Source organism: Monodelphis domestica, chromosome 1, assembly GCF_027887165.1.
Source record: "Monodelphis domestica isolate mMonDom1 chromosome 1, mMonDom1.pri, whole genome shotgun sequence".
Classification (NCBI taxonomy): Eukaryota; Metazoa; Chordata; class Mammalia; order Didelphimorphia; family Didelphidae; genus Monodelphis; species Monodelphis domestica.
Genome location: NC_077227.1, coordinates 228,995,596 through 229,532,079, shown reverse-complemented (window position 1 = coordinate 229,532,079; position 536,484 = coordinate 228,995,596). Strand labels below are relative to the sequence as shown.

At 38.3% G+C, this 536,484-nt stretch overlaps 1 protein-coding gene and 1 pseudogene across 9 annotated transcripts; one reads left to right on the top strand and one right to left on the bottom strand.

The window, feature by feature from the left end:
- Positions 1 to 149,863: 149,863 nt before the first annotated feature.
- Positions 149,864 to 503,368, bottom strand: TTC7B (tetratricopeptide repeat domain 7B). Of its 9 annotated transcripts, none has more exons than XM_056810528.1 (24): positions 503,090 to 503,368; positions 477,652 to 477,806; positions 468,977 to 469,145; positions 439,080 to 439,210; positions 422,310 to 422,431; positions 421,393 to 421,416; positions 391,589 to 391,667; positions 382,165 to 382,337; positions 375,851 to 375,914; positions 368,938 to 369,075; positions 331,045 to 331,128; positions 330,161 to 330,265; positions 328,354 to 328,471; positions 326,369 to 326,426; positions 319,226 to 319,298; positions 312,136 to 312,296; positions 272,453 to 272,569; positions 264,754 to 264,851; positions 259,590 to 259,757; positions 256,889 to 256,939; positions 244,384 to 244,524; positions 227,161 to 227,363; positions 170,782 to 170,846; positions 150,840 to 150,978 (listed from the first exon to the last, which is right to left on the bottom strand). In XM_056810528.1, exons 1-23 carry the CDS (start codon positions 503,208 to 503,210, stop codon positions 170,814 to 170,816), a joined length of 2,586 nt encoding a protein of 861 aa, XP_056666506.1. In that variant the 5' UTR covers positions 503,211 to 503,368; the 3' UTR covers positions 150,840 to 150,978; positions 170,782 to 170,813. The 9 variants fall into 9 exon arrangements, with proteins under 9 accessions (XP_056666503.1, XP_056666505.1, XP_007472659.2 ...); XM_056810526.1 differs by lacking the exon at positions 170,782 to 170,846 and adding an exon at positions 197,910 to 198,032 and having other exon boundaries at positions 150,841 to 150,978; XM_056810525.1 differs by lacking the exon at positions 170,782 to 170,846 and having other exon boundaries at positions 149,864 to 150,978; positions 503,090 to 503,367.
- LOC130456296 (tumor necrosis factor alpha-induced protein 8-like) lies at positions 274,988 to 275,548 on the top strand (annotated as a pseudogene).
- Positions 503,369 to 536,484: the final 33,116 nt, after the last annotated feature.

Genomic DNA, 536,484 nt, shown 5'->3' with positions numbered 1-536,484 from the left:
CCTCCCTTTCTCTCTCCCTCCCTCCCTCTCTCTCTCTCCCTCCCTCCCCCCCTCTCCCTCCTCTCTCTCTCTCTCTGTCTCTCCCTCTGCCTCTCTCTCTGTCTGTCTCTGTCTGTCTGTCTGTCTGTCTCTCTCTCTGCCTGTCTCTGTCTCTCTCTGTCTCTGTCTCTCTCTCGCTCTCTCTCCCTCTCTCTCTCTCTCTCTCGTCTCTCTCTCTCTCTCTCTCTCTCTCCCTCCCTCCCTTTCTCTCTCCCTCCCTCCCTCTCTCTCTCTCTCCCTCCCTCCCCCCCTCTCCCTCCTCTCTCTCTCTCTCTCTGTCTCTCCCTCTGCCTCTCTCTCTGTCTGTCTCTGTCTGTCTGTCTGTCTGTCTCTCTCTCTCTCTCCTGTCTCTGTCTCTCTCTCTCATAAAAACCCAGACCCAGAAAATCACAAAGGTCATCTGTTAAAGACCTAAGAACCACTAGATCGTTTGTCTTTCTGGGGCTGATCCCTTAGGCCTGCAGGGCCTTTCCCTTGAGACAGGGACCATCTCTTTTTTCTATTTGCACCTTCAGCATTTATAGTGCTTGGCACCTAATGAACACTTTAAGTTAGTACTTAATAAAGGATTTTTCATGCATTTATGCAAAAGGGGGAGAAAGAACAGATGCAATAGTAGAGGAGAAGAAGTAAATAAAATCACAGAGTCTGGGAAATTTTAAGCTGCAGAGATTGGTTGGTCAAATAAGTATTTGTCAAATGTACCAGGCACTATGCTAAACCCAGGGACACAAAGAAAGACAAAAGCATGCCTGCCCTTGAGGACCTTACATCTTTTTTTTTCAAACTCTTACCTCTGTCTTAGAATCAACACCAAATATCTATTAATAAATTAATATGGGGGCAGCTGGGTAGCTCAGTGGATTGAGAGTCAGGCCTAGAGACAGGAGGTCCTAGGTTCAAATCTGACCTCAGTCACTTTCCAGCTGTGTGACCCTGGGCAAGTCACTTAACCCCCATTGCCTAGCCCTTACTGCTCTTCTGCCTTAGAACCAATACACAGTATTGATTCCAAGATGGAAGGTAAGGATTGAAAAAAAAAACACACACTAATACAAAGCCTAGGCAATTGAGATTAAGTGACTTGTCTAGAGTCATAACAGCTAAGAAGTGTCTAAGGCTAGATTTGAATTCAGGATTTCTAACAGTAAATTCTATTCTCCACACCATTTAGCTGCCCCTGACTGGGTCTATAGTTGTGATATAAATATATATATAATATATATTATAATAATAAAATTAATATATTATATATTATATAATTATATAATATAAAAAATAAAAAATAAAATTATAATAATAAAAAATATACATAATATATAATGAAGAGCTGAAGATGAAATATTCCATTGCATCCTTAAAAAACAAAAACAAAAATCCTCTCACTTGACCCCACCATCCATCCTGTTAGCTGTCATCACAGAGGGCTCATTCTCTGTGGCTAAATTCTTTTAGAAAGCTCTGTGTACTAAGTATCTCTGTAATCTGGCTTTCTATTTCATACATAATTCACAGAAAATCACTGCTTTCACAATGACCATTGATCTCTTCTGCACCCCATCGAATGGCCTTTTCTCACTTCTCCTCCTTCATGACCTCCTTGCAGCGTGTGGCCTCCTCTCCTGGACACTCCTCTCCCTGAGTTTCCATGATGACGCCCTCTCTTGTTCTCTTCCTCTCTGTCCCGAAGCCTTTTCTCAGTGCTGGGTTTCCTCCCCAGAGAAGGAGGACAAAGGAGAGCCTGGGTGGACGTGGATGGAAGGAGGGCGGCCAATCACCTGAAAGGGAGGCTGAAGGAAGTCTGGGTGGAAGCGCTTAGAGAGAGGGAATATGAGGAGGAAAGAATGTCACAGGGACGAGGGGTTCAACCACATGGATTCGGTCTGGCTGGAGATCTTGATGGGGATAATAATGGGATTAGGTACAATAAGGCTTATTGAGAGATGAAATGTTAAAAGCTTAGGACCAGATAAAGGAATCTTGGTGTTTGGATGGATGGAAGTTGTGGGTGATGGCAAGAGCAAGTTTACGGTTCTCTGTAATGGAGTGAAATGGAGCAGGAGGTCATAGGTCACTGAGGAGATGGAGGAACTGAGAAATTTGGGTGTTTTAGGGAGGATCATTATGTAGGTTCAAGTCTCCTAGAAGGAGGGCTGGATGTGGGGAGGAGTGAAAGATTGTGAGCCCAGCATCGAACAAGAATATCTTGGGATGATTAGATAATAGCCACCAGGTTCTGGATTGGATGAGAAACCCAAGATCTTGATCAGGCACAAGGGTAGCATAGATTTGCTGACTATAAAGAAAAAAAAAAGAAAATGATGTGTTTTTATTTAAAAAAAAGAAAAGTGAGAAAGGAGAAAGAGGCAGACGGAAGGAAGGAAAAGGAAAAATGAAAGAGAGAATAGTTTTGTATTCACATCCTAACATTTTAGCACTGAGGTATATGAGGAAGCTATGTGGTGCGGTGGATAGATCTGAATTCAAATCCAGCCTGGGACATTTACTGGGACATGTGTGTTCCTGGGCAAATCTCTTCTCCTCTATTTGCCTCAGTTCAACATCTATGAAATGGCAATGCGCAGGAGAGGGAAAGGGCAAGCCACTCCAGTATCTTTGCCAAGAAAATCCCAATGGACAAAAGTCCGCGGGGTCACAAAGAGTCAGACCTGACTGAACAACAATAAATATATGTGTGTGTGTGTGTGTGTGTGTGTGTGTGTGTATCAACATTCCTCCATTTAAGTCCTATTCTGATGCCTCCTTGTGTTTCTTCTGGTTATTATGGAAGCAGAGTATAAGCTTTGGCAAGTCCTCCCAAGTTAGAAAGTCTTCATTCATAGGCTAGATGGATATTTATTGTTAGATAATAGTCTGGTTAAGTTCAGAGAGTTTCCTCATCAGGTTGACTACTGGAGATCGATTTTGTCAACCACAACGGTTCTCTCCGACCATCCACTAAGTTTTAGGGCTCTTCGCAGACATAAAGCCCCTTGTAGAAGAGCTGCAAATCGGTGTCAGCAGAAGCAGCGTGACAAAACTAGCGAACCTCAAGTAAGGGCAGCATTAAAAGTAAGCATCCGTGCTGCCAGATTGTTCTCCAAAAAGATTTTTTATCATTTTGCTATTCCACCCACAGTGAATGAGTATCTACACCACCTTATCCCTCCAGCAGTGAATTTTATTGTTTTAAACTGTTTTTACCAATTTGATGAGTTTGAGGTATAGTGCTACCTCCATGCTATTTTAATTGGCAACTCCTTGGTTATTAGTGAGGTTGAGTATCGTTGCAATCTGTCAGTAAGGAAGTAAATCATAAAAAAAGAATTATACTCTTTGACCAAAGAACTCCATTGTATAGAATATAAAATGAAAGTGTGATTTTTTTTAAAGGAGCTATCTGCTTGGAGATTTTCATAGTGAGTTTATATGTAGTTGCATAAAACTGTAAATAATCTAAATACCCAACATCAGAAGGATGGTTGAATAATTTGTTTATATTAATGTAATTGAATACTATAATACAATTGATTGACAAGTATAATAATTTTTTTTATTATTATAAACTTGGCAAGCATGAACATTTTCTTACAAAGAACAAGGGAAAAAGAGATTGTATATGGCACCACAAATCTCTTTTAAGCAGACCTAGATTTTTAAAATACAAAACATATTAAATTTAGGGGCAGCTAAGTGACACAGTGGATAGAGTTTCAGGCCTGCAGTCAAAAAGTCCCAAGTTCAAATCCAATTTTAGACCCTTACTAGCTGTGTGACCCTGGGTAAGTCATTTAACTCTGTCTACTTCAGTTTCCTCATCTGTAAAATGAGCTGGAGAAGAAAATGGCAAACCACTCTAGTATCTTTGCCAAGAAAACTCCAAATGAAGAAACAAAGAATTGAATATAACCAAAATGAGTGAACATATGAAACTTAACTTGGTAGTTCAAAAAATTCCCTGCTTCTCTTTGTCCCCTTCTGCACTTTCTTCATTCTCTTCTATGCATTTTAAACTATTTCATTTCTTCTCCTTCTCCTCCTCCTTCCTCCTTTCCTCCTCCTCCTCCTCCTCCTCCTCCTCCTCCTCCTCTTCTTCTTCTTCTTCTTCTTCTTCTTCTTCTTCTTCTTCTTCTTCTTCTTCTTCTTCTTCTTCTTCTTCTTCTTCTTCTTCTTCTACTTCTTCTTCTTCTTCTTCTTCTTCTAATTCTTCTTCTTCTTCTTCTTCTAATTCTTCTTCTTCTTCTTCTTCTTCTTCTTCTAATTCTTCTTCTTCCTTCTCCTCCTCCTTCCTTTCTTTTTCTTCTTTCTCTTCCTTCTCTTTCTCCTCTTCCTCCTCCTACTTCTCCTTTTCCTATCATTACCACTGTCCTTTTAATTCTTTCCTATAATTCTCTTCTTCTCCCCTCCTCTGAAAAAAGAAAAAAGTCCTCCCTTTTAACAAACAAATAGTCAACCAAAACAAACCCACACATTGTCCCTCTGAAAATGTATGCCTTATTTTGTACTTCTTGGACATCAATTTCTCCACTAAGCGATGAGAAGCATTAGGCTTCTAGAGTTATGTTCACAATTCTTATATTCTTCATAGATATTTTCTTTTACAATGTTGTAGTATTGGACAAAGTTTTCTACTGATTCTGCTAACTTCATTCTGCATCAGTTTATACAAGTCCTACCAGTTTTCTCTTAATCCATCCCTCTTGTAATTTCTTACACACAATTATACTCCATTATTATAAACCATAAATTTTTCAGCTATTCCCAAATTGAGGAACACTCACACTGTTTTAAATTTTTGCAACAGAAAAAGTGCTGCTATCAAGGTTGTTTGCACATCGAGTCATCTCTCTTTCTTTGATATCTGATCTTTGAGCATAGTAGAGGTATTCCTGGATTAGAGGGTATATACAGCTTCATAATGATTTCAGGGATATAACTCCAAATTATTTTCCAGAATAGTTAGATCAATTCACAGCTCTACCAACAGTACATTCATGCAACTGTGCTTCTATAGCCTTTTCCAACAATTGCCATTAATCATTTATGTCATCTTTACCAATGTGGATGTAAAGTGGTACCTCAAATTAAAATTTAAAAAAATTGTTTGGTCAAGAAATCTCCCTCAATCCATAGTTATGAAAGGCATTTCTTTTCCTTTCCTCTAATATATTTATAATATGTCTGTTTATATCTAGGCCATGTAACTGTTGGAAGCTTATTGTTATATATAGTACTGTAAAAATGGAGATTTGAACCCCAGACTTCAATCCCCAGAAATCCTTGGCACTTCCTAGAATTCCCTATAATCTCACCTGAGTCCTCACCTGAGTGCCAGATCAGCATTTGTATTTAAACTGACTATACCACCTATTTGGTCTCTCTTCTTCCGCTTCTAAGCACACACAGGCAAGATGTAAGTGGCTGTGAATGGGCTATGTGCCCTAGGCATGTGCTTTCTTATTTTGTATTTTCTTTATCCTTGATTTCTAATAATATTTAATATACCTCTAAAACCTCTACTTTTAGTAGAGAAACTAATTTAACTGTTACAGTACATGGTATAAGCTGCTGATCTATACCTAATTTCTGCCAGATTTCTTTCTAATTTTCCTGGTAGTTGTTGTCAGATAGTAAGTTCTTGGCCCAATTGTTGGAGTTCTTGAATTTATTCTATGCTTGTTTTCTTCTTACATTAGTATCTTAGCTATCTAATCTGTACTAATGATAACCTTAATTTTTTTATTTTTTTATCAATAATATATAATTTTGAAGGTTACTACCTTGTGGTAAAGTTCGATATCTGATATTGCTAGGCTCCCTTCCTTCCACTCTATTTTTCTTGAGATTCTAAAGTCAATAAAGACTTTATGTAGATGAATATGGTTATTATTTGCTCAAATTCTATATAACTCTTTGTAGTTTAATTGATATGCATTCTCCCTGGGATTATCATGTATATATGTGTATGTGTGTATGTATTTTCTTTTCTTGTTTTTTCTCTCTACTCTCTTAGAATGTGAACTCCTGAGGAAGGGGTTGTATTTTTGCCTCTCTTTATTCTGATCATCTTGTATTTGGCACATAAGAAGTTCTTATTGATTGATGATTTTTACTGTATTGACAAAACCCAACAACAGGCAATTAATATATTTTTGATTATTCAAGTCAGTTTTTATTTTCATAAAGGGGATTTTTCAGTTGAATTCATTTAATTCTTGCGTCTTACTAGGCTTTCAACATCATGTAGTTATTTTGAAAGGAATTTCTTTTTCTTTCTCTTCCTGTGATTTTTTTTCATAAAATGCAGAAACATTGATGGTTTTTGTGAGTTTAATTTATATCTTGCTACTTTTCCAAAGTTACTAATTACATCAATTAATTTTTATTTGACTCTTAAGGGTTCTCTAAATAAACCATCATGTCATCTGCAAAAAGTGATAATTGTATTTCCTCCTTGCTTATGCATATTCTTTCAATATTTTTTCTAGACTTATTACCATAGCTATCATTTCTAGAACTACACAATAATAATAGTGGTGACTTTATTGCTAATCTTACCACATAGTCTTCTAGAGTTTCTCCATTATAGATAATGCTAGCTCTTGTCTTTAGAAAGCTTTTCTTTACCCTATTCAGAAATGACTTGCTTCTTTCCATGTTTTTAATGTTTTAAACCTAAAGGGATATTGCATTTTTTCAAAAGTCTTTTCTTTATCTGTTGATATGATCATGCGATCTTTATTGTTTTTGTTATCAACATGGTCTATTAAGTTTTGTCATTGGCAAGGAAATAAATAGCAATTAAAATAGTATGAGAAGAGTTACTGATTAGAAGAATAAAAAACCAGAAGAGTGATCTATGGGCTCATACAGGTCTTAGTGGAGCAGGATTGATTTTTTCAGAGACTCGGGGAAGGGGCTGGCGCACTCAGTGAAGGTTTCTTGTGATGCAAGTGCTTGGATAAAGGTCAAGGTTCCCAATTCCAGGATATTGTTCTTTCTCCAGTCTCTCTTCCATTTCTAATATTCTATCTCTTCCAGCTTTGAAATTCTGATTTAGGCTCTCATTCAGGTTTTAGAATGCAATGTTTTAAGAATAAGATCATAGATTTAGAAATAGAAACCACTGAATTCAATCCTCCACATTTTGCATGTGAAGAAAATGAGGCATGTAAAGACTAAGTGATTTACCCACGGTATAACATGGGATATCTAGGGTAGAACTTGAACTTAGGTTTTCCTGACTCCAAGTCCAGTGCCCCATCTACTTCTAAACCTTGTGTCCTGGAGCCCTCACTTATGCCCTGTTTCTCCCATTAACCCATCCAGTTTTTGGAATTTCTAGGGGAAAGATCTATTTGAAGAAAGGGGTCCTTTCATTAAAGGATTACTAGCACAGAGACTTGACCTCACCTTTCATATCTGCTCAATGTCCCCAAGCTTCAGGAGTGAAGAGAAGCCTGGTGACATAGGGAAAAAGGAAAAAAAAAAATTTGCTCCCTATATCCCTGTAATGTCACCCACAGGGATCTGAAAAGCTGTAAATCTTTGATTTAATTATGGGGTTCTTTAGTTACCAATGAGTGATTTTGCCCATCCCAGATCCAGAATTTAGGGAAGAGAAATAGGGAGAGAAAAAGGAGAGAAGGGAGCTGAGAAATTTTGAGGGAATTCAATCATATGCCTAGAATATACTTTTCTCCCTTTCATCTCATAGATCCTTTTCCCTAAAGATAACACACTCAAGCACCATGTTCTGCATAAACCTTTTTCTGATCTCTCAGCTGTTAGTACCCTCCTTCCAAGCAACCTCATATTTCTCTCTCTCTGTCTCTGTCTCTCTCTGTCTCTTTCTCTCTGTCTCTGTCTCTGTCTCTCTGTCTCTGTCTGTCTCTGTCTCTGTCTCTCTCTGTCTCTGTCTCTCTCTGTTTCTCTCTCTCTCTCCCACCACCATATCTATATAGTCATATATGTATACTATATATTTTGCATATGTATGTTTTGTCTCCCTGGTCGGATGTAAGTTCCTTGTGGGTAGAAATTGTTTCATTCTTTGTATTTGTATCCCCAGTGCCTGGTACAGTTCCTGGCATATAGTGGGTACTTAATAAAGGCTTGTTGGCTGAGTTTTAAGGAATTTTACAGACCACTTAATCCAATGCCCCATTTTATAGAGGAGAAAACTGAGCTTTGGGCAGGTGAAAGGATCTGTCCCTTATCCAGTTAGCAGAAGAAGTAGCATCAGCATCAACTTCCATCTTCCCTCATTTCAGGGTCCTTTCCATTAGAGCTGAAAACAAAAATGGAAAAATCAAGCTAAGAGGACAATCCATGAGCATAATCCATGTAATACTGAGGTCAAGGAAGAGCCATGACCACTGTACTTTCTGCATGAGATGCAATAACTACTTTCCCTTTGGATAAGGCTTCTGGCTTGGCCCTCACCTAGACCCAAAATTCTGGGTTAAAAATGCCCTCGAACCCACAGCTAAGCCGCCTCTATGCAATAAACCCTTTCCCACAGGGACTGAGGATAAAAAGACTAGTTGTGGTTTCTCTCCCCAAGGTTTGGAGGGGGAGTAGAGGTCAGCAGCAATAAAATTCAGGGCTGGAAAGACAAAAGCATGCGTCTGAAGCCCATTCTAGTTTACAAAGCAATTTCCTCACATCAGTTACATGAGAAGCAGTGCACATGTTATTATACCTATTTTACAGGGAAATAAACTGAGGTAGGAGGCACTCACAGCTCCTAAGGGGTGAAGGAGAAGTTTGAACATAGCCCTCCCATGTTCTTTCCTTCCCATCATTGTGTGCCCTTTTATAAAAAGAGAATAACGGAATAAGATAATGAGCAATTTTGATGTTTGGACATATTGAAGGAGCAAAAGAAAATTCTTCCCTCAGGGAATCAGAGAATTTTAGAACTAGAAGGAGCCTTAGGGAAATCATATAATTATAGCTCATATTTAGGCAGTGTTATACTCACAACAGCCTGGTGAGAAAGATAGAACTGGTACTCTCAGCTCCATTTTGTTGAGCCAGACTTTTTATTTCATTGATGGAGGGAACTCCCAGTGAGGAAATTTCCTCTACCAACTGCTCTGACATTTATAGTGACCTCATGCATGGAGGCAGCTAGGTAGCTCAGTAGAAAGAGCATTGGCCTTGGAAGTGGGAAAATATGTTTAAATCCAGTTTCAGATACTTTTTAGATGTGTGATACTGGACAAGTCACAACCTCTATTTGCCTCAGTTCCTCATCTGCAAAATGGGGACACACTGGAGAAGGAAATGGCAAGCCACTCCAGGATCTTTGCCTAGAAAACCCTGCAGGACATAAGGTCCATGGGATCAGAGAGAGATGCACAGGACGGAGCAACAGCAAGGAGCTGTGAGAAGAGTAAACGAATAGCCTCTTCACACTAAAGGATGTGCCAGAGGTGATTTTGACTTGACTTGAACCCACCTCCCTAAATTCTTGGGCTGCTTTATCTCCATTTTTACACAGGAGAACACTGAGGCTCAGAAAGGGAAATGAATTTGTCCAGTATCACCCCAGCACAAAAACTAGATTCTAGACAAAGCAAAATATATATATTCTAGATTTTTCCAGTGCTTTCTTCTTCAATGCGATTTCCTCTCTTCCATAAGCCTCTGCTCCAGCTGGATTCTTTGTCTGTCTAGGTCTCAGTTTCTCTCTTTCCCCCTCCCCTATTCCCTGTCTCTTTAGAGGAGGAGCCATTAAAAAAAGCAGAAAGGGACCCTCCCAGGCTCACCTGGCTGCTGTGCCAGCCAGCAGGTGAAAGGTGGGGCAGAGCGAGGAGGATTCCTGGCCCCTGGCCTCAGGGCAGCCACCCAGACCGCACCTTAGTGGCAGGAAGCTGGGTCCTGAAATGACTTGTTTTCACACCAACGTAATCTCCATAGTCTAAGGAGTTTTGCCTTTCACTAGCAGCGGTTGCTATGGCAATGGTTGAAATGGACTCTGTGGAAAGTTATCTACTTAGCAACAACGGATGGCAGTTCACATGTGTGGGTGGGGAAATCAAATTCATGTTCAGTCTCCAAAGTATAAACCCATCTTTTGGTTCATTAGGAGGCTCCTTGCTCCCCGCCCCAGCCCTGCAGAGAGATGGGAATCATGGGAACTCGGGGACCTCACTGAGGTCATTTAGTCCAGTCCATGGGCTGGCAGAGAGGAGGCTCCATGGGAAGCCAGGAAACCTGGCTTACAACATGGATTTTTGAGGACATTAAAGACAACCTGGGAACGGGATATCAGGACTGGAAGAGATATCTGGTCCGACCCATACCAGAACAAAAATTCCCCATAGTGGTCATCCTAGCTTCCCTTGATGAGTCCAAGTGAGGAGTATTCCCAGGCAATCCATTCTACTTTTGTTGGTCATTTTGAGGCATGCCTGACTCTTGGTGACCCCATTTGGGGTTTTCGTGGCTAAGATACTGGATGGGAAACTGAGGCAAACAGGGTTTAGTGACTTGTGTAGGGTCATCCAGCTACTAGGTGTCTGAGGCCAAATTTGAACTCATGAAGTCTTCCTGACTCCAGAGCACTTTATCTACTGTGCCACTTAGCTGCAACTATTATTCTACTTTAGGATAACTCGAATAAATCAACAAGCATTTATCAAGTGCCTGCTATGTGCCAGTCACTGTACTAAGCCCTGCAGTTAGGAATTTTTTCTCTATATTGAGTCTATTTTTTTTAATTTGGAAAATTTTATTTAATTAATTAATTTAGAATATTTTTCCATGGTTACAAGATTCATGTTCTTTCCCTCCTCTCCCCCCACACCCCTCCCATAGCTGAGGTGCAATTCCACTGGGTCTACATTGAGTCTACATTTTTCTCTCTCCAATTTATACTTCTTGTGCTACTGGTTCTGCCCCTGGGCTCCAAACAGAATAAATTGAATCTACTCCATATAATAGCCCTTTAGACACTTGAAGGTGCCTATGAAGTTGTTCACCTCCTTCCCCTATCTTTTTTTCCAGGCTAAACATCCCCAGTTCCTTCACCTGTTCTATATAGAGGAAGAATGAGAAACAACGGAGTCTAGCGAAAAGGAATTTGGTATTGGAATCAAGATGGCGCTGATGTAAGCCTCCCTTCGCTCATGTTAGCTCTTGTGGCCCTGTTCCAATCACTTGAACTCTCAATACTCTTAGCAACTAAGACTAAATTCTAAAGAAGAGGCTGGCCTACATTGGTAGAGGAGTTTCCTCATCTGGGAAGTTTCCTACATCCTTGAAATCATGGATCCAGACTTTATCTCTAACAATAGTACCCATTTCCTCACCATTGTTGCTTCTCTCCTCTTTCCATCCTCTACATCTATGAAAGTTTTTTTGTAAAATGAGACCAAAGGCCTCCCCTCTCCACAAACAATTGACCCAGCTATGATGTGACCTGAGCACAGTTCAAGGGGACTATCCCAACCTCATTCTAGTCATTGTCTCTTTAAATGTAGCCTAAGATCCATTAGTTTGAGGGGCTGCCATTTTGTACTATTGACTCATGTTGAGCTGGCTATTTATTAAATTCCCAGAGGCTTGTCAGACAGAATGTTATATAGCTATGACTCCTCTGTATTTTATTTGTGAAGCAGATTTCTTTAACCCAAATGGAGGCTTTTCTATTTATCCCTACGCGATTTTATTGTTCTTGTCTTTTTGAGATCTTTTCAGATGGCTCTCTGCTACCATGAGAATATCCTGTCTGATTTTCTCTCTATTGGCCTTCACCCAAATACTCTTCTGACTTCTGGATTTCCTCCTATAGTCATATCTTCTCAATATACATTGCCACTCTGTACCCGATGGAGTCTCTCCTTTTCCTTTTAGTTAAGAGTATCTTTCCATAACCATATTCTAGTCTCTTGTTCTATTCTGTCAGTGGTGCCAATGACACGGATCTCGTTCCAAGCAATGAATTGCTTTCTTGTGTTAGGATGCCTGCTTCACCTTATTTGTAATTCATGCTTTGAATAGAATTTATAGACATTGAATGGCTTGGGTTTTATTGGCTTCCTTCTAGAATTTTGTTTTCTGTGAATGACTGGCCCTCTCTCCTGCTAATTTTCATTCTCTTTTGCCTGTTCCTCATTATAGTGTCTGGCTTGAAAGAGACATATATGCAGCAGCTGGGTGGTTTAGTGAAGACAGAGCCAGACCTGGAGAAGGGAGGACCTGGGTTCAAATCTGGCCTTAGACACTTCCTAGCTACGTGACCTTGGGCAAGTCACTTAACCTTAATTGTGCTAGCTCTTGTTACTCTTCTGTTAGGAAGGAAGGAAGGAAGAAAGATAAGATAATTGTCTTCCCTTTTTTAGTTCCAAGTCTGTGTAAGACTCCCGGAGAAAATTATTTATTTGTTTTAAATAGTCCTTGTTACTTGCATTCCATCCCTGGCCAGGAGCTTATTATTCCTAGATTTAACTGCATGGTGCCTGAGTTCAAATCTTATTCTCAGCCTCCATCTTCGCATCTAGTGATTCACTCAGCAAATCTCCAGAAATCATTGTAATCCATAAAAATATGAATAATTGAAAAAGTGATTCCAAATGGGCTCATACATGGGCTTCCCAAATGGGGCACTGTCTTTATGGTCCAAAGCCTGAATATAATTGGAGAGGCAGTGTGGGATACTGGGTAGAATGCTGGCCTTAGAGCCTAAGATCCTCGATTTAGAGCTATAAGAAACCCAAAGAGGCCATCTGTTCCAACTTCTTCATTTTGTAGATGAGATAACTGAGGCACAGAGAAGTTAAGGGACTAGCCTGGGTCACACAGCTAGGAATAATCTTTGGGTGGGATTTTCTGACTCAATTCAGAGAATCAGTGGACCAAACTGTGCCCCTGCCCACTGGAAAGACTTTTATGAACTCATGCAGAATAAAGTGAATAGGACAAGAACAATTTATGTAGTAACATTAAAAAAAAAATCTTGAAAAATTGAGAAGTCTGATCAAAGCAACAGTTAACCATGATTCCAGAGGAGTGATGATGCTACATGTCACCCACCTTACCATTCTAGGGTATACCTGAGAAGATTTGACATTCTTCTATCACTCCCATTTTGACGTCTTCTTTTGTCGTTCAGTTGATTCAGTCACGTCCAGCTCTGGGTGACCCTATTTGGGATTTTCTTGGCAGGGAGACTGGAGTAGTTTGCCATTTCCTTCTCCAGCTCATTTTACAGAGGAGGAAACTGAAGCAAACAGGGATTTGCTATATAGTAAGACCCCAAAGACCTTAAATGACTTGCCCAGGGTCACAAAGCTGGAAAGTGTCAGAGGCTGGATCTGAACTCAGGAAAATGAGTTTTCACTCTACCCTCTGGGCCACCTAGCTATTCTTTGGTGTGTTCTCTCCAATATCAAATCACCAATGACAGTTAACAGTGTGCCAATTTTATTCAATCAATTGTTGTCTCCTCAATGTCATGAATTAGCAATTAACAATAATATCTTTGGGGACAGCTGGGTAGCTCAGTGGATTGAGAGCCAGGCTTAGAGATGGGAGGTCTTGGTTCAAATCTGGCCTCAGACACTTCCCAGCTGTGTGACCCTGGATAAGTCACTTAACTCCCATTGCCTAACCCTTACCACTCTTCTGCCTTAGGACCAATACATAGTTTGATTCTAAGACAGAAGGTAGGGGTTAAAAAAATGCAAAAAAAAACCCCCAAATAATTATCTTTTACAAAGGGATATTGGCTAAAAAGATATAGTTAAGACCCCAAGTACAAAATACCACTCCTCCCAAACTGGGAGCACATTCTTCCCTCAACCACCCAAGACCTTGGGGAGACTGAACTCCAGATGTGACATAGTCACTATGTGAGCCACTCTCTCATTGTAGGACAGAACTCAGCTACTGAGTTGGCCCATTGTTCCACTGGATCCCACAGGTAGCTCCTCAAGACTGGTTCCTTCCCAGGCTTGACCACTGGACCTCTGGTGGCTCTTCGAACCTCTTGAGATCTCTCAGGGACCAAGACCAAGCCAACGAAGACGCAAACCCAAGGCAGAGACTTCTCTATCCCTTACTTTCCAGATGAGAAAACGGAGCCCCAACCAGCTCTCTAGAAAGCTACAAACTCAGGAACTGTCCCAGGGGTGGAAGGAAGGGCTGCTTCCCTCACCAGGGCTCTGGAGTTCAGAGAATTGTTCCTCCACTTCATGACCAACAGGTAGGAAAGAGAGCCATTTGGTTGGTTGTCACCTTTGTCACTTGTTGGTATCACGTGTGTAGGCACATTCAATTCCAACTTGGCAGTCAAAAGATTTTTCTCCACTGGGAAAATATATAAGAAATATTCAGAGAATACCTGCACATCTTCTTAAATGAATCCCACAACATAATGCACTATTGGAAGCAGGCTTGCTAAAACTTTACAAAGGTCCCATGTCCACTCTCTGAAAGCTGGACCCTCATTAGTCTGACCTTTGTTTATGTTAAAGAAGAGGGGCAGCTGGGTGGCTCAGTGGATAGGGAGTCAAGCCTGGAGATGGGAGGTTCTGGGTTCAAATCCGAACTCAGACACTTCCTAGCAATGTGGTCCTGGGAAAGTCACATAATCCCCATTGCCCAGCTCTTACCACTCTTCTGCCTTGGAACTATTGCTTAATATCAATTCTGTAAAAAAAAAATTTATTTAGGTATTTTTCCATGATTACACGATTCATGTTCTTTCCCTCCTCTTTTCCCCTCCCCACTCCCAGAGCCAACAAGCAATTCCACTGGGTTCTACGTGCATTTAATATTGCTTCTAAGACAAATGGCAAAGGTTAAAAATATATATGAAACAGGAGTCAGATGCTGATGTTCCTGGGGAAAATGTTGGGTGTGAACAAAATGAACCAAATTCTGATCTTCCCAAGGGAAATTCCAGGTGAAGGCGCGATCCAAAAGAGAGATTTTATCAGCAGTCACTAAGATTAGAGTTTAGAGCTTGTGCTCTGGGCCAGAGGGTAAATATATATCATTTTTCACCTTTCAGAGACGTGTCCTCTAGAGATAGTTTTCCATCTTTCAGAGGCACGTCCCAGAGAGGTAAAATCACGTCTCCAAGTTCACGAAGGTATTTAATGTCCAAGCCAGGAACAGGAGCCAGAAACAGGAGCCCTATGGCCCACCACTACTACTGCCCTCCAGCCCCTGGGATCGTAGGCTAGAGACTGGGGAGAGCCCTCATTTTCCAGATGAGGGAACTGAGGCCCAGGTGCTGTTATGAAACATCCCTGACCTACAGACCTACTTCTGCTAGAATTCTGCCTTGTAATATCCCTATTTTCGTTCAGCACATAGCATGGGCACCACCTCTGCCTGACAGCCTTTGCTGATTCTCCCCCAGTTAAAATTTCCTCATCCCCCAAATTACTTTGTATTTACCCTGTCTATAGGTGTTTTATATATACTTATCTTTGTGGTTTCCCCTAAATGGAATGTAATCTCCTGGAGGGTTGAGACCTTTTTTTTACATGGTATCCCCAGAGCCTGGCGCATTATGAGTCCCCACTCATTTATCTGAGTGGAATTCATGACTTCTGAGTCCTAGCCTAGGATTTTCCCTGCACCAGGCTGACATGTCCAGTTTAGAACATGCTCCCTCTCTTTCTCTTCCACATTTACTCAAAGCCCCCTCTTACACTTGAATAGCTGCTCTTCCCTTCCTCCCCAGCTATGGTTTCTCCCTACATTGGACTGTCCCCTCTGGTCTATCTTTCCTGAGGGAGCCCCTTTGATTTAGATCTTCTCATCTTTTTTCCCCCCCAAGTCAATCTCTCCAGACTATTTATCACTTCCCTTCTTTCTCTTGTCTTTGATCTATGAAAGTCTGAAAAATTTCCAGGCTGGTAGTGAGGCAACTGTGACGTCTGGCTCTGGGGAAAAATTGAATCCCCAGTCATCATGCATCTCCCAATTCACAGGCCCTCGAGGCTGGGCGAGCCTCAGACTTTGAAGCCCTTGGAAGGCATTTGATTTGAGTGAAATTGCCAAGAGGGAGGCAAAGAGGGAAAGAAAAATTGGAGATTCCTCTGTCAAATGGCCAAACCACAGCAGGGAAAGAGTAACCTATGACTGACCCTGCAGGCCCCTGAGCAAACCATTAATTCCTTGGCTAATGTGAATTTTTCTTTCAAGAACACGTTTTCTCTGTAGATGTTAGCCTGGATGCTGCCTCCCTCCAGCCTCATCAAGCAAGGCAGCCAGCTGGCCAAAGCAGGTCCCATCTCTCCCTCCTAGGCCTCAGATATTTGGATGCTCCTGGGTCCTGTAAGGGAGGGAAGGTTCTGATCAATTCGTTCATGAGGAGACTTTGGGCACGTGATTCCAGCTCTAAAACAGGAAGGAACTTTAGAGGACGTCTAGTTCAATCCCCCACTTTGCAAAGAGAAAAACTAAGGCCGGTGCAGGTCAACCCACAATTGAAGAGGCGGGATGTGAAATCAGATCCTTTGACTTCAAGTTCAGAATCTTTTCTACTAGTTCACGTTGCCACATCTCCCTGGACTCAGTTTCCTTCTCTGTTCAATGGGTAGGGGTCAATGAAACTATCATAAGATGTTTTAGGTGACAAGACAGATTGTCTACCCTTCCTAATAAACTTTATAAAATATATATCTCTGGGTAGTAGAAATATTATTTTTTAATTATTACAAGGTGAAGAGAGAGATCTACTTAAAAATGTAGACTTCCCTATGATCCAGGAATCATGCCTTTCCTACACCCCTAAGAGATTTTAGCGGTACAAGCAATATTCCTTTGATGGTTAAGTCCATCCTGATGGTCTGATCCCAAAGCTCTTTGGATCATTAGGCCTCCACCTGGATTTCTCAGAGAAAACCTCAAAAATAAAGCTTGGGTAGGGTTCGAGTCTACTGACTCACCAACTTTGTGTAACAAGGTCCCATCTCCCAAAGGATCTGGAGAGAGAGTGTGGGGAGCAGGTCTGGGCCAGCTTTTTTATTTTCCTCACCATAGAAACCATATAAGATTCACAGGACTCACGGGCTTGAAAGAACTAATGGAGGAAACCCAAGCCACTCTCCAGTAGCCCACTGGAATGCCTTCTGAGGGCTTCATGTTCACTGGACTCCCCTGGAAGGAAGGCTGCTAGAAGGATATTTCTGGCAGAGTTAAGATGGTAGAGAAGCAAAATGGCGCAATGAGCTCCACCCCACCTTAACCTATTCACAAACATACACACACACAGATACAACTCCAAACAAATATAAAAGATGCACCAGATGGGGCAGCTGGGTGGATCAGAGGCTTGAGAGCCAGGCCTGGAGATGGGAGGTCCTGGGTTCAAATCTGACTCAGACATTTCCCAGCTGTGAGATCCTGAGCAAGTCACTTAAACTTGATTGCCTAGCCCTTACTACCCTTCTGCCTTGGAACTAATACTTAGTATTGATTCTAAGATGGAAGGTAAAGGTTTTAGAAAATGCACTCGACTAAATCTTGATCAGGTATCTAAGAAAAAATGAGAGTGAATCATTCGTTCAGTCCAGATCAGTATAAGGAGATAGAGAGAAAGAGGGGAGGAGGGGAGGAGAGAGACAGACAGACAGACAGACAGACAGAGACAGAGAGAGAGAGAGAGAGACAGAGAGACAGAGACAGAGACAGAGAGAGGGAGACAGAGAGAGACAGAGACAGAGACAGAGAGAGGGAGACAGAGAGAGACAGAGACAGAGACAGAGAGAGACAGAGACAGAGACAGAGAGACAGACAGATAGTGGGGTGGGGAGAGAGACAGAGGCAGAGACAGAGACAGAGAGAGAGGTTTGCAGAGGCTGAGGATGGGTCTATCCAGTAGCACATGGAGCATCATAGCACTGAAGAACCAAGAGATAACCAAAGCTTTGTGAGAACAGGTTGCAGACCCATCTATACGGAGTACCAAGACTTCATGAAGGCTACAGGAAAAGATGCCAATTTCCATCTTTGTTGTCAACTAGCCAGTTTTAGGTCACAGCTCCGAGGTGGACCGAGGAAGGGACCTGTGCCTAAGGAATGGGTTCTGATGTGAGGACTGCTTTCAGGCTCTAGACCATACATTGCAAGAGAAGCAAATTTAGAAGCAAACACTAACTATGTAATTCAGACTCCAGGAAAAAAGCAGAGTCTCAGTTCCAACTTCTACAGTCTGAAACCTACAGTGGAATAACCAGGGCACGTATCCTAGAGCAAAGAGAAACCTACAGTTCTGACGCTGAACCAGCAAAGCATCTATGTCTACGAGGGGCTGAGTTCAATAGCAATCCATTGTTGCTCAGATCCAAACTCAGGTCAGGAATTTGCAGAACTCAGACCAGGGGGCCAGAATTCAGACTCTGCCCTGAATAAGAGCACTTTGTAAAGATATTTATCTAATTACATATAATAATAATTTTCCACATGTTTTCTTTTTTTATAAAGATATTTTATTTTATCAATTACATGTAATATCAATTTCCTATGTTTCCTGAAGTTATATGATCCAAATTGTTTCCCTTTCTTCCTTCACTTCTGCTACCCAGAGCTGTAAGTTATTTGAGCTAGATTATACATGTATTATCATGGAAAACATATTTCCATATTGTTCATTTTTGTAAGAGAATACCCATATAAAATTAAAACCCCAAAATAAAACCCAAATAAACTAAGGTTTTAATGCTTTGATCTGCACTCCAACTCCAACAGTTCTTTCTCTGGAGGTAGAAAAGCATTCTTTTTCCTAAGTCCTTTAGAATTGTCTCAGATCATTTTATTGCTGATAGTAACTAAATTTATCACAGTTGATCATTCCACAACATTGTAGTTATTGTGTACAATGTTCTTCTGGTTCTCCCTATTTTACTCTGCATCAGTTCATGTGGGTCTTTCGAGCTCTTCTGAAATCATCCTGCTTCTCATTTCTTAGAGCACAATAGTATTCTATCACCATCATATACCACAATTTTTTTAGCCATTTCCCAGTTGATGGACATCCCCTCAATTTTTAATTCTTTGCCAGCACAAAAAGAGCTGCTATAAACATTTTTGGACAAGTAGGTCCTTTCCCCTTTATTTTTATCTCTTTGGGCTACAGACCTAATAGTGGCATTATAGGATCAAGGAGTATGAATTATTTTATAAACCTTTGGCATAGTTCCAAATTGTCCTCAAGAATGGTTGAATCAGTTCACAACTCCACCCATAATGCACTAGTGTCCCAATTTTGCTACATTCCTATCAATATTCATAATTTTCCTTTACTGTCATATTGGCCAATCTGATAGTGTGAGGCAGTACTTCACAGTTGTTTTAATTTGTATTTCTCTAATCAAAAGTGATTGAGAACATTTTTATATGATTATTGATAGTTTTGATTTCTTCATCTGAAAACTCCTTGTTCGTATTCTTTGACCATTTGTCAATGGAGGAATGGTAATAAGAGCATGTTGAAATCTCGCTAAATAGCTGAAGATGGGATCTGTCCAGTAGCTCTTAGAGCATCATAGCACCCAGCCTTAATTGTCTGGTATAAATAGAAGCCAATGATCCCATGAGACAAGAAATATTCAAAGTCAAAAGACTAAAAAAAAAAAGGAAGACAATGTAAAGTATCTCATAACAAAAACAACTGACAGATTTGACAACTGACAGAAAACAGATTTGAGCAGAAATAATTTAAGAATCATTGAACTCCCTAAAAGCCATGACCAACTAAACCAAGCAAAACATGACATTTCAAGAAATCTTAAAAGAAAATTGCCTAGATCTCTTAGAACTAGAGGGAAAAGTAGAAATAGAAAGAATTCACCAATTAAACCTTGAAAGAAACCCCAAAGTGAAAACTTCCAGGAACACAAGGGCCAAAATCAAGAGCTTCCAAGTCAAATGAAAAAAGTACTGCAAAAAACTGGGGCATTAACACACTGCTGGTGGAGTTGTGAATTGATCCAACCATTCTGGAAGGCAATTTGGAACTATGCCCAAAGGGCACTAAAAGACTGTCTACCCTTTGATCCAGCCATAGCACTGCTGGGTTTGTACCCCAAAGAGATAATAAGGAAAAAGATTTGTACAAAAATATTCATAGCTGGGCTCTTTGTGGTGACAAAAAATTGGAAAATGGGGGGATGCCCTTCAATTGGGGAATGGCTGAACAAATTGTGGTATATGTTGGTGATGGAATACTATTGTGCTAAAAGGAATAATAAAGTGGAGGAATTCCATGGAGACTGGAACAACCTACAGGAAGTGATGCAGAGTGAGAGGAGCAGAATCAGGAGAACATTGTACACAGTGACTGATACACTGTGGTACAATCAAATGTAATGGGCTTCTCTACTAGCAGCAATGCAATGACCCAAGCCAATCAAGAGGGAATTTGGAGAAAGAATGCTATCCACATCCAGAGAAAGAACTGTGGGAATAGAAACACAGAAGAAAAACTACTGTTTGATCACAAGGTTCGATATGATTGGGGTTTTGATGTTAAAGGATCACTCTACTACAAATATGAGTAACATGGAAATAGGTTTTGAACAATGATACATGTATAACCCAGTGGAACTGCTTGTCAGCTCTGGAAGGGGGGAGGAAAAAGGTATGTGTGGGATCATGAATTTTATAACCATGGAAAAATATTCTAAACATTAATTTTTAAAAAAAGAATGTATACCTTTTGATCTAGCAATATCACTACTAGGTTTGTACCCCAAAGAGATAATGATGAAAAATGTTTGTACAAAAATATTCATCACCACACTCTCTGTGGTAGCAAAAAAATGGAAAATGAAGGGGGGTCCCTTGATTGGGGAATGGCTCAATAAATTGTGATATATGTTGGTGATGGAATACTATTGTACCCTAAGTAACAATAAACTGCTTGATTTCCATATGAGCTGGAAATCTATGAACTGATGGTGAGTGAAATGAACAGAACTAGGAGAACATTATACACAGAGACTGAAACACTGTGGGACAATCATATGTAATCAACTTTGCTATTGATAGTAATGCAATGATCCAGGACAATCCTGAGGGACTTATGAGGATTACTATCCACATCAAGAAAAAGAACTGTGGGAATAGAAATGCAGAAGGAAAACATTTGATTCACTTGCTTATATGGGTATTGGATGTGGGCTTTTGGTTTTTAAAAGATTATTACAAAAATGATTAATATGGAAATAAGTATTGAGTGATAATACATGTATAAACCAGTGGAATTGCTTGTCAACTCTGGGATGGGGGCAGAAAAAAGCGGGGAGGGAAGGAACATGGATCATATAACCATGGAAAAATACTTAAATTAAAAGACAAAGAAAAAAAGAAAGAAAAATACTACAAGCATCCAAAAAGAACTAATTCAGTTATAAATGAGTCACAGTCAGGATCACACATGATTTAACAGTTACCATCATAAAGTATTGGAGAACTTGAACTTGATATTCTAGAAAGTAAAGTTTTTTGGGTTTACAGATAAGAATAAATTGTCTAAGAGGGAAAGTGAGGTGGTTCAGTGGATTAAGAATCAGGTCCTTAGAGACAAGAGATCACATCTGGCTTCAGTCAATTTCTAGCTGTGTGACCCTGGGCAAGTCACCTAACCCCCATTGCCTAGCCCTTACCACTCTTCTGCCTTGAGACCAATCCACGGTATTGATTCTAAGATGGAAGGCAAGGGTTTAAAAAATAAATAAAAATTTATCCACAAAATTAAATACAATTGTTGTGGGGGATAAATCTTTAATGAAATAGAGGACATCTAAGCATTCCCAATGAAAAGGAAAAAAACTGTGTAGAAACTCTGAAGTTCAAATATAAGAGTTAAGAGAAATGGAAAAGGTAAGCATGAATGAATGATCATAAGGGACTAAACAAGGACAAACTTCTTACACTCTAATATGGGGAGATCACTCCCATGTCTGCCTCTGAAGCCTATTATCATTAGGGATCATAGAAAAAGTCTAATTAATTATAGAGGGAGTCTAATGAGTGGACTTGGGAGTGCTCATGCCATGTCTTAATAAACCTAAAAGAAGAATAAAAAGTGAGGGAAGAAGAAGAAGGAGGAGGAGGAGAAGGAAGAGGAGTAAAGGAGGAGGAGGAGGAGGAGGAGGAGGAGGAGAAGAGAAGGAAGAAGAAAAAGGAGGAGGAGGAGGAAAAGGAGGAGGAGGAGATACTAGTCTGGGAAAGGAAGGGAATGTTAGGGAGAATGATCTCATATAATCTGGGAGAAGTCTATACAAGCAAGGATGAAGGGATGGGACAAGTGGCTGATATTTGAAGAATACTGTTGTTTGCAGTATTTTTGAAGGGGACTAATGACATCATGGGGTCATGCTTTGACTTGCACGTGAATCGGATTGAAGTGAGGCAGAGTTGCACAAAGTCCTTAGCCTCACTCACTCTTCCAGAGTCATTGAAATCCAGTGGTGAGATTAAAGTAAAGATGACTGGCGCTGGCCTAGGATGCATTTTGATGTCTGATCAAGCTCTAAGTGGTCCAAAGCACCCACTACCACCTTCTTGATCATTGGAACAAATTGTTCTCACTTGCCCATTCTACTGGAGGGAAGCCTTCACATGCTTAGGGTAGGCATCCCCCTAAGTCACTGACACTCACATACAAACATACAGTTGGGTACAGAAAGACATTTCACTCAAATGAGTTCTAGGAGGGAAAGAAAAGAGAGAAAGGGGGAATTAGAAGGAGAGCAGAGGACTAGAGGGATTAGTTCTAAGCAAAACAAACCCTAAAGCTATATACAAATATTTTTTGCACTTTTTGAGGCAGCAAAAACTGGAAATCTGAGGGAGAGCTCTAATCAATTGGGGACTGGTTGAGAAAGTTAAGATATATGAATGTGATGGCATACTATTGTACCAAATAGAAATTTCCTTTATAATCCTAAGTAATTTTTTTTCTGTTTCATTTTTTCATTTTATTTTTTTGGTTACAATACTCACTTTATTTCCCTCCCTCCCTTCCACCCACTCTTCTGCAGTCAATGCACAGTTTTATTAGGTATTACTTGTGTCCTTGAGCAGAACCTATTTCCATGTTGTTGTTTACACTAGAATGATCATTTAGAGTCTACTTCCCCAACCATATCCCCTCGACCCATGTATTCAAGCAGTTGTTTTTCTTCTGTGTTTCTACTCCCACAGTGTTTCCTCTGAATGTGGATAGTGTTCTTTCTCATAGATCCCTCTGGGTTGTTCAGGATCACTGTATTGCCACTAATGGAGAAGTTCATTACATTTGATTGTACCACAGTGTATCAGTCTCTGTGTACAATGTTTTCCTGGTTCTGCTCCTTTCGCTCTGCATCACTTCCTGGAGGTTGTTCCCCATGGAATTCCTCCACTTTATTATTCCTTTTAGCACAATAGTATTCCATCACCAACATATCCCAACATATACCACAAATTGTTCAGTCATTCCCCAATTGAAAGGCAGCCTCTCATTTTCCAACTTTTTGCCACAACAAAGAGCGCAGCTATGAATATTTTTGTACAAGTCTTTTTCCTTATTATCTCTTTGGGGTACAAACCCAGCAGTACTATGGCTGGATCAAAGGTCAGACAGTCTTTTATCACCCTTTGGGTAATGCTAAGTAATTTTGCTTCATATTTTAATACATTATTCTGGGAAGGGGGGTTCATAGGTTTCATCAGACTGCCAATAGACTCAGGTCTTCCTATGACACAAAAAAGGTAAAAATAAACCCTGATCTATAGGCTGATTTGGTTCTTTCCCTTTCTAGAACTTAGTTCTGACTTTTAAGTCTGTCTTAGTTTCCTTCTCTGTCAAATGGGGATTCTAAGCCATCTCTGAACTACTTAAAAGAATTGTTAGAGAAAAAACCCACTCTTTTCCCCATATAGATATGCAAATTCAATTTAATTCATCAAACACTTATATAAGTACCCACAAAGGGCAAGGAACTGTAGATATAATAGGAGAAATACACCCAAAAATCTAACAATCTCTGTCTTTAAGAAGTTTATTCTATTATTTTTCTATGCTGTTATATATAATAATATTATTATTCTACTATGAAGTATCATATATACACAGGTATTGCTGATTTCCAGAAGAAATCCTGGTGGCTCAATGGACCATTAACCAGACAATACTTTCCATTAGGGTTTTTGCTGAGTCATTTAGAAATAATATGAAATTACTATATATACACCATTTCTTTTCTTTCTCATGTTGTTATTATTCAGTTGTGTCTACTTTTTCATGACTGTGGACCATACTGTCCATGGGGTTTTCTTGGCAAGGGTACTGGACTGGTTTGGCATTTCCTCCTCCAGTGGGGTAAGGCAAACAGAGGCTAAGTGATGTGTTCAGGGTCATGTAGCTAGTAAGTGTCTGAAGCCAGATTTGAACTCAGGTCTTCCTAATGCCAGGCCCATTGCTCTATCTACAGAGCCTCCAAGCTACCTCCTTTTCCATTCTGTGCCACACCATATACTATAGCAGCAGTTCTCAACCTGTGGGTCGTGACCCCAGTGGGGGTCAAACGACCAAAACACAGGGGTCACCTAAAGCCATCAGAAAATACATATTTCCGATGGCTTTAGCTGCTGAGAAATCGCGCTACTTTATAGCAAAATCTTGGAAAGAATGGGGACCCTGCTGCCCACACATTGTACTAATATTAGTTACTTCTCAGCAGCCCTCCCCCTATGAGGGGCGATGGATTTACCCTGTTGCCTGGAGACTGGACTCAAACAGAGAGTCAGAGAGAGCACCCAGGCGCTGGCTCCGGAGGGGTTAAGAACGAGTCCTGGAGCAGATAACAGAGCGGAGTAAGCCCAGCAAAGTGAAGCCTCAGCTCGAGCTGGAGGGAGATGACAGGAAGAAGAAGGCAGCGTTTGTGGACCCCCTCCCCAGGCAGGATTTACCTCCCGCCCCAGCGCTCAGGCTGCCTCCTGCTGGATTAATATTTCTCAACATATAATTAAATATTGTTTTTGTGATTAATCACTATGTTTAAATTATGTTTGATTTGTAGCAATGAGAATATATAATGCATATCAGGTAGTTACATTCCAAATCATAACTGTAGCAAAATTACAGTTTTGAAGTAGCCACCAAAATAATTTTTTGGTTTGGGGTCACCACAACATGAGGAACCGTATTGTGGGGTCACGGCATTAGAAAGGTTGAGAACCTCTGTACTATAGAATATATACTACTGTACTGCACTGTCTCATCAGTTGTCCTGACTTTTGACTTGCCACTAGACCTCCATGACTCTGAAAGGGAGAGTGAGCGAGGCTGACGACTGTGCAACTCTGCCCTGCTGAAATCCAATTCAGTCATAAATCAAGATATCATTTCATGATGTCTTTGGTCCTCTTCCAAAACAAAAGACAAACGATATCATACAGTGCTAAATGCTAGATATTATATTCTAGAAATTATATGATTATAAAAATTATATAATATACTATAGCATATACTTTTATATTATACTATAATACTATAGGCTAAACATTATATAGTATACTCTTATGTTGTTATAATAAATTATTAATAATCTACTGCATGGCATATAATAGACATATAAAATAATATGATATATTACATAATATAATTATAGTGTGTATAATAATATATGACACAATAAATGATTAATGCATTGTATGTCATATATTACACATATTATAAAACAATATAGCACTATGTATAATGCTATATTGTTTTACAGTATGTATAATTTATAATGCTATATTATTTTATAGTATTATAATATGACACATACATGATTAATGCATTGCATGTCACATTATACACACTATAAAGCAATATAGCATTATATATTAATATAGTATGTATATAGTATATATTAATATAGTATGTATTAAACAATATAGCAATATCATGCTATATTATTTTATATTATGTATAATATATGACACATAATAAATGATTAATGCATTGCATGACATATATACTATAAAACAATATAGCATTATATATTAATATAGTATGTATAAAACTATAGCAATATATAATGCTATATTGTTTTATAGTATGTATAATTTATAATGCTATATTATTTTATAGTATATATAATAATATGACACACAATAAATATTGCATGTCATTATTATACACACTATAAAACAATATAACATTATTTATAATATAATTCTATATTATTTTATAATATGTATAATATATGACATACAATTGCATGTCATGTATTATACATATTATAAAACAAGATAACATAAGAACATTTTAATATTCTATCACATAGTCTTTGGCCTCTAAGGTAACCTAGAATGTAGACCGGTTCATACCCTTCCCAAACCCTGTGAAAGGTAATATCATCCTGTCTTCTAACCCCAAACACCCACATCTCACCAACCATTCCCCTCCCTTCAAGAATATAAAGCTAAGGTAAGAAATAATATCCTGGTTGGAACTGCTCTGCCTCAAGGCCAGAGATCAAGCAACAACAAAATAGTGGAAACAACAGATTAGTATCGGACAGAATAAAAGCAGGAAGCAGGTGAGACAAGGCAGGGAGGACAGGATGACAAATAAGAGGAAGCGAATCAGACTTAGACAAGAGAGACACAAATGGCTGAGGGGATGCGGGGTGAGTCCTTCCCTCCCTCCTTCCCTTCGGGTCCCAGAAGATGACAACCCATACATGGTAAAAGACAGAAGCATTTTGGTATACATTGGTCTGCACCTGTACAGGGGAACTCTCAGGGTGACAAAGTCCTTCAGTGGTACAGAACAGAAATTTAACTGTAGCCTGGGATGCTGAGAGATGAAGCGACTTGCCCATAATCTCCCAGCTATCTCCCAGTGAGAGAGAGGGCTTGAACCCAGGATTCCTGACTCAAAGTTTATTTTATATAGGGTAAGAGCATCTAGGTGGCACAGTAGATAGAGCTCTAGTATATATACTTAGATATAATATATAGTTTGTATATACAACTGTACATTACATAATTTATATTTATATTAAGTTTAGATTACTAAAATCTAGAGTTGGAAGAAATATCAAAAGTCATTTAGTCCAACTCCCTCATTTTATAGACAAGGAAACAGGGAAGCAGAGAGCATAAGGAACTTGTTCAGACACATTAGAAGGCCTTGAGATGGGAGACACTGGATTTAAATTGGGCCTCAGACACTTCCTAGCTATATGATCCAGGGCAAATCACTTAACTTCTCTTACCTAGCCTTTACCACTCTTCTGCCTTAGAACCAAATCTTAGTATTAATTCTAAGTTGGAAGGTGAGGGTTTAAACACACACTCATACAACATATACTCACACATACATACACACACATACACACACATAGTAGGTAGAACGAGTCAGATTGAGAAGTCAAATCTTATGACTTCAAATTTAGTGAACTGCCTTCCATATTGCCTCCCATATTGATTCCCAAAATGACAAGTCATTGGGTCTGGGTGGAATTTGCTAGTCAAGGATAATTTAATATGTGCCAAAGAAGTATTTTGTTTAGTGAGCAACCACAGCCATATTGTAGACAAGAAATGTACACAAATATCCATATATTTGCCCATCCACCCATCCATCCATCCATCCATCTACCTACCCATCCATCCATCCATCCCTCCATCCATCCATTCATCCATCCATCCATCCATCCATCCATCCATCCATCCATCTACCTACCCATCCATCCATCCATCCATCTATCCATCCATACATCCATACATCCATACATCCATACATCCATGCATTCATCCACAATAAATTTGCTGAGCACTGATTACATGCCCAGTCATGAACTGGGCATTGTAGTATAGTGGAAAGATGATGCCTTGGCATCAGGAGACTTGGAATCAAATCTCACCTTGGACTCTCACTGGCTATGTGACTAGGAACAACTCTCTGAGTCTCAGTTTCCTCTTTTGTACAATACTTTTTTTTTTGTACAATACTTTTTCTACTTAAATCATCATGTTTTGGGGTGGGGGTAGGATGCTTTTTTAAGCTTAGATTGTTGTAGAAATGTGAGTCATTGACATCATCATCAAATGTTAAATCTAAGAGCCTGTCAGGATAATGAATTCCAGATGAAGATGCCCATCAGGTGGTAGGAAATGAGAGTACCACAAGATGCTCTGTTTGGTTTCAACTCTGAGAAGATTATGCCTCAAAGATCCTGGAGTAGTTTGACATTTCCTTCTCCAGCTCATTTTACAGATGATGAAACTGAGGCAAACAGGGTTAAGTGACTTTCCAAGGGTCACATAACTAATCAGTATCTGAGGTCAGATTTCAGTTCAGAAAGATGTCTTCCTGACTCCCAGCCTGGCACTATCTACTGTGCCAACTAGCTGGTCTTACCCTCCATTGTCTTTTGCCTATGATTAGAGGGTTGAAGAATGAAGCAAAAAAAAAAAAACTCCCCAAACCTCCCTTTATAGAAAGCTCAGGAATTCCAGCCTTCTCTTCATTTCCCATCAGTTGCTCTGCTTGGATTCTTCTTCATGAGTATTGCACCTTCCATGCAGGGTACCCTTTGGTGTTCTGCCTCCTTTTTGACTTTCTTTTGAGTATTGTCTTCCTCTGTTGGAATGGAAGTTCTGTGAGGGCAAGGACTATCTTTCTAGAAGGACTTGTATCCCCAGCTCTTGGCCCAGTGCCTGGAGCATTTTTGTTGTTGTTGTCCATTCATTTCAGTCATGAACAACTCTTCATGACCCTACTTGAGGTTTTCTTGGCAAAAAGTACTGGAGTGGTTTGCCATGTTCTTCTTTGGCTTATTTAACAGATAAGGAAACCGAGGCAAACAGGGTTAAATGACTTGCCTAGGGTCACACAGTTAGAGAGTATCTGAAGCCGGATTTGAACTCATGAAAAGGAGTCTTCCTGTCTCCAGAGCACTGTGCCACCAGCTGCCTGGAATGTAGCAGGCCCATAATAAATGTTTATTAACTTTTTTTAGAGTCCTGAAAAGAGTCGGAATTGAAGAAAACACTTTAGGAGACAGCTGCAAAGAGACAATGCTTGAGGTCATGATAGACTTGGGTGCAGTTGCCAAGGGAGACCTTCCAACTCTTTCGTCAAGCATTGTGGTAGAATGTGCTGGACCAGGGCCAGGAAGACTTGGATTCAAATTCCATTTTTGACCTTTGCTCTGTAATCCTGAACAGGACCCTTCGCTTCTCCGAGACCAAGTTTCCTGATCTCTAAATGAGGAGATTGGACTCCACACTCTCTAAGATCCTTCTGAATGCTAAGTCCATAATCCGATGACCTACATGGCTCGAAGTGAATGAAGAAGGGAGGCGGCTATTTAGAAAATTCAGCCGATTCCCCCTCTCCGCTCCTCTCCCTACCCCCAAACCAGGATGGAGAAGCAAAGCATCTTTGTGTCTGCTAGGCCTCTGCCTCATTTTATTAGATCTGCTGCCTCATTTCTTCTTGGCTTACCTTTATTTATTTATTTTTTCCCCCTTGGCTCTGGGCACGTGGGCCTTGTGCACATTTTGTGATTAGGCAAGTGGCTTTGCTCCATCCGCCAGCCCTGCAAAACAATTCAAGGCTTTGTTTTCTTTCTGATCACAGTGACTAAAAAAAAGAGAGAGAGAGAGAGAGAGAGAGAGAGAGACTGTGTTTTTTGAAAGTGGAAAAATAAAATTCCTAATGTTCCAAAGTAAACTGTGCTGGGTACATGGGAAACGGATCAAATAAATCCAGCCAAGCTGGAAATGCTAAGATTTTACTTGTAGCGGGCACAGAGTATAACTTCTGAGACACCTGGTGACCTGCGAGCAGGCCGATGGGGCTTTACAAACACTGCGGCCTCCGTGTCTCAAGGAGAGGCAAACGGGGGTCTTCAGTCCTTTTTTTCCCTTGAGAGTTAAGGCTTCAGCACATGGCAACCCCTCCAGAGGAGCAATTTGGAGCAAGTTTTGCATAATATTTTTTAAACTCTTACTTTCCATTATTAAGTGTTCATTCCAAGGCAATTGGGCTTAAGTGACTTGTCCAGGGTCACACAGCTAGGAAGGATTTAAGTTCAGATTTAAACTTGGGATCTCCTATCTCCAGACCTGGCTCTCTGTCCACTGAGCCATGGAGGTGTCCCAGTTTCGCATAATTTTTATTATTTACTATAAAAAAATCACCTAAACTCACTTATTTAAAAGGGGGATGGGTAGAGGACCCAAGAAATCTTTACAGAGACATGTGAGATGAAGTTTGTTCCTAAGTGTGTGTGTGTATAAGAGATAGAAAGGGGAAGAGAAGGAAAAAGAGAGTGTGTTAGAGACAGAAAGACAGGTAGAGAGACAGAGAGAGACAGAAAGAGAGAGAAGGAGAGAGACAGAGAGAGGGAGAGACAGAGAGAGAGAGGAAGAGGGAGAGAGGGAGAGAGAAGAAGAGGGAGATAGAGAGGGAGAGGGAGAGAGGGAGAAAGAGAGAGGGGGGAGGGAGAGAGAAGAAGAAGAGGGAGACAGAGATGAAGAGGGAGAGAGAGAAGAATAGGGAGAGGGAGAGAGAGGAAGAGACAGAGACAGAAAGAGAGAGAAAGAGAAGGGGAGAGAGAGGAAGAGACAGAGACAGAGAGAGGAAGAGGGAGAGAGGGAGAGAGAGACAGAGACAGAGATACAAAGAAAGAGGAGAGAAAGAGAGAGAGAGGAAGAGGGAGAGGGAGAGAGGGAGAGAGAAGAATAGGGAGAGGAAGAGAGAGAGGAAGAGACAGAAAGAAAGAAGAGAGAGAGAGAGAAAGAGAAGGAGAGAGAGGAAGAGAGAGAGAGGAAGAGGGAGAGAGGGAGAGAGAGATAGAGACAGAGAGAGAAACAAAGAAAGAGGAGGGGAGGAAGAGAGAGAGAGAGGTAGAGGGAGAGAGATCTTGGAATTAAAGAGTAGCAACTCTACTAGATAGGTGGGGCAGTGGTTAGAGTCAGGAAGACTCATCTTCCTGAATTCAAATTTGGTCTCAGACAGTTCCTAGCTGTGTGACTGTTGGCAAGTCACCTAATCCTGTTTCCCTCAGTTTCCTCATATGTAAAATGAGTCTGGAGAAGGAAATGGCAAATCACTCTAGCACCTTTGCCAAGAAAAAACCAAATGAGGCCGTGAAGAGTGGGGCATGACTGAAAAGGCTCCACATTAAAACCCCTACCAGGGGTAGGATCATCAGGGACCTCAGAACACAGAATGTTGGTACATGATCAGTTAGAATGGGAAGAGATTTTAAAATAGAAAATGTTAGATGGGAATTTTGAATGTTAGAACTGGAGACCTTGGAATACGTCTTCAGGATATCAGAAACGGAAGGGATTTTTAAAGGTTGCTAAGTCAGGAAATTCAGGCCTAGAGAGATCCAGTGACTTGTTCAGAATTTCTCGGTTAAAAGGCGACAGTGCAGGGTTAGAACTCCTCCTAAATGACACTGCAGCTGCCTCTGAAGGAGTTAGTGCAGGTGGCCTGCTTTTCCCAGCATCCTCAGTCGACACAATGAAGAAGATTCTCTTCCGTTTTCACTCTCTCTATGAGATCATGGAAGCATAGACAGATTAGAGTAATTTGCCCAAGGTCATACGGTAAAGTGATCAATGGTAGAATCCAGATTTCCTGGATGTTAATCGCTCTCTCCCAACCCATCCCCACTAGATGAACACAAATCCAAATTTCAAGTGAGCTCTCTTCAAATATTGTTCTCCAATTACCTTCCACGGTACAAATACCCACTTTGGTGTTCTCCTAAAACATGGTGGGGCTGCCCAGGGAACTCAAAAATGAATTTCCTTATATAGGGTATCCCTGAAAGTTTGGGGGTATCTTTCTCTAATGCCATCTGCCTAAGCCCCCATTCTGGGGGGCCTCTTAAGCCTCCAGGGTTAGGGTCTCTGTTCCACTTAACCAAGTAACATCATTTAACTTTTACAAAAGGATTTTTCACTCTAAATATATAGCAAGAATAGAAGTAAAAGCCCTATTCTATTGCCCCCCCCCCAAAAAACACCCAGGGGTATCTATATACTTCCCCTAAACTGTCTCAGACCCTGAATAAAGTAGACTGAGTCTTAAAGCAGTTTCTACCTAGTATTCCCATAACCAAATTGCTATCTGCAGAATCATGAAAATTCCTCCACTCCCATCCCCACCTCCAGCCCCAGCTGCCTTTAATTCGTGCTGGGTCAGGCCTTTACTCCTCGCCATCCTGGCTGGACATAAAGTGTGGCATTCCCCCCTCTGCCCCCCTCCCCCATCTCCTGGGCTTCACTAATGTGACTTTTCAAAGATCACAAAATCAGAGATGCCCTCAGTACTCTTTCAGCTAAAAGAAAGAATGGAGCCAACAGACAGAGGCAACAGCGAAGCCATATGCAGGAATCTTGTTCTGGGTGAGAGAGACAGAGACAGAGAGAGAGAAAGGGAGAAAGGAAGAGAGAAAAAGAGAGAGGGAGAGAGACAGAGACAGAGACAGAGAGAGAAACAGACAGAGAGAGAGAAAGGGAGAAAGGGAGAGAGAAAAAGAGAGAGAGGGAGAGAGACAGAGACAGAGACAGAGAGAGAAACAGAGACAGAGACAGAGAAAGGGAGAAAGGGAGAGAGAAAGAGAGAGAGAGGGAGAGAGACAGAGACAGAGACAGAGAGAGACAGAGACAGAGAGACAGAGACAGAGAGAAAAACAGACAAAGAGAAAGGAAGAGAGAGAGACAGAGAAAGAAACAGAGATAGAGAGAAAGGGAGAAAGGAAGAGAAAGAGAGAGGGGGAGAGAGAGACAGAGACAAAGAGAGAAACAGAGACAGAGAGAGAGAAAGGGAGAAAGAAAGAGAGAGAGAGACAGAGAAAGGGAGAAAGGAAGAGAGAGAAAGAGAGGGAGAGGGAGAGAGAGACAGAGACAGAGAGAGAAAGGGAGAAAGGGAGACACAGAGAGAGAGAGACAGACAGACAGACAGAGACAGAGAGAGAGAGAGCCTGAGGCCCTTCCCTTATCCAGAGGACAACATGTTTCTGTGGGCCTCCTTTTCCAGTGCCAGCCAGGCAGGATGAAAATAAAAGCCAGACCAAGCAGCTCCCTGTAGCTTGTTGTTTAGTCATATTCCATTCTTCATAGCCCCATTTGGGGGTTTCTTAGCAAAGATATTAAAGTGGTTTTGCCATTTCCTTTTTTGGCTCATTTTATAGATGAGGAAACTGAGGCAAAGTGGGTTAAATGACTTGTCTAGGGTCACACAACTATTAAGTGTCTGAAGCTGATTTGAACTCAGATCTTCCTGACTCTAGGCATGGCATTCTATACACTCCACAATCTAGAGGCCTTGTGGCTATTTAGGGCTTTCTGAAGGCAAACCGGTTCTGTCTCCACAGCTAATCAAAAAGGTTTTTCTTCACTGTTTGGTTTAGCAAACCAGAACCAGTTATAGAATGTTTACACATACTCCAAACTCCTCATAGGGATGGTATCTATTGAGCATACTACAGATATTCCTTGGCCCCCTATTACAATCAGTCAGTCAACAAATGTTTATTAAGTGCCTACCAGGTATCAGGAACTGTACTAAGCTCTGGGGATGCAAAAAGAAGCACAAGACACACATAGATCCACCCACTTTCCAGTTGGATCCATGATCTTACTGAGGTGGACACTCATGATGTAGTAGTCCTGGACTGGGAGTCACAGAGCCTGAGACCGAATACTGATCTGCCACTTACTAGCTAGGTGACCTTGGGCAAGTCACTTTACCTCAGTTTCCTCTTTTGCAAATTGAGACTTTTGCAAATTGAAACTCTAAGGTCCCTTTCGATTCTTACTCTATGATTCTAGATTCTCCAGGGAATGGAGCTCTTAATGTACATGAAAAATAGGTGCAGAAGAAGATGGGGAATGATTATGGTTATGGTCAGATAATGGATTTTGAGTTTCTAATTAGGAAAGTAGAATCCTTCAGAGTAGTGGCAGAATCACATGTGTGACTCCTCTCTCTGATCTCTCCTTATCAGCTGGTTCCTTCCCAATGCCTCAACTATGCAGAAGATTCTTTTTTTTCCTTAAAAAAATCTTCATTAAACACCATCATCTTCTCAAGATAGTACCCTGCGTGTCTCCTCCCTTTCTCAGCCAAACTCCTTGGAAAAAGTTGTTCACACTCACTGACTCACTCTGCTTTCTCTCTTCTCACTCCTAAATTCTTCGCAATTTGGCTTCTGTGACCTCATTACCAACTGAAATTGCTCTCTCCAAAGTCATTGGGGATCATTTAATTGTCCAAACTAATGATCTTTTCTCAGTTTTATTCCTTCTTGACCTCTAAGCTGATGCATTTGACACTATTGACCATCCTTCCCTCTCCTCCCTTCTTCTCCTCACTTCTCTCCCCTCTACTCCCACTTCTCTCCTCTCCCCTCCCCTCCCCTCCTCTTCCCCTTTCTTTCCCCTCTTCTCCCCCTTTCTTCCCTCTCTCCTCTTCCTCCTCCCTCCTTCCCTCCCTTCTTCTCTCCCTCCCCTCCCCTCCTCTTCTCCTTTCTTTTCCCTCTTCTCCCCCTTCCTCTCTCCCTCCCCTTCTCTTCCCTCCTCTTCCCCCTTCTTTCCTCTCTTTCCTTCTCTCCCTTCCACTCAACACTTCTTTCTTCTCCTCTCCTCCTTTCTTCTCTCTTCTTCCCTTTCTTTCCTCCCTCCTCTTCCTCCTCCCTCCTTCCATCCCCTCCTCTCCCCTCCCCATCTCCCTTCTCTTCTTCCCTTCCTCTCCTCTCTACCTTGTATTTAACTATTTTGTATGTATGTATGCAGAGCAGCCAGATGGTCAGTGAACTTGGAGTCAGGAAGACTCATCTTCATGAGTTCAAATCTGGTCTCAGCTACTTACAAGCTGCATGACCCTAGGCAAGTCATGTTACCCTGCTTGTCTCAGTTTCCTCATCTGTAAAATGAACTGGAGAAGGAAATGGCAAACCACTCCTGTATCTCTGCCAAGAAAATCCCAAAGTGGGATTGTAGAGTTAGACATGACTAAACATACATATTAATTTTATATTTATGCCAAATATATTTTCATGTGAACTTGTCTCTCCCATTAGAATATAAGCTACCTTGAAGAAAGGATTATTTTATTCTTTGTGCCTGTACTCTGAACACCTAGCACAGAGCCTGGCATATGGTAGGCGCTTCATAATCTGGTGCTCTCTCCTGATATTTCTCCTACTAGTCTAACCAGTCTTTCTCCATCCCTTTTGCTGTCTCATTATCCTCATCACAGTGTTTGACACATAGTAGGTGCTTAATAAATGTTTATTTGTCAGTGAGTAACTGGGTACTCTCTCCTGGTTTTCCTCCTGACTGATCTAAATGGTCCTCAGTTTCTTTTGCTGTCTCCTCATCTGCATTACACCCCCTAATTATGGGGGGCTTCCAGAGGTTCGGTTCTGAGCCCTCTTGTGGATTGACTGATTGCTCTTTGAAAATATTCTGGAGACACCTAGGCGGCTCAGTGGATAGAGAGGCCATGCCTGGAAACAAGATTTGGCCTCAGATACTTTCTAGCTGAGTGACCTGGGCAAGTCACTTAACCCCTATTGCCTAGCCCTTATGACTCTTCTGCTTTAGAACCAATACTGTGTATTGGTTCTAAGACAGAAGGTAAGGGTTTAAAAATATTATTATTATTTTAAATTAAAATTAAAATTGAATTTTAAAATTTAAAATATTAAATAACAATTTAAATTGTTTTATATGTAGTTGGGGGAAATAAACTGTGGTTTTATTTGAAAGAAAAAAGAGAGAAAGAGAGAGAGAGAGAGAGAGACAGACAGAAAGAGAGAGAGAGGAAGGGAGAGAGAGAGAGAGAGAGAGAGAGAGAGAGAGAGAGAGAGAGAGAGAGAGAGAGCTTGAGAGGAAGAAAGGGAGAAAGAAAAAGAAAAATTCCTAGTAGCAGAGGGACCCTCTGTCTCTATCGAATTAAAGAAGGGGACCATATGAACATGGGCTGCATGAACAACCAGGGAAACAAGTTTGAGAATGAAAGAATAATGAAAAATCTTCACACAGCATCCCAGGGGTTGAGCAACTAGTTTAAATGGGCTTTTTCCCAACAGGTGTGTAACATCCAGGGTAGGGGAATTTTTGGGGAGGTGGCTGCTAGATACCAATCTGCCCAACTGGGAACCTCTGTATGTCCTCGAAATGGGGAAGTTGGTGGGAAGAAAAAAGGTTCAGACTCCGGAGATCAGGAAAAGGTTGCAGAGGCTTTTCCTGGGCAAGAGTCCAGGAGACTTCCTCAGAGGCTTAGTTTCTCAATAAGAAACCCCTCCTCCCAGGTCATGAGTCACTCTGGGATTTTAGAATGCTTTTCTCACTGGAGGTAGAGTTTCACATAGGCCAGATGCCTCACACCCAAACCTGGGCGTACCCAAGAAAGGCTATTTGCCTCAGTTTCCTCATCTGAAAAATGAGCTGGAGAAGGAAATGGAATGGCAAACTACTCCAGTATCTTGGCCAAGAGAACCCTAAATGGGGTCACAAAGAGTTGGACATGTCTGAAACAACTGAACGACAAATTATATATGCTTAAAAAGAAAAGCAAACTGTACATAACAGAAACTTGAAATTCTTGTATAATCTTCTTTTTCTGTTCTCCTATCTATAGGAAAATACTCATTTTATTCGGTGATTGTTAAATCCTGGATAAGGGGAAGCTAGGTGGTACAGTAGACAGAGCTTGGCCTGGAGTCAGGAAGACCTGAGTTCAAATCCAGTCTCACAGGTACTTACCAATTACGTGACCCTGGGCAAGTCATTTAACCCTATTTGCCTTAGTTTCCTCCTCTGTCAGATGAGCTGGAGAAGGAAATGTATCCTGTATCCTTGCCAAAATATTTCCAAATGGGGTCACAGAGAGTCAGACACTACTGAAACAACTGAACAACACACAGAAGATATAAAGGGGATAATTGGATGATTTAGACATAAAGGGTGACATCATAAGTACATTAGGGTAACAGAAAATAGTATACCTGTCAGATCTATGGAGAAGGGAAGAATTAAAGGCCAAACAAGAGATAGAGAACATTACAAGATATAAAATGAATAACTAGTTATATTAAATTAAAAAGGTTTTATACAAACAAAAGCAATATAACCAAGATTAGATGGGAAATGACAAATTGTGAAAATATTTTATAGCAAATATCTCTGAGAAGGGTCTAATTGCTCAAATATAAGGAAAATTAAGTCAAATTTATATGACTTTATACCATTCCCCAGTTGACAAATGGTCAAAGGATATAAATGAGCAGTTTTCAGATGAAGAAATCAAAGCTATCAGTAATCATTTGAAAAAATGTTCTAAGTCTTTATTAGATAAAAACAAATTAAAACAACTCTGAAGTACCTCTTCACACCTAGCAGATCGGCCAATATGACACTAAAGGAAAGTGGTAAATGTTGGAGGGGATATGGCAAAATTGAGACACTGATGCATTGTTGGTGGAGTTGTGAACTGATACAACCATTCTGGAGGACAATTTGGGACTATGCTCAAAAGGCTATAAAAACTGCATACAAACCCTTTGATCTTGTAATACCATTACTAGTTTTGTATCCCAAAGAAATTATTAAAAAAGGGAAAGGATCAACTTGAAGAAATATATTTATAGTGGTTCTTTTTGTAGTGGCAAAGAATTGGAAACTAGAGATGCTCTTCAACTGGGAAATGACTGAATAAATTGTGGTATATGATGGTGATGGAATGCCTTTGTGTTGAAAGACATGATGAACAGAATGACTTCAGAAAGAGCTGGAAAGACCTTTGTGAACCGATGCGGAGTGAAATAAGCAGCATCAGGAGAACATTATACATAGTAACTGTAATATTGTGGAATGTATCAATTGTAAAAGATTTAGCTAATCTTAGCAACACAGTGATCCATGACAATTTTAAGGGAGTTTTGACAAAGAATGCTATGCATCTCAAAAGAAAGAACTGTTAGAATCAGAATGTAGATCAAAGCATCCAATTTTTCAGTTTACTTTATCAAGGTTTTGGTTTTATATGGATATTCTCTTATAAAAATGGACAATATAGAAATATATTTTATATGATAATATATGTATAACCTAGATCAAATTGCTTACCATCTCTGGAAGGGGGAGGAAAGGGAGAAAGAGGGAAATTTTGTGTCTTATAACTTTAGAAAACTTATGTGGAAAATTGTTATTAAATATAATTGGTAAAATAATTTTTAAAAGAAAAGGATATATTGGAGGTAAACCACAGAAGTAGTTATGAAAAAGGAGAAAGCCACTACTTTCTGCTTAGGTCATGGCTAATAAATAATAATAAAGATTATGAGAAGAAAGTGCTAATTTGATTACATCAAATTAAAAAAAAATTGTACAAACAAAACCGATGTAACCAAAATGAGATGGGAAGCAACAAATTGGGAAACAATTTTCATAAGAAAAACCTCTGACAAAGGTCTAATTACTCAAATTTATAAAGAGCTAAATCAATTATACAAAAAAATCAAGCCATTCTCCAATTGATAAATGGGCAAGGGACATGAATAGGCAGTTCTCAGATAAAGAAATCAAAACTATTAATAAGCACATGAAAAAGTGTTCCAAATCTCTTATAATCAGAGAGATGCAAATCAAAGCAACTCTGAGGTATCACCTCACACCTAGCAGAGTGGTTAACATGATAGCAAAGGAAAGCAATGAATGCTGGAGGGGATGTGGCAAAGTCGGGACATTAATTCATTGCTGGTGGAGTTGTGAATCGATCCAACCATTCTGGAGGGCAATTTGGAACTATGCCCAAAGAGCAATAAAAGACTGTCTGCCCTTTGATCCAGCCATAGCACTGCTGGGTCTGTACCCCAAAGAGATAATGGACAAAAAGACTTGTACAAGAATATTCATAGCGGCACTCTTTGTGGTGGCCAAAAATTGGAAAATGAGGGAAAATGCCCTTCAATTGGGGAATGGCTGAACAAACTGTGGTATATGTTGGTGATGGAATACTATTGTGCCCAAAGGAATAATGAACTGGAGGAATTCCATGGAGACTGGAACAACCTCCAGGAAGTGATGCAGAGTGAGAGGAACAGAATCAGGAGAACATTGTACACAGAGACTGATACACTGTGGTACAATCCAACGAAACATTAGTCTCAATTCAATGTCCCTAAACAATCTGCAGGGATCTAGGAGAAAAAACACTATCCACAAGCAGAGGACAAATTGTGGGAGTAGAAACACCGAGGAAAGGCAACTGCCTGACTACAGGGGTGGAGGGGATATGACTGAGGAGAGACTCTAAATGAACACTCTAATGCAAATACCAACAACATGGAAATGGGTTCGAATTAAGAACACATGTGATACCCCGCGGAATCAGGCATCTGCTAGGGGAGGGGTGGCAGGAGGGGGGGAGGAAAAGAAAATGATCTTTCTTTCCAAGAAAATGTTTGAAAATGAACAAATAAAATAATGTTTAAAAGTTTTTTAAAAAGTGCTAGTCTCCCCATTTTACACATGAGGAAACTGAGGGGAGGAGAAGTTAGGTGATTTGACCAGGGTCACACAGCTAATTAAGCATCTTTAGTAGGATTTGAACCTGCCAAATCCAACACAACCCGATGTAGCTGCCTACCCCGGTTTGAGTTGAAAAACCCCGAATACAAATCCTGCCTCAGACAATGACTAGCGACGTGGCTCTGGGCAAGCCAATTAGCCAATCTCTGCTTCAATTTCTTTGTCCTTTAAAATGAAGTTAAGTGGGATGCAGTTGCTTCTGAGGTCCCGTCAGCTCTAAATCTCTGGTCCTATGTTGAAACCAAAGGCTGGATAGTGATTGCTATCATTAATGCCAGCAGACCATTCTCTGGGGCTCTCTTAAAGCGGATGCTTAGAGGCAGAGCTGGCCGCAATGACGGCGACTTTCTAGTCCTCCTGATCCCTCTGTCATAAGCCTCGCCTGATTTCTCTGCTACAGACCGGGATACTGTGCTGGTAGCATCTAGCCAGACACTGTGCCAGGGACTCCTCTCAGCCTCGTTTTGACCATCTGGCAGGATCTGCACCCACATCTCCCTAACACATAAATTACCCTCTCTCTGTCTCTGTCTCTCTGTCTGTCTGTCTCTGGGTTTTCTCTGTCTCTGTTTTCTCTGTATCTCTCTGTCTCTGTCTCTTTCAGTCTCTATCTCTCTCTCTTTCCCTGTCTCTGTGTCTCTCTATGTCTCTGTCTCTCAGTGTGTATCTCTCTCTCTATATATAATATATAGTATAGTCTAGTATAATTAATAATATTTAGCTTTTAATAGTTATAATTAATCTTGGGCTATCTAACTGTATGTTGTTTGTCCTTTTTTGAAAAGGATCAGTGGCACAGGGTGATGTCTTGACTTGTGCATGAATTAGATTTAATAATATTCATTATTATATAACACATTATAACAATATATTATTAAAATAATATAAATTATTTTATTATTTTTACTTTATTTTTTATTTTTATAGTTATTAATTTACTCTGCTATAATAGAATAAATATTATCAATATATTTAATATTAATATTATAGAATTATTATATTATAGAATTATAGAATAGACTATTATTATGCATTATCGTATAGTATGTTATATATGATCATATAGGATATAATTTGCATACTCTATATAATTACATATAATATACATTATATACTATATATAATTACATATTATATAATGTGCTATATTTTATATAATTATGTTATAATTTATATACCACATGCAATTATATATGGCATATTGTTATAATTTATATCATATAATTTATATATTACATGTAACTATATCTTGTATAATATATTCAATTTTATGTTATATATAATCATATGCTTATACAGATATACATTTTATATGTATCCTAAATTTAACTTATCTACATATGCCAACAATAAAATATAATATCATTTCCTTAAGGTTGGAAATTGCTTCATTTTGTCTTTGTAGCCCCAGTACCTAACGCAATGCGTGGCCCAGAGTGAGCCCTTAAATGCTTGTTAAATTGCATTTCCTTAGATGACCATGGAGGTCTTTTCCAGCCATCAGATTCCTGATGCTATAGGTCTGGAAATCTCATTAATAGAACGCTTGCCTTACAAAGGATTATCCTTACCACAGTTCTCTGAGTGCAAGGTTCTTATTCCTAGTTTACAGATGAGGGAACTGAGGCTGAGAGAGACAGGATGTTATTTGCCCATCCTCACAGCTAATCATTGTCGGGGCAGCATCTAGGTTTCTCCTAACTCTGAATCTAAGCACGCTCTCCGCTAGGTAAAAAGAGAGTAATCAATCTTCAAGCAATTCTCAAAAGCCTACTGTGTGTGAGATACTATGTGCTGGGGTGCTGGGGATACAAAACCAAAAAAGAAACAGATTCTGCCCTCAAAAAGGTTACATTCTATCTGGCGAGAGACCGTAAGAGATAAGAAGGAGATTAACCCTATTCCCCACCTCCCCCCAAATCTGAGTCTGATTCTTTTTTTTTTAACCTCTACCTTCTATCTTGGGATCTAAGTATGGTTCTAAGGCAGAATGGTAAGGGCCGGGCAATGGGGCTAAGTGACTTGTCCAGTCACACAGCTGGGAAGTATCTAAGGGCAAATTTGAACTCAGGTCTTCCTGCGTCTTAGATACTTGGTGTTCTATCCACTGAGCCACCTAGCTGCCCCTTCCTCATTCTTTATCCCTTCAAAGTCAATTTTCCGGCTAATGATTGAGATGGATCGGATGGCAATAAATATTGTGATGCTCTTCTGCACTCAATGAAACCATAACAACGCACTCCCTTCACGTTACCCACCGACATCAAAACTAGTCTGGCTCCCTAATCCTCCTACCCGGTTCTGTTAGCATTTTTTAAGTTGAATTTCAAGAGGAAAAGGCCTTGTAACCTGCCTGGATCTATAAATGTTAATAGAGGCGGCAGGGGCTCTGGGAAGGGGCATCGATTATCCCTCTTCTCCTCCAGGGATGGCCCTGGGTTCAGGGATTTGGATGGTAGCCCAAGAACCACTCTTGTTCCGAGGAGCCTTGCGGCTGTATGTGTTTGGAGAATTCAATTCAATCTAGAGAATAAATTATTAACAATCAGCAGTCAGACCTATGCATCAGGCCTTGGAGGTAGGGAGCTGGCCGTTATTGGAGGTGTCTAAATAGTGACTGGATGATCATTTCTCAAAGACACTCTAGAGCAGGGTCCACTAAAGCAAATAGAAAGATCCCTACAGGCTGCATATGGACTGAGTTTCAAAATGTAATATCATCCCTTACGTGTCGGCTATGGGGGGTGGGGGGGAGGAAAAGAAAATGATCTATGTCTTTAACGAATAATGCTTGGAAATGATCAAATAAAATATATTTAAAAATGTAATATCATCCATGTTTTATTATATTTTTATTTATTTTGTAAAATATTTCCCAATTATATTTTCATCTGGTTTGGATAACACTGGGAGTGTAATGGGCCCCGCTGTGCCCCAGGGATATAGGGAGTCGGAGCGTGTTCACCCGTTAGCCATAGAGGAGATCTGTGCTTAAATTTCCCCCTCCTCCAAATCGTCCTACATCTACTCCTGTATTATTAGTCCAATCCCATGCAATAAGGATTGATTATTAATGTGGAAATAGCTATCAAACGATAACATATAGCCCTGTGGAATTGTTTGTTGGCTCTGGAAGGGAGGAGGGAAGAGGGGAGGGAAAGACAAGGAATCATGGAAACATGGAAAAATATTTTTGAAACTAAAATAAAAATAATAATTTTTTTAAAAGCATTGGTTACTGTTGTTGATGTCCGGTTGTTTCCATTGTTTCCAAGTCTCTGTGACCCCATTTGGAGTTTTCTTGTCAAAGACAGTGGAGTGGTTTGCCATTTCCTTCTTCAGCTCATTTTACAGATGAGTAAACTGAGGCAAACAGGGTTAAATGATTTGTCCAGGGCCACACAGCTAGTAAGGGTCTGAGGTCAAATTTGAACTCAGGTCTTCCTGAGTCCAGGCTGAGCCAGGCTGTTGCCTCCTAAACATTTGTTAAGGATGTACTATTTGCAAGGCACCTTGCTGGGTACCAAAGTTACAAAGACTAAATGAAAGACAGTTCTTTTCCAAATCATAACTGATACCATTCTACAGCTTAAAAATATTACTGGCTCTCCAATGACTACCAAAAAAAAAATCTAAATTCTTTCAGCACAGAAGACCCTCCACAATCTAATACCACCTTGCCTTTCTACCCTTAGCTCCATCAAATTCCTATCCAGGGGATTCTTACCTTTTTGTTATATAGATTCTCTTTGGCAGGATGGGGCAGCTAGCTGGTAGAGTGGTTAGAGTACTGTGTCATCTTCCTGAATTCAAAGCTGCCCTTAAACACTTTCTAACTGTGTGACCCTGGGTAAGTCACTTTACCCAGTTTGCCTCAGTTTCCTCATCTGTAAGATAAGCCAAAAAAGGAAATGACAAACTCTTCCAGTATTGCTTCCAAGACAACCCCAGTGGGGTCATGAAGAGTCAGACACAACTCAAACAACTCAACAACAACAATTTGGCTGTAGAGTGAAACCTATGGACCTCTTTTCAGTATTATGTTTTTAAATGCATGTGAGAAAATATCGAGAATTACAAAAGAAACCAATTATATTGAAAAATTGTTACCAAAAACAGTTCTTAAAGAACATTTGCTCTATTGGAGATTTTGAGCCTTTGGACTTCATCCCCCAGAAGTCCCTGAGTATTTCCCAAAAGTCCCTTTTCCTGTGTCCCTGCATTTTGAATGATTGTATTTAAGTGGCTGTAATTCCTCCTTCTTCCTCTTTTTGGACCTGCAACCAAGCTGAATTCAGGCATTCTTTTGCCCTAGTTATTATTAATAAAACTTTTAAAATATAATACCCACACTATACTCCAGCTAAATAAGACTTTCCGTTTCCCTCATACACATCTCATTTTTTCCCCTAGTGGAGCTTTTGCTCACACAAGCCTGGAAAACTGTATTCCTTCATGTCTACCTGTTGAAATCCTGTCCATTATTCAAAGCTCAGCTCATATGCCACTTCCTTCACGAGATTTCCTTCTGCCTCCCATCTATAAAAGATTTGTGCCGCAGATTCAATATTACCCTGGTGAATCCGAAAAAATCTGAGTTCAAATTTTGCCTCAGGCCCTCACTGTATGACCATGGGCAAGTCATTTAACTTCTATTTTCCTTGAGTTTCCTCATCTGTAAAATAAGGATATTATTAGCACCTACATCCCAAGGGCTATGTAGGGGATTGAATTACACATTTAAAGTGCTATGAAATTGCTAGTTATTATTGTTATCATCATCATTATTATTATTATATAAAAGAGACAAGATTCAAATCCCAGATTCTCTGACTATTTCCATTATACATTGTCCTGCTCTAAAATGCCTGTCAACTCCGAGAGTTTTTGATTCTGTTATATGTTGCTCAGTTGTTTTTCAGTTGTGTCTGACTCTTCATGAGGGGTCGGCTAGGTGGCTCAGTGGATTGAGAGTCAGGTGTAAAGATTGGAGGTCCTGGGTTCAAATTTTGCCTCAGGTACTTCCTAGCTGTGTGACCCTTGGCAAGTCACCTAACCTCCATTGCCTAGCCTTTTTTGCTCTTCTGCCTTGGAACTGTGAAGACAGGATTTAGCTATCTCTTGACTGTAACAATGAAGGTACTTAGCTCTTCCTTTATTGTGAAGATGAAATTGTAATCCCCAGTCTATTTTTAGCTTTTAATCCCCAAAGTGTTAACTCAGTATTTAAAGATCTACCCATTTTAACTACAAAAAGGTGTTAATGAACTACAAAAGATGTGAACACCCATTTCATACATTGAGTAGGCAGTCCTGGAGAGGAGTGTCTGCTGTGATTGGTAGATGTAAAATTTAGGGGAGGTGACACAAGAGAAAAAGGTCTTTAAATAGAGGAAACAGGCACACAAGGATCAATCGAGATCAGTCATTCAGATGGATTCAGTCACCCGGAGTTGGACTGGAATCAAGATCAGTCACTTGGTCTTGGAGTGAAGAAGAGTCACTCGGAGGGTAGCCTGGAAGACAGACACTTGAGGAGAAACTGGAAGACATACACTCAGACTTGGAGTGAAGACACTTGGCTGTGGAACTGGACCCCTGGAGGAGCTCCTGGAGGAGACCTCAGACTGCTTTCCTTTTAGAAGGTCACTGTGGTGAGTGTAAAGGCTGACTTAGTTTCCTTGCCCTTTCTGGAGGTGTGAACCTCTGAGAAAGACCCATCGTCTTAAGACTCCTTTCCCCTGGCTAGGGCTTAGAATTTCTAACTGGCTCTGAAGAAACCAAAGCTCTCTCTCTCTCTGTCCCCTTTTCTCTCTTCCTTAATATCTAACCTCTATTGAAAAATAGACTACCTTAAATTTCATTTTACTTTAGTAATTCATTTTGGAATTTAGAAATTAAATCCCTGGTGACCACCGGTTTAAAAATATTCAGTCCAATAATAAAAATTTAACAGAACCAATACACAGAATTGATTCTAAGACAGATGGCAATGGTTTAAAAAAAAAAAAGCCCTTCATGACCTAGCCCCTTCCTAGTTTTCTAAACTTCCCAGACCTCAAACTGCAAGCCATTCTCTTTGGCACTGGCTTCCTGGCTGTTCCACCACCAAGATGCTCCATCTCTTGGCTCTAGGCATTTTCTCAGGCTGTCACCACTGCCTGGAACATTCCCTTTTGCTTTGACTCAACCTTCCTCTCTTCCTTTAAGTCTCAGCTAAAATCCTACCTTCCCTGGGAAGCTTTCCGTCACCCCTCTTAATTCTGGTGCCTTCCTTCTGTCAAATATCCTATTTATCTTGTCTGGAGCCTATAGCATATATATATTTGTTGGCATGTCATCTCCCCTATTAGACTGTGAACTCTTTGAGGGCAGGGGCTGTCTTTTGTCTTTTTTTGTGTCTATATCCTCAGCTTAGCACCTTGCTCAGCACATAGTAGACACTTAATGAATGCTGATGGAACTGAATTGATGGTCCTCACATCAGCCCTGGGAGGAAGATGCTATTATGAAACCCCACTTTATAAATAGGGAAACTGAGGCAAGAAAAGGCTAAGCAACTGGTTCTGGCTTGATTTGAACATGGGTCTTTCTGACTCCAGACCCACCAGTTTATCTCCTGTACAGCCTAGCTGCTGGTAGTTAGGCAGTATAGGTAATTTTTTTTTAAAATTCATGTAGTAACCATAGCCAATGCTTCCACCACAGAACATTTAACTAAACAAATACATTTAAAAAATGATGTGCAATGGGGGGGGGGGGGCAGCTGGGTAGTTCAGTGGATTGAGAGCCAAGACTAGAGATGGGAGGTCCTACCTTGGAACCAATAATTAGTATCAATTCTAAGACTGAACGTAAGGGTTTAAGAGGGGAAAAAAAGAATGAGTAGACATGGAGCAGAACTAGGTGGCTGAGTGATCTGGCCTCAGACACTGCCTAGCTGGGTAAGCCTGGGCAAGTCACTTTACCCCCATTGCCTAGCCCTTAACAATTCCACTGCCTTAGAACCCAATACATAGTATTGATTTTAAGGTGGAAAGTGAGGGTTTTAAAAAAAAATGTTGTACAAAACCACAAACTCCACATTGTTTACAATTTGTTTAAATGCTGTAAATTATATATGTGCACTAATGTAAACATCCTCTGCTCTTGAATTCCCTTTGGATTTATTTCAATTGGATACTTTTTTCTCTTGATTTTGAGGTGTTATTTTTTAATGTAATAGTAGTCTATATTATTCTTATTCTCTTTTCTTCTTTTCACTTATTTCCCTTATTTTCTTCATATTTTCAATATCTGTCATTTCTAGTAACAGAATACAATCCATTACATTCAAATATCACAATCTATTCAGTCTACAAGTATTATTCTTTATAGATGAGCAAATTGAAACGTGGAGGGGTTAAGCACGAGTCACTGGCAAAGCCAGGATGCCAACTGGAGTCTTCTGGCTCCTGATTCACTGCTATTTCCACTGTCTTTTTCACATGTTGCCTATTTGTCCAGCCTGGATGAGGGACAACAGTCCTTTCCTGAGGTCGGGAAAACGCAAATAAGATCTAGTGAACTGAATGCTCACTGACTATATGACTCTGGGCAAGTCTCTGTGACTGTTTCTTCTTCTGTGAAATGGGTATAACCATCCACTGTTCCAGGATTTTTGTGGGGATGGTCTCATAAGTCTTTTTTTCCTTTCTAAACCCTTACCTTCCATCTTGGAATCAATACTGTGCATTGGTTCCAAGGCAGAAGAGTGGTAAGGGCTAGGCAATGGGGGTTAAGTGACTTGCCCAGGCCAAATTTGAACCCAGGACCTCCCATCTCTAGGCCTGGATCTCAATCCACTGAGCTACCCAGCTGCCCCCTAGTATTATAAGTCTTAAAGAGCTAGAAGAAATAATAACTCACATTTATACAGCACTTACTATGTGCCAGTCACTGTGCTAAACACTTTTCAATTATTATCTCATTTGATCCTCACAATAACCCTGGGAGGTAGGCGCTATTATTAACCTGCTCCTTTTTACTGATGAGGAAACTGAGGCAAAGATTAAGTGACTTGCCTAGTCTTACAAGGCTAGTAAAAGTCTGAGACCAAATATCAGTTCTGTTCTTCCAGACTTCATGCCTGGTTCTCTTTATTATTCATAATTAAATGATTTTAATTAATTGGTGACACTAAATTATTTTATTATCAATTAATTATTGATTAATATTAATGATAAATAAACTTTGTCATTAATTAATATTTATTGTTTTAATTATGTTGTTTAATTAATGATGTTAATGATATATTAATGATTAATGATGTTACAATTATGTTAACCAAAAGCCTTGATTTAATAATAAACATTGTGACGCAATAAACATAGGAGTAAGTTTCAGACCAGAATGACCTTTGGCTCATTTCCCTTGACCCACCCCAGTGATGTGACCTAAGTGAGCTAGTCGCTTTACCTCTAGGTATTCCAAAGCTAGGTGGCACAGTGGACGGAGTGCCAAGCCAGGAGTCAGGAAGTCTTGGGTTCAACTATGGTCTTAGATGTTGTGGGGGGCTTGAGGTGAACCTCTGGGGCTCCAGAAGGGTACCCTTTGCAAGAAAGCAAGACTCGGAAACTTAGCTTAAAAATGAAAAGAGAAATGTATGAATTTAGAAGGTAATGTTGAATCCTGGAGGACATCAAGTCTGGGGTCTTTATGCTCTTTTCAACAGTGAAGACATGACTCTGGAGTGGTATGCACTGAGGCACAGGGCCTGAAGACATAGGGGTGGCCCTCATAGTTTAGGGGACAGATGGATGTCTTAGAGACAATCCGATGGCCCCAAGGCATCTCCTGAAGGCATCTCAAATCTAAAGGACAACCCAAGGAGAAGATTCCTCTCAGGGTCTTATCAAGAGTCACAAGGATGTGAGGGAGAAATGAATTTTCCTGCCCAAAGTTTAACCTGAATACTTTTATAATTTGGGGGTACAGTGGCCCATGCCATTAGAGACTTGCTAACTCTGTGACCCTGGGCAAGTCATGGAACCCTGCTGGTCTCAGTTTCCTCAGCTGTAAAATAAAGCCAGAAAAGGGAATGGCCCACCACTCTAGTGTCCTTGCCAAGATAACCCAATGGGGGTCACGAAAAATCAGACAGGACCAAAATGGCTGCCCAACAAGAACCCTAAAGCAATGCTCTGAGCGTGCAATGGGGGGAATTTCAGCCCTAGAGAGTTTACAATTGTCTAGATGAAACCCCACATCCAGGATGGGCTCTACCACCAGCAGTACCAAAAAATAAGAAAAGGAATAATGATGGCGTTAGAGTGATATTGATCTTGGTTTAATGCAGAGAACAACAAAAACCAGGCGGGGAGAGTTCCGGGACCTTCTGGGCTCGCTCTCGGTGGCATGGCCCATTAAGCAAGGACACCATGGAGAGGAGGGCCCAGGAAGGAAAGAATGTGCTCTTTAAGTTGCCATAACAGAGCTGGTCGCTCCAGGCACCTCCTGTTGACTAAGGCTGAGTAAATACATCAGCACACATAGCAACTTCGAGACAAAGAAGAGGTTTGTTGTGGATTCCTGCCCCAGAATGCCGTTCACAATACCAACCAGGAGGGAGCTGGAAACCCAGAGACCAGAGGCTTTGGAAGATGGGGCCCACGGCCGCCCATGTCCTGAGACAGCCTAATGGGGAGAAGGTGCTGGGGGCCCCCGTTGGGTGATCCCAATGGCTGCAAGATTCCACTGGGGGGGGGGGGGGGACCAAGAAAGAGAGAAACAAGGAAGGCTGACTCCGGGGGAATAAAAGGCGATACTGTCCCTGGTGTGCTGGGTACAGAAATGTGAGCCTCCAGTTCTAAATCCTTGTGAGTCTGGGATTCTCCCATGAGATTCTTGGGTAGGATTAGAATCCATCCACCAAAATGGCTGGCATTAAGTTATTATTTTTAATTAAATATTATTAAATTGAAATATTGATATTTGAATGGATATAAACTCAAAAGTCTACTGGGAGAATACATGGTGGTCATAGATAAACAAATATAATATTTTAATATAAATATTAAATAAATATAAGATATAAAATAAATACAAAATACTTGGGGAGGGGGTGTTACCAGTGATGGGGAGAATCAGGGAAGATCTTTTTAAAGGGTTGGCCCTTCAGCTAGACAAGAAGAAGAAGAAGAAGAAAGAAGAAGAAGAAGAAGAAGAAGAAGAAGAAGAAGAAGAAGAAGAAGAAGAAGAAGAAGAAGAAGAAGAAGAAGAAGAAGAAGAAGAAGAGGAAGAGGAAGAGGAAGAGGAAGAGGAAGAGGAAGAGGAAGAGGAAGAAAAGGAAGAGGAGGAGGTGAGGCAGGAAGGCACCTCAGACAAAGGGAATGTTCTCTATAAAACGAGATGGAATGTCTTATTGGGGAATAGCAAATAGGATGGGGTTCTGGGAAAGAGGTCAGAGTCCTAAGGAGGAGAAAAAGGCATGTATTTGTCATGTAGGAAGTTTCATAGTAAGATGCAATAGGCAGAAAAGGAGGGATGCAAATATTGGTGCACCAGGAAAATTTAATGAGGGAGATTCCTTCCTTTTTAGGGAGAGGGAATGGGTCAAAGAAGGGAGGAGGTGCCACTTGAGAAAGAGACTCATTGATTGTTGTTTAGTTGTTTTTCAGACATGTCCATCCCTTCCTGACCCCATTTGAGGTTTTCTTGGCAAAGATATTGGGGTGGTTTGCCATTTCTTTCTCTAGTTCATTTTATAGAAAAGGAAAAGGAGGCAAAAAGTTGGGTTGTAAGGGTTAAGTGACTTACCCAGGGTCACTCAGCTTGTAAGATTTGAACTTGGGTTTTACTGCCTCCAGGCCTGCCACTCTATCTGCTGCCCCATACTGATTTTGGATGTAGAAATGGACAAGGCAAGGCTGAGGAATAGCCAATAGTCCAGCTGGATTAAAATTAGGGTGACCAAGGAGAAAGAATAAAAGGTCAGCTAAGAAATATAGTTTGGCATTAGATTGTGGAGGGCCTTGAATGCCAGACCAAATAGTTTTTCTTTTTCTACAAGGAATGGAAAGTCTACAAAGGATTTTATTCACTTAAAAAGTTGGTTTTTTGTGCTTTTTTTTTTTGAAGCTGAGGACTTTGAATGCCAGACCAAATAATTTGCATTTTATTTTAATTTTTTCAATAGACAATGAAGGATCCCTAAAGGTTTTTTAAATATTTAGGATTCTTTTGTCCCTAGATGGTGGAAGAGGGCCCCAAGATGACCCTCTGCACTTTTTCCTCCTACCCCTCAGGGACCAGGCGTGATAAAGGGAAATTACACTGATTCTGAGATAAGAGGACTTGGGTTTGAATCCTATCTCTGACATTTTGTTGTGACCTTGGGCAAGTCACTTTATCTCAATGTGCCTCAGTTTCCTTATCTATAAAATTAGATCATTGAATTAGATGACTTTTGGTAGCTCTCTGGAACTACAATCTTGTTGTTGAGTCATGTCCTTGTCAGTCATGAGTCAATTGTGTCTGACTCTTCTAGCCCCCATTTGGAACTTAAAAAAAAAAATCTTTCTTTTATTTTAATAACATATTTTTTTTTCTGGGAAAATTTCTGAAGTTACATGATCCATGTTATCCCCTTCTTGTCTTCCCTCTCCCCTCCTGGAGCTGGCAGGCAATTCAATCTCAGTTATACATGTATTATCACACAAAACATATTTCCATATTATTTTTATAAGTGAATAATTTTTGTAATAATACAAAATTTTGTAATAATAATTAAGTGAATAATCTTATAAAACCAAAGCCCCACATCATATGCTCAAATAAGCAAGTGATTAATTATACATTTTCATCTGCATTTTATACTCTTTAGTACTTTCTTGGCAGAAATACTGGAGTGGTTTGCCATTTCCCTTTCCAGCTCATTTTACTGATGAGGAAACTGAGGCAAACAGGGTTAAGTGATTTGTCCAGGGTCACACAGCTAGTTAGTGTCTGAGGCCAGATGTGAATTCGGGTTTTCCTGACTCCTACTCCAGCCCTGAACCATCTCTGCCCCATAATAGCATGCTCCATCTCTATAGCATGCTAAAGTTTGCAAAGAGCTTTAATGTTATCTCATCAATCTCCACAAACCTTTTGAATGAAGTAGGTATTCTTAACCTCATTTTACAGATGAGGAAACTGAGGCAAATAGGGTTAAGTGACTTGTCCAGGGTCACACAGCTAGTTGGTGTTTGAGGCCAGATTTAATTCAGAAAGATGGGTCTTCCTGACTCCAGGCCTGGCACTCTATTTGATGGGCCACCTTGCTGTCCTACAATCTTCTGATCCTTTAAATTCCAGGTGAGACCCAGGAAGGAGCAAATAGAAGGGAAAGCATTTGCTTTGATTTTCTTTCTTTCTCTTTCTCTTTCTCTCTCTCTCTCTCTCTCTCTCTCTCTCTCTCTCTCTCTCTCTCTCTCTCTCTCTCTCTCTCTCTCTCTTCCTTCCTTCCTTCCTTCCTTCCTTCCTTCCTTCCTTCCTTCCTTCCTTCCTTCCTCTCTCTTTCTTTCTTCCTCTCTCTCTCTCTTTCTTCTTTTCTCTCTCTCTCTCTCTCTCTCTCTCTCTTTCTTTCTTTCTTTCTTTCTTTCTTTCTTTCTTTCTTTCTTTCTTTCTTTCTTTCTTTCTTTCTTGTCTTAGTAACAAATCTAAGATAGAAAGGCAAGGGGTAGGCAAACAGGGTTAGGTGACTTGCCTGGGGCTTGCAATTTGAACCCAGGTCCTCCCTCTCTATCCCCTGTGCCAGCTAGCTGCCCCCTCCCCTTTTGTCTTCTGCAGAAAGCAGACAATATGGGGGGCAGCCAGGAGCACTCAAAGACAGGATTGGGAAACAAACACCTTTCTTGTCATCCAGGAAACCATCATGTTCTAAAGCTTACAGGGGCTCCTGCTCTCCTTGGGACCCCTTCCTGAAAAGCCAGGACCAGACCTCAGCATCCTCATCATCCCCAGCATCTTCAGAATCCTCCACATCCTTCCCAAGGGCAAGGTAACCACATCTGACTTCTTCAAGGTACCTTTAAGATGATCTCAGGGCTTTGAGGATCTGGAGATTGCATGGAAAGCCCTCGGAAAGGACTCTAGTCCTTTAATGATCACCATGCCCTTGCCACTTGTAGAGGAATAAACATGGAGCAAGGTTCTGCAGTGTCTTCATTTCCCCTGGTTATTAGTGAGCATGGGGGAATTCACCAGGTAGTGTCATGTAATTACACACTTAATCCTTGGGTGCTGGACTCATTTCCTGTCACTCCAGTGAAAGAGAAATGAGGTGTTTATTGGGCTGTGGCATTTGCAGGGTAATTTGATTACCACGGAATAGTTCCCACCCAGCACCTTGGTTGCTATATGGGAGGCTCAGTATGTGGCAAAGGATGAAGTAAACCTTAATGAAGTCAGTTTTAAGATTTTTTTTAATGTCCTCAGACCCAGAGACAGCCATTATCAACATTATTAGTATTTTTTTTGGAGTAGAGCTGTGATTTTTTTTTGGGAGATGGCTCTCCTGGAAGGAGGAAATTCTCTACCAAAGCAGATGGAGAACTGTTGTGCAATTTATAGTGTTAGGGATTTGGAGCTGTGAGGTGACTCAGTGAATAGAGAACCAGGCGAAGGAGGGCTTGGGTTCAAATTTGACCTTAGACAATTTCTAGCTATGTGACCTTGCACAAGTCACTTAACCTCAACTGCCTAGCCTTTTCTGCTCTTCTGGCTTGGAAATGATACCTAGTATTGATTTTAAAACAGAAGGTGAAGAGTTTTTGTTTGTTTTGTTTTTTTTTAAATAAAAATCATGCTAGGGAATTGCTTGGGGGCACTGAGAGATTTAATGATCACATTTTGGCCAGGTTCATAGAGTCAACAAATCAGAGAGAGAACTTTAAGACAGACTATTCAAAGCCTGGTTGTCTTTTGAGAGACTGTAGTTGGAGATTTGTTTGCAGAATCCAGGAAACCTGGTTTCAAGTCGTGAGCTTGGCCAAGGAAGACCACATTCCTGGCCCCTGAGAGGTAGGAGAAAGAAGGAAGCAGAAGGCAGTGATGAAGCCCTCTTCCATCATCCAGGAGCAAAGGCTTACTCATTCTTCACACAACTGCCAAAATAACCTTTGAATGCATGAAAACTTTTAGCAACTCTCCATTGCCTATGGAAACAAAAATAAAACACAAACTATTTGGTTTCCCATTCAAAGCTCTCCACACAGCTGCCAGAATAGCCACTTGGAACGCCGAAAAACCTTTAGGGACTCTTTCAATTTATCTTTCTTGGCTATCCCCCTCCTCCTAGGGCATTCTGAATTCTAGCTAGGCTGGACTACAGTACATGTCTAGAATTCTCTCCCTCCTCATTTCTGCTTTCTGGCTTCCCTGGGACTTAAAAGTCTCAGCTTTCTGAAAATGGCCCCACTCAGATTCTTCCTTCTGTAGGAAGCCATTCCCAATCTCTCTTCTTTCTAATGCCTTTCCTCTGTTGCTTATTTCCTATTTATCCCCTACATTATTTGTTTTTTGTACATTTCTATTTGTCCATTACCTCCCTGATTAGATTGTGAGCTCCCTGAGGTCAGGGACTGTCTTTTTCCTTTCTCTATAACCCCAGACTTTAGTATGGTGTCTGGCACAGAGAAAGCACTTTAATAGATACCCAGTGATTGACCTCTCAATAAGTCTCTAAAACAATAACTTGTAGAATAGTGGCTCATCTGCGTTAGTAGAAGGAGTATGCCAGTGAAATCACAGGTCCAGTCACTAATTTTTATCTTATTTCTACAAATAATTACTATTACTAATGGTCTGTTATCTCATCAACACTTGGATAAGCCTTTTATAGTTTACACAGTGCTTTTACTCCTAGTATCATTTTTTATCCTTACCATAACCCTGATAGATAGGTAGGTAAAGTGTGACACTTTACAGTTTATATTGTTGTTGTTCAGTTATATCCAATTCTTTATGACCCCATTTGGGGTTCTCCTGGCAAAGATACTGGAGTTGTTTCCTATTTCCTTCTCTAACTCATTTTATAGATGAGAAAATTGAGGCAAACAGGGTAAAATGACTTATCCAGGGTCACACAGCTAATATGTGTCTGAGGCCAGATTTAAACTCTGAACGCTCTATATCAACTATATACACCTAGAAGCAATTTGAAGGGATCAGAGATTTCTGAAGTGTAAATGCTCACACTGAAAAATTTTAAATCAGCTCTTAGGGGCCAGTTCAAGCTGGCTCCAGCACACTACTCTAAGATAAAAATAAATGGGAAAGTTAGTGACTAATAGAATTACTTCCAGTTCAGAAATGAATAAAAGAAAAGCCTCCCAGAATGAACCTGCTTCCATCACTAACTCTCAGTTAATTCTATAAATTAATAAAGTCCTAAAAAGTTTCCTAGGGCACTTGGAAATTTCTTTTGTATTCTCAATTTTATTAGCCTATAACCCTGATCATTCTTTTTGTTTCTTCTGGATTTGTTGTGAGTTCACCCTGTTCATTTGCTCTTTCTTTAATTTGACTTTTTCCTTCTTTTAACTAAGATGATGAGACTTAATCAATTTTGTTAGCCTCTTCAAAGACTCTTCAAAGCCTCTTCTTTCATCTGTGTTTGTTGTTTCTAATTTATCCATTTCACCTCCAATTTTTGAGATTTCCTCTTTTGTAATTATTTTTACTTGTTGAAATGATTAAATCTGTTGCTTGTGTGTTAAATTGATGTTTACTTGTTAAAATAACTTGAGTATCTAATATTTTATGTCATTTCATCATTTTCATTGTCTTTTCCCTAAATATTGGTTCCACAATTAGTTCTTTGATCTATACGTTATTTAAGATTTCATTATTTAGTTTCCATTTAGGTCTGCATCTTTTGTTTGTGTTCCCTGAACTTCACTTAGAGGTTAAACGACTTGTTCAGGATCAAAGCTAGTAAATGTCAAGATAGTAAATCTGGTGAAACGTGTCTATTCTTTGTCTGGCAGACTTTTCTATCCTTTGCTTCCTCTTGCAACATCCAACTCATCTACTTTGTGTCTCTTGAGCGTGGGTGGCCCTCTAGCAATCTGATTTGGAGGTAACTTCCTGAATTTGACTTTAGAAGTCATCTAACTAATCCTCTCCTGTGTCAGATATGAGGGCGTGGAATGTCCCGCCTAGTAAAATGGCAGAGCCACTTTGGAACCCAGCTCTTCTGATTCCAAATCGGATGCTTTATGAATCCGTCTGATCATAATCATCCTACACGGGGTCATCGCAGAGGTCTAGTGGGTAGTAAAGAGTGTGCTGGGCTTAGAACCTTGAGATTAAATCATTAGTTAGTGGTAGAAACAAGGCTCAAACCCCACTCCCTGCCCCTTTAACTCCTTCCAGAGGGGAAGACTAAAGAGGAAGAAGAGAAGAAATTCAAGGCTTCATTATGTCTTGAATGCTTCCTTGAGGCTCTTGGCTGTTTCCTGTCCTAATCTGTTTTTGTTGTTTTATAGAAGAGGAAACTGAGGCAAACAGGGTTAAGTGACTTTCCCATGGTCATGAAGCATCTGAGGCCAGATTTGAACTTGGGAAATGAGTCTTTCTGACTCTAGATACTCCCATCCACTGCACCACCCAGCAGTCCTGGATGTCTCTAGCTAAAACTATTTAAGGTATCTGTGAGTCACTGGAAATGTAGAGAGTGCTTTCATAAACTGAGAGACCTTATTAGAAAGCCTTTCTCAATCTGCTTCCCTTTATTGATTATTTCCTATTTATTCTACACTTGACTTTTTTGTGTGTATTTGTTTACATTCTATTTCTTCCATTAGATTGTAAACTCTTTGAAGATGGGAGAACTGTCTTATGCCTTTTTATGCATCCTCAGTGCTTGGCGCATGGTAGGTGCTTAATAAATTCTTATTGACTGACTGACTGGTTCAGCCCTTTCATTGTACAGATAAGGATTCTGAGGACCAGAGAAGGCAAGAGATTTGCTCAAAATCACACAGATAATTAGTGAGAGAACTGGGGGATAACATGGACTCTCTGCTTCCTGATCTAGTTTGCTTTCCACTATGCAGAGCTGCCTCTGGTGGATTTTTAGTTGGAAGAGTCCCTAGAGAGCCTCCAGGCCAGGTTTTCTGACTAAGAAGTTGAATCAAGAAGCCTATGTACCCTTTGAAAGAGAGAAAGAGAGAGAGATAGAGAGACAGAGAGAGAGACAGAGAGACACAGAGAGACAGAGAGACAGAGAGAGCAGCGGGGGGTGGGTGGGTTCAGTGATTAGAGTGCTAGACCTGGAATCAGGAGGATTTGGGTTCAAGAGAAAGAAAGAGAGCATCCAGGCCAGGTTTTAAAACTATGGGTGCCACAATCCCTTATTTAACATCTCCAGTCTGTTTGAACAATTCCGTTTTTTTTTTTAAACCTTGTTGTCCATCTTAGAACAGATAATAAGTATAGTGTATATGTAGCAGTGAGGGTTAGGCAATGGGGGTTAAGTGACTTGCCCAAGGTCAGGCAGCTAGGAAGTGTCTGAGGCCACACTTGAACCTGGGACCTCCCATCTCTAGTCCTGGCTCCATATCCACTGGGCCACCTAGCCACCCCTTGAATATTTCCCCTTTGACAAAGTGGTGTCAAATTTCTGACCCATGGCCCATTGAATTTCCAGTTTGTCAAAGGCTCTCCTCACAATTTGTTGTTGTTCAATCATTTTAGTCATGTCTGACTTTGTGATCCCATTTGGGGATTTCTTGGCAAAGATAACTGGAGTGGTTTGCCATTTCCTTATCTTACCCCAGTGAATTAGTGCAAGTGTTATCCTCATTGTACAAATGCTGAAATGGTTTCTAAGTGATAGATGAAGCAATTTGCTCAAGGTTATGGACCTACTAAGTCTCTGACACCACTTGTGTGATCTTGGCCAAGTCCCTTAACTATTCCATTTATGTTTGTCTAGAGTAGTGTGCTGGGGTCCGCTTGAACTGGCTCCTAAGAGCTGATTTTAAATTTTTCATTGTGAGCATCTTTACCCCAGAAGTCCCTGAGCTTTCTAAATCAGGACTTGATTTACTATTAAGCTGGACTTAAGACAGTGATGGAGAAATTAATTAATAGTGCAGATTAAACTTTTTTCTCTAAGAGCTAGTTGTCAAATACCAGCACAAACCCAGAATAAAGCTCTATATATGCACCAAGGTGGTGCATTTCATTTTTGGAGAGCTCTAATTCCTAGGAAGCTGTTCCTTAGGATGAAATGAAATCCAGAAGGTCATAGTTCCACTAGTGTATTCAGATTACTCCTGAAGTATTTGACATCCATTGTTGTTTCTAATCCTTGGACCTGTCTTCTCTAATCTAGCAGAATGAGTCCATTTCTTCTTTCTTTTTATTTATTTATTTATTTTTAAATTTAAGACCCTTATCACCTTCCATCTTGGAATCAATACTATATTTTGGTTCCAAGGCAGAAGAGCAGTAAGGGCTAGGCAATGGGGGTCAAGTGACTTGCCCAGGTTCACACAGCTGGGAAGTGTCTGAGGCCATATTTGAACCCAGGACTTCCCACCTGGCTCTCAATCCACTGAGCTACCCAGTTGCCCCCTATTTCTTCTTTCTAATCATCATCTTTCAGTTCTTTGAAGATGGCTGTCATGCTCTCCACCCCAAGTCGCCGTTGAATAGCCACTTAATGGATTAGAGGCTTTTTTGGTCCTTTGATATTTTATTAAGACTAGTATAAGGGCAAGTAGGGGGCTCAGTAGACAGAGCATCAGCCCTGGAGTGTCAGGAAGATGAGTCTTCCTGAGTTCAAATCTGGTTTCGGATACTTCCTAACTGTGTGACCCTGAGCAAGTCTCTTAACCCTGTTTACCTGAGCTGGAGAAGGAAGTAGCAAACCAGTCCAGTATCTTTGCCAAGAAAACCCCACGTGGCATCATGAAGAGTCAGACACTCAACACCACCAAAGTCTAGTAGTATTGGCAGGCTGTCCGCTGGGAGGTCCCTTCCTCTTGCTGTACTACACAATACGTGTCCCTCGTGGTAGTTTTGACATTTTACTTCCACACCGAAACAAGTTAAAGCTGTTAATATGCAACAACCCATCCCACATCTCTCAGGTGATCCCTGGGTCATCAGAAACTGTGAGGCTGCTGAGATTGTGGTGGTTAATGCGGCTGCAGATCCCATTGCCTTGGTAAGCAGCTCAAGAGGGTGGCATTAATGGTGGGATTTCAAGCATCAGTAGAGTCTTTCTGGAGCCCTTCAAAGGCTATTGTCTATTGCCTCTGCTTCCTCCCTGTTCCCGTCCATCCTCCACACAGTTGTCCAAGTGGTTTTCCTAAAGCATCATCATTACCTTACTTAATAGACTCTAGGCGTTCCCAATTAACCATTGGCTCCAATACTCTTTGTTTAGTATTTAAAGCTCTTTACCTTTTTACAGCCTGTTTCATGACTCTTCACCCTCTGTGGTTCAGCCAAATGGACTTTTTTATTGTTCTTCATACATACAGCACCTCATTTCCTATTATTTAGTCTTTGCATTGATTGACCATTATCATAATGGCCAATATTACTTCCTAGCTGGGTGACCTTGGGAAAGTCACTTAAAGCCCTTACCTCTCTTCTGCCTTGTAACCAATATGAAATATTGATTCTAAGATGGAAGGTAAGGGTTTAAAAAAGCATTGCTGACGTTTGTATAGCACTTCCTCTGTGCTAAGTGCTTTACAAATATTATCTCATTTGATCATTACAACAACCATGGGAGTAGATGCTATTCTTAAGCCCATTTTATAGAGGAGGAAACTGAGGTTAAGGAACTTGTCCAGGGCTATACTGTGTCTGAGGCGGGATTTGAACTTGGGTCTTCCTAAGTCCAGACCCAGGACTCCATTCATTGACACATCTTTCTTCTGAACTATACTTTCTTTGAATACTTTCAGACTTTCTTCAAGATCCAGTTCATGCACCACCTTCTTCATGAAGCCTTCCCTGAATCCCCAGCGTCTATACTGCCTCCCTGCCCCCCCCCCCAATCGCCTTGCACCTATGTGCACCTTATTGTTGGCTCTCTGATATAATGTAAGCTTACAGATGGCAAAAATTGGCCCTCTTTGGTCCTTATGTTACCAAAGCCTGGTGCATCATAGACTCTTTTGTTGTTGTTGTTTGTTGTTCAGTTTTGTCCAATTCTTCATGGCCCCATTTGGATTTCCTTGGCAAAGTGCAACAGTTTGTCATTTCCTTCTGCAGTTTATTTTACAGATGAGAAAACTGAGGCAAACAGGGTTAAGTGACTTGTCCAGGATCACACAACTAGCATCTGGGGACAGATTTGAACTCAGGAAGATGAGTGCCAAGTGAGGCATCGTCTCTACTACGCCACCAAAGGCCTTCAATGGTTCCTTTAAATACTAAATGATTCACTGATCTACGTGACAACCTGTACTGCTTACCCACCATGCCAACAACATTAATAGTAGAATTTAAAAATTAATATGTAATAAATAAGAGAACAATAAATTATAAGCATTTATAAAGTTTAATTCCTTTGCATACATCTTCCTTTGGACTTTACAACGACTTTCAACTCTGAGAATCCATTATTTTTATTTATTTATTTGTCACACAAGACATACTTGCATATTGGCCATTGTTGTAAGAGCAAAGTCATGTATAGCCAAAATCCCAAAACAAAACCGTAAACACACTTATGTGAAAGACGACTCCAACGGTTCTTTCTCTGGGGGTGGGTAGCATTCCCCATCAGAAGTCTTTTAGGATTGTCCCAGACCACACATTGCTGAGAGCAACCACATTTTCATAGATGATCATATGATTATTTTTTTCCACCCTGATCTTCTGTCTTGGAATAAATACTATGTATTTGTTCCAAGGCAGAAGATCGGTAAGGGCTAGGCAATGGGGAAAGTATCTGAGGTCAAATTTGAACCCAGGACCTCCTTTCTCTAGGCGTGGCTCCCAATGCACTGAGCCACCCAGCTGCCCCCACACCCTGTAGGATTTTTCAAAGTCAGGAGACCCTTGTTCTAATCTCAGCTTGAGTGCACCACATAGGGCTCTACACAGAGAAGACATTGAATAGATGGTTGAATACTGAATTTTACCTGGCGACTCAAACTTGGACAAGCTGCATACCTTCCTTTGGCTCTGGTTTCCTCACCTACAAAATGGGCTCTTGACCTCTCTACCTCATGTTGTGCTGCTGCTCTGAGGAACAAATGAAAAAAAGGGTGTACAAGTCCTTTGGAAACTATAAAAGGCTGTGCAAATGCAAGCCTTTTATTCTAAGTTTCCAACGTGTTCTCATTTATTCCTGCCACCCGGAGTCTTGTCACAGAGGTAGGATTTGGGTCAATGAAAGCCTTTCTCTCCTCAGTTGAAGTGGCTCCAAGGCTCTCCCTTTATCTGCTGACCAGGGTAACTCCCTCTCCCTTTCTCTGACCAGTAGGGATTTGCTGTGCCTAAGGATCAGCCTCTGCTTTGGGCCCCATGGATGCTGAGAACTGCCTAGATGCTAGAGGACTCAGGACAATTGGGCTGTTGTTCAGTCATTTTAGCCATGTCTAACTCTTTGCAATCCTATTTGGGGATTTTTAGATACTGAAGTGATTTGCCATTTCCTTCTCCGGCTCATTTTACAGATGAAAAATACTGTGGTAAACAGGGTTCAAATGACTTGCTCAGGGTCACACAGCTAGGAAGTATCTGAGGTCAGATTTGAACTCAGAAAGATGAATCTTCATTACTGTAGGCCCAGCACACTATCCATTCTGCCACCTAGCTGTCCCACTGAGGACAATGTTATCTTTCTCCTCAGAATGTTCCAAACAGGTTTCTTTCTTTCTTTCTTTCTTTCTTTCTTTCTTTCTTTCTTTCTTTCTTTCTTTCTTTCTTTCTTTCTTTCTTTCTTTCTTTCTTTCTTTCTTTCTTTCTTTCTTTCTTTCTTTCTTTCTTTCTTTCTTTCTTTCTTTCTTTCTTTCTTTCTTTCCTTTCTTCCCTTTCTTCCCTTTCTTCCCTTTTCCTAACCTTCTATCTTAGTATCAATTCTAAGACAGAAAAGCAGCAAAGGTTAGGCATTCAAAGTTAAGTGGCTTGCCCAATGTCACACAGCTAAGAAGTATCTAAGGTCAGATTTGAACCCAGATCTTCCTAACTCCAGATCTAGCACTCTGAGCCCCCCAGTTGCTCTCTCTCTCTTTCTGTTTCAAAGGGCACATAGGCTTTATGACTCAGCTTCTTAGTTTGTAAAATGGGGATCATAGTAGCCCCTACCTAACCAGGTAGTCATCAGGATCAAATGAGAAAATATAGGGTTGTTATTATATTTTTAAAGTAAAAAACTTAAATATAAATAATATCAATGCTAGCTACTAATAATATTAATATTTCTGTGACATTGGGCAATCCATTTAACTTCATATGTAAAATGGAGACTTAATTTGTACAGTGCTAATCTTACAGGATTGTTGTTTGGAACAAAGATAATTGGAGAATGATGGAGTAGCATCTTAGGTAGAGTGTAGGTTCTAGCTGGCACATTAGGATGAAAACTGCACAGTCAAAATTGCCCTCTTTCTTCATTGAGTCTCCAACATGAACAAGTCTCTGGCATGTTGAGAAAATGTAGGTAAGTGAATTTGGCAAGCTCTACCTGTAATTTCAGGATAACAATTTGCTCTAAGGACTTGGCTGGGGTGATGCCGTTGCCTCTTTCCCAAGCTCCCCTGGTGTAGCTGTTATTATTCTGCTTTTTCCTCCCTTTGCCCCAGACAGGTAGGAGGGACCCCAATTTTAGTGGCAGACTCATATCTCCCATCTTACGTTTCTTTTGGGTCCTGTAGTCATTGGGACAATGGCTGGTAGAAATGCCAATATGTACTACTTAAATTCTCACCAAACCAATATAATTGAACTTGCCTATGTTAAATATACAAATGCATCAATTTTTGGGGGTGAAGGCAATCATCTCATAGGATTATTGAATCACAGATTTAGATTTAGAAGAGACCTTAGAATCTATCTAATCCAATTTGCTCATTTTACGCATGAAGAAGGTATAGAGAGTCCTCTCAATGTGTAAATATTCTCCTTTTCTATAACTTGGAATCATAGATTTAAAGTTACAAGGGACCTGAGAGGCCTTCTAATCCAATTCTCTCATTTTACAGATTAGGAACCTGAGAGCCATACAGATTTAGTGACGTGACTAGGGTCACACAACTAGTATATGTCAGAACTGGGACTTAAGCCATGGTCTCCCAGAATCCAAGGTTGGCTCTCCATTAGTTATGCCATTCTGATTTTCTTACAGTCTTTAGTCATATATATTGCCAACTGGTATTATTATTATAGTTGGAACTTATCATGAAAGAAGAAGCCTTAATTCAGAAGGAATGAGAGAACAGGGATGTGGCAAATTAGGGAGTTAGGGGGTAGGAGGAATGGAGCAAAGTATAGAGTAATCTTGCCAACAACATTTCTTGATAAATGACAAGGGTAAGGTGTGGTGGTGGCACCACCACAGTGGAATAACATGGAGGTAAAAGTCATTGGAGGACATCATCAGCTTGAATGTATCTGTGCAACAAAACAGACAACCTTGGATAATAAGTAATTAACACTGTACAATGGTTACTGGCTATAAATAGGCATTCATGTTTTAATTTTCTTCACTTTGAATAATCCAGATCAATCAGTGGGACATTGTTCTAAAGCTCCTATGAGGGAACAATGCCTTCCATTTAATAAGCTCTCCATGTTACAGTGAGAAACCTATAACTGAGTAAACCATAACTATGTACCCAGTTCAGGTTACCTGCAATGTAACCAAGACACGACTCTATAACAGGGTTCAACTGTCCCAATGGTCTTAGAAGATTGAAATGGTACTTCCCCTCCAAGCCCCACCCAGTCATGAAGGCTCAGATTCAATGCTAATAGTGCAGCCACTCTGGCCTCTCTGCTCAGTCCCATGAATTCAGTCATCTTTCTATTACCAATCATGGCATAGATCTAATTCTACCTTCTGCCTAACTGGGTAACCATAGCAAGTGGTTTAACCCCTGTGAGAAAACAGCTTATCTATCTATTATGGAGGGAAGATGATTGATATGCTTTCTTTCTGCCCTGCAGGATTGTCGTGAGCTTCAAACATCTATGTGTGGTATAGTAGATAGACTACTGGTCCTCAGGTTAGAAGATTTGGGTTCATATCGTGACTCTGACATAAGTGTGTCAATCCTGGACAAGTTAGTTCAGATGAAGTAGTGAAGAAAGTGACCTTTGAAGGAAAATAGGGATATATATATATAATTCCACCTTCTATCTCTATGTCTTTGTAAGGGGCTATCCCCCTACAGACAAGAGATCCTGGGTTCAAATTTGGATTCAGACACTTCCTAGCTATGTGACCCTGTCACTTAACCCCATTGTCTAGTCCTTACTGCTCTTTTGCCTTGGAACCAATACACTAAGACAAAAGGTAAGAGTTCAAAAAAAAGATGCTATCTACTTTGTCTGGGGTGGCTCAGGGTGTCTGAAGTTGGAATTGAACTCATGTCTTACTGATTCCAGACCCTATGCTCTATCCACTGTGTCACCTAACTGCCTCTGGTGACATTCTGGTCATGCTCTTCTCTGATGACAATCAGAGCTTCTTTTCCACTTTCTGCTTTGTAGTTCCTTATTTATTTTGTGTAGCAGCCTGATTACATTAATTATTTGCCTCTTCGTTGCCTTCTAAATAATTAATATTCATTTTTAATTCTCCAGAGACTGTGATTTCCCATAGAATAACACCAGTAGAATACTATTAAAAGTTGATGGTTTTTTTTCATAAAGAACTCTGAGGTCATTAAAAGACTTGTGTTATTTTTTATAGACAATGTCATGCTTTTTTCCCTTCTGTTTAATTCTGGGTGCAACTTATTCATTTGCCATGTGTCAGTATATATTGATAGACAAGTTCTATAGATTTTCCATCTAACTTCATACCATAATTTGGACATTAGGCATTATTTATCCACTAGATTTTTCCCAGGTGGACTATTAGAAAAGGATGGAGAAGAAATGCTTATACTCTTTTGAGTTATTATGGATCCTGTCCAGGAGGCACTCCAACTCTGGGACCTGACTGTCCTTTTATTACCAGGCCATCTTCTTACCGACCATTCTGATGCTATAGTCTCAGAATAGAGATCACACCTTGGGAGACATAACTCTTTCAGCTCCAACTCCTCCCCGAGGGTGCCCACTGTCCTGATAGCTGAGTGTTCTACCTGTCCTATCACCTCTAGGCAGACCCATTCATACTTCACTTTATACCTTCGCCATCTTCTTGTCTACAGTCCCACCATTAGGTACATACTCTGTCCCTTTCCATTTATGGAACCATGTATTAGTTGGGCCTTTATTACTGGAAAAGATGTGTCTGTTATTCCTCTGAGGTTCCATCTCTTCAATTTTCCCTAGTCAAGAGCCAATAGTGTATATATGTGCTTTGCTACTTGTTAGAACATAAGTTCTTTGAGAAAAGAAACTGTCACTGCTTTTGTATTCATATCCTTGACACTTAGCATAGTGCTTGGCACATGGTAAACACTTAATAAGTGGTAATTTATTTATTCATTCATTCTGCAACCAACACAGACTCTTCTGAAAACAAAACAGTGTGGTGGACTTACACCTTCTCTAGAAAATCTCTCCTCACTTTGAATTATCATGGAATCTTCTCTGACAGGAACAAAACACCTTTTTCATCCTGTTTTATGCTGCACTTGATATTAATGACCAAAGAGTCACTGAATAGGATGATCTTATTTCATCTTTCAAGGAATCTTTTCTAATTTTGATGTATGTATGGGATTCAGCTTATTGGAACAAAGCCTTTATTTACATCATTATTTTGATCTATGATATTGAATTTTTTCAATACTCACAAATAAGCACAGTCATATCTTCTAAATTCTGTATCTTTCTATAGTGATAGTTAATGTGTTGCTTACTGTGAAATAGCACACTAGAGAAACCTTCTTGTTTTCTACTAAAGGCCTCAATGAATAGGTAGATTATTTTGGTTAAAAAAAACCATATTCATGAGAAAGTGACAAATAATTATTGGTTACCTTGTCTTGGTATTAATAAGGTCCAAGGTTTTTTACATATATTTAACATCCTCCTACTCAGATACTTTGTGAATCTGTCCTTCAATGACCTCAAAGTTGTGTTACCACAAGAAAAAATATCCTATACCTACCCTTGGCCTAATCCAACTTCTATTCCCATCTTTGCTTTCTTTAATGCTATTTCTGTCTCCTTTATAAAAGTATATTCTGTACTGTGATGTTTAAGTGTAGTATAGTGTTAAGCATAGTGTGGTTTTTAGTAGGGTGGCACCACATTCCTTGATGATGAAAGAATTTGTTATATAAATCTTTACAGATCTTTTCTATCTTTTTTTCTGTTTATTGTTCTTGTGGTTTTATCTTTAAAAGTTCTGGAGATGACTCTATTTAGTCAGGTCTCTAGCCAAGCTCTCCCACCCCCATTCTTTATTTGTTTAAATTTTTTTTTATAAATTTGAGTTCCAAATTCACTCCTCCTTCCCTTCCCATTCCTACCCGCTGAGAAGGCAAGCAACATGATATCAATTATATATGTGAGATCATGCAAAACATATATATATATATTCATATATATTTATATTAGCATATTGATTATGATGACAATGATCAAACAATAAACATAAAGAAAGAGGGAAAAGTATTCTTCAATCTGCAATCAGACTTCATCAAATCTCTCTCTGGAGGCTGATAGCATTGTTTTTATTACGAGTCTTTTGGAGTTCTTTTGGGTCAGAGTGAAGTCTTTCACAGTTCATCAAAATTAGGATATTGCCTTTACTGGGTACAGTGTGTTCGTGATTCCTCTTACTTCACTTTGTATCAGTTCAGATAAGTCTTTTCAGATTTTTCTGAAACCATTCCATTCATCATTAGCTAAAACAATTTCCATCATAATCACATTTCACAACTTAATAGGAGGATGAATAATAGGAATAAGTCTTATGTTCTGTCAAAACCTTTTTCTGCATCTATTGAGATAATCATGATTTTATTGGGTTTTTTTATTGATATCATCAATTATGCTGATAGTTTTTCTAATACTTAGTCAGTCCTGAATTCCTAGTCACAGTATATGACCTTTAGTCTCTTTGCTAATATTTTATTTAAAAATTTACAGTAGTATTCACTAGAGATATTAGCCTATAGCTTTCTTTCTCTCTTTTTTTCCTCTCCCTTGTTTAGATATCAAAACCATATTTGTATCAGACAAAGAATTTTTAGGACTTCTTTTTCACCTACTTCCCCCAAATAATCCATTTAGTATTAGGATTAATTGTTCCTTAAAGGTTAGTAGAATTTATAAAATTCACTTATAAATTTATCTGGTTCTGGAGAATCTTTCTAAGGAGGTCATTTATGGCTTGTTCAATTTCTTTTCCTAAGAGTTATTTAATTATTTGATTTCCTCTTTTGTTAATCTGAGCAATTTATATTTTTGTAATATTCATCCATTTCACTTAGGTTGTCAGTTTTACTGGCATGTAATTGAACAAAGTAACTCCTATAGTTGCTTTGATATTTTTCTTCATTGATGGTATATTCCCCTATTTTTATCTTTGACTTGTAATTTGGCTTTCTTCTTTCCTAATCAAATTAATAAATGGTACATCTACTTTATTAGGCTGGCTCTTGGTTTTATTTTTTAGTTCAATGGAGTTTTAAAAAAATGTTCAGTTTAATTTCTCCTTTGATTTTCAGGAGCTTAATTGGGGTCTTTTAATTTGTTCTCTTTCTTTCTTTCTTTCTTTCTTTCTTTCTTTCTTTCTTTCTTTCTTTCTTTCTTTCTTTCTTTCTTTCTTTCTTTCTTTCTTTCTTTCTTTCTTTCTTTCTTTCTTTCTTTCTTTCTTTCTTTCTTTCTTTCTTTCTTTCTGTTGCATGCTCAATTCATTGCTCTTTCTCTCTTTTATTGAGTATGCATTTAGAGATATAAATTTTCCCCAAAGTACTTCTTTGACTACATCCCACACATTTTGGTATGTTGTCTCATTGTAGTAATTCTCTTTGATGAAATTATTGATTGTTTGGATTACTTTTTTCTTTAATCCACTCATTCTTTAGTTTAGATTTTTTCTTTTCCAATTAACTTTTAATCTATGCTTCCATGGCCCTTTATTAAATGTACTTTTTATTGTATAATGATATAGAAGAGGTACATTTAGTATTTTTACTTATATGAGTTTGTTTGTGATGTTTTTATGCCCTAATAATCAATTTTTATGAAGGTGCCATGTACAGATGAGGAAAATGTATGTTCCTTTCTATTCTCATTCAATTTTTTCCAGAGGACTATAGTTTCTAATTTTTCTAAAATTCCATTCAACTCATTCTTTAACTTCTTTCTTAAGTATTTTATGTTTATATTTATGTTTCTCTGAGAGAGAAAAGTTGTGGTCCTCCACTAATATAGTTTTACCATCTTTTTCCTCCTATAATTCATTTGAATTATATAATATACATATATTATATATATATGGACTCAGTTAAATATAGATCTTTATCTTACCCAACACGGAAGTAGGAGGGGAAAGAAGTTTTAAAAGGAAGGGGGTGATAAAAGGGAGAGCAAATTAAGGGAGGCAGCGTTCAGAAGTAAAAAAGACTTTTGAGGAGGGAATGAGGTAAAAAGAGAGAGGATAAAACAGAAGAAAATAGGATGGAGGGAAATACTAAATTAGTTATCAAAACTGTGAATGTAAATGGTATTAATTCACCTATAAAACAGAAGCTCAAGCATTACTTGCCCCCTCCATTTTCCCCTCCACTATAAAATCTCTTTCTTATATACATCTTTTATGTGAGAAAATTTTCAACATTCTTCCTCTCCCTGCCTCCTTCTCCCAGTTCCTTCCTCTTTTGTTCCTATGCATTTCTTTTTAGATTATCCCAACATAATCATTCCTGTGCTATCTATGTAGAGTCCTTCTGCCCTAGTAATAATTAAGTTATTAGGAATTACATGTATCATCTTTCCATGTAGGAATGTAAATGGTTTAACCTTACTGAGTCCCTTATGCTTTCTTTCATGTTTACCTTTTTATGATTCTCTTGAGTCTTATCTTTGAATGTCAAGATTTCTATTCATCACTGATTTTTATCAGGAATGCTTGTAAGTTCTCTATTTCATAAAATATCCATTTTTCCCCTGAAGGATTAAATTTTTTTTAATGTTCAGTTTTCTTGAGAAAAGTAGTCTTAGATTTAATCCTAGCTCTTTTGCCTTATAGAATATCATATCTAAACCCTCTTCTTTAATATGATACCTGCTAAATCTTGCATGATTCTGACTGTGGCTTAATGGTATTTGAATGATATCTTCTTGGTTACTTGAATTTTCTCCTTGACCTGGAAGCTCTGGAATTTGGCTCCAATATTCCTAAGAGTTTCCATTTTAGGATCTTTTTCAGGAACTGATCAGTGGATTATTTCATTTTGTATTTTACCTTCTGGTTCTATGATATTGGGGAAATTTTCCTTTGTAGGATCTTGAAATATGACGTCTAGGCCCTTTCTTTGGTAATAGCTTTCAGTCATTCCAATAATTCCTAAACTCTCCCCAGTATATTTTCCAGATCAGTTTTTTTTTCCTTAATGAGAGAGCTGACTTTTTCTTCATTTTCCCCCATTCTTCTTATTTTGTTTTGTAGTTTTTTCGATGTCTCATGGAGTCATTAGCTTCTAATTTCCTAATTTTAAATTTTTAGTGATTGTTTTCGTTAGTGAGCTTTTGTACTCCTTTTCCTAATTAGCCAATTCAGTTTTTTATGAGGTTATTTTCATCAGCAAAGTTTTGCCCCTCTTTTTTCATTTAGTCAATTTTGCTTTTAAAGGTGTTACTTTCTTCAGTATTCGTTTTGTCTATTTTACCAAGCTGTTAAATGTCTTTTCATAATTTTCTTATATTTCTCTAATTTCTTTTCCTAGTTTTTACTCTACCATTCTTATGTTATATCAAAAATCATTTTTAGCTCATCTAGGCATTGTTTTTGTGCTCATGTCCAATTCTTATTTTTCTCTGAGGGTTTGCTTAAAGCTGTTTTGAGTTCATTGTCTCCTAAGTTTGTTTTAAACTTTTTTTTTGTCACCATGTAGCTTTTTATGGGCAGGTTTTTTTTACTTTTTTGCTTTCCCATCACCCTCACAAACTTATTTTAAAATTGAATTTATGTTAATGTTGGGCTCTGTTCATAGAGTCAGGGCAGGAGGAACATTGTCCCAGTCTTCAGACTTGTTCCCATTGCTGTTTTCAGGGCTAGTTCCGGGTAGGTATTTGGAAGTTTTTGGTGTTTCCAAGAAAATATGATCTGAGGAGAAGTGTGGTCACTGCTCCCTTGTCATCAGATGCAATACTGTAACTGTAAAAATTCCTCAAGACTTCCTCTCTGACCACTGGAAGCGATACTGCTCCACAGGGCTCCTGTTCCCTTTTGACAGCAAGCACTCCTCTTTGTTATAGAACCTTGACCCAGAGTTATATATTGACAATGTAATTACCAAGCATCATCCTGTCCTGCATCCAGGGCTAGCACAGAGATCTCCTATCTCATTTTGACCTGCTTCCAGATTTTCTTACTATCTCTTACTTCATAGTTTTCAAAATTGTTGTTGGATCTTTCATCACCTCCAAGACTCACCATTGGTATTGCTACCACGTGAGCTGTGGACCAGCCCCCACTCCAATGTTATAGATCTCTCTTTCTGATCTCCTAAATTGTCTTGGAATAGAAAAATGTCTCACTCAGACCTTTGGTTGACTCTGCTACTCCAGAATTTCATTCGGGATTTCATTTTAAAGTTATCTAGAGGGGAATGTTGGAAGAATTAGGCTGCTTCCTCTATTCTGCCATATTTACTTCCCCACAACCAGAAGTCCCCTAACCAAATTCTCTTTAAACTGAGTTTGCCTTCCATTCTTTCTCTTGGTTTTAAAAGACAACATAGCTCAGAATCTTTCATTTTTCTTCTCTGCAAAATATTTAAAATATGTTTATATTCTTATCTAGTGATGCCTTGGCTTCCATATTTCTCTGTTAGGTGAGTAAGTATATTTGTGATCTCTATCCCTGGAGAAAGCTCCCAAATCTGTGAGATCTCAAGTCCATTCTAAGAAAATAAAAAGTGCTGGGAGTACTCAGGCAATTAAATTACCTTTCTTGTGGTAATAATCACATCCATTGTGGTGGAATAAAGAAACCAAGTAGTTACATTCAGACAATTGTTGCAAAAATAAATTGGGTTCCAGACTCTCATTAGTACAAGGACCCAGAACTTTACAGTTCTTTCTGCAGTTTTTATATAATTGAAGGGAGCAGAAAAGCAGAATTATAAGGATTGAGACTCCTGGTTTCTTATTGGTAGAGGAGATCGGGAGACCCTGAGGAAGAGGAGGGAATTCTCTTGTGACTTTCCTGTGATCAGATGACATGGAACTTAACTCCACGAAATGATAGATAAAGACAAAATGGAGTTATTCATGTTATTTTTAATGTAACATTTCCATTCATTTAGCATTTACTGCATGCCTACTATATTTTAGGGAATATCATAAGCCCTGGGGAGACAAATATAGAATGAAACAATCCCTACTTGCAAGAACCTTCTACCTTTTTTTTTTACCTTCTGTCTTAAAATCAATACCAAGTACTGGTTCCAAAGCACGAGTAGTAAGGACTAGGCAATTGAAGGTAAGTGATTTGCCCAAGGTCATACAGCTCTTGCCTGGCTCTCAATCCACTGAGCCACCTAGCTGCCCTACCTTCTAGCTATTTTTATTCTTCTCAAATCTCTCCCCCTATTAGAGTAGATCCTCCTGGAAAGCAAGGTTATGCTTTGACAATTTTTTTCCATTTGAATAAGTTTATTTAGTCAATTTAGAACATTATTCCTTGGTTACAATAATCACATTATTTCCCTCCCTCCCCTCCTCCCACTATTCCTGCAGCCAACAGGCACTTTCATTGCGTATTACTTGTGTCCTTGATCAGAACCTATTTCCATGTTGTTGTTTACACTAGGATGTTTTGACAATTTTTATATGCATTGTAGCTCCTGTCCCAGCACCTTACCCATAGTGCATGCTCAATAAATAAATATTTATTGAATGGATGAATGAATGAATGAATGAATGAATGAATGAATGAGGTTGCATTATATAGTTGGGGGGGAAGTGCTGGATTTGGGATTAGAAGACTTAGATTCAAGTTAAAATTCCACTCTCTACTATCTGTGCAACCTAAGGAAAACAACTTAATCTCTCTGACCTCAGTTTCCCAACCTGTAATATGAACGATTTGGATTAGATGACCTCTAAGGTGATTTCTCACATTAAATCTATGACATGATGTATCCATGAAACAAACAAACACATAAATGAATGAACCACTATCGAATCTTGCTCCTTTACGTCACTAGTTGAAACTTCTATGGATTTTGATATTCTGATTCCCTCTATCACACTCCATTCTCTCTCTCTACCTTTACAGAAACCATTAGTTCTCCCATACAGATGGAAGAGTCTTATACTCTGAACTGCCCTAAGCTACAAATGTTTCTGTTTATGGGGGTCTTTTGAAAAAAATGCTCCCTGGGGCAGCAAGGTAATACAGTGAATAGAGTCAGGCCTGGAGTCAGGAGGGCCTGGGCTCAAATCTGGCCTTGGATACTTCCTAGCTATGGGACCTTGGACAAGTCAATTCACTCCAATTTCTTAGTCCTCGACATTTCTGTCTTAGAACTGATACTAAGACAGAAGATAGGGAGGTTTTTTTTTAAACATTATTTTATTTGGTCATTTTCAAACGTTATTCATTAGAAACAAAGATCACCTTTTTTTTCTCCCCCTCCCCCTCCCCCTCCCATTGCCGATATGTGATTCTTCTGGGTGTCACATGCATCCTCAACCCAAGCCCATTTACATGCTATTATTTTCTGTAGTACGGTGTTCATTCAGAGTCTCTCCTCGATCATATCCCCTCCACCCCTGTAGTCAAGCTGTTGTCCTTCCTCAGTGTTTTTACTCCCACTGTTTGTCCTCTGTTTGTGGGTAGTGTTTTTTCTCCTAGAACCCTGCAGGTTGTTCAGGGACATTGCATTGAGACTAATGGAGAAGTCCATTACATTAGATTGTACCACAGTCTCAGTGTACAATGCTCCTTTCGCTCTCCATCACTTCCTGGTGGTTGTTCCAGTCTCCATGGAATTCCTCCACTTCGTTATTCCCTTAAGCACAATAGTATTCCATCACCAACATATACCACAATTTGTTCAGCCATTCTCCAACTGAAGGGCATCCCCTCATTTTCCAATTTTTGGCCACCACAAAGAGGGCTGCTATGAATATTCTTGTACAAGTCTTTTTCCTTATTATCTCTCTGGGGTACAAACCCAGCAGGGCTATTGCTGGATCAAAGGGCAGACAGTCTTTTATCACCCTTTGGGCATAGTTCCAAATTGCCTTCCAGAATCAATTCACAACTCCACCAGCAATGCATTAATGTCCCTACTTTGCCACACCCCCTCCAGCATTCATTACTTTCCTTTGCTGTCATGTTAGCCAATCTGCTAGGTGTGAGGTGATACCTCAGAGTTGTTTTGATTTGCATTTCTCTGATTATAAGAGATTTAGAACACTTTTTCATGTGCTTATTAATAGTTTTGATTTCTTTATCTGAAAACTGCCTATTCATGTCCCTTGCCCATTTTTCAATTGGAGAATGGATTAATTTTTTGTACAACTGGTTTAGCTCTTCATAAATTTGAGTAATTAGAACTTTGTCAGAGGTTTTTGTTATGAAGATTATTTCCCAATTTGTTGCTTCCCTTCTCATTTTAGTTGCATTGGTTTTGTTTGTACAAAAACTTTTTCATTTGATGTAATCAAAATTATTGATTTTACATTTTGTGACTCTTTCTATGTCTTGCTTGGTTTTAAAGTCTTTCCCTTCCCAAAGGTCTGACATGTATACTATTCTGTGTTCACCTAATTTACTTATAGTTTCCTTCTTTATATTCAAGCCATTAACCCATTCTGAGATTCTGAGTTTATCTTGGTGCAGAGTGTGAGGTATTGATCCAGACCTAATCTTTCCCACACTGTCTTCCAGTTTTCCCAGCAATTTTTGTCAAATAGTGGATTTTTGTCCCAAAAGCTGGGTCTTTGGGTTTGGCAGAGACTGTCTTGCTGAGGACACTTACCCCAAGTCTATTCCACTGATCCTCCTTTCTGTCTCTTAGCCAGAACCAAATTGTTTTGATGACCACTGCTTTATAGTGTAGTTTGAGATCTGGGACTGCTAGGCTACCATCCTTTGTATTTTTTTTTTCATTATTTCCCTGGATAACCTTGATCCTTTGTTCTTCCAAATGAACTTTGTTATGGTTTTTTCTAAATGAGTAAAAAAATTTTTTGGAAGCTCAATGGGTATGGCACTAAATAGATAGATAAGTTTGGGTAGGATGGTCATTTTTACTATATTGGCTCGTCCTACCCATGAGCAGTTAATGTTTTTCCAATTGCTCAAGTCTAGTTTTAGTTGGGTGGAGAGTGTTTTGTAGTTGTGTTCATACAGTTCCTGTGTTTGTCTCGGGAAATAGATTCCTAAGTATTTTATTTTGTCTAAGGTGATTTTGAATGGGATTTCTCTTTCTAGTTCTTGTTGCTGAGCTGTGTTGGAGATATATAGAAATGCTGATGACTTATGTGGGTTTATTTTGTATACTGCAAGTTTGCTAAAGTTGTTGATTATTTCGATTAGCTTTTTTGTTGATTCTCTAGGATTCTCCAAGTAGACCAAGGGAGGGGTTTTTTAAAGAAAAGAATGCTGCCATTTTTGTTTTTTTAATCTAAGAGAGTGTCTTGCTGGGACTTGCTTGGGAATTTCATATTGGGAGGGCACACCTATTCAAGACAGGTTGTTGGAACATATATTTGGAGCCTTTCAAGGTCTTATAATTCCTCTCACATCAGTCTTTGTAGAGTGCCTCTTACTATGTTTTCTGCAAGGGAACTACATGGACTTGCTTTGAAATGTTGAAATGAGTCAGGCACAGAGACAGTTGTAGTTCCCTTAAGACCTGGGGTAATAAATCCTCACAGTGAACTAAATGCCATCCTAATAATCTAAGCAAGTTATCTTTCACTCCATCTTTATCTATTTTCTTTCATAACAACAACAGTAGAAACAATTATAATATTAAGTGCCACATAACACTGCAAGATGCAGAAACTGAGCCAGTACCAAATCCTTCTATGTCATCAGATAGCTAGAATTAGATGCCAGAAGATCTCCATCCTTTATAAACTAACAGATAATAACTCACTGTGCCATAAAAACCTCCCAAAGTCAATAAATAAGATATACAAGAACCCAGAGAGAGCATCATGACAGAAAGAACTGCTGCCAATTTACCCAGACATATTGATCTGACCTCTGAGGTTGCTAAGTGGCCCAGTGGCTAGAGTACTGGACCTGGAATCAAGAAGACCTAAGCTCAGACAGTAGCTCTGTGACCCTGGGCAAGTCATTTTAACACTCAGTTTCCTCATCTATAAGATGGAGGTCCTCATAGTGGTTGTTGATTCCCCCATAACCTTTCCAAGGTTGTGAGAAGGATAAAATGAGATACCATTTGTTAAAGTGCTTTACAAACCTTAAAGAGTTCCATAAATGGTAGCTATCACTATTATCATTACAAATTTTAGAACTATCTTTTCAAAAGACATCGCCATGCCAAATTATCTCACTCCAAGTTTCATGGGAAAAAAGCTTTCAAAATGCAGGGACCTAGAAGAAGATGTTTCCATTTTAGTGCTTTTATTAAACCAAGCAAAAAAAGCAGTTATTTCAATCCACCTGTGTACTAGTCTATAGGACACTGAAGATAGAAAGAGTATAACAGCAAGATAGCTTCTTCCCCCAGGATTGTTTCTTTCTCGATTATATCATGGGGGGGAGGGTAATGGGGAAGAGAGAAGGAAAAGGAGAAGGAGAAGGGGAGAGGGGAAAAAGAAGAGGAATAGAGGGAAAAGGAGAGAGGGAGACAGAGACAGAGATAACTGCGATGATAGATATGTGAAACCCTGAAGAGGCATTGAGCATTGGAATGAGACCACTGAGTCTTGAGTTCTAGTTATGGCTCACTCATAATGTGACCTTAGACCAGTCACTTCCCCTCTGTGTATTCTCTTATAAAAAATGAAAGAATTAGACCAGATAATCTAGGAAGTCTCTTGTAGCCCTAAAATTCCACGAATCCATCTTCTTGTAAGACACTCTCATATAGATTCTCATTTCCTTGTGAGGAAATGAGGAAAAGAAGGTAGACATTATTTTCCCCATTTCATAATGAGGAAGCTTAGGCTTAGAAAGATGAGGTGACTCATCTAAATTCACAAGGCCATCTAGTGACCAAGTCAGAAGTAGAATCCAGGTCCAGGACACATTCAGCCCAATTCTCCATGATGATTGTGGAAGCTTTCTCTTCCACCGCTGCCGCATGGACTATGTCCCAGGCCTCCAGTGTGTCTTTGAGACTGGCCTCCTCAAGAATGGCAGATGGTGCTGTGCCATTGATTTTCCAGTTTTTCCCTTTCTTTTTTCCCTTGAAGAATACAAAGCTATTGAATGTGACTTGGGGAATGCTGAAGAGTGTCTTAGTGAGTCACCACTGTGAATTGTGTGGTTCACTGGGGCTTCCTTGGGCTATTGTGTGTTTCTCTGTCTCTGTCTCTCTTTCTCCATCCTCAGAAATAACTATCATTCCCCAAACTGACAAACAGAGGCCTGGTCTGACTGGGATCTAGTAACACAGAACTTGAAAGGCTTCTGAGGAAGTATAGCTCAGAAAGCCAATTTCAGATTTCTAACACTTTTTGGACTTTTTCCCAGCTTCAATGGATTGTAGCATAAACGAAGAAGAATACCCAAACTCAATGGCACTTAGGGGGCCCTTTCAAGTGTCTGAAGGGCTGTCATGTGGAAGAACGATTGGTCCCAATGGGCGGACCTAGGAAGCAATGGGTGATAATTGCAAAGAGGCAAATTAAAGCTTCGCATTAGGAAAAAAAATTCCAAACAATTAGAGGTGTCTAACTGAAATGGTCTGCCTGGAGATGATGGGTTTCCTCTTATTGGAAATCCTTAAGCAGAGACTAGCTGGCCACCCACAGGATGTGTTGCAATGGGAATTCCTCTCAAGTTTGGACTCTACTAGGTTACACTATTCAGATTAGGGCACGTAAGAGGTGCAGTGGATAGAGTGCTGGGCCTGGAGTCAGAAAGACTCATCTTCTGGGTTCAAATCTGGCTTCAGACACCTACTTAAGCTGTGTGACCTGGGCAAATCGTTTAACTTTGTTGAGCACAATTCAACATTAAATAAAGTAGTTGGAGAAGGAAATGGCAAATCAGTCTGGTATCTTTGCCAAGAAATAGGGCCATGAAAAGTTGGGCATGACGGAAAAACATCCGAGTAGGCTCTACCAGTTGATTACTGATACCTCTTCCCACTAATTCTATGGATTTTTGCTATCTTTTGCCATGCTGTACTGGGCTCAGAACTTGGCCCTTCTCAACTCCTTTTCTCAACTTTGTTCATTGGTGAACCAAGACCCAAATTAATGATAATTTAGTCAACATGTAAAAGGAAGGTCCAAAGAGAGAAAAGCACTGACCATTTGAAACAACTCCTTTGTTCATTAGCTTATTAGGCAAAACCCTGGAAAGCAGAAAGACAGAAGCTGGGAAAATTCAGCAGATGCTGTTACTCTTCTGCACTAAAGACTTCACTAACTCCTCATTGTCTATCAAATAAAATTCAAATTCTTTCCCTTGGCATTTAAGGCCCTCATCTACCAATTTACTTTTCTAATCTCCTCCATATATAATCAGTTTTGCTAAATGCAATATATTTTTGTTGTTCAGTCATTTTCAGTTATGTCCAACTCTTCATTGAGGTTTTTTTGGCAAAGATACTGGAGTGGTTGGCCATTTCTTCTTCAGCTCATTTTGTAGATGAGAAAACTGAGGCAAAAAGGGTTAAGTGACTTGGTCAAGGTCACATAGCTAGTAAGCAGTCCATCTAGATTTGAGTAATAAAAGCTACAGGCCTTATGGGGGAAATAGTGTTGGAAGTACAAAGCCCCAAAACTTACAAGACAGAAATAGGTGGGTGGGGGATGTGGAGAGACAGAGAGAGGCAGAGAAAGAGAGAGAGACAGACAGAGAGAGGCAGAGGGAGAAAGGAGAGACAGAGATAGAAAGAGACAGAGAGAAAGACAGAGAGAGAGAGAGAAAAGAGAGAGACAGACAGAGAGATAGAGAGAGACAGACAGAGAGAGAGGCAGAGGGAGAGAGGAAAGAGAGAGAGACAGAGAGAGACAGAGAGACAGAGACAGAGAGAGAGAGAGAGAGAGAGAGAGAGAGAGAGACAGAGACAGAGACAGAGACAGAGACAGAGACAGAGACAGAGACAGTCTGTACTCTGGTTTCTACAGACCCAACTAGAAAAGTCTCCTACAAGTAGGCCATTATTTATCTCCCTTTTTTTCTGGTTCTGCTTATTTTCACTTTGAATCAGTCCACTTAAGTATTCTTATGCTTCTCTACATTCTACAAATTCATAATTTCTCTCCCTCTTCCAGATGGTCAAATCTATGAGAGGACCAGACTGAGTTTTCCCTATACTTTGTCCCTCTCTCATTACTTACCAGGGTGTTCTGAACACAGCAAGTACTTAGTAAATGTTTTCTGAATTTAATTTTTATTACTGACCCAAGGGGATCCTCTTAATTGAAAAGAAAACCACAAAGTTTTCTCCCAAACCCTGAAATTCAATCTCAGCCAAGCTGTGAAATTTCTGTTATTTTCTGTGGCTTCTGAAACCAGAAATTTCCTGACAGGATGCTTCCTGATAGTATTTTTATACTTCCTGTGCAATTTTAGTGGGAAACAGGAATGTAGGAGGGCAGAGAAAAAAAATTTTAAAAGGCAGGGGTGTGGTTGTCTCTCTTGCCTTGGAAAGGTAACTGTCCCAAGTTATAACTCAGGAAAATCCTAAGCCTAAGCATTTCTCCTCCTCTCCCTTCCTTGTTGGTCATGGGATCATTGATTTAGAACTGAATGGACATGAGAAACCATGTAGTACAAACCATTCATTTTACAATGAAAGAAAATGAGGCCTAGAGGTTATGTGACTTGCCCAAGGTCACACAGCTAGTAAGTGGGAAAGCCAAGATTCAAACTCTCTTGGGATTTCAGGTTCAGAACACCTCATTCAGCATCCTGTACCATGCTGCCTCTTGATGTGGGTACCCCTGAATCTCTGGTGCACCCCCAAGAAATTATAACTATGCCATCTAGCCTCAATCCTGTTCCAGGTTTCATAGGATACAGAGTTGGAAAGAACCTCAGAGATTATCTAATCCAAGTTCCTTCATTTCACAAAGGGGAAATGGCTTGCCCAGGATCTCAAGATAGAAAGAATGAGCCAGGAGTTAAATCCAGTTCTGTTTCCAAATTTTTTTTACTTTTCCACAGGTATATCTCTTTTCTTTTTTTTTCCCTTTCTCTTATATTTTTACCCTTCTCTCCTTAGATGCAGAAATGGAAGAAGCATTTATTTTCCACATATTAAAAGTGGGGAAACTGAGGCATAGAATGGGGACTCAGCTGACCCAGAGTCACTAGTCAACCCAAACTAGAGTCCTTTGGTTCCCTGATCAGTGCCTTTTCCACATGGCTATGCCATGAGCACATACCATCTCTTCCCATTAAAATCCAACATCTCCTTCAAACACAAAGTGGATGCTACCTCTTCTATGAAGCTTTATCAAATTCCCCATGACCAATATTTTCTCCTTATTCGGTGCTCCAACAGGACCACAGTCCTCATGCCTCTCATGTTCCCTTCTGCTTTGGGGTGTTTGTGTCCATACCCTTCCTCCCCAGTAGACTGACCTACAGTCATCTTTCCATCCTCTCAGGGGCCTTAGAACAGTGCCTTGCACTCGGGCATCCAATAAGTGTTTGCACAATTTAATTACTTGGGTACTTTAGGTGCATTGTGTATGTATGTTCACAAGTGTGATTGTGCAATTATATTGATTTTTTATCTCTAACTGAGTACGTGGGCACATGAATATGTTTCTTGGGACATGGCTTTGTATATGATGTATGCCTGTTTGGTGAATGTGCATACATGCGACTGTAGTAGGAAAAATGAAGCTTCCTGGGAAAATCTGTGCTGAATATGTTTTGGAAAAAGTGTCCCTCTTGTCAAAGCCCACCATTTCAGCTCTAAGTATTCTGCTGGTGATGTTAGATGATCTCAGAAGAATCAAAAGTATAAGTAGTTTAAAGGAAAAGATGTGTGATGGGTGTGAGTACAACATAGTCTGATAACAATCAATCAACATGCATTTATTAAGCACCTGTTGTGTGCCAGGCACTGTGGTCTATAGTGGGTAAAATAAGCAAGGAAAATTAAAAGGAGAGTTGTGTTGGAACCAGTTTGAACTGACTCTTGAGAGTTGTTAAATAATATATATATATATGTATATAAAATCTGTATTTTTATATGTGTTGTGTACATGTGCATGTGCATTCCTTCCTTCCTTTCTTTCTTTAAATATTTCCTACTTGCATGTAAAAAATTTAATTTAATATTTATATTCTTTATTATTATATAATATTATATAATAATAAATTAATAAAATGTAATTAAGACTAAAAAAATTTAAAAATCCAAATTCTATCTTTTCCTTCACTTCCCTGAGAAGACAAGCATTTTGCTATCAATTATACATGTGAATTCATGACATTTCCATATTAGTTGTGTTGCAAAAAGAAAACAGACAAAAAAAACAAGAAAAATAAAGTAAGTAAGAAAGTATGCTTTAATCTACATTCAGAATTCTTCAGATCTCTCCCTGGAGGTGGATAGCATTTTTCAACATGGGTCCTTTGGAATCATGTTGCATCATTGCCTTGAACAGAACAGCTAAGTCATTCATAGTTGATCATCTCCTCAATAGTGCTGTTACCGAGTACAACGATATCCGGGTTCTGCTCACTTCACTTTGCATCAATTCATGTAGGTCTTCCTAGGTTTTTCTAAAACCATCCTGTTTGTCACTTTTTATAGGACAATAGTATTCCATCACAACCATGTACCACAATGTGTTCAACCATTCCCCAATTGATGGACACCCCCTCAATTTCTTTGCCACCACCAAAAGGACTTCTGTACAAATAGGTCCCTTTCCCTTTTCTTGGATCTCTTTAGGAATTAGACCTTGTAATGGTATTGTTTGGTCAAAGGGTACGCGCAGTTTAATAGGCTTTTGGCTATAGTTTCAAATAACTGAAGGGAGTATAAAATACTTGAGAGTCCAGCTGACAAGACAAATCCAGGGCCTCTCTGACAATTACAGAACACTTTTCAAAAACAATTTCAACAATTAGAGAAATATTCATTGTTCATAATTAGGCCAGACCAATATGATAAAAATGACAATTCCACCTAAATTAATTTACTTACTCAGTGGAATACTCAATCAAAATGTTAAATTTTCAGTGTGAGGATTTGCCCCTCTGAAATGAGCAAATGATACAATTCAAGGCTTATTTATTGTTTTATTAATTGTCTAGGCTTAAAATGATAGAAAGAATGCTAATAATGCAGATTAAACTTAAAAATATGTCACAGACAGGGCAGCTCAGTGGCTCAGTGGATTGAGAGTCAGGCCTAGAGACGGGAGGTCCTAGGTTCAAATGTGGCCTCAGATACTTCCTAGCTGTGTGACCCTGGGCAAGTCATTTAACACCCATTGCCTAGTCCTTAACCCTCTTTTGCCTTGGAATCAATAAATAGTATTGATTCAAATACAGAAGGTAAGGGTTTTTTAATATATATTTAATATTAATTTAATATTATTATATGTCATTATTAATTTCCTGTTATATTAATATTGGATATATTAATTTAAATTATTATATTAAATGCATTATAATATAAATATTAATGTTAAATATCTATATCATAGATATACTTTCCCCACGAACAGAGAGCTAGTTGTTAAATATTTGCCAGCATACCAGCACTGAATAAAATATCTCCTCAAAGTGGTGCATCCCTAGAACCAAAAGTGGTGTGGCCATGTCTTAGAGGTGAGGGATAGCAGGTAGACCACTTGGATCTCAAAAAAATAAGCTAGTATTTCAAAAAACATAAAAACAACCAGAGGAAGGCCTCGAAGGCAAGGGGCACCTCCTGTGTAGAGAACATAAATATAGATGGACAAGAACCAGAGGCCCAGAAGGTGAGGGGGATTGAGTTTAGCACCAGTGGCAGGGAGTGGGGCTGCAATGGAACAAGCCCTGGTTCTGGACTCAGTGGATCCAAGCTCAAATCCCACCTCTGCCTTTGACTTCCTTTGTGACCTTGGGTAAGTCATTTAACTTTCCCCGGCCTCAGTTTCTTCCGTAAAATGAGGAAACTGGACTCAACCATCTCTCCTATCTTTGAGTCCGCGAGCTTGTGATGCCCAGAATAACCACACCAATGAGGAACGAAGTCTCTTCTCAGCCCTTGGGGACGCTGAGCCATGAGCCTAGGCCTCCCTGGGGTAGGTGATGGGCTGCCCCAAACCTGCCTAGACTCACTGGCTCCAACAGGACCAGGACTGGTTCCAGCAGCAAACATCAGGCTCTATCTCCCCCGGGCTCTCTGAGCCTCCAGAGCAGCTGCCTCCTGGTTCCCTTCTCAGAAGCAACATCAACAGCTTCAGTGGCAACGGGCTCTCAGGAGGGATTTATCTCCCACCTGTTTACCACCAGTTCTGCCATCATCCTGCCAATGTCATTGCCATTGCTGCCACCTAGCAGATATTTGTTTCTGCACTGAGTAAATAACCCGGGCTTGCATTTCTGAGGTGCTTTAGGATTTGAAAAGTGACTTTCTTACCACACCTGGGCCAATATCATCACCCTCATTTTACAGATGAGAAACTGAGGTTCAGAGATGGGATGTTTTTTGCCATGTTGGATCAACTAAAAAGCAGAAGGAAAAATATTATAAATTAATTAATTAAATAAGAATTTCCAGATTAAAAAATAAGTAACTAAAAAATAAGAATGAATAAAAAAATAAGAAGCCAAAGAGCTAGGATTCTGAAGTAAAATTTATTGATACGTTCAGAGCAACATTTTGGGGTTCAGTTGTTTCAGCCACATGTAACTCTTCACAATTCCAGTTGGGGTTTTCTTGGCAAAGACACAGCTATGGTCTGCCAGTTCCTTCTCTAGCTCATTTTACAGATGAGGAAACTGAGGCAAACAGCATTAAATGATTCTCTCAGGGTCACACAGCTAGTAAGTGCCATACTGACTGGGGAGTCCCACCTCCGTTGCTTACTCCTTGTGTTACTTTGAGGAAGTCATTTAACCTCCCTTGGCCTCAGTTTCTTCATGTGTAAAATGAGGGTGTTGGACTAGATGGACTCTTGGCTACTTTCCAGTTCCAGTTTGACGACTCTGTGACCAGCTCTTTCCATTACGTTATACTGGCTCTCCTGCCTTTTTAGAGCCCTCCAGCCCTCTTTCCCTGTCACATGCCAGGCTGGAGAAGACAAAGTTTTCACTATGAACCAGACTTTGTTAGACAGGAGGTTTCCTTTGGTTTGGAGCCAAGTCCCATGAAGGCAAAGGAATTCAATCCATCAGGAGTCCACAGTTGGGACTGACCCAATCAGGGAATGTGTACATAGGAGAGGGAGAGGGAGGGAGAGAGAGAGAGGGAGAAGGAGGAAGAGAGAGAGAGGGAGAAGGAGGAAGAGAGAGAGAGTGCGTAAGAGGAAGTGGAGAGAGAGAGAGAGAGAGAGAGAGAGAGAGAGAGAGAGAAGAAGGGAGGGAGGGAGAGGGAGGGAAAGAGAGAGAGGGAGAGGGTGAGAGAGAGCGTAAGAGGAAGTGGGAGAGTGAAGAGAGAGAGAGAGAGAGAGAGAGAGAGAGAGAGAGAGAGAGAGAGAGAGAGTAGGAGAGAGAGAGAGAGAGAGAGAGAGAGAGAGAGGGAGAGGGAGAGAGAGAGCGTAAGAGGAAGTGGGAGAGTGAAGAGAGAGAGAGAGAGAGAGAGAGAGAGAGAGAGAGAGAGAGAGAGAGAGAGAGAGAGAGAGAGGGCGCAGGGGGAGCTGGATGATGAGTAAGTAAAATCCTTAGGAGAGTTCCCCAAGGACAAGAGGTTCGCCCTCATGCCCACATTCGTGCTTCAGACCTTGGTCTCCCCAGGGGCTCTCTCCCTCACCCTAGGAGGACCCTTGGGCCAGAGCACCATCCTTGACATTCCAACAGCTCCTCATTGAGCCAAACAAAAGGCCCCCATCGGACATCATTTAGAAATCCTTCTCTTCTCATTTCTCAAGTGATGACTTGATCTGCTAGAGAGAAAGATGCCTTTGTGTGGGAGTCTGGAGCCTGACCCTCGCTGGCCACCAGTGTTCTTCTTTTGGGAGGATTCAGAGCTGGGAGAAACATTAGAGATCGTCTAGCCCGACCCCATCACCTCACTCCAAAACATACTTTACGTATGAGGAAATTGAGCTCCAAATGGATAACCTTCTACCCTCTGCATGTATTTTACATAAGAGGAAACTGAGGCCAAGCGGAATTGGCTCCCTCCTCTGTTCTACTTTACATATAAGGAAAGTGAAGTCTAAGAAGCCTCAGTTCTGACCCTCTACACTTTAAAGATGAGGGGCCTGACTTGCCCAAGGTCACTGGGTATAAAAGTAGTCCACGGCAGAGCCAGCTTTTGAAACCATTTCTTCGGATGGTCAGTAGATTGCTCTTTCTGTGCCCCAGAAACAGCTCTGCTTTCCTCATGTCCCTGTTCTGGCAGCAGAGCCTCCTTCCTTGGCCACTCCCCAGCCTTCAGGTGGCACCAGTCTCTGATTCGGGGTCTTGATGGACGAGGGCTCACCTCTCAGATTTTTCTCCCAGCAAGCATACTGTCCTCTTGTCCTCCCCACCCCCTTCCCCTGTGGAGGCTTTGATCAGACGTGGGCTCCCAGCCAAAAACTCATTAAAAAGAAAGTACAGCCAAAAAAGGACTTTAAAGGAGAAGCGAAAAAGTGTTCCTCTTGTCAGGAGAAAGGCAAACAATGTCACACGCTGATTGCTAAGGTGCCCTCTCCTGGGGATTGGAGGGTCGCTGCTTTTTAAGGAGGAGAGAGAAGCGCCATATTCCAACCACACCCCAACATGCTAGCTAGAGTTATGGGAAGATCCTTGTGAGCGAGCGGATAGTGGGTTTATAAGAAGTCTTTTTTTCAACTCTTCATCTTTCCAGGATTCTAGGTACTAGATTAAAGTTTTTACAGTGAGTTATCGTGATAACTCTAAGCTACTTCATTCATTTATCCAAATATTTTAGCTGCCTACCATAATAAAAATAATAACTTACATTTATAGCCTTTCTGGTGGAACTGTAACCAGGGTAGAGCAACCAGTGCTTCTCCCCAGGAGACTGTCTTTATAGGGTGCCACGGCTCTCTTCTAGCTGTTTAGCAGCTAAAAACAACAGAGCTTAGCTTAGCACTTGATTAACAACAATTGATTTTAAAGGAAGTTTCCTATAGCACCTGGAGATGATTTCCTCCCTCACCCAACTATGTTTCTTCCCATCCTCTGTCCTGGTTCTCAGCTTTGCCCTACTGGCCTCGGGGCACCATCTCCCCTGCCTGAAGGAACTTTGCTCCAGCACAAAAATTCTAGTTTTATCTTTCCTGTCTAAGGCTATTAACAGCTCATATTTATAGAACCCGTTATCTAATCCTATAAGGGTTTACTGTCTAGTCAGATTGAGGGAAGGTAGGACTTTATATGTATGGAACATAAATATATATAAACACATACACCTACATAAATAAAATATATACATATATATAAAATAAACATATACATATATGTATGTATTTTAAACCCTTCTTACCTTTTGTCTTAAGATCAATACTGAGTATCAGTTCCAAGACAGAAGAGTGGTAAAGGCTAGACAACTGGGGTTAAGTGACTTTCCCAGAGTCACACAGCTAAGGACATGTCTGAAACCAGATTTGAACCCAAGACTTCCCACCTCAAGGCCTGGCCCTCTAGCCACTGAACCACCTAGTTGCCAAATATATATTCGATTTTAAGAAGATTCATGCATTTCTTTGGTGGCATCCTTTCTATTTCTCCTCCTATGAAACCCCTCCATGTACTCTCCATTTTGTACTTTTTTGGGCAACTTTTAATTCCTTTTCTTCAAAAACTATGGTGTTCCCTGACTTTGAACCATATGCTATCCCTAGAAGAATATCAATAATAAAAGTCGAGTCATTCTTGTCCATTCCTACCTTCACACTAAAGCTAATGAATCTCTAATCCTTTATTGATTGAATTTAGAAACTCTTGTCAAATTTCTTCATATAATTTTTCTACCTTATTCTGTTCTCCAATAGATATTGGCCCATGAACTGAAGTTATTTTCAAGGTGGTCTTTTTGCTAATACTTGTGATTTGCTAATACTTGTTTCCTAGAGAGGTGTGAGTTCATTAAAAGAACTTTGTAATTTCCCAAAGGCAATTCAGCCTGATTTCCTCCTCGTTTTCCATTTGGGGCCTAGTTGGCCTACACAGTGTCAATTAGTCAATCAGTGGAGCCAGAATTCAAGCTCAGGTCACTAAGTTTCCTAACTAGTGCTCTGTCCACATAGCTGTGCCATGAGTGTGCGCCATTTCAATTGTGCCCAAGGACTGGCTCTATGGGCTGTCCATTCAAGTACCTATGAAACCTGTAAGCATTTTTTTTCTACTTAGTTTTTCCTATGTGGATATTTAGGCAAGTTCCTTTTCATGAATAAGGATCTCATTAAGGAATCTCTATAGCTCAATGATGGAGAAAATACTTTTGTTTAAAAACATTTTTTACACACTTTTCCAACTTTTGTTTGTTTCTACACCCCAGATACATCTCTGCTTTTATCTGAGCCAAACCCCTAACCTCCTGTTCTAGAGACAGAGACTAGCTCCCTTTTCCACTACCCCCATGCTTCAGGTTCATTGACCCAAGATCAGACCTTTTCCAACCTTTCTTTGTTGTTCTCCTTCTAGTTAATTTTTAGAGTGGTAAGAAGTCAGCACAACAGCATCCACAAATGAGAGTATCTGGAGATCCCCACCATCTAAAGGGAACATCTTTGTCTTGAACTCTGTCCTAAATTTCTGCTGTGAGAGTGGAAAACATATTTGGTGAGCACGTGTCCCTATTTTATGCCCTCCTTGATAATAATAATCAGAGGGTCATCAAACAAAATAATGTGTTATATTTTTCAAGGAATCTTGTATGATTTTGACATATGTATGGGAGACACTTGGTTAGCGTTATGATTAAAATTCTCTAGAGACTATATATTAATTTATAATTATTTATTAGATAGTAAAAGTTTAGAGTTAGAGAGATATAGTCACAAAATCACCTGGCTGAACCTAACTAATGTGAGCTTGCTGCCCTCATCCCTGTAATCTAGCTAAAAGTCCCTGTGCCAGGAAAAGTCTCCAGACCAAGAGTGAATTCTCCTTCCTCCAACCCCTCTCTTAAAACCTCCATGATGTCAGTCCTTCTGGGTCTCTCTAGTTGGACAGACCCAACTTCGGTCCGAGTCAGAGGCCAGACCTCCAGAAACATGGGTAGATACTTCTCACAATTTTTTTAATAGATGAGAAAGTAGGCATACAACTTGGTAGTTATTGCTGGTTGGGGGGAAGGGGAGGTTTGCTTTTTTTTTTTGTAATAATAAGATATTTTCACCCTTGTGATATTTTAAGTTTCTTCACCTTGAGAACCAATATCTCCAATGCCCTGAAAACTATGTTGCTTCCAGCATAGATATCCTTCATATACACTTGGTCTAATAAAGATGCTTTTTTCCTGTCTTTGTTCTCATCAATATTGTTTCTATCCAGGGCAGTGATGTTAGAGTCTATATGGGATGACTCCACTGATGGCAAAAAGAGTTTTTTCCTTAAACACACACACACACACACACACACACACACACACACACACACACACAACAGTATTAGAGATTTTTTTTTCCAATTTTTGTAAATTTGTCATCCTCCTTCCAGTTTAACACTTAAATGCCTATAATATAGCTTAATTTAGTTAAGTACTTTGGTGATCTTTATTTTTTTTTCTTTTTCAGAGTTTCTTGGTCTTTTATAAGATGGTACTTAGAATTTTCAACATTCTTTTCATACTATTTTAAAATAATTTTTAAATCTTAAGTCAGTGCTATACTTGTCTGCCATCTCTTCTGGAATGTAGATAAAATGTTGACTAACTAAAGCAATTTTTAGACTCTTTTGGTCTCCTTGTTATGGCAACTGATTTACATTACTTAGACTTCTCTGTGAAATTGTTGTCATCATTATCAGTATCCTTTCCTCCATCAGCTTCCCATTTTCAGTCATTAATTTGCTTAAATAGGTCAGGCTATACTTACATTAACTTCCCACTTTTTATTTTTCTCACTTTTATTCTTTAGTTTAATTTATGCTAATAATGATCTTTGCTTTCATAAGATTGCACACAGACAGCCAACTACCATATCAATAATGAGTCTTTCCTGACTTAAAATCAATGTCACTTTTTGTGATGTTACCTAATGCTACTGTGTCCCATGCTTTTGAGCATTTTTCTGAGGAAAGTCTTCATGTTATATATAATCTACAAGCTGTGGCAACCCCCATTCCTCATTCTTGAACATATTTTCATTGGGGGGTGGGGCATTCCTATCTATTCCTACTTTTATAATATAGCTACTGAATATCTAATCCTATGTTTCCTGAGATTTTGTCAGTTTCTTCATTTCACTTTTCTACCTTATTCTCTCCAACAGATACTGGTCCATGAACTTCAGTTATTTTCATGGTGGTCTCTTTTCTAGTATTGATGAACCCTTCAACATGAGATAAATGTTCCACAAAATGATGTTTTTCAATGCCTTTGGACAGGCACATACACATCCTTTCTTTGGCTCTTCAAAGAAAACCTAGGAGCCATTCTTCATTTTACCTTCCATTTTTTTCTTTTTCCCCCTGGTCTTGTTCAGAATGGAAAAGTTGAAGTTAATTTCCTCTAGCAATACATATATTTGTTGTTCATTAGACATGCATCTCACATTAAGAGTGCCGACCATCAGGACTGGAATGCTATTGCACCATAAGAAATGAAAAACAGGATCAGTTCAGAAAAACAGAAAGAATTAACTGATGCAAAGTGAAGTGAGCAGAACCAGAAGAACAATGTATACAGTCAAAGAAATATTATGTGATGATCAACTGTGAATGACTAAACCATTATCAGCAAAGCAAGTTTCCAAGATCACTACAAGAGACTCATGATGAAAAATGCTATCCATAGCCAAAGAAGAAATTGTGGGAGTCAGAGTCAGATCAAAGCATGCCATCTTCTGCTTCATTTCCTTCATGAGATTTTTATTGTATATGTGATATGCATCTTCTACTATGACATGAGCAATATGGAACTATGCTTGAAAGACTTGGTAGAACCTTTATCAGACTATTTACAGCCTTGAGGAAATAGAGGGGAGAAGAGAGAATGGGAGAAAAATCTGAATCTTAAAATATCAGAAAATAATTGTCAAAAATTGTATCTATATGCAACTGAAATAAAGAAACAAAAGAGTACCAACCACCAAGTTAAAGTATGTGAATGATCTAAAGACTGTGCTCTTAGCAGCCTCTGCCCCCTTTTCTGGTACTTTGTCATGACTACTATAGGAAAAGAAGTGGGTTGCACAGAGGAAGAGTTTGCTGTGCAGCTTAAATGGGTTCATAAGAGTCATTGTTCAGTTTTTAGTGTGAGCATTTATAATCCAGAAATTGGCAATCACTACAAATTAGGGCTTGATTTATTGTTGAATTTTTTATGGTCTAAAATAAATAAAACGCTAATAATGCAGAATAAACTTAAATGTGTCTCCCTCCCTCCCTCAAGCTGGTTGTTATATGTTTACACCCCTGTATTACTCAGTTGAACTCAACAGGAGCTCATGCAATGGGAGCTCAAGAAATGGAGACCTGGCTGCTGTCGAATAATAAGAATAAGAATAGCAATGGGCAGTTATAGAGTGCTGTAAGGTTTGCAAAGCATATTATATTCATTATCTCATTTGAACCTCAAGACCGTCCTGGTTGCATTGGGACATTCTGAGTAGCCTGAATGGGGTGGGAGGTAGGGAAACACAACCATGGATGAGAAAATGTACAAGGAACAGTCAGGGAAGGAGGTTCTTAGGGTTCTTAAGGGAGGGAAAGGTTGAGATCAGGTTTGTAGAGAGCCCCGAGAACTTCTGTGGATGGGCCGTGCCCTTGGACACTGATCTCTGCACTAGCCTTGAGTTGTTGGCTCAGATCAATGCTAGGCTCGAAGGTAAAAAGGGAGAGAGAGGACAACAGTAATAGTGAGAGCAGATCATTGCCAGGGATCATACCTTAATGGGATTTGAGTGTGCCTAGGTTCTATGCAAATGGCTCCAACCCCCACCATGTGCTCTTCCTAAGTGAGTGAAGGGGAGAACCTCACTTCCATTTGACCAATGATAGTCACATTAGCTTTTACATAGAAATATTTCCTCGAAAAAGTATAATTCCACTACAAGGGCACCTCCAAAGAGATCATAAAAAAGGGGACAAAATATTTTGCACAAAAATATTTATAGCAGCTCTTTTTTTTGTGGTGGCAAAGAAATGGAAATTAGGGGATGTCCATCCATTGGGGAATGGCCAAACAAGTTGTGGTACATGTTGGTGATGGAATGCTATTGTGCTGTAAGAAATGATCAACTTGATGATTTCGGAAAGAGCAGGGAAAACCCACCTGAACTGATGCAGTGAAATAAGCAGAACCAGGAGAACATTATATACACTAACAGCAATATTGTATGATGATCAACTGTGAAAGACTTTGACATTCTCAGCAAAACAATGATCCAGGACAATTCTGAAGGATTTATGACAAAGAACACTATCTATCTCCAGAGAAAGAACTGTTGGAGTCAGAATGCAGATGAAAGCATATGATTTTTCCCATTCATTTATTTATGGTTTTATTGTGGGGTTTTGGTTTTACATGAATTTACAGAATTTACAGAATACATGAGTATTCTCTTACAACAATGAAAAATATGGAAATATGTTTTGCATAATAATACATGTATAATACAGATCAAATCGCTTGCCATCTCTCCAAGAAAGGGGAGGGAAGAGAAGGAGGGAGACAATTCAGATCTTATAATTTTGGAAAATATCATGTTGAAAATTTTATTACACATAATTGGGAAAATAAAATATCTTTGAATTAAAAAAAAAGAAAAAATACAATCACAAACATGCCAACTTAGTCCCCGGACACTCAAGAGACTAAATTAGCAAGATTAACTAATCTCCCTCCCCTCCTTACACCACCTCAGTCTCTGGGGAAAGGAAGAGGATTAAATTCATAATTTAGCTCATTTCGTACAGACCAAAGTCCCAGTATCAAGTCCAAAATTCCTCCGAGACTTGGGTCCCAGGCATCCTGGTTTCTTAGGGCTCCCATACTGGACTGACTGGCTGTATTATCCCACCTGATTTATCAGTTTTCCACAGGTATTTTCATCGCTAGAGCAATATTTATGGATATCTTTAAGTCAAGGCAACCCCCATGATCCTTTGGCCACTTGCAAGGGTATATTAGAACCAGCTTGAACTGTCAAAAAAAGTGAATTGTTAAATTTTCATTGTGAGTACTTATACCTCAGAAATTGGGAATCAGTGTTTGGTTTAATTGTTTTATCAATTATCTAGATATAAAAAAGGGATTGAAAAATATCACTAACTAAACAAAATGTATTGTGAGTACTTCCCACTCTCACCCTCACCTAGAGATGGAGTTGTTAAATGTTGAGCAGCAGCTCAGTCTGGCCATGTCTGCTTCTTTCAGGAGTATCACTCCTCTTTATGTCAGTCTTGGTAAGCGGATGGCAATTTCCCTTTGAATACTATCACCAAACCCAGTGAATACTATTTGGAGCAGTAGGCCAGGGCCACAGACTCAACTGAAAGCTTTTGAAAGCATCCACGATAAAGACAATTTCTTTCTTTAGAACTTGCTCGGATTCAAACATGGAACCTCTCCTACTTTCCATCAAGCAATTCATAGATAACTTCCCTGCCAGCCCTTTAGCCATTTTGGTGCATCTTCATGCCAGACCTCTCGTGACTCTTCCCCATGAGGGAAAAGGGCCCTCCTGAAGAAATTTCCCATCTTGGGTCTCTTCTTGCTGTCTTCAGTGAGATCTCTAGTCTGGGGTCTGCCCAGAGCTGAAGTTTCTTTGCTTAGCCCAGGAGATCTAGCACTCCCCTGAGTATAGGTAATAAGTGTTCCCCTACATGCCTCAGGGGAAGAAGTCCATCCAAGTCATGCCTTGGGGTGTGACCTCTTTCTGTTATAGAAGACTTATTCAAGGCCCTTCTCACAGATGAGTCATCCCTTTCAGATGTAGGAGACCTTGCTTTGCTCCTGGTTTGTCTCTCTCTCTATCTCTCTGTCTCTGTCTCTGTATCTCTCTGTCTCTGTCTCTCTCTGTCTCTCTCTCCCTCTCCTTCTCTCCATCTCCCTCTCTGCCTCTGTCTCTCCCTCTCTGTCTCTCTTTCTCTGTCTCTGTCTCTCTCTCTCCCCTTCTCTCCATCTCCCTCTCTGCCTCTGTCTCTCTCTCTCTGTCTCTGTCTCTCTCTCTGTCTCTGTCTCTCTCTGTCTCTCTTTCTCCCCCCATCTCTCTCCCTCTTTGTCTCTCTCTGTCTCTTCCTCTCTCTCTCCCTCTCCTTCTCCTTGCAATAAAGGATTATTATTTCAAGACAGAAATAGAGAGGGAAATGTAGATAATATTATATAATGAAATGTAGGTACTATTAACAAAAATATCAACATTTATTTAAAGAAATTTTAAGGACAAAAAAAGAAGTTGATTCTCCCCTATCTATAATATATCTTTTTAAAAAAATTTGTTTGTTACATTAAAATACCCAGATAACTATCTCCTTCCATTAGAGAAGGCATCATTTGACCAAATGTATATATATATGTATAAAGTTATGTATTGCTTATTTTTATTTATCAGTTTTGTCTCTGGAGATGGACACACACAAGTCATTCTTCAAACAATATTTCTGCTGTTGTATGAAATGTTCTCTTGGTTCTACTCATTTCACTCTTCATAACTTCATGCAGGTCTTTCCATTTTTAAAATTATCCTGCTCATCATTTCTTATAGCATAATAGTATCCCACCACAATCATATGCCACAACTCATTTAGTCATTCCCCAATTGACAAACATTTCTTTGATTTCCAGTTCTTTGCCACCACAAAGAGAACTGTTATTAATCCTTTTGAATATATAGGCTCTTTTCCTTTTTCCCTGATCACCTTAGAAAACAAACCTAATAGTGATATCGTTGGGTCAAAATGTACACACAATTTTATAATTCTTTGGGCAAAATTCCAGATTGTTCTCCAAAATGGTTGGATCAGTTCACATTTCCATCAACAGTGTGTTAGTGCCCCATTTTCCCACATCCCCTCCAAAATTTGTCGTTTTGCCTCTTATCATTTTAGCCAATGTGATAGGTGTGAGATCAGATCTCAGAATTGTTTTGCTTTGCATTTCTCTGATCAATAATAACTTTGAGCATTTTTTCATAGGGTTCTATAGCTTTGATTTCTTTATCCAAAAATTGTCTCTTCATATATATATATATATATATATCTTGAATATTTATCATTTTGGGAATGTCTCATATTTGTATAAATTTGACAAGATCATCTATATATTTAAATGTGAGACCTCTATCTGAAAAAGTCTATAAATTTTTTTCTGATTTAATTGCTTTCCATATATTCTTTAAATTAATGTTCTGTAGCTTCCTTCTTTCCTGGAATTTAGAAAATGGGCTAATTAATATTACTTTGAGAATTACTCTTCAGGACTGGGCCCTTCCCCCAGAATTAGATCTCATCTTCCAAGATGGTTCTCTTTCTAACTATTCTAGCACTTGAGCCAATCAGAAATGAGCTGTAAGATCTTTGCTGAGGTGTCAGAGTCACCCTCCAGCCAATGAGTCTCCGACTTGTTGTTCTCAGATCCAGCCATGCCTTTCATAGGATGTTAAGCTTGAGAGTGACTAGTTGTAGGACCACAGATCTGGAGGTGGAAGGTTGGCAGGCAACAAGCATTTATTGAGCTCCTATTATTTACCTGGCACTGGACTGAGCTATAGGAAATACAAATACTAGCAAAAAGAAGACTACCTGTCCTCAAGAAGCTAACATTCTAATGGGAAAAATAATACATAAAGGGGAGGAGAAGAGGGTACTCTTGAGGGACTATTGATGAACATGTTGATGAAATTTGGAGAGTCAAAACAATAGCCAACAGGGAAATGAAATTGTGGCCACCTCAAATGGAGTTCCTTCCCCCCAAGAAACTCACCAGTGGAAGATGGGGTTTGGCAAGATGGAGGGATGTTCCAGGGTGAAAAGACCCCAAGCTCTGAGGGAAATTTCAACATAAAAAGGCAACTGAAATATGGAGATGAAGTCCAGAAAGTCTCAGAAGCACAGATTGGAGGGGAGGGTATTCTAAAGGTCATTTACTGCCTTATCTTATATTGTATAAACTGAGGCTCAGTGAGGCTAAGCCAATGATTCAGGACCGTGGTAGAACCAGATTTGCATCCCATTTGGAACCTGACTTTAGATCAAGCTGGGTCCAAATTTTACTTTCAGAGTCTTTTGTATCACACTTCACACCTCTGTGGATACACCTATTAGAGGAGAAAGTATGTGTATATGTGTACAACCACACCCATATATATATATATATATATATAGAGAGAGAGAGAGAGAGAGAGAGAGAGAGGGGGGGGGGGGAGGGAGAGAGACAAACAGACACACAGAGACAGAGAGACAGAGACAGAGAGAGAGAGAGAGAGAGAGAGAGAGAGAGAGAGAGAGAGAGAGAGAGAGAGAGAGAGAGAGAACATGGTACAATGGAAAACTGTGTCATATCTTTGGGGTGTAAATCTCCTGACCCTCTCAGAATAGAACTGCTGGCCTGGGGCTTGGTGATCTTTGAATTTCTCCTAAGTATTTCCCATCTACAAGATAGCATAAGCTAGAGATGCTGTGTCAAAGCTCGCCTCCCCAGGGAGAGAAAGGAAGAAATCTGAGGTCTAAGGCAAACAGCAGAGGTGAGGGAATGGAGTAAAGACCGGAAGCCCAACAGGGAGATTCAGAGGGAAAGGAGACCTTCAGAGAAAAGCCATAGGGACAGTATCTGTCCTCAGCATTAGGGTTCAAGAGTGACACACCCCAGGAAACTGCTCTCTGCCCTGAGAAGTTAGCTGAGGGAATCCTCTTCCTTCCTTTCTTGGCCCCAAGATAACAGCAAGCAAGGTTGGAGCACAATAATGAAGGAACAAGGAATAAGAGGAGAGAGGGAAGGTTGGCAGGGCAGGAATTCTGGAATAGAAGCAGCATCCTCCTTCAGGAAGCAATTTTAATAGTCAATGAATAAATTCATGCTCAGCTGGTAGCTTCCTTTGAGCTTTGAGAAGAAAGCTTCTCCAACTCCCTGCCTTGGTATTCCCAGAGGCTCCTGGGGAAGACTGGCAGAGTCTCTTAGTGCCTTCATTCATTCATAAACTGTTAGAGATGGAAGGAACTTGAGAGACCGTCTCATCTAGCTTTCCCATTTTACAGATGAGAAAACTAGGGTTTACACAAAGAAACTCACTCATCCAGGGTCACACAAGTAGCAAGAAAATAAAGCAGAAAAAGCATTGGCTCTGGAATCATAGGACATCCGCTCAAATCCCATCTCTCTTACTGTGTGGCGTTGAGCAACTTTCATCATCTGTAAAATGAGATGTGATGGCCTAGATGGCCTTTAAGTTTCCTTCAAGCTTTAAACTTGATCCTAAGTGGTAGTCAGGACTAGAACTTGGGTCTCCTCCCTTTAGGCCCACAACATTTTCCATTATACTATGGTTTATTTATTTTGTATGTGTCTATTGATGCTCATGTTTTTTTTTTTTTCATTTTGACATCTTTAAAAATAAAAACAACCTCTTACCTTCTGTCTTAGAATCAATACCGTGTATTGGTTCCAAGGCAGAAGAATGGTAAGGGCTAGGCAATGGGGGTTAAGTGACTTTCCCAGGGTCACACAGCTAGGATGTGTCTAAGGCCAAATTTGAACCCAGGACCTCCCATCTCTGAGTCTGGTACTCAACCTACAGAGTCACAAAGCTCCCCCTGTGTCTTTTGTTTTTACATTGGACTCACTCACCAATCATACCCTTCCACCATCTTTGAACCTTCTTGTACCCTTCCCAAACACACACACACACACACACACACACACACACAGAGCTGAATAAAACAAAGTGACAGAGAGTGTTAGGCAGTATATGTTACATTTTGTACTCATGATCCTCAGTCCCTTTGCCAAGAAGAGGAGATATCTTTGACCTCTCTAAGGTTTAAAATGGTCATCGAGAGTCATCAGTACGATGTGCTTTAGTGAACATTAAATGGGCAGAGCTCTGGGTTTGGGACTGTATTTTCTTTCAAAGAGAGGAGGAGGACGAAAAAGGAGCTGCCCATCTTTCTTGGTTCACTCCAACAGAGGATGCCTAGGCTTGGCAGTAATCTGACCATCAAAGAAGCCTTTTTTTTCTTCTTTAAAAATTTTTTTATTTTCTTTATTTCTGGGTTATATATATCATCACACAAAACATATTGTCATATTATTCATTTTTAAGTGAATAATCTTAGAAAACAAAAACCCCAAATCATATACCCAAAGAAACAAATGATAAATGTTTTCATCTGCATTTCTACACCAACAGTTGTTTTTTTAGAGGTGGATAGCACAAAGAAACCACTTTTATTTATTTTATTAATTGATTTAGAATAGTTTTCCCTGGTTACATGATTCATGTTCTTTTCCACCCCTCTTCCCACCCCCCCCATGAGTTGATGAGCCATTGCACTGGGTTATATGTGTATCCTTGTTGTTCAAAATCCATTTCCATGTTATTAATATTTGCAATAGAGTGATCCTTTAAAGTCAAAATCCCTAAAACCACATAATCGATCATATGTTTTTCTTCTGTGTTTCTACTCCCACAGTTCTTTCTCTGGATGTGGGTAGCATTCTTAAAGAAACCACTTTTAAAAGAAGAGGATACTAGGGGCAGGGAGGTGGCTCTATGAATTGAGAGCCTGGTCTAGAGATGGGAGGTCTTGGGTTCAAATGTGGCCTCAGATACTACTTAGCTGTGTGACTCTGGGCAAGTCACTTAGCCCCCGCTTGCCCAGTCCTTAATGCTTTTTCTGCCTTGGAACCAATATCCAGTATTGATTTTAAGCTGGATGGTATGGGGAAGAAAGGAAAAGAAAAAGGAGCACCTTACAAAAGAGCCCTGATCCATAATCAATTAATTTGCTCATCCATCCAATCGATTAATTTGTTCATCCATCCATCCATATGATATTTATGAAGCACCTGTTGTAGGTTCAACACTGTGCTAGAGGCCATAAACTGTCTACTGGGGAGATGAAGCACAATATCGCGCGATCTATGCATTAGCATTGGATACACACACCAGTGAAGGCACCGAGAAGCCTTCCTTTATGCCAGGACCACTCCCAAGAAAAGACCAAGGTGAGGGAGCCACTCCCTGAACATCGCTCACAGCCCAGGGCTCTCTTCTTTCCCCGCCTGGGCTTCCTCTGAGATGTTCCCTCGTGCCTCATTCTAGGGCTGGTGGTGATGGGAAATGGGAAGGGTGGAGAAGGGGAAGCTGGGGGGGGTTGGAGATCCAGAGGGGAGCCCAGGGGTGAGCAGTCGCTGCCGTCAGCCGGACCGCCTGTGACCTCCATCCACTTCCTGAGAATGACGACAGACTTGGTGGCCGCTGAAACCCTTCCTAAAAAGGAATAGCCAATAAGTTAAGGCTATTTTTAGACAATTGTGCTGCAAAACCCCGAAGTCACAGTAGCATCATCTGTTTTTCTTAAGGGGGAGAAAGACAAGAAGACCGAGTGGAGCAATAGCCCAAGTGTTGGACACCAGTGGCTTCCTCCCTCACCTTCCCTACATACCCACCTGCAGCTCCAATTGAAATCAGGCTGGGTGCACCCCCTTCCTCCCCCTCTACTCCACTGGAGCCCCCAGAATCCCTGCAACTGCTTACCTTCTATTCTCCCCAAAACTACAAGCCCATCAGAGATACTGATGGATGAAGAGAGGAATGGAGGGAATCAGTCTGGGTATGACTGGGAAATAACTCTTATCAATCTAGAAGTAATGGGGACACATTGGAATGAGGTCATTTATTCTCAGATAGAAGGGAAAGTAGCCGCCTGCTTAGAGCTGTCCTGATAGCAGAAAGCGCTGCTTTGGAAAGTTGGTTGTTCTCATGTTCCCAAGTTCAAATCTGGTCTCAGACACTTGCATTGGACAAGTCACTTAACCCCGTTTAATTCAGTTTCCTCACCTATCAGATGAGCCGGAGAAGGAAATGGCAAGCCACTGCAATATCTTTGACAAGAAAGCCCCCAAAAGGGTCGCAAAGAGACTGATATGACTGAACATCAGCACAGGTTGGGGAGCTTTCACATTGCCTCCTTAGTTTGCCTTTTGTTCTGGCTCATATTCATTTGTGTTCTAAGCTAAAGAGGATCTTGGTTATTTTAACCCCAAGTCAGATGGTTATTTATAACACAGGGCCAGAGATCTTTATCCAGACCTAGAGACAGAAAAAGAGTTTATCTTATCCTGGGGGCACTCTGCCTGGCTTTTTGTTAGCTGGCTATGGTCATTCTTACCAAAGAGGGAGATTTGAGCGCCGGTGGACTGGAGCTCAGATGGACAGGGCCTGAAGAGATGAAGAGCAATGCCTCAAAGAGACTAGACATCCAGCAGCCAACAACTACCATGATTCCAACTGGCCACAGAGCCCAGTGTACCACTATAGTTTGTCCTGCATTTTGAAGAAGACCTCTGATATCTTGATATCTTGACTTGGGTGGGAATTGGATTTAAGTGAGGCAGAGTGGCACAAAGTCATCAGCTTCACTCTCTCTTCCAGAGTCATCTAAGTCCAGTGGTGAGACAGAAGTCAGAACAACCAGTGGTGGCCCAGGATGCAATGGATGACGTTGGCATCTTTGATGACTGACCAAGCTCTAAGCGCTCCATTGTGCCTGCTTCAGTTTCCCTTATGGCCATTGGAATGCCTTGTTCAGATCTCCCCATTCTGTCAAGAAAGTCTTCATATGCTTAGGGTAGACAACTTCTAACCCACTGATGGGTTTGAGGTCTGCTGGTTACCCTCAACTTGGTTTAGCCCATCCACTAAGAGGGTTTGGTGCACATGCTACAGGTTCTTGGAACCACAGGTAAGAGTTGGGTGAAAGATGGACACCAAAGGTGGATGAATAGCCCTGAAATCTTCCCACCGGAGGTGCTGGTCCTCCCTGCACACCCCATACACCCAGCATACCAATGACTACTGTAAAATTAAAATTAATATACGATAATTTCAAATATTATATTTTACAAGATTTATTAATAATCACTAGAAGTAACAAACTAAAACCATGTGCCCATGGCTACTCTACCTGCTCAAACAACCCGCTCCACCAAGTTCCTGACCCAGGAAGGAAAGAGAGCTAGCCATGGAAGCCCACCCAATTTATCTCCTGTATATGTCAGCACACAAAGACAGGAAGTTAGTGGGCTCCTGGGAAATGTAGTTCAAAGGCACAAGATTTCCAATTACACACTACCATAATTCCAATAGAGAATAGTGGGGCAATGGTACCAAGGAGAGCAAGGAGCAGGTCAAATGGGAACAAAATGATACAACCGTCAGAAGACATTGATGGATCTGAAGCCTTGCCATGTTTGGCTTCCATTTCTGACTTCCAAGCTAGTCACCGCTGTGACTAAATGCTAGGGAGGAGAAGGATTCAAAGCTAAATCTAGCCATTGTTCTTGACCTCAAGGAGATGGCCATCCTGTGCAGGGGTTCAGAAGCTCTCAGAACTGGCTATCCCTCCCCAGCAGGTCTAGGTAGCCTCTGGGAAGATAAGCCCAAAAGAAACATAATGGCTACCCTCAAGGAATTCACATTCGAATGGGAGAAGAAAAACTCCCAAAAAGGAGGAGGCAAGGCTGCTGAGCAAGAAGTGGAAAAATCCAGAAGGTCAGCGGTGGCGCCTGGAGAGAAGGAAGTTGGGAAGGCCCCGGCACTTCATGAAATGACCCTCTCGGGAAGGAACTACCAAATGGAGAGGCGTATGTTGGAGAAAAAAAAGTCAGAGGCGGTCTAGTGAGATGGTGGAAAAGTTGAGTCAGGAGTAGAGTCTGGAGAATTGAATTATGGGTAAGAAATTATTTTATCGGAATTAATCTGTTATTCCTACTGCGCATATCACTTATTTCCTTCCATATTTATTGGTGGGGAGGGGTCATCACTTATTTCCTTCTATATTTATTTGTGGGGAGAGGTCATATTTATTTCCTTCCATATTTATTGGTGGGGAGGGTCATCACTTATTTCCTTCCATATTTATTGGTGGGGAGGGGTCATATTTATTTCCTTCCATATTTATTGGTGGGGAGGGGTCATATTTATTTCCTTCCATATTTATTGGTGGGGAGGGGTCATAATTTATTTCTTCCATATTTGTGGGGAAGGGTCATCATTTATTTCCTTCCATATTTATTGGTGGGGAGGGGTCATCACTTATTTCCTTCCATATTTATTGGTGGGGAGGGTCATCACTTATTTCCTTCCATATTTATTGGTGGGGAGGGGTCATCACTTATTTCCTTCCATATTTATTGGTGGGGAGGGGTCATCACTTATTTCCTTCCATATTTGTTGGTGGGGAGGGTCATCACTTATTTCCTTCCATATTTATTGGTGGGGAGGGGTCATATTTATTTCCTTCCATATTTATTGGTGGGGAGGGGCCATATTTATTTCCTTCCATATTTGTTGGTGGGGAGGGTCATCACTTATTTCCTTCCATATTTATTGGTGGGGAGGGTCATCACTTATTTCCTTCCATATTTATTGGTGGGGAGGGTCATCACTTATTTCCTTCCATATTTATTGGTGGGGAGGGGTCATCACTTATTTCCTTCCATATTTATTGGTGGGGAGGGGTCATCACTTATTTCCTTCCATATTTGTTGGTGGGGAGGGTCATCACTTATTTCCTTCCATATTTATTGGTGGGGAGGGGTCATCATTTATTTTCTTCCATATTTGTGGGGAGGGGTCATCACTTATTTCTTTCCATATTTATTTGTGAGGAGGGGTCAGAGTAGATACAAGAAGTTTTAGTGAAAAGCAAGGAGCACGAGGCCTAACAAAGACAGGAGGTCTTTCCTCAGCTTAGTTGGAGACTCTGTGAAGGGAAAAAAATGATCACCTCCTGGTCAGCCTCCCAGTGAGGATCGTCATTTACTTGGTAACTCTAAAAACAACAGGTAAATACAGGTTCTCGTTGTTGCTCTCATCTCCTTCTCCTCATCTCCACACTGAACTTCACACAGAGATGGCCCTGGGAGAAGTCACTCCTCAATCATTCTCTTCCATTGAAGGTTCTTTGAATTATTGTGCAGATTTATAAAATATCTGCTTTTTTAGGGTTAAACAAAAGTATTCGGCTGTGTGAAGATAATCTTGATCCAGTCACTCAATTCAATCAGTATTTAGTCAGATCACTATGATTTTTTAAAAAACCTTTATCTGCCATCTTAGAATCAAAACTGAGTTATCGGGTCCAAGGCAGAAGAGTGATTAGGGTCCAGGCTAATGGGGTTCAGTGGCTTGTCCAGGGGGTGTAATTAGGTGGCTCAATGGATCAAGAGCCAAGCCTAGAGATGGGAGGTCAGCTGTGTGACCCTGGTCAAGTCACTGTAAAAAAAATTTAAAAATAACCCTTTTTTTCCCAGATTTGAAATCTGAATTTAATGCAGTATTGACCAATATGTTCTATAGTCAGGTGGCAATAACATAACTTATAACTGGCATTAACAAAATTTATAGCACTTTCATTTACAGAAAACACAGGAAAGTAAGGCAGAAAAGAGTTAGGCAATAGGGATTCAGTGACTTGCCCAGGGTCACACAGTTAGGGTATCAAAGACTAGATTTGAACCCAGGACCTCCTACATCTGGTCCTGGCTCTCAATCCCTTCCACTACCTAGATACCCCCAGATTATTGTGATTTAATGAGTATTCGTGATTGTAATGGTGATATGAGAAAAAGAGAATTAATTTTGGATTGGTTATGTGGGTTAATGCTGTAAGGAGGAGGGTTATCATTCATGAACCCAGCATATATTGATGATTACATTATTTGTGATTGATTCACAAGATCTTTGTTATATTAGTTAGACCTGTTATAAGAGCCAATATTGGGGGGGGCAGTTGGGTGGCTCAGGAGATAGAGAGCCAGAAGATCCTGGGTTCAAATTTGGCCCCCAGATACTTCCCAGCTGTGTGACCCTGGGCAAGTCATTTAATCCCAATTGCCTAGCCCTTATCAGTCTTTTGCCTTGGAACCCATACACAGTATTGATTCTAAGACAGAAGGTAAGGGTTAACAAAAAAAAAAGAAAGAACCCCCATTAACTTTCAATAGGAATTTGGTGTTACCCCCTTCCCACTCATAAATGGCCTTTGCTCAAAAGCCACAACTTCCTAAAGGCCTCTCCGTCCCGTGTTCTTGAATCTCGGAATGTTGCTGACCAAACCCCTGCTGAGATGGCCAGATGGCCTGCGGAAGGCTGGAGACCTTGCTGACCGGGCCTGGTGACCTTGGGAAAACCCCTGCTGACAGAGTAGAGCAGGGGGAGAGCCCCAAAATACTGCTGACAAAGCCCTGGTGATGTCCGACGTGGCCTTTAGCCAATTCTAAGATTCCTTTGCTTCTGAAGATTAGCCAATCTTGGGGGTTCCCCACTTCTGAATGGACACCCTCAAAGGCTAGGGACTTCCCAAGATCTGGAAAACCTTTCAGGCTATGGACAGAACGACTCCTTGAGCAGGAGGAAAGCCTTGGATCCCATTGCTCAGGGACCACCAGGATTCTTAATGGATTGATTGGCCAAGCTCAGAGCACTGCCTCGGTGGCATTCTTGCACGTTGGGCTTTTGGAGGTCCTCCACTGGAAGCTCACATCTGTGGGCTAACAAAGCATTCCCAATGCAACTCCAGTGGCAGATCCGACAACAAGGATGCCGTGTACTTTCTCCTGTTTCCATTTGGTTTTGTTCTCCTCTCCAAGGTCTCTCTAGCCTTAAAAGTTGTTTTTTTTTCCACGTAGCTTGGAGATCGTGAGTATTTGTGATTGTCATATCTATTAAAAACACTGTTCTTAGCTTTTTTAGGGGGGGATCCTTATTACCTCTGAACAATTTTGGGCAACAAGTCAATCTGTGATAATGGTCTGAAGCCACACAACGTATTGGTTGAGCTTTCTAGGCTATTTCAAGTATTAGGAATTGGTTAAATGTCAATTCTTGAAGAATAGTGAGGTGTTTGGTTTTTTTTTTAAGCCCTAACCTTACCTCTTAGGATCATTATTGTATATGTCTATAAGAGTTAAATTTAGGAGACTGGTCCTTAGGATTATTATAAGGGCTAGGTAATGGAGGTTCAGAGACTTGCCCAGGGTCACTCAGCTAGGAATGTTCTGAGACCAGATTTGAACCCAGGACTCCTGTCTCTAGACCTGGTTCTCAATCTGTTGCCCCATAGATGTCCCTGAGGTGGTGAATTTTTGATGTCATTCTAGATATCAGGTTATGTCTTCTGAGATATTCAAGAGATGAAGAGAGATTCAAGAGATTTTTCAATTCAAGAGATTTCTAGCCTTAAAGGATATGTCGAGCAGGTTCTACCATCCCTTTGATTGCTCCTCTAGGATTCTTCAGGATAACCTTCTCTCACTTAAGAGGTCCATGTCCCAGTCCTGAGTTGCCATCATCAACCCTCTTCATTTACACAAAGTCTTACTGAAGGTCGAGATAGATGAATGAATGATAGACTAATTTGGCAGTGTTTGCAGGAATCTTATCACGAATCTATTAAATCTATTAATTAAGTCTAGTAATCCCAAGGGGGATTGTGAAGATGGGATTAACTCTTCCTTGCCCATTTTTAGTTTTGATCATCAAAAGTGTATACACCCCGCTTATCCTTAAGTGGGGGAAGTCTGTGACCCATATGTGTGAAAGTGGGTGATGAATTAGAACCCCCTGACTTCCCCCTGGGCAAAACTATAGCTATAATTGGTCCATGCAAAAGTGGAAGGAAGGCACAGGAAGTGACAAAAGGAATGGTCTTTAAAAATGCCAAGAACTTCCTGTGAGAGGGCTTTTCTCCTTTAACTTGACCCTAGAGGATCTCCAGCTGAGGACGTTGGACTGTTTCCCTATTTTCCCTTAGAAAAAAAGACTGACTCCTTTCCCTGGCTTGTCTGGAAGTACTAGCCTCCAGAGAGGCCCCTCATCTAGGAGGAGGCCTCTTGACTGAAACCCTTCTTTGATTTACTTCTGGGTCCCCTTTGCTGAGGCCTCTTAATCCCTGCCTGGTTTGGACCAGGTGGGAGTAAATATCTACCTTCTCTGATTTTCTTAATTTCATTCTTTCTTTTTTTGTAAATAAATTACCATAAAAAATCATTTGGAATTGAGTAATAATTCCTGGTGACCACTCTCTTATAAATTTAGTCTAACCCTTTAATTTTAACCCCTTATATTCTAGCCCTTACAGGACTGGAATGTTGGAAGGTGTATTGGAAGCTGTTACTAGGGTATTTAAGGTAAAGAGAAAATCTGGAACAATGACCCTAAGAAATAAGGTCAAGGAGAGACTGAATTCTCAATTCTCCTCCTCCCACCCACTTCCTGCTTTCTTCTGTTCATCCTAAGGGCTACTCAGAGATGGTAAGTTATAGCAGCTTTCAAAAGACTAATTTCACTTCAAAATACTGGAAAAGGATTTATTTTAAAGGAAAAAAGAGTAGGAAGTGGGGAATAAGGGTAGAAAGAATTTGGGTTTCCCGAATCTATTATAAATTCAATATCAGAAAGTAGAGTTGAATTGTCTTTAAGGGAATATTGTTAATAATTTGAAAAGATCTTCAGAGCTAAGCTCAAATCTTCAAGTTGAAACCAGTAATCAGAAACTACAGAGTAAATCTCTCTGTCAGCTTTCTTCCTCGGAGTCTCAAGGAAGAAGGGGTGAGTAAAATCAGTTTGTGTGCCAGCTTATTCAAACTGCCTTCTCCCTGGCTACATTCTTCTCTGGAATTTTTCTGATTGACAGATCTTCAAAGTTTCATGGCTTGCACTTGCTTGCAAGTCTTTTCTGTAGCAGTAATCAGATTTTTACAAAGGCTAACACTGAGCATCATCACATTATTTAGGCAGAATTGACACTTTATCTGTTGTGTGAATCTTGAAATTTCTCGGACTTGTGAATGTTAATAATAATATATAATATATAATAATATAATATAATAATAATAGTCCCTATTGGGACTATTCCCCATTTTAAACAGTGAAGCTACTTAGATCTAAAAAGTGAGAACTCTACTTAGATCAAAAATGTGAAGGCCTCTACTTCACCTGTACTTAAGCCTGCTTTAGGGGAGAAAACTCCTTGCTGAACAATGAAAAATACTTAAACCCATACTTAAGCCATGCCGATTTTTAGAACTAATACAAAGGGGTGCTGAGTACCTATAAAGGTCAAGCAACTTGTGAATTTACAAGGAACAAAAAGCTGAGAAACTTACTCAGAGCTTTCCTGGTGTGAATTACTCAAAAGTTCACACCTTCTTTGGTGTGAACTAAGAATGGTCTGTCCTTTGAAAAACGTCTACTGTGATTGGTGGATGTGAGAATTTAGGGGAGGTGACAAAGGAAAATTTCCCTTTATAAGGAAAGGAAAAGCTGAAAAACAAGATCTCTGGAGTCTCTTGAGAGACAGTCTCTAAGGAGGTTGTTGAGAGAAGGACAATTTCTAAGGAGGTCTCTTAAGGCAGGCTGACTCTGGCTGGAACTCCCTCTGGGGAGACTCTATCCCCCTGAATCCTCTCTTGAACAGATCTTATGGTGAATGATTAAGGACTGACTGATCTTTTCTTTTAGGGCTTAGGCCTGGGTTGGCCAGGGCTGCCTGGGCCAGCCTATTCTTTTCTCATTTATTTCCTTTTTCTCTCTCTCTCTCTTTCTTTGATTCCTCATTGTATTATTAATTAAATTCTCTATAAAACCCAGTTGACTTGGGTATATTCATAATGGGGAATATTTCCCTGGTGACCACCTTATATTTGATTTTAAAACAAGACACTGTAGTGAAAACATATTTTCTGCGATCACAATTTACTCACCCACTCTTATATCTACTACAATTTATATCTTCCACTATTTTACTCACTACAGTTTACAACCTCAACCATTTTAACTCTTACAGTTTATGGCATCCACTCTTTTAAATGCCACAGTTGCCAACCCTAACTTCCTGGCTAGGTCTACTTTGGAAAATACCAGCCAATAAACTAACAATTCACATGTTTACATACTAGAATTTATTTCCTTTCATATATTAATTTAGAAGAGGATGGAGTATATGCCAAAGTTTTCCAGAAAGGCAAGGGGCATGAGGCCCAACAAAGTTTGTGAACCCTTCCTTATGTGACAAGGAAATCACTTTAAAAGACTGATATATATTAATTTAAGGTCGCCAAGGAATTCAGCTATGTAATTCCTAAATGAAAACTCAAGTCAGCTGTCAACCTTTTATAGAGTTTAATTACAAACAGGAGGAAGAAAGGAATTAGAGATGAGAGAGAGAGAGAGAAAGGGGAGAGAAGGGAATAGGGCTTAAATACCCCTTCTGTTTAGGCTGGGCCAAAAGGCCCAAGCCCTTAGATAGCTGGGGCAAAGAAAGGAGATCAGTCCCTATTACTCACGTGACCAAAATGGAGAAACAGTCTCAGGGGCCTCCACCTCCAGCTTCCTTCAGAGCAAGCTTCTCAGAGCACCTCTCCAACCACTCAGAGCCAAAACTCTCCAAACCCCCCTCAGTCCTCAGACCCCTCTATCTTTAAGGAAACCATCCAAGTTCCCTCCCCTCAGTTCTCACATCTACCAATCACTGTCCATCATTTTCCCTGTGCCAATGGTGGCTCTAGCTTAACCCAGGACCGCCCAGAGGTCTGTGGCTTTGCACATGTCTTTTGAAGGTCATATTCTCAAATAATTAAATCTTGATCTTTTGCTACAGCCCTTCCTAAATCCTGTTACCCTGAGTAGGGTAGAGATTGGAATAATTAAATTTTGATCTATGCTGCAGCCCTTCCTAAATCCTGTTAGGACTGAGTAGGGTGGAGATTGCAATTTCCAAGACCTGGTTCTGTCATTCCAAGTATCTCTGTTGTATCAATTCTAAAATCAATCATGACTCAAAGAAATTCCTGTTCTATGCTTAAGCATAGGTCAAAGCCCTTTCCATTGTTCAGCAAAAGGTTTCTGTCCTAAAGTAATCTTAAGAAGGGAGGAGGAGGAACCTCCCATGCCAATGGGGTTCACATTCCAATAGAGTTCCCACTCTCAATAGGAAATTTTTCAAGTATGAAATTTCCCAATGGTGAAATTTCCAACATTTATAAGTCTAAGAAATTTTAAGGTTTACACTTACTTTAAGGATTATGTAAGGAAGATATCTGCCTAGAGGAGGCAGATAGTTGTGAGAAACTAAGGTTCAGGGAATAAAGTGAGATTTTGTTGTTAGTTCTTTTTTAGTTGTGTCCGACTCTTCATGCCCCATTTGGGGTTTTCTTGGCAAAGAGACTAGAGTGGTTTACCTTTACCTTCTCCAGCTCATTTTACAGATGAGGAAATTGAGGCAGAGTTAATCAACTTGCCCAGGGTCTCATAGCTAGTAAGTGTCTGAAGTCAACTTTGAACCCAGATCTTCCCAACTCAAGGACTGGTACTCTTTCACAGTGCTACCTACCTATTCCAGGAAGACTCGTCTTTATGAGTTCAAATCTGGCCTCATACACTATGACTCTGGGCAAGTCATTTAACCCTGTTTGCCTCAGTTTCCTTATCTTTAAAATGAGCCAAAGAAGGAAAATGACAAACCACTATAGTATCTCTGCCAATAAAACTCCAAATGAGGTCATAAACAACTGAACAACAAAACATTCAAACATGATCCAGAGGCTAAAAAAAAATAGCTTAGAAGGAGAAATAAGTAGTTCTAGGACAGACAGACTTTTATGTTTATATTCCTTGTGTTAGAGCTCAAGAACGAGGAAGCTTTAGTTCAAGGATGAATGAAGGCAATGAAAGCAGCAAGACACAATGGAAAGAACACTTGTAATAAGGAGATCTGGATTCAAATCTTGGCAGACCTGGACAAATCACTCAGCTTCCTCAGATGAAAAATAGAAGGGTAGAACCACATCTCGGAACAGAAGGTCCCTCTCTGCTATGACATTCTGTAATCTTTGCAATGCCTTGTGAATGCTGCCTTTCCATACATCTCCACACTCAGTAAGGTTTTGTTATGTGTGATCAATCAGTTAATTATTCAACAAATATTTACTAAATGCCTATTAACTGCCAGACACTATGAGGTGCCAGAATACAAATAAAACGAATGAAGCGATTCCTGTTCACCACTTCTGTGAATTCTCAGCTCTTTATATGAATGGAAAATAGTGCCACAAATAATTAAAAACACTAGATAATCCAGACATATTGAGGGCATAGTTTGTGACTGTTCCACAACCGTTTCCTTCTTACAGTTAAGCGGCTTTGGCTTCCTAAGAAGTATACTCATTCCTATAGCACACGTCCATTGCTGCCAGGTGGAAATTTCCCTGCTGGCAAGAGGGAGACAGCCAATTAATCAATCAACAAGCCTTGGGATCTTAAGCCATCTGTGGAAAATTCACGGAGTCGTCTATTGAACCATTGATAACTCACCAATAAAATGAACAAGGAATATTTGTGAGGATCCTGTTGCTACCCAGATCAACACAGATGGCTTTTATGTCAAAGAGTTATTAAGTTTACTTCTGACCATTTATTAAAGATGTAGGAAGGAAGATTTCCGCACGGAATAGGAAATCAGACTAGATAGCCTCTATCTTTTCTGGACCTTTTACAGGTTTATATGTGAAAAGTGGTAAATAGAGAGCTAACCATGAAACCAGGAAGGCTTGCATTCAAGTCTTGCCTCTGTTACATACTGGCTTTAGGACCCTGGCTGAGTCCCTTAACCTCTAAGTGCTGTAGGTAATTCTTTTTTTTTTTAATTGGAAAAAAATGTATTTAATGAATCAATTTAGAATATTTTCCCATGGTTACATGATTCATGTTCTTTCCCTCCTCTTCCCCCTTCCCCCATATCTGATGTGCAATTCCACTGGGTTTTACTTGTGTCATTGATCAAGACCTATTTTCATACTGATAATTGCACCAGGGTGATCGTTTAGAGTTGTAAGCAATTCTTGTCGCTGAGAAGGTGCCAATCTGTATTGTTGAGGGAATTTCCTCACCTACGAGTTACCAATGCCAATAAAATTGTAAGTCCAAGCCTATGCCTGGATAGATGTATTTTTTTCTTTTAAAATATTTCCTTTTTTCCAATTATATATAAAAACAATTTTTAACATTTTTAATAAACCTTTACCATTCATCTTGGAATCAGGGGTGTATTGGTTCCAAGACAAAAGAGCAGTAAGGGCTAGGCAATGGGGGTTAGGTGACTTGCCCAAGGTCACACAGTTAGGAAGTGTCTGAGACCAGATTTGAAACAAGGATCTCCCATCTCTAGGCCTGGCTCTCAATCTACTGAGTCACCTAATTGACCCTTGTAACTATATTCCTACTTTAACCTTCCAACTCTGTATTTTTTAAACCCTTCATCTTAGAATCAACATTGTATTTTTGTTCCAAGAGCAATAAAGGTCAGGCAATGGGGATTAAATTATTTGCTCTGGATCAAATAGCAAGAAGTATCTGAGGGTAGATTTGAACCTAGGACCTCCTATCTCTAAGCCTGACTTTTAAACCACTGAGCCACCCAGCTGCTCCTATTAACATTTGTTTTTAAAAATTTTGAGTTCCAAATTCTCCCTTCCTAGCCCCCAGATGACAAGCAATTTGGTATAGGTTACACATGTGCAATCATGCAAAACGCAATTCCATATTAGTCATGTTGAGAAAGAAAACAGACCAAAAAAAAAAGAAACCACCAAAAAATAAAGCTAAAAATAGTATGTTTTTTTCTACATGCAGATGCCATCAGTTCTTTCCGTGGGAGTGGAAAGCATTTTTCATCATGAGTCCTATGGGGATGTCTTGGATCACTGTGTTGCTGAGAGTAACTAAGGCTTTCGTGATTGCTCAGAGCACAATATTGCTGTTACTGCATACAGTCTTCTTCGGGTTCTGCTCACTTCACTCTGCATCCGTTGATGTAAACCTAGATATCTATTTCAATAGGATCTCTCTGCTCTGGGTACTCTCTCCAACATGCGGACTACAGCCTCTCACTCAGCATCTTCTTATCATTCGAGTCTGGGTCTTCCCATATACCTGGCATCGGGGTTGCCTTGCTCCAAATCCCTTGACCTTAAGAGCCTGGGCACTGGTTACCCCTCACTCTTACTCTCCGACTGACCCTCCTCATCCTCCAATCCTCCACCCTTCTGGTGACACCCTTTACCTTGTTTCTTCTGTGCAGTCATTGGTGGGTAATAAGTTGCAGCCTCCTTGTTTCAGCCATGCACATCTTCACTGACCTCTGGGTTACTTGTGTTTTTACTTTTTTGGGGGGGGGGGGATTTCCTTCTTTATTTTTTTAATTTTTATTTGGTCAATTTCAAACATTATTCCTTGGTTACAGAAATCATATTCTATTCCTCCCTCCCCTCCCCCTCCCCTTTACTTTTTTTTGAAGATTGTGCATTTCCATGATTTTCAGCTATTCTCAATCATAAGAGGGACCTGTGTTTCAGGGAAAAGCTTCAGGTTGTTCAAAGGGTGGGACAATTTGTCATGCATGAATAAGGTCATAGATTTCGAGCTAGAAGGACCCTCAAATATCAGCTAGTCCAATCTGTTAATATTACAGAAGAGGAAACTAAGACCAAGAAATTTTTAAGGGAGTCACCCAAGATAGAGTCCTAAGTAGGATGGGAACCTGGATCCAGTGGTTCCAGAGTCAGCGTGCCTTCCACTGTTTTACAAAGCCTCCAATATGGTCCTCTCCTCCCCCAGTTCAGTCCTGAACTGAATTTATTGTCCATCTGCAATCTTTCCAAGATACTTGCGCTAAAAGATCGGCTCTATGGACCACTGATCGAACATCATAAAATAATCAAAACAACAAGCTTTCTTCATCCACCTGATTTTTCCCTTGTACCTTGTGGATCTAACACCTTTTTGGTGGTTTTAGATCTCATTGAAAAGACTCTGCGTTGCTCCAGGACTTGAAACCATCAGCAGTAAGTCAACTACAAATGGGAGTATTTATGGGGAATGTCACTATGGGATTCTTATCCTGGGATTCACATTTTTTTCATTTCATTTAAAAAACTATATTTCAATATTATTGGTTTCTTTAGTAATCTTTATATGTATTTCATTTTATGTATTTAAAAACATTATTCTGAGAAGGGATCCAAAGGCTTCAACAGATACCCCAAAAAAGAGAGTCTGTGTCTCTCTTTGTCTCTGTCTCTGTTTCTCTCTGTCTCCTTCTCCGTTTCTCCCCCACCCCCTCCTTAGTGTATAGAGAAGCCTTTTCTGTTTAGACTTTGCCCCAAGCTTCTTCATGACAGATAAGAACACTTAGGCATTTGGGTGGTATAGCAGATGGAGTCAGAAAGACTTGAGTTCAAATCCCTCCTCAGATCCTTAGCTATGTGACTCTGGGCAATTCACCTAACCTCTTGGTGTCAGTTCCCTTTTCTGTAAAATGAAATTTGGACTCTGCAGCCTCTAAGATCCCTTTTAGTTCAAAGTCTATAACTACTGGCAGTATACTTCCCCCTGTTTTATGCATCTTTGAGCAAAATAACTTCTGTAGTTACTTTAAATTTTTTTTTTGGAGAAATTTGTATCATTTTTAATGTAGGCAAGGGAGACTCCTTGTTGGAGGAGAGCCTTTAAGGATACATTTCACTCCATCATATTACAGCTCTAGGACTAGAAAGGAACTCAGACCATTTAATCCAATGCCCTTGTTTTACAGATGAGGAAACTGAGGCTCAGGGTCACTGCATTTGAAATCCAGTCCTCCGACTCCAGTGCCAGGGAGCTTTTCATTAGAACATGCTGCCTCTACCCAGTCGCTTTTTATAGTCAACAAATAGTAAGGTCAGTGAAATCTTGTATTCTTCTAGTCTTTCAGATGATGATATAACAATGTCATCTACTGTAGAATTCCATTTGTAACCTGCCTGTTCTCTTCTCATGCTTTCATCAAGGATGCCCTCAATATATGAGCAGATTATTCTTTTGTTCTGTAGACCGGGGGAAGCAGTTGTTATGATAGTCTGAATTGCCCAAGTCTCAAGTAGAAATGTCTGTCATTTTTCAATAGCCAGCTCTCCTCCCCTCCTTCTGCCACAGACGTTTTCTGGGCGTATCTGGTCTAGCCCATTGGCTTTTCCGATCTCTGCTTTCCTTACTTCTATTTCTCATTCAAACATTGGAAAATGAGATATTGAGTTCAAATGCTGTGACAGCATCATCATTGGTATATAAAAAAGCACACACACTTCTATTACATATGCAAGTTATATATTACTGCATACAGTAGGTGCTCAGTAAAAGTTGGACTCTAAGTGGCACAGTGGAGAGAGTGCTGGACCTGGAGTCAAGGAGGTTCCTCTTCCTGAATTCAAATCTGGCCTCAGACTTAATAAGTCTATGTGGCCCTGGGCAAGGTACTTATGCCTGTTGGCCTCAGTTTCCTCATCTGTAAAATGAGCTGGAGAAGGAAATGGACAAACCACTCCATTATCTTTGCCAAGAAAACCCCAAATGGGGTCACAAAGAGTCTGAAGCAAGTGAACAACAGTAAAGGTTGATTGCACTGAATAATCCTTAGGTTTTTTCCCCCTCTTAATATAGTTTAATCTGGGTCAGAATGGAAAGATAGAGCCCATGTCCATAAATCCATTTCAAAGTATACTGTTCCACCCAATTGCAGCTATTCTATTCCAAGAAGGAAATGGAGATCCTGATTTTTAAATAAGGGTGCCAGGCTAGAGAGAGCGGGGTGAGGCGGGAAGAGGGCTGGGCCTCAGGCTTAGAACCATTTGAGTGACTCCCAAGTTCTGCTGTTTACTATTACTATTAACCTGGTAAATGACTTCCCCATTCCAGGCCTTCATTTCCTCATATGTAGCCTATGAAGCACAATGGAACACAGGCTATGAAATAAAAACAGCAGTAGCTACACTTTCCATGAGACAGCTAGGGGGTGCAGTGGATAGAATGCTGGACTCTGAGTCAGGAAGACCCAAGTTCAAATCTGACTTCAGACATTTTCTAGTTGTATGACCCTGAGCAAGTCACTTCACCTTGTTTGCCTCAGCTTTCTCATCCATAAAATGAGCTAGAGAAGGAAATGGCAAATCACTTCCGCATCTTTGCCAAGAAAACCCCAAATGGGTTCACCAAGAGTCAGACATGACTGAAATAACTGAACAATAACAACACCACTATTTCTATAGTTCTATAATTTGCAAATATTGTATCATTTGATCCTTACAATTATCCTGGTTGGTAAATGCTGTTATTATCAGAAATAGGCTGAGAGAGATTAAATTATTTTTCTCATGATTACAGAGCTAGAAAGTGTCTGAGGCTAGATTTGAACTTGGGTCTTCCTGAAGTACACTATTTAGCTATATCAGCTTTAACTCCAGTGGGTTTCTGGCTTGCTTTGTTTGCTGAACTTCTCTGAAGTGTAGGCATTGGTATTCCAAGAGTGGTAAACACGTTGGGGCAGCTGAGCTTGAGAGTAATGGGAAGAATGTTGGCTCAGGGATCCGAGGAATCTAGATTTTAGCTTCTCATTCCACCATTAACACAATGTCTGACCTTGAGCAAGCCACTTCTTACTAGGTCTTGGTTTCCTCTTCTATAAAATGTAAGGTTGTTGAGGGGCAGAACAATTTTGCTTTTGTCTTTGTATCTCCTATACCTAGCTCAGTGTCTGACATAAATAGAAACTTTATAAATGCATGTTGATAATAAATTTGATGGTGGAACTATGAACTGATCCAACCATTTTGGAGGGCAATCTGGAAAAAACTCAATTATAAAACTGTGTATACCATTTGACTTAGTAAATTCCACTATAAGGTCTATTCCCAAAGTGATCAGGTCAAAAAGGAAAAGGACCTGTGGGTTCTAAAATATTTATAGCAGTTCTCTCTATGGTGACCAAGAACTGGAAAACCAGGAGATGTCCATCAATTAAGGAATGACTAAACAATTTGTGGCATATGATTGTGAAGGAATACTATTGTGTTATAAGAAATGATGAGCGGTAATAATACATGTATAACCCGGATCAAATTGCTTACCATCTCTGAGAGAGGGGGAAAGGAAGGAAGGGAGGGAGGGAGACAATTGGGATCTTATAATTTCAGAAAACATATGTTGAAAATTGTTATTACATATAATTGGAAAAACAAAATAGTTTTGAAAATAAAAAATAAAAAGAATGATTAGCAAGTTAATTTTCTAAAATGGAAAAATGTAAATGGAATTATGAAGAACAAATTGAGCAGAACCAAGAGAACATGATATACAACAACAAAAATATTGTCTAAAGACGTGGTGGTGAACCTATGGCATGTGTGCCAAAGATGGCATGCAGAGACCTTTCTGTGGCCACATGCGTCATCCCTGTAACAGTTAGTTACTAGAAAGGTAGTGGGACTCTGATGCAGCTGCTCCCTTCCCCCTCTCCACTGCACCTCTCTGAGCTTCTGCGTTTACTCCCTCCCTGAACAGAATGCTCAAGCCGTTCCCCTCTCTTTCTCCCATCCCTGTCTGATAAAGGAGTGGGGGAGAGCAGGGCACAGCATGCTGTTTCTAAAAGGTTTGCCATCACTGATCTAAAAATAACTCTTACTGTTTATATCCAGAGAAAGAACCAATAAATAAATAGAAACATGTATAGTTATAGTTATACACACACACACACACACACACACACACACACATTCTTTGTCAAAAGAAACTTTCTCTAGTGCTGGGGAGGAAGAAAAGGAGAAAATGGGAAATATCATGGAACAAACAAATACATTTTATTTTTCTTTCAGTTTAAATTTATGTTGATTGGTAAGGTAAGAACAGATTGGAACAGATAATCCCCAAGGTTCCTTCTAGTTACTAACATTATTCTCTAAGGGTCCTTCCAACTCTAAAACTCTACTATTCTTTAATCAGTTTTCCTGAAGGAAATACTCTTTTCTTAGGGCTAACTAGAAGGAAATGAGAACCATTCTGGGGTACCACTAGAGGCCAGAGTTTCCCAAGTGCAGGGGTCACAACTATCCAGCCAAGTTTGAGAACTTGGCACACAGCCTAGAATGCCACAAACCTTATAGATGGTTGATGCATCCATGCGCACCCTCCCTCCTCTGGCAGGGTCTCTAGTGGGGTGGGGGTCAGAGGGATGGGAAGTATGTGTTGGCCTGAGTTGGCACAGGTCCAGCAGAGAATCATGCTAACCACAGTATCATGGTTCTCAGATGATAACTACCATAGCAATAAGAGTTCCAAGGATAATTGTACGTTTTTATTTAGTTACTAAAAGCAATCATTTTATCCATTTGTAACATACTCCATTGTAGTTTAGTCATGTCCAATTCTTCATGACCCTTTTGGGGTTTTCTTGGCAGGGATACTGAAGTGATTTGCCATTTCCTTCTCCAGTTCATTTTACAGAAGAGGAAACTGAGGCAAACAGATTTAAGTGACTTTCCCAGGGTCACACAGCTAGGAAGTGTCCGAGGCCAGATTCGGACTCCAGGTTGGGCACTGTATCCACGGCACCAACTCACTACCAGCAAACATTAGACCTAAAGGAACAGTTAGGACCAACACTTGGCCTGCAATGGTTTTTATCTGAACTTCTGTGATCATCAGAGAAGAGCAGGGCTAGCCATCCTCAGAGGTCACATTTTTCATGTGCCGTCTACCTTAGGGCGTGCTTTCCCTGGGACAGCCTTGGGGTTAGGGCGCAGGAAGCAGTGGGGCCCTCCTAGTTTGGAGAGGAGGACCCAGGAGTCCGGACTTCCCTACAGTTAGAGTCAGGGAGCCCCAGGCCTGGGAGGGGTTCTTCCACATTCTTCTAGATATGTCTAGAAGAGAGAGAGATACACATCCATACATACACATACACAAGCCTAGATAAAATAAATAACAGTATATATTATCTAGAAAATATATAGTATGTACACAATAGCATATATAACATATAAAACAAACAACAGTATTTATATAATGTTATATAGGAAGCATAATAGCACATAACATAAACATATAATCATACGTATATAACATATATTAAATACATATATAATAGTATTACATAACATATTAGACAAATAAAATAGTAACTACAATATATAAAACATAACTATATAGAAAATATATAAATGTACATTTATCTATTATATTTTCTCTATATAAAATATATACAGAAATATATATATAAAATATATAAATATAAAAATATATAAAATATATAAACATATGGTATGTATAGAATATCATATAAAACATATATAATAGTATATATAATATATAAAACAAATAATATTTATATAATGTTATATATAATAGCACATAATATATAAACATATAATCATATGAATATAACATATTAAATACACATATAATGGTATATATAATATAAAAGTATAATAGTATGTATATAACATATATTAAACATGTAAAATGGTAAATATAATATATAAAACATAATACTATATAATATATAAAACAGAATGGTATGTATATAACATGAGAAATTTATATAATATAAAATCTGTAACTATATATATAACATATTAAACACATATAATTGTGTATATATGTAAAACATATAACAGTATATATAACATTATTAAACACATTTATAATATATAAAACATATATAATGGTATATATAAAACAGTATGTTATATGTAATATGTTTGCCTAATATATGTTCTATAAGACACTTTAATTTTTAACTTAGAAGTAGAACATTTTTAGTGAGTAAAGAAGAATTATTGCATAGTAGTTGGTGAGCTGACCTCAGAATCATAATGACCTATGTTTGAGCCCTATTTCTGAGACAGACTGGCCAGGTGACCTTGGGTAAGTCAGTTGACCTGCAAATGCTCTGAGCAATTCTCAAAGACAGTAAGTTGACAATTGCTTGATCACATGGGCTGATGGGGATATGAATGGGGATGTAGACTAAATGATCAACCTAGTGCAAACATCAACGATGGAAATAGGTCTTGACTAAGGACACATTTAAAACCCAGTGGAATTGCACATTGGCTATGGGAGGGGGTGGGAGGGGAGGAAAAGAATATGATTCTTGGAACCAAGGAAAAATGATCTAAATTGACTAAAAAAAAAGACAAGTAACTTGAAGTACAGTTGATGACAGTGGAAAGAATGTTCTACATGAAGTGCTAACTTGGCTCATTGAACCTGAGTTCAAATCTTGACTGTGTCAATGACTACTTGTATAAGCTTGGGCCAATCACTCAGACTCTCTCTGGTCTCAGTTTCCTCATCTGTAAAATGAATTGGTTGGGCCAATTAGGAAACATCTATAAGGTGCCTAAAATGTGCCAGGTACTGTGTTGGATTCTGAGGATCCAAAGATAAATATGAAATAGATCCTGTCCTCAAGGTTATATTGCATCAAGAGAAAATAGTATGATTTTAATAAATACTTCCTTGTTCATTCATTCTATTTCCAAATAAATTTTATTCCCAGTTAATTTCCCCAATATATTAAATATATCTAATATATTTCTATACATACATGGATTTAATATATAAATAGCACATAGATATATATTAAACGTATTTAATATATAAATAATGTATTGATAAAATAGATATAAAATTGATATTAAACACATTATATATAAACATACTAATGTACATCTATTAGATTTATATTTAATATATATATAATATAAAGATAAATAGACATTAAATGTATAAAATATATTCTAATATTTACATGTAAATATATACATTTGATTTCCCAATTATATTTTAAGAAATTTCCCAAAAAGGAGTTGCTTTGACTGTATGATTTATAAGCTCCCTTTCTGCTCGAAATCATGATTCTATCATTCTATGAAATGCTTTTGTAAGTTCCCTCATCAAGACTTTTTTATGATAATGAATTGCAAGACAGGTAGCAAGATGGTACGGTGGATAGAGCTTCAAGTGTAGACTTGGGAAGTCTTGAGTTCAAATTCAGCTTCAGATACTATGTGTGGATATGACCCTGGGCAAATCATTTTACTTCCTCTGTGCCTTGGTTTCCTCATCTGTAAAAATGGGGAAAACAATAGCACCCATTTCCTAGTATTATTGTGAGGATCACATGAGAAAATATATGCAAAGTGCTTTGTGCAGTGCCTAGAATATAACAGGCATTTAATAAATGCCTTTTTCCTTCCTACCTATACTGTATGGAATATATTAGAGGGGATTTTAAAAAATTGGGTTTCCCAAATGGGAAAAGATAAAGGATTATAATTTTATTAAACTACCCTGAAAGAACTGAGTGTAGCCCTGTAAGAGGGGAAATAAGCTTTTAAAAGAATCAGGAGCTTTGTAGAGATGAGAATTTATAGGATTGAAATATTATGTAAAGTATTAGACATGATTGATCAATTTATGATTATTACTGAAGTGCTTTCTTTCTTTCTTTCTTTCTTTCTTTCTTTCTTTCTTTCTTTCTTTCTTTCTTTCTTTCTTTCTTTCTTTCTTTCTTTCTTTCTTTCTTTCTTTCTTTCTTTCTTTCTTTTCTTTCTTTCTTTCAAATATTGTTGTTACCAAGGACAGCTTTCTGAGTAGAAGAGAAAGAATATGTTCAGAAATTAAAATGATATAAAAAAGAAGACATCAGTTAAAATAAAAAAAAATTAAATTACATTATAGTATTGCCCAGGAAGAGAAGGAGGAGGAGGAGGAGGAGGAGGAGGAGGAGGACAAGTAGTAGTGGTGGTGGAGATAGCAGCTAGGCTGGGCCTAGAGTCAGGAAGATTCATCTTCATTCTTCCTGCGTTCAAATCTGGTTTCAGACCGTAGTTGTGTGACCCTGGGCAAGTCACCTCACCTTCTTTGCCTCACTTTCCTCATCTATGAAATGAACTGGAGAAGGAAATGGAAAACCACTCCAATATCTTTTCTGAGAAAACTCCAAATGGGGTCATGGAGAATAGAACACATCTAAAACAACTGAACAACAAAAGTAAAAGTTGTAGGAGATGGTTAGGTGGCTCAGTGGATAGATAGCCAGGCTTGGATTTGGGATGTAATAATTAAAATGGGTTTGACAAATATAAGTATTTTTAAAAATTATTGTGGTTGCCATTTATAAAAATTAAACTATGAGTGTGTTAGTAGCTTTAGTAGCTTTATTACAGCAGGTAGAGATAGTAAAGAGGGAAATGTAGGAAGGAGATAGAAAATATCACCTAGCTCAATACCCTGTAATTACTGATCCGAAGAAATCCAGCTCAACTCCAACAAAGGCTCTCTCGGGTCCCGATCTCCAAACAGGAGTCACAGTAGTCTCTTCAGCAAGAGTCATACCAGCACAGAATCAATCTCCAATGCAGAAGTCCTTACGAAACGTAGCACAGTACCTTCTACATAGTAGATGCTAAATCAATATTTGTTAAATAGTTGTATTTTATAAATGAGGAAGCTACCATTAGATATTAACCCGAGCACTCTCCCATCAGCATGCCTTTGCTCAAGCCAAGCCTGAACAGATCTTAGCCATCCTGATATTTCCAGGCTGATGATGGGAGCTGAAGTCACCTCTTTGGTTCAAAGTTTAACTCCCGTATGATCTCCTCCATAAAGCCTTCTCTGATCTTTCTCCCTGTTCCCCCAATTCAAATGTGGTCAGTCTTTCTCTCATCCAATCTCTCCCAGCACTGCTCCTGGAGCTCCCATTTGCACTGGCCTCATTCTCCTTGTGTCCTTGCCCTTGCTCACTTCTTCCTTCTATTATTGACTCTTTGGGTAGCAGAGCCGGCAAAGTCCTTATTCTTGGACTCCTGGCACAATGCCACCACCAAAATAGATTCTTAAGGTTTGTTCAATGAATTGTGCTTTTTAAGATTTGTTACATTAAAGTTCCTGGGTATCTTTCTCCCTCTCCCCCTTGCCCACTCTAGAGAAGAATAGAGAGATGAGAGAGAGATGGATAGATGATAGATATAGGTAGATGATAGAGAAGATAGAGAGATGGATAGATATAGATAGATGATAGAGATGATAGAGAGATGGATAGATATAGAGAGATGATAGAGATGATAGAGAGATGGATAGATATAGAGAGATGATAGAGATGATAGAGAGATGGATAGATATAGATGATAGAGAGAGATGATAGAGAGATGGATAGATATAGATAGATGATAGAGATGATAGAGAGATGGATAGATATAGAGAGATGATAGAGATGATAGAGAGATGGATAGATATAGATGATAGAGAGAGATGATAGAGAGATGGATAGATAGATGTAGATGATAGAGATGATAGAGAGATGGATAGATATAGATAGATGATAGAGAGAGATGGATAGATATAGGTAGATGATAGAGAAGATAGAGAGATGGATAGATGATGGATAGATATAGATAGATGATAGAGAGATGGATAGATGAGCTAGATGAGAGATAGATATACAGATAGAGAAATATAGTTAAGTAGGTAGATAGTTTTATAAGTATGTGTGTATATATATGTTTTGCTTGTTTCTATTTATTAGTTCTTTTTCTGGGGTGGATGTACACAAGTCGTTCTTCAAACAATATTTCTGTTGCTGCACATAACTTTCTTTTGGTTCTGCTCATTTACTCTCCATATTCTTCATAACTTCTTAGGACTTTCCATGTTTATTTTTTATATAAACCTATTGGTCAGAGAGGGAGAGCAGCTAGGTGGCTCAGTGAATTAAGAGCCAGACTCAGAGGCAGGAGGTCCTTCCCAATTATTTCCTAGCTGTGTGACCCTGGACAAGTCACTTAACCCCCATTGTCCAGTCCTTACCACTCTTCTGCCTTGAAACCAATGCAGAGAACTGATTCTAAGATGGAAGGTAAGGTTTATTTTTAAGATATTAATCAATTTATCTGTTCATCTTTTCTTATGGCACAGCAGTATTCCATCACACTTGTATGCCACGGCATGTTTAGCCATGCTTCAATTGATGGATTTCCCCTCAATATCCAGTTCTTTGCCACCACAAAGAGAACAATGAATGTTGAAGCCCAGATGTTCAATGAGTTTTTTTTCCACTTAAGTCTGAAGAATTGGGTGCTAGAAGACTAATTAGCACAAAACCTAGAACTAGAGAACCAGGGTTCAAAGCCCTTCAGTGCTACTTGCTATCTGTATAAATTTGGACCATGTGTCTGCACCTTGGAACTCAGTTTCCTCACCTATAAATTCAGATTTAGATCGGATGACTCTAAAGCCTTGCTCTAAATACTATGATTTTATGAGCATCAATATGTCTATGATCTCACTGGAAAGGAAACTTCTTCCACTGGTATTCTAGGCCTTTCTGTGACTCTGTCCATAAATCTTCCAATAATAATAAAATCTCCCAAATGTTCTAGAAGTCTTCCTCTATGTCTTTTTGTATTTCAATGATAGACAACTAAGGAATGTCTAAACAAAATGTGCTACGTTAATGTAATGTGTAAGTATATAATGTGAATAATATAATACAAAATAAAATAAAGCAAAATCTCACCCGAAGGAATAATGAATATCAAGATACAGAAAGATATGGGGAGACTTATATGAATGGATACATAGTAATTACATGAATTGATACAGAGTAAGCAAATGGAACCTGAAATACAATATATACAATGATGACAACAATATAAATGGAAGGAAGGAAAGAGGGAGAGATGAAAGGAATGAGGGAAGGAGGGGAGGGAAGAAGGAAGGAAGAAGAAAGGAGGGAAGGGAAGAAGGAAGGGAGAGGGGAAGGGAAGAAGGAAAGAAAGGAGTAAGGGAGGGAAGAAGGGAGGAGGGAAGGGAAGAATGAGAGAAGGGAGGAGAAAGGGGAAGAAGGAAGGAGAGAAGGGAAGAAGGAAAGAAGAAAGGAGGGAAGGGAAGAAGGCAGGAGAGAAGAGAAGAAGGAAAGAAAGGAGGAAGGGAGGGAAGAAAGAGGGAAGAAGGGAGGAGGGAAAGGAAGAATGAGAGAAGGGAGGAGAGAAGGGAAGAAGGAAAGGAGAGGAATGAAGGGAGGGAAGAAGGAAGGAAAAGAAAGAAGGAAGAAAGGAAAGGAAGAAAAAGGAAAGAAGAAAGAAAAACATTAACTGAACACCTTGTAATTGCAATAACCCAGCTTGGGCCAGAAGAAGAGATGGGAAAATAACCAGCAGATTTGGTTGACCTACTGGTGGTCTTGCTGAACCAATTTTCTTCCTCCTCCTTTCTTTATGAAAGCTGATAAATTGAAAGGGATGAGAATAGGGAGAAATACCACTGGGAATGTAAAAACAAAAAAAAAAGATAAAAATTAGATATTTCATGAAGGAAACATTGGAGCTGCCCGTTTGCCAATCCCTCACTCTATAGGTCCCCTCATGACTGACCCACCTCCTCTTCTGATCCTTTATGTCCTTGGTGATATCATTCATGCCTCTTACCCAGACTCTCTCTGCAGTATCCTTTGGACCACTCTCCAGAGAAAAAGTCCCCTCCATCCACTGCAATCCCTTGGGATCCCTGCCTTCCCCTAGTCCTCCCACTGGCCATTTCCTTAGCTGCAGAGCTCCGCATTGTTTCTCTCTCCCATCCTCCCTGGGATTGCTGAACAGGTGAAGAGAAGGGCACAATGGGTGTTAATTACCTCTTGGCTGCTGGCTCCAAGGTCAGGGAAATAGTTGTTTACTTGATTAAAAATAAGAGGTGCTGTAAACACAGCCTATTGGTAATTAGTGCCTAAGCCCAGCAGCCAACTCCTCTGGCTGAGATACAGCACATCCTTTGGCTTCCTGGCAGCATCTTCGGCAAATCTGTGTCTACCTCTTCACTCCAGCCAGAGAAGAGAAGGGCTGGGCACCCGAGCCTGGAAACTGTTCTGATGTTGGGGCCAGAATATCGAGGGGGCACAGTGGAGAGAGAGCATGCGCTTGAGTCAAAGGACCCAGGTTCAAATTCTCTCCTTAATACATTGAGGTTGGCAAATCATTCAATAGGATCGTGAAATCTGGGAGTGGGAAGGGACCCTAAATACGTGCCCGTCTAATGCAACCCCGATGTGAAAGAATCCCATGATGACGTACCTGATCAGGAAGCATCCAGCTTTGCTCAGATGTTCTGGTACATGATTTAAGAAATCCTAAACTGTGGGTACAATTTGCTTCTCTTCTCAGGATGGAAAAGTGTGGGAGGTAGTGAGTGGTTGGCAGAAAGGCAAGGGATATACTGCCCAAGTGATTACCTCAGCCAGAAGTTCTACCAACCCCTCTAGAGCAAGCCAGAGGAACAGCGTGATATCAGGTCACTAGACAGAATTTCGAGGGCAGCCAGGTGGCACGGTGGAGTCAAGGAGACTCGACTTCAGATCTGGCCTCAGATACTCCTTAGCTGTGCGACCCTGGGCAAGTCACTTAAGCCTGTTTATCTCAGTTTCCTTATCTGTAAAATGAACTGGAGAAGGAAATAGCAAACCACTGCAACATCTTTGCCAAGAAGGCCCCAAATGGAGTTTGGAAGAGTCAGACACAACTAAAAAAAGATCAAACAACAAGAAGTCAAGATTTCTTTTTTTTTTTTTCAGAATCCAACAGTTCATATCAAAGTCTCTGTTTGCCTTTCTTTATTTTCTGTTTTATTCATTTTATTTATTTTTTAGTTTTTTAAATTAATTTATAATATTTTTCCATGGTTACATGATTCATGTCCTTTCTCTCCCTCCTCTCTTCCCCCTCCTGGAACTGATGAGCAATTCTACTGGGTTTTACATGTGTCATTGATCAAACCTATTTCCACATTATTGCTTTTCTGCACCAGGGTGATCATTTAGAGTTTACATCCCCAATCATATCTCCATCAAACCATGTGATCAAGCAGTTGTTTTTCTTCTGTGTTTCTGCTCCCACAGTTTTTCCTCTGGATGTGGATAGTGGTTCTTCTCATAGATTTCTCCAAGTTGTTCAGGATCACTGCATTGCCATTAATGGAGAAGTCCATTACATTTGATTGTACCACAGTGTATCAGTCTCTGTGTACAATGTTTTCCTGGTTCTGCTCCTTTCGCTCTGCATCACTTCCTGGAGGTTGTTCCAGTCTCCATGGAATTCCTCCACTTTATTATTCCTTTTAGCACAATAGTATTCCATCACCAACATATACTACAATTTGTTCAGCCATTCCCCAATTGAAGGACATCCTCTCGTTTTCCAATTTTTTGCCACCACAAAGAGCGCAGCTATGAATATTCTTGTACAAGTCTTTTTCCTTATTATCTCTTTGGGGTACAAACCCAGCAGTGCTATGGCTGGGTCAAAAGGCAAACAGTCTTTTATCGCCCTTTGGGCATAGTTCCAAATTGTCCTCCAGAATGGTTGGATCAATTCACAACTCCACCAACAATGCATTAATGTCCCCACTTTGCCACATCTCCTCCAGCATTCATTACTTTCCTCTGCTGTCATGTTAGCCAATCTGTTAGGTGTGAGGTGATACCTCAGAGTTGTTTTGATTTGCATTTCTTTGATTATAAGAGATTTAGAACACTTTTTTATGTGCTTATTGATAGTTTTGATTTCTTTATCTGAAAATTGCCTATTAATGTGCCTTGCCCATTTGTCAATTGGGGAATGGCAAGAAGACAAGATTTCTAAGGGTTCAGACCACAGCTATCTTCATTCTCTACTGTAGGAAAAGAACAAAAAGGAGTATAAGTTACCCAAATTCTTGATTAATTCCAGGCTAAGTCCATCCATGCTTAGCACCAATATGGGCCAGGTAGGGCATATAAAAATTTCTTAAATGTCCAACTGGGCAACCAGTTCATTAGATCATAGATCAAAAACTAACTTTAGTGACTTTAGTGGCCATCGAATCCAGCCCCTTCATCTTACTTATTGAATTGAAATCCAGCCTCAGACATCTCCTAGCTGCGTGACCCTGGGCAAATTCATTAACTTCTGTTTGCTTCAGTTTCCTCAACTGTAAACTGAGGATAATAATAGCGCCCAACTCCCAGGGTTGTTGTGATGATCATACAAGATAATAATTGTAAAGTGATTGGCACATAGTAAGTGTTCTACAAATGTTAGCTATTATTATGCTATTAAAATAAGAGAGTCTAGCTTGGTTAAGGTTTAGGGTATTCTGAGGGTAGTATAGATGGGAGATAAAGCTAACAAGGTAAAGAGATGTCAGATTGAGGATGCTACTCTGAGATGCTTGAATTTGCTCCAAAGGAAATACAAAACAATTGAAAGGGTTTTATTTCATTTTGTTTTTAAATAAAAAATTTTAAAATAAAAATATTATTTCATTTATTTATTAATTCATTTTATTTTCTTTACTGTGTATCTTAGAATGAATACTGTGTAGACAGAAGAGTGATAAGGCTAGGAAATGGGGGTTAAGTGACTTGCCCCGGATCACACAGATAGGAAGTGTCCAAGGACAGATTTGAACCCAGGATGTCCCGTTTCTAGGTCTGACTCTTGATCCACTCAGCTGCCTAGTGGCCCCCAATTGAAGGAGTTTTAAATCAAAGAATGATATGACCAGGATTCAATAGGCAGAGATATGGAAGAAGTCTGTCCCAAAAACCTCAAGAAAATCATGAAGATAAAGCAAGAGAAGGAACTGACAGAGTCTGAATGCAGGTTGAAATCTTCCCTTTTTCGCTTTATCATTTACAAGTTTCTTCTTTAATGTGCAATAGGAGTCTTCTTTAATAATGTAAGAAATATGGAAATCTGTATTACATGATGGGCCCCGGTATAAGTTCCATCCTATTGCATACCATCTTAGAGAGGGGAAGTAGGGAAGAGAATTGGAGTCACAAAATGGCAGAAAACAAATGTTAAAAATGTATTGTATGTGTGATTGGGGAAAAAAATATAATGAAAAAAAGTCCTTCCTAAGAGGAGACCAGAGATGGGCTAACCAGACAAGAGGGCAATGCTGGTCAGTCCTGGCACATTCCATTTAATGCAGAGAGTAAATATATGGGTAATTAACAGGATAATGGTGTGGCTTCATGGATAAATCCCCATGGTGGTAGTGGCGGGACCAGTTATGAATATTGAGGACCTGGGGAAGTATCTTTCAAGAGGTAACTCTCTTCTGAGGTTAGCTTTTTCAGAAAATCCAGCAGTTAAGAGTCAGCTTTTCACTCACCACATGTTAGTTCAAAGGAAGAGATTTTAGAACACCCTCACCAGGAACAGGGTCTCAGGCCAGTCAACAGATTCTCTTCAGCCTCCACTCCAAGTAGGACTCCTTTAGGAAGTTGTTCCTCCCTTTTAAAGACACTTTCCCTTGCATCACTTCCTGTGTCTTCCCCTAATTTTACATTTTACCAATCACAGTTGAAGTCCTGCTTTAGGACTGCCTAGGAGGCAGTCAGTCAATTCTGATTTGTCACCCACTATCACACACGTGGGTCACAGACCTCCCACTTAATGAATAAGTGGGATGTTTACATTTTTGGTGAATAGATCTAAAAATGGGAAGATCTCCATACTCAACTTTTAAGTAGGGTGTTTATACTTTTAGTGATTAAATCTAAAAAATAGGCAGGGGTTACAATTTTAATCTTCATAATCAGGGAAAAGTTAATTTTAGTCTTCAACAGTATAAATACAGCATGGGAAGACTTATAGGAAACATGTGAAAATATTCACATTTGTTTTCTCATTCATTTGTTTTCTCATTCATTACAAAGCCAGCTAGGTGTCCCAATGGAGAGAGCTTAGAGTCAGGGACCTGTGCTCAAGTCTGGCCCTAGTCATTTACTGTGTGATCCTGGGAAAGTCACTTATCCTGTTTACCTCAGTTTCCTTATCTGTAAAATAGTCTCTAGTGCAAATGTTTATTTTTCATATCCCTACCCATCTTTAGGAAAAAATAAGGTCTTCCCAATTCCAAGCCCAGAGCTCTTAACCTCTGAGCCATAGCAGCCACAAATCTGCTGTGAAATTATGCATTTTATCTTGAAATCAAAAGATTAGAAATTGGAAACCACTTTAATATTAAATTTGGGGTTAGAGGACCAGAGTTCAAATTCTGCATCTGCCACTTACTCCCTGGGTAACTTTCAGACTAAATGACTTCTAAGGTTCCTTTCAACTCAATCTAAGATCCTATGATCACAGAATTGGGTAGGACCTCAGAGGTCAATATTAGACCAACAAGCATGGAGCAAGAATCTTCCTTATATTTAATGAACAAAAACACCAGACTATTCTGCCACTGGAAGGTGGGACTGAACTAATGTCTTAAAGCATCTCTACAAGTTGGAAGAGGCATCAAAGGTCATCTTATCTTACCCATTCTGTAATTTTTTTGTGCTTATTTTCTCATTTTTCAAAGTACAGTGTTAATTCAAAGGGTTAACATTCTTATCTTCCCAAATGCCCAATAAAGCTGTACTAAAAATAGCTAATAATAGCTCAGATTTATATAGCACTTTAAGACTTGTAAAGTACTTTGCAAATATTATCTCATTTGATCCTTAAAACAGTACTGGGAGGTAAAAGTTGCTATTAACCATTTTTTGATGAGAAAACTGAGGCAGACAGAGGTTAATGACTTGCCCAGGGCCAAAAAGCTATTCTAGAAAGTGTGTGAAGCCAGATTGGAATATAATCTCTTTGATTCTAAGTCCATTTCTCTTGTTCCACAAGATGCTGTGTTTCAGGCCCTGCATTCTTTTAATGCTGCTGCTACTGCTAAATCTTGTGTTAATCTGAGTGTAACTCTACGGTATTTAAATTGTTTCTTTTCTTGCTGCTTTTGAAATGTTTTTTCCTTAACCTAGGAGTAATAGAATTTAGCAATGATGTTCCTATGCATTTTCATCTTTGGGTCTCTTTGGGGTGATGGATCAATGAATTCTTTCAAATTCTATTTTACTTTATGATTCTAGAATTCTGTGAAGTTTGACTTGATGATTTTTTCAAGTCTGGTGTTTAAACTCTTTTTTAAAAATTGTAACTTTCTGGAAGTCCAACTATTCTTATGTTGTTTCTCCTTGATCTATTTTCTAGGTCATTTGCTTTTGTGATAAGATATTTCACATTCTCTTTTATTATCTCATTCTTTTGATTGTGCTTTATTATTTCATATTGTCTTAGGAAATCACTAGCTTCTTTTTGTCCAATTCTAGTTTTCAATTGATTATTTTTTCTATGAATTTCTGGATTTCTTTTTCCATTTAGATGATTTTTCTTTCATAATTTTCTTGATTTTCTTGCATTGATCTTATTTTTTTCCCCCTAGTTTTTCCTCAACCTCTCTCACTTGGCTTTTGAAGCCTTTTTAAAGCTCTTCCAACAGCTCTTTTTGAGCTTCTGAAATTGTATTTCTTTGCTATTTTTCGAGTAGGTATTTACTTCATTGTCTTCTAATTTTGAACCAAGGTTTTCTCTATTCCTCTAGTAGCTATCAGTAGTTGGGTTCTTTCATCTTTTGCTTGTTTTGTTTTGTTTTTTAATTTTGTAGCTAGGCCAATAGACAATTATTTGGTTTTTTGTGGACTCCCAGGGTTTCTGTGAAACTGGGTTTTGTTACCTTGATTTTCTGGATTTCTTTTGTGTGTGTATTTGTTTTTCCCAGGGTCCTATTTTATTATTCCATTTTTTATAATCCAGGATTGCATGTACCCCAGTCCATAATTGACCTCAGATGCTCCAATAAGAGCTAGTGGGCAATTCTGCCACTGCAACTGCAAGCAGATAGGCCACCTTCCCCTGTGGCAGCAAACAGGGATCCCACTCTCCTGGGAGTAATCACAGCTAACAGGGTTCCAATCCCTCAGCAACCATATTCATTGGTGCATATTCCTTCCTCACTTTTCTCCCCTTGCTGTGACCCAGAATAGAGCAGGCATCCAGTCTGAGTTCCTCACACCTCCAAAGTCCCTCACCTGTCAGCAGCAAGGCTTGAGGTTCTGCCCTTAAGGGCTGGTGCCTGTGGATTCTGTAGTATTCACTCTTTCAATCTCCAGCTTCAGGCCAGGGGAGTCTCCTGAGCCAAGGACATCAATGGCACAACTTCTTCCAGGACCCTCCAGCTGTTGATTAGCACTATTGTAATATTTATTGGGAAAGGAATAGGATTTGGAAAACAGGAGATAATGGGAGGTTTGTATGGGGGTAAGGAGGAATTTAGGGGAAAGAGGGTATATTGCTTGGAGAAGCAAGGGAGGGAGATGCCCCCTGCTGAGAGGAAACAGCAGGGGTCCGATAAGGTCTTTTATTGCCTTGATGAATGAACTGATTATCAGCTCCCTCTATGACCAGAAAAGATAGTCCACTTATCTGACTGCGAATTCAAATAATATAAAGTTTAATAATCCAGTTGGAATTGGAGTTTTTCCTTAGCTTCAGAGTATAGGGCTAGGCCCTAGAGGCTGGCGGAGGGTTTTCCCACTTCCGTCTCCTCTATATCAGTCCAGTTTTGTATACTTCAGAATCTTAGCAGTAGATAGAAAGCAAACAAGAACAGGTCTAACCTTCAGAAGCAACTGGGCCTGAATCTTCCCGCTGAACCAAGAAGAGCATGCCACTCCAGACTGGGCTGAACAAGCTCCTCTCTCCTCCAACACCCGGAAGTAAGTCCCACACGGCAGGAAGGAAGTGCTAGTCACAAGACCCAATTGCCACACCTGGCAGGAAGGAAGTGCTAGTCACAAGACCCAACTGCCACTCCCAGTTGGCCCCTTCCCCCACAAACTGTCAGTCTAATTTCCTTTCCACACTATCCTCCTGATTATTAAGCTCCTGGGCTCAGCAAACAAGGTGAGGTTGCCAGTCCTGCCCTTAGGTTCTGTCCTGTTGATTCCATGATGTTTGCTCTGTTCCTACCTACAGGGCCTGAAGAGGTGGGACTGAGGTCAGGGAAGTCAGAAGCCTTCCTCTCTAGTTGTCCATGGCTATTCAGCTTCACTCTGGATTCCTCTCTGTTTTTGTGCTTTTAGCATTGATTCTATGGAGTTATTTTGGGATTTTTTTTTGGGGGGGGGGGGATATTCAAAGGGGAAAGAAGCTTCATACCCTACTCCTTCATCTTGACTCTAGGTCTAAAAGCTCTATCCACTATATTATTTGTATTTAATTTTAGGTTTGGCCTTGGATCCAATACATAAATAAAGTTAAACTTGCAGTAGTGACCCTCTGGGAAGGAATATATATGTAAGTAACCAATCAGTCAAGCATTTATTAAATGTTTTTGACACTGAAAATAGCTAGATAATATAGTGGATAGAACACAGGTCCTAGAGTCAGGAAAACCTGAGTTCAAATCTGAACTAGCTGGGTAACCCTAGGCAAGTTCACTTCACCCTCTTTGCCTCAGTTTTCTCATCTGTAAAATGAGATGGAGAAGGAAGTGGCAAACTACTCCAGTATCTTTGCCAAGAAAACTCCAAATGGAGTCAGGAAGAATTAGACATGACTGAAAATGACTGAAGAACAACAAATATGACTATAGAAAAATATTTTACCTTAATTTTCTCATCTGTAAAAAGGGGATAATTCCTACTAGACTTGTCTGAAAGAGCTATTAAGATATTAGAGAACACTTTAGATTATAAAAAAGACACATACTTAAGATGATTATGTTGATTATTTTTAGCCTTTACCTTCTGTCTTAGTAGCAAGGGAAGGCCCCCGGGGCTAAGTGACTTGCCCAGGGTCATACAGGTAGGAAGTGTCTGAGGCCAAATTTGAACCCAGATTTCCCCGACTCTAGGACTGGCTCTCTATCCACTTTACTACCTAGGTGCCCTACTCAAGACGATTATTTAAGAAATTAGATACATGACCCCAGACAAGTCACTTAACCCATCTGAGTTTCCTCATGTGTAAAATTAAGCCTCTAAAATCCCTTCTAGCTATAAACTTAGGCTCCTGTGACCATAAGATGTAGGATATCCCTTTGGCATATTGATAAGAGGACCTGAGTTTGGATCCTGACTTCACTACTTATTACCCTGGACAAGTCACTAAGCATTCTCTAGTCTCCATTTCCTCTGTTATAAAATGGAGAAAGAGGCAGCTGGGTAGCTCAGTGGATTGAGAGCTAGACACAGAAATGGGAGGTCCTGGGTTCAAATTTGGCCTTAGACACTTCCTAGCCATGTGACCCTGGGCAAGTCACTTAACCCTGTTGCCTAATCCTTACTGCTCTTTAGCCTTGGAATCTCCAAATTTATTACATTCAGAATGTTTCTCTCCAGTGTGGATTCCCTGATGTGCAGCAAGACTCTCACTGTGTGAAAGCCTTTCCATGTTGTTTACATTCAAAAGGTTTCTCTTCAGTGTGGATTCTCTGATAATTAGCAAGATAGCCCCTCTCTCTGAAAGCCTTTCCACAATATTTACATTGCTCTAAGACAAAAGGGAAGGGTTTAAAAATGAATAAATAAATTTTAAAAATGGAGCTAGAGATAGCACCTAACTTACTGGTTTGAAGGATCAAATGAGAAAAAAAGGTATTTTGTGGTGCAGCAGATAGATCTTGGGAAGACACTTGGAACTTACCCTCTATGTGCCTCCTCTGTAAGATGGGAATAATAATAGCACCTACCTCCCAGGAGTTGTTGTGAAGACAGAATGAGTTAAAATGTAAAGCACAGAGCTGTGGTTGTGATGTTCCCTAGATGTTCCAAGAATGCCAAAGTTGATTTAGACTTCCCTCTATATCCTCCCTTCCTCCAGGGGTTTTGCTTAGACTTTGGAGGATGGGATTCCTGCAATTTCAAAGGCCCACCCTTTACTTCTGGATTTGTGGAAAGGAGGAAGAAAGCTGCAAGAATCACCAGGCAGCAGTCAAAGGGAGCCAGCAGGGGTAGCGGCCATGAAAGGAGCAGGAGGTTGCCCACCCCACAGGCCTCTGGGTGGGTGGAGACCTTTGTTAAAAGTCTCAAAAGGGTTGGGCTGGGACAGAAAGCAGTCACTCTTCTATACTTCCTTTTCTTCTTCTTTAAAGAGGACTAGAAGGAGCCACCTGAGTGGCTCAGGGGATGGAGAGTCAGGCCTCTAGGTTCAAATCTCAGACACTTCCTAGCTGGGTGATCCTGGGCAAGTCACTTAACCCCCATGGCCTAGCCCTCACCACTCTTCTGCCTTGGAACCAATACACAGTATTGATTTGCAACTTTATTATTTGCCTTTCCTGCATTTAAACCTTGCTCTGACAAAATGCCTAACAATTACTTCCCTGGCCAAGACTTCTGCTCAGTCTATACCTCCAGGTCCTGTGGAAGAGCTCGAGAGAGGAAGGACCCGAAGAGAACTGGATCGGTGAAGGCAAGTTCCAGACTCTCTCCTCAGGTTACAGCCTCTACCTTCTCCGGATCCCTGTAGCCAAGCCCAGGCTGCTCTCCCTGCTGGGTAGCATGTAGGAATGCCACCCCCGAGCCCCAGCCAGTCCCTCCTTCCTGCAGCTCTGGGGAGCCCCCTGGGGAACCAGGCCCAGAAGTAAGATGGATCCCCTCAAGCAGATACAGGATGGCTATTGGGGGTGCTGGATAGAAGGGCCTCCTGCCTCAGGTCAGGGTTAGACCTCCCATCAAGGAGTGCCCTTTAAACTCTGGGATGCCGAGGCACCGGTTTTTTGTTGGGCTTTTTTAACACTTTGCCTTCTGCCTTAGAATGGATCCTTGTTCAAATCTGGCCTCAGACACCTCCTAGAGAGAAGGTAAGGGGAGGGAGAGACAGAGAGACAGAAAGAAGGAGAGAGAGCGAGAGAGAAGAGAGGAGAGGGAGAGAGAGACAGAGACAGAGAGAGAGAGACAGACAGACAGACAGAGAGCGAGAGAGAGAGAGACAGAAGAAGAGAGAGACGAGAAAGAGAGACAGAGGAAGAGAGAGACAGAGAGAGAAGGAGAGGGAGAGAGAGAGAGGGAGAGAGAGAGGAAGAGAGAGACAGAGAGAGAAGGAGAGGGAGAGAGAGAGAGGGAGAGAGACACACACAGACACAGAGAGACAGGGGGGGAGAGAGAGAGAGAGAGGAGAGGGAGAGGGAAAAGAGAGAAAGAGAGAGAGACAGAGAGACAGAGAGAGACAGAGAGACAGAGAGAGGGAGAGAGAGACAGAGAGACAGAGAGAGACAGAGAGAGGGAGAGAGAGAGACAGAGAGAGAGAGAGACAGAGAGAGAGAGAGACAGAGAGAGGGAGAGAGAGAGGGAGAGAGAGAGAGAGAGAGAGAGAGAGAGAGAGAGAGAGAGAGAGAGAGAGAGAGAGAAGGAGAGGGAGAGAGAGAGAAGAGAGGAGAGGGAGAGAGAGACAGAGACAGAGAGAGAGAGAGAGACAGACAGACAGAGAGCGAGAGAGACAGAAGAAGAGAGAGACGAGAAAGAGAGACAGAGGAAGAGAGAGACAGAGAGAGAGACAGAGAAAGAAGGAGAGGGAGAGAGAGAGAGGGAGAGAGAGAGGAAGAGAGAGACAGAGAGAGAAGGAGAGGGAGAGAGAGAGAGGGAGAGACAGAGAGAGAGAGAGACAGAGAGAGGGAGAGAGAGAGAGAGAGAGAGAGAGAGAGAGAGACAGAGAGAGAGAGACAGAGAGAGAGGGAGAGAGAGAGAGAGAGGGAGAGGGAGAGAGAGAAAGAGAGAGACAGAGACAGAGAGAATGAATGAGAATGAATCCTGGTTGTGAAGAGCTTTAAAAGCGGATCCTAGAGGTAATAGAGAGCTGTTGGAGTTGATTGAGGAGGGGAATGGCATCCCCAGGTCTGAGCTTTAGAAGGATCACTTTCACAGTTGATTGCTAGATGTTCTGGCCTGGGGTAGGAAGAGACTTCAGGCCCAGAGAGAACAGTTAGGAGGCTTTTGCAGTAATTCAGAAAGGAGGAGATGAGGCTTTGTACCGAGGGGCATTTTGGAAAGATGTAGTTTCGGCTGAAATGAAAGGAAGTGGGGAAAGACTGGCTATTTGGATGGGAGAAAGTGAAGAGTCGAGGACCACAAGTAGGTGTGTGACAGGGCCGATGGTGGTGCCCTCAGCTGCAATGCTGTTCAGTTGTGTCTATGACTCTACTCTGTTAGGGAGTTTCTTGGCACAGATGGTGGAGTGATTTGCTATTTTCTTCTCCAGCTCATTTTTCAGATGAGGAGACACAGGCAAACAAGGTGAAATGACTTTCCCAGGGTCACACTGCTAGTAAGTGTCTGAGTCTGGATTGGAACCCCTTGACTCCAAGCCCAGTTCTCTATCTACTGTGCAACTTAGCTGTCTAGGAAAGCTCGGAAGTGTTGCCCATTGGACAGATGGGGAAACTGAGGCCAGAGAAGTTAGGTGAGCTGCCCAGTCACAGAACTAAGAGCCAGGAAAGAATGAAGCGGAATGAATATTGGATTTGAAGTGAGAAGGCCCACAAATGACCACGTCCCGCGAGCCTCAGTGTTCTCGGCGGTAGGAGGGCACCGATCCCGATCGCCTCCAAGTTCCCCCTTGCTCCCAACGCCAGGGTCCTCTCAGTGTCTCTGAACTCCCAAATCCTCCCTCTCCCCCAGCTCTCCCCCTTCTGCCTCTCAAGGCAGGTTTTCCTCCAGCCCCCAGAGGACAGGCAGGGAGCCCTTCCGGGCACTTCCTCCCCTTAGAACAATATATAGCTCCGTGACGCCTGCTCCAGGGCAGGAGCGAGGCTGTGGGCCGGGGGAACAACAGGAAATGACTGAAACAAGCGGTGGGAGGATGCGTTTATAGCTCCCCAGCCCCCCGCCCGGCTGCTAATTGAGAAAATCCTAGGAGAGGAGAGCCGCACTGCATCAGGCCAGGGAGCCGGCCTAGGCTCTCCGTGGGGCGGCCCAAAGGGCCCTCTGCACGGCCACGCAGGACGGCTCACCGGGAGCCTCGGCCGGTCCAGGCTCTCCACGGACAGGCGCGCGGCTCACTCCTTTGGTTAAACCACACCCTGGGGGCTCCGCTGCCTCCCACGAGGGGGGTGTCGGGTGGGGGGAGGCGGGCAGGCGGGAGGCGGAGAGAGAAAGGCGGACCGGAAAAGAGAAACGGGGGCAGAGCAGAAGAGGCAGAGCTAGGAGTGAGGAGGGAGAGGCAGAGACCGAGACAGATGAGGAGATGCAGAAAGGATCCAGGGCGGACAGCAAGAGGAGGACAGCGGGGCGGTGGGCTGGAGGGGAAGGAGGGCAAAGGGAGGCAGGAGGGGAAGAAGGCAAAGAGAGGGTCAGAGGCGGGAGGGAGGATGGGTGGGGCCACAGAAAGGAGGAAGCCTGGCGAGAGGAAGGGGCAGCAGGATGTCGAGTCACAGCTGTTCCCTCTTGGAGGCAGGCTCTCAGGCTGGCTCTCTAGTGCCCTCTCTGGGCTCACATGGCTTTGCAGCCCTTGGGGAAGCCCAGATGCTTCCTAGGTTGGGGTGTGTAGGAGGGGGAGGGCCCCCGCGGGCCTGGGATGTCTCCAGCCTCCCGGCAGAGGACTGGGGGAGAGCGAAGAGCCGAGACAATGGCTAGCATTTTGCAAATGATAATTAAGGCTGTCTCTCCAGCTTTCTTTAGGCACTGGGACCTTCATGCAAACACACACACACTCACACACCCAGTTTTGCTTCTGGGTGTACAAAAGAAGAGAGGGGTGGGGTGGGGTGGGGGTGGGGAAGGAACATTGCCAGGCTTGGTTTGTGGCTGAAGACCTGCTTGGCCTTTTGAGTAAGGGAGTATCACTAGGCTTCCAACCGGCCTCTTTCAATTTGTGGTTGTTTGGTCTTTTCAGTCATGTCTGACTCTGTGACCCCATTTGGGGTTTTCTTACCAAAGATACTGGAGTGCTTTGCCATTTCCTTCTCCAGCTCATTTTACAGATGAGGAAACTGAGGGAAATGACATTAAGTGGCTTGCCCAGGGTCACACAGCTAGTAAATATCTGAGGCCAGACTTGAACTCAGGAAGATGAAGATGAGTTTCCTCAAGTAAACAGGCACTCAATTTCTCTGGCCCTCGGTGTGTCTGTTTATACAGTGGGTTATTATATCCTTTGCTCTTCACTGAATTAATTAAAATGGGGCTGGGCCCCTATCGTGTGCTAGTCAGGCTTCATCCCTTTGGAATGAAATGATGGCTTTATGATCACAGGATTTAGTTAGAGACCCTCTTGGAGAGTTTGGCCAAATCTTTTCATTTTACAGATAAAGAAGTTGAGGCTCAGAGAGATCAAGTGATTTGTTCAATGCCACCCAAGTAGCCAAGACTCAAACCCAGGTCCTCTGACTACAGAAGCCCAGTTTTCTTTCCATCACAGGATACCCAGTCTTGGGCACTGCTCAGGAGTCCTGCTCCCTCATTCCCATCCCAACTCCGGTCTAATGCCTCCCATCACAGCCCAAAGCTCTTGCTCCTGGTGAAGCCCCAACCAGATAAAAATGCAACGATAAAGATATAATAAACTACATATAACATTATACTTTAATACAGTCATTGTCCACAGGGATTCCTTCCTTCCTTCCTTCCTTCCTTCCTTCCTTCCTTCCTTCCTTTCTTCCTTCCTTCCTTCCTTCCTTCCTTCCTTCCTTCCTTCCTTCCTTCCTCCCTTCCTTCCTTTTCCTCTTCTTCTCTCCCTTCCATTCCTCCTCTTTTCTTTCTTCTCACCTTCCCTTCCCTCCTTCCCTAGCTCCCTTTCATCCCTCCCATCCTTCATTTCTTAGAAACAAAACAACTTGAAACTTTTTTAAAAAATCAGCTCTCCTTTAAACCCCCCTTCATTTTGTAGCCCCCGTCGACAGCACCCAGGGACCCCTCACCCCCACCCCTACTACAAAACAATACTCTGGTCTAGTAATCTTCCTTTCAGTCCTCCACCAGTATGGACAAACTGATAGACATGAAGTCCGGATCTGAGTTCAAATTCTAACTGTTGCTTAACTTCTTGTGTCTTCAGCCAGTCACATCCAATTTCTAGGCATCAATTTCCTCTTACATAAAATGGGGGGTGGGGTGGACTAGATAGCCTTTGAGGTTTCTGTCACCTCTAAATCTATAGAACTTAGAAGTTTTGTGCCCCATTTCTTTGGAACCTACTCTCTGATAGTTAATCTGTTAAACGAATCTCTGCTTATAAGAGACAGTCTGGTGTTAGTGGAAAGACCAGGAGATTTGGAGTCAAGACATCTAGGTTTATTAGCTTTGTGACTTTGAGAAAATCCATTAACCTTTGAGTTTCAATTTCCTCAACTGTAAAATGGGGGAGGAGGGAAAAGGGAAGAGATTCTTTTTGTTAAGATTGTGAAAAATCAAATGAGATTATGGAAATGAGATGCTTTATAAATAGGAGCTATTCCGGTGGTTTAAAGTCTTCTCCTCCCAGGGAGAATCCGAGACTGGCAGCAGGGATCAGTCCGGTCTCTGTCTCAGTCTCTCTCTCCCCTTCCCTCCCTCCCTGTCTCTTTCTCCCTTTCTCCTCCTACCTTCTTTAGTAGAATCAATACTGCATATTGGCTCCAAGGCAGAAGAGAGGTAAGGGCTGGGCAATGGGGGTGATGTGACGTGCCCAGGGTCACACAGCTGGGAAGTGGCTGGGGCCACATTTGAACCCAGGACCTCCCTTCTCTGGGCCTGGCTCAGTTTACAAAGAAGGAAAGTGACATGGAGAGAGGGGAGGGTATCTGACTTGCCCAAGATCATTCAGTCAGATCAGAGATGGGATTGACGCACAGGCCCGTGTCATTCCACCGGAGAGCTTTATTTGCATCAATGATGGGAATATCCATTACCTGAATAACGGTGGGCCTGGATCTCCATCCTAGGAGACAAACTGCCAGTCTGGTTCATAACCCTGAACCCAGGTGGAATGACCCCAAGAATGGGGAGCTAAAGGGTTCAAAGTCTCTGTCGGTCCCTAATAGGATGGGACCATGGCCAAGGGGGAAGGCGAGATGCTCAGAAAGGGAGGGGCTGAGGAAAAAGACCGCCCGTGAGGAGATTCTTTATCTAGCCTGTCCTTGACTCCACTGGCCTCCTCCAAAAGCCTGGAGCCATCTTGGTGACAGAGTGAACCGGGCCCAATCCCCGGCCACATCCGCACGGTGCCCCGGGAGCGGGCAGGCACCGGCCTGGGCTGTGGGAAGGGCGCACTCGCGGGCAGATCCACGCTGGTCCTCCAGCTCAGGACGGAGGCAAGGAGGGGGAATTTCCACTGAATGGGTACACAAAGATGCTCTGATTTGGATACATCCACCCGGACTTCTCCCGTTGGAGAGTGGAGCCCAGCTGCCCCGAGACAGACAGACCTAGGCAATGGCAGGCGGCGTATCTCCAGAGAGCGGGCACTTTCCCAGAGCTCCCCCTCACATTGGGTGGTATGGACAGCCAGCAAGGGCCGCGTGGGCCTTCCCAAAGGGGAAGCTAGTCTTCACTTGGAATACTGGACTTAATAATCAGCAGGGGAAGTCTCGGCGGGAGGGGGGCCTTTCTCAGCTCCCCCTGGGCTAGGGTTCAAGGAAAAGGCGGATATGTTGAAGAGGTTCATTTCACGGCTAATCACAACAAAGGACTGGAAAATGGGCACAGCTGCGATCTCCTAAAGGCATAGAGGCGGGCCAGGGGCCTCCACATCTGCTGATTCTGGCCCTCAAGAAAAACTGCAGCGCCGTCCCACCAGGCTTCTCCGAGCAGGTCAGGCTCAGGAATCTAGAACCTTGTCGGAGGCTGGAATGATCCAAAGAAGAAGAGACCACAGAGCTCTGCTTGGCTTCCGAGCCAGGAGGACACTGATCTATCTGGGCCCAATCCAACATGACTGCACTTTCCCCTTCCTGATAAACACCACAAAGTTTTGTGGAAGCCTTATGGATACAAGTGAATGGACGACATCTTCGGGAGGAGAGTCCTTCAGCGCTGATGAGAGGCAGAGGCAGAGAAAGACAGAGAAAGGGGGAGGAAGAGAGCAGAGATTAAAGAGAAAAGGGGGAGGAAGAGAGAAAAGATGAAAGAGAGAGAGGAGAAAGAGACAGAAAGGGAGAGAGATGAAAGAGAAAGAGGAGAGAGAAAGGGAGAGGAAGAGAACAGATGAAAGAGAGAGGAGAAAAGAGAGAAAGGGAGAGGAAGAGAACAGATGAAAGAGAGAGAGGAGGAGAGAAAGGGAGAGGAAGAGAGAACAGGTAAAAGAGAGAGGAGGAGAAAAAGACAGAGAAAGGGAGAAGAAGAGAAGAGATGAAAGAGAAAGAGGAGAGAGAAAGGGGGAGGAAAAGAGAACAGATGAAAGAGAAAGAGGAGAGAAAGGGAGAGGAAGAGAGAAGAGATGAAAGAGGAGAAAGGAGGAGAGAGAAAAGGGGAGGAAAAGAGAACAGATGAAAGAGAAAGAGGAGAGAAAGGGAGAGGAAGAGAGAAGAGATGAAAGAGGAGAAAGGAGGAGAGAGAAAGAAAGGAAAGAGACTCTTGGCCTCAGTTTCCTCATCTGGGACACGAGGACAATAATAACCCTTTACCCATTTCACAGGATTCTTTTGAGGATGAGACCATTAACAAACACTTATTAGGGCAGCTAGGGAGCTGGAGAGAGAGCCAGGCCTTGAGACAGAAGGTCCTGGGTTCAAATATGAACCTCAGACACTTTTTACTTGGGTGACTCTGGGTGAGTCCTTAATCCCAACTGCCTCACCCATGTGGCTGTCCCGTCTCGGAATCAATACTTATTGTCAATTCTAAGACAGAAGGCAGGTTTATAAAACCCCAAACATTTATTAGGCTCTTCGTAGGAGCGGGCACCAGAGCGTTCCCAACCCTCAGGGAGCGCCCACGCCCTGAGACATGGCGCTGCTCTTTTCTTTTTGTCCCGGGCTGGGGGAAAAGGGAAGCGATGTCAAGTGGATGAGAGAGACGGCTGGGAGCCTGGAGATGTGGATTCTAGCCCTGGTCCGGTCACTTACAGGCCATGGGACTTTGGGTGAGATATTCCTTTTTCTGGACTTCAGCCAACTGAACGAGGAGGTAGCACTAAAATGATCTCTAAGGCCTCGCCCAACATGTTGGGTTTGTCGTTGTTCGTTGGAAACCCTTACTTACCGTCTGTCTTCGAATTGATACTGGGGGGGGGGGGGGGGGCAGTCTGGCGGCTCGGTGGATGGAGAGCCAGGCTGGAAGTGGGGAGGTCCCGAGTTCAAATGTGACCTCAGACACTTCCCAGCTGTGTGACCCTGGACGAGTCACTGAACCTCACTGCTTAGCTCTTGCGGCTCTTCAGCGTTAGAAATCACACACAGGATTGATGCTGGACCCTGTCAGGACGATGGCTAGTGAATGAAGCTAGCTAGGCAGGGCCTCTGGGTTCACAGCCATTTGGGGCTTATTTGATACGAACCTATTTTGGGACCGAGATCGGGCTGTACCGAGTCTTCTGGTGTCCAGAAATCCTAGCTTGGAAAAATACTAAGAGCAGCGGCAGACCTGCTAAGCCAGGCCTCGGGCGGCTGGACGGGAGCAGCCGGGATTATTTTCCCTTTTTACAAAAACAAGGTTCGCTGTTCCTTCGCGGGCCCGCTGGAAGCTCTGGCTCAGATCGCCGGCACGCTTCGTGCGGCGTTCCTGGGCCGGCCTCGGCCCCTGACCTCCTCTGCTGACCCAGCCTGCTCTTCTTGGGTGGCTTGTGTCCTCGGCCTCCATAAATCACTCCCCGGCCTCAGGCGCCGCTGGGTGCCGGCGCTGGCCTCCCTCCAGCGTGCCCTCCGCTTCCCGGTACTGCGAGGGCCCGGAGCAGCCGACCCCTCCCCGGGCCAAGCCTCCTGGGGAACGTAACGCGATGCCGGCCGAAGAGCCCAAACAAGACGTGGCCTTTTTGGTTTGCTGTCGGCTCACGTTGCGTTGCAGCTCTAATTTACGGCCCCCAACGCTGTCTGGACGGCTTGGCTCGCTTCAGAGAATCACAGGAGTCAGAGCTGGAAGGCCCCGGAGATGGCCTCGCTCCCTCCCTCGCTCGCCCCTTTATTTCACAGCTAAGGGAGCCGCGGCCAGGGCAGGGACGTCCGCCGGCCGAGGGCACCCGGACTCAGCCCGGGGGGGCGGAGTCTTCTCCCTCTGAGGCCCGCCCCAAAAAGAGCCGCGCAGCCTCCCAAGGAAAAGGGGCGCTGCAGGCGCGGGGCGTTCTAACGCGCTCTGCCTCTTTTTGTAATCTTCTAAGAGTTCCCCTAGTCCCCCCTCCTTTATAATAACAACAGCCGGGCAGCTGGGTGGCCTGGAATTAGGGAGGCTCCTCTTCAAATCCGAGTTCAAATCCGGCCGCTCGGGCGTGACCCTGGTCAAGTCGGTCCTGCTGTTGGCCTCCGTTTCCTCCACGGTAAAATGAGGTGAAGGAAAGGGCCACCCGCTCCGGGATCTCTGCCGAGCAAGGCCCAATGGGATCGGGAAGCGACGCGACTGACGTGCCATTATTTGACTCTTACAGTTTACCAAACAGCTTCTTTCCAACTATCCTTCGTACGGTGGTTGTTCAGTCCTCTTCCACGGCGCCTGCTTCTTTAGGAGCCCCGTTCGAGGCTTTCTTGGAAAAGCTGACCCTGTCCTTCTCTGGCTTGTGTTACGGAAGAAGAAACAGAGGCCAACACGAGGAAGTGACTCGCCCAGGGTCATGCAGCCAGGACCCGGCACTCTCTCCCTCCCCACCGAAGTGCCCCCCCCCACGCTGCTTACCCAAGAGGCAAGTCACCCAACCCCTCTGAGTCTCCGCTTCCTCCCTCCAAAAATGAAGGGAATCAAAGTTAACAAAGAGGGGACGAAATCCATCCTGAGAAGGTACGCTCGAAGCCCTAATTGTGGAGGGCGTGGAAGAACCGATAGACACACTGTGTGCAGGAAGGGAAATGACAGCGGACCCCCCTCCCACTTTATTAATGATCAGCCTGGAGTTGGGATCCTGCGGTCCCTGGTTCAAATCCCACCTCCGGTACTTAACACCCGAGTCCCCAGGACAAATGAATCCGTGTCAACGTCAAATACAAATAACACAAAGGCTAGACTAAGTGACCCCCAAGGTCCTTCTAGCTCAAACTCTGTGATCTCCCAGGAAGGACTGCGGCTCCTCCTTAGCCCCCCTCTTGCCCAGAGGGGACCCTCCAAATGCAATTTCCTTTTTCCTCGTGCCACCTGGAGCCTCGAAAAGCCTTCAGGCTTCTGTTGTCCTGTGTCGGGTTTCTCAGACTTCTACCCGGGACTTTGGGAGGGTCCCCAGTGCTTTCCTCCCCTGAGCCTCAGGCAGCCCGGGAGGAAACGGTGGGGAAGAGGAGGTCACTGGCACAGCCCCGGCCTCAGACCCAGGGCTTCCGCTACAGAAGGCTGCTCTTCTCGCCGCCACACCCCGTTCCTCCCAGGCTCCTTTCACACCGGAGCTAAATTCCTCGGGAGGCAATTTAATAGCATTTTCTCCAGCAACGTCGACACTCGCTTCCCCATCGGTTTCTCTGCTGGAAGTCTCCCCACACCCCATCTAGCCCGTCTTCCCCCCAGCTGCCAGAGCATTCCACGAAAGCCCAATATTAGTCTTCCCTCCCTCAAGAAGCTCCAATAGCTCCCTATTACCACGGGGGTTCATATTTGAATGCCTCTGGCCTCATCCCACCTTTCCAGCCCATGCTTCCGAGGGTCTAGCCATACTGACCCACTTTCAGTGACTCACATCTGGTTGTTCCATCTCCCAGCTTACAGTATTTATCTTTCCTCTTTCCCTTCCTAACAGGCTTCGACCTTCTAGAATCTCTGGTTTCCTTCTAAAATCCCAACCCTGAGGGGCTTACTAGCTGTGACCCCGGGCAAGCCGCGGAACCTCTGTGTGCCTCGGTTTCCTCATCTGAAAGATGGAGACAATAAGAGCACCTACCTCCTAAGGGTTCTCTTGAAGATCAAATGAGGAAATATTTCAAAAGTGCTTTGCAAACTTTAAAGAACTATTTAAATGCTATTGTTATTATTTATTATATACCTATACACGTTCCTGTTGTTTCTGTCCATCATAAGGTAAACTCGCTTAAGAGAAGGGATTGCTTCATGTTTGTCTTTTCTGTCCCAGTAACAGCTCTAGGACAGAAGGACTAGGCAAATGGGATTAAGTGACTTATCCAGGGACACACAATTATGAAATGTCTGAGGATAGGTTTGAATCCAGTTCCTCCTGACTACAGGCCTGGCTCTCTAACCACTGCACCATCTAGGAGTCGCCCCTTTGTCTTTTTTCTTAAGGATTTAGGACAATATCTGGCATTATTAGTAAATTAAAGACAGGGCAATGCCTGACATTAATTAATTAAGGACTTAGGACAATAACTAACATTTATTAATAATTTAAATAAGGTCTGAGAACAATCCCTGGCATTTGTTAATTAATTAAGGCCTTAGGGTGATATATGCCATTAATTAATTAAGACTTAGGACAATCCCTTTATCAATTAATCATAGACTTAAGATACTACTTACCATTTATTAATAAATACATTAAGATCTTAAGACAGCACCTGACATTAATACATCAACAAAGGGCTTGGGACAAAGCCTGACACTTAATTGAGGACGTGAGTGAGTACCTGGCATTTATTTATTTTTTTTAAACCCTTACCTTCCATCTTGGAGTCAATACTGTGTATTGGCTCCCAAGGCAGAAGAGTGGTAAGGGTAGGCAATGGGGGTCAAGTGACTTGCCCAGGGTCACACAGCTAGGAAGTGGCTGAGGCCGGATTTGAACCTAGGACCTCCCGTCTCTAGGCCTGGCTCTCAATCCACTGAGCTACCCAGCTGCCCCCTGTACCTGGCATTTATTAATGAATAAATTAAGCTCCACACCCATTGAATAGTTGATTGCATCCCCAGGGCTCAGCCAAGTGACTCAAAAAGTCTTCCTGTCCTCAAAGAACTTATTTTCTCCTAGAGAGAAAGAGCCCATCCACATCCAGAGAATTAAATACAAATATATATACACAAAGTAATTTTAGAGTGACGAAGGAGCGATCAGGGAGAAGAGGGAGTCGGCCATAAGCATTTATTAAGTGCCTACTCTTGGGGATACAAAAAAGAGGAAACGCAGTCCAGCCTACCGAGGAGGGAGCTCACAGTCTAACAGGGAAGACAACATGCAAAGAAGGTGCCAGCAAGATCCATGCAGGGCAAACTGGAGATGAGCACCAGAGGGAAGATTCTAGTGTTAAGGAGGATCAGGAGAGCCTGAGAGAGGGAGCTCTCGTGGAAACCCAGGGGAAAGGAGAGTCAAGAGAAGGGCATGTCGGTGGTGCCACCCGCTAGGATGGGACTGGGAAAAGGTCACTGATTTAGGCATCCAGAAACCATGGGTAACCTCGGTAGGGCCTTCCTTCTCAGTGGTAGAGAGAGGGGGAAAAAAAGAAATACAAACACATATATTTTCAAACCCTTATCTTTTGTCTTAGAATCACTATTGAGTGTTGGTTCCGAAGCAGAAGAGCAGTCAGGGCTAGGCAATGGGGGTTAAGTGACTTGCCCAGGGTCACCCAGCTAAGATGTGTCTGAGGCCAGATTTGAATGCTGGGATGGGAGGCCCTGGCTCTCTATCCACTGAGCAGAGATCAGCCGGCCCAGACTAGTGTTTTAGGAAAATCAGTGGCAGCAAGGCCAGGTATGGCCTGGAGAAGGGAGAGCTTTTGAGGCAGAAAGACTAATTTGAAGCCTGTTGCAGCAGTCTAGGTGAGAGGTCATGAGGGTTTGTATTAAGGTGCTGGCTGCTGTTATTTGTCCTTTGTTTGTTTTCAAAGGGATAGATGGGAGAGATGATGTGGGAGAAAGAAACAAGATTTGGCAACTGGTCATTCCATCCACCCCCAAGCAAGAGTCCTTTCTTTCATCTTTTTTTCTCCCAATAGAAATGAAATGAAAGAAATAGAAATGAAAGCAAAAACAAAAAATTCTTGTCCTTACCTCAGCTTATTCTGAGCTTTAGTATTCTTGACACTTTTTTATAGGCCCCTTCCCCCCCCCCCCCACCCCCCTCTCCCTCTCCCTCTCCCTCATGGCCAAAAAGCTAGAAGTATGCCAGTTTGTCTGTCTCTCTCTCCCTTCTTCTTTCTATCCCTCTCCTCCCTCCCTCCCTTTTTCCCCTTCTCCCTCCATCCCTTCTTTCCTTCCTTCCTTCCATTTTTTCACAGCTATTTTATATACTTCCTATGATATTTAACATGGAAGAAAAACGGAAATAAGCATTTATTGAGCACCTACTATCTGCTAAGTGCTTTACAAATATGACTCATCTGCTTCTCACAATAACCCTGAGAGGCAGATGCTGCTATGGCTTCAATTTTGCATTGAGGAAACGAAGGCAAACAGAGGTTAAGTGACTTGCCTGAGCTCACACAGCTGGTGAGAGTCCGAGGCTGGATTTGATTTCAGGTCTTCCCGAGTCCATCTAGGCCCAAGGCTCGATCTACTGTGCCATTTAGTTGCCTCTTGGCAGGAGACATCTATATCTCTATAACTCTGTATCTGATGAGTCTTCCTTCCTGTTTTAGCTTAAAAGCTTTTAAAATAGTTTCATAAGACATCTAGCAAATAAATTCTCAGTTTTCCTTTGCTGTGTACGCACACACACATACATGCACACGCACACACACGCATGAAGGGTCCACTCGTCCAAATCTCATTATGACACCTTTTTAGGCAGCCATCCACTTCTCGAAGGGAACTTTTCCTTCTGCATCCCTCGTGATCAAGGGAAAAAATCAACCTAGGCCCCTCTGGTCTGTAGTTCAATGCCTTGCCCAAGACTTCCTGACTGTCAGTAATACTTTCTGGGTTCATTCTAGCCACATCTTTTATGCCGATGTGAATCACCATTAGTAGGTTGTTGTCCCCAGTTTTGACGATTCACGGGAGGTTCTGTTTTATGTCGCATGCCCGGGAAGACCAGACGATAGCTACCCAGCTGAAAAATAGCTGCCTTGGCTCCATTCTACTCTTCTTCCTGCCGTCTCCTCGCCATGGCCCGACTCTACCAGACACACGGATGTCCCCCCTCTGCTCTGATGGAGCCCAGTGGCCTCTCCATCGTGCCCCTGCCACCCCCTTTCTAGGTTTGTTTTTCCTTGTTAGAAGTTAAACCCTTTGAGGGCAAGGCCTGGTGCTGCTCTCTGTGCTTCTGCGTCCCGGGCTTAGCACAGCGTCTTTTCACCATCATCCCTCCGTCTCTCCCTGCCTCTGCCCGCTCCCCGACTCAGCCTGCCATCTCTGTCTCTCTCCCTGCACTTCCCTCAAAAATCCCTTGCCTGAAATTTCCCCCGTCTCTACCACATCACTCTTCAGCGGACAAGCTGCATCCTCCCCTGCACGAAGAGCCACGCGTCTATTTTTAAGCTCTAATTGTACGGCTGTCCTTTTCTGTCTCTTTCTCCTCCGTAACACTCTTCAATGCCGTAACAAGATTCGAGTCTTCCTTCCTCCCCCTGCTGATCCTTGTCTTTCCCAGGAAGTTCAGCTTCCATTTCCCTTCAGAACACTTCACTTACTCTGACAGTGTGCAGTGTGGAAAGGCATTCTTCAAGTCTCTTTTTTTTTAACCCTTACTTTCAGGGCAGCTGGGTGGCTCAGTGGATGGAGAGCCAGGTCCAGAGATGGGAGGTCCTGGGTTCAAATCTGGCCTTAGACACTTCCCAGCTGTGTGACCCTGGGCAAGTCACTTGACCCCCATTGCCTAGCCCTTACCACTCTTCTGCCTTGGAACCAATACATGGTACTGATTCTAGGACAGAAGGTAAGGGTTAAAGTGTGGAAGGGAGCAAAATGCAAGAAGATTGGCACGATGGGCACGGGTCAGGCAACGAAGAGATCCAAATGTCAAACAGGAGTTCGTTGTCTATCTTAAAGGGACCTGGGAGTCTCTGAAGTGTATGGAATAGGGTGATGACACAGTTAGACGTTTATTTCAGGAAAATCACTTTGGCAGCTACATGGAGGGTAGACGGAAAAAAGGGAGGAAGGAAATAAGCATTTATTAAGCATCTACCTGGTACCAGGCACAGCGCTAAGCATTTAACAAATATTGCCTCATTTGATCCTCAAAACTTGGGTAAGTGTGGATACGATGATGATCCCCATTTTACAGATGAGGAACCTAAGGCAGACATGGCTTAAGTGACTTTGCCCAAGATCACGCCGCTAGCCAGGCTCTGAGTCCAGATTTAAACGCAGGTCTTCCAAAGACCAAGCCTAGCACCCTCCTCGTCCTGCCCCTAGAACTGGGAAAACAGATTGTGGACCTCTACTGATGGCAGAACTACACACGCCACACCTTCCATGCAAGGCATGCATGGCCCAGCTTTCCATGTTTGTGACGATTTCTGGTCCTTTCGTTGTGTCCAACTCTTCTTGCCCCCTCTTCGGCTCGTTTTACAGAAAAGGAAATGGAAGCAAACAGGGAGAAGTGACTTGCCCAGAGTCACACAGCTAATGTCTGAGACTGGACTTGAATTGGGTTTGCTGACCCCAAGCCCAGTACCCTCTCCTCTGTGCCACCCTGCTGCCCAGGGATGACTGATTGCTCTTTTTTTTTTTAAACCCTTACCTTCCATCTTGGAATCAATACTGGGTATTGGCTCCAAGGCAGAAGAGTGGTTAGGGCTAGGCAATGGGGGTCAAGTGACTTGCCCAGGGTCAAGCTGGGAAGTGTCTGAGGCCGGATTTGAACCTAGGACCTCCCATCCCTGGGTTTGGCTCTCAATCCATCGAGCCACCCAGCTGTTTCCCATATACTATTATTTTAATATTAATATCTTAACCCAAACAAAATGCATCTATAATGGTGGCAATAGCATGGGGCAGGTGGGATGAGGAAATGCAGATATACCCTGCAGATTACATCTTAAGACATCCCCTATGTGTGTCAGGCCACCAATGTTTACTTGGTGGTAGCAATAGTTGGTGAAAGAATATTGGATTTTGAGTTACAGGACTTAAATTAAAACCTTTGTTCTACCATAACGTTCTGTATGACCTTAGGGAAGTGACTTAACCCCTCTGAACCTCAGTTTACTTCTCTACAGAATGTAAAAGGAGCAAGCTAAACCAGCTGACCTATAAGGTCCTCTACAATTCTTTTTTATTCTTTTTTTCTATAAATGATGGGTTTAATTTATCTTAATTTCATTAGTATTTTTTTTTAATTTAGCTGTCTTTCCTACCCCTGCACTGAGCAAAAATATTTCACAAAACTCTAATAAATAAAGCCTTCAGCACTGCTGGATAGTTTAGCAAAACAAAATCCTCCATTAACCTTGTGTAAAATAGATGCCTCTTTCTGCATTTTGAGTTCTTCACCCATTAGATGAGTGTCATGCATGCTTCATCTTTATTATTTTAGACTTATAGGTTATCATTGCATTAATCAAATTCCTAAAGTCCTTAAACTTTTTTCTTTACAATGTTATCACTGTATAAATTATTCTATTTCTGCTCCCTTTACTAGGCTTTCCTATTTCCACTGCAACTGTCCATTTAATTCTCTCTCTCTTTAAACCCTTACCTTCCCTCTTAGAATCAACCCTACGTATTTATTTTTTGTCTTTTGCAGTACTCATTTATGTTGCCAACTTTTTTAATTAAGCTTCTGGATCTGGAACTGAATTCTCCTCTGCTTTCCTCCTCCACTCTCATTTTAACAACAACAAAAAAGACCCCAACCATTCACTTTTCTCTTCCCCAGGCTCTCTAAATGATATACCAGTAAGACCCCAAATAACACAGTGCTATGGGATAGAGTTACACTATGTAAAAGTCTTAGAGATAGTCTTTGAAGAGTTGTAGGTGTGTGTGTGTGTGTGTGTGTGTGTGTGTGTGTGTGTCTCCCACACACCTAACTCTACAAGTTTTGTCCTTCACAGAAGACTCTGGCTATCTGTTCAGCAAAGTATGAAAAAAACAAGCCAGAAGCATAGAAAGAGCTAAGCGATGGGGCTTAAGTGACTTGCCCAGGGTCACATAGGAAGTGTCTGATGACAAATTTGAACCCAGGACCTCCACCAAGCCACCTAGCTGCCTAGTCATTTCCCAATGGGGTACCCCTCTTCAGTTTCCAATTTGGGCTTACCATGAAAAGAGCTATTTAAAAATATTTTTGACCCTTCCAACTTTTAATCTAGGATCTTTTGGTCATCCAGGCAGCAGAGGATTTTGGTAAGAGAAAGACAGAGGACACAGATCCATTAGTCTCCACTTCTGGGAAGCTGTCCACCCCCCCTGCCCTTTCCTTTCCTCTTGGGCCTTATGGGACAAAGGTTCCCCCTGTCCAAGCAGTTTCTAACACACAGGCTAGAGCAGGTTCTAGGCAAGCTCTCCTGCTCTTACAGAGCCATCAATGCCCACAGAATCCCATTAACAGAGCTCTCAGCACCCCTCAACCTCTTAAGAGATAACACAGGCCCAGGATCCATTTAAAAATCATTTTATTATTAACATCATCTTTCCATTTAGCCAAGTGTAGGTAATGTATAAGGAATGTTGGTAAATATTCCATTTGAAGCTTCTTTTTTACATATTTCCATTGATAAATAAACTCTGAATTCACATAAAAAAGTTAAACTTAAATAACTCATATTTCCTTCTCTTGTAACAGGCATATATTGGTAAAATATAAATATTCTTGGACTCGGGCTTTGTTCTAAATAAAGACAATTATCAGCCACACGTTACAATTATTGACAACAAAACCAAGAACTTGTCAGCCGGTCTTCTGGCTTTGACTAGTACTGAGACAGGAAGCAGAAATGTCACATTTGGTTTCTGGGCCAAGGGTAGGAGTCAGGGTAATAGAGAGAAAGAGGGAACAGTTTTCATGACAGGTTTGCTAAAAATAATCTGTTCTGCCACTGAATTTTCACTTTGAATATCTTATTCTACATTTGCTGATTGATTCTGTAATCATTTTATAGAGCACTCAGATGTCATCTAACAAAATATGGCACATAATCCATTTTAAACAACATCATTAGAATAGAAAACTATCATGAGGCAAAAACAACAACAAGAAAAACACAACAAAACCCCAAAAAACAACCCCCTCCAATACATGAATTGAGCATGATTTCAGTTGTTTGGTTTATCATCTTGGTCAATTTAACATTCATCTACAGCCTCAGTGATTCGTTTAATTCCTCCCTCCTTGCAATAATGATCGAATGTTTCCCTTTCCATTTTGCTACCCCCTCTCCTTGGGGACTGAGGTTCCCTCCACCCCCACCCAGCTGGGGCGGCTCCACTGGCGTCTGGCACGCGTGTCCCCGGCCTCACCTCCAGCCTCTCGGCAGGCAGCCTCACGCCCCTCACAGCACTCGGGGGATGATGGTGAACGGGACGACGGGGCTGCTGGCTTCGAGCTCCAGCGCGGTCAGGAAACACTCAGTAGCGGCAGTGTCGTTGCCCTGAGCTTGGAGCACCTCACCGAGGCCATTCCACACCTCGTGGGCCGTCGAGTTCACCTGGACCGCGTCGCGGAGAATCTTCTCTGCCAAACTGTATCGACCCAGCTGGTGAAGGATGAGAGCCTGCGGACAGATGGAGGCTGGCTGTTAGCTGAGTCAGTTAAAATGAAGAGAAAGTCTCTGTCCTCGGTGGAGGCTGGGCAGGACGAGGCCAGCCCCAGAGAAGGACAAGGGCTCCCCGATGAAGCCGAGTCCTGTCTGCCTCCGGATCTGGGTTCACCCCTCCAAGGGTCTACCCCTTTGCTGGACCCTCATGAGGACAGGAGGGGGTGCGCACCTCGGGCTCCTCCCTAAGAAACGCACCAGCCTGTCAGGGGGGCGGCCCCTAAATCGGGTTATAAACAGGGACACCACCGCGCCCTTCCTCATGAAGCCAGCCTCACACGGAACCCTGGGAAGTGCCTGCTGCCTGGGAACAATCACGAGGCGGGAGCCATCCTGGCACGGAGGCGTCTGGCTCTGGCCTCCACACCTCTGAGATGGAGGAAAGGAGGGCACGTGAGGACTATAACGCGTGCCAAGGGCGGAGGCAAGAGAAGCGGGATTAGAATCCCCGCTCTGTGACTTTGGACAGGCCACAACCTCTTTGGGGACTTGGTTTGTCACATGACCCGAGCGTGCTGGTCTAGGGCAAACTCTGAAGTGACAGAACCCAGCTCCCTCCTTTCACCAGGTGGGGGACTGCGGAAGGACGACTGCCTACATTTAGACGCACCTGCTATGTCCGCTGGTCTCTCAGCTTTCTTTTTTTTAAATGAGAGACGGCTAACGGTCAGCAGGTGTCTATCTGGGGGTGCCACGGGGAGGGGAGCAGAAGGGAGTGACTGCAATATGAAAACCAAAGGGCATCCGTAAAGTCTGTCCCTTTAAAAAGCAAGGCTAAGATGGCCTCCTCTGGCCCAAGTATCCCATGCAGAAGGGCATTGCCAAGAGCAAGGACAGGGTCTATCTTCAGAATGTTGCCTCCAGGGTCTGCCCGCTGCCATATGCCCTTGCCAACTCTAGGCCATTCCATTCTATCTATTAAGCAAGCTACGCAAGAGTTTTATGAAATAAGTGGAAAGCATGGTTGACTCCTCACAACGACCCTGGGAGGCAGGTGCTATTATGATCCCTCCTTTTTATGTGGAAGAAATGGAGGCAGACAGTTGTGAAATGGCTTGCCCGCAGCCAGCAAGTGTTTGAGGCCGCAGCTACCTATTCCTGGAGTTTGGTCAATCAATTCTGAGGTTGCGAGTGTCAGAGAAGCAGTCCCACCGTGCTGACGGTACCCTCTCCCCTTGTGAGTGAACAGCAAAAAGGGAGCCTTCATCGTATGACTGGCAAACAGACTTCCTGGACACAATTTTCAGATTGAAGTCAAGGAGAGTGTGCGGTCTAATCTGCCTTAAATAAGCTTAATGCAGCTATGGGAATGAAGGAGTTCTCTCAGCATGGAAAGTGGAGATTCACGGCAGGGTGGGGACTCCCTCCTGCCCATCACTGGCACTGCAAGGCCTTCAATCAGGATCAGACAGGCAGGAAGTCAGCACCTACTATGTGCTTAGCTCTGAGCTGTAAATAGTCTCCATTTCCATAGTAACAATCAGGATCACAGCACAGATGTAGCTCCGGAAGGAAACTTGGGTGCTAACTAGTGACACCTATTTACAGAGAAGGAAACTACGGCCCAGAGAGTTTAAGTGGCCTCTCCTAGGCCACCAAGGTAATAACAAGAGGCAGAATCGCAACTCATCTTCTTTGAGGTTCTTTCCTCTTCACTATATTCTCTTGCATTTATAGAGTCTTGCTTTAAAGAAATCTGAAGAAACAGAATTTGCCACTTGGGATCATTGGGATAGCAGCAGACTTACTGGGATGGGGGTTGTTGGCACAGCTCACCCCCTGACTCCTTGTGTGACTTTAGTCACATTACTTAACCTGTGGGGCTTTCAGTTTCTTTGTCTGAAAAATAAAAGGGTTGGTCTAGATCACCTTTAAGAACCCTCCCAGTTCTTAAGACCAAAATGCAAACAGACAAATATGCATTTTCCAGAAAAATCACACTTTGGTGCATTTAAGATGGTGTATGATTTCTGAGCAAATCTGCAGGAACACGCTTTGCAAAGTGAAGCAAAGTGAAGCAAAATGTGAGCTAGAGTCTGCCGAGTGTGTATGGTTGTAGTTAAGCAGGAATGCTGGTCAATAATGTTGAAAAATATGCCCAGATTTGACAGAAGGGAAATTCCTCATTTCCTCAGCTGCATGCTATGGTTATTTTGGGAATGTCTAGGTCTTGTGTTAAAATATCAACCCTCCTTTAAGATTTACCACAAAGGCTCTGTGTTCCTGGGGAAAAAGGGACAACAATTTTTTTTTTTAATTTAAAAAGAAAAAATTCTTAGTTTTTATCTAAGTCACAACTCTAAGACAGAAAGGCAAGGCCTTGGCAAACAGAGTTAAGTATCTTGCCCAGGGCCAGCAAGTATCTGAGGCCAGATTTAATTCAGGTCTTCTAGTCTTCAGTCCATTTAGCTGCCTATGAAAGGGACAACTTTGTTTGGACCTTTCTCTACATGAACGCTCCAGTGCACTGATGCAGTAAGAGAGGTAGTACTCTGGGAATCTGACACATCTATGGCTTTCCTTTCATTAATTACTGACTTTATTGCTTCTACTTATAGTTTTGACTTTTGCAATTGCTGTCCTTGAAAGCTCCTGGTTCTCTATAGGTTGTCTCTTTATTAACCACCAGAATTGGTTTTGGAATAGAAATTATCAGACACCAAGATTTTTCCAGTGTGGGCATGGCCTGCCAGTTTCTCTGATGGAGAGTTTTCTTTAGAACATGAAAATCTTCTGAATCATGACATCTTCTGATGTCACTTAATGTAGAGATTCATGAATCTGTGCCACATGTAAGCCCCTACAAATGGAAAGAAAAATCTTTCCAGACAGCAAATAAACATCAGGTTGATCAACTATCAATTTTGCACAAGTTAAGAAGCTGATCCTTTTCCCATCTAACTCTGGTGACCTCACCATCTTCTTTCTATCTTCCTATTCTCAAGGTACCAAATACTATGGGAGAAATCACTGTAGAATTGACCCACTACAAATTCACACTATATAACTTCAATGAGGCCCTCCTAATTAGACGGAAAACCATTTCTTTACTTCTCAAAGGTCTCCTCTTATACACTGATGACCAAGTCTATCTCAACAAATGACCTCACCTCCTACTTTCATGAGACCAGGGCCATCCATCTGACTATCCTTATCCTTCCTCCTCCCTTCTATATCTTCACAAAACCCATCTTTATTTGCTTTAATCTCTGAGAATGAGGTAGCCTGCTTATTTGCTAAGGTTATTTCCTCTTTGTGCATTTGATTCTGTTCCCCTTTGATCTGTAGGACCTCCACTTGTGTTCATCTATGTGGACATATGTGTGGCTATATGTGTATGTGCCTATATATGTGCATATCCATACATATAGCCACATATACTGAGATCTATGGACACATTAGTTCCTTCCTTACTGCCTACAAAAATGCTCAGGTTTCTCCAATTGTAAAAAAAATTTGACCTTGCCATATGTCAGCTCTCCAACACTATTAAGCTTCTGGAAAGAGTAGTTTACATGTACTTGGTGCTTCTTCCTTTTCAAGTCTGCGATCTCACTTCTGATGGCACTCCTCAATTGAAATTACTTTCTTCAAGGTCACTGGACACCATGAATTTGGTACTTTTTTTATGTCTGCATTTTTGGGGCTTTCCTCTCTCCCCTTCAATATTTCACACTTGCTCCTTGAAGATACCCTCTCCTCTCTTAGCTGCCATGGCATTCCTTTCTCCTAGTTAGCCTAACTATGATCAATTATTTTGCTGGTTCATCATCAGCCTTCCACATGTCCCATAAGGCTCTGTCTTCAATATTCTCCTCTTTTCCTTTCATGTTATCTGCCTATAATACTGACTACTTACATGTTTCAATCAGTACATGTATATATAACTATAAAAATCTCTATGTATTTTCTGCTCTATCCCGTAAGTCCCAGCATCACATCGAGAAATGTCTATTGGCTTTCTCCATCCATATTGACTTGCTGGCACCTAAGACTTAGCATGTCCCCCAGTGGATTAATTTTATCATCTTCCACCCAAATCTACCCTGCCTCCCAACTTTCCAAATGCCACTGTTGGTACCACCATTCTCTCAGTCACCTAAGCTAAAAACCCAGAGTCATCTTAGACTCCACTTTCTCTCTACTATTCCTCATCTCTTGGTGGGAAGATCTCTCCCATTAATTGATCACCAAGTTCACTTGAGTCTTCCTCCACAATACTTCTTTTACACATTCCCCTCCTTTTTACACAATGGTTACCACTGTATTTCAGTCTATGGTCACTCCTCACCTGAACTATTTTAATCAATTCCTAACTGGTCTCCCAGCTACTTGGTAGCATGGTTGCTGGACAAGAAATCAGGACCAGGGCCAGCAGTAACAGCACAGCTAAGAACAGTCAATAGATTCATCACAAAGCAGAGAAACAACTGAGGCAGGGAGATGCCTGCTATTGGGCATTTTTCCCCATTTCTTTGCCACTGAGGAAGAAGAGATATATTTCTCTCTCAGAGCCAGCAGATTTCACCAAACTGTTTTACTCTGGGGCTTTTCAGGGCCTTGGATTGCTCACAGAGCAACAGTAAGACTCAGGTGAGCCTCAACAGAGACTGGACTTCATCAGAAGAAACGTCCTGGCTGTAGGAATGTTCTTGACTCTCAGTTTGTTACCCAGAAGGGCGGTGCATGACAATTTATAAATCTCTGGTTGTCTAGTGTCATATAACATCTGGTATCACCTCTAAGTGGGAAGGAGTCCTTCTTATTCTAATACAGTTGGTGTTTATGATGAGAGGACCTTACCCAGAGAGCTTTAGTTAATATAGTGATTGCTCTGGGATTCTGTTTAATCACCCTGAAGTTGTGTTTTAAATGCCCAGATGTAACATCTTCTAATTTCAAATTTTCAATACATACTTCCCATACCAAAAATAATATTCTTAGTAAACATGCCTAACCATTGTAGTTTCACAGATCCACAGGGAATTCAGGAGCTGCCTAGACCAACTTTTCCTTATTTACAGATGATGAAACTCAGGTCCAGGGAATCTAAGTGACTTGTCCAAAGTCATACAGTAGCAGGCATCCAAAGAGCATTATGAACTTCAGGCCTTCTGACTAGAACAAATGTTCTTTCTACTGTGCTTCCCCCCATCATTCTCTTGATCAAAAACCTTTGATCCCAGAACACTAAAGTTCTTATTTAGTCTGGCACTCAGGGCCTTTCACAATCTAGCTCTAATCTACTACCCTTCGAATTTCAGTTCAACTATACTACTAACTACTTTATTTCATCTTAAACTTAATTGTGTGCATTTGTACAGGCCAATTCTCAGGCCTGAAGTGTACTCTTTAATCACTGTGGTTTACTAAAATCCTTTTCTTTCTTTAAAATCCAGGTCAGGTGCTACCTCTTCCATGAATTCTTAAAAGTTTCCCCCGCTAATAGTAATCTTTCACATTCTCCTGGATTCTGTGTTCAAATTCTCCAGGGATACTATATCTTTATTTCTTTCACTTTTCTATTCTTTTCTCTCTTGTTTTCATTCTCTTCCTTTTAGACTGTAAGATCCTTACGGTCAGGTGCAGTGATTTTTTCTTTGTATCCTTAATACTTATACATCATAGATGCTTAATAAATTTAATTTGTTTATCTAGAAATGTCCAATCTTTGTATTCTGGACTCTGACTCGCAAAATTTTGGGAAGGTGGCAGCTACTTTCAGAAAAAAATGTCACACGGTCAAAGTTTCCCATTAAATCTATTCAACTGAGTTTCTAAAAATGAAACTGCCCAAAAAAGTACCATAGACCTACCTGGGCCAGATACTCAATAATAAAAGAAGGAAAAAGCCAAGGCATATCCTGACTTCTCATGTGGCATGGCCATTAGGATTCAGGAGATTGAGGATCATGCCCTAGCTCTAGGATTCCTAGCTTGCTGCCCTTGTACCAATCATTTAAATACTCTGAACCTTGGTTTCCTCATTTCTAAAAAGATCAAACTTGTACTACCTTTAAGTATTTTCATATATTGAATACTCTTTGTAAAATGCTAGTGTTATATAAATAGGAGTTATTATAGTTTTTCTCTAATCAACAAATACTATGTGCCAATAACTAAGACTGCTAAGCATTAATGATACTCTCAAAGACTATCATCAGATTCTAAAAGATACAACATTCAAACAACTATGTACACACAAGAAATATAGATGTATGGATAAGTTCAATGGTAAATTAGAGGCAATCTTAGAGGGAAAACACTATTATAGGGCTTTGGGGAGAAGGAGAAAGATTTCTGAGAAAGGCTTTATTTATTTATTTATTTTTTAGCTTAAACCCTTACCTTCTGTCTTTGCTATCTGGGGTTCCTCCCAGCTCTGGGACTGTATAGTTCTCTTATATTCTGCTTTAATAGCAAGAAGACTTTCTCACCTATGAGAGGTGAGGGAGGGAGGGAGAGAGAGAGAGAGAGAGAGAGAGAGAGAGAGAGAGAGAGAGAGAGAGAGAGAGAGAGAGAGAGACAGAGAGAGAGAGAGAGACAGAGAGAGAGAGAGAGACAGAGAGAGAGACAGAGACAGAGAGAGACAGAGAGACAGAGAGACAGAGAGAGAGACAGAGAGAGAGGCAGAAACACTGATCATATTTCCTTTTTAAATTATAAATTGTTCCTTGAGAACAACTAGTACATTTTCCTTTTTCTTTACTTGCTCTCTCTCAAATAGATAGGGATAAAAGATGAGAGAAGACAGAAAAATGTGCAAATACTTGGAATACAAAGAAGATTGAAGAGATTGAATTATTTGGGGATAAAGAAGAGGATTAAGGCAAATGGAAGACCTTTGCTTGCAGTGGATGAGATGATTACTGATGACACTGAGAAAAGGCTGAGCAGCTCAATTTTTATTTTGTTTCCTTTTTTCTCTGCAAATGAAAATGACCTTTACACTGGAAATGTCAATAAAAATGACTAATGGAGAGGTGATGCCCAAACAAAGTAAAGAGATAGCTAGAAAGCACTTGGCTGCTTTTGATGAATTCAAGACACCTGGCCCAGGTGAAATGCCAGTTAAAAGAAGTGGCAGATATGATTACACAACTCTTCTCAGTATTAGGTGAAAGATCAAGGAAAATGACAGGTGCCACCAGATTGGAAAAGGACAAACATGATGCTAATTTTCAAAAGAAGGGAAGGGAAGAGAGTCTGAAAATTATAAGCCATTGAGTTTGACTTAAATTCCTAGGAAAATTCTAGAATCACTACAGAGATGCTTGTCAAATGAAAGGGAATCAGAGATTTATAAAGAGCCAGCATGATTTCATCAAGTACAAACTAGGCTAACTATCTTTCCTCTTTAAACATGATTACTAAACCAGAATGTTATAGCTATAGCTTACCTCCATTTCAGAAAAGCTTAAAAAGCAAACAAACAAACAAACAAAAAACCCCACCTTACCTTTTATCTAAGGCAGAAGAATGGTAAAGGCTGGTCAATTGGGGCCACATTTGAACCCAGATCCTCCCAAATGCTAGGCTACCTAGCTACCACATATAAAACTTTTATTTATACAGATATGTATGTATATGTATATTAAAGGGATAGCTGGTGGCTCAGTGGATTGAGAGTTAGGCCCAGAGACAGGAGGTTCCAGGTTCAAATATGGCTTCAGACACTTCCTAGCTGTGTGGCAAGTCACTTAACCCCCACTGCCCTTACTGCTCTTCTGCATATATGTGTGTGTGTGTATATATATATATATATATATAATATGCAATATATATATATATAATATGCAACAACAATTTTCCACATACATTATCCAAAATTATAAGATCCGACTTGCCTCCCTCTCCTCCCCCTTCCTGGAGATGGTGGGAAATTTGACCCAGGCTATACATATATTATCATACATAACATATTCCATATTGGTCATTGTTGTAAGAGAATACTCATACAGAACCAAAATCCCCAAATAAAACCATAAATAAACCAATGTGAAAGATAGTATACTTTGCTCTGCATCTGACTACAACAATTCTTTCTCTGGAGGTGGATAACATTCTTTGTCATAAGTCCTTCAGAACTGTTCAAGATCATTGTATTGCCAAGAGCAGGCAAGTCTTTTGCATTTGATCATTGTACAATACTGCTTTTGCTATGTACAATGTTCTCCTGATTCTGCTTATTTCACTGCATCGGTTCCTACAGATCTTTCCAGCTTTTTCTGAAATCATCCTGCTCATTGTTTATCGCACAATATGATTCCATTACCAACATTACCAACATGTACCATAATTTGTTCAGCCATTCCCCAATTGATGAACATCCCTGTTGTAAGGAAGAGAGGGTTACAGCAAGTTTGCAGAGGCATGAGATCAACAGGGAGAGAAGTCTAGAATGGGAAAGTAAGGGAGAAACAGTTAACTGAGGTTTAGGGGTCTTATTCTGGGTCTGACCTAGAGAGACAGGCTGCTTTTGCTTAGTGGCTGATACTATCCTATACTAACCTGAATTCCCTGTCCTTGTCTTGCTATCCAGCTGCCCTGCTGCCCTGCTATCCTGTTGCCATGCTGATCTGTTGTTATCTACTGCAGTTCCTAGTGATCCTGAACCATCCAGCATCTGATTGTAAGACCAGACTTGGGTCCTTTTTGGATCTAGAACTTTCCCTGGGCCCTATCAGGCTTACACAGACTCTTTCTTAACCAGCTAAATGGGGTTTAGTCTTAGCTTAGCTAAGATCAGGGACTGGGATTTTGGGCAGTGAGAAGAGGATTAGTGTAGGAAAATCACTCTGAAGAAATCTTGGTGAAGAGATATTAGATCCTGGGATATTAGTTAGAAAAATTAGCTTTATGTTATCCTATACCTTTTTACACCTTATTCTTTCTTTCTTTTTTTTTTTTAAATTAAAATCTACTTTCCCCATTTCACTGAGTGATCTGTGTGTGTGTAGTCTCAAATCAGGTTTGCCTGGCTGGGTTTTGTTGGCCTTCTCAAACCACAGATAATCTTCTGATACTGATCCAATATAATTCATCCCTATACATCCCAACCCCACTTCCCTTTATACACCCCTCAATTTCCAATTCTTTGCCACCACAAAAAGAGCAGCTATAAATATTTTTGTACAGATAGGTCCCCCCACCCCTTTTAAATGATCTCATTGGTATACAGATCCACTATTACTGGATCAAAGTGTATGTACAAAGTTTTATAGCCCTTTGGACACAGTTCCAAATTGCCCTCCAGAATGTTTGGATCAATTCACAATGCCACCAAAAATGCATTCATATCCCAATATTGCCACATTCCCTCCAACACCGAACATTTTCCTTTACTATCATATTCACCAATCTGATAGGTGTGTGGTGGTACCTCAGAGTTGTTTTAATTTGCATTTCACTAATCAAGAGGGATTTAGAATATTTTTATATAATAATTGACGGCTTTTATTTCTTCATCTGAAAATTGCTTATTTGTATCTTCTGACCATTTGTCAATTGGGGAATGACTTGTATTCTTATAAATGTAACTTAGTCCTCTATAAATTTGAGAAATTAGACCTTTATTAGAGAAATTTGTTATAAAATTTCCCCCTACTTTGTTGTAGGGGGAAATTTTATAACATTGTTGTATAATCTTGGTTATATTGGTTTTGTTTGTACAAAAGCTTTTTATTTTTATCTATCTATTTATTTATCTATCTATCTATCTATCTACTTGTTTGTTTACTTAAACCCTTACCATCCATCTTAGAATCAATACTAGGTAAGGGCTAGGCAATGAGGGCTAAGTGACTTGCCCAGAATCACACAGCTAGGCAGTGTCTGAGGCCATATTTGAACCCAGGACCTCCCATCTCTGGATCTGACTCTCAATCCACTAGCCACCCAGCTGCCCCCTACAAAAGCTTTTTAATTTGGTATAATCAAAATTGTTAATTTTATATCTTAAAATGCTATCTTTCTTGCTTGGTAATAAATTCTTCCCTTCTCCATAAATCTGCCAGGTAAACTATCTATGTTCTCCTAATTTATTTATGATTATCACTCTTTATTTCTAAATTATATACTATAAGGATTAATTAGGTAAAGCTAGTTATCCTTACAATATCCATATATAAGATATATACTGACAAAATCTTATCTTGGTGTATATATTGTAAACCTTAAAATTTCACAGACTTATGAATGTTAAAAATTTTACTCCACATTGAGGAATCCTCCAATTCCCTACTTGAAATAATTCCCTACCAGATAGTGAGAACTCTACTTGAATGTGAAAACTCCTTGCTATGAGAGGATCTCTACTCCATCCCTACTTGGGACTGCTTTAGGGCAGAAAACTCCTTGCTAAACAATGAAAGTACTTGAAAACTTATAAAGGAAAGGAGTTCTTTGAGCCATGCCTATTTTTGGAATTGATACAATGGGATGCTAAGTGCCTATAAAGGTGGGGCAACTTGCAAACTACTTAGACCTAAAAGGTGAAAACTTACTCAGAGGTTTTCTCTTAATGAAATTAGTTGACACAGCAGCATTTTTTTTTCTGACTTACTAAAGAGATTAATCTACTCAGCTGTGAATTCAAAATAGTTTTGGAAAACATCTACAGTGATTGGTAGATGGAAGAACTTAGGGGAGGTGACATAGGAGATTTTGCCCTTAAAAATGAGAGCTCAGAGAAGAGCTGGAAATCATTCTGAAACATTCAGATTGAGGAGGACTGATTCTGAAACATTCAGATGGAGGAGGGAGCTGGTGAAAGCAGCTGAGATGATGCTGGCCTAGTGTCACTAGAATCCTTGCTTAGGCAGACCTTGTGGTGAGTGTTAAAAGACTGACTGACTGATCTCTCTCTCTTAAGACTCAGGTCTAGGCCATGTTGGCTTAAGGCCCTTCATACTTATTTCCTTTTTCTCTCTTTCTCTCTTTTCTTTAATTCCACATTTGTATTAATTAAAATCTCTATAAAACCCAGTTGACTTGGGTATTTGAATAATTGGGAATATTTCCCTGGCGACCACCTTACATTTGATTTAAAAACCAAGACACTGTAGTGAAACATATTTTCTGCGGTCAAATTTACTCACCCTCTCTTATATCTATCACAATTTATATCTTCCACCATTTTAACTCACTACAGTTTATGGGCTTCATATTTTAAATCTCACAATATAATGATGTGAAATGCTGGTCTACATTTAGTTTCTGCCATATTGTTTTCTAGTTTATTGAGTTCTTATCCCAAAAGCTAGGGTCTTTGGGTTTATCAAACACTGGGTTGCTATGGTCACTTACCATTGTATATTATGTATCTAATCTAGCCCACCGATCCACCAATCAATTTCTTAGCCAGTACCAAATTGTTTTGGTGATTATTATTTTATATTACAGTTTGAGATCTGGTATTCTAGGCCACCTTCTTTCACATTGTTTCCATTAATTCCTTTAATATTTTTGACCTTTTGTTCTTCCAGATGAATTTTATTATTTTTTTCTAGTTCTATAAAATAATTGGTATAGCACTGAATAAAGAAATTAATTTGGGGAAGTGTCATTTTTATTTTATTAGCTGGGGTTACTCATGAGCAATTAATATTTTTCCAATTGTTTAGATCTCACTTTATTTGCATGAAAAGTGTTTTATAATTGTATTCATATAATTCCTGTGTTAGTCTTAGGCCAGATTCCCAGGTGTTTTATATTCTCTAGAATAATTTAAAATGGAATTTCTCCTTTTAATTCTTGCTGCTGGATTTTGTTGGTAATATATAGAAATGCTAATGATTTATGTGGGTTTATTTTGGGTCCTGCAACTCTGCTGAAGTTCCTAATTATTTCAACTAGTTATTTAGTTGATTCTCTAAAGTAAACCATTATATCATTTGCAAAGAGGGATTAGATTAGTTTCTTCACTGCCTACTTTAATTTTTTTCTTCTCTTATTGCTAAGACTAGTGTTTCTAGTACAATATTAAATAATAGTGGTGACGATGGACATCCTGCTTTAGTTTTGATCTCACTGGAAAGGCTTCTAACTTATCCCATTATAGATGATACTTGCTGATAGTTTTAGATAGATACTACTTATCATTTTAAGGAAAGGCCTATTTATTCCTATGCTTTCTAATGTTTTTAGTAGGAATGGGTATTATATTTTGTCAAAGGCTTTTTCTGCATCTCTTGAGATAATCATGTGATTTTCATTAGTTTTGTTACTGACATAGTCAATTACGCCAATAATTTTCATAACATTAAGCCAGCCCTACATTCCTAGTATAAATACGACCTGGTCATAGTCATGATCTTTGTGATATATTTGCTATAATCTCATTGCTAATGTTTTATTTAAATTTTTTGCATCTATGTTCATTAAGATGTTCATTAAGGAAATTGGTCTATACTTTTCTTTCTCTGTTTTTGCTCTTCCCTGCCAAGGTATCAGCACCACATTTATGCCATAAAAGCAAACTGGTAGGACTCTTTATTTCCCTATTTTCCCAAATAGTTTATATAGTATTGGAATTAACTATTCTTTAAATGTTTGATAGAATTCATTTGTGAATCCTTCTGGCCCTGGGGATTTTTCTTAGGGATTCATTGATGGCTTGTTCAATTTCTTTTTCTGAGATGGGATTATTCAAGTATTCTATTACCTCTTTGTTAATCTGGGCAATTCACAGCAAAGCTTTAATAAAATATCTCAATTTATTCTTGCAGAGAAGATAGAAAGATGTGGATAATGTGATAAGAAGGATTTAGGATTGGGTGGATGGTCAGAATCAAAGTGTAGTTTGTGGTTCAGCATCAGTGTGGCTAGTGGAGGGTCATGGGCTATTTAACTTTTTTTTTCTTTTCAAATCAGTGACTTGGATAAAGGCATAAATACAATGATCATCATTTGCATATCACATGAAACCGAGAGATAAGTAACATACTAGATAATAAAATCAGAATCCAAAGGGATCTTGGCAGGCTAGGGTTTAGGTTGAATCTAATAAACCGGAAATGAACAGAGATAAATGCAATGTCTTAACCTTAGATACATAAAATGAACTCTACAAATATAAGATGGGGGAGATATGAATAAAAAGAAATTGTTCTGAAAAAGGCCTAAAGGTTTTAAGAAACTGGAAAAGTAATGAATCAACATTATGATGTTGCTACCAAAAAAAACCCTGATGCAGAGGGAGCTAGGTAGTCCAGTGGCTTGAGAGCCAGGCCCAGAGACAGGAGGTTCCTGGGTTCAAATCTTAACTCTGATACTTCTAGCAGTGTAATCCTGAGCAAATCATAACACTCATTGCCCAGCCCTTACTGCTCTTCTCTTGGAACTAATACATAGTATTGATTCTAAGACAGAAGGCAAAAGTTAAAAAAATCTATATCTAATGAAACCTGAGCTTTCATTGGTGGGCCATAACTTTCCACTGAAGGGAATGGGCACAATGATAATCCCACTGTACTATGTGCTGGTCAGACCTCCTCTGGAGTGTCATGTTCCATTCTGGGCACCATGGTTCAGGAAGGACAATGAGATGATGGCAAGTGTCCATAGGAGGGCAACCAGGATGGTGAAGAGTGTTTGTTGAGTTCATGACCTAAGAGAATCAGCTGAAGGAGCTGGACATGTTTAGCCTGGAGAAAAAAAGACTAAGGAGGTAAATGACAGTTGTTTTCAAGCATCTGAAGGGCTGTCATATGGAAGGGAGTTGGACTTGCTCTGTTTAGTCCTACAGGGATGAACCAGGAGCAATGGATGGAAGTTGTTAAGAAGCAAATTTAGACTTATGTCAGGAAAACAAAAAAATAAAAACCTTCCTAACAATTAGAGCTTTTCCAAAGTGGTAGCTTTACGAGATGGGGAGTGTCCTCTTTTTTGGAGGGCTCCACAGAGAAACTGGAACTTACTGCTGAGTATGTTTATAATGGGGATTCTTTAGTCTCTGGGTTCCACTAGATGGCCCCTGAAGCCCCTTCCAACTCTCCTATTCTATGATTCAGCCTAATGAGTGGGGCAATCATGAGAGGTTTCATGAAAAGTGTGCCACACGACATGGAGAAGGAAAAGGACGCCAAGAGAAGAGGATGAAGAGGGACTACATTCAGGTATAAGAAACAATCCATATAAATGCAACAAAGATGCTGGTGGAATATTGAATTCAGGGAATATGCCTGTGGTCCAATTTGACTGGAACACAAAGATCCTGAGGGGTAAAGGATGACCATACAAAGCTAGAAAGAGAAGCAGGAGCCAGACTACTGGAACAAATGTTAATCTGGAATGTTTGTATTTTATCCTAGAGGCAATGAGGAGAAACTGAATGTTTTTTCAGCATAGACTCACACAAGGACAAGTAAAAAAAATTGTTTAATAAAATCCTAGTTCCATATTTCTCTTGTATTTCTCAAAATATTATGAGTTCTTACACTGTGCAGGGTGGTAATGTGAAGACAGAGAAAAGCCTAAGGCCTGGTCTATGTTCTCAATAAGATTCCAGTCTAGGTGGGAAGAGGGAAAAAAAGGAAATGGTTAAAGTTAAATAATAATGAGATTTAAGAAACATTTCAAGATGATAATCAACAAGGGAATTTGATGTAATATTGAACAGAAAAGAATCAGGAGAGCAGAGTTTTAGCTTGGTTCCTTTCTTCACTTGACTATCATTGGGGAAGTGACAACTTATCTGGGCCTTGCTTTCTTTTTCCAAAATGGAGTTTTGGAATAGTCAACTAACATCATCCTCTTTGATGTTCTTGCATCTCTTGAATTCCATTATGTGCTCTCCTATTCCTTCTCAGGCTCTTTTCCTACCTTATCATTCCCTGTCTAAATATGGATGTCCCCAAAGCTTTCCCAGGCCCCTTTTTGGTCTCTCTTCTCTTTAATGATAATATCTATTTCCAAGGGTTCAATGATCATTTCTTCATAGATGACTCCCAAATTTGTATGCAGCTCTAATTTCTCTCTTGAATGCCAGCCCTGCATTGCCAACTGCTTGCATTTGGATGAAACACTGAGAGCAAAATTCAATTAGTTCTGCCCCAAACAGAACTAGTTATCTTTTCTCCTACTCCCAAATTTCCTTATTTCTATTGAGGTTGCCAGCATCATTCTAGTCACCCAGGGTGACATGATGGTGTGTAAATACTAAAGAATTATCTATTACATATAGGCACACATCATCATCACCATTGTCATAATATATCATCATATACAAGTGGTTATAGGCTCCCTGTCTCGAAAGAACTTCAGTTCAGAAGGAACCAGTAACACCTGGGAGTAGCCCATTCCATTTTTGGACAGGCTTTTAAGTTCTCCCTTACATCAAGACTAAATCTGCCTTCTTTTTCCCATCACTTCTAGTTTTGCCCTCTGAAACCAAGCACTCTAATACCTTGCTTATGACAGCCATTGAAGTAGGCAAGGATCATCTTCTTACTCTTGCCTTCTCCAGGTTTGATACCCTCATTCTGTCAAGCAATATTCAAATGGCATAATCTCTAAAGATTCAGTTTTTCAAGTGCTCAAAAGGCATGCTACTTCAGAAGGATGAGAGGGAAAAATATCAAATTTGTTCTTGCTGTTCCTAATTTTCAGATGTCTAAAATAACTGGAGGTTAAGAAAGATCTACTGTTGATTCTTTTAAAAAGAAGGGTATTATAGGGGAAACAATTTATTAGTTCTTTCCTTCAATGACAAGTGAATGAATACTTCAAAAGGCTATAATTATTATAATGAGGTGTTTTGTGCAAATAAGAAGATCACAGTGATGCACCAAGTTGAAAATCAAAGATTAAATTAAAACCTACTATGTTCCAAATGCAACACATTGGATTTGTGTGAGCTGATGACAACTAAATAATGCTCTTGAAAAAGCTTTAATTAAAAAAATGAACATAAGTGATTAAACTCTTTACTTCTTAAATGCTAAGGGAGCTCCTGTATAGGTTACAAATCCTCTTACATATTTTAAGGCTATTTTCTTTCAGATGATTTGATTCTATAGCACCAAGTTGTGGTTTTATTTTTCTAAGTCCATGGCCATTGGTAACACCCTGTTTGGCCTATCTGCACTTACAGAGTGAAGTCAAAGAAATGGCTTTGGGAAATTTCAGAATTACCAAGGGAGGTTGCATAAAATGCAGAGGCAATACTTTTGAAATCAACCCAGAGATATTCTTTCCAAAGCCAAAATTTATACATTTACTCAGGAGAAGAGATTGTTGAAAAGATTGTAGTTGAAAAGAAACCCTATATTCCAAAGCAGACTACTTATGTGTTTATATATATATATACATACATATATACATATATATACATACATATATACATATATATACATACATATATATACATACATATATACATATATATACATATATACATACATATATATATATACATACATACATATACATATATATATATATATATATATATACACACAGCTCTATTATGTTTATTCTCCCAGCCAAAAAAAAAAAACACCAAAACATTGAGATCTAATATTTAACAGCCAATGAAGAACAAAAACTTACTCCTCTCAACTACTTAGGCCTTTGTTCTGCCAAGAATGATCAAACTATTCAGGCTGACTCAAGCTGTCTAGTAGGATACACATACACGGACTGAATACAATAAATGCTTAGAGCTGGATGCAACATCACAGATAGTCTAGTCAAAACTCCATCATCTTATAGAGGGGGCCACTGAATATGGAAAGAAAAGGCAGCTTGCCCAAGGTCACCCAACTGGGTGATGGCAGGGACAAGCCTTGAATTGAGGTTTTCTGATTCCCAGGCCAGTGCTCTTTGTCCCAAAGTAGAAGCCAGCAGTGACATGCTGCTAGCAGCCCACACATTCCAAGGTCAGAGTCCAATTCTTAGCCAGCTGCTCATGCAGCTTGCCTGCTCCTACTCATCTGGCATTTCAGAACTGGTTTTCACATTAATAAGGCTAACAGAGTAGGTGAATTCCTGCATGGTGTGATATAAGGAACCCCCTGAAAAGTCCTTCCCCCCAAATTATCCTTTCCATCAGCCCTGCCCTGGTATCTGATACTCATTAAAATAACTCCTTCTGGGTCCAGGTATTATTATCTCTTTGATCTCTCTTAAAATCAGCAAATATGTTTGTAGGGAGGCAAAATAGATTAATTTATTGTCACTTATTAAAACCTTAAAAGTGGTATCACTCTCCAGAAACCTGTCCACAGCAAAAGCCTTGAACATATTGGGGGGGGGGGGAAGATAGGTACATTTTGATGTGGGCACTGGAGAGAGGTAGAGAATCTCAGCAGTTTGAGGGTACCACCAGAGAGCTTCAGGATTCAGGAGAGTAGCAATAAATTCTGAATCAGAAAGGGAACTGAGAACCAGTAGACATAAGACCTGGATTCCAAGAACTAGCCCTGCATTTCAGACAGCCAGTTCTATAACTTGGGGCAAATCACTTTTCCTATCTGGGTTTTAATTTTCTTGTCTGTAAACTGAGGGCGGTTGCTTAGTTGGCCTCTAGATCCCTGGCTTCAAGATCCCTTGAAGCTTTGACAGTCAGTATTTTTAAATCCTACATTCTAAGAACCCTTTCAACTCCATGCTCTAGGCTCATCGTATCTATCATTTTGTATTCTAACATAATTTCTAGCTTTGGCAGGCTAGAATTCACTGAAATGTCAATTTCCTAGCACCAGTCCTAGCCACTAATTAACACCCAAATCTGCCCTTAGCTTAAGGAAGTTTGGGAGATATTTGTCTGAGTTTGGAAGAGAAACAGATTCACGGGCATATGTGCCTTCCTCTGTGGCTGAATTCTTGTTACTAGGTCTAAACCTCCTGTTTGGCAAAAGGACCTCAGAAAAACCTATCTGGTACTAAACCTGATACTGGTTTTGATTTGACTAGTCAAGTTCATTCTAAAAATGGCCAAAGAAACATCCAGTGTTACTTCTGAGGAAGCATACAATCAGAACATGGGCTCATGTTTGCCTGGGTGGGATCACAATGGGAAAGTATTTCAGTGTAACTGTGTTAAGAAAGATACAGAAGATCCCAGATCAGTTTTACTGGGCTGAGTTACTTCCCTCTTCCTATCTCCTGGCCACGACACAGAAACAAGCCACTTGACACAGTCACATAAGGATGACTGTTGCTGCCAGGGAAACAATGTGACTGCACAGAATCTGCAGGAACATCATCACCCCTTCTGCTTCCTGCCTACCCTCTAGTCCCACAGCTGATCCTGATTATTTCTGTTGGGGGTGGGGGATAGACCAATGCCAAAGGGCTAACTTAGAATTCCCTAGCCCTGGTGCTAAGGTTCTCTTCCCATGCCTCACCAGAGAATAGGATGAACTTAGGTTCTCAAAAACCATGTTGGCAGTGCATAATCCCTGGCTGGTTCTACCAATCTGCAAAGGCTTTGAGTATGGACATGACAATAGACTCTTCTGTGAACGTGTGCCTTGAGAGATTTGAGGAAATTTAGCACCAGAAGGCTAACCCTTGGGTGAGGAATTTCTCTGGCTATACTGACTCATGAATTTTAAAAAATAAAGTATGAAGGGAGCATCAGACTGATGAATTCACTGCTGTCTAAAAATATTTCAGAAAGGCCTCCAGTGCCCTCCCCTGACCTCACGAAAGCAAAGGAAGAAAAACATTCCAGGTGGGGAGAATGGTGTTAATATATAAGCAGCATAATATAATGGAAAAACAATAGACTTGGAATCAGGAGACCCAAATTTGAATGTCCAAAGTTTCTATTTCCTAGGGATACAGTCTTGGTTAAGTCAATGTCTATGAGTCTCAATTACTCATCTTTGATATCATGGGGCTAGATATTACCTATCTTTCGTCAACCTCTACATCTATTAAACTGTCCATTTTCCCTTGGAATTTCTTATCTCCCTACAAGACTGTAATGTCCTCAAGAAAAAGAATTACATCTTGGTCTTCTTTCTGTTATCTACAAGGACTATAGCATTTGGGGGGGGGGGGGAGCCAAGGGATATTTTGTTTTCCCTATTTATATGTAATAACAATCTTACACATAAGTTTTCTCTGAAGCTATAAGTTCCAAATTGTCTCCCTCCCTTCTTTCCCCTCTTCCCAGAGATGGAAAGCAATTTCATCTGGGCTATACATGTTTGTTTGTTTTTTAAACCCTTACCTTCCGTCTTGGAATCAATACTGTGTATTGGTTCCAAGGCAGAAAGGTGATAAGGGCTAGGCAATGGGGGCCAAGTGACTTGCCCAGGGTCACACAGCTGGGAAGTGTCTGAGGCCAGACTGGGGGCATGTCTTCCTCTTCCCATATGCTGGTCAGCACTATGTGGAATGCCTGGAGCGCCTTTCCATTTAAAGGCTTAAGAATCATACTTACACTGTAAAGCTACTGTAACCAGAAGCAAACCCCAAAGCCTCTAGCAGGTCTGATCTTTGAAATCTTGGCATTTGAATATCAAACTATGCTTCCTATTTATTTAAGTGATTTGAGATGAGGAGAGACAGAATAAAATGGAGACTGTGACAATGGCACCCAATCAACAAGAAAGCTCATGCATCATTTTAGGATGGCCAGAAGCAACCACCCTCCTAGGAAACTAGGCCTTGCCAGGAAACGCCCAATGAACTAATATCATGCCACCTATGGTCTCTGAAAAAGTTTGGGAACCAGACTCCTCTCTCTCCCACCTCCACTTTTGTTGAAGAGACAGTCTATGTCTTCCAAAGAGTACTTATACTTACAACTGCAATAGAGTAGGCTGGGCCTTACAGATTCAAATGAAAGCTCCAAAATCAGAGGAAGCACCCTGTGAGGGAAAGAAAGGGATGATGCCTTGCTCTTTTACTGTGAAACAGATCCAAATACAGGATTAGGGCTGTTTATTGAGCACATCCTTAAATTTTTCCCATGGTCTTTTTGCTCCTTGTCAGACAGAATCCTATTAGAGGAAACCCAATTAATATCTGGATCTATATGCTAATGAAATTAATTTCACCAAGGCCAGATGGATCATACCTTCAGAATAGGTTTTTTTTTTTTTAATGGCACAATAGGATAGTATTTACTGCACTTAATTTAAGATGGCAAAATTGCTGGTTCTGTCAAGTGAGATTTCTCAAGAATCTGAAGGTAAGGAAGCTAGCTTCTGGGTAGCAGAAACAAGAATACTGGAAATGGAGCTGGAACTTACAGTATAAACATTAGTGTTCTGTAAAACAAAAGATAATCAGGTTATAAAATTGTAGCCCCTGAAATTTCTTCTATGGAGCTCTGGGCTGAAAAAAACGTCCATCTTTCCTTTGTTAATGAGAGTTTTGAGACTGGCCAGCAATATTCTCAATAGTGAACTCTAGTTTGGGTAGCTCCAACTGAAGACTGTTAATATGTTTACAGTGTTTTTATTTTTTAATCTAAAAACATATCCATCAACAAAAGTCAAATAAACATAAAAGAGTAAGATTTTAAATAAATCCGTAACATTTGACAAAGAAAAACCAAATAAATTAATAGATCAGTAACAAGATATGCATTTGCTTTGTGTCTCTTTCCAAATTTGTCTGAAGTGTTTATCACCACTGCCTTAATTTTTCTTTATTCTTTCTTTTCTTTCTCATGTAGTTGTAGTCAATGTGAACACACACCTCTGATTCTACTGATCTCACTGCCTCTCTTCTGATAGGTCTTTCTACAGTTTTCAAATTTATATAATTTTTTGTTGGTCCATTCCATTATATTAATAAGTCATAATTTACATAATCATTCTCTAATATAGATTGCATTTGCTATTACACATAAATTAGCTATAAATATTTTGATATTTTTTTTCTTATTAATGACATTTTTAGGTTAGAGTCTTGGCAATGGATCAAAGGATATGTATGGCTTTGTGCCAATATATATATATTGCTTACTGTTCTCCAAAAAGTTTGCCTGGTAAATATGTAAATATATGTACAATAAAGTCAAAAATAGTCCAAAAAAATGGAAAGCAAATGGAAAAATGGAAAGCAAACCCTGAAGAGGAGGTAAAGACAGGACTAAGAAAGGCTTCTTGTAGGAAGTGGGATTTGAGTTGAATCTTAAAGGAAGCTAGAAAAACTAGGAGGAGGTAAAATATTCTAGGGATGGAATATATTCAGAGAAAGGCCACAGATTCAAGAGAATCATGTTCTAGGAGAACAGCAAGGTCAACATTACTGAGTTATAGTTAGTGGTGGTAAATAAAGTATAAGAAAACAGAAAAATTAGGAAGATGCCAAGTTGTGATAGATTTTTATAAAGCAGATGATCTTATATTTGATGCTAAATGTAATAGGGAGTTGCAGAAATTTAGTGAATGGGAGAAGGACATGGTAAGAACAGTGTTTTAGAAAGAACACTTAGGCAGTTGAGTGGAGGATGGCTTGGCATGGAAAGAGATTGGGAGGCAAAGAGACCACTGGGAAGTATTGCAAGAGTTCAAGAATGAAGTGATGAGAGCCTGTACCACAGTAGTGGCTGTATGAATGGAGATAAGGAGATATAGATATAGTTTTGTTCTTGATTTGAATTTCTGTGATTATTGAGAAAATTTACCATTTTTAATGAAATTAAAAACAATTTATATTTCCTTTTAAAATTGTTTTTGTCCTCTGATGGTTGCTCTATTGAGTTTCAATTTTTTACAGATATTAGCAGGCATATCTTGGTCTTATATAATTATTTATTACTTGCAATTTTTCTCCAAAATCTGTTTCCTTTCTTATAGTTTTATAAATATTGCATCTAAACTAGTGCATTTCATCCACAATAATTTTGACTTATTTAATAAAAAGGATCCTTAACTGTTCATGGGTAAAATAAGTATATTATTCCTTTTTACAGACTTTAAAATTAAAAAACTACTTAGATCACTGGTCTAGTTAGACTTGCCTACAACAAAGAGGCAAAGACATATTGATATAAACCTGTTTTTCCCTCAACCGCTATTCAATTTTCCCAATTTCCCAACAATTTTTACTGAATAGTATTTGAATTTCCCCATATTTTTAAACCACAGATTTAATAAATACCAATTTCTAAAAGTCTAAGTGCAGTTTAAAGCTTTAGTAATATAAAATTGCACTAAAACTTTTGGGACATTCAGTACACTGACTTCCATTTCTGTTCTCTTCCGTTCTATTAGTCTTTCTATTTTTCTAGTGTTTGCTTTAAAAATTATGATTCTGTTATATATTTTGAAATCTAGAACAAGAACTTCTTTCCCAGTTTTTGTTTTCCTAATTCAGCTTGATACACTTGTCCATCTTTTTTTTTTCTATGAAGTTAAAAAAAGAACATAAGAAAAAGATTTTTTGGTGGCTTTTCTTGTGACTTTAATTTTGTAGTCAATTGGGAGTCAGTGGTATTGTGGCAAAATTGTACATTTGTCTGGGAAATACTATTTTTTTTTTTTAACTATATTTACTTGCCTTATTTTCCTTTAGTATTTGGACTATGGGAAAGCTAGGTGGCACAGTGGAGAGAGTACTTCCTGGGACCAGAGTCAGGAAGATTCTTCTTTCTGACTTCAAATCTGGCATCAGATACTTCCTAACTATGGGATCCTGAGAAAGTCAATTAACCCTGTTTGCCTCAGTTTCCTCATCTGTACAATGAGCTGGAGAAGGAAATGGCAACCACTCTAATATTTCCACCAAGAAAACCCCAAATGGGGTCATGAAGAACTGTACATGACTGAAATGAATTCACCACAAAAACTAGACTTTATCGTAAGTCTCCAAGGTGCTTCATGAGCAAGTCAAAATGGCCCTAAAGAAAATAACCACAGAAAGAGTGGACCAGGCTTACAGAGAAGAGGTCTGTGTAGACTGACACAATTCAAGAGTGGGGAAAGACTGAGTCTTAAGGTATCAAAAGAAAGGAAGAACACCCACACAGGTTTGGAAAAATCATAGATCTTATTACTAACAACAACAAAAAGATAACTGAGAAAACATGAAAAACTAAAGATCCCAATGACTTCTTTTCCAGATATGAGCTATAAAATTTTAATGAAAATCTACTCATTTATCAAGGGCTTCATTGATGAAGGTGTGAAAAAGAGGAAAAAGTAGGCACAACTGTCAGCCCTACTATGTGTGGCAGGCACTGTGCTAAACACTGGAGATACAACAAAGAAAGACAAAAACAGAGTGCCCTCAAGGCGATGATACATATTCTGCTGGGAGCCTGATGGAAACCGGAAGGCAGAATTCTGACCACTATGAGGATATACTAAGTATGTGATCTACTTCTGGATCACAATCTGAGTGATCCAGAAGTAGAATGAGCAGCCTCAGGAGGTGTGGAGGGTTCTCTGTTTCTGCTGGAAGTTGTGCAATGCTTGCTTGTCAGGGCGATTCTAGAGGGAAGCCCTGCTCCGGTTCTGCCTGTGTTAGATTTTTTAGTTTCTTTCTAACTCAGAGAATCTCTGATTTTTGTACTATCTAATGTTGCAAAGGGTTAAAGGAAGACCCTTTTAGAACCCAAGTGAGGAAAATCTCTATAAATAGATGAGAAATGCCAGACTTGGTTGGCATCAATGATTTTAAAAATGTTCTATCTGATCAGTATTAAACAATGTGGTCTCTCTTGATGTTATTTGTCTAATCCAAAATTTCTGCCTTTTTTGCAACCCTTCAGCAGGTTTCCAATACCAGTTCCTATCACCAAGAAACCTGGAATACATGAGGAATTACTGATTAAGTTAAGCTGCTGATTCCAGAGTAGAGAGAATTATGTGGGAGAGGACTCTACCTAAGGAACATTTAAAGGTGTCAATTTCATCATGTTGTGCCAAAAACACATTATAAATTTTTAAATTCCCTTTTCTCTGTTGCAACAAACAGATTTGGTTAAAAATGAGATTTCAAAGAAGTCTGGAAGACAGAATAGCCAAAATTCTATTCTTTATTGGGATGGGGGGGGGGGGAGGAATGTATTTCACCCAGTGGGTTCTCTTCTAGGACACAACAAAAATTGGCAAGGAAAGTGAAGGACAAAGGAAAGGCAAACAAACATCTGTCCTGCTAATAATACTGGCTTAGAACTCCTAAACTCCTGACCAAAAGATGGAATTGGTCATGAGGGAGAATAGACTTCACTTTTCTAACAGTCCTTCAAAAAAAAAAATTTTTTTTAAACGTTTCTTCTGTCTTGGAATCACTACAGAGTACTGGCTCCAAAGCAAAAGAGCAGTAAAGGCAATGGTGATTAAGTGACTTGCTCAGGGTCACACAGCTAGGAAGTGTCTGAGGTCAGATCTGAACAAGTATCAATTCTAAGGCGGAAGAATGGTAAGGACTAGGCAACGGGGATTAAGACACTTGCCCAGAGTCACAAAGCTATTAAGTTTGAGGCTAGATTTGAATTCAGGACTTCCTGTCTCCAGAACAGGCTCTATATTCCTGGGGCCATTTAACTGCCCCTATTTTTCCAATGATCTAACCTTTAAAGACAATAAACCAGTGAAAACTTGAGCAATCAGGAAGGGTCTTCATCACAAAGGAATTTTCCTACAGAGATTATATAACTTATTTAACTAAACAAAGACTCAAAACCTTTTCCTATAAGGAATCAACAAATAGTAGAGTTGAAAAGAGATCTTAGAGAAAATTTACTAAAATCCCATTTCAGGTAAAAAAATGTAAGGACAAAAACATTTTTTTTGTTAGCTTTGACATTATTTTTATTTGGTTTTATTTATTTTTTTTCATTTTATATTTATTTTATTTCAAACATTATTCCTTGGTTACAAAAATCATTTTCTATTCACCCCTCACCCCCCCCCCCCAAGGACAAAAATTTTAAGTGACGACTTATCCAAAATCACAGATATTTCACATCTGAGCTGAGACTAGAACTAACTAGTTTCTCCAAGTCTAGGACTCTTCCCACTTCTCTGGTAACTATGAATGTGATGAAGGTAATAATAGTTTGCCAGGGGCTTTTTGTTGCCAAGGGGAGGGGGTATAAAGACAAGGTGGAGGGATCTGAGTGAAGGACTACATTTTAAATTATTCTAAGGAAAACAAGTGAACCCTCCTTCTCAATCCCTCTCTGGTCTGGTGTAAGCCACCAAAGGGAGACTGAGCAAATGAGAAACAAAAAAATAATGCACTCAAGTTACCACTTTCCAGGCCTTTCTATCCTGAGGAAGGATTCTTCAGTATAATTAAGTCAATCAAATGCTGGGGTGTTCTTTTTCAAATTTAAAACCAAAATAAAACACAACATGGGGACATAAATATTTTATATACATACATGTGTGTGCATAAATATATATGTTTATAAAATTAATGTTGCCTGAAGAAAGGAAATAAGTTTTTCTGAGGGGTCCACCTGAAAGAGTAAGAAATTTGAGGTTTTCCTCTTTGCCCCTCAGGCCCTTATTTCTTTAATGCACCATGAAAGTGGTTATCAGGTTCTGAGGATGGATGGCCTTTTTTTGAGTGAGGCTACAGCTGAGAAGTCAGATACATTGTTCTGCTTTCCAGAAAAATACCAGAAACAGATAGGGGGAAAAGAAAAAAAACTCAGCATAGGAAAGGAAAGGGGGTTTGTATTGCTGGTTTTGGTTTAAATTGAGAAGCTCTGCTTTTGGCCCAATTTACAGTTTATATAATTTTAGAATTCAGTGGACTACCCCGGATATTAAAAAATTTTTTTTCCTGGCCAATATAGCCACAGCCCTAGAGACCTTTACCTCACCAGGCCATCATAATTCAAAAGTAGGCCAAAATTGGATAAAAAAAAAAAACTTCTTGACAGTGCTGCTTACATAACAGACATATATACATATATATATACACACACATATACATGTATATATATACATACACACACACAAACACACCAATGTCAAAAAGGGTGTTTCTGCTAAGAGGCAGTTGGTGTCTATGCCACGTATTTTTGTTGCTCTTTACATTCTTCTGCCTATATGCAAATCTGCATCTTCACAACACTTAGTGGGATTATTTGCAAAGATTTGCCCATTTTGTTAAGATGGATGTGAAGTTGTCAGTTCCATATGAAGAGATCACTTAAACTAATCTAAATCATTTAATCTAATGTGTCATAATTTAAGGAGGGAGAGAACTCCTTCCCAGGGAAGAAATCAGAGACAGCTTCTAATTGAAAGTAGTACCTGAGTTGAGCCTTGAATGAAGTTAGGGAGTCAGAAAGGCAGAGAAGGAAGCACACTTCAGGTCTGGGAGAAAAATTTGTATAAAGGAAGGAAGGTAAGAAATGGAATGGCAAGGTTGGGGAACAGCAAGTAGGCAGGTTTAGGTAGAATAGAGTAACTTAACAGGTAAATAGAGGGGTTTATATTTGAACAAAGCCATGAAAGGGAGCCACAGGAGCATCTTGAGCAGGAGTTACATGGTCAGACATATTTCAGAAAGATTCTTTCAGCAACTGAATTGAGTAAAGATCAAAGAGAAAATACTGGCAATTAGAAGCTTCACTGGGAAGTTATTGTAAGAAAAAGTCCAGGAGAGAGATGTTAAGGCCTTGAACTAAGTGTAAGATAGCAGCTATCTATAAAAGATATATTTGGGAGGTAGAACCATTAAGACTTGGTCACAGATGGGATACAGGAGATTAAGTAGAGTGAAGAGTCAGAGATGACTTCAAGGTTGCCAATCTAAAGGTCTAGAATGGGCGCTGGTGTCCTCCAAGAGAATAGTAAAGTTTCTCTTCCATCTCACTTAGTTTTGTGTCTCACCAGTCTCCAATAAAAAAGAAGACCTCTGTAATGAATAGGCATAGGCAAGCAAAGCAAATGCCCACATTGTCCCTGTCCAAATATATATATATATATATATATATATATATATATATATAAATCATTATGCATCCTGAATGTCCCACCTCTGCAATGAGGTAGTAACATAGTCCAACAGCAGTCCTCTAGAATCAAGACTGGGTATTACATAATCAAGTTGTTTGTATTTTCAAAGTTGTGTTTATAGTGTAGTGACTAAGTTTCTGCAACCAATCCAAATACAACCCTTCCAAGTACATCATTCATTTTTATCCAATGGCTTTTTAAGGACTTCTCAAACCACTAGGTTTGCCTAACACCTCTGGGTGGCTGCTTCATTAGAGATGTTTGGGCCATATTTATACCTAGTTTGTGTTTCATTAAAGTGTTCTCACCTGACAAAGGCACTCATTTTAAGTAAGGTGTGATGACTGTTTCAATGGATCACCACCCTTAACCATTACTTGTGACATCTAAAATAACTACGTCAGATTCACCTACCTCTCACAAGACTAAATAATCTCCCTCTTTTTCTTTCCCTCTTATTTTCCTGTTAAGCAAAATGTATTTCTATATCCAACTCTGCATGTATGTGTATTCTTCCCTACTCTAAATAGTTCAGATGACAATCCCTCCTCCTACTCCCTCTTCCTTATTTACACAGAATCCAGTAATATTTCACCTTGTCAGTCATTGTACAAAGATCGCCCATTTAGTGTCAATGAGCAATAAGACTACTGTGAATGAAGAACATCACAGTTTATGTATTATCCTCTACTGCAGAGGAAGGAGAGGTGAGAAATCTTTGAAAGAACTTAAGCTCTTCCAAACTAAACATTCTTCATAACTCAATGACCCCAGTGCAAAAGTGTTCAGGCATAGGGAGGACAGCCAAAAATATGTTGAAAAATTGACTCAAGACATTCCAACTGTATATTACGAACAATTTTAATCAAGGATATTGGAAGGCAATAGTTTTCGTAAGTACTAAATAACAAAATAATTCATTTGAATTTGCTCATGAAGGAGGCAGTCAGCCAAAGATTTTGAGTAGTATTTATTCATAAAATAATAAAAGAAAAATGTATGTAAAGAAAAGTTGCCATGAAACTCAACTACTCAGATCACCTTCAAACTGTTTAAAGCTGAAAACTTGAGGAGGTGGAAAAAGAAAAAATAATAAGGCAGATCCTCAACATTTTTTACAACATCTTCATAATTAATGATAGAAAAATTGCCACATAAAATAATGAAATGGCAACAAGAATATGTGGACTAGACTGAGTACTCAGAAGAAGTATATGCTGGAGGTAACACAATATGAAGGAGCTAACTAAACTAATCTCAAGGAATCTGAAGAACATAAACTTAACAAATAATTGAAACAATCATACATAGTATTCTACTGGAATAAGATGCTCAAGAATAATGACTGACCTTGTACTCATCTACTCTCATCTGCTGGGAGCCATCAGACCACAACACCTTAACAGAGTCATGCGTGGTAGCTAAGGAAGCCACAGAGTGGCCCTTGGCAAGATGTTATTGCCCACTCAGTCCCCCTTGCATAACCTCTCTTATCAATACCCCTTACCTATGAAATTGATTACTATTCTCCCTAGTCTCAAAAGGAATAATGCAAGAGCAAAATACCTGTACCCTAATTCTCTAAAACATCATCAAACGATCAAACCCTCAAACCCAATCCCAAAAGACTCTCATGGGTTAACTTTTACTTAGGTACATAATCCACAGTAAAACCACAGCTACAGACCAAGCCCAAAACTTTCCCACTCACAGAAACTTATTCTCATGAAGCTAGCACACAAATCAATCATAAAGGCCCATACAAAACGTACAAGTACACCAAGCTTCAATATGCCTGAGTGACTTGACTTCACAAATCAGTAACTCAGAAACTCCCTAGTAAAGAACCCTGAGAAATGACCAGTCTAATATTAAATTTGAATTGTGTCCCCAGTACCCCTCAACCTCAATGATACAATTGTTGAATTGTCTTTTAAGAACTGCTGATTAATTATTCCATTTTATTAAAAGCAATAAGTAATTTTCCTTGATTGTTTGTAAGCTTAAAACTTCTCACAGGGTAATGAGAAAATTAAGCCACCTATGACAAAATCATTTATCTTATGTGCAACCTTTATTCTGTCTGTAATAACAATGTAAGAATATAGAATGTTAAGCAAGTGAATTTGTTAAAAGTTAACATATCACTTTTCCAATTATCTCTCTTTGAACATGTGTGTTAGGTAATGTATCTGTGTCCCAAGAAAATGGGTATAAAAATAAAAACCAGGAATGGGGATGGCGGAGCAGCTATCAGATACAAAGCAGTCCCATGGCTGTAATGATTTAAGCTGTCTTCCATTTGTTATTTTTTTGACTGATCTATTCGCCACCTGTTGGGAACCCCTGGAGTCTCAAGTAAGGTTGGACCCTGCCCATGACACTCATCTCTACAAAATTTTTATGAAAGGAATCTCTATGTGTATGGAGGATACTCTTTGCAAAAATATATGATAGCATTCACCTTCTTTACAATTGCATAATGGGTTAAAAGGTACAAAGACTAGAATGTCTCCTGGCTATTTGTTCATTACTGAAAAGTATTTGGCTCCACTGAGTAAAATGAAACATTTAGGGTTTTTGTAAGGAGTTTCCCCTTATGTATAAGATCATATAAGATTCCTTGGTGGGTGCAACAGAAATAACTTCATTAATAAACCCTATGGTTTATTGATACCAGGTGAAACATAAAACAGGGAGGTATTTGCTCACCAAAAGTGTTTGCCACTGTCATGAAGAATTGTATGGTACAGAATAGAAATGAAATCCTTCAGAAACTCCTATTTACAGATGAGATTATGCTGATGGCACTGAACCCTAGAATACTGTGGAGCTTCCTAAATTAGAAATTCAAAAAAGTTCAGCCTATCAATATAGGAAAAAAACAAGTATACAAAGAATGTCTACTTTTCAGATTCTGATAGGCAGATAAAGAGAATTCACTAAGCTAGTAGCCCATTGGTAAATATATCTTGGTTAGGTCCTGCAAATAGGTAGTAAATAAGGCTCAGAACTCAAAAGGAGAAAGCCAGAGGCCTAGAGTACATCTAGGAAATTACAATGGTGCTTTCCAGGATTCCAGTGTTTTTTTAGAAAGAAAAAAATTTAAACATTTCTAACATTAATATAATCTTCCAGTAATGTTTTATATCTGCAATACAGTGAATGTTAAAATTTCCAAAGAATTAAAATTCAGGTTTCCCAAAGGGCGAGTAAGCTATGTGGTCAATATAAATAGATTGCAGTATGTTACCAGGATAGCGTACACACAAGAAATCATGCAAAATAAATCATGTAGGAAATGTATGATTGCAAAAATGATATCGCCAGGATAATATGGATTATTGGAAAAGCTATTACCTGAACAATATGTATGTAAGAAGTCACATAAAATAAATCATCTAGGAAGTGTATGCTTAGAAAAGATGGATCATTCATATAGCAAGTTAGGGACAATAGGTGAATAGGATTGTGAGCTAATATTAAAAATCCCCCCAAAATAAGTGTCTAGAACTCTGATTCTTTTTAGACCTTCTTCATCCCCTCAATTCCCCTGCCCAAATTTAAAGAACCAGCTGCTAAGAGTAGTTACTACTCCCAACCCTACACTACTTCTAGGTAAAATAAATTAAAATGTCCAAACTCTTGGTTAAACCAGTCAGTCACCAATGCACAGAACAAGTTGAGCCCTCTACCCTGCACCATGAAAGAAGGAAAGAAGAGAAAGAGATGGCACAGCCCCAAAGATCCAATCAGAAGAAAGTCTGAGAATGGGGGTGGCCATGTGTTTCCTTTGGCCCTGTGCCTGGTACAAGTGCAACTACCTGTTTCTTTCCTTTCCCTGGGGTAAGTCAGGAAGAAAATGTGTACCTCCTACTCAGTAAACTATTGTTTTACTTATTGGTGCATGGGCCTATGGAGAGGAGATTGGCTTAGGTACTTAATGGGCAAATTTCTTATGGCTATCTTCAATTACATTTGCTCTGAACCAAGTGCTGAGGGCATTCAAGAAGCTTTTTTATGCTTGGGCACTATGCCCATTCTAGAGAGCACCATATAATACTGACTAACCTTATGTCAGCAAGTAATGGGGATACAGAAGACTCACTAATGGACTGCGCCACTCTCTCACTTTTAATATCTGATGAATGTTATGATTGTACTTAGGCTGGTCCCTCTTCCAGGTCAAATATTTTATTTGAAGAAATATGCCTCCTGGGAACACAAACCTTTTCAGCATCTACCCTAACGTAACCTAGATAAGAAAAGCAAAGAATAATTCATTTCCTAAGTCAGAAGCTAATCATCCAGAATGGCCTTCTTTCAGAAAAATACTTTAGGACTTTATTGGAATAGTCAATTTGAGATTCCCTTGTTCCTTCCTTCCTAGATAAATTTTGCTGCTTATAATAGAATCAATGCGCATTAACACTGGAAGAGATAACAGTCCAACCCTCTTTTCCTTTTATTGGGAAGAAATTGAGGTTCAGAGAAAGGGACTTATTAAAAATTTCACATTGAGTTTATTTTCAAGTTTTGGGTATTCCTTAATCTCCAGGTCTTAACCTCTTTTTTGAAAGGACATGGACCCATTAGCTAAATAATGTTTTTAAATGTACAAAATAAAACACATACAAATATGAAGAAAACCAAGTAAACTGAAACAGTCATCAACATTAAAAATATTTCATAGAACCCAGCTTAAGAGCCTTGTTCAATCCAACCTTTTCCTTTCAAAGAGCGGAAACTGAGGCCACATTGCTAAGTTAATGTGAATCCCAGAAAGATCATCCTAGTCTATAAAATCCTTTATCTGAGAAAAAAACTGAGGCCCAAAGATATGAAAAGATTTGTTCAAATTTATACAACTAGCTGGAGGGAGAGTCAGACTAGAACCTTGCACACTGCTTTAGATAAATTAGATACTTAAGAGTTTGTTGAATTGAATCACTGAGGAAACATCTAGTCTTAATATTCATTTTTCAGAATAGTACACGGAAGCCCTAGGAAGTAATTTCCCAAATGTTACACAGGGCATGGGCATGGGGTCCTCTGAAACAAGGTTCCTTCCAGTATACTATACTACCTCTCCTATATATCATTTTATTTTTGAACAAATAAGTCAATGAACTACATTGAAATGGGAGTGGTCCTTCATCTTGTAAAAAATGAACCTGTTTGACAGGATCTTGCAAGGTCAAGGTTGTTCTGGCTATGTCAAATTCACATCATTTTCACAGGTCTACTACCCCTACTCTCACCTTATATTTTCTTTTTTTTTTTTAATCTTGATTCTACAATTGGTCTATTCAACTCTACACCAGCCTTTAAACACAAATTTCTTATACTTATGCCACTCATTCTCTGTCAAACCTCAGCCCTGGATTACTTCTGCTCTCTGACTCTGCTGTATGAAACTAGAAGCCACACATCTGTGACGAATAAGTACACTAAAAATTCATGTTTTCCAAATTCACCTGGGCCCTCAACTGCAGCAGGACAATTCTCTTGATTCCCTAGCTCGCTCTCCACAGAAATTACTCCAAACCCTTCCTCTCCTTACGACTACTACAACTTCTCCCATCACCCCCCTTTTATAGCTGATAAACTTGTCTCATTTCACAGAGAAAACTGAGGTAACTTCCATAAGCTTTCTCTTGTACAACTTTCAACATTAGTTGTCTCTCACTCAAGCAATCTGGCTTCATCATTATAACTGAGTTTGTTTTCCCCAAAGTTAATTACCTCTTAATTGCAAAATGGATATTTTATTCTTGGTCCTCCCCTATCTCAGTCTATATGATATACTGACTATCCTCTCTTTCTGGCTTTCCTCTCATGTCCAATGGCTCCTCCATTTCCTTTATAATTCTTATCCATATTATGTACCCTAACTGTAGAGCTTCACTAAATTTAGTATAGGTTCATAGAAGGTTTTAATTACCGTCTCTATGCAGATGACTCTCAAATCTATATATTCAATCTTAGTCATTCCTCCAATCTTGCATCATCAATTTGCCTATTGGGTATTTTAAACTGGATGTCATGGACATATCTCCAAATCAAGATGTTGATAACAGATTTCATATCTTTCCTCTCAAACTCACCCTTCTTCCAATTTTTCTTACTTTTATGAAAGACAATTTCATTCTTCTAGTTTCCCAGGTTCATAACTTTGGCATTATCTCTAACCTCACTCTTCCTTTACCCTATATATCCAAACAGTTATACTATCTCATCCTTTCTCCACACTGGTTTCCTTCTCTCTTCTCCCACAATCAGTTTTAGTCCAGCAATAATCAGCTCTACAGTAGTCTCCTAATAGGTTTTTGTGACTCGTCTCTCCCCATCCCAGTCCGTTCTCCATACTACTACAAAAGTGACTGAACTTAATAGTCCATTGATCAATTCCAGTAGTTCTTTATTAACATTAGAATAAAACAAAAAACTCCTCTGTTCTAAGCCCTTTACAACCTGGTCCCAACATCTCTTTTTAGTCTTATTGGCCATTACTTCCAACCTCACACTTGGCAATCCAACCAAATTAGCCATCTTTCTGTTCTTCAATTCAGTCACTCCCTAAGCCTCTGTACCAGTCATCTGACCATATCTAGAATACATTCCATTGTTCCCTCTGCCACATAAAATCTCTCTCTTCCTTCAAGACTTAGCTTAAACACATCTTCTATGGAGAGTCTTTATAAATTCCCCAACTTCTATTATAGTCTCTCTTGAACTTTGTATGAATGAATGAAAAACCACTCCTTAAGTGCTTACTCTATGGAAAGCACTGGTAGCAAGAGTAGAAAAACTCAACAGTATTTGTCCTCAAGAAGCTCACATCCTAATAAGGGGGAAATTTGTATTTAATTTTCATTATAATACATTATATTACACACACACACACACACACACACACACATCTCTCGCATTAGAATGTTACCCATCTTGAGGGTAGTGGTAGTTACATTCTTTGTACATGTATCCTTAGCACTTAGCACATAGTTGGTACTTAATAAGTGTTTAATGACCCTTAACTGTGCTTTCATTATAGGACACCGAGTGAGTCAAAACACAGATCTATTTTTGACACAGCTATATGGGGATTCTGGGATCCCTTGCATCTGGTTTCTTAAAATTTTATTTCCTTCAAGTCACTTGAAGGCCCCTATGCCAGTAGGGCAATCACAAAATTCCTGATTATTCTGCTAAGATGTTGAGTTTGCAAGCCTACTTTGTATATATGGCACTGGTGAGCAAGGAAAGCCTTTGTATTCTGTCTTATAATTCAAATGCACAAAGTGACCCACAACCCACTCATGCACTCATCATTCATTCATCCAACCAACATTTATGGTAGCACTTTGTTTCATAACTCCTTAATACATTTATCATGTATCAGCACAATCTGAAGACCTGGGGTGAAAAGTATGTAAAGTATTTTTAGAAACCTAAAAGTCCTATATAAATGTTAGCTATTACTACTATTATTATTACCACCACCACCACCACCACCATCATCATCACCACTATGTCATAGAGGAGGTGAGTCTTGCACCAATGGAAGGACCCACACCAATGAAATTCAAGATCCTTGAAGTATTGTCATATATTGTGGAGACTCATCCCCTTACTAAATTAATAATCTCCACGAAGAAACCATGTCTTACTTCATTTTTCTCTCTCTTCTAGAGTCTAGGATAACTCTTTTTACCCAGTATGCTGTGTCTCCTATGCATACAGTGTTTTAATTGTTCCTAGTATAGATACAAGAAGAAATAAAACAAAAACTCTTTTCTCAAGGACTTTATAATCTAAAGGAAGAATAGATCACAAACCACAAAAATCTAAGGTACATGGAAGAATGAAACAAATGCAGAGGAAAAGATGAGGCAAGGCACTTTAGGAAACAGGAGAGATTAAAAATAACTTCTATTTGGGGTAGTCCAGAGAGCAAGGGAAATTTCCATGAATGCTCTAGCGCCTGAGTAGGGCACTGAAGGACAGTTAGATAGTAGTGAGAGGGAGTCCATTTCAGGTCTTTGGGACAGAATATGCAAAAGCATATGAAAAGACAAAATGAGAACTGAGAACAAACTTACTCCTTTTGGAATCAGCAGTTCTCCAGCAGTTGAACTGGAATCTCTTACAACCTCAATGCAGTTTACAACAACAATAGTAGTAATGTCAGCACTATCGAGGGGTCATTGTGAGGATTAAAGAATGCATGTGAAATGCTTAGCAAACTTTCAAGCATCCTATCAATATGAATAATTATGATGTGCAAATTATTTACTCTGTTGAAGTAAATAAGGATGAAAAATGACAGAGTCCATCATCTAAAAAAGTTTCAAATTTAATTGGGGACAGCATTTTTTAAATGCCAAGGAAAAGATAAAATATGAAAAGTACAAAGGAGATCCAAGCAGAGTAATAAAAGAAAATTTGGAGAAAGAGAAATGGGAAGAAATGGCTTGAACATAAACTCAGAATGCAAGACTTATTAGGTATAGACTCAGAAAATGTAGATCTTAGACATCAGGGTTAGCCTACATGAATATTCAATCCTCAATGAATACTCAGAAGTAGAAGGGTACAGGATAAGAATAAAAAGTTCATCTTGTCTTGGAATAAAGAGAACTTAATTTAAATTCCAGTTCTGATACTAAGTATGTGATTATAGGTAATCATTTAACCTTTATTCTCTCTGAGTCCATCTCCCTTTTTATAAAATTTGTAGTATCAATACCTCAACAGGGTTGTTATGAGGAAAGTGACTGGTAAACTTTAAAACTTTATAAAATGTGAGTTATCTACTGGTAGAGTATCTCTGGAAACTTCTTTTGTTTAATCTACCAAACCCATTAGCCTTTTCACATGTTACCAACAAAACCCTGAAAGAAGAGATTTTTAAAATTCCATTAAGAATCACTATAGACCATATAAAATATCTGGGACTCCTACTACTAAGACATATAGGAATTATATGAACACAACTACAAAATTCTTTGTAAAAATAAGGTCATACCTAAACAAAGGAACAGTTAATTGCTCACAATTAAGCTATACCAATACAGTAAAAATGAAAATAATGTAGATTCAGTGTTATATCAATCAAACTACTACTCAAGAGAAGAAAAATAACCTAAATTCATTAGAAAGACAAAAAAAGATCATTATATAAAAGAAATAATATCAAAGGAAAAATATATTACAAAATTGTAATCATCTAAATTCTTTGGTAGTGGTTAAAAAATAGAAAATTTGTTAAGTGGAACAAATACACAAAACCTAAAAGCAATTAACTATTGTAGCATGGCATTTAATTAATTCAAAGACACATTACTGGGGTCAGGACTCTAATAAATAAAAACTACTGGGAGAACTGGAAAACAGTATGACAAAAAAATCACATTAGCTCAATACCTCACAATATATATCACAATAAACTACAAAGGGATATATGACCTACCTATAAAAACATTATCATAAACAAAATAAATTAGGATAAAGGAAAGAAATACCTCTCATAATTGTGATGTTGGCAAAATCTTAACCAAATATGGGATAGATATGAACATAACAATTGTATAGCATAAAACTGAAAAGTTTATGCACAAACTAAATCAATGCAGTAAGAATTAGGAAACAAGTAACTGGGAAAAATTTTTGCATTAAAATTTTTAATAAAGGTCTGATATTCAAAATACATAGATAATACACACACACACACACACACACACACACACACACACACACGAACTTAGGCCATTTCAATCTAGATAAATGGTCAAAGGATAAGATGAGGCAGCTTTTAGAAGAAGAAATGCAAACTATTAACAACCATATAAAAATGCTCCAAATCTCTAATAATAATAGAAATACAATTAAAAACAACTCTCAAGATTCACTTTACACACACCAGAGTGGCAAAGACGACAGAGGTTCATGACTGTTATTGATAGGGCCGAGGGAAGGCAACCATTTACTGTTAGTAGAGCTATGAATTGATCCAGTCATTTTCAAAAATGTTTTGGAACCACACCCTACAGTTACTAAACTGGGGGTATACCTTGTTCCAGTGATGTTTATACCCACTGATTAAAGGCATAGGAAAAGAATCCATATGTCCAAAAATACTTATAGCAGCATTTTTTTAAATAAGAAAAGAACTATTTTAATTCATTCTTGGATTAATTCCCTATGTAAAACTACTGTCCCTTGAAACATACCTTGGAATGTCAGCCACATTTCGAACTTTTTAAGCAACAATGAAGGAATAAGAGGTTCAGAGGTGTGGGGTGGGTTAGAAAGGTTAGCCTAGAAAAGGTAATTGATGCTATCTATATGTTCTTCCTTTTGATAGGGTTGTCTGCAGATGGGGGTGATCATGTTTCCCAAAGATATGTCTCAAGCTGGATCACTTGACATTTTGCCAAGGAAGCTGAAAAGGGTAATTCCGTATAGTACTTACCATTCTACAAAGATCACAGGGCTCAAATATGTGAGTTAAAGTGGGTGGGTCAAATGAGTGTAAGCAAATTAAGAGCCTATTAAATGGACGATGGCTGAACAAATCAAATATTATTATTCCATAAGAAATGAGGAAAGGTATAGATCCAGAAAATCCTGAGAAGACTCATAATAACTGATACTGGGTGAAATGAGCAGAACTTCAATAGCATAAAATAAAATCACTTTGAAAATGGCTTAAGAACTGTAATCAGGGTCCTCACCAATTGAGGCCTCAATAAGCTGATGAATTGTGCTTCCCATTCCTTGGCAGAGGTGATGGATTAGTATTCAGCATGTATGTATTCAGACATCTTTGATGCTATTGATTTGTTTTGTTTAACTATACTTTAATTAAAAACAAGGAAAGACTTTAATGGGGGAAGAAGGGAGGAGAGTTATGAGGAAGGAGGAGGGTTAGTGACAATGATGGTAAAAAAAAGGAAGAAAAAAGCATCAATGGAACAATTTTTAAAAATGCATTGGGGGGGGGGGGGCTAGTGAGAGCCAGGCCCAGAGATAGGAGGTCCTGGGTTCAAATCTGACCTCACACACTTCCTAGCTGTGTGACCCTGGGCAAATCACTTAATTCCCACTGCCTAGCCCTTACCACTCTTCTGCCTTGGAACTGATACACAAGATCAATTCTAAGTTAGAACATAGGGTTTAAAAAAATAAAATAATGTACTAAAATTTCATATATATTTTTTAAACTGCACATAACAGTTTCATGGTTTCAGATGCAAGCAGATTCTTTTCTTTGTATGTGAAAATATTCATTGTCAAGTTGTTAATTTTTCAAAAAATACATTTGGACTTCAAGATGCCCTTTATAGTTAGTGTACAGTTAGCTCAGATTACTGGGTAGCTAATGGACATCTCTGAGGAACCTTTGTCTTCTATTCTTGAACAGAAAGCTAGAATAAGTCTTTTTTTTTTTTAAAGGAAAGGGAGATATGAAAAACAGATTTGTCATATGTCCTTCTACTTATTACCAATGGCTATCCCAACCACTGGATTTGGGTCAGAGAGACCAAGTTTGCCATTTTGTGCACAGTGAAAGACCCAGAACAAAGTTGAAGGACTAAATCCAGGGGATGTCCAAGTGCTCAGAGGGGAGTAAAAATGTGCTCTGACAACAGTCAAACTCAAGACAAAATTCCCACAAATTCCACCCAAAGCCTGAGGAGAAAAGTGCCCAGGACAATAACACACTAAAAGAAACTGTCAAACACTGCATGCATCCCTCCCCCCTGCTTCTCTATGAGGCTCCCTAATGAGTACAAAGCCTGGGATAGGGTAAGAAGTCGGGAGGCCTGAGTTCGTACACTGGGCCTGATAATGGATCACCTCTCCTCTCTGTACCTCACTTTCCCAAGTTGTAAAATGGATAAAATAGTTCTTGCATTTCCTATCTTACAGAATAACCTTGATGAAGGTGCTTTGTAAATCTTAAAGTGTTACATGATGTACTGTTTATGTGAAAAAGCATTGGCTAACTCACAGAAAAGGATGCATCAAGGACAAGGTTAAAACTTTCTAAGAAGTTGAGTATTGCATGTTGGAAAATGAGGACAGAAAGCCCCCAAAGGAGAGAGAATTATGAATGGGATTTTGAGAAAGTCACAAACATAGATCCCAGACAAGTTGGTAGTGCGTGACAGTCTTTCACCATCCTGGACAATGACTCTAGACAAGGTCCAGTGCAGTACATTCCATGAGCTATCTGTATTGAGTGGGGAACAGTGGAAATGAAGATCTTATTATTCTTTCCTGCTCCATCCACAGTGACCACTTGGATGTCTCTTTGTTAGGGTAAGGCAACCTCCAGAGAACAGGCCAGGATACACCCTCAAGTGAGGTTCTTAGTAGGCAAGATGTTGTTCCTTTCCTCATCCTGGAAAAAGTTCCATCCAATAGGTTATTCTCTAGGACAAAAGTATCAAAATCTCAGCTTCACTGCCCCAACCAGATTAAAATATAACTGGGAAATGTTTAACAAAATAAATAAAAATACAACATAGTTAATGTCCATTTGTGGGGTTTTAAAGTCAATATGTAGAAAAGAATTTCTATTTGAATTTGACAATGCTGCCATAGGGTACTGAGGAAATGTCCAGTTGTCCCTCTGGGGAAAAAATGTTCTAAGTGTCAATGTCCATCAGCATGTAAAAGGCCATCTACCAAGGTCCAGGATATGGAAGACATGATTGGCATTCAAAGAGGCTGGGAATCCAGGAGAAGATTCCCATCAATACTTCTAGTATCCTGACACCATGGCTGATGGATTCCTAGAGAGAAAATCTGAGAGGAGTTTCCAGAGACAGCATGGTAACAATAAGTACCACCGTTCTTTCCTGCAGACCCCTACTCAGCCAAAGTCTGGTTGTGGAATTTTTCAGACAGGGCAGCCCTAGAGAGGTACCAAGCTCTATCTAGCCCAGAAACTCAAGATGAATAATGCTCAATGAAACACTTTTCAAGTTGGTAAGGTAAGTCCTTCTTGGAAGGAGGTAGGGCTTCTGATAGATCCCGAAACCCATATAGGAAATGCCCAAACCTCCAACCTGGGTATGTCAAAAGATGGCAAGAAGTACCAGTCACAAGGCAATCTTTTCAGAAAATGTTTGTTTTGGATTGTTGCTTGACAAAAAAGGAACCTGTCCCCTTAGAAGACATCTTCATAGTGCACATTATCAATGTGTTGAATCTGTTGAACTATTTTCTTTTCCTTTTTAATCTAAGCAACAAAGGAAGACCTTTGATGGATAGCAGAGATGAGTGGTGCATATTAAGAAGTGAATGTGATATAAAAACAAAAGGAATCAGTTTTTAAAATGTATAATAAAAGCATAAAAGGAATTTCTAATAACCATAGCTGTTCAAAAGTAGAATGAAGATAGTGGGAAAGGATGCCTGGCATATCGGATGGAACACTGGCTTTGGAAAGAGAAGACATGAGTTCAAATTCTTTCTTAGACATTTACAAGCTATGTGACTGAGTATTTACTTAACCTTTCAGAGCCTCAGTATCTTCTTCTTTAAAATGTGGATAATAATAGTATCTACCTCAGTTATTAGAAGGACCAAATAAGATAATTATATATATATAATGCATATAATATATAAAAGGAATTTTGAAAGTGTTAACATGCTAATATATTTGCATATAATATATATAATATATATTATATATAAATGCCATTTCTTGATGGTAGCTTTCCTCCATCATTAGAAGTCGCCATGTGAAAGCTGGCTAACCACTTGATAGGATTTAGGTAGAGGTTCTATTAGATGACCTCTGAGGTTCCTGTCAATTTTGAAACTGTGATTCTATCCATACAACCTGCTACCACCTCCAATGTATATTGTATAATGCATATTACTTTAGCTGCCATAATAATTTTATGACAATTCATTATTTTCAGAAATCCTGGCTCAATGATGGAGCCACTTAGGTAATTGATTAAATTCCATTTTAAGAAGAGCTATGTATCATCCAAAGGTAAAGAACCCAATTGAGTAAGCTATATATCCCTTTTCCTACAGTTCAGCAGGCCCATCACACAGGAACTTTGTGAAATATGGTTTAGGAGGCCGAGTCTCCTTTATGTTTGCCCTTGAGAATCAATGGCTTATTAATTTCATTTGTCACAAGAAGAGTGGAAAATGCTTTTAATAACAGGATGACTTCATTGCAACATAAATATTTCTAATGCTCCCCTCACTCTTCAATTTCACTTCCAGAAATTCTAGGCAACTCCATTCACCTTTAAAAACCAGTTACAGAGAGGGGCTAATTGCCTAGTTCCCTTTATATTTCAAAGCCATTATCCCAAACCAGAATCTTTTAAAATTAATTATTCCCAAATTCAAACAGCTGAGTGCCAGATGCTACCTATAAGAAGAAGGCCTAGAGACTCAATATAGTAAAAACTGATCCCACATGTCAGGTGCCACTCAGTGCCAGATGCTGTGTAAATTCTCAGGTCTATCTCAGATGTAAATACTTTCAGAAATTCAATGAAAAAAAAAACACACAGACACATACCTATGGAAGCAAAGTCATCAAATTTGCCCCTCATGTACTACACAGTGCACTGATCTAGTTTTGTTTTTTTTTAACGTTTGGCAAAGCAATTCTCATTTAATATCAGAGGACAACTAAAGAGTAAAACCAAAAAATCATCTCTGTATAGACACACAGATTTCTCTGGGGACTCATGTGCGAGGAATTGGCCCTAAGGGTACACAGAAGAGGTTACGGGTATGGAAATTTCACCCTAGGATGCAGAGCACTCTTATGGAATATTCTAGAAGCAAACCCTGCCTTCATCTCAAACCACCACTTGATTTTTACTCTTTGTTCAAATAAGTAGAACTTCAGATTAAGTTAAATATTAATTTTACATATCAGCATTTAAGAAGCATAAAAGGCACCAGTTATGCCCAGAAGCTGAGGCCTGACATACCAGTCAACATTTTCCTTGTGTGGTAATATGATTTCCCTTGCTAGTACTTTTCCATCGGTAATGAGAAGGCTTGCATTTACTTATTTATTTCTTTGACATAGTTATTTATTCTTATTTGTCTTCCCCAGCAACAAGTCATAAAGGAGTGGCAAAGAGTGGCTTGGAAGTTAGCACTCCCATATGACCATGATCAACAGTAATGGAAAGTTTGAGTCTAATGACTCCCCTAGAGGTTCAGAGGCACATACTCTGGTACCTCCGAACCCTGAAACATTCTGTGTGAAGCTGGCATCCTCTACATCCACGAAGAGTCTGGCCATAGGCATCAATGCTCTCTAGTGAAATGCCAGTGAACTCAATAGGCCATAACTTCCCTAGAGTCTGAAAGGCTCTTGACTCCCATGTTTAACAGAGTAGCTAATCTGTGGTTAAGAGAAAAATGAAAAGGGAAATATCCATACTGCCGAGGATGGTGGTACATGGGGAGAAGGAAGAGTCAGGAAAATCTGTGAACCTATGCAATTGATAATAAAATCTTTGGATTAAAACTCCAACTTAATATTCAGGAACAATGTTCTTATTGAGGACTGCCATCAGCTTCACAAGCTCTGGACTGGGATTCATCAACATGATCACCTATACCATGGTTTCATTGTGAATAAGTATTCAAGTTGTAACTTAGACATCTTAGCCTAAGATAAGCAGACAGATAGGATGAAATGCTGGATTGGTCCTAGAGAGCAGCTAGTGGAAACCCCACATTTGAAAAATGAGGAAAGTGGGGCCTAAAGAAATAAAATGGTGTGTGTGAGGCAGTAATGAGCAGAGTTGACCTTTGAACCCAGGTCCATTGACTTCAAATCCCATCTGCTACTTGGTTGTAAAGATCCAACCTCTCACGGCAATGAGGAATCCCTTCTACAACAGCCTAGCTTCTGCTAAAACCCTTCCTGAGGCAGGGGACTCATGACTTCACAGTGGCAAGTCATTGCTGAACATCTCTAATTGTTGGAAATCTCTTCTTTATGAGAGATCCAAAGAAAATTTCTTTGGGAATAGCAGTGGTACCAAGAAGCTTCAACTTTTCCCTTGGCCTGGACTTGGCCAAATAATCATCCATCAGACCACTGAGAATAGGAACGGAAGTACCAGGCTAAACTGAAATCTGAGACTCTGGGATGTAAGAGGGTTGGATTTTATATTTTAAGAACATGGTCGCCAGGAATTTAATTAATTCCAAAGAGATTTTATTTATAATTTATTTACAAAATGTAGGAAGAGTGAGGCAAGAAATCAGAGAGAGGATAAAATAAGAGATATCTAGCCTAAACACTAAGTGATTTACTCCCAGCCCCTCTGGGCAGTGAGAATTAGTTTCAGCTGGGAAGTGTCTTCAGAAAAACCAGCAGTTAAGAGTCAGCTTTTCACTCACCAAGTGTCAGTCCAGTCAGCAGATTCTTTTGCCCCTCTTCACCAGCCTCAACTTGAAAGCATGAAGAATTTAACTCCAGCAGAAGTGGAAGTCCAAGTTGAACTCTGCTTCAAGAATTCCAAAATCTGTGTAGCACTCTCTCTTTTAAAGGTATTTTCTCTTGTGTCACTTCCTGTCCCTTCTCCCAATTTTACATCTACTAATCACAGTTGATGCTCTGCTCTAGGACTGCCCAGAAGGCAGTCAGTTGATTCTTATCCGTTACCCACTATTTCACATGTGGGTCACAGACCTCCCACTAAATGATTAAGTGAGATGTTTACAGCTTTGGTAATTAGATCTAACATGGGCAGATCTTCCCACTTAACTTTAAGTATTGTGTTTGCACTTTTTGTGAATGAATCTAAAAATAGGCAGGTCTCCATACTTAACTTTTAAGTAGGGTGTTTACACTTATGGGGATTAAAATCTAAAAATAGACATGAGTTACAATTTAAACCTTCACAATTAGGGAAGAGCTAAGTACCTTCATTGTTACAATCAGGGGAGAGCCAAATCCAATCTTCACAGGGCCAGTCTACTGGGAATGGGAATCAATTCAATAAACATTCATTAAGTACCTACTATGTGCCAGGAATGATCCTAAACAAGAACTGACACCTCTCCAGGCAATATAGACTCTCTCACCTCAATACATTTTGTGCATAGTTTTGTTTACTTATCTGTGGATGCAGTTTTCTCTTAGTACAATATAAGTTCCTTGAAGGCAGGTGTTTTGGGGTTGGGGGTTTTTTGGCCTTTTTATCTCTAGTGCTTAGTACAGTATCTGATCTGAGATAAATCACATAGTAAGTGATTAATACTTTTTGAGTGAATATTCCCAAATCTTAAGTTCGACAACTTAAAAGTTTTTGTTTTAACACTTTCCAAGACAGCTAGATGGCTCAGTGGATAGAGTATAGAGCCTGGTGTAAGAAAGATCTGAATTCAAATTCAGACTCAAATACTTCCTAGCTATATGACCAAGAACAAGTCACTTAAGCTCTCATTATCTGACATATCCCCTAGAGAAGGAAATGACAAACTACTCCAGTATCCTTGCCAAGAAAATCCCGTAGACAACTATTGTCTGTGAGGTCAGAAAGAGCTGGACACAACTGAATGACTTAACAAATGTATTAAAAGTATGCTAAGCAATAATGAGGCAGATAAAAGAAATTCCTGTTTTTGAAGGTCTTTCTATTGAGTTGAGGACCTACACGATCATACACAAAACAACTAGAAAACTATATAAGACAAGATACTCTCACAGTCTGTGCTATTTAGGAGAAGAAGGTATTTACAATGTGAAATCAGGAAGGAAAAGAATGGTGGCAAACTAAATCAGAGTTCTTGTCTCAGCTCTGACTCTTACTGGTTGAATAAGTCATTTTTAAAAATCCTTACTTTCTGTCTTAGAATTGATATTAAGTATCAGTTCCAAGGCAGAAAAGCGATAAGGACTAGGCAATGGGAGTTAAATGACTTGCCCAGGGTCACACAGCTAGGAAGTATCTGAGGCCAGATTTGAAGCCTGGACCTTCTGTCCAAGGGCTGGATCTCTATCCACTGAGTCATTTAACTCCCCAAGTAAGTCTATTTTAACTCACTGGGGTCATAGGTTCATTTCTTTATAAGATAAGGAAATTGGACTAAGTGACCTCTATGCTTCCTTCTAACAACAGTACTCGAAAATAATACTAATCATGATTCTAAAGTTCCATTCAGTGCAAAGTATCATATGGGACAATGATTCTAAAGTTCTTTCCATCACTCCAATATTCTTATTTCAAGATACGTTCTGTCAGGTTATATGCCTCTAAGGTCCTGTTCAGCAATTAATCTTCTTATATTCTAGTTGTGGAAGGCTTCATGAAGGAGGCTCACAAGATCATAGACCTGGAGCTAGAAGACACCTTGAAGTTCTGGTCCAATCTGATTTTAAAGATGAAAACCTGAGGCCTTATAAGGGTTAAGTGACTTGTCCAAGGGCACACAGACAGTGCGCAGCAGGGCATAGATTTGGATTCAGGTCCTGTGATTCCAAGGTCTGGGTACTTGATATGGCTCTGGACCCTCTCTGTCTACGGGCTTTGAAAGCTAATAAGACTTTGGAGAGACAGAGAAGAGTGACAAAGATCCATTTATAATGGGGCCGATTTTGAGTAGTTTCATCAACTGCACAAACAACTAACAAATTCATCAGTTCACAGAAATATTTTACCTTCATCTTCTTTCTTTGCAAAAGGCATGTTGATAGGCAAAAAGTGGCAATTTTTACAGCTCCCCCCCCACCCCCGGAATGTTACCTATATTCTCTAAGTGAGTGGAGGTGAAAGCCCCCTACTGGCTTCTGCCATCCCTATCATGCTTCTATATCTCTTCTCCTTTTCTCAGTTAAACTTGTGGGAAAACCAGCTTTCTATATACCCTTCCTCCCTCCCTTGCATCCTGGTTTCTGACCTCTTGCTTTTTCTGAGGTTACCAATGATCTCAATTTCTAGAACCAATGGCATTTCTCAGTTCTCATTATCCTTGATCATTCTGAAGCATAACATTGCTCATCACCACCCCTTCATGGGCACATCCTCCTCTCTGGGTTTTCCTACTCTTTTCCCCCCTTGTCTGACAATTCTTTCCTTCCAAGTCTCTTCTACTAGATCATCAACTACAATGATTCAGTCCAGGTATATTATTGTAAGCACACCTTTGCCTTTAGTCTCCCATTCATGATTCTCAATCTGTGATAGCAGTGGACTTTGCTGAGTGCTTTAGGGTTTATTTTCCTCCTAGTGTATGTGGCTTGAATCCATTTCCTTCTAGGAAGCATGGTGTGGGCTAGCTAGGCAACACAGGACTTACCTGAGAATCTGGAAGAATCTAAATTCAGATCCTGAGATTAACTAATTAGTTAATCACGTAACTATGTCATATGACCAAATTACGAGAAATTAAGGACTATGCCTTATATCATTAGTCTACCCCATCTCCTCCCTCCTATTCCCATTTACCCTGCCCATTCCCCATACCTGGATGCACTTCCTACCTATCTCTGTCTCAGAGTCCCTCTCTCCCTTTTAGGTGCACATCAGGCCCCATCTTCTATCAGTCAACAAGCTTTGAATCCTTTTCTAATCCCCACAACCATTAATGTTTTCTTTTCCAAAGTACTTTTACATTGAACTATTTGATATATATTTGTATTTATTAAGTATATATGATCCATGTATTTTTATATATACTTACTGTTCCCTAGCCCCCTAGACTATAGGCTAACTTTGAATGGGTATTGTTTCATTTCTTGTATTTGTATTCCTAATATTTAGAACAGTTTTTGGCACATAGTTGGGCACATAAGTAGGTTTGATTGATAGGCCATTCAGCAAATAAGTATTGCAACCAGAATTCAAATACAGCTTTAAGAATTTGAACACAGAGGATAGCCTAGAACAGTATTGCCAAACCTTTTAGAGATAACATGCCCAAACTGCACCTTTAAACTGCTCATTACCCCAGAGAGTAGAGGAAGGAAGTGCTCACTTTGGGCTGCTGGACAGAGGGGCGGGGCATGCACAAATGTCCTCAGGCATGGTGAAGAGGGGGAATGGAGCAGCCCCCTCTGGCACACCAGGGAATGTGTGCCACATCTTCGTCAACCTGGGCCTAGAAGAAACAATGATCCTCATGTCAAAAAACAAAAACAAAAAAACTGGCAGGGACAGGTAGGTGACTCATTGGATAGAGAGTCAGGTCTAGAAATGGGAGGTCCTGGGTTCAAATCTGGACTCATACGTACTTTCTAGTTGTGTGAATCTAAGCAAGTCACTTGCCTAGACCCCTGTGGGCGAATCTATGGCACACATGCCAGATTGTGTTAGAGGGGGCTGCTCCCCTCCCCCTCTTCATGTGCCTGAGGACATTTCTCACAAGACCTGCCCTTCTGCCCAGCAGCCAAATGGGAGCTCCTCCTGTCTTGGGTCAGGGGGTAGGGGGATGGCTCACATGTGGTGTGAGGGTTGCAGTTTGGCCACTTGGTCTCTAAATGGTTTGCCATCACTGGTCTAGCCCTTACCATTCTTCTGCCTTGACACCAATAGTATCAATTTTAAGAGAGAAGATAATTTTTTAAAAATTGGCCTGCTTCACATCGTTGATATTTGGCCTTACATTGTTACCTCTTCCTCTAAATTATTCCAAAAGTTTCTTGTTGTTCTCTAGCTTCAAAGGACAAATACTTTGTCTTTTCTTTGCTTCCTCTTCTAGATTATGACAAGATTATCACAATCATTTGGCTACCTTTTAAAATGTTAACATTTCAGGGGAAATGCACTTCTAAGGACTGGCTCATAAAATATCTTAACAGATTCAGTTCAACAAGCATTTATGAAGCACCTACCATATGCTAGACACTTTGCTATGTGCAGGGGAAACAAAGACAAAAATAAAGCAGTTCCTTTCTCTGAAGAACTTACATTTTGTTGGGGTGGGGGGAGGTAAGGAGATACAAACATGGGAACAAATTAGAAAATATTAAATATATATACAAAACAAAAACAAAGAAATATGTGGTGGAGCAGAGGGTACTCACAATTGGGGGTAGGGAGGGGGAATCAGGAGAGGCCTCCTGTAGAGGGTAGCAGATGAAGTGATACTTGAGAGCAGTTAGGAATTCTAAGATGCAGAGATGAAAAGGAAGGGCATGTTAGATTGTGGGAAAGCCTTACAAAGGTAGAGAGATAGGAAATGGAATGCTGAGTAAGAAGAACTTTAAGTAGGTTGGCTTAGATGAAATATAGAATGTGAAAGGAAGTAACATGTAACTAACCTGATAAGGTGGGTTAGAGCCCAATTAAGAAGGAATCTGAAATTTTTATTTTATCTCAAAGACAACTGAGAGTCACAAGAGCTTCTTGATCAGGGAAGTTATATTGTAAGATGCAAGCATTAGGAATATCAATTTGTCAGTTCTGTAGGATTGAGGTCAATAGATCAAATGGAGAAATCTATTGTAATAGTGCAAGCATGAGGTGATGAAAGTCTCAACTAGTGTGATAGCTGTATGAAAAGAAAAAAGAAAATGTGATATATATTTTATGGGAGTAAAATCTATTGATGTAAGTTGTGACAATATGAAATCAAGAATAACTTTGTTGTCTAGTCATTTCAGTTGTGTCTGACTCTTCATGACCATAATTGGGGTTTTCTTGGCAAAGTCACTGGAATGGTTTGCTGTTTCCTTTTTGAGCTTTTTTTTTTACACATAAGGAAATAGAAGCAAAAAGGGTTAAATAACTTGCCCGGGTTCACACTGTTACTAAGTGTCTGAGACCAGATTTGAACTCAGGAAGATGAGTCTTCCTGACTTATCTACAATGCTACCTTGATGCCCTAGGATAACTACAGGGAGCAAACCTGTGTTTGCCAGAATGACTGTACCCTCAGCAAAATTAAAGAAGTGCGGTAAGGGGTTTGAATGGGAAAAATTATTAAACTCTATGTCAGACATACTGAGTTATAGACATCTATAGAATATCTAGTTGGTAGCATACAATAAATAGCTGGTGACGTAGGACTGGGTATCAAGAGAAAGACTAGAATTGGATATGTGGATCTCAAAGTCACTTTTACAGAAATGATGGTTGAATCTTAGGGACTGATAAAATCATCAAGAGCCAATATAAAGAGAGAAGATAAGAGAGCCAAGGATAGAATACATGCATAGGGAGTAAGAAATGGATAATCACTGAGCAAAGAAGACTTAGGGGTGACTGGCCTTGTAAGAGAGGAGCCAAGAGAGTGTATAGTGTCAAAGGAATGTAGGGAAAAAAGTATCCAGGAGAAGAGGGTGGTCAACAAGTGTTAAATACAATAGGTCTAGAAGAGTGAAGACTGAGAACAACCATCATATTTGGCAATTAAGAATAATTCATTAGAAATTTTAGAGGGGAAAGTTTCGTTTCAGGGATGCATTTAAAAGCTAGGTTTGATTGTAAAGAATTAAGAAGAAAAGGCAAATGAGTTTAGAAAACTCTTCACAGAAGTTTGGCTAAGGAAGGATAATATTTTGAGGGGAGAGGAGAGTTAAGTGGAAGTTTCTTTTAGATGGAGGGGACTTGGGAAGCTTTGACTTATAAGCACCAGAGCAAGAGTCCATAGATGAGGAAGGAGGGAGAGAAAAGGAATGAGAAGGGGGAAAAAAAGGATAAAAGAGGCAGAAAGGAACAGGAAAGAGAAGTCAGTCAGTCAGTAAGCATTTATTAAGTACCACATATATATTTATACACACACATATAAAATCAGGCACTGTGCTAAGCATTGGAGGTACATAGGAGCTCATGGCCTAATGGGGGAGACAAGGTGTCACCAAGTGTTTACAGACAAGCTAGATACAGGATAAATAGTAACAGTCAATATAGAGAAGACATTAGGATGAAAAGGATTGAAAAAGGCTTCCTCTTGAATGAAGGACTTGAGCTGAGACTTTCAAGACTCAGGAAAGGAAGGAAGAAGAGATCAGACATGGTGAAAAAGAGAAAGTGATATCAATGATAACTCCAAGGCAGAAAGGAGAGGAAGTCATTTTGGGCATAAGGTCAGAGAAAATGGTTACAGCCAAGAGATGGAGTATCTTGTTCAGTGAATGGTGATGAAGAAGGAGGATTATGGATTGAAGGAAGTGGAGGGTTAGGGGGTTTGTAAAGTGTAAAAAGATGGAAAGGCATGATGAGTGGGATGTGTATGCAAACTATAAAGGTCCTTTGATCCCAGGGGATTTTTTTTATTCTGAAGGTTAGAGGAAACCACTAGAGTTTACTGAGAAGGTGGTAAAGAATTGGAAACTGAGGGGATTGCCCATCATTGAATTGGGAAATGAGTAAATAAATTTTGATATATGAATGTGATAGGATGCTAGAAATAATGAAAGGGATGATTTCAGAAAAGTGTGGGAAGACCTGTATAAATTGATGTGAAGTAAGGTGAGCAGAACCAGGAAAACAATTTACAAAGTAACAGAAAGATTGTAAGATAACCAATTCTGAAAGACTACGTAACTGATCAGCACAACAAACCACTGCAATTCCAAAGGGTTCATCATGAAAAATGCTTTCCACCTCCATATAGAACTGATGGACCAGTGACAAACACAGCTTATGAAATGTTTTGCATAACTTTACATATTTATATATGTGTGTATAGGCATATATACATATACATAATAGGTTTTGTTTTTTTACTTTCTCATTGTGTGGGAGGAGGAATAGAGAGAAGGAAAGAATTTGGAACAAAAAAGAAAAAAAATCTCTCTCTCTTGAATAAAGAATTGGTTTAGAAAGAGTAAATCAGAAAGTAGGATGGAAGGATAAAGTTCCTAGCTCATAGATTATGTAATCTTGGACAAATCTCAACCTCTTTGGGCCCCCGTGCCTTGAAATGTAAAATGAGAATACTGTAGTAATGTTTGGATCACCCATGTTGCAGTGACTGTAAAATGCAAAATGCTATATAGAAGTGTGAAACATTATTACCATTACTCCCTGAATCAGAAACCCTGTCAATGCTGGTCATATGATCAGCTACCTTTCTCAGGTTGGTGCAAAGCTTTTCTGTGTCACTGTATGGCTAAGATGTTCCTAGAGGATCTTATGAACTGAAAAAAATACCTGTCAACACCCTACCTCAACTGGCCTATTTAAGGATGTTCCCCACCCCACCCCACCCCCAGAACCACATTCAAAATTATCATGAAGGAAGGTATGTCCCAACCATGTGATCTCACAAAAGTGATATCTTCTGGGCAGGGGCTCCATTAGTTTCTGTGCGACTATAGAGAGCAGTAATGAACTAAAGAATTAGTCTAAATTGCTCAGATTTCTAGGAATAATGGCCACTGATAAGAACTGGCTTCAGACTAGATTAAATTCGGTTTTTGTTTGAGAACATGGCTTTGAGTCACTTTCTTGGAGGACTATCAGCTAGGAGAGTTAGCAGCCACTCCCTCACTTATATTAGAGTGCCTGTCCTATGGTCTAGCATGTCAAAAGAATAGGGAGGAATCTAGACCTTGGCACACCACTTCCGAAAGATTACAGACTCCTGACTACAGTATCTCAAACAGTGTCATAATATCTTCATTCAGTAACCTTTGAGGTGAAAAATAGCAATAGACCCTAGCAAGTTTAGACAGGAAGCAGAGAATATTCTATCCAATGGAAATTTATGAGGCCATTGCAGCCAGCTGCTGCACAGCAATCTGGACTTGGACATTCAAACTAATGGCCCTGATCTAGCTAAGTGGGCATCTTTAATTATCCAAAGGAGTCAGTGTGGTTTTACATCTAATCTGAAAAACAGTTCCTCTCCCAGCCCACTGTCCTAAAGGCCATATTAGGACATAAACTTTGTCCTGACTTGGATAAAGAGTACCATCTACTAAACCAATACCATCTATCCCATTCAATGAAGTACATTTCTTTGAATCTTATCCATTGAAGATATCAAAACCCCAAAGGCCCACAAAATGAAAATAGAATCATTCCAACAGACAAAAATCTACCAGCTTGAATAAGGTCCTGCTGAGTTGCTGTTCATTTGGCATCATATGCCATGTTAACAGAGGTGATTGGTAATGACACTTATGGTTGCTGGTGAAAAATGATTCTATTAGTACAAAGCAATACAATTAAAAAAAAAAAAGCCCTCAGATGATTCATGACCAGTTTCATCTAATGCAGTCATTTTGGCAAGAGCCTCTCCTATGCCTGCCAGGGTCCAGGCACTAATTAATTTTCCATTTTTAAGCAGGAACAAACAGAAATGATAAGACGGTTTCGAACTGAGGGAGGACAGGAATTGATAACTCTTAGAAGGGGCAGACATTTCCAAAGATAATGAAAAAACACAAAAAATGGAAGACTCAAGTTGGATAGTTTCATTCAACAGTATCCTCTTTGTAAGTGTGGTCAAATTCAAAACAGCAAGTAGTCAATTGGCAGAAAATTTTAGGTACAGCTTCAAAAAGATAAGATATATATATACAATGAAAAAAAGAAAGCTGTCAGCTTGTCCAAAAACTACAGTTCTTAATTGGTGTAAACCTCAAAATTTCTTAGACTTATAAATGTTGGAAATTTCACCATTGGGAAATTTCATACTTGAAAAATTTCCTATTGATAGTGGGTCTTGACTATTGGAATGTGAACCCCATTGGCATGGGAGGTTCCTTCTCCTCCCTTCTTAAGATTACTTTAGGACAGAAACCTTTTGCTGAACAATGGAAAGGACTTTGACCTATGCTTAAGCATAGAACAGGAATTTCTTTGAGTCATGATTGATTTTAGAATTGATACAATGGAGATACTTGGAATCAATCTCCACCCTATTCAGTCCTAACAGGATTGAGTAAGGGCTGCAGCCTAGATCAAAATTTAATTGTTCCAATCTCTACCCTACTCAGGTTAACAGGATTTAGAAAGGGCTGTAGCAAAGGATCAAAGATTTAATTATTTGAAAATATGACCTTCAACAGACATGTGCAAAGCCAGAGACCTCTGGGCGGTCCTGGGTTAAGCTAGAGCCTCCATTGGCACAGGGAAATTGATGGGCAGGTGATTGGTAGATGTGAGGACTGAGGGGAGGGAACTTGGATGGTTTCCTTAAGGATAGGGGAGTCTGAAGACTCGGGGAGGGTTGAGGAGTTTGTCGGAGTGGTTGCGGTGTGCTCTGAGAAGCTTGCACTGAAGGAAGCTGAAGGTGGGGGCCCCAGAGACTGTTTCTCCATTTTGGTCACGTGAGTAATAGGGACTGATCTCCTTTCATTGCCCCAGCTATCTAAGGGCTTGGGCCTTTTGGCCCAACCTAAACAGAAGGGGTATTTGAGCCCTATTCCCTTCTCTCCCCTTTCTCTCTCCCCCTATCTCTCTATCTCTAATTCCTTTCTTCCTCCTGTTTGTAATTAAAACTCCATAAAAGGTTGACGGCTGACTTGAGTTTTCATTAAGGAATTACATAGCTGAATTCCTTGGCGACCTTAAATTAATATATATCAGTCTTTTAAAAGTGATTTCCTTGTCACATTGGAGATATGTTAATAAGCACATCATTAGTACCTGAGACTACTACACAAAATACAGGAGTTGGTAACAACAGAAAACCAAACTAGTCCATCATCAACAAAAGTATAGAGAAAAAAATGCCCATCTGGTAAGCACCTTCTAATACTTAAATGAAAAACGTAAATTACACTGGGTTTTTCAAATATAAGGACACCTTTCCACTCTGATGGAAACTTTCATATCCTAGATGATAAAATTAGTCATCCCTGACCACTTAAATTAAACTTAAAACTAGGGCCATTTCCTCAAAAATCCTGCAAAAGGCTCTTGTTGGGAAGAGGCACAAAAGCATTCAGAAGAGAAACACTCAGTTTAGAGATGCATAATATATAGTTTTATGCGATGGCATTGAAAGGACTATTTAGACAAGCAGCTTCATCAATCTTTTGTGATGTCATGTGTTAGTGACAGAAGTCAAAAATGCAACTTTGCTTTAAAAAATAAATATTTGGAGACAGATTAAACAAAAAGTTGAGGTGAGATGCAGGTAGTTAAAATAGCGAACCATTTTAAAAAAGTATTCCTTTGGATACTAAAAGGGAACTCTGGCCCTTTCTTCACAAGCATGTGGGTATCTGAATTATTAGGAAATCTGAAAGTTAAGTTCTTAAGGGACTCAGAGAAGCACCTCGGGACTCATTGTCATCAGATTTATTCTTTAGCCAGTCAGCTCTTGGCTGAAGAGGTGCTCCGTACTCTACATTCCCTCTTCTCAGGCTATCTCCCAGCTCCTCCACATCCTCACTAAACACGCCAGAGATTGTGTCCTGGCAGGCCTTCCATCATGGCTTCCCAGTGTCCTGATTGGTGACTGCCTCTCCCAGGTCACTGTTTCATAAATGCCCCAGGCACAATTCTCCTCTCTCCACTCTCAATCCAGCTTCCCTTTCCTCCATAGCCTGACCAACCACTCTGCCGTGATACATGATCAAATGAATTCTGACTCTGTTCCTGGAGAGGGTGTACTCTTCTGTGGCCCCACTCGCCTTCCCTACAACTTTTCAGATCAAATGATTCTTCCTTGACCACCACTACCTTAAGTGTGTTCCTCCATTAGAATGTAAGTTCTTTGGGGGCATCTAGGTAGCTCAGTGGATTGAGAGTATGGCCTAGAGATGGGAGGTCCTGGGTTCAAATCTGGCCTCAGTCATTTGCTAGCTGTATGACCCCAGGCAAGTCATTTAACCCCCACTGCCTAGCCCTGACTGCTCTTCTGCAGTAAGAACTTGGAACTAATACATAGTATTGATTCTAAGGCAGAAGGTAAGGGTTAAGGAAAAAAAAATGTAAGCTCTTTGATGGAAGGACCTAGTACTTAGTTCTTAGGACCTTAGTACTTAGTACATGTTCTTCACCAGCTAAGACAGACCATCAAATGACCCACCTCTCTGGGTCTCAGCACAAAGGAACAGGACTGGGTACATTTAGCTGAAAACTAAGGGGGAAAATGATCACAGTCTTCAAGGATGGCAGGCAGTAAGGAAAAACTTTTTAAAACAATTAGAACTGTATAAAAGTAAAACAGGTGGAAAACAAGGCAATGAATTTCCCATCAACTGGAGTCTTCAAGTATAAGACTGATGACTATTGGCTAGGAGTGATGTAAAAAGATTTCCTTATCAGATAATAGTTTGGATCAATAACATTGTACATATATGATTGTCACTATACAAACCTAGTCCTCAGTGAATGTCTCCCTCTCTCATTTCCCCTTAATTTTTCTGAGATATCTGCAAGTATTTAAATTACAGTTGTAACCAAACTGCTTACATCTTAGCAAACCCTGATATGCTGTTTGCATGTGAGTTTTGCTGATATTTTTGCTGATTCTCTCAGAAACAAACACTTCCAACACTGGGCTCTTTTTCTCTTCATTCCTACAGGTTAAAGTAGAACTAGTAAAATACAAACTCTGCAGATAATAGAAGGACCTGGGAGGTCATCTAACCTAATCCCTTAGCCAGTAGATGAAACTCCTATAACATCCCAAAATGGATATTTGACCTCTGCTTGAAAAACTGTAGGGACAGGTAGCCCACAATCGATTTTATTTTCTCCCTTTAATTAATTAATTTTATATGTATGTATGTATGTATGTATGTATATATGTGTGTATTTTTTTTACCAATTACATGTAGTAACAAATTTCCACACAAGTTTTCCTTAATCATATAATCAAACTTATCTCCCTCCATTCCTCCCTTCTCTTCCCTGTAATAGATGATATTAGAGGGTATATTTGATGGATAATAGATAACTAATGGATCAGGTATTTACCTTCTTTTTGCCTACCCTCCTCCCTTTTATACTTCCCTTCCTCCCCTCTTCCAATCTCCCTTCCTCCCCTCTTCTTCTCTTCAGTTTCCCCTTCCCCCTTCTTCTTCAGCCTCCTTCTAAGTCACTAAGGGTGAGCTATGATGTTTCAGAGGAAATACCCTTTTCTCTTCATTATCTCAAGTATGGGTTTATTGGGGAAAACAGGAAAGATGGAGGATAAGGTAAGAGGGGTGGGATTTACCCTATTATCTACAGTGAGTGTTAGGTTGGAGGATATTGAGAGAAATGGCAATTCAGTCACTAGCATGAAACAGTGTCAGTCAGAGAGAGATATATGAACTACTGTCTTTCTTCTTCTGCCTTCAAATCAGCCAGGTCACCTCCAACTTGATTATCCCAAGTCCCAGAGATAAACCCAGCTCCTTCCTTCAGGGCCACCACCATCAGCCCCAAAGACCTCCAAAAACAATTCCCCTTGGCTTGGCTCCAAACTGCTTTTCCTGGTAACATTCCAAATGGAATTTTCCTTTGACTGACAGCTGACCCATCTCCAGCTTCTGTCCTTTGCATGCATTTTCTTATTTCTCTCTTCTCCACATCCCCCTCCCAGTACTAGCAGGCAATTCCATCTGAATTATACATATATTATCATGAATAACATATTTCTGTATTGTTCATTTTTGTGAGTAATCTTATAAAACCAAACCCTCAAAATAAAAACCCATATAAACTAAAGTGAAAAATCATATGCTTTGATCTGCATTCCAACTCCAACAGAGGTGTTTCTTTGGAAGTGGATATTGTTCTCTGTTCTAAGTTCCACAGAATTGTCCTAGATCATTGTATTTCTCAGAGTAGCTAAATCTATCACTAATAGCTAAGTCTATTCACAATATTGCTGTTACTGTGTACAATGTATTTCTGGTTCTGTTTATTTCACTCTGCATCAGTCCATGAAAGTTTTTTCTTTTCTTTCTGAAGTCATCCTGTTCATCATTCCTTACAGAATAATCATCATGATCATCCATGATCATCATATACTACAATTCCACAATTCATTTTTTAAAAAGACCTTTTTATTATTATTTTATTTATTATTTTATTATCAGACCTCAAGTGAAAGCACTTTCACTACCCTAAAACTAAGAAAAAAATAAAAGCTCAGAATGCAACAAGTTACCTGTTACTTATTGGTGATACCTAGAATGACATGACGGAAAGTTCAAAACAAATTCTAAACATGTTTTAAATATCTGAAAAACAGAATGATCAACACAAAGGGAGACAAGAAAGAATGAGTAGCAATGTGATAGAGTACAAAGGCCATCGGATAAAAAGTAGGAGAAGCTGGGTTCAAATTAGAGATCTACCGCTTGCTACCTAGGTAACCATGGTCAATTTAGTTTCCATATAAATGATATATTAAATGTTCTCTGAGGTCCCTTACTCTGAATCCTAGGAGCCTGTGTTTTTGAGGATGTAAAGTAGATGCTTAAGATTAGTAAGTCATTTAGCCTACAAGAAACCAAGGAAAAGCCACAGAAGCAATGTTGACAAGAAAATTATGGCTCATTTTTAAGAAAAATTCAAAACTTCAAGAAAAGAGGTTTTGAAGCCCACATGTTTCTGGCAGATGGTAATGCTTGGGTGAGAAGCCCATCAACAGGCATGAAAGCTGTAGGAGAGATCATATCCAAGTTGGGGGCAGGGGAGGCAATGGAGAAAAATTCTATAAAAAATGTGCCTTAGCATCATTATAGTTGAAAGGATTTACCACTGTTGAATAATAACTACATGGGTCCTGGGTATAGAGAACCAGATTAGGCATTTTGAAAGAAGGAGAATAGATTTTGCATAATTCTAACAGTCTGATCAAATTTTTGTCTAATCTACTCTTCAATTCTACTCTCTTCTCTTTCCTCATTCCTTCCCCTTTGTCTCTCATAGACACAAGAGGTTAATGACAAATGCTACACCTTAACTTCCCTGGCCTCTTGCCTTTGCTCATAATTCAGTGCTGATATCAGCAAGCCATGCATGGCCTTGATTACCACTGCAGTGAAGAGATGGCTGTGAGTCAAAAGACACAAGGAAGTATGAAAGCAGGCTCTTATGGGCACGTGTCAAGCAGAGAAGAGGTGAGAGCCAGATAGCTCAAGAGAAAACTCTCAAGAGAAAACTCAAAAGTCCAGCTCACATGCGACTTTCTATCTGAAGATTTATAGTACTTTATACTTTTCTTATATACCTATATTCAAATTTGTATGATATTTAACTATATATTTTTATGATCTTATGATTTCCCTAGAATGTAAATTCCTTACAAACTCTGAGCCATGTCTTACTCTTAAATTCTTTTATTTTGATTTGATGAGCATGAATAATTCTAACTACAAGAACGAACAAATGACTGTAAATGAAACAATCTCTACTGTACAGAATTTTTTTCATGTATATATTAAAGTCAGCATGACAGTACCAACATTGCTCCAACTTCTAATTGTTCCCCTCAGACCTTCCTTTTGCTTTCTTCTGTGTATTTTGTATATGTGTATGTTTCACTAACGTTTTTCTTTATTTTCTTCTTTTTTAAACATTACCATCACTTTTCACTACCCTATTGTCCTTTCTGACTTAACCCATGCACATGCTCACACATGAACAGAAGCTCACGACTGTAATAAAAATATATAGTTTCACCAAAAAAAATTCAGACATTAGGGGAGTCTGAAAATATATGTTTCATTTTTTATCTCTGCTCTCTTACTTCTCTGCCAAGAGGTGGGAAACAGGTTTCATAATCAGTTCTGGTTATTACATTGATAAGAATTCTTATTTCTGTCTTTCTTCTACTCTAACTACTAACCTCCCAGGCTTCCTAAAAGTCCTAGCTGAATTCCCACTTTCTATAGGAAGTCTTTTCCTCTTGTTTGCATGTTGTTTCCCCCATTACACTATGAGCTACCTGATGGCAGGGATTGTCTTTTGCCTCTTTTTGTATCCCTAGCACATGTCTAATGGAAGTAGGTCCTTAATTAATGTTTCTAATTGATTGATTTAAAATTGTTTTCCTTTCTAATAACAGTGGAAGTTATACTCCTGCTCACCTGAATCCATCCCTCTTGTTAATTCTTACAGCACAATAATATTTCATTACATTCATATAGCATATGTTCAGCCACTTCCCATTTCATGGGCATCCATTTCTTTCCAAAATGGTTAGAGCAATTCAAAGCGTCATCAACAGAGAATGAGTGTGCCTGTCTAACAATTGCCATTATCCTCTTTTGCCATCTTTGCCAATCTAATGGGTGAGAGGCAGAATCTCAAGTACAGCTTTTATTAGCTTTTCTTTTCTTATTAGGGATTTTGAATTACCCCCCCCCTCCCCCAGGGTCATGAGCCTGTATTCCTTTAACTTTTTATCTCTCTTAGACATCAGATGATTGTTAGAGAAATTTATTGCAAAGATTTTCCTCAGTAAATAGTTTTACCTTCTAATTCTGAATTGATTTTGTTTATACAAAAACTACTTAAATGTATGTAATCAAAACTGTCCATTCTATTTTTTATGTTCATTTCTATTCCCTATTTGGTCAAAAAACTCTTCTCCAATCCCTAACTGTGAAAAATATCTCCTTCCATTGTCCTCTAATTTGTTTATAATTCAACCCTTTTACTTCTAGATCAAGCATTCATTTGGAGCTTATTGTGATACATAAAGTGAGACGTTGGTCAAATGCTTATTTTTGCCACACTACTTTTCAGTTTTCCCAGCAGGTTCTGTCAAATAGCAACTCCAATTGAATATCTGAGAGAGTTGTCATTATTCCCATAGAGAATATCCTTGGGTTTATGAAACACTATGCTATTATGTTGACTTGCTTCTAGAACTTGGGTAGCTAGCTGGTTCCACTGCTTGTATTTTGTATTGTTTTAATGGATACCAAATAGTTTTGAATATTACTACGTTGTAATGGTTTGAAATCTATAACCCCTTACTTTCTACTTAAAAAAAAATCAATTCTCTTTAAATTCTTAACATTTTGTTCCTTCAGCAGTTTTATCATTTTTTTTGGTCTGGTTTTAATAAAGTAACCATCTTATCTTATTTATCTTTTTTATCTCTTCTGAGCACAGTGCCCTGAAATTCAATTTAATTAAGCAACTCAATTCTACATTTACTTATTAAGTACCTACTGTGTGTAGATCACTGTCTCCTAGACCCTGAGAGAATATTTGGTGGTTGGGAATAGAATTGCTTAATATATTGGAGAAAGTTGGTTCATGCCACTGTGGAATTTGGCATTGGAAAAGGGGCAAAATCAAATATTTATGTGAGGTTTGAGCAGAAAGTTTGTTACCATTATTAAAACACTATATATATTAAATAAACAGACAGGAGGCATGAAATAATTTTGATAGACTGTTGAAAGATCAAAACTTTGTTTCTGTCTATCCTTTTAATTGACTCTATTGAACGGGAGACCTTCTCCCAGGAGAAAACTTTTTTGGTATATACATCAAATTTTTGGACTTAACTGGGGGGGGGAAGGAGGAACTAAACCACAAATGATACATAAAAGGCCAATACTTTGGTACTGAACATGAAAGCTTTTTAGCCAGCACCAAATGACTTGGAAATGAGTAGGTGGAAAGATGGTATGTGGCCAGAAACACAATGGTGATGATCCATTTTCAATCTCTTGTTAGGAAAAAACCCAACTGAACCAACATCCACTTCTACATGTTTATCTAAGGGAGATCTTACATCAGTGATAGGAAGAATAACACTAGAAATTTAGAGAGATGAAAATGGAACTAATCTCTATAAGGGACTATATTAAAGAAGAATTAGACAACAATCGCCCAAGAAAATACAGAAAACCCAGAGATAATCATCTTATAACAACAAAAATGGAGCTGAGTAATTGCTGTGAAACAGAAAGCCAATGAAAAGACATGTCAAATTGCATAGAAAGAAAGCACCAGAATTTCTAAGAATAAGTGGTTTGAATATAGTATGTCACATTTAAAATAATCATAGATCTATAATTACTAATGGGTAACTCAACTGTGCTACTTATAATTAGTCACTGAAGACTACAAAACAGAAAACAGAAATAAATATGGAATGTATTTTTCCTTAAGCAGCAGCAAAGTGATGCTTGTGGACTGGAGTCCACATTCAGGGTTCTCCATTGCCTACTGATCAAACTTAAATTCTAAATTTGGTACTCCAGGCCCCTTACAATCTAGTTCTAACTTACCTACATGGTGATAAATTCTTACTATTCGCCTCAACATGTTCTAAATTCCAGGACTACTCTGTTTCCCTTTCTTGCCTTGTTATCATCTCTCCATCTCACCATTATATGCCAATATGCACTACTCAGCCCTTCAAAACTTATTGCTTATAGTTGATCTCCTACAGAATGGCTATCCTGAGCAACATGAAAGAGGTTGCAGAGTCCTGGGATTTTAGGACTGATTACCTTAGAGGTAGTTCAATTCAAGCCATACTACTCCCTCATAATAAATTTAGAAGAGATTTACCTACTTCTTCTGTACTGTATTAATAATAATCATTCACCACCTCTCTAAAGAACTTTTATATTTCGGAGTGTTTTTATATCCATTATCTTTCATTTAATTTTTAAAGAACCCATTGAGGGAGGCAGATCATATATGACATTCTATGAAAATCCTGGTAGTTACTGTTTACAGACCTCAAAGTCATTCCCCTTCCTTTCTCAATGAGTTTGATATTTCCCTTGGGATTTTTCCTCTCCTGAGTACTTCATTATATAAATGCATTCTCCCTCAAACACCCTAACCCTCAGTTCCTCAATCTATTCACCTCCCATGAGCTACTCATCATTGAATTTCAGTCAGACAAAAGATGGTTATATTTTAATTTTGCCATCACCCACAAATGTACCACCTCCATATTTGAGAATTCTGAAATGTCCTTATCTGACCACACTCTACTGACTTTTCAACTATCCTTCTTCTTCCCTTTACATAAACCTATTCTTCACCTATACTGTAATCCAGTTTCTTTCTCTCAGCCATCTCTCTGTACTAGCAACTCTTCTTTTCCCCACCTTGACTCCCTGGTGAACCAATTCAACTCTGTCCTCCTCTCCTGAATCCCTAGCCTCCTTATCATATCCCCAATCACACCCAGCCAAGCCTCAGCCTTTCACTCCCACACACCTGCTGCTGAGGAGAGTAGTAAACCATCCAACTGTTCTGACGGGGTTCACTACAAATTTATGCTACATAACCTCACCTGTGCCCTTACTGCTACTGGTAATTATACCTCCTAATCAACTCCCTATGCTACTTTCCACAGTGGCTCTTCTAAACCTTTAATCCCTCTTCAAACCTTCCATGATTTCCCACCTCACTCTCAGCTGAGAATCCTGCCTCATATTTTACAGAAAAAAAAATTTGAGACCATCACTATGAGCTCACTCTTCTTCTTCTGCATTCTCTATTAATAAAGAGGCCTTCTGCAGCTATCACTAAGATGCCTATCCTCTGTCACCTTGGCTTCAGATTCTTATTCCTGACCAAGGCTAACCCTTGTTCAAGTGATCCCATTCCATCTCTTCCTCCAAGTGACTGTCTCCTCTGTCATCCCCACTCTCATATTAAATTTCTCCCTCTCTGTGGGCTCATTTCTCAACCACTCTTAATTTCAGTTCCTTCTCTCAATTATTTCCTATTTACCCTCTTTATAGTTTGCTTTGTATATATTTGTTTGCATGTTATCTCCCTCATTAAGCTACAAGCTCCTTGAGGGCAGGAACTGTCTTTTGCCTCTTTTTTTTTTTTTAGTACAGTCCCTGGAACACAAAAGGCACTTAATAAATGTTTGTGGATTAATTGACTGATTTTTTTATTCCATTTTATAGTTGAGAAAATTAAGGTATGGAGAGTTTAAGTAATTTATTTGACATCATGTTACTAATTAAATGTCAATATCTTCCTCCAGATTGAGTGTACACCACATCTTGGCAGAGGCACTGAATGTTACTTGAGATTAAAAGTCATTTCTCCTTTAAGTTCTAAAAATTTGTATCCCACAAAATCTAGTATAATCTACTTTTCTGGCATTAAGGAATATTCCTTGAACTAAATTAAAGGAGATATGTGAAAGGATGACTTATCTTTTATGTTCCCCGAATAAAGACTGTAAAATTTTGTGAAATACTTCTTTAAAAAAATACTGCCCTGGACCATCAAAATTCTCATTTCATGAAGAACGAATGTACTTATAAATATCTTATATGCATTGGGGTTCTCCTATGGTAGGATAATGGATATGTTCACTAACAAAATGCACTGTTTACCTTTTTTTAAGAATGAAAAAAAATTTTAAATATTCACACCTAATAAAATAAGTATTTCTATAAAGCAGAACAGAAAAAGAAAGCTATATAAGATACCAAGAATCTACACTGAACAGTCTGCTCTTCTCTTTTAGCATATATTAAATTCAAAATCTTATCTCCAAAGCTGTCCTGCTTGACTATGTTTCTTACTGACCTTTGTTCTGTTCTATGCACAAAGTGTATTTACTAAGCAGCTCACCTTTTTCTTTACCCAAATAGAATGATGCTAACTCCCAAAACATTGCCAAACTTTTATACTTTTAGTCATATTAACCTTAATCTTGAAATGCCCTCAATCCACTTCTACCTACTCAGCATACTCCTCCTTCCTTCAAGAACATGTTATTAGGTCTTCCATAAAGCTCTTACATCCCATCAACTAGACTTCTCTCTCTCTAGTTTTTCTCACAGAACTTCCTTTGTATGTCTACGTTCTGCTTACTACATTTTCTTTCAAATGACAGTTGTATCATGTCTCATCTTAGAAGCAGCAAAGTGGCACAATGTATAGATTTCTGGCCCTGCAGGTCAAGGAGACCTGAGTTAAAATTCAACTACAAGACACTTATTGGCTATGTGACCCTGGGTCTATCACTTAATTTCTGTATGCCTTGGTTTTCTCAATTGTAAAATGGGAAAATAATGGCATATGCCTCCTATGACCAATTGTAATGGTCAAATAAAACAGCATTTGTAAGCACTTTTCACAGTTCCTGGTACATAGCATGGTAGGTGCTTAATAAATGCTTGTCTCCTTTTCTCTCTTAATAGGTTACAGCAGAGGTTCTTAACCTTTCTAATGCCGTGACCCTGCAATACAGTTCCTCATGTTGTGGTGACCCCAAACCAAAGAATTATTTTGGTGGCTACTTCAAAACTGTAATTTTGCTACAGTTATGATTCGGAATGTAAATACCTGATATGCATTATGTATTCTCATTGCTACAAATTGAGAGGTTGAGAACCGCTGGATTATAGGCTCCTAATGAGGAAAGAATATATTTTACTTCTTTCTCTCTCTCTCCAAACCCTAAGCACATGATCCTGAACATGGTAGGCATTAAAAAATATTTTGTTGAACTGAATTGGGACAAGTTGGCATTGCACAGAGCAAGTGCAACAATGTGGCTCCAAACCTCCAGAACAGAAGTAGCCAAATTATGGCCACTATTGCTGATTCCTCTCCTGGTATCTTATAACATAAGACAAATGGACAAATAATCAATATTCTTTCCTATTTTAGAAAATGAATAATGATTGTTATTCATCAAATATAAAATCAATGTGAACTAAAATTGGCCTGGAACCTTATGATAGAGCAAGATTTGCTATAAAGAGGATCTCTTTTGTACCTTATATCACAGAGGAGCAGCTGTTGAAGTAAAATTAATAAGGGTAGCTAGGTAGAGAGCCAAGCCTGGATTCAGGATGTTCTTCTGAGCTATGTGAGCCTGGGGAAGTCACTTAACCCCTCTGCCTAGCCCTTACCATTCTACTGTCTTGGAACCAACACTCAGTATCAATGTTAAGAAAGAATATAACAGTTTTTTTAAAAAGACATTTTAAAAACTATTTTATATATATATATATATATATATATAAACACCTCCCCACTCCCTATGTGGAGCATGAAAACAGCCAACTAAGAAAGTATCTTGTTCATCACTTATTTGCCTTGTCCCTGGGCAGAGTGGCCATCTTTATAACTGCCAATAGCAAAAAAGAACTAATGGATGGAAGTTTCAGGAGAGAGATTTTAGTCTTAATATGAGGATCTACTAGATCTACCTAACAACAGAAGGGGACAAGAATTCAACAAACATTTAGTAGGTGCTAACTGTTTGCAGAGATCTGTTAGGTGGCATGTGCAAAACAAAGTTTAAAAGAAAATGTGGCCCCTGCCTACAAGGAGTCTAGGAGTCACTAATGGAGCACAGGCACAGATAGGCTTTAATTTTCTTGTACACAGTAGGGATTCAGTAAAAGTTTACTGAATTGAATACACAAACCTTCTAAGTCCATTAGAGTCTCAAAGCAAATTACTGTGTGAGGCCTAAGCATCATGAAAAACAGCATGGCACAGTGGCTAGAGAACTGGCCTCAGAGCCAAAAAAATCTGAGTACAAGTCCCAACACTGTCATTCTGCAGGGTGCATGCTGGTGACCCACATGGGCACGAGGTTTCCTCACCAAGCATTCCCTCGACCAGTGAAATCATAGGTCCAATTCCTATCCCAAGCCCTGACCCAGAAGATCCTGTCACCTGTCACCTAGAGTGTTCAAGGGTGGGTTTCCTACAAGGGAAAAAAAGGTTAGAATAGATGACATTGGAGGTCTTTTCCAATTCAAAAGCTATGTCTAAACAGGAGAGACACAAATAAAAAGATTAACATCTGTGTCAACTGTCCATAAATCTTTGCACTGAATGTTCCTCTTACAATGCATTCTAATTCTGCGGCCAAGGAAGCCAGGAGCCAGCAGGCTTTTTCCCTTGTTGCTACAGCTTAGTATTAAAATGCTGCATCATCCTGAAGCACTTCATCTGATTCATTTCTATTTCTTTTGGTCTGATGGGATCAATAAAAAGGCAAATTGGCAAATATCCCAGAACCCACTCCTAAAGGCCCTGGAATTTTTCTTGATAAACATACATGAAACAATTACTGTAGGCAGAATACTGTGTGAGACACAGAGAGAGATTAAAAAAAAAGTTTAAATAAGATACTAAACCCTAACCTCATTATTTCAAAATGATAATCATCAAGAGATCTTCTAATCTTTTTTATTCTTTCTCTGAAAAAAATTCTCAATGGATTGTTAGCAGATAATTCATGAAACTAAGGTTGAAGCCACAAATGTGGGGAGTCACTACTGAAGGAATCCTTAAACCCCAAATGTCCAAAACTTAACTTCTTAGCTTTTTTCCATCAGTGTGCTGGTACCCTCCATTGAGGCAGACTGAGAACCCCCTCTATATCTTAGTCACTGTTCTTCATGAGTTGCTTTGACTAAAAAATGTTCATCATCGGGTGGCTACTTCTTAGGTGGTAAGTCTCCACATGACAATGACAGCTTACAGTGGCATATCACTTTGTGGTCTATAAAGTACTTCCCCATAAAATGTGAAGTAGGTGGTGCAATTATCATTATTTCCATTTTACAGATGTGTAAACAAAGGATCAGAAAGATTCAGAAGGTAAGTGGGCAACAAACTTGAACAAAGCCTTCTAAAACCTGGTACAGTCCTCCTTCTGTTAACACCAGACTGCCTTTCTTAAAACTGACAAATCAGACCTTGTCTACTGAACCATATTCAAGTTTTATTTTCCAACCATCATTCTCTATTACAATGTACACAAAGAAACAAGTACATTCTGGCTAAAAGCAACTTATTTCTATCAGCATTTCAAAGCAAAAAGGTGTTTCAATCACACATCATTACTCTAATTATGTCTGTATTTTAATCATAGTATGTAACAGAAGGGATTGATGGCAGTCTCTTTGAGACTGGTTGAATACCTCTAGCATTACCATTTTCCTCTCATCTCAATCACTGTTTGTGTCTATACTTTGGGGCGGGATACTGGCTCTCTTACCATTATGATGAGCAAAATCTGGAGACATGTTCAGGGAAACATTCCCTTGATGTACTCTTTGAAAGCTCTCCATTGATTCTATGCCGCTTCGTTCCACCAACAGAAAACAAATTAGAAAACACTGTGCCAACTACAGAAAAATCAGCCACAAGCAATTTTGCTGAAGAATCATAACTAAATGCTCCAGAGAAAAATTAAACAGATAGACTTTTTTTGTATAAAGAAGCAGAGGAAGGAAAGGGAGGGAGAGAGGAGAAAAGAAAAAAAATGAACAAAGCTTTGGAGTTTAGCATGGTAGGTTTAGCCCAGCAAGAATCCACCTGGGCTGTTCACTTTTAACTCTCCTATGACACTGAAGTTTATCCATAAGTAACAGGGGAAGTACTTTCACAAACAAACAAACAAACAAAAAAAACCCTTTAACTTTAAGTCTCTCTCAAACAGAATTTTGAAAACCATCAAGGATCCTTCATCTTTTCTAGGATAGCATTTATTTGGTTATGCTTTGATGATTACTTCTAGATCAACCTTTAAAATTGTTACATGAGGAAAAAAATCCATAAGATAAGCCCTACCATACAATAGATTTTAATGTTCTCCTTTCAGATACTCTATCAGTAAACAACAAAGATACCTTTTGCTATTTTGTAATCAATTGCTTTATTCAATTACTCAGCTAGTCTCTTCTCCAGAAATTTGCCAACAGCATGCTTAATCTTCTTAGAATGTTAATAACATTTATCCCATTACTATCCATTGGTGTTACTAGAGATTTATCACAATAATACTTTTCTATGAAGCAAGAAAACAAGATTAAAGAAAACAAAAAATACTAAAAGAATCAAATCATGAATTCTTTAGCCTGAAGGTGTCTCCTCTCAGTATTAAAAGAGCCCCAAAGTACTTCTACATAAAGGAAGAGTGCAAGCTGTCCTCAGGAACCACATTCACCTTTACAAATCATTCAAGGTTAATCTACTCATTTCCAAATATTTCCTTTTTATCTCTTAACTTTTCTTCTATTTCAATTTCCATTAGAATTACTACTGCAAAAGGCCATTTAACTCTTTATTTTTCTTTGGATGTTGGTTCTCTTGCTTCCATTTAGTCTACAGACTGCCCTGAGAACATTGACTTTCCAGTGAATGGATGATGTATGAGAAACTTTACTCTTTCAATTTTATCTATTAGAGATAACAGAAATAACACTGACATAGTCTAATTCTGATTTTCCTTAAGTTCTTCTATTGCATTTGCTCTCTTAGTTTTTCAGTACCCCCTGTAATACATGATATTGGAGGGTATATTTTTAGCAGCCATAGAAAAATCTCTACATATTTTATATAAACTATCTGCCTACAATAGGAACAGCAAAGAAAGAAACAATGTTATTTCAAATGAATACATAACTCCAAACCAAATGAAATACCTTATATCCAAATTCTATCTCCAAGACATAACTAAAGAAAACACACAACAGATCACCTTGTGAAAAATTCAAAAAGCAAAAAGGTAAGAAATTCAATTTCATATTCTTAACAAAATTCTATGAACTTATGCACTATACTATACTGCTTACACCCACCCATGAAGATTAACACAAGTAAGTTTACTTCCATGCATGAAGATGAACACATGTAATGCTTACTTTCCACACATGAAGAATAAATGATGAATTCTGACAAGCACTCATGAAGAACTCATAGCTTACTTCCATGTACAATGAAACTTTCAATCTTACATACATGAACATGTAAAAACTTTACGTGCATGCATGTTCCTGATTGTTCCAGTATGTTCCTGATCCAGTTCCTGATCCTGAATTGAAGAACACAGAACTACAATCAAGAGTGACAGCAGACAAGAGTGGTATGCTGACCAGATGACAAGAGACTTAGACACATAGAGTTTCTACAATCAATATCAAAGGACATGGAAGGACTTTGAAAGTTTGGACTTGTGATAATGAGGTTATGTAAGAATGAGACACACATGCTACCCAAAAATATAGCGTAGGAAGATATCTCATGGAATGTCTAAGTATACAACATAGTTGCAAAACAGAAAAGTCACATGATATATAAATTTCTGTGGAAAATTTAATCAGACAAAGATATTTCTTTGAGATCTAGAACTGTAAAAAATAGACTCGAATACAGTACTACAATCCCCACGAGCCTTTGCTCCACTTCCCCAGAATGCCTTGTAATCTCACCTGGGCCGAGATCAAGAAGGTATTTAAGCTGATTCAAAGGCTTTTGAGGACTCTCTCTCACTCTTGGACTTCCGTTTTGGGGCAGGCCTGGCTTTTTTTCATAATGTAGGTGAGGTTGTGTCTAGGCCTCTCTATGGCCTGGACACATGTCTCTTATCCTGTATTTTCTTTAATCCTTAATCTTCAATAAACCTCTAAAAAAATATAATACTCCTTGCAGAGAGAAACTAATTTCTACCTGCCTCAGTCTCCCATATTCCCTAAATTTTAATCTTTACAGAACAGAAATCTAGAACAATGTATTATGGATGTATATATGTAAATCTGTAATAATACAACCTCTGTACACATGTAAATACTAATGCACTAACAAACTAACTATATTAGAATAATTTATGTTCTAATAACTAAACTATAGGGACAGTTTAGAGAATTTGTTTAAAGTCTTAGGGAAGTAGAGACAGACATAAAACTACCTAAGTATAGAAGTTAGATTGCATTATAATTGTAGGTTAGCAATTGTTAGTAATAGAAAATATTACTTTGTTGAATTTATAGACATTAAGAGATAAAACAGATACATATTCAAAATACTGTTGAAATTGTTTAAAATCGATACATGAGTTATTATGTCAAAACCATATTCATGTAAATCCCTATTACCCAAACCATTTTTCCTTTATCCAAAATTTAGCATAGAACTAGACAGACAGAATAGCTAAGATAAGTTTAGGATTTGTTATTTTGAGAGGGTAAAGGAATATTTAAGATAGTACAATGTTAAGAATTAGATAGTTAGAAATATGACAAAATATATCCAAAAGATAAGTATCATTTTAAAAATTCTGAGTGCATTTTTAAAATATAAAAAGGGAGGAATTGTGGAAGAGCCATGCATGCAAAGGACAGAAGCTCGAAATGGATCAGCTGTCAATCAAAGGAAAATTCCATTTGGAATGTTACCAGAAAAGCAGTTTGGAGTCAAACCAAAGATGACTGTTTTTTTCTGGTCTTTGGGCTGATGGTGGTGACTGTGAAGGAAGAAGCTGGGTTTATCTCTGGGATTTGGGATAACCAAGCTGGAGGTGGCCTGGCTAATTTGAAGGCAGAAGAAGAAGGACAATAGTCCACATATCTCTCTCTGACTGGCTATTTCATGCTAGTGACTGAATCGCCATTTCTCTCAATATCCTCTAACATAAGAATCACTGTAGATAATAGGGAAACCTCCATCCCTCTTACCTTCATTATCTTTCCTGTTTTCCTCAATAAACCCTTACTTGAGATAAAGAATAGAAAAGAGTATTTCCTCTGAAATATCATAGCTCACCCTGAGTGACTTAGAAGGAGGCTGAAGAAGGGGGAAGGGGAAATTGAAGGGAAGAAGAGATTGGAAAGGGAGGAAAGGAAGCATAAAAGGGAGGAGGGTAGGCAAAGGAAGATACCTGATACATTAGTTATCTATTATCCATCAAATATACCTTCCAAATATCATCTATTACACCCCACAGACCAACTAGTATTCTAAGGTCACTGTGCTGGATTCCAATAACTACTGTTCTAGATACTTTTACTTTCTTAAGCAAGGTCCATCCCACCAAACACAAGCTTACCTCGACCATCTGTTTCTTTTTCATTCCTATTCTCAGTATGTCATGAGCATTAAAAGAATGCGAGGCATCATAATGACTTCTAGAATAAATGTAGACATTCTTCCCTTATTTCTACTTTCCCCCTTGCTATTATTCCTCTCTTATCAGCTTTCATACACACAACCTTCCTGGCTCTTCTCCATGTTTAACTCTCTCCTGAAATCTCTTGCTCTTCCTTTGCCATATTATCTCACAAATTTTACTTAAAAGCCAGTACTGACATTATCATAGGGCCACCAGATGTTCCCATTTTGCAAAGACATTCTGGTCATTCTGTCTTTGGCTATACTGAGCAAATGGGCCAGATCTGGAAAAAACAGCCTGGGGAAACTGTCCTCTTGTCCTCAGTCAGCCACATTCTTCCACCTCCACCCCAAACCAGAATGAGTTTGCTATAATTGCTCTGGATTTCACTAATTACTCTCATATACTTACTTAGAGATAAAGGCTTTAAAGAACAACATGTAAATTTCATATGTTTATACAAAACAGATTAAGACACATCTATAGATATCCTAGGTGGAAAATCTAGTCCTTTGATTATTTGTGATTACTAATTTCCTAACCTCTTTTACTTTATCACTCTGCCTTGTTCCTTCTAAACACTGTAGATATTGCTTTACCATGTTGACAGATCTCTCCTTTTCTGTTTCTTCTTCTCTGAAATAAAAATATACCAAGGCAAAAGACCAAATATCAGTTGATATTACAGTTGGAAACAATAATTAACCACTTAATGACTTGGGATTCTGTTTACAATCCTTATGTCAAGGGCATTTGTAAGATCCGTCTTTATTAAAAACAGTCTTCATTACAAGATAAAATATTTACATTTGTACAAATGTTTAAATTTCCCATTACCTTATACTTTGCAACAGAGGATAAGCTCATTTCATACTTTAATGTAGTTACTTCTTTTACCTAAGACAGCAAATGAATATCCTTCACAATAAATATGCAGAGTTCTTTCTGAGCTGGCCCCAGCCATGCTTATTTCTTTCTCAGATCAAGCCACTCTCCAGCTTTCTCCATTCTTCTCACCTGCAGTCACCCCACATTCCACCCTCCCACAAGATTTCTAGTTTCCCTTCATGTGCAAAATCCTTATTTTTAATTTCTTTCTGCTGGCCCCCAGGTTTCAACAAGATACTCCCAGGAATTCCTTGGGATTACTAACTGATTATAGCGATTTATATTTAATTATTTTCTACATAATACCCTCAAAAGGTCATCCCCAATATATGAAGAACCCTTGTCTCTTCTTTTCTATTCCCTTGAAGTAATCTATGCAGAGGCAGTATAGATCCCATGTGTTCTCCAAGCTATTAGAGAGGGACATGGGTAAAGGATCAGAAGGTGGAAGCAGAGGAGTCTCTGCACTGAGGAACTCAATCTCTCCTTCAGGAGCGTCACTCCAAGTATATCTCAGTCAAAAAACTACTGGTAGAAGTGGAGGAAATTAAAAACTACTTGCTACCAGGTTTATTGTTGGCTAGAAAGTAAAGGCAAGCTCTGCTCCTCTCAGAACTCTGGGGACTGTATCACACTCTCCTGGGTCTAAATCAGGGGAGGATATAACCCATTTTTTCTTATTTACAAATTAACTAAGAAAAAAAATTTTCCATGCAACCCTTCAGGTTTTATTATTAAGAGTCCTAGGCAAAGGTCTTCGACATTAAGAAACTGTACTTTTCAAAATATTTCTCCAGTGCAATAAATATTCAAAGAGCTCACAGTGTCAGAGGATTAAGTTTGACTGCAGTTCAGTTTGCTTTTGGACACTTCAAGATGGCTAAGAAAAAGCACAGGGAACATGGTGGGGGGAGGGTGCCTTGAAACAAAAGCTAGCACCTTATATAGCACTTAAGTAGTCTGGAGAGTACCCCAAAAGTAAAGCCACTAATTTCTAAGAGTCAGAAGGAAAACCCCCAAATGGTGATCTCAATAGTCTCTTACATGTAGCTTTCCTGTTTTAGGTCCATTGCCTGCTTCTGCCAGAAAATGAAGCTTTTGGCATTTGTCTGGGAGCTCATATGTCTCGAAAAGCTATAAAGGTGAAACATAAAACTTTCCCTGTGTGATTCTCCTATTTGATCTTTTGTCTCATATGTTTCCCTTAGGGATGTATGAGAAATACTTCTCTGAATAATTCATAAGTACCTAGACAGAAACTCACTTATCCTTTTAAATAAAAAGGTTGGGTACAAGAAGCTGATTACAACTGCTCTGAATGTTCTAGTGATAGCAACAATATCTTAAAGTGCTTTATAAAAATTCCCCTTATGATAGTGAGACAAAAATTAATAGTCACCTAATACTTTTAATCAAACAGACAACAGTTTACACTATAATGTGAAATTACTTATAAAGTAGCAGAGATATGTAAAGGAAGGTTTAAAAGATGAAAGAGATGGTATAATATAAATTTTGATTTTTAAAAAATCCTTAGTTTTGGCCTGTTTTCCCACTTTAAAAACTGAAGATAATATTGATCACCTTAATATACAGTGAGAATTAATAAAAGAATAAAAGCTATAAAGTTTTGTGAGTTCCTCTGGTGAAAGTATTTCATCATTTATTAGACAGAGAATCATAAGATTTGAGAGTTGATCGGGAACTTAAAGGCCAGGAGGAAACTAGGAACAAATAAGTAAATGTAGTTATTCAAAATCTACTTACTTACAATGAAAGGACTGCAGGATTTATACTCGAGAGGAATTGGGTTTAAATTCCAATTCTGCCTTTTACCACCTAAATAATCTTAGTAAGTCATTTAACTCTGGGCCTAAGTTTCTCCATCTGTAAAATTAGAGGGCTTGATTTAGAAAATCTCTCTGATCCCTTTTAAATTCCAATTTATGAGGCTGCAATATCACCACAAAGATTAAACCCAAGTCTCCTGATTCCCAAACCAGCATTCTTTCTGCCATACCAGCTATTTTTGATTGAGTGGCAGAGCACAAAAACAGCATGGTAGAGCTAGGAGGGACATGAAGTGCTAAACTCCAGGGAGTTGGCGATATCAAAAGGCTCTTAAATAATATTATGGGACTTCCTTTCCTTATACTGGAAAAAGTCAGAGATGATGGAAAAGAAATAGAAATTTTGATCTCTGGGCCTGTCATGTACATTAAATGAAAGAATAACATCTATTTCAAATAAAGATGTGTGGGTGTAGGTATAATTTTCAAAAAAAGGACTGACTTTTGGACATATCAATAACTCTTATTAAATAGCTGAAACAATTCAGTATTGGAATCTTGTTTTTAAAAAGTATTTGCTACAAAGGAGGCATTCAACAAATGGTTTTCACTGGCTCACTAGAAAGGGCCATTACTTACATTTTTATAAAGTCTCAGGGTTTTCAAACACTTTTCTCCCCCAAACCCTTTGAGATAGGTAACATTTTATTATCCCTATTCCATAGAGAAAAAACTAAATGTAAAAGAAGTCAAATGACTTTTCCAAGGAACCAACATTTCAATCTATCCCCCTTTATTCATGAACTAAACAAACCACCCAAAAATTAGCATATGTTATGGATATGACAGAGTTGTGAATAATTCCCCAAGGAATCAGGTTCCCAAATAACTACAGAGGCTTCAGAGAGGAAGGAAAATGGGGCCAGTGAAGCTCTCCTTGACCATATCTCAAATTCCCAGGACAATCCAAGTAAAATAATGATTATGTCACTTGCAACATACTCATGAGCAATGTAGAAAATGTTTTTTTTCCAGATTGTTTACTTACCTTTAACTTTGTCATTCTAATTCTTAGATGGTGAAAAGTCCATATTAGTTCATCATAACTCACAATCCCACCTCCACAGTGAATGGTTAAAGTAATATTGCAATATTGCACCATGACCAGGATTGTTCTTCTCTTTTTAGTAGTGATGCTATTCACTTGTAAAAAAAATTCAAGAAACTGAATGGTATGAGACAAGCTGGCTCTTGGTGTACTTACTTTTTTTTTTAAAACCCTTACCTTCCGTCTTGGAGCCAATATTGGCTCCAAGGCAGAAGAGCAGTAAGGGCTAGGCAATGGGGGTTAAGTGACTTGCCCAGGGTCACACAACTGGGAAGTGTCTGAGGCCAGATCTGAACCTAGGACCTCCCATCTCTAGGTCTGACTCTCCATCCACTGAGCCACTCAGCTGCCCCCTCTTGGTATACTTATGATGTGGACCTAATTTCTGTGATAGAGTCATGAAGAGAGAGGTTTTGCAGGACTTGTGGACCAACAAGATGCAGGGCTGGAGATCTAGTCTGTCAAGAGAAGATTCCAATGGAATGTCCCTGGTTGGTGGCAGTTTGAGCTGACGGGGGGAGGGGCTTTTGGACTTGGTCTCTGACTGGGAGACACTCTCTCTCCCTGAAGGTTTGAACCTTGCTGAAAGACTTTTGTGAGGCTGATTTGACTTTTTTGTTTTCTCTGACTCTGAGCAGTTGAAGTTGACACTGAGAAGCTTTTGAGTTGGTGGTCTATAAGAGAGTTGAGCTGGCCAGGACAAAACTTAGAGACTTTGAACTTTGTTTCTTTCTGGGGTTAAGCTGAAAGACCCTAATGATTTTTTGTGAAGAAGAAAGAAGATTTTGAACTGTTGTTGTCCTCCATCTCCCTAACTGTCTTAGAGTCACACTTGTGACTCCCCAAACCCTCAATTTTATCTCATTTAGATTAGGGAAAATCCTCATCCCTCTTACCTCAGTTTCCCATCCTGTTATCCCAATAAACCCCTTGACTGAGAAAACAACTGGAGTATCTTTATAGTTCACTCAGGAGGGAGGGAAGAAGCAAAGGCTTCCAAGAAGATTTGGGAGGTGCAGGAGGCAAAAGGGAGAGATTGGTTAAGGAGGGAGGGAGGAAAGGGGTTAGGAAATAGATTGATCCATCAGCAATCAGTAGGGATCAATAGGCAGACCCCAGAGTAAACCCCAGGGCAGTCCTTTATAAGTCATCCCCTGTATACCAGCATCGCTGTGTGGTGGTGTTCCCCAGAATTTCTCTGTTTTAGCTCCATTACCAATAAGCAGCCTCAGGTCCCTATAGACAGCCCTCTCTAGACACAGCCAGCCAGAGAACAACAGTCAATGCTGAAGAAATAGTTTCCCCTCAGTTTACCTCTCCATTTCAATCAGTAATAGTTTCTCTCAGTTTACTTTTTATTATGTTTCCCAGGAAATTCTCCAGAATAGCTACCAGATGGCTACAAAAGTGTTACAAATTCCTTAACAGTTAAACAACTGTACAGAAATTTTTTCTCATCAGTAGGGTAAAAGTTCAAATTCATATACATTTAACAACACTGCAACTTCTGACATAGTTTACCCAAGCTGCTATTAAGCTGAAATCACATACTTTCGGGTTTGCATTTCTTTGAGTAGGGGGAAAGAACCGGAAGCTCACAGCATCTTAATTAATTTGAATCTGTTCTTTTAAACGGAAATAAAATTCAAAGGATATGAACTCCCAATTACTTCTAAGATGAATGCCAACGCAACAATGGAGTGATTGGCATATATTTGTGACTTACCAATCTCTGCATGCTCTTTACATGAGTGGGACTGATGGATAAGGCTTCTTCATACCAACGTCTGGCTTCGTCAACATTTCCCCGGAGTTCAGAGACTTGGCCTCGCATGTAGAGGACATTGTGAGACATTGGAAAGAGGTTAGCTGCTTCCTGGGTACATGCTGTTGCTTCTGCAGGCTTGCCAATTCCAATGTAGACTTCAGCTGTGAGGAGAAGAGCAGAAGGGAAGATTGCACTTGCCTGGGACACATCAATACAGCTATTCTTTCCCACAGCTGTTACACTGGTTGGGTAGGTTTTGATTTTCTACTAGGTGAACCAGGAAGCTTCATATTGGAAGGGACCCATCTGGAAAAGGAACAACAGAACAAGCAGTGCCCCAATTCAACCAATCCCCTCAAAGGTAACACCTGCATGTTGTTGTTTATTTATTCTGCCTATTAATTCAATCACAAAAACCCCATCTGTTATAGGCCTTCATAGAAATTTAAAAGTATTTCCCCATGAAGGGCAGGGAAAATTAGTAATGTTCAGGTCATTATCTTTTGAGGATGACAACTCCCACTCTGCCTCTTGGCACCATCATCAGAAACAGGACATTGTGCTTGTGGATCACTGAGTTCCGTCTTTGTCAAGTTTCTTATGGCAGAGTAAATGCAAAGGGCCCAATCATGGCAGGAATTCAAGTAAATTCAACTCAATTCAAGTAGGCAAATATTTATTCAACTCCTACTATGTACAAGGGACTTAAAATAATTTAACCCATGGGCCTATATTTTAATTCTTAAGCTAAAAAGCATTAGCAGCAAACTTTTCTTACTATAATCCTCTCCTGTAGAGGACTTTTCCTTATACTCTTACTAAGAAAATGGAAGGCTTATGTCACAAACTCCCTCTCACTTTCCACCTTGAAAATCAAAACCCTTTGGCATCACCCTTGTTCTCTCCTACTTTATTTAATCTCTGATGAAGTAGCCCTTCACACCAAGATGCACCCTCTGTTTGTCAACTTGACACCATCCTTTCTTTTTTCTGCAAACAGTATCACCTGTAGTCATCCCCATACTCCATCAATCTCCTATCTGCAGACTCCTTTCCTGCTTCCTGCAAATATGTTTAAGTTGAGGAGGAGGAGGGAAAGGAGGAGGGTGGGTGAAGTGAGGAAATGTCCTCAGCAAGTGTGGAGAGGGTGGCGAGGGGAGTGGCCCTGGGCCTTTGCTCCCCTCCAGCTCTGCTGCCTGAGAGATGCCCACCTTACCTCCTGTGCATTCCCATTGGCTGCTGAGCAGAGGGACAGGAGTTATGAAAAATGTCATCAGGGCTGGTGGAGAAGAGGAGGGGAGCAGTTCTGCCTGAATCCCTCTGCCTTTCTAGTAATAAACTCTGAGGATGTTGGTGGGGAGGGGAGGTGGCCACGTGTCAACAGAGCATGTTCTGTGTGATATCTTTGGCACCCATGCCATAGGTTTGTCATCACTGTTCTAGACCTAGCTGCATTTGGCATTTTCAGCTGCACTCTACTTCTGGATACCATCTTCGCTGGGTTTTTGTGACACTCGTCTCTACTCGTTTCCTATTTCCTGTCTTGGCCATTCCTCCTCTCTTTTGCTGGCTCAACATCCATATCAGGTACCTTAAGAGGAGTGGCTCCTCAAGATTCTGTCCCAGGTCCTCTTCTTTCCTCTCTCTATATTTTTTCTCTTACTGACTTCATCAGCTTTCCAGTCCAAGGCTCTCCCCTGAACTTGTATCACTAATTGCCTATAGGACTTTTCAAACTGTATCACAGAGACATCTCAAACTCAACATGGTCAAAACAGAACAAACCTATCCTTCTAAATTTGACTTTCTCTGGAGGTTACAACCATCTTTTCAAATTTCCCAGCTTCACAACTTTGGCATTTCCTTCAACTTCTCATTTTGTATTACCCTACAAAACTAATTAGTTGCAAAATCTTGCCATTTCTACTTCACAAAATCTTTTGCATCAGTCCCCTTCTCAGTGACCACACAGCCGCCATCTTAGTTCAAGGACCCTCTGGGCTTCTCACAGAGGTAATTGCAATGACCTCCTAACTGATATTCTTGCCACATGTTTTTCCCATTCTATTCTACCTCTCTGGATCTAACTTTAATCAAGTTATTCCCTAACAACATCCTTACCATGTCGTCACTCCCCTACTCAATAAGCATTAGTGACTTCCTACTGTTTATACAGGATAACATAAACTTCTCTGAAATGGGTCCAAACTTACCTTTTTAGCCTTAGAATACATTACTCCCTTTCCCATACTACAGTCTAGTCAAGCCTACTTTTTTGCTGTTCCAGAGACAAGGTCCTCTATCTCTGGCATTCCATAGGCCCTCAATCATGCCTGGATACTTTCCTTCCACCTTGCCTTGACCTCACAGAATCCCTATCTCTCTTCTTTTTTTTTTTCATTTTTTAAAATGAATTTATTTGTTTGCAGGTTACATCAAATTCCCAGGCATCTCCCTCCCCAAGCCAACTAGGGAAGGCTTCATTTGACAACCCTATCTCTCTTCTAAACTCAACTCAAGTATCACCTTTTTAGTGAACCATTTCTTGATCTCTCTCAAATCCCTAGTATTGACTGCATACACACACACATGCATGCATACCTCTCTCTCACACACACACAATGTAAACACAGGACCAAGAACTGTTGCATTTCTGTCTCTGAATCTCTAGCACCTAACCAATGTACTCTGAAGGGGTTTCATTGAGTAATTTATTCTCCTCCTATCTATTAGTCTCCATTGATGGCTCATCATCCAAGTCCCAACCCTTAAGTACGAGGACCTTTCTGCAGATGACTCTCAGATCTATCTTCTATTGAACTTCTCCCCTGAATAATCTACTGAAATGTCCAACAGCTTATAATTCTTTAAGTATCTAAAATGCAATATGCCCCAAATAAAAAGTACCCTTCTCATTCCAAACTCACCTGTCTTCCTGACATCTCTATTTCTGTTGAGACATCACCACTATCTTTCTAGTCACCCTCTAAATCAGTCTTAACTGTTTACTCCACATATCAAATCAATTACCTTGTCCTACCAATTCAACTGCCACAGTATCCTTTGCATCTATTTCTTCTCCACTTACCTCCCAGCCAACCTTTTTAAGGACCTCATTACTGCTCACCTGGATTATTTCAATAGTTTCTTAATTGGTTTCCCAGCCTCTAGTCTTTCCTCTTATCTTCTATATAGCTAGCTACCAAAGAGATTTTTCTAATGTAAAGGTCTGACCATGTTACTCCCTCACTCAATAAACTCCAGTGGTTCCCTACTGCTTCTAAGATAAATAAAACTTCTCTATTTACCATTCAAAGTCCTTCTTAATACATCTCCAGCATAGTTTTTCAGCCATTAATATTATTCCCTTTTACACACTCTGTGGCTTAGTCACTTTGGCCCATTTGCTGTTCTTATAAATGACATTCCTTTGAATAGGCTTTGTGTCCCTTATGCCCTGAATGCTCTACTGATCCCTGCCTCAAAGAATTCACAGTTTCCTTCAAATCTTAGTTCAAGAGCCAACCAACTGTAAGGGGTATTTCATGGACCTGCCACTTGCTAGTGCCTCAGTCCCTAATATTCCTTAAAAATTTTGGTCAATTATGCTTTTGGACAACTTGACTTTTTTATGAAGTTCTTCCTTTGAGCTGTCAACCCACAATTTCTAACCATGGTCCTAATGTCCTCTGAAGCCAAATAAAATTAGTTTGGTCCCTGTTCTATATGGGAGTCTTTCAGAAATTTGGAGACACTTAATATATCCTCCCTAAGTCTTCTCTTTTCAAAGATAATTGTCTTCAGTTTCTTCTTTCACCATTTATAAAGTTGTATTCTGGGTTATGTGACCATTTTGGTTACTCTTCTCTGATTCCAGTTGAGCATGTTTCTCTTAAAATGTATGACAAAAAATGGAATGAATATTAAACTGTCTTCTGTCCAGAGCAGGTATACCACAAAACCAAAAATGCCATTTAAAAAAAAACAAAAACAAACTTTTACAAAGTGTTCTGAAATTAACCCCAAAGTTTCATTTTTCCAGATTTCTATTCCCTGAAGTTCTATCCACCATAATAGATGCTGCCACTGGAGCTTTAGTGGCACAATCCCTGACTCAAACAAGGTACTAAATAAATGTTTGCCAATTGATTTTTTAAAACTACATTGTGGTTGTATTACCTGCATTCCAACCACAATGGCTGAATCTTTTCAAGGTAATTATGACTGGTGGTATAGACAATAAGCAGGAAACAAATGACTATAGCTAAAAATGGTTCCCTGGTTGTTGGTCAACTATATCACTACTAGAGAGCCTTACATTGCATCTCTATTAAAATTATTACAAGTTTTTAATTTGGCATGTCAATAAAAATTGAGCCTTGAAATGCTTACAAATCAAAGATTTAGAGCTAGAAAGGTCATGGAGATCATCTAGTTAAAACCCTCTACATTTCCTGATGAGTAAACAAAGTCCCATAAAGATTAAACAACTTGCACAAGTTTACAATTAAAATCAGTTATAGGAAGAACCAGGATTCAAACTCAGCTCTTTTGACTAGAAAGTCCCCTAAACCATTCAATTTACCCCCGAAAAGATTTATTCTATATGGCCTTATGTCCAACAATTAAAATCTAGCTTATCATTAAAGATACTCATAATGCTGGAGAATGACTCTGGTAAGCCCAAGAACTCACTTGCTAAAGCCATTCAAATAAAATTGGCTGATTTGTCCCTGTGACAATTATATAATTCTCCACTTGGCTCTCTTTAATAAAATTATGTGTCCTTGAACATGAGTAAAAGCAAAACCTTATCCTTCTATTAGACAAACACTCATAAAGCATGAACTGATAACTGTAATTATGCTTTTCATTAACATTACTCAAAATGCAACACAGAATCAACTGCAGCTCATCTAAGCTTTGAATGTACTCTAATGATCAATGACTCCTTGGGAGCCATTAGAATTTTTCTCTTTCTTTGGCTTTCTTCCAATTTTATATGTTTTTATACATTTCCAAGAGGTTCAGTGGCCAGAATACTGGGTTTAGCATCAGGAATACTGGTCATAGACACTTCAGAGCTGTGGAACTCTGGGCAAATCACTTAATCTCTACTCTCTGATCTACTAATAAAAAGATCCACCATTGAAGAAGGAAATGGCAAACCACTTCAGTATCCTTGCCAAGAAAATCCCATGGATAGCTATGGTCCATGGGATCATGAAGACACGACTAAACAACTGAACAGTAACAATACATTTCCAAGGTTCATGGAGTTTGGACCTTTCCAATGATGGGTAACGGAACATTAGGGCTACCATCTAGATGACTGTAGTTAAAGTAAACTGAGAAAAGGTTGGTGGAATGCTTTTACTTTCATGCTTTTAGAGTTTTAATATCATTTCACAGAAGTTAAAGAATGGAATAAAACCTTAAAAATCACAAGAGCATCTTTTTCTCCTACATGTTCAAAACTTGAGTATTTTACTTATCATAGTATCCTGGAAAAGAAAGGGCTGGGCATTATTAATCCCTTTAATGTTTTGTTGTTCAGTAATTTCAGTCATGTACAAGTCTTTGTGATCCCATTTGGGGTTTTCTTGGCAAAGACACTGGCATGACACTAATTCATGTGAACTAATCCAGCTATTCTGGAGGGCAATTTGGAATTATGCCCCAAGGGCTCTAAAACTGTGCATAGCCTTTGATTCAGCAATATCACTACTAGGCCTATATTACAAAGAGATTTTTTTTAAAGGGGAGAGGTGATCTGATTATACAAAAATATATATAGCTGATCTTTTTGTGGTGGCAAAGAATTGGAAATTTAGCAAATGTCTATCAATTGGGGAACGGTTGAACAAACTGGTATATGATTATAATGGGACACTATTGTGCTGTGAGAAATGATTAGAAAGATCATTTCAGAAAAACCCAGAAACATTTACATGAACTAATGCAGAATGGAAAAGAACTAGAAGAATATTGTACACAGTAACAGCAATATCATATGATGAACAATTATGAATAACTAAGCTAAGAGAATTCCCAAAGATTAGTTGAAAAATGTCATCCACCTACAGAGAAAGAATTGATGGAGTCATTTTTTTTTGTTTTGAGTTCTCTTTCACAAAATGACTAATACGGAAAAATGTTTTACATTATTGCACATGTAGAATCCATGTCAGTTTCCTTGCTGTCTTGGGGGAAAAGGAGGCAGGAAGGAAGAGTATTTGGTTCAAACTTTAAAGAAAAACAAAGTTTTTTTTTTCCATGTAATTGAGGGGAAAATAAATAAATAAATAAACTTAAGAGGTGATGTGTTTTGTTAAAAGTTTTTTCTTAATCTACTAATATAACCAAATAACTTCAAAACCATTTTTGTTCTTTATATGGTCTTTCACCCTTACATTTTACCTAATATTGAAATAATATTAGTTATAAATCAAAACTATAGTCTCAACATCAATTTCCATTAGAAATATTGATCTACTGAGGTAATGGTGAACACCTTTTAGAAACCAAGCCCCCCCAAATGCAACCTTCATGCTGCATGTGCGCCCCCACACTTTACCACAGATAGGGAAGGGAGGAAGTGCTCCAATTGGGATACTGGGCAGGGGCAAGGGTCATGTGAGAAATGTCCTCAGGTGAATGTGAAGAGAGGGAAGGGAGCAGCTCCTTCCTGCACATGTGCCATAGGTTCACCAACACAGGTTGATAGTTTTCTTTCTCTACTCTATCTCTTCTGGTTTAAGCATCAATACCACATTTGTCACGTTAATTAAGAAAAGAAGGGATTCAACCAAACTAATCCCATCTTTTCTCAATTTTGAAAGTAATTTGTATTTTATATTAGGGTTCTTTGAGGCAGCTAGATGGTACAGTGCATAAAGCAGTAGGCCTGGAATCAGGAAGACCTCACTTCAAATTTGGCCTCAATCACTTATTAATTATGTGACCCTCATTAAGTCATTTAATCTCTTTTTGCTTCACTTTACTCATCTGAAAAAAAAAATCTCTCTCTCTCTCAAGGTTGTAATGAGGATCAAATGAGATATTTGTAAAGTGCCTAGCATAATGCCCAGGCACATAGGAAGGGATTAATAAACACTTATTTCCTTCCTTCCCCATTTTGAATGTTCAAATTGAATTTACTTGCAAATCTATCAGGTCCTAGGGGAAAGGAGGGAGGCCTTAGGGAGTTTTTTATTAATTACTTTTCTTTTTTCTGAGATTGGGTTATTTAAATTTTCTATTTCTTATTTAGTTAATGGAGGCATTTTAGACTTCTGTAAATGTTCATATATTTCATTTGTTACCAGTTATATGTCAGTTTCATTGGCATATAATTGGCTAACATACTTTCTAATAATTTCATCTCCATTTAAGTTTGGGAAGATTAAATTTAACTCTCCCCTGATTGTGAAGATTAAGTTGTAACCCCTGCCTATCTTTAGATTTTAATCACCAAAAGTGTAAACACCCTACTTAAAAATTGAGTATGGAGATCTGCTCATTTTTAGATCTTATCACTAAACGTGTAAATATCCCAGTTAATCATTAAGTGGGAGGTCTGTGACCCACATGTGCAATAGCGGGTGACGAATCAGAATCAACTTACTGCCCTCCTAGGCAGTCCTAAAGCAGGTTTTCAACTGTGATTGGTAGACATAGAATTAGGGGAAGGCACAGGAAGTGACGCAAGAGAAAGTGTCTTTAAAAGGGACTGACAACTTCCTGAATAGAGTTCTACAGGCAGTTCATTCTTTGAAGTGGAGGCTGGTAAAGAATGTGCTGACTGGACCTGAGACCCTGTTCCTGGTGAGGCTGTTCTAAAATCTCTTCCTTTGAACTGACACGTGATAAGTAAAAAGCTGAGTCTTAACTGCTGGATTTTCTGAGAAAACTAGCCTCAGGAGAGACTTACCTTTTGAGAGAGAATTCCCCAGGTCCTTGGCTTTGTCAAGACCTAAGTACTAAATCACTTTGCCAGAAGTAAATTACTTAGTGCTTAAGCTAGATATCTTACCTTATCCTCTCTCTGATTTTCTTATTTCATTCTTTCTATATTTTGTAAATAAACTATAAATAAATCTCTTTGGAATTAACATAAATTCCTTGTGACCACACTCTTAAATAATCCAGTCCAATCTTTTTAAAAATAACCCTTTTCCCCCTTAAGAGTTTTAGCTCTTTATTCAATGCTTCTCTTCCTCTTTCTCTCCCTATCCTTCCCTCTTCTCTCCTCTCTTCTGATCTCTATCTCTCTCTTCTATCATCCTTCTTCATGTAGTTCAGATAAGAAGGAAGTTATGAGATGTTTGCTTACCAAACCATTCACAAGTTCCTCCTCCTCCTTGCTTTCTCATCCTTTTTCTTTAGAACTCTCTGAAAATTAGTGAAATTGAACAAAACTGCATCTAGGCCTTGTTTTGTCTCATATCACTCCAGTTGTGGAACTCAATAGTATTCCCAGGGGAAAATGTTTCTTTCCCACCTATTAGAATATAAATATTTCACCATCATTTATCCCTCTACCAAGGGCTTAGATTTCTCTTGATTTCTGTTTTGCACTTAAAAGTTCCTATTCAGTTCTTATCTTTTCCTCAAAAACACTTGAAAGTTCTCTGTTCTATTTATGGTCAATTTTTTTTAACCCTACTTATTTATACCTGGCTTTGGTTGATAATCTTTATCTTTTGTTTTTAGGAATATATATTCCAAGATTTTTTTCCCTTTATACTATTTGATACTAAGACTTACAAACTACTGACTATAGCTCCTTGGCAGTTGAACTATTTGTTTCTAACTGCATGCAGTATTTTTCTTTGACCTGGAAACTCTGGATTTTGGCTATGACATTCTTGCTGTTTTCAGTTTGGAGTTACTTTCAAGTGGCGATTGGTAGATTCTTCTATTTTTACTTTGCTGAGAGTTCTAATAGATGGAAGCAGTTTTCCTTTATGACTTCTTAAAATATAGTATGTAGGCTTTTTGTTTAGTCATGCTTTTCAGGGAGTCTGTTTATGCTTAAATTATCTTTCCCCTTATTTTCTAATATATTTCCTCTTATTTTCAACTGTTTTTAATAGAAAGTGCTTTCTATTAAATTTTTCTTCTATTTGGCCAATCTTTTATTTTTATTGTAATACTTCTTTTCTCAAGGATTGAGTTCTATTCACTCGATTCTGTGTTTAAAGGTGTACACTACTTGCATAAAGTTTTTTACTTTCTACTTTCTATTCAAAGCTATTTATTCTCCTTTCAATATTCTGCTCCCAAACATTCATTTCATCTTGAATTTTCTTTCTTCTTTCTTACCTCATGTTTTTTCGCCTCTCTTGAAGTTATTGTTTAAAGTCTGAGGCCCTGCTTATACTTGTTTTACAGATGATTAGGCTTCTAACCCATAGCTTTTCTTCAGTATGTTTGTTGTTTTCTTCTATTTGTTCATATTTTCAGCTTTGGTTCCTCTTTTAGGATTTTGTGAACAGGTCAGTCCCCTTAGGCTTTCTCTGTGTGATCTGTATGCCACTGCTGATCCAGGCGAGACAGGCTACTATGAGGTGCCACTCCTGTCTCAGTCTCTCTATGAATTCAGCAGTTAGCTGCCTTTCTCCTTCTCCTAACATGGTGCTTAACTGAGAATTCTTCTGTTCTCTGCTAAAGGCCTGTTAAGTACCCGTGAGAAACTTGAATATCATGCTACTGTCAGGCTTCCTACACAATCCCTACCTTCGCCCATACTGATGTAGTAGCTAGGTATTGAGAGGATCCAATTTTCTAAGGAAATGCATGGTCATGCCCTAGCTCTCTATGCAGAGACCTATGGCAATGGGTCTCATTACCCACTTCTTTTTTTGCTAAGTTAGGGTGGGAATTTGGCTTTCATATTTTGTGCTAGCTTTTGACCTCTGCTCAGAATATTGACTGTCTTTACATCCATCTGTGGGAGCTCAAGTTAGTTTCCCTGTTAATAGTTATTAATTATTCCTTCCCTGACCTCTGCTACCTTCTGCCATTTACCTATGCTTACACTGGCTTTCTTGATACAGTTCCTCTCCCCCTTATACTGGCCTTTTTCTATAGTTCTGGACCAGATGAAAGAGGTTACTTTTTTTGTTTGTTTTTTTGTTTTTTTTTATTCCATGGATCTTTCTGTAGTTCTTTTTAGAGGTCTGTTGGGTATTAATATGGGAAAACTAGGCAGGTCTTCATATAGATCTTCACAGGCATTTATTTTGTACGGATTAAGTTGAGTTAATGGACATAAAGGAGCTTCGAAACCATAATATGATATGTAAAAACTCACAAGTAGATAATGTTTTAAAGTTTACATGGGCCCCTGCCCTCAACCCTAGGATAATATTATTATATAATCCCTACTCCTCCAAAAAAAGTCAAGTTTTGACTACAATACTTTCTGTATAATCTGTAGGAAATCATTTGAAGAATCATACTTACATTGCCGTATCTCACAAGGTTGTTGTGATTAAAGTGCTTTACAAATACTAAATTGTGGTAATGTGAGCTACTTAGATTAGAAGTAGTAGGTTCCTTCCACCTCCAATATCCTGCTTCTACCACTATTTCATACAGTTAAATTTAACATTATAGTCAGAGACAGAAGAATCTGCTGGATGGACAAGATTTATGATCAAGTATGTCTGCTCTCGGGTTTTTATGTATGATATATTTTTTCTCTAATGATGCTACTTAGCACCTATTGGTGCCTAGTTCAGATGCTGGCACAGATTAAGTGCTAAATATGTTTGTGGATTTATTCGATGAAGTCAAGATGGAGCAGTGGACTATACTGTCACCTCTGACATTGCTGCCTCACATAACAGTGATGAGTAAAATAAAAAAAGGAGGCTAAAGGAAGAAGAGACAGACAGTAGGCTTACATTACAAAACTCTCTGACAGCCTGAGTCAAGGAGTTCATCAAAGTACTCTGGCTTTTAACTCCCAAAGCAAATCAGAATATCTGATCTTGCACTGGCTAAGAATAGCCACCAGTTTAGTCTGTGAAAGGTGCCAGAATGGAAGCTATAATTATTAGTAACAAGCAGAAATTAACCACCTACCACCACATCATTTTTAGCTGCCATCGAAATGATTTTAAATGAAAAGATGGGTACCAAGAAGCTAACTTGACTTGGGAAAGGTCCTAATTCATTTCAGAACAACATAAACAACTATGTTAACAGTGAAATTTGTGCATTAGAGAAGAAATTTGTGTTATTCCTGGTGTTTCTGTTTTCAAATGACATGTAAGTCAACTCATGGAGGCCAGGCCTCTTGATTTAATACTTGATCTAATACTCTTATTAAATTTACTTTGAGCAATTTACTTACTTTTTTAATACTGTACTTCAATTTCCACTCCTGTAGAATGAAAGGAATAGTTCCTGAACATCCCTACCACAAAATATATCCTCTACTTCACATCTTATCCATACAGGATAAGCAAACAAATGGCAGAAGAAATCACTGTGAATTTTTTGGAAGAAAAAAGTTTAACTGCTATTTAGAGTATCACAATTTTATGGAAATTCACCAATAGGGACAATGATTGTTATGGAGCCTAACAATGAGGAATATGAAGGGAAATGAAATAAAAAGAAGCTACAATATAGAAGATGAAGACAAATGGTCTTCAATCTCTCATTTTTTCATGGGTAACACACAACAACAGAAAAAAGTGAGTTGGGGATATATTGATATCATCTACTTTGTTCTCTAAGCAGTGCCATTAATTATCAAGGCTCTTCATTTCTCTAAAGTTCTCCCTCCATTAACAAAGGGCCAGCATCAAGGTTTAGAAGTAGGAATAAAGCAAAAAAGAAAGGCCAGAGAAAGGTATTCAGTTCAGATAGAGGCATTTCACCAAGCCCTACTCACTAGCAGTTCAATTCAACAAATGCTTATTAAGCATCCATTAGAGTCAAGCATTATGTTGGGCACAGAGCATACACAGACAAAACAAAACAAAACAAAACAAAACAAAACAAAACAAAACACCCAATCCCTGCCCTCTGGGAGCTTCTGTAATACTTGAGGAAACAACCTGTATGCATGGATTAGTAAATAGTGTATCTTTATAAATGTGTTGATGTGTATATATTATAGATATATATGCATATATAGATATACACATACATTTGTAACAGACACATTATATAATATACCATAGCATGGTGTATGTGTGTAAGTTTGTGTGTGTAAGTTTGTGTGTGTGTGTGTGTGTGTAGAGAGGGGGAGAGAGAGATCTTTCTCTGGTAAGAAGTGACACAAGTTGAGTCTGAGAGGAAGAAGAAAGGACAAGCAGAGGCAGAAGAGGCAGTGTGGTCTAGAAGAGAGTAACAAAAGTCAGCTTGGAAATTGGGATGAGGCAAGAAATACCCTTACATTCCACCCCAAAGGCAAAGGCCATGTACTCGCTGGGTGCCCAATTTCCATTCCACAAATAGGGCTAATTTAGTTCAAGGGAATTTTGGATAAAGATCCCCAAATTCTCCAGGTCAGTGTTTCCCAGAATATATGGGATTTTTACTATGTTTGTTTAACTTTAAAATGCTGGTATGGTGTGTGAATAGGGGTGGGGTTTGAGGGAGCCATACATTCAGCTGATGCAGAGGGTAGTTGACAGCCATTCTATTGTAGAATACCTTAGTTGCCCCATCAAGAAAATCTATTCTACACTCAGCTCATCTTGCCAGTGTCCTTTTATTTACTTAGCTCAAAATGGGCTGGAGTGGAAGCAAGATGTTAAAATGATGCATTATTTATTTAGGTAATTTGAGATTCACAGGAGAACTAGAACTGGAATAGAAAAAACTTCCAAGCATCCTCTTACACAAAAGCCTGGATTGGTTTTTCCAAAACTAGGCTCCCTGGAATACAAATAAGAAAGCTTGAGAAAATGTTAATGCTAGCGACATTCTTACCTCTAAACTATTTTGTAGAAAAAGTATTCATAATGATTTTTAACTATGACAATGAGTTCAAAAGAAAGGAGACACATTTCTGCTTCAAAATTTCCTCAATTGCCCAAAGTGAATTCCATGCCCTCCAAAGTAAGCAGGACACCCCAGGTTCTGTTAGTACATTTCAAGTCCAGAACTGTTCTGTGGCTAAATTAGTTTAGGAAAAATTAGGCTAGACATTAGAAGCCGATATTTTAGAATGGTATTTCAGAGAGCACTGGTGCAAACACTTAACTGCCTCTATTCCACATACATCATTCTCATTATCACTAGGCTTACCAAAAACACAAACAAGCGAGAGAAAATCTACAAAACACAGAAACAGGTTGTATTTTGGAGAGAGATCAGTTGCTGAAACAGTGTAAAGGGAATTTGTCTTAGAGTCAGAACACCTAGGTTCAAGTACTAGCTGAGATGTTTATGAGTTGTGCTATCTCGGACTAGCCCCTCTTCAACTCTCTGCACGTCAGATTTATTGTTAATAAAAGAGAGGTAAACTACACAGGGTTGCTATTAGGTAAATGCTTTCTTTGTAAATCTTAAAACATTATATGTGCATGAAATATTATTACTGAATATCTCACTGCTGTAATTCCAAAAAACTGTGCATACAAATATTTTGTACATACATGTCTCTGCTGTGTGAGTGTGTGCACACAAGTCTGTGCATGCATTTGCACAGAGCAAAGTTAATTGGCACAATAAACAGAGTGCCAAGTCTCAAGTCAAGAAGAATTGAGTTCAAATCCAGCGTCAAACACTTATTAGCTGTATGGCTTTGGGCAAGTCACTTATTCTTTCTGCCTCAGTTTCTTCAATTCTAAAATGGGGATAATAATAATCCCTAATGCCCAGGGGTTACTATAAGAATCCAATAAGATAAAATTTGTAAAGTATTTGGCACATAAAAGGTGCTATACAAAGCTAAGCGTGTTATTATTAGGTTAGTATGGATTGCCTTTGTTCTCTTCTGAATTTTTATCTTCAAAGAATACTTGAAGCTTTAATTATATTCTGAACCTTCCAGGGAAAGCAATTACTTTGAAATGGTACCCACAATGACAATAATCCTGAAAAAAGGAAAAAAAAATCATCTCATCCTATTATATAATCTCTACTCTGCTCCAAAGGAACAAAATAAGTAAGGGTCTGAAATTACCATAGGAAGAAATAAGGGAAGTATTCATGGTACATTACTCAATCTCACCAGTCTTGGAGAAATGTCAGAATTCTTACTCACTGATTAGGTGGAACCAGAGTTCTACCTTGCTATAAGGTATCCTCTTATCAATGATTAAGGGAAATAGATAATCACACTAATAAATGCAAATTTGTAGAGGATTCAAAAAATTTTCAAGCTTCTGATGCGTAGCTACAAATGAGTAACCAATTTGATACAGTAGAATTTACTATCTTTCCCTTTCACATCTAGAGGCAGCTTAATGTAGCCCAAAGTTAACCAGAAGACGAGTCAGAGGAGACAGTTTCGCCATTCTTTTTTGGGTTACTAAGCCTTGATTACCTCACTTAAAAAAAAAAAAAAGATTGATCAGGTGATTTCTAAAATCTCTTCCAAGTGTAATGTTTTATTATACTACATGGCACTAACATGAAATTAAATGTTTTTTTTTTTAACTGAATTGATGGGGGATACTAAAGAGGAGGCTATCAAAAGCAATTAAATCTGATAAACATGTGCTGGGCACCATTAACACAAAGATAAAAATGGGGAAAGTTCCTATCTTCAAGGAGCATCAATTGATTGTGCAGGATACAATAAGCACTCAGATAAGTAAATGATAGGTCATTTAGAAGCAAGAGCACTAACTGGAAAGACTAAGGAAGTCTTCACAGAAGGTTATATCTGAGCTGAGCCTTTTAAAGAACAAAAGGATCTGTGGCAGAGAGGTGGTGCTGGGTTCAAATAGGGCCTCAGACACTTCCTAGCTGTGTGTTAATCCCAATTGTTTAATCTTTATCACTCTCCTACTTTGGAACTGATGCCTGGTATCAATTCCCCCTCTCCCCCCATTCAAAAATAATCTGTAAACACTATTATTTACAGTGAGACATAGTATAGCTCAATAGGTTGATAGACTAGCCAGGGAGTCAGAAAGAACTGAAATCAAATTCTGCCTGACACATATCAGCTGTGAGACCTTGGGAAAGTCCCTTTATACTTTGTGTTCCTAGGCAACTCTCTCTAAAACTAGGTTACAGAATTGCCCACCTTCATTCCCCTCCCCTCAGAAACCTTTCTTAGTTTCTTTTCTTCTCTTTTCATCTCTGTACATTTTCCTTATTTTCTTTATATTTCCAATATTTATCATTTCTAATACTATCTTACTACATTCAAATATTTCAAACTATTTATCCACTTCTACCAATCTTTGCATTTGGGTATTTCCAAACACTTTGTCGTTTCAAAGTTCCCATGTCGTTTCAAAGTATTTTCATACACACAGATTCAGAATCAATTCTAAGACAGAAGGTAAGTATTTTTTTAAAAAAGAAGGAAGGAGGAGGAAGGGGAAAGGGAAAGAAGAGGAAGAGGAGGAGGAGGAGGAGGAGGAGGAGGATCTGCATGGTCCAGCACAAAGGTCAGGAAATATACCTGATCACCATACTACTAATGTATAAAGTTTGATTATATATATACCCTTCTGTCATATGGCAGGCTCCTGGGAGGTAATAATTTGTATTCTCCATCTGAAACAGGCCTATTTGGGTTATAGATCTGCGCACCCATAATAAATATTCTCAATCATGACAGCATCATTTCTTGGCCTTCAGAAATCAATGGAATGACTCTTATAGGACAATATCTCCCTACTGGCACTGCTATTGGAATGAGTCCCTCTGGATACTATAAGAAGCTGATCATAAAGAGGGAACAAGAAATTTATATTCTGTATCTAGAAAACAGTCTTAATTTAAAAATTTTATTTGCTTGCATGTGCTTCTTAGTGAATCCAGTAAGAAATGTCTAGCTTCAGTGATCCTGCAGCCTGACCCCTGATCCTCTTATCTCTACCTAGGAAGTAAAATTAGGGAAGTTTTTATCTAGTGACCCCAGTAGAAAGGGGAGAAATACAGAGGAGAATTAAAGGATGTTTCTGCCCCAGTCAAAATAGAGACAAAACAAAACTCAAAGCCTGGATGTTAAAAAGGAGGGAAGAAAGATCAGACCAAAACTCACCAGAGGTGAAATAGGCACCAAGGAGAGAAAGAACTCAAGCAGAACTCTAGCAATGCAATGACCTGGGACAATCCTGAAAGACTAATGATGGGGGTGGGGCGGAGGGGGGGGGGGGGGAGTAGGGAGAATGCTATCCACCTCCAAAGAAAGAATTATTGGAGTCAGATGGATGTGGATCAAAGCATACTATCTCACATCAGTTCTATTTTGGGGTTTGGGTTATGTATGAGTTTGCTCTTACAACAATGACCAATATGAAAGTGTTTTGCATAATCATAAAATTTAAATTAAAAAAAAAAAGAACCCAAACAAAAAGGAAGGGGAACAAAGGTTCTAGATAATCTACAATTAGATAATTAGCATCCATCAAAAATTTAGGACTGCCTAAGGTTCTTCAAGTACTTTTGTACAACCATCAAATCATTTATTAATTTTACATGAGTAAAAGTAATAAAAAACAAATGCATCACAAGTCATAGATGCTGATTTTAAGCAAGAAAAATAAAATTTAGTGTTTTTGTATCTCAAACTTTTAGTGTTCTGAAAGAAACTGCTTACAATCTAACCTTAAAAACCAAATCATACAAAGGTGGGCCATTGTTAATAATATATAAATGAGATCCAGGCTCCTGAAATACAAATATAACATCTTGCCCTAAATAGCCTAGTCACTACCAGAAGCCGTCTAGTCCAATCTCCTCATTTTACAGATGAGGAAGCTGAGGAGCAGTAAGGTTAAGCAACTTTCCCAATCCTCCTCACCTGAAGTGAGATGTGAACTTGAGATCTTGACTCCAGAGGCAATGCTCTTTCCCTTTGTGACCTGTATCAGAAGTGCTCCCCATTTGGAACTTACTACAGTCCTATATTAATGTTTGGCACACCTACCACAAACTAGACTGCCAGATGATTCCACCCCCATATCTGTTTCCCTCTGTTCATTGGAATGGGGGAGGAGGGTGATAATTAGGCTTTTATCCCCTTACCTGCATGGAGCCATATCTGAGCCAGTGTCATCCAGGGGTGTAAAGGTCCTTGCTTGGGGGTACTACTTTGCAAAGAAGAAGCCACTTCTGAGAGGGCCTGTTCCACTCTGGAGGCTGCTATGGAGGTGGCATGAACTGAACCTGTAAAAGTATGGTTAGAAACAAAAAAATCACAGGAGCAAACAAACTCTAACCAACCCACACTTCCCTGCCATTATGTACACCATTATAGCATTTCTCACCCCCACCCCCACCCCCCCACCCCCGCTTAAAAAAAAACAAAAAAAGAAGTCCTTACCTTCCACCTAGGAATCAATACTAAGTATTAGTTCCAAGGCAGAAGAGCAATAAGGGATAGGCAATTGGAAGAAAAGTACCTTGCCCAGGGTCACATAGCTAGGAAGTGTCTCAGGACAAATTTGAACCTAGGACCTCCGGTCTCTAGAATTGGCTCTGAATCCACCAAGCCACCTAGCTGCCCTCAGTGTGGCCTTTATCCTTCTAGTCTTGATAAAAATCTACCAGTGAAAAGCAATCACCATGAGAAATTTTACCTGGGAGCACTCATAACAGAATCATTGGATTTAGAAATATTTCTCCCTCGGTTTACAGATAAAGAATATGAGACCCCAAGAGAGGAAGGTTGCCCAAGGGCATCCAAGTAGCAAAATTACTAAGTTAATATTTGAGATCAGGATTCCTGACTGTAAATGCAATACTCTTTCCATTGTCTGGGGTAGACTTGCTCACCATTTCTAAAAGTGAAGCTGTGATAGGATATTTGCACACCCTGCCCAAGACCTAAACATTGGGCCTATTCAGTATTATTCTTCACAAGAGGCTTTAAGCCCTTCCTGGAATACAGATGACTTAACTTATCACAAAACAAACACTCATGATTCAAAGAGAACAATCCTCTAGCATTAATGATAGTTGCAGTTATTGAGTATCTATAAAATTTAGGTGTATCTCTTAAGCACACGCTGTAATGCAAGTGTGGTACACCTGAAGCAGCATTCCTGTAAGAAATTGCTAGTAACTCCTAATTTCCAGAAACGAGTAGGTCCACATTTATTTGGCCAGCCTGTATCCAAGAGGTTAAGCAATGCCTTTCCTCTAGGCCTTGCATTATACAGCTTGGCTTAAATGCTATGAACAGCAATGCTTTTTGCACTGTGTGCAATCAAATGACTATTATTAAAGCTAATAATAGATGGGGGTGGGGGGAGCAGGAAGAGTTAGAACGAAAATATAAAAGCTCAGAGAGTGATCTAGCTCAGAAAATACAATTAAGTTGTACTGCCCATGCTGGGGGCTAATGAAAAGCAGTGAAATGAAAATGTTTTCCAGTCAAAGGAATAAATCAGATAGAAAACAAAATGGTCAATTTATCTCAAGTTAAACTATTCTGGATCAAGAGGACCAATAATTTCTCTTTGTTCTTGGATAAGTATGAAGTTCCTTTATCCATTTGTTGAGACCCAACTGACATACCACTAGAATGTTGCCTTGCCACTGGAATCACCACTGGGTGATAAATTCTTTTGGCCACCCCAACTCATGAAAGGCATCAGCTAGAAATAGTGTGAATTTGGTATAATAAATATTTTATTATTTGGGATTTCCCTTGGCGACCATTTAAATTTAGATTTTTTTCAGTCTCAACCACAATATTCACCCTTTACAATGGTGAACCTGTGATATGCACTGGTGATGAGAAAACTTCAACTCCTGGAATTACAGACCTTTTGAGTTTTGATATATAATTGAAAAATGACACCAAACATAGGACTGTGCAAATGCTAGGAAGTGAATGAATGTTTGCTGGATTGAGCAAACAAACCACTGTCCATATTACCTGACTATAGAAAGAATAGTTCCAGAATGCAGAGACTAATTTTCAATGCTGTAAAATTTTTTAAAATTACCAATATTGAATAACTAATTTTTGACATCTCAGGCCTCAGTCAGAGATGAATATAGAAATATACATAATGCCAGTGAACCACTTATTAAATGGAGATGATCACCCAAAATAACATTTACGTTTGACTATGGGTACATTATTTTATTTTAAGATCAGCAGTAGACTGATATTTCCAAATGTGTTTTGCTTATGACTGCATGAAAATGTAGCTCACATGCTGTGGAGCAGACATACTGGTTAACCAAGGGTTATGGTTAAGTAGGGCAGAGGCACTTTGGCTGATGGACCACTAAGTGGGAAACAGAGTGGCAGAGTAGAGAGCGCACTAGGGTTGGAGTCAGGAAACCTTGGTTCAAATCCTGCCTCAGATAGATACTTGTTGTTTGATCCTGGGCAAGTCATGTGGTCTTTCAGCAACTTTCCTCATCTGAAAAATTAAAAAGTTAGAATCAATGGCCTCTAAATTCCCTTCTAGCTGTTAATTTATGGTTCTATGAACTTTTCAATGGACAATACTGTAGAGTTCTGGGACATTAGATAAACCTGGGTTCAAATCCTGCCATGGGCAAGTCATTTAACCTCTAGTTTCCCCACCTATAATACCTTCCTCCTAGGGTTGTTTTAAAGATCAAATGAGATAATAAAGTATTTTGCAAACCTTAAATTCCAATTTAATGTCAGTCTTAATAGATTTTCAAGGTTGAGGGTGTGTGTATGTATGCATGTATGTCTAAGAAGAGGTGACTATTTCATTACTAATAAGAAAGTAAGATTCTCTCCCAAAGTACAAGCTACTCCATGAAAATTCTGCACTTTGGAGTTTTTCAGGTCATATTATTTAATATTATTTAATATACCTTATCAATGAATAAATAAATGAAATGTTATTTAATATACCTTAATATTGTTCTAAAGTGTAGCTACTGAGAGGTTGGTCTTACAAGCCCATAAACTCTGCTTCTAGAGAGGCGAAGGTTAGTGAACCCTTCAAGCTCAGGGATTTCTGAGCTACAGAAGGGCTAAAGCTGATCTAGTATCCACAGAACCTGGCACCAATACAATGAGCTTCCAAGAGTAGAAGGCCACCAATCTCTCTGAGGAAGAGTGAACTATCAGAGGTCAGAAAATGAATAGGTCAGAGCTTTTGTGCCTATCAACAATAGGACATAGCCTGTAAGTGGCTAATGCTACTTTTCCCACTAATTCCAGTAATATCACTAATTCCAGAAGGGCAAGAAGGGAGAGGGGGAGGGGAAGAGGAGAAATATATATGTAGATAGATACTTATACAGTCTGCCTTAATAAGGGGTTTATTTGGGTCTAGGGCATGACTGCTCCCTTCAGCAAAAGAATAAGATAAGAAAAATTATTTGAATCAGAAAAATTCTGGCAAATTAAAAAATATATAGTTTTAGAGAACAATATAAATGTCTAAAAATAGATCATACATTTGACACATTAGGTGTAGCTAAAATGTAATCAAATATATTGTAAAAAGGGAAAAATGGGCTCATGTAAATATACTTAGCTGTTTTACATGAAACAGCAAACAAATGGAAACAATCTATACATTCAATGGACGGGAAATGGATGAATAAATTATAGTATATTTAGATAACAGGATATTAAGGTGCTATAAAACAATAATTATGAAGGCTATAAGGAATATAGTGAACGTTATCTGAAATTATATAAGATGAGAACAAATGTTATCTGAAATTATCTGAGATCAGCAGAACCAGAATATAAATACTGACTATAAGTATCTGTGTGAGTACATGTGGTATACACACATATATAAATGTATGCACATACTTTCACATACACATGAAAAAAGAAAACCAAAAGTATCTCGATCTTTGGATAGACATACAAAGGAATGAAGGACATATTTTCATTGGTTTCTGACTTATTAATCTTTTGGTTCTACTTTGCTAAAATAGTATGGGTTTACTAAAATCTTATTGCTCATTTTATAAAGCTATTTGGTTGTGTCTTTATACCAGTTACTATTTTATGATAAAAATTTTTTAATGCATATTTTTTCTAAGAGTCCATAAATCCTTCATTTTGAAATCCTATGATCTGTTCTAGTTATATGAATTTACCAAGGATTTTAAAAACTAAACGATCTTCAAATATACATAAATTTAGGGGCTCATGAGAATAATTTCATTACTTTGCATGCCTATAATTCCCATGCATAGGGAGAAACCATAAAGCAACAATCACTGAATATGCACTCAAGGAAAAACTGGAGATGCTTGTTGGTTAGAGCTCACTCATTCCATTCTATTCCAACCTTTGGGGGGGAGGGGGTTGTATAAGGCCAAGGGAAAAATCTTTCCTATTTAAAAATTGTGACTTTCAAACATTTTGTATCAGGTTTTACCATTTATTTGTTAAGAATAGTCTGCTGATTTTTAGGAGGTTGTTCAAGTTGTCTTTTTTTTATGTATGATGAACTGGCAAAGATATCCACTAATGATGCCAACAAACGTCCATTATCTATGGTCAGTTATAAGATAATTAAACTCTATCTATTATGGGCATAAATAAAATATCCAAATTCTAGATCAAGCTAATGTAAAAATGAGCAAAAAAAAATTGAAGGACTTCCTTGTTATTGGGCTTAAGTTTACATATGCTGAAAGTATTCATTAAAGCTACTAATCATACTAATATACAAGATCTGGTTGTTCTTCTGACCCAAGCCACACATCTCTAAATAAAGAAGGCATTGGCCATATTTTAAACACATTCACTAACAAAGACAAATATGCGAGTGTGACACAAGATACTGGAGTATATTCAACAGACTTCAAGGTATGTAACCCAAAAATGGAATGATTCACTGGCATGATGGAACCCTAAACAAAGTGTCTGCCTATTTCAGTCCTTTTACTTTGTTTTCCTAGTGAATTCTATCTCATGATCTTCCTATACATATACATCCACTGCTCAGAGGACACACATCTTTGTGAATTTAAAGAAATCCAGGTTTCTAAAATAATAAATGTTAGGGGGCAATTGGAGAGCACTAATATATAGAGCACCAAATCTGGAGTCAAAAGACCTGGGTTCAAGTGTGGCCTCACACAATTCTTAACTGTGTGACCCCAGGGAAGCCACTTAGCACCAACTGTCTAACCCTTTCCATTATTCTATCTTAGAACTGATACTAAGACAGAAGGCATAAGTTTAAAAAAACCAAACAAACAAGTATTAGAACGAATGATCTGGATGTCTGTGGCACACTGTTAAAGTAATATAAAAAAATAAAGAAAAGGAAACCATGTGAAAATATTTGTAAGGATGACAATTATATTATAGCAACAGGAATGCTCCAAATGGATACTTGCTCCTCTTAAGTCAATGACCACAATACGCAAGTTATATGAAGGCAGAGCTTATATGTTTTGAAGTACGCAATGGAACACTGCAGGCAATTAAATATCTATTACTTCTACAAGTAAAAAGGACAATGCTCTCCAGTTAATATCAACTATATTCAGTTATTACTGCAGTAATGCCATGCCTGATATTTATGGTTTCACATGCAATCCTTTTTTGTTTTTTTTTTTTAAATATGGGAGTATTTACTTATATTTGTTAAGCTCATAATAATTATATAGGTATGTATGAGAGTGTGTATATATATATATATATATATTTTTTTTTTTTTTTAAACCCTTACCTTCCGTCTTGGAGTCAATACTGTGTATTGGCTCCAAGGCAGAAGAGTGGTAAGGGTAGGCAATGGGGGTCAAGTGACTTGCCCAGGGTCACACAGCTAGGAAGTGGCTGAGGCCGGATTTGAACCTAGGACCTCCCGTCTCTAGGCCTGGTTCTCAATCCACTGAGCTACCCAGCTGCCCCCTATATATATATTTTTTAATTTTTTTTTTAAACATAAAAATATAGTCTTGCCTCAAATGTCTTCCCTATTGCTCTCCAACATTCAGCTTGACTTACACATCTTTTGGGAAAAATCCTTCAATTTCCCTGGCTGTTAGTGCTCTCTCCCTATACTCCCTTATTTCATCCCTATCTGTGCACATCCTGTGTCCCTCAAGGAGCAAGGAAATTCCTCCAGTTGCAGAGACAATTTTGATTCTGATTTTGCACAGTAATGTCTAGCATAAAGTAAGTCTTTTGAAAAGAAGTACCTCAAAATGGATAATAAATGTGGAAAAATAACTACAAAGGGACAAATAACATATTAACACAGATAAATCCATTTTACTTTTTTGGTATAAAAATACTTGTACTTTCCCTTTCACCACAAAATGTGTCCATATTAATGGAGGAGAGTCTTAAAGGGACAGTACATTACATTAGTAAGATAAGTAGCTTAGCTGGCGGTAGAGAGCAGACTTAGGTTCAAGTTCTTTCTTAGAAAATCCTATAGGCTACTCCATCTGCTGCATGTGCTCTCTAAGCTTGATTCCACCAACCACTAGATTCTGTAAGTTCTTGTGGGAAACTGGCAAGGAGTTCTGGGGCATGCCTTTGTACCAGCTGTCCTTACTATACCATCTCAGGAAATACTAATTTCTAAAAGTTAATGAACTAATTTCTGGCTAATTTATAATCAATGGAGTTGTGTGAGTAACAGAACACAATCTCAGCCCCCTAAATCTTCAGGGTTATGCCTGGAAACGCCAGGGGAGTTTTCTTTAGTCTGCCACTCTCAGACTGCAGGAATGAGAAAGAAGCACCGAAGTGACTGCTACAGGGGCACAGTGAGATAGCATGGTGGCTAACATAGTCAGGGTCAGGAATCTCATCTCAGAATTTCACCCAGAGTATGATCTTGCACAAGTGACTCAATCTGTCTTGGCATCTTTTCTACATCTGATAAATGAGAGGGTTGGACTCTATGATCTCACAATCTATGTGACCATGAGTAAGTCATTTCCACAAGACCACCGCCTGGATCTTAATTTCCTTGTTTATAAGATAAATGCTAGGGGATCTCTAAAGTCCCTTTCAATTCAATTATTTTTTTAAAACTCTGAACGTAAACACCAACAAAAAATTGACCAGGTCTATCTTTCTATAACCCACAAATAGTAAGAAATAAGCTATAGTGTACCCATTGCCAGTTCAGAGTACCTTGAACTGTAAACCCATTCCCAGTTAATTACTCTACTGAAGCCTACAGAAAAAAACTCTCTAGATTTGGTTGCATCCAAGTCCTCTAGGTTCAATAGGTTAGCCATGGAAAATGACTTGGATGAAGATCATCTATTATTTACTGTACTAATTTGAGAAATGACCATCACTGTGGCAACTATCAGTCCTGGGTGCTGTTCCACAGCTGGTCCTATCCTCCCTCCCCATTCCTCTTGTAGATTGAGTGATATTGGTATACATAATCTAAGCAACATTAATTACATAATGGGTTTGAAAAGGAAAAAAAAAGGAATGCTGTAATGAGCTGAACTGAGGTTGCAGGTAGATGAGAACAAACACTAAATAGGTTAGAATAGGCTTCTCTGGTTAAGTTGCCAATTTTGTTCAGGAAGGGAAGGTGGTCATGAAATGCTAATGGGGGAGGGGGGTGTGCTCAGGCTCTCTGTTATTAGGAACTACAGGCCTCTCCCCCTTTCTCAAATACACAAGGTTCCTTCTCAGTCTAGATTCAGAGTGATACTAATCCTGATTTGGAGGAAGAGTGCCACCTACCGAATTATCAGTGTCACTCCCTGGAATAATTAGGGCTTTTCATCAGGCAATTTGATCTGGACCACCATGGAATATGAAGAAAAAAAACTAACTGGTGTAGAGGAAAAATCCTACTGAATGCTTGAGGGACCTAGAAGAAATGTGGTCTGCCCATTAGTCAGTGTGAATGCAAGGATCTTACCCTCAGTAAAAACAGAATATTGTACTCTAAAAATACAGTTTTCTTTCCCAGGTTCCCATCCTATAACACAAAATTTGAGCAACAATGTTTAATATCAAGTCTGTTTACAAATAGCCCACCTGCATACTGTAATAATCTCATTGGCTTTTCTGATAACATTAAGTGAATTCTGGAGTCCCACTGTTTTATTCCACTTTTAGCATTTATAAAATTATATGGATTTCAGTTCCATCCAAAAAATAACCCAATATGCTGGTCAAGCTGGTGAACATAACAAAGCCCAAATTTCCAGAGACTTTTTTAAACCCATACTTTCTGTTTTAGTATCAATTCTAAGAAGATAGGCAAGGGCTATATAACCAGGATTAAGTAACTTGCCCTTAATTCTACCAGACTGCACCACAATGCCCCCTCATAGATTTTCTTTTAAACCCTCACCTTCTGTCTTAGAATCAACACTGTGTCTTGGTTCCAAGGCAGAAGAGTGGTAAGAGCTAGGCAATGGGGGATAAGTGACTTGCCCAGGGTAATACAACTAGGAAGTATCTAAGGCCAAATTTGAACCCTGAACCTCCCATCTTTAGCCTGACTCTCAATCTACCCAGCAGTCCCCTCATAGACTTTTAAGGTTTGCAAATTACCCAACTCATTACAGCCTGTGAGGTAGGAAAAGCAAATAGTACTGTCCCATTTTATTAAGGGAGAGAGGCCTCAGAGAGTTGTGTCCAAGGTCAGCTACTAAGTGGCAGACTAGAACTTGAACAAGGTCCTCTGACTCGAAATACCCTTTCTATTATTATTATTATTATTCTATTAGCTAAGTGTTGCTTTAAAACTTTTTTAAAAAGTTTTTTCAAGAGTTCAACAGGAATGGGGACTAGACTTGTGATTTTACTGATACAGGAAACCTCAATGCAGGAACTCCCTCTAGGAAAGGGGCCAGCACTTTCTTCTGAAATTGATGAACTTACAGAGTTTCCTTGAACACTGAGAGGTTCAGTAACTTGCCCTGGGTCACACAGCCACTAAGGGTCAGAGAGGAACTTGAACCCAGCTTTTCTGGCTTTAAGGTCAGCTCTCTACCAACTAAGCCACAATGTGTTGTGAAGAAATTCTAAAAATTCTATCAGCAGATCATGTTACTATACTTGGAAATCTGAATTTAGGGTCATTTCATGGCATCTGGAGAACTAAGTGAACTGCCATGTGTCTAAACACGAGAAATGAATAAGCATGTGGATGTATATACTCATGACCTCCTCATGCATTTGTCATAAATGTCTCTTCTGTTTTACTTCTGCAGAGCTACAGCTACAGCCCTGGAAATATAAAAATACACTCTGGGCCCCTACAGTCCCTCTAGACCTCAAATAACTAGATATCGCCTATCAATAGTTTCCTTAGTCTTCGATTTCTCAAAACGCTATGGCTTCATTTTCTTAATGTCTCTGAATATTAAACAGCAGTAAGAATGACTCAGCACTGTCAGCAAGCTTTGATCAGAACATTTGGTTTTCAAAAGGAAAAGAATTTCTAGTTCTTAATACCTTGCTTGAAGATGAAATCATCCCATCCCTGCAGTAGGCTAGCACTAGCTGAGGACACTTGCAGCTACCCCAAGGGCTGAAGCCAGGAGTAAGAGAATTGAGGGCCAGGGAAGCCTCACTCCCAGATGAGAGCTAGCTCTCTCCTTCCATGCTTCAGGGCCAGTTTAGCAAGAACACTTCTTTTTTTATTCAGGACCTTCTGATTTCATGCTGATTTCCCCTTAGGATAGGACAGAAATGCTCCTCTATATTCTATATGACCTAGGCAAATGTTGTAAAGAAGGAACAGTGTAGCGGGGGAGGGGGACACCATATTTAATCAATATAAGATCATCTTATGTTGCTTTGGAAGACTACATGTGAGTCCAGCACTTCACAATTTAAGCACCAATCACAGAGAGCTGATAGGATCCAAGGATAAGAATTCTTAGTATATTTATTGGCATTTATGAGCGCTAGAGAGAAACCAGGGCCCCAAATGCTGTAACAATGAACCCAGTCATGAGATTCCTTTTGGACAAGTCTTCAAGAAAGTTATTTAGTTGGTGGCTATTATTAGGCTTCTTTTTTCCTGACAGCCCATCATCACTATGTCAACAAGAATGAACCCATGGACCCAAACCTTACAAGATTATGATTTCCAAATAACTACAGCATGTTAAATGTACAATTCAATTTAAACCTTCAGGTTCTCTCTCATCCTGGAAAGTGAAAATTCTTTTTAAGTTATGTTTCAAGAAATTATCCCATTGAGAGAAGGAAGAGATCTGGATGTCACTACATCATGCAGAGCAAAAGGCACCATGCTTCAAATTTCTCATGTGCCAGAGTCAAACAGCAAGGCATTTTATAAGGTCATTCAGAAAACATGCAGGAAAATTATTTGTATATGTATAAATAAGTTACCAACAGGGGCTTTAAGTACTACAAAGAGACAGTATTTTCTATAGGACTACAATGGGCAGATGCTTCAATTTACACATAAATACTCCACACTAAATATTCATAAGGCTTTTTGTCTTTGGGCCCAGACAGCTCCTTTCTCCTAGTAACATTACTATTCCCTTCAAGAACAAGAGAACAGTCATCATCCCATCCCCCCCCCCCTTTTTCTGGCTTAAAAAAATAGACTAATTCTTGATTAAAGGTTTCAAACCCAAATGTTAAAATACTTTGGGGGCTATTTTCTGTAGATTCATAAGTTGTCTTATGAATGTATACAATTTGCTTATATGGATGGAAAAGCAACATCAGTATCGAGGATACTGGTCCTGGCATCAGAAGACCTTAGTATAAATGAAGCACCCAATTCTTGCTACTGGCATGAGTGAGGCAAGACCTGTTCTTTCTCTGAGCTTCAGAATTTCTTCAACTGTGATGTTGTTAGTAATATTACTTGCCTGACCTACTTCATAAATTGTGAGGAAAGCATTTTATAAACCTAAAATATAGGGGGAAACTATTCTTACTAGTAAAAGGAATATTTTAAATCTCAAAAACTTGATGGGGGGAAAAAGTATTAACTCTGTGCTGAACTTAGTAGCCATTTATTCTTTCAATAGATATTTCTCAAGTGCCTATTAAGTGGAAAGCCCTTTGTTTTTTGCACTGGGAAATTGGACATTGGGAAAAGGAAATAAAGACACTTAACTATTTAAAATGTAATAGGAAAAGGACAGAAAAGTCACCAGATCAGAAATGGGATGGCTGCTAAATTATAATTTTTAGATCCTGGAATAATTTTGTATTTGAATTAAAGCAAAAAAAAAAAAACTATTGCATTTAGCAGTCTCATACAATCAAGTACAATTTATTAGTCATACAATAATTTATTAGTCTTGTTTTTATCAAAACATAATATTCTGCATTTGTAAAAAGCTGAGCCAGTAAGAAAATGCTAATCATAATGGAAAGAGAAAAATTAATATTTTGCTTTTGGCTTCTCAATTTTATCTTGGGCTTTGATTTATTCTACTATTGATCTATTTTTCTCTTTCCCTTCTTGGGCTATTCATTCTTAAAGAATGATTATTTCATTGAAGTTGACATGTTTCATGAAGAGAGCAATGGGCTTCACTAGAATCAATAGTTTGAAAAATTGACCCAAGAAGCTAAATCTCAGTACTTCTACCCAGGGTTTTCTAAGAGAGCCCAAGAACTTCAGGAATAAAAGTAAGGTAATTAGAAAGTAATCAAGTACCCTTAAAAATTAAATAAGCTTTGCTTCATATTATATATTTCTGAAAATTTACATGTTAAGTTGAATTTTAGAGGTCATATACTTCAGGCATACCAAGTTGCTGCTTAATAAATATCGATTGAATGAATGATGAAAGAAAACCTAGAGGTAAATCCTTTTATATGTCAAAGAGCCTCTTTGTAATGAGAATAATCACTTCACAACTTCAGAAATATCTCTTTTTTCTAAGTATGGTTTTTTATGTTGCTAAGCAGGACTAAAGTCACTATAACAAATACAATTTATAGATGAGAAAGCAACTTCCTGGTTACTTTCAGAGGTGCATTCATTATTACAGGCCATTAGGATGCACTAGAGTACTAAGTAGCACCAGGATGCTTTAAAAGAATTAGTATCTCCCCTAAAACACCTACTTACACCTGGGGAGGTTGCTTAGTCACTTCCACAATCTAGTAGACAGAATAAAAATTATGTTCCACTTTTAATTTTAATAAAATTACTGGAATACATTTCTCTCTGCTTAGGATAAAAATTTAGAGCCAAGGGATTTTAAAGATAATTTAATCCAATACCTTCATTTTAGAATAGAAAAATTTGAGACTCATGGGAGTGAAATAACTTTTGACTACATGCATTATACTTCCAGAGCAGTGCTCCTACCATTAACCCAAAATGTCTACTCTTTTCCTTAATATGCCTCTTTGTAGTCCATGACAAAAGAATACTGCCTCTTCAATAATTAAACTCAAGCAATAGATGAGTGCTTTCACATCTTAAAATGAAACAGCCCTTAGGGTGACCAGATGGCCGAACATGCTTCAGCCTTGCTTTACACACTATGTCAACTGCCCACAACCCATCAACCCAAACAGAGGCATTCTGTGGTGAAGAAGGTAGGTGTGATTGTGGGAAGGATAGAAGGAGGCCTAAAAAGGTTAATAGAGCTGTAATCTACTTACTAACTGAAAAAAGGGAAGAAAAACCATGAACGTATGCTTCTGGAGAGTTGCCTTGAAACAACAAATTAAATCACAAATTAAAAACAAAAATATAAAATTAAAAACAAGAAAGCAAATCAATTTCTGATAACTTTCCAACTGTTAAGTCTCATTTTGACTAGATTTCAAATAAGCAGTGCCCTGTGTATTTTTCTAACACATTTTTCTTTCTTTCTTTTTCTTTTTTTTAATTTAAAGAAAGGCAGCCAGGCATTTGCCTCCTGATTAAAAAGTTCACATGATACTGACCAATTCACAAAATAAATCTGGTTTCCAAAAAAAGAAATTCTCAAGGAAATTATTTCTTAAAAGCGTTTTAAATCTTTCTTTAAATAAGCTCCATTTATGGGCCAGTATTCACAAGCATTAAGCAAATTCTTCCTATAAAATAAAAATGGGAAAAATAACCATAAAACTTTGAACCTTGAAAACCTGTTAATTCAAAAGGGAAGGCTTAGTGATTCAACTTCATTGCCTTCTATCAGGTGTTTATAATGGAGACACTGCATTTCAACACATAAAATAGAAAAAGATGCTTATCCTACTCCACCCCATCTTAAAAAAAAAAAAAAAAGAGTCTTAGAAGGCCAGTGCTTCAGCTAAACATCTCCTAATAAGTAATTAGATATCCCCTGAGGAATGACTCAGATAGCTACACCAAAAAAAAAAAAACACAAATAAATAAATAAACTGAGCACTGCTCTGGCTGCACAGTGTACGACAATGAACAGAAAGTTTAGAGGAGATTCAATGCCATAACAATTTATTAATTAACTTGTTGTCAGGTGTTTAAAGGAAAATCAAAACCTCAGAACTCCAAAATTATAGTGAAACAAAAAGCTTCTCTAGGTACTAAATAACATATTTTTCAATACCTATTTACCACATGATTTTAATGAGTTTCATGATGAATGAATGGTTGATGAAGTATATCAGACACAGTAAAATCTAGTTTTCATTTAGGACCAAGGTTGGCCTATGGTAATTCTGTAAAAAATTATTTTCTGGAGTAAAAAAAAAAAGAAATTGGAGATTTGCCCTAAGGACTTAATTTAAATATATATGTGTGTATACATATATACACATACACAGGTATATAAAAATATAGTCTAATTAACTGATGGAAGATAAAATGTGCTACTGGCTTTTTTCTCTTCATTAGTGAATTAAAGAGACACAAAACTTGAATATCTTTAAAGTTAACAGTAGAATTCAAACACTTGAAATAGCAGATAATTGAGGTCCATGAGTTCCTTGGTTTGAACTATTCAGATAATAGTTTTATTTCTCTACTTTGTGTGGGTATGGAATAACATAATGGGTTAATCATTCAGATGATGGAAAACAAATTTCTCTCCTTTAGAGAAAATAATTTTCTATTAATGAAGCATTAGTTATCCCTGGGAATCATTGATTTAAGTACACATCTTAAAAATTAGAATAAGAAATAGTTGTGTATAATTCTATAATGAAATTCTTCAATAATATTCAGTGTGAATGAACAATAAAGAAATCGATGAAAGAAAACTTGGACAAAGTGCACAAATGAGAATGTTATAACCTTATATGGTGGCTATGTATAACAATAAATCACCACCCAACACAATTCATTTTAATCCATGAATAGCTTTCCTAACAGATAGTTCCTTTGTCTACCACAAATTTGTCTTCCATTTTAATATCAATTTAAGCAAGATTAAACTAGAACATTGCCTCATTTAATGACATAGTGCCTACAATGCTGGGCCAGGAATGAGGAAGACTTGAGTTCATATCTTGCCTCAGATATTTGCTAGCTGTGTGACCCTGGGCAAATCACTTAACCTCAACTATAAAATGAGAAGAAAAATAACATCTACCTCTCAAGGATGCTGTGAGGATCAAGTCTGACCATATTTGTAAAAAGTGCCTAGCACAGTGACTGGCACATAATAGGAGCTATATAAATACCTATTCCCTTTCACCCTCTACCATCTTATTCCCTTTCCATTTCTCTGCAAAGTTTCACAACAAACATTATAGTTTCCTTCTTTGAAAATGGAAGAGCAACTTAGAGGTAACAAAAGGTATCTGAAATCTGACTATTAACAATGCAACTGTTTCTAAAATTAAAACTGAAAATATTTATGATGATATTTTTATACTAACCCCATTTTCTTTAATATAATGACAAAACTGTTATGTATTCACACTAAATTCAGAAAATCACCCTAAAAGAATTCATAAGCTCTGGAAAGGTATCTTGCATGCCCAGGGCTGGACTCTGGTGAGGCACTTTGTATCTTGGCTTTTGGAAAACACTATAATACTGGATATAAAAAGACATCTAGCATTGCTCACTTTCCAAAGGCATTCAGTATACTGAATGTTTATTGATCCTCTGAACAAGAACTATCAACTTTCTTTTCAATTAGGAAAAAGACAACTTTGAATTTGAGAACCATAGTCATCTGGGACTTTTATGTGTTTATATGTAGGTCCCATTTTCATGCCCATCTCTCTATTTCCAACTCCCTGATGTTTTAATGGGCAGGGTTTTCTTCTTTCTAACTTTTCTGAATATTTCTGTATATTCATTAAACATGGCTTACCAGTTAGAAAGATTATCAGAAAACAAAAACACCAAGCAAACTAAACAGGAATGGCAAAAACATTTTTTTACAGAGAGAGGGTTCCTGGTGCGGGGCTGGGTCACTGACTGAATAAGCTGCCCGGGGCCGCACAAAAGTGTCAGGTTTGGGATGAGAATGTGGAAGATGAGTAGATACAAACAGGTGGAGAGGAGATTCTGTTCTTGAAAGAGAAGAGGAGGAGGAAGAGGAATCTGACACTACAAAAGCAAGAGAGAAAGAAAGGATAAAGGCAAAAAAAAAAAAAACAAACAAAACACAAACCCCAAACCCCACAAATAAAAACAATGTAATTCCTCTGAAATACACAAAAACAGGGGGTAGAGGGAAGGGAGAGAAATCTACGTATACAATTTTAATATACTTAAAGAAAACTGAAAATAAAATGAGGTAATATAATACACATTCAGTTCCAATACTTGACAATAGAATAACATGCATGGAAAACAAATGATCTTTAAACAATGGTAATTTTTTTTTTGCATTGTTTGATCTACAAGAATTAAATAGAATGAAAAGAAATGAAATTTGCAGAGGGAAAATTCCTTGGCAAGACCTACTAAAACAAAACAGATTTAATTTAGGAAACTTTAGAATTTTTGGAAAAACTTGTTTTTGACTTTTATATTCTGTAAAACACCACTAAAGTGATCAGAATTAGAACATGATTTCTTAAATTTCTCATTGATTAAATTAGTGGCATGAAAGATTTCATCAAGAATGCAAATAACTGGAAAAGGAGGTTGTGTAGCAAGAATTGGGAACTATAGCTGGACTATCTGAACAGTACTTTCAAACACCCAAGTTATTAAAAGAACTAAAGCCTGACTTCCATTTTATCGGGTATATATATATTCTCTAAAGAAGATGTGTAGAAAGAGGAGGACAAGAATCACCAGGATAAGATAGTGGAAGGGTGATGATAATCAACAGGAGTATACATTCTAGTCAAATCAATGATGGGTCAAAGTTCCTAAAACAGGTAGCATTTATATGATTATTCTGGCTTATAAAAATGTCATGTAAATGAGAAATGCTGAATCCCAAATGAGCTTTTCTGAAAAGCACTTATGAAGAATTTCTTTCGAGCAGCAAGACTCCATATTCAAAAGGGATTACCAAATACAATGATATATCAAGTAAACATCATGAAGAATGGATTGTTGAGCTTTCTAGGATCAGAGGTTATATCCCTAGTCCCATTTGGGAAAGATGCTATTCATTGAATTTCTTGTTTTATCTGATGACTGAACAAAATCAGTGAGGTTTAGACCTTTACAGGTTTCAATTCAAAGGGTTTCCATAAAGGGACAAAGTTCTTCCAACTTAAATGTTACATTGTGCCTTGAATAGATGCCTGATAATGTCTACTTTTCCGGGGGGGGGGGGGCAATCTTAATACCTCATATCTTATTTTGAAGACAAAAAGAAGGAAAAAAAATTTTAATCTCATCTATTTAAGAAGCTACCAACTTCTTCCAATAAAAAAGCAATGATTCATAGCTTCAGAGTCATGGTTGACACACAATTTAATCTTTTTTGTCAGCTGGGTCCTACTTGATTATAATGATGGGAGTCAGGGAAGATGGCTGAGGTAAGGTGGAGAGTCTTCATCTTTTATGATTTGTTGGTACTTTATTTTTAATCTTTTCACTAAAGAAAATGAACATCTAAGTGCAATAATCATGGTTATTTTCTACTTAATTGGACTTTAGGTACCAAGATTTCTTCCTTTTCCTGATAGTCAAAGATAAGCATCTAATATAATTCCAGAAACAAAATTTTAAAAAATATAATAGAAGTAATTAATAACTTTTAAAGGTAGTAATTAATAACTTTTAAAGGTAGTAACATAATTTTTAATGCCTCAAGGCAGTTTAGTATCAAAAAAGATTCTGGGTTACCTACTTTGGAAAATGCAAGTAATCTAATAAATTATTTTTCTCTGAAAGTTTGCTTTGTTAATTGAGTTTTCTGCTCAGATTCATATTTAAAATTAACCTGCAACACTGAACAAAACAAAAACCAGTTACTGGCAGGGAAATAATGAGTATATGCTGGATAGGGAAGCCCAGAGTCTAAAATACATTGTAACTCACAAACTACATAACCTACATGTATCCAAAATCATGAATACACTATATTTTTCCTTGGGATACTTAAAGGTATATGTTAGAAATAGAAGAACAAATGTTGGGGTTTTTTTTTTTTGAGGGCCAATCCCACACAAATGACTAGGTGCCATAATGTACAGAAAAGCTGGATCTAGAGTCAAGAAGATTTGAGTTCAAATTTAGCATCAAATACTAACTAGCTGTAAATTAAAAAAAAAAAACAACTATTTGCCTCAGTTCCTTTATCTGTAAAATGGGGATAATAGCAGCACCTACCTCCCAGGGCTGTTTTAAGGATAAAATGAAACAATACCAGTAAAGCATTCTATAAACCTCAAAGCACTATATAAAAGAAATCTATTAGCATTCTCATTTTTTTTTGTCGAGAAAATGTGTACTTTATTTTTAAAAAAAAATTTTTAAGAGATGTTTTATATCCACTGCTGACTGACCTTTATAAGAAGCAATGGTATTCCTAATATCTTAGTGAGAAGTTTCTCTATTTTTCCATTGAATAGTATAAACAAATACTAGATGTATAAAAGGAGCTGCTATTTAAAGGAACCTTATAGTAAATTAATTCCTTGGCAAAGTAATTTTTGTTTTGTGGATTCTGGTTCTCCTAAATAGTGTTAGATTATAAACACTGTGTGGGTAGGGTCTGTTACACTTTGGTATTTGTACAGTTTCTGGCACATTCTGGCTATTTAATAAAAATTCATTCATCCACTAGATTTCTTTAAAAGAAAGTTCACCAACAAAAACCAGATCAATGTTCTCTGAATATTTCTGTCTATGGAGTTTAGACATAACCATTTCCAGTCTTCCTAAAAGCTGAATAAATGTTCTGTCTGCTAAAGACCAGATAAATTAATAAAATACATTTAGGAGAAGAGGAAAAGGTCTGTGCCAAGATGAAGACACTGCTGCACCACAGGAAAACATCATTAGAAGTCAACTGGCAACACTTCATTTGGTTAGCAAGGCATTCAAGAAGATTTGAAATTAACTAGGAAGGCATTGAGGTATCTAGAGAAAAATGCCATAAGAAATAAAAGGAAGAATGATAACAAAATATATGTTAAAACTTCCTTTTTAAAATCTTTTTTTAAAGAAAAAATCATTTGTTTTTAATATGCTGGAGCATTTGAGGAGATTTTTAGGACCCCAAGGACAACTAATCCTTCAAGTATGTAACTGTCTCTAAGTCAGGCTAGAAGGGAAATTATTTTGAATTTAGTATGACTCGCCTTACAGGGAGCTGGAAAGGAGGAGAGGGAAGAAGCAAGAGCAGCTGTTTCAGATCTGTCTAAACCATTGCAGGTGCTGTCATAAGTCCCAATACCTTCTCTTTTTCTCTGATATGACAAAGTTGTTCCACGCAGCAGTTAATCATGATAAAACGCCTATTCCTTTGCCATTGTGAGGCGCTGAGTCCTCTGAGTCATACCGGTATAAGCACCTCACCCCTACACATGCCCTAAACCCACTTGCAAGGTACCCTCCTAAATTTGAATAGAAGGAAGAAAAGAAATCAGGGAGGTTGGCATAGGCTTTTAGTCTTGAACCTTTTGCTTCAAAGAAAGAAAGGAGTAAGAGTCTGTTACCCAGACAAGGAATTATTGTGTATCCAGAAATTGAAGATTTTACCATGTGTGATACTATACTTCTGAAATTCAACCTCCCTGGATTTACAAGTCAAACACTACAAACCACCTATGGCTAATTTGGGCAACAGAAAAACTCCTGCCCACTTTATTAGGTTGTTTGCTAGGTTGCAAGTGCCAACAGAGAACCCAAGTTTTAAGCCAGACTCTCTAAGCTTTCTTTTCCCTTACAACTCCTAAATCAACTCATTTTAACCAGAGACTTTTGTCACCAGAAACTCTGAAGCTGACATCTCTGGCCAGCCAGAGTGTAAATGTTGTGAGGGGAAAGAAAAGGGGGAGGGAGGGAGGGAGATATATAAGGATAAAGAAATGATAAAGTAAATTCCACAGCAGTGTCAATGTAGTTTGTGTGAATCAACCCCGGTGTCAGCCTGGGTTAAACTGCATACTGTTGGAATGAAGTCCTGCAATGTCCTGGGTACCTTACCATGTTGACAGCTACTAGGAAGGAGGCTTCACTCTCCTGAGGTGGTGAACTTTAAGATCTACATGAGTGCTCTTTGCATGGATGTCTTTTAAAGGGCTCTGTCAGGGAGAAGTGTTCTGCTGTAAAGGCCTAATACTTTACATCTAAAAAAGTACAGGTGCTAGAACCAGATCATAAAATACAAGGCAGAATCAGATGAGGATTAAATTATCCACTGGGTACTACAGTATAAGGTTCAAAATACAGGCTCAGGGTACTAAACTATTTCAGGACTAGAATCTGAGTGAATTTCATTTTGTTTTGTGAGTCTGCCGAGTCTCCAAATTGTCACTGAACAGCCAGTAGTTTTTCAATGTGACTCGTTTTTGGTTTATGAACTCAGAGACATATTTACACTACACAGTTCTTAGGCAAATATGGAAAACCCAAATGACAGGGTGTATTTGCACAGAGGATGCCACCCTGAGGAGCTCTTAATAAACATGTGCAGGATTTGATTTAGAGAGGACTGATTTGGAGATCTGGAACTTGAAATCTTCAAGATGGGGGTAGTCTTTGGTGTATGTGCTTTGTCTTCTTTATCAATTCAAAAGTGATTAATTATAAACTAAAGAGTGAAGTCTAAAAAGAAAGTGATAAGAGAAAAGCCTGAAAAACCATTGTTAGGGCAGAAAAAGGAGAAGGACTGCCACGGTTTGGGGGGGGTGGGACGGGAAAGGAACAACATGACCTGTTTATGTTTTTGTTTTTAATTTTTAGCTCCCAAGAAAAGAGTGAAAAATATGAACTTTCCCAAAGACTTGGCTAGGGCAGTTACCAGCTGTTCTACCCTAAATGTACATAAACACTTATAAAAGAAGCTCAAAAATTGCAAGTTAAGAACTAGAAATATTTACATAAAGATGCTTCTGTCTAGCCCCAATTTTGTTGGTCTCTTTTAACATGCTTTTGGCCTCCACATTTCCCCTTTGCTTTTCATTCTCACCTGTCTCAGGATCACTGAAGTCTGGCAAAGTGATTGTATTAAGCTGTCGTCTGTCAGCAATGGTTCTATCTAAGAGACTGCTCCCACGTCCAGAATCACTGTAAAACACAGCTAGAAATGTCAGTCATTTGGAACAGAAAAAGTCAAATACTGATTCTTGAGATATAATCAATTATGCAGTCCTTCTTCTGGCATCACTTTCTAAAGATTAAAAGATGAGCGGTCCTATTTCATGACTTATTGATAGAGGAATCTCAAAGAGGGAATGCCTTTCAGGGTCCAACAAGACAGAAACAATTCAATTTCATTACTGCCCTCACCCACATTTTTGCTCTTACATAAGGGGAAAAAACCCAAAAACTTCAACATGAGATTTTCTAGCTTTAAATGCTGCTCCATTTCCCACCTCATATCTCCTCCTAAGGCCTCGAGTCTGTTGAAAATATCTCCTGCTTTCAAGGCCTAACTTAGGACTAGCTCCTCCAAAAAGCCATCAATATTCCTCGTTGCTAACAACAAGCTTTCCCTCTTCCAGTTTTCTTACAGCATTTTGATCAAATCTCCCCTTTTCACTGATCACATCAGTGCCCTTCACCAGATAGATTATAGATTCCTGGAGCTCAGGAACTGTCTAATTTTTCATGATTTTATTCCCAGCACAGACTACCAGGCCTCACATATAGTAGAAACTTAATAAAATGGACAGACAGAACTGTTATATTTTATATCACAAATGAAGGTAAAAATTAGAGATGGCACCTATTATTCAATTTCTGGTAGCAAGTCTTACAGTTTACAAAAATAATCACTTAAGATCTAAACCTTGGATCTAGAAGGAATCTCAGCAGTTATCTCATCTAACTCTCTCATTCTACAGATGAAGAATCTGAGGCCCAGAGAAGTGTTGACCAGTTACAAAAGCAGTGTCGGCATTATCATTCTTCTTTCTATTCTGCCTAATACTTTCACAACCATTATCACATTTGATTCCCACAAGGAGTGTGTATATGAAATCTCCATTTGGCAAAAAGAAAACTAAGCTGTTAAAGAGTAGCTAAATGATTTATCCAGAGTCAGTGAGTTACTGGGACTCAGGTCCTTATGTGGTTCAGGTCCTTGATGGTAAAAAAAGTTTAGCATTTCCTCTCTAAATTATCATTCATCTAAAAGGGGGTCATGTATTTTTAGAGCTGTAACAAAATCTGGAGAATATCTTCTTCAATTGTCTCATTTTACTAGGCTCAGGACAAACAAACAATTTACACAGTTGTTAGCTGGGAGGAAGAGCTGAGACTAAAACCTAGGTCTCCTGACTCCCAAATGTTTTCTCCACTATACCCTGGACTCACAAAGTAAATCTACCATACAGTACTTCAAACAAGACAGTCTTGTGGAAAAATAATCTGGCAAAGTACTGTGGAAGGCAGTTACAGGTCAAGATGGTGAAACAGAAAAATAATGGATTTTAGTTAGGAAATCTGGGTTAAAAATCCTGATTCTGGTATTCACTAACTTTGTTCCTCTGAGCAAGTTACTTAACATTTGAGTCTCAGCTTCCTCATCTATAAAAGGGATTAAAATACTTGTATTACCTTCTTCATGAGGTAGTTGAAAGAAAAGCACCTTGACAAATTTAAGTTCTTTTTACTATCATTACAATAAAAATTACAACAATAATAACAACAATTACTACTACCATTACTATCATATCACAGAGGTAGAGTTCTTTGGCTTTTAAGCTAATTCTAGAATTTTTTACATATAGCCAAAAAAACCCAAACTATTTTTCTTTGTATATTCTGCTTCTACCAAAGCACCCATAAAGCCAACTGAAAGTTGAACAATAATGCTATCTGCCACTGAGGATTTAAATCTTTTTGCATCAAGGAAGAAGATTAAATTTTTGTTACAAGATTATAACATTTTACAAGAAAGGGAAATACCTTCCCTTGTATTGGGCATAACATTTAATACTACTTGCAAGTAGCCATTTTTCTATGTAATAAAGTAGTTAATCTCTTTGGGAAATGGGAAGCAATTTTCTTGGGCACAGATGATTTATCAGCTATAAATATTACTTCATATAGTACATTTATTTTGGCAACTAATCTCTTATTTCCATGATTTAGAATTGATACAATTGTATCTGAATGAGTGCATGATTAAACTAAACTATTATCACATTCCTTATCATTATGAATTGTTCTTTAATATATTACACATACCTTCCCCCTAAATCTGGTTTGAATATAGCAGATTAAATCCTATAATCAATCAGTATTATTTTTCAGTGTGTGTTAACTTTTCCCTTTAGAAAGAGACCACATTTTTAGGGGCATGATCAATAGTCATCAGTGATCTTCTTTTGGACTAATATAACAAATTTTCAACACTGGTTTATTCACAGATATTTCTTTAATTTAACACTATAAATAATTAAACCTCAGCACATAACTCCTTCATTTCCACTTAGAAATATTTTGGAAGACTCTGATAATATAGCACAATTATCTAATAACAGGAAGTACATGATATTTATATATAAAAAGGCTATATTTAATTTTCAATTGACCAGATCTAAGGAAAGAAACTCAAGATGCTTTGTTTTAAGTGTTAATCTTGTCATAATCCTATAAACTTGACTTAAAGAGTCAGAATTGGGGAACTGTGAAGAGTTCATATTATTAGTGGCCTTCTGAAATGGACTTGAGATTGGGATAAAGGAAAAAAAAACAATTTTTTATTCTCAACTGGTCAGTAACTAGCTGTGCAACCCTGAACAAGTCTCTGCCTCAGTGTCTTCACTGGGTCTTCCACATTCAGCTAATAGTAATAGTAGCAGCTAGCATTCATATAGCACTTTAAGGTTTATAAAATACTTTAAATATATTATCCCAAGTAAATGCTTGTAAAATAAGGTATTTATACTTTATTGCTCATTTATGTTACAGATAATGACAGAGTTATATTTCCCAAGGACAATCAACATTCAACCTTTGTGCTCACTTTTAAAAAGTTGGAAATGAAGGGCAGCAATGATTTGGGCACTGGGTAATAAATGGCTGGTCAGTTGTACAGAGGTTATGGGATACTGGAAATCAACATAATTAAGGTCTATTACTACTATCTTAATTTGTGAAACTTCAATTACTGGCAGAAATATTGGATCCATGTTCTCCCTGCCTGTCAACTGACTGAGTGAGGAACAGGATTTATTACATTTCTTGCTCTACCTTCCATATTTTCTTTTCAAAAAAGTGTAAAAGCAACAATTATCTATTGAAAACAGAGATGCTTTTGTTTCCACACTGAAAATTCTCACTCTCTAAAAATAATCAGGCTTTTGTGACTGATTAACAATTATGTTGGGTGTCTTATGCAATCTGTAGTCCTCCCATTTACATGATACAGATTCATAAATACTCAAGATTTGACTTTCATATGACCCATCAGGTGAGGGAGGGAGGTAACCTTTGGCTACCATGGCAACTCATAATCCTGACTGAGACACAATTTCCTCAGATTCTCTCTACCTTCTCCTCCTGGGAAGTCAGCTAAATCAATTCTTTCTTTGAATTCCTATTTTCTCATTTGAGGATATTATTTAACAAAATCATTCTGTTAGGTTAATTAAATCTGAAAATCCTTCTCCCCAACCCCATGCCCCCTATTCAGAGCATCTTATATAAAAGAAGACCAGAGAAAGGGGGGGGGGGACCTAATCTACTACATTATTTTGATGTAGTTCTGGTTAGGAAAAATAAAGTTTTAGAGAAATATATAGTTCTTTTTAGTCCTATACATCTCACTCATCTTACTTTTCAATGAAACAGAAAATAAAGAGTTGATGATATTAAAAGTTAAATGTTTTAGTAATCCTGTTTTAGAAATAAAGTGCCAATTTTCAAAAACACTAACACCCTAACCCTCCTTTTCTTCATTTCATGAAATGAGCTGTCTCACCTAGCTTCACTAAAATCTCTATAAAACTCAGTCAAGCTCTATTGATTTTAATTATGGGTACTCTGTAAAAATGAATGATTTCAGTAGGATATTAACTACTTCTTGGGTAAGGTTTGGGGAAATTTCTTTTCCCTTTCCCCAGCAGTCTCTCAGAGGCCTTTATCTCCTGGACAGTAGTTGTAGATGAGTCAAAGAAATAGGAGGGAAATCAGTTTTAGAACTGGTCCTATTAATTCCTGTCTTCCACTACAGTCCTGTAATGGTGCCATGGGTTCCAAAGGACAGTGGAGAAGAAGTTAGATGGCAGGACTATAGCTGTCAGTAGTTTTACAAGAAGCCCATACACATACGCCTGCCCTGAGGTCACAATTTTACAATGTTTCACAACTAACATTCTCAAAATCAGATTATTATAAAGTAACAGGAGTTCACAATCAGTCTTCTCCTTTAATTCAATCTTTCCCAAAACATGTCAGACTGGGGTTGTTTTTTAAAGCAATTGCTAATATTATTCAGTATTGAAATACCTAAAACTCAGTTTACAGAAAAGCTTCAAACCTGAAGATAAAGAGGAGGTCAGAATTCACACTATCTTCTATTATTAATTTACTTTGGCATAAGAACTAAAAGAGCTTTTGAATTTTCAGTCTAAAGACACAATGGAAAGGATACAACACGTTTGGTAAAACTCTACCCTGCTTGTGGCGAGCAAATCTGAAGCCTTCAGGTAGTAAAAAACAGGGTTCACTTAAAATGACAAACTCCTTGGCAAATGAACCCATGGACACAAAAATCCCACCCACCACTTTGCTCACAGCATTTGAAAAGCGATTTCAAACTGTTCAAAGTCATGGGCTAAATGCCTTTTAATTCCCTTCTAATCTGTGATCTGACATGGGGGTTTTGCACACTACTAGCTCAGAGTTTATGAGCCATTTTGCCCATTTTGGCTGCTGCCTTACTGCCCATGTTGTCCTCTATAACATCAACAGCGATAGCCGTGGAAATCATGTTCTTAGCATAGGTAAAAGCAAATGCTAATGGAGATAGAAAACAAATGACTTTTAGCTAAAAGAGATCAGATATAGAGATTTGGATCAAGTACCTAGATGGCCACTGATGTTACTTCCAACTCTCAAATTCTATGATTACTTAAGATTCCTTCCTCTCTTTCCCTATACCATCCTTGCTTAATTCTCTTATGTGATCCTTCCCTGTCTAAAAGGTCACTGTTGATGACACTTGTACAACTTGGCAGACCCATGAAATCAAAGCAATTAAGAAGCTGGATCTAATTAACCAGGTAACAGCAACAACATAGGCTGACCTAATATTGGACACTGGCCTGGCACATAATTGCTTTGTTCTTTATGATATTCAGAAGATTTAATTTTACTAGGGGACAAAGGAATAAGTACATTAGCAAAATGGAAAAGGGGGATATATCACATCACTCCAAAAGCATTTATTTCAATTCTATGGAGGAAATTTTTAAAGACTAAAAAGCGAAACAGAGTAAGCCTTGCAAAACTAGCCCCTTCTCTTTTCACTCTGAGATGACTGAGGGTACTACTATAAGCAATTAATTCAACAAATATTTCTCATGCATCTATACTGTGTATGCAAGGAACAAATGCTACATAATACAGAAAGAAGACTGATCTCTCTTAACTTCAATGAGCTAATAGGAAATATGGACACAGTGGAGGCTTTTTTTCTTTCAAATGTTTATTTTAAACTTTAAAATTTTTGCTATTTTTCTCCTCACATTCAATATTCTTGGTTGCTAAGTGGGAGAAAATGTGGGGAGGTGGGTGAAGTGTGGAGGACTGGGTAAAAATTGGCAATAGAAAAGTGGTAGATTTATTTTATCCTCCATAAAGGAGATATAAGCAAGAGAAAAATGGGAAACTAAGCTTGGATTTGCCCTCAAACTTCCACTAAGATAAGAGGATAATTTCTTTTAGATAACAGTAACATTTCTATTAAAGACTAACCCTGCGGGGAAATATCAATACATAATATTTTTGTCTCTATCCTCAGAAAAATTGGATCCTTAGAATGGAATTATTCTTATAACATTCATGTGTGTTAGGAAAAAACAGCAGGCTTTTAAGTTAAGTGGCCTGAACAGTTCCACAGCCAAAAGAATAGGGGGGTGGGGGGTCCGCTGGTGTGCAGACACGCAGAAGATGTAAAATGACCAGCACTATATATCTAGAGAGCTTCATTCACAAAGTATCTCTATAGATTTTTGTAAGAAACACTCATTCAAGCCACCATATTTACTTCACATCTGCTCCATTAACTCCAGGACTGACCTGATCCAGTCATCTTGGCTTTGCCCAAGATAACAAGGCAAAAAACGCTTAATGAAGGGATCTATTCCGTTAAAACACAAAGGAAGAGAAGCACTAAGACTATGTAGTTCTCCTCCTGAAGTTGGTGACTATCCCACTTTTAATAAAAATTAAAAGATTGAACCAAAAGAATTATTACATGTTTCTCTAAAATTCAAACTCCTTAAACAAGAAATGATTTGGTAATATTTTGTGGACTTTTCAGTACTTTTCTATAAGGCTGAATGAATTCTCTGAATGCCATTTAAATATATTGTTTCTCATCCAGACATGTGGACAAGATTTTCCTTCTCACTAGGAATATACAGAAAGCTAGGTAGCAGAGTGGATAGAGTGCCAGACTTGGGAGTCAAAAAGACTCAACTTCCTGAGATCAAATTCAGCCTCAGACACTTCCTAGTTGTGTGACCCTGGGCAAGTCATTTAACCCTACTGGCCTCAATTTCCTTATCTCTAAGAAGAGCTGAAGAAGGAAGTGGCAAAACATTTTAGTACCTTTACCAAGAAAATTTCAGACAGGATCCTGAAGAATTAGATACAATAAAAATAACAATAACAACAAAATTCAGACTTTATCATGACAGTCTCTAATGTATGAGCAAGTTGAAATGGCATTCCAGATGGGATCCAATCAGGGCACAATATAGTGGGACTGCTTTTCTGAATATTTTGTCTCTATTTATACGACCTAACATCATTTTAGGTTTTTCGTTTCCACGCCATACTGCTGATTTATACCAAGTTTGCAGTCATTTATGGTGGTTCAAACCTATAATTCTGGCTAAGGGGAGGCTGAGGCTGGTGGATATCTTAGGTTTGGAAATTCCAATCTACAATGGGCAAAGCTGATCAGCTGTCTGCATAAAGTCACCATTAAAATGTGAACATATAAAAGCAAGAAGGAGTGCAGAATCATGTTGCCTAAGAAGAGGTAAACCTGTCCATGTCCGAAACAGAGGACCAAGTCAAAGCTCCCATGCCAAAAAAACCAGGGTTGAGGTCACTCCTATACTTCTATCCTGCCCGAGACCAGATTGGGGTGGGGGCGGGGTATAAGGGGAAGGGGAGTGAAGAACAGAGGAAGGAAAGGAGAGGAGAAGGGGATAAGGTGAAAGGGAAAGAAGGAGAAAGGAGAGAGGAAGAGAAGGAGGGGGAAGGCAGGAAGAGAGGGAGGGTTGAGCTTGTAGTTCATTAAAATAACTTCCTGCCTCTGGAAGTACTTTCTAGCCATGCTTCCCAAAGAACTATCTGTAAAAAGAACAAGGAAAGAATTTTCAATAATGGGTTAATAATGGCTAAAATGCCAATTTGAAAGAATTCTGTTCATTGGGGAACTATGCAAAGACAATGTAAAACAAGATGCTCTGGTCACTTACCTGGGATTAGTGAGGTTGTAACAGGATTTCCATATTTGTAACATGTGTTTGCAGGTAAGAAGGGCCTCATCTGGGCCCCGACAGAGTGACTCCAACTTCACTTTGGAAAACAGTAATCTGTAATGGTGAGATAGAGGGAGAAACAAGAAAAAAAAACATTTATTTCAGAAAGCAACCACCAAACCAAAAAAACAATAGATAATATTATGAACCTATAGTCTTGTCTTTGCTAAGCTGTTAAGTATTTCAATGGCTATAACTATTATCAGTTTATAATAGTACTAACAACTGGCATTTCTATAGTACTTCCAAGAGTTGTAAAGTACTTTACATTTACATTCAGTATCACATATGAGCCTTATGATAACATCGGGATAATATTAAAAGAACTATCTATATTTTATAGATTAAAACCTTGAGGATCACAAAGTTTTATCATTATTCCTATAAGAGACATAGACAAATTAAACACAAAATGAGCTGATTTATTAAAGACTCCAAAAAGTAATATAAACTTGTCAAGATTATATCATCACTTTTTCTAGGAAAAGCCATTTTATTCATGAAACTTCAAGATTAAACAAAAGTCTAACTCAATCCATTTATAAAATTTTATATATAGTATAAACTAGCTAATATAAACACCATCAAGGAATCTCAGTTTTGATGCTGATTCTTTCTGTGATATGTTCTATACTAATTTATGGTTAGTAATAGGGAAAATCCATTCACTCTAAGTTTATAAGCTTCATGAAGGGAAAATTCATTCACTCTAAGTTTATAAGCTTCATGAGTGTAGTGATAATGTCTTATTCTTCTCTGTATATCCTTAGGTCCTAGTACCATGCTCTGAATATAGTAGTTGTTTAATAAATGTTTGTTGAACAGAATTATTAAAATGAGGAAAGCATATCAGCACTAACAGTATTCAATATTTAAAAGGACTGGAAAATAAAACCTATAACTACTAAAAAAATTAGTGGACTGGAGAAAAGAAATATAATTCAATTGATTAAGCACTTAATAAGTGTCTACAATGCACAAAAGTACTATGAGGAAGGAAGGGAGTTATAGAAATAAAAAACGAAAGAGTGCCAGTCCACAACGAGCTTACAATCTAACAAGGCAAGATATGACATAAACACAAATAAGGGAAATGCAAAATAGAATGTGACAGGGATTCACAACAGAGTGTGAAAGAGAATGTGACAACAGAGATTCAAAGTAGAAGATCAATTTCCACTGGAGTAATCTAAAAAGGAGAAGCTGGTACTTGAATAGAGTTTGAAATGATAGATTTTATACAAATCATTCCCCAAATGGTCTATGGATATGAAAAAAGCAGTTTTCTGACAAAGAATCCAAAGATAGCCATAATCATACAGAAAAATGTTCCAAGTCACTCTTGATTAGAGGAATGCAAATTAAAGCAACTCTGAGGTATCATTTATCATATTGGCCACATGAGAGTAAAGAAAAGTGATCAATGTTGGAAGATGGCAAAATTGAGACAATAATGCATTGTCGATGGAGCTGTGAACTGATGCAACCATTCTGGAGGGCAATTTGGAATTATGTTCAAAGGGCTATAAAACAATGCATACCCTTTAGTCCAGTAATATCACTACTAGGTCTGTATCCCAAAGAGATGCAATCCCTCAAAAAAGGGGAGAGACTACTTGTACAAATATATTTCTAGCAGTTAATTTTGTGGTGGCAGAGAATTAGAAATTGAGGGGGTGTCCATAATATGAGGAATGGCTGAACAAAATGTGGTATGTGATAGTGCTATAAAAGATGAAATAATGATTTCAGAAAGAACTAGAAAGATCTACATGAACTGATGTAGAGTGAAATAAGCAGAACTATGGAAACATTGTACACAGTAAACGATGTAAGATGATGAACTATGAAAGACTTAGCTACTCACCGCAATACAATGATCCAGGACAATTCTGAGGGATTTATAACAATGCTGTCCATCTCCAGAAAAAGAATTGGAATGCAGATCAAAGCATATGATTTTTCACTTTAGTCTATTTGGGTTTTTATTTTGGAGTTCTGATTTTACATGAATATTCTCTTACGAAAATGAACAACATGAAAATGTTTTGCATGATAATACATGCATAACCCAGATCAAATTGTTTACCATCTCTGGAGGGAAAGAAACAATTTGGATCACCTAACTTTAGAAAACTTGTGTGGAGAATTGTTATTACATGTAATTGATAAAATATCTTTATAAAAATTTTTTCAAGATAGATTTTAGTAGATAGACATGTATACAAAGTGAATTTTTGCTATGAGAATAAACCACACTTCCCTGTAGAAAGGGGGAAAGATAAGATACAGGAATGGAACATTGTTTAGTTAGACAGAAGTGCTATAAAATAAGGTAAAAAAAGTGGATTAAAATCAAATTGTGGGGCACAGCTGCTAATCTGGGCCAAGTGAGACTTTTGGCTGCTCATGACCACTGCTGTGCAGCTATCTTTAGGAACTTTAGTCCTTCACATGGTGCCACCACTGCCCCTCATTCTCATGGCTACAGATGTCTTTAATTCAAAAAACCTGGCTGTGCAGGTCCAAAAGAAGATCCTTGGGAAAATAATGGTGTCCAAATCTATACCAACAACCTTGATTGATGATACAAGCAGTGATGTTTTAGATGAACTCTATAGAGTAACAAAGGAATACACTCACAACAAGAAGGAAGCTGAGAAGATCATCAAGAAACTAATCAAAACTGTTATCAAGCTGGCCGTCCTATACTAGATGAACTAGCATTAATGGAGAAGTTCAAGAAGAAAGTTCATCAACTTGCAATGACCGTGGTCAGTTTCTATCAGGTTGATTTTACCTTTGACCAGAATGTATTATCCAGACTCTTGAATGAATGTAGAGAGCTGCTTCATCAGATCATTCAGCATCATTTAACTGCCAAATCCCATGAACAGGTTAATAATGTTTCTGACCACTTTTCAGATTGTGAATTCTTGGCTGCCTTGTACAATCCTTTTGGAACCTATAAGCCTCACTTGCAAAAACTCTGTGAAGGTTATCAACAAAAAGCTGGATGAAGGGAACATATAAAAATCTGGATTACAATTTTGACTGTTGATGCATTTCTTGTAAATGGAGCACTGCTGATTGCTGAAGGAAAATAAAAATAAAAACCCAGGTTTGTTTTATTTTGTTTTCTTAAAGATTATAGATACTTCAAAAAGACTGCCAAATCAGCTCTTTGATTATGAGCCATCTTATTCCCTAACCACCAAGACTTAAACATCACATCAGATTGCTGTATGTGGGCCTTGATTTTTATTTGAAGAGGAGAATATTGCCAAAACATCTGATTAAAAGCTACCAAATGTTTAACATGTCATAAAAACTATGTTAAATAATGCAAATGTATTTATAGCCCCTGGCAAGAACTTTTTAAAGGGAAATCCTTGTGATGATGGTACAACTATTATATCTAACTTGTATAAAGTTATAAATATATTTTTCAATTATTTTCCCTCTTGAGGTGTGTTTGCTCAAAACAAAAAAAAAATTCCTTTTGATGTCAAGGCTACTTTAGAAACAATTTGAGTTTTCTACTTCTATCCTTGATGGTTTTGCAAATTTTTCCTCTATAGTGTTAAGATCCACTTCAAGCCAAATCAATTGCCATGAAAATTTTACTTTGATTTTCATGCCCTTAGAAATAAAGTTTTACACTTTGAGGATCAGGAAATTATATTTAAAAGAATTCATAGTATAATAAAATATATTAAAATATGAATAACATGTGTGCCCATTTAGTACTGATGGTGATATCTTTGTTTCCCAAAATGTAATAGGGCCATGTTTACCTTTAGTGTTTGTTAGTGCAGTTGCTGAAGTATAACCTTGATGTTGTTTTGAAAGTGTTTTTATGTTAAATGTGGGCAAGACATAAATTTCAAAACTAAGAGAAAGAAGAATGACAATCTGGAATAGTATGGGACTCTTGGTAAGGGACCATCAAAAGCAAGTGCCCAGTTGGTCTAATAAACAGAGAATGTATGGGTAACAGATAAATGTATGGGTAGTTTAAAAAAAAAGAACTTCCCAAAGAGCAAACATATCAAAATGAATGGATTTCAGATATTTGAGAGGTTTTGTTGTGATACACAGAATGTCACTTTTTAATTTAATTACCACAGTTGTTTATTTTTTATTGGATATTTTGATGATTAAACCAAAGAACATTTGCACTTACAAAAAAAAAATTAAATTGTGGAAGGCTAGGAATTCTATAGAGAGATGGAATGCTTTGTCTCTGACTATAGGGCAGGTCCATTTGGATCCTCATCAAATTTCATAGCATAAGCACCACCTGACCTTTCCATCTGCCATGCAATTAAACCCTTTCATATGTGTTGTCTCGCCCAAATAGTATGCGAGCCCCTTGAAATCAGGATCTATCTTAATTTTCTATTTATATCCCTAGCACTTAACATAATGTTTTGCACATAGTAAATAATGCCTTTCATTTCTATCACTGGATCCATTTCCTGTTTTCCAGATGGTTCTTCCATTCTCCCTGTTCACTCCGTTGAATCCGACACAAAGTTTTGTTGAGACTATCTACACAAGTTCTTTTTTTTTTTTTTAAACCCTTACCTTCTATCTTAGAATTGATACTTAGTATTGGAGATGAGTAGTAAGGGCAAGCCAAATTGGACTTGTCCACAATCACACAGCTAGGAATTATCTGAGGTCACATTTAAACTGAGGGCGTCCAATGTCCAGGCTTGGCTCTCAATCCAATGAACCATCTAGCAACCTGTAAAAAAATGTCTTTTGGTTTCATCTTTTTATCTCTTTCTAATACCACCATCCTAGGATGGGTCCAGTGTGAAATGTGGAACAAAGGACTCCAATGGTCTCTCAATTTTCAATCTTTCCTAATCTCTAATACACCTATTTAGTAAAAGTTTTCCTCAAACAACATTTTTATAATATCACTGTCTTACTTAAGAAACTATGATGGCTCTTTATGGTCAATAAAATTAAACCAAATTTTTTACTATGATCTTCTAAAGGATCTACCATATGGCCAGCTACTAATAATTGTGCCACTTACTTCTGCTCATTTTCTTTTAGCCAACTATTACTCCTCTTTTTAAATTTCCATTCACTCATTCAACAACTTCCATTTATTAGACTCTTCTAAGTTCAAAGCACTATGATATACAGAGAATCAACAGGTTATTGAAGAAAAAACAGAGATAATAAAGAATGAACATTTACTATTCCCTCTACTTTCTTCTTCACTAATATACAGCCTTCATTTCCTTCTAAATTCAGTTAAAAATCTCTTCTGGGAAGATTAATTTCCTCCTCTACTTGTGCTCTTCATGGTGCTTCATAAAAAGTTTTTCCTGTTTGGTTTCCTCATTGTTAAAGATCTCCTTGGAAGCAAATCATGATGCCTATTGCACAGATTCAAAACAACATAAAGGTAATCGGCTCCAACTTGTAACTGAAAGGGAATCCTCACCATAATATCTCCAAGAACTGGTCATCTAATCTGCTTAAAAACCTTCAGTGACAGGGGAACTTATTATCTCTTAAAGCTTTCCATTTTAAATTTCTGGTAACTGATTTTTTAGATAGTATTTTTCATTACATTGATCTGTAGTCTGTCTTATAACTTGAACCCACTGTTCCTAACTTGGTCTGGGACCAAGAAAAGCAAACCTTTTCCATATGCAATTCCTTACTTAATTTATTCTGAAGGACCACACTGAACCAATATATGGTATGTATATAGTGGGTACATAATCAATACTAATGACTGACTTCTCTACTGAGGACAAATAGAAAAAAAATAGGGTTCTTATCTTTGACATGAGATTTAAATTATATACAAATAAAAGTTTTGGAACCATGAAGCTATTACTATTAGAATAAACTCCAAAAGGATAAGGGTAGTGTCTTATTCTTTACCATAGCTTGTACAATGTCAAACACAGTGCTCTGCCCATCAGAGAACTCAATAAATATTTCTTGCAGTACTGAAATGAGTAAGATACTAGAGTGGTTACCAGAGAAATTAACTGAATCTCTTTGGTGGGTCTTAAAAAGAGAAGACACCCCTCTCAGTGTAACTACAATTAAGGCAAATCTTACTACTAGTACTTGATCAGGAATAAGTTCAAGTCAGTCTATCTGCAATGTAGCAGAATAGGAAAAATGCTGGATTTAGAGTCAAAGAACCCAAGTTCAAATCCTAGCACCACACATATTACCTATGTGAATAACCTCATCTAGAAAATAAAACAGTTGTATTATATCGTGTCTATGGTCCCTAGAATCTCTAAATCTATGACTTGACCCAAATGTCTCAAAGGAAACCCTACAAGTTGTTAGGTACTCCAAGACCATATGATGCCTCAAAACTCTCTGCAGTCAACGACTTTATGTAGATTATGATGATTAAATCGGTATTTTTTAGTGTATATCACTACTGATTGGTGATAAGGTATGGGTACCATGACAGGGCAACATAATGAACATAGAATAGAAGTTCCAGTAAAATCTTTAAAAGGGAAATGGGAATCCTTGGAGAAATATTAAGGTGTAATCTATGAAGAATGGCAGTTTCAGAGTGAGGCCATCCAGAGTTCCAAGAAATGGAGAGTTTCTAAAGAGACCTGCTATCTCCAAAAGCTCAGAGACTGAAGGGATTCTCTTTCCATATATTCTCCCTCTGACATCCATCTGATCCAAACCCATGGTAGTTCACATGGGATTCAGAGACAAAAAGAGCGAAGCCAATAAAAAAAAGACAAATCACAAAATGTCTCATATAACCATATTCACTTATAGGAATGTATATGGAAAATCAAGAAGTAAAAGTAAAAAGAAAAAATAATAGACAGAAGTAACACAGTCTTAAACCAATTGAGTGGCTGATCCTAAGGAAAAGCATGAACAATTCTACATGTTATATGTATTTTATCATTGTTTAATTATCTCCTTGCTATTATACTGCGCTATATTCCACGTGGAAAGTAAGAGGTACTTACTTTCCCATAGGGGGGTGGGGATGAAAAAGGGAAAGTTTTCTTAATATATAGACAAAATACCTTTATTGGCAATTATCTCAAAATTTTTTAAGTGCACAGAAAGTACAAAAAGCCAGGGCTTGTAAGCACACAGCTTGAAGAAATGTTCTATGCACTGATGCTAGCTGGAAAAAGAACTTCTAATTAACATTAAATAACAGCTTTCAAACACTTGACTCAGGATATGGAGTTGAAAAGGTGTGGGCTGAATTAAAGGAAGCCAGACAAGAGAGAACAATGAAGAATTCAGTGTGCAGAAATTAAAGAAAAAACTAGCAACAACACCTGAAAGTTAAGCAAGAAGAAATTGCTTGAAATAGAGATACTGGCAGGGGAAAGGAATTCAAATACATAGATGAAAATTTCACTGATTAAAAAATAAAAAATGTTAGATGGAAAGAAAAAATGCATCTAAGAACAACAAGCTTAAAAACAATGGACAAAGAACTCCATATATACTGTCTATAATAATGATAGAGAAAAGCAGGAAATGAACAAGTAAAAAAAAAGGTTAATTCTCTTATCAATTTCCAAACATTTCAGCATGTTTGTCAACCTCCAAAGCAATAATAAAATTCACTAGATTATACTTGTCATCCTGTCATACTCTGTTCACACATCTTAAGATTGTTCTAAAACATCTGGCCTGGTTTACATTAAACCAAAAGAAAAACTAAGATACACACAAATAGTGATTAGCATTTATTCATTCCAGTAGAAGTTTTGAGATACAATAAACCCAACCCACAAGAGAAACTATGAAGCAAAAAATAACTGTAGACAAAGACAAAAAATACAACTGACCATTTATTATATTTCAAAATAGATAATCATTCAACTTCCATTGAGTTGACTTATGCTAAGCACATGATATAAATTTCAATTTTTCAATAAAATAAACCCAAATTAAAACTACAAATTAATAAAAAGTTTCTCCAAAAATCAAAATCAAAAGGTTAAAAAAATCTAAGACATTTGACATAAAAAGGCCCATTCTTTGAAATAAAGAGTGGCTCTTGGGAAGTGGAAGGAATTAAGAATAAATTCAGATGGGGGAAGCTGGCTAGCTCAGTGGATTGAGAACCAGGCCTAGAGACGGGAGGTCCTAGGTTCAAATCTGGCCTCAGACACTTCCCAGCTGTGTGACCCTGGGCAAGTCACTTGACCCCCATTGCCTAGCCCTTACCGCTCTTCTGCCTTGGAGCCAATACACAGTATTGACTCCAAGACGGAAGGTATGGGTTTTTACCAAAAAAAAAAAAAAAAGAATAAATTTAGACAATGTCAAAACAAAAGACATCAGTAAAAATTGACTTGGAAAAGTGGTCAATAGAGATTTAATTTAATGATTATTGAATTCCCTCAAAACTATGGATTAAAAAAAAGATACTCGGACATTATATTTCAAGAAATCATACATTAAAACTATGTATATCTGTGTACAGATATGATCTATTGCTGGTCTCTCTCACTAACGTATGTCATGAATAGTACATAATATACTCTTTTCATGCTTAGATTGTGTTTGGAGGATTATGGACTATTATGAAAAGGGATTTGTGCAAGTGAGCAAATGGGTGATTGTAAGCAAAGTTGAGTGTGTATAAGGCACAAGTGTATAAGGCACAAAGGGGACAGAGAAGAGGTAAAAGAAAATAGTGGCATGCGGTTTGCATGTTGCAAAATAAAACTTTCAAGCATGAAAATAGAGCAAATTGAAAGCAAACTCACATAGAAAGAATTTAACCAGTAGGGCCTACAATAAATGCCAAAAGAAAAGTCCCAAAATATCACAGCCAAAATTCAGAGCTTTCACATCAAAGAAGAAATATAGCAGGCACCCAAAAAGGAGTTCAAGTACCAGTGAATCACTGTCAAGATCACACAAGACTTAGCAACTTCTAATATAAATGAAATATGATCTTGGAACACAAATTCCAAAAGGCAAAAGAGAGAGGGTTATAGTCGAGGATAATTTACCCTGTCAAACTGAGTATTAATACTATGGGAAGAAAAATGGACCTTTAATGGCATACAGAACTTTAAAGCATTTCTGATGAAAAGAGCAGAGCTGAATAGGGACTTTGAAATACAAACACAAGAGTTCAGAGAAATCTAGAAAGGTAAATTTATTTGAGCAATTGGAGAAGGTTGTATAATGATGTAATTTTAACATTAAAAAAGAAGTAAAGAAACAAATGTCCTTTAAGAACCTTAATAAATGGGTTCAGAGTACTGAGGAAGTTTTAAATAAGGAAAAGAAAGGAGCTAGATGTGAACTGGTTCTCTTGAGGGCTTTAAGAGGAGAAACTAATGGTGTACCAAAATGAATATACTTTTGTGCAAAACAGAAAAAAAAAGGGAATGGGATTTATTATTTCTCAAAAGTAGGGTATATAAGAAATGATTATAAGTAGACAGAAAAGGAGAGATTAGGCATTAAATGAATTCCACTAAATTATCTGAAGAGGACAAGAGACAATTAACATATACACAGTCTGATGTAAAAATACCTCAAACTCAACAGGGAAGCAAGAAGGAATGGGAAAGGAGAGTTAATACTGAGGAGAGAAGAGTCACAAGCAAAAGAATTTCCTAATCCTGAAAAGTAGGGGGAGAAAGAGTAGTTAAAAGAAAAATAATTAATTAGGATTTTAGGGGACATCTGTCAACTGGATGGATCCAGGAAATGGCTGGACAAACTGTGCTATATGAATGCAACAGAATATTATGTTCCATAAGAAATTACTTAATAGATGATTTCAGAAAATTCTGTGTCTTATGAATACAGATGATGCCAACTGATGCAAAGTGAAGGGACCAGAACTGGGGGAACAATGTATATAAAGACAATGTAAAGAAAAACAGCTTTGAAAGAGTTAAGAACTCTGATCAGAGCAATAAGCAACCATGTCTCCAGAGAGCCTACAATGAAGCCTATTACCTAGTTCCCAACACTGGTGATGAATTCAAGGTGTAAAAAGAAGACATGTACCTTTGGATATGGATACTGTGGGGATTCATTTAGCTTGATTGTTATGCTATTTGTTGCAAATGTTTGTTTTTAAACATGTCTAATATAAAAGAAAAAGGAAGAATAGAGGTTAAGAAGACAGCAGGAAATTGCCCAGATTTTCTAAACTTTGCTCCTTCAAGGATTCTCCTGAAATCATAATTCCCTTTAACCAAGGCAGTATAAGGGTGATAAATCAAAATTCATTCTTTGGAACTTTTTTGTTCAACTAAGAATATCTAGTGGTTGTGAATCTATTTTCCAAGGAATGTATTATAATGGGATTACAAATTTCCCTTTTAACAGAGGAGCTGTGCAATCAGAAAAACCAAAGGGACCTCACACCAGAATGCTGAAAATGGATAGGATTTTAGAGATTGATTCCAAAAGAAGAACACACAGCTTTTGAAACATATAGCTTCAACCTCTTGTAGGAATTGAACAAACTTTTCTGTATCTTCAGGTAAGGAACGATCAGCTTTCTATGCTTTTGAAATCAAATACATCATCAGTGCAGTACAGTGGAGAGAACACTGGGCCAAGAACAGTGAACCACAGGATTCAGTGTGGGCTTGCCCTGGGCCAATTACTAACCTTCTGAGCCTCAGCCTTTTCATTTTTAACAGTAGAGATTAGATTAGATGCTTTCTAAGTTCCCTTTTAGTGTGCTCTAGGATCAGCTTCTCCTAGCAGATATCATATACTGGGTCTGTATACTGCAGGAGCAACTTCACATCACCTTTTCCTGTTAACTCTACTAGGAAACCCAATGCAAAGAAGAGGGTAAGAGGTATCATTCCCAGACTCCTATAATGTTTCATGCTAACATTTTTCTCTTATTAATATGGGCTAGTAAAGTGACTTAAGTGATTCTTGTAAGGCTTTAGACAACTCATAGAAATTCCAAAAATATGAAATAAAACCTCAAAACCTGTATAAGGGTAACTGTTAAGAATGTCTCAATAAAGATTCTATAGTATGCACAGAAGAGAAAAAAAAATTATTACTAGAGAGCTAATCAAAAGAGCATTAGGCTCGGAATCAGAAAGATACTTCATTTTAAGACTCTGGACATGTTACATTTCTTCTTAGGGTCTCAGTATCTTGAATTGTAAAATAAGCAATTGAACTAGAAGATTTCCAAGGTTCCCTTGAGATCCAAATACCTACAAGTTTAACTGTTAGTTCTGTCTTAATTGTGAACTGGGGCAAGTCCCTTAATCTATACTGTAAAATGGAGATAATTCTTGCACTCCCTATCTCATAGGGTGGCAGAGAAAATTTAAAATACTACATAAATGTTAAGCATCATCACTGGTAAATTGATAATAATCACAAGTGAACTGAATGGGCACTATAATTGGGTTTTTATTTTAACCCTTACCTTCTGTCTTGGAATTCATACTAAATATTGTTTCCAAGGCAGAAGAGTAGTAAGGGCTAGACAATTGGAGTTAAGTGATTTGCCCACGGTCAGATAGTTAGGACATGTCTAAGGACAGATTTGATCCCAGGCCCTTTCATCTCCAAGTTGGATTTCTACCCACTGAGACACACAGCTATCCCTCACTATAACTGTTAAAATAAGCCAAGGAGACAGAATCACAGAGCTGATAGAATCTTAGAACACAGAATGAAAGAATACAACACAAAATGTAAGAGTTGGAAAAAACCCATAAGAGTCCATCTAATACAGCTTTTAATTTGAGAAAGAGATTTGGGTTCAAAGAAGAGCGAATTGCTCATGTTCACATGGCACTGATGTCTTTCTAACCAGTTATACTGTTTATTTTTCTTATTTTAACTATTTTGTTTCATAATAACCTCTTGCAAAATTGAAAAATAAATTCTAAGATTTTGGAATTTGTTTTGAACAATGCCAAGTACTTTGTATATTCTGAATTTAGCTGAAATTATCTTTGTTTTGCAAAGGAGGATATAGTGAAGAGCTATGACAACCATACACTAAAACAGTTTAGGGCAACGCTAAGGAAATAATACTTTCATCTGCTTACATAAAAAGTTTATTCAGGCAAAGAGGGCTCATCAATTAGATGACCTGTACATACTAAAAAACCAAGGAATTGAGTTTTAGATATTAAGTGACTCTTGTTGTAAATTCATTAAGAATTTACTTTTGTGAGAATCAAATTGTAGTCTTAATAATTACATAGCCACATGAGAATGTACACCTGTCACTGGCTCCAGTGGCTTAAATATCTCCCAGTTCTCAGCATCTTCCTAACCTGTACCAAAGGTAGGTTTGCAAAGCAAGAATGGACAATAACCCCTCAGTCCCAAAGTAAGGTATATATTAGAAATTAAATGAGCATAGTCACTCCCTTCTCAGGATGGAAGAATTACTAACAAAATGGAACAAATAAAACAGAACGAAGGGTCAGGAGAAGACTAAACATCTGGTGCAGAATGCCATAGAAAGAGAAAGCACTGGGTTATTTTTCTTCCAAAATATTCCATTATATTCCAAAATCAAAGTACAGATAGAAGTATAAGGAGAGTAGTGTAGGGGACAGAATAGTCCCCTACACTATTGTTCTACACAATTGTTTGCATGTTGTCTCTTCCCCTTAGAATGTAAGGTCCTTGACAGCAGGGATTGTCTTCTACTTTTCTTTATATACTCAGGACTTAGTACAATGCCTGGTACAGTAAGTGTTTAATAAATGCTTATTAACTGACAAAAACACTTTAATATTGAAGCATTACCTATTAAGAGTGATTTAAAAGAGAGAAAGGAAATAGAAGAAACACATATTGGGAACTTGGCCGAGCAAAAAGGAGGGGCAGAAGAGGAGAAGTAGACCACTTCGATTACAAATTTATTATGCTTTTTAGATTCCTTCTTTTTCTATTCTACCTTCTTTGTAAAGAGGGGCCTATGAGGGAAAAATGAAAAAGTATAAGAAGATAATGGAGGGAAATGCAGAATTAAGAAACATGTCAGTGAACATGAATGGAATGATGATACCTATATAATAGAGATGAGTGGCTGAATGGATTAGAAATGAGAATCCAACAGTGTGGTTTGTAAAAAACACACCTGAAACAAAAATCTATAGCATTAAAATGAGGCGATGAAGCAGAATTACACTTCAAGCAAATTCAAAAAAATAGGAGTAGCAATCATGATCTCAGACAAGTCCATAGTAAAAAGAAACATGGCTAAAAGATATAAGGGAAAGAGCATTATGCTTAATGGCACCATGGATAATGAAATAATATCATCAATATATATTCACAGAATGTCAAAAGGATATAAACACTTGATGATAAAGCTAATTCAATCACAAAGAGAAACAGAAAACAAAACTAAAATGGAGATCTCAATGCATCCTTTTCAGAAACAGACAAATCTAGCAAAATGCTAAACAGGACATTAAAGGCTTAAGTAGAATTTTAGAAAAATTAAACATGATACATCTCTGGTGTTTACTAAATGGAACAAAAGACAAATACACATTTTTTAGCTTCATGTGGTACCTTAGAGTATAAGATGAGGAGTAGAATCAGAGAAGAGTTTAGTTATAAGCAAGACAAACTTTGTTTTATTCACTTTAGAAAGTAAATCATAAATGAAGGATCAAAAGGAAGAGGAAAAAAAAAACAGAAGAGCTAATGACCAGGATATGGCCTGGGTGAAGAGAGGAGGAAAAGAGGAGTGAATGGGATCAGACCACTGATTCTAAGGATTTCTCATACTGATGTCATTCCTTTTCTTTCTCCTCATTCTTCTATGACAGAATCTTATGAAATTGTGTGAAGGGGAAAGATAAAAGAAGATATGGTAAGGGAAAATACACCATAAACAGTCAATCAAAAAAGAGAATGGGATAAACCAATAAAATGAAGAAGGATGGCAGAGTCAAAATAAGGAGATGAAACCAAATTTATTATTCTTCAGGTAAACTCAAAAAAGTAAGGACAAGGACAAGCAATCATGACATCAGAGAAGAAAACAATAAAAACAGGGAAAGTTAAAAGAGATAGGAGAGGAACTACATTATACTTAAGGGCACTAACAATTATGAAATAATATTAATATTTAAAATGTATATACCGAATAGTATTATATCTAAATACTTAAAAGGAAAAATCATTAAATTAGAGGGCGAGTTAATTAGTAAAAACGATGAATTAGGGTTCCTCTCAGAAGCAAACAAATCCAAAACAATAAAAAAGAACAGTCAAGGACCTAAAAAAAAATTTAGAAAAACTAGTTAAAGATCTATGGCAATTTCAGAACAGAGAGGAAATTAATTTACATATTTCTTAACTATAAGTAGCACCTTTACAAAAATTAACCATTTGCTAAGGTATTATAAACAAATATAAAAAGAATAAATGTTAAATATATTCTTTACTGAAACACAATAAAAAATTCACTATTCACAAAGGGTCTTTGAAGAAAAGTTTAACAAAAATGAAGAATAATTTAATCTGAAGGAAGTAATAACTCAAAAAACAAATCAAACCCCATCCCAAAATATGACATCAATGAAAAAATATCACAAGTAGTCTATAAAACCATTTGGGACTCAGTCAAAACAGTCCTTATGGGTAATTACATCTTTAAACAATTTCATCAACAAGAGAGAAAAAACAGATAAATGACCTAATTATGCAACTAAAGACATCAGAAGAGCAACAAAGAACTCCAGGGCTGAAAAAAAGAAATTCTGAAAATTAAAAAAAATTTAAAAACCTGGCCATAGGATCTGATTTTTTAAAAAAATACTAGTTAAGGTCTTTTTTTAAAAGAGGAAAAGAAATGAGCCAAATAAAAATGAAAGATAATCACGATAAAGAGGAAAAGAACTATTATAAACAATTTTGACCAACTGCCAACAAAAATGATGATGAATAAAATGGATAAATACCCACTAGAATAAAATATTCCTAATATTTGAACAGAAAACAGAGATATTAAGTTATACTAACCCAGAAAAAGAAATCAAGAAATCTATAAATGAAGTCTCAAAGAGGTTGAACTTACAACAGAATTCTATTAAACATTGAAAGAATATTTAACTCCAATTTTACGTAAAGTTTTTGCATCAATGAGAAAGAAGAAATCCAACCAAATTATTTTGATTAGATATAGTTCTGATTACAAAAGCAAGGAGAAAGTAAAAAAAGAAAAACATAAATCAGTAACTATAATGAGTATCAGTGCAAAAAATAATACATATTGAATATTATCATATTGAAAAGATTAAATAACCAAGATGGATTTATACCAGGAGTTCGGGTTGATTAAATATCTGAAAAACTAGAAATATGATACAAAATATTAAAAGAAAAAATAAAATAACACAATTAGATCAACAGATTCTAAAAATACTTTTTAAAAAAAGTACAATCTCCAATTTCTGCTATTAAAAAAAAACAAAAAAAAGGAAAGTAAAAGCAAAGGAATAAGTGGGTCTTTCTTTAATACAGCAAGCATTATCTATTTAAAACCAAGAAGAAGCATTATCTGAAATGGAAAAAATTTAGAGGACTCTACAGTAAAATCAGGGTAAAACAAAGGTGTCTATTTTTATCACTATTATTTGATATGTTTTAGAAATGTTAACTATTAGAAAAAGAAACTGAGGGAATGAATATAGGCCAAGAAGAATAAAATTGATTGCTTTGTTCAAATAGCTTACTGTTTTACTTAGTTTCAACTAAAAATTAATTTTAAAAAATAACATCAGTAAAGAACCAGAATATAATATAATCCACAGAATTCATCAGCCTTTCTATATGTTACCAACAAAACCCAGCAGAGAAAGAAAAGAAAAAGAAATGTCATTCAAAATTAATATGGAATGTATAAAACATTTAGGAATAAATAGGAATCAAATCACTAATTCAAAATATTTACAGAAATGAAGAAACAATTGGAGAGGAATACATTTCTTATTATAAGGCCGTGCTAATATAATAAAAATGACAATATTAGTTAAATTAATTTATAATCAAACTAGAAGAGGGCTATTTTATAGAAGTAGACTAAATTTTTACAAAATTCATCTGGAGGAACAAAAAGATAGACAATCTCCAGTGAAATAATGAAAAAAAATTGAAAGGAAAGAGACTTAGCTAGTACCAAATCTCTAAGCAGTCATTTTCAAAACCAGTTGTTCAAGCAAAGGAAAATAATAAGTGTTAGAGGGTATGTAGCCAAATTGGGACACTAATGGATTGCTGGTGGAGTTGTAAATTGATCCAACCATTTTGGAAAGCAATTTGGAATTATGCTCAAAGGACTTTAAATGATTGTCTGCCCTTTGATCCAGCCATACCACTGATGAGTTTGTACCCTAAAGACATAACAAGGAAAAAGACTTGTACAAAAATATTTATAGTCGTGTTCTTTGTGGTGACAAAAAATTGGAAAATGAGGGGATGTCTTTCGATTTGGGAATGGCTGAACAAATTGTGGTATCTGTTGGTGATGTAATACTATTGTGCTAAAAGGAATAATGAACTGGACAAATTCCATGTGAGGAACAACCTCAGGAACTGATGCAGAGCAAAAGGAACAGAACCAGAAGAATGTTGTACACAGAGACAGATACACTGTGGCACAACTGATTCACTGTATATTGTTCACATCAAATAGAAGCACTAATGAGAAAGTTATGTACTCGAGCTTATTTAGATCAATGAATTTCTAAGTATAAAATTATGCTGGGTAGTGAGAACATCCAATTGAGGAGGTGCAGTGCCTTAAATTCAGCTCCGCTTCTTCCAGATTTGCCAAAGAAGGGTGAACCTATTACATGAGTGTGTAGAAGTAATAGATTTAGTGGATATGCCTAGGATGGATTTGAAAGACACTTCTGTTGAAAACCCAGACTTGGTATTATTCACAGATGGTTCCTCATACTTGTGTAATGTAATTTGATGTACTGGTGCTGCAGTGGTCACAGAATTTGAGACACTTTGGTATGGCTTATTACCTAGAAATCTTAGTGCTCAAGGAGCAGAGTTGTGACATTGAAGCAAGCATGTCTTCTAGCTGATGGTAAAAGTGCTAATATTTTATAGACTCTCAGTATGCTTTTTCATTATGTCATGCAACAGGAAAGATCTGGAAGCAATGAGGTTTTATTACTGCATCAAGAAAACCAATTGCACATGCAGAAATTATAACTGAGTTGCTATATGCTATCCAAAAACCTAAACAGCTAGCGGTGATCCACTGCAAAAGTTATACTTGTGGCAGAAATTCCGTTTCTAAAGGAAATCATAGAGCTGATGTAACTGCTAAGAATGCAACCCGAAATGCTCCAGTGTATGTAATGAATTTGTCAACTACTGAGTCTGATGATTTAGAAAGAGCTTATGTGGACTCAGAAATTCAGAAGTGGAAGGAGAAGTTCAGAGCAAGGAAAGAACATGGAATATGGGTTGAAGACACTGGAAAACCTCTGTTACCAAAAGTTTTATATACCTATTTGTGTCAAGCCATTCACACAAAAGGTCATTTTGGTACTCAAACTGTAAAGTATTGTTGCAAATAAATAAGTTCTGTTTGCCAAAAATTCAATCAAACTGCATTCAGAAAGAAAGATTTGGGTGTTAGACCTTTGGCATACTGTTCATTCAAGAGTTTGCATATAGATTATATAAACATACCGAAAGCTAGGAGATACAAGTTTTGTCTTGTAATTGTAGATAGATTAACAAAGTGGCCTGAAGCTTTCCATCTAATACTAATACAGCTAGGTTTGTGGTGAAAGTGCTACTTAAGGAAATTGTTTCTAGGTTTGGTGTACCAATTACCATACATTCTGATAAGGGATCTCATTTTACACAAGATATTCTGAAAAGAACTTCAAAACCAAGCAAGACTTAGAAAGAGTTACAAAATGCAAAATAAATAATCTGGAATACATCAAATTAAAAAGGTTTTGTACAAACAAAACCAATGTAACTAAAATCAGAAGGGAAGCAATAAATTGGGAAACAATCTTCATAAAAACCTCTGACAAAGGTTTAATTACTCAAATTTACAAAGAACTAAATCAATTGTACAAAAAATCAAGCCATTCTCCAATTGATAAATGGGCAAGGGACATGAACAGGCAGTTCTCAGCCAAAGAAATCAAAACTATTAATAAGCACATGAAAAAGTGCTCTACATCTCTTATAATCAGAGAGATGCAAATCAAAACAACTCTGAGGTATCACCTCACACTTAGCAGATTGGCTAACATGACAGCTATGGAAAGTAATGAATGCTGGAGGGGATGTGGCAAAGTAGGGACACTAATTCATCGATAGTGGAGTTGTGAATTGATCCAACCATTCTGGAGGGCAATCTGGAACTATGCCCAAAGGGTGATAAAAGACTGTCTGCCCTTTGATCCAGCCATAGCACTGCTGGGTTTGTACCCCAAAGAGATAATAAGGAAAAAGACTTGTACAAGAATATTCATAGCTGCACTCTTTGTGGTGGCCAAAAATTGGAAAACGAGGGGATGCCCATCAATTGGGGAATGGCTGAACAAATTGTGGTATATGTTGGTGATGGAATACTATTGTGCTCAAAGGAATAATAAAGTAGAGGAATTCCATGGAGACTGGAACAACCTCCAGGAAGTGATGCAGAGTGAAAGGAGCAGAACCAGAACATTGTACACAGAGACTGATACACTGTGGTACAATCGAAGGTAATGGACTTCTCCATTAGTGTCAATGCAATGTCCCTGAACAATCTGCAGGGATCTAAAAAATACTATCCACAAGCAGAGGATAAACTGTGGGAGTAAAAACACCGATGAAAAGCAACTGCTTGACTACAGGGGTTGAGGGTATATGACTGAGGAGAGACTCTAAATGAACACTGTAATGCAAATACCAACAACAGGGAAATGGGTTCGAGTCAAGAACGCATGTGATAACCAGTGGAATCGTGCATCGGCTATGGGAGAGGGAAAGGTGGTGGGAGGGGGGGCGGGGAGGAAAAGAAAATGATCTTTGTTTCCAGTGAATAATGTTTGGAAATGACCAAATAAAATAATGTTTAAAATTTTAAAAAAAAAGATATTCTGAAAAGAGTCTTTGAGAATTTAGGAATAACACCTAAGTATCATGTTCCTTATCATCCACAAAGTTCAGGTCAAATGGAGTGTGTGAATAGGGAACTCAAGACTATGGTCATCTAAAATTGTCAAATATACTTCCCGTAGCTTTGTTTTACCTACGTACAAGACCAAGAGCAGATTTACATATATCAGATTATGAAATGCTCTTTGGACATGCTCCAATGCAGGCAAAAACTCGTAAGAGAGTATATACATCTCAGGAGGAGATTGTCAACTTGCTTCATATTTAATTGAATTACAACAACCACTTAGAGAACTGGATGATATAGGAGTATTGATACAATCTGGTCCACTGGATTATTGTCTTTATAATTTTCAATCAGGTGATATGGTATATGTGAAAAATTTTGCAAAAACATTGGCAACACAAGAGAGTCCTTATACAATTATATTGGTTTCACCATCTTCAGAGACAGTATTAGCAAGAGATTCATGGTATCATTGTTTCCATATTAAATTAGCTTGTGTAATTGATTATGAAAATGTAGAAATTGTTGAAGAAGAAAAAGAAGAAAAGTTTGTGGAAAGCTGAGATTAATCAAATAGAATCTGCAGTCAAACAGATCAGTAAGGAAAGGACCATTCCAGAGGAAGAGGACATTCAGATGGAAGAGGACATTGCTGTTAAAGAGGAGGATTCAGAAAACTGATGGACTTTGTACAAAGACTGTGTGAAGATTGGATTTAGCTATCTTCAGATTGTAACAATGAAGATACTTAGCTCTTCCTTTATTGTAAAGATAAAATTGTAATCTCCTGATTGTAACAATGGTGGTACTTAGCTCTCTCTTTATAGTGAAGCTAGAATTGTAATCCACAACCCATTTTTAGATTTTAATCTACAAAAAGGTGACAACTCAGTATTTTAAGTACATCTACCCATTTTAACCACAAAAAGGTGTTAACTACAAAAGGTGAACTTACCAAAAAAGGTGTTAAGTAACCCAAAAAGATATCATCTAACCAAAGAAGGTGAGAACTAAAGAACGGGCAGTCCTGGAGAAAAGCGTCTGCTGTGATTGGTAGATGTGAAATTTTGGGGAGGTGACACAAGAGAAAAGGATTCTTTAAAAAAGAGGACAAAAGGTGATTCAGATATATTCAATTTGAGAGTTGGACTTGGAGGAGCAGACCCTTGAGGAGCGACCAGAAAACAGACATCTAGACTTCTTTCCATTTAGACTGTCACCATTGGTGAGTGAAAGGCTGACTTAGTGACCCTACTTTTCTCTTCCCCTGGCTGGAGCTTAGAAATTCCAAGTGATATCAGAAGAAGCCAGTTTTCTCTCTCTCTCTCTCTCTCTCTCTCTCTCTCTCTCTCTCTCTCTCTCTCTCTCTCTCTCTCTCTCTCTCTCTCTCTCTCATTCCTTAATATCTTCCTTCGATTGTAAATATTGTAAATATTCTACCATAAATTCTATTTGCTTTAGTAATTCATTTTGGGATTTAGAAATTAAATCCCTGGTGACCACCTATTATATATTGAGAGTCAAACCACAAATAAATTTAACATAACTGAAAGACTTATAGATATTAAGCAGATGAAGACTTTGAAGAGAATTTTCAATGAAGAGGATCAAGTGATAAATGGACTAACAATTCTAAGGAATTTAGGTAATGTAATATAGAAACATAATATTTATTCATAAGCATATATCAATACATATTACTACCATGGATTTTGGAGAGGAAGAATTCTTCAAACAAGAGGAGGAAAATCTGAAGTTTTGGTAGGTATATTGCATGCAACAGTAACACTAAGCTAACACAACATAACATAGCATAACACAACATAAGATATCATACATAACAACATAAACACATATACACAAACACATAGAATGAGCGAAACAAAGTATAACTAAGTACTAACAATATTATAATTAGTTATAAAGTGGTGAGTTACTATAAGATTTAGTTAGTTTAGAATAGTAATAGTATAGATATATAGGATTAGTTTTAGGAGATTTTATTAAGATAGGGCTGTAGTTTGATAGATTGTAGTTTAATGTTGATAAGATACTGAATTACTTTACAAAATACATAACATACATTACATAGTACATATGATATATAACAGATCACATATCACATAAAATGTAAATATATGTAAATGGTATGTATTATAGTTAGGATTGTAGAATTGTATTATAGTGTGTATATGTAAATATGAAGTGTATATATGTGTACAGCATACATATATTGCGTGTACATATCATATGTATATATAAAACTTATGTAAATAATTCATACTTGATAATTTCTTAACAGAATAAGATTATGTTAAATTTTTATCTATTGTTAAATGTATTTGGCAAAAGTAAGTTTGATGGCATGGTTTAATTTTTTTGTAAAACTTATGCAATGTTGTGTTCATTGTGTTTTTTTGCATTTTTTTGTCTAAGTTTGCTGTTTATACATTGCAATAGTAATAGAATTTTCTATATTGGTTCATAAAAGTAGTATTTTATGATTTTGTTTATGTTTTTGCATGAAATTTGTTTACATTTCGATTTTGATGTTATTTGCTGTATTTTGAATTTTATAACTGTTTATTGTATAATTTCCTTTTTCCTTTCCTTAATTAAATCCCTAGAGTAAGATAGTATTAGATAGGATAAACTAGATGAGGGTAGGTTGTTTATTATTTTGGGTAAGAATTTTAGTTTAGGTGGGGTGTAAGTTTGTTAGTGCACAAATACCAAAATACTGTTATCAAAATTATTTTGGCTTTGTGCAAAGGGGGAACTGTTATAAGGAAATTACAGGAGCAATGCTGAAAGGCAGAAACAGGAAGGTTCCAGAATTCTAGAGAAGTGACAGAACGGTTGCTTCTTCTAACAGACAGTGAAGCAGGAGGTTGTTTTGTCTAGTCTTCTAGGGCAGACCTAGTGAACTGGCTATTCTCTCTCCCTTGTGGGTTTCCTGTTAAACATCATAACAATTTCCTGTACCCATGTATCCTGTGGACTGACTAAGAGATTCCTACAGAACTGCTTGAGACACCTAAAGCCATCTGTCAGTGAGACCATCCCTTTAAGCCCTGTTCCTGCTTATCTTCCAACCTACTATCTTTATCACTATCTAAGGAGTAATTAGGGTTAGTGAAGTATAGTTTATTATAGGAACTGGGACTTTTAGGTAGAGAGCTAACTGGCAGTATAGATACCATCTTTCTGAAGTTACCAGCTTGTTTTGGGGGGACGTTTATTTATGTTCTTTAGTTTAGATATCCCAAATCCCTTTTCACCTTTCCCTTAGTTATTAAACCAAACTGTCCTGTGATTATACAGTGTTTGTTATTATTAGCTAAGGGTCTGGCTCTGCCTGCCAGATACCCTGGCCCTATAATACCACCCTTGAACCTAAAATTATCCCAAATAGTTATATAAGTGTAAAAATAGTTTGTATATATATAATTTCAGTTTGTTATTACAGTAGAAACACAGAAGAAAGACATTTCCTTGATCACATGATTTGATGGGGATATGTTTGGGGATGTAGACGCTAAATGATCACTCTATTGCAAATATTTAATAATATAGATATAGGTCTTGATCAATGATACTTGTAAAACCCAGTTGAATTGTGTGTTGGCTACAGGAGTGGGTAGGGAGCAGGGGAGGGAAAGAACATGAATCATGTAACCATGGGAAACCATTACAAATTAATTAAAGATAAAAAATTTTTTAAAAACAGTTGTTCAGTGGAACTCAGTAGGTACTTAAGGCCCAAAAACAATAAAAAATAGTGATGGAAAAACCTAAGGACATCAAAAACTGGTGTAAAAACTTAACAATCAACACAACTACTGGGAAAATTGGAAAGCAATTCTGGAAGTAATTAGATGAAGAACAACATCTTACAATAAACTCGAAAGACTACATAACCCAGATATAAAAGATACAACCAGAAACAAATTAGAGGGGATTGGAAGGAGTTATCTTCTTCAAAAATGGAAAAAGCAAGAGTTATTGACCAAATGATGGATAAAAATAATTACAGGAGACAGAATGTCCAATTTTGATTTCCATAAACTTGAATGTTTATATAGAAGGAAAAAATCAATTAAGTTAATAAAATTAGAAATGAAATAGTGAGTTGAAAAAATTTTGATGTGTTTTTATTTGAGGGTTTCAGTTTTATATGAGTACTATCTTACAACAATGACCAATATAAAATTATGATCTGCATGATAATAAATGTATAACCCAGATTGAATTACTTACAATCTATGGGAGGGAGAAGAGAAGGGAGGAAGGAAGACAATTTGGACCTTATAATTTTCAGAAAACATATGTTGAAAATTGTTATTACATGTAATTGGGAAAAGAAAATAATAAAGAAAATAAAATCTTGGGAGTGGCTTCTCAGATGAAGTTGTTACACAAGATCTGCAAGGAATTGATTCAAACAAAAGAGCAAAAGCTATTCACCAAAGATAAACAGTTAAAGCTATGAAAAGGCAGTGAAATTCAAGTTATCAACAACTATATGAAAAATTTTCAAAATCACTAAAAATAAGGAAATTCAAATTAAAACAACTCTGAAGTCACATTCTACACCCAACAGAGTAGTAAAAACAACAAAAAATGGAAAACGACAACTATTAGAAGGGCTACATGAGACATAAATCAATGCACTGCTGGTAGAAGTATGAATTTGCTCAAGTATTCTGTAAAGCAATTGGCAACAATACTCAAAAAGTCACTAAATCATGCATATCTAGGACCAATAAAGACATTGCTAAGCATATATATTTAAAAGATCAAACATTCAAGAGAATGCACACATGATCAGCAAAATGCTAGTGCCTTCCTACTGTTGAATATCACTAATTTATCCTGTACATATTTTTTGGGATAGAATTATTTGCTGCCTCCTCATTAAATGGTGAGCTCTTTGAAATCAGGGACTGTCTTTTACCTTTCTTTATATTCCCAATACTTAGAACATAGTAGGCTCTTGATAATTGCTTGTTGACTAATACCACTTTTTGTTATAGCAACAAACTGGAAACTAACAGGGTGCCCTAAGATTCAGGAATGGCTGAACAAATAACAGTAAATGAATGAAAAGGTATAGTACTGTGCCATCAGAAACAACAAAAGAGATCACTCAAGACTCCAGAAGGCTAATGACAAACAGTACTATTAACATATTATTATTATTATCTTTGTAGATATGACAAGACTATAGGTGCAGTATAAGACATGTCTTTTCAACACAAATTTTTTTTGCTGAACTATACTTGTTACAAAAGAAAGCTTTAATAGGAGGAGAGATTTGTGAGGAGACTGTAAGGGGACAGAGGAGGGGAGGATGACAACAAAGCATATTAAAAAAAAAAACCCAGAAGAGGGCAGAAGGAAGTTTAAAAGTAGACATGGTTAGGGTCAGCTGGGTGGCTGAGGGGATTGAGAGCTGTAAACCTCAAAATTTCTTAGACTTATAAATGTTGGAAATTTCACCATTGGGAAATTTCATACTTGAAAAATTTCCCATTGATAGTGGGTCTTGACTATTGGAATGTGAACCCCATTGGCATGGGAGGTTCCTTCTCTTTCCTTCTTAAGATTACTTTAGGACAGAAACCTTTTGCTGAACAATGGAAAGGACTTTGACCTATGCTTAAGCATAGAACAGGAATTTCTTTGAGTCATGATTGATTTTAGAATTGATACAATGGAGACACTTGGAATCGATCTCCACCCTATTCAGTCCTAACAGGATTGAGTAAGGGCTGCAGCCTAGATCAAAATTTAATTATTCCAATCTCTACCCTACTCAGGTTAACAGGATTTAGAAAGGGCTGTAGCAAAGGAGCAAAGATTTAATTATTTGAAAATATGACCTTCAACAGACATGTGCAAAAGCCAGAGACCTCTGGGCAGTCCTGGGTTTAAGCTAGAGCCTCCATTGGCACAGGGAAATTGATGGACAGGTGATTGGTAGATATGAGGACTGAGGGGAGGCAACTTGGATGGTTTCCTTAAAGATAGGGGGTCTGAAGACTCGGGGGTGGTGGTTGAGGAGTTGGCTGGAGTGGTTGCGGTGTGCTCTGAGAAGCTTGCTCTGAGGGAAGCTGAAGGTGGGGGCCTCTGAGACTGTTTCTCCATTTTGGTCACGTGAGTAATAGGGACTGATCTTTTTTCTTTGCCCCAGCTATCTAAGGGCTTGGGCCTTTTGGCCCAGCCTAAACAGAGGGGGTATTTAAGCCCTATTCCCTTCTCTCCCCTTTCTCTCTCTCTCTCTCTCTCTCTCTCTCTCTCTCTCTCTCTCAATACCTTTCTTCCTCCTGTTTGTAATTAAACTCCATAAAAGGTTGACTGCTGACTTGAGTTTTCATTTAGGAATTACATAGCTGAATTCCTTGGCGACCTTAAATTAATATATATCAGTCTTTTAAAGTGATTCCCTTGTAACAGAGCTAGGCTTAGAGACAAGAGGTCCTGGGTTCAAATATGACCTTACCCCTCATTGCCTAGCCCTTACTGCTCTTCTGCCTTGGAACCAAGACACAGTATTGATTCTAAGATGGAAGGTAAGAGTTTGGGAGAAAAAAAAAGGCAAACATAAACAGGCAATGTAATGTTAGTACTACCTTGTTAAATTTAAAATATTTTAAAATGTAACAGATTTATGGTTCCATATACCATGCTCTTTCTCCAGCTTTCTTTGTGTAGTGAAATGTTCGTGTTTGCTGAATGACTTTCTACTTTATAATTAAAAAAAAAAACATCTTGGATAGGTTTTCTTAGTACTCTAATATTGTCTCTTTTTGATGACAGGCAAGAATTACTGTTATATCCCATGTCAATTACATTTGCATTTCATTTCAGTGAGTGTCAACAATCTGGAATACTCTATCCTCCTAGCAGTATTTTTAGAACAAAGAGATATACTTAGAAAAAAAAATAAATATCTCAAGAAACCCCAATTTAGATGATTTCTTCTCCACTCTCACCATGGTATCCAACAATCTCTCCCTTCTCTCTTCTCCACATCTACTATTGCAACATTAGTTCAGTCTCAGTACCTCTCTCTCTATTATAATAAATGGCTTCCTAATTAGTTTCTAGGCTTCTATTCTCTCCCCAATCCAATTTATCCTACACACTGTTTATAGATCGATCTTCATAAGGTACATATCTGGACATGTCACCTTTTTGTACCTCCTTCCTCCTCCCTATGCCAAAACAAAAACAAAAACAAAAAAACCCCCATATTTTTGGTGACTCCTTTTATCAAGTAAAGATCCTAGTCTCATGATCAGTCAACAATCATTTCTTAAGTACCTACTTTGTGCCAGACACTACGTTAAGTATGGGAGATAAAAAGGAAAGGCAAAAGATAGTGTTTATACTTTAATGGAGGAGACAATATGCCAATAGTCATGTACAAAAAAGATATAGACAGGATTCAGTCGAGCTAAATTTAGAGGGGAAACACCAACATTAAGTTTCTTTACATTGGATGAGCCTTTGGTTGAGACTTGAAGTAAGTCAGGGTAGCCAGGAGGCATAGATGAGAAGAGAGAGCATTCCTGGCATGGGGGACATGCCTAGAGTTGGGAGACAAGGTGTCTTCTTTGAGAATCAGTCAGGAGGGCTGTGTCACTGAATAGTAAAGCTTCATCAAAACTCTACTACTGTGTCTTTCATCCCTTGCATTTCTACTTAGATACCTTTGTTCAAACTGTTTCTGAAATGCTATTGTTCCATGTTTTTGTTTCTAGTATTCATTCTTCAAAGGTGAGAAAAATTAGTGTTGAATTGTATTATTTATTAGCAATATTTCTAGGTGAATCCATTCATTTTCTCAAACCTCAACCTCTAGTGGTCCAGTAGTTGGTTCTCAAACTAATGTAATTACTCCTGGGTCAAAAGGCATCTAACTGGGCTAGGACCTTTATCTTTCTTTTTTCTTCCCTCCTTAAAAAAATTATAAAGATAACCTTTAACCAAAGCTGAAACAAATTAACTAGACTTCAAATTTCAATAACTCCAACACCTTGCAACTGTCAACTCAAGATGCAACAATGAATTTCCATGATCAAATTCTGTTGAAATGTGTGTGTAACTTCACTCACAAATTTGAATTACTTATACATTGACAGAGGCTGATATTATGTTATTAGAATTTACTATATATATATTATCTGACAACACAGACTAGTCTAAAAAGATCAAACTAAACTCAGTAGGGGAAAAAACAAAAGGAAATACTTTTTGACTTTTCAGAATAAGAATCTCTCCTCCCTCCCCCTCCTTCCCCCCCCCTCTGTCTCTCTGTCTCTCTGTCTCTCTGTCTCTCTGTCTCTCTCTCTCTCTTTCTCTCTCTTTCTCTCTCTCTCCTCTCCTCCCCCCTTCTTCTTCTCCCTCTCCCTCAGGTTCCCTTTCTCTCTCCCTCAGGTTCCCTCTCTTTCTTTCTGCCTCCTCCCACTTATTTATATACCACACAGCTTTCAAAGAATGTTATCTGATGTGATTCTCACAACCACCCAAAGTTGGCCAGTGCAAGGATTACCCAAAAGGCAATTACTCAGAGATAAAGTGAATCCTCTAAGACAATTCAGCTAGGAAAGTAGAGAAGCTAGTTATACTTTTGCCTTCTGACTCCAAGAACCAGAGTTCTTTCCACTATACTTATTCTTCTCTCTCTCCTCTTTCCTTCTTCCACTCTTGTACATTTAGAAAAAGTCCACATTATTTTAAAGAATTAGCTTTATATCACAGACTTTAACCAGCTCTATTTCTAAGTCTGTCTTATTCTTAAAGAACTCCAGATACTGGAATTTTTGTAAATGTCCCTTGATAACTTGGTCCAGTATAGTAACAGAACTTACTGTTCTACCATTACCTCCCATGACTTCAAATAATGGCCTACCCAGAATGCAATATAATAAATAGCCCACGACCTGGACTGGAATCCTGGTGGCTCTTCCTCTTAATATCAAGAAAGTTGGATGTGATGAATTCTAAACTCTCTTCAAATTATAATATTCTCTGTATTAGTAATACTACTGGATCCTATTTTTGGCAAAATTCTTTGATTACTTGTTGAAGTTTTTTTTCTTTTCATTTTTTTAAAAATAAGCCTGTTATTTCCAAATGCAAGCATTTGGAACAAATGGATTTTACCTTAATTTGTCTGCATTTGGAATATTCAATATTTTCACTTTAGAACACGAGCATATAGTTGGCTGAGAAGTCATAAGAGCATGAAATTACACATTATTTTGAATCTACCATAATCATTTTAATAAGGCCTTAAAGCAATATGTTGGAACTTTGGTGAAGTGGGAAAAAAAGCACAGTTTCAGGAAATCCATATTCCAGTTCTAGCTTCATTGTTAACTAATACATGACCCTAGGTAAGTCACTCTCTTTTCAATTACTCAATTTATTTATCTGTTCACTGCGGCAATGGTCTAGAAGATCCTCAGGGTCCCATTCATTCATAATAGTCTATAATTCTGTGTAATCTACTTGGGAATACTGTTACAAAGAGAGATCTGTAAATCTGGGGGGCAGCTAGGTTGCTCAGTGGGTAGAGAATTCGGCCTGGAGACAGGAGGTCTTGGGATCAAATCTGGCCTCAGACATTTCATAGCTATATGACCCTGGGCAAGTCACTTAACCCCAACTGCCTAGCCCTTACCACTCTTCTATTTTAGAACTAATCCTTAGTACCAATTCAAAGAAAGAAGATAAGGTTTTTTTAAAGTACAGGAAGTCCTCCAGATTTAGAAATCCTGGAACCAGCATATGAATATACCTATATTATAAACATGCACAGAAGTCATACAACTTCTGGCTCATCTTTCTGTATCTCAGTTACCTGACCTATAAAATGAAAATAGACAGTTGGTATTATTGCATTCTTCTTCTTCCACTTTATTTTACTGACCATCTTTTTTGATAAAAGACTATCTTAAGCGAGCCCAGGACCCTCCTCTTTATTGAAAAGTTGATTTTTAAAAGGGAGAGATTAGTGGATATTAAATAAAAATATTCACTAAAAATTCTCCTACAAAGACTCATTGTACCATGGATGTGATCTTAGTCAAAAAGGTTAAGCCAGTGGAATGCAAGCTTTTACAAGTTCAACCACAGTGCAAAGGCTTCAAGTATGGTTCTTGTGACAGATGAGGTCAACCTGACCAGTGCTAGTTTGGTTCATCAAGAAAAGGTTCATTCCCGGGAAGATAGACACTTAGTGATGAACGCATTGGTCATGGCAACCCATGAAACAAAGTACAAGATGGTCCTGAACCTTGCATAGTTCCCTCTCAATCTTGCACTGAGAACAACAGAATTATGAGTAAGAAGATAGTACAATGGGTACTAATGGTCACCAAAGTTTTTAAAACTATCTATAAAGAGGGATTTACCTACTTGAATTGTAAACAGGAAATCCTTAGACCAATGACCAACTAGACATATGACTAAATAAACTGATTGTAAAAATACTGATACTCTCATTATAAATGAAACCAAAAGATATAAGCAAGTTGCAACTAAATTAAAAGATGACTCACAGGTTCTCTGTGGAGAAACAAATAAAAAAAAATGCCAGAATGAGTTTCATTATACATCCAAAGGCAAGAAACATCATTTAATAGTCCATTTGGTCAGTGTGTATTATTGTGTTTATAACAAGCACTTGTCAATTAACACTATGAAGACAAAAACATAATTATGCCTGCCACTACAACATGGGATGAAGAAGAAAAGAAATTCTACTTAGGTCTCTCAATAAGATCCTCCAATTTTATGCGATATATATTTAATATTCAGTGACTTCAATGGAAAAATAGGCTGACATAAGGGAAGACTGCCCCCCTCAAAAAAAAAAAAAAACTGACCGGAAAACATGGCACAGAATTAAGAAACCACAAGACAAAGATAATAGGGTAAGATCTACTGGTCGTGGATTTTCTTCCAAAAGAGAGTTGGAAAGGGCTAGACATGGCCAATTTTAAATTACATCACCAAATATTTAAAAAGCTCTATCTGATCAAACAGGAAATAATGAAATATCAATGTAGGGATCATTTCTAAATTGGCTATTTATGTTATACTGACTTGATAGGGTAAGGATAAAAAATCAGCATCAAATTAGAAGAATATAAAAAAATGAGAAGACTGTATGCAATTAAAATATTTCTAGTGGGACCCATATAAAAAATTTTGACATTGATGACAGATAAAGGAATAAATATAAATTATCACCACTTCTTAAGGAAGTCTAACTAATAATGTAAATCAATAAACAAGCATGCATTAAATGTCTACTATCTGGAACTACTAAAACAAAAATGAAGCAGTCCCTGACCATTTTAGAAGAATAAAATGCCAAAAGGGTATAAACACCACTTTTGATAATAAAGTCTTTGTCAGACAGAAATATGAAAGTCAAGAGCAATATCAATTTTTTTTTAAATTTGTAAAGTCATACAGAGGAGAATGAAGGAAGATAATGAGAAGCACACAAAATAATGATAAGCAAAGGAGAGAACACAGGCTTACAAAATCTTTGCAAGAAACCCAAATAAGATTGTATGTATTGGAGTTGGAGTGGGTTGAAGCTAGGTGGCTCACTGGATTGAGACCTAGGCCTAGTGATGGTAGGTGCTGAGTTCAAATCTGGAACCAGATGCTTCCCAGCTGTTTTCTCCCTCTATTATGTTGTAAGGCCCCTGAGAGCAGTGAATGTTTCTCTTATTCTTATCTATATATTTAGCACAATGTTCAACACATAGCAGGTACTTAAATGCTAAATGAATTAGAAAAAAAAATTTGGTTTAGAAGGATTATAATCTATATTGGAAGAAAGTGCTTTCATATCAATGCAATCACAAACACTTGAGGTATGTGATATACACACTGAAATACATATGCTTATGCAAATAAGTGTTTTACATATATGCATGAAGTATATATTACATATGTATAATTTAAATATACAAATACAAATGACTCTTTGCAAATTGGAAATTAAGTGAGCCAAATCAGTTAAGTGTTTTTAATGAAAAAATATATCCATGATTTGCAATAAGACATTATTGAAGTACAGAGAGGAAGTTCTTGGTTTTCTTTGTCTGTTCTGAGTTTACACTTGTGAAAAGGGAATCCTTTGTTCTCTTTGCCTAGCTGGAGTTTAAATTTTGGTTAACACTAACTTAAATGCCTCACTAGATTCTGAGATTGTGAAAACCGGATTGGCTCTACTTTGTCTACCCTTTGACTGAATCAACACATGCTTGAACTTAATGAATTCATACCCTACTTGTTCCCAGGTGAGAAGCCAGCAAGATGCCTGGAGAGCTCCACCCTTTTTTCTAACTCAAACAGCCAAAAACTTTTGAATTCTTTTAAGAGTTCACATGCTCCAAAACATGTGAATCCTAGGAGGAGAGTTAACACCTTTAGAGGTGAGATGTCAATCCCACAGACACTGCCCCTGGGCAGTGCTGGACAAATTGAAAATTGTGATTGGCCCCTGTGAAGAGGGGCAAGGATATGAAAACCCCACAAAAGCCATGAAATCCTTCCGCTGGAGCAGTCTCATGAAGTTGAGTCTCATGAAGAGTGTCTCCTAGAGATAGTCTTTGAGAGAACTTCATTGGAGACTACAGCATGGATTGTGACTTCAACTTGGACTCTTGACTCCTGGACTCCTGGACTCCTTGGTTGGGTGAGTGAAAAGGCTGACCCCCTTCCTAGTTTCCTAAGAGACTAGCTTCCATCTTGTAGGAGGCCACATGGTTACTCACTACCAGTCCTCCTGGATGAAGACTAGTATAGATATTTTCTCTAACCTCTTTCACATTTCTCTACTTTATTGTTACCCCTCTATTTTGATAAACAAACTTCTGACTTGAGATATAATAATTTCGGCAAATTTAAGTCCAACCATTAAATTTAACCCTTATGAGCCACACAACAAAGTAGTGTTATCATGGAGATATACTATACTGGAAAAGATACAGGATTTAGAGTCTAATGACTTGAGTTTAAATCCCAACTCTGCTAATTACATGTATGACATTGTGCAAGTCATTTAATTTCTCTGGGCTTACGTGTATTCATCTGTAAAATCAAGGGATTAGACAATGGTCTCTGGGATCCCTTCTCACTCTAGATTCTATCATTCTATGAATATATAAACTCTGATAACCTTTTCAGATTCCAATCTATGAATTCTCAAAAGTTGATGCTGTTTTGCAACTCTCAGTTGCATTTTCCAAAGACTAGAAGTGACTATCAATTCTCAATCTGTACTTTTCATTTTAAAATAATGTGAATGGAAATAAAAAAGAGAACACAAAATTGTTACCCTGAGAAAACGTCTAGGCTACAAAGAATGACATATTGCTTCTTTGTCCCCAAGAAAGTCAAATGCTTAAAAAAAAATCTGTTCCATTCATCACATTGGCACCTAACTCTAAATTCTTGGTAAATGAGAAAATGACTTAATAAGGTATATTAATCAAGGGAAAACATGGAAAGTTATTTTTTAAAAGGAGAAAGAGAATGTCTTTTGGTCTAATTGCATTAGATGTAGTCACTGGTCTATCAAAGGTGAATAATGAATGTTTCCTCTAAAGATATGTTTTCTTTTTTTCCCAATTCAATCTTTTTTTTTTAATTTCACTTAACAGAAATCTGTTTTCTCTCTTGCCGAATTCTCACTCCTCTGCCTCCCATTAAAAAAAAAAAAAGTCTTCTAACAAATCTGCAGCCCATCAAAACAGATTCCCATATTGGACACATCCATAAAAATATCTATTTCAATTCACACCATAAGTCCATCACATCTCTGTCAAAAGGTGGGTAGCATATTTCATGATCTTGGGTTGGCAATTTTGGTTCTAAAATCTTTCCAAGTTGTCTGAATTTACACTATTGTTACTATATAAATAGTTCTCTTGATTCTCTTAATTTCATTCTACATCAGAACATAATAAGATTCCCAATTTTCTTTGAAACTGGCCATTCTGGGAAGTAGATTATGGATAGCTATCCAGCTGAACTCTCCCAATATTCCCACTTCTAAATAATGTCTCAGATCAAATTTTGGAGCAGCAGAGTCACCAAAAGATTGTAATGAGATATTTTTCTGATCTAAAAAAAATTTAAGAAGTAAACAGAAGTCTGTGACACCAGAATGGAAGCTTGTCCTGGACCCACACGCAATAAGAGCAGCAATTTCAGAAGATCCTAGTCCAGAGACAGTAAGGGGATCAGACAACCAGTCAGGAAGAGATTAAAGGGGACCATTTCCTGGCATTGGGTAGAGCTGGTGCTGACTTGGCAACTCTGTTGTCCGTCACAGTTCTGGGTCACAGTTCCAGGGTAGAAAGGAGAGCTGGTGTTTGGTCACAAGAGAGCACAGGCCCTGTTTACAGTTCTAAAGCAAAAAGGAGCATCATGGCTACAAGGGACCAGGGCACATCTTGGGTAAGACCAGAGCACAGACCAAAAGGGCAGTGACCACATCTCTTCCAAGAGTCTGTCATCTTGGAAGCATCATAAACTTTCAGACCAAATAGTTGCACAAAAAAAGTCTAAGTTTGGGGTACTGCCTCCATATTCTGAAGTGAGCAAAGACCAATTTTCACATAAAGTTCAAAAACAGGAAATAAACTAGAAAAATAAGCAAATAGTAAAAAAAAAAGAAAAGAAAAAGAAAAATTGGTCATAAAGAACAGTGGCAGAGAAAGTTAAAATAGAGATAAAGTGGAAACAACTACAAAAAAAAAACTCGAAGAAAAATATTAAAGGCACCCAAACCCAACAAAAATTTCTGGAAGAGATGAGAGTTGGTAAGAGGAAAAATTGGGAAAAGAAATAAGTGATGCAAGAAAATTATGGAAAGAAAATTAATAACCTGGCAAAAGGGAAACAAAAAAATACTGAGGAAAATATCATCTTAAAAGACAGAATTAGCATAATAATAAAAAAGTACAAAAATTCAGAGGGAAATGCCATAATTTTTTTAATAGAATAGGCCAAATGGAAAAGAAGGACAAAAATCACTGAAGAAAAGAACTACTATAAAAGTTGGATTGGACAAATGAAAAATAGATCCAAAAGCTCAGTATAGAAAATGTTTCATGAAAAATCAGAATTGAGCAAGTAGAAGCTAATTGAGCTAAGTAGAAACTCTATGAGACAGCAGAAACAATAAAAACAAAGTCAAAAGAATGAAAAAAATTGAAGAAACTATGAAATAGCTCAAAAATATAGTTCCTCTTTTGTGGTAGCAAAGAAATAAAAATCAAGTAGATATTCATCAATTGGGAAATGGCTGAACAAACTGTGGCATATGATTGTGATGGAATACTATTATGCTATAAGGAATGACAAGGAGGGGTAGTCTCAGAAAAACATGGTGAGAGCTACATAAATTGATACAAAATGAACAATTCCAAAGGACTCTAGATGAAAAAAGGTTATCCACTCTCCCGAGAGGAAACTGGTGAATTCTGAGTGCAAATTAAAGTATAATTCTCACTTTATTAATTTTTCCTGTTTTTTTTTTTTGCTATGGACTAATATGGAAATATATTTTGCATAAATTTATATGTATAATTGATATCATATTGCTTGCTTCCTTAGGTGTGGGTGGGAGGTTGGAGGGAAAGAAAGAATTTGGAACACAAACTTGAAAAAGAATATTTAGAATAAATAATAAATTGAAATGTTAAAGAAAAAAAGAAACTGATGTTTCCAGCTGAAAAGGATAACTTAATCAGTTTCAATTAGTTTATTTTATTCATTGTTTTATGCTGCTTTATAGCTTTATGGCATTTATATGCAATACCATTACATAATCAGCATTATAGTGACAAATTGTAACTATAGAATAGTGATAGCCCAATTATTAGTTGATTGAATACCTGTGTATGAGAATTATAACTCAATAATGAAAGTGTGATTAAAAAAAAAATTCCTTGTAGATGTCCTTGTCATGGAGCATTTGTGCATGCCTTTAGCATCCTGGAATATATCCAGATGCTCCCAAGGCTGTGGGTTCATGATATCCCATTTAGCTTTAATGAAACCACAGAATGATCTTGGCTATGTTTATATCACCATATATAGCACAGGTTAGCTAGAAAGAAGAACAGGATGTCCAACCTCCTGGAGAAAGAAGATATAGATGCCAGACCTCCAGGAGAAGGAAGATATAGTAGCCCCCAACCCTCTTTTGTATAATCTAGCTCTTTTGCATAAAGCATAAATTCCTTTCACCTGAAAAGCTCAGGGTCTCAGACTATACTGGGTATATCTATAGACTACCAGTTTGTGTGATCTGAACATTAATAATATTAATTTTTGCTCAGATCTTTCCCAGTATTTTTATTTTACACAGTACAATAGTCTTTCATTTAACTCATATACCATAATTTCTTCAGTCATTCTAGATGGGCATGCTTTTAGTTTCTAGCTTTTTGCCACCACAAAAAGTACTAGTATATTGTATAATCAGAGAGATGCAAATCAAAACAACTCTGAGGTATCACCTCACACCTAGCAGATTGGCTAACATGACAGCAAAGGAAAGTAATGAATGCTGGAGGGGATATGGCAAAGTAGGGACACTAATTCATTGCTGGTGGAGTTGTGAATCGATCCAACCATTCTGGAGGGCAATCTGGAACTATGCCCAAAGGGCGCTAAAAGACTGTCTGTTCTTTGGATCCAGCCATAGCACTGCTGGGTTTGTACCCCAAAGAGATAATAAGGAAAAAGACTTGTACAAGAATATTCATAGCTGTGCTCTTTGTGGTGGCCAAAAATTGGAAAATGAGGGGATGCCCTTCAATTGGAGAATGGCTGAACAAATTGTGGTATATGTTGGTGATGGAATACTATTGTGCTCAAAGGAATAATAAAGTGGAGGAATTCCATGGAGACTGGAACGACCTCCAGGAAGTGATGCAGAGTGAAAGAGCAGAACCAGAAGAACATTGTACACAAAGACTGATACAATGTGGCACAATTTAATGTAATGGACTTCTCCATTAGTGGCAATGCAGTGATCCTGAACAACTTGGAGGGATCTATGAGAAAGAACACTATCCACATTTAGAGGAAAAACTGTGGGAGTAGAAACACAGAAGAAAAACAACCGCTTGATTACATGGGTCGAAGGGATATGGTTGGGGATGTAGACTCTAAATGAATATTCTAGTGCAAACACCAACAACATGGAAATGGGTTCTGATCAAGGACACATGTAAAACCCAGTGGAACTTTGTGTCAGCTATGGGAGGAGTGAGGGGAATGTAGGGAGGAATAGAAAAATATTTTTGTAACCAAGGAATAATGTTTGAAATTGACCAAATAAAAAAATGTTAAAAAAAAGAACTAGTATAAATGTATTTGTTCATATTAGTTCTTTTTTCTTTCTTTGATCTCTTTATAGTACACACGTATTACTGGCACTGCTGGTCTATACAGTTTAATTGCTTTTTTGGGCACTGTTGCAAACAACTCTCCAGAATGATTGAACCAATTCACAGTTCTACCAACTGCACACTTAAGTACAGGTGTATATGCTGTATCAGTTAGGGGAAAACTTATAGCATGTATATAATATATTTGACCAATTATTTTAAGCTTTTCAACAATGAAACAGTTATTGAGGTGGTGGGTTGTTTTTGTTGTTGTCGTCGTCGTCATCATCGTTGTTGTTAATTTAAAAAAATCAGACACAGAAAAGACCTTGAGGCTTCAAATTCATTCCTCTCTTTCCAGATGGAACTACAGCTATTCTCACTCCTGAGAAATAATTGCTTGTTTTTCAGAATTTCCTTCAAGAGAAATCTTATTCCTTAACTTTCTTGAGAAAGAATCCCTCTGTTCTACAATCCTAATAGTCAGGAAAATCTTCTTTTTCTATATTACTAAGCCTATAAGTGTCACTCATTCACTCCTACTTCTAAGTAGAAGGATGTAACAGATTAATTTTCAACTTTGAAGGACAGAATAGCTATAGCTGTTATTTACACATCTGTTCTCTGTTAAATGGGTCAAAAAAGCAATATCAAGTGGAGGTAGTTAATGTGTTAAGAGTAATAACAAAGGATTTAAAGCCAGAAATTATCCTAAAATTATCTAGCCCAGACTCATTTTATAGAAGATTCAATTGAGAAACAGAAAGGCTGATTTGCACATTCATATTCATCCTAGCCAGAATTCAAATCTGGGCCCTCTGACAATTAATCCAAGAGCTTTCTACTTTATAAAATGCAATCTAATCTAGGTGGAGTAGCGATCAAAAAGAGCACTTGATGTTATATTACAAGACCACTGAGGAACTTCAATCAGCACTAACCTTAAACCTAGACTACATTTGATCTTAAAGTTTTCTACTAGTTTTTTGTCTCTCTGAAACTAAAGAAGTATTTACTAAGTCACTATTCTATACTTGAAATGTTGTACTAAGAAGTATAGGAAAGTGCAAAATAAGTATAAGACATAATCCCCACTCTCAATCTAGGCAGAGAAACAGAAATATAAAAACATAAAAATATAAAACTGGGAATAATATTGAATAACATCCAACAAATTCATTGAGGGATACTGCATGCTGAGCACTCTGCACTCTGCTAGGTATTGGTATAAGACAGTACATGACTGAGTGCTTTTTTTCTTTAATTCTACAATGATTTCTTCATATTTGAGAGTAATCATGGGTAATTTACAGTCAGGTAAACTGTTAGATCATGTCTGACCCAAACTTTTAATGAACTATTCTCAGAAGATAAGTTTCCCATTACACATCAAGAAATACAAATATTTAAACACCAACCTAGTCTTCTGTTGCTTTCCAACCTGCTACCATATGCCTTGCCTTTTTAAGCTCACTGTTTTAACATTAAAATAACAGCCTTGCACTCCTCAAATATCTCCACTGCTGTTCTTTAGGTCTGCCACTTGAAAAGCCTGTCAGCTGCTGTCAGTTGGAGCCATCACCAATTTTTCAGGATAATATTAGGAGTTATTATTTACTGCTTATTATACAACATGACTTTCCATTCAATCACCCTCCTCTTAAGTGACACACTAAACTATCAATACTGTAAGATAACACTGTAGATAAAAAGGTAAAATTAAAAGGGAATGAAGGACAGGAGGAGCAGCTTTATGAATATTTATGAGAGAATTTGGGTACACCAGGTGGTAATTTATTGATGGAAAAAGAACAGATTATTCAAAAAGAAAAGAAATCAAAAGGGAAAGAAATGATTGTTAAGATTCTCAGAGCCTAAATTGCTTTGGACAAAATCTAGAAATAAACTCGGGGAGGGAAGGAATGATTCTAAGACCAGCAAGACATGAAAAGCACAATAATAGCTTGTCAACTCACTCTACATAAATATCTGAGCCAGTGCTATATCCCAAGTCAGAATTTTCCCAAATTATTATCTAGCATCCAGTCATCAAGGATGCCTTTTTTCCTCTTGAAGATGAAAAATACTTGTAATGGAAATTTAGGAATCTGTTTTCTAAGTAGAGATGTTGAAAATAAACTGATTAAAAACACTGAGAGGTGATAATGCGAAGAAATAATGCACAAGATGTCCCACTTATATCTTTGAAGAAGTGCTGAATCCTGTAGAGAAGTCAAGAATGAATCCCATTCTCCCCAGACCACCCATTCATTCTACCCCTCCCCTCCCTGACAATCATAGGCCCTTGATGGTTAGTGAAATAAAAACAGGGCCAGTGGGAATCACTGTGTCCCTGTGCTAATATTCAATGGTATTTTGGCTCTTTCTGATCATTCACTCCATTCTGGTGTATAAGGCATTAACAGAAAGCAAAAACTGGACAAATGGTCAAAAAGACTGAAGATATTTCTCAACCATTTCTGACTAATACATGCCCAATCATGACTAAAGAAACTATTCAAATGATAGGTTAGCTATCTCGTTTGCCTTCAAAGTAAAAGGGACCAATAAATGTGGTGCTTTTTAAATGTAAACTCTCAGCATACCTTGAAAATATTATTCATTTAAGTAGCTCCATTTCCCAGAGAAGAAGCTGGATTCCGAATAAGATGAAGTGGTTTGATTGAGGCTGCCCAGTGAGTTAAGAGCAGAGCTGGTAGTACTATAAGATTTGATTACTGACCCAAAGTTCCTGCTTCATTTCTATACTATATCTAGAAGCATTCAGGCAATGTACTATATACAGTATTTTATGGAACCATGATGTTTTAATTTGAAGCTATGCTGTTACTCATTCTCTAAAAAGAATTAAGGTAGGATACAAGTCATCCAATTCACATAGTGGCTATGAGCTCTGAAAAGAAACCATGTTGACACTAGACACCTACCTGTAGTCAGCTCAAACTATAACAGGCCTCAAAATGAAGGTTTATTTCTGAGTTAATGAAAAGAAATCAAGGTGGACTACTTACATAAAGTTTTCTGGATATTCACTCAGGGCCATGTCAATGATATTCAGAGCATCATGGTAATGTTTCTGAGCTGATAATAAGAGGGCAAGGAGATGCAAAGAGTTGGCATCATCCCCTTGGAGTTGAAGAGCTTGGCGAACATAGCCCAATGCTTCTGGTATCTGGTTGAAAACAAAACCAAAAGAGACTTTAAAACCATGAAGAATATGCACACCAATTTTAAAGAGGTAACACCTCTATATGTGACCATAGCTGAATATGAAGATTCATGTCTAATATGCTCTATATTCAGATTCTGGGAAGAAAAAAATGTGTCATAAGAGTCCTTGCTATCAACCACAAATCATAAAGCAACCCAAGTGTTTTTGAGCAAGCATCAAATTTTTTTAAACAACAGAGTAACCAATGAATTGAAGTGAAAGACTAACTTTCTTGTAACTGCCAATATCAGGACTTGAATTTCTCCCTGGATAAACACTATTTTTCTTTGCTATATATTTCAAATTGCTTTTGATTATGTACAAACAGATATGACCAAGTTGGGGGCTATAACAAATTACTTGAAGTTTTTTGTGGAATTAGATTCTCTCAGCTAAACTACTTCTATTTTTCAAAGTCCTGCTGAAATGAAAAATATTTCTTAAAATAATACACTTAATAGGATAGTCTCAGTCCATGATTTCATTAATACAGGAAACTCAGAGAAATTCACCTGAATGTCAATCTTTTTCAACAGCTTAATAGTCTTAAGACATTTGCCTGGAGGACCAAGAGATTAAGTGCCCAGCCTCACACTGCTAATACAGATCAGAGGTGGGATTTGAAGCCAGGTCTTCATGGCTTTGAAGCTAATATCCATTCTGATACAATGCCTCTCAACATAAAATCTCTTTAAATCCAAAACAACTATGAAAAAATCTTCCCTATCAGTAGAATTAGCATCCTTTTCAGTCCTTCCTCTCTTCTAGGTGTTCAGTGACAGTAAAACAGTGCAATTCATGAAATCTGAGAGACAGAAGAAAGCTTAGAAATTGCAAAGTCCAAGCTACTTCATTTTACAATGAAGAAACTGAGAAGCAGCGTAAATTAAAAGTTAGTCATACATCTAATTAGGATAATAAATCTAAAAATATAAAGCCAGGATTTGAACCTAAGTCTCCAAATTGTCCATTCAGTGGTCTTTTCAACCATATCATGCTGCTTCTCATGTAAAAATTTAAAAAAAAAAAAACCTCTTTTCCAAATTAGTTCCTAATGTAACAACACAAGAAGAAACGTACAGTGACATTTAAGATGCTAATGAACAAAAATTCATGGAGCATAAGGCACAACCTTATCAGTTTTCAAACACAACAATTCTATAAGACTTGTTTAGCATGACTACTATGTGACCAGTAATGGGACTTTTCTCCCACTTAGGTAAATTTCTTCAAAACTAACCAAATAGCAACAGAATTCCTATCTGCTAGCTTTAGAGGCACCCTAAATTTGAAATGGATTCTATAGTAATTAAGAGAGAATTTTCATTGAATTGCAAAATGGAATATCACAAACTCTATCAGAAATGCTTTCTTCTGTTTCTTCCCATTTTAATCCCATGTGTTGATGGCAGCCACCTCTCATCTCTCTTATTTGGGTTCTCCCTTTAAGTCTCTGGTGACTTTACTTTCTTCAAAGGATATAAGGCTTTTCTCCAACAATCAGTTCTCTCATCCAAAACTGTCATATTTTCTGGACTTGGTTCATAAGCTTTTACTACAAAAACCTCATCCTTCTGGTTTGCAGAATGCAAAATTTTTTTAAAAGTCCTTACCTTCTGTCTTAGTATCAATTCTAAGACAGAAGAGTAGTGGCAGCAATCAAGGTTAATGACTTGCCTAGGGTCACAAGATAGCAAGTGTCTGTTGCCAGATTTGAACTCAGTTCCTCCCAACGCTAGGTCTGGTGCTCTATCCACTGTGCTACCAAGGTGCAAAATTTGATTCTAACCCTCTTGTTTCACTGATGCTAAAATGGAGCCCAGAAAGGGGAAATGAGGTACCCAATATTATACTGCCAGTTATTAGATGAGTTAGAGAAAAAACAAAACAAAACAAAACATGAGTCTCTAGAATCTCAGCCAAGAACTCTTTCCACCATCCCACACTGACTCTCTGTAAAATACTGTTAATTATAACAAGTAAATGGGAAAAAATTCCCAAACTAACATAGTTATTAGGAAAAGCTATCTATAAGAGATCCTGCTAGGGAATGGATGCTATTGTTATCACCCAGGTTATCCTCAGTGGCTGCTACAGTAGCTTCCTTATGTCTAGTTAGACAACTATATGAACTAACCCCTAGTAAGCTATCAAGCACTAAATAATGTATAGTAGAATTCAAAATTTAAAGAGCAAGGAGAATTAATATCGGTACATATTCGGAGCTAGAAGGAAACTTAGAGGTATTCAAAGGAGTAATTTTTGTATTCTCTCTCTTGCTATTATTTTTACATGAAAGGCTGGAATTGATTCCTCCTAGTCTGTGGAAAATACATCTGAGAGTTATAAATTTGTAATGACTTTTAAGAATTCTTTGGATCATGGCTTTTGAATGAAAGACGGCCATCATAATCTAATCCATTCACTTTACAGATAAGGAAGCAAAATCCCAGAAAGGTTAAGGAACTTGCACAAGATCATACAAAATTTCACTTTCAAAAAGTTTATAATCTCTTGAAAAAGACAAAAGACTTATACAAGAGAAAACGGGCAAACAAGGCAAATTATTTATAGCCACATTGACAAGGATAGTGGTATGAAGGAAATTCAGAGTTTCTAAAACTAATAGTTCTAGTCACCTTCTAGAAAGAGTGGCTTTTCCTCAGGTGAAAAAATGAGTATGCTGGTATAGATGGTCTCTGGAATCCCTCCTTGGTCTAGATTGAGGATTTTCAGAGAAATTCACCGAGAGGAGTCACAAAATCACAGAGCTGGAATAGGCTTCAGAGGTCATCTGGTTCAAACTAAGGTCATCTATCTAGTTTAAGCTATAAGTTAACAAGAATTTTATCCAGTCTTCAATTGAAAACCTCTAGTAATAAAGAAAGGGGATATGTCCTAAATTAATTTATTCTACTTTTAAACAATTCTAATTGTTATGAAGTTTTCCTTATATCGTATTGAAATCTGCTTCTGCAATATCTTTCGACCCAGTCATTGCTACTAGTCTGCCCCATGGGACCAAGCAGAATAAGTAGAATTCCTCTTATATATGAAGGTCACTCGAAAGTTTGAAGACTACTAATGTGTCTTCTAAAACCATGTTCTCTTTTTCTCTCCAGGTTAAAAGTTCTTAAAAGTGATCATTATCAAATGTTATGGTTTTTGGTCCTCCCTCATCTCTTAGAATAGTGGCATCCAATTCAAACAGAAATTTATCACCATGGATCCCATTACGGACTAAGAAAACCATAAATAAGCATTGACTGTGTTGTGCTCTTTTTATATTGTTAAATTTTTTCTGATCACACTTAAATATTATTCCAGATCCACAGGAGTTTTGTATACCAACAATTTTGACAAATGTGGACTACACTATGCTGGACTAGGGGGATATTCCCAGTATGAAGCATTGAAAGGATTTAAGTCACTCCAATCTTGATGCTCCTATTTTTGTCTTGGGCAATTCTGAAGCCAGAAACATCAAGGATTAACACCATATAGAGAGTGGCCTTAGATTATGGAAAAGCCCTAACACCATACCAATGACTGTTGAGTTCAATGCACACCTACTTTCAGAAGGCATCCTAACATAATGACTAGAATAACCTGCTGTGCTGCCTGTTAGTTACTGAAAAGAGAGTAGGGTCCTCAAGGACGAAACAGTAATAAGAAATTTAGTTAGCTACATGTATAACCCAGTGGAATTGCTCATCAACTCCAGGAGAGGAATGGGAAGAGAGGAGAGAGACAACATGAATCATGTAACTTTGGGAAACCTATGTATAAATTTGTAATTGTAATAAAATAAAGATACTTTTTAAATAAATAAAATTTTACATTTGGGGGGAAAGAAATTCAGTTAACTTTGGGATGGAAGAAACAGGGGAGAGGAGGAAGAAATTCCATTTAAATCATTCAAAGAAACTGATGGCTATTACTGCACAACTCTCAGATCATTCTCCTTACTTCCCCAAGAAATTCAATTCTCAGAATTCCTCTGAATCTAACTCCCCTTCACACCTGGAAACTTCAACCAACACAGTAATGCCATCTCGAAAAACCTTAGGGCCATTCCTCCTGAGATTTCTCTTCTCTCCAATTCCACATTTTGAAGCACTCCAGCATCATCCCCAAAGTAGCCCTTTAATTTGTGCCTTTGTTATTATCTCCAGTGACAATTTTCAGTCACTCCCCACCTACTGGATCCCTATCCCCAACCACAATGGCCTTTTCTTATCTCTTGAGCTAGACAGCATCAGACACTGCTGAAACAAGGCCTCCTTTCTTCAAACTCTTCTCTGTCTTTCTGTGCTACTGTCCTGTTAGGGTGTTCCTCCTACCTGCAAGAAGGATCCTTTTCAATCTCTTTTGCAAGATCTTCATTTATGCACCTTTCCTAATGGGTGGGTTCATGTAAGGCTTCTCTCTTGGATCCATCATCTCCACACTAGCTCTTCCTTCACCCACTCTCAAGAAGAGGTGGCCTTTATCTTTATGGAGACAAACTCCTCTATATGCATCCTTGATTCCATTCCCTTTTATCTTCTCCAGGGGCGTACCTCCATTATTATTCCCTCTCTCCCTCCAATCATTTTTTTTAATCTTTACCTATTGTCTTAAGGAATAGGCAATTGGGGTTAAGTGACTTGCCTAGGGTCACAAAGTGTCTGAGGCTAGATTTGAATCTAGGTCTTCCTGTCTACAGGTCTGGCACTCTATCCACTGTGTTACCTAGCTGCTTCTCTTCTTCCAATATTCAGTCTATTCCAATATTCTATCTACTGACTCCTTCTTTGCTGCCCACATTCTTCATTCTTTAAAAACTCTCACTTAGTCCAATCATCCGAGCTCACTATTATCCCACATCTCACTTCCTCTTCTTAGTTAAATTCCTTGAGAAAGTCACTGACACTAGATGCCTCCAGTTCCTCTCCTCTGATTCTTCCAAACCCCATACAATCAGGTTTTTGACATTATTCAAATGAAACTTCTCTCTCCAAAGTTACCTTAATTGCTGTACCCAATGGCCTTTTCCCCAATCTTAATCCTCTTGACCTCTGCAACATGACATGGTCACCTTCTTCTGGATACTTTCTCTGTTGGGTTTTCCTGACATTGTTCTCTCTTAGTTCTCTTCTTACCTGCCTGACCACTCATTTTCAGTTACATTTACTGATCTTCAGCAAGGCCATGCTTTTACTATGGAATGCTGGAAGTTCCCCAAAGCTCTGTCCTTGGCCCCTCTCTCTTTTCATTCTATATTGTTTCACTTTGTGATCTCGTCAGCTCTCATGGTTTTAATTATTATTTCTTTGTGGATGGTTTTCAGATATAGATATATATCCACCTCTTATCTCCTTCTCAAGACCTACATCACCAACTACCTAGCCATCTCAGACTGTATCCATATCTTAAATTCAGCATGTATGAAAGAGTCTTTTTATTTTCCCCTCAAAATGCTCCTTTTCCCCTTATTTTCCAATTGCTCTCCAACTTTCCTATTATTGTTAAGGACACCATCATTCTCCTAGTCTCCCACACTGGCAATCCTAGCGTCATCTTCAATTCTTCATTTATACTCACCCCTCTACATAGACAATCCACGATCAAATCTTGTCCTTTCTACCTTTACAGCATCTCTCTTACAAGGCCCTTTCTCATCACTCACACTGACTGACACCCTGCTGATGTAGCCTTTCCTTACCTTTGGCCTCCCCTCTGCAATCATCTTCTAGATAGTCTCCCTGTCTCAAGTCTTTCTCTATTCCAGTCTAATTCTCCACTCCAAAGTCAAAGTGACTTTCCTAATGCTCAGGTCTGACCCTGCTATTTCTCTACTTCATTAACTCCAGTGGCTCTCCATTAACTCTAAGGACAAATATCAAACGCTATGTTGAGATAAACTGCTTGATTTCCATAATAGCTGAAAAGACCTCCATGAACTGATGCAGAGTGAAATGAGCAGAACTAGGAGAATGTTGTACACAGAGACTGAAACGTTATGGGACCAGCATATGCAATCAACTTTGCTACTAATAGCAATGCAATGATTCAGGACAATTCTGAGGGACTTATGAGAAAGAACACTCTCCACTTCGAAAGAAAGAATGGTGGGAGTAGAAATGTAGAAGGAAAACATTTTTATTTTTCACTTGTTTATGTGGGTGTTGGATGTGGGGTTTTGGTTTTTTAAAGATTATTGCAAAAATGAATAATATGGAAATAGGTATTAAGTGATAATATATGTATCAGCCAGTGAAATTGCTTGTCAGCTCTGGGAGGGGGGAGGGAGGAAAGGGAGGAAAAGAACATGAATCATATAACCATGGAAAAATACTTAAATAAAATTTTTTTAATTAAAAAAAGCCAACTCAAAAAAAAAAGCTATATTTGGCATTAAAACCTTTCACAAACCTGGCCCCTTGCTATCTTTTCCATTCTCCTTATACTTTATTCCCACACAGTCTACAATCCAGGTACACAGACCTCCTGGACTACTTGCTGTTCCTTGAATACAACAAGCCACTCCTCATGCTATGTCTTCTTAATGGCTGTCCGCCATACCTAAAACACTCTCTCTCCAACATCCACCTCATGGATTCCAAGAAGTCTCAGCTCAAATCCCATTTCCTGAGTGGGGTCTTTCTCAGTCCTATCCACCCCTCATCCAAAACTCTACTAGAACCTTCCTTCTAAGTTGACCTTCCATTTTATACCATATAGATGATTGACTGATTGATTAAAAAGGTTTAAGATTCTACTTTAACCTCAAATGGATGAAAAATCAGTTACTGTACCAAACTGAGAAACTGAAGGAATTAAACCTGGATGGCATATCTTTCTAAATTCAGGATACAATCCCAAGAAACAACACTATATAAACATACCTGTCTGGATATGGCCAGCTGCAGAGCCAGATAAAAAGCTGCTAGGTGGTCCGTAGGTGACAAACTGTGAGCTCTGAAAAATTCAAATTATTTATAACTATTAGTACATGTAAAGGAAGTTTATTTTTCTTATCAAGTATTTGTTTACTTAGCTATCTTTCACTTTGCCACTAAAAATTTGAATTTTTATCTTAACTTCAGTGATGATTATAACAATTATCCTCTTGTTAGAAATATATACGTATGTAAACCGAAGTGTGTCTTCAACCATACAACCTTTGGCAAGAAGCCATATTCTATTTCAGTAGGTGATCTCCTCTGCTCCCAAGGATTTGATCATCACCTCTATGCAAAAGATGTGAATGATTCTCAGATTGATTTAGGAAACTTGAACCTTTCTCCTGTCTTCTAGTCTTTTATTGACAACTTCTTTTAAGACCTCTATAACTATGTCCCATTGATATCTTTAATTCAGCATGTCCAAAAGGGAACTAATAACTCTTCTCTCCCTCCCATCAATCAGTCCTCCTCTCTTGCTAACTAACTTCCCTATGATAGGTGAGGGGTCACTCTCATCCTTCTGGTAGCCCAGGCTTACAATTTAGTTGTCATTCTTAATTTCAAGTTCCTTCCCACCTCTCCCCACTCCAATCCTAATCTACTGTCATGTCCTGTTGTTTCTAGCCTCAAAATATCTCTCATATAAACACATTTCTTTCCTCTTACAATGCCTGGTACAGGCTATCACCACTTCATGCCTGGACTACTGTAATAGCCTTTGTTTGTTCAGGGTTTTGGGGGGTTTTTTTGTTTGGTTGGTTGGTTGGGTTTTTTTGTTTGTTTGTTTGTTTTGCTTTTAAATCCCTAACTTCCATCTTAGAATCAATACTGTGTATTGTAAAAGGAAGAAAAGTGGCAAGGGCTTGCCATAAAATGGCCAAAAGCTTAAGTGACTTGCCCAGGGTCTCATAGCTAGGAAGTGTCTAAACCCAGATTTGAACCCAGGACCTCCCGTCTCTAGGCCTGGTTCTCTATCCACTGAGCAACCTGGTTGCCCCTGGCAAGCCTTTTGATTTGTCTCTCTGCTTCAAATTCCTCCCCAAACAGGGCTTATGCTCCTCTCAGCTATAAAAGTGATCTTCTTAAAAGTGTTTGTCCAGCTATCCCTATTGATTCAATAAATTCTATCATTCTATTTTACCTCCAAGATCAAAAATAAAAACCTCTGTTTGGCTTTCAAGCCATTCAGAACCTGGCCCATTCCTATTTTCCAGATTTCACCCCCTTTACTCCTTACTGAGTGGCCTCAGTGTCACTGTTCTTCCCACAAGACACACCATTTCTTGACTCTAGGTATTGCCATGGCTGTCTTCCATGCCTAGTATACTCTCCCTCTTCATTTTGCTTTCTGGCTTCCTTCAAATCTCATCTAAAATCCCACCTTCTTAAAGAAGACTTTCTTGGTCCCCCTGAATGCTAGGGCCTCCCCTCTAAGATGATCTCCAAATAAGTCTAGCTATACCTTAGGTTTTTATACAGTTATTTGAATGTTGTTCTCTCTCCATTAGATTCTGAATTCTTTGAGGGCAAGCTATCTTTTGCCCTTTTTTGTATACTTAGCACAGAGCCTGGTACAAAAATACTAGTTAATATGACTTGGCCTGGGGTAAACAATAGAGAGAAGGAAAAAGAGAAGGGAATAAGCATTTATTAAGTGCCTACTATACACCAGGTTAGCACTTTTTAAATAGCATCTTATTTGAGCCTCACAATAACCCTAAGAGGTAGGTGCTGTTATTTCTCTCCATTTTACAGTTGAGGAAACTGAGATGGACTTTGTTTCACAGGCTGCGACTTGACCAAGGCTACATTTACTGTCTGAGGACAGATATGAACCTACATCTTCCTCACTTCAAGTTCAGTGTTCTATCTCCCATACCACAGGCATCATTTGGGTTTGCAAAAGCTCTGTGTTGGGTAATAAAAGATTCAAGATAGGTCAAATGGCATTGGGTTAATTAATTAACACATTCAGACTCATTGAGGCCCAAATTCCAATCTGAGTACAAAGAGTAGATCTTTAAAATATGCAGGTTATGTACTGGTTTAGCCCTAGTAGGTAGATCTTCATCTCTATCCTGATGTTCTGGATCAAAATTTCTAGGATTCAGAGAAGCTTCATAGTCATCAAAAGTTCCACTTTACTACATGAGGCTTTTTGTTTCTGATGAAATATAAAACAGGAAAAAATAGACTATCTCATTAAGATGAATCTAGTTAACTAGTTTAACCTTCAACTTATGTTTCTTAGAATTCTTTAGTATAATCAATGATTAATTTTATTAAATGGCTTGTTACACTGGAGAAAAATGTAGCACTTAATTGAATAAAACATAGAATTTTTTTTTTGCTTTGATATAGAAGAGTATTATATTTCACCATAAGCAACTCCAAACTTCACTGTGTGAAGACACATTTCCTCCCAGATTGTTAAACATAATAGCAAACCAAACTTTTACTTTTTTAAAAGGTATTTCATGCATACAAATTAAAAACACATTTTCTATTGACATACTGTGATAAAAGTAGGTACAATGCTACTAGGAAAGTAGACATTCAAGATTAAAAGAAAATCCAAAACATTATTTATTATGGCAGAGCTGCAAGGATAGGATAATTTCTTAGAGCAACAGACCCTATTTGACCTAATTTTTTTTAAACCCTTACCTTCCACCTTAGAATCAATACTGTGTATTGGTTCCATGGCAGAAGAGTGGTAAGGGCTAGGCAATAGGGGTTAAGTGACTTGCCCAGGGTCACTAAACTAGGAAGTGTCTGAGGCCAGACTTGAACCTAGAACCTTCTGTATCTAAGCCTGACTCTTAATCCACTGAGCTACTACCTCTATTTGCCCTATTTTTTTTTAAAGTATTGGATCAAATGCCAAAGTCTTTAATGCATGCTGTCTAATAAGAAAGGAACTTATTTAGATTAATGAGACTTTTTTTTCTCACAGATAAAACAATTAATATTCAATGCTCAGCTAGGTGTTGTACTCACTAGAGTAGCAGTCCTAAAGTCTGGAAGACCTGAATCCAAATAGGATTTAGACACAATTCAAATAGCTTTAGACACTTACTAGTTGTATGACCCTGGGCAAGTCTTTTAACCTCTGTTTGTCTCCATTTCTTCATCTGTAAGAAACAGGGAAGATGATAGCCCCTACTTCCAAGAGTTGTAAGGATCAAATGAGATAATAATTGTAAAGCACTGAGCACAGTTCCTGGCATGTAGTAAGCACTCTATAAATGTTAGCTATTAATAACCTGCTGGTGAGTCTTACTGTCTCAAGTCTTTCCACACTCCAATTTAGCTACTAAAGTAATTTTCCTAAAATACAGGCTCAATTATGTTACATCCACTCCACTCCACCCCATCTCCTACTCAATAAACTCCAGTATCTCCCTATTTTCTCCAGGGTCAAATACAACATCCTCTACTTGGTATTCAAAACCACCCAAAATCTAATCACCTCCTACTTTTCCAGTCATCTGACACCTTACTCCTTGACATGCACTCTTTGATTGGGTGACACTGTACTCCTTGACATTTCATGAACAAGATGTTCCATCTCTGTACTAGGCATTTTTTCTGACTGTTCCCCATGCCTGGAATGCTTCCCTTCCTTCTCTCTATCTACTGGCTTCCCTGGTTTCCTTCCAACTTTCAACTATCTTCTACAAGAAGCACTTCCCCTAAACTTAACTCTAGTGCCTTACCTCTCTTAATATTTACTCTGTATATGTCTTATTTGCACATATTTGTTTGCTCACGGCTTCCCCCATTAGATTGTAAGCTCTTTGGGGAGCTTTTGCCTCTCTGTATCCCCAGAACTTAGCACAATTGCCTAACATATAGTAGGTGCTTAAGAAATATATACTAACTCTTTCCTTCATTTTCTTTTCTTGAGGGTGAATAATGTTTAGCTTTGGTGGTTTTCAAAGGTTTCTCATACATTCTCTCTCTTCTTCTCATAATAAGACTATGGAATAGGACAGATATTTTAATCTATCTTACAGATAAGAATAATGGGCTGAGAGAATTTGTCCAAAGCCACAGTTATTAAGTGCTGTTAATAGAACTTATCCGCAGGGTGTCTGCCTCCCATTTCTTTTTCTTTTTTTGGCTGACCTCAATTTCAGTGCTTTCTCATTGCATCATGCTAAATCTTTATTAAATCATTAGCATGTGATAGTAGAATGGGTATAATTCTTGCTCTTTTTCAAATTCCGGTTTTGTCTCTACTTGACTCTAGGCAATTCACTTAATATCACTCTGCCTTATTTTCTTTATCTATAAAATGGACTTAATAATGACTGTACCTAACGTACCTAACTGCTTCATTGGATCTTATGATAAAGGCATCTTGTGAAATTTAAAGCACCAAAAAACTTGAGTCATTATGGTTACTATTCAAAGAAATAAACGTGTCTAATAATGTGTTTTGTTTTTGTTTTATTTACACGAGGTTATCATTTTTCATATAATCTTATTCTAATCCTATGAGATTTTGGGGGTTTTTTTCATCTCCATACAATGTCCGTCTTTCAGGTTTGTTTGTCTATTGGCAATCGAAGATTTTTCACATCACAGGAATTTTACTCTTCATTGCCCATAAAAAAGTACAAAGTAGAATGTTTTGACTTATATTTCTCTCTCCTCCTCCAGCCCAATTTCATCTCCAATTTTCACAATACACACCCTGGTAAGGAGACTCAAATATTTAAGTGATTAATTACTAAGGGACATTTGCAAGCACTATTTTCCTATTTTACCCTCTTTCACAATTAATGAAACATGACTTTTACAAATTTCAGGAATTTCTCAGGACTATAATGTCTTTAGCTGGATTCACAAATTTTGACCAAGTAATGACTTTCTTATAAGTCATAAAAATGATAATTTCTTCCCACTACCAAGGAAAATCTTAATAAATTATCTTATGGAATACATCATATATCCTGAATTGATCAGATATCTGCAAATATGCCACTTACAACTGGGGCCTCTGTCCTATCCATAGTTTGTTATGACAAACAACAAAAGGGCTTAAGACACTGGCTTTTCTGTAAAACATTCAATCCAAATCTAATGACCCTCAAATGGGGGTTGGTTGTCAACCAATCTGGGTTTTTGTCTTTAAAAAGGACAAAAAGAACCCAAGGAATATTTCAAGTTTTTATTTTTCTTGATTTGGCTAATGAAGCAAATTGCTCTATTTAATCTATTCTTCCCCTTCTTTGCTCCCCTCACCTAAAAATGGAAACATATTAAAAATGTTAAAGCAAACTGCTCTGCTTGTGTATATGCTGGAAAATCTTTGGTTACTATGTATCTAATAGCTTCAGTGGTCAAGACCTGGTAAAAAAGTTAGGACTCCTCCAAGTAGTCCAGTCAATAAAAATTATTATGCGATTTGCAATCTGTGTCCAAGGGAAGTAAACTTACTTTAAAGCTATAAGCATTACATAAAAAAAAGGAAGAAAGGAATGTAAACTAGCTTTACAATCTCTGCTCACACTCTGTGTCAGCAATTTAACCTGGATAAGCAGGTACTTCATGCTTTTTAGACAGTTGTAACAACCATTATATCATTCAATCCTTACAATTAACTGCTGTATAACAATTTTGTGACACAGTAGTATGGTGGGCAAAGTATTGTCATTTCTGCAGATGAGGAAACTGGGGTTTAGTTCATCTCAGTTAAATCATCATCAAATTTTTCATCCAAGGGATGAAAGTATATACATCCAAAGAAAAGTATATATAATATCATATGATTCCTCATTCTAGGCACACTCTTTTATTTCATAAAAATATAACTTTAGGTGCAACAATGTCACAGATATTAAAAGAACAATTAATCACATAAAGTTAGGAATGGGCTTGACAAATAGAGTTGGTTTGGTTATAAACTATTAACAATGTCACTATGGAACAATGTTGAATAAAACAGCATTCTATGTCATATACTCTATTGTCTTGTGAAAGACAGAATAAAAAAGATTAAGAAGGGGCCACTTAAATTTAATACCTTCTCAACTCAATATTAAAATATAGTCATGGGAAATACAATTCATAAAGTGACCCTCCTATACTAGTAAACATTAAATCTTTCTTTACTCCAATTTGATTCAATCTAAATCAATTCAAATGACATGGGACCACTCCCCAGTCCCAAGGAAACCAAGACAAAAAAAGGGACAAAAGTTCTGCCCACAAGAAGTTTACATGCTATTATTATTATTATTATTATTATTATTATTATTATTACACAACATAATTATACAAGGTATGGTAAAGTGGGGTAAGGAAGAGATCAAGACTAAGTGTTTTAGAAAAATCAAGAATAAGAAACATTCAAAGCCTTCAATTTTACAGATGAGCAAACTGAGATTCAAGAAAATCAAGTAAACAATTTCTGAAAAATTACATGAGTAGTAACTCCGTTCTCATTCCCATTCTCCATACTCTATGTTGAGGGGGACCCAAAGGAGCTGTCTTTACCAGTAGGTTGACAATGAGACTACATATTCAAAATAACAGAAACAAAATTAATAATAATTTGGTGGCATAATAGATAAGACTACAGAGGACAGATCTAGAAAATTCTTTGATATAAAAACAAAGAGTGATCACATAATTTTTCACAGATGTCAGTAAAGGCCTGAAAACATTTAAGTAACTTAAAACAAAAACCTGTGTCCTAATATAACAACCACAACAAAAATGATTCAGACCACATTGGTACCAAAACATAATCTCTTATGATACTTGGCTTGATAGTGACAAATGTCTTTAATAAAAGGATCACCACCTTGTATTCCCACATACATGTCTCTGCAGAGTTCAAAGAGCTTCATAATAAAATGCACTCAAATGGATTAACCGATTGAGAATATGGATTCATATGGCAACAGATGATGAAGCAATTTTTAATACAATATGTTCTGTACTGTAGAAAACTCCCAGAGGTAAAAGCACTGTTTATATAATCTTTATAAATATCTCTTTTTTTTAATACTTATAATAAGGTCTTTTCCCTCCATTATGTACAAAATGGAAAGATTTACACCCACTCACCTCTGAAAAGCAAGAAGAGCCTTTCTCTGCAGGACCTCTTGCATCCCTCGCAAAGAAGCTGAGAAAGGAATTTAGTTAGTCAGTGTAGCATGTAAAGCCAGAAATCTGATATTACACATATAAAACCTTTACTTTTTAAGTGTATATCAACCCACATTTACCAAATGACTCCAAGGTTTGCTAGAGCCTGTAGGGTCCAGAACAAGAATTTTATATCCCTACCTTGAGGGTTTACAATCTATGTAAGGAGATATATTCTGAATCTATAAGCCAACATTATCTTAATTATGGTGACACTGTGACAAGCTGATGGTCAGCTCCAGAAGCCCTTGGTTCTACTTCCAAAGAGAAAGGTTGGTGACTCCAAAGAAGTATCACAGTCTATCTTCCCTGCTACAGATATAAACAATTGGATTGGTTAAAGAACAGTCCCAGTAAGGGTAAGGTCACTTAATCTGAGTTCTATATGGACCAAGTAAATTAAACTCTATATCATGCTCAAAAAGTGCTCTAATATGGAATTAATTTCTTAATTAGGAAGTTGTGGATAATAATTACAAATTCACCCCAACTACAGAGAAAGAAATAAAAAATCTTAAAAATGTCTTTCTCACATACAATGGGTCAACAGTTTGATAAGGAAATAACAACTGATACTGGTGAAGGACTAGAAAAGGATGTATCAAGAGAAAGCAATGAGGGTAACTTTCACAGGAATAAATTTAGAGCAGGACTGAAGAAATCTTTAAGTATTGAACCATTTCCCATTGTCTGAATGCTCACGGGGAAAGGCAGAAGTCAAATGGTACAAACAGCATTTAAAAATATACAATACCTTCTGTGTTAAGCTCCCCTTGTAATTTAAAGTCACAATTTTGAAGCTGCAAAGGACCTTGAAGACTATTAAGTCCAATTCCTTTTGTAGGTAGGGCTGGGATTAACATTCCCATTACAGGGTGAGTAAATGGCTTCTGTCCAGCACTACTTTCTCTCTACATCAGACCATTTTCTCTAATAATGCAAATGGAAGAACTTTTAAGTCCACTAAAACCCTGTGTTTTGTGAAATTAAAAGCAAACATCTACTTCAACAACATAAAAAATCCACGGGATATGTCCTATTTTGTGGAAGACTAATAACGTATGGATTGAAAGTAATTCCTTGAATAATTAAAGTAAGCATTCCCAAGTTATTTCTCTTATAAGGACATAATAGAACCAATACCATTTAAAATCTGTTAGACATAATAAACACTAATTATTTTTTAAAACACACATAATCTGAGTCTCTTGTACCTCAATTATAGCTAATTCCAAAGTCTGTATTCTGTTTGTTTCCAAAGACTACACTGCTTGATTTTCTGTTGCATACATAGTTAAAATTTTTCATTTTAATCTTTACTTTCTGTCCTAGTAGCAAACATAAGACAGAAGGGCAAGGGCCAGACAAATGGGGTTAAGTGATTTGCCGAAGGTCACACATCTCCGAAGTGTGTGAGGCTAGAACTTAACCCAGATCCTCCTGACTCCAGGCCTGGAACTCTAACCACTGTACCACGTAGATGACTCCATAGTTAAAACTTATGTGACATACAATAGTTGCTGGTGAAGAGGGAGAGCAATCACTGTTTAGACAAAGAAAGTTTACTGAAGGTGAGGCATTGAGTTACTAATTCTCCATGCCTGAGCCAACAGCTTTTTCAACTGAGAAACCACCAGATGACATGTTGGGTTGAATCTGGTCCCTAGTCAGCCTCATTCCTCCAAAATTAAATATACCGTAACCCATTTGCTATGATAGTCATGACAAAAAAAAAAAAAGGATCTATGAAGATACAGTCCAAGTGTCCTACTCTTCTTTTAAATGTGGGAAGTCTTTCTTGGCTTATGGAATTATCTTCTCAAAGAGGCCAGATAGCAACACAGGTTGATAAGAGTTAATAATTGTAAGTTAAATGCCACATTCCTGCCCCCACCTAATCTTACCATCAGTGGCCTGCAGACTATAAGTGAGTCCCAAAGCTAAGTAACCTTTGGCTTTGAACTCTGAGGTTTTCTCTCCCATGTCAACCACATTTTTGGCAAAATTTTCAGCTTCTTCTAACTGAAAAAGAAGACAAGTTTAAAGATATACAAAATTCATCCTACTGCCTGAGGTGAGTTTTTTACATGCACTCCCTCCCATGAGAATGTACTGCTTAAAGTAGAAATTCACGAGGTCACATTAAAAGATATTAAGAGAAACCTCCAAATTCTGAGGTTTCTCTTCTGGACCATAGTCATATGGAATTCTTTTGCATTCTCCTTTTCTTCTCAATCAATTAATATTCTTCCTGTCTCTATTAAATGCTCTAAGAATCATCACTGAGTTTCTTTTCATGTCTCATTCTATGACTTTTATCCCCAATATTCTCTCAGTAAGGTCTTTTTGTATTTCCAATTGATATATTATTTATATTTCCAAAGGAAAAAAATCAATGGTATATTTCAAGAATTTTTTCTTTGTTTAGTTTAATAGTAAATACATGGATCCTCTTTCAACTTTAAGGAAAAAGATGATTAGATAGTACTTAGATGTTTTTATTTAATATAGTCACACATTCATTCATTTAAAAGGCATTATTATATACCTACTGGGTGTAATATACCATTTTAGACAGTGGAGGACATACAAAGATAAATAAGATGAAATTATTGCCCTCCAGACATTTATAATCAAGTGGACGTAAAAAGATATGTAAAAAATAATATAACAAAAATTCAAATAAGCTAAATACATAAAAATTTAAAGTGCTTTTTTAATTGGGGAAAAAAATTACTTTAATGGAGAGTAGTACAACAGTTCCTCCTCTTGGACACCTGAATTTTTCAATTCAAAAGAACTCTAACACTCAAAAACTCACTTAAGTTGATTCCATTTCTTCATTTGCTCTCTGTTGTATATACATCTATATCCTTCATTCCTTGGGCAAGTAAATCCCAGGTATAGGAGTCAAAATCTTATACCTGAAGAAATTAGCAAAACTTCCCGGAAGCCATGCTTTTCAACGGAATACCTCATCTTTGAAAATATGGTGGGGTTTTTCCCTAAATCTAGCCAACCACTTAAAATAGCTCAAAGATTAATTTTCTAATATGTTTACTTTTCTATTTCTAAAATACACTAGATTGACTAAAAATTCAAAAGGATTTAACAATGTTTTTGAGATGGAAAAACTAGTCACTCAACCAGATATGGACCTGACAGCTTTCTATCGTTAGGAATCTGTATAATTAACACATGAGCTTTCTATTTCTATTTAAGGGAATAAATTTTAGAAATCCACACACCCACATTGCACCTAAGCATAATTCAATAAACATTTGAAGACTATCAATGCACAGAACATTGCATACAAACACTAAATAAATGCTAACTAAATGAAAATAAAATAGAAAAATAATACAGTAAAGAAGGAAAACCTGTTTTTACACAAATTCATCATGCTTTATGTAAAATCCAATAAATGAACATCCAGATTTATACCAGAAGTAAATGAGGAAGGAAGTGATGATTCAATTTTTAAAAGGATTCCTTTAAACCCTAAGAATATTTAAAACACTAGTCAACATGTAGAATGTTTACTTACATGCTTCTTTTAAGTAGTGCCCTTACTACAAAAAGTAAGATAACATCTGGGCCACAGTTCTAATTCTCTCTAGCTATGGTATTTTTGAGCTAATGTTCCTATGATTGTAGCACATTTAAATAATCTTTAAAGTTAATGAGGATTTTAAGCACTAATTGACTTACCCAATGAAGGGAACCCATACACAACTTTGCAGCCAGGAGAGGAATGGTAGCGTCGTCAGGTTTCAGACGGATACATTCTTTCAGAACCTTCACAGCACGAGCAGACTTGACAAAAGAGGAATATTTCTGTGAAACTCAATTACAAAATTTGTGACAAAGACACTAAGCGAATCTTTGGGGGTGAGGGGCACTATGTTTATTAAAATACTTGCTGGTTATATTTTTAGTTTCTGTTCAAACAAACAACAAGCCCTGACTCCCTCCACTACCACTCCCCAACCACTCTGAAATTTCTGACAGAAGTCTGAGCAAACAATAATTCACTGAGAAGTAAGAGTAGAGATGAGAAGAAAGTTCACTGGAATCAACAAAGAAGCTAATATTTATAGGGGGGAAGATTACATCTCATTCATCGTTTGTTCACTATATGAGGTTTCTGGCCAATTTTCCCTTAAATACTTCTGTAATCCTCTTCTTCAGATCTCTTGACCCACAGAACAAAGACAGAATGGGTCAGAATATAACAGTCAATTGGATAGTATGTCCCAGAGTATTTACCCTCAATCTACTTCATTAGAACTTAAAAGATCAGCATGAGTATTTGGCTTTGTGTTCAAGACTTGTAGCTTCCTCACAAGCTTTTACTGTTCAAATGGTTAGGAAAAGGAACATTCCAGAGGATTATCCTCTCAAGAACATGATTGTGTTTCCCCCCAGCTAAGCAAAACAGGCTAATCTAACTGCTTCTTCTGTTACCGTAAAAATGACTAGAGGGAAACTTCCAACATTTGATTCTGACTTCTATATAATTTAAGTACTAGCCACAAATTTCCCAGTATTCTCTGATGATATTGAGAACTGCACATACAAATGGGGTAACTCACTTTTCCTGCAGCCATCAATGATAATGCAAACTGGTACCAGAGGTGGAACTCCTCAAATGCAAACTTCATAGCTCTTTCTAAACACTAGTTTGAAAAGATGAAAAAAATATAAATAAATGATAAATTATGAATGTAGAGATGATAAACTAGTTGCAAAGTTTTAAAATCACAACTTTAGGAGTGTCCAGATTATTCAATAGTTGAATCATTCTTATATTCTGGAACTTTTATAAACATTGGATTTAATACTGTGAAAACAGATCCTAATTGAGTTAGAGAACTGCCTAACTGCCAGGAAAATCAGAATTCAATTTACTGCCTCTGACACAAACTAGTGGTATCAGCCTAGGTAAGTCACTTAAGTTGGAGGATAGGGAAGTGTGGATGGGGAAAGAACACCCAGGCAAATCTCTAAGATAATAATTTGTAAAGCGTGTACTGATCTACATTGGTAGCAGTTTCCTTCTTTGGATTTTTTCCCCATACAGCAAAGCAATCACAGGTCAGGGGGAGGGAGGACAGTTATGCATAAACTGAAATCAACCAACAAAATATTTAGTAATAGAGCTTCCTGAAAAGGAAAAAGCCCAAGTCATGGTGTCAGAAGTTCTTAGTTCAAGGTCCTACCCGAAAATTTACTAACTTTTCAATCTTAGGCAAGTCACTTCACTTTTCTGTTCTAAAGATAGTAGTATTTGGCACCACTTCTTGGGTGGGCAGGTTGTGTGTGTGTGTGGGGGGGGAACAGCACTATACTAAGTATCAAGCAAATTCTCTTTATCCTCATTAAATGTATGCTATGTACACTAGCTGCCTCCAGATTTACTCTCTCTCCTCAATCCTTTGCAATTTGGTGTCACACCTCCTCACTTTATTGACCCTGATCTTTCCAAAGTTACCAATGATCTCTTGATTGGCAAATCTAATGGTATTTTCTCAGTCTTTATCACATCGAACCTATCTTCTACATCTGATAACACTAGCCACTCTTTCCTAGACATCTCCTTTCTTTGGATTTCGTGGCATTGGTCTCTTCTGATTTTTCTGCTACTTGAACTGCTATTTCTCAGTGTCCTTTGCTGGTTCATCATCCATATAATATAGCCTAATTGTATATATTCTCCAAGATTCTGTTGTAGGCCACCTACTTTTCTCTCCCTACTCTCTCTTTGGTAACTTCATCACTCTCTGGGCTCACATAACAAATTGCCTACTGAACACGTCAAACAGAATGTCATCAAGACATACTAAACTTCAGCCTGTCCATATCAGAACTCATTAGCTTTGCCCAAAAATCCACTCCTCTCCCAAACTTCCCCATTTCTTCCAAAGGCACAATGATTCTACCAGTTGCCAAGGTTCTTAACTTTGGCATTATCCTCAACTCCTCATAGCTGCTAAATCCAAAGATTTGAACAGTCACTACCTCCTATCATTTACATCTATACAAAATCCAGCAAATGACCTTTGCTCTGTATTTAGCCAAGACCTTACATTAGATCTACACCACTTCTTGCCTAGCTTACTGGAAGACCCTCTTTGTCTCAATTCTCTCTTTCATCCTGTGGTCAAAGTTCTTTTCCCTAAATGTAGCCTTGACTATGTAACACCCTACTCAACAAATACCAGTGGCTCCCTATTCTCTCTAGGATAAAATATAAACTCCACTGGTTAGCTTATAACATCTTTACTTCAACTCATCTTTTCAGCCTTGCTGGCCATGATAGTCCATGTCATATCTCTAGACCTCTGTAGTGGCTGTGAGCCAAGCTGGAAACATCCTTCCTCCTCTCTTCCAGCTCATAGATGCCTCTTTGCCTTCAAGCCAAAGCTTTGAGCATTATCTTCTATTTCTTCTTCTGCCTTTCCTAATTCCCTAAGACTGCTCATTTTCTCCTTCTCAGACTACATTTTATTTAACTACTTTGTATTTATTCTCTTCCATTTATTCTGCACTGGAGATGGAAATGGCAAACCATTCCAGTATCTTTGCCGAAAAGCTCTATGGAAAGAGATCCATAGGGTCCTTCACAAAGAAATAGACATGACTGAACAACAATTCATCCTTATATATAGGTGTTTTTTTTCTTGCCTATTATAATGTAAACTTCAACTGAGAAGGGATTGTTTCAGTCATGGAATCTGTATTTCCAACACCTAACATGGTGCCTGGTACATAGCAAATACTTAATAAATGACTGATTAAAGTAATGTGCCCAGCATTGTGCCAGCATAATTCAGGAGTTAAATGGAATTTTCACTAAAAGAACTCTAACATAGAAAAACTAGGTTTTTTTTTCATTTTTAGAAAATATATTGTTTGTTGATTACATTCAAATTCCCAGGTATTTCCCCCCCCCCCTCACTAGAGAAGGCATCATTTGACATATATATTATAAATTTTACATATATAAATAAAAATATGCTTCATATTTCTATTTATCAGTTCTTTCTCTGGAGGTGGACACTCAGAAGTTATTCTTCAAATATTAATTATGTAGCTGTATATAATGGTCTCTTAGTGCTATTCATTTCACTTTTCATAATTTTATGTAGGTCTTCCCAAGTTTGATTGCTTTTTACTTGTGGCACAATAATATTCCATCACATTCATATGCCATGACTTGTTCAGTCATTCCTCAATTGATGGGCCTCCCTTCAATTTCTAGTTCTCTGACACCACAAAGAGCTGCTAGAAATATTTTAGAATACATAGGTTTTTTTTATTTTTCCTTAATCACTCTTGGAAACAGATGGTATTTCTGGGTCAAAAACTAACTTTTTTTAAAAGAGAAAACTGCAAAAGAAAATTTATCAAAAAGAATAATCAATATGGACTTGATATTATAAGATCACTAAGGGCCTACTAATACAACATAAAGGTTTCATGGAAAAGGCATCTTGAGTCTCAGTTATAAAGTGTATTATATTCTATTTGGAGATTAAGAAGGGAGAATTCATCTTGAGAGAATCAAAGAACTTCCAAGAAATACCTCAGTAGTTACCTAATTTAACTTGAGCTTGAAAAAAGAAATTCTAATTACATACAAGACAAATGGTCATTCAACTTCTGCTCACTATCCTCAAATGGCCTTGTTACCTCCCCAGGTAATCTATTCCACTTATAGATAACTCCAATTATTAAATCTTCTCATATCAAACCTAAATTCCTACATCGCAACTTCCACCCATTGCTCCTACTTCTGCCTCATGGAGGTAAGAAAAAAAAGTTTAATCTCTTTCAGATGAGAGGCCTTCAAATATTTGAAAAGATCTATCATGTCTCTCCTAAAAGTTCTTTTCTCCTAGACAATTATGCTCAGTTGCTCCAATCAATCTCTACATGAACTCAAGTCACTTAACTATTGGGTTTGCCCTCCTCCTCTAGACTTCTCCAGCTTACCCATGTCTTTCCTGATATGTGTTACCTAGCAATAAGCTCCATATGTGGTCAGACAAAGGACTACCATCTGCTTATTGGGATGTTATTCTTATCGGTGCAGCCCAAGATTAAATTCATTTTCTTGCCTTTAATACTGAAGCTTATACAATCACCTCTTTTTCAGATAAACTGATTTCTAGTCCCATCTTATACTTGTAAAGATGATTTTTGAAACCATATGTAAGACTTTTATATTTAACTCTATAAAAATGAAAACGGAGAGCAGAAAATAGGGAAAGAGGATAAACAAATACAGAAACAAGAATAATCCTGGCCAAAAAAAAAAAACCACTCAATCTAATTAGAACAGAAGGTGTCCATTTCAGGAAATGAGAAATACAGGTGGATAGATAAGGAAGAGATGATAAATGGAGAAGTTTGAATACAAGCCTAAGAGTTCATATCTGAAAAATGCAAGGACCTATTATTACAAGTTCTTAAACAATAGTGACATGTAGAAAACAAGAGAACACTGTATAGAATGACTTGGATGAAGACAAAATGAAAGAATAATCCATTTATGAAGTGATAAAAGTTTGGACTAAGAAAGTGACAACAGAATCAGAATATATGGATGAAAAGAGAGATAAAGAATAGACCTAACTTGGAAACTTATTGTGGATAAAAAGAGCTGAAGGAAAAGGCTCAAAATTGGTGGAGTTTCTGATAGAAATTGGGAGAATCCATTTTGGAGAGGGGAAATAAACAGAAATCAGTCTTAGTATAATAATGGTCCTAAAATAATTCATGTTACATACCTACTAAATGACTTAAATATATATTAACAGAAAAAAGTTTTTGTTTTTTTCCTTTTTGTTAATTTGAGCAATATACATCAATTGTTTTTCTTATAAATGAAAGGAGAGCAGTCATGGTAACAGTCTGTTCTGGAAAAAAAAAAAACCTAGATGCTAAAAATAATTATGCACACATATTTTCTTTTATTCTAAGAGCTAAAAGTCAGTAAAACAAAATGTGCCAAGAATTTAAATTTAGGCACAGCACAGAAAGGACCAGAGACAATTCTTGCTCCACACCCCATACTCTCCAAAGAAATGTATCATTCAGTTAAGGAAAAAGAACACAAACACATATAAACATTTAGCATAGGTTTCTACATAAATAAAATCAAATAAAATATATATTAAGTTATGTCTTTAATCAAGTGACTATGTAACCCTGAGCAAGTCACAACCTCTCAATGTTTCTCTAGGAAACTCTCTAAAACCATGAGTTACAACAAAGGTGCCAATTTTGGTAGAGTGAGTCTTCTCACTTAAGAGTTCCTTATTCCAATGAATCATAGAATTTGATTGCTTAAGTCCCTAGCAAGGATACACAAGTCTAACACATATTCACACACACACACACACACACACATAAAAATATCCATGACAAGTGGCTGTCTCAACTCTACTCAGACCTCTAAGGAAGGGGAATCCATCCATTAGTTTTTGAGACGAGCCCTTCTATTTTCCCAATCTAAAGCTTAAACTGACTTTTTATAACTATTACCTCTTGCTCCTGGATCTGCCCTCTGGAGTCAAAAAGAATAAGTTTAATCCCTCTTCCAACATGACAATCCTTCAAAAATTTGACCTTGACAGTTATAATCCCCCTCTCCAACTAGGCATCTTTTCTCCCACCTATAGTTCTCCAACCAATTCCTTTAAAAGACCCTACGTCATGAACTTGAGAACCTGTACTACCCTGGTTACCCTCCTGTAAATATCAGTTGATCAATGTCCTTCTTTAACTGTTGTCCCCTAAACTGAAAATAAAATTCCATGTCAGGCCTTCCAAAGGCCAAAGTAGGATTATCACTCTCTATGACAATTATGCCCCTCCTTATGTCCAAGATGGCATTAGGATTTTTTTTTAATTGCCCCATCACTCTGCTAATTCCTCTTGAATTTACAATCCCACCTAGATCCTTTTCAGAATGGCTATCGTCTACCCATGCCTCCCTCATTTTATTTGTGAAATTTCATTTTTGTGCCCAAGTGAAAGATTTTTTACATTTATACTACTGAATTTTATATATTAGTCTGAGTCTAATTAATGCTCTAGGCCAGTGTTGACAAAGGTTTTCAAATTCACATGTCCAAACTGCAATTTTAAGCTGCCTGTGAGCCCTTCCCATCCCTACGCCCCATCATCCCCAAAGACCTGAGGAAGTGCTCGCTTTGGGCAGCTGGGCAGAAGGGCACGAAGCAGTTCCTCAAATGCCAGCTTTGCACACATGCCAATACTTTGCCAATGCTGCTCTAGGCTATCAAAGATGCTTTTGGATACTGAATTCTCAAGCCAATTGACTCCAATCAACTAGTCTTTACCATTCTTTTGCCTTGGAACTGATTCTTCGTATTAAATTTAAGACAGAAGTTAAGCTTAAAAGTTTAAGATTAAAGTTAATTCTTTAAAAAAGAAAGAAAACAAATCGACAATGTATTTTCTTATAAGAATATAATTTATTCACATACCTTTGCATACAGTGTTAGGGCACAAAGCTGGTATTTAGTAAACAGTTATTAAATGACTCATTAATAAAGGCAGATTTAAAAAATAATTACAGGAGTTTCCTCTAGTCTTATTTTGTTGCTGACTCTAGAAACATGAGGAAGGTGAGATGTATATGAAATGAGAGGACTCTCCTACATTCAGTAGAGTGTAATGGAAATAAGAGTTGTCTAAGAATATGGAGACCTGGTTTTGAATCTTAGCTTTGCCATCTAGTAGCTATATGAACTCTAAGCAAATCACTTCATTTTACAAGATGGAAATAATACTACCTTTGAAGATGTTGTGAGGTTCAAATCAAATAATGTGTGGAAACTGCTGTATAACTCTCAAGATGTTATGTAAATGTTTATTATTATAATAATTCTTAAAAGATATAAGGTAGGCTTCTAAGCACCATTCCCATAGGATGGGTAGGAAACCCAAGTTTCCTTTCTGGCCTAACACAGACATAAAAGAAAAGCTCATAGGCATAGAAAATGTTGTTAAAAACTGAAACACAAATCAGAACAAAGTTCCAGGTTATTTAAAATAAACCACTATGATAAAGCAACATGGATGTAAATAAGGATGAAAAATTTGGAAACCCAAGAAATCTTTCCGTAAATAGCTTTACCTGCTGGAATTTGCCCTACCATAAGTACTTCCAAATGCTATGAACAATATACTTGGTGTAAATCTGACCAAATGTCACTCTGGACCTTTCTGAACATGGTATTTAGAGATCACGCTTCTTAGATTTTCAGAACATAATCTGACTTCATAACAATAGAAACTAGCTAGCTGGCTATTAATAATAATCTAGGTATGGAATGAAAAACACCTAAGAGAAGGCATGAGGTATGAGAATGGAAAAATAAAAACAGTAAAGTTATAAATATTGTGGGGGGTGGGAGGGCAACAGTACACAATGGATTAGATGTAGAAGGATAAAGGTCCAAAGAGTCAGAAATTATAACTTGATAAGTTTAGGGAAGCAGGATATTGATAGTCTTACTGATGATAAAGTACTTGTTGAGAGAGAAATACACAACCCATCCAGTTATCTGATACACTTCAATTTCAGGGGTCAGCCAGTGAAATGGAAATATGAGTAGAACAGGAGTGAAGGGGTCAGAATCAGAAGAATAGTTAGGAGTAATCAATGAATAAATAACAAATTAGATAACAAGAAGAAAGCAGGGCTATTTCTAACATGAAAGAGAAATCTATTATCTGCAATTAGACCACTGTCACATCTTTAAATCACACATTAAGATTAATGCCATAATTATTCAGTAGAGTCCTCAAAAAAGCAATAATTAAGATTTTAATTAGTATTTAATCGCTCAAGTAATGGTCAGAATGTCACTTTGAAAAATTCTGTTTGCTTTTTAAAACAAGAAGCTAATTCATTTTCAATTTATTATTTTGGCTTTTATAAACTATTCCAGCTTCAGGGAATCCAAGAATGGGAAGCTGTTCTGATGTTTAAAAAAAAAAACTGACTCGGCAATAACCTTCCTGGCATACAAAATCCAATTATATGAACTAGGAAAAATCAAATTCTCTTTTATGAATTCAAGGATAAGATAGTATCTTTAGACAAACCAGGGCCAGGGCATGGGGGTTTGGGGGTGGATTTCATCAATAGACATTGAGTTTAGTACTGAGACTGAAATTGAAATCCATCACTATAAACTATATTCATTATGTAACTGCATGGAGTAGCAAATAAGTTACTTGAGAATTATAAAATGAATCCATTATATGTTAATATAAATAACACATTTTTATGAAAAATATAATTTCGATAAGAAAAAATAGGGGAAAAACTGGCATTGTTTTACATATTTTTTGCGAATCTCTTTAATATCTAGCTTAATAGGAGACAGCTGAATTCTCCTATCTGCTTCTGCATTCAATTGGTTGCAATATGTTGTTTTGGTCGAAATATATGAAGAAAATCTGGTCTTACACTGATATGTAGGAAGAAGTATTTTAATAGGTAAAAAAATGTCTCAGTATTATCATGAAAATAGTTTTGACCTCAAAGGCCCCAGGAGAATGCAGAACCCACTTTGAGAACCATGAATATGGTCCAAACTCCTCATTTCAAAGGTGAAAAAACACAGTCCTACAAGGAGGAAGTGACCTCTGTAAGCCACATCTGGATAGTGGCTAATAGTTTCCTCATGTATAAAACCCAGCACTTAACCTTTTTTACTTTCAGGATCAAATAAATAATATTTGTAAAGCATTTAACACAGTACTTGACATATAGGAGATGCTACATAAATATTAGGTATTATTATTATGCTATGTTATTACAGTGGTGCCATATAAATGTCAGTTATTATTATGCTTATGTTTTAAGTCTTTGTCAATGTGTAGTTACGGCTCTTTAGAATTTTATGCCTTTATTTTGAATGAAGGAAAAAGCAACCTAAGACTAGAACCCAGGTCCCCTAACCATTGATTATCAAATAAAAAGATCATCATCTTTAAAGAAACAAACTAAAGGTAGCTCCCCCAAAATCTACTTAACAAGAGACCTGTAGCAAAAAAAAAAAAAGTTTACATGTGTCAATTTTGTAGAAATAAGATATAAATAAGGCAGTTGTTTTTTAAGTCACAAGGAGACCAACAAAACAACTCTGAATTTGAAGAATGCACAAAAAATGCCACATTCACGTGTGCTCTTCCACCACTCTTCGCCTACAATAAGAAGAATGGGTTCCTATCAATATTTTCTTCAGATATTGCAGTTTTTCCTTATGAAAATATAACGGTGGTGGGGGGCAATGGTAGCTCAGTGGATTGAGAGTCAGACATAGAGATGGGAGGTCCTAGGTTCAAATCTGACCTTAGACACTTCCCGGCTGTGTGACCCTGGGCAAGTCACTTGACCCCAATTGCCTAGCCCTTACCACTCTTCTGCCTTGAAGCCAATACACAGTACTGACTCCAAGACAGAAGGTAAGGGTTAAAAAAAAATTTTTTTTAAATAAAAAAATATAATGGGAATGTGCTGTTTGGGAAACAATTTTCTTTTCTTTTCTTTTCTTTTTTTCACTTTAAACATTATTTTATTTGGTCATTTCCAAACATTATTCATTGGAAACAAAGATCATTTTCTTCCCCCCCCCCCCAACCACCACCTCTCCCATAGCCGACGCACAATTCCACTGGTTATCACATGTGTTCTTGGTTCGAACCCATTTCCATGTTGTTGGTATTTGCATTAGAGTGTTCATTTAGAGTCTCTCCTCAGTCGTATCCCCTCAACCCCTGTAGTCAAGCTATTGCTTTTCCTCGGTGTTTTTACTCCCACAGTTTTTCCTCTAAATGTGGATAGTGTTTTTTAGATCCCTGCAGATTGTTCAGGGACATTGCATTGACACCAATGGAGAAGTCCATTACCTTCAATTGTACCACAGTGTATCAGTCTCTGTGTACAGTGTCCTGGTTCTGCTCCTTTCGCTCTGCATCACTTCCTGGAGGTTGTTCCAGTCCCCATGGAGTTCCTCTACTTTATTATTCCTTTGAGCACAATACTATTCCATCACCAATATATACCACAATTTGTTCAGCCATTCCCCAATTGACGGGCATCCCCTCATTTTCCAATTTTTGGCTACCACAAAGAGTGCCACTATGAATATTCTTGTACAAGTCTTTTTGCTTATTGTCTCTATGGGATACAAACCCAACAGTGCTATGGCTGGATCAAAGGGCAGACAGTCTTTTATTGCCCTTTGGGCATAGTTCCAAATTGCTCTCCTGAATGGCTGGATCAATTCACAAATCCACCAGCAATGAATTAATGTCCCCACTTAGCCACATCCCCTCCAGCATTCATTACTTTCCTTTTCTGTCATGTTGGCCAATCTACTAGGTGTGAGGTGATACTTCAGAGTTGTTTTAATTTGCATTTCTCTGATTATAAGAGATGTAGAACACTTTTTCATGTGCTTATTAATAGTTTTGATTTCTTTGGCTGAGAACTGCCTGTTCATGTCCCTTGCCCATTTATCAATAGGAGAATGGCTTGATTTTTTTGTACAATTGATGTAGCTCTTTGTAAATTTGAGTAATTAAACCTTTGTCAGAGGTTTTTATGAAGATTGTTTCCCAATTTGTTGCTTCCCATCTGATTTTGGTTACATTGGTTTTGTTTGTACAAAAACTTTTTAATTTGATGTATTCCAGATTATTTATTTTGCATTTTGTGACTCTTGCTTGGTTTTAAAGCCTCTCCGTTCCCAAAGGTCTGACATGTATACTATTCTGTGTTCGCCTAATTTTCTTATAGTTTCCTTCCTTATGGTCAAGTCATTCACCCATTTTGAATTTATCTTGGTGTAGGGTGTGAGGTGTTGCTCTAAACCTAATCTTTCCCACAGTCTTCCAATTTTCCCAGCAGTTTTTATGAAATAGTGGATTTTTGTCCCAAAAGATGGGATCTTTGGGTTTGTCATATACTGTCTTGCTGAGGTCACTTACCCCGAGTCTATTCCACTGATCCTCCATTCTATCTCTTAGCCAGTACCAAATTGTTTTGATGATCGCTGCTTTATAATATAGTCTGAGATCTGGGACTGCAAGGCCCCCTTCCTTTGTATTTTTTTTCATTATTTCCCTGGATATCCTTGATCCTTTGTTCTTCCAAATGAACCTTGTTATGGTTTTTTCTAGATCAGTAAAAAAAATTTTTGGAAGTTCCATGGGTATGGCACTAAATAGATAGATGAGTTTGGGTAGGATGGTCATTTTTATTATATTGGCTCGTCCTATCCATGAGCAGTTAATGTTTTTCTAATTGTCCAAGTCTAGTTTTAGTTGTGTGGAGAGTGTTTTGTAGTTGTGTTCATAAAGTTCCTGTGTTTGTCTCGGGAGATAGATTCCTAAGTATTTTATTTTGTCTAAGGTAATTTTGAAAGGGATTTCTCTTTCTAGTTCTTGCTGCTGAGCTGTGTTGGAGATATATAGAAATGCTGATGACTTATGTGGGATTATTTTGTATCATGCAACTTTACTAAAGTTGTTGATTATTTCAATTAGCTTTTTGGTTGAATCTCTAGGATTCTTTAAGTAGACCATCACGTCATCCACAAAGAGTGATAACTTGGTCTCCTCCTTGCCTATTTTGATGCCTTCAATTTCTTTTTCTTCTCTAATTGCTACTGCTAGTGTTTCTAGTACAATGTCAAATAATAGAGGTGATAATGGGCATCCTTGTTTCACTCCTGATCTTAATGGGAATGCATCTAGTTTATCCCCATTGCAGATGATATTAGTTGATGGTTTTAGATATATACTGTTTATTATTTTTTAGGAACAACCCTTCTATTCCTATGTTTTCTAGTGTTTTTAATAGGAATGGGTGTTGTATTTTATCAAAGGCTTTTCTGCATCTTTTGAAATAATCATGTGATTTTTGTTGGTTTGCTTGCTAATGTGGTCAATTATGTGGATGGTTTTCCTAATATTGAACCAGCCCTGCATCCCTGGTATAAATCCTACTTGGTCATGGTGAATGACTCTTCTGATCACTTGCTGGAGTCTTTTTGCTAGTATCCTATTTAAGATTTTTGCATCTATATTCATTAGGGAGAGTAGTCTATAATTTTCTTTTTCTGTGTTTGGCCTGCTTGGTTTTGGAATTAGTACCACGTTTGTGTCATAAAAGGAATTTGGTAGAACTCACTCTTTGCTTATTATGTCAACTAGTTTGTATAGTATTGGGGTTAGTTGTTCTTTGAATGTTTGATAGAATTCACTGGTGAATCCATCAGACCCTGGGGATTTTTTCTTAGGAAGTTCTTTGATGGCCTGTTGGATTTCTGTTTCTAATATGAGATTATTTAAGAAATCTTAGTCTAGGCAATTTATATTTTTGTAAATATTCATCCATATCTCCTGGATTGGTATATTTATTGCCATATAGTTGGGCAAAGTAGTTTTTAATGATTGCCTTAATTTCCTCTTCATTGGAGGTAAGGTCCCCCTTTTCATCCTTGATGCTGTTAATTTGCCTTTCTTCTTTCCTTTTTTTAATTAGATTGGCCAGTACTTTGTCTATTTTGTCTGTTTTTTCAAAGTACCAGCTTCTAGTCTTGTTTATTAGCTCAATAGTTCTATCACTTTCGATTTTGTTAATTTCTCCCTTAATTTTTAGGATCTCTAGTTTAGTTTTCTTCTGGGGGTTTTTAATTTGTTTGTTCTCAGATTTACATTTCCAATTCATTGATCTCTGCCCTCCCTAATTTATTAATATATGCACTCATGGATATGAATTTTCCTCTAAGTACTGCTTTGGCTGCATCCCATAAGGTTTGAAAGGATGTCTCACCATTGTCATTTTCCTCAATGAAATTATTAATTGTTTCTATGATTTCTTCTCTAACTAACCGATTTTGGAGTATCATATTATTTAATTTCCAATTAATTTTTGATTTGGCTCTCCATGTACCCTTTCCGATCAATATTTTTATTGCTTTATGATCTGAAAAGGTTGTATTTATTATTTCCGCTTTTCTGCATTTGAGTGCCATGTTTCTGTGACCTAGTGTATGATCTATTTTTGTGAATGTGCCAAGTGATGCTGAGAAGTAGGTATATTCCTTTTTGTCCCTATTTATTTTTCTCCATATGTCTATGAACTCTAATTTTTCTAAGATTTCATTCACCTCTTTTACCTCTTTCTTATTTATTTTTTGGTTTGATTTATCTAAATTTGATAGTGGTTGGTTCAAGTCTCCCACTAATATGGTTTTACTGTCTATTTCCTCCTTCAATTCTCCTAGTTTCTCCATTAAGAATTTGGATGCTATACCATTTGGTGCGGGAAACAATTTTCTAAAGAAGACATCTCACGGTTCATATAAAATGTCAGTCCCTCAAAGTTAGAGAATGCCTCAGAAGTTATCTCGTTTAATCCATGTCTAAAAAGAAATTACTCAACAACATAAAGATTTTTTCCTCAAAAACTCCTAGTTATGATGAACCCAACACTCTCAAAAGCAGCAAGTGCTACCGACGAAAAGATTCAATTTTTAGGAAGTTTTTCTTTACACCAAGTCCAACTTTGTTTTAGTTCCTGGATGGGCATGGGCTTCCTGCTGCTCTACTCTTATGGATAGTGATAATAACCTACTGAAACTCATTCCTCAGTTATTAGCATCCTCATCATACCTATAGCCTCCCAATGATTCTTAATTCCCAGATGCCATTGTTCAAAACCTGTTGTTCTCATTTTACACTACCTGGTCCCTTATTCCTACTCCCTTCTACCTAACCTCAGCACCCCAACCTTCTTCTCTAACTCTTCTAATGTGCTCTCTGAAATGCCTGTCCATAGGCAACAAATCACATTTCATCTTAAACCTCTTCCATTCTTGATCACTCCATTCAGAGAGCTGGTTCAGTCCTAATGACATAAATTAATGATGGTGAACCTTTTAGAGGCCAAGTGCCAAAACTGCAACCCCCGTGCCACATGTGGGCCCCCAAATTAACCCCAACAGGGGAGAGAGGAAACACTCCCATTGGAATGCTGGCTACAGGGGTGGATCATGTGAGAAGTGTCCTCAGGCAAGGTGGAGAGGGGAAAGGAGCAGCCCCACTCCCACACACATGCCATAGGTTCACCAATATAGTCATAGATTTTCTGGAAATCTTTCCAGGATCAAAGATTGCAGTTTGCTTTCCAAAAGCATCCCTTAGCAAAACTGTCAAATATCAAATATTTTTTTAACACTATAAAAGCCACCATTTCAATATCCAGATGAAGTAACAGAGAATTATAGAGAAATTAATGGTAGAAAGGACTTAAGAGATTATCTAAAAATATATCAAATATCTAGGAATTAATTTATCATGACATACATGAGACCTATACAGATTCAACTATGAAAAAAGCATGAGAAAAAAAAATTGAAAAGGTACCTAATGCACATGGGTAGGCTAAGTCAATATGGCAAAAAACTTCAATACCTCTCAAATTAATTTGTAGCTGTTTCCATACCAATCAAAGTATGAATGGCCTACTTCATAATCTTACATAAAAATGACAAAATTAACAAAGAAAAAGGAAATATGTAAGAATGTCAAGAGGAGCTATATGGGAGGAAAATGACAAAGGAGAACTATGAATGTACATATCAAAACTATCTTGCCCTGAATGAAAAATATAAAATAAATTGAAAATTCTATCAATAGCACACAGAAAAAAACCCTCAAAATCAGATTATTATGCAAATCCAAATCACAAAACAATTAGGAAAAAATATTTATTCAATAAAAATTGTTGTGCCAACTTCATAGAAATATGACAATTAATGTGATCCACACTTAGAACCACAAACTATAATAAATACCAAATGCACTATTGACCCTGTACCAATAAAATAACAGATTTGGCAAGAGTGTGTGTGTGTCTGCACATGTGTGGGAATAAATGCGCATGCATGTGTATTCCATCTGTTATATTATCTGTTTTTCCCAACAACTTTAGGGATTTCTTTCCATATATGTAAATATATAATGTATGAGATATTAATGATATGAGAAGAAATATGGAATCAAGTATGGGTCAAGAATTGGCCTCAAATCCAAGAAGACCTAGATTCAGGTCTTACCTTGGAAATATAGTGGCTGGATGGCCTGGGGTAAATCATTAACTATCTCAGGGCTCCAGACAACTCTCAGAAACTCTTAAGTTGCAGAGAAACTGCTGACCTGAACAAACAGAGGGATCTGTCTCACATAGGAATTCCCTGTATCAACAAAAATACAGGTTCAGTCCCTATGCTTAAATAAAATACTTACATCTTAAATTGTCAAAAAAAGAAATAATTTATTTATCTACATAGTAGAGGGAATAAATAATTTTATCAAAAAAAATTAATGCGGACAAAGTAGGTGGATTTCATATAACATATCCAAAAGAAAAAAGAAAAGGAACAGTTGGATGAGGAAAACTTTGCCATATTCATCTCTGAAAAACAAACAAACAAATAAAAAACCCTGACATTCAAAGTCTCTAAGGAAGTGACAAAAATTTACAAGAATAGGACCCATTTCCCAGGAGGAAAAAATGGTAGATTTGAATAGTTCATGAAAAAAGGAACCCTAAATTTTTGGTAATAAATTAATTGTTCACTCTCTTCAATTATTAGAGAATACAAACAAAAACAATATTAGATTTAACCCTGCGCTTATCAAATTAGTAAAAAGAGTTTCAAAACTGTTTAATAAAACATCGTTCTCAGAGCTTTGTCGAAATGGGTATATTAGTTCACATGCTGAATGTAAGAATTTGTAGAAGTGTTCTGTAGAGTCATTTGCCAATTAATATACAATTATAAAATTGATTATTCCTTTTAATCCAGATACCAATACAATTACTCACCTAAAGGCTGTTATAAAAAGAGAGAAAAAACTTTCTACACAAAAATATTCACAGTCAGTTCCTATATAAGCATAAACAGCTAAAAAGAACTTTCTATGTCCAATAACTAGGGATCAAATGGATCATGGTATGATCATGCTACTAAACATTATGGTATCATAAAATGGCAATTATGAAAAAAAACAAAGATGTATAGAAAATTATACAAAATGATGCAATATTTTAAAAACTTAGGTAACAATTAAATTATACTACATATTTTTAAAGTTATTATTTCTTTGGCTCTACAGAAATATAAGCTAATGAAACAGACAAATTAAGGAGGTGATTATTTGTATTACAATGAGATTCTTCACTTTACAAGGATTCTTGAAAGAGGTGATCCATTAGTACACATAAATATTTTATATATCATTAATGAAAAATTGCAGTGGGGCTGCATTTGAGGACAAAGGTAGAAACAACATACACACTAAGGTTACATAAAATAATCCAACAAATATAAGTATACAGGGGAAAAAAAAAGAACAGAAAGGGATACAGACTATAATATCACTGTTATTTTCCAGTTAGAATACTAGAATATTTTTTCAGATTATGGTTTTAGATATGATATTACTTTGTTAGTGTTATTAAGTTTATATTTAAAACATTATTCAGAGAAAGGAAATCATTCCATTCAACTGCACGCATTCTTAACTCTTTGGAACACATCTGGAAAATGCTGTTTAGTTTTGGACACATTTTGAATGAAAAAATGCTAAAGGAACTAAATGTGTTTCACCTGGAGAAAACGAGATCAAGGGAAAAATTGGCAAATGACTTCAAAATATATGAAGGGATGCTACATAGAATTCTGTGTTGTTATGGGGTACAAAATTAGAACCAACAAATAAGAGTTACAGGAACAAAATTCAGGTTTAATTTAAGAAAATTCATTCTGACACAAGAACAGAGATGAGGGAATAAGCACTTATATAATGTGTCAGGTACTATGCTAAGTGCTTTATAAGTATGATCTTCACAACTCTGGGAACTAAGTCCTATTATTATTATCATTTTACAACTGAAGAAACTGAGGCAAGTAGAAGATAAATTACTTCCCAGGGTCACTTAGCTACTGAGTCTCTGTCTGTCCAGAATTGAACTCAAGTCTTCCTGATTCAATGCCCATTCTACCACCTAGCTGCCAAGACAGAATTATCACAAAAAACAGAAATGATCTCCTAATGATAGTGAAAGCTCCACTAGAAATGTGTGAGGAGACTCTGGACAACAATCTGTCAGAAATAAGAATATGAGGCGGGACTAGATGACATTCAAAACACCTCCTAACTAAAATTCTGTTATTCTAATTCACCCTAAGGTTCTAGCATGACTGACATTAAAACAATGACAATTCATTATGAGTTAGATGGGCTGTAAGGATAATGGATAAGGGATAGGAAAAAAATACACAAAGGTTGTCTCTACAAGGAGAAAAGAAAATTTAGCCACAAACCCTGGAAGAAGATTCTAGAAGGGGGAGCTCAGCAGAAGGGGGATTTGGGAGTTTACTGGGGGGAAAAAAATGGACTCTCCTGGAACTGGCTTCTCTCTGAGCTGGAAGGGAGAACAGCTGCTCCATCAACTCCTGGGAACTAACTAGTTTTGTGGAAAAACTAGGAAGTCCTTGGGTCTGGAGGAATACTTGGGAGGAGATCTGTGTTTCCCTGAAGTACTGAGAACAATCTGACTGTGACAATATGGCTAAGGTAAACCAAAAGGTTTTATATCTGGGACTTTGGGTTTTACCTAGGAAGCCAACCCAGGCTTAGGGAAGAACTCAGTCCACCTGTGAGAGTCCTGTCTCCTCAGCCTTTTAAAGACAATCTGGGATATTTAGTTTAGCAAGGTAGTCAGATGGTTTTGGGTCTAGATAGGAGGGCTTAAGAAGACCAGAAGGGCTTCCCCATGAGGCAAGAGTAGAAAAGTGGGTGGAGATTGAGCTTTTTAGAGACAGGGACCCTGTGAAGTTAATCAGTTTCCTTAACCTTTATAAGCTAAATAACCTTGGTTTCCTATAGTCTCAAGGGTTTTGTGCTTTACTGGCCCTGGAAAGTCCCTAGTTGAGATTCTCTATCACCAATCCATCTATGTCCTTTCCAATCAATATATCTTCTTTGGGAGGTAGTTTTATTTTCCAGGGTTTTACTGCTCATCAAATTGAACTGCTTACTAATCTACATAAGAATTTTTTATACAACATTTCTGACAAGTGGTCATCTAGCCTATGCCAGAATATTTCCAATGATGGTTATATTTTGCATAACTCTAATTATTAGGAAATTCTTTATACTGAGTCAAAATATGCCTTGACATAAGTTTCTGGTGCTATTTAGATCCCAATTTTTCTCTCTGAAGCTATAGAGGAAAGGTCTAATCTGTCTTTCATATGACAGTAAAAACTATCACTTTCCTAAAGTCTGTAATGCTCTTTCTCGAGTACAAATATTCCTAGTTCCTTCAACTATTCTTTTTTTTCTTTCAGTATTCTTCTGAATAAATTGTTTTTATATCCCTTGCTCATCCTGGTTGTACTACTCTCAATGTGCTCAGTTTGACAATCAATATAAATAGAACCCAATACCGTAGGTAAGGTCCACCAAGCACAGAGTACAAGTATCCTTATTCCAAACATGCCATTTGCTATTCGGGCTGAAAAAGACAATAGTTTTCATAGCATCTATATTAGTTCACACTGAACTTACAAACTCACTAAAAGTCGCAATCTTTTTTTTTTTTCTGTTGACTACTCATTCATCCTTTCAAAATACCATAAAATGTGGAGTATTATGTGGGATGGTGGGGAGGGGGGAGGTCCTTAGAGGCTATTTAGTTAAAACAGCACTTTTTACAAAATTCCTTTCCCAAATCAAGCCTTAAGATAGTTCCTTGCTGTGTGACCTGATCACTTAATCCCAACTGCATAGCCAATACTTAGGATGGATTCTAAAACAGAAGGTCAGGATTGTTTTTTTTTTAATCCATTTCCTGGGGCAGCTGGTTGGCTCAGTGGATTGAGAGCTAGGCCTAGGAATAGGAGGTCCTGGGTTCAAATGTGGCCTCAGACACTTCCCAGCTGTGTGACTCTGGGCAAGTTATCTAACCCCCATTGCCTAGCCCTTACCACTCTTCTGCCTTGGAACTAATACACAGTATTGATTCTAAGATGAAAAGTGAGGGTTTAAAAAAAATCCATTCCCAACATTTTTTGTGAAGGATAGAGTGGAGAGGGGTAACAGAAATATATATATATATATATATATATGTAAATATATATATATAATATATAATATTATATAGAGAGTATAAAATGATAATAGTGCCTGCCCTATATCACTGAAACCATATTAAATCTAAGGTTTTAAGAGTCAGATGAGCCAGGCTCAAACTCTACTTCTAGAGACTATAAGGAACCCTTTACCTCCTGAGGAAACACAATTCATTTAGGATCACATTTAATTATTAGGGTGCTCTCATTATAATAAATTTAAGGCTCTCTCTACATAACATTTCCCCCCTTCCCCACTGTTCCACCCAGTACTTTACACTCATCTTTATTCAAATTCTCTGTCCTAGTCCAATAAGATTTCTCCAGGATAATGGGTGTGTTTTAAGTGAATTGCATAAGGAAGGACAATAATTAATGGTAGTTAAACAGTAAGTCTTCCTGGAATACCACACAAGGGCTAATGGCAGAATCTACAATTTGTGTAGCTGCCTCACCCCTACTTGGAAATGACTTTCTATCTCTACTGTTCAGTTCAACATTTTTCTTTTAACAATCTGAATTTGTTCAGAATTTTATCAAGTAACATACTTTGCTCAAAAAAAATTAAAAATGAAAAAAAAGAAGTCTTTACTTATTCAACCACTTATTAGGTACTAAGAACTATTAGACTAAGAACTAGGAGAGCTAAAAACATAAATATAGTCCACTATACTTCCATCTAATTTCATCTAGCCCATTGTGATTTTTTTTTAAACCTTGAATATATTCAAGTTAGTGATTGGTAACTGTGAAGATTGGATTGAGCTCTCCCCTGATTGTAACAATGAAGATACTTAGCTCTTCCTTTATTGTGGAGATAAAATTGTAATCTCCTGATTGTAACAATGAAGGTACTTAGTTCTTCCTTTATAGTGAAGCTAGAATTGTAAGCTACAATCTATTTTTAGATTTTAACTACAAAAAGGTACTAAGTAGCTACAAAAGATGAATTTACCAAAAGACGTATTAAGTAACCCAAAAAAATATAATCTAACCAAAGAAGGTGAGAACTGAAGAATGGGCAGTCTGCTATGATTGGCAGACATGAAATTTAGGGGAGGTTACACAAGAGAAAAAGATCTTTAAAACGAGGACCAAAAGGCAGAAGGAGATCCATTCATTTGGGCTGACTCGGAGGAGTGACTGGGAGACAGAACCGTGAGGAATGACCAGAAGGCAGACACCTACACTTCTTTTAGACTGTCACCATTGATGAGTAAAAAGCTGACTTAGTGACCCTGCCTTTCTGGAGGCATGAAGCCTCCAGGTAAGGCCCATCTTTTTGAGACTCTCTTCCCCTGGCTGGGGCTTAGAAATTCTGATATCAGAAGAAGGCAGAGTTTTCTCTCTCTCATTCCTTAATATCTTCCTTCTATTGTAAATACTGTAAGTAAACTACCTTAAATTCCATTTACTTTAATAATTAATTTTGGGATTTAGAAATTAAATCCCTGGCAACCACCTATAATAATATATTCAAAGTCCCAACCACAATTAATATTAACATAACTAAACAAGATTCATGTCTGAATCGGATAATTTTTAGTAATTCAAAGGAAAGCTAAAAGAGAACAGAGAAAGTAAAAGAGTGGTGGATATGGAGTCAGAGACCCTCGGGTTAAAAACTGTGATATTTAAATCACTTCTAAAGACTGATATAATATTAATTTATGGTCACCAAGGAATTCACTTATGAAATTCCTAAATGAAACACTCAAGTCAGAATGGAGTTTTATGGTGGCTTAATTACAATGGGAGTAAGAAAGAAGTAGAGGGACAGAAGGAAAAGAGGGGGAAAAGGGAAAAGGTTAACTCAATCTCTGGCAGAGCCAGAGGGAGTTCAGGCCTGGAAGGTCAAGGTAGAAAAGAGAATCAGTCCCTTGACTCATGTGACCGATCTGAAGGGAAGCTGTCTGCGGGTCCCTCCCTGCTCAAGTTCCTAGCACGAACTGGCGCCTAGCCCTGTCCACAGGAAGTGAGCGAACTCCAGAGGCTGTTCCCTACCTTACTTCCTGTGCCTCACAAGTGCCAATGGTGACTCAAGCTTGGCTTAGGACAGCCCAGATGGGCAGTCAGTTATTTCTGATTTGCCATTGACTAACACATGCCCAGGTACTGTGGATGTGCACAACTTTGGGTGCTAGACCAAGCAAGATGGAGCAGGCCTAGAGGAGACTTACACATCTCACCATTTGAGATGCTTTTTGGACATCCACCTATACAGGCTAAGCCTTTCTCCCCGGCTTATACATCGCTATTAAGGGGAGATACTACTATTGCTTCCTATATATAGGAATTATAGCACAAACTGCATGAGCTACGTGAATCCAGAGCTGCAGTACAAGCTGGACCACTAGACTTCTCACTTCACGACCTGAACCCAGGAGACAACGTGTATATAAAGAACTTCCAGCGTACAGGAGCAACCCAGCCTTCCTGGGAAGGACCATTCCAAATATTGTTAACTACTCCAACATCTATAAAGGTTGGAGAAAAGGACTCTTGGATTCATTACTCACATGTAAAGAGAGCATCTTCTATTGAGACTGATTGACTGTATCCTATATATGCACTGGAGATAATTACCCATTGACAAGTGGAACTGTTTTATTTTGGTTTTGACACATTGAATTACTGAATTTATTATTTTTCTTTTTTTCCTTTTTCTCTTTTCCTATTTTTCTTTTATTAAAATATTTTATCTTTTCCCTTTTCTCATTTCTATGTACTCAAGGTACATATAATCAATATTAATTTTATTCTACAATAATATTACTTTAAGCATATATACTTGCTACATTATTAATACATACCCAAACAGCTTTAGACTATGGGAACCTGCCATTTGTTGATAATTGATGTGGGACTATGATTAATGTTTGTGTCTGATTCTAGAAACGGGATCAAAAAAGGAGAACAGAGATAACCTGAATAATGCCAAGAGCTCACAGGTCTACAAATCAAAAACCAATCCAGATAGGATTGATGCACTTCTAAGACAATACTAAGGACTTGAACCTTGTGTGAGACTCCGGGTTGCGACACTTGACATACATTAAGATGTAGGCCTTCCTTGTATCCACACTCTTTGTGAAAATACCTACAGAGAAGTACCAAAGGTTGGCTATCATCCTGGCTCCCTCTATCTCTGAGAATGAAGGTGAAATCAGACGAGGGAATGACAATTCCCTATAAAAATAAAAATCTGGTCCTTTTTTCTCTCCTATAGTATGGCAACTTCCTTTGGCCTTGGCTGCAAATGGATAATTGAAATTTACTGCATTCTGTCCTACAGACTTGTGGGATTAGAAATTTCTTAACTGGACCCTAATACGAGACCTGTAAAAAATTTATTCTTGCTTTCTCAAAATTTTGTATACATAGATTTTTGATATTCTGATACTGATTTTGAGTTCTTCTTTTAAAAAAAAAAAATATATATATAGGGTTTAAATTTTTTCCCTTAAATTCTTCCCTTTTCCTTTTTGTTTCTGTTTTTTTAATTTTGTTTTCATTTTTATTTTTGTTTTCCTTTTGAATTAACTCACACACCCCTATAACTAAACCTTCCATCCTCAGCTGGACTTGGGTTTTTTTTTCAACACTTTCTTCAGGGGGGATTGTATTTTCATAAAATCCAAGATTTAAATTTTGTTCGAGATAGATCTTCAGAGAAGAAGCTTGCTAACTAACTGAACCCAGAGAATGAACTGTTTCACTAAAACTCTTTCACTACAGGAAGATCTGGAACGAACCTTAGGGTGCAGTTGATTGAACATTTTTTTTGAATGTGCACTCTTATGCAAAAGGGAACTGCCGCCTAATTGGCTTTTATCAATGAGCCCAGCAAAACATTGGTTTGCTATCTCTCTCTCCCTCTCCTCTATTTCCCCTTATCTACAACTATAGTAGCTTTCCTCTTAGAGGGTAAAATTTTGTATGCATTTGCAGTCAGAATTTTTTTGGGTGCAGGCCGCTTATGTTTAGTGATGAATTGGGGAGACTAGTCCCCCAATCATCATCAGGGGGATTGTGATTTTTTTTTTTTAATTTCCATCTTGCTTGGTCTAGCACCCAAAGTTGTGCACACCCACAGTACCCGGGCATGTGTTAGTCAATGGCAAATCAGAAATAACTGACTGCCCATCTGGGCTGTCCTAAGCCAAGCTTGAGTCACCATTGGCACTTGTGAGGCACAGGAAGTAAGGTAGGGAACAGCCTCTGGAGTTCGCTCACTTCCTGTGGACAGGGCTAGGCGCCAGTTCGTGCTAGGAACTTGAGCAGGGAGGGACCCGCAGACAGCTTCCCTTCAGATCGGTCACATGAGTCAAGGGACTGATTCTCTTTTCTACCTTGACCTTCCAGGCCTGAACTCCCTCTGGCTCTGCCAGAGATTGAGTTAACCTTTTCCCTTTTCCCCCTCTTTCCTTCTCTCCCTTTCCTTCTTTCTTACTCCCATTGTAATTAAACCACCATAAAACTCCATTCTGACTTGAGTGTTTTAAAAGTGATTTAAATATCACAAAAACGGACTTCAATCACTACATAGATAAAGTTAAGCATAGTCCTTTAACCTCTCTGGGCTCCAGTTCTTCCTCACCCATAAAAAACTGAGGCTGTTTACTTCAATGATTTCTAAAGCCTCTCTCACTTCTAAATATTCTGATAATCCTAGGAGGTCAGGAAAATATGTCACACAATTCTCCATGCTGTTTTACATCTTTACTTACAATGACATATCAACATTCCTTTAGCATAAACATTCCGCACAGGTCAAATATCACTGAGATTTTATGTAAAGTAAAAAATATATGTGATTTAAAATAGAAAGGATAAAAATAACATTTGAGTCTTTTTAGGTACAGGATTTATATATAGTAGACATACATACATCCTTCAAAAAAAAGCTTTATAGCTTAGTACCACAACTGAGCCATTAATAGTCAACTGCAAAAATCCAATCTCCTTAGCAGCTTTAGTTCATTCTAAAAAATAGAGGAAATGGTGCTTGTTGCTTTACTTTTAATAGCTTAGGTTGTCATGCCAACTAGAGCTGCTGCTTAAATTGAAGGGGGAAAAAGCAGGTTTCTCCTTCCCACACAAGCCTTTCAGCAAAGCTCAAAATTAGTCCTCAAAATATGAGAAGTCATAGCTTTGGCAATATGATAAATATTATGTGTTATACCTAAAACTGTCAGAAGATAGATGTGACAAACACTCAGTTTGTATTTCCTTAATGTCATTCTCCTTGTCCAGTGTCAGTTGAAAGGAACCCTATGTGGGCAGCATACAAATACAGCCAATCCTGTATCAGGATGAGAACCCACCATTATGAATCTCAGCACAATGGATGAAGGAAAGAGAAAAACAAAAGGTTTCTATGAGAGAGTGGGTGCACTACTCCTGAACACATAATAAAGTCCTAGATGGTGAAAACCAAAAATTACCAGCCAAACAGTGCCAATGTCAAGGAGTAAAGAACATCACTGGAAAGGCAATGTGGCAAACAGACAACTGTAACTGCCATGTGAGGCCTTTGGCAGTTTCTACCAGCTTTAAACAAAAAGACAAAGGGAGAAAATATGTTCAAGTGTTTGGTGATAGAGGAGCTAAGCTAAAAAAGAGAAAGAATAAAACAACAGGGAAGGAAAGGTGGATGCATGCTGACTCTCTTTAACAGATTCCAAGAAAAAGAGTAAAAACAATAGAAGGCCCATTCCCTATAGAGTAGTAAAGCTTTCACAGAAGTATTCAAGAGGTGATTAATGGGTCTGAATCACATCAGTAGGTGACTGGGGCAGATGTGGTAAAAGGACTATTACCTACTAGGACTAGCATAAAATAGGAAGGAAATAAATATTTACTCATTTAATCAGGTATTATTACCTCGAAGAATATGGAGTGGAAGGATATCTTGACCTAACACAAACCCAAGAGATAAGATAATTTGGGACAGTTACTGGAAGTGAGAAATGATACATGATAAAAAACAAACAAACAAAAAAACAGAAGAAATGTTAAAACAGGAATTAGCATTCAAACACAAAATAATTTTAACATAAGACCTTTTAAATTTTCCTTTGAAAGCCACTTAGCTTAAACATATTTCTGATCATTGTTATCTGGGTGTGTGCAATTGGAAGCCTTGAACATTAAACTGAGGGGTCACAGACTTGTTTAAAGTAGTGCTTAAGTACACTCAAAGATCTGCTTGTAGACAACTGACACAATTTCATTCTAATTATAACAAAAATGGGTAGAGGTAGGGTGTCAATATAAAGTAATTAATATGCTCTTTGTAATGAATCCTCCACTAAAGCCTGCTACAAATCCTCATTATATCAGTATACTACAAGAACCAGCAGAAGAAAATGGGCTTCAAGAGGAGCTTCAGGAAAGCAGGGCCCATTCTGATGTTGCCTTTATCTCCCTATCACCCACCACAGGGCCAGGGACACACAAATTCTTGAGAGGGATAGGGAAAGAGAATCTAAGAATGATCTTGGGTTCATGTAGGTCACACCAGGACAATGAAAGCTTGAGCTAAGTTCTTACCAAGTTGGAATGGCTCTAAGTACAAGCCTGGTGACAGATGATATGTCAGTTATCTGAAGACCAGCCCAGCTAAATCTGGATGCTCATTACCAGAAGGTAAGCCGCCCACCCAGTGATTAATTTTTTTGGCCACACCAACTAAAGAAAATTCTCTATTATGTAATAGGACTGCAATCTACATTGGAGTACATAGTGCCCATAATAATGAAATCACATTTTAAAATATTAAAGTATTTTAAGAAATGTGGTAGAGCTTATTATCTCCAAATGAATGTCATCCCTTACAGGGAAGTCACTTCCAGAAGGAACTCATTTATTAAGTCTTCTTGGAAAACTGCCTTGAATGCTAATTTTATAAGCCACATCCCCTTCAATCAATTTCATTACTTTAAAGTCAAATCTGTTCTGGGAGCAAAATGAGTATTTCCCAGCTTGATCCTGTAATACATTCATCAGATTTGTGCCACATTGTGTTTAATGTAATAATAATAATAATAACAACCTACATTTAATACAGCACTTTTAAGGTTGATGAAGTACATTCCTCCAAATATCTCTGTGAGGGAGATAGTACAAGTATTAGAGATGAGAGAGTCAAGACACACACACAAAAATCAAGTAACTGGCCCAATTCAAACATCTATACAGTCAGAGTATAATCAAATAATTTTAAAAAAACAATTCCAAAAGTGTTTCAAAAATGGCAACATTATGAAAGAGGCTCAGTTTCCCAGAGCAATTTTTTGAAAGGGTCAATATTTTTATGCGTATATTTGAATATATATTTTAAATTAGACACATTACTTTTTATTTATGCTATATTCATGCAGTTGAAAAGAGGAACACCACAATAAGGCTAGAAAATAATCTAGAGCCAGTAAGATCAAGGAAAACTAGTAACTGACAATTATTTCACTTGCTCCATTCTTAAAGCTAATTTGTGTCCATCTGTCACTCCTGAGTTCACATATGGAATGAGCCTTATGGCATCAATTCCCACTGGCAATAGCTCTAGAATATCCAGAACTGTGGATTCAATTCAAAAGATTTTAGCAGATTCACCCATGATTCCCCTAGGATAACAACAATGATATTGGTCTCTTTCCATTCCAAACCACTATTCAGTGGGTGAGACCAAGTCCCAAACCTATAAAGGAATATTTACTTTGGATAGATGAAATTCAAAACTTAAATACGAATTTCATCTAACTTCCCATACCAATTCCATATTTTAAAAAAGATAGTAAAAGTAAGAAGGGTAAGGTAGAAATAATAAAAAAAGAATATCTGATGTAGAATCATAAAACTGAAAGATACTTTGATGCTATCAAACCCCTCATTTCACATATGAGGAAAATGAAGTTTATAGGGGAAGTGACTTAACTACAACCAAACAGCTAAAAAAGTAGCAAATTAGTGATCAGAATCCAGGTCTCCTAACTACAAGTCTGCTGCCTCTCCTCTAGAAAATCCTCTCAAAGCCCTCATCTCCATTCAACTTGAAAGAGACAAGAATGACTATGAAACCCAATTGACAGTGAACCAGTTGGACACCAGCTGGGTCAGAAGTTCAAAGAGAGACAAACATTGCAGGAGGTCACAGCCCACAGAGAGGTCTAGATCTGGTTGTTGAGACTTTCCTTGACCTAGGACAAAACAACATCTATAGACTCATAACCAATTAACCTATTGGTTTTCAGGAAGTTTCCCATCACTCCTAGAGTACTTGCTATAATTCATTTCTTCCAAGCCCCAACTCCTAGGCATACTACCTAAGGCTAATATTTATATATTCCCTTAAAGTTTGCAAAATGCTTTACATATATTATTTCTTTTGAGCCCCACAATAATGCTGTAAGGAGGAAGCAGAAGTTAACTGCATTGTACAATGTCATCCAGATTTGAGGCTAGATGTCGGCAAAATCCAAATATAGAGCTACCCTATGCTGTCTTATGAAGGTTTGCAAAATACTTTTTTGAAACTAACCTGTGGAGATAAAGAGTGGCACAATCAATCAAGAGCTTTAGAATCCAAAGACCTGGATTAAAGCCCTGCCTCTTCATTTTCTCTCTCTCCCTCTCTCTTCCCCCTCCCCCCCACCATAGGTCATTTATGGGGACCTCAAGGAAACTAAGATTATAAAATGCAGAATATGTGCCAATCTGCATTGGTAGACAGATATTATTTCCTTATTGGGACCTTCCTATACCAGTAAAATTACAGACCCACATTCTTCCCTGTTCTACCTGACAAAATAACAACAACAATTCAGTGAGTAAGAAGTGCAAATATTATTATACCGAGAATATGAGAAGTACAGATGCTTCTTAACCATGTGACCCTGGGCAATTCATTAATCCTAACTGCCTAGCCCTTTTTGCTCTTTGATATTTAGTACTGATTCTAAGACAAAAGGTAAAGTTTTAAAAAATAAAAAATTAAGTGACTTTTCTCCTGGTATGAATGAGAGGTAGGACTTAACACACAATACTTTCTGGCTTTGAGGTCAGCTCTCTGGTTTATTTAAATATTTATTAAATGTTTACTGTGTTCTGAGTGCTGTGCTAAACCCTAAGAATGTAAATAAAAGTAAAAATCCTATCATCAAGGAGCTTGCCTTCTAATTTTAGGAGATGGGGGTCTAACGGCAACAACATATTGAAAAGGTAGAAGGGGGAGAGAAGGCATCCACATTGAACTATTGTGGTAAAGGTCATGAGCTCATGGTGGCACACAGTCAAAGGATAGGGCCAAGTTGCAAAATCTAGGGAAATCATTATACAAAACAAATACAAGGCAATTTTGGTGGGGAACATACTAGTAGCTATGAGGTTCAGCAAAAGCCACACTTAGAGAGAGGTATCTGAGCTGAGCTGTGATTAAAACTAGGTAGGCTAAGAGGAAGATTACATTCCAGATGTGCCAAGGCATGGAGATGGGAGATAAGACACATGTGAAGAACAAGACCAGTTTGACTAAACTATAGGCACATGAAGGGGATAGTGTAGAATAAGGTTGGAATGATAGGCTAGAGCCCACTTGTAAAGATTTTTGAATGACAAAAGAATTTATATTAGATCCTAAAATAATATGGCATTTACTGGGGATTTTTGAGCAGGGGAATGCAGTGGTTTGACTGGTGCTTTAGGAATGTATGTATGTATAGTAGTCTCTCAGTGATCGAGAATGACTATTGTCTTTGTGCAGTTTCATCTACGGAGTATCCTCATGTGGCTTTGGAGTCCAAAGGCTGAGGCGCAGAGTTTGTGGCACGTGGGGCATGGGACGCCAGTTGTTACGGGAGGTGCAGTGGTGGCCTGGTGTCGGCGTTCAGGCGCAACGGCAAGACGTCGATGTCACTCATCTTCAAAGGTGGTGGCGGCATGGTGAATGTGGGTTTGCCAGCTGCTTCTGTCAGAGGCAGCGAGTTCTAGTTGCTTTGGTGTAATGCCAGCCCACTTCAAGTTGGACTTTAGCTGATCCTTGAATCTTTTCTTTGGTCGGCCTTGTTTCCTGAGTCCAGCTGACAGTTCACCATAGAATACCTGTCTTGGTATTCGCTGTGGGTCCATGCGGATGACGTGTCCAGACCATCGTAGCTGGGTTTTGAGGACCAGGACTTCGATGCTGGTGGAGTTGGCTCTGTCAAGGACTTCCTGGTTGGTGATTCGGTCCTGCCATCGGATCCTCATGATTGACCAGAGGGAGCGTTGGTGGAATTGCTCCAGCTGTTTCATGTGCTTCCGGTACAGTGTCCATGTCTCACAACCGTACAGGAGCGAGCTGAGGACCACTGCGTTATACACTTTGAGCTTCGTCGCAGTGCTTACACCTCTGTGTTGGAGGACTTTGGAGCGCAGCCGCCCGAGTGCCTGGCTGGCCTTTTGGATCCTGGCATTAATCTCATGGTCTAGGGACCCATCGTTGGTGATGGTGCTGCCCAGGTACTTGAAGGTGTTGACGTTAGAAAGCTGCGAGCCGTCGATTGTAATGCATGGCTGGTTCGTTGGCCTCCCTGGTGCAGGTTGGAACAGCACCTCTGTTTTGCTGAGGCTAATGATCAGGCCAAACAGTTTTGTTGTGGTAGAGAACCTGTCCACAATGGTTTGGAAATGATTTTCTTGGTGGGCCATGAGAGCACAGTCATCTGCAAAGAGAGCTTCCAGGATGAGTCTCTCTGTTGTCTTTGTTTTTGCAGTCAGGCTGCAAAGGTCAAATAGTGAGCCATCCAGTCGGTATTTGATGTAGACGCCCAGCTCTAGATCCATCACAGCATGTCGTAATACTTGGGTGAAAAATAGGTTGAATAGTACCGGAGCGAGGACACAGCCTTGTTTCATGCCATTGGAGATGTTGAAACGATCGGAAGTCTCTCCACCAGATAGGACTTCCCCTGTCATGTCGACATGAAAGAGCTGGATCAGTTTGACGAATTTTGCTGGGCAACCGAGCTTGCTGAGGATCACCCACAATGCATCCCTGTTCACTGTGTCGAACACCTTTGTCAGGTCTATGAAGACAATGTAGAGAGACTCAGGTTCTGCTCAAGGCATTTTTCCTGCATTTGCCTCACCGTGAAGACCATGTCGATGGAGCTGCGATCTGGTCGGAAGCCACATTGTGATTCAGGCAGGTTCTGCTCTGAAACAGTAGGAGTCTGTTGAGTATAACACGGGCAAGGATCTTTCCCACAGTGGAGAGTAGTGAGATGCCTCTGTAGTTGTCACAGGCTGCTCGTGAGCCTTTCTTCTTGTATAGGGCTATGATGGAGGCATCTCTGAGTTCTGGGGGCACGTCTTCCTCTTCCCATATGCTGGTCAGCACTATGTGGAATGCCTGGAGCGCCTTTCCATTTAAGGCCTTGTACACCTCGGTTGGGATCCCGTCTTTACCGGGTGCCTTGCCTGCACTCATTTGTTTGATGGCTTTTTGGACTTCCTCTATTGAAGGAGGGACATCAAGTTGTTCAATGGAGCAGTTTTGGGAGATCTGGTCAAGGGCGCTTTGGTCAATTGAAGAGGGTCGGTTGAGAAGCTGACTGAAGTGTTCTTTCCACCTATTGCTGATGCCTTTTTTATCTTTGATGAGAGTGTCACCATCAGAGGATAGCAAGGGAGTGGTGGTGGGTTTTGATGGTCCATAGACAGTCTTGAGGGCACTGAAAAACTGTTTGTAGTTTTTCATATCAGCAAACCGCTGAATTTCTTCTGCCTTTTTTTCCCACCATCGGTCTTGCAACTTCCTGATCTCACGCTGCACCATGGCTTGGAGAGACTTGAATCTGTCCTTTTTAGGAGCAGAGTTTGGGTTATTTTGCCACTCCATAAAGGCTTCGTTCTTCTTGCTCAATAGGTCTTCAATAGCAGTGTTGTTCTCGTTGAACCAGTCCTGGTGGTTGCGTTGTTTTGGGCCTGGGACTGCCTTTGATGTTTCCTTCACTGCGTCTCTGAACTGGTTCCATTTCTCGATTGAACTTCCAATGAATGGTCCCTTGGCAGACAGCTTGTTGTCCAGGCAGGACTGGAATGTTTGCAAATAAGATGGATCTCTAAGATGACTCATGCTGTAAAATGCGCGAACTGTCTAGGCGCGTTTTGGATGGCGAGGAGCAATGCGCATTTGAAGAGTCGCTCTAACCAATCGGTGGTCTGTCCAGCATTCAGCTCCTCTCATGGCTCTGGTGATCTTTACATCCTCGATGTCTCGCTGGTGTACAATGATGTAGTCAATGAGATGCCACTGTTTTGATCTTGGGTGCGTCCACGTTGTTTTATATTTTTTTGCCATTCTGAACACAGTGTTGGTGATGATGAGTTCAAACTCTGAGCATTTGCTAAGTAGCAGTAGACAGTTTTCGTTCATTTTGCCCACGCCGTGTTTGCCGAGCACTCCTTTCCATCTTTCATGGTCCTGGCCAATGTGGGCGTTGAAGTCTCCCAGTAGTATCAGCTTGTCATTTGTGGGCACTGAGTGCAGGACGGCACTCAGGTCAGAGTAGAACTGCTCGATGGTCTCCTCTGTGCTGGTCAGTGTAGGGGCATATGCATTGATGATTGTGGCATACCGGTCTTTGCTGAGAGGCAAACGGATCTTCATGAGCCTCTCGCTGATGCCCACAGGCAGGTCTGGCAGCTGTTTGAACAAACTGGTCTTGATGGCCAGGCCAACACCGTGAATTCTGTCTTCATTTGTGGCTCTACCTTTCCAGAAGAAGGTGTATCCAGTGGTGGCTTCGCTGAGTGATCCCTCTTCTGGTAAGTGTGTTTCGCTTAAGGCTGCGATGTCAATGTTATATCGCGCCAGTTCTTTACCGATTAGAGCTGTTCTTCTCTCAGGTCTTGGGGTATTCTCTCTATCAAGTAATGTCCTGATGTTCCATGCTCCTAGTAGGAGTTTCTTTGTATTTTTTCTTTGATTTTGACCGCTTAAAGGGGATGACCCGCCAGCCGCGGTGTGCTGACTGGGTGTTTGTAGGGCAGGCAATGTTTGGGACACCTTTTCTAGTCCCCTCCCTTGATTAGGGTGAGCAGTGCTGTCCTAGAGAGGGCTGCTCAGTCGCCCAGGATGCTGCCGAACGTCCCTGCTGCCCACAGGGCTGAGCGACCACTGGTCTGTGGGCCGGCTACGTGCAGGATCGTGACTACAACTGCCAGTGGTCACCTCCACCTTTTGCATCTCCACTCCCCCATCACCGCAGGTCTTGGAGAGGGTGGACAGGGTTAGGATAGATGAATGTGCACAAAGACACTTGTGCATGAAGGAGATTTAAGTGGAAAAGCCGATGCACAGAGACAGTCCCACTCTCTCGGCGTTGAAAGCCTGGGTCCAATGGCACGAAAAGTCGTTACACCTGGAGACTTCCTCAGCTGCATTGGATGGCCGTGTATGGGGTGCTCAGGGAGGAGTAGTATCTCTGGTATGGAGGGCTTGTCGTGCCCTCCTAGGGCAGCTCTCCAGCCTCTGACCCCCACCTGACACCCAGCTCTCACTTGTGGCTCCCAGTAGCTGCTAGCATGCGGCAGCGGCCACACCCCGGGCAACGGCTTCGACAGGCTGGCCGAACCTTGTGAGGGTAGCCATCGGGTCATCGACCCCTGGTGAACCAGGGCTTTGCTCACCCAGCATGTGAACACTGCTTCAGCTGAACAGACAGAAGAAACCAATAAGAAGGTTCAACGGCTGAGAGGGCAATGCAGCAAAGCACTGTGGAGTGCTTAGGGCGTGTTGGAGCACAAAGGACAACAGGACTTTAGGAATATCGAATTGGCATTCTATGTGAAAGATGAATTAGAAAGGGAAAAGCCTTGAGGGAAAGATAGCAACAAGGAAATGGGCAGAAATAGGAAAATGTGAGAGACAGGGTGAGGGTACAATTGACAAAACTTAGCAACCAACTGGGTATGTGAGATAAGAGTAAAAAGTTCAGGATAAACTCTATGGTAACAGAAAAAGTAGCAGTACCCTTGAAAGAAATAGGAAAATTTCTAAAGAGGAGTGAGTTTAGAGAAAAAACAAATGAATTCTGTTTTAGAAATGTTGAGTTTGAGAAGCCTATGTGACATTCAGTTCATAAAGCCTATACATAGATTATCTGTGAGTTACCTTCATATAGAGGATAATTAAATCCACATGAGTTGATAGGGTCACTAAAAAAGAGAGTGTACACAAAGAAAGAGAAGGCATCTCAGGACAAGGCTTTGGAACACAGTCACATCTAGGGAGGGTTATTAATATGGATAATGACCCAGCAAAAAAGATTTAGAAAGACTAGTCATATACATAAAAGAACCAGGAGAAACTGGTGTCACAAAAACCCGAAGAGAAAAGAGTATTCTGGAAGAAAGGGTATAATCAACACTTTCAAACAAATGAGTAAAGAAGGAAAAGGACTGAGGAAGGACCACTGGATTTAGCAGTTAAAGAGATCACTGATTACTTTGAAGAGCTGAGTGATGAGGTCAGAAGACAAATTCCAAAAAACTGATAAGCGAGAGGAAAAGACTTAGAGAAACTAAGACTAGACAGATTTTTCTTAGAATTTACCTGTGAAAGGAAAGTAATATATAGGAAAATAGTTTGAGGATACCTCTCCAGAAATTTCAAGATTATTGCTAACAGCTGAGCAAGCAAATCCAACAATTCTTTCAGCAACTAGGGAAGTTATTTCATTTTGCCATGGTGAATTGAATTCACTCAGGAAAGTCTCACCCTACTTATTCTCCCCCACCCAATTAGCCATTTTAACCAGTTTAACCATTTAATAAGCCATTTAACCAGTTAGAAGGCTATGACAACAGACTAGGCAAGGTTCTAAAGGTCTAAGTGGTAGGAGTATGAGTGGAAGAGGTGGAAGAAAAGGGCATGGGAAAAACAGATTAAAGAGTTATCATACAGAACAGTATCAATAATGTTGTTCTTCAGTCATTTCAGTCATGCCTGACTCTTTGTGACTCCTTTGGGATTTTGTTAACAAAGATACTGAACTGATGATTTGCTACTTCACCAGCTAATTTTTAGATGCTCGTTTAGAAGATGAGGAAACTGAAGCAAACAAGGGTATTTGACTTTCTCAGGGTCACATAGCTAGTATGTGTCTGAGGACAGATTTTAATTCAGGTAGGCCTGATTCTAGGCCTGGTGCTCTATCCACTGTGCAACACCTACCTATCCTAGTATCAATAACAGGCAACATATATGTAAGAGTGAGGAAGAAGAAGGACTCAAAAATAATATTAAAATTCTGACTTGGCTGGTTAGCAGACAGGGAAGTTTGGATAAGGACCAGGCAGGGAACAAAATGATGAGCTTAGTTTTAAATTTATATAGGTTTACTGTTATTGTTTGAGGTACTATCAGGATATCCACATGGAAATGTCTAGAAGATAGTTGGAGATTTGAGAAACTTTTTTTCTTCACTGGATTTTTGTGCCTCTTTTTCCAATTGACTGATTTTGTTATTTAAGCTGTTATTTTCTTTTTGCACTACTTTATTTCTTTCCCACTTTTCTTCAACCTGTCTTAAATGATTTCTCAATGCCTTTTTTGAGTTCTTCCAGAGTGTGAGACCAATTCCAGTTTTTGTTGGGTTTTTTCTAAGTTTTCCTTTTGCTTGAATCACATCATCCTCTGTTGGTTCTACTCTTCACTCTTTTTCCCCATAAAAGTTTTCAAGTTATATGGTTTTTCTTTTGTTTGCTCATTTTCCCAGCTTTTTTTTTTATTTTGGCCAATGGACTAGGAATTCTGCAACCTGCTTGCCAATTCTGTCTCTTCTCTTCTGTTTTGCAGAATCAGGCAAGGTGAGCTAATTTGTCCTGGGGCTAAGTCTTCAACACAGCCGTAGAAGCTAGCTTGAAAGTGCCGAGCAAGATGGTCTTCTGATCTTCACTACAGGCTAGTGCCAAGACCTTCAAGGGGTGGGTCTGAGGTGCTCTTTTGCTAGTGTAGCCCCCACCATGGGATCTTGAAGTTAGCCTATGCCCAATCACAGAATTCAGTGCAGTAGCTTGCGGGGAAGGGGCGGGGGGGAGGGTCAATGGTCAGAACTGCTATGTGTGCAGTTTGCTTCTGCTTCCCCCTTATCCCATGAAAATCAACTCTCTCTACAGACCTTGCAAGTCGTATTCAATGGGAGAGCCCCCTAACTCTGTCTTGTTGTTGAATTTAGATTCTTGTCTTTTTTGAAGTGCTTTTAAAAGATTAGTATGGAAGGATAGTCAAAGCATTTGTCTTTTGCTGCTACTAAGCCACCATCTTTACTCCACCCCAACAGTTGGAGATTTAAGATCAGACCTGAGCAGAGAGAGTAAAATCAACTATGCAGACCTGGGAGTTATTAAAAGATATAGGAGCATATGAGATTACCAACTGAAAACCAGCAGAAAGAGAAAAGCCTTAAGAGATAACTACCCTTAGAAGAGATGAAAAGACAAAATTAACCAAGAGAAGACCAAGAGGAAATGCTTAAAGAGAAAGAAAAATGAGGAAAGAATAGTCATATGGACCTAGGGAGGAGGTACTATCCAGAAAAAAGAAAGTCCATAATGTCCAAAGCTACAACAAAATTAAGCCTGAGCAAAATCCATCATATCTGGCAAGAGTTTCTAATGACTGAAAGAGTAGTTTTCAGCTGAGTGACAGAGATGGAAGTCAGACTTTAAGGGGTTGAGAACTGAATAAATTGTATAGCAGAGATTACAAAAGTAGATTGTTTTTTATTAAAATTCAGAAATAAAGAGAAGAGATACTTTAGGACATTAAGTTTCAGAGGAGGGCAACATTAAAGAAAGACTTCTGTTTGTTTAAGGAGAAGATCTGAGTGTATTAGGCAGCAGGAAAAGATATAATGAAAGGGAGAGAGATACAGACAGATGGAGAGACAGAAAGAAAAAGTGTGAACACAGGTTCTTAAAAAAGCTAGGAAAGAAATGCATTAAGGGCACGGGATAATGGTTAACAATGGCAAAGAGATACCTCAACTTCTGTAATATAGCAAAGAAGAAAGATGAAAAAATATTTTGATCTATGGAGGATGGGAGCTCAAGGTAGATGGCCTCAGTCTTTTCATGCAGTGTCTCATTTCTGACACTTCTAAAGTGCAGAAATAAAAAAGTCAGTTAGAGAACTTGCAGGAATCTCAAAGACAATTATAATCAATAAGGTAACAAGGCACCAAATGAGATAAACACTTCTAATCACTTAAGTATGGAGGCAAAGATGAAGAGCACTTGCCCATTTTAAACACGGCACTTGCAAGGAACAAGAGTTAAGTTCTTTTAATTTGGAGGACAGAGGAAAATTACTAAATCAAGACAAGTGAATTAGTCAACAGATCCTCATTACATGATGGAAACTACATTTGAAACCATAATGAAAAATCATCTTGGTGAAGATAAGCTTTGAGAATTCAATACTGAAAGGAGATTTCTGCATTAGTTCTGATCTTTTCTCAGTGGAATGCTGCTAAGACTACAGCAATCTCTCTCAAATCATTTGGGAAATGAAGAAAAGTCAAAATGCAGGAAGGCAGTAAGCCAGCAAAAAGCAAAATTTAGTCACCTCAGACTAAATTCAGATACAAGTAAAACTAAAGCTTTATAAAGTTTTAATAACTAAAATCTTAAAGTGAAATTATTGTACATGTTAATTATCATGTTAAAACCATATTCAACATTAGTTTGAAACTTAGAAACCTGGGAAATTTTTCAAGGGTTAAGTTAGAGAAATTTTAAAATCTGTCATCTTAAAAAGGCATGTTAAAAGATATTAGATGTCCTCTTAAAAAAATCTGACTATGAAGCAAATCTGCCAATAAGGGCATATTAGGTTGCTAACCATTTCCACAAGAGGATTTTCCACAGGTAAGTACAACTTTCCTTGCTATTACATCAAACCATCTGGATCAGAGATAGTATGTGGGCCTATTGAAATAATCTTGTAGTGATCATCCATTGTAAAATATTCTTGTTGGTAAATTATAATGGATTCTCTCGTATTAATTAGCTCCTTAGACAGAACACAACACATTCCCAAGGATGGCTTAAGTCTAGGGACAATGAGTCACGATTACAGCAGAGACATCTGACTACTGCTTTACACAGTCACAGATGTGATTTTTTTTCCCCAAAGAATGGCTAACCATGATTTTGTATAGTCAAAAACCCAAATATAAGAAAGACCTAAGCCATGCAAGGCTCCATCTGTTCTTTCTCAGCCTCTGTTTAATGTACAAATACACTAGAGGGATCTCAAAGCTGCAACAGGGGAACAAATTTGATTTAATTCACTCTGATATTTTGTTTATATCTTCTGTGAAGAGGCTATAGCAATGGATGGAAAATTTTAAAGGGAAAATAAACATAGAAATCTAATTATTTTCAAAACATAGTTTTTTTAATCCCAAAGAGAAAAGCCAAAATTACCTGAAAATTTATCTAGCTCATATCTAGCCATAAATTTGATGCCTTGCTCAGCATGCAAGCTGTGCTAATTGAGACAGAGGTGAACTAAGATTAATCATCTTTTTCTGAAGTTTGAAAACTCAAAACTCTATGCAGAAATATCTAATAAAAGCTAAATGACTATGTAATTTCCTAACAAATAAAAAGGTCAGAAGACACTACAAACTGATGATCTTGTAATGTTGTACTCTGGTATCCTGTTCAAGATTGTACCTTAAAGATCCAAATTTGAAAACACTGTGTTTGTAAGTGCTAATCTCATCAGAAGCTCTGTAATGATATTTTTTAAACCCTTACCCTCTGTCTTAACATTTATATTAAGTGGAACAAAGCAGCAAAAGTTAGGCAATAGGGATTAAGTGACTACTCTAGGGTTACATAGCTAAGTAGTGTCTTGAGTCCAGATTTGAACCCAAAATCTCATCTCCAGGTCTGGCTACTCTATCCACTTGGCCACCTTGCTGACCCTGAAGTGATGTTCCTAAAAATTCTATCTCACATAAAAATTAGTAACCTACAATCCAGAAAGTCCCTTGATTATCATGGAAATTACACTGGAAGATGAATGTACTTTAGAAATTCTCCAGGAGAGAAGTCTGCTGACTATCATATATATTTTCAGGAAAATGACAGCTTAATCATACATAAATACATCTGGTTTTCAAAGTTGCACCCACTAAACTGACAACATCAACTTACAAGTCATACCTCTGATAGCATTTCATATTGGCCTCTTCTTCCCAAAGCTATAGTCAATAGATCATAGACCACAGATGCACTTTGTAAACTGATGATGCGGTCACTTTTATGCTCTGGAATCCTGCTCAATACAGCATCCCGGTTTGCCTGAGAACATCAAGAAAAAGAGCTTTGAGAAAGGTCAGTACATAGATTAAATATCTACTGTTTATAAAAACTCTTCATAAAAATGCTCCTAGAGCAAAAAACATACAGATCAATCTTGAATTAAATGAGGAAAAGGGGATGTAAATTCACCCATGGCAATTGAAAACTGGCCATCAGATTACAAATGTACCATTCTGCACACAAACATCTTGATTTCTCACATTGAATTAGTGGGGCTGTGATTCAAAAGACTGCTAATACTTAAGTCACATAACTACAAGAAGTTACTTAAAGTTAATACAAAGCAAAATAATTCCCCTGGATGCATAAAGGCACCTATGGAATCCTTGCATGCATATTGTTGTTTTAGGAGAGCAGAACTGCACATCCATTTGCCAGATTACCAACATCTAACATTTAGTTGACACTTTTCTTCTGAGGGAAGGAAAGAAAAGAGGAAAGAAGGGAAGAAGAGGAAGGAAAGATTCCTAACCCCCCACAACTTCCACCATGAAATGGTGCTTTTGAATCAGCAGGTCTGGCAGAGATTTGTTTTTCTTTCCCCTCTGTGACAAAATCTTTATAGCTATGCAACACTCACATTCCTTACTCTGTTGTGACTTTGAGCAAGGCCTTTAACCTTGTCAGACCCAAGTTCCTCACCAGTAAAATATGGAGATTGGACCAGATGGCCTCAGAGGTCTCTCACAACTCTAAATCTATGGTACTATGCTTCTAGGGTCTTCACCATAATAAACCACGAGTCAAAACATAATTCAATATGGATTACAAGAGAGCAAAAGAGACTTGACTTACAATAGAAAGAGGTGAGCATTTTTTTAAATAATACCACAGAGAACACCTTTCTACTTTAATGTCTCTATAGCTTAGCACAGAAATACATTCAAGCTTAATCTCATCTATCTAGAAAGCAAATTCTCTTTATAACCAACTGGTTTTCATTATCATTCAAATTTGATTATTCTGCAGATTCCTACAGAGACATTGTATTGTAGATGAAATGGCTCCTTTTCCCCTTTCCTTCTAGAAGGAACAAAATGATTGAAATTTGGTACCCTCTGCCTTTATTTAACAGGCCTGGTCTCTCAATATCTCATAACTCTCGATCAATACAAGTACACAGAAGACCTCCAGGGCTATGTTCTCAAGTGGTATGGGAAGTAAGCTCTGGGGTCAGATAGATGGCCATTTTGATGTTCTCCTTCCTTCATGCCATTCTGAAAGCCTGCTTACCAACTCTGCCTCCCACTAAGAAGGAACTGCCTTTCTTTTCAGCACCAACTCCTTGGAATTTACTGTTAGCACCATAGATCAGTATGGATTTGGCTTCAAAACTCCCTTCTCTGAAATATAAAAGTTAGAATAAAAAATAATCAGGGCACTTCTCATTTAGTGAATCACTTCTTGTTAGAGCAGGCCTCATCTTGAAATTTCATCATAAGTTTTCCTGATCCAGGTGTCAATTCTAAGCTAGGAAAAGAAATGCTGGATTAACTAAGCAAGACTTGCTAGAAACAATCTTATCTTTTTTTTTTTTTAAATTGATGCTATCTATACTAAAACAATTACTCTGAAGAGAAAAAAAACTGCAGTAATTCTGATATTTAAAAGAAGATCATAATTAGAGGCCTTATCAGATATCAAGTTGCACCAAATGTTGTTTTTTAACTTAAAAACGAAGTGTTCAGGAATCTGTGTTTACAAATATATAATGTGTATTTTCCAACACCATTGTGAGCATTAGATTTCCAACAATTAAGGTAGTTGTATAAGTTACCATTATACAGCTATAGGTTTGATAATCTTCTTCATTTTATAGAAAGATGAATCAGTCAAAAAATAATATAACATGACAGACAGCAACTCAATTCTAAACTTATTTCTTCTGAATGGAGGGTCTAATAGCTAATTTATGTTTGATAGCTAATAGTAAGTGCCATAAAAACTATATTCCATTTACTCAGCCACTAAAAAACAGAATAATGTTCATTCTGACTCTAAAGTCGAACACATTTATTTCCTGTTTATAAACTGAAAAACAGTGCTGAGATGGAAAAAAGTTCTCTTGATGGTAAAATTGCAATTTCTACTAAGTTCTACATCAATTCTAAGTATGGAAGGATTACCAGATAAAGTACATAAACATCTTGGGTAGGATCCTGTTGCTCTGATGTCTAACCAAGGCATCATTTGACATAAGTGTCTAATAGTATTAATAGATTTTACTATATAGTGGAAACGTTACCAAAACCAAAAATCTTTTTTGATAGTTTCAAAACTTACTGACACAAAGTCCCCTGAACTTTAAAGGCTACTAGTTAGCATCTATTCAATTAAAGATAAAGAAGATTAAATTAAATACATAACCTTTCCCCTAAGCTGACATACTGCCTTTGGGGCCAGATAAATTAAGTTTGGTCAAGCAAAGACTAAGAGCTTAGTATGAAGGTATTATTGCCTAAAAGTCTAATGTGAAATAATCTCAATCAAAGAATAACCTATAAAATGTTTTAAGGTTATTAGACCAAGAAAATTTTAGGGAAAGAACAGAACACAAATTATTCCTGAGTTCTCAAATGGTCAAAGAGTGAGAAGCAAAAGTAGGCAAAGATAACAGCTTTTTACTTTCTGAGATGATTAATTTCAGTGATGGAAAAGACAAGCAAAAAAACAAAGAACTGACAAAGATATCTGGAGCCTACAAACATGATTTTTAATAAAGTTTTTAATAAAGACAAAGTAATTTCCCTGATTAATGCCATTCATTTCTTTATTCTCCATTTAACCAATTCTTCTGTATTCTGTTTGAAAAATTGTGAAGAGGGGCAAATGGGTCTCAATTATTTAAGGAGAGATGAGGCTGAAAAAAACTTGATTTGTCCTCTTGGGAAAATCCTTCAACCCATCAGGGAAGTGAAAAGCAGTGACTGATCACTCAAAGCATTGTAGCTCCATGAAAGACAGGTCATAAAGCCTAACTCCATTTCTTTTTATTTTAGCACAATATCTAGGTCAGGAGGTGGCCAAAGAAATGCTCTGTAGACATAGTTTACCAAAATTCAGCAAAGCATCTGACAAAGTTGCTCCTACTACATTTGTGGGCAATATGAAGAAATGAGTCCTAGGTTATTGGTGGGTTCAGAATTAGTCAGACACCTAGATTCGGAGAATAATTAGTAATAGTAAAGTAGCCAAAAAACTGTCCTTAACTTTGTGATGTTCAAAATTTTTAACAATGTCTTGGATAGAGGTCCAAAAAGTATGCCTATCAACCACATAATGGTTGACATGTAGAATATATGACAAAGCCAGGATCCAAAGAAGATGTCAACAAGATAAAATAAAGGGCCTAATCAAATAATATAAAATTTAACAAGAATATATGTAAAGTTTTATCTACCAATTTAAAAAGAATCAGAATTACAAACTGGAGAGTTAGGAAAAAAACAACTTCCCTTTCTAGCAAGTGATGATTCAGTAATTTTTCTGAAGACTTAAAGATAAAGGACCCACTAAGTACGATGACAATCAGTTCTACTTATTTTTTTTTGAAATTTTTTTCTAATATCAAGCCTAAATCGGTTTTCCTAGTTCTGTCTTCTAGGGCCAAGAAGAACTAGTCTAACTCATAATTCCATATGACAGTCTTTTAAATATTTACTTTCTTCCCAAAGTCTTCTTTCTCAGGTTAAATATCCCCACGCTAACATCTTTCACTCTTCTGGTCACTCTCCTCTGGACAGTCTCTATCTTATCAATGTCATTATTAAAATGTAGTGCTCCAAATTGTACAAGACAGGGAAGATATACCTAGATAAGCATTCCTATAAAAAAGATCAGGGAAAGTAGCACCTGGCTAGCCTAAAAGTTAAATATGAATCAACAAGGATTCACTGACAGCAACATAACTAATAAATATATAATAAAATGAGAGGTATACTGTATAAATGAAGGAGCTGACAGATAGACTTTATATGATAACAGTCTGCAAGTATTTGATGGGTTTTACATAGAAGAGGCATCAAAACTTCTTTATTTAACTTCAGAGAGCAAAATTAAGAGGATTGAGTAGAAGTTGCAGACAGGGTATAGACTAAAGCTATATGTAGAGAAAAATCTTCCTAATAATTAGTGTTGCCCCAATGTGTCATGGAGTCTCTAAAGGGAATGGGTTCCCCCTCACTGAATGTAGATCTCCAGATAAATACCAGATAACCACCTGTCAATATTGTGCTAGGCAGACTAAGACAAATTAGGCTAGACCTATTTTGTGTCATGGACCCCTAGTATAGTGAAGCATACAGACTCTTTCTCTGAATATTGTTTTTAAACCTTTACCTTCTATTTTAGAATCAATACTAATTATTGGTTCCAAGGCCAAAAAGCCCTAAAAGCTAATTGCTTAAGTTACTTAAGTAAGGGGTTAAGTGTCTTGTCCTAGGTCATACAGAAAGTGTCTGAGGCCAAATTTGAACCCAGCATTTCCTGCCTCCAGGACTGGCTCTCCATCAACTGAGCCACCTAGCTGCCCCTCTGAATATTTTTAAACATAAAAAAAAAAAAAAAAAATATATATATATATATATATATATATATATATATATATATGATTACCATGGAAATCAATAATACTGAAATAAAGACATTTTTCCCCCACCCAGGTTTATGAATCCCTGAAACCTATCCAGGTAAAGAAGTTCCTGGGTTAGAAGAACTCAAGAGTTCCTTTCCAACTCTTCGTCATTCTATCATTCTGATCCCTTTTCATGTAAATGTTTTGTATTAGCAACCAGAATGAAAAAAGGGGGCAAGAGAGCAATGTCTCCCTGTGTTTTTAATGTCTCTCACTATTCTTGCAATACATAGTACAACAGTGCTTAGCATTCAATGGATGATTAAGAAATAGAGCTCTCCCTCTATGGATAATCTCCAATATATCCCATCTATATCTTCTTTGTACACAGTTGTTTACATGTTGTCTCCTCCATTAGACTCTATGCTCTCAGTGCAGTAAATGTCTTTTACCTTTCTTTGAATTTCTAGTACTTAGTGCTTGACACATAATAAATATTTACTGGTTGAGTGACAAAGTGGGCGCTTTTAATGAATGCTATTTGAACGACTAGCCAACCACGAAAATGCTATCACTTCCAGAATGTTAGGACTAAAAGAGTTCCTAGAGGATCGCCCACTATAAATCCCTTATTCTTTATGTAGTGACTAGAGCTTAGAGATGAGAATCAGCCTAACCAAGATCATACAGCTAAGTGGCAAAGCCAAGATTCAAACAAAGATCTAATTCCCAAACCAGCTCTCCTTCCTCTATATACCACGAATATCAAGTACGTTGGATAACAATTCAATATTATTTCTATTGTACCAAATATACTCAAAACTGATCACCTCTGTTTTGGTCATAAGAGCAAACAGTTCTATTGGGGCAGCTAGAGGATAGGATGGATAGAATGCCAGGCTGGAAGTCAGGATGATAAGTCTTCCCGAATTCATATCTGGCCTTAGGCACTTAACTAGCTGGGGGACCCTGGGCAATTCACTTAATCCTATTTGTCTGTTAATCAGCTGAGGAAGAAAATGGTAAATCACTGCAGTATCTTTGCCAAAGCAATAACAAATGGGGTCACAAAGACTGAATGACTGAACAATAATAACAACAGTTCCATATTGCCTACTATTTACACATTGGGGAAAAGTGAATATTCAGAGAAAAACATTTATTTAAAATAATATATACCTGCCAACACTGAGAGGGATTTCCAAACTGATGATGATGATGATGATGATGATAATGACAACAATTGCTAACATACTGTGCTTACTATGAGCCAGACACTGTGCTAAGTGCTTTAAAAATATTATCTCATTTGATCCTAAAAACCCTGAGAGTAGGTGCTATTATTATTATCCCCCTTTTACAAGCAAGGAAATTAAAGCAAATTAAAACAAAGGTTAAGTGACTTGCTCGAAGTTACATAGCTAGCAAGTGGCTGAGGCTGGGTTTGAACTCAGGTTTTCTTCATTCCAGACTCCATTCATTTACAACCTCATGGTCATTCTAAGATCCAACATATCAAGACGTTCCTGGCCAGGATAGGCCAGGTCCTGTTGGGGAAATATGACTTGTTAATTTGATAGCTTAACTATAACTCAGGGAAGAGCTAGCAAGAGGAAGAGATGCTCCAACCAGCCACTGTTCAAATAATATAAATAAGGTTAGTAGACCTAGAACTGATCCCCAAATTTCTCCATTACCAAGACAGAAATGATTAAAAGTGCCTTCCCTATCCACATTCCCCACTTCCCTTACAGTTGCCCTTTTATAATTTCCTACTTTGGATGGTTCTTGATATTCACGGCCATGATTATAGCTCTCTAAAAATGGTATGTGTTGTTGATTAGATAAAGAATACACACTGTAATTTTGCCATGGGTATAGTACAGCTTATTTACACTCTACTATATTGATGTCAAGACTTGGGCAAAGAAACTCTGGGTCTTATATCAGCAAAGAGTCAGACCAGGACAAAGATAGTGAGTCTGAACAATGCAGGAAACACAGCTAAAAGAGAAATTATATTGGTCTCTCAGAACTAATGAGTGCACCTTCCCAGAGATAATAATATGAAGCACTCCCTCTAGGAATCACACCCCTACTGAGTCACCTGATAAAAGGGCCAGCACCTTGGCCAAAGGGAAATCCTAGTGGAGAAAAAGGAATTATCTATATTACACTTACCATTGATTCACTAATCAGCAACAACAACAGGGCTTCCTCAGTATTCTCCTGGGGGCAAAAAATGCTGCCAAGACAAAACAAAATATTAACCTTACTAGAGCCATGTTAGAATAATGGAAATATGCATTATTATAAGCAGAGTAAAAATTACAATGAAAATTTCTACATTCACAATGCCAAATAACAACAAACGCTTGGATTTCACTGGTTTGGGAATAATATCCTATGGTATTTATGTATGTTAATGGAAGGGAAACAGTACCACACACTCAGCTACAAAAGTGAATTTCATTCACACATGACTGTACCTGCTTTTATACAAAGAGAAATTGACCTAGTTATAAAATGCTATTGTGCCAATAACAAGCCTCCTATGCATATGGAAGAACATACAAATTGCAGGCATGTTAATATTATTTTGGTTTATTATCTTCTTCCATTTTTTTGTGGATAAAAAAGGGCAACTGAGGAATTTAAGTTATTTTCCCTTAAAATTATCCTAAATATCTTAAATTGACCCCCTTTACTCTGAGACCAATACAATTCAATACAACCTGTAGCAAGCAAGTAGTCTGTATTACAATATCAAACTGAACTTTCAATTCCTGAACTAAAACAGAAAGCCTTTTTAGTTTCCTGTTGCTCAAGATCACATAACAAAAAACAAAAAGTAGCACTAGTCTCACCTTTCCACATTTCACTGTTTGCATTTACAGGCTTTTAATTTCATTAATTTCCCTCCCTTTCTTTCTATTCTACAGCAATCTAAAAGCCATTAGCAGTAACTAAATCAAAGTTTCCAGGCAGATTTAAAAGAATAAAATTTTTTCCACTGGAATAAGATAATTTGCCTAAGAAAGTTGGTGAATTAGAGAAATCAAGTCTTATACTTCACCTTCTGAAATGACAAAATAAGAATTTACTCTTATTTTTTTCTAGAATTCACTGCCAAATACAAGTATTTTTAAATTTTGATAATTTAAATTTAAAGGAAAATGACATGGTGGATATGGAAAAAATGTCATCTCTTTGTTTATATTTTAGAAATCCCATTATGATTTTGAGATGTTGAAATCTAACACTCTGCCTCACAGTATTAAAATTTTTATGGGATATAAGAGAAAGATTAAATCTTGGCCCTAGAAAAGATGACAAACTGCACCTTTCTCCTTTTGTTGGAGAGGCAGGGACTATAGCTATGAAGTGTTACATTTAGAGTGGAAGCCATTTTGGGCAAAGGTCACAAAAGAACCCTAACCTTAGAAACAACCAGAAAAGGCTATTTTTTTAAAGTTATTAGTACAACTTTTAAGTGAGGGGAGGGGAAATAATGAATGGTATATAACATTTGGAATTTGCCATGATCTTATTTAAGCAATCAACTCTGTGTAATTGGGGATTTTTGCATTTATAAATGCTACTCCTCCAAATGCTGGGCTTTCCATAATTTTCATAAAAATTTCAGATGTCCAGCAATAATTTCCAGGTAATATAGCTTCTGCTAAAATGAGACTGTATCATCAGGAACACTGCCCATTTATTTTAATGAGATATCATATTGTCAGTTGTCTGTGTATATGTTCCATATCCCATCTGAGTCCTCTGCAATACACAAATTCAAAGTAATACTGTGCTTCCCAGAGTTCCTAGAAAGTAACTCACTAACTGATTTCATTCCATGTCTTCTAACTTGCCCTTCCCCTCTGATGGAGGTGACACTAATGAACAATGTCAAATTCAAGTGATGCCTGAAAAGAAATTTTAAAAGGTGTTGTACAGGAAAACTAGCTGTTTCAGTGGATTGAGAGTCAAGAACAGAGAGACAGGGAGGTCCTGGGCTCAAATCTGGCCTCAGACACTTCCCAGCTGTATGATCCTGGGCAAGTCACTTAACTCTCATGGCCTAACCCTTACCACTCTTCTGCCTTAGAACCAATACACAACATCAATTCTAAGATGGAAGATAAGGAATTTTAATAATCTGTATAATTTTATGTTATTTGTATAATACCCTGGGGGAAGCAGATAGGGATGGGGGAAAGAACTCTAAATAATTAAGAATTAGCTCTCTACAGTCAGAGCTAAAGGGTCCCTTAGAGGCCATCTAATGCAATTCCTCATTTGACAGACTAACACATTAAGATATAAAAAAATTAAATGACTTATCTAAAGTCATACAGCAAATGACAGGGCCAGCATTTTAAACCAGGTTCTCTCACTCCAAACTTAGTCCTCTGTGTATCACCTGACAATGCCCGTGCACCATCGCCATTTAAATAATGGCTATGTAATCAACAAACAAGAGTAGAAAAACTCATCTAAATAAAATTTGCTTTCTCTAAGCTACAAGAACTCCAAATGTAGAGTCGCTAAAAGAGAGGCATATAAAATTAGTTAATTTTCAATTATTATCAATTTGTTAATTACACTAATTTCACTAGTCAATTTCACTAATACATTTCTTCCATTAGGTTATGTCTTTTAAGACATTTCATGTTGGGGAAACAGTGGGCAGGAGAGGGTAGTATGAGAAATCCATACAGAGAAAATCCTGTTCTAACAAACAGTTTTCCAAAGAAAGATTCAGGAAAACAAAGTTATATCCAGATGTCCCACTAAGCAGTATTTTGTCTAGCTGGTTATAATGAATTTTCTCTGTGCTGTTTTGGAGTTCCTCATCTACATAAAAGTTACTCTATAATAAAAGACTTTGATTTTGCTTTATTTGAATTGTAAGCAAAAAAAGAGAAGACTTGATCTGAATTGTAGATGTGCTATTCTTTAGTCTGTTATCAATTGTTATTACCCTTCAAAAATCCCAAATACTGAAACAAAATTCAACCAACCACATCTCAAAAAGCAAAAAAAAAATCCAGATGCTAAGAAAGACAATCTGCGGAATATTACCCTTCTCCCTTGTCTATACTGGATCTATAAACTTTTTTTTTTACTTTAAGATTCACTAGTAGATCTCTCCCTCCAGGGTTATATTAAGGAATTATTATTATAATTATTGTCAACTAAAAAAATGTCAATGTACAAATTCACAATAAACATGGTATTATTTAGGAAATTAAATAGCAATGGCAAGAAGTAATATTTTATCTTCATAAGCTAGTATAACACAGAACTGAAGAAGATTTGAGCTTGAAGACACTTTAGAGAACATATAGTCTAGCCCCCCCTCAGTGTTTAACAGAAGAAAGTGAGTCTCCTAAAGAAGCAACACATTCAAGGTCATATTGAAATTATACCAAAATAAGCTTACAACTCTCCACGTGTCAATCAAGCCTGATGGTGGGAAGGGATGAAGAAAACTGAATTCTTAAAGGTTCAGTTCACTTTGTATATTAAGAAGCTTTTTTAAGAAGGTACAGGGTATTTAAGAAAAAATGTTAGCAAATATAGAAGACTCTATGCTTCTGTATGCTTTCCCATGCTTTGCCTCTGTGTATCTCTCCACAAATTTTCATTTCGGTATTCCTTCCAAAAAACCTTCTGACAAAAAAAAAGCTGATTAAAAAATTTAGAGAACAAATTTCCCTAAAATTGTAAAAATACTGAGTAATAAAGTACTAGAACTAAAAACCATTTTTAGGAAACTGAATATGGAACTATAAAACATTGAATGTTAAGAGTAGTAAAGAAACTTAGAACACAGAATTCAAAGTTGGAAAGGATTTTTTTGAACATCTAGTGGAGGAAACTGAGGCTCAATGAAGAAAAGTACAGAGACTTTTAGGACCATAGATTCAGAGATAATAGGAAATTACAAGATCCAGGGAGTATGCATTCCTTTTTTTTTTTAATACCAGGAAATAAAAACCTAGAAGGTGAATTGCCCAAACTTGTGCATTTCATATGTGGCAAAGCTAAGATTTGAATTCAGATCCTCAGACTACCTCACACTCTTATAACTTAGCCTAGGACACATAATGAGGTCTATAATAAAAATGGGATATGAACTCATGTCTCTCAACTCAGTACTCACTAAACAGTACTCACTTTTCTCTACCTCTTTTTATTTTTAAAGTGACAATGGTGGGCCAGTTAAGTGGCTCAGTAGAGAGAGAGCCAAGCCTGGAGACAGGAGCTTCTGGGTTAAAATATGGCATCAATTTCTGCCTGTGACCCTAAGCAAGTCACCGAACCCCAATTGCCTAGCTCTTTCTGCTCTTCTATCTTGCAACTGATACTTAGTATTAAGGTAAGGGTTTTTTTTTTAAACTGACAATGGCATGAAAAAAACTCAAGCCACTTCAAACTTTATAGATAGATCCATAATAATAAAGAGCCAAGCAATGGAAAGGGGATGGGGAGCATCAAAACTAAAACAGACTAAGAGAAAAGTTCGGAATATTTGTCTGTATCAATGACAAACTGAACAAGACACTACCAAAGAGAAATGACAAATGCTACCAATTCTTTTCAGAAGTCACCCACAAAATGACTATCTGCTCTACCATCTCAATTGCTACATTCTACTATAGTATAAAGGAATTCTTCAGCATTTAGCACAAGGGCATTAATCCAAATGTTGGATGACAAAGCAGGAAGAACAATGGATTTGGAGTTGGATGACCTGGGAAACAATTAGTTCTATTTGCTACTATATGACTTTGGTCAAGTTAACTTTTGGGGGCCTTTTTCTCTTTCTATAAAAATAAAAGGCTGAATTCCAACATTTCTAAAATCTGTTCCAATTCTAATATTCTATAAATATAGCATTTTTAAAAATATGGTATGGCCAAATCTTAATTAATATACTAATGCTGACCAATTGTTCTGCACTTTGTCAGAATGGAGAATAGGCAAGATGTGAAAGATCTAGATGAACTATATTTAACCTTTGTCCTTTTTCCCTTTCCTACCAATCCCTTTTACTGTTCACTCAGAAGTTTCTTCAAACTTTACCAGCACAAACTTCTTCCAAGAGTTTAAAGAAATCTGTGATTTCATCAATGTGATTACTCTTTCCACCAATACAAGTAGGCCTCATAGGCAATTTCATAAATTGCTATAACTGAAAGAAGTCCATTTTCGGGTGGCCCGTATTCTGCTGATGAGCTTGTCTGAACTCAGCCAATCTGGTCCTTCCATAAGATACATTCAATTCATCCCTGAGCCTGTACTTAAAATCTTCAGCCAATGAGATCCTATCAGAGCTTACTCTCTGCCAGCATGGCCTCCAGGAACCCAGACTCACTTCCATGACTAGAATGAGAATGAGACTTTTGCAGGAGGGCCAGGGAGGACAAAGGGTTAAATTAAAGGGAGGAATAAAAAGCTGATCCACACCTGCTGTGGTTTACTGGGTCTAGCTGCATCTAATCCACTCCCTTCTTATTTGCCTTCCTCTTACTTCCCCTGGCTGGAGGTGCAGAACTGTGAGGCTGTTACCTAAAACCCGGTGGGAAGACTGGTGAAGGAGTTAGGACTATAACAGCTGCCTATATCCTTCCCATCCACTCACTCTCCCCAACTCAAAAGGCCTTCAAATCTAAAATGTGAAAAAAAAAATCCTAAAGTTCAACATCGTCTATCTATAAATCATTTCTCTTCTACCTCCTCACTTTTTCTCACAGGCAACCTTGTCTAAAATATTTTTTTTTTTTGCTCAAAACATCAATAACTATTTAAGAGGAAAATGCTAGCGGCAATTAACTTTGCCACTGTCTGAGGTATGACCTTCTGCAGGTTAGAGGTAAGAATCTCAAAGACAGATGAAAGAGTAACAGACAGGTACTTGAATGTCTACATAATCATACTCTAACCACTCATTCATGTTCAACAAGTATCTGTTGAGTGAATAAATTCATGTAAAAACAGCCCTTAAAATTAAATTAATAATGCAATGAAGTGGTTTTCTCACCTTGCCACCCCCTTCTCCTTTGGAGAGTGGATCTCCCTCTCTCACACGGAGTAGAAATATATCAGCTACTCAAAAGGCCAGAACCCATCAGTAATCAATACAGCAATTTTGACCTGCTTCATTTATAGCCTGGGCCATTTCGCCTCTTAAACCAACTTGGTATGCAACCCCTCCTTCCCCCAACCAAAATACTGTTCAGGGATTCACTATATTACCAGACAAGGTGGGCACCCAAACAGCTTAAGCCTCACTGAAAGCAGCTCAGAATTCCTGAGCTTAAGTAATCCACCAGCCTCCTCAATAACAAGGATTACTGGGCCACAAACCACACCTGCCCTTCTTTCCTTTTTTTAAAAATCAGATTTTAAAATTATTTGCTATTTTTGAGTCCCATCTCTTAAATAGCAAGTGTGTAAAATGAGAAGACAAAGAACTTTCATACTTTTCTCCTGTGTATACTCGGGCTCTTCGGTGGAGAGAGTAGTTTTTCGTATTGGCTCCTTTCCTGAGGGGATCATCAAGAGGTGACTGGTATGGAGCATCCTCCAGAGGATTCCAGTAGCTCTGTTCACACATACCCCTTAACAAAATTTCTGCTAACTGTCTGGCTATCGTCTGTGGATGAAACAGAAAACAAACATCAGTCATTCTACACTGATATTTTACCTTAAAACAGAAACTGACACCAAATAACAATAACAGTGTTACAGTTTACAAAGTACTTTAAATGTCATTCCATTTAATCGGCACAATAAACCACAGAATGTAGGGTACCAAGGACTATTATTTCCACTGTCCAGGTGAGAAAACTAATGGTTAACTTTTAAGGTTGAATTTAAGCTCCCTGAGAGCTGGGGCTTTCATTTTTATATTTGTATTTCAGGCTAAACAGAGCAGGTGCTTAATAACTGCCTATTGAACTGAATTGCATTGAATTGCCCAAAGTCACAAAGGCATTGACAAAGCCAGGACAGACTCCAGATCCTCTTAAGCCCAGTGTTCTTCCCTACGGCTGCCCAGAGGGCAATCAATAAATATTTAAAAAAAATAAAAACTAGTATCACCAGTCTTCTATTGATCCAATCAGCAATTAGTTTCATAAATATAGTTCTGGAATGGAACTGGTAATCCCATCCATTAAGTGGAGCTATAGATTTTTATTTTTAAGCAAAACACAAGTGGAGGGAGGGAGGAAATTGGAAAATGAAGGGATGCCCTCTGAGTGGGGAATGGCTGAACAAATTGTGGTATATGTTGGTGATGGAATACTATTGTGCTCAAAGGAATAATAAAGTGGAGGAATTCCATGGAGACTGGAACGACCTCCAGGAAGTGATGCAGAGCGAGAGGAGCAGAACCAGGAGAACATTGCACATTAAGATTGATACACTGTGGCACAATCAAATGTAATGGATTTCTCTAGATTTGTGAGAAAGAACACTATCCACATTCAGAGGAAGAACTGTGGAAATAGAAACAAAGAAGAAAAACAAGTGCTTGATCACATGGTTCAGTGGGGATATTATTGGGGATGTAGACTCTAAACAATTACCCTGGTGCAATTAGCAATAATATGGAAATAGGTCTTGATCAATGACCCATGTAAAACCCAATGGAATTGCATGCCATCTACGGGAGGGGTTTGGGGACAGGGGAGGGAAAGAACATGAATCTTGTAACCATGGGAAAATAGTCTAAATAATTAAATAAAATTTTCAAGAAATAAAACATATATATAAAAAAACAAAAAATAGCAATCGATTTTCTTTCAACAAAAACAGATTAAATACTTAACAAGTAAAATGAATACAATGACAAAATAAAAAAAGACACCTCTCAAATGTGCTTCTCATGTATTACTGTATATTAATTTTTTCACATACCAAAGGAGTAGGAAAAAATCTTAGTCTGAAAAAAGACAACCAAAAGAACACCAAAAAGTACCATCCTACATGTCTGCTCTCCCATTGTACCAAATCTTTGAGAGAAGGGCACCCTCAATGAAGGCAGTAATAGGAAACAAGCAGTATTCAACAGTAAGCCACGACTTTGAGAAGATACCACAATGTCTCTCCTACAGTCATCTATTTCAGTGTCTTGGTGAAAAGTAATAAGCCCTTGGGGTTAGAGTGAGTAAGAAGAAAGGAAAATATGTGAGAAAGACTGCAGAGATAGAATCAAACACTTATTTTGGAATAAGAGTCAAGGATGATGTCACTGTTTTGAACCTGCTGATCATAAGAAGGATAACATGCAGAGGCAGATTTGGGGGTAAAGATAATGGTATTTTGGTCATGTTGACTTCAAAGTGCTAAAGGGACAACATTCAGCCGGCAGAGATCACAGCATCATCGTTTTAAAACTAGAAGAGTCTTTAGAGGTCATCTATTCCAATTCCCTCATTTTACAGCTGAAAAAAAAAAAACTGGAGCCCTCTGCTCTAGGAATATCAATTTGGTAGCTATGTGGAAAACAGATCAGAGCTAGGAGAAACTAGAGGCCAGGAGACCAATTAGGAGGCTATCACAAAGTTTCTCTAGCAAAGGTCTCAACTCCACTACATATAAGGAACAGGTAAGAGTTAATAGTAAGAGTCATTTCCCAATAAATAAATAGTCAAAGTATATGAATAGGCAGTTCTTGGGGCAAGAAATAATACTATGGCCATATGGAAAAAATGCTACAAATCAATCCTAAAGTGAGAAGTGCACATTTAAAAAACTCTTAAATTTTACTTCATACACTTGAGATTCAAATGTACCACTTGACCCGCTCTGCTAGATCTAAACATCAAAAAGATAAAGTAAACAGGAAAAATACAAAAATATTTATAGCAGCTCTTTTTGAAGGAACAAAAAAAAAAACTGGGAACTAAATAGGCATTTAGCAATTGAAGAATGGCTGAACAAGTTGTGGGATATAAGTATGAGGAATACTTCTGTAACATCAGAAATGAGGAAAACAGATGAATTCAAAGAGAATTAGAGGAGGAAGTCAAGTGGCTCAGTGAACTGAGACCAAGGCCTAGAGACAGGATGTCCTGAATTCAAATATGCCCTCAGACACTTCCTTGCTGTATTACTGTATAAGGAAGTCACTTAACCCCAAATGCCTACCCCTTCTGTTTTCAAACCAATACAGATTAATGATACTAAGTCAAAAGAGTTTTGTTTTGTTTTTTTAAAAGAGACGAACAGGCATGGAAAGATTTAAAAGAATTAATACTAAGTGAAGTCAGCAGAACCAGAAGAACAAATAATACTATTACACCAATATTATAATAATGAACAAAGTGTGATGACCTTTACAAATTGATGAGAGGAGAAACAGAACACTTATTAAGTGTCTACTATGTGCCAGGCATGGTCCTATGTACTTTACAAATATTATCTCTTTGACCATCACTGCTCACATAGGTACTACTATGATCCCCATTTTATAATCAAAGAAACTGGGGCAGACATTAAATTAATTGACATACGCATAAATTGACATACGCATGTTCACATACTTAGTAGGTATCTGAGGCCACATTTGAATTAGGGACTTCCTAACTCTAGGCCAAACACTCTATCCACTATGCCACATAACTGCATAGGTGAACATTAACACAATAATAACAATATTGTAAACACAATTTTGAAAGCCTAAAGAATAATAGTCAAAATGGCCATCCAAGATTCCAAAGAACCAATGATAAAAAATACATCAATCTGACAGAGTTGAGAGGTGAGAGAGAAATGATTCAGGATACTGACTATAATACATACATACATATTTGTATATAGCTAATGAGAGAATGTGTTTTGCTTGAGTATACAAAGAATTTGTTTTCCTTTTTTTCCACTGAGTAGATTATGAAAGAGGAAATACATATGTGTTCATTAAAAAAAAGAATTTTTAAAAATATAGTGGTGGGGTGGGTGGATTCAAATCCTATCTTTGTCTCTCATTAGCTGATAATGCCAAGAACCATTCACTTTAAATTTCTGAGCTTCCATTTAATCACCTGTAAAGATAGTAACACTTTTACTAAATACTTCATAGGCTATTATAAAGAAAACTCTTTATAAACCATAAAAAGTTATAAAAATAAGAGCTATTGTTGTTCCCAATTCTTAGCTGGGGATTTCCTTACACTTTGAGATCAGAACCCTCCATGACTTTGATTCTAGAGATTCTTGTTTATGTACTTCTTTTAATCTTTCATAGGCATCTCCATTCAATGTTACAAAATGTTAGAACTGAAATGGACTTTAGAGATCATCTAGTTGAAGGCCTTCATTATTTTAGAGATAAGGGAACTGAGATCCTCAAGAAGTAACATAGACTGAAAATGAGAAGTTTTTGGAAGAATAATCATGATAGAAGACTAAGAGATGATATGAGAGCTATGAAAGATTATATAGAAGATGATAATATAGAACACGTTATATAGATTTGTTTTCCTTGGCTTCAGAGGGTGAAACCAGGGCAATGATTAGAAGTTATGGAAGATAGAATTAGGCTCAATATAAGGAAAATATTTTTTAATAACTAAAAGTATCCAAAAGTAGAATAAGCTGCCTTGGGAAATAGTAGTTCTCAAGTGTGGAAGACTGCTTATTGAAATGTTGTAGAAAGGATTCTCTGTTATTTTGTTCAAATTAAATTGCCTGATATCTTTCCCAACTCTGAGAATCAGACAGTAAATGACAGATCTCAAACTCTGCTTCCTATGGTTCTTTTGATACTTCTAGGCATTATTATTCCTCTGGCACTCAATGAAGGCTTGTTGAATTGAATTTTATTAAATTATCATCACATTTTCTCTATGACATGAAGGGGTGGGGGATTGTATCCTTAAGACACTTGCAATCCAAGACACTTTAACAACAGAACAAAGGCTACATGCAACACTGAGAGTTTTGTAAGCAATTTTATAGGACTTCTCATTTTTGACCTGTTTAAATTTGTTTTTGAAGTCCACGCTGATAGATCAACTTTGCCTTTATAATTCAAAGCCCACCCATCAAGCAAAACTGCCAAAACATTATTTTATCTTCTCAAGCTATAAGGGTTATAGCATGACTATTAGACTGTGTTTTAAGATTATCTTTTTGTTTCCCCAGAGGGAGGAGCTACTGAGATTTAGAAATGGAGCCCTTGACTTCTGCAATTGATCTATGGAAAGGCATGCTTGCTCTTCTCTCTCTCCCTCTCTTCCCTCTCACCCTCTCTTCCCCTCCCCCCCCTCTGTCTCTCTGTCTCTCTCTCTTCCCTCTCTCCTTCTCTTCTCCTCTCCCTTCCCCCTCTCCTTCTCCCTCTCTCCCTCTCCCTCTCCCTCTCCCTCTCCCTCTTCCTCTCCCTCTCCCTCTCTCTCTGTCTCTATCTCTGTCTCTGTCTCTCTCTCTTTCTCTCTCCCCCCGCCCTCTCTCTTTTTATTAACAAATGCCTATCACTCTGGCCAGACGCCCTTTATTCAGTACCGTTTTTAAAATGCAAAGCCATTACTACTGTGTGCCCAAGGTGCTGGGCTAGAACACTCCCCAAAAGACAGAATTTCATATCTCTATAGTCTATACAAGAGGCTAATTTTCTATGCAAATAAGTTTTCTAATAATAAAAATATTCCAAAAAGAGGATTACCTCTAGGTTTCCATCAATTTGAAATCTTTTAAAACACCACATGGAACTTAAATGCAACTAAATCACTGGCTTGGTGGTTTCTAACCACTGGATAATGACAAAGTTTCTTCTACCATTTTTCAATTCAGTCCTAATGGCTTTTAAGTATCTAGAAAATTCAAAAAGGAAATGCATACTTTCTAGTCCCTACAGAGGTCTTTGCAAAAACAAGATATAAATAGTTGATAATATAATAGTTTAGTTGAGAAATAAAAGTTTCTACACTATTTTCCTTAAACCTTCCATTACAGTTCCACTCTTACCTCATTTCAATCATATAAAGTAATAGCTTCCCCTAGAAGCCATAGCCTCCTCCTCTCACTAAGCAAAGAATAAATACCAAAAAGAGGGGAGGGGGATATCCCTCTCACATGCCATATTCAATGGGTACACAGAGATTTCAAGAATTCTAAGAATCTCTAACTAATGTGTTTTCCTCATTTCCCACTAAACAGACATAGCTCCCAACCTACTCCTCATGCTTGCCTTGATAAGAAACAAAGGAAAAGGGCTCCAGGAGCTGGCTGCCATCCAGATGCTTCATATTTTTCCACCTGTGCCATCTTTTAAGCTGTAGTTTGCAATAAAGGGAAATTCAGAATAAGAACCAGAAGCCTAAGATTCTGCCACTACCTGTGTGACCTGGGACAGCTAACTTTTCCTCTATGGCCTCAGTTCCCTTACCTAATAAGGGCTTAGGTTGACTCAATCAGTTTTTCCCAAATGCTAGTTTGCAGATCCACACATCAGCCTAAGACAAAGTTTTTGCTAGTCCACAAAGTCTTTCCTCTCAACATCCTGACTTTGTTGAACCTATGTATGAGCTTAACAAAACTGACTCTGTTCCTTTCTCTTTTTCCTTGGTCTTTCTCCTCTCATCTCCCTAGCTTTGTGTCCTTGTCCCAGAGCTGAAAAGAACTGATATGTTGAGACTATGAAGAGTATAGGGACTAGAGGGAGACCATCAAGATCTTTTATTGATCCAAAGTCTAGAGTACCATTTGGGAAACCCTGGAATAGCTCTATTTCTAAAGTCTTTTCCTCTCTAACATGCAAGGACTCTTAAGGTTCACCATAAACAGGTCACAACAACAACATAAAAACTGTAGAAGTCCCATATATTGCATGTTCCATAGTTTTAGTGTTCTAAATATGGAATGTAATAATCTCCTTTGATCCAAACAAACTCATGAATAAGGTAGCTATGAGGGTGATCATTCACATTTTAAAAAGGAGAAAACTGAAGTTTATCTGGTTAAATGATTATACCAAGGTCATACAGCTTGCAAGAGACATAGGTCTTCAAATTGAGTTTTGAGATTCTGAGTTCATTTTCCATTATACCAGACCTACACATAATCTAGGGAAGAATTTTTAAAGGTTAGAAAGTAAGGCTTATGTTGATATGTAAAAAAGAAATAATTTCCTTTTCTAAAGGAGCTTTTTCTCTGATATTATCCCATCCTAAGAAAACCATGTGAAAACTCGAATTTGTAAATTCATCTTAAAAACAGCATAGTATTGTCCTTGTTGATGTTCAAAATGGCCTAATATCTGCCTGAGGGTCCTGACAAAGGCCAATGTCCTATGTCAATCAAAATACCAGTATATGGGGTTAAAAGTATGAACAATTTAATCAAGGCTAATTATAATAAATGAACAATAAGATAACACAGGGATCTATTCTCACCTGAGGCAGAATTTCCAACAATGATTAAAGGTGATTTAACATTAACCTATACAAGTCTCCACTGATCCAGAGGTCCTAGATAAACCTAGAGTTTCTATGGTAGCACTAATAAAGTCTCTCTCCTTAATGAAAATGATCAACATGATTTCTTCCCATTTCTTGATTACTTCTAAACTAAACTATTTCCTATCAAATCCTGAAGGGGGCAAAAGAAACTAAGAAGAAAATAATTACAAATCCTTTAATTTAGAATAAGAAACATTTACCAATAACCAAGTTTGAAATTAGTACCCTGTAAATATCCCTGGTATGACTCGGTATTCATCCTTTAAATAGGGGGGGAAACTTTTATTTACCCTAATGAAATAATAATTATATGTGCTTCATGATTATGTTTCATATTTAATCAATTCTGAAAGCCTGGATTTTCATTATCATTTTTAAAAAGTTAAGAAAACATTTGCCACTTTAATGGTGCATGGAAATCTTTGAAGGAACTGACATACTGCCCAAGTGAAAAGTTTTACATTACTATATTGGGGAAAATCCATTTAAGGGAAAAAGAACACATGGCAATAATGTTTACCCCAGAGATGCTGTTCTTTCTATTTACTTTTAAAGAATCCTTCCTAATTAAAGTATTCTATCAGAACTTCTTAACCAAGATATGTTAATAGACAAAGATTTACCACCGATAGACTAAGACTATTCAGTGCAACAAACATTTATTAAATTGTTGCTATGTGCAAGTCATTGGGTTACATGTTGAAGGGGGGGAGGGCAGTAATTTAGACTTTTGCCTTCTATTTTAAAATCAATACAAGTATCAGTTCCAAGGCAGAAGAGTGGTAAGGATTAGGCAACTAAGGTTAAGAGTCTTGCCCAGGGTCACACAGCTAGGAAGTGTCTAAGGCCAGATTTGAAATCGGGTCCTTCTGACTCCAGGCCCAGCTCTTTATCTGCTGGGTCATCTAGCTTCCCCTGGATTACACATTAAGAGGAATATGAAGAGGGTTAAGACATTGGTCCTGGCCTCATAAAATACAAACAAAGTATTTTAGATGTATCGCCTTATTTGGTCCTCAATGCTGCTAATAATAGTGAGGCTGCTTTACATCTATATTGTGATCTCAGATTTAAAAAGCGCTTTCTGAAGCCCAGATCAGTGAAGTGATTTTAAAATGTAAATGGAAAAGCAGTTAGTTTGAATCAGATATTCTGACCTCAAATACATTACACAAATATAATAAAAAGCAAGGTGCAAAGGTGAAAGAAAAGTTCAAACGAAGTGATAGAAGCTTTCACCAGAGAGAAGGGCACCTGGTCTCATCTATTACCCTCCCCATCCCACCAAAGGTTATCTGACCCATTCCTAAGACTTTTTAGACATCAAAATTCCGTAATCTCCTTCGAAAACCTTCTAAGTGATACCTCACCTAACACTCTCATGTTGTGGTTAAAGGATTCATGATAGGTCTGTGAAGAAGGTAGAAGATGTCCTACACAGTAAGAAGAAAAACTAAAAATTTCAATCTACTCATTTTGGTTTAAGTCTATTATGAACTATGTCACTGGTATGGCCTTTGAGGAACAGAAGCCACCACAGACCAGGACCTTGCTGGAGAGGTAAAGCTAGAGTATTCTCTTGTTTTCTACACTAGAGGACATAAAAGGCTCAAAAAAGTAAGAGAGAATAAATTAATGAATAGGTGAGCTACAATACCAATCAATATCTTTTAAGTGGCTATGCTCATGTTTCTGTACCACCAATTATAAAAACAAATAAATCAGTAAAACTATATAGTAATCCTCCAGAACCACCATACTGAAGCTAAACTCCATGTGCTTACATATATATGTAAATATATACACTGATACATACTTATAATTCAATAGCCTGTGAAAGCTGATACATACACACATTTATATATATATATGTGTGTGTATATACATATGTAGTCTAAGAATGTGTAAATATCCCATGTGTACTCTTTGTTTCTCTCCATGAACACACACATATATATGTATGTATGTATGTATGTATGTATGTATGTATGTATATATAAAATCAGTATTCAGACTACTGAACTATAAAATGTGTATATACATAATACACACACAGAGTTTTTGCAGTCTGTTGGACTATAAGTTCCATGAGGATAAAGACAAGTATTTTGTTTAAATCTGGTATTTCTTCTGGGACCTATCTCATAAGCAGGTACTAAATGTTTGTTAGCTCAGTGCTTTGAAAACAGTGGGCACTTAATGTTTGATGAATAAGTTCATGTACATTAGAACCCCATTAAATATACTGATGCCTCAGAACAAAAAAAAAAAATACCACCCCTATGAGCAAATTCTGATATTAGATATACAAGGTATAGTTGTTATATGCTTCAGATATAAGCTTCCTTCAGGATACATGCAAATCTATGTCATAATAAACTGTGTGATACATATTATAGATCTAAACCCTACTGTTTTTCAACAGTTAATAAGCCAAACTTACCATTCGCAGGTTTTGTGTAGTTCTTGTTTCAACAGCTCTTAGAATCTCTCTAAATCTACCGACTCCTCTTGTCAAGTTCCTGTATGCACACAGAATTTGATAGGGTTTCCATCTGGTGTGTATTATTATTAAACAATTGTAGAATCACATTTAAACATAATTTGCCTAAGTAAAAGCTGTTAACCAAAATCTAAGCAAGCAGTTTTCTCATGCGAACTATTCTTTTTTATTAAAGTGTTCCCTCTGAAAATAATCATCTAGGACTGGCAGCCTCATGTTTTGAAACAATGCAAATAACCAAAGGAAATCTGCAGGATTAAATCAAAACCTGAAAAACCACTGCTAATTGAGACGGTTATGCAAGATTACAAAAGATGTCTTCATACTTACCTTTCTGTGATACAATATTTCTTCTGAACTTCTACTGGAAGTCACTCACACCTGCCTCACTCTTTAAATGTTGCAAAGAGGTAACATGAGGCAAAAAGGACACAAGATTCTAGATAAAATATGTGAGCAGAAGTAGTATTATTTGATAGTAGATATTTGGCCATATAAAAATAGCCTGAGATGCGCAAAAAATCAGGGCTCTCACCAAGGAAATGCTCACCCACTTCATCAAGAACATTGTTCATGGCAATGACAAAAGAAAAGAACTGACACTGAATCAAGTTTAAACTCCATCTGGTTTAAGCTCTTTACTGGTCCCTTAACTACTATTCCAGACTTTTTTTCATACCCCTCTCCTCCACACACTCTATATCCAAGCAACAGCCTTGTTGAACACACAATACTCCAATTTCTTCTCCATCTCCATGTCTTTGCACTAACTGTGCCCAATGATTAGAATGGCTCTTCTTCCTCAACAAGGCCTCTAGAAGTTCTTATTTTCAACAGTTCAAATTTCATTTTTTGCTTAAGATTTCTTTCTAGTCTATACACATACACACACACACACACACACACACACACACACACACACACACCCCTTTCCAATTCCTTCCCCTAAAAAGTTAACTTTTATCTCATTTGTGCAAATCTACATATGTGCATGTAGCATCCTTAAAAAAGTAACCTCGAGGTCAGAGATTATTTTCCTCTTGTCTAGGTAGATCTAGCATCAAACAGGTGCATAAGAAATGTTTATTGACTGATTTAAGGGGAGTCTAGTACACTAAATGGGGCACAATGATTGAATATAGAACAAATCTTCATTTCAAATGAAATGAACACTCTAGGTAAATATCTTCAAGTGTAAACATCTTCAACATCTTCACTTTAAAAGTCAAAATTGCTATTTTTCTTCCAACATTCTTATATCAGTTAATGGGCTACAACCATAACCAGGATGGGCTTGTGCTCCCTCCTTAAAATTCTAAGAAGGTCTGTTTCAACTGACATCATTTTGAGGCCTTTCCTTTGCACTGAATATAGCCACAGTATACGTTGTAATCTGATGTGTATAACCTGCTCATTAGGACAGGTCAAACAGTGCAAACCCTGTCAGCTAAACCTCGCCATCCATGGCAGATGCCTATGTATTTTGACCTCGGCACATATGACATCTGAAACCAAATAAAGATACTAAATTTCACCTGAATGCAAGTTATTGACACTGATATGTAGCACCATGATACTCAAGACTCATGTCTTTTTAAAAAGATGAACAGAATGACAACTTTAAAAACAACCCTTGATCAGGTACAAAAATATTCTCATTTCCCTCTCATCCACATATGATACTAAATGAAAACCTTCAAAGAAGCATAAAAATAAATATAGGCCCTGGGCAGATCTAAAGGAAATCTGAAAAAAAGTGGCTCAAAGAAAATCAGCCAGCAAACCTCTGGGATACTTTCTTTATGCTATCATTCATTCAATTCTAACTTCTTTTTCATTTGGTTTTCATGAAAGTACATGTAGGGCCCCAAGCATATCTGGTACAAGATAATGGTTGGTGTTTAAGCAAACTACCAGTCAAAAGAAACCACAGTTTAAGAGTTTGTTAAAAGAGGGTGGTGACAAGGCAACAGAATGAATTTAAATGTCTTGTTAGAAAAGATAGGTGTTTTGCAAAACTGCTTTACTAGAAAGGAAATAGGAACTTCAGCAGAAACAAAAGGACATGAGAGAACCAGGTGGAACTGGAAAGGCCTAGATCAAATTTAACCCCCAATGTTTACTTTAACCTCTATGTGCACCCTAAAAATTTGAGACTTAGCTATGAAATTGGGATCAGGAGTTCATAAATAAGATTTCCTCAAGATGACCATTATCCTAAAACACCATTTAAGTATAAATGTCAAAGATAAAAATACTGTTACTTCTAATCTAATCAAACTCCTCTATTTTACAAATGGAGAAATTGAGGTCCAGTGGAAATTAGCCTGAATAAAAGAGTTAATAATACCATTGTAATTTAGTCTATTTAGACCACATTTGGAAAAAAAATTTTTAATCATTAACACTCTATTTTAGGAAGAATATTAATAGATTAAAGTGTAACCAAAAGAAAATACCACAAATAGTGAAGTGACTTGAAATTATGCCAGAACAAAGATCTATTAAAATAAAAGGAGGGAGCAGTTAGATGGACTGAGAGCCAATCCCAGAAATAGGAGGTACTGAGTTCAAATAAGACCTCAGACTAGCTGTTGGCCAGTCAATTAACTCCAATAGCCTAGCCCTTCCATTCTTCTGCCTTGGAACAGATAGGTTTTATGTCAGAAGGTAAAGGCTTAAAAAAAAGTTAATTATTTTTGCATGTGTATATATAAACACTTTTTCAAAGAATGGCCTTATCAAACAGCAAGAAAAACAAAAAGTTTCAGAAAAAAGTAGACGGTTCTTAAAGATTAATCTAGTCTAACTAGTGGTAAATATAGATTAAATTCCCTGTACCATTAAAATCACAGATTAACATCTATATAATACTGTCTTTTCAAATTAAGTTAAACAAAATTCTTCAAAAAATTCTGGAAGGATAAATAATATAAAAGTACATGTAGTATAATATATAATCTTAAGGCTCTTCAAGAAAGAAAATTGTTGGAGGGCCATTAGTCCATCCTGTCCACCCCTGTTACTAGAGAATGGGGATGAAGAACAGAGAGGTGATTTACCAATAGCACTAAATTAGTAGATGAACTAGGTCTAGAACCCAAGTTCCTAATTAATAATGATCTCTGATTATATTATGATGCCTTCCTGATGCAAATCCTTACTTACAGTTAACATCTGAGAATATTATGCTGGCAAAATAATTCAAAATAATTTCTAGGCTCACCACCATTGATAAGCTTCCTTTGAACTCTGGTTTGAACTTGGTTAGAGGGTAAGAGAATGAGGCAGGGTGGTGGGGAGAATAGATTAGGTGATACTAGGAAGAGATATGCTTCCTACATTTTTTTTTAAGCCTTCTTGGCAGGCAAATTATTAATTAAAAAATCAAACTCCCCTATCTTTCACAGTGATGGTTTCTCCCATGCAGGACTGAGGCCCTCTGGTGGAAGAACATTGGGAATATCCCATTAATTAAGCAATTAACTAGATAGGCTAAGGGGATACAATCAGAAATTTATATTCACAAAAGATTAGGGGTAGAAAAAGACAATAGAATTCATATAATCTAACACCTTAATCTATAGTCTTGAAAGCTTAAAAAAAAGTTATTTGTCCAAGGGACCACTCTAATTTGTAGTAGAGCCTTGACTAAATCTCAAATACACTGAATTCCAAGCAAACACAGGTTTTCTTTAAAACAGTCTTAAATTAATTTCTGATTGAAATAGCAACAAAGATTAAAATTACTTTGTAAAGCTATGTGAAGTCAAGCAAGCAAATAATACAAGAAAAGATATCTGGCACATTCACATACATGGATGTAGTATTCTGGATGTTTTTTAATATCTTTTTTATTATAAATTTTGGTTCTATAATTCATTCACACTAAAGTAAGGATTGGCAAATTATAGTTAAGGGTCAAATCCAGACTGCTACCTTTTTGTTGTATGGAATGGTTTTTAATCTTTAAATGCAATATTTTAAAATGTAAAAATTATGCTTAGTAGGACCATTAAAAAAAAAAGAAATCAGATATTTTCCAAGTGGGCTGAAGTTAGCCAATCCCTGCACTAAGGGATAAACAAAATTACAATGAAATTAATCCACAAATGAATATGTAAAAAAGATGTTACACCACATAGGGTTTTCTAAAATGACTTTTTAGAGGAACTTCTGTCAAGACATTTAAGTGAGACATTGTAAATAAACCCAACTTGCTCTCATTACCTTAAAATATGCCAAATAATTAAAAGAAAGAAAATACCTATGGAAAAATCAGCAGAGGCACAAACCAAATTAATAAACAAAGAAAAATTCCTTTTATAATGAAGAAAAAATATGTGGAAAGCGAATAATAGGAAAATATTTCATAAGAAGGAAAGTTATTTAATAATTATAACTAGATCCTCAGAAAAGGGAATGGAATAGTCCTACAGACTCAAGAATGGTTGAAATGGCTAATGAAAGAATAAAAGGAGGCAAGAAATAAAGAGTTCTTAAAGCAAAAATCACTTTAAAAAATTATTTTAAAACTTGTACCACAAAACCTGGTATAAAACAGAAGACAAAAAATTTAATAAAACTACTCTAAAAAAACAGATAGAACAAGAAATTTCAATAATACAATGATTATTATTAACAAAAATATAAGATGACATAAAACTACATGAGGGATTAACTTTTTTTTTAACTGTCCCAGGAGACAAGATTCAAAGAAATGACCTAAAAAGCACTAGCTTCACAGAAAAAAGATGAGAAAACAAAAGGCTCATGAATACAATATGTCAGGAAATAATTAAAAAAAAAAACTGCCCAGATAGATTACAACCAGAGGATTAAGAAAAAAAAAAAACACAGAATGATACCAGAGGGAAAAAAAATCCATATTTCATTCATCAAGAAATATAATTGCTAAGCTCTAGAACTACCATGTCAAAGAGTATTTTAAGAACCATGTCAAAGAATCTAGTGAGAATCAAAAACCGTAACAGTGCTATTCACCATCACCAAGAAAGGAACTGAAGAACTATAATATAATATACAGAGGGAAAAAAAGAATCGTTTGAATCAAAGATAATTTATCTTTAAAAGTCACACATACACATGACCCCATAGAGGGAAATGAGGATTTTTATAAGGATTAATGACTCCTAAGCATTTCTTCTGGGGGGGAAAAAAGAGGAGGTAAAAAGTTTTTTAGGGGTGGCCAGAAGGCACCATGGATAGAAAGCCAGGTCCAAAGACAGAAAGATTTGCGTTCAAATTTGACCTCAGACACTTCTGAGCTATGTGACCCTGGGCAAGTCACTTTATACTTTGTTTGCTTAGCTCTTCCCCTTCTGTCTTACACTTGTTACTAAGAAAGAAAGTAAAGGCTTAAAAAAAAGTTATTTACTGAAACCCAAGTGGGCAAAAGAAATTTTAGGAACTTACATAAATCTGAAAACTCAGAAATTATTACATATTTAAAGGTGGAGTGGGGAGGAAAGGACTACTAACCTTCAGGAATTCTATGTAACCTAAGATTGAACATAAAGGTACATAAAAATGCAACACCCTAGAGCAGTAGTTCTCAAAGGGTTGTCCAGGGAATTCCTAGGATCTTTAAGTGCAGGGTTGTTGAGGACAAAACAATTTTCATAATAATACTAAGATATTTTAATTTCTATTATGGTAAATATTGATCAATATAACTTATACAAACAAAAGTTCTTTAAAGAGTCATAAATAATTTTTAAGATTATAGAGGAGTTTTGAAACCAAAGAGTTTAAGAACTATGACCCAGAGAAGGAATAGAAAAACCAGAAACTCACTACTCAAGTGATGATATAAATGTAAAAGATTATAGGAGTAGAAACAGATTAAACTAACCTGGAGACTAGGCTAGCATAGCAAAAGGGAAGGAGAGGATTTGAATTGTAGAGTGAGGTCAAGAGAGAGAAAGTCCCCAAAGCAAAAGAAATCATACTTGATAATAAGCAAAGAGGGAGTTCTACCAAACTCCTTTTATGACACAAACATGGTACTGATTCCAAAACCAGGCAGGCCAAAAACAGAGAAAGAAAATTATAGACCAATCTCCCTAATGAATATAGATGCAAAAATCTTAAATAGGATACTAGCAAAAAGACTCCAGCTTGTGATCAGAAGGATCATCCACCATGATCAAGTAGGATTTATACCAGGGATGCAGGGCTGGTTCAATATTAGGAAAACCATCCACATAATTGACCACATCAACAAGCAAACCAACAAGAACCACATGATTATCTCAATAGACGCAGAAAAAGCCTTTGATAAAATACAACACCAATTCCTATTAAAAACACTAGAAAGCATAGGAATAGAAGGGTCATTCCTAAAAATAATAAACAGTATATATCTAAAACCATCAACTAATATCATCTGCAATGGGGATAAACTAGATGCATTCCCAATAAGATCAGGAGTGAAACAAGGATGCCCATTATCACCTCTACTATTTCACATTGTACTAGAAACACTAGCAGTAGCAATTAGAGAAGAAAAAGAAATTGAAGGCATCAAAATAGGCAAGGAGGAGACCAAGTTATCACTCTTTGCAGATGACATGATGGTCTACTTAAAGAATCCTAGAGATCCAACCAAAAAGCTAATTGAAATAATCAACAACTTTAGCAAAGTTGCAGGATACAAAATAAACCCACATAAGTCATCAGCATTTCTATATATCTCCAACACAGCTCAACAGCAAAAACTAGAAAGAGAAATTCCATTCAAAATCACCTTAGACAAAATAAAATACCTAGGAATCTATCTCCCGAGACAAACACAGGAACTATATGAACATAACTACAAAACACTCTCCACACAACTAAAACTAGACTTGAGCAATTGGAAAAACATTAACTGCTCATGGATAGGACGAGCCAATATAATAAAAATGACCATCCTACCCAAACTTATTTATCTACTTAGTGCCATACCCATGGAACTCCCAAAAAATTTCTTTACTGTAGATTTAGAAAAAACCATAACAAAGTTCATTTGGAATAACAAAAGATCAAGGATATCCAGGGAAATAATGAAAAAAAAAAACACAAATGAGGAGGGTCTTGCAGTCCCAGACCTCAAACTATATTACAAAGCAGCAGTCATCAAAACAATTTGGTACTGGCTAAGAGACAGAAAGGAGGATCAGTGGAATAGACTGGGGGCAAGCAACCTCAGCTAGACAGTATATGACAAACCCAAAGATCCCAGCTTTTAGGACAAAAATCCACTATTCGATAAAAACTGCTGGGAAAATTGGAAGACAGTGTGGGAGAGATTAGGAATAGATCAACACCTCACACCCTACACCAAGATAAATTCAAAATGGGTGAATGACTTAAACATAAAGAAGGAAACCATAAGTAAATTGGGTAAACACAGAATAGTATACATGTCAGACCTTTGGGAGGGGAAAGACTTTAAAACCAAGCAAGACATAGAAAGAATCACAAAATGTAAAATAAATAATTTCGACTACATCAAATTTAAAAGCTTTTGTACAAACAAAACCAATCTAACTAAAATCAGAAGGAAAACAACAAATTGGGAAAAAATCTTCATAAAAACCTCTGACAAAGGTTTAATTACTCAAATTTACAAAGAGCTAAAAAAAATCAAGCCATTCCCCAATTGATAAATGGGCAAGGGACATGGATAGGCAGTTTTCAGATAAAGAAATCAAAACTATTAATAAGCACATGAAGAAGTGTTCTAAATCTCTTATAATCAGAGAGACGCAAATGAAAACAACTCTGAGGTATCACCTCACACCAAGCAGACTGGCTAGCATGATAGCAAAGGAAAGTAATGAATGCTGGAGGGGATGGGGCAAAGTAGGGACACTAATTCATTGCTGGTGGAGTTGTGAACTGATCCAACCATTCTGGAGGGCAATTTGGAACTATGCCCAAAGGGCGATAAAAGATGTCTACCCTTTGATCCAGCCATAGCACTGCTGGGTCTGTACCCCAAAGAGATAATGGACAAAAAGACTTGTACAAAAATATTCATAGCTGCGCTCTTTGTGGTGGCCAAAAATTGGAGAACGAGGGGATGCCCATCAATTGGGGAATGGCTGAACAAATTGTGGTATATGTTGGTGATGGAATACTATTGTGCTAAAAGGAATAATAAAGTGGAGGAGTTCCATGGAGACTGGAACGACCTCCAGAAAGTGATGCAGAATGAGAGGAGCAGAACCAGGAGAACATTGTACACAGAGACTAATACACTGTGGTATAATTGAACGTAATGGACTTCTCCATTAGTAGCGGTATAATATCCCTGAACAATCTGCAGGGATCTAGGAGAAAAAACACTATTCATAAGCAGAGGACAAACTGTGGGAGTAGAAACACCGAGGAAAAGCAACTGCCTGACTACAGCGGTTGAGGGGACAAGACAGAGGAGAGACTCTAAACGAACACTCTAATGCAAATATTAACAACATGGCAATGAGTTCGAATCAAGAACACATGTGATACCCAGTGGAATCATGCGTCCGCTATGGGGGGTGGGGGGAGGAAAAGAAAATAATCTTTGTCTTTAATGAATAATGCATGGAAATGATCAAATAAAATACTATAAAATTAAAAAAAAAAAAAGAAATCATACTTGATTACAAAAGAAAAAGAAAACACTACAAAGCCTAGTCATTTTGTCTGGGCTAAAAGTGGAAGAGACTAAGTAAATCAATGAAAATGTATTAAAGCTAGCATCAGAGCCAGGAAGACCTAGGTTCAATGTCTACTGCAGACACATTCTGGCAGTATAAGCTGGGTCAAGCCACTTAACCTTTCATCAATTTATGCAACATTCATAAGATGAGCAGAGATGGTATTGACCTGCTTTGGTAGAAGGAGTTTCCTTAACTGGAAGTTCCCCAAACCTATGAAACCATGAGTTCACTCTGCCTCCCCATCCAAATACCAGTAATGGGATCAAACTAAGATATGATTATTGCAAACAATAATACAAACATCAGACATGTCCCAATTTCTTTTATTTTCTTTTTAATAAGAAAAAGCCTAACTGGATCTGAAAAAAAAAAATAGCCATCTTACTTATTAATGTGACTAATAAAAACTGTCCAGAAAGCAGAGGGCAGCTGAATAGATAATAAAGTAAAACAAATATGCTAGACACTTAGAGCAAAGATTCATAGTTAAAATGGGGGCATTGGAATAGAATTTATCATGCCTAAATTGACAAGAGAGGTAATCATGATTTCAGACAAGCTAACAAAAGTTAGGGGAACCAGAACAGCAAAATGTATTATGTTTAAAGGAACTAGAGATAAAGAAACAAGATATAGGCACCAAATGGCAGAGCAACTAAGTGTAATACCTAAAAGAAAACAATTACACAAAGAACTAAATAGCAAGACCATAATTATAGGTAATTTCAAAGTGCATCTTACATACTTGTACAAATCTAATAAAAAGTACAAGGAAGAAATTAGGGATCTGAAAACTGTTAAAAAAAAAACTTGACAAGACAACTTTGACAGTATTTTAAGGAAAATATTTTTCAGCAATTGAAGGCAAATTTATAAAAATTAATCCCTTGGTAAGGCATAAAAGGTCTCATTAACAAATTGAGAAGGGAAGAAATGTTAACTATGTCATTTTCAAACAATAATGTCACAAAATTCTAAACCTTAACGGAAATGTAAACAAAATATAATGGTGACTCAGTAACTAAATTATGAAGACACAGATTGATAAAGATGCATATTTAAAGATAATTATGGCAAAAGATAATAAATTTCATTCAAAAGAGCAAAAGTAGTTTCAATAGAATTTATTTCTAAAAAATTGAGAGCAGGAAGGAAGAAGGAGGAGAGAGGCAGAGATTTAATGAAGCAAATATGCAACTAAAAAACTGCAAATTAGAAATCAAAAGTGAAGAAGAATATTCCAAAAAATGGAGAAGAAATAAAATTATCAGACACTACTATACCTAAATACCAATAAAATATAAAAACAAATAAAATGGATATTTGCATAGATATAAAATATTTGTTACTAAAATTAGAAAAAGATCATCTTAGAAGACCACTCACAGAGGATACAGTAGTATATTCAAAAAACAATCATCATCCAGGAGTTTTACTTGTCCTGTAATAGAGCTACTATATATCAAATTCAGAATTTGAGCCTACTTCTGATTCAAGGGCTGGTGTTTTGGTCCACAGCATGCTGCTTATTATATGCTATATATAATATATATTATGTTATACATATATATGTGTTATATAATTCATTTTATAACTTATATGGATAGACACAACAAAAAAGACTTGGATAAAATAAAGCATTCACTTATTAAAATGCAGGAGGGTGAAAAAAAGCAGCAGAAATAAATATCTTTCTTTCATAGGACCAAAAGATCTAAAACTAAGAACTTGTGTTACTTGTAAAAGAAACAAGACATACGTTTTCCCATTAAGACAAGGAATGAATCAAGAATACTCACTGACACTTCTTAAAATAGGGTTGACTGATTTTCTGGGTGGAGGGAGGCTTAAGGTCACAATTTGGGTAAACCAATCATAGCTTTATAAGAACAACCCCAAAAAATGGAAAAACAGGAGTCTTAAGCTATCTTATTTCAAAGGAAATAATGAAAACTCTATGTGTGTGTATAACATTTAAACAAATGTAAAATACAAAAATTTGATGTTAAAAAAAGAATACTCATTGCTTTCACCATTCTTTGACACAGTTCTAGAAATGTAAGCTACAGCAATAAGAAAAGAGATGAGGGGATCTGAGGGGAAGAGTAAAGGAAAGAAGAAGCTAGTTCTACTACTTATTATTTTTTGACTGACAATCAGCAGATTCAAGTTTTTCTTAAAGTGAAATGTATTAGTGACATCTAAGGTCCCTTCTAGTCCCAAATATATGATACCCTTCTAAGATATGTCTGAAAACAATACAATGATGATTTACATAGAGACATAAAGATAACTTTTAAAAATATGAAAATAATTAAAATTTTCTGTAAAGAAGCAAGATACAAAATAAAAACACTCAACTTCTAAATTTCTCCTTCTTCCTTAATACTCCACCCCTTTACACTTTACATTTCCTTTTGCTCCTTCCCACTATTTCTCTCAGATTAGGCCTTTTGCCTTCCCTTATATAAGATTAAACTGTTCCCACACTAAAGGCTTATTACTTCTGATAATAAGATTTAGTTATCTCTTCTATGAAAGTTCTTTAGTCCCAAAGTTGTTGCAAAAACATGAGATAAGAGAATGAAAGGGCACATATAACAGTCCCAGCTCTCAAAGAACTCATGGTAAGTTATGGAGATGAAATGATATGTTTTATATACAAATTATAAAAAACAAACCAGGAGTCAAAGCCAAAATGATGGAATGAGCAGCAACAATTTTACTTTAGTTCCCCCAATACCTCCTCCACAACCTACATAGGATGCCAGGCTAAATTTTGATCAGGAAAACCAAGAAAAAAATCAGTGAGTTATTTCTACAGCTCAGGCCAACTTAGGAAGAAAAAGAGAGAGGTCTGTGGATAGGGGGTGGGGAGTATGAGTAGAGGCACAATATAGAAGGGATGAATTGGCAACTAGCTGTGGGGACAGCAGTGGGGAGTGAGAGGGAAGCAGCCCAGGGACTGTAAGGGGACTGAACATCTGGGCAAAAAGGAATGCCAACAGATCCCTGCGCTACCACTGGGTATTGGAACAGGTATCATCTGGCAGCTGTCACCTGTTATATAATAATGGGCATGTATTTCTTGCCTTCTCAATGGGTGAGTGAGAGTGTGAGAGACAGAGACAGACAGATAGGCAGAGACAAAGAGAAAGAGGGCTTAGAATTCAAAAGAAAAAGGAAAAAATTTTTAAAGATCAATTTTATCTACCTCTAGATAGATACTGATGTGCAAAATGAAGCATTTTTTCCCTTATTTCCCCATATACTGAATATGGCTACTGCAGAAGATTTTGTTTATTTTGGTTTCAGTTTTCTGTTTTGCATGACTTCATATTTGTAATGAGGATTATATTTCCTGCTTTGTCAATGATGAAGAAGAGGTGAGGGAAGACAGAATTTGTAACTGAAAATAAAGCTAAGTAATAACTGTTTAAAAAACTGAATTTAAAGATCAACATTTTTAAATACAAGAAATGAAAAGAAGTGTCTAAAGACAACAAACATACAATTTCACCTATCATTCATAGTAAAGACCCTAAAAAAATTATTTTACATTGTTTCCTATAGTAAGAATCTCAACAGTCCCAACCTTGAAATTCCATTATCATGAACCAATTATTTGTATTATTTCCAAATGTAAAAAAGAAAAAAAAAACATGAAGTGATACAAGGCAACATTAAAGCTCTGAGAAAGAACAGAAAGTTGGCCTTAAAAGCAGTTACAGAAAAAAATAATAATGAAAATTGTATTCTAACCAGAGTAATTCTAAATTAAAGAAAAACTACCACAGCATGTTCCCAAAATCCAGACATTTCCAAACAGTTGGCAAAATTTTATGCCACACTCATCATTCAGGATGTCCTAGCACTTAAGAACTTCATTCCTTAATAGAAACAAGAGCCAAGAATTCTCAGTCCTTTGGAGGGTTTCAAATAGACCCTTAATATTCTGTCATTTAATCACTTTACAACCCACCTCATCCAAGAGAGTGCAATGATGTCAGAATTCATTACTGTAATCTTGCCAGGACACAAACAGCACAAAACTTTGGCAGGATTTCAAAACCTGGGACTTTGGATATCAGAATATCAGCATGGCTTCTTCAAGCTGTCTGAGTATGCATTCCCATTCAACACGCCATTTTTTCCACTGTCATCTACATGCAGATGACTCTTAAATCTACATAATCAGATCTCATGTCTCTCCTGAACTCTAAGGGGATCACAGATATTCCATCTCCCATTGAATATCCAACTCTCTGTTGAATACATCCACCTGAATGTCCCAGTGGCAATCAACAAGTATTAATTAAGGTATGTGCCAGGTACTGAATTAAGCTCAAGGAATGAAAAAGCAAAAATATGGTCCCTGTCTTCAAGAAGCTCACATTCTAATTCTGGGACAACATGCAAATAACCATGTATATAATACAAGATATAAACAGTTTATATGGAAGGTATGAGCAGCAGGACAAAACCTCCAGCAGAAGGTGAGATGTGAGCTGATTCTTGAAAGAAACCAGGGACTCTAAGAAGTCAAGGTGAGATAAAGCATTCTAGTTGTGGGGGCTAGCCAATAAAAAAGTACAGAGTTGGTGATGAACATCAAAGAGGCTAGTGTATTTGAATCATAGTATAAAAAGGAATAAACTGTAAGAAGACCAGAAAAGAAAGAAGGCCAGGTTGTAAAGGATTTCAAAATACCCTATACAGTTTACAGGGAAAAAAAAATACCATATACAGGATTCTTTATTTGTTCTGGGAGGTAAAATGGAGTCATTAGAGTGGAGGGTGGTTACAAGGTCATATTGACACTTTAGAAAATTACTTCAGCAGCTGATAGATCACAGTGGAAAAAGACCTGAGGTAGCTATAGATCAGTTAGAAGACCATCACATTCACCTAGGGGAAATGGCTGCAGAAGACAGATGCTGTTTATGCAGGATCTTTGCAAAGTCATGCTGCAGAATCAACGGATAGATTCATTTTTTATAAATATTTTAGGTTCATTTTTAATAAAGATGTAAAAATATGACACACTGGTAGTACTCCTTGAGCAGCACCACTGAACCTAAATCCCCATCAGTATGAGAATCACAAGTATCCCTTGCCTATATACACCACCATCACAGAGGACTCAAATTCAACATGTCCAAAAGTGAACTCCTTTGTCCAAATAAATTAAAATACACGAAGCTACATCTTTTAAATGTGTTCAGATTCTGGAAACTTTGTAATCTTCTAAATAGCTCTAAATAACACCTCTTGTTTAAACATTTCAAATTGTTCTATTTGACCACAGAAGACAACTCAACAGCTCTGTGATCTTGGTTACTTAACCCCTCAGTAGTATATGCAAAATATCAATACTAAATCACAAAATGTTCAAAATATTGATATGCTTGTACTAGCTACCTAACCAAGTTATTTTATACAAAGTATTATAGAAATAAGGGCTGTTTATCATCAGCATCATTATCATCATCAAAGAATAGAATGAACTACCTTCAGTGAGAAAGGAAACTTGGGACAGTAAAGACTGGTCTTTAAACAGAGGCTTGGAAAACCATCTTTCAGGGATATTATGTCAAGGATTCATACTTCAGGTAAGGTTTAAATTACATAAATTCTGAGATTCTTTGCTCTTGGGATTTATTGTTCTATGAAAGTATGAAATTTTAGCTAGAAAAGCTCTATCTAGAGGATAGGAGAATATAGAGTAGTGAAAATAACTAATGTAATGTCCTTCCCATGTAAAGATAATGCTTCTATGATGTCAGTGGTAGTCAGCTGATTTTGCTTAAATGTTTTTCCTCAGTAAAAGGGAGGATTCAAGGGGAGAATATATGGAGAAGTTATTGATCTTTTAAGCAAAAAGGCATTAATAATTTTTGTTAAAGAAGAAAAATAAAATGAATGCTTCTGATGCAAGGGTGATGCACTACTTGTCCCATGGTGGTAACAGTTTTGTATGGATCTATCTACATATTCTTCCCCAGTTAGTATCAAAAGGCATAAATTTATGAGAGTGTTGGCTTATAGAGCTAGATTTGGCCATAGAACTATAGGAAATGGGGTTAATAAGGTCCTATTGGAATGAAAACTATTACACTGGCTTCACTAATGGCCTAAATAGCTGCATTTCACAGCCACAGACTGCACACTGAAAATGTGAGTATGATGGGCACACTACTACCAATAGCATGTCCATGATCCTGCGGCTGGTACCCTACCAAACCTGGGTCTGCAGGCCATCAACCCACAGGGCCACCAGCCTCCTTACCCTGGAACTTCACTTCAGCTCCTAGCCCTCTCCTCCTGAAAGTATACTCTACCCCTGTGGCACTCTTCCTCTGAATGGCTGGTTCCCCCAAGTAGCTGTCATTTTAAAGACAAGCCAGTTATGTCTTCTTTCCTCTCTGGGCTCCACTCCTAACTCTCCAGACTTTCTCTACTATGCCCCCATATCGATACCCAACCCTATTAACCAGTGTCTTCCTCTATTAGAACTGAAGTTCCTTGAGGGCAGGGGGCCGCCTTTCATTTGGCTTATAATCCCAGAGCTTTAGCATAGTGTCTGGCACATATAAGGCTTAATTAATACTAGCTGACTTGACTTAAGGCAAGTAATAAAGAGGCAGTATATTATAGTAGAAAAAATACAGAGCAAAGGTTAGCTCTAGACTTACCTCCATCAACCCTAGACACTTTAATCTCCTGGGGATTCAATTTCCTCATAAGATCCTGCCCAACTCCCACTATTCAAGGAATCTTTGAAACTAGTCAAAAATCATGCGACTGATTATAATGCAGGATAAGAATAGGAAGAAAGGAAGAGTAGGAGGGAAACGAAAGTCCCTCTAAGAATGCTCCAAGTGCTGGAACAGAAAAGTAGGTCTATCTAGCCACAACCAATATTATAATTGTTCTAAGGTGCTTACACAACTAAGCTGATTTTCACATAAATGTATATGCTGACCAAAAACAAAAAAAAAGTACCTAGGAGGAAAATTATGTTCCCCACTCATTTTCAATGAAAAACTTTAGTGTTCCTGAAAATATGAGACATCCTTAATCATTTTCTGGTTCTACTTTCATATTTCTTTACACCAGAAAGACAAAATGGGGGGAAAATGCAGCTACAAAATGAATCAGGAAATGTTCCCTAGAAAAATCTAGCAACTTTTAAAAATAGAAAACCCAAATATATGTTAATACCCCAACCTAGGGGTTAAAAATTTCAAGCTATTGAGTTTGACATAAAGGAAAAGCTATCTTTTATTGTATTTTTCTTCCCTATTTCCAAATTTAATCTCCACCTTGTTTTCAGTTATAACACATTTATGATTTGTCTGTGATGTACACAGAGGCTGTGGCTGCCCTTTGGTGGGATAGGATATGAAGTGCCCTAAAAAAGCATTAGTCCATGAGGAAGGAGCTACACTGAGCTTAAGTATATTCACATACTTTGCTGACCAATTTAAATTTAGCAAATTTCTACCTTAAGAGCTAAATATTTAGGGGGCAGCTGGGTAGCTCAATGGATTGAGAGCCAAGCCCAGAGATGTGAGGTCCAAGCCCAGAGATGTGAGGTCCAAGCCCAGAGATGTGAGGTCCTGGGTTCAAATCTAGCCTCAGACCCTTCCTAGCTGTGTGACCTGGGCAAGTCACTTAAACCCCTCATTGCCTAGCCCTTACCACTCTGCCTTGGAACCAATACCAGGTATTGATTCCGAGACAGAAGGTAAGGGTTTAAAAAAAAAACAAAAGAGCTAAATATTTACAGATATAAAAAAGTGAAGCTTGAGGGACTCAAAAAGCAAATGTTTTCAAGTAGTTTACACTATCAAGAAACTAATTCTCTTTCTTGGGTACAGTATAGCTCTAACCTCACCTCACCTCAATAGATGGTTATTAAGCTCCTTTGTACCTTTTGATTTTACAGACAATACCTATAAAAAACAAAATATTAGCAGCTTCCCAAAAATAAAAATGCTATTAAAGTAGTCTCATATGGAAGAGGAAGTGGTGGCAAAAAGGACTGTTCTCAGCACTCTCAAGGCCTTCTGCTGTTGTTTCTCAAGAAAAAAAAAAAGCTGAATTTTCAAAGAGATTTCCTCCATTTAGTACATTCACAGGTTAAGTGAATTATCCAAAGTCACACAACTAGTTATATATTAGAGAAGACAAACCCTGATGAGATTAAAAAAAAAGTTTATGAAGACCTGGAGACCCTCATAATCAATGTGGCAAAAGAAAACAAACTTATAATTTTGGGTGACTTTAATTCCAGAGTAAGCACAGACTATCAGGCATGGAAGGGAATACTTGGGAGGAATGGAGTCAGAAGTGGCAAGAGCAACAATCACTTACTTCTGAAAACTTGTGCATATTATGACCTTGGTGATAAAAAGGTCATGAGATGCATAAGTCTTCAGTAGTGATTGTTGCTCTTGTCATTTTTGATTCTCATTTACGTAAGTGCAATAAAACTTCATAGATGAATCCTTGCAGCAAGCAAGCATTGACATTTAATAGACTATGTCACTGCAAGAAGAAGAGACAAGCAAGATGAGAATGAGAAAGGCAATGTGGCATAAAGTGCTGGACAAAAATAGGCTTATCCTCTCCAACCTAAACATTCATATGCTACAAAAGCTGTGGCCCCAAGGCAAGATGACTATCAAAGGTCTGAACATCAACAGATTAAAGTATTTCTCCATACCCAAAGAGTTTGTTGCTTGAAGGAAAAGCTAAGCCAACACATGGTTGGCAAAAGTGGAGCAGAAAAGAAGTGGGCAGCTTTCAGAGATTTAGTGTACAGTACCACATTTATTCATCTGGGCCAGAACACTCACAAACATCAGAACTGGTTTGATGAAAATGATCTGGAAATTCAGAAGCTACTAAGTGAAAAACAAGAACTCCACAGGATTTACCAGCAGAACAATTCATATATCTCCCAAGGGCATCATCATCAAAATAAAAGTGCTAACAATGAACAGAGATGCAGAATTATTAATTCAGTAAGAAGGCAGATGAAATTCAGTTTTACACTGATAGTCACAACCAAAAGCACTTCTATAGAATCCTGAGGGTTATTTATGGGCAAAAGACCTATGGTGCATCTCAACTAATGACTGCTGATGGATCCATACTAATCATTGATAAGACTATGATCCTGGAGAGATGGGCTGAACACTTCCATAGTGTTCTCAATAGTCCATCATCAACAAATGTTAAAGCCACTGACTGTGTACCTCAGGTTGAAGTCAATCCCTCTCTAGCCAAATTTCCGATTGAAGAAGAGGTTCTGAATGCCATTTATCATGTGGCAAAGGGCCTAGTGCTGATTCTACTCCAACAGAAATTTACAAAGCAAGGGGCCCACAGCTCACACAAAAGCTGACTGAAATCTTCTGGGTTACATGGCAAAATAAGTTTATCCTCCAGTAACTCAAGGATGCCTCCACTGTCCAGCTCTCTAAAGGAAAAGGAAGTAGGTTGTCCTGTGACAATGGGGTGAGGTCCTTCTCTCTCAGTCAATGTCATCAGAAGTACTGCAAGTCCTCCTTCACAGGCTGATCCTTTACTTGGAAGATGCTCAACTCCCAGAAAGCCAGTATGGCTTCAAATAGGACAAGAATAGTGCCTTTGATACTGTCAGTCATAAGGGCTTTTGAAAGATCATAGCAAAATCTGGTTGTCTAGAGAAGTTCATCAGAATTGTATGTCAATTCCATAAGAGCATGTTTGCATGGGTTCTGGATAATGGGCATGGCTCTTCCCAGGCACCAATGGAATGAAGTAGGGTGGCATGCTTGCACAAGGTTTTCAGTGAAGTTGTTGGACAGACACTTTCAATAAGGATGAAAATGGCATCAAGGTTAGCTCCTGCACTGACAGTAAATTATTTAACTTAAAAAGGTTACAAGCGAAGACTAAAGTGGAGGGAGAGTTAGTGGGGTTTTTTTGTTGTTGTTTGTAGGTGATTGTGCAATCCAGAATATGGACTGATTCTTATGACTTGTGCTAATTTTGGCCTGACAATTAACACCAAGAGAATAGAGGTTCTTCCTCCAGTCAACACCACATCATCCATATTTCATCAGTTATAGCAAATGAAAAAATTATAAATACTGAAGATAAATTCACTTATATTAGCAGTATACTTTCAAGGGATGTACAGATAGACAATGAGGCTGATGTGGGCATTGCCAGACCTAGCTCAGTGTTTGGGAGGCCCTAAAGAGAGGTGTGGGAGAGAAGAGATATTAAGCTGCCTTATTTGTGTATGCCTGTAAAACCTAGACACATCATGACATAGGAATTGTTTTAGGAAGATTCTGAATATCATCTGACAAGATAAAATATCAGACAATGAGGTCCCTTCTTGAGCTAAACTGCAAAGCACTCAATTACTGTAGAGAGAACACTTCTTACGGTCAGCCCTGCCATACTGTTCAAATGCCAAATCCATGTTTGCCTAAAAGACTATTTTACAGAGAACTCACACAAGGCAAGCACTCACTTGGAGGTCAGAAGAAGCAATACAAGGACACTCTCAAGGTCTCTCTGAAGAATTCTGGTATCAACTGTGAGACAATGACATAGGACCATCCAACATGGCATGCTGGCAACCAAAGAAGATAGAGTATATATACTCTATGAGCAAAGCAGAATTACAGTAGCTCAAAAGAAAGGTGACACAAATTAAGGACATGTCTATCCCAAATGTTCACCCAGTCTATGGTAGAGTATTCCAAGGTCATATTGATCTGATCAGCTATAGTTGGACACATTGTACCTGACATAATGGTCATTTCTGGTCCTCTTCAAGAATGAAGGACAATTACCACTACCAACCAGCTCCCTCAGAAGTTAAGTGGCCTTCTCAGTATCACAAAGCAGAAATGTACCAGGGATGAAACTTGAATCAGGTTGTCCTGGCTTCAGTGACCCACTCTCTATCCACCAGATCATTTGGTCCACTAATTTGACAGATAAGATGAAGACCAGGGGTCTGAAGGGACTTTCCAATGGCCACCTGTTAAGGGACAAAGCTGAGGTCTCTTGACTCCATTCTAGTATTTTCTCTCCACTCTTTTCTTTAGAAATGTCAAATTGTTAGGAGCAGCATTTTACACTTAGAAAATAAGCCTTCATTTTGCCAGTTGGATTGCAGAATTATTTTTAACTCTTAAAAAAAATGTTTTCATTCTTTTTTAGCAGTACAATGCCCTAACCCAAACTGAATCATCAGTTTTAATGAAACAGAGGCCAGACAAATGCTTTATCACTGTGAATTTTAAAAGTCTCCATCTTGGTCTAGCACCCAAAAAATTGTGCACACCCACACTACACGGGCATGTGCTAGTCAAGGACAAATCAGAAATAACTAACTGCCCACCTGGGCTGTCCTAAGCCAAGCTAGAGCCAACCATTGGCATTTGTGAGACACAGGAAGTGAGGTAGGGAACAGCCTCTGGAATTCGCTCACTTCCTGTGGAGAGAGCGGGACGAGAGTTGGTGTTAGGAGCTTGGACAGGGAGGACGCCCGCAGACAGCTTTCCTTCAGATCACTCATGTGAGTTAAGGACTGATTCTTTCCACCTGGGCCCTTTGGGCCTAAAACTCCCTCTGCCTTGGTCAGAGGCTGAGTAGCCCCTTTCCTTTTTCTCTTCTCTCCTTCTCTCCCTCTCCTTTCCCTACTCCCAGTGTGATTAAACCTCCATAAACTTCATTCTGACTTGAGTGTTTCATTTTAGGAATTTCATAAGTAAATTCCTTGGCGGCCATTGTTCAATATTACATAAATCCCATAGCCACATTTTAACAATTACAGTGCTCATAACCTCTCCCAGAAGCCTAAAATTTCTACCATTACATCACCCTTTAATAATGTCACACTTTAGGGTGGGGGAAATGCCCCACCCCCAGTTTTAATTATCAAACGCCAGGATCATTCTTTTCAGTGATGGATTATATGAGACAATTTTAGAGGAGGAGATAATTGTTTTTCTGTGTATTTCATAAATGCTAGCACTTAAAAAGCTTTTGGAATCTCAGCAGTCTAAAATCTTTATTAACCTTTAGCAAGATATTGTTATTTCACTGTCCTTTAACTTTAGTAAAATAAATGGAGTGGAATTTTTTTTAGTTTAGAGGAAAAAAATCACTTAGTAAATTAATCAATCTAATTGACTTGTTTAATCAAATTTGCATACAAGAATCCTGGTTAGCCACTCTTATCCAACTGTCTACCTTTTTCTGGAAGGCATGATATAATACTGTCGGTCACTAATAATGTCTCAATATGGACTCTTAAAAATATCCAGAAGCCTTAAGTATCAGTATTGCAGGATATTTGATATATTCCAGTTGATTTATGTTTAGGACAATAATTCTCAAACTTTTTGGAATTATGATATTCCCTCTTTTTTAATTTAATTATGTAATTTTATTCTTTCTACCTGCTTCTTTTAACATCCTTCATTTCTCCATCTGCTCCACAAAGTAATCGAGGTAGGGATTATCAATTTAGTTACCTTTTCATCGGGCATGTACCTGCATTAGAAAGCACAAATGCTGCTTCCTCACTTCTCTAGATATTCTGAGAAGTAGCCTTAATAACAGGCTAAGAGACAATTGGGGACAGAGATTTTTAAAAAGACTTTTAACAAAACATTTCCCAGAATCAGAATTGCTAAAACCTAGAGTTGAAGTGAACCTTAAGGGCCACTTAGTACAAACTTGATATGAACAAGAATATCTTTTACAACATAGAAATTGGTCATTCAGACTTTACTTAAGGATTTCAGAAAAAGAAAATCTACACCCCCAACACCGCACATTTTTTCTTCTGGATAGCTCTAACTGTTAGGAAGTTGTTTTTTTTTTCTTTACATCAAACTGGAATTTATCTCTATGATTTTTACCAACTGTTCCTTCACACATTCCATATTGAAATATTGCTTCTGATCTGTAGCATTCACAGAAGTTCTATAAGATCAGTGGTAATAGTTTAATTAGTCCTGACTTACAGCACAACAATAAGGAAAAAAATGTTTAAGCAATATGCAATACCTATGGACCTCCCTCCTGTATCAAGAAGTGAGTTGGGCGAGAATAATCCTCTTAAAGAGTCATGATTCTTCTTCATAATTTTGTAACATTCACTTTTTTTACTTAAATTTTTTATTTTATTGTTTTAGTAATATTTCATTCTTCCCAATTTCAAGTAAAAACAATATTTAACCTTCTTTTTTTTGTTTTCTTGAGTTCCAAATTCTCTCTCTCTCCTTTTTCTCCACTCCCACCTCCCTGAGATATTAAGCAATCTGATATAGTTTAGATATGTGCAATCATAAAAAACATATTCCACATTAGTAATGTTATGGAAGAAAAATACAGACCAAAAATAAATAAATAAATAAATGAAAAACAGTATTCTTTGATCTTCATTCAGGCTCCATCAGTTTTTTTCCCCCCTCTGGAGGTGGAGAGCACCTTTCATCACAACATTCACTTTACATAGTTGTAATCAGTGTGCATATTGTTTTCTTGGCTCTGCTTACTTCATAATGCATCAGTTCATGTAGATCTTTCCAATTGAACATTTCTTACCACGCAATAATATTGCATTAAATCACATATCAGAGTTTGTTTAATCCTTCCCCAAATGATAGTTATCCACTTTATTTCCAATTCTTTGTTATCATAAGAAGTGTTCCTAAAAATATTTTGGTGTATTTGATAACTTATCAGTGGTCTCCTTGAGATATAAGCCAACTAATGGAATCTCCATGTCCAAAAGTATGGACATTTAGGCTCATTTCTTAAAGTGATCAAGAAAAAAAGAAAAGAAACTATATGTTTTAAAATATTTGTAGTAATTCTTTTTGTTGTGGCAAAGGTCTAGAAATTGAAGGGATGTCCATCAGTTGGTGAATGGCTAACCAAATATCATATATGATGGTAATGAATACTATTATGCCATAAGAAATAACAAATAAAATGATGACCAAAAAATGGAAAGACATATATGAAGTGATGCAAAGTGAAATAAACAGAACCAGAAGAACATTGTATGTCATAACAATTCTGTATGATCAATTGTGAATGACTTAACTATTAACAATTCAAGGATTCAGGGCAACTCCAAGGAACTCATGACAAAAAAGGATATCTACCATCTTAAAAGGAATAAATGGAGTCCAAATGCAGATTGGAACATACCATTCTTCACTTTATTTCCTCCATGAATTTTCTCTAGTGTAAGTAATATGTCCTGTTTCACAATATAACAAACAGGAAAATATGTGTCAGATGATAATATATGTGCAATTGATATCATATTACCTGCTTCTTGGGAAGGAGGAAGGGTGGGAGAGAAGAAAATTATGGATTGCAAAATGTCAGAAATCATATTAAAAATTGTAATGTAATTAATTGATATGTAATCTGGAAAAAAAATTAAAGATAATTAGCCAGGATGTAGAATGTAAGCAGTGGCAATGGAGCCTATCATCTGAACCTATCACCTCGGCCTTTTCAATTAGCATTGTGCTACAACCAAATTAATAATGCCATCATAGACATTTTAAAAACCAAGTCGTGCATTTTATTTATCCTCTGCCTCCAAGGTATCTGTAAAATCCTTCTTCAAGCACTCTATCTAATCCTCCTTCTTCACCGCCATTCCTATTTAAAGTATCCCCTAGAAAAGAGTGTGCCAAACATATGGCCCACACTATCCAAGGTAGCTGAATTATATTAAAATCTAACTGAGAAATATTTAATAAAACAAATAAAAGATGGGTCTTAATATGTGGTTTTTGAAAAATTCTCTCCCCAGTTCTATTTGAGTTTGACATCCCTGCCCTAGGAAACTAACTGCATACCCAGAAGACACTACTGCCTAGTTTTTTCAGGAATCAATTTTTGAAAGCTAAACATAGTGATACATTCTGGAAAAGAAAGTAAACCATGTATTCAGGAGCAATCATGTCCTGAGAAAAGAAACAAACTTGGGGCAGCTAGGGGGCTCAGTGGCCTGCAGGCCAGGAGGACCTGGGTTCAAATCTAATCTCGGACACTTTTTCCACTCAAGCCCAATTGTCTGGCCTTTACCATTCTTGTGCCTTGGAACCAATACTTAATAAGAGTTTCACCTTAGATGGTAAGGGTTTATTGAGAGATGGACACAGTGAGAGCCAAAAAGACCAAGTTCCAAAAGAAACCAACATAATCATTCTGATTTCATTTTCAAAAATTCAATGTTATTTTATAATTTATCCTAGTGACAGTGAAATCTTAACTAGTTGAAAAGTGACAAAGATGCATGAAATGCCTTTAGTTTTCTTTGTTAATTGGAGGTACTTGCATATTCAAAAATACCATAAATTGAATAATTCACATTACACGCACACATTCCATAGAAACTATGGCTGCAATTTAATTACTAAAGAAGCATTTTTTGCTCACAAAAATGCCTACTCTAGAAACCTGGATTAAATTCCTTAAGTTAGCTATTGAGAGTTTTATGCAATGTAAGAAATTACACTAGTCACAATTAAATCTGACTCTTTTTTTTCTCTAACCCTGAAAACCCCATCCTAATGACTGGTGATTAAATTGTTCTCCATCTTCAATATAATTCACTTAAATTAGTGGCTGATCACATAAGCAATCATTTTAAATGTCTGTTTATAGAAACACAAATTAATCCATTTAAAGAGTTTTTATATGAGAATGAACAACAGAAATCAAAAGGAGTCCATTTTTTTTCAAGAACGTATTTAACTGAAACACAACTTTGACAGCATTTCCACAGAATCAAGTATCCAGTTAAGTCAGAATCATGTTGATCCACATACAAACTATACTTTCCCCCAAAATGGGTTTACATAAACTAGTCTATAATGGCTTACTTTTCAGCATATAAATATTTCCCATTTTTCCTTTAAATGAGAATATATTTTAGAAATGTAGCCTATATCAGAGTGGCCTATATTAAAATCAATGTGGTAACTATTACTATGTGCTTGCTCACTTCAAAACAAGGAGGTAGGCTTTGTCCTCTGATGATTTCTAGTCTAAGGCTGATTATCACTAAGCCATTAACAACTGTGCAACAGGTTAAGTACTGAAGTAAGCCACAAGAACATGCAAGACTCCTTTCCCTGCCTTCAAAGAGTATATAATCTAGTAGGGACTGTAAAATCATAACGCTGCAGAATGAAGATCTGGAAGGAACTTTAGAAGTCATCCAGTCCCATCCATTACCCCCATTCTATAGTCAGCAATATGAAATCAACTCTGGCAATCACATCTTCCACCCTCCCTGCCCCAAATCCTCCACCATTTAGGGAGGGTCCCCAAGGAGATACACATCAGTATTTGTAACTCCACTACTTTCCAAGGCTTGATCATCTCTAGAAACTCATCATTCTGCTCTATGAAACTAACTGTAAAACTCTTACCTCCTCAGATCATCTTTCGACCCAACAGTAGGGCTTCATCAAACCCCTTTAACCTTTCTCCCCACCCTTTTTCAACTTCTTAAATGCGCCCTCCTATCCCATTAAATTATGAGGTTCTTGAGGAAAGAGGCTGTCTTATGCTCTTCTTTGAATCCCAGTACTTAGCATAGTGTGTGGCACATGGTAAATACTCAATAGAACATTACTATTTATTTATACATAAAATTACGTTCACATTAGAATGTGCTAATACATAAGAGCACAAAGAGCTACAAAATCATAAGAGGAAGAGAGACCATGCCAGGTTGGGTAAGGGGGCCAGAGAAGGAGTCAGAGAAAGTGTAATTAAAGAAATGTCATCTAAGCCAAGTGAATTTTGATGGATGGGATGAATATTAACACATGGGAATGTATATAGTTATTCTAAAGGTAAGAAATACCATGAACAAAAGTCTCAAGAAGAAAAGGAATGGAATATCACAGAACCACTGAATTTCAGTCCTCAGAGATAACTTAGTCTAAAACTCATTATAAAGAAAGGAGACCTTGAGAAATTAAATGACTTACTTAAGAAAACAAAGTGATTAGAGCCAGTCAAAATGTTTGAAGCAGGATGATTAGACCAGTTTTTCTCGAACACAATGCATTACTGGGAATAGAGTGAAATAAAGTCGGTTAAGTGACTTGGAGGCAAATGAAAGGTCTTGAATGCCAGGCTTTTTAGAGTGTCATAGCTTCCTCCAATCAGCAAGCTTTTTGCCACCTTCAGCTGGAAGATATAAACAGATGCTCCCAAACTGGTCAGACAAAAGGTACCTTGTAACAGAAGGAGTAACACAAATTTATTTTGACAAATATTTGTTGCAATCAGTTGTTCTCTCCTTCCAATGAAGACAGAACAAAAAGAAGTAATCTATTTTGGCATGAATGACTTTGCTAAGATACAGAGAGATAGCTAGACAGAGATGCTGAATACATTAATAAAAAATACTTCAAACTCCCCAAATCATAAATGGTCAAAGGATATGAACAGACAGTTCTCACATAAAGAAATCAAAACTATCTATAGTCATATGGAAAAATACTCCAAATCACTCCTGATTAGAGAAAAGCATATTAAAACAACTCTGAAGTGTCACCTCACACCCGTCAGACTGGCTAATATGACAGAAAAGACAATGACAGATGTTTGAAGGGATGTGGGAGAATTGGGACACTAATGCACTGTTGGTGAAGCTGAAAACTTAAAAAACAATCTGGAGAGCAACATGGAACCATGCACAGAGGGCCATTAAATTATGCATATCCTTTGGTCTAGTAATACCACTATTAGACCTGTATCCCAAAGAAACTAAAGAAAAAGGATTTATATGTACAAAAATATTTATAGTAGTTTTTTTTATAATGGCAAAGAAATGGAAATCAAAGGGATGTCCATCAGTTAGTGAGTGGCTCAACAAGTTGTGGTATATGATTATAATGGAATACTACTGTGCAATAAGAAATGATGATCAGGATGATTTCAGAAAAATCTAGAATTGTACAAACTGATGCAAAGTGATCAGAACCAGGAGATCACTATACAGAAACAAAAATATTGAACAATGCACAACTGTGAAGGTCTAAATTATTATCATTGATACAAGGATCCAAGATAACCCCAAGATTAAAAACCCCGAGCATGAAAAAATGCTATCTATAGCCAGAGAAGGAACTGTCAGAATCTGAATGCAGCTCAAAGCACACTGTTTTTCACTTTATTTCTTTGCTGAGTTTTTCTTTTAATTGCAAGATATGTACCTCTTCTTTCATGATATGAGGAATATGGAAATATGTATTGCATGATGGTACTAGTATAACCTATATCAGAGTATTTACCATCTTTATCATTCCTTTCTCTCAAAGCTTAGCTCGGGTTAGATTTCTTTCCTTGATTCTTTCCCAAAGTCTCCAGCTAAAAGGAGTCCCAGATGTCCCATTAACTAGCTGTGTGATCTCAGACAACTCACTCCAGATCAACAAATTACCAAAAAGCAGATTGGACTAGATGATAAACAATCAAATACTTGTAGAATTGAACTGAATTAAATCATATCTAAGGTATAAATTCCTTAAATCTTCCCCTCAAATTCCATCTTAACTGCTCCTGTGAATTTATCATACTGTGCCCTGTAAACTTTAAGACCTTTAAAGCAAAAACTATGCAAATTTTCTCTATATCCCCTTTGTGCTGTATATGTTAGTTATATGATAAATGTTTGAAAAACTGAATGTTGAAGGAAGAAGGATGAACAAAATAGGCTCTTAAGGTACTTTCCAAATATACTATGGAATGACTGAGGTTTTCTTGCACCAAGCAAGATACAGTAATATTCTGACGCCTATTCAATAAATAGATCAATCCCAAGAGCAACATTTTGGCAATCATTTTGAGAGAAGATGGGAGGTCATAAGGGAAAAAATCAGTTAATATAAGTCCAGTGAATGCTGGCAATGACACTCATGAAGCTAGAAGAAATATTTCTCAAGGATAAGGTGTCCTTTATAATTCTTTTATTTGTTAAATTCATGTTGTTACGTTTCCCACAACTGAAAAATCAACCCAAATTCCCATCTGTCTCCCTTCATTCCAGGAACACAGAGGAACTGGAAGTTTTTTTGTACCTCCAAAAATAAAATAGGAGCCAATTCAGAGGACACTAAGATGATGTAGGAGTGAGGCAGTAGGAAAGCAGGATAATGTAAACAGGAAATCCTTCATCATTATCAGCAATATCAACTCTAAATACTAAAACCATTTAGTCTGGTTTCTACTACAGCAATGCTTTCAGCATTTTGAATACTGACTTGATAGTAATGTTTGATAACTGTTAGAAGGGTTTCTCTACATCACCAAACTGAAAATCCATCCAAACTGGTTCTTTCTAGAGCCACAAATACTCACAGTTCATTCATGCCAACTTGTAGATACTCTCCCTAAGACTATGATGACAAATTTCTGTCATGCATGGCTTATAAAGCACTTTCATATTTTTGTAAAGACAATATCAAAATAGTCAAGTCAAAAGACTGATGTCTTTCCTCACACTGGTATTTTGTGATATTAAACCTAAATTCAATGGTCAAAAACTCTTTTATCTCTTCTGTAGAAGCAAATAAACATCACCATTATCAAACAGTTAAAATTCAAAATCCAACAGTGTCATTGAGCAATTTAGGAAACAAATGTTAAGTTCCCTGAAAAGCACTAAATTTCCTTAAGACCATGATAATTGGTAGTAGAGCATGAGTGAGGGAGAAGAGACATCATGGGGTTAAATTTAATCAATAAATTATTGGTCAATTAACAGCAAAACTCTGATTATTATTTTTAAATGTCAGTTGACACATATAGTTAGAATTGTCAGGAAAATAGATTGCAGTGTCTTAGTTTCCTCCTCACCCACCACCCACCCCACCTCATACCTCATACTTTGCAACCTCAAGCACTGAATTTCAGGAGATGAAAGTATCCAAGACCCAAATTAATGAAGTCCTTCCCTTAAAAGCTTGTCACTTCCTTAACACTGTATAGGGTTCATCAGAGTTGAAGAAAGTTGAAAAGAAGAAGGGGATATTGGGAGGATTTTTGCAATAAGAAGCCTTCTAATTTAAGAAAGAAAAATGGAAAAAGAGCAAAATGTTCCATTTTCCATTTGCTACTATTTATAATAGCAAATAAGCTAGACTATAATGCTATACTCAAAAAGTCATGCATTTCTCTATCTCACTCCATTGAAGATGAGATAAAACTCAGGGAGCATTTTCATGCCAAAGCCAACTGTTTCAAACCTTGGAGCCTTTTCCTCAAGTTTATATACTGGGTCCTCTCAAACCCAATCCACAATAATGGATGTTTCCCCAGTTATCTTTCAAAAAGTAAAAAAAAAATTTAAAGACTAAGTTCCCCTTTCTTGCTCAGGCTGGAAGTGCCAGGAAGACTCACCAGCTTGATCTCACTACTGATCAGCATAGGAGATTTGACCCAATCCTTTTCCAACCAGGGTCAGCAAACCCCATCTTTGGGCAATATGATGGCCCTGATCCCAAGGACTCACCATACTAATGCCAAACTAAGTGGGGACATTCAATCAGCTTGTCCCACTACAGCTCAAAATTCCTGAGCATAAGCGATCCTCCAGCCTCAGCTTCCCTAGTAGTGAGGACCACAGGCATGTGCCAACATGCCTAGCCAATGATTTATCCTTATCAGAAATATAGCAGCCACCTGCTCTCCCACTACAAAAAAAGAATACATGTCGGCATTGTGCCATCTATGCAAATAAAATTCTTGCTTCTGCAAAATGTGGCCCAAGTTTTGAAGCACTTAAAAATGAAAAGAAGGATGAATACCTTTGTTCATTTTGTGAAGACTGGAATTTATGTCCTTTCTACCTTACAAAGCACGTTCTAAAGGAAGGGTAAAGAACAATAAAGGACATTCCATGCAGAACCTAAGAGGGACTAAAGGTGATTCAACCAACAATGTTCAGATACATACTGTTGATCTTCATGTACATCTATCCTGCAGCACATTGTTAAAAATAAGCAACAATGGAAGAGATTTGGAAAAAGATTATGACGTTTATCATATGGCTTTTGCCACAATATGAACCACCTAAACCAAATGCTTTAAAACAGTAGTATCAAATTCAAATAGAAACAGAATTCTGGGGCCAGGTGCTAACTTGGAAAACCATGAATTAAATTATATTTGTTGTACCATATTTTTATTCATTTTGTTAAACATTTCTAAATTGTATTTTAATCTGGTTTTGCAGCACTCAAGAGTTTTGTAAGCCCCAATAGGCAAGGCAAGTGAGTTTGACACCTCTACTTTAGATAATCAAAAATATTATAATCATTATACACTTAAGCTTTAAAATAATATCTTGAATTTAAAAGGAGAGATATTGGCAATACCCAACAAGGATATACGTGGGACTACTCACTTTGGTTGTGCTTCAATTGGTATTTTTAAAATGCTGAAGATAGGTAGAGTCTGTATGACATGACAATGCCAGTGTACAAAGGAAGGAGTTCTTGCACACTAAGGGAAAAAGTACCCAAGGACGGTTCCCTTTTCTTGAACTGATCGTGGGTCTTTGCCGTGTCATGACTCATAAGAAAAGCCTACCCATTCCCTCACAAACCCATGCCACTTTTGACTCCCTGATAAAGCACCTTGTTCCCATCCTCTACTGCCATATATCTAGAAGGGACAGAGCCAGGGCCAATAAGGAAGAATGAGCTGGGCTCTTTTTCCTGATCTTTACAGAGCTGCCTAAAATACTCCCATTCTAGTTCACGTTTTAAACAGCTTGCTTTGTACAGAAACTAAGCTAAAGATAGCAGAACAAGGCTTCCTATTTTTATCCATTAGAAGGAGCAGAGCTAGAAAAGGACCAAAAATCTTACCCATTTTTGAAGTAAAGGACATGGGCTCTCTGTAGTCCTGTTTCTAGGAAAAAACCTAGTTCTTGATCATGGAGTGCAGGCCCAGGCTTAGGACTTCTATTTTGAATATTAGTAATGAGTACCTGGAGGGAGAGAAGATAAGTAATCAGGTATATTCCTTACGTCCACTTCTTCTCTCTTCAAAACTACAATATTTTTTAAAATCTAGTTTAAGACAAAAAACAAAGGCATAAGCCTAGATTTAATGCCACCCAGTAATAGTAGGAAGCAAAGTAGGAAGGCTTTCCTAAGCCAGGTACACACACAAAACTCTCCCACATAAGGTGAAGCTCACAGAGGTGGGGCTCAAGGTGAATGACAGAAATAGAGGGGAAGATGGTCTCAAGGAAGAGCAACTGAAGTAGAATAGCTCCATGGGAACTGATGCAGAGTGAAATGAGCAGAACCAGGAGAACATTATACACAGAGACTGAAGACATTGTGGGATAATCAAATGTACCAGGCTTTGCTACTAATAGCAATGCAAGGATCTGAGACAATTCTGGGGGACATGTGAGAAAGAATGCTATCCACATCTAGAGAAAGAACTCTTCCGAGTAGAAATGCAGAAGAAAACATATGATTTATTACTTGCTTGTATAAGTATAGGATTTGGAGGTTTGGTTTTTTAAATTACTCTATTACAAAAATGAATAATATGAAAATAGGTTTTGAGTGATAATACCAAGTGGAATTACTTGCCAGCTCTAACAGGGGGGAGGGAAGAGGGGAGGGAGACCACATGAATCATGCAACCTTAGAGAAAAAAAATAAAAACTTTTCTGCTTTATTCTCCCTGTTTCCCAAATAACCATTGTCCCTACAAAATAAATAAATAAATGAATGAATGAATGAATGAATGAATGAATGAATGAATGAATAAATAAAATGAAGTGAAATTTACAGTTTAAAAAAAAAAATCCTTAGGCCTAAGGGGGCTTACAGGCAAGCAGGAAGGAGCTACCAAAGACAGGTTGACCCCACTCCCCCAATCACAAACACAGTCAGAGGGGCTTTTCATAGAAGCACAGAACATGAGAGGGATCATTTACCAATGAAGAAACCCAAAGAGAGAAAGCAAATATGCCCAAGGTCAGAGAGGTAAGGAAAAAAAAGAAGTTAAGGGTGTGCCCTAGACTGCCTCTTAAACAACTAGGGAATAATTTTTATAAAATCTGAAACTTAGACGATAAAGTGAGAAATCCCATTAACAAATTGTGGAATGTAGATATAATGAAATATTATTGCATTGTAAAAATTGACCAAAAAGATTATTTCAGAGAATCCTCAGGTGTATGAATTGGAATTAAGTGAAATGAGTATAAACAAGATAACAATATATGCCAGGACAACCACCTGGTAAAGAAAAAAAATTTGAAAGAGTTAAAAATTCTGATCAAAGCAATTACCAGCCATGTCTCCAATGGATATAATGATGAAACACTTTACCCACCAACTGACAGAGAGGTGACGGGCACAGACATACATACATTTTTGGATATAACAACTATGTGAATTCATTTTAAGTGACTATGCTTATTTGCTATTGGAGTTTGTTTTCGTTTTGTTCTTTGCTTTCTTGGGAGGTTGAGGGGAAAGGAGGTTAGCAATAATGATGCCAAAACATAAAAGAGAGAGCCACTGAAACAGTTTTTTAATGCAAAGAGAATTCAGAAGTATAGACAAGCAGTATAATTTTGTAAATAGTGTAAATTTTATTATATACTTTTTTAAATGAAGCATTATGAAAGATTTGCGGTTTCATATTGAATACTCTTTGCATACTGCTTTGTGTACAGAGATTGCTTTTGGAAGAGCATTTAAGTTCAGAATTTTAAAAAATTTAAGGTAAGTCAAGATGGCTGAGTAAGAGGGGAAATTCACCTGAGCACTCCCAATTTTACCTCCAAACAACTTTAAAATAACACCTCAAAACAAATTCTAGAAATGCAGAACCAAGAAAGGGACAGAGTAAAATAATATTCCACCTTAAAACAATTTAGAAGGTCAGTAGAAAAGGTCAATTTTAATGGGGTGAGAATGGAGCATATTCCAGCACAGGCCTTGGGTGCAACTGAATCAGTAGCAGTGGCTTCCCAAGATCTCAGCCCACAGATCATAAGGGAGTCAGATAACTTATCAGAAGGACATTAAAGGGTATTTTTGTTGGCAATTGGTGCAAGACTCTGTCGCATTGCACATATATGGATCCAGGTAGCAATCTCAGGGAAAGAAATAGCAGTAGCAGGAGTGGGGATCCTAATCACATTTCCATGGTGGAAAAGAAAGCTTATGGTCATTCACAGACCCTACCATGAGCCAGGAGAGTAGTGATGACACTTCTCCTTGGATCATAACCTTCTTGGAAGAACCAAAAACTTACAGACCTCTAGAACTATCTCTGAAAACGGCCACACAAAATAACCGAAGCTTGGGACAATGCCCCCCTCCACTCCAGGAGCAGAGCCCAACTTTAACATTAACTTAAGTTAAGAAATGGAATGGAAAAATGAACAAACAACCGAAAAAGAACCTGATTCTAGAATGTTACTATGATCACAGGGAAGGTCAAAATACAAACTCAGAAGAAGCCAATAAAATCAAAATACCGACCAATAGAACCTTCAAGAAAAACGTGAATTGGTCTTAGACCCAAAAAAGGAAAGAGAATTCTTGGAGAGGAGAGCTCAAAAAGGATTTTAACAATAAAATAGGAGAGGGGGAGAAAAAAGCTGGGAGAAGAAATAAGAATAATGCAAGAAAATCGTGAAAAAATAGTCAACAGGTTGGTAAAGGAGGCACAAAAAATATACTGAAGAAAACAACATCTAAAAACAGAATAGGGAGGGAGCAGTTAGGCAGCACAGTGAATAAAGCTCCAAGCCTGGAGACAGGAGGAGCTTGCTTCAAATGTGGTCTCAGACATATCCTATCTGTGTGATCCCGGGCAAGTCCCTTAACCCAAGTAGGTAAAGTGCTAGCCACTCCTCTGTCTTAGAAGTGATACTATGCCAGAATGTAGGGGTTTAAAAGCAAAAATAGAAGAGGCCAAATGGTAAAAGAGGCATAAAAATCCAATGAAGAAGAGAACTTCTTAAAAAGTAGAATTTTCCAAATTGGAAAAAGATATACAAAAATTTGCTGAAGAAAATAACTTCATAAAAATCAGAATTGGGTAAGTGAAAGCTATATTATACATCAAGAAACAACAATAACAAAAAACAAAATCAAAAGAATAAAAAAGAGGAAAATGGGAAATTACTTGTCTATAAAATAACTGATCTAGAAAATACATTCAGGAGAGAGAATCTAAGAATTAATGGATTATCTAAAAGCCACAGGGGGGAAAAAAACCAAGCCTAGACATTATCTTTAGTAACACAATGAATAGAGTACCAAGCCTGGAAATGAGTGTTCCTGGATTCAAATCTGGCCTCAGACACTTCCTAACTATATAACCCTAACCCCTGCCTAACCCTTATCACTCCTCTGTCTTGGAATCAATATGTAGTCTCTTTTAAGACAGAAGGTAAGGGTATTTATTTAAAAAGATAAGAATAGAAATTATCAAGGAAAACTACCCTGATATCCTAAAATCTAAGGAAAAATAGAAATTTAAAAAGTTCACTGATTAACTCCTGAATGATATCCCAAATGAAAACTCTCAGGAATATTATAGCCAAATTTCGGAGCTACCAGGTCAGGGGGAAAATATTATATGCAGTCAGAAAGAAAAAATTCATTTATTAAAGAGCCAGTCAAGAGAACAGAAGATTTAGCAGCTTTGATAGTAAAGGATTAGAGGATTTGAAAAGTAATACTCTAGAAGGGAAAGGAGCTAGGACTACAACCAATCAACACCTACCCAAAATAATTGAGTATAAATAACCCTTCTGGAGGAAAAAAAATGGTTATTTAATGAAATTGAGGACTTCCAAAGCATTCCTGATCAAGAGATCAGAAGTGAATAGAAGGGGGCAGCTGGGTGGCTCAGTGGAGTGAGAGCCAGTCCTAGAGACGGGAGGTCCTAGGCTCAAATCTGGCCTCAGACACTTCCCAGCTGTGTGACCCTGGGCAAGTCACTTGACCCCCATTGCCTAGCCCTTACCACTCTTCTGCCTTGGAGCCAATACACAGTATTGACTCCAAGACAGAAGGTAAGGGTTTAAAAAAAAAAAAGAAGTGAATAGAAAATGTAACTTTCAAAAACAAAACTCAAACATAAGAGGGTAAATAGGGAAAGAGAAATCATAAAAGATTCAGCAAGGTTAGACCATTTACATTTCTACATTGGAAGATAAGACTTGTAATTCTCCTAATAACTTTCTCATTATTTGAGCAGTTAGAAGAAGCAAAGACAGAGAGAGGGCATGGGTATGAGTTGACTATGAGATGATATCTAAATTTTTTTTAATTTAAAAGCCATCAAAATAGGGAAACAAAAGCATTTATTACTGTTTCTAGCACTAAACAGACTGCTTTAAACTTTTAAGGCCAAAAGGCTCAAGAAGCAAAAATAATGGAGAAGTAACATCAAAAGAAGAACAAAGCCTATTCCAAGGGTCATTCAAGTAAAGTAACCTTCAGCACTTCTCATAGGCTGGTTAATATTTCCTTGTAGAATATATGCTAGAAGTTTAAAAAAAAAAAAACTTCTCAAATATCATGTGAAGGTTTTGCCCTAAAACCAAGAAATAAATAAATACATAAATTCAAGAGCAAGAATGGGACAAATGGAAGGAGAGATGGAAAGAAGAAAGGAAGATTTATTAAGTATATACTATGTGCCAGCCACTGTTTGAATATTAATCTCATTTGATCCTCAAAATAAGTCTGAGAAATGGGTGCTATTATTACTCTCATTTTATAGTTTAGAAAACTGTAGTAGACAGAGTAACTTACCCAGAGTCACAGTTCCATTAAGCACTGAAGCTAGATATAAACTAAGGTCTTCCTGACTCCAGGCCAAACACTCTATTCAATAGACCAAACTGATGTACAAACATATACAAATATCTCTTAAGTCTAAATATATATACGTTATGTATATATTTAGCATCCAATCAAGTTGCAACCTATTTATTACCTACTTTATATCAAAGATTTTCTTTTTTTTTTTTAACCACAAGGAAATCTCAGACTTGGAAAAGTTACCCTATCAGTCATCTATTTCAACTTTTATCTAAAATAAGTATCTTCTCTAAAATATCTCCAACAAACGGTGACCTAGCCTCTGAGTACCTCTACTGAGAAAGAGGCAGGTAATTAAGCTTTCCAAAATTCCCAACTATTGATCTAAGATATTACTTTTGAGCTAAGATATTACAGATGTCTCAAAGTTTTAAAAACAAACAGCTAAGTGTTGCAGAAAGACTGGGCAAGTATTTCTAGCTTCAAATCCTAGCATTAGTAGTAATGTGACTTGAATGGTATGACTGGAAGCAAATTGTTTAACTTTCTCAGTCTCTTCATCTATAAAATGTGGGTTTAAAATACTTATATGGCCTACCTAATATTTTTTTGAGAAAAAAATTCATTTTTTAAACTATGAAGTCCCATCAATTAGGGGATAACTGAAAAAACTATGCTATACAAATAATGGAATATTACTGTACCATAAGAAATGATGAAAGAGATACATTCAGAGAAACCTGAGAAGATCTAAATTTATGCAGGATAAAGTGAGCAGAATCAGAGAACGATTTATTCAATGATTAAGACACTATACAAGTCGCCATTGAAGCATTTTTTTTAAATACACAAAAGATCAGAATGAAGTTCAAAAAAGTTACAGACAAATAGATAGGTTTTAAACACTAATGTGGAATTCATGGATTCATATTAAATCATATTTTTCTATTCTTTGTATGTGGAAATGATCATGTTTGTTGGGATTTGTCAAGTTCAAAATAACATAAAATAAAAATTATTTAAAACATTCAGTATTATAAAAATTGAACTATTATCAAATTCTCTAAAACTATTATCAAAACTGAATTGTTATTAAATTTTCTAAAAGGAGTACAAGCATTCACTGCTGACTTTTTTAATCAATGGCTTTTGAGGTAGGAAGGAAGGGAGAAAGGGAATGAAAGAAAAAAAGGAAGAAAGGGAAGGAGAAAGGTAGGAGGGAGGAATAGTTGGGAACTGTAAGAGAAGAAAGCAGATTCATCACACTGGAAGACCAACTGGAGCAGGAGAAGGGCAGGAAGGACAGAGAATTCCAAAGAAAGAACAGAGGAAGTGAGAAGATCCAAGTAGTTAACTCACTTCTCTTTGTGGAGTCCTCCAGAGAGGTTGGTCTGAGAAAAACCTCTGAATCTTGATCATCCTTCTGTGAAGTCAGACCCCCTGAATCCAATGGAAAACAACAGGAGTGGATAGGACTTTGATAAAAAGCTATCCTTACCAGGAAAATCTCCTCTCTCCTTCTAAAGCAATCCTTGAACTTCATATCTTAACTAGGACTAGTAGAAGTCAGGACAGCTATCACCACTGATCCCAGAGGGTCAGGCAGGCAAAGCCTGACCCTGCAGGACTTGGGGAGAAGGGGTTCAATAATCGTTAAGGACTTCCTATTTCCCACTTTCCTATTACCATATCCCACAATCTCACTAAACCTACCTTTTGTGTGTTCCTCAAAAATAAATAGTTGTTTCTATAGATCAAGTGCTTGCTCATAATATTTAGGAAGAGGGGCCTAAAGCTTTGGGAAGGAGAACTATATTTCCTCCCCAAGGAAGAAGAAGCAGTTCAGTTCTGGATTTTACTTCAACCCAGCCTCTCAAGAAATTATAGTCTGTGAATCTGAAGACAGCCTGTGTAGGTTTACTAGGGAAAGAGAGGGGAGAAATAATCTGTCTCCCCTCTCCACCTTTTAGCTCTATTCTATCTACCACACTCTGTGGGAGACTCCATTTCTCCCCCTCCATTAAAGAACATGAAAACCAATCAGATTAGAAATTTTTTAATTCAATAAACAAAAAATGTATTAAGCAAGATCACAAGGATTATTCACTATGACCAAATGGGATTAACACCAGAAATACAGGGTTAGTTTAATATTCGGAAAACTATCAGCATTATTGATCATATCAATAAACAAACTAACAGAAATTACATTATTATATCAATAGCTGCAGAAAAAGCCTTTGACAAAATGCAACTCCTATTCCTTTTAAGAACCCTAGAAAGCATAGGAATAAATTGGTAATTTCTTTAAATGATATCTAACTAAAATCTTCATCAAGTTCCATCTGCAATGGATATAAGTTTGAAGCCCTTCCAACAAGATCAGGGGTGAATCAAGAATGTCCATTATCACCACTATTACTTTGGATTGTACCAGAAATGCCAGCTTTAGCAATAAGGAAAGAAAAAGACATTGAAGGAATTAAAAAGTAAACAAGAAGAAACTAAACTATCACTTTTTGTGAATTATATGATGGTATGCTTAGAGAATCCTAGAGAATCAACTAAAAAACTAGTTGAAATAATTAATAACTTTGGTAAAGTTGCAGGATACAAAATAAATTCACATAAACAATCAGCATTTCTATGTACTACCAACAAAGTCCAGTAGCAAGAGTTAGAAAGATAAATTCCATTTCAAATCACTCTAAACAATATAAAATACCTGAGAATCTATTTGCCAAGGCAAAAGAGGAATTATATGAACACAATTACAAAACACGTCACACAAATAAAGTTAGAGCTAAACAACTAGAAAAATATTAATTGCTCATGGGGAGGCCGAGCTAATATAATAAAAATGGCAATTCTACCTAAATTAACTTGTTTATTCAGTGCCATACCAATCAAAATACCAAATAATTATTTTATAGAACCAGAAGAAATAATAACAAAATTCATCTGGAGGAACAAAAGGTCAGAAATATCAAAAGAACTAATGAAAAAGAAATGTGAAGGAAGGTGGCATAGTAATTAATACCAGATCTCAAAAAATAGAATGGTTAATCATTGGAGCATATTACAAATTACAGGTGTAAATGACCTTAGTATTCTAGTGTTTGATAAACCCAAAGATCCCAGTTTGGGGAATAACAAGTCACTATTTAACAAAAACTGCTGAGAAAAATTGGAAAATAGTATGGCAGGAATTAGGTATAGGCCAATATCTCACACACTATACCTAGATAGGATCAAAATGGATAAATGATTTAGATAGTGATACCATAACTAAATTAGGGGAACACAGAATTGTTTACCCTAAAGATCTTTGGAGAAGGGAAGAATTTATAACCAAAAGAGATAGCAAGTATTAGAAAATGTAAAATGAATAATTTTGATTATATTAAATTTAAAAACTTTTGTACAAACAAAACTGTAATCAAGATTAGAAGGGAAACAATTGGAAAAAAATTTATAAACAAATGTCTCTGATAAAGATTTCATTTCTCAAATTTATAGAGAACTGAGTTAAATTTAAGTCAAATCTAAGTCAAAAGAATACAAGTCATTCCCCAATTGACAAATGGTCAAAGGATATGAACAAGCAGTTTTTCAAATGAAGAAATAAAAGCCATCAATAATTATACGAAAAAATGTTCTAAATAACTCAGTTAGAGAAATGAAAATTAAAACAATGCTGAGGTACCTATAAAATAGAAAAAGTAAACTGAAGGAAACTATTTCTTATTGAAATAGAGAAAGGTAAACTGAGGGGAAATTGCTTCTTGTTGCAATGACTGCTCTACTCTCTGGCTTATGACTAGAGAGAGCTGCTAGAGAAACCTGGGACTGCTTATTTGTAATGGAGGTAGGAATGAGAAATGCTGAGGGATGCCACACAGGGATATTGCCACACAGATGCTGCTACACAGGAGAACTACTCTGGGGAATGCTCTGGGGTCTGCCTACTGATCCCTACTGATGGCTGATCTTTTTAAACTCCTCCCCCCTTCAATCCCTCCCTTCTCCAACCCTCTCCTCCCAGTTCTTCTTGAAGCCTTTGGCTTCTTCCCCCCACCCCCACCCCGAGTGAACTATAAAGATACTCTTTTCTTTTCCTTTTCAAGTCAGGGGGTTTGTTGGGATAACAGGATAGGAAACTGAGGTGAGAGGGATGAGGATGACCCTAATCTAAATAAGGGATTGAGAAAGTAGTCCAGTCACAAGCTGTGACTCTTAGACAGTTAGGGAGACGGAGAACAACAGCTTTTAAATCTTCTTTCTTCTTCTTCACAAAATCAGCAAGGTCTCTCAGCTTAATTTCTGAAGGACCCCAAGGGTCCTTCAGTTCCCTGAGACAACTCTCTCAAGAGAGAAAACAAAGTTCAAAGTCTCTCAATTTCTCCTGGCCAGCTCAACTCTCAAATAGACCACCAGCTTAAAAGCCAAGTTTCTCCTTCTTGTCAACTTCAACTGTCCAAAGCCGGAGAATCCCAAAACCAAGTCAGCCTCACAAAGTCTTTCAGCCAAGTTTCAACCTCCAGGGAGAGAGAGTGAGTCCAAATCAATTCCCCTCCCCCTGGTCAGCTCAACTGCCAACTCCTGGGAACATTCCGTTTTGGAAACTCCTTCTCTTGATTGACAAATAGGTCTCCAGCCCTGGTTCCTGCATCTTGGCTTACAAGTTCTCTCTCTCCCCATGCCTCTACTGGCCAATATAGCAATAAAGAAAAGTGGCAAATGTTTAAGGGGATGTGGCAAAATTGGGACACTAATGCATTGCTGGTGGAGTTGTGAACTGATCTAACCATTCTGGAGGGCAATTTGGAACTATGTCCAAAGGAGTATAAAACTGTGCATACCCGTTGATCCAGTAATACCACCACTGGGTCTGTATCCCAAAGAGAACACAGAAAAGGGGAAAGGACCTACTTGTACAAAAAACTATTTATAGTAGCTCTTTTCATAGTGGCAAAGAATTGGAAATCGAGGGGATGTCCATCAATTGGGGAATGATTGAACAAACTATGGTACATGTTGGTGATGGAATACTATTGTGCTATAGGAAATGATAAGCAAGATGATTTCAGAAAAAGCTGGAAAGATCTAAAGGAACTGATGCAGAGCAAAGTAAGCAGAAACAGGGGAACATTGTACACAATAACAGCAACAGTGGACAATGATTATCTGTCAAAACTTGGTTATTCTCAGCAATGCAACCTGGGACAATCCACTGGTCCACCTCCAGAGAAGAAATGTTGGAGTCATCTTTCACATCAGTATACTTATAGTTTTCTTTTGGGGTTTTGGTTATGTATGAGTTTGCTCTTAGAACAATGACCAATATAGAAGTGTGTTTTGCATGACAAAAAAAATTTTTTTTAATTTTTTAATTAAATCAAAAACAAAAATGTATTAAGTACCTAGATTGTGCTAAGTGATAGAAATATACAGTTTTATAATCTAATCAGAAGATGCCAAGTAAATGACTATGTATTTTACAAGATGGAAAGGTTTAGGGACAAGATACCTTTAAAGCTGGTGGGAAGTGTATGTCAAGAAAAATTTTACCAATGAAGTAAACCTGAGCTGATACTCAAAGAAAAAGCATTTCATCGATCAGAAAAGCAAAGGGACTATTGCTGACTTCGGAAATTTAAAAAAGGGCAAGTTGAACCTGGGAAAAGGATGAAAATTCTGGTCTGGCTGGAAGTATAAAATCAGACTGTAAAGTTAGTTTGAGATCAGAGTGCAAAAGGCTCTGAATGTCAAATTAAGGATGTTTTGTTTTACCCCAAGGAAATAATGAGCTCCTTAAAGATTCTTGAACATGGAAATGACAGGGTGGTATAGGCAAAAGAACACTGGATTTGGAAACAGAGAACCTGAACTCAAGTCCTGCTTCTGATGCTTACTAGCTGAACTTGAGTCTATTTACCTTACCACCCTACTTTCATTGTCCTCATCAATTAAATAAAAAGGTTGAACTAGATACCCCTAAAGTCCATCCTTATCCTAAATCCATAATCCTTTACTCTATGACCTAAGCATTACAAAAATTATTTCTGCAGAAACATTATTTAAGTATAAATTGGAGAGGAAAAAGATGGGAGGCACCACAATTACCAGTCTATTTTATCTACAATGTATCTATCCATTTCCCAGGTTAACAGATAAAGTACAAGAAAACAAGGCTCTTAGGCGCAACTGGGGGGCTCAGTGAATTGAGAGCCAGGCCCAGAGATGGGAGGTGCTGGGTTCGAATCTGGCCTCCGACACTTCCTAGTTGGGTGACTCTGGGCAAGTCACTTTAACCCCATTGTCTAGCCCTTATCACTCTTCTGCCTTAGAACCAATACACAGAATTGATTCTAAGAAGGAAGGTGAGGGTTTGGTTTTTGTTTTTAAAGCAAGGCTCTTGAAGAGGAACAGACCAGAGGTGAAAAGAAGAAAAAAAATTAGGGGGGAAATTAAAGGATGAAGCCAAGAGTCATGAATGGAGGGGGAGAGTAGGGGGAAATCCTAGGGTTACACAGGATGTGTGATTTTTGTTGTTCAATCATTTCAGTCATGTCCAACTCTCCATGACTGTATTTGGGGTTTCTTGGCAAAGATACTGAAGTGGTTTACCATTTCCTTCTCAGACCATTTTATAGATGAAGAAACTAAGGCAAACAGAATTAAATGACATGACCAGGATCACATTGCTTGTATGTGTCTGAGTCCAGATTTGAACTCAGAAATGAAAGATTCCCTGGCTTCAAGTCCATCACTTTACCTATGGGCCACCTTGGGATTCACTGGGCATAGCAGGAGGCACAAAAATCCTGTCCTCACTATTCTTCACACAAAATTCCTAGGATGTTTGTACAAAAGCCATTCCCATTTCAAATTACTTATATCAAGTATATTACACAAATATTACATTTTAAAGGTAAGTATGTGAAGGAGAGAGCAGAACCAAAAGAATAACTTGCACAATAGCACCAACACTGTAAAGAAAAACTTAAGAATGTGCCAATGCAATGCCTAGTCAGGATAAAGCATGTCATCCATGTCATTACAGAAAGGGGATGCACTCAAGAGGAAAAATGAAACATATTGTGGACAGGGTGTGATAGAGAAATTGTTATAATGATTTGGAAATTGTTATTTGTTTTGTTATGGAAAACTATGTTTATGTAATTCCCCTATCTAAACCATTTTCCTATGACCCATTCTTAGCTTAGTATTTAGATAGATAGAACAGCTGAGTTTAGGATTTGTTATTTGGGGGGGTGGGGGGTATAAGTATATTTCAGATAGCAAAGAGTTAAGATAGAATTGTTATTAATGAGGTAAGTATCATGGAAAAGAAAATGCAAGTTGCATTTTTTGGCTAATAAAAGGAGGGGATTATCCAGCCATAGCACTGCTGGGTCTGTACCCCAAAGAGATAATAAGGAAAAAGACTTGTACAAGAATATTCATAGCTGAGCTCTTTGTGGTGGCCAAAAATTGGAAAATGAGGGGATGCCCTTCAATTGGGGAATGGCTGAACAAATTGTGGTATATGTTGGTGATGGAACACTATTGTGCTAAAAGGAATAATAAAGTGGAGGAGTTCCATGGAGACTGGAACAACCTCCAGGAAGTGATGCAGAGCGAGAGGAGCAGAACCAGGAGAACATTGTACACAGAGACTGATACACTGTGGTACAATCGAATGTAATGGACTTCTCCATTAGTGTCAATGCAATGTCCCTGAACAATCTGCAGGGATCTAAAAAACACTATCCATAAGCAGAGGACAAACTGTGGGAGTAAAAACACCAATGAAAAGCAACTGCTTGACTACAGGGGTTGAGGGGAAATGACTGAGGAGAGACTCTAAATGAACACCCTAATGCAAATACCAACAACATGGCAATGAATTCGAATCAAGAACACATGTGAAACTCAGTGGAATCGCGCGTTGGCTATTGGGGGGGGGGGGGGGAGAAAATTATCTTTGTCTCCAATGAATAATGTTTTGAAATGACCAAATAAAATATTGTTTGAAAAAAAAGGGGGGGGGGGGGAGTGGATTGTGATAGAGACATGAAGAGAGGTTTTGCAGGACGTGGGGACCAAGATGAAAGAACCAGGATTCCAATGGAATGTTCCCAGGAAGGGCAGTTGAGGATTTGCTGGCCATACTGGGAGGAGAAACTGGGCTTTTGGTCTATGTGTCTTGGACTGGAAGTCACACTCTCACTCCCTTAAGGTTTGAACCTTGCTGAAAGACCTTTGTGAGGCTGATTTGATTTTTTTGTTTTCTCTGACTCTGAGCAGTTGAAGTTGACACTGAAGAAGAGATTTTCTTGGTGAAAAAGAAAGAATTTGAACTGCTGTTGTCCTCCATCTCCCTAACTGTCTTAGAGTCACAGCTTGTGACCAGACTACTTCCTCAAACCTTTCTAAAATTATCCCCATAGTCTAGGGAAATCCTCATCCCTCTTACCTCAATTTCCCATCTTGTTATCCCAATAAACCCCCTGACTGAGAAAGCAACTGGAGTATCTTTATAGTTCACTCAGGAGGGAGGGAAGAAGCAAAGGCTTCAAGAAGATTTGGGAGGTGCAGGAGGCAAAAGGGAGAGACTGGTTAAGGGAGGGAGGGAGGAAGGGGGTTAGGAAATAGATTGATCCATCAGCAATCAATAGGGATCAATAGGCAGAAACCCCAGAGCAGTATCCCCTGTGTACTAGCATCTCTCTGTGTGTGTGGCATCCCTCCATTATATATAAGCAGGTTTAGGTTCCTATTAGCAGCCCTCTCTAGTCACAGCCAGACAGAGAACAATAGTCATTGCTGAAGAAACAGTTTCCCCTCAGTTTACCTTCACTATCTCAAGAAGTAATAGTTTCCAGTCAGCTTACATATTTTACTACAAGCGTCAATGTAGGAATTTCTTCTGCTTAACTATACATATATATTACTTGTGCTCCTTAAGGGGGAAAAGAGGAAAGGTGTGCCTACAACGGTGCCCCCCCAAAAGAAACAAAATAGGGTCGGTTTTTTAAATGCATAGAATAGAGAAGATTGAAAGGAAAAAAATTAACCATATAGTTCCAAAAGTTACACATTGAGTTTATTCCAGGAAAAAGGAAAAGGGAAAGCAAGCTGTATGTAATAGATTTGCAGTTTCACATTCAATCCTCTTCCTGTTCTACTTTGCACATGAAAATATTCATTTTATTCACTGTTTTTTAAATTCAGAATTTAAAAAAATAAACTTTAAAAAAAAAAGGAAGCATTGATTCAAAAGGCTTTTCCATGAGATTGAACTTGTTTGGTTTTTGTTCGTTTTTTTTAACATACGCACTTTGGCTAGAATTAAAGAAAAAGAATCTAGGGAAAAGTATGAGAAGTTTTTTCTTCTTGCTCCAATTTATAGAGCTTCAAGATGATAAATGGGCCCTTAGTGGTCATTGCAGCCCTTTCATGACACCTTTCTATGGTATTTTCTTGGTTCTGAACTCAGGATTACAAAGTGACCTTACATCTAAACCAACTTCTAAATTCTCCAACATATTTCACTGCAACACAAGAGTTCTTTAAGAGAACCTCTGAATTTTTTGTTTGGTTGATTTCTTACTATTTTGGTAACTATACCTTAATGTAGCTGGTTTTCTTTGTAATATTCTATATTCTGTGCTTTTAGTCATGCCCTGACCTTTAGCAACTAGATGACCTTTGTCAAATCACAATCTCTCAGGATTTCATTTTTCTCATCTATGAAACCTAGTTGGTGGACTAAAGGGAGGAATGTTCTTAATCAAGGACTAGAGAATTTCTTCAACTGTTTTAATACCTGTATTTATAATTTGTTTCCTTTATAATCTTATGTGTTTTATGTTCAATTAAAAACCTGATTATGAAAAGGGGCAGGGCTATTATAACACTGCCAAAGGGGACCATTAGCCAAAAAAGGTTAAGAACTTCTGCTCTAAGATAAATGTCAAGTGGACACATAGTAAATATCAAATGGAGGGGAGAAATCTGCAGATCAGTTAGCTACTGGGGCTCTTTTTATCCTGGATAACTAGGAATGATTTTCTGGCTTGATATTGCAATAATTTGAACCTGAAATTTCTTCTCCAGATTCTACAACTGAATATTAACTTTTCCCCCTTGTAAAACAGAGAATAAAAAATTGTTAGCAGAAGTTAAAGTTTCTATCCCTGGATCAAATCATGCTCACGGAATTCATAACTAACTTATTAACTAATGTTCACTAAAGACAAAGACAGGATGATTTTGCTAAAGGCAAGAGGCATATGAAGATACAGAAATATGAAATCATCTTTATTAATAGAAATACACCACTAGAAATTTCCTTCAGGGATGACAACTTTATTTACTTTTGGCATAATGTCACTATTCTGAGTATAAATTAATCAAGGTTATAAATGTCATAATTAATTCAGTACTACCTAATTTGATTTATTACACTCAATTATAGACAATAATGCAGCATTTATATAAAAATCTTTTCTTCCCTTTAAGAGATCAACTCTTCTTTTCCAGAAAAAATTAACAGATATCTAAATAACCTTGATCATACAAATTTTTGTATCAGGACTCTTAAAAACAACTTGTATTTACTCTCAATAAAGTGCAATGAAGCCATGCTTTATTCTGCCTTCATATCCCTGGTGCCTATCTAGCAATGTCTAATCCATAGAAGATAATGAATAATGGCGCTATTAAACTGAATTAAGGTAATACATTGTTATTCACGCAAACAAAAGAAGACCCTGAAGCATAAAGGATAACTCAGTAAAAGTTCAACTTTAAAAACAGTAAATCACGAACAATCCCTTTTTTGTTTATTCTTTGAGGGGGAACTTTTGCCCTTGAAAACTAATAGCCTTGTGGTTTATCTAAAGAGATGCAATAGAAGGGTACAAAATGCTTATAACAGAATATTCATTCACCACCTATGAAACTGTAAGCTGTCTTTAATATTTTCTCCAAACCCACATATTTTTCTTGCTGATAAATAGTTAGATGCCAAAACAATTATAATATTCTTTATCTTCCTGGAAACAGATGTTCCATAGCTGCAGAATATATAGGAAACTAAGAGGATATTTGAATTCACAAAATATAAGCAAAATGCATAAACCATTACTGAATATGCCCAGAATTCAGCTCCTTCTAACTCCAAATTCATCATTTTCTCAACAATGTCACCGAGCTGCTCATAAATATAAGGAAAGAGTGGTACGAAGTTCTTGATTCAGTTTCTAAGTGTCTAAGCATGATCTTCATGAAGAACAGAGGAGTGTCAAAGAACCTCAAAGACAGAAACTCTTCCTTTTTTATGTATCCTGGGCCTGCTCCTTAAGAAATCTGGTGAAGCTCATAGACTCCTTCTCAGAATCACTTTTTTAAATACATAAAATAAAATATACATAGGATTACAAAGAAAACTGACTATGCTAAAATCCAATTATCAAAATATTTTTTAAAATGCAACATCTTAATTTTGCATATGAGAAAAATGAAGACCCAAAAGGTAAAGAGATTTCCAAAAGATCATTAGCTGCCAAAGGGCTGAGTTACAACTAAAATCGAGGCTGCCTTCTGATCCCAAGTTCAGCATCCTGAAACCTTGCAATAAGGTCACAATTACCCATGTCGTCACCTTCAGACACAGGAATGAAAGACAAGAGAGGTAAAATACTGCAGGCAGAGATGCATGACATGCAACAGTAAAGCTTTGCTCAGGTTCTCCTCCTCTGTAATCGGAGCAGAATGTTCATGACAATTGTACAAATTATTCATACTCACCTTTTCTATCTCCTGGAGGTAAAGGAGAGCAATGTCCCCTGCCTTCTCATAGCAGGTAATGATATCTTGCTCCCGGTCTACATGAAGATTACTAGCAGAAGAGGAAATTGGCAACTTCTCTAAACAAAGACCTGAAATAAGAAAAAAAAAGGAACAAAAGTGAGTAAATATTGTCTGTGAGAAGTTTATCAGTAACCATGGCCCAATAAATGGAAAAACTCAGGATCCTGTGACTCGGAAACATTCAAGGGAAGAGCATCCTGACTGCTTCTCCCACCTAGGGCATGCTAGAAGGGAACAGAGAAAGAAACAAGGAAAAAAGAAAGAAACAAACCCCATCAGCTATATGGAGAAAGTGTCTTAATTAATCAATGCGTCCATTAGGTACAATGAATTAACTGCCTTGAACAAACAGGTTATCTATATAAATGTTAATTCACAAAGCCTTTCAGATATAAGAATAAAGGGATAGCATTATGGAAAAATAGATATAATGCATCCATTATATAAGTTAGTTAAAAACAACAACACAGCCTTGTAAAAGAAAACATCAACAATGATTTTGCTCAATCTCTTTTGCTTACTAGAAGTTCAATAGTGAGACTTAAAACTGTTTATACTGCTTCTAAAAGCAAAGACCTAAGGGATTTGGAAGAGAACTAGATGCAAAAGATAATTATCTTGGCTGTTAACTACTCTTTATTAAGATACATAACCAGGAAACTGAGGGGGTAATCATCAATTGAGGGATGGTTGAACAAGCAGCAGTATATGGATGTAATGGAAAACTATTGCACCATAAGAAATGATGAACAGGAGGAGTTCAGAAAAACCTGGAAAAGAATTACATGAACTGATGCAAAGTAAAGCAAGCAAAACCAGGAAAACAGAGTATACATTAACAGAAATATTATACAATATCAACTGTGAAGGAATAAACTTATCAGCAAAACAAGAATCCAAGATAACTCCAGGGGTCTTGTGACAAAAAATGCTATCCACAGCCAAAGAAGGAACTATTGTAACCTGACAGTCATCCATCACTATTTCTTTTATGAGTTTTTCATTGTATAGGTGATATGTATCTTTAGTCACAATATAGGAAATGTGGAAATATGTATTGCAAGAAAGTACTGATATGACCTATATCAGATTATTTACCACCATGGGGAAGGGGTACAGAGGGGAAAAGAGAATATGAATCATAAAAATAAAAAAAAAATCAGAAAACAATTGTAAAAAATTGTTTCTATATGTAATTTAAAAAACAGATTTAAAAAAAAATTTTAAAGATGATACATAACCAGGAAGAAGTGGCCATATTAACTTGGATTTAATCAGGACTGCTAAGGAATATTTAAAAATGTGCACCATTTGTTTTTGGATGAAGAAGTTGTCATCTTGAACAAGGCCATCATACTTACATGAACTAACTGTTCTCTTTGGCCAAAGCTTTTCTTTAGGCCCTTAAAGTCCTGTACAATGACTAATGTTCATAATGAGTATCCTGAAGAACTACACACAAAGCCATGACAAGTCTTTTGAAATGTCAGAGGTATAAAATGCATGAATAATTAATTAATTACTATGTTATCTATAGCTGGAATCTTTGGTAACAATTAATTAGTGGCTATGATGTGATTTTTTTTTAATGTTAAAGCTCTCCATCTGGTGTCAGAACACAGCAATTGAAATCTCAGCTCTATTTAATATCTGGTAGAATTTAAGCAAGTGACTTAACTTATCTGAGCCTCAGGTTCCTCATCTTTAAAATGGAGATGGCAATACCTGCACAAAAGAAATAATGTATAGAAAACACTTTGTAGTCCATAAAGTCCTACAATGATGTCAACTATTATTACTATTTTTCCCCTTTAATTAACTAGAATACTCCCATGTATCTATATTCTAAATTTTTAAAGGATTCATAACTTTGTGGAATTAAATCTGGAAAGTATCACAAAAAATTATCTAAAGTCAACACCTTCACTTTTAAAAAATGAGAACACCAAACATGAGGATGTGATTAGCCCCAAGTACCTAAATGGTGGCAGAGATGGGCCTGGAATCCAGATCTCCATACTTCTAGATTTGGTCTTCTTTCCACTATGCCATATTACAATATTTAACAGTGCTCTACCAGAATTTATTCCTTAGGTTTTCCTAGGATTTCATTCTACATCTCTTCGATTTTTTCCCTCACATCTTCATTCTTCTCTGGACTCCACTTCTGACTCTAAGGTTAAGCCACCATTCAACAGCAGTTTTCTCACTCTGAAAGATCACTCCTTCCCTGAAACCCTATCATCTGATCTTTTAGTTGGTTCCCCCAAAACCTCCTGGAACCTCCATTTTAACAAAAGTGTCCAAGCCAGCCATGTTCCCTTCTTCATTCCTCTTTGAATTCTGTCCCCGACTCTCAGACTATCTCTACCTCAGAACAAAATAAAATCCACTATAAAAAGAGCTTCCCATTCAAGAAGATCTGCCTCACCATGGTATAGTAAAATCCCTTGGCTTGATTTTCTTTTCTCTTCTTTTTATCCCCCCTAAAATCTTACCTTCTAAACTGGACAACAGCATAGCAGAAACTAGGTATAAACCAATATCTCACACCCTATACAAAGAAAAGGTCAAATTGATTCAGACATCATAAGGGTGATAACATAATTAAATTAGGGGAACACAGAATAGTTTACTTGGCAGATATACGGAAAAGGGAAGTATGATCAAACAAGAAATAGAGAACACTATAAGATGTAAAAATGAATAATTTTGACTTATTAAGTTGAAAAGGTTTTGTACAAACGAAACCAATGTAACCAAGATTAGAAGGCAAACAACAAACTCAGGGAAAAAATTTTATAACAAATTTCTCTAACAAAGGTCTAATTTCTCAAATTTAGAGAATTAAGTCAAACTTAAAAGAATACAAGCTATTCCCAATTGACAAATGGTCAAAGGATATAAACATTTTTTAGATGAAGAAATCAAAGCTATAAATAATTACATGAAAAAATGTCCTAAATGATTCAATTAGAAAAATGAAAGTTAAAACAACTCTGATGTACCATCTCATACCAATCAAATTGGCCAATATGACATTAAAGGAAAGTGATAAATGTTGAAGGGGATGTGGCAAAATTGGGACACAAGTACATTGTTGATGGAGTTGTGAACTGATCAAACCATTCTGGAGGGCAATTTGGAACTATGCCCAAAGAGCTATAAAACGGTGCATACCTCTTGGTCCAGTATTACCACTACTGGGTCTATATCCCAAAGAGATCCAAAAAAAGGGGGAAAGGACTTATTTGTACAAAAATATTTAGAGCAGCTCTTTTTTGTGGTGGCAAAGAATAAGAAATTGAGGGGATATCTATCAACTGGGGAATGGCTGAACAAATTGCAGTATTTGATGGTGACTGAATACTGTTTTGCTGTAAGAAATGATGAACAGGATGATTCTAGAAAAAACTGAAAAGACCTACATGAATTGATGCAAAGTGAAAGACTGAGAGACTTCTGACAAAGAATGCTACCCACCTCCAGATAAAGAACTATTGGAGTCAGAATTCAGTTTAATTAAAGCATGTTATTTTTTACTTTACTATGTCTTTATTTGGGAGGCTTGGTTTTACATAAGTGTTCTCTTACAACAATAAACAATATGGAAATATGAAAAAAAAAAAACCCTTTACCTTCTGTCTTAGAATCAATACTAAGTAAAAGCTAGGAAACAGGGATTAAGAAGCATGTCTAAAGTCACCCAGCTAGGAAGTAACTGAGGCCAAATTTGAACCCAGGACCACCCACCTTCAGGCTTAGCTCTCTACCCACTCAGCCACCTAGCTGCTCCTGACAATTTTCTCTTGATTCAGTTATATGAACTTACCAACTATGTGACTTCTAGTGAAACTCAGTTTCCTCATCTGTAAAATACAGACAGCAATTCCTGCTAAGACTATTTCCAAAAGTATGTTACAAGGATCAAACATGCTAATTATATGGAAGTATTATGTAATCTGTAAAGTGCTAAATACAAATATATAATATAATGATTACTACAGTCAGTCCCCTGGAGCAGAGGCCTATTTTACCAGGCTCTGTCCTGGAAGATTTACATTTCACAGTAGCAAGCTGTTCATAAACCCTTTTCTGACCAGATCTATAAATCTTCAAATGTTGAAGATCAACAGTCAGGGAGGCAAAATTATGAGATTATAGCCCTAGCAGGATCCCATTAAAATTCTAGAATATTCCTTGTTGGGTTGAAGGACTATCATCAATAATAGTCTCAGTTACCATAAATTTAGAAAAAGACATTAAAAATGTTTTTACCATCATAAAGTGGGAAATGGTGATAAAGTGGTATCAAGAAATCTCCTTAGGAATATGCCTCTTATACTTTATAGGACCACAACTAATCCTTTGACTCAGCTACCTTCTAACTAATAGAGACAGTTTTAAGGGTGAATGAAATAGTGTGGTGGACCTTATATTATCTTACTAAGGCTCTCACGATGAAGAAAGTTAAATAATTATTTTTGTCTTTGTTTTCCAATGCCTATCACAGCACCTGACAAATAACAGGGACTTAATAAATACTTGGTTGATTGATAAGGACACATAAGAGAGCATCTAACTAGCTATACTTCATGAATTCAAAACACTGAGTTCCTACAAACTACATTCCAGGTACTAAAAAGTCTGGTATAAATGATTTCTGTAAGCTCTGAAAGAAAATCAAAGAGTAACAGTGGCCACTAGAGCAGGACAAATGTCTTGATTTTCAAAGAAAGGAAGAGTGTGGGTTCTACAAGCTGCTGCAGTCCAATGAGCCTGACTATTCTTCTGAAAAAATGACACCTACTACACATGTACCTAGAAAGCATTATATTGTCAAAGTGTTCTATATTAAGTTATGAAGGACCAACTCCTAGAAAAAAGTTGTCTACACTTATTGCCTTCATCTCCACTGTTCTCGCTCCCTTCTCAATCATCTGGCAACATGGCTTCATACTTCATTACTCAACTGGAATTTCTCTTTTCAAGGCTACTAGTGACCATCTAATTACTAAATCCCATGAACTTTTCTGAGTCTTCATCCTTCTCTTAACCTCTTTAAAATAAAAAACTTTACAGTATTTGACACTAAAGATCCCACTCTCCCTCCTGAATATTTTACACTCCTTGGAATTTTGTGGTACTGATCTCTGCTGGTTCTCCTCATACCCTGGTCTTTCTCAAGCTCCTTTGCAGGATCATCATCTATTTCCCCACCCCTAAAAATGAGTATGTACTTTTTAAAACTCTGTCCTGGCTCCTCTTCATCATATTCACTGATCTCATCGGCTCGCATGAGTTCAAACTATCATCTCTATGCAGGTAACTCCAACATCCAGATACCCACGCCTTGAGCTCCAGGCTCATATCCCCAGTTGCTCCACAGATATTTCCAAATGGCTGTCCCAAAGCCAATTCGAACTTAACACATCAAAACAGACTCTTTATCTTTCCCCAAAACCCAACACCCTCTTCCTAACTTTTCTACTTCTGTTGAATGCAACACCATCCTTCTGGTGACGCAGATTTCGACCTTCAAAGATATCCTCAACCTCTCCATTTCCTTTCTGTTTCATAGCCTATCAGTGGCCATGTCTAACAATGTCTACTTTCATAACATTACATTACAAGTTTCCTCTACTTCACAATCACCCAACCTACCCCTCCTGCTCAGGCCCTCAGCACCTGTCTCTTAAAACAAGGCTAAAAAACTCTCAGCTTCCAATATTCCTTCCCTCCAATTTGTCCTCCACACAAATGCCCAAGGAATTTTTTTTTAAACCTTTATTTTCTTAGATTAAATAATGGGTAACAGTTCCAAGACAAAAGAGAGGTATGGGCAAGGGAATTGAGATGAAGGGATTTGACCCAGGTCACACAGCTAGGAAGCGTCTGAGACCACATTTGAGCTCAGTGTCTCCCATTTCCAGGTCTGACTATCTATCCACTGTACTATGTAGGTACCCCAAAGTCATATTTCTAAAGCACAAGTCTACCTAGATCACTACTCTGCTCTAGAGACTTCAGTGGCTACCTCTTGCCCCTAGGATAAAATACAAACTCTTAACTACAATCATTCTCAGTTTCTGCTAATAAAAACAAAGACATCCCCTCCCCCCAAAAAAATCAGAGAATTGTATTAAAATCAGAAGTGACCTGGGAAATGATCTACTCCAACCTCTTATTATAGCCACTTTTCCAGATTTTATTTCGGAAATAATCTATGTGACATAGAAGTAACCTAGGGTTAGTAGCTCTTCGATGAACAGCCACAAAATGCATAGAACTAAACTAGCTATTATTTAGAAACATAGAATATCAATGTTAATAGCAGAGAGCTACTGTTACCATGCCTCAATAAAATTATATCAGAACTAAAAGGAATTCTAGAAGTCAATAACTGGTGGTGAGGACAGTTTTGCCAGAAACCACACATTCTCTCCCAGAGAAACCAAGAAGAATGTGGGGCCTGGTGTCAACAGCCATCCCATGATCAACCAAGGCAGCCACAGAAAATGAGCAGCTGGGAAGCCTGCTCTATGTGTATTTTGATTACTGTGTTAAGAAAAAAAAACTAGTAATGTCAATACTTTACTGTTCCAAAGAGCTTTCTATGTGCAAATATGAAAATCTCACTTGCTCTTCATAAGAACCCTAGGAGGAAGACACACCCAGGCCTCCTGGGTAGTACTATTCTCCCACCCTAGCACACAGACCCTGGAGAGTCAGAAGACAGCAGCTCTGGGGCTACTTTCAGCTTATCACAACACAAACTCCCAATGGAGAAAGCCTCAAAAGTCAGCTGATTTCATCCACTACAGATTCACGATATACAACCTCAACTGAATTCTTGGATAATCTCGGCCACTGGGAGGCGCAGTGGACAGAGCCTTGGCCCTGGCCTCAGGAATCCAAATTGAGCCTTAGACACTAACCCAGCAGAGAGGCTCTAGGAGAGCCAAAGCCATTGACTGCCTTGGTGTGCTCATCCCAAAAATGAGGATAATAATTGCACCTATCTGGCAGAGCGGTAGGTACAAAATCAGTTAATATTTGTAATATACTTTGCTGAACTTAAAAGAACCACATTCTAGCTATTATCACTATTATTATTAACCTTATATGATACCCCTATCATCTTCCTACCTCTCTTCTTACACGCATATCCAAACTTTTTCCCCATCTTTTCTCATTCTCAAATACAGCTCTCCAACCACCCCCATGTACATACACAAGTAACAGATGGCTGAGGATCCAACTTTACTGAGAAGAGTAAGGACACAAGTGTGGTATTTTGGAACAAGAACTCAACTGCAAGTCCCAGGGCCTGTACTAAAGTCCTGGTTCTACTTCTTTCTACCTGTTCTACTTTGGGCAAATCAGTTCCCCCTCTGAGTCACTTTAAGGTGACTCAAAGTAAAAACAGGTGAGTGAAACCCTCTGACTTCTCTATAGGAAGAGATTCTAGGGTCCCTTCTGTCTCTGATCCAATCTTGGCCTCCATCACTCTATTCCTAACTTCTCACTGCCTCACCCCCATTGCACCTCCATCCTTCACCATGAACGCTACAGTTGTGGTTTTTGTTTGTTCCTTCCACAGCCATCAGTGCTACAGCAATCATCCCCTCTCACGAATGTGTTTAATCTTTTAGTCACCATTGGTCCCTTTCGCTGCTATCTACTACAGACATTCTCACTTCTACAAAATAGATCCTAAATCCTAAAAAACACTTTCCTTGAATTTATCTTCTCTCTTCCATGCCATGTCACCTCTCCTTCAAAGCAAAGCTTCCTGAAAAAGTTATCTATGCCCAAAGTTTCCACTTACTAATTATCTACTCTCCCTTCAATCCTTTGAAAGCAGGAGTCTCTTCTAAAACTCTACTGAAACTAAAGGTGTCCCTTTCACATCATGACTTGCCCCATCATGGTTTCAATGCATTGTATGTTGGCCTAAGAAATTAAATGGGAATTTGGGGAGAGTTTTGTAGAAACCAAAGACGTGCAAAGGCCAGAAGATGACACAGAAAAAATTTAGAAACTCAGAAATGCATAAAATATATGTACAGTACTGTATATCAACATGTTTTATCTCTTAGTACACCTTAAAGATATACAATTTCTTTTTTAAATAAAAATAAGTAAAAAGTTAAAGTTAGCGAAAAGAATGCAAAAGCCAGGAGATGGCAAATAAAGGTTAGAAATGTAAATATACTTTAAAAAGTTAAGTAACTCATAAATGCATATTTCACCCCATGAAACAAAAAGAAAAAATTCAGATGACTTCTCTGGTACAAAGGGAGGACCAAAAAATTTTATGCAGATTTTCCAGATTGCAAAGATGCCACTGTGGCACAATTGAATGTAGTGGACTTCTCTACTAACAGCAATGAAATGATCCAGGATAATTCTGAGGGACTTGTGAGAAAGAACATTCTCCATATTCAGAGGAAGAACTGTGGGAGTAGAAACACAGAAGAAAAACAACTGCTTGACCACATGGGTTGATGGTTGGGGATGTAGACTCTAATTGATCACCCTACTGCAAATATCAACAACATGGAAAAAGGTCTTGAGCAATGACACATGTGAAACCCAGTGGAACTGAGAGTTGGCTACAGGAGGGGGGTGGGAGGTGGAGAGGGAAAGAACATGCATCATTGTACCATGGAAAAATGTTCTTAATTAAATAAAATTTAAAAAAAAAAAGGTGCCATGCCCCTAACCCCCGCCATGTGGAAGGGATACCTGCAATTCTCTTAAAGTTATCCAATGACCGATCAGTTTTCATACACCCCAGAGTCAGATTATGGAAAACATGGCTGCCTTTTAAAAAGATGAATCCAACTTTAAAAAGTAGGGTTATCTCCACTCACTCAATAACCCCCATTATAGAAACACAATCTCTGAATATATTTGGCTTTGGTCCTGATGATACTTTTAACCTGGACTTACTACCTGAGAAGATAGTTAAGATCCATAAATCTGTCACTATGTGAGATAAGATTTCATCCTACTAAAAGCAAACTTCTTTCGAATTTCAAAGGAAATCCCTTAGTTCTAGCATTCTTAAGTCTATTCTAAAGAATGTTTTATTAACCTGGTTAATAAACTTAACACTTCCTGTCTTAAGAGACCTCAAATAAACTCCTCTCAGTCTCCTAAAGAGCTCTAAATAGTTTATTTTATCCTTTTTCTGCAGCTTCTCCTTCCATGAGTATTATTTTTGTCTCCTCCTCTTGCTATTAGACCATAAATTCCATGAGTCTAAACTTTAGGTCTTCTCCCAGGCACTAGCACTGCTCTCTGTAGCAAACAGTGCTCTGTATGTTTTGAAAGGAAGCTTACAGAATTTTAAAACCTCCCTTTGGACTTCTAAAAAAGACGGTATTCAAATTTTCCCTCTCAGTCACCCCAGATTTTAAATCATACTGTCATTTTGTCTCTTCATGCCCCCATATGGCAGAGATACTAGAGTGATTTGCCATTTCCTCCTCCAGTTCATTCTGCAGATGAGGAACTGAGGCAAATGGTTAAATAACTGCTAGTAAGTGTCTGAACAGATTTGAACGCAGGAAGGTCAGTCTTCCTGATACCTGGGCTGGCACTCTATTCACTGTGCCACCTAGCTGCCTGAATGCCATGTAAAACATCTGTATTCTTTGCAAGTTTCTTCACTGTACATATTTGAGAGCTCTTCATCCCAAAGGCCTCACTATGGTCAATGATGCCACAGATTTCTAACTGAGAAACCAAGTCATCCAATAAATCAGAGTGCCTTTCAGTGCTAAATCAGGATTATTTCAAATCTCTTCTACCATCTGATGTGCTGTACCTTCTGAGTATTTGCTATTCTCTAAATAGAACTAAAGGAGAGCCAATCACTTAACTCATCAAAACCAGCCTAAATGTGAATGTGGGTCAGTGACAGTAAAACTCTTCTTTCTCTTCTTACAGCATCTAAATATAAACAAGAAGCCTCAATTGCAATTTGAGATGGCTATGTGCAATATGGAGTCTAACATCTCACTATTTACAGAATCTCAAAGCTGAAAGGGAGAGGCTGTGGTATGGTGCAAAGTATAAATTTGGAGCCACACATGGATTCCAATATTGATTCCACTTAAGAACTAAGTCACTCTGGGCAAGTCCTTTCCTTATCTTCTCTCCCTGGTCATTTCCTCAAGGGAAAAATTAGGTGATCCCTCACACTCTTAATTCTTGATCCTCGGATCCTTGGAGATTGCCAGGGGTGCCCAGGGAGATTATAGAATCTCAGACTTGAAGGGACTTTTCTATTCTCATCTAAAACACGAAACCCAGAATATATGGCCTTGGAAGTCCCTTACAACTCTTAATAGTGGATGATTCTAAAATAGAAAGGACTAGATAATCAATATAGGTCCTTTCAATTCTGAAAAACTGGAGGAAAATTACTTGCCCAAGGTCACACAGCTAATTTGTGGGAGGGATGGAACTAAATCTAAATAACCTAACTCAAACTAATGCCCTTTCTACCAAATCACACAGGGATCTGGAATGGAAACCCCAATAAATTAAGAATAGCTCTGACAAAGAAGAAGCAAGTAAAGCCATTTCACTATTCATTTCTCTGTCTTTCTACTCCAGGTATATATGGAGGACAAAATCACTGGCCAATTTAATTTTGCACTGCTAGGAGTTGAAGCCCTGTGCTAAAGGCCTTGAGGTATTATGCTGAAGACCATGAATGCCATAATAGGTATTCTGCCTATAAACAAGAAAATACAAAGGTATTTTGCTCACATTTCTATAACATCTTACAGTTTACAAAATTTTTTCCTGGCCTCTAAAGTTCTTTCTACATCTATGATTCTATAATCCTCTCTGGTAGGTAGTGTAGATAGTACTATTCCCATTCAGGCTGAGTTTTTTTTTAAACCCTCATCTTCCAACTCAGAGTCAATACTGCATATTGGTTCTAAGGCAGAAGAGCAGCTAAGGGCTGGGAAATGGGGGTTAAGCGATGTACCCAGGGTCACACAGCTAGGAACATTGATTTGAGGCCATGGCAATTTGAATCCAGGACCTCCAATTTCTAGGCCTGTCTCTCTCTCTCAATCCACTAGGCTATCTAATGGCCCCCAACTAATCCAACTTCTAAGGTCATACAGCTCACAAATAATGGGAGTCAGGATTCAAACCTAATTCTCTAGGTTCTAACTGCTACATTTTCTTCACTCCTGAGTGGCTCCAGAAATGATTTGTGTGAAGGCTGACTTAACATATTAAAAGTCCTTAACTCCTGTGAGAATCTCTAAAAATGCTGTAGAGAACAAGTAAATTAGTGTATCAGTTAAAGGTTCATGACAAGGATCTCTAAAATAGCCACCAAGTGGCAAATAACTTCTAAAAGTGAATCCCCTTAAGCAATATAAATGTTAAATGAAATGCACAATTCTCTGATTTTCCTGCCTCTACACTGGTATTTTTCCCATAGGAGATTCACTAATTTAAAGTTAATAAGGAAGACTGGTAATTCACCTTTCTGCTCTGTACTTTGAACTTTCACCAAATCAGATAATAAGCTTAATTCCAGTAAATGAAAATAATTATTCATCGAAGGGATGCCAATGAGAAAAATGCCAAGGAGAGCACAAACGAGACCTCTTTTGGAGGCTGGTGGGTGAGGAAAGTCAAATAAAACAGAGTGCAGGGAGAGTGGAGCTTGACAAGGGAAAAGTTGGTATAGACTGCCCTGATGCCTCAGTGGAAGGATCACTAGGCTGGGGTCCTACAATCGCATCAGTTCAGTGGCCTCCATAGAGTAATGTTCAAACTTCAAATTGCAGGAAGGCCAAGAGGAACCTGTGACATGGGCAAAGTTTAGTACAAGCTCTACAAAGGACAGATACCCAATAAAAGCCTTGACTGATTAGAAAACAGGCCCACAGTGACCCCTGGTGATAATTAACATGCTTGCAGTCAAAGGTTTAGACCGAAATTTCATCTATGCATAAGGTCATCATATAAAGTCATCATATAAAGGAAAACAGTGTAAGAGAAAAAGCAGAAGATGCTAAAGTGCTTTCCTGATTACTTTGATTTTCTCAATTACATTTTGTCTTTTAAAAAGTTCAAAGTTCTCACAGGGCTTATATAGACCTCCTCCTCTAATTCTGGGTTTTTTTTTTTTTGGAGATTTTTTTTTTAAACACCCCACTGGCACAAATATATCCTTTTCTGTGGTTTTTACAAAAGAGCCTGTGGACTTTCTTTTTAATACTGGTTGGAGGAAAACAGTGCTAATTTCCAACAATGTCTTCAGAGGCTATGTACTCACTTCAAGCTTTCATTGAATATTTGCCAGTGCTAGCTATGACTACTGAAGTTTCTAATTTAAAGAAATCACAGGAGGAAGCAAGGTGCAAAGGAAAGATCCTTTGCCTTGGATTCAGGAGACCAGGGTTCAAATATAGCAACTTTTTTTAACCCTTGCCTTTCCTTTTAGAATCAATAAAGTGTATTGGTTCCAAGGCAAAAAAGCCGTAAGGGCTAAGCAATGAGAATCAAGTAATTTGCCCAGAGTCACACAGTGAGCAAGTTTCTAAAGCCAGATTTGAAATCGGGATCTCCTATCTCCAGTCCTGAACTACCTAGCTAGCTGCCTGCTGAAAACCTTACTTCTAAACACAAAAAAATAAAACTTAATATTGAAAAAAAAACTTCCATAGCAAGCTAGCTCTGGGCTTTACTTCTAAAATGGTCTTGATTCCTAAACTTAGATATTCTCTCCTAAAGTACCAAGAACTTTGGGATGGGAGGAACAGAGGCAAAACTTGGTTTTTAAATTATGGAATTTAAGTATGATTACTGACATTTAAAATAATAATGATAGGGGCTCTAGGTGGCACACTGGAGAGATAGCCAGTCCTGAAAGCAGGAAGACCTGGGTTTGAATCTAGCCTCAGACAGTTCCTAGCTGTGTGACCCTTAATATAAGTATGAATGTAAAATGTTATTCTATCTTGCCTTTTGTCTATCATATTCCCTCTAGACCCTTTGCAAAATTCCAATCATGAGTCTCATTCTGCAACATTTCAATGATATTTCATGTTTCTTTGAAGTTCCTTACATGAATTAGGATCTCTAGTGCTGTACTATGCAAAGTATACATAGTAAACATATAGACATTTGAGACCAGGAATTTTATTATGGGCTTTCTTGAATACTGTTCTCCAGTACATTACTGGTCCTCTCTTGTTCATCTTCCTATTGTGTTATGCTAGCTACTCTTTGTAAGATCAGACATATCCCATCTAAGTGGGAAGATGTTTTAACAACCCTTTTGTCCCAAGTGAAAAGCCCTCTTGACAAGATCTGCAAACTCCAGGAAAACATATTAAGAAAAATTTGTCTTAGGTACACTCCATTTCTTGACAAGGGCCCACCCATTCCTATGCCTTAAACTGTAATCCTCAAGTCCAAATGATGTTCTCAAGATATCATGTTCTTGGCCAGTTGTTGAGCTTCTAAATCTACCACGATTTTCTGAATCTTTTTCCTTTCATATGCATAAGTGTTAAAAACAACAACTGAGGCAGCCAGGTGGTACAGCAAATAGAGTGCTGGGCTTGGAGTTCAGAAGACTCATCTTCCAAAGTTCAATTCTAGCCTAAAACACTTACTAGCTGTATGAATCTGGGCAAGTCACTTGATCTTGTTTGCCTCGGTTTCTTCATCTGTAAAAATGAACTGGAGAAGGAAATGGCAAACCACTCTAGTATCTTTGCCAGGGAAACTCCAAAGAGTCAGAAATGACTGAAACACTTCAACAATAAAAAGTAAAAATAATACATGGCCTGTCCCCATGGTATTCAGGATTGTTTGCTTACTACTTTAAGATCCCTAGCTATGCTTTATAGATTACTTGAGGTGTTACCTTATCATTTGCCCCTACATGATTCATCAGAAGTGGGCATTGGTCTTCTACTTCCTGGATAAACACCCCTGGAAGATAGTATACCATTCTGTTTGCATCAGTTCTACAAAGAGTTGCTTCAGTATCATTCAGTCATCAACTACCTACTCCTCATCTCCCTCCCCTTCCCCCCCCCCCCCAGCTATTACTGGATACTTCACTGGATGACACCTGTGGAGGACACATGAAGCTGAAATGACTCATCTCCCCACATAAAGAATATATATCTATTGTATGCCATATATATTACATGACTCCCGATGTTCAGTGGTCCTTCTCCCCTTCAGCCTCTGTCCATCCTACAACTTTCTGACACTGCCTGACACCTTTCTTCTTTGTATCTTCCATAAAGAACTGCTTCCACCCTTTCATGGAAAACTTCATTGTCACTGATAATTCAGAAAGTAGAAATGTTATCCTCTAACCCTTTCACTTTTTATACTAGGGAGAAAAATCTATTTATATTTTGCACATACCTAACAGACAGAAATGCAAATGGCACACTCCTAGCAAGTCACAACAAAATTAACCTTGGCTTCCAAAGTTGCTCAAGGCAAATTCCAGAGTCCTTTGTCTTTGAGGTACCTCTTTTAGCAGAGAGAAAGATATACGAACACCAATGAAGTACTAAGGCAAACTGCCTTCATTTTAAGATTTGATCTGATCTTGATATGAATTCCTTTGCTTCCCTTAACCCTAACTTCACACACACAAGTTATCACTGCAACAAGCTGTAGCCCTATTTATACCCATTATGCACATCTTTCCATTGTCCTCTGGGCCATCTGTAATTGTGATTCTTCTGAGGTGGTAGTTACCACCAGGAGAATACTGGAAAGTAATTATGGCTTGGATAATAGCCAGAAACTAAAGTGGGTTCAATTAATCTTGGGTTACAGAGGCAATTAAACTATGTCTTTCAACTGGCCTCACCACAAAGAGTAGGAGATGGGTGGGGGATGGTGAAAAAAACAATACTGGTGGGCATATAAATCACAAAATGTAGAGCTGGAAAATCCTCTAATTTTACAAATGGGAAAAATGAAGCCCAGAAAGGTAAAATGACAAGGTCACATAGGGAGTTGGTCATAACACATAGAATGAGAGGTCACAAAGTTCAACCACAGGGCATCATGGGGAAGTGCTCCTACAGTTCTGATTTTTTTCTGTTACAAACGGTGATTTGTATTTTCTACTTAAAAGATGACTTGTCAGACCTGATTCATAACCAAAAGTCAAAAATTCTCTGGTATATGCACAAGGGTTCCTTTTCAAAGCTTATTATTTTTATAAGCCATTATCCACTTGACAAAGGATAAATAATATAAATAGGCAATTTTCAGAGGAAAAAAATTCAAATTATCAATAGCTATATGAAAAAATTCTCCAAATCACTAATAATTCGAGAATTACAAATCAAAACAACTCTGAGGCACTACCTAATACATATTGGGTTTTCAAAGCTGACAAAAACTGAAAATAACAAATGCTGGAGAAGCTCGACTTTTGGTAGAGCTGTGAACTAATCTAGTCATTCTAGAAAGCAATTTTGAAATATGCTCAAAAAGCTATTAAATTCTGTATACCCTTTTTGTCACTCATTAGCATACTACTACTAGGTCTATTCCCCAAAGCAATCAAAGAAAAAGGGAAAGAACTCAGATATACAAATATACATATATATATATATATGTACATATATACATACATATACAAACACACACATTTACACATATAACACACATATATTTCTAGCAGCTCTTTTCTGGATGTCAAACAATTGAAAACTGAGCAGGTGTCTATCAAAAGTCATGGCATATAAATGTGATGAAATACTATTGTGCTGTAAGAAATGATGAAGAGGATAGTTCAGAAAAACCTGGGAAAACTTGTATGAAATAAATGCAAAGTGAAATGAGCAGAACTAAAGAGAGTCATTTACACAGTTAGAAAAATTTCTGAAAGATAACTTTGAAAGACTTTGGAACCTGGAATATGATTAACACAGAAATGTGTTTTGTTATATCTATATATATTTATAATGAGTTTTATTTGTAGGGAGGAGTGGAGAAGAAGAAAGAATCTGGAACTGAAACTGGATTTTTAAAAAGTACAACTTAATATAAAAAAGGATTTAGGAATGCAGGTTGGCACAATGACCAACCACAACTCCAGAAGTCTGGTAATGAAACGAGCTACACATTTCTAGATGAAGAACTGATTTGTTTTTTTGTCAAGGCTAATGTAGGAATTTGTTTTGCTGAACTATTCATGTTTTTAAGGGTTTTGGTTTTTTTGTTTCCTCAGTGAGTGGGAGGAAAGAAATGAAAGAAAATTAAGAACTGAAAATGAAACTGAATTTTGTTTTTTGGGGAAAAAGTATATTCTTTTGCCTATCCTAGAGGAATCTCTTATATGTGTGGCATCAGTGAAAGAGAGGAAAATGGGTATGGCAAAACAGACCCTGCTAGAGTCTGAAGTAATAAAAGAAGGCTAGTTAGTGGTGTTGATCAATTTAATATTTCTGTATCATGGACTCAAATCATTAGATTTGCGTACAGAAAATCTCTCCTCTGCAACCAGAGAAAATATTTCCTAGCCCCAAGCAATGATTTTATAATCAAGAGTATGATTGTATGATCCAGTATGATTCAGCTCAGACTGGAAGAAAAATAGCTCAACAACCCACATGTACTACTACTACTAGCACTAGACTAGTAGCATCATCTTCTTGTATAATGGACCTATATAAGGACAATTGTTTCTCTCAAATTGTTCTAAAGTTACATCTCTAAGGGATGTCAAGAAATCCTGTTGTTTCTTTAAACATGTAACTTCTCATCAAGGCTACTACAAAACAATTATGGTAGTCAAAGATCCCAAAGTGTAGATCCAAGGGTTGAAGATAACAAATAATAGTCTGCTTTCTAAACCAATCAATGCCCTAGAACTCACGGAAAACAAGTAGAAATAGGAAATGTCACTGATAAAGTATCAAATCAATGGTCCCTAGGCTTGTAGAAAAAAACACTTCAATTCATTATATACTATGGATCACCATTGCCTTTCTTGTGATTTCACTGACCAAAACCCACCTCCAGCTACCACTTACATATACAAAAAGTTAAGCATCTCTCAGGATGCTTACATCCCTTTTATTTTTTAACCCTTCCCTTCTGTCATAGACTCAATACTGTGTATTGGTTCCAAGGCAGAAGAGGGGTGAGGATTAGGCTTAAGGGACTTCCCCAAGATTACACAGCCAGGAAGTGAGCCCAGGGCCTCCTGACTTCAGGCCTGGTACTCTAGCTGCCCCCTGACATTGTCTCTTCTTCATCCATTTGCACTGTCTTCCCCTATTAGAATGTAAGCACTCTGAGAGGCTCTAACTTTGGGTACATAAACCTCCACTGCTCAGCACAGCAGAACATAGGAAGTACTTAATAAATGCTTTTTTCACTAATTCATGTCAGACCTTTCCTGCACAAAAAGGTGAAGTGAAGAAGACATCTTTGTTGTTGCTGCTCTCCCATACAGCTGTGACCTGATATACCAAGTGCCCAGACAGCTGGTGATGGTTCACCTCGAGATAGACTGGAGAACTTGCTCCATCCCTTATCTTAACTCCTTCTGATTATTATTTTAGTGGTGTAATGTGGCTGAATAATGGATTACCACTGCAATTTCTGAAAAGTCAAAAGTACAGGTGAACTCAGTGAGCAATGGAAAGGGGCATGACAGGCATATAGGCTGTAGCATATTACTGACTTGGAAGCAGAAAGGAGCATAAAAGGAAATGTGGAGGAGGTAGGTTAGTCATGCAGGAAGAGAGAAGGGTAACAGATGGCCTGAATGCTACACTAATGCCCCTGGAACCTGAACAGCTCTAGAAGAATGCTTCCAGCACAGTGGGAAGATCCTCTACGAAGAATCCATGGGAGAATGTGAATAAGAATTGCAAAGGAAAAAAGGAAATATGGATTTCAATCTGTATTATTGGAAAGACACGGTGATGGGATCAAAGATTTAACTGGAGCCTAAAAGTATATTTCTTCCCAATATCTCTAATAAGGTAGGCATCCCAAGCATTACTACACCCATTTACAGATAAGAAGATAGAGGTTGAAAGACATTAAGAAATATGCCCCACATGTCACTCAGCTAGTGAGTGCAGAGCCAACTTTATCACATCTGCTGTCTCCAAGCAGAGTTCTTTCCAAGATATCTTGTAACATGGTAAAATACCTCAATGGCAATTTCTGTCAAGGATTGATTCTGGGAAAACTACATGAATCCCCAGTCTCTTCTTTCTGGCCCTGTTTCCTGTCATTAGAGACCTGTCTACCTCCCCTACACCCCCACTGTGTCTTAAAGTTTTTCTCACCTACACCTATCAAACTGGAAAAGATCTGCTATTATAATTCACAATCACTGACAAACTGATAATACTATCACTTAAATTCATGCTAAAATGTTTCCTCAGCTAGAAATCTATACTTTAGGCCTCTGAAAGCCCATCAAACTTATTCCACTAGCTTTGATTTAGTCTTTTAGAAAGTCTTTTTAGAAACCTGATTTAGTCTTTTGAAAGTAACTGGGGCTGGGGGGCAGGGAGGAGGGATAAGCAGCTGAGTGGCTCAGTGGATTGAGAGCCAGGCCCAGAGATGGGAGGTCCTGGGTTCAGACACTTCCTAGCTCTGTGACCCTGGGTAAGTCATTCGACCCCCGTTGCCTAGCCCTTACCACTCTTCTGTCTTTCAGAAGATAAAGGAGGAGAGGGAGAGGGAGAGGGAGAGGGAGAGGGAGAGGGAGAGGGAGAGGGAGAGGGAGAGGGAGAGGGAGAGGGAGAGGGAGAGGGAGAGGGAGAGGGAGAGGGAGAGGGAGAGGGAGAAGGAAAGGGACAGGGAGAGGAAGAGGGAGAAGGAGACGGAGAGGGAGAGGGAGAGGGAGAGGGAGAGGGAGAGGGAGAGGGAGAGGGAGAGGGAGAGGGAGAGGGAGAGGGAGAGGGAGAGGGAGAGGGAGAGGGAGAGGGAGAGGGAGAGGGAGAGGGAGAAGGAGAGGGAGAGGGAGAGAAACTGATGAAATGTTAACATATAGGATTATTGATGATCGTGATTAAAAAAATCCTGTTCTAGAGAAAAAATATCAATCACACAGCTCTGCTCTTGGTTGAGAAGTGGAGGACTATGGTGCAAAATGTTGCATACAGAGGCAAATATGGTTTAGGGATTTTTTTCATTAAGCCATTAATCTTAAAAAAGGGGGAAAAAAATTAAGTTTAAAACATCATCTAGTCTAGGTTACCTCCCTTTGAAAGTGAGTAAAATAAGGACAGAATAGGGAGGGGAAATGAAAATAAGAGCCAGGATTTGAAACAAGTCATCCTGACTAGTTCAGTGAAAATCTAGAGGAAAAGGAGAACCAAAGTGGAGAATTTGCTAAAAGAGCAGACCCAAGAGCTCTGGTCAAACAAGTCTGTATACTTTCTGCTTCTTTGGAGGCCCTGAGCAGGCTTGGCCCTCGTTCAGGGCTGCAAATAGCAATACGGCTAACTCACAGATCTTTTCAAAACCAACATTCCCAGCATATTAGATTTCTAGCTCAGTGCCTAAATTATAGTATGTAACATTGACGTCTGTAGGCGTGTGAAGACACTGAATTCTGAAGCTGAAGGGAGTGGGAATGAATAGAGGTCATCTGATTTTAGCTCTGGTATTTCAAGATAGGAGTTTGTTGGATGTTCATAGACACCTGAGCACTTCTTCCAAAGCTCTTTTCAGATGTCCTTCACTTTTCCATGCAGTTATTTTTCTATTTTTAGAGTAGATACCACTTTTCATCTAAGTACTGGATCAGGATTATTAGTGCTTCCAAACTGCCCACTAGCTCTATGTATTTCTATGTGGACGTCTCTCCCCTCTTCCAGAAGCTCTTATAAGTAGGGATTGTTTCAGTCTTGGTAGCATACTCAGTGGCTGCCACAGTGCCTGGCACATAGCAGGCACTAACTAAATGCTTGCTGATTGTTGGAATGGGTCATATCCACATACCCAATCCACCCCTAAATTCACATCTTTCCTACACGTGCTCTTTCCACTCACACAGCCAATAACATAGAGCAGGTCTTTATACCTGTCTCAGGACTATGGCAATGGCTTCCTTGACTCCCTCAGTCCATCCTCCACACAGCTGCCAAATTAATCTTCCCACAGGACAGGTCTGACCATGTCTCAGACATATACACCCCTACTCCACCTTCCCTCCCTCACTAAATTGTGGTAGCTCCCTATTAATTCCAAGATTAAACATAATGTCCTAATTGGCATCAAAAGTCCTTCACAGCCTGCCTGCCTCCTTCCTGCCTTCCCAATGGGTCTTCTTAGAGTTTACTGCCCCATACACACTCTCTAGCAGCAATGATCCATTTGCATTTCCTCAAACACAAGGCTCTCTCTTATTCTCATATCTGAAATGTTCTTCCCCTCCCTCATATCTGAGAGGCTCTTCCCCTAAATCCGTGTCTCCAGATTCAGCTCAAAGCCCAGGTTATGGCCCTTCCTAGACCCCACACCTACTGCCTTCTTCATCTAATCTGTGTGTGTGTGTGTGTGATACACCTAGTCATTAACACATTGCCTCCTCCATTAGCACGTGAGCTCCGAAGTCAGAGATGTATTTTTGTCTTTCTCTGTGCTTGTTAAATAGTAAGCAAGTATGCCCAAAACAAATGTTTACTGACCAGCTGTCAAAGCTTTTCAATTCTACCTTCCTAAACATTTCTCATATCCATCCCCTTGTCATCACTCATACACCTACCTCCCTTGTACAAACGCTCATCACTTCTCTCCTGGACGATTCAACAGTCTTCCAGTCTCACCCCTCTCCAAAGCATCATCAACAGAACTGCCAAACAGACATCCCAGAAGTCTGGGGTCACTCCTTTGCTCAAGAAGCTCCAGTGACACTCCCCATCCAACTTGAGGACAAAGTGACAAGCCCTTTGTTTGACCACTAAAGCCCCTTATCATGTGGTTCAATCCCATCTTCTATTTACACTCATTCACTTTAAGTCATAGCTAAACTGACCTATTTGCTGTTTCCCATAGAAAACTCTCTATCTCCCACCTGTGTACCTTTGCACACACTATGCCTAGTGTGCACTCCCCCCTCCCTCGCTTTGCCTCTAAGAAATCCTCACTGCCTTTACAATTTAGTTCAAATACAATCAAGAAGACTGTCTCAGAGACAGCTAAGTGGCTCAATGGATTGAGAGCCAGGACTAGAGATGGGAGGTCCTGGATTCAAATCTGACCTCAAACATTTCTAGCTATGACCCTGGGCTTAACCCCACTTTTCCCAAACTGCCCATCCCTTACCACTCTTCAGTCTTGGAACCTATACTTAGTATTAATTCTAAGTCAAAAGACTGTTATAAATAAAAATTAATCTTGATGGTTTATACTAAATTTGTAAGTATTTATTAGTAAAGAGAAAGTGAAAAATAAAGTTTCCAGCCTAACTAAAAGCAGGATCAGGTCCTGGATTCCAGCCTGGGGAACTCACTTACCAGAGATGACAAGCAAGATAAGAGCCACCAGGATGGCTCAAAGAGTGAGACCAGACAGGAACTGAAGGCAAAAGAGAAGGTGAGCTACCCAAGCTGGCTTTTCAAACTTGGTCTAAGCTCTTCCCCTGGATCCTTTAATTGGCCAACAAAACTTTCAGGTGGTCCTGCTGGCAGCCAGACACATGGCTCTGATTCCTATGTTGAGTCTTTCTGGGATTGGACCAGATTGGAGGTGCCCTAAATATTTAATTCACATAAGAAGAGGGGGTTTTTTAAAGGACAGATTCCTCAAATTATTAGCGCTCTCCATCCTACCTACCCCCTCAAAAAAACAGTGTATTCATTCTGTAAATACCCAGTATTTATTTGTGGGTATACTACATCTCTCTCACAGAATTTAAGTTTGTTAAGAGAGACGTTCTCATTTTTATACTTGCATCCCTGTATCTCCCTCTTAGGAAATGGAACAGGGATTAAACTTGTTTAGGACCAGAGGGCAGAATCAGGAGCACTGGGTAAAAGCAGAGAAAGGTAGACTTAGGCTGGATGTAAGAAAAAAACTTATTAATAATCAGAACTGTCTGCAGCATAGACTGCCCCAAGAGAGAGGAGTTCCCCACCCTGAGAATTCTTCAAACAGAGCCTGGGCAAGCCAATTGAAGGATATGTAATAGTAGGTATTTCTTTCATGTACAGATTGACTAGAGGGCCCCTGAAACCTCTTCCAACTCAAATTTTATGAATAACTGGTGGCTGTCTGAATGGCTTTTTTAAATTATATCCTAAAGAAAATGTCTCTACTTTGTCATCTAACTCAAGGAAATGACTCCAAAGATGTGAATGAGCCACATTTAGACAGCAGATAGCTATGATGATGAGAAACAACTGAGCAAGGGGAGGTATGGCAAAAAGAGCTTTGTAGGGTCTTGAAAATCAAAGCCAGAAAGTGATCACCTTCACTGCCTATGCATATAGACAATATGGTATAATGAAAAACTTCAGGAAATCTTGAGTTCTAGTCCCAGCTCTCCTATTGTTGTTACCCTGGGCAAGTTATTTGATTTGTCTCTAGCCCTCAGCATCATTACTCAGTAAAAAGAGATGGTTAAACTAAATGATATATAAGATTGTATAAGATAGAACTTTATCTCTTCTAAATCCCTTCCTTAAACTTCAGCACAATGCCCATCAATGACAAATTGCTAAACAAGTTGTGGAATATGCCTGGGAAGGAATACTACTATGATGTAAGAAATGATGAGCAGGTTGATTTTAGAAAAACATGGAAAAGACTTGCATGAAATAACAAAGGAGCAAAACCAAAAGAATGCTGCATACAGCAACAGCAATACTATGTGAATAACTGTGAATATCCTCCTCCAGAGAAAGAACTGATAAATAGAAGTATACATGGTGAATTATATTTATCTTTGTCAAATGGTAGCCCTCTTTAGTGCAGAGAAAAGAGGGAAAGAGATAATTAAGAATTTAAAATGTTACCAAAAGAATAAATTTAATTTTCTTTAAAAAACTTCAGGATCAGAGGTCAGATCAAGGAAAAAGAACAGAGGACATGCAGAGATACAAAATGTTCAGCATATAGAAATGGATGGAAGTGCTACACGTGTTTTGAAACACTGGAACTGGTCAAATCCACAAGCAAAGATACACTAGCTAAGATTCCCTGAACTTGATCCAAATGAATATTGTATATCCTAAAATAACTAACTAGGCTTCCTCTCACCCATCCAATACCAATTTTGCTCTACAACCTCCAAATCATGCAAATGACAAGAAAGCAGTGTACTTTTCACTGTATTTACAGGTGGTAGCCAAATATAGTGGGTAAATGAGCTCCCAGGTCATTGTGCCAAAACTTTAGGAACCATGAAAAAGTTTTGCATGTTTTACTCAAGTTTAAAAATTAAAGTCACTCATTCCTAATATAGAATTATCTCACCAAAAAACTAGTGACAGATACTATGGAGTAAATGAAACTTAAAATAATACCCTTATGCCAATAAATTCCCCAAAATACAAAACAAGAGACATACCCAACTGCCTAGATTTCTAATATTGAATTTTGGATCCATCTGCTGATGTGCTCAACCCAATCTTTATTATCTATTTTTTTCAATATTTGCCTTTTCCCTACAACTTTGGTCTTTCTCTGAGTCTCTTTTTTTATTTTTAAAACCTTTATCTTCTGTCTTACAATCAATATTAAGTATCAGTTCCAAGGTAAAAGAATGGTAAGGGATAGGCAATTGGAGTTAAGTGACTTTCCTAAGGTCAAGGCCTGGCTCTCTATCCACTGAACCACCTAGCTGTCCCCACTCTCCCTCTTATCTTACCAGCCTAATATTTGAAACCCCCACCATTTTAAATTTTCCCTTTCTGGACATTATGAAATAGTACAGAATCTTCCTCCCTTCTTTACCTTCATTTCTCCCCCAACTACAACCTCAAGGAATCCAACCTGTCACTTTGCCTTATTTTACTATTACTCTAGCACCTGGCTAAGTATGGCTTTAGAGAACAAAGTTATATGGATGGTTGGTGAGTTCCTCCAAACTAAAAAACATTCCCTAGGCCTTTGTTGGTGAACCTATGGCACACATGCCAAAGGGGCTGTACCCCTCCCCCTCTCTATATGTGCCTGAAGACATTCCTCTCTCCCCCCACCCCTCTGTCCAGAAGCCCAATGGAAGTGCTTCCTCTCTTCCTTGTCTGGGGAAAGGTGAAAGGCTCACATGAAGTATGAGGGTGCAGTTTGGGCACTCCAGTCTCTAAAAGGTTTGTCATCACTGCCCTAGGCTATGAGAGGCAAGAGTCTCTCCCCAAAATCTAGTTCTAAAGCTTCAATAGCCCTGGAGCAGCACCTATACATACAAAGACTGAAAATTCAAATCCATCAACATATCCAAGTACTATGGGGTCAATAGAGAATGCTTTAAAGTTCAGAGATTACTTCAAAAGAATTAATTCAATTAAGAGATGTACTTGGGCCAAGTATTACTGGTACCCATTATTAAATCATGTTGAATCTCTATTTGAAATGATGGACAATAGATGCTACCTTTTTTTTTATCTTCCATCCTATCTTATAGCAAGATCTGGTTTCCATATTCTCCTATAGATGCACATATCTTTTCACAATTAGTCTTTCTATGTGTAGATATAGATATGACAAAAGATATCCAGGTAAAGCTGTCCAGCAAGCAGCTGGAGATGTGGGACTTGACAGGAGAGACCAAAGAGTCAGATATGGAAAATCTGGGAATAATCGACATAAAGAGGATAATTACATCCCTAGGAACTGATGAGATCATTGTAATCTCTCAAGAATATAGAGAGAAAAGAGGGTCCAGGTCAGCCCCCTGATAGTTAAGGGGTAGGATGTCTGGTGAAAAAACTGTTTAATAAGGCATTGATACAACTCAGGACTGTTATCCCTTAGAAACTTACCCATTAGCACTATAACGAATGCCCTGGATCAACTGATGCTTCCCTGTAAAAATATTTCTTCCTCTAAAGAGGCTAGAAAAAGGGCATGAGATTCCCCTTTTGGAAGGAAGTTGGATCAGACTGTTAAATACCCCTGAGTCCAGGATTCTGGAACCCAATATGTAGCTAAAATGGCATAATGGGATCAAATACTTTGTGTACTCTTTCTCTACTCTCTTCATTAAACAATTCAACCTTCATATTGAGTGTGACAAATAGTTGCATGCCCAAACTAGTAAGGAACCTGGCAAACTTACAGAGTTCAACTCTAAGGAAGCAACAGAATCAAACATGCCATGCCCTTTGGCTAAACACTTGTTGGGCATATAGAGAGTCCTGAATATTAAGGAGCTACAGGAAGGCTGAGGGGTGGACAGGAATCCTATTTTACCTAGATATCCTGTCTTCCCCAATGCCTAGCACAGTGTTCTGCACACAACAGATGCCTACCAAATGTTGAGTTAAACACTAATTCCCCTACCTGTGTGAAGATTGGATTTAGCTATCACCTGATTGTAACAATGAAGACACTCTCTTTAACAAAATCAGGAATGTCTATACCCATACTTACAGACAAGTACCAAAGTTTGGCTATCATCCTAACTCCCTCTATCCCTGAGAATGAAGGAAAAAAATCAGACGAGGGAATGACACTTCCCTATCAAAATAAAATTCTAGTTCCTTTTCTTCTTATAGTATGGCATATTCCTATAGTCTTGGTTGTAAATGGGTAAGTAAAATACTACTGTATTCTGTCCTACAGACTTGTGGGATAGAAATTACTTTAAATTGGACCTGTATAAGGGCCCATTTTCAATTTATTCTTGCTTACTCAACATTTTATATACATAGATTTTGGTATTTTGATTCTGATTTTGAATTTTTTTTTCTTTCTACCAGAAGATTAACTTTCTTCCATTTTTTTCTTTATATTTTTTGGGGGGGGGTTCTTTGTTTTTCTCTTCTTTTGATAATTGACTCATATACCCCCATAACTCAACATTGCATCCTGGGCTGAACTGGATGTTTTTTAACACCCACTTCAGGGTATATATATTTTAATAAAAATCCAAGATTTTGAATTTTTGTTCGAGAAAGATCTTCAAGGAAAGAAGCTTGCTAACTCCTAAATCCAGAGAATGAACTGTTGCAGAAAGATGCCAGAAGGGGGCAGCTGGGTAGCTCAGTGGATTGAGAACCAAGCCTAGAGACGGGAGGTTCTAGGTTCAAATCTGGCCTCAGACACTTCCCAGCTGTGTGATCCTGGGCAAGTCACTTGACCCCCATTGCCTAGCCCTTACCTTCTGCCTTGGAGCCAATACACAGTATTGACTTCAAGACGGAAGATAAGGGTTTAAAAAAAAAAAAGATGCCAGAAAACCTACACTATATCAAGAAGATCAAGAATGAACTTTGGGTGTGGTTGATTGAACTGAAGTTTGATTGAACATTTATTTGAATGTATACTCTTATGCCAAAAGGGGACTGCCCCCAAATGGTTTTTGTCAATGCGCTCAGCAAACATTGGTTTTGCTGTCTGTCTTTCTTCTATTTCCCTCTTCTATCTAACTACTGCAATTTCCTCTTAGAAATTGAATATTATATACATCTGTAGTAAGAAGTGCTTTAGGACTACAAGATGATTATGTTAAATGATCAATGGGGAGACTAGTCTCCCAATGATCATTGGGGGGCTTGTGAAGATTGGATTTAGCTATCTCCTGATTGTAACAATGAAGACACTCTCTTTAACAAAATCAGGAATGTCTACACCCATACTTAAGGATTAAGTATTCAGGAGAATGGCCTTTAACAGACATGTGCAGAAACAGCTGACAGACCCCTGAACTGTCCTAAGTCAAGCTAAGCTACCACTGGTACAAATGAGACGCAGGAGAGTGATGTAAAACTGTCCATATATTTCATGTCACTTCCTCTCTTCAGCCTCCTTCCCCGGAGATGTAGCTCTGGCTGGCAGCGTGCTAAGTGTTCCGACATCTTGGCGTGATGGCAGCTATTTGTCTGGGTTTTGGCAATGAGTTTGCCCTTGAACTAATTCAGGTTCAGGCATCTTAGCTGAGCCCTCTTGGAGTTCAGGCTGATTCCTTCCTCCTTTACTCTCCAAACTTTATCTTCCTAGAAGCCTCTAATCTTCTTCCTGGCACAGGCCAGGCGGGAGAAATCCTACACATTTTCCCTCTCCCTTCTCCTTAATTTCTTTCCTCTATATTAATTTAAATCACCATAAATCTCCAGCTGTATTGGGTATTTTATTTGGGATATCCCTTGGTGACCAATAATTAATATAGTTTAGGTCACAACACTAAAATTATTCTTTACACCTGTGTGCTGTATTCTAAATTAAAGGAAGAGTCTCAAAACTAAGGTGAGATAGCCAGCACATTAAAAACACTGTGCCTAGAGGCATCAGAGACAATGCTAAACACTGGGACTCTATTGTAAGCATCCCTCAATAAGACTTGAAATCTATGCCCTCCCAATAAGTTCAATAAGCCTACTCTTGCCTACATAGATGATCCCAGCTCAATACTATATGATGAATTTAAATATGTCAAAGGCTGCTTCATCCTAATTGACCATGAGCTCCAGTTTCCTCACCTATAAAAATGGTGGAAAGGGTTGCTATGGAAAAGCATCTTATAAGTTCATTCTTGCAACTGTTTTCTCTCTCCTCACAGGATACTACCCTAGATCAGGTCCTTCTCAGCTCTCACCTGGTATAACATAGCAATAACCTCCTCCTGGGTCTCCCAACCTTGTCTCTCCCCTCTGCAAAACCCTCCTCTACTGAATAAGCTCCAGGGGCTCAATTTTATCTCCAGGATCAGATACAAACCCTTGGGTTGGGAGGTTAAAGCCTTACAACCAGATTCCAATCTTTATTATGCCTTGCTCCTTTTCAGATAATCAATAATCCAATTAAATGTTTAATTTAAGACCTGACTATTTGGGACATACAACACCTGACCACTGGCTACTCCCCATGCCTACAATGAGCCCTTCTCCAAACTTCTGCCTCTTAGAATTTCCATTTCCTTCAAAAGTCAACTTAAGACCCACTTATTACATGGAGCCTTTCCTGATCACAGTCAGCTGCTAGACCCTTCCCATAAAAACTACACCCAGGGGCAACTAAGTGGCTCATTGAATTGAGTCTAAATTGGCCTAAGGGTGGGAGGTCCTAGGTTTAAATATGACGTTAGACACTACCTAACCCTGTGACCCTGGGTAAGTCATATAACCCCCATTGCCTAGCCTGCCTTGAAACCAATACACAGTATTAATTCCAAGATGGAAGACAAAGGTTAAAAAAAAAACTTTACTGATGCTTATTTTGTATTTCCCCTACATGGTTTTCTGGACCCACCAAGGAACTGAATAGATATTATCTATCAGTCATCCTTCAATACTTCTTTCTCCTGGAATACCTTCCACCCTCTTCTTCATCTACGAAAATCCTACCTAATCTATATAATTCAGCTCAAGTCCTGCCTCATCCAAGAAGCCTTTTCTGAGGCCCTTGGGCCCCAAAGGGATCTTCCTCTGTATTACTACAGCATTCAATACCTTTACTGTTTTTACATTTGCTTCCCTAGTTCAACATTTGCAATTCAACAAATATTGAGTAAGTGCCTACATGTAGTGCAAGACGCTAGGCCATCTCTTCATAGCTTATCACCCTTCTATACTATAAGATCCCTGTGGGCTCTGAAGATGCCTTACACATATTTATAACCCCTCTAGCTCTGAATACAGTAGGAACATAATAAATATTTGACTTTTGTTGAAACAATTTCTACCCAGTAATTAATCATGATCAGTTAACCAATGTGCAGCTTTAAAAAATAAAATAATAAAAAATAATAATAAAATAAGTTGCTTATGTGGAATGTCCCAAAAAGTCCTAAGTGTGGAATCTAAGTTTTAGCTCAAATAATTTACCATGAATAAACATGTTGGGCTATTAATTTATATGATGGCAGGATGCAGAGCTAGAGAGATCTCTACAGATAACCTAAGCTAACCCTCTCATTTTATAGCCAAAATAACAGAGGACCAGACTCAAAGTCCTAAAAGTACTGGAGAGCCAATAATCCAGTCATGGAACTCAATTTACAAATCTTGGGCACCATCTATGATGCCATGTAACAGTATAGTGGAAAGAGTGCCAGTTCAGGGGTCAAAGGACTTGGGTTCAACTACCTCTGATGCTTACTACCTAGGTAATCACAAATGAGTCACTTAACCTCCCTACGTCTTAGTGTCTTCATCTGTCAGATGATGGGGGAATGAAAAGAGATGGCCTAGTGGGGCAGCAGGCTGGCTCAGTGGATTGAGAGCCAGACCTAGAAACAAGAGGTCCTGGGTTCAAATCTGTGGTCAAACATTTCCTTGCTGTGTGATCCTGGGCAAGTCAATTAACCCTCCTTGTCTAGTCCTTATGGCAATTCTGCCTTAGAATCAATATAGAATATTGATTCTGAGACGGGAAATAAGGATTTTTTTTTTAAGATGACCTATGAGGTTCTTTCCAGGGCTAGAACTTTGACTCTATGATGAGGTCTTTTTAGAACAATGGACTGAAATGAACAATTAACCAAAGTAACAAATTTTCCCACCAGCCCTGGAAGTGCTGGGAAGAGGCTTTCTGTCAGGGCTAGTATGAATCACCAGAGAAGAGCAGAAGTGCCAGAGTGTGAAGTGCTTTCCCAGTGTTCCGGACATCACTCCTGAAAGAGAACTTTAAAAAAGGAGAAATCAAAGGGTCTCTCTCACCTTTGGTAGAAAATGCTTCGGCAACCATTCGCAACCTGTAAGGTGGAACTCCTGTCAGCAGCAAGTCATCCAGGCCCACCCTATCATAAATGTTGAGCGCTTCTTTGAAATCCCCTTCCACGTAGTTCAACTTGGCCATGATCAAATTGGATTCTTGTAAGAATTCTGACTAGAAGGAAAAGGAGAGAAAATCCATTTTCCTGCAAGATTACAGGTACAGCTAACTTCTGGCCCAACCATCTGAGGCAGCAATGGCTAATGCACCAGAGTTCACCCATGGGCACCAGACACAGTCATAATAAAAATCATAATAAAAATTTCATTAATGAAAAGAACAAGAGTTACTCTAACTGGAGGCAGCTAGTGTACCAGGCCTTATGTCAGGAGAACCTGGTTCAAATCTGGCCTCAGATATTTCCTAGCTGTAAAACCCTGGGCACTTAACCTCTCATTGCCTGATCCGTGCCACTCCTCTGATTTAGATCTGATACTAAGAAAGAGGGTAAAGGCTTAAAAAAAGGAAAGAAAAAGAAAAGAAATACTCTCGTTGGTCATCAATCTACCAACTGAACCATTCAGTCTCCCTTACTCCTGATGATGCTCACTCTTATCACTGGCAGTGGAAGCTACCAGTGAAAGAGGACTGAAAAGTGTAAAGGACCTACGGTCATATCTCCCAAACCATCCTCCTCATTTAATAGACCAAGATAGTCACCAGAGAGGAAATGCAAAAGCTAAATTCAAGGTCTCTGTCCCTAAGGCCAGCACTCCCCACTGAAGGTCTTTGTAATTCAGAGAGATGATGAGATGAAATGAGAACTGACATTTATACTAGGTAGGTCATTTATGGTCAACTCTTTCAAGCCTTCTAGCCCAAGTTTGTACACTGAAGTCCTGAACTGAAGCTAAATAATTTCCTTCTTTTGACCCTTCCTAATCAGGTCACCTTGGGCAAAGCTTCTTCTTCTCTCTGAGTTTCAGTTTCTTTATCTGTAAAATGGGCATAATAATATTTCCCAAGGCTAGTATAAAATGAAATAATATGCCTAATGTACTTTTCAAACTTTTATGCATTATTTAATCACTAGCCATTTATTTTATTATTTTAATAGATTCTTCTTCACTACAATCTGTTCATTTGTTTAGAGCAATTGAGAAGAATTTTCTCAGTTGGCTTGCTAATTTTCCTGGATAGTTAAAAGATCCCCACCATAGTTCCACTGACTTCATGGGACCCTCCTTTGCCTTATGGTGTGAAGGAAAAATCAATATTTACGTGGTGATATGATTATCTAACAATAATATATGGTGTAGAGCAATTCAAGGATTTTTTTCTTTTCAAATGTCGATTATTTTGTCAGTTCTGTCTTTTCCGATTTTTGTTTTACTTTTATTTTTCTCAGAATTCCTGGTTTCTACTTCTCTCCAAAGCAACAGCTGACTTTGGTATAGTAAAAAAAAAATAATAAAATTTACATTAAATTGGGGGAGGGGCCTTTCTGAAAGGACTGAGGATGAATGATGTATGTAAACCTTAAAGTATGACAAACCTTAAAGTGCTATATGTGCCAACTATTGTTAAATGCTATCCCCTCAATAGCCTTAAAACATATGCTTCCTCTCCCACCCTCAGGCCCATCACCCCTCCCTTCCTTCCCCCCACCCCACCCCACTCAACATCCCAAACATTAGCTAAGAAGAAAAGTAGACAATGCAGACACTTCAGAGCAAGGAACAAAGATCACAACTATGTCTAACCCTTCTGGGAACTAAGGCTCAATTTTCTTTATTCATCTTATGCATAATTAATTCCATATGGGCACATACCCTGCACTGTCAACAAATATGAGCCACAAAGTATTTACTGCAGGAGTGTGACAAGCAAACAGCCACTGCTACTGAGATAAGATGGGGAAGCTGCTGCTGAAAGGGTCCCTGGTATTTTCTAAAGAGAAATTACCTTAGTTTGCAGTTTTTTCATCACATTTAAAGGGAGGAGAAAGCAAACAAAAGCAACGAGATGGATCTGAAGTCAGAGAGAGGTGTTCAAATGCTGGCCTTGATGCTTCCTACTTGTGTGATTTTCAACCCAATGACTTAGATCCCTGGGCAAAGTTTCCTCGTCTATAAAATAAGGAAACTGGCTGGGAAGGTTTGTATGAATTGATGCACAGGGAAATGAGCAGAAGCAGAACAAATTATACTATCATAACATTATATAAAAGAACAAATCTGAAATAAATCATAACTTTGATCAACATACTTGATCAACTATGATTCCAGAAGACAGATGATGAAAAATGTTACCAACTTCCTGATGTGGAAAGGATGGAATAATTATGCAGAATGAAACACACATTTTTAGGCTTGGCAATCTGGGATTTTTTCTTACTTGATTATGTACATTTTTTTTCAATTAGGTGTTGGAGAGGTAAGGGGAGAAAAATGTTTAATAATGGGGGGGTTAAATCAGGAAGTTGGACTTGATGACTGCTAAGGGCCTTTCTAAATCTAAATATAATTAAAAAGCATTACAGAAGGGAAAGAAGGGAAATAATAAAACAAATAAACAAACAATTGCTTTGAGCAAGGGTAAGGGATGCTTTCTAAGTAATAAATCTGAATTACATTTGGAAATGATAGGTAAGTTTAGTATTATCATTATTGCTAATTTGTCATATCCATGATATCAACAGGAGAGCTCTAATACCTTCAAGCATATGATATGGGCAATATAATTGTTATCTCATTTTACAGAGAGGAGAATTGAATCTCAGAGCTTAAATAATTTGCCCAGGGTCAGATGGCTAACAAGTATTGTAACAAGGACTGTATAATTGAAAACCGGTTACCCTAAAAAAGAATTACATTTCCCGGGAGCCCACCAACTTCCTGTCATTCATACTTCCTATAGACAGGCAATAAATTCCCTGTTGGCGAGCATGAGCGTGGTGAGTGGGGATTTTGAAATCGCTGATCAGCCATGGGCACATGGTCTTTGTGGTCTTTATTTTGTATCCTCTTTATTCCTTTATTTCTAATGATCATTAATAAATCTCCTAAAATATAATATTTTTATTCTTGAGATTTAATTTTAACTTTTACATGACTTGGACACTTGAGGACAATCTTATGTACATTTGTATTTCCTTTAGCACCTAACCCAATGCTCTAGAGGCTTTTAATAAACATTTGTCATATTACTGACCTAAATTTCAACAAACATTAAGCATAGTGTCAAGTATTAGAGGTACATCTAAAAATGCTCTCAAAGAGCCTCTAGTCTACAGAAAGGATAGCCTATCCCACTCCTACCTTTCCAGTCTTCTTACACTTTACTCCAAACCACACATGCTATTTGATCTACTAACACAGGCCTCCTGGCTGTTCCACAAACAAAACACTCATCTCTCCATTCTAGGCATTTTCTCTGGTTATTTCCCATGCCTGGAAAGCTCCCCTCCTTAAATCCTCCTACTGCCCTTCTGGCTTCCTTTATGTCCCAACTAAAATCCTTTCTTTTACAGAAAGCCTTTCCCAATCCCTCTCGATTCTAGTGTCTTCCCTCTTTTAATTACTTCCTATTTATCCAGTCCACAGCTTGCTCTGTATTTGTTTGTTTGCATGTTTACTCTCCCATTAAATTATAAGCTCCTTGACAGCTTGCCTCTTTTTGTATCTCCAGTACTCAGTACAGTGCCTGGCACATAGTAAGTGCTTGACAAATGTTGATTGATCAACTGAAAGAATACTTATTATGTATACACAGATAAGTAAATAAAAGATCATTTGAAAAGGGAGAGGGCATTAGCAAAAAGGAAAATCTGAGAAGTCTTCATGGAGGAGATAAGCATTTGAACAAATTCTTTAAGAAACATAAAGGAATCTGGGATGAAGCTGTGCAAATGCCCAGAAATAGGTGATGTTCAGGGACCAGCTTATATGCCTGCTTGCCTGAAGCAAAGAGTATGCAGAGATTTGAAAAATCACTGGAAATCTTTTGGGCTCAAGCACAGTGCTTGTTCTGCTCTAGCATATGAGGTATACCTAGCAAGAGTCCAAGAATATGAAAATAAGTAAGCAAGCTCTGATCTTTGTACCTAGAAATTAAGAGAAAACAGAGGGAATCTAATGGAAACCAAGTTACTAAAAAACATAGGGTGAAGAGTGAATGAAAATTAAGTGGATGAACATTAAGTGTGAAAGCCTCTGAGGGGCTGTCTGGCCCAACTTCCAAATTTTACAGACAAGGCAAATTATTTCCAGAAAGATGATGAAACTTATCACCCAAGGTCATTCTGTTTACTAGTGGCAAAGCCAAGAGCACAGCAGGGATGGGCCCAGAGCCTTGGCCAAAGGAGGCTAGTTTCAGGACAGTCCAAAGCTCCTGGGTCCCAACTAACTGCTCTTTCCACCATACTGAAAAGAAATGAAATCTTCTAGACCTTTTTCATTCAATTTTTCACATCTCAAGTGTTTGAGAGGGGGAAGCACTGTGGCACGCTGGGTGAAGGACTTGGCGTCAGGGAAAACTTCCAATTCCACATCAAACAAGTATCTAGCTATGTGACCCTGGGTAAGGTGCTTAATCTCTAAGGTTAGTAAAGGCTTGTTGATTAACTCTTGAATGTCAGTTTCCTTGAAGGAAACACTCAGACCAGATGACCTTTGGGGTCTCTTCCATCTCTAAATCTAAAATTCTATCAGAATCTTCCCAATTGCAGGATAGATTTTCACTAATTCTATCGAGAAAGCTTCCCTTCCTTTATCAATTCTAGGATCCCTCCAACATTTCATAGATAGGAAGAATAAGGCTTCTGCTGTGAACCTTAAGCAAAGTCTAAAAACTGAATCATGTATATGTGACCATTGTCCCAAAGCTTTTAGTCTTTACCTATCACTCATATTGTTTGACAGACTACAAAATAAGTATCTAAAAGCCATGGAGAACATGAAAAACATATGCTGGGATTCAAAACACATTCTCCTGACTCGATATCCAAAGTTTTCTTTGTGTACAACACTACCTCTTACAGAGTCCAAAAAGTAAAAAGTGACTATAAATTAAATGGAAACTATCATTACTTTTCAAAGAAAAACATAGCTCTCTCATTAGGAGAAATGGGAGTGTAGTCAGGTATATAAGTACAAGGAAAAACACAGTGGATTTCACTGCCTCTATGTTTTGAATAAAACAGAGAAATAACACTAGAGGGGGAAAAGTTTAAAAACAGAGAAAGGGCCAGTCTTCAAATTTTAATTTAAATTGGTAAGAATTTTTCCAGTTTTCCAAGAATTTCAACCAATTGAGGAATGGCAGCAAAGAATTGGAAACTGAGGGGTTGTCCATCACTTGGGGAATGGATGAATGAGTTGTGGTATATGGTTGTAATGGAATACCATTGCACCATAGGCAATAATGAAAAAGATGAGTTCAGAAAAACCAGAAAAGATTTATACAAACTCATGCAAGTGAAGTGAGCAGAACCAAGAGAACAATGCATAAAGTAACAGAAATGTTATATAATGATCAACTGTAAAGGACAAAATTATCAGTAAAACAAATTTCCAAGATAAGGGACCACAACGGACTCATGATAAAAATGCTATCTACAGTCAAAGAAGAAATAGTTGGAAGTTTGACTGCAAATCAAAGCATGCCATCTTCCACTTTATATAAGATTTTTATTGTATGTGTGGTATGTGTCATCTATCATGACATGAGCAATATGGAAATATGTATTGCATGAAAGTACTAGGATAATCTATAGGAAACTATTTATTTCCTCAGGGAAGAGGGCAAAAGGAAAGAGAAAATCTGAATCTTAAAATGTCAGAAAACAATTTTCAAAAATTGTTTCTACTTGTACATGAAAAAATAATTTAAAAAAAAAGAATGATTGAGTAAAACTACAGCATATGAATATAATGGAATACTATTGCACCATGAGAGACAAGAAATACGAGGAATCCTGAGACATGGAAAGATTTATGAACTGATACAAAGTGAAGAAAGAAGATCCAAGAGTACAATATATGCAATGATACTTTGTTTTCTAGACCCAGAATTTCACAGGGATTTTACAAATTAATGGAGTCTAAAAATTCTTTCCACCAATGCAGATGATCAACTGGTTTATAACTTCTGGTCTAGGTGAGTTGGCAACAACTACAAAATGTTAGGGAGAAAAAACACCAAAAGGAACCTAAATTCAGATTGAAGGCAATGGCAAATGCTGATTCCAGAGGACAGTTGATAAAACACCTCTCCCCTGTCTTGGTAGAGGAACAGGGTACAATGAATGACTATGTTTGCTACCCTAACAGCTATCAAAAATAGTACCTATGTTAGTTGGTTTTGCTTAACTGTTTTTTCATTGTGTTAGTGTAGAATAAGGCAAGAGAATTATTGGAAAATATCTATGGTAAAAAATAAAATGCATCAATACAATTTCTTTTTTTTAAACTTTTTTAAGTGCCTATTATAATTAAGGTACTATACTTAGATCTGAAAACAAAGACAATGAACAAAATAATTTCTGCCCTCAAGGAGCTTACAATCTACTAGGAAAGTGCTAAGGAGAGATGCTTTCTAAAAATATCTAGAAAACAAGATAAATGGCTAGGGCAATTAGGTGGCTCAGTGGATAGAAAGCCAGACCTGGAATCAGGAGGTCCTAGGTTCAAATCTGGCCTCAGACACTTCCCAGCTGTGTGACCCTGGGCAAGTCATTTAACCCCAACTGCCTAATCCTCACCCCTCTACTGCCTTGGAACCAATATACATTACTGATTCTAAGACAGAGGGTAAGGGTTTGAAAAAAAAAAAGCCTATTTTATTTGGCCATTCATTCTGTCATACTCTGACTACTACTATAAATTTTGAAGATGGTAATCAGATATTTAAATGGTAAGTCTATACTACATAATAGATGGAAACTAAGGAAATATTGTGGGATTGATTCCTCAATATAAGTATGCTATAAACAACAAAGTTCTCCAAGAATAGAAAGAAAAGGAATTCCCAAAATGAAGAGTGAAGAAACTCAGTAAGAATTAAAGCCTCATAGAGAGAGCATTAGAGCTGGAAGGTACTTTGGAAGCCTTCTAGTTCAAACCATTCACTTACAAATGAGAAAATGAAAGGCTGTTACAGAGGTAAAGTTACTTGTTCAAGGTCACAAAGGTAATTTAGCAGCAGGCTTCAGCATGTTTCTAACATTTTAAAAAGAGAAAAGCCCAAAAGAAAACAGAAAAATAAATCATTAGAGTTAAATGACACAGTCTCAAAATTTCCAAGGGAAGAATGACTCAATGCAAAAGATATGCATAAGAAATTAAGAGCCCCAAAGAATGGATTAGATGTGATCACACTGTAAATACTGATTTTAACGAGGATTTATATAAATACCAAGAGCCAGTTATGAGAGGTCAGAATCAAATGTACTACATGAATAATAGCTGTCCCTTTTATAACCCTTGAGATTTTAAAATGCACTTCACATTCACATATATTCTCTCATCTGGGCCACACAATGATTCTGTGAGACAATTACAAGAGATATTATCTTCATTTTGCAGACAAGGAAACAAGCTCAAAAAGGTTAAATGATTTAGCCATAATCCTACTTCTGATAAGTATAAAGAGGCAGGATTCAAACCCAGGTCTTTCTGACTCTATTCTGTCCATTGTGCCATGCTACTATTAGAGCAATAAATAAAATTTAACTTCAGAAGCAAATGGGAAAAGGATCCAGAGAGTAGAATTCATTGTATGAAAAGAAAAAAAAAATTTGTGGGGTTCCTCAAGCAATAGGAACAGAGGCTACAAAGGAAGCATCTTAAGAGAGAGAGAAGGAGGCTGGTAGAAACAAGAAGATGGGGAAAAGGGGGGGAAATGGTAACAACAGATTAGAGGCCCATCAAGTTCAACACTAACATGAAGTAGAAATTTCATCCTATGACTATGCTCTATTTGGAATATCGGACACCATTTTTTTTAATGGTGTAAATACTCTCATGTAGCTTGGGTACTAGATGAGTGTGTTGCATTCATAAGATTATTCTTTAAGATAGGAAACTGTTCTACATGTGAAACTTATGATCAGTTTCTCTCTTTTATTAAAACAGTAAAGTCTTCATTTGAATTTAACTTGAATATACCTTCAGTTTTATTTCAAGCAATCAAGAAAGACTAGAATGGCTTTGCAACAAGATAATATAGCTTCAAAGAGTCTAATGTAAGGTAACTTGAAAAGAAAAAAACTTGCACTGACATGATACTTCTACAACCTTGGGCAAGTCACTTCTCCAATCTGGGCTTCAGTTTTCTCACCTGTAAAATGAGAAAACTGGGCTAGGTAACACTTAAATTCTCTAAAGTTTGAATGTTGGCCCATACTGCCCATAGAGTGATTGGCAAGTTATGGGACTAACACAGTAAAATCAATGGTTCCAACAAATCCAGGAAACAAAACTCTGCTTCTAGAGGAAAGGTCACATTAAATAGCTAGACTGCATTAAAAAAATTTTTTAATGTTTCTCTTTCCCCTTCTCTGTTTTCTTGAAGCACTGGAATTAGAGGACTCTTAGATATCCCAAGTTTTCCAGAACATACAGTCCCAGTAATGACTCCTCCCACTTTCTTCTACTTTCCTTCAGAGTCCCCCAAATACCTTAAGGTTCCCTCGGTCTAATGCAGCAGTCAGGTGTTTCCGAACCTCCGTCAACTTTGGCCTGGGACCTCGAGGACTGGCCCCTTGTTTAAATGGGTTTTCCTTCAGGAACTGTTCTAGCTTGGATTCCCCAAGGAGCAGCTCAGCCATATCATCTACAAGAAACAAAATCAACATTTAATCAGGGTCAGCGAATTGGTTTCATGATGTGCATTGGGAAAGGGAAGATTGATGAAAGAGATGCCTAAGAGAGAAAAAATAAATAAATCCACTCTACCAAAAAGTAAATCCACTCAGTACTCATGTTCCAAAACTAATGGATGAAGTCTCATGGTGATATCGTATAATGAAGACTTCTTGGTATTTTTATCTTGGATGAGGTTAAAAAGGAAACCACTAGATAATGAATTTTGTTCTTCAGTAAAGCTTGCTATGGTAGTAGATATTATAATAAGTTATTTTATTATATATTACATCGTACAATACATTATATAGGTATAAAGATAGGAAAGAAGAGGAAAGGAAAGGAAAACTATAACAGGTAAGATAGCATGAAGGATAGAAAACTGGACTCAGATTCAAGATGACTCTAGCTGAAATGCTGCCCTCTCTACACATACTCTTTCTTCTCCAGGCCTCTAGGCAATTCTCTAATATAACCATCTTCAGGGCAGATACCAGTAGTGAGAAACAATGTGGATTAGTGGATCGAGAACGAGCCTTGGAGTCAAGATGTCATTCAAGTTCTGCCAATGACACAGGTCTATTCTGTTATGGCAAATAACCTCTCAATTCCCCAGGCAATTCTCCAAGACTCTAAGTCAGAGGTAAAGTGGTAGTAGGAATTTCTACATGGGAAGATTCACCCACACTAATGATGTCAACTCAGGTCCCAACAACAAAAAATATAGCAGGTCACACTTATATAGTGTTTAGGGGTTTCTCCTCACAATTCTGTGAGAGAAATCATTTAAGTTTTACCATTCCCATTTTACAGATTAAGAAACTAAGGCATGGAGTGATTAAGTTGCCCATAGTTACAGAGGTTGGATTTTGAACTTGGGTCTTTTGAACTCCAAATCAGTCCCTCTAATACTTCAGTGTTCTCATCTGTAAAACAATATTAAATATATACACACACTTACACCTTAAAGAATTAAGAGACAAGCTCTTTGTAAACCTTACAACATTTCATAAAAACAAGCTATTATTCTTATCACTCATATCTTGGAGGTAGACTCTGGGTTCTCCAAAGCTATGCCAATTGCCCTACCTGCCAAGCTGGAAAGGTTTCAAAAATAGGCCTATGGGTAACAGGTGATGTTTCTATTGTCTGCAAAAGAAATGACCACAATACCAATATTGATCCAACAGAAAAAATTATGAAACCCAATTCTCTCCTCTCAACTTAGCAGTAGAGGCTTATATAAATGGAATACTATCAATTTGTTAATCAGATTTACTGAACTGTTTTTTGACATTACAAGGGGAAGTTCAACAAGGGAGGAGAAGATATTGGAAAATTACTTATGATAATAAAAAAGAGATTAAGAAAATATTTTAGGACTTCCAGATAAGATAGCAAGAAAAGGTAGTAATAGAGAAGTCCAGCTGTCCTAAAGATGAAAATGGCCCCAGAAAAAAACAATGATAAATCAGAAAACACTCAGAAGTAAGTTACTATTACATTCAATCCATAACTGAACAAAAAAATACAAGAGGGCAAACAAAGGCTTGTAGGTTGATTCAGGGAGTCAGTGTCAGCTCATTTAAATTCAGAAGTAAGGAAGGAGATACAGAGTGTGTTCCCACATGTGGACCTAAAGTCAGCACTCTGAATAGGGGCTTCAGGCATAGTAAGCCAATGCAAACTCCAGGAATAAGTCCCTGGTGCCAGATTCTGGTCCCAACTTATCAGAAAAGAAGGAAGAGTAACTGAGAAGGAAGGTAGGGTTCCCCAGCCCTCTGCACTACTTCACTGGGAGTCAATAGCAAGAGACAAGACTTCAGACTCACTGTCTGGACACTAGCAGCAAACAGTCTATGCAAGAGGCCTGAGACCAATATGATCCCCAATGTCCTTCTGAGGTCTGTTGGGGCTAAAACTAAAAAGAACAGGAGTAAACAGACCCTTTCCACATATGATAAATAAGTCTCTAAAATCAAGAGAGAATATTCACCTATTAATGTAAAAAATGGATTTGAACTCTGGACTTCAATCCCCACAAGCCCTTGCTCCACTTCCCCAAAATGCTTTGTAATCTCACTGAATTCTCAAGTGGGCCGAGAAGGAGAAGGGATTTAACCTGATTGCAAAGGCTTTTGTGGTCTTTTGGACTTCCGTTTTGGAGCAGACACAGCTCTTCCATGATGTGAGATTATATTGTCTAGGCCTCTCTGGTCTAGGCACGTGTTTCTTATCCTGTATTTTCTTTAATCCTTAATCTTTAATAAACCTCATAAAAATATATCTTTAATAAACCTCATAAAAATATAATACTCCTTACAGAGAGAAACTAATTTCTACCTGCCTCAGTCTCCCCTAATTTTTAATCGTTACATTAAGGAGAAATACTAAAGGCTTTTCCAATAAGATTAAGGTTTTGTAAAACAATGTTCATTGTTTAGTACCTATTATTTGATCTCTCCATGGAAATACTAGCTATTGAAATAAGATTTTAAAAAGAACAAGATAAGAGGCAAAGGAGAAACAAAGTTATCATTTTGCAGATGATACTGGGCCTAGAGAACCTTAGAGCACCAACTAAAAATTAAAAGAAACAATCAAATTGCAGCACATAAAAGAAATAAAAAACCACTGTCTTTTTTGTACCAACAAGATCCATCAAAGAGTAAGGGAGAAAGGGAAGGAGGGAGGGAGAGAGGAAGGGATTGCATTCAGAATAATCACAGAACTTATAAAATATTTAGGAATCCACTTACCAAGACACATATAAGAATTAGAATAATATAAGTACAAAATACCCTTTACAGAAATAAAGACAATAATTGAAAAATAAATTGTTCATGGCTGGGCCATGCTAATATCATTTTTTTAAAAAAAACTACCTAAATTCATCTACCACCACAACATTATACTAATCAAACTACTAAAGAATCACTTCATAAAATTAGATAAAATAATAAAATTTATCTGAAGGAACAAGGGGTCAAGAATCTGAAAGGAAAATATGGTGGGAAAAAAAAAAGATCTCACAGTACCAGATATTGAACTATATTACAAGGCAGTAATCATCAAAATAATTTGATACTGCTTAAAAACATTTTTAAGTTGCTCAATGGAACAGATTAGATAATAAGAATGAGAAGGAATTGAGCATCGCAGCACAAAATTCAATCAACCTGAGGACACCAAATACTAGAGTATAATAATTCATTATTTGACAAAAACTGCTCAGAAAGGTGGAAAGCAGTCTGGGAAAAAAACTAAGCTTCAAACAAATTCTCATAATACAAAAAAACTAAAAAACTCCAAATGGATATGACCCAGATATAAAAGTTCATACCATAATTAAATTAGAGAAGAATAGGAGATACTTTCTAGTGACAGGGGAAGTGTTCTTGACCAAAAAGGGGGCATATTAACAAGAGATAAAACAGAAAATTTGGATTATGTAAATTCAAGATTTTATAAAAACAAAAGCACTGTGATTAGAATTAGAAGGAAAAAGTGTTGACTCTGAAAAAATATTTTCAGCAAATTTCTCTCATAAAAATCTACTATCTAGGGCAGTGATGGCACTGTGGCACGTGTGCCAAAGGGCCTGGGATGGAACTCTTCCCCTCCCCCTCCACATGTGCCTGAAGACATCCCTCACTTCCCCCACCCCTCTGCCCAGCAGCCAATGGAAGCACTTCCTCCCTCCAGTCTGCAGTAAGGTGCAGGAAGTGGGGGCAGGAGGCTCACATGCTTCATGAGGGTGGGGCACAGACAGCAGCCTGTTCATAACTATTTTGCTTGAATACTTATGAGGAAGAGCTTTTATAGGAGTAGAGTGGGGAGAATGATACAAAAAAGGAATTAAAGAACATTAATGTTCAGTTTACAAAAAACAGGAGCATAAATAAATTTAGAAAAAGGGCATAAATAGGCAGGGAAATGATACTATTAGCATGCTAAATCAAATATATAAAATTATATATCAATATAATTTGATATCTATTATATGAATGTTAAATGTTGTATATATAAATGTGCATATTATATATGTAATTTAAATTAATATATTAATATAGCTAACTTATTTGAATATTTAATTTGTGTAGATGAAATAAAAATTACTATATCAATATTATAATATAGATCATGTTTTATATTTCATTTGTATTTTATATGTTATATGATAAAATATTAATATTTATCTTATTCATCTCTTTAAAGCTATATGAATAGATTTGTTTCATTCAATCTTTGAACACTGAAATGTTTATACGTGCTGATTTTTTTCTAGTTCGTGTTTTTAAATTTTTTTCAAAAATGACATATTTGTAGTGTTTTAAAGTCTGCTAAGCACTTTAAATCTATTACCTCACTTGAATCTCACAACAACCCCTGAAATAAAAACTGGAAGTATAATCCCTACTTTATATAGTTTCAAAGAAATTAAGGGATTTGCCAGTATTGAGTCACAACTAATGTTTTGGAGATCGGATCTGAATTCAGGTCTTCCTGACTCCCAGATCAACTCTCTCTCTCCACTATGTTAGGCCAGGAAGGACTATGCCCTTTCCACACAGTAAGGAAATTGTTAATATATATTTGTTGCACTGCAGTGAAAGTTTTACTAATGGGTAAAAGTTTGAAGCAGCCCAGTGCTCATCTATAAAAAGAACTTAATATCTCTTTGATGAGTCAACTAGAGGGCTACTGAAAAAAAGTATTAAACAACAATCTTCCAGAACACTCACAGTAGGGGAGTCAAAGTAGTAGGGTCAAAGAACAACAGTGTGATATAGTAGGAAAAATACTGGATTAGAAATCAAAGGACCTGGGTTTGAATCCTGATTTAACTTACTTCTTGTGTGATATTAGACAAGTTTATATCTCTGTGCTTTCTTCAATTGTAAATTCTTAAGTGTGGTCTGCAGGTACCATTTTTTATAACACTAGCACATTATCTGCCTACTCAAATACTGTTCCCTTTTCTATTTACCTTATTTATAATGAGGATTTCAACAGAAACAACTTTTCAAAACAGATAAATGCAGAAGCTGGTATGAGAATCTAGCTGTTTTCTATTACACTGGACATTAAAGAGATTTGCATAAAAATCATGTTAGCATGCAATGGGATTTCTTGTTATTTTAAATCACCAAATATATTTAAATTGTATTAGTTTTCATTTCTAATAAAACTAATATCAATAGACAGAATCCAAATAAAGAAAAGCTCTTTCAGATCCTGAGACCAAAAAGATAAAAAACCAATTATACTAGAAACTATCCTTTCCAGGTATATAAATCCTGGGGTTCTGGGTCTGAGAAACACCAGAAAGAGAAACAGTGTCAATTCTGTCCTATATGAATGTGAGAATAGTCACCCCAGCCACATCCCACCACTAAAAGTATAAAGTAGTGAGGGGTGGGGTCCTGCTTTGGACAAACATTTCATAATTTTTTGTCTGGACAAAGCAATGAAAAGCAGGAAGGAGTGGTCCACTTTACATTCAATCTGTTTATTCTTATACCAATTGTTCAAATCAAAGGGTCTAGTTCAAGGTACTCTGTGTGTGTCTGTGAAGGAATACAGTATAAGACACCAATCTTATTCCTCAACTTTTCACCTTTATAGGACTGTCAACTAAAATTCTGAAACAGCCTGAGAATCCAATGTCATTGTTATACTACCATAAGATATGAAGTAGTAAAAACGTCCTTTTTATTCAAAGAATAATAGGATTTGGAGTTAGAAAAGGTTCTAAATATCTAGTCCAAAACCCTCATTTTACGGAATTGGAAACTGAGGACCAAAAAAGTCATGTGACTTGCCCAAGGTCACATAGGAAATAAAAAGCAGAGCTGGGATTTGAACTAGATTCTCTAATTTCAAACTGAAGGTTCTTTCTACTAAACCAGGAAATGGAACTCCAGGAAAGGACACCAACCAGACTCAAACCTAATTCGGTTATTCTCTTCTTTTATTTTATTATCTACTTCTAAATACCAGTACTCACAAAGTTATTTAGGTGTACCCCATTTTATTTTAGCCAGCCTCTCTCTCTAATCTGGTATGGCTACCCTGTGACTCCCCGAGAGATACAAGTTGGTTTTTTTTACAAAAGTAAACAAAAAGAAGGTGAAATAAAACAAACTTCTCAAGATAAGCAAATTGTAACAGTACAAGTTATGAAGCTCAGAAATCCTATCCTCAAAAAATTTCTCACCTGGAAGCTCATAACTTCCACCACTGAGAACACACTGGCCATTCTTTTCCTACCCTCACACTGATCATCCAGCTCCAGACAGGCTTCTCTTCCTTTTCAAAAGCAGGTAACTTCGGGGCCCCTCCCTCAAACTTCTGATAATAAGCTATATAATCAAATAAATCAGATGTGCCATCTTTTACCTACTCTGCTAGTAACAAGTCTTAACTGTGACTGTGGCAACACAGGCACCAAAACAAGATGATATAGATGGAAAAATACTAATTTAACATCAGAAGACTCAGGGTCAAATTTTTATTTAAAAATGATCTACCTGTGTGATCTTGAACAAGTCACTTCCTTTCTGTGGCCTCAGGCTCCTCCTCTACAAAATGAGTACAGATTATTTGTCTCTTTCAGTTCTAAATACTTATCAAAACAAGAGCCAAAACATTTAGAAGTAAAGTACAGGACAAGAGGGAAAACAGAATAGTATAATAACTGTATAAGTAAAAAAAAAAAAAGGTTGTGACCACAAAAACAGAGGGCCATATAGAAGTGAAAAGGGCCAGCAAGAACTCTGCTTTAAGTGAAAGCCAAGAGCAGTAACAATGAAATCAGTTGGCTAAATGGACCTGAAGCAGCAGCAATATCCCAAGAGGAAGCCAAGTTAAAACAAAGAACACTATCAAGTCCAGGGCAACCGGGTCAAGGCAAACTCAAGGCTGGTTTGGTAATGGGTGAACAACAGGATGCTGAGTTAGACACTGAGAATTTTAATTTACCCCCACTAGCTGAACAGCAGAAACTCGGGTTTTTAATCTGGTCCTATGCTGCTAGGCCCTGCTCCCTCAGCTTTCCCAGACCCCCTAGAAGTGTCTAGAGTGTTATTTCCCTCATTAGATTCATAGCAACCATTGACTGGGTGGGGGGAGGGGAGGGAAGGAAGGAGGAGGAGCCATGATTCATCTCCCCTAGTCAGGGAAACTTTTTAATAACATAACATATGCACAGAAACATATGGTCAGGGCCCACACTCACACCCACCAACAAAGGACAAGTCATTTTTTCAGAGGGTACTCTTTAGTTCTTTGGGAGAAAATGCCATCAGAAAACAACAAGAAATCATTTTGAATTCCAGAAACCCTGAAAGCCAAAATTCTCAAGTCCATAAGGCTCTGGAGCAGCCTGACCTGACCTCACAGGCCTCCCCTCACCTGGGACCAAACTACAAGTCCCTGAGCTCCTTACTTCAATAAACTGAATATTCTTTGGGGTTAGGTCTGCTTTATCCATTTACTAAGGCCTAACAAGGTTGTACAGAGTAAAACAGCAGCACTATGATGATGAGTATAGCTGCTATGCTATACTATATTATATTATGCTACGCTCTGCTGTGCTGTGCTATTATACTATTGCACCTTTCTTCAACAGACTTTCTCGAGTTTCCTTGTCTTTCACCGTAAGTCAACAACCCATAGCCCTGTAACTTCATTTGTGTCATGAATCACAGACTCTGGGGCAGGAAGGGCCCTCAGGGGCCACAAGGTCTCTCTAACCCCTCCAGGCCTGGGAGGGAGGCCTTTTTCAGTGTTCCAGTTCTAACTGGCAGATTGTTTTGGCTAACATCAAGCCAAACCTGTCTCTTTGAAACTTCCACTCACTGCTCTGACAGTAATTCTACCCCAAGGGATGAAGCAGAACAAATCTAATCTCTCTTACAAATGACAGGTCCTCAATTACTTCAAGACAATTAACATTTTCCCAAACCTGTCTTTGTATTCGGACTTCCATATGTCCCTATATTACTGATCATAATTCCAGCTCTTAGCATAGTAGCTGGCACATAGTAGGCGCTTATTAAGTATGTAATGATCCATTGATTAATGTCCAATGAAAGAGGCAGCAATTACATTTAATTAACATTAAAAGCCTATTATAGGGAACTGATGTGTGAATTAGGAGACCCAGGTTTTTGCCCCAAATCTCCCTAATCTGCTTCATAACCTTGGCTGATCCAATTTGTTAATCTCTCTTGGCCTCTGGTTCCTCATTTGTAAAAGGAAGGGGCTGTCCTAGCTAATCTCTAAGACCTTTTCTAATTCTACAATTCTGAGTATGATTCTAAAATGGTCATTAGTCTTCAGTTGCTATCATCCCCCCAACTTGCTCATCTCTACTGCCACAACTCTGGTAATAACAATAATCATTCATTCAACAAGCATGTAGTGAAATTTAGTAGGTATAAGATCCTGTGTTAGGGGGAAGAGGGAACAAAGGAGAAAGATACAAGAATGAGCAAGACACATTTCCTAACCTAAAGAAGTTTACAGTCTAGTACAGGATCTTAAAATAATTTGTCCTTCCGTGGGTATAATGTTTTCACTGAACCTTTAAAGTCCTCCCTTCTCTCTGCCAATCCAAATCTATCACATCTTTTGGGATCCCATTCAAAACCAGTTCTTCCTAGATTTCTCTAATTAAACCCATTCTGACCTTCTGACATTACTATATTCCTGTGCACCCTCAGGATTTGTGCATGCCACTCTATTATTTTCCATCTGTGATATATTTGTCTTTCTAATTAGAAAGCAGTAAGTTATATATGATAGCTAGAATGTATATTAGTGCTTTAAGGCTTGCAAAGATCTTTATAAATTCTAATTTTATTCACACAACCATCTTGATAGGTAGGTGCTTTTATTGTCTTCATTTTACAGATGGTGGAACTGAGGCAGAAAGATATTAATTAACTTGCCCAGGGTTACACAGCCAGTATTGGCTGGATTTGACTTGGTTTTCCTGACTCCAGGGCCAGGAGCTGCCACAGTAAACTCTGAAAAGGAAAGGGTTGTGGGGGCCTTGTTTGTTTGTTTGTTTTTTTATACATATTACTGCTTCCAGTACACTAAACATTTAAAGAACATTTATAAATACACAGAAAATTCTATCAAAAGCTGTTACTCATCTCAAACTCTCATGAGAGATAGTGATAATAATGATTCAATAGTAATTTTGCTATTTATTTTTTAAAACCTTTACCTTCTGTCTCAGAATCAATATTAGATATTAGATTCAAAGCAGAAAAGTGTTAAAACTAGGCAAATGGGGTTCAGTGACTCACCCAAGTTCACACAGCTAGGACTTGCCTGAGGCCAGATCTGAATCCCCAACCTGCTGTCCCAGGCCCAACTCTCTATGCACTGAACCACCTAGCTGCCCCTTTATTAGTGTTTTACAATTTACATTTTCTTCTTAATCTAGGCATTCTAGCCAAAGTAGAAAATTTGGGGTTAGAAAGCATGGAAAATACACCAGAAAAATGGTTTGCTTTGTGAGATAAAACCTTCAAATATTATCATCTCTATTTTGGTGATGAATAAACAAACTCAGAAAAGTTAATGACTTGTCCAGGGTCATATAGCTAATAAATGTTGAAGCCCAAGGCCAGTGGGCTTTCCACGCTGCTAAACAGTACAGAAAACAGATTCCAAAAGCTGAATAAACTTGTGCAGAAATCAATCCAGGACAAATCCAGGCCTAAAGCCCTAGTGTTCAGATTACTATACTCTCCTAGCTATTAACTACTCCCTAACCCCAGGCTACTCCTAAGGACTCAAAACTTGGTTGGTTCCACCCAACCTGGGACACCCTCCCAGGCCCTCATTCCACCTCCTCACATCCCAGAACTAAGTAACAATCCAGAGATGCCTAAGGCAGTTTCTTCAAGGACACTTCTTTCCTCTGCTTGATTTTCTGTGGTTAGTGGCTGACCCATTTGTTTTGTACAAAGGCCATCTAACCCTTTTTGCCAAGGGAAGCTCACTTTTTCATCTGTCACAGTTGGAGTTGGTTTCTAAACAAATCAGCAAACACCTTCCCAGAAATGGAAAATACCCTGGCTCCTTAGAAGGGAAATGCTTGCCTCTAAATAAGAGCAACAGGCCATATGCTCCAATAGCCTGCCAAACATGAGGTCACCCAGAGTGGCTTGAGGCCTCCCACATGAACTTATTCTAAATCAGAGGAGCCAACATCATTTCCAAAGGACCAAATGAAACTGCTGGCTAGATATCAGGGACACGAGGCGCTACCGCTAGTCAATGAGGTAACAATACATAGTTGGCCTGAAATTACTTTTGCATACCACCTGATTGAGGACTAAGAATGAAATGGCACAGTCGAATTGGATTGCAACTGTTCAATTCAGGTCAATGAGCATTTACTGAACCACTTTGATGGGCCCAACACAAAGCTATACATGACAAGAGACACACGGACTTCCAGGAGGCCCAATTCTTTAACTTTAATGAGCTTATGATTGCACTGAGGAGACATGTGCACAAAGAACAGTAAACAAAAAATTATAAAAGCTAATATAGGACAGAACCTACCATTTAAAAAGTCTCCTCTTTTAGCATAATAGGCAAGTGACTGGATTTTCAAAGGCCATCCCATTAAAGCAAAAGCTCTACCAATCTTTTCTCAAACTATAATGGCTTCAAAATTGGGGTTGTAGTAGATGGACTGAAGAAGCAGCATGGGATAGTGGGAAAAGAACACTAAACTCAGTTAAAAAAGAAAAAAAGAGGTCTCGGTTCCAGGCTCCATCACTTACAACCTATGAGATAATTAACAAATCATTTAACTCCCTCATCTAAGGCAAAATAATAGATTACCATCTATCTTACAGAGTTATTGGGAGGAAAGCAGAAGGAATAAAAAGGTGACTCAGATATAGGAAAAACAAGCTTGGTTTTAGACACGTATGGGCATATCTTGTTTTACTGAATTTCTTTTTATTGCTCTTTGCAGATCTTGCATTGTTTTTGGCTTTGTTGTTGTTGTTTTTTTTTAACAAATCCAAGGTTTGGGTCACCCCTGCATCAAGCAAGTCTACTAGCACCATTTTTCAAGGAAAAGAGGAAGAGTCAATTAATGGAGCAAAATTAATTGTTGTTTTATTTTACGAAATTGCCACAGCCACCCCAACCTTCAGCAACCACCACCCTCATCAGTCAGCAGCTACCAACACAGTGGCAAGACCTTGCACCAGCAAAAAGATTACAACTGCAAGCTCAAATGGCAGTTAACTTTTTTTTTTTTTGCAATAAAGTAGTTTTAATTAAGGTATATATTTTTTTTAAATATAATACTATTATACACCGAAAATACTAAAGTATAAACTTAATTTGTATATGTTCTAACACATAGGCACAAAAAATTCATGTGACTCAATTTACTGTGATATTCACTTTATTGTAGTGTTCTGGAACCAAACACACAATATCTCCAAGGTATCTCTGTAGAGTTTGAGGTGCTAATGGAAACTTTACACAGCTATATAAATTATCATTGTTCTTATTCATCTTTCTTATCTCTTTTTTTAGAGTCTATATAAAATTGGTCCTAGAACAATTAATCATCCTATTAGTATTCTCTTATATTTAATTTCTGCAGACTGACACATAATCAGATAAAATAACCACTCTTTGCAACTGAATAAAAAAAGTACTGCAATGCAAGCTCGGTTTCTGTTATTATTCTATCATCGTTGTTGCAGGACAAGCCTAGTTAAATTCAGATAATCATTACCAAAGAGGATTGGCCACCAGGTAATGATTTTTTTTTCAGACACAGCAATTCATTAAGAGAAATATTATCAGCAAAGATGGTAAAGGAAATATTAGTAAGGATGAAATTCTTAAAAGATGACTAAGTGCCAAATGAGTGATACAGTCATTAAGAGTGATAAGAGGTCAGAAGATTAAACAGGCTACAACAGAGGGAACAATCTAGGAAATCTTCATAAGGATATGGGCCTTGAAAGATGGTAAAACTGGATGAGGAAATAAAGTATTTATTGCCATGAACTAAAAATCATTCAACCCAACAAACAATTATTAAGCAAATATTTTGTCTAAGACACTTTACTAAACACAGAGGATACAATAATAGCTAAGACAGACCTGGGATCTTGGAACAAAGAAGTAGACATAATCAAATAAAGCATGTCCAAGGGAAAACAAAAAGCCCATCCTAAGGCAAGTCAAGAGTTAATGGAGCAGTGGAAAGCAAATTAGAAAGCCAGATCACACCTAAATCTTTTGCTCCAATATTTCCAAAGATACTGCTATCTGACTAGCTAGATACTGCTAACTGACAAGATCCTTCCCAAAGAATAATCAATAACACTAAACCACCTAAACTAACCTAACCTCCTTCTGACAGATCCTGACTGATTCCTTCCTAAATCTTCCCAGAAGCTGGTCTTGCCTCCTACCTCAAGCCTAAGTTTTGAAATTTAAATTACACACCCATTAAAGAAACTAATCACATTTATCCATTAAGCTATGGGTTCCACTAATATTGAAATTCCCTCTAAATTATTCTGAAGGGCAGATAAATGGCTCAGTGAACAGAGAGCCAGACTTGGAAACTGGAAGTCATGAATTCAAATGTGACCTCAGATATTTCCTAGCTGTGTGACCCTGGGCTAGTCAACTTAATCCAGTTTGCCTAGCTCTCAATGCTTAAGACTTACTGATTCTGACAGACAGTAAGGGTTTAAAAAATAAAAGTAATCCCGAGAAGGGGTTCAGGCTTTGCCAAAACATCAGAGGGATCACAAGAAGGATCACAAAACCCCAGATCCAAATGGAACCATCAACCACTATTTAATAGTAAGTCAATTTACTGAAACATGGCATAAAAAGCATCCTTTCTAATCTGGTCTCACACTTTCTCTTTCTAAGATCACATTGTAAGAAGAGCAAAGTACAAAGACTTAAGAGAGTCTGTAGTATTATAGAAGATAGATTTACATCCTGTGGCTCCAAAGGAGAGAAGGAAAAACAGTGGGTAGGAATTACAGGGTAGTAGATTTCATCTCATTACAAAGAAGAATTTGAGAATAAAAATTTCCCAAAGTGAAAATGGTTACCTTAAGAGGCTATTCTTACTTGCTCATTTTATTCTGGAGAAGATCCTGATTACCAGGTGCCTTTCCCTTCTCATAGAAATATGGAGATTCAGAAATAATAATATAATGTCTTTTGCTCCCTTCAAAAGGAAAAATGACACCAGCTACCAGAATATTCCCACCTAACAATTCAGATGTATTTTTTAAAAATAATCTTTGCTCCTAAAGGAATTCTTTGTTTCATACTTTTGAGTTACAACTTCTTCCAACAGATCATAATTAAAATATCTCAAAATCAGATTTAAATCAGAGCAATGAAATCCCTTAAAGGAAACTTTATCACTGTAGAGTCTAAATGCTTTAAGTAAATTCAATACTCCTAGACAAAGATCTCAAGTCTCTGGCAACTAAACATGACTACACAGATTAAAGATTTTGAAAGGGAAGAAACCTGCATCTGAGTCAGAAAAGAGTCTTGTACTCTTTGTTAAGGTTAGCCTGGTCTTCTATTATACTATCCATTTCTGTAATTCAATTACCAAAGACTCAGACAAAAAAAAAAGGTTCAGGTTTTTAACCACAATATCAAGTCTTCCCCAGTCCTCTTTCTCCAACCAGGTTGACACCCATCTAAGGACTCTGATTACAAACCCAAGATTAAACAAAGAAATAGAAGCCCAGAGAGGGAAGAGGAAAAAAAAAACTTTCTGATCTTTATACTAAAATATGTGAAAATATTAGTCCTTTTGAGTACCAACAGTTTCACAGCCTGCCCATTTCACACATAAGTCCCTTTTCTACAGGCTGCCAGGGCAAGGGCATAAGGAGTCAAAGAGTACAAGACAAAGAGCCTGAAAGAAGGACCGAGGAACTAAATGTGGCCACCACAAACTGGAGTCCTTAACAGAGCATCTCCTTAGTGAAGGAGATGGCATAGCACCTTAGCCTCTGAGGTCTAATCTCTAGATCATATCCTTACATTTATAAATAATGGAAAATAAATCATAACATCTACTAGTAAAAACTACTCTTTAGTCCTGAAACCTCAATTCCCTCATTGTGTTTGTCTACTATTCACAGCTCAACTATTACAGAAAGTCATCAGTCTTTTATCATGCCACCTAATACTGAATTCTACTTTTGCCTGCTCCCCAAGAAGATTCCTTCCTATTGTCTCTTCTCTCTCCAATCCATCCATCATGGTTACCACAGCAATCAACTCAAATTAAGGCACTTCCTCACTCTAAAACTTTCAATGGCTCCCTACTGAATGTCAGTCAGTAAATAAACATTAAGTAATTTCTATGTGCCAATTTATTTTATTAACCAATAAGAATGCAAAGAACAATAAAAGGCAATCTCTGCTCTCAAAGAGCTCCCCATCTAATGAGGGAGACAACATGTAAATATATATAAAAAAGCAATACAGATTGGTATATACAGCTACAGAATTAATATTTGAAGAATGACTTGTGAATATCCACCTCCAGAGAAAGAACTGATAAAAAGAAACAAAAAAGATATAATTTATATATACATATCTTTTTGTTGGGTGATACTTTCTGTGGTGAGAGGAGAAGAAGGAGGCTTGAAATACCTAGGAATCTTTTTTTTTTTTTTAGAAAAAAAGAAAAATGTAATTATCAAAATATTATCTTAAAAATTCATGGACCCCCAGATTAAGCATTCTTGCCTGATTAATGTGACTTAATTGATTTAAAAACTTTTTTTGCACAGGACAGGATCAAGGATAGAATCCTTAAAAATTTTTTTAATTAAAAAAATTTTTTTTAATAAATTGGAGGGCAGCTAGGTAGCAGTGGCCTGGGTTCAATTTGGCCTCAGATACTCCCTGTGTGACCTTGGACAAGTCATTTAACCCTGACTGACTAGCCTTTGAGGTTCCTCTGTCTTGGAATTAATACTAAGACAGAAGGTAAAAGTTTTTTTTAAAAAAAGAGAATAAATTAGAAATAATCAAAAAGAAAGTACAAGCATTAAGAGGGATCAAGAAATATTTGACACAGTAAAAATGCCCATAATCAAAAGATGGAAAATACCATGCAAGGAACAGCAATGAGACCAGTGTTACTAGATCATAGAGTGCATGTATATTAAAAAAAAAAAAAACTTCTAGTAATTTTCTGGAAGACCCTATACAATTTACCTTTCCCATGATGGATTTTTCCTTTTAGCACTCTTTATTCATGTCAAATCAGACTATTAAGATCATAGGCTTAAGATTATATAGTCTACACCAGTGATGGCAAACCTTTTGGAGACAGAGTGCTGGGTCCCTCCCCCTCTCCCCAAACCAAGTGCCAGGCTCCACCCACCAGACTGAGTGCCAGGCATGCCCAGCCCCACCTCACCCCCTGCCCCACACAGGAGAGGGAGAAAGTGCTCCCAACTGGGCTACTGGGCAGAGGGGTGGGTGATGTGAAAAAATATTGTCAGGTGTGGTGGAGAGGGATAGGGGAGTAGCTCCACCTGAGTCCCTGTGCCTTTCTAGTAACAAACTGGGGGGAAGAAAAGGGGAGAAGGCAGCCACATCCCCACAGAGAGTGTTCTGTATGCCCTCTCTAGCACCTGTGCCATAGGTTCACCATCACTAGTCTATACATCCTCATTTTACAAATGAGAAAATGGAAGTCCAGGAAGAGAGAATGGCTTTCTTCCTCCTGTGTCACAGACATTCGTTTTTATTCATATATCCCAAAAAGGGGAATATTGAGAAAGGACCCCTAAAAGCCTTTATTGTAGCAAGTTACTGAAAACAAAGTGTAAGTGTATCTATCAATAAGTATTTATCAAGCACTTAATATATGCCACTATACCAAGAGACAGAAATACAAAGAAAAAGTAATGCTGCTCTGACTCAAAGAGCTAACATTCACATGGGAAAGATATATATATGTGTGTACATGTATATATACATATATGCATCTATACAGTTATCATTCTTACATGGTTGGGGTTAAGGGTGTGGTGCCCCCATGATCTGTAAAATCCAAGTAAAAATTTTTGGCTCTCCCTTCATACCATAGAAGTAGTCTGAAATTGTTCTTTTTCTTTTATCTAGTGTTTACAATCCTTTATTGTAAATTTGGGGTAAAATATGCATGTCTGAGCTTCTAAACTTTTCCTGTGTTATCTACTGGATTTCATGTGTCATCTGCAGCTTCTGCAAAACTCCCCCAAAATTCCATTTAATTTCCTCTGCAACCTACACTATATCAAAACCACGATGAGAAAAGTCATAATGTAGAAGGAACAACTTTGTGTGTATGTATCTCTACAGAATTACTTACATATACATGTGTGCATATATATATGTATATATATATGTATATTATGGCTATTTGTAGTATATTTATACACATATGGAAATACACACACACATATATATATAATATACATATATAAAAGGTATATATAGTGGATGAAGAGGAGGGGACAAAGACTAGGAAACTAAAACCAAGGATTCTAAGAGGAAAATGGAGAACAATTTGGCCATGAGTGCAAAGGCACTCAGTGAGATTGGGGGCAGAGCCTCACTTAAGAAGAATGACAAGTAAGATGGGATAACTGAACCACAGACTGACTACAGGGCAGACAGTAACAGGCAAGATGACGGCTGACAAGAAGGGGTCAGGTTGGGGAGCACTTTGGGATCTGGGAGCCACAGCAATTTACTAGATTGGGGGGGGGGGGGCTCGTAATCAGAGCTGTGCTTTAGGAAAATCACTTTAGCAGCTGTGTGGAGAATGGACAGAAGTGAGGAGAAACTTGAGGCAGGGCAACTCCAATAATCTAGCTGAAAGGTGAAGAAGGCCTCCACCAGGGTGTGTGGAGTGGCTGAGAACCTGGGAGAAGGCCAATGCCCTCCACAGTATTAAGGAAGTTGAAAGGAGGGTAGGATCAGGAGGAGGAAAAGAGAAATCAGGGTGTCACCAAAGTTTTAGTGCAGTTTTAAGGCTTAATAGGTTACACCTGCACTAAAACTTTCAGGACACTCTGTATAATAAGTTTTCTTTTGGACATACTGAATTTGGGGTGCCTACAGAACATGCAGTTCAAAATATCCAATAGGCAGCTGGTAATACAGAACTGTAGCTTAAGGAAAAAATATTAGATCTGAGAATCTTCTGCAGAGTGATGATAATTGAACCCATGGGTGCTACAATCCACACACTGAACCCTTATAGATGTTGAATCCTGAACTTAGTGGAAAATAAGACCTAAAAATTATTACCCTCTCAATTCCAACTAGCTTGGCACAGTAGAAGGAGCACTGGCTCTGAAATCAGAGAACCTGTTAGAATCCCAATGATTATTATTGTGGGCCCCAGAAGAAGTCACACTCCTTGGGTCACATATAAAAAATGAAAGGATGGGCTAGATGGCCTCCGAGGGACCCTCCATCTCCAGAGCTATGATCTGAGGCCTGGGAAGTCCTTAGAGAACCTATTCAGGGAGCAGCTTCCCCTGTTTTGCCCCCTTAGCCAAGACTCTGGGGGCTTTGTCAGATGAGAGGGGATAGACTTGACAAAACCTAAGCTTTAAATTTATGGCTCTTTAATCTCCTCCTACCCAATTTCTTTTTCTTTTAGTACTATCTGTATCTCCAATTTGCATTTAGTACATTATACTATATCATACTCATTTGTATAAATGTTCACTCTCTGAGGGCAAATACTATAATCTTTGTGCTCTCTTCATAGGTTTATTTTATATTCAAAGAATTAAAATATGATTGAATTTTACCCAGTGATTCATACCTTACCTGTTATATACATTACGGCCTGTTCACATCAACCAAATGCCTCTCTATTGCCTTCTGAATGATAATCATTTTTAATTCTTTAGAGACTAATGTTCGGTGATTAAAAACCATACAATATTGGTTTCTGGAACATTAAATACTAAAAAAAGATGTGCCTTGAATTCTATGGGAAGTTTAGGGTTATTAAAGGAGTTTCACAATCTTCCGAAGGTAAAAAGCCTGGTCTCCTGTTTCATTTTGGATCCAATTCATTGGTCATTTGTATTGCCTGATCGAAATTTACACACCGATGAATAGCTCTCCAGGTTGTCCATTCATCCTCAGGTTATAATCTTGCAATAAGCATTCTTAATTTGTTTGCTTTTTTTCCTGTGTAGATAACTAGGTCTAACCCTTTTGAGTAGTTCAGATTTTGAAGAATTGGAATACAGGACGGTATCAAGAAAGTACTGAATGAAAAAATAAAGACTGGTAAAGCTCCAAGAGTGAAAAGTAAGAGAGAGAGAACCTGAGGGATTCTCTGGTCAGGAGAAACTGAGGAAGGCCTCTTGCATGTCAAATGAAGCTCCTAGAGTAAATAAATCTATAGAAGGATGTGGAAAAGAATTAAACAGGAAAGGCAAGCATGGAAAGGTTCAATCTGCATCATTAGAGAGACCATATAAATCTGTAAAATCACAAGTGCATAAGTTCCTGATCAAGGACTCACAAATTACCAGAGAAATAAAAATAAGCAAATCAATTTAGTTCTAACGTCTCCATGACACATATTAAAGGAAAGAATTTAGTTTCTATTTAAAAATAAGAAAAATCCTAAAATAAGAACTTGTGAAACTATCAACTTCTATATTCCTGGAGTCCTTGGACAAGAAAGAAAAAGTGATGGTAATCTTGGGGACAAGCAGGAGGAGGGTCAGGGGGAACTACTTACTAGAAGGGAATGAGGATCCCTGACTCATACAAATTGAGGATAGAGTTGAACCCATACCAAGAGACTCTCTAGAATTATACTCTTTTCATCCTATCCCCATTTCTCTGGCAAAAAGAACAGTCTACTTGCAAGTCAACAGATCTGGGTTTTAGTGTCACCTATCATCCAGCTAGGGCAGCTAGTACAGCGTATCCACTGAATGCCAAGCCTGGAGCCAGGAAGACTCATCTTCATGAGTTCAAATCTAGCCTCGGACATTTACTAGCTGTGTGACCCTGGGCAAGTCACTTAACCCTCTTTGCCACAGTTACCTCATCTATAAAATCAGTTGGAGAAAAAAATGGCAAACCATTATATTATCTTTACAAAAACAAAAAACAAAAAAACAAGAAAACAAATGGGGTCAGGAAAAGCAAGGCATAACTTAAAAAAGACTTAACTGAAACTATTCAGCTAATCTGTTATGCAGGCCATCTGATCTTTCTGGGCCTCAGTTTTCTTTTTTATAAAAACATGCTGGAATAAATTATCAAGCTCTTTTAGACCTAACACAGAGAGCCATACCAGGAGCCAAGGTTTAAATATCAGGCCTAATGTTTAAGCAATCATTAGGACAACCTTCCTCCTCTCCAAAATGAGAATAATGAAAATTGTATAATGTACACAAAGGGCTGTTGTGAAGCAATTTGAAAACTTCAAATTACTCTCTAAATGTAGTATTGTTAATACTCTTCAACAATCCCAGAGGTTGGTGGCAACTCTCATCAGCAATACAGAATGAGCCAAAGCACCAGCAACAGGAACATGTCCCACTAACAAGTAATCTCATGGCCCCATCTTTGGCAAGCATGCCTTAAGGCTGCCAATCCCTGCTCTAGTCAATTAACCTTGAGTGCTTTGTCCACTCTTTAATTTGCCTCATTCCACATTTGCTACAATTTACCGTTAGTCTTCATATAATAACTTCTTTGAAAAAACCAAGCTGGGGAATGGGAAATTAAAAAGGTCAATGAAGCAGCAAGGGAGCAAAGAGCTACCAGTTGTCTATTCCCGGCCTCCACTTTTCAGCATGTTAACTGTCCTTTTCTGTACCTATCTAAATCTTGACAAAACTAGTCAAAACAACTGCTCTCAAATATAGTGAAGATCGAGTAAAGTATTCCGATAGCCTAAGAAGATCATTGAAGATACACTTATTAAGAATTAATAGTGGCATAGACTAAGCAAAGCAATCCATTCCCACTTGAAGCAGTTACAAATGTTGTTCTGAGAGGGTCCTTTATGTATTAACAGCACCTTAAATGCAATACTATTAATTCATTTAAAGCAATTATTAAATTAGCCAACTTTAAATCCCTTTACCTTATACTTTTAAGTTGCAAATGGTTGGAATTTAAAAGACTGTTTCAAGCAGTAAATAGGCTCTTAGTTTGATGTCTGGTTCACCCTTAGTGTTCTAAAAGTATACTTACTGATAAGATTGGAAAGAATTACAGCAAAATGAGTCGTGGGTGCTTTTACCTCATAATCTCCCGCTCCTACCCTAGCTTCTCTCTAAGAATAGCTTTCATTTAATTGTTGGGAATGGGGTGGTTTGTTTCTTTGTCTTTTTTTTTTTAATCTTACTAAACAATCTCTTTGATCTTTCCTTTGATCTGGTACCATCAAAGTAAAGCCTTACCAGGCAGTCTGCGAGACAGACAGACAGACAGACACAGACACACACAGACACACAGACACACACACACACACACACACACACACACACAGACACACACACACACACACACACACACACACACACACACACACACACACCTAATAGAACTTCCTTCTCCCTATCAGCCTTGGTGCTGCAGGCTACAATCACAGTTAAAATGGAAATCCACAGAAAGCTTTGCCTTAGAGTTATATTTAACTTTCTCTCCATTCTTTAGACCTTAATTGGATTCCTTAATAAAGGAGTCAAATGATCAGTGGCAAACCCCTAATATTAAAAAAGTCCCCTATAAAGGGAGTCAGAAGAAGCAGGATCCCAACCCAGCTAGGATACATTATTAAATATACAAACTCCTGCAAAATACTTAAACATCTCAGGACTAACTAGGTTCCCCATCTGGAAAATGGGAATAATAATTCTTGTAGTAGCTACTTCTCCCAGAGTTGCTATGAGGGAAGGGTAAAATTTAAAATACTGTGGAAATGTGAATCATTATTACGGTATGATTCAATAAGTAGTCTGGTATCTTCTTTGTATTCTGACTTCAAGTTTAACACTTATCTAACACTGTGTATTAGGCTTTCAGCCAAAAGTTCTTGGTTCAAATTCTGATGATGCTAAAGTTGCTTGAGTTCTCTAGACCTCAGGAACACTATCTATAAAATGGGAAGGGTGGTTCTAAGGATCTCCAAGGTCCCTTGGACAATACTATGCTCCTTTTCCCTAAGATGAAGAAAGAACATCCAGAATGATGCCAGCAGGAAAAAGAGAAGGCAAAAGGGCTGGTGAACCCACAACAAAGATGGTCAGCCCTTGAATGATAGGTGGCTGCCTGAAGCTTCTAAGCCCAATAACTATCATTTGCAGTGAAAAAACTATGGACCAGGAGTCAGAAGAACTAAGAGCTACTCCTGGCCCTTCCACTTGACTACCTTTATGATCTTGAGCAAGTCATGATAAGTCTGAGTTTCCTCACCAGTAAAACAGATTTAATACCTGTCTGACCTACCTAAAGGGATTGCTCAATGAAATCATAAATGTGAAAGTGCTCTGAAAACTATACAATACTATAGAAAGTTAGTATTAGGAGATGCATAGGTAAGTAAGCCACATACAAACACAAAATGAACAATTTCCTTTCAAACCAATGTACCTGGCTGCCAATTTCATCTCTACTCAAATCATAGTTAAGAGAGTATGGACACACAAACCCCAAAAATGGCCTCACACAGCAGCACAAGTGAGTGGATTAAAACCAGGGTCCTGGTCAATGAAATTTACCACAAAAAATTAACTATACAGTAAAAAATAGAGCACTGACATTGGACTTTATTTTTTAAAAAAAGCTAAAGCACATTCCAGAAGGCATCATTTAAGAGTTGTCTACCAATCTGAAGCCTAAAAAGTAATGGCTGGATCTGTCCTCTCCTAAAAGATACTGTCATGTGCTAGCCAAAAATAATTCTGATTTGGTAAGTAGCAAAATTGATAGAGCACCAGGCCTGGAGTCTGGAGATCCTGGGTTCAAATCTGATGTCAGATATTTCCTAGTTGTGTGACCCTTGCCAAGTCACTTAACCCCAATTGCCTAGGACTTACCGCTCCTTTGCCTTGGAATCAATACTTAGTATCAATTCTAAGACAGAAGGTAAGGACTTCAAAAAGTAAAATAAAATCATTCTGATTTGGAGATATTAGCAATACTTGTTTCCTAAGTAAATATGACCATGTAGACCTTTGCTCTGGAACTGGGTTGTCGATCCAGTACTGGTTCCACAGGGTACAAGTACAAATTCAACTAACTTTTAAATAAATCACTAACACCAGCCATCTAATACACACTACACCTGTCATTCTAAAATCTGACTCCCTCCTAAGTGTCACATACTAAGCTCAATCTTTATGCAAACACACTGCATATGCTCTATATAACCTGTCTATACGGTTGCATGGTGTCTCACCCACGGGACTGACTTTTGACTCTCTTTGTACCTCCAGCACTTAGCACAATACCTAAAACATAGTGGGCCCTTAATACACCCTTACAGATGCTCAGTTTCTAAAAGGCACCTAAGTGGCTCAGATTATATTAGTTGCCCTGAGGCTCTCTGTCCATTTTTGTCCCTCTGTGGCCTCAATACACTCTACATCCTGACTCCCTGAACTTCCCACATACAAACACTGTGATGTCTCATAGATAGCCCCTACCCATGTCATCGAAGCACCATCCCCTCCCAAGCACACGTCTTTTTTCTGTGACCTTCAGAAACAGTCTGACCACTCCATACATCTACTGTAATTCCCTGTAATCCTCAGAGACATTCCCTGACTCCCAGTGAGTGACCCAGACTCCGAGCACACAGCTAGGACTCCCAGTGACCCGCCCCCACAAATACAACCCTAGTTCTCTCTAATGTTGTCCTAGGCACGGGTTCTAATTTAGCCACTCTCCCCATGCATGCTCTCTCCTCAATGTGTGTGTATGTACACAGGTATCTATAGATATAGATATGTTTATGTACACACATACACACATACTCTGACTCCCTGTAATCTACCACCATGCAAACACCCTAACTCCCTGGGATTTTCCACACACATACTCTGGCCGTGTGTATACAATCCTGACTTGCTCTGCCCCTTATATAAAAGTCCTGATCCCTGTAATTATCACTTATATGTCCTGGCTCCCTAACACACTCTAACCCAGACATACAAATCCATACACACTGCCCATGACCTTTATAGCTGGGGCCTGAGTGTGAGTGACTCCATCCCCAGCCCATGCACTGGGCCTCCCAGAAACCTTCCTGCACCTACACCCTGACTTCCCACTGACCTTCTTTTCCTATACACCCTGACCTCCCAGTAACTTTGATGAGCACTCAAAGCTAACTGACCCCTGCACACGCCTCTAGAATCCCTAAAGAGACAGCATCCATTCTGAGGAGGCTCAAGACATCAATTCTCAGTGAAACAAGGGTACAAAATGTGTGGATAACCTGGTCTCCCATGCAAACCTCCACCAGTGACCTCCATGCACAATCACTGTATTCACACACCCTTACTTCTTATGTTACCCATGCAAAGCACTATGAATGCCGTACACCTGCTTCCTTGTGCCCTATAAACAAAACTTCCATACACACAGCGGGACACACATACAGGTACCATGAATCCACCATGCACAAGCCTAGATTCCCAGTGATCCCCATGCACATAGTCTATTTCCAAGTGTCACTCACTCACACACACACAAACTGGAGTTGGAAGAGACTCAACATATCACCTCCTCCAACCCAACCAGGATTACCCTCTACAATATTCCTCAACAAGTAGACAGATGTTGATAAGACTCACCAGCTCCTGGGTAAACTCATTCCACTCTTGGTTAAATTTCATTATTGCAAAGTTTTTTTTCAGGTCTCAAACCTCGATCTACAAAGGCTGTCTTGTCTATCCATTCAGTGCTCCTAGTTCTGCCCTCTGGGGCCCAGCAGAACAAGTTTAATTGCTCTTGTCCATAAGAGCCTTTCGGACCCTGGAAGTCCGCTATCCCATCCCTCTCCCATCCAATGCACCCTTAATCCTCTCTTCTTCAGGCTAACACCCAAACTTCCTTCAGGGGCTCCTCATCTGGCATAGCCTCTCATTCCTTTACCAACCTGCTTACACATCCATGGTAACAGCTTACCTCTACCAAAATATTGTACCCAAAACCAATACAAAAGACTCCCTAGGACACCCAAATACCACTTCCTGCTGGGATGCGATTATCACAGACACCCTTTGGCCTCTTCTTGCATACATTCTCTGACTTCCTGGGAGTGACTCCCAAGTACACTGCCTCGGACCCTCAGGTATACTCCTGGTCTCCTTGCGACTTCTACACTGCACATACTCCATCTTCCCAAGCGACCCCCACCCCCACCCATGCATGCTCCCTGCCTCCCCGTGGCCACCCCTTCCACACACAGCCTTGTTTCCCTGCGTGACCTTCGAATGTAGAAAGCTGTCTCCCTATGGGACACGCTATGCACACACTCGTGACCCCTTGCCATGCACACAGCCCCGTCTCCCGGTGTGGCCTCTCATTTACACGCTCCCGGTCTCCCGGTATGACCCCGCTGTGGCCACTCCCCGTCTCCCCATCTCCCTCCAGGCACACACTCCCGGGCTCCCCCCGAGTAACTTCCCCAAATGCGCTCCCTTTTCTCCTGGTGCCCCCCAAGTCCACAGTCCTGACTCTGTGACCTCACCATGCATATACGCTCCCTGTCTCCCAGACTCTATGACCTCCCGACGAATACACTCCCCGTGTGTCCCCCTCCATGCACACACTCCATGTGACTCCCCCCCATGCACACTTCCCATCCCCCCATGCAAACACTCCAGTGACCTCTCCAGGCACACACTTCTATGACCCGCCCCAGCATAACTCTCCCTACCCCCATGCACAATCCTTCTCTCTCTGGGAATCCCCCTCTCCCTGAACCCACTCCCTACGACCCTCTCATGCACACATTTCTGTGACCCTCCATGCATACACTACTGGTCCCCTCCCCTCTCCGATTGCCCCCACCCCCAACACCCCTCCCGCTCTCCAGCCTCCGGCGCGGCTGGGCCCAGCCCGGCCTGGGCTGAGGGGCCTCCCCACCCGGCCCGGCCGGCCCCGGCCCCCAGCCCGCAGCCGCACCGTTGGCGATGAGCTTGGCCGACAGCTGCTTGCAGAGCTCGGGGATCCGCTCCCACTGGCACTCGGAGCGGCAGCGCTCGATCTCCGTCTCGAGTCGCGAGCCCGCCTTCTTGGTCGCCATCTCGGGCGTCGGGCCTCGGGCCCCGGGCTCCCCGGCCCCGGCCCCGCAGGCCCAGACGCCACCGCCACCGCCGCCGCGGGCTCCCGGCTCCCGCTCCCGGCACCCGGCTCCGCCGCGTAACGGGAGCGGAGCGGAGCGCAGGGGGCGGGGGACGGGCGGGGAGAGTGGCGGCCGCGGCGGCGGCGGCCCGGACAGCGGCCCCTGCCGGCCAGGGGCGGAAGAGCAGCGCGGCCGAGACTCCCGCGGAGAGCCTAGGGGGAAGAAGGAGGTCAGAGGTCACGAGACTGAGACACACACCCTCCACGCCCTGGCGCTCAGGAAGGAGGGGGAAGGGAAGGGAAGAGGTAGAGGGAGGTCAAGGTGGTGAGGCTGTCCACAGAGCAGTCACAGTAGTAAGCCCTCCACAATTGACTGACCTGGGGTCCACAGGTCATGAGTAGTGCATGAACTTGGGTTGGGTTTAGTTGTTTTGGTTTGTTCAGAGTTTTTTTTTTATTTTTAATATCAAATTTTAAAATATTTTAATAATTGTATTTAAATAAAATTGATTTCCTTTGATTTCCTCTATTTTAATTTATGCATATTAAAATAATACTGTGAGAAGGGGTCCATGACATAATCAATCAGCATTCATTAAGCACCTAGTTTGTACTAGCACTGTGCAATGAATTGTACACAGAGAGCCTCCTTGCCCTCAAAACCTTACAATCTTATGGAGAAAACAGCATGCAAGCAAACATATACAAAGCCAGCTGAATACTGGATAAATAGGAAATAATTAACAGAGGGAAGGCACTAGAATTACCCACACACAAAAGGTCCAGAATCCTGCTCCCAGCTATCCTGGAGACTAGGTCAAGGAACTGGATTGAGCCTGGCTAAATCTAATTCAGACAATAGACTTGAACAGTCAAGACCTCTACTTTGTTAATGATGAGACAAGTAATTCTTCCGTGGCCTAAAGTCAATTAATCAAGTCAGTAACTAACCAAGAAGTTAGTAATGGCCAACTATGCACAAACTCTGCTATTTGCTGTACTACTGGTAAAAGAGAGAGAAAATAGATGTGCCAATCCAACCCTACTGTCATCTAAGTTACACTTTTTGAAGCTTTTTATTAAAGATGAAGATGGCCTGCAACTTCTATAGAGAAAGGAGAAAAAGACAGGATTTGGACTCCTGAGATGAAATCTAATCCAGGCTCTAACATTTAGAAGCAGTAAAATGCCAAACAAGTCACTTAATGTCTCTGTTCCTTAGTTGTCTAAATTGTAAAAACAGAATTAATAATTATATATATATATAATTATTAATTATATATATATATAATTAATTATATATAATAATAATTAATAATATACTAGGCAGCTAAATGGCCAGAGGATAGAGAGCTAGGCCTGGAGTCAGAAAGACTCCCCTTCCTGATTTCTAATCTGGCCTCAGACACTTACTTTTTGTGACCTTAAGCAAGTCACTTAAACCTTTTTTCCTCATTTTCTGCATCTGGAAAATGAGCCAGAGGAAAAAAATGACAAACCACTCCACTATTTTTGCCAAGAAAACCCCAAATGGGGTCACAAACATCAGACACGACGACTCAACAGCAACCATGACAAGAAATAAATACTTTTCCATCCTCACAGGTTTCATCCCTTAAATTCTATAAATATGAGTGGCTAAAATACAAAATTCAAATTTGGTTGATTTGTTTTCACACATACATAGTAGAATGGTATGAACAAAGTGTTGTGAGCTCTCCAAGCAGAAAGGAGAAATAACTCTGGGCTTGGGAAAGTGGAAGAAGGTGTCACTAAGGAAGGGATCCTTGAATTGGGACTTTGAAGGCCCATCATAGGCCTTCATAGGCAGAGATGGAGAAAGGAGATGTGTAGGGAAGGAGATAAGAGTCCCAAAGCAAAGCTGTCCTCATGAAAGACTTGGGTATGGTCAAAGGCAGTATTGATTCCAAGATGGAAGGTAAGAGTTAAAAAAATAAATAAATATAATCCCTAACCCCGAAAAGGGTCTCCACCTCTTCCCTTAATACATTCTCCTCCACCACACAACACTAGTCCCAGAATTTCTTTCAGGATAAATATGACAATTCTGGTCTTAAATTAGAGGCAGGGATCTCCAGTACCCAGAACTTTTACCAGAAACACTCTTTCTTTATTTCCATCAGGATTGAAACTTTCTTCTTATTTTAATGTCTCAAAAGATTTGTGATTTCACCAATATGGGGGGCAGGGAGGGGGGTTCCTTCTATAGATACAGAGTATAATCCCTTCCTGGTTTTAGTAGGTGATTTCTATGAGTTGCTAGAATCAGAAAAATTCATTGCCTGGTGTGCAGCTCTCTTTTTTCTTTTTAAACCCTTACCTTCCATTTTAGAATCAATACTTGGTATTGGTTCTAAGGCAGAAGAGCAGTAAGGGCTAGGCAATGGGGGTTAAGTGACTTGCTCAGGGTCACACAGCTGGGAAGTGTCTGAGGTCACATTTGAACCTAAGATCTCCTGTCTCCAGGCCTGGCTCTCAATCCACTGAGCCACCCAGCTGCCCCCATGTGTAGCCCTTTTATGGGTTGGGTTTTTGTTTTTGTTTTTGTTTTTTTACTTTTTAAAACCTTTACCTTCCACCTTAGAAGCAATACTGTGTATTGGATCCAAAGCAGTAGAGTGGTAAAGGTTAGACAGAAAATGAGGATTAAATGATTTGTCCAAGGCCACACAGCTAGGAAGTATGTGAGGTCAAATTTGAACTCAGAACCTCCTATCTCTAAGCCTAGCTCTTAATCTACTGAACCACCTAGTTGCCACCATTTTTTAAAAATAACCCTTACCTTCAGAAGTGTTAGGTCTAAGACAGGCATGTAGCATGGGCTAAGCAATTGGAGTTAAATGATGTGCCATGGGTCACATAGGTAGGAAGTAGCTGAAGTCAGATTTGAATCCAAGTCTTCTTGACTCCAAACTTGGCATTCTATCCACTGTGCTACCTCCCTGCTCTCTTCTGATGAACCTCTTTACAAGGTTAGCAAGACTTAGTTCTAGCCAACAGACATCACATCATTGGACCCAGAATCAAAACTTGTCTTGTTTTGTTTAGTTTTTTTAATTTTTTTCCATCATTACATGATTTTTGTTGTCTCTGTCCCCTCTTCTCTACCCCCCCTCCCAGAGTTGACAAGCAATTCCACTGTTACACATATATTATCACTCAAATCCTATTTCCATATTATTCATATTTGTAATAAGGTTATCTTTTAAAACCAAAATCCCAAATCATATACCCATATAACCAAGTGATAAATCCTATTTTCTTCTGGATTTCTACTCCCACCGTTCTTTAAATGTGGATAGCATTCTTTTTCACAAGTCACTGAGCATTGTCCTGGATCACAGCAAAGCCTATAACATTAGATCATGCCACAATGTTTCAGTTTCTGTGTACAATATTCTGGTTCTACTCATTTCACTCTGCATCAGTTCATGGAGACGTTTCCAGTTCCTTTCTTTTCAGCACAATAGTATTCCATCACCATCATATAGCACAATTTATTGAGCCATTCCTCAATCGAGGGACATCCCCTCATTTTCCAATTTTTTGCCACTACAGAAAGTGCAACTATAAATATTTTTGTGCAAGCAGAACCTGTCCCATTTTTTTTTTTATCCCTTTGGGATACAAACCAAGCAGTGGTATTGCTGGATCAAAGGGCAGGCATTCTTTTAAAGCCTTTTGGGCATAATTTCAAATTGCCTTCCAGAATGGTTGGATCAATTCTGTAAGAGTTTAAATTTAGGTTTTATGCTAAATATGATAAATTGTGGTCACCAAATTTAAAATATTATAGCTTACAACAAAATGACATTTAGTAGCTTTATTTACAAAAAGGTAGAAAGAGTGAAAATGGAATAATGTAGCTAAAGAGACAGATTTTAACAAGCCTATTAGCCCTTCTCCAGCAAAGTAAGGCTCAGCCCTGCAGAGGCTTCCCCAGGTCCCTTGTCCCCATGTGGATTTCCCTGTAATCCTCAGCCAGAAGTCCTGGTGGTGTCTTCACCACCAGTGAGTTCCACTCACCCAGCAATCCAAAGCAGGATCCAGGGAAAAGTCAAGGCAGGAATCTCTGTAACCAATCTCTCCAAACCCTAGGAAGGAAATGAATGCTAGACCATTTTGATCTCTTTTTATTATCCTTTTTTCCACGTCACTTCCTGTCACTCCTCCTTCTTCACAGAAACCAATGGCAGTCTTTTAATTTGCCTAGCACTGACCAAGGGGGAGGGGGGCGGGGACATTGGCTATTGGAATTGTCACTTACTGTAGTAAGTGACTTGTGAACTCCCATACTTAATGGTAAGTAGGGGTACTTTAAGTTCTTGATTTGATTAGCTAAAAATAGAGAGGGGGAGAGTTAATCCTATCTTCATAAATCCCCCCTGTGATTCTTTGGGGAGACTAGTCAGGATCAGTTGAGGGACCTTCAAGCACACAGACCAGTATTTCAACAACGTGCATATAGAAGACAATGTAAATCAGCACAATCGAGATAAATCTGGAGCCAAGGAAATTGGCCGCTGTTGAAAAATCCCATCTTCTAACAAGATGGAAAGGAAGTTGGCTCTTTGCCCTGTGGGCTTCCTTTCCCCTACTTCCCTTTCCTAGAGGGGTCCCAGACATACAACCCTTTCCTTAATCCTATCTATGATCTTTGGGAATGAGTATTTCTGGATTATTCCCACTCACCCCTACCAGGACAAGTGGAAGGAAGTTGGAAAGAGAGTTAGAGGAAGAAGGCGTACAAAGATAACCACTAAGCATCTCTTCCATTTTCACGATATTCAATCAGCTATATGGCCACAGTATACTCTTCCAGAGACTGTGGAAGGCCATTTGGTAGGTTAGAAAAAATGAAGACAGAGCCATAAGATCTACTATTAAAAAAAAATAATAGTGAGTAATGTTCCATGTAGGTAAATTCTGGTCAGTGTGGTTTTTAAGCCACTTAGCATGGCTATTCATAGCTCCGTGGGCCAGCAGTATGAGGTTCCAGATAGACTCTGATGAGCCCATTTGTCTGAAAGCTTGAGGAGAATGCCAGGCAGTGAACAAAGCAGATACTATGCTCCTTAGAAGGATAATTGCTATAGTGGCACACTGCCTTTCTATTGGGTTAAAGAAGGCAGCATGCAAGCTCATTTGGACCATCTATACTGCATACCCCAAGTATGGTGCTCCGGGGGTCAGTGTGTAAGGGCAACGTTTAGGGCATAATCCCCACACACCATCTGGGTCATCTGAAAGTGAAGTCCCAATGCTGGGATTCCAATGGTAACACGGACGTAATGGAAGTATCACATGAATGAAGATGAAAGGGGCAAAGATAACCCTTTGAGTGAAGCGCTTTAAGATCCAGACCTTGCTGGTTTAATTGGGCAAAGGAAGAATGGAAATTATAGAAAATAACTAAAATTTAGCACGATGAGTGTATACCAGCCATCAGAGGACAGAAAACAAACCAACCCTATGAGCTGAATGGCTTAAATGTTTATCTCTATAGAACCTGTAGCCATAACCGCCTGACCTCCCAAATTCCCTTCCAGGTCTAGGATACTATAATTCCGAATCCATGAAGTACGACTCCAGAATAGTTGCACTGCAAAAACCTAGAGACGAGTAAATAAATAACACCGTGTAAAAGTTTCCTCTGCATCGCAGGTGAGATTACCTGTAGATAGCACTCCAATAAATTTAGTAGTAGGAAGTCTTTACTGTTAATAATAGTAATTACGCTGGCATCTTATTTCTGGGTTTTCAGGTTTTACAAGTTTGACAAGCACATGAAAATCATAGCCTTTGGGCCAAATCCAACCCGGGATGCCTTGCAGGAAAGAAGCCAAACTGGAGAGTGTACGATTCAGTGTCTCCAAGCTAATATTTTGAAAAATATCAACTCGACAACCACAGGTACAAGATCTTGTGGGTTCTTGACAAAGCAGAAGTGCTAACAATGCCAGTGGGGCACGTGCCCTTTGTGAGTCTGGTTCCTTCCCTTCAAGTCTGGCCTTGCAAGTGATCCTTTTGTAGAGGACTGGAGTATGGAGGCAAAGCAGGGGGATGGAGAATTGAGAATATCATCGAGGGGCAGAGAAAGGACCCTTGGGAAAGAGGAGGGACAGAGAAGAAAAAGGAATGGAAAAATAAAGGGGACCAAGAAAAAGGGGAGGGAGGAAGGTAGGTAATAAGAGGAAGTATGGGGCAGCTATGTGGCACAAAGTATGATGGCACATCAGGCTTGGAATTTGAGGACTCCATCTTCATGAGTTCAAATCTGGCCTCAGACACCTTATTAGTTCTATAATCCTGGGCAAGTCATTATCCCTGTTTGCCTCAGTGTAAAATGACCTAGAGAAGGGGCAGCTAGGCAGCTCAGTGGACTGAGAGCCAAGTCTAGAGATAGGTGGTCCTGGGTTCAAATGTGACCTCAGACATTTTCTAACTGTGTGACCCTGGGCAAGTCCCCCAATCCTTAGCTCTTACTGCTTCTACCTTGGAACCAATACAGAGTATTGATTCTAAGATGGAAGGGCAGGGTTTGTTGTTGTTGTTTACTTTTTGAATGAGCTAGAGAAGTAAATGGCAAACCACTCCAGGATCTTTGCCAAGAAAACCTCAAATGGGATTACAAAAAGTCAGATACAACTGAAAAGACTAAACTTCAATAACAAAGAGGAAGTATAGGGGAAGGGGAAGGAAGAAAAAAGAGGGAACATGGGGGAAATGGTGGAGGAGTAATAGAGAGGGGAAAGAGAAATAGATATAATGGAAAAAAGGGAAGGAGATTAGAAAGGAATAAGTGGATGGATGAGAGGGGAGGGAACAGAGCAAAAACAGAGAGAGGAGAAAAACATGGAGAAAGAAGACAAGACACCAAGAACACAGAGAGGGTAATAAATAATAAAAATAAAATAAGGAAAAGATGGAAGAAAGAGATATAGGATGAACAGGAAAGGTGAACACCCTGGAAAAGGGACAGGAACTAGAAGGTTGATGAAAAAGGATGGGAAGGGGGTGGAGGGAGAAAAAAGGAAGGTGGGAGAGGGAGGAGGGAAAAAGAGAAAGGGGGGAAGAGGGAAGGGGAGATAGGCAGAGGAAGAGAGAGAGATAAAGAGAGGATGAGGGAGGGGGGGAAAGAGAGAGAGGGGGGGGGAGAAGACAAAAGGACATAATCTAATAAAAGGGAATCTTGGAGAGAGAGAAAGGAAGAGAGAGGATACTGAGAAGGAGAGAACAAGGAGGGGCCAGAAGAAAGGAGCACCAGGAAAAATGTTTTCAATCTGTGAGTATCTTGGCAGGCTACCAGTAAAGGAATTAGGATCCTGTAGCATTTGGGTCAGTTTTAAGATGGAAAAAAAAGTATGGAAATAGATCAGGCTGAAGTAAAGGTCCTGAGAGGGTTCTGTATGATAAGAACAATAGATTTTTTTTTTAAGATCTCTATTTTTCCAATTACATGTAATAATAATTTTCCATGTAAGTTTTATGAAATTATATGATCCAGATTATCTCCCTCCCTCCTTCTTGCTCCCCTCCCAGATCTGGTAAGCAATGTGTTCTGGGTTATACATGTGTTATCATGCAAAACATATTTCCGAATTAAGAACAATAGCTTTTAAAGAGTGGTTTAGACTTTGAAGTTAGTAGTTCAGACTTAGGGAGGCTAGGTAGGGCCCTAGCACGTAATCATGCTATAATGGGTCAGATATTTCAAGAACTTACGAGAGTCATATGCTTACCATCTGTAGAATGCACCATAGTGAGATAAGCCTCAAAAATATATTTGGATAATTCAGAAAGATGACTCAGTAGGTTGAGAAGTTAGGTCGGCCATGGGTTCCTTTTCAGCAGATTTCTATATTTCTATCTATTTCTATGATGATTCTTTGGCTTTGGGCATCCCCCTATTAGCACCTCTGCACCGCCATGGTTTTTTCTCTAGATGCACCCTGGACTCCTTATTTTCAACAGCCATGGAACTCTTCATGGAACAGAACCTACCTGCCTCCCACAATGCTTTTCTTTTGTTTAGTCCCTGAGTTGTAACACCTGCTTCTGAGGGTGGAAAAATTGTGAAATTTAAGACTTAGTATTAACCATAATGCATGGTCCCACATTTATCCAGCAATAAGAAATCTGTATTGCCACCAAGAACGAAAGGTGCATTAGTTGCCTGTTGTTTAAATGGGAAGAGAATAGCTGAAATGAGTTAGCCCTAGGATTTAAGGGAGTCACTCAGTCAACAAGCATTTCCTTAGCATCTACTGGATTCCAGGTGAGGTAAGGAAAACAACAGATACACATGTAGGGATGGAGCCTGAAATGGAGATTTCATTTATAGAAGGAACTCCTAGAAGAGAAATCTCCTTCTACCAATGTAGGTCAGCACCTGCTTGGCAATTTGGAAGGTTTCCTAGCACAAGGAGGCCTTCCCAGGATCACATGACCATGTTTGCATATCCAGCCATTTCTGTTTATTTCAGATCGGCTCCTATGGTGGCTATGTCCAAAGGAGTTGGATTGGCACTATGCTATTTTAGATGTAGTTTTCAGGTTTGTTTGTTTGTTTGTTTTTTAATGCCAAATAATGTGTGTTTAGTATTAAGAGGGAAAAGCTGCAGGGACATTGTTCACTGATTGACCATGATCTTTGTTCAAGGTTCCAATGCCTTAGGACAGTGATGGTGAACCTTTTAGAGGGGTGGGTAGTGTGAGAAATGTCCTCAGGTTAGGGAGATGGTTGTAGCCCAGGCTGGAGTCCCTCTGGCTTTCTAGTAATGAACTCTGTACTGGGACAATGGCATGTATGCCCATAGAGAGGGCTCTGAGTGCCCCTCCTCTGTCTTCTACCATGGCCTTAGGGTTTCAATGTATATGTATGTGTCTGTAGGAATGTATGTATATGTATACAGATATAAATGTATTGTAAATATAAATATATTATGATTATATGAAGCACCATATAAAAACATGATATATTAATATAATTAACACTGATAAACTATGTTGCATTATTCCTATTAGATGTGCACATATTTTTTAGCCAATGACTTGGTTATATAGATGATATGCTTTTCAAATTTGCTAATGTCACCAAGCTAGGAGGTATGATAATTTCTGGTCTGGATTCAAAAAGATCTTCAGTGAAGCAATATGTGTTCATCAATTTCATGGATCTGTAATTTCGTCTGCTAAGAGTATGGAACCTATCCTAGACAGTCCCCTGAAGCAATGAGGGTTAAATGACTTGTCCAGGGATGAACAATTCAATTCCAAGCTAGGTATTCCTGGTTCTAAGACTAGTATTCTTCCCACTATACCAAATGCCTTTGTGTTAAAAAATAAATAAATAAATTTTTTAATTTGACTTATCATTTAATCAGTTTAAGAGTATCCATGAAGGCCTTCCTCCTCCAACTCAGATTTTCTGACTTTCTATAGTTGAAGATTCTCTTTAATTTAGTCTTAGAGAATTGCCTAGGACACTACATGTGGTCACACCATCAATTTGAATCAGAAGTAGATCTTGAATCTATGTCATCCTGACCCCAAGGCCAGCTTTTTCAGACTTTAATCAACAAATATGGGGATAAATGTAAAGGTTTATACTTTATTTCTTTTTTTCCCCAACCCTTACCCTCTATCTTAGAATCGTATTAAGTATCAGTTTCAAGGCAGAAATGTGCTAGGGCTAGGCAATTGGGGTTAAAGGACTTGCCCAGGATCACACAGGTAGGAAATATCTGCAACTAGATTTAACCTAGGACCTCCTGTCTCCAGGCTAGGTCTCTATCCACTGAGCTAGCTAGCCACCCAGTATATACTTGATTTCAGAAAATTTGGTTTTATAAGTACAAGATAAGGGTCATAGGGCTAAATATCAGTTGATTTGAAAACAATCTAGAGGTCTTAGAGGACTGAGTATAGGCTCAGTGTGAGTCAATATTATGAAATGATAGCCAAGAAATTGAAAACAGTCTTCAATGGCTTTAAAAGAATCATAATGGGGTGCAGCTGGGTAGCTCAGTGGATTGAGAGCCAGGCTTAGAGACGGGAGGTCCTAGGTTCAAATCTGGCCTCAGACACTTCCCAATTGTGTGACCCTGGGCAAGTCACTTGACCCCCATTGCCTAGCCCTTACCACTCTTTCTGCCTTGGAGCCAATACACAGTATTGACTCCAAGACAGAAGGTAAGGGTTTAAAAAAAAAAAAGTGTCATAATGCCTAGGACTAAGGAATTAATAGCTCCATTTTACTCTACCCTGGTCAAACCTAACCACATCTAGAACATATTCAGTTCTGGGAAGCATAGTTTTGGAAGAGCATTGCTAAACATCTTCGTATTGCAATGACTAGAGGCTTAGCCCTAGAGTCAGGAAGGCCTGAGTTCACTGAGTTCAAATCAGGCCTCAAACATTTACTAGTTATGTGACCCTGGGAAAGTCACTTAATCCCATTTGCCTCAGTTTCCTCATATATAAAATAAGCTGGAGAAAGATATGGCAAGAAAACCCGAAATGAGATCACAAAAAGTCAGATATGACTGGAAAATGACTGAACAACAAGATGAGAGGGCAATCAAATTGAAGAAGGTTAATAATTTTATGCCATTTGAGGAAATGGGATGTTTAACCAGAATAAAAGACAATATTATAGCTTTCTTCAAATACAAGGTGTAAAAGGGAAGTCTTAATCCCTTTCTTCTAATTTAACTGTAGATCTGGAGGTCCTTTTACCATAGAGATGTGTAAAGATATACTAGCCTACAGTGAAAGGAAGTAGAAACCAGAGAGACAGGAAGTGAGGTAAGAGGGGGATATAAAAAGCCAGCACAAGGACAGAGGTGCTTTTGGCTTTTTGACCTTTTTTGGATTGGGAGGTGGTTGGTTGTTGGTAGTTGGTCATTGGGGGTTGGTTGCTGGTGGTGTGGGTTGATGATTAGTTGATGGTTGGGATATAGATATGGATATAGATATAGATATAGATAGATTCTGCCTGGTGATCTGAGCTGAAGGGTCATCAGCTGGACTTTCTCTAATGGCAGTTATAGGTATAGGGTAGCTAGTTAGGTATTAGGCAATTTCTTTCTCTACCTCTTTCCTATATTTCTCTTCTTTAATAAAATATTCATTTTAGTATATTCTTTTACTATCTATTTTATTAAAACTAAATTGTTAATTGTTAAAAGCTGCTAGAAGTTTTCTTTTCTCTGGCTTAAAGGGATAATATTCATCCACAACTCTACTATATTCTCATTAAAACTTGTTATTAAAAGCTGCTCTCTTATTTTGTCAAAACTCCTAATTTAACCCTAACAAAGTTGTCCCAAAAGTCTTAGTATAGTTCTAAGCTCTACTAGCTTAGGTTTTCCAGTTGGTTCTCTGAGTTTTACATTTAAACTTTTAATATAGTTTTTTACATATATTGTATTTTAACCTTTATATTGTTTTTGTTCAGTTTGGCCTTTTAATCTTTTGAAAATAACTTAAATGAAAATGTGTGTATCTTTCCTTCAAATACCAGATTTGATATAAATGTTGTAATATAGGCATATAGGTAGAAGATTATGGATGGAACTGATTTCCTTTATAAAGAAAAATACAGTGTCCCCAAAGTCTTAGTGCAATTCTAAGCTATTAAATAAAACACTATATACTTATATTTTACCCTATACTTGAAAGTCTGATACACTGAGAAAAGATTATACTTGTTCTACTGAGCCAGACAAGGTAGAACCAGAAATAATGGGTTAAAATTACAAAGAAATAAATTTAGCCTCGATTTAAAGAAAAACTTCCTAAATCCTATTGTTCAATTGTTTCAGTTGTGTTCCACTCTTCGTCACCCCATTTCTTGGCAAAGATACTGGAATGGTTTGTCATTTTCTTCTCCAAGTCATTTTATAAATGACTTGGCCTAGTAAGTATCTGAGGCCAGTTTGAATTCAAGATAATGAGTCTTCTGACTCCAGACCTGTCACTCTCCATTGCCCATCTAAATATTAGAACAATCCAAAAATAGAATGGGACTGTCTTTGGAGAGAGTAGGTTCTACCCCTCCTTATGGAAGGCTATAAGGAAATGCTAGATGACCATTGGTCAGACAGGTCATGGAGGAAATTCTTTTCAGATATTGATTGGATAGCAAATCCTTCTAATTCTGACATTTTGCATTTCTGTGGAAGTTTCTTCTTTCCCTTCAATGTGCCCATTCTACCTTGAACCCGTTCTGTTTCAGCAAGGACTTCCATCTACTCTACTGAGAAGATGGAGGTCATCATCTGTCATGATTCCAGAGAAACAAGAGGGTCCTACAGTGCCTCTGGGTTATTTACATAGTAACAACAACTCATGTTTCTGTAGCACTTAAATGTACAAATGGGAGAATTTATTTTTCATATGCCATATTACTTTTATATTTGGGTCCTGGATAATTAAGGTCCCAAATCAGTTCCTGTATATTAGGGAGAATTCCTAGCTCCATTTAGTCTATAGATTTTTGCATTCTCTTTATCCTGAGGAATATGGTCCCTTCACAGACTCTGGCTAACAGGAAAGTTCTGCAATGATACTTTTCTGGTATCTGTGACCTGTCTGTCCACCTTTGGGAATGGGAAGGGGTGGAAAGATTGATGGATCACTTCTTAATTAGCTATCATCAATTAAAGACATCTTGGGATGTTCAAGGGAGGGGCTAAATAATGAACTCCTTGAAATCTATTTATTAAGCTGCCTGATCCAGCTAAGTCAAACCTGGTCCTGAGAAAGTCATGGAATAACACAAAACATGGAAATGTTTTGTGTTATAATACATGTATAACCCAGCTGAATTGCTTGTCAACTCCCAGATGGGGGAAGGAAGAGGGGAAGGTAACAACATGAATCATGTAACTTTGGAAAATTTACATGTAAATTTGTTATTGGAATAAAGGAAAGAAAAAGTAAAAAAAAGAAAGCCATTGAGACCTAGATTGCTTTATTGTTTATGATGCTGACCTAGCCAATAAACCTGATATAATTAATAAACTTTCATTCTTACCCAAAAGTCAGTCTCTCAAGATCATTTTAATTGTTAACACAAAGCCTTCCTCACAACAGCCTTATGAGGTAGGCAATGGAAGTGTTATCCCAGATGAGGAAATGAAGACCCAGAAAGATTAAAGTCTTGCCTTGAAGGATTCGAACCCATAGCTAGTAAATTTTAAGTTCAGACCCAAGTCTCTCCTGACTAAAATTTCTATGTGCCTTCCATTACACCTCGTTGTACACCTCTAGCTACAATACCAATTAATTGGGTGAAAATAGAAAGCTCTAGCATGGAGAAGAAAAGGTGATGATAATATCTGACTTTTTGTAATCCTCCCAGCAATGTCCCAGGGAGTCAGAGAAGGTAGGTATTAGAATCACTATTTTATAGATGAGGAAAGAAAAGCTCAGATAGGTGAATGAATTTGCCAAAGGTCCCAATTGATAACAGAGCCAGAACTGGAAACCAGCAAAATAGGGTGGCCATCTTTGGGGGCCACCCGTCTCCAAACGCTCAGCTAGCCCTCAGTTTTGACAAAAGGGAAGGGTTTGAACAAATAAAAATAAAGAAAAGGCTGGGATTCCCAAGATGGAGTGTCTTGTGAAGAAGACAGCGAGGAAGCCAAATTCCCAGGATCGGTGAGTTTCTGAGGGAGGGCAGGAAGGTGCAGAAAACTGGTGCACTCCGTCCTTTTTTCAAAGAAAACAGAACGGGCCCATTTCGGGCCTGCCCCTGGCACCTTAGCGTTATTGCTTTCTGCTACGCAAATTTGGGTTTTTTTTTGGGGGGGGGGGGAGAGTAAGGGAGAGCACCAGGTACCCGCGGAGGAACTTCACCTCAGGTAAAAGGAAGCAGTTTTCGTTCCTGCAGGGTAGCGTGAGCCAATGAGAATCGAGCTTGATGATGTCATACCTCCCACATGGCACCTTATTGGAGGGTCCTAAGACCATTTCATTCTGCTGGGAAGAAAGAGTTGAGGGGTAGCGATAGGAAGTCGGGGGCACAGGAAATTAGTAGATGGGGACTAGGAAAAGGAAAGGGAGTTCTCCCAAGTAGATAGGGACCCTCAATTTGTACCTCTAGGCAGGAAGCATCCTGGGATAGCTAGGGGCTACTGGACCTTAGCTGGAAAAGTCTGATCCCCATCCCCTATGTTCATTATATCCTTAACTATTTCTAGATTCCCATTAATACAAAATTCCTGCATAAAAACTTGTCGTCAGACTTCCCAACACCCAGTCTCTCACAAATCCGATTTCTCTGTGCTAATGTTCTGTGCCCTTTTGGGTGAAAGACAGGATTAAAAAAAAAATTCACACACCTACAAATACCTAAATTATGCTAATTTACAACCTTTGGGAATATATCCCTAGATTTCCTTCTAACATCCTTCCCAGACCCATCTCCCTCGTGTTAGAACAAGGGATATTTTAACAGTGATAAAGTGCATTTTAAGGCAAAAGATGGCAAATATTTTACTAGTGTCTGTAGAGATGAGTGTGAAGTATGCCCTCTTCGGTGCTTGTTAGGATTTGTGAGAGAACTTCGTTCCTCATTACACTAGTATTTGTGAGAAGACTCCAGAGTTGTTGGTTTTTAATAGCATCCCATCTTCCCTTCACAGAACAGTTTGTAATCTGAGTGTGAGGGCTCTTAGAAGCGGTTTCCACCTTTGGAAATGTTCCTGAAACGTCTTCCTCAGACTGGGGGTTGGGGAGAGGACTAGCTGGAGCCAGCTGTTGACAGAAAAGAGGCCCCTTCCTGATCACTGCATTGTGGTCCATTTGGTTTCAGCTCAAATTCTACTTCCTATATGAGTCTTTTCCTGCCCCCCCCCCCCCCAGCTGCTTGACCTTGTATTTGGTTTTCACTTATGTAATTGGGGAGAGGGAAGGAGGGAGGTTTCAACAGAGTTTGCCCAGAACTTCCTTTCCTGAATCCAGGAGGCATGTGCATGACTCACCATTGAAGATACTTTGATAGGACAAGGCAAACCCCTTATTGACCCCTGAACAAGAAAAGTCAGTGACTCAGTAGATTTTTAAAAATAAGGAGTGACAAATATATAAGGAGCTAAATCAATTGTACAAAAAAATCAAGCCATTCTCCAACTGATAAATGGGCAAGGGACATGCATAGGCAATTTTCAGTTAAAGAAATCAAAACTATTAATAAGCATATGAAAAAGTGCTCTAAATGTCTTATAATCAGAGAAATGCAAATCAAAACAACTCTGAGGTATCACCCCACACCTAGCAGATCGGTTAACATGACAGCTATGGAAAGTAATGAATGCTGGAGGGGATGTGGCAAAGTGGGGACATTAATGCATTGCTGGTGGAGTTGTGAATTGATCCAACCATTCTGGAGGGCAATTTGGAACTATGCCCAAAGAGTGCTAAAAGACTGTCTGCCCTTTGATCCAGCCATAGCACTGCTGGGTTTGTACCCCAAAGAGATAATAAGGAAAAAGACATGTACAAGAATATTCATAGCTGCACTCTTTGTGGTGGCCAAAAATTGGAAAATAAGGGGATGCCCATCAATTGGGAAATGGCTGAACAAATTGTGGTATCTGTTGGTGATGGAATACTATTGTGCTAAAAGGAATAATAAAGTGGAGGAATTCCACGAGAACTGGAACGACCTCCAGAATTGATGCAGAATGAAAGGAGCAGAACCTTATACACAGAGACGGATATACTGTGGTACAGTCAAATGTAATAGACTTCTCTACTAGCAGCAATGCAATGAATCCAGGACTATTCTGAGGGACTTATGAGAAAGAACTGTGGGAGCAGAAACACAGAAGAAAACAACTGCTTGATCACATGGGTTAATGGGGACATGATTGGGGATGTAGACTCTAAATGATCACCGTAGTACAATTATCAATAATATGGAAATAGGTCTTGATCAATGACACATGTAAAACCCAGTGGAATTGTGTGTTGGCTATGAGAGGGTAAGGGGAAAGGGAGGGAAAGAACATGAATCATGGAACCATGGAAAAATATTCCAATTTAATTAATTAAATAAAAAATTTCAATTAAAAGACAAATAAATAAATAAAAATAAGGAGTAAATCCATCCCTGGTCTTTACTTTCTTCAACCCTCCAGGGGGCCTCATGTGTCTCTGAGACTTGTCATGTCCCCAAGCCCCTTCATCCTCGGCCACTACACCTCATGGCAATTAAAGCCAATGTCTTTCCCAGGAAAGGACTATCTGGTTTAGGGATAACACTTCAGTTTTGTTCTTTTTCAGTGTAGGTCAATCAATATTAGTCCCAAGGTTTAAAGGCCATCTTATGAGTTTTCAAAGTTCAGAGGTCCGGAGCTCTTTGGTTGGAGTTGTTGCAAGGGGAAGAATCCCTGGCAACTGCAATAGAATTCTTGGAGCAGGTGATCACCAAGAAGATGAGTCCAACTTCATTATTCCAGCACTTATTAAATGCTTATTTTTAAATTGATTGTGAGTTATGTGGCCCCCTAATAAATCTAAGCATAGGTCCTTGGTTGGCGGTGGGGAATCTGAAGCCCAACTGGGCACGGAACACTATTTTATGCAAGCAGGAGGGAGTGGGGGGAGGAAAATAGTAACACTTATTAGAGAAGTTTACAATTTTTTTGGAGTCATAGGATATATTTCCCCCGTCAAAACAAATATTCACTTAAATTTCTTCTTTCTGTATCCTTTTCCTTCATTTCTGAATCTCCAGCCTCCAAGCTGTGCCCAGTGATTTCATATTAGTATATAATTATAGGATTATTAATATTATCCCATTAGAAAGAAGGAAGGAATTTAGATCTACTGTTAATACCGTAACCCTATCTAGTCCATTTTCATTCTAAAAGATACTAAGGCTTAACACAAAGGAATTAAGAGTTAATAATGAATTTTCAGTCCTCAACAGGGGACTTATTTTTAAATTAGAAGTTTTCCCTGCACCCTCAAAGGTGAAGTTTGCCAGCAACTTGGATTATTCTTTTATTTAATTTCTGGGTAATTATGTAATTAAACTTTTTTTTAAATAAAATGCTTTGGTTACAGTATATGTGTTTCCAAATTAGATTATATACTTTAGGATAAGATGAAGGATGAATATATAGATCTGGGAGTTCTCTATGCAACTAATAGGTGGCACTGTCTGGGAAGGCTTGGATGTTTAAGGTAGAAGGCAAAAATGAGAGGTACTCATTGCCTCCTTTGGCCTTTGGAATGTGATTATGGCCACTCCTTTTGTTTTTTTTTAAACCCTTACCTTCTGACTGTGTATTGGCTCCAAGGCAGAAGAGTGGTAAGGGCTAGACAATGGGGGTCAAGTGACTTGCCCAGGGTTATACAGCTAGGAAGGGTCTGAGGCAAAATTTGAACCTAGCACTTCCCATCTCTAGGTCTGGCTTTCAATCCACTGAGCTACCCAGCTGCCTCCTGGAAGTTTTTTTTAAACCCTTACCTTTTGTCTTAGAATCAATACTGTGGGGGGCAGCTGGGTAGCTCAGTAGCTCAGTGGATTGAGAGCTAGCCCTAGAGACGGGAGGTCCTAGGTTCAAATCTGGCCTCAGACACTTCCCAGCTGTGTGACCCTGGGCAAGTCACTTGACCCCCATTGCCTAGCCCTTACCACTCTTCTGCCTTGGAGCCAATACACAGTATTGACTCCAAGATGGAAGGTAAGGGTTTAAAAAAAAAAAAGAATCAATACTGTGTATTGGTTCCAAGGTGGTAAGGACCAGGTAATGGGGATTAAGTGACTTGCCCAGGACTTCCCATCTCTAGGCCTGGCTGTCAAACCACCTTACCTCCTTGCTACTCAGTGCTGGAAATTCTAAAAGAGATAGATCTAATTTTACAAAGGAAACTTCTCTTACAATATTCCATGGAGCAAGAAGATAGCTCCCAGAGGGAAGAGGTTTCCTAGCATGGCACCGCAGGTTTTGGTGGAAAGGGAATAATAGTGGGAGTGTGAAGTTTGGGACTCCAGAAGAGCATTGCCAGGAGGCATCATGGCAGTAGTTGAAGATATCAGGAAGCAAGACAAGTCTGTTTAACTGAGTGGAAAACCAACAGGTCTTCCCCCCGGGCAGCCAGTGCCATCTTCTACAGTAGGCATATGGGATTGCAGCATCTCAATTGGATTGAGATCAGAAGAAGCCTAGGAGATTCTCTCTCTCTCCTGGACTATGAAGCCCCATGGCAATGGGGTATGTCTTTCCTCTCCCCTTTCCTTCTTCTTTCTTGTCCTCTCTTCTTTTCTCCCATATATATCCCATTTGGCTATCTGCTGCTGGCATTCTGTAAGCCTGATTCTCTCTTTATAAAACATTAAAATATTTTTCCATGTTTACATATTTCATTTTCTTGACCTTTCCTCTAATCTCCTCTCTCCTGGATCCAATAAGCACTTCCACTGGGTTATACAAATGTTATCACTTGATACCTATTTTCATATTATTCATTTTTGCAATAAAGAAATCTTTTAAAACCCAAACCCCCAATCATATATCCATATAAACAAATGATTGGCTATTTGTTTTTCTGTGCTTCTACTCCCACAGTTCTTTCTCTCCATGTGGATAGCATTCTTTCTCATAAGTTTCTTGGGATTCTTCTATTAGCAAAGTCCATTACATCGTATTGTTCCACAATGTTTCACTTTCTGTGTATAATCTTCTTTTGGTTCTTCTTATTTCACTCTGCATCAGTTCCTGGAGGTTCTTCCAGTTCATATAGAAATCCTCCAGTTCATCATTTCTTACAGCACAGTAGTATTCTATCACCATCAACATAACACAATTTGTTCAGCCATTCCCCAATTGAGGGACACCCCTCATTTTCCAACTTTTTGCTACCACAAAGAGTGTGGCAATGAATATTTTTGTACTAACATTTTTCATTATTATCTCTTTAGTGTACAAACCTAGGAGTAGTATTGCTGGATTAAAGGGTATACATTATTTTAGATCCCTTTGAGCATAACTCCAAATTGCCTTCCAGAATGGTTGGATCAATTGACAACTCCACCAGCAATGTACTAGTGTTCCAATTTTGCTACAACCCCTCCAACATTTATTATTTTCCTTTATTCTAGCATGATTCTCTTTTGATAAATTAATTTGTTCCCATTGTCTGTGATGGATATGCCTTGAATTGAAAACACTGTGCATGGGGATATGGTCCTGAGGACTTTTATATTTCTCAAGTAGCCACCTTAGCAACTCTAGAATTCTGGCTTGGGAGGTTTAAAAATCTCTCTAGGGGCTATCAAGTGACAGTTTAGTTTTACAAATGCTCTTATAATTCTTTCAAGCAGAACTCTAAAAATTGAACTTGAGCCCACTTAGATTTCCCCTGGAAGGATGAGCAATTAAGAGAATGGTTTGGGTGTACTTGTTGTTTTCATAGCATCTCAGAATGGATTCACAACTGTCTCATCTAATTTGGCTGATTTTCACCTCCTGGTTCATTATCCTGTTCAAGAAATAACTATTGTTCGAAACCTCAAGAAGTTGTTAGCTCTGATAGGACTAGCCAGTTCCTTGGGTAATTTTGAGTTTTGGGTAACCTCTTGGAAAAGAACCTCAACTCCAAAGGATGGCACATTAGAAGCATAGACAAAGGATTCACTGAGCGGGTAAAATGGGATTTCTGATTGCTGCTGGCTTAGGTTAGGAGACCTAGCCTTGGTGCAGACAGGACTCTCTAAGGATCAAAGAGGGCATTGGAAAAGTTATTTGGCCTCTGAGAGGCTTTTAAAGATGGTTTCCATGACTCCACTCTGACTCAAAAGTTGTTCCATTCTGACCTTGGCTCTACTTTCATTCTAACCTCCAAGATTCTAAAGGTGCTTTTTATAGCACGTTTCTCGTGTACAAAATACTTTACATATATTATCAAATGTATACTGAAATAGGTCTTTGGGTAGAAAAGAGAATGTCCAGGTTCCTAGGAAATTTGACAAATATAATTTCTTGAAGTTAAAATTTAAAAAAAATATACAACAAAGGCATATGTTGGCTTATAATAGGCACCCAGGGTCTCTTTTATCTTTATCTGGGACATGCCATTGCACATGTCAGATCTGTTTAGGAACGAGTCCGCTTCACTATGACTGCACACTGACCTGAATGACCTTTGAAGGAAGATTTTGGTTCGGTGCACTCTTTTGTTCTCTGGAGGACAAAGGGAGCTGGTGCCCTTTACCAATACTATGTGACCTTGGGCTGATTACTTAGGTTCTCTCAGCCTCAGTTTCCTCATTGTGTAAAATAGAAATAACAAAAGCACCTATTCAAGAGAGTTGATGGAAGGATCAAATAAGATACTGTATCAAAATGATTTTACAAATCTTAAAAGTGCTATATAAATGCTAGTTATTATTATTACTATTATTGTTACTATTAGTGTGTACCTTCCTTGTTTGTTTCATCAGAGTGTATTTATATATGTATTTTTGTATTTTATTGTAAAGCTACACAAAATGAAAGGGAAGGGAAAATTGGTGGTTTAGTGTTTAATAAATCTCTTAACTTAAATGTTATCACTATAACCTCCATATTTTTCCTCCTCCCCAAAATAACTCATCTGGAAACAAGGCCTTCGCTTAGAGAATGAAGTAAATTTGGCTTACCCTGATGCCTGCTTATTTTATTATACTCCTTTGTGTAATCACTCCATTTGTAAAATAAGAAAACAATTTATCTGTTTCAAAATTTTAGGGTCTGGGTTCTTTTCTTTTCTTTTTGTTCTTTTTCTTTTCCTTAAAAAAACATCTTTGTCTTCTGTCTTGGAATCAATACTGTATATGGGTTCCAAAGCAGAACAGTGGTAAGGGGTAGGCAATGGGGGTTAGGTGACTTATCCAGGGTCACACAGGTAGGAAGTGTCTGTGGCCAGATTTGAACCTAAAACTTCCCATCTCTAAGCCTGGCTCTCCATCCACTGTTACCCCCTGGGTCATTTTCTTAATCTTGTTTTTATTGCTTTTATTTTCATATGTAGTAAGCAAAGGAAGATTGCAAAATGATTCTGCAAAATGAACTGCATTTGATTGACAGGGCCATGTGGCAGAGAATCCCATGGGAGCCTGGGTCAAGGTTCTAAGGTCCCAACTGAAAAACCAGACTTCTGGGAGAAGCTTTGGGAGTTAGCTGTGATCCATCTTTCTAAGATTTCTGGCCCTTTGTGAGATACCAGCCTGAGAGGAGAAAAACTGCTTTTACTGGCTACTGGCAGCTGGACAGAAGACTAAAGAACCATCTTTTCTCTGCGGGACCTACTTTGGACTTTACCTCTGGGATCTTGGCTCATTGACTGGATTCTGTGTTGGGAGGTTCTGTTTGGGGGAACTTAACTTATTTAGCCTAGATAAGATAGCCGTTAGGATTGTATTAAGGGAATTTAGGTTTGGGGATAAGGTTAAGAACTTTTCCTACTCCTTTGTTACCCTCCTTCCTCTCCCATCCCCATCGATAAACTTAAAATATTTAGATGTTTCTCTCTTGTCTCTTTCCCTTAAACAATCGCATAATAACACATATCATACTATTTATGAATATATCCCTTCCACTTCTCTTATTCAACAAGCCTTGTCTTATAACAAAGATTTTAAATGAAAGAGGAAAAATAAAGCCTAGTTCAGCAAACCAGCCACAGCAGACAATCAACCTTCTACATCTATAACTTCTCACTTTTGGCCCGAGTAAGGAAAAACCATTCACATGTACACTCACTCCACTGATTACCTTGCCCTGATACAGTATTGCTGAATTTATGTCTGTTTTCCCCTTAAAAGTATGTAATTAATTTGTATTGTATTGTTTACCATTAACTTTTCTAAAATACTTTTGAAAAGGCATGTTGTTGTTCATCCTTTGTTTTCAAAGAGGACCAAGAACATCAAAGTGTCCACTTTCTTGGATTCCCTTGGGGCAGAGCTGTCCAAAGTCCTCAGCCTCCCTCTTTCTCCAGTCACCCAAGTCCAGCAGCAGGACAGATTTCAGGGTGATGGGCGATGACCTGGGCTGCAGCAGATGATCTTGGCTTCATCAGTGTTTGACCAAGCTCCAAGCCCTCCACAGCACTCGCTTCAGCCTCTTTCATGGCCGTTGGAATGAATTGTTCTCATCTGCCCATTCCAATGGGGGAAGTCTTCGCATGCTTGGAGCACTCATCCCTCTCACTCACCAACAGGTTTGGGGGCTCTGAGTGATCCTCAGCACAAACCAGGAACTGTAACTGTCACTTATACTACATGGAGATAAGTAGTAAGAGGGAAAGAAAAGGTAGGTATCAGAACTGATCCCCCATCATCAGGAGAACATAAAGAAAATATAACAGGGATCAGCATGGCAAATCTTTGAGTCAAGAGAGTGTGAAGCAAGATAGATAGATAGATAGGTAGATAGATAGATAGATAGATGACAGTTGGATAGATGGATGGATGGACAGATAGAAAGATGGATAGATAGATAGAGATAGATAGATGACAGTTGAATAGATGAATGGACAGATATGTGAATAGATAGATGGATAGACAGATGGATAGATAGATAGATAAACAGATGGATGGATGGATGGACAAATAGACAGATGGATAGATAGATGGATAGACAGATAGATGGATAGAGATAGATAGATGACAGTTGGATATATGGATGGACAGATAGATGAATAGATAGATGGATAGATAGATAGACAGATGGATAGATGGATGGATAAATAGACAGATGGATAGACAGATAGATGGATAGATAGATAGAGTTCAAGTTCTTTTTTTTTTTTTTAAATAAAAACCCTTACCTTCCGTCTTGGAGTCAATACTGTGTATTGGCTCCAAGGCAGAAGAGTGGTAAGGGCTAGGCAATGGGGGTCAAGTGACTTGCCCAGGGTCACACAGCTAGGAAGTGGCTGAGGCCGGATTTGAACCTAGGACCTCCCGTCTCTAGGACTGGTTCTCAATCCACTGTGCTACCCAGCTGCCCCCAGAGTTCAAGTTCTAAGAAGGTAGGGGCTTTAATATCTTGGATTGGAGGTTGGAAGTCAGTGAAATTTAGTAAATCATTAAAAGGTGAACACTCTGGAGCAAAGATCCCTTGGATAGGTTCCAAAGAGGAATCTGACAGAGCTCAGCAAGGCCAATGACCCTGATGAAGGCTAGATTCTCACATTCCCTTTTCAGCTTCCTTCCCTTCACCAATATTCTCTCAGCTCTCTTCCTCCTCTCCCCCACCTAATCTTTCCCAGGCCATGCCCAGTACTTTGAATGATGTATTTTGGATTGTGATCCAAATAAGAGCTGAGTGTCTTGACTAATTTATACTAAAGTGTGAATGATAAATCATGAGTGATGCTCTCTAGGGAGATTAGTATTTTAACTGGGAAAATCTCTTAATCCCAAAGGAAAGAATGAACCTAAATGTAGAACTTCAGGCTGATAGGGGAAAAATAAGTTATTTTACACAAATACAGGCTTACCATGGATGGCCTTGGCTCTTTTTTGGGCTATTTTGCCTGTTGCTATTTCTTAGTCATCCAGAGCTGTGCCACATTGTTTTAAGATTTTTTTTTTCAATATAAGTTTTAAGTTAGCTTAACTTACTTCAACAAGTGGTCCAAGGGGGCTTTAAAAATACTCTTTTTTGGTAGTGCCAGACAGGCTCTGCAGGGCCAGCTGCTGTTTCCAAACAAGCAGCAACTTCTAAGAGTTCACCCCTTGGAAAGGACTGATTGATGAATTTTTCAGTTGGGTTCTCATGAAGGTAAACTCACTGGCATCATCTTTTCAGGTTAATGTCAGGTAGAATACAGAAACACTGCAGTTGGGTTGTTTTTCAGTTGTGTTTGACTTTGTTACTCCATTTGGGGACATTTATTTCTCTAGCTTATTTTATAGATGAGGAAACTGAGGTCAACCAGGTTAAGTGACTTGCCCAGGGTCATACAGCCAGAGGCCAGATCTGAGGCCAGAATTGAACTCATGAAAATGAGTCTTCTTGACTTTCAGCCCAGGGCTCTATCTACTTACACATCCTAGCTGCTTTACTGCAAACATACTATCTAGGAATATTGGTGAATCTTGCATATTATATTTATGAATATGAATTTGTAAAGCTCAAAATTTATTTTCCCAATTATACATAATATAATAATTTTAAACATATGTTTTCTAAAATTATAAGATCCAAATTGTATCCCTCCTTCCCTTTTCTCCTCTCTCCCTGAGATAGTAAGCAATTTGATCTGGATTATACATGTATGATTGTACAAAACATATTCCCAGGGGGCAGCTGGGTAACTCAGTGGATTGAGAGTCAGGCCCAGAGATGGGAGGTCCTGGGTTCAAATTTGGCCTCAGACACTTCCCAGCTGTGTGACCCTGGGCAAGTCACTTGACCCCCATTGTCTAGCCCTTACCACTTTTCTGCCTTGTAGCCAATACACAGTATTGACTCCTAGATGGAAGGTAAGGGTTAAAAAAAACAACACATATTCCCATATTGGTTATTTAAATGAGATTCTTGAGGCTTTCCTGATTCTGATACATGTTCCTGTGCATTCCAGGGGACTATTAATTTAATTTTAAAAACATTTTTCCCATGGTTAAATGATTTATGTTGTCTCCCTCCCCTCTCTCTGCCACCATCACGGAGTTGACCTGCAATTCCACTGGGTTATACATGTATTATCATTCAAATCCTATTTCCATATCATTCATTTTTAAAATCATCTTTTAACCCCCCACCCCCAATTCATATACCTATACAAACAAGTGATAAATCATGTGTTTCCTTCTGGATTTCTCCTCCTCCAGTTCTTTCTCTAGATGTGGATAGCATTCTTTCTCGTAAGTTCCTGGGGCTATTTAAAGAAGCACACATCACATACAACCAGCCAGCGGGCCAACATTAATTTTGGGGTATCTCAAGATAAATATCCCTCCCCAAAATTGAAAATCTAAAACTTGGCTGAGGGGTGAAGATATTCCTGGCTTGGCCTTTCAGGATCATTACTTCGATGTCTTTATAAATAGCTCCATACTTGCCTTTTTTTAGCCACTCAACCACAGACCGACTTTGTAACGCTGACGACAGTCCTGTCTGTGATTTTGCCAGTGTGACACTCCACGGCCCCCAGAAAGCTGATGAGATCAAAGTCAGAACTACAAAGGCAAACTACAAAGTCAGAATTCTATCTTGGTGGTCTTATCTGGATGTTAAAACTGATAGAAAACCTCCACTGCTTTCCTTGGCTCAAATTGTGTTTGTATCATTCCATCATCACAGCCGATCACGGTGGTCTGTGATCAGCTACAGAGTTCTATCTGACAGGACAGAGTGGAAAGAATGCAGGAGCGAGAGACCAGGGTTCTGATGCCACTTCTGGCATTCATTAATTAGTTATACGACCATGAGCAAATTTCATTTCATCCCTCTGGGTCTCAATGTTCTTGTAAAAAGAAGCTCTTTGATTAGATCCTTAGAGAGATTTTCAGGTTTGTAATGAGTGCATACCTGGCTCTTCTTTAGTAATCCGCTTAGGAGATAGGAAAGGCTCAGAAAAGGAAGTAGAAAAGAAAAAAAATGTTAAGAAATCTAGTGCTATTGGTCCTGGCTTCAAATCTGGCCTCAGACACTTCCCAGCTGTGTGACCCTGGGCAAGTCACTTGACCCCCATTGCCTAGCCCTTATCACTCTTCTGCCTTGGAACCAATACACGGTATTGATTCTAAGACACAAAGTAAGGGTTAAAGGAAAGAAAGAAATCTAGTGTTATTATGCTAGGATTTATTTTTAATGTATGATTATTACTAAGAAAAAGAAAACAAATATATCAAGGAACACCTGGGCATGCAACCTTATAATGGTCACGATAAGCCTAAAACAGACATCAACTTCATTTTTTTTTCAAGTGTCTGTTGCGTACCAGAAATGATGCTGGACTACAAAGCTAAAAATAAAACTGTCTGTGTACTTTAAACACTTACTACATTCTATTCTTCTGTCATTTTAGACAGTCTGCTGGATGTAAGATGTCTTGGAGTTGTTTTGTTTGTATTTCTCCATCAGTAGTTTAGAGCATTTTTTATGTACAGTGAGGATCATTTTAGTGTTGTGACTTGAAATCTAGATTTAAATGATCATCAAATAAAATTCTCAAGTCAGTCTGGAAATTATGGAGATTTTAATTAATAGAGAGAAGAAATTAAGGAAAGGAGAGAGAGAGAAAGAGAGAGAGAGAGAATTAATTTAAACTGCTCTGGCTCAGGCTGAGCCAAGCAGTAGTTAAAGGCCTAGGCCAAAGTGGCCTCCCTGAGCCTAAGGGAGAAGGAGTCAGTCTTATCACTCACCACGAGACCATCTCCAAGCAAGCTCCAGTCCTCCACTGAATCTCCTGAACTGAGTTCAGAATCTAACTCAATTCAGCTCTGAACTCAATTGCCTCCTGACTTTTTACCCCTTCCTTTTAAAGAAATTTTCTCTTATGTCACCTCCCCTAAATTTTTACATCTACCAATCACAGTAGACACTTTTTTCCATGACTGCTCATTCTTAGTTTTCACCTTCTCTGGTTAGATTACATCTTCTGAGTATTTCACACCTCTTTGTTAAGCTTGCCTTTTGTAAATTACTTGACCTTTTTGTGATTAATTTAACCTTTATAGGTACTTAACACCTTTTTGTATTAGATCTAAAAATAGACCTATCTTAAGGTTCTAGCTTTACTATAAGGTATGAGTTAGGGACTTTCATTGTTCAATCAGGAGTTTACAACTTTATCTTACCCTAAGGCACTGTCTGAGTAGGGTGGAATAATTTTAAAAGTTCCCAATACATTCCTGATTCTTGTTAGACCAAGTATCTCCATTGTTACAATAAGGGAATAGCTAAACCAAATCTTCTAAAGAACAGTCTGAGTACTTTTTAAGATTCACAATACCTATATATGGCTTTAATTTCTTCATCTGAAAATTGTTCATATTTTTTGCCCATTTATCAGTTGGGGGATGGCTCTTATTTGTATACATTTGACAAAGTTCTCTATGTATTTTAGATATGAGACTTCTATTTGATCATCTTGGAAAATTTCTTCCAATTTTCACTTTCCTTCTAATCTTGGCAACATTTGTGTTGTTTATAAACAAAATCTCTTTGATTGGATGTACTCAAAATTATCCCTTTTATATCTCACAATGGTCTCCATCTCTTATTTACTCATGAATTATTCTCTTATCTATAAATCTGATAGTTAATATGTTTCTCATTCTTTAAATTTGCTTACGATACATTTTATGTCTAGATTATGTATCCATTTTTATCTTATCTCAGTGAATGGCAAATGACAAATGTTCGAGGGGATGTGAAAAAGTGGGGACACTAATACACTGTTGGTGGAACTGTGAACTGATCCAACTATTTGGGAGAGCAATTTGGAATTATGCCAAGAGAGCTATAAAACTGTGTATACCTTTAGACTCACCAATACCATGGCTGAGTCTGTTTCCCAAGGGGATCAGGGAAAAAGGAAAAGAACTTAAATGTTCCAAAATATTCATGGCAGCTCTCTTTGTGGTGGCCAAGAACTGGAATGTGAGGGTATGTGATGTCCATTAGATTGAGGGGAATGTATAAAAAAATTGTGGTATATGATTGTGATGGAATACTACTGTGCTGTAAGAAACAAAGTGATTAATTTTTTTAAAAAAGCTTGCAAACAACTACATGAGATAATGAAAGGAGAACAATATATCTATAGCTACAGACTTAATATTTAAAGAATAACTAGCAAATATTAATCTACAGAGAATTATGAAGTAAAAACATGAAAGACATAATCTGAATATACATATGTTTGCTGGATGATGCTTTGTGTGGTGTGCGAGGGAGAAGTTGAGATACCTGGAAATAAATTCTATTAATAAAATAAAAAAACAAAAGCAAACAGAAACCTTACATGCGATTGGTAGGACCTGCCAACTTATTCTCTATTGGCACAGTCTTTGAGAACCCCAGAGCCACTTCCATATTAGGAGTAAGAATTTAGTGGAAAATTGATTTCAACAGTTTTTATGGTTTGATCAAGGAATCTTGTAAAATCTTAACATATGCAGGAGAGATGCCTTGTTGGGCAGTTGTGTTTTTGTTCTACTGAGTCAATTACTTCCTTGTAATAGGCTGGGACAGAATGTTACAAACAATGGAAGATACAATCATTTATCAGTTATTGTAAACTATTTTTGGGGAAGGGCAACAAGGGAGTGTTCAATTCTATAGAGAGGCTATGGATGGAACATTATATCCAGAAATGACTATGATATAAAATCAATAAATGCATTTTTAAAATGGCCTTTTGCAACAAATAGAAACTTGAGAACATTGAAAGCTTCTTTCACATGTTTTCTAAGATGTCATGCACTGCCATCTCCTATTCCTTTTTAAAAGCATACTTTATTTTTTTAATTAGTTAAAATCTTCTTGTTCTCCCCCAACAATCTCTACCCATTAATGTATGTATGTATAGTAGTCTCTCGGTGATCGAGAATGACTATTGTCTTTGTGCAGTTTCATCTACGGAGTATCCTCATGTGGCTTTGAAGTCCAAAGACTGAGGCGCAGAGTTTGTGGCACACGGGGCATGGGACGCCCGTTGTGATGGGAGGTGCGGTTGTGGCCTGGTGTTGGCATTCACATACAGCGGCAAGATGTCGACGTCGCTCATCTTCAAAGGTGGTGGCGGCATGGTTAATGTGGGTTCACCAGCTGCTTCTGACAGAGGCAGCGAGTTCTAGTTGCTTTGGTGTAATGCCAGCCCACTTCAAGTTGGACTTTAGCTGATCCTTGAATCTTTTCTTTGGTCGGCCTTGTTTCCTGAGTCCAGCTGACAGTTCACCATAGAATACCTGTCTTGGTATTCGCTGTGGGTCCATGCGGATGACGTGTCCAGACCATCGTAGCTGGGCTTTGAGGACCAGGACTTCAATGCTGGTGGAGTTGGCTCTGTCGAGGACTTCCTGATTGGTGATTCGGTCCTGCCATCGGATCCTCATGATTGACCGGAGGGAGCGTTGGTGGAATTGCTCCAGCTGTTTCATGTGCTTCCGGTACAGTGTCCATGTCTCACAACCGTACAGGAGCGAGCTGAGGACCATTGCGTTATACACTTTGAGCTTCGTCGCAGTGCTTACACCTCTGTGTTGGAGGACTTTGCAGCGCAGCCACCCGAGTGCCTGGCTGGCCTTTTGGATCCTGGCATTAATCTCGTGGTCTAGGGACCCTTTGTTGGCGATGGTGCTGCCCAGGTACTTGAAAGTGTTGACGTTAGAAAACTGCGTGCCATTGATTGTAATGCACAGCTGGTTAGTTGGCCTCCCTGGTGCAGGTTGGAACAGCACCTCTGTTTTGCTGAGGCTGATAGTCAGGCCAAACAGTTTTGTTGCGGTGGAGAACCTGTCCACAATGGTTTGGAGATGATTTTCTTGGTGGGCCATGAGAGCACCGTCATCTGCAAAGAGAGCTTCCAGGATGAATCTCTCTGTTGTCTTTGTTTTTGCAGTCAGGCGGCGAAGGTCGAATAGTGAGCCATCCAGTCGGTATTTGATGTAGACGCCCAGCTCTAGATCCATCACAGCATGTCGTAATACTTGGGTGAAAAATAGGTTGAATAGTACTGGAGCGAGGACACAGCCTTGTTTCATGCCATTGGAGATGTTGAAGCGATTGGAAGTCTCTCCACCAGATAGGACTTCCCCTGTCATGTCGACATGAAAGAGCTGGATCAGTTTGACGAATTTTGCTGGGCAACCGAGCTTGCTGAGGATCACCCACAATGCATCCCTGTTCACTGTGTCGAACACCTTTGTCAGGTCTATGAAGACAATGTAGAGAGACTCAGGTTCTGCTCAAGGCATTTTTCCTGCATTTGCCTCACTGTGAATATCATGTTGATGGTGCTGCGATCTGGTCAGAAGCCACATTGTGATTCAGGAAGGTTCTGCTCTGAAACAGATGACAGGAGTCTGTTGAGTATAACACGGGCGAGGATCTTTCCGGCAGTGGAGAGTAGTGAGATGCCTCTGTAGTTGTCACAGGCTGCTCGTGAGCCTTTGTTCTTGTATAGGGCTATGATGGAGGCATCTCTGAGTTCTGGGGGCACGTCTTCCTCTTCCCATATGCTGGTCAGCACTATGTGGAATGCCTGGAGCGCCTTTCCATTTAAGGCCTTGTACACCTCGGTTGGGATCCCGTCTTTACCGGGTGCCTTGCCTGCACTCATTTGTTTGATGGCTTTTTGGACTTCCTCTATTGAAGGAGGGACATCAAGTTGTTCAATGGAGCAGTTTTGGGAGATCTGGTCAAGGGCGCTTTGGTCAATTGAAGAGGGTCGGTTGAGAAGCTGACTGAAGTGTTCTTTCCACCTATTGCTGATGCCTTTTTTATCTTTGATGAGAGTGTCACCATCAGAGGATAGCAAGGGAGTGGTGGTGGGTTTTGATGGCCCATAGACCATCTTGAGGGCACTGAAAAATTGTTTGTAGTTTTTCATATCAGCAAACCGCTGGATTTCTTTTGCCTTTTTCCCCCACCATCGGTCTTGCAACTTCCTGATCTCACGCTGCGCCGTGGCTTGGAGAGACTTGAATCTGTCCTTTTTAGGAGCAGAGTTTGGGTTATTTTGCCACTCCATAAAGGCTTTGTTCTTCTTGCTCAATAGGTCTTCAATAGCAGTGTTGTTCTCGTTTGAACCAGTCCTGGTGGTTGCGTTGTTTTGGGCCTGGGACTGCCTTTGATGTTTCCTTCACTGCGTCTCTGAACTGGTTCCATTTCTCGGTTGAGCTTCCAGTGAGTGGTCCCTTGGCAGACAGCCTGTTGTCCAGGCAGGACTGGAATGTTTGCAAATAAGATGGATCTCTAAGACGACTCGTTGTAAAATGCGCGAACTGTCTGGGCACGTTTTAGATGGCGAGGCGCAATGCACATTTGAAGAGTCGCTCTAACCAATTGGTGGTCTGTCCAGCATTCAGCTCCTCTCATGGCGCTGGTGATCTTTACATCCTGGATGTTTCACCGGCGTACAATGATGTAGTCAACGAGATGCCACTATTTTGATTTTGGGTGCATCCACGTTGTTTTATATTTGTTTGTCATTCTGAACACAGTGTTCGTGATGGTGAGTTCGAACTCTGAGCATTTGCTGAGGGTGTATAGGGTGTTCGGGGAGGGGTAGTATCTCTGGTATGGAGGGCCTGTCGTGCCCTCCTAAGGCAGCTCTCCAGCCTCTGACCCCCACCTGACACCCAGCTCTCACTTGTGGCTCCCAGTAGCTGCTAGCATGTGGCAGTGGCCACACCCTGGGCAACGGCTTCGACAGGCTGGCTAAACCTTGTGAGGGTAGCCATCAGGTTGTCAACCCCTGGTGAACCAGGGCTTTGCTTACCCAGCATGTGAAGACTGCTTCGGCCGAACAGACGGAAGAAACCAATAAGAAGATTCAACGGCTGAGAGGGCGATGCAGCAAAGCACTGTGGAGTGCTTAGGGCGTATTGGAGCACAAAGGACAACACGGCCATCCAATGCAGCTGAGGAAGTCTCCAGGTGTAACAATTTTTCGTGCCACTGGATCCAGGCTTCCAACGCCGAGAGAGTGGGACTGTCTCTGTGCACCGACTTTTCCACTTAAATCTCCTTCACCCACAAGTGTCTTTGTGCACTTCAAGACCTGCGGCGATGGGGTAGTGGTGACGCAACAGGTGGAGGTGACCACTGGCAGTTGCAGTCAGGATCCTACACATAGGAGGCCCATGGACCAGTGGTTGCTCGGCCCTGTGGGCAGCAGGGATGTTCGGCAGCATCCTGGGCGAATGAGCAGCCCTCTCTAGGACAGCACTGCTCACCCTAATCAAGGGAGGGGACTAGAAAAGGTGTCCCAAACATTGCCTGCCCTACAAACACCCGGTCAGCACACCGCGGCTGGCGGGTCATCCCTTTAAGTGGTCGAAATCAAAGAAAAAATACAAAGAAACTCCTACTAGGAGCATGGAACATCAGGACATTACTTGACAGAGAGAATACCCCAAGACCTGAGAGAAGAACAGCTCTAATCGGTAAAGAACTGGCACGACAGAACATCGACATCGCAGCCTTAAGTGAAACACGCTTACCAGAAGAGGGATCACTCAGCGAACCCACCACTGGATACACCTTCTTCCGGAAAGGTAGAGCCTCAAATGAAGACAGAATCCACGGTGTTGGCCGGGCCATCAAGACCAGTTTGCTCAAACAGCTGCCAGACCTGCCTGTGGTCATCAGCAAGAGGCTCATGAAGATCCTTTTGCCTCTCAGCAAAGACCGGTATGCCACAATCATCAGCGCATATGCCCCTACACTGACCAGCACAGAGGAGACCATCGAGCAGTTCTACTCTGACCTGAGTGCCGTCCTGCACTCAGTGCCCACCAATGACAAGCTGATACTACTGGGAGACTTCAACGCCCACGTTGGCCAGGACCATGAAAGATGGAAAGGAGTGCTCGGCAAACACGGCGTGGGCAAAATGAACAACAATGATCTACTGCTACTCAGCAAATGCTCAGAGTTCGAACCCATTAATGGAAAACTAAAGAAAGCCCCATTACAAACACACATAGTAGTTCATCAAAACAAATGTCCACAGCGGCTACATCCAAAGTTCTGTTCTTTGTCTTTCACTCCTCTCAGAGGAGGCGGGAACAGGTTTCATCTTTGGTCCTCTGGAATCATGGTTGGTTATCGTGCTGATAAAAGCTCCTAATTCTTTTCTATCTTCCATCACATTTCTGTACCATAACTTCCATTCCCCAATTTATAGACACCCCTTCAGATTTCAATTCTTTGCCACAACCTTAGAGTTTGTTTTGTTTGGGATTAATCCCTCCCTTAATCTAAGCTCCGTTTAATGTCCTCTCTCCCTTTTCTCTCCTATTTCCCTACTGATTGAATGTGTGTGTGTGATGTTTGTGTGTGTGTATTAGTCTTTAATTATTCTTTCTTCTAATCACTTCAGATGTAGTGCTCTTCTAATCCTGGTCCGTCTTATGACCTACCTGAAAAACCTAAACAAAATGTGTTTTCTGTATGACTGTGTGTCATGATCTGGGTAACATACATTCTGTATCCACTATATTAGTATTATTTCTTTATCAAGTGTCT

Coding starts and splice junctions, on each gene's coding strand:
- TTC7B (XM_056810525.1), bottom strand. CDS start 503,210: ATGGCGACCAAGAAGGCGGGCTCGCGACTCGAGACGGAGATCGAGCGC. Junction 391,668..421,392: donor GATGTACATGAAGATCAACA/GTATGTATCTGA, acceptor GTGTGCATACAG/GAACTTGACAAGAGGAGTCG. Junction 326,427..328,353: donor TAGTCTGCAGGCCACTGATG/GTAAGATTAGGT, acceptor TTCCTTTCTCAG/CTTCTTTGCGAGGGATGCAA.